This window comes from Crassostrea angulata, chromosome 10 (genome assembly GCF_025612915.1).
Source record: "Crassostrea angulata isolate pt1a10 chromosome 10, ASM2561291v2, whole genome shotgun sequence".
Classification (NCBI taxonomy): domain Eukaryota; kingdom Metazoa; phylum Mollusca; class Bivalvia; order Ostreida; family Ostreidae; genus Magallana; species Magallana angulata.
In genome coordinates, this window is record NC_069120.1 from 50605752 (window position 1) to 51113917 (window position 508166).

Here is a 508166-nt window from a genome sequence, read left to right on the forward strand (position 1 = left end):
GTGGGATTTATGTAACAGAATAGAAAAACACAGTAAAATTGTTTAACATTTTCCTTTGCAGTGAAATGGTTTAACATTTTATTAAACAGTAAAATGGTTGAACTTATTCAGAATAACACAATAAAATGGTGTAACATTTTCCTACCTGGCAACATTAAACAGAATAGAATTACACAGTAAAACGGTTTAACATTTCCCTACCTGGCAACATTAAACAGAATAGAATTACACAGTAAAATGGTTTAACATGTTCCTACCTGGCAAGCATCGGCACCACCCTCGGCGAAACCAGCGCACAACATAGTGGCACTTTTGTAGGAAGTTCCGAGGTAGGAACTACATGCAGAGTCTGACAAGATAGGTTTGGAGACCTCCATCAATCGGTCTGTGGTAGATCCACCTATAAATACAACAAATGCAACACATAAACCCAAATATAATAAGCCTCAAATAATATAGAATTATGTGCGGAGCAGACTGTATTCGTGTTTCTTTTTTTATACAGTGGAAACTTTTGCTACCATACCAGTGACGTAGATAGAGGCAAGAGCTTACCCTCAGATGTGGTACCCCAGCCAGTGACGTAAGACAACTCGTTGACGCCGTGGTCCCTTGATGGCATACAAGCTGGCATGACGTTGCTGCCCTCTGTTGGTTGTGTGGTAAATGTCAGAATGGCAATGTCGTTGTTGATGGTTGCAGAATTGTAACTTTTGTGTTTTCTCACCTCGGCGACTGCCATGCGCTGTCCAACATTCTGACTCAATCTCATTTCTCCAACCTTGACTCTAAGATTATTTGCGTTTCCGAGAGATCTAAAAGATAAATGGCATATTTATACACATATTTCTTATGTTTAGCGACATGATGCATGTATGGTGACAAACAAAATAGTTAGCATCTAAGTCAAGCCTCAGTGTTAGAACTAAATGAAGAGAAGTTACCCATCCACACAGTGGGCAGCTGTGACAACAACTAAGTTCCCAGCAGCGTTTCTGATCAGAGTACCGCCGCAAATATGGCGACCGTTGTATTCCAGGCTGATCTAAAAATAGAAAAATAATAGAGAAATATAAAAAATTATCCTATTTTTTCCCATAAAACACCAAACCCCAAAATCATACCCTCCCTCAAAAAAAAGTGAAAAAAGAAAACACAAACAAACATCAAACCTACACACAAATCAAACTAAGAACAATAAATATAAAAGTTTAGCTTTTAAATCCCATGTCTGAAGGAGCACATTTTACCTGCCAAGGCCATGCATCCGTATTAGATATAGATCCGCCTACGATGTATTGGGAAAGCCCATTAGGCACTCCGCTGGGAGTTCCACATGGTAGATTCCTGCTGTCTTTTTGGACATTCAAGTGGGGTTTTGCTGTTTAAGTAATGAAAAAATGTTTTGTAGTATAAAGGTGCTAAAACTTGTTAAAGGGTTTGCCAAAACTATGGAACAGCAAAATACAAAATAAATGCTACTGCAAACAACAAGAATTGCAGCATCTACAACATGGTATATATCTCCAAGCAACTGCAATGTAATACACATCTTGGTACATTTGCGAAACAAATAAAAGCCTTGGGATACTGATTATTAAATCTATTTTATTTAGAATTATTAAATTTATTGTGTTTAGGAAATATTAGGAACGGTTTTCGACAATTCAGGAATTTTAAAAGAACCTAAATGCAAGGTAGCTTATTACGAGGTACACCTTTTATAAAAAGTTCTCTTAAGAATTTCTTTAAGTAATTCAATAAAGATGCAAATTAAACTGCAAAAGCGTATCTTAAAATAAAAACTATTCCAAACGCTTTGCTGATAAAAGTTAGAAATATCATAGGAATATCCGACAAGATCAATCTTTTTTTATATTATCCTTTTCGATCTTTACATTTGTTGGTGAACTCCCTACCTGAGGCAAGGGCCAAAGCGGAGGCCAAAATCAAAATCCACATAATGTCCACTTGTTAAAGCTCTAAAGTCCTAAGATAAATTGGCAGCAACGGTGAGTATTATTCATTTATACCTGTTACAAATCACGTGGTTCTCAGGGATTTCTTATCTATTAAACAGTCTCTCTATCACGATCAAGGTGAAATTTCTTGTAATTATCGACACTCACAAAGCTATTGGTGTTTGTGATTGCCTAACACCAAGAAAATCTAGAAGCTTACTGTTTCTATCAGAAGCCATATTGATATTTAATTTCAATGGAAATTTGTTTATAAACACATTTTTAAGCCTACTGATTTATATACATGTATAACATTTATGAGCAAATTTATCGTTTTCAATGTTTTGAAATGACTTAAACTCATAAAGTGAATTTTAAAAAAAAAACAAATTTCATGAACAAATTTCCTATCATTTTATTTATTGCAGTTTTAACATAAAATAAATTTATTCAAAGTCAACCTTACCACCTATGTTATGTTCTTTAGTATTCAAAATGACTTAAATAACTTTTGGCATTTTAAGCGGCAAACAAAAATAATTCATTGTGCAAGTTTCTCACTGCAATCAGACTCTCTACCTTAGTTAGTTATTGAGTTTTTAAGAGATTCATTTCAAATTCTTCAATCTATTTATTCGAGAATACACTTATTTAATGAAAAAGCTTGAGTATGCTTATTGATTGTTTTTTTTAATTTAAAATATCCTTGTGTGTTTATGTTTTCACTATCATGTTTCACCGTTCAACACTAACAAAGACAAAGAACTGCTTGCTTTATGTTCCCAGTTCCCCAAAATTAAAGGTATGGATGGAGCTTTGGAAATGTTTTCAAAGATAGACAAATCATATACAATGATAGTCTAAATACATGAAAGTTATGTAACAAAGAACAGTTGTTTGTTTTTTGGAAAGGAAACATTGAACGCATGCTTGCTCTAACGCAACTTTTCTAAAAATAAGAGATGCAGAATTATATTCTCAGTTATATATGTGATAATTGTAACTATGCGCTCTTCTATTGATTAATATGAATAAAAAATCATGATTTTTTCATGTTTTTTATAATGGTCGGGCACTGACATTGATTATTTTGATGAAATATATGTATGATAATTTATAAAAGGGACAGAAATAAGACTTAATCAAATAAATATATCTATATGTCCTTCATCAAATCAAATAAAGTTCTTGAACACAATTATTAGAAAAATTAATGTGTAGTATTCAGAAATGTGCTTCTCTTAATGTTGTTAACGAAAATAAAGCGTACATCAACTATCACTGACTTAATTTGTTTGTACATTTAAGAAGTGTGAAACAAAGCACCGATCTAACTAGAAGGAATGCCATAGCCAGAAAGACGTCTTGGCATTGCGGAATGTGTAAATGCTTCTTAGCTGTCACAAATTTCAACCAGAGCCCTCAAAGTTCAATTCCAAGATAAACCATGCATTTGTACAAATACTGAACCTTTGGGAATGAGTTCGAAAGGTCATAACGTCAGTGCCATATTATAATCCATATTGAATATCCCTTATCATAACAATGGTGTCGTTGTCGCCACAGAACACGGCTATTTGAAAGTTATAGTAGTTAAACTGGATATTGTCATTGTTTGCGTTTTTTGTAAAAGCTAGTACTAGCGGTACCTTAGCGGTTTTTGTATTAGATAAGCAGTGTTTCTGCTAGAAGACCATAAAGTGGGAAGAAACTTAAGTCAAGAATTTGAATAAATATAACATAAAGAATATTTACCACGTCATTTTCAATCATATAAACTTGCAACTGCTCTGAAAGTTTTACTAAAAATTAAGCAAGAGATTTGATATCTCCTTCCGATGTGTTTGTTTATTACACACACTTACAACTGTTATGATAAAAGTTTTGCTAAAACTTAAGCAAGAGATTTAACATCTGAAATTGGACCTAATTCTGTTTTCATTTCATGGTCTTATGATTGGGTTATTTGATGACCTCTTTCCAATAAGACTGTACCAGGTAATATTTAACATAAACAACATAAACTCTACACTTTATTTCTGCAAAAATCCGTCTCGTTTTGAAATGTACAACGTACAATGTTGAAGTCATATCTAATATAAAATATCGTGTTCCTCAAATATCGCCGTTAGTTTTCAGCCACCCGGATGTGACGAACTCAAACACGTGAGTGTACACTGGGGGGAGTCCTGCTGTTCCGCATCCATAGCCCCAACTGACGATACCTGAAATCGTAAATCTCTCTCAATGAAACATAAAACGGATTTATTTCGCATTCCATAATAATTTATTTGATATTTCACATGAAGTCATGTTTGTCTTACCCGTTAGGTACCATATATCCTGTCTTTTACACAGAAGTGGACCGCCGCTATCCCTCTGCATGGAAGAGGACATTTTTCAAAAATAATTTTGCATTAAATACAAATAAATTTAAAAGCACGCTTAGTATCACTATTGTTGATCAGCACGTAACACAAAAGAACAAATTTTTCAATATTTGTAAAAGATACAGTGGTTGTTACAACTATATTAAAGGGGCATGATCACGATTTTGGTCAAATTTTATTTTTCTGTTTTTATTGTTTACAATACTTTATTAAGGCATTCCTAATGATCAACTTAATTTTGAGTGTCAGTTGTAGAGTTGTAAGCAAGATAAAAAGCTCACAATTTTTAGGAGTTGATTTTAATCAACTCTCCTATGCAGTTACTCAGACAAACCGAAAGTGAAACGGTGTTTGGACCTCAGCACAAATCATTGCTGCTGACAAGACTTAGTTCTTGAAAATAATTGATGAATTCGATGTAATGTATGCTAAAGCATTGTTTGTCAAGGAAACTTATTTATAAATACCTTGAAAGTCAGATTTTAAATGGTACGAAAAATATTCTTTGTAGTCGTGTGTATTACACGCCAGAGTTCAATATAGTCTCGTTCAGCTCGACGCTCGGCTGTTTCCGTAAATCCTTGTCGGAGATTTACGGTGTCAGCCGAGTGTTTGGTTGAACGAGACTAGAGTTCAATATTGCTTGGATCCTTACAATTTTCGAGAAATATTTCTATCACTGATACATAGTTTGATTATTAATTTTATCTTTAGATATTACTTAACATTATTCATATGGGGGTTTCTTGTTGAAAAAGTCCAAAAATTCATATTATAAAAATGTGCGTAACTCAAATTAGAAAATACATGAACTTGTCATGCAAATTAACGTATCATTGATTTTAAAATAAATAAACATCGACAAAATCAACTCCCGTCAGTTCTTCAGTACTTTGATTTGTTATGTGAACAATGATCGTACATGGTTTTTGTTTACATTGCAATTGGTTTAATATACCATAAAAAAAGTTTTTGTCAAATCATGCCCCTATTTGTCTCTAATCAGTCTGAGTAGATCCGAGGAGTTCCTGTTTTAGATGCATTAATAAAAATAATTACAAAAGTCAGCATTAAAAATACACAAATTTAATCGATTTAATCATTATATTTTATCTAAATGAATAAAAGTCTACATCAACTTAGATAATAAATGCATAGAATGCTGATAATAATGGATATTGACACCATGTCCAGTACATAATGATGGATATTGACACCATGGCCTGTATGTAATGTTGGATATTGACACCATGGCCTGTATGTAATGTTTGATATTGACACCATGGTCTGTATGTAATGATGGATATTGACACCATGGCCTGTATGTAATGGGGATATTGACACCATGGCCTGTTTGTACTGTTGGATATTGACACCATGGCCTGTATGTAATGATGGATATTTACACCATGGCCTGTATCTAATGATGGGTATTGACACCATGGCCTGTATGTAATGATGGATATTGACACCATGACCTGTATGTAATGATGGATATTGACACCGCGGCCTGTATGTAATGATGGATATTGACACCATGGCCTGTACATAATGTTGGATATTGACACCATGTCCAGTACATAATGATGGATATTGACACCATGGCCTATATGTAATGATGGATATTGACACGATGGCCTGTTTGTAATGATGGATATTGACACCATGGCCTGTATGTAATGGGGATATTGACACCATGGTCTGTATGTAATGATGGATATTGACACAATGGCCTGTTTGTAATGATGGATATTGACACCATGGCCTGTATGTAATGATGGATATTTACACCATGGCCTGTATCTAATGATGGATATTGACACCATGGCCTGTATGTAATGATGGATATTGACACCATGACCTGTATGTAATGGGGATATTGACACCGCGGCATGTATGTAATGATGGATATTACCCCCGTATGTAATTATTGATATTGACACCATGGCCTGTATGTAATGATGGATATTGACACCACGACATGTATGTAACGATGGATATTGACACCATGACCTGTATGTAATGTGGATATTGACACCGTTGCCTGTATGAAAAAGCTCTTACGAAGCATGCCCCCGCTCCGCCCTCGTCTCGGCCCGCACACATCATTGTACGTCTGTCAAACAGGGCACCCAGCTGCTGGGAGCAAGTGTCCGCGTTCAGGAGAGGCTTGAACACCTGTTGTAATCTATCAGACACCTCTCCACCTGTTCACAAACATAAATACATATACTGTACACATACACATCTGAAGTGATCGCGTTCAAATTTGCTTTAAATGATTTATTTTAGGCTACAGTATTGGTTAAAATATTGCTAGCAAATACAACATTATTTTACCTTAATGGAGTCAAAGGCATGTTTGATTCTCGAGCAAAATGTTTTTGATTTTTTAATTCTTGGGATTTATACCTTGGACAGTCTGTCCCCATCCGAGTGTGACGCAGTTTTCCCCTGGCATATACATGTCTCTGGTGACGCAAGCGGGGCTGACGCCATTGGTTTCTTGAATGACGCCTTCAACAAGCATTAAGGCAATATCATTGGCGTACGTGTTTGGGTGGTAATCTGGATGTTGAATGATCTTTGATACTCTGAACTGCTGGTAGTACGGTTCGTATGTTGCTCCTGCTCTACTGAACACCCCGAGACGAACTTGCCATCGGGTTTCATCTGCCAGCGTTCTACGGTCATATTTTTAAATATAATCTAAATTTTGATATAAATTTAAATATTTTTCTATTGAAAAGAAACCTCACAAAGTTAAAATACTGATGTCATTGGTTAAATTTTCTTATCCTTCTAGTTTGCTTTGGGGATAATTTTCGGGAAACAAGTACCCAGTTACTTTGAATCTTGGGATAATTTTAGGGTGACTTTCACCCAATTACTTTAATTGTTTGCTTTGGGAGATATTCTTATGCATATATGTACCTATTTACTTTAATTCATATTGTTCTATTTTTGCTTTTTGGATGATTAGCAAAGGATACATACCCATCAACACAGGCCGCTGAAGTGATGATGAGCATCGTGTTGTTATCGTTCCTGACTACAGTACCCCCACACGTCAGACTGCCATCAAACTTCAACAAAGCCTGCAACGTGTAAGTTGTAGAATCTATTTAACTTTTATGTTTAAACCTTTATACCTTTATACCCAGACCTTGGACTACACAATCATACCTTTAATTAAAAAATAGCATACTTTTTACCTAATACCAATTAAAAATATCCATTATATATCATCAGATAAAAATAATTTTTTCACATTTCAATAAAATCATCATCGTATATATAAATAGATAGATAGATAGATAGAGAGAGAGAGAGAGAGAGAGAGAGAGAGAGAGAGAGAGAGAGCAATTATTATCATATAATCGTAAAAAGTGTAATTATTTTGCTTAGAGTGTAATAATGTAATTGTCATAAAAGTGTTAATCTTAACATGTAAATGTAGAAACTATCATACAAGCGTAAACATTATGATTTTGTAGTGAATAATAAAAATAAATATGAAAGAAATTGCGAAACCATAAATGTAATAACAAACTTTATCCTTCAAGTATAACTATAATTGTTTTACATTGTTTTCACTATTACGTACCATCCAAGGCCAGCTGTTGGGAGCCACCTGTTCCCCGCCCACCACTCTTTTTACGGGGGAGATCGGTTTGTAGTGGGATACCCCACATCCAGTGTTGTTTGGAAGTGACCCCCAAATTGGATCTACAAACGAATCAAAGGATTTTGTTAACTCAGAATCGGAAAAGAAAATCTCTCTCAACTAAGGTAGGTGTTGCGCAATAACAAAAATATTTCATAGAATGAGCAGACAATGTCTTTAGAATTAAATATGCTTAACAATGATATACATGTATATGTTACATATTATCACATACCAACCACAAGGGCACTCCAAATAGCTAAAAATAGCATTTTTTGGTCTTATTCCTGAAATATCCCAAGACTGATGCAGGTCTTCCTTTCTTATCTTCAAGCAATGTCATTAAAACAAAATTGTGGTTCTTATCGGTGCTATATCACGATACATTAGAATATGTGCCAGTTTACGATGTAGAGACACATAGGTCAAAGCTACAAAGTGTTCAAAGGCCATTCAGTTTGCCTTTGATATATTAATGCTATAACAGTGAATTTAGTACTCACCTAGTAGAGTACTTGTGTTATAGTTACCTTTTTGTACCATGGGCCTATTTTCCAAACATAATGATCATCCTACATGTTATTAATTGATTATTTAAGAATTTATGTGGTTAAGATTTATCTTATTTCCACCAAAAACGTAAATAAAGTAAGTTATAAAAGGATTAATAAAAATTCATGATTGTAATTGCATTATACAAATATTAGTTTTATAAGCCATAAACGAAAAAGAGAACCATCTAAATAAAAAAATATATAATTATGACAAAATATTGCTTCCGAATTGTTCGTGTGTTTGTAAGAAGGAATGCACACCGTAAGGTAATGAATTCGAAGTATATTGATTTATGCATTATATTTGTCTTTAATCAGGCAGTTCATTTACAGATGAAAAATCAATCATTTGAAAAGATGTTACAGTGAGTAAGAATCTCTGGATACAGACAAATATGGATCACGATTAAAATAAGTATATTCTCAGTACATCTACACCTTTCACTTATCACAACCCCTATTGAATCAGACCCCATTATTTCTAGGCCACATTAATAAATATCAAGGTCATAATAATACCATATTATGTGGCAATTCTTTTCCGATCAAATTCCATAAAGCCTGAAAGGCTCTATGAAAGATTTGATCACGTACCAACCAATGATATATCAGGGATAACGTTTGCAAGTGTAAATATTTAATCATTTGAGCTAAGGATAGAATTTTATTTTATTGCATCAGTTTGTAATCATCATAATATGATAAAATAATGATATCATTATGTTGCATCAAAGATTTAATAGCCCTTCGGGCTTTATAGGATTTGATCGCGTGACCAACCCGTATTTATATCCCGATATACATCCAAAAATGATACCTTATTTATTAAATAACTGCAATGGCTTTCCATACACTTTAAATACAAAATAAAAGTGGAATGCAAATAAAGTAAATTGCTAAAAAAAAATGTGAACCTCCATCTGCATCCCAAACCTATGGTTCAGAATCATTACCCAAGCTTGTCGTGTACCTAAATATCAGAAGATGTATCGTTCATTTCAGTTCCGTAAATAATGGAAATTTAACAAGAACTATCCTGGTAAAATGTAGATTAATTAAATGGCGACCAATGTAAAGTCAATATGATATCGAGACCGCTGACCTCCTTTGCTGCCTAAGATATTGTCTTTCCACAAATCTATTTGAAAATTAAATTTGTTGTTATGACTACTTTAAAGTAGTCATAACAACAAATTTATTTTTTAAATAAATTTGTGGAAAGACAATATAATATAGGTCAAAGATTCCAAAGAAAGCTTATTTTTTTCACACAGGCACCTGACGTAATTATATATATATATATATACACCCTTTACCTAGAAATACACGTGTATTGTGCAATGTTACAGCAAAACGTATAACTAAAAAGGAAATATACTTTTTAAAATTTTGTTTTGTGAGTAAAATGTATAACATCAGATCTCCGTGGTCATGCCATAACAGTTAATTTATAAAAACACATCATGTCTTTAAATGACATTTTAAACTTATTTTCACAAAATAAAAAGATATATTGCCAACTTTTTATATTTACTAAACACTCTGAAATTGATTAGGAGTACCCCACGCCCCCAGGAAATGGAATGCAATATTTTGATTGTGTATTAATATTAATCTATTAATTGTTATACTTAGTGTAATTTATGTATTAAAAAGTATTTTATGCAGTTAAATCATATTGCTAGGGGTTTTATCAAAAATAAAACAAAAATGTGAATTTTTTACAAACCTTGCAACAGCACAATTAAATCAAGTTTTTTTTGCATACAATTTGTTTTTAAAACTGTAGTTTTAATTATTCAGAATTGGAATTTTGATAAAAAAATCACCATTTTTTCATATAGCACTGATCATAAATTTAGCTATGCCATACTTGATATATTTCGTTTTATGGATTTTTGAGAAAGTTCATTTTTTCATCTTGTTCTTCGAATCTGTATTTTGTTAAATGATCGAGTACTAAAGAGAGAAATAAAAAAAAAATCTTTTAATATGTACTTGCAAAAGAATAAGCACTTTAATAAAACTAGAGACTCTTTATGTGTATATCTCAACATTCCCAATCGGGTTTGTCCCCCTTGGGCGACTTATTGTTATCTAGGAACATTGTAACACATATCGGACAACTGGTACTCTAATGACGCATTTATCTACCAAAGTTAAATCCTTTTGTATGGTTTCTTTTGAAATACAAACGTTGAAAGATATATTGTTGTTTAAAAAAAATAAAATGGAACCAGAGAGAGAAACACCTTTAACGAAAACAAAAAATCATAAATCTGCTATGATATTGACAATCTCTGACACGTGAGAAAAGATGTAGCAGTTGGAATTTTTCTTATACACATAATAAACACATTAAAATATGGTCTGAATTGGGGAAAAATAACACATGTAAAATAAAGGTTTAAATCATGCAAGTACACGTATTGGTTTCAACATATTAAATTTTCAGTGCAATGATCTTGCAGAAAATTGATGATCTCTATTTCAATAAAAAAATTTTGGTTATATGTATTTATTCTGATTAACATGTTATAGGCAAAATTAAATGCTATTTTTTATTTGTTTTCAAAAAATTTTCTAAAGTAATTTATAAGAAATACATTTACGTGTGAAAACAGAATATATCCTCCTGATTACTAAGGTGTGAAAATCAAAATGATTGCCAGGTGGGAATTGAGAATTTTAGAATGTTGGGTAGGTGGGAATAAACCTTTTGTGTCACCTGTATTCTAGAAATTATGCATCATATATTGATTCTATTCATAAATTCAAACTTTATACTGCCAATTAAACAATCTTAAATAAAATGGTAAAGGCAAAATTACATATTTACAGAGTTTAGTGACTATTTTTTGTGGCGGAAGGTTTTTAAAAAGAAAATGAATATTTTTCATAACCCAGTTGTCTTACAGTATCGCCACTTTAACTTCCTTATTTTTAGTGCAAACAAAACTTCCAGATAATTTGTGCATTAGGATATCTTTATTTTGTTACGAAAAACAATTTTTCAATGTCTTTATCGACACATACTGGCAAATTTAACTTATATTTCATAAAAGTAAAGAAAAACTAGAATCCCATTTTTGGGGGGCCTAAAATCAGCTTATTTCATGCCATATCTCAAATTGTACATAACAGATCCATACTTTTTGTCTTACTTTCCCATCAATTAAAACTGAAATTTTAAGATTTTTCTGACAAGTGTATCATAATTTGAGAAAAAGTTTGAGACTTTTAAATAGTTCCATTACATGTTGAATTGGTAATGAATAAAAATAGCTTTTTATAAGTGCAAAAAGTTCAAAATATCAATTAGGTGAAGAAATTTAACATTTTCCTTTTTGATAATTTTAAAATTCATTTATTTCATTTATTTTATTTTATTTTATTTATTTCATTTATTTTAAATAGTATAAATTTAAATGCCATGATTCATTCCGATAATAAAATATAGACGGAAAAGCGACTTAGTGCAGAAAGGTCATATTAAATACATCTAGCGCCAAATGAAGCATATAGACAACGAAATTTTGTTTTGAATTTTGGTTAAGCTATGTGTGTAGATTTAAAAAAAACTTTGGAAAAAACTTTAAGACTTTTGATCGTAGGATCTAACGTCCTTAAGGATATTAAGAATAATTTTATTTCATTTCTGTTTTTATAAACTTTAATCAATTAAAAAAAAAAATCTGTATAATGTTTTTAACAATTTTTGAGTGAATATAGTACATTGTAAAATAAAAAAAAATGAATAAAAATGAATTATAATTATTGTAACAGTTACTAAAAAACCCGAACATTTTAAAACACCTTAATGACGTTTAAACAATGGCTATTTAGTGATTATAACATGTCACAAAATACTGTTTAATTCTTATTATTCACTTTATTTACAATACATAACACATTTAGTCTGACAATTAATTGAAGAATAATGGTTTTCCAAGAAATAACTTTCTTAGACAAAGTTCTGGTCTTCAAACCGTCGTTTATAAATATTGTCCAACCCAACCTATCGTATTATTAGTAGAGTATTAAGTAATTTTTGGAAATATAGATCAAATTCTTCAGTCTCGAATACTAGTAACAATGTGCGTAATAATTATGCCAGTGTCAAGGTGGCATTTTTGCACACTTCTAAGCTGCATATATCGAAAAATTCAAATATGCCATATGATAGACATTTGCTTAAAGAGTTTTTAACCATCTTTGTTATCATTGTATCTCACCTGTCAGGTGAAATATTTACTTTTCAAAAATAAAATCCCACAGAAAAATGTTTTTTCCCGATGGAAAAACAATATTCCTATTGGAAATTTGAAATTTCCAATCGGAATACAAGAACTTCAATTCCGACAGAATTTACTAAAATTACTAAAAAAAATACCTGTCTGAGAATCATTTCTCCTATGGGAATTATCATTTCTCTATAGGATATTAATTTTCAAAAGTAAATATCTCACCTGTCAGGTGAAACACACTACCCGTAAAAACAAAAGTGTTATATAATCTCTATACGATGGTCTATCATTTGGTATATATGGATTTTTCCAAAACTGCATCTTAAGCGGGTACAAAAATGCCACCTTGACACTGGCATAATTATCCGACACCGTGTCTAGTATTTGTGTAATTTAATAATAAGATTTACTTCGTAATCCAGTAACTGAGATTTTGAGTTCCCATGTTTTCTATAGGTGGTATATGAGGTTAAATATCCAGTCCTTCACTGTTTATTTATACACTTCTCTCACTGTCGTGTATCCGGTCTTTCTTTTTTAGTCGTTTTATCATTGTACGTTGTTTCTAGTGTCCACCCTTTGGAGTAGTGTACTGTCTTTGTATATCGTTTCTAATATCCACTGTCTGTACTTCTGTACGTTTGTGTACACGCCAGGTTGGTCAGCCTGTGCACATTCGCTGTAGGTTTTTCCTCCCCAGCTTGTTATACCTATTTTATACAAACACATCAATTATATATATATATATATATATATATATATATATATATATATATATATATATATATATATATATATATATATATATATATATATATATATAAACAAAGGAATTCTTCATCGTATATTCCCCTATTAATGATTTAAGATATATATTCTTTATTAATTAATGCATATCAGTTAAAATATCATTTATACTTATATTTAAATAAATAATGATAAAAGTTTTAGATAAATCCATCATAATGATTAATACACAAATAACATGATAACATAGTTTCCGACCTTTTACGCGCCAAACGCCATCAGCATGACACTGCAGAGGTCCCCCGCTGTCTCCCTACAAACAGAATTAACGTTACAATGAACAGAAACCTAGCTGGTTTTTAAAAAATAAGAAATGAGTAGTTAAATCTTATATGAGCACAAACGATAAAGATATTAGATTTCGGTATGTTACGCGCTGTTTGATTGCTATGTAAATTATTTTATACATGCAATACTATACCCTTCCGTACATCACAATGACATATCTTAACGATTATTTCTTTTTTTTATTAAGAAGTGTATTTCATTTTAATTTTCAAAACAGATATTAAATTGAAAGGAATTAATTCGGTAGCTACCAACTTTAATATACACTAGGTGTGAACAGTTAATGCATTTGATGATTTGTGCTGCTGGTTATAAAGCCTAAATTGACGTAACTTGAATTTTACGCCAGTACACTGATACGGCATAATGATAGTATCGAATACATTCTTGATAAATGTATCTCCAAACTTTTAAAACAAATTATGCAACAATATTCATTCTCATGTGCATGGTAGCAAAGATTTTTGTATCACTTTACATAACATTGCTGTCACCCTTAAACACAATCAACGTTACAATGAACAAACCTAATCTTTATATTGTAAGAAAAATAATTTTATACATTCATTATACTTTTTCGTACATAAAAATGACGTATTTTTACAATTTTAAAAATTATTTAGGAGCATATTTCACTTTATTTTGTTTCGTTTTTAATAGACTTTTTGAATTAAAAGGAATTTGGAATTCGGAAGCTACTAATTTCAATGTATAATATGTTTGAACAGTTAACGCCTTTGATGATCCGTTTTGTTTTATAGTCATAACTTGAATTATATGAATGAATACCGATCCGGCAAATACTAGTATCAAATTCATTCTTAATAAATGCATCTTAAAACGTTTTAGACAAACCAGAGTGAAGTGCATATCAATTCTTATGTGCATGGTAGCAAATAGTTTTTTCCTCTTACTTAAAATTGCTTTGACATCTAGTAATTTACGTTTTGACAGCTAGAACTTGGGATATTGTATTATTTCTTTCGCCAATATATTAAATTATCCTTGTGAAAAACTCCATACATTGCAGGAATCTACGTGACCTTCGGGATAGCCGGCACAGACCATGTTTTCTGTTAGTTTCTCGTCGTATCCTTCTTTCTGTTGACACTCTTTCTCTTCGATGATTGGAATCGAGGCTTGTTGTAAAAGATCTGGCCAGGCCGTGAAATCGATCTCGTAGGGTGATGACACATTTGGAGCTGAAAGTAAATTGCATATATGATTAACCATTGGAAAATTAATGCAGTTGTTTGGTGTGTGATGGAAATTTCATTATGTGTCTTAAATAGCTTAAGATGCATGTTAACTTAAAGCGTACTTCTTTTAATCCCCCATCCAGTTATAACACAGTCATTTTCAATAGTGTCGATTTCTGGTGGCAAACACAGCGGACGGACAAATTCGGTAGTTTCTATTGCGTGATTTAGCTTCACTAACGCAATATCGTTATCGAATGGAGTTGAATTGGTGCCGTAACCAGGATGCGTATATATCTTTTGAATCATTCGCTGCTGTTCGACGGGGTTTCCAGTGAGTGAAGATGAGACATTGTGTATCCCTGTCCGGATCAGCATGAATTTATAAGCATCATGTAGAGGCCTTAAAAGGAAAATATAATAATTATCTGCGCACTATACATTGTTGTCTTAGTTTAATAAAGGTATAGTCAGTCAAAATGCATGCTTACGGGTCAAAACAGTGAGCTGCAGTTAAAAACCATGCATTGTCGATGAGAAATCCTCCACACACGGATTGGTGAAAAGGGACAAAATATATAGACACCTGTTTGATAAAAAAAATGGAGTTATTAGTAAATATATACACCGCATATAAATGAATACATGTAAATTGTAAATTATGTAAAACACCGTTTAATAAAGCGTTAGGCATAATAAAATAACCATTAATGTACCATCCATGGCCAGCTGCCTTTCCGAGCGTCTGTGCCTCCCATAATTCTGTAATGTGTACCATGAGGAGCAAAGTGTTGTCTTCCACATGAAGAGGTAAGATTCCTCATCCATGTAATCTTCCATTCCGAAAATGAGGCCATTCCGTTGAAGTTCATCGTCGTTTGTTCCTGTAATGTAGTTTTGGTCGTAGAATGGTCGGCGGGGTGTGATGCAGGGTGCAGTGCCGCGCCCATTGTCGTAGCTGTGTTTTGGTGCAGTACATTAACCAGTATAGGTTGGGGATTGTGTACCGGGGAGTGACTGTTTGACCACGGTGGAGGTCTTTTCGGGGGAAATTTCTGACCTTTCTGCAGGTCTTCGTCGATATTCTGTTCATTTATTGGGATTCGATGTGGCCCATTATACTTAGAATTCCCTTTGAAAATAAAGCGGTATTATTTAAACTACTACCGAAAAAGGAGACTTGCCTTTGAAAAAAAATGCCATTTTAAGTTTTTTAAGCTTAAATTCTAAAGAAATGAATGAATAAATGTTAAGGAAGGAGTCCTTCAAGTTTATTTAATGAGAAATTCATTTTAATTTTCACACAACCAAATAGGAAAAAAAAAATCAAAGACCATCTAATTTTCGTTTTATCTTAAAATGTGAATATAAATCGTTTGCTATTCAGTGATTTTGATTTGAATAAAGGTACAAATTAATGTAATATTTTCAACGCAACGTCATTAAAAAGGAAATAACAATAATTGAGCTTTTCAATTCAGTGCATCGCAAATTAATGAACATTTATTAGATTATTCTGCCAATATTTTGACAAGTTAGAAGCAAAACAGGACTCTTTAAAAATTCAATTTCTTTATTCCCATTTAGAATAAACAGAATGAAAATTTTCATATTTACAGATTAAAAAAAATCTCCTTAATACATATGGATTTCATCTTCATTTTTTTTTTGTCAGAAAAACGGAAAAAATAAATGATATCGCAACGCATGTCATTTTACGTAAAATAAGTTACCTTGCATAATATATTTAGCTGAGGCAAAATCCATCATGAAAGTGATTAAGGTGAATACAGCTAAAACCTCCATGATTTGCCCGCGTCCTTCCGATATCTAATGGTATACGTCATGTCACATAGGTGTATATATGTACGTACATATATATACACTGGACACAATATCGATAGGTACCTTAATTCCAACCATTTCGTGAATTATGACAGTGGTGAAAGGATTGCCAATCAAATAAATTGTTTGAACAGCTATCAGAATTACCTAGCAATGGAGAAATGCGATAGTCTTAATTTGATTCCTGGATAGATATTTCATTCTCGCTAATTTTAAATCAAGCACTGATATAGGGTTTGAACATCCGTTTCAAAGTCTATGGCTTCCGCGATCCTTGGACCCGGGAAATACCCAAATTTAAAAGGATTTGTGTTCATTGGACCACATTTACAAATTAGACTTGCGGGTCACGTCAAGATGTCTATGTGGAAGATTAATTAATCTCCTGTATATAAAAGATCATACACTTCTTCATTCACACTTGTATCCCGTATACATGTAGTTATATCTTAATGTGTTAAAAAAATATCACACCAGACCTGTATAATACCATTTTCTTTATATACACATGTAGTAACTCTTTCGTGTGTTTATAAATTATAATTTTTTTTTACATTTTTACACTTATACTCTTTCTTGGAATGCGTGCAAAAAATAAATTATTGGGTTTAATTATGTCATATACTCTATCCGGTACCATCGTTTAAATGTACGGGGATACAATGGATTATGGGGCAAATTGTGTTTATATTAGTAAATGTCATCCATAAGAAGGGGTATTCTGATTTTATAAACACATGTCAAGAATAGGGTGGGGTCACTTACAACAGAATGTAATTAATTAAATCACAATTACTTTCATAAATCATTCAATTAAATTACCATTAAATTACCATTACACGATTATTCAAATGTAATTAAATTACAATTACTCTGCAGATGTAATTTATTAAATTACTAATTACATTTTCATCAAAATTTACTAAAACCATGTTGTACCGGTAGCTATAACATAGATGTATAAACATTGAAGGAGGTATGTCTATAATGTGAATAAAATTTCGTCATAATCAAAATACTTTCTCTCTTTTAGGATTTGCTCACTACTCTGATAGGTAACACTTTTTGGAAATAAAAAAATATATATGTACTGTGGTTTTCATGTTTATTTCAAAACGCGGGTAGTCACAGTGTGGTGGTGTCCCATACATGTACCACCTTGATATTCATTAAACATTTAAAGGTCATATCCCCTAACCTACACCTATCATGTCGACTATAGTATTTCCTGCATGCAAAACTTTTTTCTGGAAATTTTCTCCTTTGCATTTTTATCCACTATTTTTTCTTTATAAATACTCCAAAAATACAGGTTAATATCAGGTAGAGGACAGACTATAATTGTTATAAAAACATAATTCACACCTGTTGTTTTATAACTATAATTATCAAATGTTTGCAATAAGGGAACACACCCTATGGTCATGTACGTTTGGCATCTAAAACTTAAAACCCATTTGAAGCCATGCATTTTAGCTCTATGTTTTTTAATGCTTTTTAAAGCATGACTTGATAGTTTATATAATTTAGATAACACTGTTTATATAATTTAGATAACTTGTTTGTTAATAAAACAGTTATTTTTGTTTAACTAATTCAATGATAATTGACTTACTAATTATTCCAATAAGAATGAAAATAATTTAAAGAAAGAAAGAAAACAGATCAAGCAAATCATCAAATACATGTGCTTAATGAAATTTGGGGAAACTTTTGATTAAATGTGGAATCACTGAAAAAAAAATCATTTTTAAAAAATATTTATTATAATGGATATGATAAATTAATAGTTCAATGATTTTTACTACTCTTCCTAACTTGACCTTGTACCATCGATAGTGTGGGAAACAATGGGTAGTGAACAGTTTCATATTTATATGTAAATCGGTGTGTAATTGAATGTAACTGAAAAGTAATTGGAATTACATGCCTTTTTCGAAAGTAATTAAATTACCATTTCATGTAATTGAAAATTTGGACAATTACACATTACTTACAATTACACCAACATTTGTAATTAATTACACTCAATTACCATTACAAATTACCATAACCCCATCCCTGGTCAAGAATAATATAATATATTCAACGAATAGAATTATGATCACCGAACCTTGTCTTAAATTGTTGTTTTGTATGTTTATAAATATTTGTCTGAAATGCTGATATCAAAAAGCAAGCAAAAAATGTATTCAATGAGTATATGCCAAAAAATATATGTAAATGTATCATCTATTACTGTATCACAAAATACATTTGTGATATCCTCGGTTCAGTAAGCCCCAACTATACAAAATTCTCGAGCTCGCATATTCCGAATAATAATTTGTACAAGTTAACCAAAGTTCCTTATAACATTAGAAATAAAGCATGACATTATAATGGTTGTTGCACATTGTTTGCACATTATCCCTTTACTGCTGCATGATTTTCTACTTTTTGTTTAGTACCAACTTGCTTTCAAAAAGTAAAATAAATATAATCAAAATTATAATGTTTTTATTTTAGTTTTTATTTGATATAAGAGATATCACAAATCGAAAATGGCTGCCGCCTTGGAACAGTATGTAAATACAGTTCAAAATTTGTCTTCACAAGGTAAAAACAGTGTTTTGAGCAACTTAGTTTGCAATTGATTTGATTTAGATATTGTTAATGTTTTTAATTTTGTCATTTTATCTTATATTTTCTCATCTGCTGAAAATTCAAACTGATTAAATTGAACTATTTTTCTGATTTGTGGCAACTGTGCTGAAAATTAGGATTGTCTTGATTGTGGTGTTATATGTTTTTCGGTGTGACCGTTTTGGCGAGTGCAATTGGCGCTACAGATAGCTCATGCCGTTGTCAAGTACGTTGATTTGTCCCCACTCAAAAACAACATCGTGTAAGTCCTGTCGGCGTTTTTCTTGTAATTCACTAATTGACAAGTTTATGCGCGAACTAGAGAGGATGGGGTCAGAAGTGTGCACACTCCCTTGAAAATCCAATCTTATAGAATTTACATCATAATGAAAATCCCCTTTTGTTCATAGATGTTAGTTTTAATACTATAGTCTGCCCCAAGATATTTATGCAGCACATTTGGCTGATTTTATATAAAAAAATTAAATACATATACCGGGTAACTAGAATTACCGAAATACCCATGATTTACCGAAATGCCCTTCAAAAACACAGAAATGCCTCATTTGAGCACAAATATTTAACATCATAGTTTAAATCTAAGTGTTTAAATGTATTTCCCCAATTTTCAGTTTGATAATGTAATTATTTTGACATAAATAGCGATTTTTAACATGTGCAGACATTGGGTTAAGAACGATAACTCTTGCATGAATTACTTTTCACTCAAATAGAGGTGTGAAATTTTATTCCCAGAATAAAATAACTAAGAATTAAAAATAACAGTTTATCAGCTTTTATTTTTTAATATCATATAATAATCATCAAAAATCCATATAGAGTGGGAGCAACTATAAAAATAGCAACTATTTTAAAGATGTTATTCCTATCAGAATTGCTCCTTTCTCTTGCATACGTATATAACACAAGTCCAAGTATTATGATAAATATACATTTATCCAAAAAATTAACTTTATATACAATAACTATCTATATAAAATACTAGACATACACTCTTTATGGCGTAATAATGGGCATTTTGGTGTTTTTGAAAGGTATTTTGGTGTTTTCACCGGGTATTTCGGTAAATCGCGGGTATTTCGGTAATTCTATGTACCGACATATACCTGTAAAAGAAGTGCAATATTGAAAATGATGAAAGGGAAAATTCCCAAGATATCTTCATTGACACATAATCATTTTTCCCTCATAAATATTCACAGGAATAAAAACAGATTTATTACATGTATAATCTTATGGAGAATGTTGACATCTCTTCTCCGTTCGGAAGTCACTCGGAAAACCTTGCACAATTTTTTAACGTTATCATCTGGGTCTGCTGCTATACAAAATCCCTTTAGGAATTACATTTTTGGCTGTGTATTGAAACACATCAGCTAGAGGGGGGCATTTGAAATTTTTTATACTTTTGAAGAACATCATTTGAACCTTGAATTTTCTAAAGATCAAGTAATTAAGCAAAATGTGAATCGCGAATATCTTGAGACAGAGTATAGTTATATTTTTGTCCCCTTGTTACCGTTTTTTTTTTTTTAATTTCATAACTTTCATCAATTTTATGTAATTTCTTATTTAATGATAATTAAATGTTTGCCATAATAGTGCACATTTAAAATGTGTGGCCCTCTTCCCTTCCTCCCTTTTTGCAGTGTGACATCCAACCACACATCCTTTTTGCAGTGTGACATCCAACCACACATGAAGGTTTGACCATTCAACTGCTTTCCTTTTCTCTCCTTTTTGTTTTATTTATTAAGACATACAAAATCTTGTTGCAGCCAATCTAATAAAAGTTAGATTTTTTATTCCGCCCTCTATATTTAACACCTTTGCCATAACCTTGAACTGATATGAAAATAAAGCATTGAAAGTGTGAAATATATATTGGAAAAATACAATATTATTATAAAATAATTGATTCTTTCAGGAAATTTTTCACAGTTATGTGAATATATTGGAAAGAGTGCAGAAGCCTTGGCAAAAAATGCTAATCATTTGGATAATGTTTTGGCAACCCTTGACATTCAACAGCACTCATTAGGAATACTTGGAATTTTGTGAGTATTGCAGTACTTTATTCTATACTTTTTGCAAAACAAATAAACTTATCATTAAGTATGATGATATTCTTTTGAATAATGTTGATTTATTTTTATAGATGTGTGAAGTACAACCTGCCAAATATACCCGACTTTGAAACACTTTTTCTACAGACACAAGAATTCATTAATGACTGCAATGGAGAACATGTTAGATATGCGACAGACAGCTGTAAGATTACTTGATTCTCACCAAATATGTTGACAATTTGTTTTATTAAATAGGGAATGCATAGAATACATACATAGTCTAGAATGCATATAGATTTATGACAATGCATTTTTTTTTTAAATTTCAACAGTTGCAGATTTGTGTCACAAGTTCACTCAAAATCTTGTGGAAAAGAAACAGGTAATATATAATTATTTATTTATCAATGAATATGATACATATGCTAAAATACAAGTATGTACATTGATTTAACAGAGTGGCTTGACTTATACCAAAAGAGAATATGTTTGTTTATTGTGATGCTCAGACTTGCAACAAATATTACCCATGCATAATTATTGCTTTTTGTTTTGAAATATTGGATTGATTATGGGCAGAGATATTAAAATTACTCTGATTTGATATTTCAGCCAATGAGAGGGATCACAATTTTGGTAAAAGCCATTAACAAGATACAGCTCTTTCCTGCCCAATTAACGTCCATACATGCTGACATGTGTCAAGTAAGAATAAAAATCATATTGCATTTAAAGAGATATTTGATGTACATATATAAAAGACTTCAGTATTTTACTTCATGTACTATAGATAGTACAGATACAGAGTGAATTGTGGGATACTCCAATGAACTAATTATCCATTACAGTTGTGTTTGTTATCAAAGAACATGAGACCAGCTCTCCAGTTTCTGGACCGGGATATCACAGATATCAGTAAAGAGGTAGGTGGAGAACTAGATATCTGTGTTACAGTCTGAACAGGAGTTTGCGTTTGCATACGTACTTTCTATAACTACCAGTAATACTCATGACTCCAATTTTACAATATGCTCCCATTAAAGGTTTGATATGTTGATATGCAACAAACAGAAGTATATATATTTAGGTAGAGACATTGGCATTAGAAACAGCAATTTCACCAGTGGCTGTGTGGAATACATTATTGGAGGATTATATAGTTTCCTACTGAACATTGTCACATACATTATTATAAGCTATTCATTTGGATAAACTGTGGGTTATCCCATGTTTGTTAAGCCAGTAAATTGTACCGGTATTTGAATATTAATAAACATAAAAAGTTTTTTGCGATGCCTGTTTAATACCAATATTACTGATACACTTATTACATTCAATTTTACTGTTAATGTTTTACAATCAGGGAGGACATTATGATGCCAAAGATTTTCTCCTATACTACTATTATGGAGGAATGATCTATACTGCTCTAAAAGACTATGAAAAGGCTCTTTATATGTTTGAAATTGTAAGTATACACATGTATAAATATTTAATTGTGGCTTGTGAACCTATTTACGAGTTGAACTTTGTTAATGAAGGCATTGAATGATTATGACTCCTTGTACAATTGTATGGTCTAATAAATGATTGAAGTCTTATGTCAGTTGTTCAATTGAATTTACTATCAATGGATACATTGATTATATTACAACAGGCAATAACTACTCCCAGTATGGCAGTCAGCCACATCATGCTAGAATCGTACAAGAAATTCATCCTAGTGGCCCTTATATTACATGGGAAGGTAAGAGGGAAGATTTTAGGCTGAAGTCAATTTGGATGTGAAAAAATCAGTAGTATGTGTAAGATGTGCACATTCAAACAAAAATAAGCACATAAAGAGCTTATTATAAATTAAAAACTTAGAAGATCGAACATGATTTTAGAAAAAAATGAATAATCCTCAAGACATATGGAAGCATTGGTACATGATTGTGTAGAGACAAGCTTGAGGAATTGATACAACATTGCTTTTACAGGTTCCAAATCTCCCAAAGTATGTTTCCCAAGTAGTTTCCCGATATATCAAGGTAGGTACAAAATATTAACCAGTTATTCTTTTATCAGAAAAGAGGTTAATACAGCACTGCATTGAATCAAGCTTTGTTCATTGATATTTGTAGACAGTAGTATTATAACAGTCAATTCTCTATCACAGAGTCCTGTCTTTTTTCAGCCTTTATGTCAAGCCTACCACGATCTGGCCCTGTCCTACGGCTCCAACACTCCCTCCGACCTACGGACCATCATCAACAAATATCAGGAGACGTTCACCAGGGTATGTGCAGCTGTGAATTATTATCATTCCATGGCATGAACAATTTTATTTTTGTTAAAGTGTACCTGTACTTGTACATCCAATTTGAAACTATGAGTGATGTAAGACATGTAGATTAAAACTGATCATGATAGATAATTAACATCCTCTTAAACTTCTGTTCATAGGACAACAATATGGGCTTGGTCAAACAATGTCTAACTTCGCTGTACAAGAAAAATATTCAGAGGTTAACGAAGGTAAGAACAAATTCCCATGTTTACATGCATGTCTACAATTTTAACAATTAATCAGAAATTAAAAATATAATTATATAAAAATTTGGGAGTTTGAATAAGAATCTATTTTTTGCGTCTGAATACTAGTATTAAACAAAGTCAAGAAGTACATGTTGTGTTTCTGAATTTAGTACCACTTTTTCAGTGGATTGTTTAACACACACGTTTTACAAGTTCTCTGAATTTATTCTGTAGACATTTTTGACACTGTCTTTGGCTGACATGGCTAATCGAGTTCAGTTATCAAGTCCTAAAGAAGCAGAGAAATATGTTTTACACATGGTGGGTACCTACAAAAATCAGTAGAATCATCAAAATTTGTGATGAATCTATTTTCATGGGTTTCACAGGTATACGTCTACCTTTCAGATTGAAGATGGTGAAATTTTTGCAACAATAAATCAAAAAGATGGCATGGTCAGTTTCCATGACAACCCAGAACAATATAAAAGTGCTGCCATGTTGCTACAGCTTGATCAAGAGGTGAGATGTCAAGATATTGGCTTACTATTCTTATTGTATACAATAAAACAAACACTATCAAAACACATTCTCAACATGTGCAAACCTCATTTAGATTGTATATTTTAGAATATTAGAGTGACTTGATAGGTCTGTTTTGTCAGGTGCTAAGAATTAACTTTATTTTACTAAATTTTGTACATTAAAATACATATCCCTATCATAATTCTTTTACTTAATCGTACGTTTCGTAGGATTGTACACCATGTACAAGGTACCACTCATTTCACTTAATGAGTCAGTGGGTCATATACACAAAATTTCATTAACCAGTTTTAAAATGAAACTTATATTTCTTGCAGAGGATAGTTTTACACTGTGTCAGCAAGCATCAGAAATACAATGAAAATCTTGGATTTTCATGAGAGTATATTGGAGTTAATTTCCAATTAACATTTATTTGTTGTATCGTTATATCCCATAGAACTTTTTAAATTGCAAAAAATAAATGACACCACTTGAAAAAAAATACATTTTGACCCCCATTTCTCCCAAATTTTATGACAAATTTAAAAAAAACTCCCGAATGTACATTATGTACGTTTACATTTGCTCAGACAGCTGTCGGATTTCATCATTTACAATTTGTATTTTTTTTTTCAAGGAATTTAAAATTGCATGATTCTTGCAGCATTTACATGAACATGTATTACCACATGAAGTTTCTGTTCATTTGTAGATGCAGAAAGCTATTCAGGTAGAAGAAAAACTAAGGGAAATGGACAGAGAAATTGCTGTCAATCCACAGTTTGTACAAAAGGTATACCTATAAATGTACAAAAGACTTGTTTTATGATTCTGTAAAACACTGATTTTTTTTCATAGTTTTGTGAAACAATCAATTTATAATTTTCATTCATCAAATTTTTGTGCTAGACAGCAATAGATGATCAAGTCCCAGAAAAAAAAATCAAAAAATAAATAGTGATAGTTGTTTTTGTAAATTCTGTTGCAGAGTTCAGGATCACATGAAGATGACCTTCCAGGAAGTTCAATAAAAGGGCAAGGCTACTGATAAACTGTTCACACTTAATATTGTGCTATTTTACTCTGTTATTGTATAAAGTGCTCTATATGATCATGATCTTATAAAACAATTAAAATTTGATTTGTTTTCTCTTTTTGTCATAGATATGATGAAAATTTTATCTTTCATGTTTGTTTTTCACCAAGTTAGCTGGATGATTAAGATTAAGCTAACTATATAACATGTTAATATGGCTGTTCCATGTATGTTTCATATCCCTGACTAAGAGCGCAAATAATGGCTTTATAGTGGCTAACGTGCAGAATTCAATTTGTCTGCATGCTTGGTGTGTCATAGGACTGACGACATCCAAAAATAAGCATTCAATGCTTAAGATTTGTCCCAAATATTCTACACCAAATTCAATATCAATATACGTAAAAAGAAAAATAAATAAAAACCACACATTTGAAAAAAGACTGACATTTTATTGCAACTTGAAAGAAAGTCCATGCTTAAAATGAGAAAATGAGCTATCATAGTTTTGATTAATCATTCTTTAAAAAAAAACCCTGAAAAGTCATATGCACATGTATTAATACAATTATTACATGTTAACGGTAATCCTCTGGTCACAATTACTGATGGAGTAGCCAGCTCAAACCTCATCAACAAACACTGGTAAACATTCCAGTAATCACCTAATGAGCAGCAAAAACTTGGACCAATAAATGAAGTCCAGAAGTACTAAATAATGCCTAAAATGTACATGGTTTATTTTTTAAATTCATATCAAGAATTTAGATATTCCTTTCTAAAGTCTTCAAAGTCCTTGTCACTGAATATAGACTGTTCTTTTGGTTTTTCTTCTATTTTCTTCTGATTTCTTGATAATTTCCCTTTGTTGTACTCCAAAATCTAAAATTGATTGGTACATGTATTAGGTTTTTTTTTATTTAAATTTTCACATTATTCAACAATTTCAAGACATGTCTGGCCAAAATAAATTAAGTCTTTTAATATACGTTTGGAAAATTAATTCGTTCATCAAATGGCAAATTCATAACACTAAAATTTTCCATTATTATCCTGAAAAACAAAAAGAAATTATATCATAACTCATAGAAAGAATGCACATAAAACATTCCTATTTTACAATCTGTTTGACTTACAGTATTGACTGTCTTGGCATCAGGTTTACCTCCAACATTGGAAATCAGGTTAAGATAATACAGGGAGTCTTCAGTAAGATCCACAGATTTGTTTCTATTATAAGTTTCTACAACATAAAATTATCACAAAATACAAATAAGGGACATACATGTGCAAACACCAAAGACTACATATGAAATACAATAAGAGCTTCACATCTTTACAATACACGATTGTTCATAATGGAGGCCAAGTTATCAACAAACCCATTATATTTACCATTCCTTGAAATTTTAGATATGGTTTGTCTAGCTATAAACTACTCGTATCATTTAGCAAAGAAGAAAAATATATAACTTTTTAATTTGAGTATTTTCCAAAATCTTTTTAAAGCATTATTCTTGTCATGGATATCAAATTTAGTCTAAAAATGGCCACAACCCTCTAGCCTTCTTAAAAAGATAGGTACATCATTAGGCGCTAGACACATTTCCCAAAATAAAAATTAAACAGTTTGGTTATTAATTATTACCTAGGGCTGACTCCTTGGATAGGCTTGACTTGGGTTTCCCGACATGGTCTGCTGTCCGCTTTCTCCGCTTCCTGATCCCCCTCTTAGAGGAGACCTCTACAGCTTTACTCCTTCTCCCCTTTGATTTGTCTGACATGGAGAAACAACATTCATATGTATCTGACACACACACTTTATCATGGAATTTAAAGTTAAGATATGATTCGATGATTTTTAAATTAGAAACCTTAACAGATTCTCATTACATTCAGGCATGCGCATTGTTTCATACAAAATGATGGTTTCCTATTCAACTTTTCATTCACCGTGATTTAGATTACGACCAGAATAAGAATTGACGTTGCCCATTTTTTTTAAATGGGGCTGGGGTGGGGTGGGGTGGTAGAGTGTTAAAAAAACCGTGAGATGTCATTATTCCTGGATAGTGACTGATTTGTTTAAAAAGTATCTAACAATTAGTCTAATGCCCATGGGTGAATGAGCGGTTAGCAGTTGTGTGAAGTCATTACCTTTTCCTTTTGGTTGATCTTCCTCAAAAAGTTGTAGGCTCTTCCTTAATATGGAAGAAGACATAGCTTTCTAGAAAATAAATAGAATATTGTTTACAGACACTCACTCACACTAACACTGTCATAACCAAAGTCAAGCTAGCCAGCACTAACTCCAACGCACTAACAAAAATTTCATAAAAATTATCGGGTGATACTAAAACAAGTCCCCCGGAGAAAACAAGTCCCACGTAAGTCCCACATAAGTCCCACGGCAAATGCAGCTATATATCGATATAATTATGATTGATTATGATTAAATGTGATGAAATAATCATAATTAACACAACAAAATATTTTTATAAGCTTTTATTACGGATTTATCGACGAAAAATCAAAGATGTTGGTAAAGGTAGATAACTCGTACGTAGAATTCATACGGCAGCAGAAGAAATCTGTACACCCGCCATTAATTGATGGATAATTCAAATTTTCTTTCACAAAATAAAATCTAATAGCAATAAAAAAAATGACTTTATATTCATTAAATAACACAAACTAAGTAAAAGTTGGGTAAGTAGAGAACTCCTACGCAGAATGCATTCGCCGCCGAGAAAAGAGCACACCTGCCGCTTACCTGATGGGCGATCTTAATGTTTTACTTTTATTTTCTAACTTAAAAAATGAACATATTAATATTGATAAAAAAAAATACCACATTTATTAATTAACACTCACTAAATTAGTAAAAATCATGAAAGTAAAAAAAAAATTACGCAGAATCCATAATCTAAACAACTAATTGCTATTTTTTTATTGTATTTATTTATTTATTTATTTTTTGTATGTTAGTCTTTTATTTCATTGTACTAAAAAATGCATAGATAAAATTATTAATTTCTTTACGCAAATTTAGAAAAAAAAAAAGCGCGAATGACTTAAAAATAAAGGGAAATCTCTAACACAGAATTCGTACGACTGTGGATTTAAAATGTACGCCTGCCATTTATAGTTATGTCATTTTATTTGTAAAATATTTCAGATGGCTGTAAAGTTAACATTTTGCCTTATGATTATGTTCAGAAGAGAAGTTTACTTATTGCTGTGATTAATTTATTATATTACATGAAGTTGGGTGATACGAGTTTTATATAGTCCGTATATCACTCCTTTTAAGTTTGACCCAGTTCTGTTCTCTCTAAGAACTGTCATGTTGTAAATTTTGAATTTACTGGGTGGGTGTAAATACAAAATTTCCGACATGTGTAAATTTTGTATTTAAACCCACCCAGTAAATTCATGCGTTCATTCAGGGTATTTTTTGGGGGGTGGGGGGGGGGGGGGTATTCAGGTTTGTCGGGGGAGGGGGTCGAGGCATATTTTTGGTCACTTTACGATGAAAATTTACGAAATTTGATTTTTTTTTCCCGGGGGGGGGGGGGGGGTCCACCCTATTTTCCGAATCCAATCTAGATCAGCTCATGAAAAGTCTGTTAGTGGTAAAAATCTTCCTAAAAGTAAAAGAAAAAATCTTGCATCTACTCCAAAAAAAAAAAAAAAGAAAAGAAAAAAGAATGATGACTGAAATAAATACCTGTATTTGATGGAAGTTCATGAGTTATACTAACATATAGATGTATTGTTATTAAATTGTTATTGTCAGCAAGAACATGCATTCTAGTCTACGGCAGCTTACCGTTCACAAGACTGTTCCACGATCTTTGGGTCTAAAGACCAACTCTGTTTTAAATGTTTTTTTCTACATAATGAATGAAAAATCGTGTTTCAAAAATAGAAACCAGCAGAGATCGTCATATTTTTCGAAACCCTTACGATAAAAGAGAAGGCTTTAAAAACAAGTATAAATATATAGTTGTTTGCTTGTCAATTTTCAGGAAGGAATCAAGCTGTTTTCTCGAAATTTCCATTATATTCCCCCAATTTATTCGGAAACCTATGGAAATCTATACATATCTTAAAAGTAACTTTCTACTGAAATAAATGTTTTCGACTTCTTATTTTATCGAATTATTCATAATAACAGCTAGAATCACACAATCGTATATGTATACAAGTATGTACTTGTATATTTATAAACATGCATTTCTTTCTCTCTTTCTTTGTCTTCCCTCCTTCTTTCACTTCATCTCTTTCTCTGTCTTCTCCATCCATCTCTCTTTCTTTCTTTCTTTCTTTCTTTCTTTCTTTCTTTCTTTCTTTCTTTCTTTCTTTCTTTCTTTCTTTCTTTCTTTCTTTCTTTCTTTCTTTCTTTCTTTCTTTCTTTCTTTCTTCAATAACGGAAAAACCATACAAACATCGAGAGAGAAAAATACTTATATATATACATATATGTAGTTGAACCTGCGTTTAACTGTTCTAGTACATGTATATTTTCAATACAATTAAAATACATGTATAGAGAAAACTATCAAGCAAACGGGATTGAATGTGTAGGAAAATAAATAAATAGCTATAGGACATGCACAAAAAATCTGTGCCAAAATATCAATCATTTTCAAACTGATAGACATATTTTAATATTTTTGTAGCGAGTCGGTAAGAGTTCCACTGCAACATTCACATTCTAAATGTTCGAAAAGCAAAATGTCATTCCGACAATTTTAATGAATCACACTGAACAGAATGAATCGAAGGTCGAGAAATGTTTTACATTTGATAAAAACAGGGACGTATATACGCCCCTGATAAAAAGAAAGTCAAGAATAATGCATGGCTGCATTACCAAATATTATTGATTTTTTAATGTATATACATTTATTTATTGACATGTGTAAATGTTTTTCATACAACAAACAATTATCACTTCACTTTCCCTCAAACGGTTACACGCAGAGTTTTGTATAAAAAAAAGAAAAGAAAAAAAAGAAGAAGCGGGACCATTGTCACAATCTGAACACAAACACGTTGATTAATGTATTTTTTTTATCTCTATAAATCATGTACTAATTACAAAATAACTTGCTCATTATTTCCTTTACTACTTTACTATAATATTTGGGGCTAGTGGAAGGGGGGGGGGGGGGCGGGCTACATGTCCAAAGATGATTGGTGATCGTTGGCTCTACCTATACACGTGTATATATACACGTGTTAGTTTCTTGTATATTCTGTGTGAATTGAACGGTTTTTTTGTCGCTTAAGAAACAATAGACCTTTACCTACCTGTATATTGGGAGACGACCGTGAAGCACAACGTGTACACAGCCCCCACACCATCTCTCTCTCTCTCTCTCTCTCTCTCTCTCTCTCTCTCTCTCAAATGTAGATCTACGAAACACAAAAAAGTTATGTTTCAAAATTCTATGCAGTCCACTTTTATTATTCCCGTTGATAGAGCAAGGTCGCTACATGCAACAGAATTATCAGAGTTTCTGACACCCAATTAAAACTGATATGTAATCTTTATGTGATCTATATGAAATTGAAGACGAATAACACTCAATCTTTATATATATCATGTACACTTACACTGAACACTTAATCAAAAAATATTATAAGCCATCAGTGTTTTAACTAGTCAAACTTAAGTATAATTTCTATAGTACATTCATAACCATAAACATTTAAACGTGTGTTACTATCTTCGAGAAGCTTATAAAATACAGAAAAACAAAATTGTTTTTGTAAAGGAAAGTATAATTCACTATTATTTACTAAACAGACCAGACATATATTAACCAAGAAGATTGCCATGTCATTGAGTTGAATCATTTTACAACGTTAAACATTGAACCGGGTGCTTTTTTTTTCCTCCATTGAAAATTGAAACCAAAATATTCCCGGTTACATTCGTTACACTGATATCATGCAATGTAAAATTTTGCTACAGTCTTATGAATGACGTATGTAATGTTTGTTTTTAGAAACAAAATCAGGACTTGAAGATTTACATATAGTTTAGTGAACTAGGCAGTGAAAGTCTTAGATCTAGAAATGAAAAAGAACAGGCTAACGTACTTGTGTAAGCATTCCAGATTTTATAATTATTTGTTCTCCAAAATTCATAATTTTAGTAAATTTATATGGAGAAAGAATATACGTTTAAAGCAAAGTGCACGCACATTTTCGTATATACACAATCAGTTCTGTACAATGTTAGTAACTGTTTACATCTTGAAAAACTTGGAGAAGATGTAAGAAATTTTCTTTGGCTTTGTAGATGATTTTCGATCACATACTTTTCATGAGCTGAATCTAGATGGGATTCGGGGGTGGGGAGTTGGAGTTCCGCCCCCGTGGAACAAATCAAATTTCTTAAATTTCCTCGATCCCCTCCCTTAACAAACCTGAATATACCCCTCAAAAATATTCTGGATAAACGGATGGTTTTTATTACGTTTTAATATTAATAATAATCATGTATACGAGGGTTATTAGAAAAGTTCGCGGACAAGTTGACTTGTGAGCGGACTATTTACATAATACTATCGAAACTTTTCAGATTTAACTTTTATTTTCTAAGAAATATGAAACGTTTTGTTTGTTTTAAATGCACCATAAAAAATATACAGCTTAATTATTTGATGAATATGCTTCACGGAGCATGTCAGTTTTTTTTTTTTTAATTTTTTATATTTTGTACGCATTTTTCCTTATTAAGAAAATGTACCGTTGAAGTGCATAAAAATATTTTTAAACGATATTTCATATGACATCACAATAACTTATGAGGGTCAATTTATGAAAGTTTTAAGTTGAAGAATTTCTGACCGTTTTATCGCCGAAATTGGACGAACAACGCTTGAAAAATGAGTCAAAAACTTTGACGTCTGTTATATTTATGGACATCTTGGAGCACCGGGCCGTCATTTAATTTTGTATGCACGCAGGAAAATCTCCGATGGAGACCAAAGGGTTCTTATATGAATGCTACTATTTTTTTTTTTATAGGAAAAACGTTTACAACTTGAGCCACAGAGGTTTAAAGATGGAAAAACTGGGTTTTTTTAGCCCTTGCAGCACCCCCCCCCCCCCCTACAGCCGGGATCTTGCACTTATAGATTTCGATTATTTACCTCATCTGAAGTCGAAACTGTGTAGACAGAAATTTTTGGACCTAAATGATCTACGATATGCCACAAAAGGCATTATACAAATGCTTGACAAATAATGGTATGAACGTGCATCTTATAAATCGGTTAAATGTCTTAAAAAGTGTGTGGAACTGAAAGGTGTTTACTTTGAAAAAGAGTAACATGTTTGACTTTCAGTTGTTTGACGTCACCTGACTTCGTGGAAATATGAAATGTTGCTCCGTAAATCTAATTCACGCAAAGTAAAAATCGCCGTATCTTTTGGGGAAAAAAATTAAATTCACATGATTTTTTGCATACTTATTTTCAAATGGTAGTCATTTAATAAAAATACGCCATCCTACAAAGTTCACAGTAATTTTGCCGTAAATCACTGTCCGCGAAGTTTTCTAACAACCCTCGTACGTACAGTTGATTAAAAAAAAAAACTAAGGTAATGAAAAAATCATAATTATCCTTAATATAGGTAGGTATTCGACAAGGGTAATTTAAGCGTACACATGTACATTCCTTCGGGCTTGTGTGTTTCGTATAGACTAGTTCTTAAATCTTTCACTGTATTATAATTTATCATAAAAGCCTCAGTGAAGGCATAATAAAATTTTTTTATTAATATGATCATTTTTAAGTTAGAAAATATAAAACATTAAAATAACCCATCAGGTAAGCGGCAGGAGTGCTCTTTTCTCGGCGGGCGAATGCATTCTGCGTATGAGTTGTCTACTTACCTGATTTTTACTTAGTTTGTGTTAATTAATGAATATAAAGTCAACTTTTTACTGCTATTAGATTTTATTTTGTTGGAGAAAATTAAAATTATCCATCAATTAAACGGCGGGCATATAGATTTCTTCTGCTACCGTATGAATTCTACGTACGAGTTATCTAACTTTACCAACATCTCTGATTTTTCGTCGATAAATCCGTAATAAAAGCTTATAAAAATATTTTGTTGTGTGAATTATAATTATTTTATCACATTTAATCATAATCAATCATATTTATATCGATATATAGCTGCATTTGCCGTGGGACTTACGTGGGACTTGTTTTCCCCGTGGGACTTGTTTTAGTATCAGCGAAAATTATCGGCTATTTTCAAGCGTTTTCCGATCCCGATGTAAAACAACTGAAATTAACAAATCGCCCTGCGCCCAAACTAGGACTTGTGCTCATTAGGTGAGCCCGGATTCCTTGGGGGAGGGGTATTCCCTCGAGGATTCCGGTGCCAAATCAGGCACTAGTTACACCGTTTCTTGGCGCCAGTGCGCTGTGTACACCTTAAGTGAACAAATTATTCCTCTTATGTAGGGAATTAAACAAGGCGCCCTGCGCCCAAACTAGGACTTGTGCTCATTAGGTGAGCCCGGATTCCTTGGGGGAGGTGTTTTCCCTCGAGGATTCCGGTGCCAAATCAGGCACTAGTTACACCGTTTCTTGGCGCCAGTGCGCTGAGTAGACCTTAAGTGAACAAATTATTCCTCTTATGTAGGGATCTAAACAAGGCGCCCTGCGCCCAAACTAGGACTTGTGCTCATTAGGTGAGCCCGGATTCCTTGGGGGAGGTGTTTTCCCTCGAGGATTCCGGTGCCAAATCAGGCACTAGTTACATCGTTTCTTGGCGCTAGTGCGCTGAGTAGACCTTAAGTGAACAAATTATTCCTCTTATGTAGGGATCTAAACAAGGCGCTCTGCGCCCAAACTAGGACTTGTGCTCATTAGGTGAGCCCAGATTCCTCAGGGTAGGGGTAGTTTCTCGAGGATTCTGATGCCAAATCAAGCACTAGTTACGCCGTTTCTTGGCGCCAGTGCGCTGAGTAGACCATAAGTAAACAAATTATATCCGTTATGTAGGGATCTAAACTGGGCACCCTGCGCCCAAACTAGGACTTGTGCTCATTAGGTGAGCCCGGATTCCTCAGGGGACAAGTGTTTCTCTGTAGGATTCCGGAACCAAATTAGATTCTAGTGACACCGATTCCTGGCGCCAATGCTGTTGTGTAGGGATCTAAGATCTAAACGAGGCGCCCTGCGCCTAAACAAGGACTTGTGCTCATTAGATTTTTATTATATCCAATGAAAAAATCCAAACATCCAAACATCTAACAGGATCATTGGTTACATCGATATCGCTACATTATATATATATATATATATATATATATATATATATATATATATATATATATATATATATATATATATATATATATATATATATATATATATATTCCGGAATCCTCTAGGGGGAACACCCCTCCCCCGAGGAATCCGGTCTCTCTCTCTCTTTCTCTCTCTCTCTCTCTCTCTCTCTCTCTCTCTCTCTCTCTCTCGTTTTGTTGATATGTATACTGTTGATAGAACTCTTCAGCAGTCTTTATTGCAACTTTTAAGGACGTTGTCACCAGAAATGCTAGAAATGTCAATCACACAAAAGACCTAAAATGTTTATTTATTTTATTTGTGACCCATGTCATATACCATGGTTTGAAAATGTAGGGCTCAAAACAGAAATGATATTTTTCCTGAAATTTTTGCTTAAGAAGATGGGTGGATAAGGCGTGTAAAATGCCCATACACGATTGGACAAGCTACTGAAAAATTAAAATTAAAATATCAATAAATCTTACATTAAAAAAACCCTATTTAAAACAATGTATATTTAACATATCATTTATTTGTAACCTATAAATATGTTCAATACTTGGAATATTTTAACTCAAACCGGCGTATACGTATCAAAACATGCAAGTAGTGTCATTTTTTTAGAATTTTAAGGCATTTTCTTTATTGGAGTGGGTCTGTGTTCCATATTTTTCTCATAATCTAAATTAGGTCTAATGGAAAACAAACCGATTTTATTCAACAAAAATGTGGAGAGACGACCCACCATACATTGGTGTCCCAACAATGAACGTTTTGAAAAAATAATACAAGTCCGTAAATTCATGGCCAAAGTCACTCCTAGTATTAAATCAGCGTACCTTATTGTGTCTGAAATGGCTCAGCGGTTAGAGCACCTGACATAAACTAACCTTAGATATCTAGGTTTTTTATGTTCTGGGTTCGATATCGATGCCACCAAAATTTAAGACAATATTTTTTTTCTTATCGTTTGTTGAATATTTTAAAAACTAAATATAGTTAGAAATTGTACTTTTGAAAAATTGTATTATAATATATTTGAATGGATTTAATTGGGAAAAAATAAATTCAAAATGTATTTCACGACTGAACCGAATGGGCATTTGCGCTATCTTATCCCACCATCTTCAAATTTGGCATGATAATTGATTATTTGAAGAAATCAAACAAATATCTATAGTTTGAACTATTATTATCCCCTCCCGCAACTTGTTACGAAGGGGATATATCATCGGTGCTGCGCGCGTGTGTGTGTGTACGTATGTGTTTGTGTGTGTCCATCCATCTTTTTTAGCAAAATTCATAAAAAACCTTCGCATGCATGTTTATCAAACTTCTTACGCTTCATAAGCATGTTTAAAGGACAAACCATATTTTATTTTAAGGAATTCTGTTCTTTATTTTTTAAATATCGTTAAAATTATAACACTTAGAAATTTTATGTACGACCTCCGGTTCGTGATAGTAAACATTTCAAATCAACAACTTGATATTTGTTGGACGTAAGCCTTGTAAAGACAAGAAGCAAACGTTTTTGAGAAATGGGAAGTTGGAAGGATGTCCAAAGTGAAAAACTGAAGCAGGCAGGAGATCAAGTTCTTCCTAATTAAGTAAAAACAAGCAGCCGACTAAGCCGAATTTGGGGCTATATTTAACGAATTACTTAGAGAATAACAGGTTTATAATTCATCAGAGACTTTGATGAATATCGTCAACATGATAAATCGGAAAGAATCTGGGGGAATAAGCCGTTGCAAATGCCAACGACCTTCTCATACCTCTAATAAGAAATAATAAACGTACGAGTTAACTGGGCATTTAAACGGTGGACAGTATTGTCCAAATGAAAATGTCCAAAAAGGCGTAACTGTGCTTAAATTTTATAGTATTTACATATAGTTTAAACTGGCAAATTTGAAATGAAAGTTTAAATACAAAAATGTTGATTACTTTCTAAAAATATTTCATTTACTAATTTACCTCAGTCATCATATACAACCCCTAACGCAGGGGAGTCGACAAAGAGTATGGGGGAGTTGATTCCACCATTTGTAGTAGTCGATTTTTTCCGCTTCGGAAACAGGAGGAATTTAGGTAACACCTTTTGTAGGTATTTAAAACAAGTTTTTCCAAAAAAAAAATGAGTGGCGTCGGAATCAAATTGAAAGGGGGGCTAGACTTGTACAATATATTGACAAGCAAAAAAAGGCCTTTGGAATGTATAAATTTGCAAAAAAAGTTAGCGCCCCCCCCCCCCCCTCACCCCGGTTCCGACGCCTATGATATATACCACATGGAAGACAGCGGTAGTCAAACCATTAACGTATAACAAGGGGACTTGTTATTCGTCACTGGTCACTGGTCATACTTTGTGTTGGTCATTGGTCCGAGTGGTGTATGTGTCTTCTGGTACAACTACTATGGGCAGCGGAAAGGGCAAAAAATACATTTTTACAAAATCAACGATAAACTAAATTCAGCAATCTAAAATAATATTATCAATGACCATAAGTGCAAAACCAAAAGTCTTCTTTGCAAAATAAATGTACATAAAATCAACCAAAGATATTTAAATACAAATCAAACACAAAAAGTAAAACCAACAGACATAAATGTAAAACGAACATACATCAACATGAAACAAGCGGACGCACAAATGAACGCCAGGTGGCGTTTTTTCGGAAGCAATATGCGTAATCGATTATTGGAATCCGGGATGGCTCGCACCTATTCTGTTTCGTCATGAGATGTTTCCCACCTCGATGTTTCGCACCTGCCTTGGAGCAAAACATATAACTGTATTATAATGTAATGTAATGGAGTGTTGATGTAAATAGAAATGTATATATAGTTAGCATATATCTATTTTGGGGGATCTTTTTTATCAAAATTACATAAATTACCGGTATCTGCTTGAACTGTACATTACCCAACTGCATCCACTCTTTAACTACGATTTTTACCAGTCTTATTTTTATAGCAAAAGTAGGGTTAAATATTATTTCCATTCCCATACATTTATTATGATTTATTTAAAATTATGAATAATATTTTAATGACCTGTTTATACTCGTACATTTGTTCCAAATTTCATATTCGGATGAAAACATATGCATAATCAATTATTATACAGTCTTATATAAAAAAAAAGTCATTTAATTGTTACCCATAAACATGATGATATACAAAATTCTGAAGAAAAAAACATTTTTAAAATGCTACAAGACACATGTACATTGTGAATTAAAATTAAGTGCATGTATCAGAATACTTCAAGCTTATCGACATGAATACTGACATACCTTAAATTTTCTTCAAACTACTTGTACAGGCATTGCATAAGACTGTAGGGAAATAAATCAAACTTCGTTATAGAAAACATTGTATGCATTAATTAATGCATATTTTGATGATAACAATTTAAACAATATGTTTATTTTATGACTTTCCGTTTCCGTCAGGCTAAGGCACATCTATATAGATCATTATAGCAAACCAATTTTTCACGCCTCTATTCACGTAAAATTGGACGAGTGCACTTATGGGCCCCGGTGAAAAGTGAAAAAATGAAGAATCAAATTAAGCATATTTTTTTCCTTAACATTATCTATTGATATCTATTCCATAAGAATTAACAAGTTTTAGCGCAGAAATTATTGTTTATGAAAAGCACGAAGCTTTAAAACATAGTAGGGGTCAGCAGACATTCGTGATTTTGTATAGTAAATCGAGGACAGGCATTCATTTTAAAGCCTTTGTTTACTGTCAGCCTAACCGAGTACAAACTTGTAAAAAAGACAATATACGCATTATACATTTAGTAAACTCCTGTGAAAGTAAGAAGTTTGTACTCGGTTAGGCTGGTATCTAAAAAATGAAAAACGTATGAAAATTTCAAGGTTTTTCCTATACTTAATTCTCTGACCTAATTTATGGGCGGCGCCATATTACGATCACGTGATTTACCGCCATTACGGTGCTGACAACGGTAAACAAGTGTCATATTTACTACGTCGACTTTGTCTCGTTTTGTGTGTGGAACATCATTGTGATGGATAAAAAGAATTGTAAATATATATTTAAACCTCATTTAATTCACGTTCTGTTTGTTTTTGGTCTTTCTGTGTTTGTAATTTTGTTTATTACACAGTAAAACTTGGATCCGTACCCGCCCACCTCGCACATTTAACGTAAATGTTTATTTTATTTACATCCCTCAATTCTCTGACTTGAATGAAAGTTACGCATTGAGTCGAGAATTTGAGTATATAATTGGATGGTTTATACAAACAATCAAATCCCGTAATGTGAAGTGTGATAATCTGAAGAGAATGCTGGTGGATCTCCAATTTCTTATGCAGTTCAAAATTTTTGCATGCATTAAAATTTTGTTATCAATGTTTTTGTATTTTTTCAACCAGCAACTCCTCATAATAAGTTGCTTTTAATTGTTAGTTTTCCTTTCGCCAAAAAGTTATGCATAATGAACAAAATTGAAATAAATAACAATATTTAAAAATTGCAGATCCACCAAATGAATCTGACCCAGGTTGGAAAACAAATGATCTGAAAAGCTGGCCTCATATTTTATATGAAGATTTAGTAGACTACTTGATATTTTCAAAAGCTTATGATGGTAAAGAAATGAAGTCATTTAGATCTCTTTGGGGACAAAATTATGTCAACTCCAGGTGGCTAGGAGATATTCAAAGTATAAATGTTGGACAAAATGTTTTCCTGAAAGCAAAAGTATCTCCATCCCAGCCTGGAGTCGGACGTGCAGATTATCATGCATGGATTTTAATTGCATCCGATGGAGAAGATAGCTACAAGATTGAGAATGCTAGTTGCACATGCCCAGCAGGTTTAGGAAGAGGATGCAGCCATATTTCAGCCATTGGATATGCTGTTGTCATGGCATGGAATCAAGGATTCGCAGGAAAATCTGTTACAGATTTCCCAGTGTCTTGGGGCAAGGGAGCAACATCCTCTGCAGTTGACCATCAGGCGGAGCTCAAAGAAATTGATTTTTCACGGCCAAATAAAAACAAACCAATAAATACAGATAACATTATTGTGAGATGTAAACCTCAAAAAGAATTTAGATTTAAGAAATTAGAATCACACAATGAATTGGTTGAGTTTTCACATTCATCATGCCTTTCAAAAATTTTTCAGTGCAAGGGCACAATTATAAATAAGATTTTGTTATCTGAGCCCTGTCAGTTAAGCACATCTGCAGGAAAAACAAGTAACCCAAAAGATGTGCATCATGGGAATCATGAGCTTGATTATTCAAATCCAATCAATATTGCTGATATTCAGTGTCAGCCTTGTAGAGATTTTTATAGAAAATATGTTCATCTGTCTGAAAACAAAATTGATGAAGTCTGTCTCAATACTACGGAACAAAATTCTGACTTGTGGTTTGATAGTCGCAAGGTTAGAATTCCAGCATCTGTGGCTAACAAAGTACCAAAAACAAGCAAAGCAAATCCACAAAATTTTGTTACAAACCATTTATATCCTAGATTCAAGGGCAACAATGCAACACAACATGGAAAAGTATCAGAACCAATAGCCAAAGAAATCTTTGAAAAGAAATTTGATTTGGAAGTTAAAAATTGTGGTACTGTTATAAATAAAGATGAACCTTTTCTGTCTGCAAGTCCTGATGGCACAATTGATGATGATATGCTTTTAGAAATAAAATGTCCAGTAAAATCAATTGATGAACTTTTAAACAACAAAAGTTATGACATTTGTAAAGAAAATGATACTATCACTGTTAATAAGTCAGGCAGAAATGGATATTATACACAAATACAAATGCAACTTTTCTGTACAAGAAAATCAATGTGCAAATATTTTACATGGTTTGCAAAAAATGGGGATTCAGTGTGCATTGATGTACAATATAACGAAACTTTTGTTTCCAATATTTTACCAAGAATCAGAGCATTTTATTTCAATCATCTACTTGTTAGAATTGTTGATGATTTTTCACAAGGCAGATTTGTTTTCAGTGAGAAGTATGAAAAATTGTGTTCAACTTTGTGAAAACAAAAATAAACAGTCTTTACACTTGTACATAATTTCTTGTTATCTTCAGAAAAGAGCAATGAAGTAGCAAAAAAGTACAATGTAAAAATTCTACACTATGCATGAGCACCTCTAATCTTTAATAAGCTGAGGTCTCAAATTACAAAGAGCACCCACTACCTTCACTACTTTGTTCATTTTTTTGACTGACTTTATTGAGATAATGCTGTTCAAAATTCTGTAAGATTTCATTCTACGAATTGCCCTTTCAACATGAATGCGCACTGATGCTATTCTACGCGATTGGATAACTTCTTTTTCACTAAGCTGCTTTCTACCTCGTAAAAATGAAGGAATGTTAAGCCCAACATGTAAACTGAATAGTTCTTCACCTATTGTGAATCCCCTGTCAGCCATAACTTCATCATTTGGATTCAAATAGTTGTAAAACCCTGATTTTTTAGTGATAAATCTATCACTTGCTCTGCCCCCATAACACTTTGACAAAAACATGATGTAACCATTTGGTGCAATACAAACAAGAAATTTTAATGTGTTGTGCGACTTGTAACTGCTGTAAGTTGCAGTCCTGGCTTTCAGGGACAATGGCCTCTGAAGGTACACTTCTGTACAATCTATGATACATGTAGTTTTAGGATATGTGTTCCTAAAAGAAGTTGGTAGAGATCTTTGAATTGTGTCCTTTGGCAACCACATTATCAAATCTTTCAACTGAACAGCTAGGATATTTATCCATGAATTAAAAATTCTACTAGCAAGCTGATGGGAAATTCCGAATCTTTTCCCCAAGTCTTGGAACTGTAACCCTAAACGTAATCTAACTAACGTTAACAAAACTTGTTCATCGATGGACAATAAATAAGGTAATTCATTGCCATGTACCCTCATTATATCTACTAAAGTAGAGTATACTGTCAGTGACAACCCTGTATAAAACACTGAATCTTTCTCTGTCAAAATTTTGAAAGATGAAAGTTCACGTGTTGTTTGAGTACCTACAGTATTAGATGTTAATTGTAGACAATATAAGTGGTCATGCAATGAATCAATTGTTTGAGTTGTTGCATCTGATTTTGGTCGATAGGTAACACAAGACACCCCACACTGATGAACAATAACAGGTGGTGTCTGGGTAGAAGCTGTTGCTGCTGAGGGAGTATTGATTTCCATGTCTGTGGCTTCTGCTGCTGCTTCATCTCCTCCTATGCATATAAGGCCACTTTCTTCATCCTGCTCCTGCTGATCCTCCTGATTAGACACGTCCCTTACCAGTTTTCTCCTACCTTGCTTTATCTATTTAAAAATCATACATAGTAATATATCATACATATCTGAACACATATTGTGTTTTTACATACCCGAGGATGATCCTGCATCCATAGTTAACTTCAATCATGTCCCACACAGTCATTGTACCCGCCAGCAGGCAATCACTGGTGAAAGTATGACCACTCAAAATAGCTTCATGTAAGTTCAAACTGCTATTTAATTTGACAGTTTGAAAATACTAAACTATTCTAATAATAGTCATAGTAATATGTGAATCACATTAACTGCAAGTATCTCATTCTGAAAGTAGATTAAACAAAATTCAAACTAAAATGTATGACAAACATGTAATTTTTTGCACCCTAACCTCTTTGTGATATCCCATATGTAATTGTGGGTCAGGGTTCAGTTTGGTTGGACACCCATCAAGGAAATGAATTGAACAGACCTGTTAGCATTAAAAGATAAAATTATAATTAACCCTGATGAAAACTGTAAAGATGCACAGTCATATATCATATTTATACATAAACATGTATGTTAATGAATACCTTATACGTCTACATATATAATAAAAGAACACATGTGGTATTTATACATGTGTATACATGTACATGTGTAGATATATATGGTCAGCATATATTGCATATTCAGTTGCATATTCAGCTGTTATCATCGACGATGTCATTCAGATATGAAATTAATAAGATCAATTTAAAAATTAAAAGACGATAACTGATAAATTGCGACATAATAGATATACTTGGTCCTTTTTTCCAGGTTGATAATCCTTTCTATTGATAGCTTTGAGCCATCGCAATCTGGTATCTACTTGCGCTGGAATGCAAAACATCCTGAAAGGCGCTTGGCAAGGACAATCTTCGTGTCTTTTCCCGTGATCAGAGCATTCCTCCATCTTCCATCTATACAACTTTCTCTGATTATTGGTACAGTTGAAGACAACACAATGTCTCCCACCTCCTTTTTCGTACGGCATCGTATCAATCGAATGTAGACTGTCAGCACCGTAATGGCGGTCGACGATAGCGCCACCTTCCGTCTAAGGGCGATAACTGCGTTAATCTTACGTACTGGAATTATGTATAGCAAGCGAAATCTATTACCTTCGTGACCCATGTTTGAACTCACGCATGGAATAAATTATTTCAAACAATCACGTGGTTTCTATCCAGGTAAACGTTTGTCATATGTGCTCACTGTAAAACATTGACACGTTTTAGATCGCTTTATTTCGTCTTTGAGGAATCCGGGCCCACCAAATGAGCACAAGTCAGATCTTAGTTTAGGCGCAGGGCGCCCAGTTTAGATCCCTACATAACAGGAATAATTTGTTCACTTAGGGTCTACTCAGCGCCCTGGCGCTAAGAAACGGTGCAACTTATGCCTGGTTGGGCATCGGAATCCTCGAGAACTACCCCTCCCCTTAGGAATCCGGGCTCACCTAATTAGCACAAGTCTTACATGTAGTTTGGACCCAGGGCGCCCAGTTTAGATCCCTACATAACAAAAATTATTTGTTCACTTAGGGTCTACTTAGCGCACTGGCGCCAGGAATCGGCGTAACTAGTGCCTGATTTGGCACCGGAATCCTCGAGGAACTACACCTCCTCTGAGGAATCCGGGCTCACCATATGAGCACAAGTCTTAGTTTAGGCGCAGAGCGCCTAGTTTAGATCCCTACATAACAGGAATAATTTGTTCACCTAAGGTCTACTCAGCGCCCTGGCGCCAAGAAACGTGGTAACTAGTGCCTGATTTGGTTCCGGAATCTTCGAGGGAACACCCCTCCCCCAAGGAATCCGGGCTCACCTAATGAGCACAAGTCCTAGTTTGGGCGCAGAGCGCCCAGTTTAGATCTCTACATAACAGAAATAATTTGTTCTCTTAATGTCTACTCAGCGCACTGGCGCCAGGAATCGGCGTAACTAGTGCCTGATTTGGCGCCGGAATCCTGGAAGTAACACCTCTCCCCCAAGGAATCCGGGCTCACCTAATGAGCACAAGTCCTAGTTTGGGCGCAGGGCGCCTTGTTTAGATCCCTACATAACAGAAATAATTTGTTCACTTAAGGTCTACTTAGCACACGGGCGCCAAGAAACGGGGTAACTAGTGCCTGATTTGGGTCCGGAATCCTCGAGGGAACACCCCTCCCCCAAGGAATCCGGGCTCACCTAATGAGCACAAGTCCTAGTTTGGGCGCAGGGCGCCTTGTTTAGATCCCTACATAACAGAAATAATTTGTTCACTTAAGGTCTACTCAGCGCACTGGCGCCAAGAAACGGTGTAACTAGTGCCTGATTTGGGTCCGGAATCCTCGAGGGAACACCCCTCCCCCAAGGAATCCGGTCTCACCTAATGAGCACAAGTCCTAGTTTGGGCGCAGGGCGCCTTGTTTAGATCCCTACATAACAGAAATAATTTGTTCACTTAAGGTCTACTTAGCGCACGGGCGCCAAGAAACGGGGTAACTAGTGCCTGATTTGGGTCCGGAATCCTCGAGGGAACACCCCTCCCCCAAGGAATCCGGTCTCACCTAATGAGCACAAGTCCTAGTTTGGGCTCAGGGCGCCTTGTTTAGAGCCCTTCATAACAGAAATAATTTGTTCACTTAAGGTCTACTCAGCGCACTGGCGCTAAGAAACGGTGTAACTAGTGCCTGATTTGGGTCCGGAATCCTCGAGGGAAGACCCCTCCCCCGAGGAATCCGGGCTCACCTAATGAGCACAAGTCCTAGTTTGGGCGCAGGGCGCCTTGTTTAGATCCCTACATAACAGAAATAATTTGTTCACTTAAGGTCTACTCAGCGCACTGGCGCCAAGAAACGGTGTAACTAGTGCCTGATTTGGGTCCGGAATCCTCGAGGGAATACCCCTCCCCCAAGGAATCCGGGCTCACCTAATGAGCACAAGTCCTAGTTTGGGCGCAGGGCGCCTTGTTTAGATCCCTACATAACAGAAATAATTTGTTCACTTAAGGTCTACTCAGCGCACTGGCGCCAAGAAACGGTGTAACTAGTGCCTGATTTGGGTCCGGAATCCTCGAGGGAACACCTCTCCCCCGAGGAATCCGGGCTCACCTAATGAGCACAAGTCCTAGTTTGGGCGCAGGGCGCCTTGTTTAGATCCCTACATAACAGAAATAATTTGTTCACTTAAGGTCTACTCAGCGCACTGGCGCTAAGAAACGGGGTAACTAGTGCCTGATTTGGGTCCGGAATCCTCGAGGGAACACCCCCTCCCCCGAGGAATCCGGGCTCACCTAATGAGCACAAGTCCTAGTTTGGGCGCAGGGCGCCTTGTTTAGATCCCTACATAACAGAAATAATTTGTTCACTTAAGGTCTACTCAGCGCACTGGCGCCAAGAAACGGTGTAACTAGTGCCTGATTTGGGTCCGGAATCCTCAAGGGAACACCCCTTCCCCAAGGAATCCGGGCTCACCTAATGAGCACAAGTCCTAGTTTGGGCGCAGGGCGCCTTGTTTAGAGCCCTACATAACAGAAATAATTTGTTCACTTAAGGTCTACTCAGCGCACTGGCGCCAAGAAACGGTGTAACTAGTGCCTGATTTGGGTCCGGAATCCTCGAGGGAACACCTCTCCCCCGAGGAATCCGGGCTCACCTAATGAACACAAGTCCTAGTTTGGGCGCAGGGCGCCTTGTTTAGATCCCTACATAACAGAAATAATTTGTTCACTTAAGCTCTACTCAGCGCACTGGCGCCAAGAAACGGTGTAACTAGTGCCTGATTTGGGTCCAGAATCCTCGAGGGAACACCCCCTCCCCCGAGGAATCCGGGCTCACCTAATGAGCACAAGTCCTAGTTTGGGCGCAGGGCGCCTTGTTTAGATCCCTACATAACAGAAATAATTTGTTCACTTAAGGTCTACTCAGCGCACTGGCGCCAAGAAACGGTGTAACTAGTGCCTGATTTGGGTCCGGAATCCTCGAGGGAACACCCCTCCCCCAAGGAATCCGGGCTCACCTAATGAGCACAAGTCCTAGTTTGGGCGCAGGGCGCCTTGTTTAGATCCCTACATAACAGAAATAATTTGTTCACTTAAGGTCTACTTAGCGCACGGGCGCCAAGAAACGGGGTAACTAGTGCCTGATTTGGGTCCGGAATCCTCGAGGGAACACCCCTCCCCCAAGGAATCCGGGCTCACCTAATGAGCACAAGTCCTAGTTTGGGCGCAGGGCGCCTTGTTTAGATCCCTACATAACAGAAATAATTTGTTCACTTAAGGTCTACTTAGCGCACGGGCGCCAAGAAACGGGGTAACTAGTGCCTGATTTGGGTCCGGAATCCTCGAGGGAACACCCCTCCCCCAAGGAATCCGGGCTCACCTAATGAGCACAAGTCCTAGTTTGGGCGCAGGGCGATCTGTTTATTTTAGTTGTTTTACATCGGGATCGGAAAAAGCTTGAAAATAGCCGATAATCTTTATGAAATTTTTGTTAGTGCGTTGGAGTTAGTGCTGGCTAGCTTGACTTTGGTCACTGTCATAGCCACACATTGGCCATTACAAAATAAAAAATTATCCGAATTTCGAGCCCGACCATAGAATTTGTCAAGTAGAAGCAAGTGATAATTTCTAGTTGCAGGTCTGAAGCCCCCGACCTGAAAAAATTGGGTGGACGACTTGGGAGCTACAGTGCCTCCCATAGTAAAAATCTGCAATTTACGGCGCACAGTTGGTACTGATTAACCTTATTTACACACAAATTCTGTGAAAAAATAGCACCATAAGATTAAATTATTCATGCAATTTTCTACTGATATCGTTTCTTTCCTTGTCTCAGACTTTCCCCGAAACACGCTAATCGACCTCGGAAAATGTTATGTTAAATTCACGTCCAGATCGAGAGTCGTCATTTTTACATGTAAACAAACTGCACCACTTCACTTTACGGGACTGGTGATGGTGTTTAAAAGAATATCAGAGGCAAGGAAAGTGATGATATCTGTAGTAAAATGGCTGCGGAATTTTTTGAAATCAAATAGCCTATATGAGAAGAATGTGTTCGAAAATAAGATTAATCAGTCAAAAACTAGCGCACTTTTTAGTGCGCCGTAAATTGCAGATTTTTACTATGAGGGACACTAGCTGTAGCTCGATCCCAGGTCGTCCATCCGAATTTTTTTTAGACCGGGAGTTACAGACCTGCAGCAAGTTAATTTCTAGCCTTTGTATAAATTTTAGATATGGCCAGAAATTAGTTCTGATTTTTACCCAATTTCATTTGTAACCAGAAACTGGACACTGTTTTCTTGTGACAAAAGTAACATACGGTAACCTATAACAAAACTGATTATTTTCTTTCCGCTGGATGGTTTAATTTCATCCAGTAACAATGGTTGCAACTATATTCTATTGGTGACAAAAAGTAACAAAGGTGACGAGCCTTTTTCTGTTTAGCAGGGGGTCTTATTTTATTTGGTTACAATGGTTACAATGGTAACAGCTATAATCCATTTGTGTCAAAAGGTAACAGAGGTGATGGGCTTTTTTCTGTTTAAAAGAGGGTCTTATTTTTTCGGTTACAATGAATGGTTACAATGGTTACAGCTATATATTCTCTTGGTGACATTGGGTAACAGTGGTGACAGCCATTTTCATGATTTACAGTGGCTCTTTTTTAAATTGGTTACAATGGTTACCCTAACCCTAAACTAACCCTAACCCCTAACCTTAAAATAACCCTAACCCCTAACCCTAACCCAAACCTAACTCTATTTTGTAACCAATGTTACCAGTAACCACTGTAACCTGTCACAAGGACATCAACATCAAGGACCCTAACCCCTAACCCTAACCCAAACCTAACTCTATTTTGTAACCAATGTTACCAGTAACCACTGTAACCTGTCACAAGGACATCAAAGTTTGAAAATCATTTATAATCAAACATTGTTACCAATGTAACCAATGTTACTGGTTACAAATAGAAATGGGTAAAAGTCAGGACTAATTTCTAGCCATATATGTAAATCTGCATGCCCTGTTCATCGATTGGTCGAAATCTACAGCGGCTGAAACTTGAGTAGAAATTGACAGATCTGAAATTGACACGCCCTGTTTATCGATTGGCATAAACCTACAGCGACCTACAAAATACCACGGACTGCACGAAATAATCATGATGATGCCAGACTCTCAGTCTCACAGGAGACAATTAGGCTGTTCCTTTTAGCTAACCTACTTACGTACATTAACAGTAATTTAGCGAATTTTACTTACTTTACATAATCAAATTATTGATTTGTTAAAGAGAGATGTTAATATAAACAATAAAATGCTTTCTTTGATGATTCATGCGGGTTATGAAGGTAGAGATCATTGCAGAAAAAATTTAAATAACCCGCTAAAGCGAACTCATGATATTAAGTTTAATATAAAATGCAATCGAGTATTCAATTCCAAAGAAGATTTGTGTTGTTGACATTTTGATCAACTGACAATAATTATACTTGTTGTCGCATTAGAGCTCACACTGACTTGTCAATAGTATATCATCATGATGGTACTCCCGGTTTTTTGCCCTAATTGCCAACATATCGTTCACGAGGTACTATATAATATGCGAATCAAAAGATAAGATAAACATCAAACTCAAGCGTTGTCGTACCAATTATTGCACTGTTATATCATTTCAGGAACAATGAAATTCTTGGTAGCGCTGATTCTATTAGAACTTTACAGTTCTATCGAGGGTAAGACACGTTGTAATAACAACCATAGATACATGTATATCGTCTATAGGAAGTCAGCCAATTTACATGTATTTCAGATAAATGTGAATTTATTAGTTGAAAATAAATGACTTAGCGGTGTTTAAAAGATTTAGCTTACCATATGTGAGTTTAACAGTTAAGCTGTTAAATAATCAAGCAACTGAAAATATTTGAATGAAAAACAAATATAAACTGATGTAAATGTACATATCGCGTTTTGAGCTTCTTAAGAAGCATTGGAGCTAATGTATACTAGCAAATGAAGTGGCGTAAAAGTAAATCATTAAATTTTTTTATGAATTTTCAGTTTTAAGGAGACTGGGTGGTCAAAAAATTAGCCATCAGATCTGTAAACTTTGGCATTGTATGACATTTAGTACAGAAAAATTCAAATATTTAAGCTTTAAAATTGGGTAATTTTTCCTATGTTTTTTAAATACGGATTTGTCGTGCTTGAAAAGATTGAAATGGTCTTAAAATGGCCATGACCATCAAGTCCTCTTAACATTAATTATTTGTATAATACTTGTTAATTTCTTTTTAGAAAATAGTAACAATTGCAAAAGTCTCGAGGCTAAGTTTTGAGCTTATTAAACTCGCATACAGGTAGCCGACGCTTTATCAAAATGCGACTCGCTGCATGTTAAACATCAAGAATTTGCTTGATTTGTAAAGAAATCATTTCACGTTGCAGGATGCGAAGTTGGATGGGTACAATTTAGAACAAAGTGTTATATGTTTAGCCACACAGCAGCATCTTGGGCAGAGGCCGAGGTAATTCTTAGTTACTATATTCTAATATTACAAATTGAATTTGAAGATACTAGGTTGCAATTATCGAAGCATTATAATATAATAAAATTAATCGAAGTTAGTTACTTATGCATTATGTGCAGAAAAAGTAATGGTCTACATGAAAGCCCACCCACGAAAATGAGCTCAATGGGCCTCGTAAAAATATGCAAGTTAAGTTATATACAACATACATGCACGTGCTTCCATTTACTCAATAGATATGTTGACTTTATACAGATCTATACAGGTTAAGTGTTTTGCTTCTCTCAAATTGAACCATAAGCTTTCAGTGTAAAATTGCATTAAAAAGTTAATCTCTGTCCGCCATTTTAGCAGTGACTCTTTAAGTTTAGCAAATTGGCTCCTTGTTTCTAATTGCAACGACATTGGCCATTTATTTACACTCGTATATATCCAAGGTTCAAGAAATAAAAATAGTATATACTGCATGGGGATTCTTTTCTGAATAACGCAATGTCAATTTCTTTTTCAGAGCATTTGCAACGCCTTTCACTCTATTCTTGCCGAACCGAGGTCACATGAAGAATCCAGGTTTTTGATCAGCCACAGTGTAAATCAAGGTTCTTGTGTCAATTAATTAATCGTCTTAATTCTTGATAATACAGGGTTTGTTACATGTAGTTATATGTGCTTGTTTTGGCAATTGCTAACGGTTACTCAAATCAATCTTTAAACAATATCATGTACATAATGTATGTAGATGATTTTCGTTTTGTCTCTCCATGAAGTCATTTCATGTCTGTCTGTCTGTCTGTCTGTCTTTCTGTCTGCCTCTCTCTCTCTCTCTCTCTCATATAGATTAGGTTTTAATAGATGTATTAGATATATATTAAAACTCGCCAATATACGGCTTGGAATAAAATTCTACTCCATATTTTGATAATCAATATGTAATTTTTTTCTGCAATGATCGCTACCTTCATAACCCACATGACTCATCAAAGAAAGCATTTTACAGTTTATTTTTAACAAATTAATAAATTCATGTACAAAAGTAAGTTAAACTAACTTAATTACTGTTAATATTCGTCAGTACATTGGTTAAAAGAAAAAGCCAAATCGTCTCCTATTGGAATTTGAGTTTGACATCATCGTGATTATTTAGTGCAGTCCGTGATTTTCTTAGGTCACTGTAGGTTTCGACCAATCGATAAACGGGGCGTGTAGATTTCAGTCCTTTAAGTTGAATTAAAGGGGCATAGTCATGATTTTGGTCAAATTCTATTTTTTATGTTTTTATTATTTACAATGCTTAAAAATGCATTTCTAATAATCAAATAAAATTTGAGAGTCATTCGTAAAGTTATAAGCAAGATATAGGGCTCACAATTCTTTGTCATGTAAACAAGGCTCGTGCCCTGTTTTTGTTTACATTGGTTCAATATATCAGTAAAAAATCTTTTTCCAGCCTATTTGTCTATCTTTTTATTTGTTTTAAGCATAGATACACAGTTCCTAACGTTTCACACATTCGTTTTAGGTTTAAAACTGAAATTTTTATTTCAACATTCAAAATGTAAACAAACGCTTTGTTTACATAGCAAGAATTTTAAGCTTCGTTACTCGCTTATAACTTAACAAATGACACTCAAATTTCGGTTGCCTATTAAAAATGCCTTTCTGAAGCATTGTAAATATTAAAAACGGAGAAATAATTTTTTACCAAAATCGTGACCATGCCCCTTTAACAATGAGTAAGTTTTCGTTAGAAATAGAGGGAATCGTACTCCGTGGATGTAAATATACAATTGTAATTTTATGATATTTTTAAATTTAATTGTTTTGATAAAAATATATCATGTAAATGCAACATGAATCAGATTATATGAAAACTCGTTTACATTTTAACAGTTTGTAATATGGTCAAGGAAAATACATATATACAGCTTGAAAGTTACAATTGACCATGATTCATTCAATCTTTTGGAATATGCTGGCGAAACAGAATGTTTTGCATCAACACCAGTATGTGAAAAATAACTGAATAGTACAATGCACAGTGGCGTAATGCGTATACTTATATATATTTTCATGTTCAATAGCCGGAGAATTCTGGATTGGGGTATCAGATATTATAGAAGAAAACAGATGGATCTATTCATCGGATCTACAGGTGTCAAAGGTGAACGATTTTCACGCCGGAGAACCTAACGGACATACCGGTGCTAATTGTGTAGCACTGTGGAAGCCATTCCGTGGTTACTGGGCCGATGAGTCCTGCGGAGCCCATTATAACTTCATTTGTGAGATGTCACAAGAGTAAGGACTCCTAATTATTGCAAAATATTGACCAAAATATTCATTGATATAAGGAATAGGACATAAGTGATCCTAAGTTGTTAGATTTGAACAATATTAGTGATTATCAGTGTAACCGATTTAAAATGATACATGTACCAGTCCAATAGATTGTCCGACTGAAGTGCAACTGTTTCAATATACTTTTTTTTTTAATTCCAAGCTTATTATCACTGTAACTCATCTTGTTTTTTCAGATCGGGTGGTGATGTCCTTGGTTAATTTCTGACAAATTTACTCTTGCCTGTGATAATAATTCATTAAATAAAAAAAAAAACATGAAAATAAATCACAGTTTATTTTTTCTCTAAATTGTTATGAAAACCAAAGAATTTCGTAGATCTAATATAGGTTGAGATTCAATTCGGCTTGATTTTAAGAATGACGCTTTTTAACAGTTTAAAGCCAAATCACAATACATAACGGCCTATTCGATAGAATTACCAAGTTTGTGTTTTCACATCCCTTTTTCCAAGTACAAATGAACAAGAGCTTTCGAAATGAAACATAAGTAATTGAATAATTTTTGCAATTGTAATTAATTTAAAAGTACACATGAATAACGGAGACGCATTAGAAGGACCTATACACGATTTGAGATGAAAAAGTTTGTTTTTAAAGTCTATGTATAAAATGGTTTACTTGTGTACTTTGAATGACTCAATAGAATTTGAATGTTAGAAATCAAGACACTAGCGAGATATAGAGCAAAGAAGTCGTTGAAAGTAAACAAAGTTTGAGTCTTTTTACAAATAATGTAAAGTAAAGAAATTCCTATTTGTTTCAAAATAAAAAGAAAATTCATGTTAAAAAAAAATAAAATAAAAATCCCGGGGTTTTCCTTTCAACCAGATGTGAATAATTACGTATTATTATAAAGCTATGACATTCTTTGTTATAAAAATAATACTAGATTATAATTTCTTTTTATCTTTTGATAAGTTCTAGAGTGCTTGCTCTATGGAAAATGTTCTTGACTTCCCTTACATATTGTGCAGTCAGTGCGATCTCTGTTAGTAGATAAGATAAACCTTAGCACTTTTGCTGTGCTGTACTTATAGTTATAAAAAACAATGAGATTCTTTGTGACATTGTTGATGCTATTGGAACTTTACAATTCTGGGGAAGGTAAGCTGAACCAATATGTGATGTCGTTGTGATTAGATATGTAACATTTATACATGTATTATATTTTGTAATTGTGTTCAAAAAGGATTCCCCATGATAAACAGAAAATATTTATGATACATTTTGCCTATTTATGATACATTATGATACATTTTCTTTTCTTTATGACACGGCAATTTTTGTCATTTCTGTTATCAAAATAATTTACGATAATTTTTGTTCAATCATGATCATTTTCTTTATGAAAAATAATGAATCAAATTTCTATTAGATTAGCTTGCTCTTCACTCACAATTTACCAACTTTTATTTACAACGACATTATTTCGCGATTTTTCGTGTGACCGGTCAGCAGAGGATGCTCACTCCTCCTAGTCACCTGATCCTGCCTCTGAGGTTTCCCAGAGGTACGTGATTGCTCTGCTCTCAACTATTGATTAAATACCAAATCCACGGGTTTTTCTCGGTTTTTCCCGATCATGATCTTTCCCCAAATAACGACATTTTCCCCGGTAATGACATTTTTACTGATATGACATTGGGCGCACGGCGGGTGTGACTGGTCAGCAGAGGATGCTTACTCCTCCTTCGAATTTGTATTTCGTTTTATGGATTTTGGAGATGGTTGACGGTTTGTTATTGTAATTTTTTCATGATCAACTGGTTCACAACGACAATTTTTCGCGAGTAAATGTTATGTTGTTATCACAACCAAATGAAAAGACTGGTTTGGTCGATAAATTTTCGCGACGACGAGGCTCTCGTCAACCTTAAAAATTGTCCTGCTCGCGAATAAAAGTTGGTTTACAGTACGTATTGAAAATAGAATTATTGCTGTGATATATTACCATTGCACTTATTTCATGTAATTAATTAATTTCTAAGTTTTTTGAGTCTTTTTAGAAATCCTTTCATCATCATCAACCAACTACAACGTTTGCCTTTATGTATCCCTTATCAAACACGCCAAAGACTTTAGACAGAATCAAGAAACAGTTTCATAATTTTTTAGTATCTTTCAAATTTGCACTTGTGATTTATCTTTTCTTGAGCCCCAAACAAAAAGGTAAAACAAATTTTGACCCATCAACAAGCACTTATTTTGTCACAATTTTGGAAGAAGTTTTCGAAAGGACATAATACAGCAACCGTTGTCGTATTAAAGAATGACCAAGTATCGTACTACTCAGTACACGTAGATTAAGGCGGTCGATAGCTGATAGAATCGGTTCATGTTGCAGGATGTGATATTGGTTGGATACGACATCATACAAAATGTTACATGTTCAGTAACACAACAGCAACCTGGGCAGAAGCTGAGGTATTCTGTGTATACAATGTAATAGATTGGACTAAAGAAGTAGACCAGTTCATTAACCATTTTGATTTAAAAAAAAAAAAAGCAACGGAAACCAATATTTTTGATTGAATATACACTTGATCAATTGAAAAATCGTATAGAGATACTTATTCTTCAAGTTTTTTCTCCAAAAACATCTAGCGATTTTATAGTGCAACAATTAAATATTGTAAAGAATTGAAGTTATTTAGAATTATGTAAAATGAAAAAAATATGCAAAAAGTAAAACATGTAAAAATGTGGTCCCCAAACCGAATTTATAGTAACGATCCATTTTTTTTCTTCAAAATATGCATATCGAATATGAAATACTGATGTCAATTTTGTTTTTAAGATTTCAGTATTTCAGTCTTTTTAATTGTGAAGTTTGTTAAACGTTTGATAGATAAAATTCATTAAACTTTAAAAAAAAATTGTCATCTGTTTATAATTCATTTTCTTTTAAATTTACTTCATGCATGTCATTTATATTATTTCAACTTTAAACACGCTACGGACATTTTTAAAAAGTGTTCTTTCAATAACCAACTTTTTTTTTGTTGCATATTTCATCGCCAAATAATTACTTTTAAGAGCATTTGCAACGCGTTTCACACTATTCTGGCTGAACCAAGGTCACACGATGAATCCATGTTCCTGATAAGTCAAAGTGAAAATGAAGGTTTGTTTTACACAATTGTGTCTGACATTATAGTTAAGATAAAATTTGATGTGAACACGACAAATCAAAATTAAGAAGTATGGTGATGTATTGGTCTATTTTATTTTCAAGAGCCCGATTCTATAACGTAGTTTTACTTTTTTTATGATGCTCTATTCATGTATGTGCTATTGATACATTGCAAAGACCACTCACAAAAACTTGCATACATCACTTATTCCAGAGTTACATAAAATAGGTTTTAGATAAGTTACACGATCTACTAATCTATGAAAAATGAAAAAAATTTGGAACCTCTATGCAACTTTTTACAATTAGAAATTTTAAAGTTATAAAAAATAAATTATATTTCTAATATATATTTTCCATAATAAGTTATCGATAGCAGAATATTTTCAGATAAAAAAAATCAACATTATAATATGGCCCATCAATTCATGTAGAATTGGTATTTTACTACCTATTAAACACTAAAATGTATACTGTATGGTATAAACATTATAAAATTCATGACAAATCTTTCATTTAAAAGTGTTGACTCACCAAAATAGTATGATAACATAATAACCTACTCGTTTCAAGGTAGTAGAATAATTACATGTATGTAAGCTGAGATCAATTCAAACATGCCACGTTTCTGTGTACATGTAAAATAGTTTCACTCATATTCACAAAACGTACATCTTTCCTTTTTTAACTAATTTTCGTTTCTTTAAATAGTGATTATAACCAATATTTTATGTAAAATTCTTTACTGTAACTATTGAGCAGCAGAGTTTGTGGAGGTCTTAAATAATAATGATAATAAATTTTTCAGCTCTATCCGGACCCAATTTTTCTTACCTTGAAACTTCATCATGTAGTAAAATCTCTGATATTAATTAAAAGCATTTTAAAGTAGAAAAAGATTTACCTAGAAAAATTTTCAAAAATATTATTAACTAAGAAGTAATTAATTAATGAAGAATGCATTGATGTCTATGGGGACAAGCACATTTTTAGAATAAAAAAATCAACTATTAAGAATAATAATAAATGCTTCGGTGGAAAGATGCATTTCATTATTAGGAATACAAACACTATTGAAAATAATTTTTAAACTGTTATGCATCCAAATTCATTAAATCTGAGGCTATTATGGATCGGATACCTTAAAATCACAAAAATTCATGAATCAGACATATCCAACCATAAATAAAAAAGTGACTTACCTTGGAAACTCTTTAAATTCAGGAATATTTTAAAGATTTTAAAAAATAATCAAGATTACCACATTAAGAACTCCTAGTGTATGGTGTTGCGTAACAACTACATGTTTAGTTTTATCACATTTTGACCTCAAATAAAGTTAAAAATCAGTTTAATTAACTTGGAAATGGTTTCTTGACTGGGATTTGGTAATGAAATAACCAAATGACTTAGTTTGGGTACATTTAAAGTTTTGGATAATGAAAGTTATAATACGTCTTTTCCACTTCTGTATCATTGCTGTGAGTTTTGAAAGTTGAATGTTATAGCTTAAATCAATTATTTTATCAAGTTCTACAGAAAAAATGCATTCCTAGAAGAGAGAAAGTAGTTGCCCCCCAGTCTAGCTTCCATCTGGAATGATGGGAGACCTAAGCTTAAAATTGTTTTGAACCAATACTTTAAACTCTTTAAAACATTTAAAGAAGACAATTATCAGGGACGGGGCTCAGACTTAACTTCTTCTCAAATATATTATGTCCTTAAAATATCTCTAAAAAGATTTTTTAAGTTAAAAAAATCACGTGTTCTACTTGCATGCACATCAAGCCAATAACGTCACACAATCCTGTATATTCAATAGTTGGACACTTCTGGATCGGGATATCAGATATAATAAAAGAGGACAGATGGGTTTACTCCTCAGATCTACAGCCGGTCAAAGTTACTGATTTCTATCCTGGGCAACCTAATGAATATACCAGTGCTAACTGTGTAGCACTGCGGAAAATATTCCATGGATACTGGGGCGATTTACCGTGCTCTGAACATTTTAACTTTATTTGTGAGACCAAGGAAAAGTATGTAGATTTTAATAAATTTTAATATAAGATGAAATTCATTTGAGGTTTAAGAATGAGTGGTTCAATTTTCCGAGGTGAAAAAAATATACAGTTTTGCCTTTTTTACAAGTTGTCTTTATCTAATTTTGATATTAAGTAAAACGCATATATTGATGCTATCCCCTTTTCTTTCAGATCAAATGGGGATGTGCTTGGTTAAAATCTGGCAAATAAAAACAAATATTTATGAATTAATAGCATTTTTGTACTGAGTCGAGTGTTGTATATTTATTTATTCCTTGGTCTGATCACATCACGTGTTCCTTACGCAAAATGATATCCTTGATTTTGGAGCAAAGCTATGTCAATAAAAGTGATCAACTGCTTCAGACACTCTAAAGTGTGCAGGCAGTGCATGCCACAAGATAACATGAAAACTAGTGTTGCCGTACTCAGCTTTTTAAGAACTATGACATTTGTGGCGGTGCTCTCCTATTAGAATTTTTGAGTTGTGTTTAAGGTAAACCAAACAAATTATTCGTGTTTTATGGTAAAATCATAGATATTTGGCTACCACGGATGTCAAAGAACAGTCTAATATTCATTCAACGAATATGAACTTATATGCTTCAAATAATCAACGATTCCTTGGAAAAGTTTTACGATTTTGTTTGACGCGTTAATTAGAATAAGATAAAGATATTCAATTAATTTGGTATAAATATTGTGCTCCAGGTCTCCTATAGTTACGAAACTACGGAAGCCCGTAAGTGCCACATGATATATATAAAGAAAACTACATATATATATAAAGAAAATCGTATATTTATATATATAAAGAAAATGATATATATATATATATAATGAATACGATATATATATAAAGAAAACTGAATATATATAAAGAAAATCGTGTATATATATATATATATATAACCACTGATATATATATATATAAAGAAAATCGCGATATATAAGCAAGAGTGATATTTATATAAAGCCAAAAAATTCCACTACGTGACCTTCACCGATTGCAGCCTAATGCTGCATATATTTAACAAACTCCGCCTACAGAGGAGAGAGGCCACAAATGCAATTATCGCTCCATGGTCAGCCGATCAAAAGAGAGGTAAAGAATTTATTTGTACTATAGACAATGTGTTAAAAGAAATTGCATGTAACTCTATTGTAACGAAAATATGTTTTACTGTTTAATATTTATATCCTTATAACCATCGCCTTAAAATTGTTTATAAACTGTTTAAATTACTAATAGATTGATAGGAGTGTCTGGCTACCCAAAGCACAAAAGTTTATTCCAACAAAAATTGTGCATACCTGCGTGGAATAAGTGGAGGGGTCATAAGGTTACGGGTATTTTGGAAAATTCAAAATGATTTGAAGAATCTTAAACATCTTGCAGAATAACATCAAAAACATAAGCGATTACACATCCTTTTTTTCAAATAATTTGGTTTTAAACTCAAAAACCTCCTTTAATTATATAAGTTCATCGAATACTAGTATGTCAGCTAGAGGTGTCACTTTAATTTCGTTTTACAGTTTTCCACATTTTGTAAAATGTCCTCTAACTTATAAATCTATATAAATTTTTGCATGTATAATATCTATGCACTGATAAGAGAGCAAAACGTATATCCATAATTCGGCTGTCATCTGTAAAAAAGATAATACTGTGATTAATAAAATCACGTTTACTTTAAAAAACAATTATTCAATACCAGGTAATGTTTTACAAACTGGGCGGGACTGGTGCAAAGCATGAAAGGCATTCAATATTTCACTCGATCAGAATTAATTAATCATCTGTAATGTGAATAAATCCCTTCAGATTTATTTCGCTCAAAATATTTAGACCCATCTTAACCAAGAACTTCCAAAGAGGGAGGCGGTAGAGAAAATTATGGGGGGGGGGGGGGACTGGGTGTGTCCATAACCTATTTTTCGGTAGCAAATTTTTAAAATAGGTTGAATTTTCCAAAATACCCGTAACCTTATGACCCCTCCACTTATTCCACGCAGGCATCCACAATTTTTGTTGGAATAAACTTTTGTGCTTTGGGTAGCCAGACACTCCTATCAATCTATTAGTAATTTAAACAGTTTATAAACAATTTTAAGGCGATGGTTATAAGGATATAAATATTAAACAGTAAAACATATTTTCGTTACAATAGAGTTACATGCAATTTCTTTTAACACATTGTCTATAGTACAAATAAATTCTTTACCTCTCTTTTGATCGGCTGACCATGGAGCGATAATTGCATTTGTGGCCTCTCTCCTCTGTAGGCGGAGTTTGTTAATTCTATGCAGCATTAGGCTGCAATCGGTGAAGGTCACGTAGTGGAATTTTTTGGCTTTATATAGATATCACTCTTGCTTATATATCGCAATTTTCTTTATATATATATATCAGTGGTTATCTATATATATATACACGATTTTCTTTATATATATTCAGTTTTCTTTATATATATATATATATCGTATTCATTATATATATATATATCATTTTCTTTATATATATAAATATACGATTTTCTTTATATATATATATATATATATATATATATATATATATATATATATATATATATATATATATATATATATATATATATATATATATATATATATATATATATATATATATATATGTGTAGTTTTCTTTATATATGTCATGTGGCACTTACGGGCTTCCGTACGAAACATCAGAACTGATGGATAAATGCAATATACTTACAAGAAATTTAATTCATAGTTGTATGTATCAGAATTCACTTTTCGAGAAAGGCTCGACTTCATAAATTTTTGTTACGAACAGACAGACAGACAGACACACAGGGGTAAAACAGTGTACCCCTTTTACCTTAAATTTATATATATAAGGAGTGCAGATGTCAACAGTTTTTGAGATATGAAATACTTTCCCAAACCTAGGGGTTGAAGAGGACCAAGAGACCATATCTTTTGTGCCAAATAATGCCAATAACACTCAATAAATGCATCTGAAAGCCTAATATCTATAAGTTATCTATATATATCTATAGGTTAAATACAATAGATATGCAGGCATATTATATCCTAGTTTTGTACAATTTTGTTAAGCCATTTCTGAGAACGCGATGGAAAAGTTCAGAGGCGATAAAGAAGAAAATTAAGAAGAAACCGTACAAAACCAATAAGTCTTTAAACTTCGTTTGGGAGATTTAATTAACTTTAAGAGCTCACACTTTCATATTTTAACCAAACATTTGTCATAAAGCATCCTCAAATGAATTTATGTCTCATATTTCATTAAGTATTTACAAAATCTTAACCATAATCATGTACAGTACTAAATGTTTGTTTTTTTTAAAAATGGAATTGACAATGTTAGAATTATTTCCTTATCTCTGAGTCAGACCTTCCGAAAAAGAGGTTCTGTATAAAGAGATAATACCAAACACTCTAGCGTAGTCGTGCAGGTTAACACAGATATATAACAATGAGAGTCCTATTGGTCCTGTTTTTATTGGAAGCATGCATTTGTGCAAAAGGTGAGCTGATACACAACTGATAGTTGCAATACGACCATTTAAAGGATAAATCGTAAATAATTGATGTTTGCTTTGCAAGTGTAATTGAAGATTGAAAGGGCTCGGTGCGACCTTAGAGTTTTTGCCTAGTTTAAAGTACTTTAAAGACATGTTGGTGGTTTTAAATATAAAGAAAATAAATAAAATTCCAATCTAAACCTTTATAAATATATAAAATTAACAATTAATTTTTAAATCAGTAAGACAGAATGGGAATAATTTCAAAATTGTATCTAATTCTAAATCATTGCTGAAAAATCAAGACCTCAAGAATCAGAACCTAGAGGACAATTTTCACTACGCAGCTATTTTTCTTACTCGTTATTTTTCTTTTAAAAAAAGGAAAACCCAGAGAGTTACACATTAACATTATAGATATAAAGACATAAACATATGTACGTTATATACAGAGATATATTTATTATCATCCAATAAAGGTTCCTTACGTCATTTAATCGGGTTGAACTATTTTAGATACTGAGTTTTAATACACAAATATTTTATTGGCACAAACACAATAACAATAATAATACGAAAATAGAATTGACTTGTACCTTTAAATTAGTAACAATGTGTATTATTATACTTTCATGTTAAATACTGAAATCTGATTGGTTTAGACGCAGTTGATAATCCGTTCTATTACCATCAGCGTTAGCAACACACTTAGCAACGGGTAACACAACGAATTGTTACATGCGCGTAAACTTTGCGCGTACGGTTCGCCAAAGATTTCACGTCATTCATATATAAAAGTAGTAAAGTTTTCTTTAAAATTAAGACATTCAGTATAATAAAACTAATAGTGACTGTTTAGGAGGGTAAGAGTTGAAATTGACACCCCTCGAAAACCATTGTTAACCTCCGCTTTGCGTCGGTTGATAATACTTTTCTCGGTGTGTCAATTTCAACTCTTACCCTCCTAAACAGGCACTATTTATATAATACAACATTAAGTTGTAAAATATCTCCAGGAGCTTTTTGGTAAAACAAAACACCTTTCATCGAGAATAATGTACATCTTTTGTAATATCATAGACATAATGTAAAGCTAATTTCTAAAACAACTTTATTTTCATATTTGTTTCATTGCAGAAATGTGCGTTTTTTTAACTGGCTTGTTATTAAATGGCATATATATTTCTATGTTTTTCTCTGAATTTTAAAAAAACCCCATATTTTTAGCACACTGTGGTTTCATCAATATTCGTTTAAAACCAATTTTCGTGGATTTCGTTGTTTAGTTGATGTTCATTGAAGTGCAATTTTTATTAACATTTTGTATTGATAGGGTTATTGGCCATGAATTTACGTATCCTTGAAACTGTGATTTTCACTTTATCCACGAAAATTGATGCCCTTGAATATTAATGAAACCACAGTACTTGCATAATGAAATGTGTTATCATTTCCTTGTTATATCTATAAAGTAAGTAAAAAAGAAAAGAAATATGGTTCAAGATATTTGTTGCTTAATGTATTAGCTAATTTTCAATAGACCCTATCCCTAAAACCGCACACACACTGTTTAATAAATGTGCAGATAAAAAGCAGTCCGGTCCTTCAGCTGATTATATTTTTTGAATACATTTCTATGCACTTTGATAATATAATTTGAATTAAAAACAGTTTATGTTGCAGGGTGTAAAACTGGTTGGATACGATTTCATTCTAAGTGTTACATGTTTAGTCACACAGTCGCAACTTGGGCAGAAGCTGAGGTAATATTTTTTCATTCTTAGTTGTTAATTATGTCTAAAGTATTACACGCTTTTTCAAATGGACAATATATTTACTGATAAAAAATGGCTTTCAGTCATCCTTTCTTTTTCATTTATATATTGACTTAGCTCTGTAACTTGAAAGTGATTTAACAGACTTCCATTTATGTGAGAGGTTTAACCTTTACATGACTATGATAGGTAGACATGATAAGAAAAACAAGACGACACAGACACACAATTTATTGATCACTGAGCGGACAAAACTATAAAGCCAATACAACTAGAATGGTCGATAAGGTCGCATAATATATAATAAATTTTGTTGGGAATTTGAAAGAAAGGGCAGTATTCCCATTTGACTACCCACTTAGGACCCACTGTCCAAAGCCTGAACGATTGTGTAAAGGCGGGTAGTGATGCCTGCTCTTTTCGCCCGACTCCTGAGGGCTACCTGGTATGAAAGCATAATCGGAACAAACATGTACACAGCCCTACCGTTGCCTAGGAAACAGACACCAGCCTGTGGAATCCCTCCCTTGGTTTTGAGGTGGATGTGGCACCAGCAATGACCTATGCGCCCCCTAATAACTTTATATATGTACGCCCCCTAATAACTTTATATATGTACGCCCCCTAATAACTTTATATATGTAAATGAATGAACTTTACATATATATCTATTGAAAGCTGACCCCTGACCTATTTATTTTCTGAACAAATTGATGGTATAATTAAAAATTGCCCCTGGTTTTTTTTTTAGCTAGTGGAAGGTAAGAACCGGATTTGAAGCATGCTTAGTGATCAAAATCCACTATAAACTACCTAGTCCCGCCACAGACACTGAATAAAACCCCCATGGAATCCCCCTTTCCCATATACAAGAATAAATCTTAACCATAAAATGAAAGGATGGGATTACTAATTTGTTATTGTTAGCTTTCTGCCCAAAATTATAACAGCATAGAAAAAACGAAACATTGTGTCTACCAAGTCTGAGGTTTAAGCATTGCCTTTTCGCATTGCAGACCTGGTATCTATTCTGAGGAGTAGCTAGTTTGGCTGTTTTTTAAAGAAGTTACATAACTGATAGCAAATTGTAGAACAATTGTTGGTTACCAAGACTTGACATGTAGGTGCTGTCAGTACGAAAAAGATTAATTTGTTTGGCTATAATATACATTATGGTCATTATTGGACCATCCCCAAAAGGTGCATAACGCCAATATCGACTTGGCAGCAAAACAAAACCAGACACAGGGTTTACGCCATAGTGCACGTTATCTTTTCAAGGTGCATTGCGTTGTATATGGAAAAAGGATTTAGATAATATATCGTTAGAAAGTCGTTTGATTCTATATAAGAAATAAACATATCAGGAGGAGACAACCTATCTCCCAAAGCTGCAATTGTTTCCTCGACTTGGTGTCACTGTACCACTCATACGTCATTCCAATTGATTCTGGCTGGCAGGTTATGATTAATACACTCGGGCCCGTGACCGATTTACACCGCACAATAAGGGATAGCTGATCCAACTATCCAGATTAACAACTTGAAATCATAAGGAGACTTTAAGCGGAACATTTTTAAAAAAAGGTCGGGGTAACTTAAACAAACAAGAGGCCAAAAGGCTAAACAGTCACCTGAGTACCATAACCATACCAGACCTGTTGATGAATTTCATATATGCATTTAATTAGGTTTCATTTTGAAGTAAAACAAATATGAAAATAAATTATTGTAATGACGACCACCTCTCTGCTTGAAATCTTTAAAAAAGGACTATAAAACCTATAACTCTGGTAAAAAAAACCTTTAAGATCGTAATAATATGCATAACCTAATATCAGAAAAAAGGTACGCGACTCTGATAGGAAATAATTTCCCAATATTTTCTAACTTTCAAGATAGGTTTTATGTGTATATGAATTCAAAAATAAACTTAAACAAGGTGGCTAGTATACATGTTTAATTTAAAACAACCTCCTATCCCCCATTGGCAGCGACCAGAAGTCTCCTTGTTGGGCAATTAAACTAAAGGAAAAAAACCCAATCATAACCTGCCACTTTTGCTCACTTCATATGTTCCAGCTCTTCAATATTCTAATCCTGTTCCCACTTCACCCTTTGGCATTTATCCCAAATCATTTCACATGTACCGTTAATAAGGGATTACTTCTTTACTACTCACAAGTCTGTTTGTTTATTTAGAAAATTTAAAAACTGGCTTGTCTGTTTTGTATAGTAAAACTATTTTTATAACTCCTTTAATTATACAACTTCTTTATTACATTATCTTTAATCACAATTTAATTAATATAAACAAGCAATGGAAGATAACTCCAATTAAGGAAGTTGGCTCCAATAAGAGTAATGTCAATCATCAAAAAACATCTTGGATATAAAAATGAGGACCTAAACGTCCATTTATTTTATTTGTGACCTATGTCACATGCCATTTTTGGGAAATATGTGGCCAAAACAAAAATGATGAATATTTATAGTTTGAACTATTATTTAGTTATGATTTCAATACAGTATGTATTGGGCACATGTAGTGATAATAAAAGTAATATCAAAGTCAGAGTTTAAAAATCATTGTTTTTCTGATGGCTTCAAATGCCATATCAAAGTACCCAAGAACTGACGGGAGTTGATTTTATCGATGTTTATATATTTTAAAATCAATGATATGTTATTTTGTAAGACAAGTACAGGTAGTTTCTAATCTGTATTTGAATTACGCACATTTTTATAATATGAATTTTTGGACTTTTTCGACACTAGAATGTTGATAAAACCCCATATGAATCATGTTAAGTAATATTTAAAGTTAAAATAAATTCAATCAAACTATGTATCAGTGATATAAATATTTCTGGAGAATTTATGGATCCAAGCAATATTGAACTCTCGTCTCGTTCAACCAAACGCTCGGCTATCGCCGTTAATCTCCGACAAGCAAGAGAGACTCTCTGCTTGTCAGAGATTTAAGGAGACAGCCGAGCGTCGAGTTGAACGAGACTATATTTAACTCTGGCGTAAGTATACATACAGTTACAAAAATATCTAAATTGTTTGTACCATTTTAAATCTGACTATTTTCAAGGTATTTATAAATATGTTTCCTTGAAAAACAATGCTTTAGCATACATTATTTCGAATCCATCAATTATTCTCAAGAACTAATTCTTGTCAGCGGCGATGATTTGTGCTTTGATCCAAACACTGTTTTACTGTCGGTTTGTCAGAGTAACTGCATAGGAGAGTTGATTAAAATCAACTCCCAATAACAGCAAATGTAGAGACTGTTACAAAATATTTGGAATAATCAAATTACAACGCAAATAAAAAAAATAAAAGTCATATTTCCAAAACTTTGCATACAAATAGACATACATTTAATGTCTTATATAACAGTAAATAAAAAAGTAGGGGTCACATGTCTGGGAGAAGAGAAGAAGATTTTTAAGCTTTATATGCCTTAACACTGTATGGCTATATTAGCCCATCCTACTGTCTGAACCCCTGCCCCAGGGGTCATGAATTTCACAATTGTCGCAGAGGGCTTCCTGGAGATTATAACCATGCATTCATTTTTTCCCTACATGTAAAGAAAAAGATTTTCTATGTTAAATACATTTTTACTATAAGGTTATATTGGCCACGCCTTCAGGCCTGAACCCATGACCCAGAGGCCCTGAATTTTACAATTTAGGTAAGGTACTTTATGACTATACATTTAGTTTTGATAATTTCATATGGTAGTAGGGTAGAGTTTAGAGTTTCTTAAACTTAATTCATATGGATTTTTTACTTTGGGAGTTGAAGATTAAAATGACATGCGGAATCAAAATGTAGATCTGAAATTTTAATGCATAGTATCTCAAATTAGAAGAACAATGTAGGCTAGACTGAAAGAAGCTGAAAACAGAGAGGCTTCAAATGGAGATCGACAAACATATTGGAAAGATGATTAAATTAAAAAGATTGGAAGAAATGGGTACTTGAAGATCCTTATTAACTCTGATCTACGAAGGCCTTCAAGTGTTTTTGACAGATCATAGACCTTGGTAGTGTCGTGATGGTCCCTATCTTGTGAAATGGCATAAATATACATGTATAAATACACAATTCGGTATGCACACCTACGGAGGGATATCAAGGCCATGTAATGCAAAAGAAAGTCAACTGAAGCAGGCCACGATTCACAAAAACCATATTTGGAACAAAAGTTTTAAAGGGACTTAAACTCGATTTTAAATCAAAATTTTCTTTTTCTTTTTTCATGTATAAAATGGTTAACTTGCTTATTTTGAATGATTGACCAAAATTTGAAAGTTGAAAGTAAAGTTATAAGAGAGATACAGAGGTAAGAAATCATTGTTATGTAAACAAAACTTGAGTCTTAAATATTTGTTTACAAATAATGAAAAGTATGGAATTACGATTTCTTTAACCAATTGACTCATGGTAAACAAGGTTAACTGATTCAATGTGTTCATAGATGATATGATAAACAGAAAAAGCAACATTTGATGGAGACTTATACCAATAAAACACATATCCATTTAAACCATAACAAAGCTCGATTTTTGTTTACAAAACAAAGATTTTCAAACTCTGTATCTTGCCTATAACTCAATATTTGACCTTTAAATTTTGACAAATCATTAAAAGAATCCATATTAACCATTTTAAACATTAAAATTGGAAAAAATAACATTTTGAATTTTGAGCTCAAATCGTGTCCAAGTCCCTTTAAATTCCCTTATTGCTGACAGGCATGTTTAATGTGTATTGTTAGGTAAAGAGTTATGCAGAAGCATTTATGTTTCTTCTACTAAATGCCATATCAGTGATTGGCAGTGGTATGGGGAAGGCTCTACTTTGGGTGCAAGGCACCTTAACCTAGACCACTGTGGATGAGATATTGAATACACAACGGAGTTAGCGTTAGCAGGGATACATAAAGCTGACTATGTCAGACCTGCTTGTTGACAGCCAAATGCTACGACCCAACAGGCAAAGTTAAGTAGCCCTAACAGCGATTGCAATTGAAGTGCTACCTTTTTAGCTTAAAGTACATGAATTTAATTAAATTAAATAAACTATGATAAAAACTATCATGTTTCCACGTTAGTTTTGTGAAACATTTAAATAAACAAATGCGCTTATTTATCACCCTTTTTATCATTTATTTAAGTTGCATGCATTTTACAAGGACATCTGTGGGTTTTCTTATGTGTAGTATAAAGAAATTTAGGCAATGTGTTGTATTGTGTTTAAATACAAAATGGTGCATTAAGCACAGTGACGTTTAAAAATAAGCAATATACATGTACATCCTTAAGACGACGTTGAGCGATCTGTTGCATGAACCTCTTGGTTTTTAATCTATAATTTATTCAAATAGTGTTTATTATCTATCTAAGATACAGTATAATAGTCCGGTACCCTACTTACAATTGGTTTGAAAAAATGTAGTCCCATTCATGATCAGCAATAAAAATATTAATTATCAATGTAAAATTATGTAATACGTTGACTCCACCCTCCCTCTTTTTTAAAATTTCTTTTCCCTAATTCTTCTATTATGTAATGATTAGTATGTGTTCATGTAAGTTGTTACGGACATGAAGACCTATTTACACAAATTTCTTTACAACTTTAGTGTTTTAACTTAGAAATCAGCTTAGCACAGTCAAAAATTTAAGTGATTTTAAAGTCGAAATTTTTGGATATGGGCCTACCTATATCTATTCTTGTTATTTCTGGTCTTTCTTATCAGTTTAAAATCTTCTTTTTTTTATTTCCTTAGGATTGCACAAAAACAATTCAATGTCGTCTTGTTCAATGTCGTCTTAATTTAAGAGCCTCTGCAGTGCTTTTCATTCTGTCCTGGCCGAACCAAGATCTCATGAAGAATCAATGTTTTTAATCAGTCATAGTGAAAATGAAGGTATGGTGTATGTTTAAATACAGGATGGACAAATTTGTTTGCTACTTACTTGGTGAACATCAAAAAGATTAAAGAATAAAGTCTCTCTCTCTCATTCTCTCTCTCATTCTCTCTCTCTCTCTCTCTCTCTCTCTGATTAGATTATTCTAAAATGTCAATTATTTATATTCAGCGGGCACGCAAGTAAATCGTTCTTTATTTTCGTAAGGCAATCGTCTTATATGTTTACCTATTTATAACATAAGGACATGATACGAACACACATCGTAGACTGACAAAAGATAGTTTATTAATTATAGTGGGTACATATTTGTTTCATACTTCTCCATGGCACCGGATCCTACCTCTAATGGTTCTAAAGGTCCGTGTTTGCTCTGTTTCTGTTTTGTATTTTCCTTACGTTTTTACTTTTCATTTTGAACACTGTTCGTTATCACTGCATGTCATATTAACATGCATGTAGTTTCTTTGCCTTACTACGGTAAGGCATCCAGACCTACATAGCATAAAACTGTACTCGTTGTCTATTCATATGATACGTTTCACTGTTTTTTAATTTGTTCTTTTAAACTGTAATCGGCATTCAAAACAGTTTCGGAATTTATGGATCCCCTTGTGATAACTACAAACTTTATGTAGTATTAAATAATGGGATCTATGTTTATTTGCATAACACAGACATCTCACTAAATTGCTTATTTCTTCGTGTTTGGACTACAGAACGATTAAATAAATTTGAGTATAATATTATAAACTTTAGTCTTAAATTGAAAAAAAAAATGGACATATCTGTACAAAATGATACTCATCATGAACCTGTGTTGATAAAATATCAAACTGTGTCTGTAACAGGAAGTTTGATTTTGAGTCATTGATCACACCATCGACAATTTTATGATAGATCCTATCGTGTACTATATATATATTTTTTTTAAAGCGGGACAATTTTGGATTGGAATATCAGATATTATCGAAGAAGACAGGTGGATATACTCGTCCGATCAGCAACCAACCCAAGTTAACGATTTCCATGCCAGTCAACCGAATCAACATACTAGTGCAAATTGTGTAGCACTGTGGAAACCCTTTCATGGTCACTGGGCTGATGAACCATGTACTACTCGATATAATTTCATTTGTGAGAGTCCACAAGAGTATGTATATTGCGTGCGATGAATATGCTATTTAATTTGTGCGAGAATTTAATTTGAAGACATTACATGTAACTGAATGTTAAAGGTTTCCATGAGTGAGAAGTAGTAATAACAATTTTAAAAAGAATTGGACGATCTTTGGACGAATTTTATTTTTTTCCTGTTGTTAAACAGTACATGTTCATGTACTATTTTAAATCATTGGCTGTTACAATTGTTAAGTATATTTTCTGTCCAAACAAGCAGTAATGTTTGTACATGTATGGAGCAAAATGATATCATGTGAAACTTGTATAAAATTGTTTAACTAGCGTACAGTTCCTTATATATAAGAATTTTTTCAGTATCTAAAACGACATGTCTTTCTCTCTTTCAGATCGAGCGGAGATGTTATTGGTTAAGATAATACAACTTGAAAAGATGGATCTTTAAAAATAGTTTTTGAAAGTTGAAAAGTAAAGCATTGTTTTCTATGACATGCAGTTTTTAATATATATATATATATATATATATATATATATATATATATATATATATATATATATATATATATATATATATATATATATATATATATATATATTGTAATAGATAAAAATATTACGGAAAATAATTTATTTCTAGTATATATTACATCCAGTGATTAGGATACTTAAAATACCTAAGTAAGTAACATGATAGTCCTGAAATAAAAGAAGGCAGCCTGAATACCTAATGATTGGTAATTAAACTTTTGCTATCAGGCGTTCAATTCTTATTCTAATTAAAACTGTAAACGTAAAATATTGAGTTATGTTACTACCTTAATATAACAGTAAAATTGAGAAAATACATATTCTAAAACACTAATGTTTTAGGATGATTAGAGGAAGTAAAATCATTGTTTTTGGCATGCAGTTCATTTCTGTATGATAGCCATTGAAATAGTTATATTCATGAAAATCAAACTTATTTCCAAAACAAGGTTTGCCAAACCTCTCTAATATCTCGTTCTTACGAGAAAAAATCTCGTAACTAGGAGAAAAGATCCTATTATAACGGAAAAATATTTCGTTATTACGAGAAAACATTTCGTTTTTAGGGTAAAAAATTTCGTAACTTATGAAAACCTTTTCTTATATCTTTTAAAGAAATAATTATTCGAATTAATTATTTCGTTAAAAGATATAATAAAAGGTTCTCGTAAGTTACGAGATTTTTTACCCTAAAAACGAAATAATTCATTAGTAGTAAGGAGATCATTTCTTTAAATAACGAGATAATTAACTCGTAATTAAGAGATATTTTTTCAGTTATAACGTGATAAAAATACATCTTTCTGTGGCCCTATTCGTCTTTCTAAGAAATATAACCAACTAAAATGTTATCATAATTAAGTTTTTTGTTTTTGTTTTTGTTTCGATAATTGTATTTCTTTTAACATTACATACAACATATAATATTGTAATTAAGTTGTGCTGAGTCTGAGGAAATGAGCTGGTCTTCACAAAAATATCCTTAATTATGTCAAAATGGCGGATAGTCAAATTTCATCTTTATCTTTGAGTTTTTGAAAAGGGAGAACTGTTCGAGTATCATATTATCGATGCTACAAATGCAAATGATTAAATTGGAACACATTTGTTTTAGGAAAATAAACTCTACACCCAACTCCTCATCGAAAAACGTGCGGATTCTTGTCTTTTTTCAGCTACAACACAGTGCGTTGTTTTTTTTTTACATTTTTCAAAGCATATAATGTTAATTTTGAGAAAATCATATGGATAACAGTTTTAACAAGGTTAAAAATTGACAAAATTTATCGTTTTTAGCTTATTTAACACATCTCTCAAGTAAATAACATTATATATTTACATTTTCAACTTTTTTTGTCTGTGAGAATATTACGATTCATTTTTGAAGCATACAAACCAATGATTTCATAAAACATGAGTGACACAAAATGGGCGTGTTTTATAGCATGACCGAAACAAACTATTGGCTGCGCCGCGTAGTTATCATTATACATAGCATGTGCTACATGAAAAAATAGTGATCCTAAAATGTTGTTTTTAAAATTGTAAATATTATAAATAGTATAATTATAAGTCATAAAAAATCATTCTTTGAATATATAAGGTGATAACTTCGGTCGGAGCGTGGTCAAATCTTTCATAAAGCCATTTGGGCTTTTTTGCATTTGACCACGCCCGACCGAAATTATCACTTCAAAGAATGATTCCTTATTTCTGTTACATTTTCCTTATTCCATTCTGTTCCACTTTTCGTTCCGTTTTACGTTCTGCGTTTTAGCAACACCATTTAAATACAACCCCAGTATTTATAAACGACATTTGGTTCTAGTTATTTATACAGCAATATTCCTACATAACTTTATCTTTCCTTGGACATTCCATGTAAGTGTCCCAGGCATTCATACTCTTTTATAGCAGTTTCTAAAAGTAGAAACAACAGCTGCTTTTATATTACCAATCTCGAAAAATCCTGGTATATTTATAAACGACATTCTAATCTTACACTAGTAATAATTAATGTATACGGCCATAGTCCTACATAACTTGAACTCTCCTTGGATTTTCCATATACGAGGGTTGTTCGGAAATTACTGAGACAACTCGAATATTTTCTTTTCTAATTGACGAATTTTGGTGAAAATTGGTATAGTCACTGAAGAAACGCCAACAAATAACAAAACAAAGTAATATAAAAAGAATATTTAATATTTTGTTTATAACGATATATAAACAAGTCGGTGGTCGGGGTACCCGGCGCAGCCATGAACTTGGAGATTTAACAATTTTAACATCTATTTTATAAGTGTCCGTAGAATTACAGTTAATGATTAAAGAAATCATATTAAATATGTTCATTTTGCTATTCTTTGCGACTAACTTTTGATTAAGTTTCACTGATGTTCGAGTTGAAATACGAATATGGTACACACATATTTACCAAACAATAGAAATCTGAGAACGACTTTACATTGAATTTTGACGTCATGGCGGCGCATTGAAAACCGTCAAACTGGTGGAAATATCAGAAGAAGACCTTTTAAGGCCACGCAATTGCTTAAAATAACTATACGATGACAAGACAAGGTATAGAGCTTGAGTTCATCCTATTTTTTCACTGATTATTTAACTAGAATTAGGCCTTAGGGATTAATTATCAAGTACTTTTGACACACTAACCGTTGTAAACAATTTTAAAATATATATAAAAATGACTGCAGGAGACATTCACAGTAATTAGACTTTCGGGTAAAAATAACTCGACCCCCCCCCCCCCACAAGAATGAGAGAAAATGTAAATGATGACATCTTTAAATGAAAACAAAAGATGAGAAATTAAGAATAAGTATTATTTCCGTTCGTTTATAAGGTGTTTAAAACACAGGAGCAATAAGAAGCGATAAAATGACGTTGCGAAATGTTTGCGGTTGCGCCGGATCACTGGTCGAAGGCACGTTGGTCAGCTTACCATGAATGATCTTTTCATGCCATGGACAGGAAACTTTTCATATTGATAATCTCTATCCTGATTTACGTTTTGATGAAATTTAAAGAGTTTATCTTTTTTATTAAAAGAATAAGAGAAAATGTCTCAATAATTTCCGAACAACCCTCGTAAGCGCCTCAGTCATAGCAGTTTCTAAAAGTAGAAACAACAGCTGGTTTTTTTTTACCATTTCAAAAAAGTGATCTCATAACTGATTGTTAATAACGTATACCATCTATTCAGATTTGTTTGTTGATTAGATTTAAAAAAAAGTCATCATCAACGTGTTGCATTCTGCATACAAAAAGTTGAGAAAGGGGGTCCTTTACAGTATTGCATTGTATTTAACAATTCGTTACAGATCTGATTAGTTATAAAGTTTTATCTGAGACAAAATGCATCCGTCAGGTAAACAGCGTTGGTGTGAAGGTGTTTTGTTTGGTTTTCAGACATTCACTGTAGCTAAATAGAACAGATACTAAATTATCCGGTTTTTTGTCGAAATTTCACATCTGTCTTCTGTGGATTTTTCTTCTTAAAATAAGCAATATGTAGTCATTTATACGTAAGTTTATCCTTGAAATCAGGATATGCATTATCTTCTATTTGCTTTCGTTGCTTCCTCCCCCGCCCCTCGCCAAACATGAATGCTACACGTATCGCCTCTAATTTCTTAAATTCTATGTAGTTATGAGCGAGGTCAAAATTGCGTGTTTGAAGAAATAAAGAGGAATTCAAGGACTGCTGCGTTGCTGAACATGACCAGTTTGGTGGTGGGTCATTCATGGTTTGGGGAAGGTGTAAGCTACGACTGTTCTACAGACCCACATTGAATAAGGAATAGATTTCTAACCGTCCGTTAGAGGGATGAGATACTTGTAGCTAATGTAAAACATTATACCGGCCCCATTGGTAACAATTCGTGTTGATGAATGGCAGTACCAGACCCTACCGTGCAGAATGTGGATGACCAGTAATTGGAAGTGGAAGCAAACAAGACGTTGTATTGGCAGTAAAATCAATAGAACATACATGAATCCAGTGGGTTGACCCTAGTACTAAGGAAGATATGTATATGAACAAATTATGAAGATCGGACAAGACTCGTCGAATTTTAAACATTGAAGGGAAAACTTTGTGATCAAAAATGATATCCGTGCAAAATAAAACTTAAAGATAACGCATTTCCATCATGGAATAGTAGAGAAAGTGTTATAATTTTCCAGATTTAAGAACAGTTTGTTCTTGTTATGTCTAAACATTTCCTTTTAATTTTATATTCTGGTGATGTATACAGTAAAACTCGGTTATAGCGATGGCCTGGGGACCAATGGATTTACTTCGTTATATCCGTAATTTGTTATATCCGTAAAATGAATTCGTATTAATTACCATAGCGAATTCACTATATACATGGTTTATTTCACCAGACTATAATGTTTGCTAATTGAAGCTTAAAGTAGAGATACATTACTTTGATACCTTTAATAATCGGATTGTGAATTGAAAAATTTATATGAAAATAAAGACTTTAAACTATTATGTTAAATAGTAATGCGAACTTTAAATTTGTAAAGAAGTTCGTTATAAAAGTGTTAAAATTTGTTATTATTCACCTCTACGGAACTCACAATCAGTTCGCTATATCCGTAAATTCGTTATATCCGAGTTCGTTATAACCGTAAAAGTTTGCAAAGATTTGATGAGAATTTTTATTGGGAACTTAAAAACTTCGCTTTATCCGAGAATTCGCTATATCCGTGTTCGTACTAAACGAGTTTCACTGTAGTCATAATTGTGTGTTTTTGTATCAACAAAAACAAAACAATTTAAAACACCAATAGTTACTTGCTTTTTCTGTGATTATTTGAATCAAACTTAATATTTTTTATTTAAGAGACATCAGTCATTCCTTTACAAAATTGTCAAGTTACACTGCAGTTTGGTTTATAATCTGGGAAATCTATTAATTCAGTATTTTTATTCAAAATTTTTAAAATTTTTTGTAATCTCTTAGGTTGATAAATGTCTCTTGCTAAATTCTGAACTTCGAAAGCTATAAAAATATTTTGTTGTGTATTGTTTCTTTTAATTTCTTACTCTAAGAACAAAGTTTTTTTAGGCTAAATCAATGAACTATAAGGCAATGTCAATGCTAAGACAGATTATTAATTTCTTTGTAAATAAACTCCTTTATAGGGCGGCTTTTGTCTATCGAAATTCAAAAACAGTCTCCCCTTCGTTCGTTTCACAGCCTTAAAAAGAAATTCAGGCAATATCAACAAAAATGGAAAAATTGCACACATAGGGTTGTCAACAAATATTCTTCTTTACAAAATAAGCCACAGTAAATAAAAGAGTCAAGACACAACCTTAGCTAGATGTATTCTAAGAGGAGTCATTACCCGGTATTAAATCATTTATTAATATATAAGTAAACATGATCGAAAGATTAATGTATTTATTAATGCATAAAGTTATCAAAGACAGTTACGTTAAGAACAAAAACGTATTTCAACCCCATGCACATGTATTGTATCTTATATAGACATTATGTGTAAGAGGTAAACTGAATTCTCAGATGTTTCATTATAGCAGTGCTCAACATATTTTTCATCAAATTTTATTTTTAAAAATATGAAAAATGACAAGGAATATACAAAACAGTTTGTAAGATTAAGATTGGAACTTGTAACACATACCATAATTTGTTGATTTCACTCATAGTTCATTGTGGTCCAGATTAAGGTTTATCAAGGCGTTGTTTATAGCCTGTTGTTGGCCTGAAGGAGTTTTGGATCATGTGACAACAAGATAAATGTTCGTCTGATTTGATTTCTGGTGCATGATTAAAAGGCCTGTTCCTGGGTCGTCGTATATAAAGAAAGAATTTTTTGTTTCCATAGTACGTCGTCTGAAAATTATAAATACAGTTTAAGAAGCATTTCAAATGATTTTATCTAAAATAATAAAATCACACTAAATCAACAATGAAAACACTTAAAATCATTTCTAAAAGGATTTGAAAAACCACGTTCACCCTTATTGGACATTCGGAAAACCTCGAACTCAACTGCATGCTCTGGTGAAGGGTCTGAACTCAGAGGTTGGAACAAAAAATGTGTCGAATGCCATTCCTTGGTGTTTCTATAACAAATGCCAAACATAAAACTACTTTTATGAAATACTAATAAAGTCAATTACTAATACACTAATTTACACGTCTTTGTAATCTTGCAGTCTTATACTTATGTTGGGTTTTTTTTATTCCACAATGTAATAGGATGCATAAATTGATATCTCAATGCGCTGTAAGATGTACAATTAAGACATACGGAAAGTAGCGATACAGGTGATTCAAAAGCTTCCCATCGCTTGCCAGCTCAAAGTCACCAAAAGTGTTGTCTCTAACTGTCGAATTCCGATTGTCCATGAACAGATCGACCCAACAGCTACAACAGAGGAGTTGGTAGTATACTAGAATTGTGAAAAAAATACAGGAAACCGTTTGAAGAACAAATTAAAACAAAAAAGATAAAATAAAAGATGACAGCTTTCGCCTTTCTGACGGTCTCAAACTTTAATTTTGTGAGTAGTTCTTTAGCATTCAAAATTGATTGTTTATCATTGATTCCGATTTTTCCGATGCGTATATTCTGATTTTGTAACCAGACTGATTATTATGTTTAAATGCTTCTATAATTATCAAAAGTAATTAAAAATGAAATGCTTAGCTTAAGAACACCTTATGATACCTTGTTATGATCCAAACTCGTAAGATTTTGATCGCTCCTTTTGTGCACTCTAAAACGTCCATACGATGCATTGTTGACACCAAGTAGGAGAAAAAGGAAAACTTGGCTTGGGTTACGCATTTTTGCTTTCTATAATGTTGCAGAAAGTTACTTGGACTATTTATATACACCTATAAATATATATTTGTATCTTGCAACCTCTCATCCTCTGTCTATCCAGTATAATTTAAACCATCCTTCTTCTCACACTCATCAGTCTGACAGGTATCATTATGAGGTTATCTTCACACGACCTTTACTTCTGATCAATCAGGGAGGAGCTTTCACGGCTTTAGAATAGCTATTGTCACTCCAGATATAGATATATAAAAATAAGTCAAGCTTAGTTTCTATGTTACCTCCAGTATTAAAGAGTTGCACTTCTTATAACACATAAAATCATGTTTATAATTTGTTGAGGCATATTCAGATTGTATGCAAATAAAGAGATCATGTGAAGATGACCTCGTATCGATACCTGTCAGACCCTGTCGAATGTAAGGAGAGGGGGGTGCTTTTATTCAGGCTGCTGTTTATCAGTGTGTTAATGGAAGATCCTCGTTGTTTTGTTACCTATTAAGTATTTTATGTGTGATTTAGGTAGTTATTTAGGAATCTACGCTTTCACTTGCCTACTCCGGTGAACAAACAGTATCAACTGAATTAGACAACGTACCTGTAATTACGCTATAAGTTTCTATTTGTTCACACCAACTTCATTCGTCACTTCTACTCGATTCAATAGTTTCAAAGATCAGAACACTTGAAAAAATATAAAATCAAATTTTAACGTTTTTTAATAAAAAGGCTGACATTGTTGATAGAATATGAACGTACGTACATATATTAATTTAAAAACAGAACACATAACGTTTGTAGAGACACTGCATTTAAATCTCTGTCAAATTCTTGACATCATGTCAATTAAAGTTATTTAAGGTACTATATTTAAAAAACAAAAACTGGTTTTATACATATAATTGAAATGAAGCAAAATTCAGAACATAATTTTAGCAAAAAATTAATTTTTAAAATTGATGGCTTTCATATGAATCAAATTTGTTTTCTCGTACGTTTCTATGTCCAGAAAAATAAGAAGTTTGATAATGTCATTAATAGATGAAATTTATTTTACAATAAAAAGAATGGTTTGATATATATCATTGAAATGAAGCAAAATTCAGAACATAATTTTAGCAAAAAGTTAATTTTTTTAAAAGTTAATTTTTAAAATTGATGGCTGTCAAGTGAATCAAATTTGTTTTCTCGTACGTTTCAATGTCCAGAAAAATGAGAAGTTTGATAATGTCATTAATAGATGAAATTTATTTTACAATAAAAAGAATTAACACACAAAATTTAATTTCAAAATTTTTAACAAATCAATACGTGAAAATGAAAAACTTTCAACAGAATTACCAGATGAGTACAATCATGTATTGCCTTCAGAGAAAAAATTGTGTAGACAAAGTTCCTTATTAGTTTCATCATCTTATTGTGTTTCAATGTACATTTTGATCTTATAAATAACAATTTAAAATATGAATAAACATGTATCAATGCTTTTTGTAGATTTGTTATTTACGGAAGTGGCCAATCCAGAATGTGACACAATACTAGATACATATACAGATACGGGGAATTTACATTAAGTATAACTTTCTTTGTAACAGGTGTCAAAAATGGCTTCTAATTCGATAACACGTGCGAAAGATTATAAAAATATTTTCCAACAAACACATAAAATACAAAAGGCCAGAGTTCATTTAATCATTGAGTTACATTTTCTTAAACAAGGCAAGCTACTAACAAAGACGTTTTTGGAACAAGAGTATCCATAATCTCGATAACAATCATCTTTACGCAAATTCTTAGTCGATGCAATGACCTTGTAGGAAAAAACAACGTTTCATTAAGACACATCCTGACTGACGTTTTTCGTACTTGTTATTTATACACCGTACTTACAACTGTTTCTTCCGTTTTCATGATCATGACAATGAGCAAACGGCGGATGCGACCGGTATGCAGGGGATGGTTCACCTGACCCGACCTGTCAGTGTTTGCTCTGCTTTAGATTTGTGTTTCGCTGTATGGATTTTTTAAGACGGTTGACAATTTGTTATTGTAATTTTTTTAAAATTCAAAATACGAGATGCTTAATTCAAATTTCGAATTTTAATATAAGAAACAATCAATATTCCATACGCCAGGACTAAAATGTCATGTTATCATGCCTTCAATTACATTTATTTAGTAGATTTCTTTACACAACGACTACTATCAACAAACGCAGAGTTTGTTGTCAAGCCTCAATGCTAGCATTCCATGCAAGTAGAAATAAGAAATAAGAAGAAAATTAAATTCGATTCAAGTTTTATCTGATCGATATCTAAAGTTTTAATTGTTCGATAATAGACAGTAAATATACAGACAGAAATAACGATAAATAAAGAAGATCTGATAACAGGTTTCTCCACATCTGTCACGGTGATTTTATGAGAATGTTTTTTGACTATTATCATAATAAGCATTCATGCATATTTTGGTGGGTGTTTTTATGTTTGAAATAAGTGAAACAAGAATACTAAGGTATTACTAAAGTAAGCCTAAATAATGGCAAGAAATATATGTTGAAAATGAGATATCTAAAGCTCCTTTGTGTGACATCATATTTTTAAGTGTTATAGAGTATTGAGTTTTTGATGTGAGTAAATAATGGTTGTCACTATGACCGAGCCTCTGATCAGTAACTTCAACAATACAATATACAATAAAATATTTATATACAATAATTACAAATATACACAAAAGTCGGCAATACACGACGCGAGACGGTCCTTAGGGTCTAATCCTCCTGTCTCCGCCCATCACCATGCTACCCAGAATCATCGTCCATTGTATCCACCGTGTCCACCAGTTCACCACTTCACCTGCTCCAGGTAATCAACTACCGGAAACTCTTTCGGTCGTCCACCATAGGCTGTCAGTCACCATCACCTCTCAGGCCAATACACAGAGCCTCGTCCATGCATAGAATGTGACTAACCCCGGGACCCCGTCTGGAGATTTAGCTACCAGGCAATTACAAAACTAAATACACACACGTGGTCAGATCCGTGTGGGGAAATCGTGCGCTCTGTCCAGAACTGCAAAATTCAAACCTTAAAAAGCCCTAACAATGCGGGTAGAATGACCCAGGTTGAGTCTATTACGCTGACCAATGCCAAACTGAAAAATATGAGGCTCCATACGGGATAAAATAAAAAGTCTATCAAAACACTGGGGTTCAAACAACTTACACTACTGTTTTACAGCAATTACTAGGATTTGATTGTGACAATGGTAAGGTCAAAATATTTTCAAAGATGTTAATTATATTGAGAATGAGAATGACCATTAAAAGCATGTTCGGCATCATCAGTATCATCTAACCTGGTAATAATCTTTAGAAATGGGTGCGTGGTCTAATAGCTAATTTAAAAATAATCATGCCAAATGGGAACCATAGAAATTCTCTTGACAGAGAATACAGTGGTTTAGATTTAAAAAGAAAAACCAGTCCTGTCTCTCTTAATTTTCCAGTGCATCTGCGACGCAGTTCACTCTGTCATGTTGTAAATTTTAAATTTACTGGGTGGGTGTAAATACAAAATTTACAACATGACAACTAGTTGTCATGTTGTAAATTTTGTATTTACACCCACCCAGTAAATACAAAATTTACAACATGACAACTCTATACATGCCGAACTGAGGTGCATTATTGATAGGTCACAATGAAAATGAATGTTTGATTTACCATATCAACGTAAATGTGTTTAAAATACAAATCTGCCCGAGGCTATATTCATCCTGCTACTACACAAAATAGTTATTTTTTCAAGAGCTTATAACTCAAGAATATCTGTATGAATATGTACACATGAATCGTAAAACATGAATGTGTTTTAAGTATTAAAAAAGTTCTATATAGAGAGAGGATGCCAATTCAGTTAGTTAATCGTAAACAGGTCATATCGTACAGCAATTTTCTGTTTGTGTCCCCTAGTCTCTAACAATACGCCATTAAACCAGGTGATTTGTAATACACTGTTTGTTATTGGTTCTTACCTTTTACGAGATGAGAAGACAAAGGCAGAGTTAGCAACCCAGCTATCCTTTATTTCCGGTGCCTGAAATTAAGTTAAGTCTGTCATTGCTTAAATATTGTAAATTAGCAAATACAACGGCAGTATTACAAGAAATAATAGAAATTAATTTACGCTGCAAATGATTAGGATTTCCATATTTTCAGGCAAAATATGTTTTACTCAATAATCCTTATGTAAAATCCTTCCTTCTAAAGTCCTCAAAATATAGGCTTGCAGCTTTTCATTTGTACGCTTTAATTTTAAGGTTTTTATAGAAAGTTTATTTACTCTTCATAGCCCTAAACTGAGCATTCGTGGGCCTCGTCCCGAAAACACCTTCATTTAGGGATATACCCTGGAACTACTGGTGGCCCAATTCACCCTGCCTCTTTGAATAATTTTTTTTATGAAAAGTATAGCATCAGCTCCTGAATGCAACCATATTAAGTTTGCCCCGCTAATCTAACAGCTGTAAAAAATAGGACTAATCTTTCTGCATATTCAACAGCTAGAATGTCAGAGGTTGATTTCTAAAACTATACATCTAGTATGAGTTGTTTACAAGAAAATGTTCTTTTTTAACTTAAGTACAAGAAATTACAGTAGATTCCTCATTTAACGCGATTCATCTGTTGCACATCAAATCGCAAGAATATAAATTCGCAATTACAATTTATATCTTTATTCCATTTAGTTTACATCAGTCCGGAAAAAAAAGAAGCGAGATTTTAAAGTTCGCGAGACGTAACTCTGCCGCATTAACGCGGATATTAATTTTCAAATTAATTTGGAATCTACACTATGTTGAGTTACCTTTTTAAGGTGTACAATAATTACTGTTAAAGTCATTGGATACATGCATGTTTTTTTAATTGAATATAACTTATTGTATCGTAATATTTTTCAAAATACCCATTGTTGGTGCGCAATAGATATACAGAGAGATCATTCGTCCATGCATCTCTCAGATTCGATGTTTGCAAATGGGAATTAAACTATGACTGTACAATAAACAATTTAATCAGTCGTGCACTTAAACAAGAAACAAACTATATTCTTTTCAGAAATGTAACAACATGGTATAGGTTAAATTAGAGCAGTATATTGCTTTCTTTGTTTATTATGAAATTCTGTACATAGGCTTTTGTCCATTAAAAATCAAATCCTTGTTCAGTCATGGTTTCGCAACCTATGGAGAGATAGTTAATAATGATATAAATAGGGAAATCAATATACATGTTACATGCATCTGTAGAGATATCAACGTTATATCTAACAAAATGGATTATGGTCAAGATATAGCTAATGATTTAAGACTGTCTCTTTGGTGTTAGAACCATTATAACGCCATAATTGATATGAATAGTATTTTCCCCGTTCTTTACAGCTTAAAGGGGGATAATAAAGAAAAGAAAATAATTTTTGATATTCTATATTAAATCATGGAAAAATATCATTGAATAACACCGATATCCATACTAAATTTGACTTCATTTTGAAAAGGAGATAAATAGCTTGACTTGATGTCACTCTTGAGGATAATGTACTTGGCAAAAGTTTTGACAGCCGACGATTGTAAACTCACTTACGTAATCTATTGTTATTTTTATAGATGTTACAAAAATGGATCTTATATACATCCATGGATAAAATGTGTGCATGATATACTCAACTCGTGCGGGTTGACTTATACATGGGAAAATCAAACGATATGTAGTTATGACTGGCTTAAGTCAAGAGTTAAAGAAATATCACAGAATCAATTTATAAAAGAATGGAGAAGTATTGTAGATAACGCACCAAAATGTATTAATTATAGAATTAAAAAAAAGATTCAAAAGTACTTGTTGATTTTACTTTCAGATCTACAGATCACGTTTACAAAATTACGAACATTTAATCATCGATTCCGCATAGAAAGAGGTTGATGGCAAAATATTGAAAAAGAAAATTAATTTATGTACAATGTGTGACTCTAATAGTATTGGGGATGAATTTTATTATATTTTAGAATGTACACATTTTGTAAACGATAGAAAAATGTTTTAAAGCTTTTTTAAAAGATAATTAATCAAAATACCTATCTTACATCATATTATTCACCGGAAATGATGTGTGTAATTTAAAAAGAATAAGGAAGATATACTGGAAAATTCCTAGTTATAATACAATATTATAGGATATCTACCAAAGCGTAAAACGTCCTACACTAAAGTCTTGTTGTTTTCATTTCATTTATTAAATATTTACATCTACTGAGTATTTTTCATTGCTTTAGAAAACGGATTGTGATTCATAACTTTATAAAAACTGATAGGACTTAAATCTACACGATCCAGTTCTAACCAGTATCTATCAGCCTTAACTTTCAGCAACATAAGTAAAATTACAGACCACGAAATAATGATGATGATGTAAGACTAAAATTCTTATATAATAGGACTTTGTTATTTCTTTAAACTAACGTACTGACGTACATTAACAAGAATTAAGTTACTTTTTCAGAGTTTGAACTATTGTCAGGATATAAGTGCCGCTTAAAATTCACCCGCTTATCTAATTCGACTTTATCTTTGCGATATTTTTCTCAAAAATAGAAAAATATGAATAATGATATATATGTAAATTATTTAATTTTTTTGTTCGTTGTCTGAATTACGTTCTTTTTATACCGAATTGATGCACATACACATGCAAGCTAGCAGGCAAGCACGCACGTCAATACACAGGCACGGACGGATGCACTCATCTTTTTTCATCAAAATACATGAGCTTCTATTTCTGAAGAATGATAAGGATCAGTTTATTTGTCGTACATGAGAGGGGGGGGGATTGTTTATTAAACATGGTTGCTTGCAAGAGATAACCTCTGTTTTACTCAGTCCTCATTTTTGAAACTTTGTTTAAACTTAAACTTACGATATTTGCATACGATTTTTGAAAAGAAAGCCAACACGTTTAACATAAGCATTTTTTACATTTTTCGTATATACATGTAAATGTCCATGATTTTGTGTCTTTTTTAATCATTGGTTAGATGTTTAGATCACTTTGTCATAATTATATACATATTATCGTGGCATTAGGCATATTTCTAAATGTTTAAAGGCCGGAGAATTCTTGATTGGGATATCCGACATCATAAAAGAGGACAGATGGATGGGTCTACAGGTGATCCAAGTAAAGGGTTTCCATCCTTCTCAGCCTAACGATCATACTAGTGCGAATTATGTAACACTATGGAAACAATTTCACGGATACTGGGACGATGAAGATTGCAGTTGCCATTATAGATTTATTTGTGAAAGAACGGAAGAATAAGCAACACTCATTTCAAAACCTTATCATTACTACTTAAGATCAAGATATTGGTTACTAGAGGGCATATGTGATTCTAAATTAAAACACTTGAACAAACAAGAGGCCAATAAGCCTTAACGGTCACCTAAGAGGCATATAACCCATACACAACCTTGTCGCGGTGTCTCATATATTCATTTAATTGGGTTTCATTCTGGAGTAGAAAAATTATAAATTTGTAATGACGACCACCTCCATGTATGAGATCTTTCAAAAAGAACTATGAAACCTATAGTTTTGGCGAAAAACTTAAAGATCTGGTCTACAAAATCATGAATTCAGTTTTCCTTTTAGGTGTGGAGGAGTAAATAGGATAATTTTTAAACATTATATGCATTAACACCTATTCATGTACATCCATTTTGGTCCTGCCTGAGAGTCAAAACCAATACTCCAGGGGACATGAAATTTAAAATTTTAGTAGAGGACTTCCTGGTAAACAATTATGAAGTCAGTTTTTCATACAGATGTGTGAGAATAATGAAGAAGTTTTATTATATTCATAAACACTATATTGCCATATTGTCCCACCATGTCCTGAACCTCTGACTCAGGGGCCATAAATTTCACAATTTATGTAGAGGAGTTAATGGACATCATAACCATATATTCAGTTTAGTTTTTTACCCATGTGTTTGGGTTAAAGAAGAAGATTTTTAAGATTAACTTCATTTTTACCATATGGCTATTTAGGCCCCACCCTAGAGCCAGAACCCCCGAGTCAGGGGTCATGAATTTCACATTTTCAGTAGAGAGCTTCATGGAAATTATAATCATGCATTTAGTTTTAACAAATGAATATGGGAGTAGAGGAGACGATTTTCTAAGATTTAATAAATTTTTACTGTATGGCCATATTGGCCCCACCCTAGAGCCAGAACCCCTGATACAGGGGTCATGAATTTCACAATTTTGATAGAGAGCTTCATGGACATCATAATCATGCATTTAGTTTTAACAAATAAATATGGGAGCAGAGAAGAAGATTTTCTAAGATTGAATTCCTTTTTACTATATGGCCATATTGGCCCCACCTTAGAGCAAGAACCCCTGATATAGGGGTCAGGAATTTAACAATTTTGGTAAAGGGTTTCATGGACATCATCACCATGCAACCAGTTTTTTCCTCACTTGTTTGGGAGTAGAGGAGAAACCTCAAACCTGAGAATGTAACTAACATAACTGGAAAGAAAAAAAATGGCAGCATAAAATAAAGTTAAAACACTACTTACCTGTGATAATAGTTACGAGGGCTTTAGCAGAATCTTTGTCAATTTTGTCGAACACTCCGGTTGTAGCAAGTGTTTGCAGATAATTGGCTCTCTGAAGCCATTCCGGAGGCTGCACTTGCTGCTTGCTGGGACATTACGTAATCTTCTGTCCACTTTGGCCTGACTCGGTTTCTGCTGACACTCTCTGTGTTGTCTTTGGGGGAGTGGAATCTTCTTCGGAGTCTGTTTCTGTTTCCTCAACAGAAGAATCTCTTACAGACTCTGTTTCCTCGATAGAGGAAACTTCTGGATGATCTTCTGGATCAATGTTATGAAGCATTTCCTGAACATCTTGATCTTCCTCGTCAACTACTGACTCTGGACCTTGGTCATCTTCATCAGTTTTATCACTGATGGACAATGGAGCGTCCTCCACATTATGGTCTCTTTGAGTCTTGGTACCGGTACCTATTACATAATACTCAGATTCATCATCTTCATCTACATCATTTGAAGATGGTGATATGGACTAATTGTCTGGAAATGAATCCTTTCGCTTCACTCTAGTTCTTGGTGCTGGCATTGGTACAAGAGACTGATTCCTTGTTCCAATGGGGAGAAGTAAACTACGGTGAAGAGACTTGCATTTCCCTTCCCCATCTTCCCTATTTACTTATATACAGGGATACCAGTGATAGGTTGACTAATGACTATGTAGGAAGATCTTCCCATCGGTCAGCAATCTTGTGCTTTCTGTCATATGCAACCACTTTCACTAATACCCTGTCTCCAGTACCAAGCGAAACTCCCTTTGTCTTCGAGTCATATATAGCCTTGTGCCTTGATTGACTAATCTTTGTTGCTGTACCAGCAATGGTGTAGGCAAACTTCAATCGCTCTTTCAGGTTTTTCACATAACTGGAAATACTCTTATTCCTCTCACCATTGTCCAACCCAAACACTAAATCATCTGGCAAATTTGGTTCTCTGCCAAACATTAGATAAAAAGGCGAGAATCCAGTTGTGTCATGTTTGGTGGCATTGTACGCATGGATCAATGGTCCAATGTATGATTTCCAGTTGGACTTCTGTTCGGGCTCAAGTGTACCAAGCATTGAAATGAGAGTTCTGTTGAACCTCTCAGTTATACTGTTGCCCATAGGGTGGTATGGTGTGGTTCTGGACTTTGAAATACCTGTAATTAAACATATTTCTTGAATAAGTTTACTAGAAAAATTTGTTCCTTGGTCAGAATGTATTTTTCTTGGAAGTCCTTAAGGGATAATAAAGTGATTTAATAATGCATCTGCTGTGGTCTTGGCAGTCTGGTTTTTAGTTGGAGCAGCTACTGCAAATTTGGTAAATGGTATGTGATAACTAATATGTTCTGAATTTCACCCTTGGCTGGTTCCAATATCAGAAAATCCACACATACAAGTTCAAGAGGTTGAGTAGTAGATATGTTGACCAGTGAAGCACGTTGGTTGTTGGGTGTTTTAAACTTCAAGCACCTGTCACACTGATCAACCCAATTGGGAATGTCTTTCCGCATTCTTGGCCAAAAGAATATGTCCATCACCAATGATGTAGTCCTCTCCCTACCAGGATGTCCCATCCTATCATGGAGAAATTCCAATACTGTAGGAACAACTTTTGATGAAACAACAACTTGCTCACGTTCTCTTCCTTCAACATTGGTGACTCTAACTAACAGATCATCTACAACACTCAACTTCTTGAAGTTCCTATAAAAAATCATGTCATAGTCTGTAGTTATGGTATCTCTTTTTAGTCTGCTACCATTGCTAAGATACCCTTTCCAAGTAGATATAATGGCATCGCGCTGCTGCACATCATGCAGATCAATGCGTGGGTATGCATCAGTATCCGTAAGCTGTATCTAATCACAGAATGCTGGTGTCACTGGTAATGACTCAATCAATGGATGGCCTTGCTGTAAGTTACAAATAGCCGTAACAGATTCACAATCAATAATCTCTGGTACTCGAGACAAACCATCAGCATCTGAGTTAGACTTACCTGGTTTATAAGTGATTGTGAAATTGTATGCAGATACGCGGGGGTGTTAAGGAAGCATATGGAATCTGAGTTACGTGTAATTCCGTGAAATCACAAATCTTAATTATTATGTACATACTCAAATATCTAAGCAACTAAATGTAGATCGAAAACAAATAAAAAATACTGAAGACAATTTTTTCCTGAAATTAGTTTGTATTACGTAGATTTACACATTGATGACGTCATGACTAAAAGTTGAATGTCGTGTGAATTTGATCGGAAAGCATTGTAAACATATTTGAAATATAACTAATCTAAGAACTCTAATAAAGTATAATTGTGGTGTGATTTATTGGGAATTGAACATAAGAATACTGGGGGAGATGTTAGTTTTATCAATCATTCGCTAAAAGGTATGTAAATTTGCTTTTATTTCTCAGCCAGGCTTTCCTCTGTCGTTGTTTACGATATAAAAATCCGACTAGAACAACACTACCCGTATCGTTAGTTTGATCAATGCTTAAATTGAAAAGTGCTGCTAGAATCCCATGTTCTGTGTTGTTTTGATGCAATTTGCCGTTTTCCGTGCAAACAATATAAAACTTGGGAAGCGAACCGAGAACCGAATAAATAACTCTTGAATTAAGAAAAACATAGGATTCTAGCAGCAGTTTTGATTAAACTGAGATGTTTTGCTTTCATTTGGTATGTTTATTTTATTTTTGAAACCGCGGGGTAGTGTTGTTCTATCTCATTTTATGTTAAGGAATATACGTAAGCTATTTATAGTTGTCACGTGATAATGCACCAATGTGACAGTTATGTACTACCCGATTTTATTGCACTGACATCTATTTTCAAGGATAATACTAAGTTTTTGATCTTATTCAAAATAATTATTTAATTTCACGATTTTGAATATAACAGTCAAAATAAGACGCTAAATAGCCCATATGCTTCCTTAACACCCCCGCGTAGAGCTGCAATCCAGTAATGGCCAGTGGCGTCTAATTTAGCTGATGTAAGGACATAAGTTAAGGGGTTATTGTCCGTAAATACTGAAAAAGTTTGTCCCATAAGATAATCTGAAAACTTTTCAGTAATGGCCCATTTCAGAGCAAGGAACTCTAACTTATGAGTTGGATAGTTCCGTTCGGACTTTGTCAATCCTCGGCTTGCGTAGGCTATGACCCTGTTATGCCCGTTCTGCTTCTGGTAAAGAACAGCATCTAAACCTGTACCACATGCATCTGTATGAAGCTCAAACGACTTCGAGAAGTCCGGGTACCCACGAATAGGTGGAAATGTGAGCTTGTCCTTCAAGACTTTAAATGCTCTCTCCTGATCTTGACCCCACTTCCATCTGGCATGCTGTTTGGTACTATGTCTTCAACTCTTCTTCCCAGTAGCCATGACATCTATAAGTGGCCGGGCAATATTAGAAAAATTCCCAATGAACTTTTTATAATAGCCTACGAAGCCTAGGAATGACCTAACCTCCTCTGGGTATTTAGGTGTTGGCCATTTCCTTAATTTGTCAACTTTGTCAGGGTCAGCTTGAACGCCTTCTTCTGACACAATGTGACCAATGTATTTTACTTTATTCATAAGAAATGAGCATTTCTTGGGTGAAAGTTTCAACCCATATTGTCTAATTCGGTCAAAAATCTGTCTCGGTGTAGCCAAATGCTCCTCAAAAGTTCTTGAAAATATAATCAGGTCTTCTAAATAAATATAACATATTTTCAAGTGCAGATCTCCTAGACGCTCTTCTTGTACACGCTGATAAGTAGCTGGAGCATTGGCCAGACCAAAACTCATCTTGTTGAACTCATAAAATCTGAGTGTACCCACGGTAAATGCAGTTCTTTCCTTATTGGAATCTTTTATCTCTATCTGGTGATACCCTGATTTTATATCAAGAACAGTAAAAAATCTATTACCAGAGAGAGAGAGTCTAAGATCTCTTCTACACGTGGAAGGGCGTAATTATCCTTGACTGTCCTGGAATAGAGTTGATGGTAATCAATACAGAGACGTAAGGATCCATCGTGCTTCCTGACAAGAACTACATTAAAGGAAAATGGAGAGTGTGATGCACGTATCACTCCACTGGCTAGTAGTTCCTGTGTGAGAGTTCTGACTTCGTCAATCATTGCTGGTGGGATCCTACGATACTTCTGTTTGAATGGTGTTGTATCGTACAACTCTATCCGGTGTTTCACCTTATCTGTTGTTCCTACATGTATGTCAGTCGAACTTGTAGAAAATATATCAGAATATTCTGATATCAAGTCTTTACATTGATGCTCTTTCTCCTCTGTCACATCTGGAGAAATCTTGATCTTGTCATAGATGTTTTCCAAATCGGAAGTAATTGTGGAATCCACAGACATCATGGTATTTAAAATCTGAACAGGCTGGAGTTCACACAATACTGCTCGTGGTGGCACTGCAACTGTCCTGGTGGTGACATTGCATATCTCCACAGGAACACTATCACTAGACTGGTAATCATAGAGTTGGAGAGATATAGTGATATCTATATCCGTATGGATGATTGATTTTCCTGTAGGTTGAAGCATAGCTAGGACCCCTATGGTATGATAGCTTCTTATCCATGTAACAAACTCAAGTTACTCTTCCATTAGGTGGAATGATAAGTCTCTCTGTTGCAGCAGATTTTATAATACAAAGTCTGTTGCTGTGGCGTTGCAACTCTCTTTGTCTAAGTGCCATGCACCTAAATGACATATACCATGGGGTATGCAAATTGGCTTCTTGTAAATATCTAGTGCCGAACTCGTCACAAGTTAAATCTATGAGGCGACTTATAATGTTAGTGCCAATGAGGACAGGTACTCTAGCATTGTAATTGCTGTTAGGTACTATTAAAAACAAGCACTCCTCTAATACATGATGCGGTGCACCATAAGACTTAATACTAACAGATATATGGGTATAGTCCACTAATGCATTTTCCATAGGCGGTAATGTTAACGTTAGGGTTCATAGCTCCGGCCCTAATTTTCGTTCAGCAACGAGGGACCTCTTGAATGAAAGCTCATCAAATTGTCTCTTTCCTGTTAAAATTTCGTGGCTTGAAGTCAGATTCGTTTTCCGGCAAAATGCGTCTGTATTGAAAAACTCTGAAAATGAAAGTAAAAGTAGGGAATTTCTCAGTTTTGGAAAGGGTGTACATCAAACAATTTCAATTCTTTTCTTCAAATGATAATTCAATTTTGACACTTGTTTTAAAAATTGCAAATCCTCTTTTCTGACATGTGTCAAACATTCTGATTTAAAATGTCCCAATAAATGTATATACACTCTGCAAGTATAGGGACTATTTTGCTTAAAGGCACTTCTTTGTTGTCCTACCGATTCTAAAAATAGTTAGAGGGATATACCCAATATAAAACAGTCATTGTGGTTATTTACAATTCTTAGCTTATATATTCACTCTAGACACTATAAAGAACCATGATTCCAAATTTGGAAAAATTCAATACATAACTATGGATTTTGCAGCATTGAAACACATGCATGAAATTTGAAGAAACAGTCCAGTCATAATTTACCTGAACAACATATAGCTCATTGGCACTCGATGCTCTTCAAATTGCATAAATTGAGGAAAATTTAATCTCAAGATTAAAATACATGTAAAACATAAACATTCAATATTTTACCAAATTTATTTTGTTCATATTCTTATGAAAAAGCTCAATTATGTCTGATTTTATAAAATTGTTGTCGTAAAAATCATGAGTTTTTCTTTAGTTACAAAAAAGAATTGTTTTCAAACACCACGAAAAAGGTAAAATAGAAAAGTATAGGAATTTCCCTATCCATCAAGGTATTACATGTAGGTATTGGTTTATAAATGATAAAGTTATATGACTCTATAATGTGAGGCCCTCAATTCAGTTTTTGCTCCATTTTGATGCTAGCTTGAGATTACCTCACCTATGACGTCATAATGACGTCATAGTGATGAGTTGTTTTTACTCATATAAGTGTAATATTTGCTGAACTTTTATTTAAGCCTAATTTCGGAACAAATGCACCATGACTTAACTCATTAAATATATGTCATAGGGAAAAGAAACTTGCTAATAAGGAATTTTTCTTTTACTCTTGTATCTTGTTACCATGGTAACAAATTTAGCAAAAATTATCAAAAGACATATCCTGTGGAAGAGAGTCTACATTTAACTAAAGTTCAAAATCCAGAAGAACAAGAAATACCCACAAAGTCTGTGAAATATGTATAATCAATGTAAAGTTTCCCAGTATCTATAATATTCTAAATTATCTGCATGTAAAATACTGGCCTTGCAGGGTATATAGATTTCATAGGTTCCTGCTTTTAAACTTGGACGAGTGAAGTTACAAAAATAAATTTTACTTACATAAAGTGTGGCCCATTGTTGTGTTTTATTCTTTGAAGAAGACTTCCATTTCAATTTACATGTTATCTAAAATAAAATGTTTTGAATTAAATTCTACATTATTAAACACTATTCCCAACATTTGCAATTCCATATCAAAAGCAGCCATAGAGAGAGAGAGAGGAGAGAGAGAGACACACACAGACAGACAGAGAGAGACAGAGACAGACAGACAGAGAGAGACAGAGAGAGAGAGGGGGGGGGAAGATACAGAAAGAGAGAACAGATAGGCAACAATAACTACATCTTCATGCACAACACATCTATACAGCCTAAAGACCACCCCCCCCCCCATAACATTCAATATCAACCCCCACCCAAACATATTGATCTATTTTTTCAATAGTATGAATAAATAAATACTAGTAAATATCTACTTAAAATGATTACTGATAATTTCATTCAATTTTGATTATGATAAACAAAGATAGATTTTGTGGATTAAGTACTAACCAACATGGTAGGCTTCTACATGTTAAAGAGTGCATACCTACATCTTCGGTACATAGTCATGTCACATGCATGACAAATTAATTTACTCCAATTTAATGCAAATCTATCATCATAAATATAGAATTGGAACTTACCGGACACTAATACAATTCCCTTACAATGCAAACTAATCTTAGATAGCTGGACACTGCTAGAATGAAGTATTTTTCCTCACCGGAAACTTTCTGCTTTTCTACTTTCACTTTTGCTCGCTTGAAATGATCGCACTAAAAACCCGAAGTGATATTTGGTTTCAAAATTTATAAAAATGTCTTCTAAACTCATATATAATTAGAAACACACATACATTTTCATTTTTTTAATGTAAAAACTCAAAATAAATTACATTCAAGTTAAAATCACAATTTCTTTAATTTAAATTGGTTTTTTGAAAATCCCGGGGGGGGGGGGGGGGGTGTTGTGATGGATATTTTCTTGGAAAATATGCTATTAAAATGATTAAACTTGTTGATCTTGTTGGAAATTTAGTTTATTCTCATAAATAAGAAGATGTACAAAAGAAAAATGCACGTTTATCATAATAATTGCAAATAAACAAGAAATATGCCTTACCAGCATGGAGCTCAATATGGGTATAGTCCACTAATGCATTTTCCATAGGCGGTAATGTTAACGTTAGGGTTCATAGCTCCGGCCCTAATTTTCGTTCAGCAACGAGAGACCTCTTGAATGAAAGCTCATCAAATTGTCTCTTTCCTGTTAAAATTTCGTGGCTTGGCGTCTGTATTGAAAAACTCTGAAAATGAAAGTAAAAGTAGGGAATTTCTCAGTTTTGGAAAGGGTGTACATCAAACAATTTCAATTCTTTTCTTCAAATGATAATTCAATTTTGACACTTGTTTTAAAAATTGCAAATCCTCTTTTCTGACATGTGTCAAACATTCTGATTTAAAATGTCCCAATAAATGTATATACACTCTGCAAGTATAGGGACTATTTTGCTTAAAGGCACTTCTTTGTTGTCCTACCGATTCTAAAAATAGTTAGAGGGATATACCCATATAACCTAAATAGGGCATATTCTGACCATCTGAACATTCAATATGCAGAACTTCATCAAGAGGATGGATCTCAATATGAGATAAATACTGGTCATAGAAGTCTGCACTTATGGTTGACACCGTAGCACCTGTATCTAAAAGAGCTAAACATGTGACCTGCTCAATCTCAATAGTCACCTCATTTGTAACACCAACTATTGCCTTCTTGTCAGTGAGCCTTGTCTTGGTGAAGCCAAACCCCTGGCCCCAGGATTCGACCTGTTGAAGTTTAAATGCTGGTCCTTCTGATGATCCAGTCTTACACGGCATCCCACTGCTATATGTCCTTCCTGGTGACACCTATAGCAAATGACTTTGTTCTGTTGAACTGCTGATGGTGCAGGATTCGCCTCATTAGCAGGTAATGGTGCAGAAGGCATTCTAGGCGACTGACTTGTTCGATATCCTCTAAATGCTCTTCTCCCTCTTTGATAAGATTGTTGAGGCATTTGACTATACTGAGAAGTCTGAGGATTCTGACTAAGCTGCATAACTTGTGCGGTGAACTGGTCAAGCTGAGACTGCATCTCGCTGAAACGATCAACACTAGTGTCACTAGTAGAAGTACATGTAGCAGCTTTCGCAGTTGCATGTTTACTAGGTTTCGCAACTGGTTTATGCTCCATCTCAATCTTCCTTATAGCAACTCTCAATCTATCAAAATCGTATGTGTTGTGATATAATGTCCTGATATGTCTTATGTCTAGTGACTCTTAAGCCTTTGTAAAACATGGTTCTAAGCATATCATTTTTTAGTATAGGGGAAACCTTGCCCTTTCTTACTGCTTTAGTGACTAAATCCTCTAATCGCACACTCCAAGTAGCACAGTTCTCATCATCTCGCTGTTTTGCGCTATAAAACTCTGCCAATATATCCTCTGCTTCAATAACATTGCCATTAATGCTGTCAAATTTGTGCAGAATTTCTTCAATGATGTCTACCAAGTCGCATTAGTATATTTGCCGGTTCTGCCTTCAGTGACCTCCTAATGGCCATTAGAATGGATTACTTTGAGTGACCTTCCCTCATCAAGCACATGACCTCATACCTCCATAATTCATATGATGTCTCTCCTTTACCATCACCGGAGAATATCGAGATACGGACAGGTTGTTTATAAGGAAATGAATCCACTTTAGAAACCTTAGATACAGAAGATGCTTCAGTCTTTATGACAGGATATTCAGGTTCATGTACCTCTGATTTAGTACCTACCATTCTTTGCATCCAAGATAGGAGATCCTCTGGGGAATCTGCTTTTGGCTTAACTTTCATTGCTGAAAGTGTCTTTACCGATTGATCAATCTCTTCCTGTGTCATATTACCGTCAGACACATTGCCAGAGACTTGTTTTTTATCTTCACCAGTTGCCATGACTGATGAAAGTAAGTACACGATGTAAAAACACAAGCTTGTCAAGAGCATTCAATGAATGAAATTTCAGGGAGGGTAGTCAAGCAATGCCGACTAAGTTGAAGCGAAAAGGGAAATAAATTCAGTGTAAATAGGTGGGCAGTTCACTAATAAACTGTGCAACGAATGGACAAATTTGTAAAAGGTGGGTAGTTCTCCAAGAACTAATGATATGAATGGTGTAACTTTGGGTATTGATATTCTACATAACTAAATTATAAGTAAAAATGAAAGTAGAAGTGCACTTCCGGTGCGTCTGCACATCCGTGAATGTTTTATGTCTAATAAATAGTTATGCAAGATAATAATATTTCTAAGCTTTCTAAGTACTCTAATAACTATATATAAATAAATGTATACATTATATAATTCACATATATCCTTCAACTGGTATGCTTAGCACTAATTAAGTCACCTAGAAATGCAATGCTGAAAACAAAATTTCAAAATTAAATTGATAACGCAAGGTGTCCAAAATTCACTTAACAGCTGATCTTACAACATCTATGTACAGTAGCTCTCCTGTAAATCCTGAAAGATAAGTTTAAAAAAGTATAATTGCAATACTGTGGCAAATGAAATTGACTAAAGACTACAGAAAGCACTAAGAAACTAACAATATCTAACAAATTTTGGTTTCGATGAAAAATTCGCGTGTTTACAAATCAAACTTCCGGTTACGCAATGATAGTATATCGAGCTCGATCGGAAAAGACGAAAACGAAAGAAACCGAACCCGATCTATACAACAATCGGGTATAGATGTAAAATCGATCCCGACTGAAAAAGAAGCGTGAAATATCGTACTAATAAATACAATCTTAAATATAAAAATGGGTGTATTTGTGATAACGTTTGAAATTTCAAATACCTACAACTAATATAAATGCCTTAATCAAAACCACCACTGAATTTCTCTCACAACACACACCTGCACACCAAATACAACTGCAACACCAACACAAAATCTACCACTAAACCACAAATACCTGCTTTAAATTTTTTGTTATTGGTCTTACAGTTATGGTCTCGTCAAAGCTGTATAGTTGTTAATAGCTCATATTTTCATTAATTATTAATAACCAGGATATTTTAAACAGGAATTAGAATGCTGAAAGAAAGTGCAATAGTCGTACGTTTCTCGTATGCCGTACTCTCTCAACAACCTACTATTTCTATCACTGAAGTAAATTTTCTTTACGCTTAAAAAAACAGTCAGTAGAAAAATATTGGACAAGTTATTGGCAATGGTTTTCGAGGGGTGTCAATTTCAACTGTTATCCTCCTAAACAGGCACTATTTATTTTGTTATACTGAATGTCTCAATTTTGAAGAAAACATCACTGCTTTTAGATAGGAATAACGTGAATTCTAAGGCGAACCGTACGCGCATGATTTTCGCGCATGTAACAATTCGTAATGTTACCCGTTGCTAAGTGCGTTGCTAATGCTGAGGGTAATAGAACAGATTATGAACTGCGTCTTAACCAATCAGATTTCAGTTTTTAACATGAAAGTATAACAAAACAAAATGATACATGCGCGAAAAATATGCGCGTACGGTTCGCCGTAGAAATCACGTCATTTCTTTATAAAAGCACAAGACTTTTCTCTAAAAAAAAAATAATGCCTTTGTGGGAGGGTAACAGTTGAATTCGACACCCGCGAAAATCATAGTCAACCTCTGCCTCGCGTCTGTTGACCATGGTTTTCTCGTGGTATCACTGTTTCAACTGTTATCCTCTTAAACAGACACTATAAATATAATGTTTCGTTACTCTAAAACTCTTTGTTTAGGAACAAAGATTGTTCACGACTAAATCAAGGAACTATAAGTCAATATCTGTACTAAGGCATTTATTAAATTCTTTGTACATATGATTTTCTTTATAAGGCGGCTTTTGTGTTTCAAAATTCAAATCCCCGCTCTGTGTTCGTTTCACAACCTTAAAAAAGACAAAATCAACAAAAATGGAAGAACTGCAGAAATAAGGTTGTTAACAAATATTCTTCTTTACAAAATTTAGCCACAGTAAATAAAAGAATCAAGACACAACCTCAGCTAGATGTATTCTAAGAGAGGCCATTACACGCTATTAAATCATTAGGTAATATATTAAAAAATAGAGTCGAAGGGTAAATGTATTATTTAATGTATTTAGTGTATGAAAGACAATTGATACGTTAGGGAAAAAGTACAGAAAAGTATTTCGACCCGATGTATTGTACCTTATATAAAAATCATATGAAAAAGGTAGGCAGAATCCCCAGATGTTGCATTAGACAACTGCTCATACAAGTATATAAAACACATTTTTACTTTAATTTTATTGTTATGGATAGGAAAAACGACAATGAATTTTCCAGGCAGTTTGTAAGATTAAATTTAAGCTTGGTACTTGTAACACATACCATAATCTGTTGATTTCACTCTTAGTTCATTTTGGTCCAGATTAAGGTTTATCAAGGCGTTGTTTATGGCTTGTTGTTGACCTGAAGGAGTTTTGGACCGTGTTACAACAAGATACGTGTTCATCTGGTTTGATTCCTGTACCCATATTTACTAAAGTTCGTAGACGTAGACGTAGACGTAGAAGTTACGAATGACGTAAGATTGAAGTTACGAATACGTAAAATGGTATTTACTAAGCTACTCTTAGACGTAGACGTAGGTTACGAATTCTTAGGTGTACGATTTATTCGTACGCATGCGCAATAATTAGTTTCACTTCATAGAAGTGCGCGATTTTTTTTGTTTATCGTCTGCCGGTTCAAAACTAAAGAAAGATGGACGCGAAGAAGCAGAGAAAGGCAAATTTTAGCGATGTGGAGGTGGAAGTATTAGTGGACGCGGTGGGAACTAGCTACAAGGTTTTGTATGGAAAGTTCTCACCGTGTCTGACTAACAACATGAAGACAATGGCATGGGAGTCGGTGACAGAGAAGTAGGTCGATTTTATAATCGGAGATCATGAAGATAATCACTATCTAGATCAAAAATACCATTTTACTGTATATGTAGTAATGTGTTAGTCCATCATTTATGGATTTTTCATTAATGATTATTTATCATTGAGTGTTTTATGGATTTGTGCATTGCGGATTCTTGATTTAACAGTTATTGTAATCACAATTCAGAATATCAGCTGACAATAAACACATATACAGAACACATTGTATTTCTGAATAATTATAGGTTTCATAGAAAGAAAATGACAGTGGTCACACACATATTACATTATTATTATGAAATCATGAAGTTCATATGTTTAGATCAGCTGTAGATATTTCTAATTTGCAAGCCTATTGTAAGTGGCTAAAAATTGGTAGACTATTTACATGCATTTGTGTTGTGAATTGGGGAAAGTAGCTCTTCAGTCTTCAGTTAGAAATGTTCCTCTTCACAAGTATTGGTCAGAATAAAAGCAGGTAGAGATTAATGGCTATCATTACTCTCTGATTATTGTTAATTTTTCGAGTTTAGAAATTTCAATTGATACTTATTCCCATGATACTTTAACACCTTCTAATCTAAATACCTGTACAAGTACACTGAGTGTTTGTGCTCTTTTCATATGCAATTGTGCACATATGTAGAGTAAACGCCGTAAGTCTGCAGTGCACAAGAGGGGTAGTGGAAGTAAAAAAAAAGTGGCAAGACATGCAGTCTGCAGTCAAGAAGAAGGAAGCTCAACGGAGGAAAAACTTGACGCAAACTGGAGGAGGGCCTTCACAGCTCCCCATGTTGAAGCCTTGGGAGGAGAAAGTTTGTTGAACATGCCATTATTCTATTTCAATCTTTACAGTGTTAAAAGGCAATCCAAACCTTCAAGAAGTATTTCATACTGTTGTATTCATATGTTAATTTGTTACATGTGATCCTTACAAGGAAATTAAGGTAGGTCCGTAACAATGAAATGATAAACTTCAAGTTGAAGATATCCATGGTAACATACAAAGACAAGCTGTTATTGTGTCAATTTGTGTGTACTGGTCCATTGATTTAGCAATTACAAAAGCGCAAATGGTATTGTTTTGGGGGTATAATTGACAATATGATATAAAATTAATATTTAGCTACATGCTAAGGTTCTGTCATTTAGTGAATGAATGCTTGAAATTTGTAAATGTCCGAGAAGACAGATCATTGTGGGTAAGTATGAACTAACCAGTATTGATGCTTCACTGACAATCTCTTGTGAACATATGTTGTTCTGTGTAAGTCCTTGTCTGTCCTTTTTATATGTACCCTAAATGTATATAACTGTCTTAGGAGATAATGGGTTCAAATCCCATCACTACTGCATATGTTTTCAAGTAGTGTTTTAAGGTAGGTCTCCAAGTTCTAGTATGAACTAATATAACTGTTATGTTTGCATGCTGTTTTATTTCTCCCTTGTTTTGTCTCCAACATCAATCCAATTTAAATCTAAATGATATTGTTTATAAAATTGTTATTAATTATGAATCATTTGCTTTACAAGAAAATGAAGATGAAATGAAAATGATTTTTTTTCAAATGCTTCAGACAAGATGCTTTATTTTTAACTCCTTTTTCTTTATGGAATGAATTGTAAATTGTCAGACTATAGTAAGGAAATATGTACTTTCAACTCATGAAAATTTTAGATATTGCAGTTGATTCCTCAGTCAGCCATATCTGGAATTGAGGATGGGGTGGACACCAGTGAAGTCAGGTCTTCCCTTCAGATGTCCCAAAAACCAAGTTGCCTTGAGATACAGCCATTTATTGTCACTGAGGGTAAGATTTTAAGTTGCCATGATACTTCACTATCATTGATCAAGTTGGTTTATCACTATGAATAGTTACAGTAGTTATACCCCCACATATGAAGTTTTAGGAAGGGGGGTCTTTTTTGAAGCACTCTGTTCATCTCTTTGTCTGTCTGTTCTACATGATCAGTCTTCTAAGATATGGAGTTGCATTATTATACCATAGGGGTAAGTGATTAATAATGAAGGAGAAAAACAACTTATTACTTCTTTCAAGACTTAGATTATTCAAGGTTTTATCCATCAAAGAGCTTTGCATGGCTATGTTCATTAATTGCAAAGGTTGGGTTTATTGTCTTTTTTCTGCATTGTAAATAAAAAAAATATCATTAATGTAACCAAGAGGCTTCTGGTTAAAAGTATGACTAAATAAATAAATAAAGAACAACATTTGTTTTAGTTCCAGCTGAAGAACTTGAAAATCTAGACACTAATAGTGATGTGCCAGTTGTCTCTCAATCTGAAGGTCAGTATATATCCTATGTTTAGTATTCTTTAAACAATTCAACATTTTGAAATACTGGTATTTAACTGAAATTTATCATTCTGCCCAAGAAAAGTGCAAAATTTATCAAAATGCTTATAATTGTTAGTTTAAGCAAATATAATTATCAATCTGATTAAAATCAGATCTGCGATTCACTCCAACAAATTCAATGTCGCTACACAAAGATCTCTTGTGTTGCAACATCGAATTAGTCGGAGAGGATCGCAGATCTGATTTTAATCAGATTGATATAATTATACACACTGCAAATATGATTATACTCCTTGCAAACAAAGATTTGGGGGGGGGGGGTTAAATAGGAATCTCCTTGTCCGTCTGTCTTTCCCTGTGTTCCCTGTCAGTGCAATCATGTCAATGATTGCATGTATAGCACACACATGATGGTTGCAATATTGAAAATGTAAGATCATCATTATGTTAATGATTCTGATGGATTTGCCATTCTCAAATGTTAATATAAGTAATATACAGCAATGTGAAAAAATCATCAATGAACTTTTCTCAATGCTGTTTATTTCTTTAGATTACTTGAATTATGATATTTTCTTAACGGGGTGTATCATTTGTAAGCTTGCAAGCTCAAGGTACCTCTTGCTAGTTTTCTTTAAAATTTCCTTTAACTTCACAGAAGAATCTTCTTTGTCAGAACCGTCAACTTCTAAAGGTATGAAAACAAGAAAAACACAAAATAGAAACACAATTCTATTTTGCCTTACATATGTGAAAAGAGAAAGCTTTTTCCTAATTAAAAATAAAAAATTTCTAGTTTATATCAAGATTTTAAAAAGATAAAAAAAAATGTTCTGGCATTACTCTATCGAGATAAGATTTATTTTCCGTTTATAAGGAAAACGGAAAGCTCAAACATTTAATGAGTACAGCTACGGATCTCAGCGCCTCATTGAAATTGAGGAGGAGAAGCTTTCAATCAAAAAGCAGAGACTGGAAATTGAAAAAGAGAGGCTCGAGATTTTGAAGAACTTTTATGCTTTGTTTTCTTCTTCAAATGTTCAATCTGTTTGTAATCTTTTGTCTGAGTTTTAATTAGTAATTTCATTTATACTTGCGTAAAACTTCCACCCTCTGTGAGACCAATGTTTTTTATACCTCCGCTCCAAAGGAGAAGGGGTTATACTGTTTTACCCTTGTGTGTCTGTCTGTCTCATGACTGTCCTTTTGTCATCTGTCTGTCAGTAACGGTAATTTCTGTCACAGTTTTTCAGCAACTATTCATCACAGATGCTTGAAATTTTAACACACTATTTGTTTAGGCATGCCAGAAGTTAGGATTTATTTTTGTACCAATCAGCTTTCTGTCAACTTTGCTCATATTGCATATTCACATCAGAGCTGGGTATTACTAGTGAACATTAGCTCACAGATATCTTGTTCTGCCTTTTCTGACCATTATTACAATTACAATTTCTTGTATGGAAGCAGCATTTCTAATTTGCTGGTTATATTAAATTTTATTATAATTATCCACCATATGGACTAGAATATTTTTGTTTATATTTTAAAGAATGTGAAAACATTAAGTACATGAATGAATTGTCTTGGAAAATAGACTTAATCATTTTTAAATTTATCAAATAACAAATAAACACATGCTAAATTTCAAGGGACTCAATGTATTTCATAAATGTATTTTAAGAGTACCATCTGAAGACAACTTTAACAATAATACATGCATATAAAATGTAAATTTAAAAGTACAGTAAGTCATACTCTGGCATTATCTTGATGTGTTGAACAGTATTAATTTTTTGATTTACAAAAAAAAAATTGAAAATGACACTGTGGATTAACAAAAAATGTTTCTTTGTATGTGTTCCAGTTAGATTGAGAATTCAAAAATGAAGTATAACAATTCTACAGTAAGATGGCAGCTTTAAATGATATCTCTCTTTAAAATATCAAATAAAACAAATCTAAAACAATAACCATATTGTTTACCATAATTGAGTTGACAATGTAGAACATGATTTTTTAGATAACAAATTGGAAAACATCAATCTTGGAACACATTTAACGTACTAACTTTTGTACAATTCAAAGATAATGACATGTAAGCAGAAAAAAAATTATCACTTATTTGAATAATTAAAATATCAATCTTCATTTAACAGGGTGTTGCACATTACTTATCAAAAATTACTAACTATTGGACAGGCAAATATATCAAATAAACAGACAATTCCACTAAATAATTAAAATCTTCTAACAATGATGTTTCTGGTGTTAACTGCGTTTGCATTGACAATAGTTTCAGCATTGAAAGTGTCATTATCAGAGAAGATGGGTACTTGTCCCGTTGCTGGTGCTGGAATGCGGTCTTCGATGGCCCTGTTGTGGAGGCGGCAGCAACATTCGATGATCCTTACACATTTTGAAGGGGTGTAGGCCAAAGCTCCTCCTGTTTTGTGCAGACATCTGTAACAGAATATTGATGTTATGATTAACATGGATATGAATTATGATCCGTCACCTAGTCATGCGTTTGTTGGAAAGTATAAATTTATGCATTGTCAAGTCCCAAACATTATTTTGTATTTTTTTTAAAGAATTTTGCATGTTTTTGCAACTATTTGTATGGCCCATTTGTAAATGGGTTAGTGATGTTTTAAAAATAATTTTATAAAAAAAATGAATTTGAAATAATTTTATGATTTGGGTATTCTGTATCTAATTCTCCCTTTTCTGTATTGTAAGCTCGTCATCATCAGATGGGGGAGCGATGTTGTCCCATTGGAAGTGCAGTCTCGGGAAAAAGTTCAATTAAAGAAATAAAGAGAAGATAAAAGAGAAGTGTTACCCAGGTAAGAAATTTTGCTTATATGCTTTATGTTTGGAGTCTGTTTTGCAAGTCTAATATTTGAATGAAATCTATTTTTTTTATACTTGCCGAAATCTGGACTTAAGGACACCAAAAGCCCTCTCAACGCAGTTTCTTGTCTTGATGTGACTGGCATTGTACTTCTCCTGTTGTCCTGCTTGGGGTGTGAGGAAAGGAGTCATTAGCCATGAACGAAGGGGGTAGCCACTGTCCCCTAAAAGCCATCCTCCACCTGGCAGCTGGTCCATTATCTCGGGAATGCTCGAGTTTGCAAGTATGTATGCATCATGTGTGGCACCCCCATACTTGCAAACGATGTTTGTAAATCTGAAATGAGATGTTGGTATATAAATGCAGTCATAAGGAAACAATTTAAAAATGTTGATAGTTTTATATATCCAACATAGTAATTTCACTGATTGTCCACTTAAAAATAATATTTTTTATTTACCTCAGGTCAGCCGTCACGATTCCCTGCATATTTATGGCATGAAATCCTTTCCTGCACACAAAGACATGCTCATCGTCTCCAGTCATTCCGATGATTGGAATCAAAGTTCCATCAATGGCACCAACTACGTTGGGGAAATTTGCCACCCTCAAAAATTCCTCCTTTGTCCGAAGAATTTCCTCTTGCCCCATCGGAAAAATGATGTTGTCAAGGCTGGCATTCAGGGCATCAACGACTCCCATAAACATTCTGCTGAACGAGGGTTGAGAAATACCATGTATGTCAGCAGCCTCAGACTGAAAGTCTCCTTTGGACAGAACTCGAAGAGTTGCCAACACCTGTAAAAATTAATTCTCGTGTGTTAATGTTATTGCTCATTCAAATTTAAATTAAAGTTTCAATGAATATAGATACATGTTTCTGAATTTTCTTTGGTACAGAATGTGTACAATAGAATAGTTGTTTGGACAATTAATGATTACCATGGGGTAAGATTGGGTTATTGGGGGGGGGGGGGGAAGGGGGGTAAACAATTTTTTTCATAGGAATACAGAGAAATATCTTCAAATCTCTTAAAAAAGATTTGCCTAGAAAAGCTGTAAATTTTGTGAAAGAATATTAGATAGTGTAGATTCAAATTTGTTCAAATGACAATCTTTAGGAGTAGTGTGGGGCCACACCTTCAGTTGTACAAAGGAAAACAAATTAATTATTCACAAGAACTGAAATGTTATTATATATGCTTTTACTTATTTATATAGCATTTTTATATATTTTAAAATTGTTTAAACTTTGGCCCCTGGATGATTATTGGGTTCAGAATTTGATGTACATGTATGCTGAATGTGACGCGACTATAAAATCCTGTTAGAAAAGGGACTTGATTATACCGGTATATATAAGAATATCCAGGGGGAAACAGATTTTTTTGTATAGAATCTACATGCATTATACCACATTGTCAAGATTTTTTGTATTGTGACTCAATGAAGCCGCTTTTATCCTGCCTAGTGTTGCTCAGGTGAGCGATGTGGCCCATGGGCCTCTTGTACTTGTAAATTTCTATACCCCGTGTAATTTAAATGAGGACACAAAGGAATAACAATTATCAAAAGTCCTGAATTTTGCATTGTGGTCCAAATAACAAACATCTTATTAAAAATTAATTTTCTGTGTGTAGACGTGTAGGTGGAATTCCATGGTCATTTGTATGCAGTCACATATGCTCAGGTTGGACTGAATATACCTGTTATATGTAATTACACAACATTGTCCAGATAGAAGTATTCAAGACTACACGCATATCGCTAAAAGTTAGGAAGTAAAACTGTGAAGTGTTAATAAGTTCACGTATGTGGAACTACTGTGTTCCCCTTTATACTGAACCTTGTCATCTATAATAATACATTACAACATGTTGCAGATAATAACAATGAAATTTCATATATTCATCCAATATCCTTTATCTGCAAAGATATTCTCGTTGAAAAATTAATTTGAAATATCTCAAATAATATTTTTAAAATAGGTTTCAAAACCCTTAACACAGTTTCACCCGTAAAACAAGAATATCGCTATGTACATACTGGGGGGGGGGGGGGGGGGGGGGGGGGTTATAATGGGTATTCATAAAAGACACTGATCATTGTTCATCAGTAAATGTATGTGTAACATCAAGATTGTGTTTTATCACATAAATGTCATCCGGATGATTATATATATCGGACTTTTTGTAAACGGGGGGGGGGGGGGGGGGGGTGAAATGCTTGGGATTCCTGGTAAATTGTTGGATATATTATACCAAAGAAGTAGGGTCATGATTGATAATTGTATAAGACAGTAATCATTGTTTGTCAGTAATTAATCAACCAGACAGCATGTTTAACATTGTGTTTTATCATATCAATATCATGATGATGAATGTATATATTCGGATTTTTTTGAGGAGGGGGGTGAAATGCTTGGGTGAAAATTATACTGCAACTAGAAATACATCGGGTTCAATATCAGCGAAATTACTTACCATAGATGAAACAGGCAAAGGATGAGACCTGTTAGTAGGTCGTGAAAGTCTTCTGTCCACCTGCTCAATGAAATCAACGATGGTCCGCCTCGGGAATCGATAACGGCAAATTAGTTCTCGGTCGCTGAAAACATCTAAGGGGTTAGTCCGGTCCCGGAAAACTCTCTGACGTCTCAGACTCCTCTCTCTCGCAAGTGTAAACAAAATCGCCGCCATGTTTGATAAGATACGTGTACCTATCGAGCAGACGTAGATTTACGTCCGATTATGACGTAATTTTACGTCAACGTCATTTTGTGAATACCGATTTAGACGTAAACGTACGCTACGTCTAAGTTTACGTCTACGTCTACGTCTACGAACTTTAGTAAATATGGGTACTGGTGCATGATTACAAATCCTCTTTCTTTGTCATCGTTGATATATAAAACTTTTTGTTTCCCTAGTACCTCTGCAAACGATAAATTTTTAATAAAGACAGTTTATAAGCATTTCAATTAATTTTATCTATAATAATAAAACACACTTAACCAACAATAAAAAATTTAAAAAATCATTTTTGAAAGGATTTCAAAGGATTTGAAGAAGCACATTCACCCTTATTGGACATTCGGATAACCTCGAACTCTACCGCATGCTCTGGTGAAGGGTCTGAACTCAGAGGTTGGAACAAAAGACTTGTCGACCGACATTCCTGGGTGTTTCTAAAACGAATGCCAATGATGAATCTACTTTAATTAAGTACTAAGTAAGTTCATTAGTGGTCAACTAATTTACACGTCTTTGTAAATTTTAAACCTGACATTTATGTGGGGTTTTTTTTATTCCACAATGTATAGGATGCCACAATATCTCAATGCGCTGTAAGATGTACAATCAAGACATACGGAAAGTAACGATACAGGTGATTCAAAAGTTTTCCATCGCCTGTCAGCTCAAAGTCACCAAAAGTGTTGTCTCTAACTGTCGAATTGCGATTGTCCATTAACAGATACCAACGCCCCAACAGCTACAACAGAGGAGTTGGATGTATATGAAAATTGTAAAAAAAAATACAGTAAAGCAATTGAAAAAAAAATTTACACAAAAAAGATAAAATAGCAGACGACAACTTTCCGACTTCTGTCAATCCTTTGCAACCCCTCGAACGTTAATTTTGAGAGTAGTCCTTTAGCATTCAAAATTGATTGTTTATTATTGATTCCGATTTTTTCCGATGTGTCTACAAAGTTCAATATTTTTATATTGTAGCGATTCTTATTATAATATTTAAATGCTTCCATTATTATTAAAAGAAATTAAAAATGAAATGCTCATCATAAAAAAAGTCTTATGATACCTTGCTATGATCCAAACGGGGAAGATTTTCATTGCTCTTTTTATACACTCTTAAAAGTCCGCACGATGCATTAATGACACAAAGTATGAGAAAAAAGACTTGCCTTTGCTTACGCATGTTTGCTTTCTACAATGTGGTAGAAACTGACTTACACTAGTTATATACACTTATATATCTGTGTCTTACAACCTCTCATCCTCTGTCTATCGAGTATGATTCAAACCATCCTTCTTCTCACACTCGTTACGGTCTGACAGGTATCGTTATGAGGTTATCTTGTGACGTTGCAGTACCAAAGCAAGTGAAATAGACGTGTTTTCTCGCACGTTTTATGTCCAGATATATTTGTTTGATGATGTTATAGATGAAATTTATTTTACAATAAAAAGTAATAACACAAAAAATATTGGTTTTTAAATATTTAACAAATCAATATGTTACAATAATATAGTTTCAAGAGAACTACAATCATGTATTGGTTGGATAAAAGAAGAGAGTAACTGTGTTTGTACTTATTTGTTTCTTAAAAGTTTGATCGTCTTATTGTGTTTCAGTTAGTACAATTTGATCTTATAATATAATTAAGAATATGAATAAAAATGTAACAGATGCTTTTTGTAGATTTGTTTTGAACAGAAAAGGCTGATCCAGACTGTTACTCGTTAATACATACATTTACTTGGAATTTGAATAAGGAATAAGGAATCATTTTTTGAGTATTATGAGGTAATAATTTTGGTCGGGGCGTGATCAAATCCTATAAAGCCCGAAGGGCTTCATGATATATTTGATCACGCCATGACCTAAATTATCACTTTATAATTTTACAAGAATGATTCCTTTCCTTATTATTTATAAAATTCTAAGCTATATTTAAGTATAAATACGCAAATCCCGCTGACGCCTCAATTTTACGCCATTTGAATTTATGATTTATAAAAAATCGATACGTGGTGTTATAAGAGGCAAAGATACTGGAAAATGTAAATATAATAGTATAATATATATATATACGTCTTTGTAACAGATGTCAAAAATGGCTTCTAACAACGGAAAACTCACGTGCAAAATTTTATGGTGCTGGCGTAGTTTATAACTTCAATTTTGCTCCTCATTTCCGTATTTTCATATCAATTTTTTACATACTCCCAAAAAAGTGGGGGGGGGGGGGCAACTCTATGATAATTCAATTTTTTATATGTAAATTTTTAAAAACTTGTTGCTGCGAGAAAAAGTGGTGGGGGGCAGGCCCCCCTGCCCCCCCCCCCCCCCCCCCCCCCCCCCGATGTGTCGTGCCTGCGATAAAACGACCTTGTCATCAAGTACAATGTTTATTAATACACATGCTGATTGACGTTGTTAGACCATTATTTATACAACACGCTTCCTACAGTTTCTTCCGTTTTTGATTATAAAGACAATGAGCACACGGCGGATATGATCCCACCTCAATCGTTTAAAATGTCCTTTGCTCTTCTGTGGATTTGTATTTTGCTATATGGATTTTTGAGACGGTTGACAATTTGTTATTGTCATTTTTTCAAAATACGAGGTGCTTGATCCGAACTAAGATACAATCGATTTGCTATACGCCCTGATGAAAATGTCACGTTATCATGCCTTCAATTACATAAGTAGAATACTTTACACAACAACAACAATAAACACACGGAGAGTTTGTTGTCAAACATCAATGCTAGGATTACATACGATTAGAAATAAGAAATAAGAATAAAAATCAAGTCGATATAAATTTTATTTGAAATTACTTGATCGATAATAGAATACTGGGAAATATACAGACAGAACTAACTTGATAAAAGGAGACCTGATAACAGGTTTCTCTACATCTGTCGCTGTAATTTTATAAGGTTGTTTTCAAACAACTATTCTAATAACATAACAAGTATTTTGGTTTTTGTATATTTGAGATAAGTGAAAAAAGAATACTAAAGTGATACTAAAGTAGGCCTCCCGTCTCTCTTAATTTTCCAGTGCATCTGCGACGCCGTTCACTCTACCTGCCGAACCGAGGTACATGTACATTATTGATAGGTCACAATGAAAATGAAAGTTTTATTTACCATTTAAACAATAGAATGCTTTCTTTGGTGATTCATTCGGGATATGAAGGTAGTGACATTGCAGAAATATACATAACTCGCGTTAGCGGGTTATGTAAATTTTTTCTGCAATGATCACTTCCTTCATAACTCAAATGAATCATCAAAGAAAGCATTTTATTGTTTATATTAACATCTTTCTTTAAGCTAATCGATAAATTGATTAGGAAAAGTAAGTAAAATTCACTAAATTACAGTTGATGTACGTGAGTTAGCTAAAAGAAACAGCCAAATAGTCTCCTGTGAGACTTTGAGTCTGCCATCGTCATAATTATTTCGTGCAGTCCGTAATTTTTCCTAGGTCGCTATAGGTTTGGACCAATCGATAAACAGGGTGTGTCGATATCTGTCCTGTCATTTTCTTGTCAGTTTCAGCCGCTGTTGATTTCGACCAATCGATAAATGGGACGTGTTTATTTCAGTCTGGCTATTTCTATAGAGCTATGAATTAACTATAAGTTAAGACTATAAGGGACTTCCGGTGTGGCTACGCACATGGCGTGAGGTGAAAAAGTGCAGAGGGCCGTTATTGTTGACTATTTAAAAAGATAGTAGGCGTTAGAAAATCAATAGGTCAAGAATAATATGTGAACTTAGGTTTTCGAGTCCTACATTGAATTTTACGTGGTTTTGCGTCTTTGTAAAGGTTTAGTGGAATAATTTACACTACCAGCGAGGAAATTCGGGACGCACGAGAAAGATGCCGCGGAAAGACACACAGAAAGAGAAAGAATGCCAGCAGAAGGAAACCCAGAAGGAAACTCAGAGAGAGAAAGAAGGTCTACAGGATGATGAGGTATCAAACAAAGACTTAAAAGACCTTTTCTCACGTTTAATTAAAAAACTAGACGAATCGCTATCTGCGCGGTTAACTGCTTTAGAAGGCAAGGTGGACGATGCGTTGACCGGCGAGTTGAAACAAATAAACGACTCCCTTCAAAATCATGAGGACAGGCTGGCTGAGCTGGAAAAACAACAGAATGAAGTTATTAATCTACAGGTTGACAAGATGGACACGCTGGAGGATGCATTGAAAGAACTCCAGGATCGAATAATGCAACAAGAGGCAAGATCACGTAAATACAATTTATTATTTTACGGCATTCCAAAAGAAACAGGTGAAGTAACCCATGATATTATTGTAAAATTTCTTCATGAGAAACTAAGCATTTCATTAGAATCAGCAGAGTCAATCCTGATTGAAAACTCGCACAGAGTACAAAAGAATCCTAAAAGCACCTACAAACCAGATGCACCAGAGGCTATTATAGTGAAATTTGTCCGCATGGAGGACCGAAATATGATCTTAAACCTAGCAAGATTCAAAACCTTACCAAAGGGCTACGCTGTCCGAACAGATCTACCGGTGCACTTGAAGAAGAAGAGGGGGGAATTGGCTCGAAAAGCATATGAACTCAGGAAATCAGGAAGGAAGACCAGAATCCGTGAAACAAAAGATGACGTTATTTTGGAATATCGTCCAAGAGATGGAAAAGAATGGCTCGCATACAAGGCTTCTGTTTAGTTACGAAAAACGTGATAATTTTGTGATGTATATTCTTGTGTTCATGGAATATCGTCCAAGAGATGGAAAAGAATGGCTCGCATACAAGGCTTCTGTTTAGTTACGAAAAACGTGATAATTTTGTGATGTAATATTCCGGTGTTCATGGATGTGATTAGAGAATACCAAATAATTTAAGAGAAGAAATCTTTTGCAAGTGCTCTATTCATTATAATGATGTATACTCTTTGTCCTGTGCCTCAAAGTATGAATTTAGAGATATTTTCGTAGGTCTATATATACATGAAGTTTACAGGAATTTTCTAAGATAGAAAAGATTTTAAGATGTAGTAATCACACATGGGGACTAATACTCCCCCCCCCCTCAAGTCCCGAGTATTGGGTTATTAAACTAAGATTTACAGGTATTCTCTTTGATATGTAGTATGAAACTAGACAGAGGGACTTACATTTGTTTTTTTCTGTGCCCCAAAGTGTGATTGTTTAAAATAATGGTTACAGGTATACATACATTTTGATATGTAGTAATGACGCATAGGGACCTGCACTTGTTTTTTTTGTTTTTTTCCTGTCCCCCGTATATGAGTTTATATAAGCAATTACACTGTTTACAAGTCCCGAGGTATTGGTTATTATTAGATTTACAGGTTTTCTCTTTGATATGTAGTATAATGTAACTAAACATAGGGACTTACATTTGTTTTGTTTTTTTCTGTGCCCTGAAGTATGATTGTTTAAAATAAAGGTGACATACCCTTTGATACGTAGTAACGACGCGTGGGGACCTATACTTGTTTTTTTTTCTCTGTCCCCCTTTGTATGAGTTTATATAAGCAATTACATGGTTTTCTCATTTCAATGTATTTAAGATAAGGTTTACTATCTTATCTAGAACTTCATAACATACTTTAAACTAGCGAGACCCAAATCTCTACAATATATTTTTTTTTATGAGATGTTTTGTTACATTACCATACAGGAAGTATTTGTCTTTTTTGATGCAGGTGTGAAAGGGTTGAGTGAATGTATCATGCATAGGTGCTTACTTGCAATACAGTTTACAATCTATCAATGACTAAGTGTAAAATAACTTCTGTAAACTGCAGAGGGTTACATGATCCCATGAAAAGAAAAGATGTTCTTAACTATTTAAGAAGTCATAAATCATCCATCTATTGTTTACAAGACACTCACTGTACGGAATTAGATAAAAACTCAGTGTATGCTCAATGGGGTAATGAGATGCTGATAAGCCCGGGTAAATTGGATGCAAGAGGAACATTAACCTTATTTAATAACACAAATGAAATAAATATTTTAAAAGGTTTTAGCAATAATGAAGGAAATTTCATTATATCAAATATAATGATAGATAACAAGTACTCAATTACGCTAGTCAATTTATACGGGCCCAATAGGGATAATCCTAATTTTTATTCTGAGTTGAGTGATAAAATAAATGACTTTTTTGATACTGATGTGGGGATTGGAATGTTGTGCAAGATTACCAATTAGATTAGATTATTATGTGTGGGGATTGGAATGTTGTGCAAGATTACCAATTAGATTGTTTTAATTATCTTAGAGAAAATAATCCAAAAAATAAAATTGAAATAGAAAAACTAAAATCAAAGTTCAATCTAGTAGATCCCTGGAGAATCAAAAATCCAAATGTTAGAAAATATACATGGAGTAGAAAAAATCCTGTAAAGCAAGCTAGACTTGACTTTTTCCTTGTGTCGGAGGAACTCCTATCAATTATTGATAATGTACACATACTACCCGGCTATAGGACTGACCATTCTATTATTGAATTAGACATCACTATAAATGACTTTAAAAAGGGAACGGGATTCTGGTGTTTTAATAATTCACTACTTAAAAATAAAGACTTTGTAACAAATGTTAAAAAAATTATTAAAAAACTGATAATGAATATCGTATTAATGAATCAACACTGGAAATTCCAGACAACTTATTTTTAGATGTTTTATTGATGAAAATAAGGGATATGGCAATACAAATGTCGTCAAAATTAACACGAGAAAGGAGAGAACATAAAGTAAAGATTAGTAATAATTTAAAAATTTTACATGATATGTATTCTGATAACCATTTGCCACTATATTTAAATATGATAAACGACCTTGAGAGAGATCTGGAAGAAATTAGAAAATATGAAATAAAGGGGCTTTTGCTAAGAAGTCATTGTAAGTGGATAGAAGATGGAGAAAAACCTACAAAATATTTTTGTGCTTTAGAAAAACGAAATTATGTTAACAAAAATATTAGCAAATTGGATATTGAGGGTAAACATATAAATAAACAAGAAGAAATATTACAAGAAGTAAAAGAGTTTTATAAACAACTGTATGCAAATAAAGATCAAGATCTTGATGATGTTAACCTAAAAGATTTACTACAAAAAGTAGAGGTACCCAAAATAAATAATAAAATAAAAGAAATTTTAGATGCAGAAATTACAAAACAAGAGGTGCTTCAAGCCCTCAAAAATTTCAAGAATGACAAAACACCTGGAACAGATGGCTTTACTGCAGAATTTTTTTAATTTTTTTGGATGGATATTGATTCTTATATTCTCAAATCTTTTAATTATAGTTATGAAATGGGACAGTTATCTTATAATCAAAAGCTAGGAATTATATCTATTCTCCCAAAAGGCAATAAGCCAAGGGAAACTCTAAAAAACTGGCGACCAATCACCTTATTGAATATTACATATAAACTGATTTCTAGTGTCTTGGCGAATCGAATGAAACCAACTTTAACGAAAATAATTCATGAAAATCAAAAGGGCTTTCTTGCTGGTAGATACATAGGCGAAAACTCTAGATTATTGTATGACATTATGCACTATTGTAAGGAATATAATAATCCTGGTCTTATTCTTCTGGTCGATTTTGAAAAAGCATTTGATTCTATCTCTTGGAAATTTATTTACAAAGTATTGCATTTTTTTTAATTTTGGTGAGAATTTTATAAAATGGATAAAGATTTTGTTTAAAGAGCCTAAATTATGTGTTATTCAAAATGGTATTTTTTCTGATTTTTTTCATATGGGACGAGGTTGTAGACAAGGGGACCCAATTTCACCATACTTGTTCTTACTTTGCGCAGAAATAATGGGTATAATGATTAGAAATAATAATCTAATTAAGGGAATTGTTATTGAAGATAAGGAATACAAATTATTACAATATGCTGATGATACAGTCTTATTCATGGATGGGTCAGAGGACTCCATCAGGTCAACTTTATCTTTAGTCAACCAGTATTCCAAATTTTCTGGATTGAAACCAAACTATGATAAAACACAATGTATAAAGATTGGATCTACTGCTTATACTGGCAATAATTTATATGAAAAATACAAAAACCTAATGTGGTCACAGGAACCATTTACAGTCTTAGGTGTTACATATTGCATAGACTTAGATACAAATACTATGTTTGATTTAAATTTTTTGCCAAAAATTGAATCAGTTAAGAAATTAATATCATCATGGTCAAGAAGGATTTTAACTACTGCAGGCCGCATAACAGTAGTAAAGACTTTGCTTATACCCAAATTCAGTCATTTATTGATGACGCTACCAAGCCCATCTAAAGAAAAACTCAAAGAAATTGAGAACTTACTGTTTAAGTATATATGGAATAACAAAACAGCAAGGGTAGCTAAAAACATTATATGCCAAAGTTATGAATACAGTGGCATGAGAATGACATGTCTTGACTCTTTTTGTAAAAGTTTAAAAATCACATGGATTCGCAGATATTTTGATAATTCCTGTAGTTCACAATGGAAGCATTTAATAAAGGATTTAATTCCAGATATAAGTTATCTAGCTATATATGGTGTAGATTTTTATAGAAAGTTCAAGAAAGAAGTCAAGAATGCTTTTTGGATTGATGTTTTTTCAGCTTTATCAGACTTGAGGCTATGCATTGATAATCTGACATCTGTTTTAAGTCCAGTATGGTATAATCAAGATATATGTATAAACAACAAAAGTATTTGTTATAGATCATGGTTAAAAAAGGGTATTCAGTTTGTTTTTGATTTTTACAATACGGACGGAACCTTGCTAGGATATCATGAATTTTGTACAAAATTTGATTTAAAAACACCATTTACATTATTTTTTGGAGTAATTGATTGTATTAGAAAATTACATTTGAATTATGACTATGATAATATTCAAAGAAGTCAACCTTTTTTCCCAAAATTCTTACAATTGATTACAAAAAGCAAACAAGGTGGTAGAGATTTCTATGATGTTTTTATTAATCAGAAGTACAGAAAGCCAAAAAGTGAAATCAAATGGGAAAATATTTTAAACTTAAATGTTGACAACTCCTGGTGGAAAAAACAAAATATTTTGTTTTTTAAAATAACCAATGATATACAATTGAGGTGGTTCAATTATAGAATTATACATAGAATCTTAGCAACGAATACCTTCTTATGTAAAATTGGCATTACCAATACAAATTTATGTAGTTTTTGTAAGATATATCCAGAAACACTGTGTCATCTTTTCTGGGAATGCGAATTTGTTGAAAATATTTGGGAAAATGCATTGATTTGGTTCAAAGAACAGTTTGGAATAGATATATCTCTAAACAAAGTTGATGTTTTGTTAGGAAAATACTATAAGTATTACAATATATTTAATTTAATAATATGCATAATTAAAAAACATATTTATAGAAGTAGGAGCAAGAATTGTAAACCCTCATTTGAAAGGGTTAAAGAGGAAATTGTTTATTACTTTCACTGTGAGAAACATATTTATAAAAAAAATGGTGATATGGAAAGTTTTAATAAGCGATGGAACCTGATAATGTTTTAAGAAAAAGGATAATTATTTTTTATGCAGTTACAGATGATGTAATACAATTATCTATTGCAAAAGCAAGATTAACGTAAAATTATAGTTGTCTACATATTTTCATATGCATGTGTTTGGATGAATGCTGTGTAAATGTTAAAGAGAAAAACCTCTCACGAAAGTGTACAAGTTTATATATTTATATATAACTGTATGTAACTTAGTACTTGGTGATCCTAGGGCCCCAACCCTGGCACCAATTATATTTGCTTTATATTAAGTGATGGGACAATAAAAGGTTGAAAAAAAATGAATTAACTGTAAGTTTCCGTAAGAAATAAAGGGAATAATACTTGGAAGATGTAAATATATGACAGTAAATGTGTTTAAAAAACAAAATTACCCGATGTTATATTCATTCTGCTTCTACACAAAATATTTTTTTTTTCATGATCTTATAACTCAAGAATATCTGCATGAACATGTACACATGAATTGTAAAACATGTATGAGTGTCAAGTATTAAAAAAGTTTTTTATGGGGACAGGATACCGGTTCTGTAAACTAATCGTAAACAGGTCATATCATTCAGCTGTTTTCTGTTTGTGTCCCCTAGTGTCTAAATATAAGCCATTATACCACGTGAATTGTAATACACTGTTTTATGTTGGGTCTTACTTTTTACGAAATAAGAATCTCAGGCAGTTTAAGCAACCACCAACCCACCCCCCCCCCCACCCCCGCCCACCCCCTCCTTCATTCCAAGTGCTTGAAATGTTATGGAAAATGAGTTTTTATTGGGGTATTTGTAATATTTGTTTCTAAAAGCCTACTTGTTTAGGTAGCACAATATGCGAAACTAGTTGATTTTACATATTCTCTCTCAGTGTTACTGGTGTATTTAAAGAAGCATAATGAATGAATTTGATCACATGCTTACACAAAGATAAATTAAATCTGTCATTGCTCAAATATTGTTAATTAGCAAATTCAATGGCAGTACTACAAGAAATAACCGAAATTTATTTACGCTGCAATTTGCCATATTTTCATATTTTAGAAAAAAGACAACTATTTTTTTACTCGATGATCCTTTTTAAAGCCTTTCTTCTAAAGTCTTCATAAAAAAGACTCGCACCTTTTCATCCGTGCGGTAACGGGACATTCATTTTACAGTTTTTATAGAAAGTCCAATTCCTCTTTATAACCCAAAACTCAGCATTCATGGGCCTCGCCCCGAAAACACATTCAATCAGGGATATGCCCATGACCTACAGGGAGCCCAATTCATCCTGCCTCTTTAAATAATTTTCCTTTGGAAATTATTGCATCTGCTCCTGAAAGGAACCATATAAAATTTGCCCAGCTTATCTAACAGCGGTAATTATTTAAAGAATAGGACTTATTTTTCTGCATTTCCAACAGCTAGAAGATGTTAGATGTTGATTTGTGAAACTATACAACCAGTCTGAGTTGTTTAAAATGAGTTTTTTTATTAGTACAGGAAATTACTGTAGATTCCTTATTTTACGCGATTTATTTCTTTTGCATTAAATCGCGAGAATATAAAATCGCGATTACAATTTTTTATCTTTTTTCCATTTAAATTACATCAGTCCGAAAAATAGAAGAAAGATTTTTAAGTCCACGAGACGTAATTCTGGCGCTTTAATGCGGATTTTAATTTTTAAATTAATTTCGAATCTACAGTATGTTGAGATACCTATTCAGGATGTACAATTATTACTAAATTGAAAGTCATTGGGTACATGTACATGCATGGTTTATTTTTAATTGAATATTAGTTATTGTATCGTAATATTGTTCGAAACACTCATTGTAGGTGCGCAATAGATATGCAGAGAGATCATTCGTCCATACATCTTTCAAATTCGATGTTTGCAGATGGGAATTTAACTATGACTGTGCGCTTTGCTCAGTCATGCACATGCATCTTAAACAAGAAACAAAGTAAATTCTTTTCATAAATGTAACAACATGGTATAGGTTAAGTAAGAGTAGTTTATTACTTTCCTTGTATATCATGAAATTCTGTACATAGGCTTTGTCCATTAAAAATCAAATCCTTGTTCAGTCATGGTTTCGCAACCTATGGAGAGATAGTAAATAATGATATAGATAGGGAAATCAATATACATGTAACATGCATCTCTAGGGATATCAACGTTTTATCTAACAAAAAGGATTATGGTCAAGATATAATTAATGATTTAATTAAGACTGTCTTTTCGGTGTTCGAACCATAATAACGTCATAATTAATATGAATAATCTGTTTCCCGTTCTTTACAGCTTAAAGGGGGATTATTAATAAAACAAAATAATTTTTGACATTCTATATTAAATCATGGGAAAATATTATGGAATAACACCGATAACCATACTAAATTTGACATCATTTTGAAAAGGAGATAAACAGCTTGTCTCAATGTCATTCTTGAGGATATTAAAGGTGTAATTAATAATGCACACATGAACAAAATTCCGAGATTTATTATTTGCTTATTTCCTTTATAAGTCATAAAAACTAAAAACTATTCTTCATAATGTTGATACTTAAGTAAGGCATTTCTAATAGTCCAATTAAATATCAACTTCGAGTTATAAGCGAGATACAAAACTTGCAATTCTTTGCAATGTAAACAAAGCTCAGGTCATGTTTTTGTTTGCATTTCAAAAGTCTAGCTTTATACCAAAAATAATGTCACAAACTCAATGAACGCTGCAGTGATGTTCCAAACGAATACGTTTAAGAAAAAAAATCAGTTTGAAAAAAAAAAATTACCTTTGTATTTAAGCAATGAAAGCAAAAAAACAAAAAACAAAACAAATGCATGAGCCTAATTTACATTATAAAGAGTTTTGAGTCTATATTTCTCTTATAACTCTACGACTGTCACACACAAAGTTGCTCATTTGAAATATATTACTATGGCATTGTATACAATAAAAATAGAAAAATGAAATTTCATCAAAATCGTGAACATGTTTTTTTTTAAGAACATGTAGATCTGAGCATATTGAAACACACTAAAGATGGAAGTACCTCTGATAAGAGAGATAACTGCTGTAGAAAATATTCTCACTTTGTTCCTGTTAACTCACAATTATTAAGACATATTGTAACAAGGAGGCAGTGATGGGTCCCATTTTATGCTGGAAGGCGATATTTATTTCAATTCAAATAAAGAAAGAGGAAATTGGAACAGAATGAAATGGACCCTAGCTTTTAGCAAGGGGCAGAAATTAAAAAAAAAAACTTTTACCAAAAATATACAAAAAAACTAATCATATTGATCAAATATTTATGAAGTAATATCTTAACCCCTCCCCCTTCTCCCCTCCCATCAAGCATTTTTTTTTTCAAATATAACTATATTGTATGTACAGTACATGAACATTACGTGTTTGATGTTTTAGGCTAGCGAATCTTTAGATGGAACATTTTTATTTTTCTCTCAATAGCTCGTTCACAAAAATAAATAATTTATAATTGGGAAAACCGTGACTTAGGCAATTGCAAACTCTAGATTTAGTCATCATCATTTGAAATTTAACATTTGAAATGTCTAAAATTCAATAAAGGTTTTCTATACGACGTTTTTAAAAAAATGGTAAAATCAATAGCAGGAATATTACACCCTAAGTATTATTTTTCAATAGATCGATGCAATGGAAAATGTACGTAATAAATATTAAGAATGTGTGCTTTATATTAGATAGATAATCAAACAAATACCATAGTTTGCTGATTTCTCATAAAATATTTCTGGATTCAGGTTGAGGTCTATTAAAGCAGCGTCTATGGCAGGCCTTTGGTCTGAAGGGTTCTTGGATCGAGTGACAACAAGATATGTGTCCATTAGGTTTGATTCCTGGTGCATTATGACAAAACCGTTTGCGGAATCATCGTCAATATACAACATTTTCTGTGTCCCAAGTACGTCTGCAAATGATCAAACTGAAATTTAGTGAATTCAATTCAAAAATCATTTAAAAAGTAACAGAAACTGGCATTTAAATTGATACAAAATTCATATAGTTCCTGAAAATTCTATACATCTCTTATTTTGTATGAATTATTTAATCCTGTTTCACCGTTAGTTGACCTTCGGATGACTTCGAATTCCACCGCCATCTCTGGTGAAGAGTCCGATCTGATAGGTTGAAATATAAGACTTGTCGTCCGACATTCTTGGAGATCTCTATAAATAAGGCAATGTATCAAATTGTTAAATCAAGTTATTGTGTGAGCCACTTTTTGGGGAATCTTGGTAGTCAACAAATTGACAATTAGATCTCCCTTTCATTCTAACGATGATTTATTTAGCTATTAACAATTATTACAAAAATCTGTATAGATTGAAAAGGGCATGGTCACATTTTTTGTCGAAAATTATTTTTCCGATTTTAAAGTTCACAATGCTTCCGTAAGGCATTTTTAATAGGCAATCAAAATTTGTCATTTGTTGAGTTACAAGTAAGTTACATAGATTACAATTCTTTGCCATGTAAAAAATTGCTTTTGTTTAAAGTTTGAATGTTGAAGTGAAGTTTCCAGGTTTAGACCTAAAATGAATGTTTTAAAAGCAAGGAACTGTTTATTATACTTACAATAAAAAAGATGATATAGACAAAACAGCTTGAAAAAGACCGTTTACTGTAAACAGTAACCCTGTAAACAAAAACAGGGCACGAGCCTTGTTTACATGATAAAGAATAGAGAGCCCTAACTATCTTGCTTACAACTCTGCAAGTGACTCTTAAATTTCATTTGACCATTAGAAACGCATTCCTAAACCAGGAAGATAATAAAAACAGAAAAATAGAATTTGAGCAAAAATGTGACCATGACTTATTTACATTAAAACGTTTCCTTTATCTAAATACATGAAAATCTCTCATCTTATATATTCTAAAAATGACCATAAAACCCTCTTTATTTCAAACACAGTAAAATATACAATCATCACATACGGAAAGTAGCGATAAAGGGTATTCAGAAGTTTCCCATCGCTCTCCACCTCGAAATCACCAAACGTGTTGTCTCTAACTGTTGAGCTGCGATTGTCCATGAATAAATACCAACGCCCCGACAGCTACAACAGATGACTTGGAAATATTGATAGTGAAAGAAAATGTTAAAGGAAAACGGTTGAAAAAAATTAAAGAACAGCAGTAAATATAAGACGACAAGCTATAGAGATCATTGCCATTCATTATGAAATGTGAAATGTTACTGGTCGCAATAGCCTTTTTTATCAAAACACTCACTGGTACCGTTGAAGCATTTAATGACTTAATGACAATTAAACGGAACAAACAAATTCTACACATTCAATGTTTATGGTGAATCTGGTTTATTTTTGCCATTTACATTATATGTTATTTAATATTTTTACATCGTTCATATTTTCATGCATAAATAAGACTAGCTGGGAAGGCAATTTCGTCGATTTTCTAGATAACACTAGATTGCCTATTGGCTAGGTCTGCTGTTATTCATATCGACAAATTGTAGAACTCAAATTGACATAGATCTATAACCTGCAAACCTGGGAATCAGTTTTGATCTTATTTGGCAACTGTAGCTCATAAGCATCACAGCTGTTAACATATCATAGTTACCATAATTGAATTAAATATCAATATCATGATCAGAGCAGTTGATACAATTTTTGAATCATAAAAACAGTTCATCGAATCAGCTGAAGGTGGATGAATGGTCAAATCAAAACAAAGGAAAAAATACAGTTGATTATATGAGACTATCAATATTCATTTTGTATTGTTGCATATCTGTGAAGATAAGATACCTTGTTGTGATCCAAACCGGTATGTTTCCCATTGTTTCTCTCAAGCGATTTATCAATGTAGCAAAGCACGAGGAAAACGAACATTAACTTTGGCACACCCATGGCTAATGTATTCAATGTGGTATAAATTGTTTCGGCACTTTATATACACTTTGCTTTTGGCCCCAATTACATCTGATTTTACCTTATATGCCTCAGAGTGTTTTTGGGATTTTCTACTTATTCATGTTATTTATAGCTTGTACTAAATTGTCGTGATCATGGTACTTAAGGACGTTGTTTACTCAGGGTTTGAGTTCTTAAATTCGGATTGTTATTAAGTTTAATGTCATGAGTAAAACTGTTCTAAACACAAAAAAGAATTAATGAAATGAATTATTATTGACATAACATTTGATATTTCTTCTTTGTTATGGAATTAGACTCAAACAAAATTTGGCTATTAGCAAAACAGAGGAAATTTGGACGACATTTTTCAGACTTTATTTTTCACTAAAATATTTCTGGCAGTTCTATAATATTAAAAGTTCAGATTTTACTTGTTATGATTCGAAATTATGAAAGAAAAGTGAGACAGTGACAGAGGAAATCAAACAATCACGACGTTATTGCTATCAAAAAGCCAAATAATTTTTAGAAATCAATGTAATCAATCTATCCCCCCAAGAAAAACAAATTTACCTCGGGCGATGTCGGCGGGAAATAAATGATTTTTCTTTGAGAAATAAATCTTCATTTTACCCTCACCATCATGCAATAAATTTATATTGTTGAATTGTGGTCTGAAGAGATGCTTATACAGGGTATATATACTAGTGGCAAAGCATGGCATATTACTGATAAGTCGTGCAATGATAGTAAAGCATTGCAAGATAACATGAGACAATTTGAGCAGCAGTCTCATGGTCGCACAATACGCGCATAAAAAACTGTGATTCATCTTACGACCTTTAAAATCGTGCATCACTATTGCGAATTCAACGTATGAGAGAGCTCGCGCGAATCTAAAAAAATCCGATCGTTGTAAAGTGCTCGTGCGCCAATTGCAAAAGGGGCTTTAAGGACCACAGGCAGTAATGTCGCGGCTATGTTAAGGCTGTCCGAAGCTAATTATATATCGAAAAATGATACTATTTTAATAATCGAAAACACTTTAACGGAGCGAGTTTGTTTAAACTTTTATTACATAAATTAACAGTGACATCCAACACTATATTAATTTGATGTATTTTTGTGACGTCATATATTTCTCTTAAGCACGTGACGGGTGTATTCTAACACGGTAAATAATCTATAAAAATCGCATCGGCGCAAGTGAATAATGACATTAAATCAAAAATATTTTTATGAAAAATCCTTCGATAAGTAATGTATTTTGCAGTTCTGGCTGGGGGTTCATATAAATATTTCGTTTATTTGAAATATTGTCAAAACATTTCGCACCGCCATCGAAAATAGGCACATTTTTACCTTTTAGGCTCGATTTACACAAAATCAGGTCAATCGTTAGGTTTCCCCAAGCAAGATTCACATTGGTACCTATTTTTTCTCCCGATTTTACGTAAAATATACAAAGATTGTTTTTATATTTCACTTGCGCCAAGCCGTTTTTATATGCATATACATATCACCATTCATTAGATTACACGTAGCAGGGGAGTCTCAAAACCATTAGCGTACGAAGCTTTAAAACTGTTGATTTTTTTATACTCCATATCGGTTATTTAGTATTATGAATTTAGTATCACTAGTATTTGTAACAGTGTCTATGTAAAAAATTGAATGATGATAATACAAAAACATTTATGGTATTAAACTACTTATATTGATCTTATTCTGTTGGCATATAATTTATATGAGGTCAATGATCAAAATTTTGAGATATGGTGTCTTTTCTCGTTTTTAAGCATATTTCAATATTCTTTAAATTCATGCCATACGGTAATTATAATGAATAAATGAGGTAAAACTATCAGAAAATATGCAAAATTATATAGACTCAAATATAAAATCTTAGCTTTTAATATTAGAGTACTTCCAAAAATGTTTTAGCAGAAAACAAAATCTGCAAAATTTAGTCCGAATTTCCTCTGTTTGGCTAAAAGTCTATTTTTGTTTTGGCATAATTCCATAATATAGTAGAAATATCGAATGTTATGTCAATAATAATTCATTTCACAGATACTTTTTGTCTTTAGAACAAATTTTACTCATGACATTGAACTTTATAACAATCCGAATTCGAGAACTCAAACCCTGAGTAAACAACACCCTTAATCAGGCAGACTTTACCCTTTCTATCCTATTAAAAAAAAATATTGTTTATGACACCGTGAAGATCATCTAATTTGTTTAAAATGATGAATTAGAACGACAGGGGGATATTCCTTTTTTTTTCTTTTGACAAGAAACATTCAGCATCTGTGGGCTTGCTGCTAAAGTATTAATTTTATACTATGGTGTGCAATTATTTACTATAACAAAAAGCATCGTAGCAGACTTGTGCTCTATTAATCCGAAAGCCAAGTGAAATGAAAACAGACCTTTTTTATTTTAAAATTGCAGGAATGTTCCCATTTTCATGACGATTTGTGACTATTGATCAAAAGTAACTACGAACAAAAGTATTATTATAGACATATTCGGAGGTTTTAAAATCTGATATGAAAAAAGGAAAATCGAATCATCTCAACAAAACTACAACGGGTTAATTCTGCTCTAGAGGAGTTTATTGGGGTTTTTGCAATCTTAGTACAGGATGGTACGGTTCAGTTTGTCTCTTCCCTGCGCTTCGTCTATGTTTCGCAACCTGTAGAGAGGAGAACAGAAATATAATACATTTGAGTATGTGTATCTGTTCCCTACAATTTTTTTTCTGTATTTGATGAAGTGATGGACTATTTTGAATTATTATGGACAAACCATTCGATATTTTTACTATATCATGGAATTAGGCTCAAACAAAGTTGGACTTTTAGTAAAACAGAGGAAATTCGGACTAACATTTTCAGATTTTGTATTTCACTTAAATATTTTTGGTAGTACTGTAATATTCAAAGTTAAGATTTTATTTGTTAATGCACATAATTTTGCATATTTTCTGTTGGTTTTATCTCACTTTTTCATTTAGATATTTGAATGGCACACACTTCAAAAATATTGAAAAATGCTTAAAAACGATAAAAGACACCATATCTCAAAATTTTGATCATTGACCTCATATAACTTTTATACCAGAGTAAGGTCAATATGCCTAGTTTAAAGCTATAAATGTTTTAGTATTATCATTATTCAATTTTTTGTAAAATTGAATCAAAAAAGGGTAGGAATCTGAAAACTGATAGAGGAAATTCGGACCGGAATATTCAAAAAAATTGTGGATGAAAACTTAATGCTTTGTGTCTGTTCAGTGTCACTGCCATTCATAAACTGTATTTCATTTTTAAAAGAGTTAAGCAATTTGTATTATTTTCACAACTAAGAAAATGTCAATCATGGTATAAAATTTTTAGGGACTTTTCTTATATATTCAAAAAATATTCAGTGGCCAGTATCTCAAAAAGTAGGTCATTGACCTACTTTTTTGAAAGTGGAAAATAGCACTACAATGATAGGTCTTTAACACACAAAAGATGGTTTTTCATTATCATCAGTGGATTTTTTTTTTCATTCTGAGTAAACGTATACCTTAAAAGGACCATTTAAAATTATATACAAATTAGACGTAAGAGAATGTAATAATTCTTTTAAAATCCATGAACAAATAATGCAAGAAGGCAGTTTCGTTAAAGTACTTCCACTGTTATTTTTAACATATGAACTTTATTCAATGTGTCATAACAATGACGAATGTATGTATGATATAAAAATAAACAGGAAAATTGTACCAAAGTTTGTTGGTTTCTTTGTAAATTTCTTTGGATCCAAACTGAGCTTCAATAAAGCAGTCTCTATGGTGGTCAGTTGGTCGGAAGGGTTCTTTGTTCGCGTGGCCACAAGATATGTCTCCTCTCCCATTGTGTTTTGATGTATGATAACAAAACCGTCAGCAGGGTCATCGTTAAGATACACAATCTTCTGTGTCCCAAGCACGACTGTTGGCGTAAAAAATATGGACAACAAAGTATAGCAACTTAGCACTATACGTATATCGATATGTGTATAGAATATTTCAAATATATGTAACAGCATTAAACAGTGTACAACTTGAAATTTTTTACTGATTGTTTGGTTTTTTAAATATTAATTCAATAAAAGGCATCACTATAAGTGTTATTACATGTAGTAGACGGTACAATGATCTCAAATTCCACCGCCGACTCTGGCGAAGGGTCTGAACTCAGTGGTCTTAGTATAATATCATAAGATTTACACTCCTCATTGTCTCTAAAAATAATACACAAAATTATTATAATTCATTGTTTTAATGATTTATCAAATCGTTAAAAAGCCTTTTAAAATGTCAATAATTTCTTTATATAAATTTTATCATTGGTCATCTTTTCTAAATACATGCATCATGCAGTTTCTGTTAATGTAATCGCTACATTATAGGAAATGTTGATACAGTGAATACATATGTAAATAAATAACCCCTGTGTCTTTTTTCTTCGGAAAAATCCAATAATTCTACAGCAAAGGGGGTCATTATTCTACGTAGAAAATTCCCCCCGGTCATAATTCAACGGGGTCATTATTCTTCTTTACAGTGGTTCTGTAAATACTTACGGATTATATTCATAGAGGGTGTCCAGAAGATCCCCATTGCTTCTTATCTCAATATCTCCATAAGTATTCCCTTTCCCCTTTTCTCCGCGAGTGTCCATGTACAGATACCAACGTCCCGTCAGCTACATGAGAGAAATATAAATGACGGTGAACAAAGAACCAATTTGAAACAACACATAATGATAAAGAGCAACAATTTACAAGACACCGAGACATTGATAAATGTATAAGTACACAGTACGCGTAAAGAGCTCAATTTTTGCGGTTCACGAAAGCGTCTAAAGAGTAAACTTTACTTATTAACAAAATTCAACGTTTTCAAACACACAAAAACCAAATTCGATAATGTTATGATTATAAAATTCAATGGTTTAGCTCCTTAAGTTATATATAGGTTATTTTATGTCAACATGTTTTGATTTAATGAGTATAATTAACGAAACGAAAGTTTTGAATAAATGAAATTCAAACTTTGGCGTTCAAACCACTACATATAATTTAGGATAAGTAAAGCTGTCATATTTGTACTGTTCTTCACATCCAGAGTACATGTAGTTTTACTATTTTCGAATTTTTCAAAATATAAGTAACTGGTCAATACTCCAGCCCAGTATATTTATACAGAACACATACATCCATATAAAGTAAAATATAGATCGCTATAACGTCCTCAAAAATTTCCTTTGATATCAAAATAGGTCTATGCAAAAAGGAATCTATGGAAAAGGAACCTAAAAGGTTATACAAATAGTAAGGATCTATAAAAGAACATATAGAAATGAAATACCTTATTATGGTCCAAACTGGTCGGGTTTTCATTGTTCCTCTTGTAGATTTTAGAAAATCCGAATGATGTATTGTTGATACAGAAAAAAAGAAAGAGAAACAAGTGACTTGGCTTTAACATGGTCATTTTAGTGAATGTCTAGTGAATGCTTTTGGTATTGTATAAATAACCTGAAATTTTTCTCTCTTATGCATTCTATGCTTATTAATTGCTCTTTATTTTTTGCAATGTTAAAATGTCAACGTGGTATTCATCAACAATTACTGTATTTCCGATACATTTTTCTCGTAAATCTTTGAATGGTAATTATTTGATACAAGTTTTACTGACATTTGAGTTTGTGGGTGCAATTGTAAGACATGGACAATTTGGCAACCTCTGATTTGCATTGGCTTTATTCATCGTAGTATTAGTCCACTTAACCAACTACCACAGCCAAGTATACGAGATCATTTTAGCCCCCGTCATTTTTGCTCACATGTTTCAGTTTTCGTTTAGATGCAAAAATCATTAAACGGTACCTACACTATTGATGGGGTTTTTTTATATCCTGACAGCACAAGTCTGACTCGCGATAAATTTGGGATGCCCATTCATTGCATTGACTTGATGATTTTTGCACTCCATGTCTTTGTAAGGTCACTTCCGATGCATAATTGTCTGTCTCTAGATTTTCAAAACATGCAAAAACAACCACTTTTAATAGTGGTATAAGTGCATAGACGTTCATTAAAGTTTTTCAGTTCATATTCGTATACTAGTAATCAAAATCAAACAAAAGACAGTTGAAACGCAAGTTTATCAGGTTATCTCTAAAGGTATGATAATTTTCATTACAATTTGGATTTTTTTTTCATTTACATCATAAATTCCTGATAGCTATAAATTTAGCAAATTCATTGTATTGACTTATATGCAAGATAAATCATAAAAATCATTGTCTAAATGATAATACATCATTCAAAAAGTAAAAATCCGTTTGCAATGTTCATTTAGAAAAGTAAAGAAATGAGTATCTGATACAGTATTGTTGATGCCAGTTTCTAAATTGGTGTCTCAAACATTGAGCCATGTTGTGTATTATATCAGCTTATGTCCACAGAAGACACCGCTAAATGATGGTAATCTAATACGTAGTAGCAAAAAAAAGGAAGGCAATTTTTTGTGCAGAGTATCATTTTATTCAAAAAGCATATATAAATTTTGATGATAAACAAATTTATTAAGTCACAAAATAAATGTAGATACATTTACATGTTATAGTTATGGTAACATTGTCTAAATAACAGTAAAGCAACATAATATGAGATGCATAAACGGCTGTGTATATATATACATTGGATATTCGTTTACTAGTGTAAGAAGAAAATATAGTTATAATAGTTTACACTTCATAGCTCGGCACTTCGTTCCTTGTTCTGCGAGCATTAAAACGGATAATTTGGACCATGTCCTACATTCTACAAAAAATAACATAAAAGATCAACTAAAACTTACGGAAAAAAATAAAACAGTAGTTTATCTTATAACAAAATGTTGCTATATTTAAGATTGTAAATGATTACATTTAAGTCTCAATACGAGGGGCTTACAACAAATAATGTCATTGATGTCACAGAGATAACACAATAAGATATTTTTCGTCCTGAATAAAATTCCTTACATTTATAAATATCAAATCAGCAGTGCATAGCTAATGTATCAAACTTAAGTATCAATTCTTTGATATTTTATATACTGGGTAAGATCTTCATTATTATTACAAGTCTATCAGTCCATGGTGTTAAACGAGCTCATTCTTGGACTTAAATTTCAAATCTATTACATATGTAAATGTTTAAATCAAATTTGTGTACAGTATATCTGGATGTTTAAACAGAGATGACAGAGATGACAGAAGTTATTACTATAGTGTTCTTAAAAATCAATAATATTTTAATTCTTTATTTGAATTTTTTACGGAATTTCGCACCCTATTTGTGGTGGCCATTTTTAAATGCATAGCAATTATGGCAATTTAGAATTTACAATTTCTTATTAAAAAATTCATCGTAGGTGCAGTGGTTGTCATAAAGAGAATATTGAATCCAAGATATTTGGTCATTAAAAAGTACTGTAGACCTATTTTAATTATATCATGATGTTTTCCTGAAGATCGCAGTTCGAACAAATGTGAGCTCACATTATATAAAGATTGTGGCATAGTTATATTAATATTCGCTGCACCATATAAGTTAGAGAAAATAGAGTGTTTTGAAGATTTTTTATTATTGTTTACGATGTAGATACCAATCCCATCTGCATTGGATCTGCGTTTATATTGTCTCTCCTTTGGAAATAGTTGTTGTCCATATATTTGAATATTTTTTCATATTTCCGTGATCCTTCCCTTAATTATGAGAGGAATTATAACAGCGGGCAGATGCCAAATAACGTGTAATCAGGGACACCAAGATAAGCTTAAAACTAATTAAAAAGTTTTCTATTGTTTAACAAAGCCCTCCTTCCCGTAAACTAAAATTCGTTCGCGAGCGTTAATCGGAGGAGCGAGATGAAATGATAGTTTGTATGGGTTTTTTTTTAAAATAACAATGAAATTAAAATAATTCTAAGAAGATCAATCAAAAAGAATCAATTTAATCAAAGCTAAGAAATTATTAAAACCTTTCAATGTCTTGAGTTCAAATTAAATTGGTGACACGTATAACATATATAGTGCTTTTATATTCAGAGTTCTGTTCATAAAACAAGAATTTTAATGGTTGTGGAGTTTATTGTACGTACCTCCGGCGGGTTTGTGTAAGTGGCCGGTAAAACCGAAATATCACTGCCCGAGGTTCCCTGTAATTCCATATACACATTAAATGATAACATCTCAATGAAAAGGTTATCTGTTCCTCGGTCAACAGTAAATGATACATAATACGGTCAAATATGTAATTGTAAATTGAGAAATTCCATTAATAGGAAATATGAAAATTTTCTGTTAAATGATACCAATTTTACAAGTCATACCAAAGGAAAAATAATTACGTGGTGTGGCTTTTAAAAGCATGTTCTGAAATAGTAACTACAATGTATATGCTCTACTCTCACGACAATGGTTAGCTTTGGAAAACTTTATTGATTAATATCAAATGTAGTATAGCTTCTTCTTAGTACCGTAACGTCTATAACGAAGTACTTATATTATAAAGTTAATTTCTGCACAAATGAAGCATAATAATATTTATTATGAGAAGTATATCTTACGGAGGAGGTTTGCATGTATTCCTCCACGGCGGTAAACCGGTTAACACAGTTCGAGTCCGTCAGATCCCCTGACATCACTCTGACCCTAGCTCGTGGACAAACGTTGTTGGGACAATGATTTTGCTCTCCAGATTTGTAGTCTACGTCGTGTGTCAGCTTGAAAAATACAACGCTACAAAAACAAAGTCAAAGTTCTCCAATATACTAATATTTACATGCATGTTTGTTATCTTTTGCTACAAGATACAAAACATGAAAACATTCTATTTTCAATTCCCTTCTGCATATCTTTTTCAACCAATTCTACACATTGTAAATCTAATTGTGAAGAGAAAAGTGCGAAGCTTATAAAATTAAAGGCAAACAAACTGAATTATGACAAGTTGATTAAACTTTTCTTAAGTTAATAAGAATTTTTTAATATTATCTTCAGGAAATGAAACTCAGAAATTATTCTTATAACATTAATATACAAATCAGATAGCACATGTAATTGTCTATACCGTTTGATTGTTGAATTCTCTAAACAAAAATTTTAAAAATATTTTATTATGTATGAATAAAAATTCTATCAGTCTTCACGATAAGGAGATATCACAATCGTGTACAAACACATAACAGGAGAATCATAAGCTTTCTCTAATGCTTAATGATCTCAAAATTAATTACATAATATTAAACTTTCATAAGCTGTAAATATAAAGGAGATTGACAAATCTTATTGCATTTTTTTTCCATTTTTTTCAACATTAACAAGGTATGGATTTTGTAGTCCAGACTGAGTCGTTCCAAAACGTCTCTTCTGAACAAACATGTACATGTAGGTCAAATTGTATAATGCGATATTAGTAGTAATCCAACTCACTGCATATTTTTTTTTTTACATTTAGAGGTTTAAACCTTTTTGGTCACACCAGCTACGCGAGTTATGGGTCGTGCAAAGCTAAATAAATTAGTGTCAAATGCCCCATCCCAAAGATGAGGGTCCAGGCGTGAAAAAAAATATTTGGCATGCCCTTCATATAACATTAGTATAACTGTAATTTACTGCACTGTCCCGAATTCGGCTTATATATATCTACTGAACTAGAGCATACTGATTTATCACAATCAGTACAAAACAACATCTAAAACCTCATATCAAATTGTTGCTTTTTTATCTGTGGACAAACAGTTTGGTCAGCTTTGACCAGAAACAAGTCATGTCAAGAAACGTTAACATTTTGATCCTCAAATGTACAAGATAGCCGCACACCCTCCTCATGCTCTTGATGAATAATAATATCATGAATAAGTTAATTTATTTTTTAAGAAAATCACATGTTGAATAAGGTCGATTAAGCTTTTTACAAGATTATCTTATATCATGATTGTAATTGGTTAAATGCGGTAAAATAAGGAAATAGTTTTTTTAACAGTGAAGTACAGAATTTTTAACATCTTCGTGTTGCTAATTAAAGCAAATCCAATGTCAAAAAATATATGAGGATTGCTTCATAATCTTGATTATATCACTATATCAACTCGTCACAAAATAAACGACGAAAATAGTTGTATGTCACAGCATTGAGTAACAAGTAATAGACTAGAAACAAGTTACACTTTGTGAACAGTGGTATTGTAAGTTACAATATACAAATACGGTTATACATTCTAATTTTTAAAACTCTGCATCAATGTATACTTATTCTTTAAAGAAAAGTACAACAGGTTCTTTTATTAGATGTTGTTACTCACTGTAACCATGAAATAAAAATAAAAATTTGTTCTTTGTGAAGGCCACTAGACATACAATCAGAGAGATATTATGCATATCAAAGACAACTGTGGAATCATCATAATCGTGGGGGACCAATGTTTTGGCTTTCGTGGGTAACCATTGCCAACAATTTTACATCTCCTCGAACGTATATGCAAGCATTTGTTTAATGTTTATCTACGAAAAAGAAATTACTACCAACGAAATTATGTTCCCACGAACCAAGAAAATGTTGGCTACCCACCGATATTGACCACCATGAATTAAATTAAGTCCACAGTATTGAAATAAGTTTCCATTCCCCCTGTTGATCAAAGTTTTTATGTACATGTACAATGTACCTACCCGTTGGTACTGTCATAGAAGTAAGTGCCGAGTTTCTGATCATCAACCACTGCCTGTCGAGATGTGACTGCCCGCACCTCACGTTTCAGTAGATTTTCCATCCGGTACTCAAAGATTATCTCGGCGTTTCTTGGAACACAGAAAGCAACCAACACGAACTGGCTCCTAAACATAGGGATATATCATAATAGATAAAACGTATGTACATGTACCAACTGCGTAATTTTAAATAGACAACAACGGTTTATTTTGTCGCTTTGGTTTCAAAGATTTCATACTTGGATATAGCTTCAGCGTCGAAGTTTGTAACGGAGGGGACGGAGCCGTGAATTCTGACCAGATAGCTGTGAGAGCCGCCCAGAATGGACAGGAAGTGCTTCTCCTCGTCCATCTTTATGGAGGGTAGGTTGGGGTACACCCCGTCGGTCCTGTACACGGACATGTCAATGGTCAGCCGGTCGGTGTAAGAAACAAATACCTGGACGACAACAGGACCAATCATAGTGTGTAGATTGGTCAAGTTAATTCAATTGAAAAACAAAATTAAGATTGTGATTGTTTACGTAAATCTTACTTCTCCATATGTATAGGGACAGTATGCAGCATTCCATGAGGACCTGACTTTGCACTTGTCTGTCAGCAAGAACGGTTTGTTAGTAACGATCGTGACGTCACCAGCGGAGACAGCTTGCCTCATGTCTCTTAATGCAAATATGGAGTCTTTATCAGCTGATCTTGTAGTACAGTTCCAAAAGAAAAATCTTTTGCCTGGGCCCTAAAGGTAAGATATAAAGGTAAGGGATAAAGGGTGCAATTTTGAAGTTAAATATTTGCCTCTTGATTCTGAAAACTATAATTTTATAGAAGACCCAGTCTTCACATTAAGTTTAAATACTTTATATGACAGGTGCTTGAAGATAGGACCCCCACCCCCCACCCCCTAAGGGTCTTAACTCATTTTTTCATATTATTTATGATAAATTTTTTATCTAATTTATTCAGTCATTGCACAAAACTGGATTAGAAATGTATAATAAATGAATAATCTAATGGAAAAAAATCCGGGGGGTGTAGATACTTGGGGTTGAGGGATGGAAGGGGGCGGTCTTGTCCTTAATCACTTATGCATTATATTGCCCGTTCTATAAAAGCTTACGTCATCAAAGTTGAACATGATGTCAAATAGTGAGTTGCGTGGGTGACAATGATTCATACACACGTCATTGCCAATAGCTGTTGCTGTTCTTTCCGAGGTTGAATTGAAACCACCAAACCATGTATTCCTTAAATCGATTGGCCCTTTAGCAAAGCGGTACCCAGTTATATCACTGTTCCTGTTGGTCAAATTACAAGTGTTCTAAGATTCTTTTTTTTAAGTGATAATCATTGTCCAGTAAAAATAATTATGTATATTTCAAGGATACCATGTTTTAGTTACAGTCTCCTGTTTTACCTGAAAGCAAGGTTTTCCCCCACGTTGTCGGAAAGACCAATAATGACACTGTCCTCAAATTGTTGCCAATGCGCTTCTTCCCTTAAAGTAAAATTTGACAATGTGTATGTTTATAAATGTACACTGTGTATAAATGATAACAAGAGAAGTTTGTTGATAACGTATGCCCCCACACTTATACATACATTGGAGTGCACATGCCTTTATCATGGGCAGTATACACTATGGGCAGTATCATGGAAATGGAATTGACCTTGAGTCATCTCCAGGTATTATCTTAGATAAGTATGACGTGTCTTAGCTAAAAAGTTTATTTAGAACTAAAGGTTATAAGATATTATTATGATGAATCTGCATACCGAATTTCATTTCAGTATGTGCAATCTCTGGAAGGAAAATAAACGGAAACTGCAAAAAAGTCAAAAGTGTATAACTCTAACAAAAATTGATTTATCGTACTTAAACCCAAACTTGACCCAGGGATGATATTCTTATGATAAATTTGTATACTAAATGTGTTAATTTGTGCAACCTCTGCGAAGAAAATGAATGGAATATGCAAAAATTAGAAATTTACGTCAAAGAGGTGCAACTCTGTCAAAAATTGCTTGATCATACCAAAACCGACATTGCACTTGATAATTTTATAATAAAATCTGTATGATAAATTTCATTTCGGTATGTGCAACCCCTGCCAAAAAAAATGAACGGAAACTGTTGGTGGACCGATCGACCGACCGATAGACAAAGCAATAAGTCCTTTCCTTCCTCGAAGAGGTGTAAATATATCATACAAGTATATATAATTTTTGTATTCATTAAAACAAAAAGCAAGACGTTTTCCATTATGCTCTTTAAAATCTGTAGAAAATAAAAAAAAATTTCAAACATATGTTGAAAAAAGCAGTTTAAAAATATTATGGTAATGAGCCTAATATCAAAGTACATGCATTTATTTGACTTTAAAATTACTTCTATCCAGTCTCAAATTATATCTTTCAATTTGCTCTTAGATATGTTCATTTAAAATGTCTGAAGAAATATTAATGTACTTACCTGACTAGGAATGCCCCGAATCTGCTGTCTGAGAGACTGAAATAACAATTGTACGAAAGCATGTAGGTTTCTGGCCTTTACCTTTCAAGCTTAAATAAAAAGATTTGGTACGGTGTTGTAACTTACGACGCTCTTCTAACTATAGCAGGTGAGGCACGGATCCACAGATTTTGTTCGGTACATTTGTAGGCTGAAAATGTCGAGGAAGACAGATACATGTAGGTACAACACATATATTTTAAGTTACGAAGTTAATAAAAACGATTAAAATTCTTTTGAAATCATAAAACTCGCCCACCCGTCAGATCCTCAAAGACCGCAGGGGAGGGGGCAGAGTTCGGGTCCAAGGGGTTAACTTTAGGGTTGTAGTGGTTGTATCCTCCGAACTCCAAGTTCTCTTCCAGAACGTTATCAACGAAAATGCACTGAAAAACAAAGCAAATTTATTGTTAATAAGCTTTATTATTTTTATTGTGCTAAAAAATTCGAGTTTCTAGTTATAGGGTGTAACTTACAATCTCATAGGAATGGCATGAGTTGTTCTTGAACTTAGTGATTGGGGTGTGCTGCGCTTCACCAGGTTGCATGAAGTTTTTATCTGCTGATGGTCCGGTTGGTTTTTCTGGATAGATGTACCAAAAGCCCATTCCCTAAATTCAGTAGGCAAATCAAATGAAAGAACTCGATAGCGAAATACATAACTATTAATAAATATAGGACCGAATCCTTAATTTGAACCAAATTTGTAAAAGTACTTTTAAAATGGTGTGTTTTTGCCATGTTTGGTTAAATTTAGTGGAGCTGTTTCAGATAAGACAATGAAAATACAATAAGTTAACGAGGACGCTATTGACACGAATAACTATATATACGAACCTCGCCACCGGCTGCCACATTGTTGACCATTGTGGTCAGGGGATTTGTGATCCAGTACGTGGCCGGTCCCTCGTCTCTGTTAACATATGAATTAACCAAAATTTAAACAAAAACACATATAATCATGACAACTATTACGTTATTAAGAACAAATAAAAGTAAACTAACTTATCTGCTGGGATAGCTCCGGTGGTACCCAGAACGGTAGTCCCCACAAAGCGTCTTTGACCCAAACCAAGATTCCCGTGAAAGGTCACATTTTTTTCACCTCCATCCTCCAAGAAAAATCCATGTCCAACACTGTTGTAACATACGTTGTCTGTTAGCTAATTTGAATAAAATCACGATAGAACGTTTAAATGGGAGACAATAGACCACACTGATTAGTGTAGAAATAATGATATTTCAAGATAAGCTCAGCGGTTGAGACGCATGCGTACTTACAACAGCGGACTGGGTGCCGTGAATGGTGATACACCGGAACTGGGTGTGGTGGATCGAGTTCTTCCTGAGGTAGGACGGGTTTGGATACAGCGTGGTGTTGGCCAGATCGAAACACATGTGGTAATGGAGAGGGTAGCGGCCTAAACGAACAGGAACCGAGTGCGTATTATCAATTTTGAGAACTGTTTGCCACCCTCACTTTACTTAATTCCATTTTTTCATAAAATGGCTAGAATCCGGTTTCTGGTATTTGTCATTAGATGCTGATTTCATCTTTGGAAATCATGCCTCTATTAGTCTATATCACATTTATTTCTAATCAAAGTGACGTTTCACCGTTTCTTCTTATTGAAGAATTCAAAACAATAATGATTATAAAATAATATACGTGAATAACTCTTTTAACTAATTCTTGAAAATGTGAAACATTACGCTATTATATTAATTGTTCAACTAATTATTGGTTTTGCGATTGTATTTGTTTGAAGATCAAGACGAAAATACAGGATAAAGGTGAATATTCTGTTTTTTCTGATACTGTAATGTTTTTTATTTAATATTTAATTTCATTTATTCATCTTATCTTATTTTTAGTCCATTTATTAATCATCTTTCGCCATTTTTAATTTGACTTAAACTTTGGAATTAAACTATTTTAGAAGACAAAAAACTACATTTATACGTATTCATAGCTCACCTAAGTTCAGGGGGTCACCAAGGTTTGTCAACTCTGTCCCCTCGACAGCTACACGTTTGAACCCTTTTAAAAACTAATAAATACATTTATGCTTCAATTTTTTTAAACAAAAGACTTTAATTGATATAAATATCTTTTGAATATGCCTTTTAAACAATTTAATATATTTATAATTACACATTTTTCCATTTAATTTAATGTGATTTCATTTTAAATAAAAGCTTTCTTTAAAATATCCCCTCTATTGCTGCGCTTTCCTTTTAACTTCTTTTTATTGCTGAGCCATGATCAATTACATGAACATTTAATTCACTTACTTTAACGTGTCCTCCATTGCTGTTTCCTTCGGAGACCTCTGACGTTATATGAATGTACCGAGTTTTAAGTCCCACTTCCGCCCTCATGTCCACTCTCTTGTACACCTCGCCGTAGTGGGTATACTTAAGGGAGTCTTTAATTTAAAATTCAAAACAATTTTTAAAAAACAAAAAAAAAATCTTTTCAGTTTCACAAAAAAATCTTTTCTTCAGACATCTATTGTCATCGTTAAGTGTACTTATTTTGTACAAAATCTTTTGAAGCCAAGAAATGACTTTTGATGTGCATGGTTTCTGACGAGTTGGTGAATTTTCTTTCTTTTTTTAAGAAAAAATAATCGTTAGTTTCATGGTTAAACCAATACATTTTTGTTCCAAGCACATTTCACGTTTTTCAAAACCTATATGATTTACCATATTTTTGTTTAACTAGCCGAAATTTGCATGTTTTGTCTCATACTGATGTTCCATTCTACATTTACAACTTTAATACAAAGTTTTTACTATACGTACGGTCCAGTCTGATAAACTTGGGCGGACAATCTGAACATTCGATTATAGTGAAGTCCTCCACCTGATCCCAGCGGTAGTCAGTTGATGTTATAAAGATTTCATCACCTGTGGTGGTAAAAGTAAACCAACACATGCTGTTACTGCATATAATTCATCTATAGTTTTTCTATAACATTTATTAAAAAATGACAAATGAAGTTGAGGAAATGTACAACATATGCTAATCTTCTGTTCCAAACTTGCCTACGTTCCAGTCATTAGTGATGTCATCATACACTTGGATTATTGGTCGTGTAAGATACGTGTTGATGACGTCAAATTCCGTGAAACTAAGGAATTCCTCCACTTGATGGTTTGATGACGTCACCTTGATTTCTCTTTCAATGTTAGGCACAACATAAACAACACTAGCCTCGTTATAATCAGAACCGCCGGACGAATCGCCCCCGAGCTTTTCTTGAACTGACTCGGTATTACCTTTCAACGATATCAACAGGTAACATTAAGTTAAACGTGTAAACAAATACTTATGAATTATTTGGTTAATTTGAATATTGGATATCAAAATTTTTATTCCACTCTTGAAATCTCGAATGTCTTCTAAAGCCTTCTAAGTTTTTGCATGAAATGGCAATTCATGGAAAATTTGATGGTTATATAGATCGTTACCTACCCTTCAGGCCAATGGCGACGTAAGCATCATCAGCGGTCGCTGTTTTAAATGAAGTGGCACCGAGAGCATCAATGGCGGTGTAAAGAGCACTAACATCTGCTGTGTTCAGAAAGTTTTTCTGCGTGGCAATAGCGAAAATTTCTCCGTCAGGGATACCTACGACGGAAGCGCGAACATAAAGCATTGGCGAAATTAAAATTACTACTGTCGTCATGTAATCATTTTCAACTTTAGATTGAAAATAAATAAAAGACACTACGTTTAAACTCTGCATTGATATACCGGTATAATCGATAAAATGCAAAGCGTCAGGGTTAGGGTTAGGTAAATTTAGTAAACCACATTCAAATCATACATTAATTTGATAGTTTTTCCAATTATATCTTTTGAAACTCACATATATTTTCCATTTGCCAGCTAATGTTATTTACATGTACATGTATATCAATCTGATCTGTGAAGCCTGCAATCGTGTCTTCAAATACTTTTTTCTATGTTATTACAGCCTACATGTGAGATCATTTGTACCGTTTATGAAGTCCGTGAGATCCGTTATTGAGGTGTCTACTTTGTCTTGGGCGAAGTAGCTGATCTTTCTGTGGATATTTCCACCCACGAACACTCCCTGGTCATTAACAAAGTCGAAGTTTTCCGGCACCGTCACTTTGAAGTGATACAAATAAACGCCGGCCGTTTTGGTGGGGGAGTTGTCCTGTTATGAAATTATTAACAGATTTTAACTTCTCAATTTGCTCCTAATGCAGCTGCTTAAAAACGTGATTTCTCACAAATTGATTTTGCTTACTTTGTGTTTGTAGATCTCGGCGAGGGTGGGGTCGTATTTTGGCGCCGTCTTGGTTAGTTTGGTCCACGATCTCTTGTCCTTGCCATGAAGCTCCAAGGTCCCTCCTGCTTTCACGCCGATAAATTTCTCACCCAGGTGATGGATATTCCTTTCTCCGGGTTCGCCTTAAAGAGACCAGTTTCCATTATTGAAGATTCAAGTACCTTATTCCGTAATTCTGCCGTTTTACGGCTACGGGAAAGCGCTGAACTTTGTACTTTCAAATACATATAGTTAACAACTGTCATTAAAATAAGATGCAAGTACTTTTTTCTAGAATTCTTTCGTTTTACTGGCAAGCGCCGAACTTTGGTAATTTCATATAGTTTACAACTGTCATTAAAATAAGATCAAGATTAATAATTCTCGAGAGAGACTTTTTGCGATTATCCTCAGACGATGATTCCCTGCCTTGATAATTAACAGTAACTATAAAGTATGTGTGCGCGCGTTTGAAATAGAGAGAGAGAGAGAGAGAGAGAGAGAGAGAGAGCAGCGTTGATAATGATCATATAAGAGCTGCAATAGTAAATACATACCCAGAAGCGTGATCTTGGCTTTCCTTGAGAACTGACAGTCTTCACTGCCTATGTGCATCTCCCCTCCGCTCTGGATCAGTATGTGCTTTAGTCTCAGACTGTAGTCTCCTCCGCTACTCCACACAAGCTTTCCTCCGTCCTGTATCTCAATAGAGAACAGCTCCGGGGGAGTAGTGTCAAACAGGACAGGGAAGTTTATCACAACTTCTGCGTTCTCGGCGGGCACCTGTCAAAATTTAGTCACCGTAGATAAATGACACGATCTTTTAACTATAAAATCATATCAAAAGTCAGATGAATCTAAGATAACATTTAGGATTTTATTCCCAATCCATATGGTAAAATGAAAAAAAATACATAAACAGCTATTCAACAACAAATATTTGAGATCATATTACTTTGATATGCATTTGCTTACTTGTTGGCTTGGCCAGGAACTTGCTTCTGACCATGGTTTCAGATTCGAGTCTTGATCAGGGCAAGCCGACAAAACCAAGGTAAAACACAAGGCTGTAGACAAAAGGGCCGTACGAGTAGCACCCATCTTTGCGCCTCAACCAAGATGGGATGAACAGTGATTTTACACCTCTATATATATTTTGCTCCGGCCATTTAAATCATAAAATTGGTTTAATCTCGGATAAGGCATATATTTATTTCTTTTATTCATTTATTTTTTTGATAATGTACATTGAAAGAATGTAACCACAATATAAAGCTTTCATCAAATTGTTAAGTGAACCAGTCATCTATGGTTAGATAAAGCCTACCCTGCTTGCAAAAAGACAAAAAATATGTTCCCAAGGTTGATAATGTGTTTAACTTTAATTATATATACATTTGATATTTAAGATCAAAGTAATGAAAAAGACTGACGTCATTTGTCCTATTTTTTCTTTGTCAGGTCAAGGATAGCTTTATGAAATTAAATGTATTCGTACAAAATTAATGAATCATTTCAAATGCTTATAGTTTAAAAACATATTTAGAAAAGATTTGTGTCTTACAGTAATTGATCTGTTTTTCATAAAGATATGGCGTCACTTATGCCAAAATTGATTCATGTGTTTTTAATAACTTTTCTGACATTTGTTTGGGAATTTTGTATCGGTAAAGCTTCTGAAAATGCTCGATAACATTTTAAATTTTGAATCTATCAAAATAGTTTTTAAAAAAGTGAATAAAATTAATTTTTAAAACGGGTGAGTTACCAGATCAGATCCGACTAGATATAGAGGAGTAGCCTTAATTTGTAGTTTAGCAGAACGCTCTTCATGATATACACGCTGTAGTTATAATGGAACCAGATAAATAATATCATCATTGCTGCTCAGTTTGGTTTTTAAGTCAGGTGTAAGTGGAAGCAATGTCTATACTTCACAAAAAATGGAGAATATTTATAAAAAAAAAAAAAAAAGATCGTATTGTTCCTTTGAGGTTTATATTTAGGCAATTGACTATTAGTTATGGTACAAACTACAAGTGGAGGGTTCACAAGGAGACATTAGAGGATTATTTAGTTTCTATAAAAATGTTCAGCCTGTCCAAATTGCCAGGGAATATCTACAGATATATTTAATATTTCAGTAGGTATCCTGCAAGGTGAAATATTGCCTCCATGTGCCTGAATGATTTTGAAAGACATTTTATGAAAAGCACTCCATGCTATTTCAGTGGAGTTTTTAAATGTATGCAGAATCAAAACCCCACACATTAACGTTTCCCTGGGAGTTTAGCTCTTTTCTCGACGAAGCGACAGTTTTTTATATAAATGTTTGATTTTAAATTTTAATCAATAAAATACAGGTATGGTCCCCGGAGACCATTAAGGTTGATAATTAATGTATACTGAAGCATTTTTCTGGATCATTAATAAAAGGAAAGTTGGAGTGTTAGGTCTCCGAAGTTTTACGTTCATGACTTGTTGTAGCTTTTTGTAAAGCCTTCGATTTAAACTGATCGCAAAGTCAAAATAGGGTAGTAGTGTATTCCTTGGGAAAGACACAGTAAAGTTTGAATATAGAATTCTGGCCAATTCTTTGTAAAGCACAGAATTATGAATTTGAAGAATAAAGCTATAGCTCTTTTAATAACCGAAAGATATAATACTAGATCCAAATTTTTTCATCCACAAATTACAATTCTAAATATCAAAAACAGAAATCTTGGCTTCTTGAATACCGATATTCAAGCCAAGAATGCAAATAAATATTCACAGCAAATCCCTAGTATGTGCTTTCAATCTTAATGGTTTTAGTCAAAATCACAGTTTCAATGTTACGTACATTTATTGCCATTGATCCGGTCAGTTTCTTATTATATATTGCGCTTCAGTGACCATTTAATCCAAAATCCATAAAAATTGGAAATTTAAAACATTTTACTCATAAAATCGAGTTCTAAATACTTTTATTTGTCTCAACTGCTATTTTATTTATTTGATGAATATGAACGATATTTATTCCCTTTATCACAAAACTTATGAAACATCACTAAATGGTTATTACAGAATGTTGCAAAAATTCTTTGCAGATTTTTATGATATTTTGAATAGATACTTAACATGTGTTATGAATGCAGATAAAGTATTTGAAATAGTTATGACAAATGAAAAAGATTAGTTTATAGACCATATTATAAGTGTAAAAACTGCCGAAGAAACATTCTCTGATATATCTTTTACTTTCGAAGATACAAGTCATATTGTATTCTACTACAGTTATTGCCGAGATCAAAGAGATGCCGCGGACATTATTCTCCAATATACCACGAACGTCATCAGTAAATTATCAGATCCGAAATACCTATTTGTCTCGCACTGACCATGAAAGTACAACTTCAAACCGTAAAAAGTTTTAAAACTATGTCAATTTCACTTGTTAGTTCCAGTCAAAACGATGTGCATTGCCTCAAATGTTATTTTAAGAGATCAATGAGGCTGTTCCTAGGACCTCCCTAGCACATTTTCACTGCGTGTTTTTACATAAAATATATAACGTGTAGTAGTAATAATCGTATTAAATTGCCCTTAAAATATTCGGAACATGATTTAAAGATATTTTATAAATAAGTAAAGAGTATTAAAAATCCAAAGAAAAATGCTGTCGTCTGCATGTGATTCCTTTGATCGATACACAAGTAAACATTACTAACAAAACCATTGGGGTTACACGGAACAGCCGTCAAAATGACCTAGATCGTCTCTCTATAGGTTGCATTAAGTATTAAATTCTACTATATATTCTTACCAAAATTGCACAACTTTACATACAGATTAAAAATTCAAAACGAACTTCTGGAAAAAATCCTCTTGACATCTTTTTAAACAACGCTTCATTTACAAGTTTCTAGCAAAATACACACGTGCATCCAGCAAGGCGTGCGACTTTGTTTACATCGAAGTTACACATGTGCTTGAAAATCAAGCCCGGGACTTTTCACCCCCCTCCAGAAACAACGCGCATCAAAAATTCAAATGACCTCGCATTATTACAAAACTGGGATAGTTAGACCTCTTACACATTGTTTTTCATCTCATAAAAAAAATCAGCTCCTGTCTCGAGCGGAACCGCCCCGAATTCAATGGAAAATTCGGGAATTATTTTGGCTCAGCCATGTTTTGACGTGAACCTTCAGTGAAATACTGTTATGACACATATAGGAGAAACGATCTGTAGAAATACTGGGCTGTTAGTAGAATAGAAATAAAGTTCTTGTTATCGTAAATGTTGCAGGATAACCTCCTCGGTCTCGAAATGTTGTTTGAAATATAAAAGCCTCGGCTAACGCCTCGGCTTTTATATTTCAAAACAACATTTCTCTACCTCGGAGGTTATTCTGCAACATTCACGAAACCTCGTACTTTATTTCTCAAATAACAAAGCGTGTTATCAACCAGCAGGCATGTTCACGAAACTTTCTTAAGTTATGATTTAAGTGTGTTCCTAAGATGTGACTTAGAAAAAAAATTAAGAACATCCTAAGATTACCTTAAGACACGTCTGAAGATGTAGCTCGACGGAAACTAAGGAACATCTTAAGACAGGATATCCTAACCTTCTGCAATCATTCTTACTTTTCACATGTATTCGTACAGATCGAATGTTAGAGACTTTTGTAGGGATTAATCATTCAATATTTTGCCAGGGAAAAATGCACACAATAGGCCTACAACCATGCAGTAATTTAAATGTAGACATTTTTTTTAAAAATTACATTTACCTAAATAATAGAAAAAACAACAACAAAACAAAAATAGCTCCCTCCCCAAGAAATCCAAATGACTACTATTTTTAAAAAGAAAATATGTATCAGGACGGAATCGGCTTACATGCGAATAATTATTTAAACAACACGTGTGTATTCTTTGAGTGTAGATTTTAACATTTGATAATCCTGTCTTTCAAGCACCTGTAATACATAAACACGCGCTTTTCATGTAATTTAACGTTACATGTAGAAACACCCACGTACAAACACAACGATTAATTTCCCTTTAATCTGCAATATATTGAATACACGAACATGTTTAAAAATAAGAAATAAGTTGTAACATATTTCGAAAATACATGAATACAGTGTATTAAACATGAAGCATTTTTTACAGATTATTTTTTCGGAATTAAGTAATAGAAATTAAGAATAATTACGAATGACTTATATAAACCGATGTAAATTTACTTTTTAGTCAAGGACATTTGAATAATTTCCTAAAATAATCAAAACAATAAAATTCAATGTAACCGACTTAGGGTAAAATGTAGATATAAATCAAAGTACTGAAGAACTGACGGGAGTTGATTTTGTTGATGTTTATTTATTTTAAAATCAATGATAAGATAAGATAAGATAAGATAAGATAAGATAAGATAAGATATTCTTTATTTCCTCCAAATTAATGGAGAGTATTACATAATCAAATTATAAACTTAAGTGAAAATAGAACAGAAACAAAACATATTTATATACATATTTTGATAGACATTTATAAATTACGACATGCAATCTATTGCAAAGAAACATCTGTTTTTATACAACATAAATGCAACGATTAACATAATCTGTTTCCATTTTGTATACGATATATTTTCAAAACTTGTACCATTGACACATCCCATAAGGGATAAAAACTGTAATTCTGGATCTTGATTTTCAAACAATATATATTCGTTGACATCAAGAAATTCTAAAATGTTTTCAAGCATAATTTCTCTGTCTTCTAAAAGATTATAACAGCTTAAAACAAGGTGCATATTATAGCTATCTGTTTCCTTATAACATAAAGGACAAGTTTTACATACAGTCTTCATTGATGAAACTTGAACTGAAAAGTTGATAAACAGTCGTTTTTAGGGTTCCTCTTTAGCAATTTGCCAAAGCTTATTAGGGCACAAATTCGTATGTATTCTACTAAAAAAAAGAGAGTTCAGGGTTCACACATAGAGAGCTATGCCATTGTTTTTCTTCCTCTGCCCAAATTGTTTTGATAACCAATTTTGAATATTCTTTTTTGTTAAAAATAATATTACAGTCGTTAAAAATCACTTCTTAGCTGTTTGTAACAAGTTTTTAGTTGCAAAAAGTTTTTCAGTTACATGAATATCAGAGATAAACCTATAAATCCGATTTTGTAAAGAGTTTTGGTCTGATCGGTGTAGTCTGCCTAAAAACAATAAGCGGCATTTATCAATGAAGCCTTGCATGGTCCACAGTCCAATATTTGAGATGCTGGAGAGCGACGGAGAAAATTTGGAAAATCCTTGAATTACTCTGGAGAAGTGTCTTTGTACATACTCCTGGAGGTTCATGTCGGTGAGTGTCAGTGACGACCATATTTCACAGGAGTAGAGGGCAGAAGGTAGCACAACACGTTTCCATATTTTGGCAGACACAACTGGATGAATGTCGGAGTTATTAAAACCAATAGAGTATATTGAGTGGATTTTTTGATCTTGCATTTCTGCACACTCGTTTGCATGACAAGAACATGTAGTTTCTAATTTGTTTTTGAATTACGCACATTTTTTTATATGAATTTTTAGACTTTTTCGACAAGAATGTCGAGAAACCCCCATATGAATCATGTTAAATAATATTTAAAGATAAAATTAATTCAATCAAAATATGTTTCAGTAATAGAAATATTTCTCGAAAATTGTATGGATCCAAGCAATATTGAACTCTAGTCTCGTTCAACCAAACGATCGGCTGACACCGTAAATCTCCGACAACCAACAGAGACTCTCTGCTTGTCGGATATTTACGGAGACAGCCGAGCGTCGAGTTGAACGAGACACTATTGAACTCTGGCGTAGGAAATACATACGACTACAAAAGTATCTAAATTGTTCGTACCATTTAAAATCTGTCTATTTTCAAGGTATTAATAAATAAGTTTCCTTAAAAAACAATGCTTTAGCATATATTACATCGAATTTATCAATTATTTTTAGAACAAAGTATTGTCAGCAGCGATGATTTGTGCTGAGGTCCAAACACTGTTTCATTTTCGGTTTGTCTAAGTACTGTGGTTTCATTAATATTCAAGGGTATCAATTTTCGTGGATAAAGTGAAAATCACAGTTTCAAGGATACCTAAATTCGTGGCTTATGACCATTTCAATACAAAATGTTAATAGAAATTGCATTTGAATGAACATTTAATTTCATGGATCAACTTAACAACGAAATCCACGAAAATTGGTTTTCAACGAATATTAATGAAACCACAGTAACTGCATAGGAGAGTTGAATAAAATCAACTCCCAAAAATAAGTGAATAATTTTCATTCGCTAAACAGAGACAGTGTTTGCAGAAAAAATTGCTTAATTTGTCAGCTTCCAGACAGGCTTGTATTAATGGAGAAGCTAGTGAAAGTTCTGGGTCCATCTTCAAATTATTTCGACTATGCCCCCTCCCCCGAATTTTGTCGGAAATGTTAGAACTGTAAAACATATTGCTTTATTCTACCGGTCTTAAGAAAAACCTTCACAGCATTCCCAATATCCCCAAAAACGTGATTTTACAGCCTAAGGATGGTCTTAGGACAAGGTAAGCGGTGTTCTAAAGTAAGGACAAAGTTATGGCGGTTCCTAAATTTTAGGAGAGCTTTGAGAAACACACTTAAGACTAAGACGTATCCTAAGATGTACTTAGGACACACATTAGTCCTAAGATAGCTTCGTGAACATGCCTGCAGACATGTTACAAAATACATGCCTTTTTAACCAATTTACTAGTTCACATTCTCTCTCTCTCTCTCTCTCTCTCTCTCTCTCTCTCTCTCTCTCTCTCTCTCTCTCTCTCTCCTGCAGGCATGTCCTCAAAAGTTTCCTAAGATATGACCTAAGTGTGTTCCTAAGATATGACTTAGGAAAAAAGTTTGGAACATCCTTAGATCAACTTAGGACACATCTTAAGATGTAGATCGACGGTAGCTTAGGAACATCTTAAGTTAGGATATCCTAACCTTCTACAACCATTCTTATTTTTCACATTTATTCATGGAAATTGAATGTGAGAGACGTGTGCAGGGATAAATCATCAAACATGTTGCCAGAGAAAATTGTACGTGGCGGTAGTTACATGATGTAACACAAAAGACTTAAAACTAGTAATTTTAGTGTTTACATTTACTTAAATATATATCAGTGAACAATAACAACTTATAAATAGTTAAAATTTCCAAAACAAAAACAAACAAACAAAAAATCCAAAAAGAAAATAAAACAAAACAAAAACATAAAAAAAAATAAAAAAAAAAATTAAACAGCACCCCCAGAAATCCAAATCCAAATTACTGCTTTTTTCGATGAAAATATGTAGCAAGACAGAATTAACTTACAAGCATACAATTAATTAAATAACACGTGTCCATTCTTTGAGTGTAAATTAACATTTGATAATCTTGTCATTCAAGTATATGTTATACATAAACATGTGCTTTTCATAGAATTTAACATTACATGTAGAAACACAACCAATTTCCCTTTAATATGCTATATATAGAATACACGATAAAATATAAGTTGTAATATATCAAAAATACATCAAAAAAATTTATAAATACAGTTGATTCAACATTACGATTTTTTCAGAATGAAGTGTGGAAAATTCGGACGATCACGCATGGCTAATATAATCTGATGTTTTACTTTTTAGCCAAGGGATTTGAATAATCTTATCCAGAAGTAATCAAAACAATGCATGTAACTTACTTAGTGTACATTGTATATATATATATATATATATATATATATATATATATATATATATATATATATATATATATATATATATATATATATATATATATATATATATATATATATATATTAAAAATAAGTGAATAATAAGGATGTAGCAACAGGGAAGTTGGAGGGGGGGGGGGGGAGTTCATGGTCCCTCTCCAATTTATATTGATAAAATGAACGTACATAATAGAATAAATGACTATGCCCCCCTCTCCTCCGGGATTAGGAATTAAATGTGTGTTGGAAATACTTGAACTGTAGAAAATATTGCTTTATTCTATCGGTCTTAGGAAAAAGCTTCACAACAGCCCCAGTATCCCCCAAAACGTTATTATACAGCCTAAGGATGGTCTTAGGACAAGGTAAGCGATGTCCTAAAGTTAGGAAAAAGTTATGGCGTTCCCTAAATTTAGGAGAGCTTCGAGAAACAGACTTAAGACTAAGACGTATCCTAAGATGTACTTAGGACGCACCTTGGTCCTAAGATAGCTTCGTGAACATGTCTGCTGTTTTCTTTTAAACTTTGTTGGCATTACCCCAATCACCCCCCTCTGGATCCGCCCCAACATAATACTTAAAGAATGGTTTTTTATTCTGTAAATATCAACATTGTTAATCCGATTTATTTCAGAAAACTATATGATTACATGTAATTCGAAAAACTAACAATTTGAAATGCAATACTAATGCATTTTAAGCAATGAAATAGTAAAAATAAAATTTGACCAAGTTCGTGACCCTTTAAAACCGGACGTATTCTATATTATCACCTGTTGTTCGGAATGATAAACAATTTATTCCATGAACGTTAACACTCGGATTGATTTATGAATATTTATTCCCTCGGAAAAACTGATTTCCAAAAGGCGCTGCCTCGGAAAATATGATTTTTTCAAAATCTTTATATCTCTCTCACCATCATGCAATAAATGCTTACAATCTTTGAAGAAATTATCATTGTGCACTTTTAAATCTTAAGATCTAAATAGATATATGTTAATATGTTAAGGTCGGAAGTTTTGTCGTATTATGGCGAGCTTGAGATTTTATCGCATTTGTGACATTACTTTTTGGTCAACTCTCGTATTTTATCTTTATTTATTTTTCATGAATAAGAAATATGGCACTTCAAAAGCATTAAATAGATATTTGTATAGGATAGATGGATCTAAAAATATTTCATGAATAAGAAATATGACATTTCAAAAGCATTAAATAGATATTTGTATAGGATAGATGGATCTAAAATATTTTATGAAGAAGAAAATATGACATTTTAAAAGCAATAAAGTAGGATTTGTATAGCTAGATGGATCTGAACATATTTTGTAATGCGCAAATCGTAACTGGCTTGGACAGCGAACGTTGCCCCCCCCCCCCCCCCCAACGTGTAATGTAAATAAGTAAGTAACTATAGTAACTACATGTAAATAGTTTATCATAGTAACATGCATATATCACCAGGGATCAATTCTCTTCCTTTCGCTAATATTTCATCATGACATCCGGCATAACATACTCATAAGTTACTTTTAAATTATTAAGTAATAAATAAAGTATGCACCTGTTAAAAGTTACATAGCTTTTTCAAGTATGTTTGTCTCTAATTGTAAGATTCATTAACAAAATAACCAATAATGCACTTGGCATGTTTAGTTACATTACATAATATACACATAACAGCAATGAGTAGAGACCTTAATTAAGTTTACTTTGACTTAAGGTTGAAATATGTTCAATTTTGTGAAATGAAGAATTTCTATTAAAGAATGGACAATGTGATTAAAATGCTTTCCAGTTTCAATTTCACTCAAGTCACATAATTGCCGTATTCCGTCCTTGTAATGTGAACGGAAATGCAACTTTTAAACTACAGCATATTTTTTGATAATTCCAAATTTAATACATAATTTATGTAGCATTATATATTAAAGATACCAGAAGGATCAAACTTGCATTTTTTTAAAAGAATTTTAATTTTCTTGGATTTATAATGAACTCTCAAGGACTGCTTTCTGTTTATGTCATTAGACGTATGGTACTGGACAAGTCAAGTATGGCGCTTTTTTAAGCACTATGATTTTTTTTAATATATTCAGTATAGTTTTTTAGTTGGATGTGATCTTCAAAAGTCCTTCATCTACAGTACATTTTTTTGTTCCAAGTTTTGTTTAACTCCTTAAGCTATAGGGAAAATACCTTGTAACCCAATAAGTGACCGTCCAAATCAAATCAGAAAAATGCATTATTTTACAAAACGTATTTAAATGATTTAAATGCTTTCAATAATAATTTTTTTAGAAGGTAGATTTAGTTTCAATAAACTGCAAGCGCTTATTGGAATAAAAGGATGGACACAAAAGCAGTGAGCAGTGTTTTGTTATCTTTCCAAAGTATGACAACTTTCGGAGAAACAATACGTTCACTAGATGGCGTATATACAATCTACATATGTAGAGCGCTAACAATATCTCTTGTTAAAGTTTGTGTTCCTATCTCTAGCACCAAGCTTCAAAATTAAGTTATGGTTGGGTGAGATGTAGTATTACGAGGATATGGCATAAAAAAAAATTAAAATAAAATGTTTTTTTTCTAATTACCAACTGCAATAATAGTAGCCTACCAATCAGTGCTTGTATTTCATAAGTTCGTGCAGTTGACAATTGTCAAAATTTTCTCAAATATTTTTACAATTCTAGACATTTCTCTTCTTTCAATCAGAAATATGATTCTTCAAAAGAAGTCCACGAAAGCATTCTCAGATAGTTCTTTCAAGAATCTTTAAGCTTAAGGGGGCTGGGTGGTCAACCATTAATTACCCATCAGATCTACCTTAAATTTGTCGATGTGATTTGTTTACCTATAAACTGTCATTTAGTAAAGAAAATACCAAAATATTTTACCTTTTAAATTGAGTACTTTTCTTGAATTCTATATGGAGGTCTTCTTTTAAAAGATATCAATACAGTCTAAAAATGACCATGAACATCGCTCTCTCTAAAATTCTATAAAGATTTGATGGTTAATTTGTTGACCATCCAGCGTCCTAATCGTACCTCTCAACGACCAATTTATGAATTAATTCTTTTTATTGTGAACCCACCAATGGATTAAATCGTTTAAATATCACAATAGTACGGTAACTTAATTGATACAAATGATTTACATCTCATTCATTTATTATTTTACGCATTGAACATATTATAGTGCTTATGTCAAATCAATCTATATACTTTATTATTTATAAAACTATCACCATGATTACAGGAACAGACATTTTCAGTCAGTTAATATTTCTCCTGTTAAGTTTGTCATCTGTTTATTCCTTTGGCGGAATCATCATGACTTCATCAACCAGGGAGGCGCATCTACATTTCGACTTCCTGTTCTCCATTTTTCTCCTTGAAGAAGAACATCGAAGTTTTGGCCAAAAAGTGACAGACGAATAAAAGTTTAAACGGCTCAATACTTTACATATTTAAAGGAATTATGTCATAATTGTTTACAACCAAATAAAATCCCTGTTTCTTCAAAACTGACAGAAGAAGTAGCAATAACAACAAGATACACGTGGTTTTATACAATATTCCCACATAATAGTTAGGGGGATTTTTTCATGAAGCGATCATTTTCAAAAACATTTAGATATGGTTTAAGGAGGTGTAAAAAGTAGAAGAAAAAAAAAACTTTCAAACGTTTTTTATGAAAACAATTTAGCTAAGCAGTTCGTAATCAGAAGAGAAATAATTAGTGTTTGTCACAAAAAGTTTAATCTTATTTTTAAAAACTACATACACTGGTTTTGTCACACAATTCATTGCGCATCTCATAGGCACTGTATTTAAAAAAAGAACAATGAAACATCAAACAATTTAAATTGATTTTCAATTTTTTATTGACTTTCTTTGAATAGTTTTAAAAAGATATAAATGCTCAAAACAATATCCATATTTTAAAATGATCGCAAAGTAAAAAAAAATGCCAATAAATTACATGTGCTGTATCAAACACGAAAAAAGTAGCTATTTATGAAATGTAGGTAATATAACATTAAGGTGTTCTTCGTATTTGACAGGATTACCGGTATAATTGAAGATTTAAATGAGGATTTAGCGTTGGTACCTGTTGTCTAAATGCCCGATGCAAGTATATATTTCTAATATTTGTCATGTAAATAAATTGATCAACTCAAAGTCTGGTATTCATGAACTGTTCAACACCAGAAGGATTATTCATGCGATCAAGTTCAAGTTCAAGTTCTTTATTCCAAGAGACAAATGTCTCATAGGTTATACATATAAACATATACATATTAAATAAACAGTAAGAAAAACAAAGTGTACATAATCAATTTGGATAATTCACATGGAGAGTTCGTTGCTTGTTTGCATAATATAAATATTTACCTAAATTACACAGTTCTTTAGTATTAGAGGTAGATAATAACTGTATAACTTTATAGACACTTGGTTTTCGGGAGTAGTATTTTTTAATATACTTATCTCTTAAACTACAAAGTGATGGACAAATAAGTAAAAAATGGAACTCATCTTCAATTACATTTAAGTTGCAAGATTCACATTTTCGACAATCACGTGTTAAATTATCATACCTCCCTGTTTCAATCTTTAAGTCATGTGAGGACAACCGTAAGCGTGTAATTAATTTACGATATTTTACATAAATTGGTTTCTTTAGGTAAACTTGTAAACAAAAATGATCAACAACATGTTTATATAATATACATTTTGATGCATTGCTTATATCGTTAACAACTTTTTGTTTAAAGACATCACACATTCTTTTAAATATAATATCTAAAATAACAGACTCTTTCATAGTACTTTGATATAAATCGGCTAAGCCTAAGATGGACAATTCTTTCCTAATATTTGAAATCCATATGTCATTATTTTTCACCATGTCTTCGTAGCATGCTTTTAAAATACAGTTTTTACTGTTTCTTAATTTAAACCAGTATTTAGAAATTTTTTGTTTCCTGAAAATCTCTAATGGAAATCTACCTACTTCATAATAAACTGCACTGTTGCAAGTATTTTTTCTGACACCCAAAACCTTCTTACAAAAATTTATATGGACTTTTTCTACATCTTGACCTTTATGGAATCCCCAAATTTCAGCACCATAACTAAGTACACTTTTTACATAAGTATCAAAAACATTCAATTGAGTTTCAACATTAAAATTCAAATCTTTCATTTTACTAGATATGCTGAACATTGCTTTATTTCCCTGTGCTGCACACTGCTTTTGTGTAGATTAAAATTTACCATTGTAGTTAAACAACATACCAAGATAGTTAAATTGATTCACTACTTCTACGTATTTGCTATTGTATTCCCATTTTTCATTATCTTTAACACATTTTCCGTTTCTAAAAATTACAATTTTGGTTTTTTGTACATTAACAGATAAGTTCCATTCATCAGTATATCTGTGCAATGTGTTCAGCATATCCTGTAAACCCTCGGGCGATTCTGCCAAAAGGACAGTATCATCAGCATACATAATTAAAAACATATTAATCATTTGTAATTCAATTGATGTACAATTACTATTTGAAAAATAGCTTTCAAAATCATTAAGGTACTGTGACGAATCAGGTCATACCAATTATAGAAATAGGGTAGTACAGGGTATTTCCATGGTAATAGTCTGTTCCCCCTTGGAATTAAAGATGGAATGTGCCGAGGCTATATAAACAGCGGTAGTCGGCAGAATCAGAGAGTGTGATCACTGCAGCCAGACTGAGAAGATCTCTAGGAGCATAGAGTAAGTAAAGGCTACGTAATAGGGCGGAATAGGCCATATTAGATTAAAGGCTACATAAGGCTGAAGAAGCCTTATAGTATAGGTTGCGCCAGTTGATCAACCACCGTAGCTTTGACACTCGGCAATAAAGGCTGAATAAGCCTGTACACCAGTGTCAAAGGGAGCTGGGGAAATCAACTGGTTAGAGACCTCAGGTCAGTAGCCAGAACCCTTGGTAAGGCCAATTGTCTAGGGGCATTGGTCAAGGGGTAGTTTGGTAGCCTGGGCTAGTGGTCGGGGACATTGGATTGCAAGTTTAACAAGGGGAAACTTGTGGTTGGTTTGGGCTTAGGTAAATCCCTGGGAAATTAATATTTTGATTTAAGTACCAATCGTCGTAAATATCTTGATTTAGTAAATTTATTAAAGTAATCAGCGTAAATATATTGATTCAGTTCGTTTTTAGCCTGAAAGACAACAGGCCAATTTATAATAAAATGCTCTGCAGAATCCCGGGTGTAACCGGGTACGTGTCCAAATAAATAAAAGCAACCGCTCGGCTGGACACACGTTACATAATTTTTGGTGGCAGCGGTGGGATTCTGCAGATCAGGGAAATTAATTTTTGTTGTTCTGATATTTTCTGGTACTTTAATAAAGGTTAAGTGAATTTATATTTTATTGTGAATAATGGCAACTGCTGACTTGGAACGAGAATTGACGGCTCTACATGAGGAAATAAGAGAGCTAGAGACAAGTATCCGACAGCAAGGAAATGTCATGCATTCAACGCCAAGGCCTCGCGAAATGGAGATTCGTAATAACTATGACTCGGGAATTGCCAGTGGTCGACCTTCTTCGATCATTCCCAGGAGCCCTTTGGCTGACCATTTTCCTGATGTTAGACCCGATAGACAATTTGACCATACTCGTCCCAAAGTAAGGTTTAATGAGGAAATGGATACCATGGTTGAAACAAATAGGTGCGACATTGGACCTGTGGTGAATAATGGCAATGTCACTGAGAGGCGTTATCGCAGACCAACTGTCCAAGGAAAAGAGACGGAGACTCGGAGGTTTAATAGACGGGAGGTCAAAGCGGCAACCTATGATGGAAGTGGTTCATGGTTGGACTATAAGACCCATTTTAATACCGTTGGTAAACTTAATGAGTGGACAGAAGAGGAGAAAGGTTTATTTCTCGCAGCATCTCTTCGTGGTCAAGCTCAAGCGGTCCTTGGAAATTTGCCAGGTGATAACACCGATTATTACTATCTAGTTCAGGCATTAGAAGAACGATTTGCCCCGCCCAACCAAACAGAGTTGTATAGAGTTCAACTGAGGGAAAGGCGGAAAAGAGCAACAGAGACCATCCCAGAACTAGGACAAGCTGTTAGACGACTGGCCAATCTTGCCTACCCAAAAGCCCCATCTGAAGTGCGGGAAACCCTGGCCATGGAACAATTCCTGGATGCTTTGCCTGACTCGGACATGAGGATAAGAATTAAACAAGCCCGTCCAAGGGATTTAAATGATGCCATAAAGCACGCCGTAGAATTGGAGGCATACCTTAGGGCAGAAGACAAACGAGGTTATCGGGCCTACCAACACCAGTTGATGACTGATACAACAGCTGGTGAGGAATCTTTCAAGATAGAGTTGAAGGACTGGATGGCATCAATAGAAAAGAATGTGGCAGATATGAACAAGGAAATACAACAGCTCAGAAAGGGCGAAGGCCAGTCTGATCGAAAGCCTTTCAAATATTCACCTGGACCAGGTAAAACAATGGATGCAGTTAAATGTTACGGGTGTCATAAGAGAGGACATTATAAAAAGAACTGTCCAGAGAAGGACAAGGGTACACAAGATAATAAAACTTCAGAAGAGCGGGATACTGTGAAAAAGTATGAACATAAGGGGTCAAATGGTCATCTGACTGGAAGACTTGGTTCATGCTCAAATGAAGCGGGAATGTTCATATATGCCATGATTAATGGTGTTAAAGTGAAAATGTTAGTGGACACAGGGGCCACTGTCACCATGTTGTCGTCAGTATCAATGAAAGCCGTAGGAGAACATTGTGAAGTACAGGTTCAGGAACCTGGCATGAAAGTGTTTACTGCTGATGGTGAAGAATTGGCACTGGAAGGGAAAGTAAACGTTGAGGTGGAAATAGGGAACCATGTTGTAAAGACGTTAGCTTTGGTAGCCGATCTTCAGGTTGAGGGTATACTGGGGTTGGATATGATCAAGCGTTTTGATATGATCATAGATACGAAACATGGTGTATTGTCATTTCAGGATGAACGGATTCCAGTGCTTTACGAAGGTAAATTTGGATGCTTTAGGGTAGTGGCCAAAGAAACGGTCAGCATACCCCCTCGAAGCGAATTAATTGTACCCGGGAAAGTGTGTACCTTGGATGATAGAAAATTACAATCAGAAGGTATTGTAGAGTCTAAAGAAAGGGAAGACACAAATAGGCCACTGACAGCCAGAACATTTGTCCGACCTCTTGAAAACATTGTACCTGTTAGGTTGTTGAATGTAGACCCTGAGCCAAAGGTGGTTTATAAGAATACTGAAATCGGTCAGTTTCAAGAAACAGACGCGGTGAGCTCAAGTGACTCGTGTAATTTAGCAGAGCGGCATGACATTGAACAGTTGTATCAAGAATCTGTAAAACATCTTTCAAAGACACAAGCCAAGGAAGTGAAAGCTTTTCTGTTGCAGTACACATCGTTGTTTGCCAAAAGTAACAATGATCTTGGGAAAACCAACATTGTGAAGCATAAAATTGATACTGGGGATGCGAGACCCATCAAACAACCAGTTCGTCGTGCTCCGGCCCATCTGTCAAAGGAAATTGAAAGGAATATTGAGGAAATGTTGGAATACAATATCATTGAACCTTCAATAAGCCCATGGGCCTCGCCAATTGTGCTAGTGAAAAAGAAAGACAATTCCTATCGGTTCTGTGTAGATTACAGGCGTCTTAATGCTAGCACAGTCAAAGACGCATATCCTTTGCCCAGGATTGACGAATCCTTGGAGCAATTGTCCGGATACAGTTGGTTCTCTACCTTGGATATGTTTTCTGGGTACTGGCAGGTAGAACTTGACCCTGCAGACAAAACTAAAACAGCGTTTGCCACTCGCAGAGGTCTCTTTCAATTCAGAGTAATGCCGTTCGGACTCTGTTGTGCACCTGCCACGTTCGAAAGACTTATGGAAACGGTATTGGCTGGATTGCAATGGGACATATGCCTAGTCTACCTGGATGATATCATCATAATGGGTAAAACATTCGATGAAATGATGGTAAACTTAGGGAGAGTGTTTGACCGACTTCTGTCTGCTGGATTGCGGCTAAAGGCCAAGAAATGTCATTTGTTTCAAAGATCTGTAAAGTTCTTGGGCCACGTTATATCAGAAGAAGGAATAACCACAGATCCTGAAAAGATTGAAAGTGTGAGAAACTGGCCCGTACCCTCCAATGCAAGTGAGATAAGATCTTTTCTTGGCCTCTGTGGGTACTACAGGAAGTTTATAAAAGATTTCTCGAAGATTGCTAAGTGCCTACACAAGTTGACTGAGAAAGGAAGGCCTTTTGTCTGGGATAATGATTGCCAGGTTGCGTTTGATTTGTTGAAGCATAAACTCACAACATCTCCAGTTTTAGGTCATCCTGACCTTAGTAAAGAGTTTATATTGGATACCGATGCTAGCAGGGATGCAATCGGGGCTATACTTTCTCAAGAACAAGATGGTCACGAGAAAGTGATCGCATATGCAAGTCGTACCTTGTCGAAGAGTGAAAGGAGTTATTGTGTCACTAGGAAGGAGCTCTTGGCGGTTGTCCATTTTGTTAAAGGCTTTAGACATTTTCTGGAAGGACGACAATTTCGCCTAAGAACGGACCACAGTTCACTGAGGTGGCTAATGAAGTTCAAAAACCCGGAAGGCCAACTGGCGAGGTGGCTAGAGGTGCTTAGTACATATGACATGTTGATTGAACATCGACCTGGAGCTCAACATCAGAATGCTGATGCTCTCAGTAGAATTCCTTGCAAACAGTGTGGTTTCTTTTCTTCGTGGGATCAAGAGGATATGCCTGGGTCTGTCAATACCATTACTAAGAGTGCAGAGGAAACCAAATTGCCAGATGATATATCTTTGAAAAGTATCCAAGAAAAAGATGCGGATATTGCCTTAGTCATAAAATGGTTGAAGGGAGGGATCAAACCAAAATCAGAGGATCTGGCAGGAAAAAGTATTTTCGTCCGAGAAATTGTGGGACAATGGGACATGCTACTCATCAAAGATGACTTGCTCTACCGGAAATGGGTAACTGGACAAGGAAATGATATATTTCAAGCTGTTATACCAGCCAGAGAACGACGAAAGGTACTTTACTTTTGCCATGATTTTAAAGGTTCTGGGCATTTAGGTCATAAAAAGACACTGGAAAAGGTACGAAGCAAATACTATTGGCCTGGATGCAGAAAGGATGTTAGAACATACGTTGCAGGCTGCGAGACGTGTTCGAAAAGAAAAAGTCCAAACGTTACCAAGAGAGCTCCAATGAAAGTTGTAGAAACTGGAATCCCCATGGAAAGGGTAGCTACTGATATTTTAGGGGAATTGCCAAAGACAGATAGGGGTAACCGATATATATTGGTGGTGTCTGACTATTTTACCAAATGGACAGACAGCTTCGCCATGCCTAACATGGAAGCTCAAACTGTTGCAAAAATATTGGTTGAAGAAGTCTTTGCAAAACTTGGAGTGCCTAGGATACTTCATTCCGATCAAGGTAGGCAATATGAAAGCAATTTGTTCCAAGAACTTTGTGCCTTACTCCATATCGAGAAAACAAGGACGTCACCTTACCACCCTCAAAGTGATGGAATGGTAGAGCGGTTTAATAAAACCCTAGCCACCATGCTTAGTGCTTATGTGAACGACCATCAGACAAATTGGGATGAATCTCTTCCATATGTTATGCAAGCCTATCGGTCAGCTGTTCATGAGACCACTGGTTATACCCCGAACTTCTTAATGCTAGGCAGAGAGACAACTACACCCTTAGATCTCATGTACGAATTACCAGGAGATTTGAAAATCACACCTAGAAACCAATGGGTTTGGGAGTTACAGGAACGCCTAGAAGAAGCCCACAGTATAGTAAGAGAGAATACAAAGCAAGCGATGTGTCGACAAAAGACATACCATGATCGGAAGCTTAGCTTTGAAAAGTTTTCCCCTGGTGATATAGTTTTTGTATATTTTCCAGTTAAGAAGGTTGGTAGATCTGCAAAATTGACATCTTTCTGGCGGGGACCTTACAAGATTTTGGGCAAGTGCTCAGAACTTAATTATAGGGTAGATTGTGGACAAAGGGGTAAAGAACAAGTTGTCCACGTAGATCGGATCAGACTTAAACATCCCCAATTATTAAGGGGAGAATCCAGTCAGCTGGATGAGTTAGTTGAGCGGGAAAGTCCGAATGACATCGTGGAACTGAAAGAACCTGATGTTGTAGATGACTTTGATAGTGAGAATAATCAGATTGGCGACCAAGTGTCAGAGTCGACTTTGGGACAACAGTGTCCAAATGATGAGCGTTTGCTTGGTCCTTCGAAAAGGGAAAGACGTCCTCCTAAGTGGATGTCAGATTATATTAGAGATTAGTTTAGTTTAGATATAGAGTTAGATAAACATGTGGAAATCTGTATTGTTGATAGCTGTTGTTATTAGAAAGATAGTTTAACATCTGCATTGTTGTTTTTTTTGTTTTTTTTTAGGTTGCAATGCCAAAGACGAAGATCACGTTAAACAAGGGCAGGAAATGTCCATTCTGTCCTTACCGGTTCAATAGAGATGACGAATTGGCAAAACACATCGGTAATTGTAGCCAGAATCTCTTATTTTGTAACTATTGCGATTTTAGTTCTACTACCCCCAAGAATCTGAGAAGGCATCTCAAGAGGCAACATGACATTGGTGAAGAAAACAGTGGCGAGGCAGACGGGTTGAATCTGAGTAGCGCTCAGTGTGACGGCAATGAGTCAGATGCAGAATCTTGGGTCAGACAGGACCCCGGGGACCTCCAAAGCGTACTACAAGAGGATATAAGTGATGGTGAAAGTGATAATGATGACTCAGCTGAAGCGAGCAGCAAGAAGAAATCCATGAGTTCAAAAGAGTTGCAGCTTGAAGAAGGAAGAATCTACCGGAAGCCAACTAGGCCGTTGCCTGTAAGTGCTCCAGTAAAAGCTGCGACTAACGTTGTTACTCCGCCTTGTGAGCCAGCCGCGGACAAACCTTCCTTTGAAGACAAAGAGTGCCAAACTGATCCACTGTACTTTACTGAAAGTGTCAAGATCATCACCAAATGGATAGAAGAGGGAAAACAGATCAAGAAGATCGAGAGAAAGAAACTGTTGTGAATGGTTGTACATTTTAAATGTCAAAATGAATATGCAAGAACTCGATTCTAAGAAAGATATTCTTGAGTCCCTATTGTTTGAAGCTTAATAAAATTTAAAAAAAAAATAGTTGTATTCATACGGGACGTATGACTTTAAGGGGTGGGTGATGTGACGAATCAGGTCATACCAATTATAGAAATAGGGTAGTACAGGGTATTTCCATGGTAATAGTCTGTTCCCCCTTGGAATTAAAGATGGAATGTGCCGAGGCTATATAAACAGCGGTAGTCGGCAGAATCAGAGAGTGTGATCACTGCAGCCAGACTGAGAAGATCTCTAGGAGCATAGAGTAAGTAAAGGCTACGTAATAGGGCGGAATAGGCCATATTAGATTAAAGGCTACATAAGGCTGAAGAAGCCTTATAGTATAGGTTGCGCCAGTTGATCAACCACCGTAGCTTTGACACTCGGCAATAAAGGCTGAATAAGCCTGTACACCAGTGTCAAAGGGAGCTGGGGAAATCAACTGGTTAGAGACCTCAGGTCAGTAGCCAGAACCCTTGGTAAGGCCAATTGTCTAGGGGCATTGGTCAAGGGGTAGTTTGGTAGCCTGGGCTAGTGGTCGGGGACATTGGATTGCAAGTTTAACAAGGGGAAACTTGTGGTTGGTTTGGGCTTAGGTAAATCCCTGGGAAATTAATATTTTGATTTAAGTACCAATCGTCGTAAATATCTTGATTTAGTAAATTTATTAAAGTAATCAGCGTAAATATATTGATTCAGTTCGTTTTTAGCCTGAAAGACAACAGGCCAATTTATAATAAAATGCTCTGCAGAATCCCGGGTGTAACCGGGTACGTGTCCAAATAAATAAAAGCAACCGCTCGGCTGGACACACGTTACAGTACATTGAAAATAATAATGGAGACAATATTTCACCTTGTAGAACTCCAGCTGAGATTTTAAATGTTTCTGTAAATGTACCTTTATGTTTAACACATGCTCTTACATTCTTATATAAAGACTTAATAATACGTAAAAATTTTCCTCCAAAACCCTCCATTTGCAATTTATACCATAGTTTTGATCTATCAATTAAGTCAAAGGCCTTTGTTTAATCCACAAAACAACAGTACAATCTTTTTTTTGTTTTTTAAAGTTCTACTTATGAGATTCTGTAGTACAAATATGGCATCAATTGTACCTACCCCTGGTTTAAAACCAAACTGGGCATCAGTAATGATATTATATCTCTGGTCCCATTCTAACAATCTAGTATTTATAATACTTGTAAATAGTTTTGCCAAGCAACTAACTAATGTGATACCTCTATAATTGTTTAAATCTTGCATTTCACCTAGTGGTACATTACGTAAGCTAAAGTGGTACATTACGTAAGCTAAAACTCTTTGAAGAGTTCTGTTCAATTTGAAAGATTTCTCATCAAATCAGTTTTATGAGACGAATAAATGGAAGTAAAAAGCATATTTCGTATTTTAGATTTCTTGTGCAGAATTTCTTAAAATGGATTATGTTTACTTGTATTTATGATTGTCTTACAACAGAGTTGATGGGTGTGTTCCCGTTTTGCACACATTTGATAATTGGGTATAGAACAATAGGTGTGAATTGTGTTGTGATAGCAATTATAGTCTGCTTTAAGTCAAAGATTTTACCTGGATTTTTACTTGTGTTTTATCATTCATTCATAGCGCCACAAAACAAGAAGAATATAGGTATTTTGTTGTGTTTTAGTCTAATAACTATCACCATTTTTTTTTTCATTTGATAAAATAAAGATGACATATTAAATAATATTTTTAGTCTTAAATTTCCGCTCACTGGTAAGAAAGATAAGGATTAGATGATTTGACTTTTACATTTTTGCCCATTTACTTTTAATATAAAACTAAAAAAAGATGAATTTAGGAAACATTGCCTGTCCCAATCCAAATGGAAGCTGATTCAGTGGACACATTTATGATAAAGGGGAAAACTACACGGACAGTCATATGGGGTACTCCGTGTCTCTTTTTACAACTTACATTGTAGCTGCAAAATATGTAAAACGCATGTTTATAATTGGTTGTTTGGTATCAACAGAAAGATTTTCATAAAAAGAAACATACCTATATCACAAAATATTTCAATCTTTGAAGTAGCAGCCTTCACAGTAGATCTTATGATCGACATCACCGATTTAGTATATTGCGGGTTCACTTTTCTGGTTTTTCAAATCAGTAGCTCAAAAAATTCCGACAAAAATGATAATTTAAATATTGATTCGATATGCCTCAAACATGGCTGAAAATCTATGAATTAGGTGTACATTTGATAGGTTTTGTGAAAATATCTGAAGAAGAAGTTATTAAGCATACATTATAAAATTGCCGATTTATCATCATACCATCATCCAGTTTGTCTATTTTCTTCGATTATTCAAACCACAGTATAAATGAAAAATATTTAGCAGCGTTTTCACTACACACATTTCTTGCATTTATGTAAGCAAAAGCAATAAATAAATATTATAAACATATGGAAGTTTTTCCTCAAACTTGTAGCTTGTACATATACTTCCTAAAGGCAGGAAGTTGTACAAAAGAACTACATACACAATATTTTTGCAATAATCTGTTTTGTTTAAAGAAAATAAATGAAATTGTTCGTGACCAAATCGATGTTTGAAATTAAATTCCAGAACATGGATGTCAATTATTGTGTAAATGTGTTTTATGCAAGTTATATTGTAACATAAAATAAATGTAAATATCATTGCGAGTAGATAATTTTATTTATTTCATTGTCAATTGCCGTTAAAGGAACTGTGATATAGACTATAGCAATTAAGCAATTATCTCACCTGGTCAAATTCCCGTTCCGCACACATTTTTTCGATACCTTATTTTCAAATGTGTGCAAAACGGGAACAAACCAGTTGATGATTACTTATATTACAATTTAATAAAATATATAATTCCTGAAATCGGCGTGTCTGAAATATATCTTACCACACAGGAAGAAGAAAAGCGAGAAATACTGTATTCTTGGTTTCATTAATAAAATATGAGAAAATTATAATCAGTTCGATACATTGATTTTATAATCTGTACCATTATATGGTATGATTTATAGAATAATTGAGTCTCTGTTTGCAATATTACGTTGTTATAGATACTACACCAAGCTAACTTTTTTGAAATGTGATCAACAATATGAGGAAAGAAATCAATCTCAGATGCACAAGTTTTTTTCCTAATGAATCGTGTTTGTTTATATACCAGAGAACAAAAATAAGTTTTTGTTAGAATTAAACGAAGCATGTAATAGACGTACGATTAATTTACAGTTTGAATTTTATTACGTAAGACAATATGCCGATAAGATAATGATTTAATAAACATTGTAACATACTTAATTGAAAATTATAACTTTATTTTAATTTGCTTATTTTGTATATTTCATGTACATACAAATGTCATTCGTGATTTTCAATTTGATTAAAATTTAAAAAAAAAAATAACTCTTTCATTTTTTAAGTGTTTTAAAAGTTATTAAATTTCTGCATATTTCAAATTCACTGAACGCAGACTGTAATTAATACATTGCATATTAAAAATGTATAAATTCATCACTTAGTATTGCATAAAATATAATGCTGGTTCAAACTTGCTCTTTGTCCCATCGGTAAAACATCAAGAAAACTGAAAATTCGTAATACTCTATTAACATTTGAAGTCATGATATTTCCAGTGAGGTGATAAGTAGAGACGAACATATGAAAAAAAAAAGTATTTCATGCCATTTTTCTACCAGATATAAACTATTCTTATGTACTTGGATCACTTTTTGTAACGCAATTTATTTAAAGTGACAATCAAAGCTATATAAACATGTAAAGTTACCTCACGTAATTATTCTTTTACTTCATAATTTTAATTGTCATAGTGTATATTTCTAGTTTGTGTGCGATTATCATGAAAAATATATTTTGAATTACATTTCATACTTCAAAAGCATAGTTATTTGAAGAAAATGTATTAATCTTACAAACAGGCAGACATACCTTTTATGTATTTTATTGTTTCACATCAATAAATACAACTTACAAAAAGCAAAAATTTTATAAAAAAGTTAAAATTAATTTTTGGTCATATTTCAGTCATTGATCTTTGACCTTAAATTATTTCAAATTTTGACCATAGAAATTTTTACGACCGGGAAATTTACTACTTCTTATTTCATCTTCCCTAAAAAGTACAAATAAGCCGTGAGCTAGAATAGTATATGAAAATCAAATTTTTGATGGTATTGTCACTCCTCTATACAGATTTATATAGGTCGCAGCTTGCAACGACTAGCCTTACCTCAGGTTTTACATAGTGTGCTATCTTCGTAGGATATTATCATTTTGCATCAATATTAATATTATTGTGTAAATATTTAAAAGTTTTGCCGTATTCCGGTTATCTTTCCCGATTTTATAGCATTTATGACACAACTTTTGGGTCAACCCTCCGAATTTATCTAATTTGAAAATTGATCAAAAAATAATTTTTTAAAAGCGATAAAGATTGATATTGATAGTAAGTTAGTTCTGAATATATTTTCCATATTTTATCATACACAAAACGTAATTGGCTTAGACAGTGGAGGTTGCCCTACCAAAACCTGTAATGTAAATAAGTAAGTAACTATCAATTAGACATATATGTATAGTTTAATGTTATAGTGACATGTGTTTAAGTACTATTAAAATTCCTTTAATAAAATATTTCATCATAACACCCAGTCCAACGGAATTAAAAAACTATTGCAGAATAAATAAAGTTTGCATGTTTTAGATGTTCGATGGTTTGCCATGTTTTGTCTCTAATTCTAAAAACCAATGAATGTTATAGTATTATTATATCATATAACTCGACACAAGGTTAAAATATATCATATTTTGTGTAATAAATGATCTCTTTGCTTATTAAAGAATGGGCTACAAAGTAATGTAGTTTAAATTTCATTCAAGTCACATATTTAAGGTTACATAGTCCGTCCTTGTAATGTAAATAGAAATGCAACTATAAATATAATGGTATTTCTAAAACATGGCTGTATGTGGGTATGTTAAAGCTGTCTTAATAAATAAAGTTCGCATGTAGTATCAGGGACCAGGCAAAAATTACCCAATGCTGGGACCGGTACAAACAGGCATGGGACAATGACTTTTTTCATAAAAAAAAAAATGGGCAGGGGACAAAACTTTTTTTTAGTATTAAGTACCCATTGGACGTATACTTTTGTCAAATTTAGTAGATTCTTATGCACTACCTACTATTTATAGTTAAGTGATCTTCGACAGTTTTAACATTACATTTGTAAGCCCCTTGAGGAATGGGGAAATACCTTAACATTGTTTGATCGAGTGTAATTATTTAATAATTTAAATCCTTACTGGGGTTATTTTTTTTAACGGTAGGTTTGGTTTCAGTATACTTTTGTTTTAGTCTACTGCAAGCACTAGTTGGAATAAAAGAAGGAATACAAAAGCAATCTGTAACTTTCTAAGAATTGATTCAACTAGTACTGCCAGAAAAAATAGTGTATTACAATAAGATAATAAATAAATAAATATTTTTCCCTTGACGTTTGTCATTTGTTTATTCCTTTGGCGGAATAAGCATGACTTCGTCAGCCAGGGATGCATGCGTGCGCATCTATTTTCGTCTTCCTGTTCTCTTTTTTTCTCCTCGGAGAAGTACATCAAAGTCTTGACCAGCACGTGCCAGATGAATTAAAGTTTTAAAAACTTATCAATTTGATGAAGAACACAAAGGCTGTATGTGCGAAATGAGGTGCAATACATCTTTCTTTTGACTGTTAAACTCTCTAGATAAGGTATTGAAACTGGTATAAAATTCACAGGAAATTCAGCATAATGAAGAGGGTGCTTCAAAGATGTTTCCAATTTTTTTGAAACATAGTTCTCGTTAATGAATGAAGTAGATATTCGAAAGACAGACAGTCGAAAGGAAAGTTAAAGCTAGCGTCTCGCGACATCATCAATGCTGAAACTTTACGCTCATGACTTTTTAAAGCTTATTGTGAAGCTGTTGATTAAAATGATCGTAAGGTAAAATAAATTGCCAAAAAATAACATTTACTTTATCAAACACGAAAAGAGTAGTAATTTATTCAATGGAGAAAAAAAACCCAATTAAGTGTGAACCCCGGCCAGTTTTTTGTATATGACAGTATTAGTAGTATATGCGTCTGTATATACCCTGAAAACAATGGGGGTCTATTGTTTGGGGAGGAACAAAAGAAGAACAATGGGGGGTGGTTGACCTACATTTGGGGACAGGTGCCCGACACGAGACCTGTGCATAGCAACAAATCAAGACTAATGATTAATTTAGACTGACGATTACCCGACCAAGAAACAGCGTAGCAACAAATCAAGACTAATGATTATTTTTAGACTGACGATTACCCGACCAAGAAACAGGAACTTCCGAATCACAATTGGGTATTGAATGGAGGAATGCGTCAGTGACCTTTAAAAAGAGTTAAGGGGAAGGAGACTTGGTTGAACACGTGTTTGATAAAAGATCGACCCTATTGTTAGACACTGGGTAGAATGAATACCTGAGTGTAGTAAAAATCGTTTTTAAAATGAAGATAGCTAAACGTCGAGAGAAAAATACATTTTGGTGTTTCTGAAGTATGCCAGTATAAATGACTGTTTTTAAAAAAACAAACGTGTTCTGTTAAAATGAACTAGATTGAGAGACTTTTTAAATGGAAAAATCAGTCAGTATTAACTGATCACCGTATATATTTATAACGAGAGAAATGACACCCGTTCTTTTAAATAAAAATGTATACATATTTCAGAGATCATCTCGGGATGACTGTGTGAATTTTATGACTTGGGTTTTTTTTATAGAACTATATTTAAAGAAGTGATTACATTTTTTTTCAGAGTTATCGATGTATTTTATAAGGTTCTAGTCGGTCTTAACGATATTATAGGACGCAAACCCAGATACCGTCTTTTCACCTTCTGTACACAAGTCAAGGGTTAAAATTTACTTGAGGGCGTGACAATGTATGCAAAAAAGTTGAGTGGCATTAGATTGTTTTAGAACTTTTTTAAAAATTAGCATAAATAACGCATCATTTCAGCAGTTTCAACAAAATAAAAAGAGGGAACAAAAAATAAAGGGTATATAATCTGATTCGGGGGAAGTAAAATATTTTCCATGACATCGATAGAAATCCCCATATCACCACGAGCTGTGATGGAGGAAGCCGCGCATGAAGTCCGTGAAGAACCAGAAGACTGGGATGCAGAGATTGCCGCAGACCCACACCCCCCAGGTCAGATCCACCTGATCAATGGGGAACTGGTATACGTGTTTAATAACGTATACCAGTATGAGAGGAGAGAGAGGAGAGAAGGAGGTTAAGAAGAAAGAAAAAGAAATAGACGTATGTCTATTTTTTAAAGAACCAACGGCCGTTTTAACGGCCACCAATTTTTTCGAAAAGTTGCCTTCTTTTACACTGATGGTGTTCTCAAACGTTGATTTATATTATTTCTTACCAAGGTATCGTTTCATTTTTTCCCCTTATATCTAACTTTTTATTTAAAAAAAAATTACAAAAATTGTATCTTTGGAATAACTGAAAGGGTTTGAAAATGAATACGATACATGGGGTAAGAAAAACTCTTAACAATTAATTTTTCCAATTACAAGTAAAAATATCGAGTGTTCCACGTAGTTGATTTTTTTGTTATATTCGATAAAAAAACAAATCCACAACGTTGATAAAACTTATTTTTTACCAACGGTACCGTTTCATTGTTTTTTACCAATAAATTTCATATTAAAAAGAAAGCTTGGTATTTATGGTTTAATTCAAGGAATTAAAAATGAACACGGTACGATTTGGTAAAAAATAATTTTAAAAAACGCAGACAAATTTTCCATCCAATTTCTTTTTAGGTTATAAGAAATTGGGGTGTTCCACATATTTTCTTTTTAAATTTAATCACTTAAATGCGATAAAAATACGCTTAATCCATAAATTTTTACGATAAAAGAAAAACAAAGAAAACAAATCTTAAAAAACATTTCTTATTTTATTATAGTACAAATTACATATATTTTTTTTCTTTCTTTTCCTCGTCCATATGGAACTGGGATCTGAAATTTGGAGAGAGAAAAAATCACCATGAGTAATACATCTAAAAAAAAAAAAAAAAAAATCGTAACCTTGATCACAAGATAAAAGGCAATGAACTTACGGAGGAATGATTATGTCCGATTCATCAGACAGTTCGCTGCAATAAGACGAAAAATTAAACTGTTTTAGAACGGAAATTTTAAGTGAAAACATTTTCGGTCTATTTAGATTTTACTGGTAAAAACTTACAAAGGAATTCCTAATTTAGACTCCTCAGTGCTGATTGAAAAAAAGTAAGAAAAAAACCCAAATTTTATAATAATTCTAAAATATTGGATTTTTTAAATTTGACAAAACGAAGTAAGAAAAGTTTAAAAAACCTACGAGGAGTTGATTAGGATGATTGACTGTTCGCCGCTGGAAAAAATGGATAGTGATTTTTTTTTATAAATTCAGCTTTTAAAGTAGAACAATCTATTTTGTTTAATTTGAATTTTTTATTTCATGAAATATAAACTTATGAATGAGTAATAATCTAACCCTATGGGTGAAATTTCCCACTCAAGAGACTTTTCTGCCTGTAGCAGTCTTCTCGGTTTACTGAAAAAAAATTGTTGCTAAAAATTTAGAAATTGTCACGATTTAATACCCCCCCCCCCCCCCCCAAATGAATTCGATCTATAATTATACTAACCGATCTCTTTTCGGTGCCATAGGGGTTTTTGTTGGGCTTTAAAAAAAAAGGACACTAATGAATGCTTTAAAGAGATTTTAGAGTAACGTTTTTATTTTATAATTAGCAGAAAAAAAGTATAACTTAGTATTACTAACCCATTTTCACCACTGGGGGTTTTTCTAAATTAAAAGAGTATGACTTTTATTATTCGATAAAAGAATAACTAATTTCTTCAAGGTGAAGATTTAGAGTCAATTTGAAATATCATTTGAATAAGAATATAATGTAATAATGTAACCTACACGTCTGGGGTTGATTCTAGTCTTCCACCCCTTCTGCTGTGTCTTTAAAATAAATGATCATTTTCTATCAAATATTCAGTTTTCAAAAATGTACAAATATTGATATGAAAAAAACTTAGATTGAGTGTATTTTGTTTCAGGAAGATTAAATATCTTTTTAAATTATCGAGTTTAAAAACTTACGGGCAAGGACAGCTGTCCAGCAGATCTCTTATTTTGTCGAGAAGTTCGACCACTTCAACTCTACAGTTGCAGATGCATTGACTGAAACATTTAATTTAAAAAAAAATGAGTTATAGTGATCAAGGGTAAATTGGAACACTAATTGCAATTAACTGCTGTACTAATTATAAATAACTAACCTCGCCATAGTTTTTAAAAGTAAAAATCCAATAAAAATAATGAACCTCAGCTGATATGAAGGACCTTAGAAAGGGGACAGAATTAATGCTTTTCAATGATTTTATAGTCCAATTCCAAAGAAAGAAATCTCATGCCTGGAAATGATTGGTTCAAAGTGTATAATAGATGGGATGTATGAAGAGGTGGGGGAGGGGGGGGGGGGGTGATTGGGGGAATAAAACATAAACATTGGATAAGAAGGTCCAACCCAAGATATTTTTTACGGGTGAATGCAGAAAGCTATAGAGTAATGTTTGGTGTTGTACTACCCCCCCCCCCCCTTCCCCTTCACCCCCCCCCCCTTCGCCTTCCACCTTCCATAAATATTTCACCACCTGATAATAAGTTAGTGCGTTCTGTTTTTTGCGCAGAGGGTTAGATTGTCAGATTTTCATTAGAATAAGGGGGTTACAACACCCTCTCATATATAATGAGAGCAAATAATTAAAATGCAGTCATAGATTATGTCATGAGTGGGTAGAGAACAATACTACATTGTTTCAGACATTAGTAATGGGGGTATCAGAATAAACTCCTAGGTCAACAAAAACGAATCACCTATTGTATGCACTGTCGAAAGACAAATATCAAAGTCGAATAAAATTGATATAAATAAATCGTAGGAACTTTTTCTCTTCTCTTTCCCGCAAAAAAAAGTTACCAAGTGGAACAGTTGGAGTTATTCACATTTTCTTTTCATAATGATTGTGATAGTTATTTTACATGTATTTCTCGGGATATGTTTGTCTCAGCACACTCCACCCTGTGACTGTCAAAACGATTTGGGAATTGCCTACTGTCGCCATGTACGGGCATGTCCAGAATTTGTATCAACTGCCCAGGTGGAATGTGCGATAATTGAAATAATTTTGAAAGCAAACACATCGCTTGACCAAGTATTGATCCACGGGGAATGTAGAAACATGTCGGTATACAAGCGATTGTGCATGTATGCAATTAAGCAAATAGTATTGCGGTCTACCAGAGAGAGTTTCCTTTGTTCAGGTAATTATATACTTAAAAAACTGAAGTGTGATCGGTGAAGCAAAATTACTGTACTCGAGTGTTAATTTATCTGTTAAGGTGATATTTTCGATTTATTGTGTAAGTAATTTAATTTGAAGACCTATTTCGGAAACAGTCATTGTATTTCAGAGTTGAATTTTATGAAAATTTGCGTAAAATAAATTCTAAAAAAAAATTAAAAAAATTAAAAAAAATTCAAGAAATTGGATTTCAAAAATTTTGTTACTATTCGATCGGAATAAAACTTTTTTTGGTCACATGACCTCTTCTTTTTTTCTCAAATCTGCGAACCTTCCTCTTTGTGCAATCACCCGTGTGACGCGTGACACCGTTATCAGTCATTCCCTCATGGCGTGCTCACTGATGAACGGGCGTGTGTTGTGTAAAGGTACAGAAATTTTGTTAAATCTCACAGATCATTGTAAAATTCTGTCTTTTATGTAAAATGTTTAAACGCTTTTTTTTTGAATATCAAATCTTTGATGCAAATGAAGTGGAAAATTAAACTTTATCTGTAGATTTGACCACGACGATGAAACCGGGGCTGTTGGAAATCACCAGCGAGAAGCGTGAGTAATCTCTTCTTTTTGTCATTGTATCTTCTTTTTAATTAATACCGTTAATTGGGCGATTTTGTTTTAGATTTCTGTTAAAGTTTCGTGGGAAAAACTAACATTGCATTACAGTTTTGTTTTTTCCCACGCGTTCGATCGTTTCGATCGAGCGCGCACACGAACAGGGTAAAAATGAAATATCTTTATTTTAGAGATTGAAAAAGTTAAGAAATGGAAAAAAATTATGGACAACTTTTTATTGTTGATGTTGTGTATGCACTCCTCTGTTCGTGTGAGTGGAATTGAATATTATCGAGCATGTGCGGATCTGAAAGGGAGTGAGGTGGGTCCCAACCCCCCCCCCCTTCTATTTGAAAAATGAAAAATAATTAAATTTATATGGTAAAATTTTTGCAGATATGCCTCAGACCCCCCCCCCCCCCCCGGGGCAAACAATTATCCTTTGGAACCCCTCCACCCCCCCCCCCCCCCTTTTGGAAAAAAAATTCTGGATCCGCACATGTCAGAATCCATTTTTTATTTTGCAAATTAAAATGTGATTTTTCCCCCTTAAATTTAGATTTTACACTCGGAAGGGATTCGTCCAGGACATACAATAACTTATCGACGACTGACGTAACCGAACAGCATGTTGACAGAAGCACACTTATTAATGAATCTTATGCATTTAATAGTACACCAATCCCGCATGAAACTACTTCGTCCGAAAATGAATCCCTGGCATTGTTTCCTATAACTTCTCCCAATGATTTCACAGCCACTATGCATGACAGTACTCCGCTTACGCAATCAGTAAAACAGACCACCCCCCTTATTAAACACTCCACAAATATTTCTTCTGTCATGACAACAAATGCCTCTTTACCATCTGCAGCTACTTCCTCTTCGCATTATTTTACTGTCACCTCAAATTTGACGGACTTGACGACTGCTGACACACAAACTCGCATCACCACCATCGGAACGAAAAACACTGAGTCCCTCGGTACGAATCACGACCAACTGCTTTACATTTTATTTTGTGTACCTCTTTTAATATTGGCATGTTTTATTATATATATCATTAAAAGAAATTTTAATCGTAGGCGAAAACACATACATGTAACTCAGCACGTCAGTGATCGTGAAAATGATGATACCGATGAAGTAATGATGTTTGAAATGAGACACAAATAAAAAATTATTTCAAAAAATATGACTGCATGCATGTTGTAGTTGTTTTTTGTTTGTTTGTTTGTTTGTTTGTTGTTTTGTTTTGTTTGTTGTTTTGTTTTGTTTTTTGTTTTTTTTTTTTGCATGAGCTGTGCATGGAAATTATGCAAGTAAGTAATTTTATTGCTAAAAACCTTTTACAAGTTAAAATCATTTTTATTTTATGAAGTATGACGTTTGATGAAAATTTAAAAATCAGACATGAATAATTATACATTAACATCGAAATAAACTAATATTTTTTAAATGTAATTTTTAATGGGGGTCATTGATATGACTTAAAATGATTTACATTGTTATCACAGTGAAGTAATGAATTTTTTACAATTTTTTAGTGAACGAAGCCTTCAGTATCGCTATTACGGCCATAATCATGGCCGGTTTGATTGGCCTGGGAATTTTGCTGCGGTATCTCCTTAGGAGATACCGCAACTACATTTTGCGGAGAGGGAGGCGGGACAGCATTACGGCGGCGCCACGGGAAGACATTTCATACCGCCGGACCCTGGCCGCTGCGCAGGAAGTGGAAGCGGCCGCCACACTGGCCACCATAAAGAAGGAGCCGGTGACACCCCATTCCTGTCATTGCACCCTGGCCGCGGCACAGGAACTGCGCCACGCCATAAAACAGGAACCGGCATCCCCCCGCTCCTGTCGCCGGACTCTGTCCATGCCAGTAATCTCCCCAAGAAAGGACCCCTACCTCAGGGATGAGTTAATTGCATTGTAATGCACCTGATTAAATACCCGATAACAAAACTTTTAAACTTGCTTGGTGTTTTTTTTCCACTGTTTTCCTATATGATGAGACGAAAGAAATATCTGCATTTTTTTTTGCTGATTTCTTTCTTTCTTTTTGGTAACTATATTATAATTTTAGAAATTTAAAAAAGAAAATGTTTATATTTCTTAACGTCTCAAAAACTGTATGAAAGTTTCAAGCAAAAAAAAAAAAAGATGCCTGAGGCAATTTGATCAGCTGAAAAATGAAACGATGGTATACAAGTTTGTCTAAAGATACTGGTCCAAGTAATCAAATAGGAAACATTTAAGACCATTTAGTATCGGTATTTATCTCCTGTTTGTCAAACAATTATCTGAACGACGTAAAGGACAGTCTATTGAGTAGAATTAAAAAGAAAACAGATCATTATATTAAAAAAATTCAAGATATAAAAGCATGGTCAATATTTAAACGATTTTGCAAAGACACATTTTTGATAATTAGCTTAAAAATTTAAAAAACAATGACAGAGTCAAGGGGAAAATCGATATTTTTGAATGGAATGAATAATTGTATACGCCCACTTATTTAAAATCCAATCAATATGAACAATTTGAAATGTTTTTCAGTCGCCAAAGGTAATAACCAATGAAAGAATTAGATTTTCTGCGATAAGTTCAAGATTATTTTCTTTCCTTGTAGTATGAATTTAATTTACTTAGTGTCCGCATGGCATTTTTGGAACTTTTTTTTATCAAACTCTGTTAAGCTTTGAACAAGATGTATCAGTGTGGATTTTGCCATTTGATATTCGATTCGTACGATAGTATGACAAACCATGAGAAAGTACACGAAAACAATGTGAGGTATGTTGATCTATTTTTTTTTATATGTGTACGTTTTGTGTACAAGCTAACCGCTTAATTTACAATGCAAGAGGGATAACTCTCGCTCTCTCTCTCTCTCTCTCTCTCTCTCTCTCTCTCTCTCTCTCTCTCTCTCTCATATTTACAAGAGATAATGGACAAAATAACTTTTTTTAGTTAAAAAATTCAAAAACTTTAAGTACTCTCATACTTTCAGGTAAAAAAAAATAAAAATCCAACAAATCAGCAGCTATCTGTAGGTTATTACACTAAGGATATTTCAGATTTTGATCAATGCAATCGAATATCGAATAGTGAATTACAATAAAAGTTTTTTTTTCTCTCTCTCTCTCTCTCTCTCTCTCTCTCTCTCTCTCTCTCTCTCTCTCTCTCTCTCTCATATTTGCAAGAGGTAAGGAATATAACTTTTTTATTAAAAAAAAATACCATGTACCCTTAGGTAAAAAAAAAAAAAAAAACAACAACAAATAGTAGTTATCTGTATGGTATTGCGTTTTCAAGGATATTTTTAATATTTTTGTCAATTCATTGAAATATCGAATAGTGAATTACAGTAAAAATTGTCAAAGATTTTTAATAATTAATTAGTCTAAATCTATAGCGGTATATTTTATTGTCTAATATTTTATTTTTTTTATTTCATTTAGTTCAATAGTTCGAGAACAGAATTTATATCAACAAATTGAAGATATGAGTTGGAGCGAATTACTGACAAGTAATGAAAATTCAGTCCCGAGCGGTACAAGTCCTGTGGGTCAAGGAGACAGCGATTCAACTATTGATTTTAATGACATAGCAGATTCTTCGTTTCATGGAGATCGTTCTCTACTGATGGACGACAGTACGAGCAAATCGATGGATTTTTCCGACATTGCCGATTCCAGTTTTCGCGAAATAGAAAATCTATCCTTGGATGACGATTTACGCCTCGCCGATGACCTCATCAGAAATCAAGTTGGCGCGGGCCAAGATGACTACAATATAAAGCTAGTCAACGAGAGAACCCTCAAAGACATGAAGGCCGTTGACGTCAATTACCAGCTAACGTTCAACAACAAGTTTTTTCGCGAAAAAAAGAAACTTAACGAAGTCAAAGAAATTGTTCGTGATGCATTTGAAAAAATGATCGAACACGTCAAGAAAAACCTCCGTCCCGGCGACATCATGAGGGCTGCCATTCACAACGAAAAACTAGACTTACCTATCTATGTTCCATGCCGTCCGATGGAAGAGATGAACGCCGAAGCCATGATGGAGAGTCTAGTAAATGTTCTTAACAGTAACGAGGACATTCCGTTTGACTCCACCTGTCGTATCGACATAGGTGCTATCAAGTATCCGCGCGGTGGTAAAGGTTTAAAAATGACCAACATCGATGCAGATATCATTAAAAAAAAATCCATAGTGGTGATAAAAAATACCGATAATCTATGTCTGTTAAGAGCTGCTCTTGTGGCTTTTTGCGGTGCTTGTAGAACGAGCAACGACGAATACAGGAGATTGAAAAATTTGCATTCTACTCTCACCCCAGCCGAAATTCTCATTCAGTTTGAGAAATGCCCACAGTGGTACTATATACAAGTGTGTCAAAATACTGATCAAAAGCAGGACACCCTCACTCGGTCTGTGTGTCATTCATTGGCCATTTCGAAAGACCAACCGTTAACGTACTCATTGATCCCAAAATTAGAGGATTATTTCAATGTAAACATTTACGTAATAAGCTCTGCTTTGAGTAACGCATTTTCATACATCAGTCAAAACTGCGATGAGGAAAGAAAAAAAATATTTTTATACCACATAGACAAGGGTTCGGGACACTTTCATGCCATTGTTAAAATATGCGGCTTTTTTTCAAGTTCGTATTTCTGTTCTTCGTGTCTGACCCCGTATGATCACAAACATAAACATGCTTGTAAGAATCATTGCAGCGTTTGTTTGTCGGATGATTGTGAAAAGCAGCAGGTATGGATTTGTCAAGATTGCCACCGAACTTGCAGATCTGCGGAGTGTTACAAGAGGCATAAAATTCGTACCGAAAGCGGAAGTGTGCCATGCGAGCTAGTATACAAATGTCCGACCTGTCACAAAATCGTGGAACAATGCGAGATGAAGCCTGAGGATCACAAGTGCGGGTATTTTACGTGTAAATCATGCCTTCAGTATGTAGAACCGGAACATCTCTGTTACGCGAGAAGCTACCCCCCTTCCGACAACGGAAAGCGACGCTACATTTTTGCCGATATAGAGGCATCGCAGAGGGACGAAATAGTGCAGTGTGAATGGGGCTATGCCCCTCGCCTTGACACAAACTGCGCTCAATGTATTCAAGAGGAAAAGACCTGTTTGGATTGCCGTCGATGTCAGCATTGTCTCCAGTCTTACTGCGGAAAATCAAGGCATTCTGTTGTCTTAGCCGTCTGTCAGTCCGCCTGTACAAAGTGCGAAAACAATGACATGACTCCAGAGAGCACATGCAATGAATGCGGAGATCGGTGCAATCGTTGTGCTAAAAGAGACAAAAAGACCAAACGATATATCAGAACCCCCTGTCCCGGAAAGTGTGGATTCCGAGAGCGCGTGTTTAAGACTCTGTACGACTTGGGTAGATGGATATTCCACGAAAACCACAGAGGGTATACGGTCGTTTTTCACAATCTGTCATACGATGGTCAATTTCTACTTCAGTACCTTATATCGCAGACTATACGACCTTCCTTTATTATCTACAGAGGTAGTAAAGTGCAAATGTTTAACGTGAATGCTTTACAGATCAGAGTGATTGATTCATTTAATTTTTTACCCATGGCCCTGGCAAAATTACCTGGAGCATTCCAACTGGAATCATTAGCCAAAGGATATTTCCCACACTTCTTTACGTGTCGGGAAAATTTATCATACGTGGGGCCGTATCCCCCGCCTGAGACTTACGGGCCCGATGGCATGTCAATCGAAGGTCGGGAAAAATTCTACGAGTGGTATCGGGAAAAAATTGACAGCGGAGAAGTGTTTGATTTTCATAGCGAAATGGTGAAATACTGTCGAAGCGACGTCGATATACTGCGGCGAGCCTGTATAAAATTCAAACACCTTCTACACGAAGCGACTAGCAGAGACGGAGGTCGCGCCATTGACGCATTTGACTCCTGTACCATAGCATCTCTTTGCATGGAAGTTTACAAGCAAAAATTTCTTGAAGAGCAGTGGCAATTAATCGTCAAGGAAAACGACCAAGAGATCCGAATAGATGCTAAAAAAATAAACGGAAAAACATCTGTCCTCTATCAGAACGTTTGGATAGACTGGAACGAATTTAAGAAAATGAACATGGAAATAATCAAGGAAGTTTTCGTGAAGTCCCCCATTGCTCGTCCACCGCCGAACGGATATCAGGTTCGCATACCATTCAGCAGAAAATCCATAGCATGGCTCGAATTGTTAATGCAGCGCGCCCGCACAAACGGTCAACACCTGGATATTTGCCATGCATTAAACGGAAGAGGGGAGTACCGAGTACCGGAAACTCGCTATCGACTAGATGGTTACGTAGCACCTACCACCGAATTTCCCGCCGGAATTGCTTATGAATTTCACGGCTGTCGTTTTCACGGATGTCCCACGTGCTTCAAAAAAGGAGGTGATATTATACTTCCGAACTCCGAGTATACTGCATCCGAGTTGCTTGCACGCACCCGTAATAAAGAAAGAAAGTTAAAGAGTCTGGGAATGAAACTTGTCGTCATCTGGGAACACGAATATGACAACATGATTAAGGAGGACCCTGACGCCAAAACCTTTGTCGAAAACCTGGATTTGACTGAGCGTCTAGACCCCCGGGATAGTCTTATGGGTGGACGTACAAACGGATGTGTGTTGTACAAAAGAGCGCCACGAGATACAAAAATCAAATATGTCGATTTTACCTCGCTGTACCCTTTCGTTAACAAGACGGCACGATATCCGACCGGACATCCCGAGATCATCACTCGTGAGTTTGACGATATCTCGAATTATTTCGGACTGGCAAAGGTAAAAGTTCTCCCGCCTCGAGGACTTTTTCACCCAGTGCTCGGTTACCGCTCGCAGGGAAAGTTAACGTTTCCGCTATGTCGATCGTGTGTGGAGCGCCTACAGAAAGAACCTTGCGCTTGTTCGGACGCGGACAGAGCATTGACGGGTACTTACTGTACACCCGAACTTCTCAAAGCCGTCGAAAAGGGGTACAAGATCCTCAAAATCTACGAAGTCTACCATTGGAATGAATCGACTCAGTACGACTCTGTAACCAAGACGGGTGGACTATTTGCGCCTTATATCAACATGTTTTTGAAAATTAAACAAGAGGCCAGTGGACGACCCGACTGGATCAAGACGGAGGATGACCTCGCTCAATATATCGAGATGTACGAGCAGAGAGAAGGTATTCGTCTTGACCCCGACAATATTGAACACAATCCGGGTCTACGTAGCCTGGCAAAGCTTCTGTTGAATAGTTTCTGGGGTAAATTTGGACAGAGAATGAACCTCTGCAAAACGCAGATTCTTCACGACAGCCAAGCTCACGTGTTGTTTGAGCAGATGGCCAATCCAACTATAGAAATTCAGGATTTTAATATCATAGACGACAACCATCTCATGCTGTCTACTAAACGTGCCTCGGAGGACATGTGCGACCCCGGTCACAGCAATGTTTTTTTGGCTTCATTTACTACCTGTTGGGCCCGCCTTAAGTTGTACGAATTATTAGATTTGTTGCAAACTCGCGTTCTGTACTGGGACACAGACTCGGTAATCTATACCCAAAAGGAGGGGGAAATAGAACCCCCCATTGGTGATTATCTGGGTGAACTTACAAACGAATTGAAAAAGGACGACTGGATTACCGAGTTTGTGTGCAATGGTCCTAAAAATTATGCATACAGAACGCATAAAGGAAAGGAGGCATGCAAAGTCAAGGGATTTTCCCTAAATTACATCAATTCGACAATCCTTAATTTAAACAGCATGAAAGACGCCATGTTCAATCGCGAGAATTCCTTGGCGGGAAACTACTGCACAGTCAACCCCAACAAAATCAGTCGAGAAAAAATTCATAGCGAACTTTATTGCCAAGAGGAAATTAAGAAATATGCATCTGTGTATACGAAACGAGTCGTACAACCAAATTTGACAACACTTCCTTATGGTTATTAAAACAATATCTCATGTATTAGACTGTTTGTTTATTAGTATATGTACATTCAAAAATACAGATTTTTGAACATTTTTAATAAAATAAAATGATATGTGTTCACAATGTAATTTGTTTTTCATTTTTATAGTTTTTTTTGTTTACAGATAATAATGAATAAACACTCCCCACCCTTTACAATTAAAATGTCAGCCACATTGTCCTTTTCTTTTTGGGTGAGCGTATGCCAGGAGGTGAAGTCGCTTTTCTCTTTTTGCTTCCCGCGTAAATAAGACCGGATCCAGATTGTGGGGGGTCCGTTTTAATTGTCGACATTGTCTCCTCGGTGTTCACACCTTGATCCATTGATTGACTTTTTTCTTGTTCACTCTGTTTCTCCTTCATCCGATCGTAGATTGTTTTTTTGACGAGTAGATATTCCTCCGCCATCTTCTTTAAAGTAAGGTCTAAGAATCAAGGGAATGACTTCTCCGGTTTTCTGCAGCAATTGTTTTATCTGAATGTTGCTCACACGACGATCACATAGAGACTGAACGAGATTTTTATATCTCTTGAGTTTTGTCCGATAATAACCGGAAATGATCAGATGACCCATGTAAATATTTAGAGTTATCTCCCTGAAAGCCTTCATCTGTTCTTCGGAGGCCATTTCGATAATTTTTTTTCGTTGAGTTTTATCAGCAAGAAATAAAAAACGAAGAAATGCTGTCTGACGTCCTGTCCTTTGAGACATGATGACGTAAATGAACGAGTGTACAAATTACACTCTCAATTTATTTAGGTCGGTACACTATCGTTTCTCCTTCGCCTGGTAAGATATTTGTTCGTAAACGCCTCTCTTCCGGACAGTGATTGGTCAGATCTATCAGTATGTAACCGTAAGGGCGACTTACGGCTTTGGCGTAAGCGTCCATCCAGAATTTCGAGCGCCCCGTGAAAACTTGACTACCAAAGGTAATGATCTGTCGGTTATCCCTCACATTTTTAAATAAAATAACGTGTTGACAATTCAGTAAGATGCTTTTAGCGTAAACTCCGGGGGGATATAGATTTTGTGACAGCAGAAAAGCCGTTACCTTAGAATGCGACACCATGGTCTGAAAAAGATGAAGAGCATCTGAACTTTTCGTCACTAAATGAATCATGTCGTCGAGAATAATTACAGTGTGAGGGTAATCTTCAGACCATTCCTTAATTTCATCTCTGCTAGGTAGTCCTTTATAAGTATCAAAATCGGATAAACTCGACTTCATGTCATCTACAATTGGCTGTTCTTCCATGTAACAATATATAATTTTGCTTGGTGCAACATCAAACATCTCGCTTCCACTTTTCAGTAAATTCCACACAAAATGTGTTTTTCCCGACATAGTTCCCCCTATTACTGCAAACGAGGTGGGAGTTTTAAATTTCATTGCCGAATCTTTTCGTGTCTTGAGAATAAATGAAAAATAATGAATCTGTTTCTGATTATTATGAAGATACCCCCCAAACAAGATTTAAACAAATTTACGCATGCGCACATGAAACCCGCAAATATAAAAAAAAAAAAAAAAAAAAAAACTCATATTTTTTTATCAGATATTTTTGTTTCTATTGGAAATTTTCACTAAAACTCCCAACTGTATAATGTGTTCATTTTAAAATGAATTTAGTGCAGAAAAAAAAATTAAAAAAAAACAAAACCTTTTTTTTCTCAAGATCGTTTTTTTTATTTCTACAAACCACACACACACACACACACACACACACACAACTAATTTTTATTTCTTCTATCTCCTGCATTCAATAAAATACATGATCATTTTAATAAACAATGCATGGCTAGTTGCATTCATCTAAATATATTCTTTCATGAAACAAAACTGACATAGGTACACCTCACTTGTACATCATTTGCAATATTTTTTGTTTTTTAATTAACTACTTTTTTTATCTTCATGTGACACATCTATAAAACACACAACTATTTTTTTCTAACTGCATTCATTAAAAAAAGTAATGAGACACGATAATGACGCTCTTAACGATCCCTTCATCACTGAGGGGGAAAGCCTGCGCGCGCGCGCGGGAACCTCGGTCTCCGGGATCCAAGTCTCCGGGGTCCAAGTCTCCGGGGTCCAAGTCTCCGGGATCCAAGTGTAAGAGGATTTTTATTTATTTTTTTTTTACAAGTATCAACATGTGTCTCATTACCCGACTTTAAAAGACAGCAGATGGCTTTTGTAATGATTAATTCTTGACAAAACAAATTTGCGTACAAAGTCGTCGGAATTAATACGACCTAACAATTCAAGACTGCTTTGCATTGAAAACCCCTGCGCACGGCGATACAAATAATATAAAACGTGAAAACCACAAGTAGAAGCCGAATCTTGTTGCACTTGTACATTATTATAAACACAAACAAAGCTATTTCTATCAATAAAGTCTCTCAATCGAATGTCATAGTATTCCGGTAATCTTCCAAAGCTGTCGTAAAATTCGCATTCTGTTTCGTTTCTGAGCCAAAAGGCAATCCAATGAGAACCTTTTTCTTCAATGGGATCTGTGTTGCACACTACAGCAGAAGGAAATCGAGTCACACGAACTGGCAGAGAGTTGGAGGCAAATATGCCTCGGAAAAACGGTTTAAGGTCCGCTAGCATATCGACAATGCCCAACATTTCTTTGGTATCCATTATTATTATTGTTATTATTTACAATTGTCTCACTTCTCTGGTATTGTCAACTAAAAGAAGACCGGGGCATTCACAATAGGCTATGGCGCTGATGGTCGCTGTGGTTGGTTTAGAAAAACGAGCATAGACACCAACGTTTCCTTGATGTACCAGGTTTATATACCCATCTCCGAGATCAGTTGGTACGAGGTCAAAGGCATATATGGCATATCCAGTCCCAAATTTTTCTCTATCGATGACGAGGCTCTCGTCTTTGAGCCACCTTTCAGAGGACTGATACAAATTGCAGAGAGGAGTAACGTAATTATTGTTCTCCCCAAAGTCTAGCTTCATTGGTCGAATGGGTGTCGGTTCTCCGTTGACGTACAAGACAATCTCGGACAGATCAAAGTGTTCAAAATAAAACGGATTATCGGCGTAACCACCGTTCACTGCCGACTGTTTGACAAAAGTGACAAACACTTTTGATGGTCTTTTTCCGTTCCAAACGTCGTCCCAATAAAACTCGCTAGTTTTATCTGAAATGGTGGTCATTTTGACATCTGTTTTGAGATAATTATACCTCGCCGGGGACTTGAGAATGACATTGGTGTGATTCACCAGAATGGCGCTGTCGACTTTAACTTTACAGGCCTTAAATACGGCGTCTAATATGGTGACCTTGTAGCTCGGCGAGGCTTCCTTACTCATTATCACGAATTCGGGCTTGGAACGAAACAGCCTGAGTTGAATATCTACTCCATTGATGAGATATTTGTCGAGATAAAAACAATCCACGTATAGAGGACCTTCCAGATCAAATGTTCTCGATTTTTGGGTAAATACATATCTCTTTCTCAGAGACATGTTCGTTCCGGCTGCAGCATCCGGGTCATTCATGCCCTCTCCATCAGGCCAGTACATCTGTGTCTGCATTTGCGATTCAGATGCGCCTTTTCCTGTAGACAACAGTACTTTGAAATAAGCTTTCCAGGGATAATTGTTGGCATTTTGCGAGACGCATTTTCCGTTCATGTAGACATCTATCTGAGAAAACAGTGCTTGAAGAGGTAAATTAACGATTCCTGTCTTTTCCAAAGCTGCTAAGGCTGTGCCGTCAGACTTGGTGATCTTTGCTTTAATGTAGAGTCGACTTTTTCTGAGATCTAAATACTCTCCGCCGTTTCCCGGAATGGAAAATTCCAGAGGTGCAGTATCTAAGTCAAATGACGAAATGGGTCTGGTTTCCTGAAAATAAATCTTATGCACTGCTACTTGATTTGGTGGATCGGAAAAGAGAGCCAATTCAGAGGGCTCTGCCATCGTTGTGTTCAATTCGCTTAAGTAAGACATGGTTTAACTAAAAAATAGGTGTGCCTTTGAGACTAGATTTTTTGCTGCTGGCCGTTTTCTTTTTTGTTTTCAGAGTCTTTTTTTTCTTAATTTTTTTTTTCAACGAATTAATCCTCTGTCGTCCTTGTCTCTTTTTTTTCTTAAAGCGTCCTTTCCCTTTGGTGTTTGACGAACGTCTGGTAGTTGCTCGTTTTTTTCTTCTTTTTATACTTTTTTTCAAAGGCATGTGGGGCTCGTCGTTACGCATGGATTCTTTTAATTCGGATATGGCTCTCTCTTGCTCGGCCGCTACTGGTGACACTTGTTGAATGTCCGGTTTTGGTAAAGAGGGAGCCCGAACTGGAATCATGTAAGCCCTTCTTCTGTTGAGTATTCCACCACCCCTCTGCGATTTGCGCCGAATCATCGGTATAAAGTTTTCCCCCTCATCTGTGTGATGAAATTGCGCCCATAGAGCAGGATTCGATATGTACGTTGGTCCAGCCATGATTTCACATTTGTCGAAACACAAGTGTTACAGTCGAATCTCCAGTTAAAAATGACGCATCTCCGGTGTTGTTGTCCTTTATATAGATGTGCATATCGGTAAGGTCATTACTGCGTAAAGGAATGCGGTAAGGGCGAAGAAAAATCTGATTTTTAGAGTCTGTCAAATAAATCCGTCTGAGAAGTGGTCCTTGTCGTTCCCCTATGATGGTGTCCTCACAAATCGAACAATAGACAAATATTTCCTTGGGTAATCCTCTGATACTGTTGTTACAAAATTCCGTCAACTCGACAGTCCATTCCCCCGTCAGAGGTAAGGATCTTGGTAGGCGAACTCTAAAATTCCAAGGTTTGTTATCGGAGTGCGTAGAGGCACTATCCGAAGACTTGAGAACCATCCGCAGCGACATCTATATGATAAATGAAGCATTATCGGGATGTCAAATGTTTTTGACATCGATTTCTGGAATCCAACTGTCGAATTTCTTGGGCCAACCTAACCAACGTACAAGTACTTCCGGTTTTCCGCGTACTTTCCGTTTCCTGATGATTTTTTCGATTCTCCATTGTGTCTGTTCGTCTTTGGATACCTTCTGAAGTTCGCTGGCATAAAAACTACCTTGAATTGGTTCGTTCATCATATCCTTAAGCTTGTAAATAGGGATGCCTTGTGAAACGAAGCGATGGCTCACAATGAAAATTTCTTCGGTAAAAGTCTGATCATAGTCACGTTGAAACTGGCGTCTTAAGTGAGAAATGCGCACCTGATCGCCTATCTTAAGGGTATACGCTGTGCGTTTTCGTTTTGACGACTTTTTAATATTCAGTCTTTTTTTCTGAGCTTTTCGTCTCACCAAGTAAGCATCCAGTCTCACTTCCGATTCGTTCTCTGCGTCGACAGAGGCTGGAGCTCTTCCGTTTAGGGAGCGGTTGGGTGTTTCGTTGATAGACATCACCACATCTTGTAAAATGTTTATGTACTTGTGTTTTTGAGTATGCGTAAAATATCTATACAATCTCTTCTTTAACGTTTGAATGTACCTTTCGGCAAAATTGGCCTTGGTCTCGTTTAAGGCATAAAAAATTTTAATGCCTTTTTCCTGTAGATATCGTTTCAAGTACCGATTGTTAAATTCCGACCCTTTATCCGTCCGGATAGCTTTGGGTTGTCGAGGACCACTCAAAATGTCTCTGAATGCATCAATGATCGACTGAGCTTTTTTATCTTTCAAAGGTCTCACCCACATAAATCGAGAAAATACATCAACGACAACCAAGAGATACCTTATTCCGTTATTGTTCTCGGAGAGGTTTTGCACGTCGGCCAAGTCTGCTTCCCACTGATAGTCTATTCCCTGCACTATCACACGTCTTCTCTTAAATCGGCGCCTCACTTTTTTTTGCAGCGAAAATGCATCTTGATTTTGTAAAAACTCTTTGATTCGATTTAAACCAATATTATAGATTCCCTCTTTTTTTACAATTTCGTATAGTTTAGTTGCACCAGCAAAGGAACCAGGGTGCCGCGGATCATACCATATTTTCTTTAAATACTGCTCCATCTCCACTATCTCTCCAAGGACAAATGCTTAAATGAAGTTTAGTTTGAAAAAATCAGTCTTTTTATACCCAGAACCTGTTTGAGGTATCCTTAGCATAAATATTTTACCCATGCATACTAATATCCTTATTACAAAACATAAAAAAAAAATAATGAATGAAAAGTGAGCAAGTGTTTTTTTATTGTACATTTAGTTATATATCAACATTTTAATCACAAACATAAAAAAAAACCACACCATTGTCATTTTCAATTGCAAACAAAACATTCACTCATTACAATGAGACCCTTTTCATGCAAATAAAAATAGTCTGATGTTTCCTTTTCTATCCTCTTGCCAACTTTCCATCTGTTACCATCTTAGCATACGGACAATGCTTTGACCATCGTATGTGTTCATTGTAGGCATCGTCTTGTGGTTCCCAGTTTTTTAGTGTCATTCCGCAGGAGAAACAGGTGACTTTGTCTCCGATGCGCGTGTAAATGAAACCCGCTCGAGCCAAATCCTTTTTCGCCGGACCTCTTAAATATTTAGGCCAGTCGTTAAACGTGGCAAATCGTTCCGAAAAATTCAAGTATTCGGGATATTGCCAGGGAGAAGGACTGTTCAAAGTTGGAGGAGGAATATTTTTCACAGGCAGAGTCACATATTTAGTCTTCAATTTTTCTTCTTTAAACCCTTTGTTCGAGTCCGACAAATTCCACGAGAAGTTAGCATTGGAATCCATTCCCCATGATGTCGATGGTAAACAATCTAAGGAACATGCATCAGTACTGCTCGAGGAAAAATTAGGACAGGAATCCGTTTCAATCATGTTCAGTCTAGAATCCATAGACGACATCGTGCTTCGTCAAGGTTCGAGGGAAGCAATGATAAAAAAAAAGCATGAAATAGCTGTTTTAGTCATTTGCGTACATCGAATTGTTTTTTTCACTCTAATGATTACCAATCAAATTTCTTGAAAATAAAATGTGATCTACATCATATACTAGAATAGCAAATTACATTTAATTAACATTGTGATTGGTCCTCTCTTACCTTCTTTTCAATTAGTAGGCGTGTTTCTAAATAATCACATGATCATTCTGGCATAAAGTATTACTTCAGATTATTTTGTCAAACCACACTCGAGCAGAAACACTACATTGCAAAAACACCATGCTGTCTTTTCCAGACCCAACCAGCGAAAGACAAATGTGGCTATTTAGATTTTTGCAACGGGGTTCCTGTGTCAAAAACTTTATTGACAACTACAACCTGTACCACTCCGATGATACATCATGCCAATTTTGCAAAAAACAATATGTTTTGCGCAATTCTTTGGTACATGAAACTGAATGCATCGTTCGACTTGCCTTGGAAGCCACGCAGAATGATGAAAAATTGCTTAAATTCGTGCTTAAGGCACAGGATATTTTCTTTGATCAAGACATGAGAAAAGGTGAAGCCTTACCTGTTGCAGAAGTTTTAAAAATAACGAGATTCGGTCGTATTTCGTATGATGATTGGGAAAATATCTATCATGATTTTGTATGGGGTGAAATCTGCAGAACTGAACATCTTGGATATGAGGAAACACCATACACCGAGTATCCAGACACGACGGAAGGATTCATCAACCCATTTATTTTCGAACAGTCTTGAGACCATAAAGACATTCAATGTTTGGCCTGTGTGTGATTTAACAATAAAAAAAATTAAATTTAGAATAGTTTATTTTACACGAAGTGGATTGTGCAACAGGGCTTGTTTTTTAAGGTTCAATGCGTTTCCTACAAAACTTTTTGAGTTTTTCCACCAATCTGAGGAGCTTATTTTCCAACGATTATTCGTGACGTCAAACCTCAGATATATGTGAAACAAATTAACATTCTCGTCAGTCTAACTCTTACACTCAAAGAAAAAAGAATGATGTCTGCACGTCTTTTCAAACCTTTGCAAAACGGACGTTATGTTAAGGTCTCCGAATGGCAAAAGGAACCTAGACTTGATCTTAGACAATACGAACTCTGTGATGGACAGGAAATACCAACGAAAAAAGGTATTAGTCTGAAAATAATTCAGTTAAAAACCTTGATGACGGCCATGGACTCAATTCAAGAAACAATCCTCAAGAACGAAGCACAAAGTTGGCATCTGGGATACAATGTTTACATCCATGTGAAAGAAAACAACCCTTGCGTGGATATACGACAGTACTGGAAACCCAACGAAGAATCAGACATCGTTCCTACCAGAAAAGGGCTCTGCTTAAGACCGTTTGAATTCACCGTTTTTAAAGGCTTACTGGTAGACATCGAAAACTGCCTTCCGGAATTGAAAAACGTGAAATGTTGTTCAGAACGCGATGATCATCAAAATCAATTGGGAATGCTACAATGCAGCATTTGCAACCCTAACGATTTTGCAAAGTGGTAAAAAAAACAGTGATAAAAAACGCTATTGAAAAAAAATTGTTTGTAAATTTACAACACTTTTTTCTCCAAGCTTTGTCATTTATCATGTTCTACTTTATTTTCTCTGTGCTATTTAAATTTCATGTAGAAACTACATATGTATGTGTATAATTTAATGCATTTTTATATCAGAATAAATTGATAGAAAATTACACGATTTTTACTTCGTTTTTAAAACCTGAAAAACATCAAAAATAAATAAAATGGATAGTATCGCATCAAACATACAAATGCGTTTTCGTAAAACAAAAATAAACACCGAATTAAATCCGTCTTTACACCATTTCGTCTATATGGTTGTGTCCTTACTTTAACTTACCGTTTGTGTTTACATTTTTATTTAAAAGGACGGGTGTCATTTCTATACGGTGATCAGTTAATACTGACTGATTTTTCCATTTAAAAAGTCTCTCAATCTAGTTCATTTTAACAGAACACGTTTGTTTTTTTAAAAACAGTCATTTATACTGGCATACTTCAGAAACACCAAAATGTATTTTTCTCTCGACGTTTAGCTATCTTCATTTTAAAAACGATTTTTACTACACTCAGGTATTCATTCTACCCAGTGTCTAACAATAGGGTCGATCTTTTATCAAACACGTGTTCAACCAAGTCTCCTTCCCCTTAACTCTTTTTAAAGGTCACTGACGCATTCCTCCATTCAATACCCAATTGTGATTCGGAAGTTCCTGTTTCTTGGTCGGGTAATCGTCAGTCTAAAAATAATCATTAGTCTTGATTTGTTGCTACGCTGTTTCTTGGTCGGGTAATCGTCAGTCTAAATTAATCATTAGTCTTGATTTGTTGCTATGCACAGGTCTCGTGTCGGGCACCTGTCCCCAAATGTAGGTCAACCACCCCCCATTGTTCTTCTTTTGTTCCTCCCCAAACAATAGACCCCCATTGTTTTCAGGGTATATACAGACGCATATACTACTAGTATTATGATTTTAAAACAATAAGTCAATAATATAGATTTAGGTCGCAGGCGTGCGGCGACTAGCCTTACCTCACGTTCTACATAATATACTATCTTCCAAAGTTTTTTATCATTTTGCATTGAAATAAATATTATGTAAATATTTTAAAAGTTTTGTCGTATTCCGTATCTTTTATAACTTTATTGCATCTATGACACTACTTTTTGGTCAACCCTTGAATCTGTGACATTACTTTTGGGTCAACCCTTGTAATTTATCTTATTTGAAAATGGATAAAAAATAACATGTTAATTAAAAGGTATCAAGATGGATATTGATGGTTAGTAAGATCTCAATATATTTCTTTTTTTATGCACTAAACCTAATTGGCTTAGACAGGGACGTTGTCCTCCCAAAACCTGTAATGTAAATACGTAACTACCAATTAGATATATTTTAATAACTGAAAATTAACTCGAAACGAACATTTCAAAATTTCAAAGATCTTTTATTGCAGAATTTAGATTTAGAAGAAAGAAATTACTGAATATTATAGTGACATGGGTATTACAGATTAACAAGTACAATCAAAATTCCTTTAATGAAATATTAAATCATCACACTCGGTCCAACAGACGTGTAAGTAAATTTAGAACTATTGCATAATAAGTAAAGTTTGCATGTGTTAGAAATCGGATGGTTTTGTCTTATGTTTTGTCTCTAATTCTACAATTCATTGATCAAAAAAGCAATATGGGGAAGGGGGTAGTCACCCATAAAATCAATGAATAGAGTACTATTATTATATGATAACTTGACATAAGGTTAAAATATGTCTATTTTGTATAATAAATGATATATTTGCTTAATAAAGAATGGACTATATGTAGTTTCAATTTCATCCAAGTCACTTAAGTTGCATAGTCTGTCCTTGTAATATAAATAGAAGTGCGACTTTGAAATCACGTATTATTTCTAAAACATGGCTGTATATGGGTATGTTAAGGCTTCCCCAATAAATAATTCCAAATAAAGAACATATGTAGTCTCAGAAGGACCAAATTTTTAAAAGATTTTTTTCTCATTTATAATGAACTTTGAACTATCATGATGATCCCTCTCTGATCCACCGGGAAAATATCTGCACATTCAAAAAAGTTTAATGAAACTGTTGATGACATTAGACTGGAAAAATCAATTTTAGTAAGTTTATAAGCACTGCCGGGTTTTTCCCCTTAAGTTGGGCGTGACCTTCGAAAGTTCTAACAATACATTTGTTTGTTCCAGGTTTTTAATTAAAAAGCCTCTTAAGCAATGTAAAAATACCTTGTTACCCATGAAGTATCCGATCAAATCAAATCAGGAAAAATACTTTATTTAATCCAGTGTATTTTAATAATTTAAATCCTTACAGGAGGTTTTTTTTTAAGTTTCGTAGGTTAAGTTTCACTTTACCTTTGTTTAGTATATTGCAAATGCTAATTTGAATAAAAGGAGAGATACAAAGGCAATGTAATGTTTTGTTATTTTTCCAAATTAAATCGACAGCCAGAAAAACAATACTTTGTCTAGAGGACGCATGCATATACAATGCATACACACACTGTAATAGAGCGCAGCGGAAATAACTCAGGGTCAATCTCGTATTTACATACCTGTTACTGCGCAATAGAACCAAGCTTCAAAATTATCTAGGGATATTAAACAATTTAGGCACGTACATGTAGCATCGTTTTTAAAGTGAGGGAGGGGGTAAACTTATCCTATATCTTGTCAAGCTAACTGGGGGGGGTAGCGAAGAGCGATAACGCGTCAATTTTAAGATTAATTTCTTTAATTTCATTTGCAGGTAAAGGGGAGTAACTCCTCAAAAAATCAAAAATTCAATTTTCTATATGAACTGTTTGTTGAGAGGAACAGTGTATGTGTGGGTGGGATTGGGGGGGCCTCTATACTCCGATGCTACGCACCATTTATTTAAAATTTATATCAAAAGATTTTCTCTCTAACTACATATTTCAATAACGATATCATCAGTAATAGTATGTCACAAGTTCATGCACGTAGCATTTTAAAAATTTCAAAATTTTCTCGAATATTTTCGGGATCCTAATTCTCAGAAATATGCTCTTAAAAAGAAATCCAGGCGAGTATTTTTTCAAGTTTTTCAAGATGTTTTTCTGTTTTGGACCCTGTCAAGAACGTGGGCCTCTACCAGTATCCTTGTCCCTACACAAATCATTGTCTTGTGGTCTCAATGTTTTACGTATACCTCAACGGCCAATGCTTGAATCAGTTCTTCCCATTGTGAATCCACAATGAAGTAAAGCTCTGATTATTTTCTCAAAATAAACTTATTGTAATGTAACAAAAACAGAACGCCAGTTATGTTATACATTTTATTTCTCTTTTCTTCGTATTCTTACGCATTGAACATACAGTGCATATCTAAAATTAATCTATATACATTAATATTCATTAACCTATCGCCATGATTTCATTCACAGACATTTACAGTCAGTTTATATTTCTCCTGTGAAGTTTGTCGTTTGTTTATTCCTTTGGCGGAATCTTTACGACTTCATCAGCCAGGGAGGCCTGCGTGCGCATCTTTTTTCGTCTTCCTGTCCTCTATTTTCTCCTTGGAGCAGAACATGAAGTCTGGGGCAGCACGTGCCAATTAAAGTTTCAATGCAATTATGATTTGAGGCAAACTGAAAATGAAGAATGCATACATTATTTTAAAAAATGTCGACTGTATGCATATGTCAGTTTTGTTGTCTTGCAAGATAAAAGACAGGTTTTCTTGGAAATGTAGACAAATAGTGACCTATAACACACTTACATGCACTTAAAAGTTTAATGAAGACAAGTTATATATCATCCGGGTAATTCAATCACGTGCCAATGTGGCACACCATGCATGAGCATCTTCTTGAAGAAGTCGTCAATCAGCTTCCATTCTTTCTCTGCGTCAGGAGAATCGCTGGCTTCAACTTTTGGAAACTGTAAGGAAAAAACCATAATACATGAAATTCAATTTCAAGAACCAATAGAGTTCTTTTCATACGTAGTTCACAATTCATAGGTTTATAAATCAGTTTTATAAGAATTGTGTATAGGTTTGTTACCTGTATATTGAGTACTATATACATGTCTGTGTTAGGACTACAGGTACTTACCAAGACCAGCACACAGGAGAAGTCCGAGTTTAGAGAGTGGTTTGTGGGCTGTGTGTTGTCTAAGACCAACATCTCCAGCTTCTTACAGCAGTCCACCTGTAAAAATAAACCAAAACCAACTGTCATTAATCCTTGTATCTATCAAAAGTTTGGGTCTCTTTTCTTTTTTCTTTTTTTGGCAAAATAATTTCAAATTTGTAATAAGTAACTTTGACAATGTGTACCTTCAGGACCCGAATGCCGTTCTCCCAGCAATGGGCTTTGATCAGAGTTTGTTCTATGTTTATTGTGACGTCAGCATCCTCTGATGGTTGTGGCAAGATACAAAGCATCACCGCATCAGGATCACTGAAAAATAAACAATATCAATTATAGACATTATACCATGAATATGGTTAACAGTTTTGAAATCTTTGACTATTTCAATTTTTTTAAGACCGGCAATGTTTTAAGGGATGTTTTTTTAATATGACGCATTCCTAAGAAAAGTATGATTGAGAATATATAAGAAAAAGTAAAATCAGTTTAAAATTAATCTAGTAAATAAATTAAACCACGTGTACTGATTAAGATACTCCTGTATAAGTTTACACTTACTTTTCTAGAATGGCCGCACATTTGTGGACCCCGTTCACAACCCGCTCTTGCTTGGATGCGTTTTGTAAGACCTTCAGTACGCCGGGGCAAGCCTTTATACTGCTTCTGCAAGATCAGGAAAAATTTAATAATTAAAAATCCATTCACAAAAAATAATTAAACTGTAATCCACAATACAAATTATTCGTACCCATTTAATAAGTACATCAGTTGCAATGTTTCACCTATGTCAAGCATCTTAATAAGTCGTTTGTTTACTTTTGACTGAGAAGAAAGTGAATGACTTTCGATTTTATTAGAAGGTTCGCAGGTTATCCTTTTATTAGTGGCTGCCAATCATATTGTGTGATTGACGAGGAAGATAAATTATTCAGCTGTAAACACTTATCAACAATTCACGTAGGAAGCCCATTTTAATTGGGTCAAGATCATAATCATGTTTCCTGAAAACATTGCAAAAAGATTTTTACTTTTACTTTGACTGCTAGGATTAAAATTCCATAATTAGACTCGGTGATTTTTAAAAATATAAAATTCGATGCATTAATTTTCCTGCTATTTTAAGTCTGTTTCGGTTTGCCCTACTTTAAAAAAAAAGCGCAACAATGAATTCATTCCAAATAAGGAAACACAAGTTAAATTTCTTAGAGCTATATCGTGTTAACCACTGCCAGTTCGTCATGCCAATACTATAAATAGATGTGATAGGCGATCTCCGCGCGCTTTTACCCGGGTTTGTTTATCGATGTTTACAAGACTGGCAATTGGCCCATTTCTAGCACGCAATATCATGCAGGTGATTTCACATAAATTCAGAGAAAACAAACACGAATTTTGCCCCAAATGGCTGTCAAACATCAAATTTGAACCAAACTTTGAATAAATGAAAATATGATTGGTTCAATTTCAATATGACCATGATGCAATGTATGGAGCTCTGCAAATTTGCGACATGCTGCAATGCCTATATGGTAAAATAATCGAACTAAATTTCAAATGAAGTAGTTTAAACTCTTCATCAGATTTTTCAGAATTAAAGAATGCAAACAGTAAACTAAAATTATTATACGATACAATCAACTTTGTGCATGGTGTTATGAAACTACGTATTTCACATAACAGCTGATTTCTATATAAAAATTAATTTAAGATTAGTAAATGTACTCACTCTTCGCTGCATTGCTCCACTTTTATCTCCTTGTGGTCTGTGAGAGTCATCTTCGGGACAGTTTCTGTCAGTCTCATTCAATGGACGGTCTGCAAAATAGTTCACCTTAAGACGAACGTTCTTCCAACGTGGAATCTAGTACGCTCTGTTGGTATGTCGTAATCCCGATTAGTCATGTGGATATCCCTGACCCGGGTTCAAGCGTTTTGATTGGTCGTTCTCTCATGATATGTTCTTACTTTTGAACTGACGATCCAGATTTTTCTTTCGGATGTTTGAATTGCATCTATAATGGATGCAATTTTGATTCAATTCACATTTTTTCAAACGATTTATTTTATTAAATGTTTTTTTAATTCAAAATGCACCATGATTCAGCAGCAGATCGGGGTTTCGATATTGAGTTAAAAATAGAAGAAGGCCTGTACATGACTAAGGATCTATTTATAGATTTCTATAGATATATAACGCAGGGTGTTTCCTCTGTCAAGATCACATGCCAGCTGACTTACTAACTGAACTCCACTACTGGGTAAGGCGGTGACTCGATCATGTTTTAGGACTTTAAATTTAGTTGAATATGTAGAACACTGAGGACGCCTCACTGGATAGACTATGCCATACATGCTTTGATATCAAAATAGTCGCATAAACCATTATAGAACAGTAGAATGCAATGGGATTGTAAGCAAAGGAAATCGCATTCTCTATATTTTTTTCGGTTGAAAATGTAGAACACTATTTTAAGAGACCGAGACGCTGGATAAACTACGCCATATGTAGACTGATATCAAAATAGTTGCTTAAACAATACATATATATACTACATTTGGTATTTTACAGGCACGTAGCATCGTTTTTGAAAGTGGGGGGGGGGGGCCAGACCCATCCAAAAAATCAAAAAAAGAAAGGAAAAAAAAATGAAGGAAATTTAAAGTTTCCAAAAAACTTCAAAATCCTAATCCGAGGGGGGGGGGGGGGGATTTTAAAAAATTTGTTGCTGCGAGCCTGAAAAAAGTGGGGTGGGGGCCTGGCCCTGGCCCTGCCCCCCCCCCCCTGATGCTACGTGCCTGTTTTATATATAAGGGGCACGGTCGGGGGGCAGGGGGGTATAAATAGCGCTGGGTTCTAATTTTTCAATTGAATCGTCGGAGATTCATGGCCATTCCGGTCATAGTTATTCAGGCTTAGTTTTAGTGAAGTGAAAAATCATTGCATGCAGTCGAGTGCACGGACACTTTCTTGTGTAATGAAGTTTACACGTACTTCATAGTATATAGTGCTTATGGTAGAACTAAGATTTGGGATCTTAACCTTTCGCTCAAAACATTTTTGCACTTCATAAATTGTGTTGCTAGCGACAAAATTAGCTCTTTCAGAAGGAAAAAACTTGCATTATAAAATAAGATTTTCACATGCATTTAAGAATATTCCAACCTCCCTCATTAAAGTATGTATAGATGTATCACTGGTGGCCGATTGAATTTGCATATATGTGTGGCCTCACATGGACTTCACGTGAACTTTAGTTTTACACGTGGAATCACGTGGACCGAACACTCACATAAACACAGCATCACACAGCATCACGTGGATTCACGAGAAGTTTTGTGATTTAACAATTTCCGACCCCCAGCAACTTTTCAATATCCGGAAAATAATTGTTTAACTTTTTTGTTATAACTTGCTTAAATGAAATGTTTGATAATTCTGTAGTCTTTATATATCACTATTGATCATCAATCATTTCAGCTGGTGTTACAGAGTATATATACATGTATCTTTGCTGTTTGAAGACTTTGATTTGCCGGTCGAACGATAGTTTAAACACAAATCCACTTTCCATTACAATTATGCTAATCAATTAACTAACCATGCTGTAACTTTGTAAAAAAAAAAATATCGGAATCCATGATTTGATTTTTTTTTTTAAGTTTCAATTTGATAAATATACGTATTGAAAAACTTATGGATGGTTACATTACTTTAATCTGAGGGTCAGGGGTCCTTAAACTGTAAATATAAAATAGCACACAAAAATGGGCGTGAAACTTGTTGAATATTTTATGTGAATGCTCTTTCACGTGAGATTCATGTGCATGCAGCTAGTTTAACTGTATGCATTGTTCCACATAGTCAAAGTTAGAAATGCATTTAACTTTCTACGTTCCTGAGAGGCACCTGACGTTCATATACCACATATTTGTTTCTTAATAAAAAAAATACACCCTACCTATAAATACAGTACATCATGAACGTTACCGGTATATTTAATACAACAGGTTCATTGTGTAAATGTTGAATTAACCTATCGTAAAACTGCATATACCTGTGTCATGGCCTGTATGTCAAGTTCTTAGGTAAGGTACATGCAATCAAAGTGATATGCTACATGTACTATGATGCATATTCAGTAATGACTAATGAATATTGTGGCTATATAAATTATGTGCGATATACATATACTTGTACATTCGTATATGACTAATATTTTCACTATCAAGCCTTTTAATTTATCATATGCATTTCAGCAATCTATCGATACACGTATATAATTATGTTTCTATATGAGAATGGAATTACCTAAAGGGAGGGAATCATTTCCTGTAGGACTTTACACCACTGTAAAACTAATCAGAATTTTTACACATTAACATAACAAAAATAACACAGGTTTTATATTACACTGTTTTATTTATGTACATAAAATTACACTTAAAATCAAAATTCCACAAGTGAAAATAAAATATAAACAGTCAAATTGTGGATTTTTTGGTATTTTTCTTCCTGCCACTTTCTAGTCCTCCTCTTCTCACCTCACCTACTCTCTCTTCACTGTGTCTCATTTTTGTCATTTTTTTAATGCTTTTTCCAATATGCATGTCAACTACACACTTCAGAAAAAATCAAAGTTTGAATGGGAGTGGTTTATATTAGTTACATCTGTCGTTCCATCGCCACAGTGGTGCATTGTGGGGTCATGATATGGGCCATGAGTTCGAGGATGGAGGGGAGGGGGCACCTGTTACACCTCCCTCCCCTGTGCTGTTCCCCCAATGTCTGGATGCGTAGCTCTTTACAGCTGGTTACACTAAGGCAGATGGACAACATCAGTAACAAACCACCCCCGGGCCAGCCCTCGGGGGTCAGGAACTGCTTCCTTTACTCTCAATGTTCTGAAACAACACAAAAGGACATGCTTACACTCACTATAATTCATTCAAATAATCTTTACAATTTAAATTAACTTTGGCATGCAAAACAGAATTCCATAATCTAATTTTATCTTTAATTTTTTTTTCTAACAAATTGAAAATTCTCCATGAAGAGCTTTCTTACTTTTGTATTGCATGTCCGTGGGGTTGCGGTCATCGGGGAAATCAGGCCGGGATCTGGATGACCAGATCGTCAGGGTGCTTCAAGCACCTGTTCAGGAACTTCCTCTCCAGCTGGGTTTTCCCTTCTTTGGCAATCTACAAAAGGACAGAGTCAAAAGTACTAAGTACTTGAGAACACTCTAATATTTTTAGATTTAAGCATGCTTATTTAAAAGAATTACAGTTATGCATTGCAATTGATAATATTTATAAAGGATTTTTCAGCATTGTCAATTAGTTTATCATGTAATATTTCATCACTCCAATTGTTCCATCACACACTTTGTTGAATAGGGTTTCTGAATGACCTTGACCTACCTGCACGATGACACAGCTGAGGTCATTGTCTTTGGGTTTCCTCTGGGCACTTACTGGGAGTAACAACAGTTGCTCTAGCTTCAGAGTACAATCAACCTACACACAAAAAAGGTCAAAATATTAACTTCCCACTTAAAACAAGGCTTATTGGCTAATAGTATTTTTTCTTATGAAACTGAAACTCACGATGGTTACTTATCACCTTAACATATATTATTTGTTTGTATTTGTTGGTAAAATCATGCTTACTTTAACAAGTGTTATCCTGTGTTCCCTGCAGTGAGCCTCAATCAACACGTGCTGCATGTGAACCAAGTCATCATGCTCGGTCTCTACTGGCATCACACACATCATCACCCCCTCAGGTGCCCTGAAAGACAGACACAAAATTATAAATTGTCCATGCACTAACACTTTTAAGTCCAAGAAATAATAGCTTCAGAACACTGTGCCCAATACAAGTTTACTCAACAGGAATCATCCTCTCTCTCTCTCTCTCTCTCTCTCTCTCTCTCTCTCTCTCTCTCTCTCTCTCTCTCTCTCTCTCTCTCTCTCTCCTCACACACATTGTCTACATGTACAGGTGTTATTACTTACATCTGTAGCACCCTGGCACAGGTGTACAGCCCTGCAGTCACTCTCCCTTTGTCAGCCGCTTGCAGCATCACTTCTCTAAAAGTCTTGTGTATGTCCATGCTGCAACAAAGCACATTTAAAATGGATCAGAACGTAGTATATACTTGCTACATAAATAACTTTGGTTTTAATACGAATGGTTTGGTTTCTCCAAATTCATTGCCTTTAATTGTTCATCAAATTTTTATGCATGCTATTTATAATCCTAATGGCAATGAAATTTTGTGATATTTGAGTATACGAACAATATACGAATAGAACAGGCAAGGCGGATCTTCCATTTCCCGTTTGCGTCAAAATGTGTAAAACTTTTACAACCCTAGCTGTTGTATACCTTAATTGAATATCAGCAGTGTTTTATATATATTAGCACCGATGCCGCATACTTCCAACATGAAAATTAAGAAGAATTCTTTACCTGTCGTCTTCAGGAAAAGTCATAGTATCCAAGGAGATATTTTGTAGACCACACAATCTCTGTCTCTGCCGACACATCCGTTTCGTTCTCTCTCTACGCAACGTGTATCTTGAGTGTGTCAGCACATTCTTTGCAATTGTACTTTGACCTACACTCAGGCGGGGCTAACACAGATTCTCGTTCATTGATTGGCCATATCACGGGTTAAAAGGCCAACTTCCTCATTATCATGGCTACCAATGATGTCATTGTAAACAAATGTAAATAAAAACACGTGGGAATCTCACTGTTGGCCGGTTAAATCGATTAAATATTTTTATTAAAGTTGTTAATCCATGTCTTTGAAGTTTATTATACTTAGTTTTTGCTGTATTTTAAAAGATCGGGTTAAGATATGAACGTCTACAGAGTATTGCACCATCGCCGGATGTAACAGAATTCTGGATTTTTTAAGACGGGGATTTCCCCGATTGGATTTCGTCATTCATAAACTGAAGGGACTGGCTGGCCCTTCATAAATCAGATGATGGCAATAAAAAATTTGTAAAAATTCTCTTGCAATATCTTATAATAGTTGCAGTTACATTTATATGCATAATTTTGCGCACTTTTTTTTTTTTAGTTTACTTTTTAGGGGTGGGGTAGACTTTAAAAATACCGATGTTTTCCCCCTCTACATCGGATTTGGGAATATGTTTTGAATTTGATGAAAGATAGTTTGTATTTGATCATCTCCGCTAGCCATGGTTTTCTGATACCGCCTCTCACGAGGAGCGGTGCGGATCAGAAACCTTTGGCTAGCGATCGAAGATGGAAGTTGAGTTGATTTAATTATCTTTAAACTGACTAATTATAAGTTGATTTATTGCACGGAAAATATTATAAATCAACTGACTTTTTCATAAGTCATCGCAGGTAATACACATATGCAGTATATAGGTAGTTTAATTGCCTTTACCACCTCGGCCCCCACCCCCACCCCCACCCCCTGGCCTTACTAACCTCACTGATAGATAGACAAGTTTGTCATATATACGCCTATTGTTAAAGGAAATACATTTTATACATCGTAAGACTTATATGTAACTAAAGCACTCTTACCAAATGATGTTTCTGTTTAAAAAAAAATCATTGCATTGTGGTTTGCGGCTGCAGTAAATAGTGAATGGAGATTACAAGCATTTACTATTTCAACTATTTATTTTTACAACAATCAGCATGCAGAACAAACCCAACTAGATGGGAGTTTACGTTTATTTATATCCATGCCTTTTTCACATCTTTCTGTGATCATAAACTAAGTTTTACTCTTCTCTGAAGCATGCAAATTAAAACTAAAAATCAATCACATTAATCCTGAAAAGGTTTAAAGAATCAATCTTATACAGGAGTTCCGCAAATCACAATAAGAAATATATTTTGTTCTTTAGTAAAAAAAAAATGTAAAATACCATTTTTGAAAAAAAAATGAGGAACGACTATTTATACGGATAGAGTGGAAATACATTTTTTCTACAAAATTTTATAATCTACTTCCCCGTGTCATTGATGATAATCCTTCAACCCTTGGAATGTTTCATAAATCATTTCAAATAACTGAGTGGAGAAAACGATGGGAATTCATAAGGATGTTTATACTTTATAAAATATAAAACCTTACTACCTGGTTGTATCAGGTATTGAACTTTTTTAAGCGTTCGCCTGTCATTGATCATCCATCATTACTGGGATTACAAGTTGTTAGTTAACAATGACAATAATTTCCAGATAATAGTTTTAGGAATATATAAAAAGGCAATGTCTGAACGATGTCACACATGTAGCCCCGATAAGACGGACTTCGGCTCGGACGTCGTGCCAAAAAACCACACAAACTTTAGACTTATTAGATTAAATTCCTATATTGTATTACACTTTGCACAATCGAAATTGGCCTTGGAGTGGTTTTAAATGGTTACATTGTTTATCTGTGTATTGTCGAACTCGCATTAGTAAAGAGCTAAAACCTATGCTTCAATGGCGACATAATTTGAATACCTGAACACTCTGCTAGTTCTGATACCCAGCACATATTCTGGATTTTGGGATGGGGTGGGGGGGGGGGGGGGGGGTGAGGTTCCTTATAATCAGTAAGCCTGGTCATTATGTCATCCCTCTTTACCCTGATATGAAATAGTAAATTTGTTATAGTTTTCCGCCCTTGCACAATAAAACTAGATAACACAATTCTGACTGCATTCATATTCAATTTTATGGTGAATATGCATAATAATAAATAACATACATCTACAGGAATTAATTAATTTATAAGAATGTATTCAAAACAAGAAGAATTTGACGGTACAGGGACAAATATAAGGTTTCTTTTAATACATCTTTAAAAAATTGATTTAAAACAGTATTAACACGTTCAATGAAAATCGCCTTTCAATAGCAGTTATAATGTAGGTGTACGAGACTGCATTGTATATACTTTCACAAATGATATCCCCATCTGACTTTGTGTCATCTGTAATTGGATGATACAGCTAGTGTGAAGGAACACTAACTATGCAAGTGTGTGATGACTACTAAAACATTTGGCAAGAAATCTAGCGTCCGTCATCTCCCACGCCATTCACATCCGGTTCACGGTATCCCTCGCGGTTCCTCACGGAATCCCTCGGGGTTCTACCTGCGTTTCCGTGCTTCGGCTGCCCGTTGCTCATCTTCTTCTTTCCGTTTCTTAGTGATTTCTTTCATTTTTAAAACTAATTCACTGTCAAATAATAAAACAAACGTTTTGTTAAAACACATTACAAGAAACTAAAAAGGAGAAATTATTTTCCATTTTGAGGTAGTTACTTACCTGAAATCTATATCTCCGTCACCGTCCATGTCGATGAAGTTAATCAGCGCGTCCACTTGACTCGATGACAGCGGAATCTTTGCTTGCTAAAATTAAAAAATATCATTAAGAAGATTAAGTACTCAACAAAACCATCATAATTGTTTTAAACTTTAAACATACGATATTTTTTGCGGTAAAATAATGTTTAGTAAAGAAAAAAAAATATTTTAGCTTTAACATTTGATAATTATCCTATTAATATCTCTATACAGAGTGAGCTTTTCTTTTAAAGTTAAAAAAAATAGTCTAAAAATGGCCCCGACTATTGAGCCCACTTTTAAAATATCAATTAGATAAATTATATTTTTTAAGAGTCGTCTCCCGTTTACCACATAGTACACTTTCAAATTTTAAATCGCAACTTCTCGGGCCTTTCCGGCAGATTCTGACCACAGTGTTATTCCGAGCATGACGGAAAGACCCACGAAGATGCAATTGAGTACCTGAGAAAGAACATCCAGTGAAAAAAATGATAAATAAAAATTAATTTATAAACCACATACAAAGGACTAAATCCATGTTTAGCCAAAATCGGCCTAACGTCAAAAGCAATTAAAATTGTATTAAAAATATTCTAAAACATTTTTTCATTCGTTATGTAACTTTTTTTTGTGTTTAAGGATTCAGAAATTATATTTCTGATGTTTATTTGAAGACACTATAATAGCGAAAAACGCGTGCTTTTTATAGCGTCAAGCATGACGTTACGTCTTTAAAAGAGCCTTCAAGTAAATTACATATTAACTATATTGTTATCTATGAAATTGAATGTATTTGTCATTAAATTGAAGTTAAAGATAAGTTCATTATCAGAATTTAATCGAGAAAGAAACGGAATTCAATTTTTTTTTACCCGAATGGCACACCTTAGTTTCCGTAAAGTCGGCCATTGTGACACGATTTCGCACGGTGACAAACAGGATTGTACAGCGACAAATGCAAAGGATTTAATCAACGCATTTGTAAAGTAAGTGTTATAAAACATCTCGATATTCTCTCTGTAACGTAAGGAAATATAAAATAAGAAATATTTGAATTGTTTTTATAAAAAGAGTTAGATCAACGATCGAGTCACATGTAATGTACAACACGCTGCATAGCCGCATGGTATGGTGTGTTGGCAGCGTTTCCATTTCATTGCGGGAAAAAGTTCACTTCACTATAGATTGGTTTATTATTGTTTAATTGCTATTTAAAGTATTATTTATTAACACATATCATGCATTTTTTCATCAGCTGATCTGAGACACTCACACATTTACCCAATTCCAAGAATGTACAAGGATATACATTAAATCCAACTTGAATGCAAAACAAAGAAGAGCTACATGTATTAAAAAAAACAACGACAGCAATAACTATACTCTATTTGTAACATATTTTAAGCTCTAGTGACTACATAGCATATATGTAACTACCATTTTCAACCCAAACAATGACTCATATATTTCAAAAATATAAAAAAGAATAATTACATGTAACATATTTAACACAGAAATTAAAATAGCAAATAATGGATAACAAATATGGTAATCATAAAGTAAATGATTCTTTGTTATGGCACATTGTCAATTAGTTTAAAAATGAGATGACAAAATGATTCAATATTAAACGAACATGATAACAGAACACATCATGCAAAATGCACTGACATTAGTCTATACAGAGGAGATACCCCTATCTAGTGCAAACAATGTTTTCAAGTTATACAAACATATATATATATACCAGTAATCAGGGTACAATTTATCTGCAGTGAAGATTTTGTAATTGACAAGAAAGTTGCATAATAAAAACTAGGTAGTGTGCTTCCATCATGATTTAGATAGATTGTATATACTTATCGACAACAATAAACATCTTATTTAAATTAATACACAAAAATATCTTTTGACACTGTATTAGAATTTTCTACTAGTATATATGTAAAAAAAAATTATGATATAATTCTCGCTTAAGTCATAATATGTTACAATTGACAAATTGTTGATTACAAAACATTTGTGTGATAATAATGCAACCAGATCTGTATTGTGTTTAAATGAATCAGATAAATGAATATTTCATATTATAAATCAAAAATGTTCATATTTTCAGGATACCAACAGAGTCTGATTAATCACTAGAAGAAGAAAAATGAACTCAGTTACTCCTCTACCTCACTGTCATCACTGTCCTCAGATTCGTCAATGACAGCTGCATCAGTGACAAACTCGGACCAGTCTTGAATAGACGAAATAGCCTCCCTGTTGTGTCTCCCAACAGCGAGAAACCAGATAACGGCGGCGACGTGGGAACATACTCCCACAACACGGGCACCCGCTCGACATCTGCAATACCATGCAGTGATATCAGACTCGGAAAACTGGATCCAGAGCAGATACTGTCGGGAAGAAACATGACGACTCTGTAGCTTGACCCTGATAAGCCCATGGAACTCACTGTGAACCAAGATATCCACATCCCCCTCCAAATACTCCTGAATATAACTTGGACACAACTTCAGTTGATAAACTCCACAGGTCAGATTTCGTATGTCATCTTCGCTGATGTTGGGGAATTCCAAAGAATCAGTAGCCACTTCCCACTTTACAGACTTCTTATCCAGACAGTTTTCTTCAACAAATGTCTTTAAAGAGTTAACTTTTGTTGACAAATACCTCATTTTGCATGCAAGGGCCATGTCTTCATCTTCACTTCCTGTCGACAGAGGCTTGCAGTAACGGTTGGAGAGGGCACACACGATGCGCACATAGTCACCGATAAATGGCACTTGATTGGTTGGAAGAACATGAGCAAGGTACTTCCATCGCTTTATCCTTGCATTGGCTGCCTCAACAACCCAACGAATCTGAAAAGTTAAGAACAAGCACCACTCATAAAAAAGGCAAAAGTGCCTTATTTAAAATTAACAGTGGGTATATTTCTTTACTAAAAGAAAAAAAAATTAAATGATGAAAATCATAAAATCAATGATTTGGAACAGCATTTGTTTATATTTCAGATGAAGACAGATGTAGAATAATTGTATAATGTAATTGTATTGAAGTTTTTCTGACATCATGATTGATGATTGAATTTATGTTGTAGGTCTGGTAATCAAAATATGAAAACAACTAACCTTGGTGACCAGACGAGAGGCATTGGCATCTAAGGTTGTCATCTGTTTCTGCCCTCTGCTCATCAGGCGAGGCATTTCGGCCCTTATTCCCAGCTCCTCGAGCATATCGACTGAATCTCGGAAGCCTCTGTCTACAACAAAAACATCATCTTCATGGAACCAGCCCTTCAGATCTTCTACATTGGTATGAAGCATATGGTTGAGGATAGTGGCATCATTATTCCTAGCTAGGTAGGGTCCAAGAACTGTTAGAAAGTATCCGTCTGTGGATGTGACAACCATGGGTTTAACAAGGGGCCTGCCTTTATGTAAACTATATGATTTCCGTTGAAACTGGAAGTTGTTACTTTTCTGAATATATATATAAGTTCCATCCAAAACAGCAATAGCTTTCTTATTTGTAAAATCACCAAAAAGTTCCTGTGCCAGAGGTCTAGTATGATTTTCTATAATTTCTTCTCTTGTTGTATGTTGTAGTCCAAGATGATGTGGTACAAATGACTTCATGAGTGCTGTACGGACTGATTTTACTGCTCTACAGAGGGAAGACTTTGAAATTCCAAAAATCGTGGCCAGAAGTTGATTTGACATTCCCGATCTCAGTTTCAGAAGAAAGATTCCAAGTGACATCCTTGTGCCTCGGTTTTGTGTGTTTCGAATATCACTGGAAATAAAGGAATGGAGGTCTTCAAAGTTTTCTTTAGAGATACCAGTCAGTGCCATATAATCACTGGTGCTCATGGTAGACAGTTCAAAAGAAAATCTGCTTGTTGAGGTCTGGAGGGCATAATTTCGTATTTTTTGGATCAGTTCCAGCACTGTTGACTTGTTTACAAATGAAGACTCGAATGTCTGTATTTTGGTCAAAACACCAGGTCTAAACTCTCCTTCATCAATGTGGGATGGACAACATCTGCTTCCAGGTGGGATGATGATTTCATGGTGAAGAAAGGCTGAAAATCTAGCTGCTGAAGACACGACAACAAGTTTAGGACCCGGTCGCTTGCAGATTAAGCAGTAAGCATGTGAAGAAGGTGTTCTCTGGAGAGGCAAAGATATAGATGGTGGACTGCACATTCCTGGTTGTAGAGGCTGACACACAGGAAGGGAACTAGACTTCTGCTGGCATGTTTTCTGGTTTCCATGGTAGCGATGTCTGCACTTGTTGCACAAAATGTCATTTGAGTTTGCCTCAACAAGAAAGTTCTTTCTGAGGAAGCGACGGATTGCTGTTGACTCACATTTTTTTCTGTCATTTGGCCTTGTTCTTTTTTTGCAAAGGATGCATGGGAAAATCTTTTTACTCTCTGTTTTCATTTGATCTTCATTCATTTTTATGTTCTGAAAATACAAAACAAAAATGTAGTGATACACAACTTTAATGTTCACTAAAAAATAAAGATATCATTTTATATGTATTGTGAATATTTATGTTTACAACTACTAAGCAAATACTTGCAATGTATCAAGTATAAATTAACTTTATAGAAAAACTCAAATTGACAAACTGTATAGAATTACAGTGCCCCCCCCCCCCCAATGCATTTAATGGGACTGTCAGTCTAATATTTTTTGGAGCTGCAGACCTTCAGTTGTGTTACAAGTGTTGTTTTTGACATGTGATCAATATATTATCATTTACACATATTTTTCTAGATTAACTTTAATTAATTGCTATAATATGATGATAAACTATAATTGCCAAATTATGATGAAAATGGTTTTTTTAGGGGGGGGGGGGTTATAGAAAAAAAGTGTATATTGAAAAAAGGTGTACTCAATAATTTTTCTATCCAATATTTAAAGAAAAAAATGAAGCGCGCCGAGCGGTGATCGATCCCGGATCGTCGGATTTGCAGTCGAGAACGCTACCTTTACACCATTCAGACTACGGTAGATGTGGGAATGATATGCTGTACAGTACACTAAAAAAAACTTTAAAACAAAACACTTGGCCGTTTTTCCTTCTATTAAGAAAATAATTATGGTTTATACAGGTTGATTTATTTACTAAATATATATTTTCCATTACCCTATATTGCGTCCTTCATTTTTTATTTCTAAATATAGACGACTAACGTTCACTCTTTGCCTACATGATATCTGCTATACTGGCTCGCCAGTATGCATTTTAGTATCGGCTATCGAATATTGATTGTTTTTAGACCAAATCTTCAGATTAATAATCATTCTTGTATGTTTTTAATTACATGCCTATATAAAAACAGTCTTTAAGGCTGAGTAACGTATACACGGATTGAACAATCTTCTCATCTGTCAAATAGTATCATGCAGACGAACGTTGCGAACAATTTTATTTATTCAAGAAAAAATCAACAGAAATCTACGTATTCAATCAAATTCTTATACATACCTTCAGAGTTCTTCTTTCTTCATTTTCTATAGGTTTTGTTGATCTTTCGTTCGTGTATTTTCAAGATTAATCACGCAAAGTAAAAGTCGCTGTTTGTTTACGTATGCAAATAAGCATGTATGGAATGTCGTGCATGCGCAAAATTTGGTGTTAAAATTGAACACATATACGTTTCATTAACAACACACTGTACCTTTTTATTTTTCAGATTAGATGACAATTACACAATGTGTTTGATTCTTGTGGTTTTTATATTTTTAAAACAAAAAGGTGTGAAAAAACGTGCAATACTGTCAAAAAATAAGTAAATCCGGATTGCTCCTCTTCTTGTTTACATTTTAATTTTCATCAACAGCACACCCTCTGATCCAAAAACTTTCACTTTGAATATCTTTTTTTATTGATACAATTTCATAATTTAAAAACAGTTTTTAGATCAGAGGGTGTGCTGTTGTTGAAAAACACCACCAAAGAACGAAATTGCTGTGATTTTACCCCAAAACCGATCCGGAACCGGTTTTGTCATTTACATATTTTTGCAAGCAGACGTTTTGGCGGGGAAATTCTGGCATGTCAAAAAAGTACCAGGTCTAGACTAACACATAACACCAATTTTATTTCATTTTGACCTAGTTTAATTTTTGACATATCACAGGGCCATTTATAGCTAAACATGGATTTTGTCCTTTTAAAAACCTTGCAATTTCCGACACACAAAAGCAAGTGACACTTTTGGACCAAAAAATCGGATTTTATAACACCTTCTGCGGAAACATTTGGAACATGGTACACCACCCGTCGGATGGTTTCACATTGTTTACTCGTACCTTGATTCCCTGTCTGAATTCGTTAACTCGTACCTTGATTCCCTGTCTGAATTCATCGTAATCCACACTATTACTCCCGTCCTCATCAAACTCCGCGAACAGCTTGGCCACGGTGAGATCCTTCTCTTCAATGAACTCCTTAATAATCCAGAGAGCTTCCTCGCCCAAATCAGCGAAGCCGGCCATCTTTCTTTTCCCGTAGGAGTCCGTGTATCCGTGAACAACTTCTAAGTTAGGGTGAACCTCCTCCAGGCTCTCCAGTTCCTTGACGACGGAAGCACCTAACATTACGTCCTGGAAAATCAGACGGGCAAGTCATTACTACCTTAACGATTGGTGAAGACGTGAACCATGATGCGAGAGAAAAACCATAAAAGATTTAACAACCATTGATAGGTTTTTTTAAACACTTCAAAAGTCCAGTTAACGTTATAATAATATAATAACTGGACTTTTTGTAGTGTTTAAAAAAATCAATTAATTAATATGACAAGGTCTTCGAATTCTTTTCAGCAACTATTAAATGACACGTGGGCATACTTACTGATAAATCTAAAAGTACTAGTTTTAATGTGGTAATTTCTTTAAGTAGATCTATTGACAACTTCACAGTTTCCTCTTTGATGTTGTTCTTGCCAATCTAGAATTAGAGAAAATGTTTATCAACGTCACTGAAATGTAACTGCACTTAAAAATACATAATTTGAGCCAAAACCATAGATTTAAAAATACATGAAAATGTTAATTTAAGCATAGATTGCAAATATAGTAACATTTTCATGTACTATTTTTCAGCATTCTGTCTCATTGATTTGAATATATTTTTATTGTACAAAATTACCACTGGGATTGGGCACAAGTACAAAAACTAAGACCGCCCTCTCCCAATACAAGTACAAGTATATAATACACTACAAATAATGTATATACAACATGTAAGGTCAACAGATCATATGACAGTAATATATAAATTTTCATTGGTGTACAAAAATCAACTAAATCTTTTTGTGTCTTTGATATAACGATTAACTAAAGAAAGTAAATGATTGTTGTCGCCCCATAGTAGGGCATGAATATCAACAATATTTAAATTTATAGTATTGAAAATTTCATTCAGCAGAACCTTTCTGGTCGCTTTATTTTTGTTACAAGTGTCTCATTATTTTTAAACTTTTCATTTCAGTTCAATCGGTTATTATAGAAGTTGTCTCTGGGTACCTGGTCTTGTATTATTTTGGGACCTCTCCACAAAACGTGAAAAAAAAACAACCAGAGAGGGCTACTACGAGCAGTTACATGTACGGTAGACAGGAACAAAAACCTTCTACCTACCCGTAGGACCTCAAGGTCCTCGTTCTTTTTGAAGGCCCTCATGACTTGTGCGTAACCTTTGTCCCCAATGCGCGAGCAGGAGATATCTAGTTCCGTTAGGACGGCGTTGTTACTCAGACAGTCGGAGAACGCCAGCGCCCCCTCGTCGTCGATTCCATTCCAAGAGGCGTTCACTAGCTTCAGTTTCATGTTGTCCTACAATCGAAATGATATTTTAAAACAGAAACTGCACTGTATACTGAAAATCATATTTTGTTCGCGACGACTTCATTTCGCGATTAATTAAGATGATAATCTGTTTCAGCCATTTATTTTTGCGACTGAACTGTTTTCATCGAAAGAAAAACACAACAAAAGATATTAATAGATCAATGCATTTGGCGGAAAATTTCGCGTTCATGAGATTCTCGCAAAAAAATTTCAAAAGCGAATAAATTTTACAAAATTATAAATCATAGATTTAAGTTATGTGACGAAAAGGTATTAATGAAACTTTTATTTATAAACGGTAATACAATATTACTTTAATATCGATTTACTTCATATGCTACATGTATATATATGTTTACCTTTAATCCTCTCGCCAAACATTTCGCCCCCGGTACTCTGAATTGGTTCCAGCTAATGTTAAGCTCCGTCATATTGTTGTTTTCAGCTGAAAAAAAAACCCCAACACATATACATGTAGAACAAATCCACCATTCATTGATTGATGTTTCACGTCCTTGTAAGCACATTTAATCATCATATTTACATTTTCCAGCGTCTTTGCCTGAGATAACACTACGAATAGATTTTGTAATGTATAGTCCAATACAGTGCATCAATGAATATACTAATATTTAATCGTACAACTGTTTACAATTATATAAATATAAGTAATAAGGAATCATTCTTTGAATTTTATTAGGCAATCAAATACTGTCGGGTGTGATCAAATCTATCGGGCTTTGTTGGAATTGATCACTCCCAACCGTATTTGATCACCCCATAATACTCAAGGAATGATTCCTTATTCCTTTAATGAAAAAGATTAATTAAGTCACATCACTTTTGTCAAATGTATTGCCCGGTCTTGACCCAACATATTATAATACACGTATCAATGGATTTTCAAACGATTCATACAAGAATGCCCCTTTTCATGAGATTTTCAAGACGTTTTTCTTTTCGTAAACCACTTGTTTAATGTCAAAATTCAAAATAAAATTATTTATGCATGTAAATGCATGGGTATGTATCTCTTAGTAAAAAATAATTATATCAATTAATTCTTTATTTCTTTAAGCTTTACAGCTTATCAGTATAACATATGTATAACATGAGGTGGTAGTATATAAATAGTGCCTGTTTGGGAGGGTAACAGTTGAAATTGACACCCCGAGAAAACCATTGTCAACCGACGCGAAGCGGAGGTTGACAATGGTTTTCGAGGGGTGTCAATTTCAACTGTTATCCTCCCAAACAGGCACTATTTATTTTGTTATATTGAATGTCTTTTTTAAAATTTTTAAGAAAATTTTACTGCTTTTATATAGGAATAACGTGAATTCTACAGCGAACCGTACGCGCATAATTTTCGCGCATGTAACATTTTTTAATGTTACCCGTTGCCAAGTGCGTTGCTAACGCTGAGGGTAATAGTAAATATTATTAACTGCGTCTTAACCAATCAGATTTCAGTATTTAACATGAAAGTATAACAATGTTATATAAAGAAGGTTGTATTCAAACACACAGCGAAAAGCATAATTTGCACTGAATATAATAAATATGTTTATGTAAAAAAAAAGTCTTTGTGAGTTCAAGAGGGCTTAATGGCCGTGGCCATTTTAAGAGTGTTATGATTTTCATTAGAAGATGAGCTCTATTGTTTATAGGAAATGCAATTATTCAAAAGGTAAGACATAAGGGGTTTTTCTTTACTAAATAACTGTTTATAGCTAAACAAATAATCTCTTAAAATTTTAGATTTTAGATTATTTGACCATCCAGCCTCCTTACTCCGAACATGTATATATATAGATTGACCGCGCACAGACTTCTTAATGCATACAGTTGTCATTCTAAAATAAAATTGTACTACCGATGTTTGGACTTTATCATGTTTTCAAAATATTTGTTAATTTGTCTTCAGTGTACATGCAAATCACTGGCTTTGGAAACTCCATAATACAAACAGTAACTTACATATCATTTTTTCAAAGAACGGTGCAGCTATATCTCCGAAGCCATTCCGACTGATGTCTAGGTAGTCCAATGTAGGATGGATCTGTTTGATACGAGTACGCAAACATTAACATGTTATTAACTTAACGAAAACTTTTCTTTCTTCTGTATTTCATTTATACTTACTTCTATTTCTTTTGTTAGGAATGTTGCGTCGAGATCGGTAAATTCGTTTCCTACAAACATATTTCAATATCTATATTAGAAAAATAATTGATATAGACTGTAAAGATAAACTGAGTGCTGTTTTCATGGATGTCTACTGTTGGCTTTTACGATACATATTTGATAGGCTAACTTTATTCTAGTTCTGTTAACCAAAAATATTTCGTTGAACGGTCACCTCTTAAATTTTTTTGTCCCAGAGAAGTTAAATATAGCCTTCCTGGGACTAGGATACATTTGCACAAGAAATATAATGAATCCTTTTCTTATCAATAGAACATTGATAATATTTATTTTCATAAGAATATGCTTAATAATATATAGCGAGTAAATTATACATATCTGTAAGAATATTTTAACGAATTGATATAAAACGAAGACGATTTTTTATCATTTTCATTTACTCTCTAGTGATTTTATGCATTCTTAACACTTTTCAAATGTCATTCCTTTAAATGGGTTTACTTTAAAATGAAGTTCACCTTCAGAATGTTTGCACATTAAACCCACTTGTACAAATTGACCTAAAGTTACTTAGTCTCCCAATTCTCATTCAAAATATTTACTCTCCCGAACTTACAATTACATATACTGACATTTAAACATAGACGGATTGAGAGAGAAAAGTCCCTTTATCCGAATCAAGCCTAATCCTACAATGCATTAGATCAAGAGTGATATATCCTATCAAAAGAAAATCACCGGCAATGCTGAGTCTTCTGATTCCTTTGTTGTCTTGAAGCATCATTCCAATTGCCTTGGCCCCGAAAGTTTTTAAATGATTGTCGGAAACATCCTAATAAAAGAATTAAAGAAACATGACATTAATCTCCTGTAAAAATCACTGACAGTCCAGGTGTACTATATGGGATTCAATACTCTTATTAACAGCTGCAGTGTATATTGTTCATTTTGTATTGTAAGCAGTGTGGAATCTTTACTAGCCCTGGCCTTGAATGCTAGGCGTGGCTTCAAATTCCGGCAGAAACAGGACTTACTAGATCGATGATTGTAATGTTCTCTATCTAGTGTTGACTTACTAGATCTACGATTGTAATGTTCTCTATCTATGGTTGACTTACTAGATCTACGATTGTAATGCTCTCTATCTAGTGTTGACTTACTAGATCTACGATTGTAATGTTCTCTATCTAGTGTTGACTTACTAGATCTACGATTGTAATGTTCTCAATCTAGTGTTGACTTACTAGATCTACGATTGTAATGTTCTCTATCTAGTGATTACTTACTAGATATATGATTGTAATGTTCTCTATCTAGTGTTGACTTACTAGATCTACGATTGTAATGCTCTTTATCTAGTGTTGACTTACTAGATCTATGATTGTAATGTTCTCTATCTAGTGTCGACTTACTAGATCTACGATTGTAATGTTCTCTATCTAGTGTTGACTTAATAGATCTACGATTGTAATGTTCTCAATCTAGTGTTGACTTACTAGATCTACGATTGTAATTTTCTCTATCTAGAGTCGACTTACTACATCTGTGATTGTAATGCTCTCTATCTAGTGTTGACTTACTAGATCTATGATTGTAATGTTCTCTATCAAGTGTCGACTTACTAGATCTATGATTGCAATGTTCTCTATCTAGTGTTGACTTACTAGATCTATGACTGTATGCTCTCTATCTAGTGTTGACTTACTAGATTTACGATTGTAATGTTCTCTGTCTAGTGTGCCTTACTAGATCTATGATTGTAATGTTCTATATCGAGTGTTGACTTACTAGATCTGTGATCGTGATGTTTTCCTCCATCATCCTCTGTATATACAAGATCCCTGTTTTGTCGATATTATTGCCGCTGATATTAAGTGTGGTTACTGTTGAGTTAATCTGTAAATAAAGTGTAAGTCGTCATTACTGGTAACAGAATATTTGACTGACCTGTGCGAGGTCATTTATGTTCAAAGCTTAAAAGTTAAATCTGAATGTGTTCATTGTCGACAGTCATTCAAAGCGGTTGTGTTGAGTTCAATGTAATAAAATAACAAAATTAATTAAAATGCATACTTTTTTTACTTTCCATATCAGTGTTACACACTTAAAACGTATTTTTTTAATATTGTTTATTCATATATATCCGTACGTAGCAATTGCCATGTCTATTCGAAAATCAAATTGTATTAAAACAAGTTCAATGTCTCACACCTTTTTAAATATTCACATTACTTTTCAAGTATATGTTATGTGAAAATAATCAAAATATTTTATTATTTCCTAAACTATTGCTACCCAGTAATTGTAATTTAATACTTTATCAAGGACACGGATAAATAATAGATATCATGTTATGTAACAACAGGTGGGATGGATTTTACGGTTGGAAGACGATTTTGTTTTGTCACCTGTTAGCTTTTTGTACTCTTTCTCTTCTTATATGTATTGTTTTAAACAACATAATAATTATATATTAAGCAGTGTCCAGTTTATTAAGTTACATGTTTATTCATATTAATTATGACTTATTTTTACATTAACTGTTAACTGTTGTGTTTTCTTTCATACTGTTTAGGTTGACTATGAGTGGACGGATTATTTTATAATCGATCAAACGCTGGACTTTTTTGTCACTGTAGACAGTACTTACATTTATTTAGTATTACTGCAGAATAATCACATAACCGGCGAGTTGGTTTTATTTAATGAATGCATACAATGTTCCAAATGAACTACCAAAGAAAGCATTTCATTGTATCATTGAACACTACTGATATTCAGTTCAGACTCCGAAGAACACCGCAAGTGGATAAGCGTGTACTTACTACGAGGGCCACGGACACTGCCATGGTTCCTTTGGGGCCCAGGCCGTAGTGTCTGATGTCGATGCTGGGGGACTCCGCCAACTTCCGCAGGATCTTGGAGGAGGGAACCACGTCCAGTTTCTGGCAGATTTTCTCATACGTTCTTCTCCCCGTGTCATCGTAAGGAACGTGGGGAGCTGTAGAAAACGTATTCTTGCGATTTACCTTATTTGTACATGCATATGAATACAAGTTGCAACACATTTGTATATTCCTACAAGTAATAACTGTATATTTGTTAACTTATCGATCTCATTAAATTTCTTTTTCTTGTTCACGATAGACATACTACTTAACAAGAAATTAAAAGCAGAGTAGCAAACTTTACAAATTAGTTATGGTTTATTTGTTCATCATTTTATTTCTTTTTATTCACCTATTCGCTTTTGCATGTAAGCTTAGATTTACCTGTTATATCTAAAACCGTTTCCTGGTCATCCTCAATGTCAGTTTTACCTTTTACCGGTGTAGCACGAGCTGAATCTCTGGTGAACACCTGTAATAAGAAGATTGATTAAAAAATAAGGTAAAAACCGTCTAATCCGAAAGACAGGTGCAAACACAGGTGCGACAAGGGCCGGGACTGGGCGTCTACCTCACACTTGCTGAGGGGTAGGGACAGTAGGGAGTCCCTGGTACTGGAGCGGACATTTACAAAGGACAAGAAGCGGGTCAGGAGATAATCGTCTGTGTAGTCGATGGCATCCATGTCAGCTCTGACCCGCTAATCCAGTCCGACTTCCTCTAGTTATTAATCTGTTTCTGAGGGCCCTCCAATGATGCCCTTTATTAAGTCATAATTGTATCTGCGGTGTCAGAGTTTTCACTCTTTCTGATAAATAAGAATACAAACTCCTTGCTAAAGCTTGGGGGACAATGATGTAAACCCTGCCAGAGGAGTGATTTAATTCACAGAATGGATACCGACAAAAGCAAAGAATCGTCATCTTGTAATGGAAGGGGAGGGGAAGTGTTTATTAATCAAACACTTGTATTTTCTTAAGCTCTGCTTTGGAAACTTTGGTACATGCATTAATGTTATGTTGGGAATTAGTCGATATTTTTGGGACTGAATTTAAATACACAAACTTTGACCTTTGTTGATACGAACATTAAATTTTCATTTGAATTGTGTTTAAATCGTTTCTGTTACGGTATTGCGAGTAAACGGAAATATGGAGATTAAGGATATCTGGTCAATAACGTTTTATACCGATAAGGACGTTACATGATTTTTTCTTCAGGTTAAATTACCCATTGTTAAAATGGCGTTATCAAGAGTCAGTTTATGGCACTAAGCTGGTGGGAACATGGAATTCTCGGCCATTACATGATGATAATCGGATTTGTTATATAGTGGATGACTTTAGGTGACGTTATGTGGCTTGACAGACGCCACGACATAACGGTCCGAGTCTGTGTTGATTCAGAAATAGAGACCCACATTCTGTCTCCGTCCCCTTTGAGCCAAGGACACAGCCACCCCCCCCCCCCCACCCACCCACCTAACCTCTCTCCCCAACTTTGTAGTAATACAAAAACCCACCCTAACCTCTCTGCGTCCCTTCTGGTCAATGAATTTGGACCCCCCCCCCCCCCCACATCTCTCCGTGCTATAGACTGACACCCCCCCCCTCCATTGTAATCTACACAGAGATCCAAACGTACCATTCCCCTGTCCGTACTTATCCTCAAATAGACCCACTAGTTAGACTCCCACCATCTGAACTGATCCAAACAGACGTCGGTTATAGTGCAGAAAGCTCCATTTGTTTCCTATGAAAAAAGGATAAAGTCTCATCTGCCTTGATTTTGTCATGTGTTTCCAAACTACATGTATACCACTATTTGGGGCAACTGTTGTACACGTATACACATAAGTATATCTGTGTAGTTCTGTAGTGCTGTGTTTCTGGTCAAGATTTAATTATGGTTTTTCTGGGGTCTTGCTACCTGGTTTTTAGTTTATGTCAATGTATATGGTTTTGTGCATGGTTTACATAATACCGGTATTTAGCTAGGATTTGGGTACAGTCTTTTATAATCAATGAATTGTGCTCACAAGTTATCATTGTTGTGTATGTCATGTGAGGCCATAAATACAAACGAACTGAGATTTACACATTTTTTAAAAATACCTTAGCTAAATGATTACCAAATTAATTTGGTTTTGGTTCTTTTTTTCTTTTCTTTGCGATGAATTATGCATGCGAATAAGTATCAAATTACATATACTTTTTAAACTAACAAGACACAGTGAAAAGTAATGTGGATTTGGATTCTAAATTGAGATTTTCTCAGTATTACTTTTGTTGATACGTTTTGAAACTGCCTCACATACCTTTGAGATCGCCTTTTTATCTGGGGTAAAACGGGCAGTAGTTGTTCCGATATATTCCGCTTTTACGCTGGCCATTTTGATTTACGGAATATTTGTTTCCATAATACTCCTGACAAAGTGAATGGTGGGCGAACAAATATTACACTAGCACTCTCTCCTCCCTCATTAGTTACATGTCAATTTGCCTGATTTCCGGGTAAATATTATCATAATATTCCACAAAGAAAGTTTTAGACATTTCCCTGGCCAGGAATCGGGCGCCGGAACAAACTGAACGCTCCGGTAAATTATACAGTGATTTATAGTGTATTGAGATATGGGATTAACGGAAAGTACTTTCAATCAGATTGGTCTTTAATTTCAGATTAAGCCTTACCTCTTCCATTGTTTCGTTAATCCACTCCTCACCTTTGACCCACTTCATAAGAAAAACAATATTCCTCCGACTCCTGCCCCTCTCATCAAAATTGTTGCAACTCCATTTTTATTAACTTATTTGTCTTGCAATTATGCGGATATCTCTAGCTTAATTCATTTAATGAGGGTACGTAAGGGTATTTGTTAAAAACATTCAATAAATACATATTTTTCAGAAGGAACATTGCGCGCATATTTCAGTTAAAATTAATTTGGTTACGTAACGTATTCAAAGTTGTTCTTGTGTGGTGTTATAGGAACTAAAAGCTTGGCAAATGTTAAGTAAAAAAAATATCTTCAAACTTTATTTTTAAAATCACCCACTGGGGGCCATCTGCATTTGAATTTGACTGAAGTTTAAATTAATGATTGTTTTGGATGCGGAGCGGACAGATCGGCAGATAGTAACAAAGGAGCATTTTAAACCAAGGCTTTGTGCTTAGGAACAATCTTGTCTTAACAAATGCGGTAGCAGACTCTGTGAGAAAAAAAATAAGCACGGCTTTTAAATTAGGAAAAAGACTTGTATGTGTATTACTATTTAAAACGGTAATTAGCATAACATCATTATCAGATATACGGATGTATTTTGAGACGGTTATAAATATTCGGGAGTAAAAATTGTTGCTTTTCAAATCATCATTCATTGCAGGTTGTTCTAAGCAATGCTGAGTGTTGAGTTTAATGAATTAAGATATGGGCTTATTGTTTTGTTTTTTTTTTTGTGGGGAGGGGTGTTTTTTTTTTTTGGGGGGGGGGGGGGGGTTGCGCATGCTGTTATCGTTTTGATCAATTCTCTCTTTGTAAATATAATCGTATACGATTCCTATATATACATGTATGAAGACACGTCTTTTTGAAATCAAGCCGTTAATTAGTAAGTGCTTCTCTCGAAATGATCAACTTACAATCAAGGGAAACAAATTCGGAAAGTTATATAGTAAAAATGTCTCGGCTTTCTTTGCTTACGTCCGTAATTCCCTTATCATTTCGTACTGAAACAATTGTTCTTTAGAAACACTACATTCAACCATATGCTAAGGAACAATCACAGCACTGCAAACTGTCTTTTCCAAAATGAAAAAAAAAGATGAAACGCATGCTTCTCGGATTATAATATTATTACTTAAATATTCTATGATAAAATTTACCAATCAAATATCTGTGAATAAACTAAAGGGAGAATGAAATATGTTTATGTATTTATTTGATAAAAGTACATGTCTTGCCTCTGATTTAGAACTTATATTACATTTATAAAACTATTGAGAAAGTAAATTAAAATGTCCAGTTTGAATCCACGACCCTTTAACAGACTCAGCTGTATTCCAATGGAATGCGAAATATCATACATGTAAGACATACTAATTTTGAAAGAAAATGCACCACCAAACATAGATTAACGGAGATATTCCAATATTGTGTTGTCAGCTTGTGAATGTCACGATGTGCAACAATTTTATGGGTTTTTTTCTGAATTTAAATTATAGACAATCTTGGGCACGTTCGATGTTTGATAATATTACACATGTTTCTGTAATTCATGTATCATTTGACTCATGGTACATTTTTTTTTTTGTGAATACTAGTTATAAAGATTGGTTGAATTCAAGTTTAATCAATATCATTCAATTATTCAATTGAACAATGACCAAAATGACCTATAACCTATTTTGTTTCACCAAGCAGTAACCCTCAATGTCTTTTAAAAAGGTTTTTTCTTTTCTTTTTCTTTTTTATTTCGCCCTTATTCATAATTTCATGATTCTGTTCAAATAGCCAGTAACAACGCTGAATCATTTTCATGTTTTGAAAAAAAAACCACGAACACAAAAACTATGAAAATTCAATGAATCATTTTCTTTAAAAATATGAACAATACAACATGTGGACTAGAACAATTGTCTTTACACATTTAACATGTTATGCATCCATGTCATGACAGAAAATCACAGTAAATTGTATGTAATATCAATAAAACATAACATTCCTTAATACCTTAAATGAGATACGATACATTAACCATAAAGAGGACATACTTAAAATTAGAATAAATGATTAAAATGCTATAAATTACTTAAGTACATCAACATATTTCCCTCTTTTAAACAATTCAAACAGTTCTGTGGAACCATTATAGTTTGTAGGGGGTTTATTTTCTTGGATTTTATGGGTATATCCCTTACTTATGAATTTAAGTCAAAAAATAAAATGTTAACACGGTTTATGCTCATTTTTTTTTCTATGAAATCTATAAAATAACCTCCCCATGAAATTGTAAAAATTAACAATCGATCAATCCAACAATATCAAAAGATTCCACAGTGTTTCATTTGATTAAGGAATATCAACACAATACATGTTTCTGAATGAGGTAAAGGACATTCCTGGGGCATGTATAAGTTATATTTTTTTTAATGATAATGAGAAAAATGAGATAAATTACTATATTTAAAACACATTTTAAGACAAAAATGAAAAAAATAAAAATGAAATGAAACTAAGCATTCATGGAACACAATGTTATCACAGCATATGAGGTAAACCAATACAAAGTCTCTTTATAATCCAAACTATTTAAAACACATTCAAACTACATGTACATGCATATCAAGTTTGTTTTGGGGTTTTTTTTGTAATGTTATAAAACTGTAACAAAACTGAACATAAATTAATTTGTAAATATCCATGGCTAAATAAAACAGTTAGTGCTATAAAAGACCAAGTTCAAGTTTGAGGAACATTTTGAGAGATGGGTTATCGATCTTATCTATTTCTCTTTTGGCACGTTCATTACCGTCTTTTTCATAATACTTTTTCAGTTCGTTTGCATACATGATCCATACACAGTTTGCACATCCACTCATGCAGCAATCGACCGGCGGCTCTGGCGGCATACCTTTACCTGGAATGACGTCTTTTGAACAACCAGATTGGGATTCTCCATTATCTTCATGGATGTAAGTGCTAAGTCCAGGGTCATCATTTGAAACAGCATCAGTCTTATTGAGGTTACTTCTGCAAGTACTATCAATTGTATTAGAAATATCTAGGTCTAAATTTTTATCTTTTTCATCAAGGTCAATTAGAGGTTGTGTGATTATTTTTTCAGTGGTCGGTCTCCCAGTGCTTTTCCCTCTAATATGTTCATTGATCCATATCTTTTGCCAAACATATTGAGATGTGCAGGTTGAAGAAAACTGATACTCGAGATGCTTCAATATGAAGTTGGTAAAACCAATTTGAAATCTCATTTCTGAAAAATATAAATTGTACATATACTTTTGCAAAACAGTTGGAATAAATTAACTCTATTAATGAACAACATGCACAGATCTAGTTTGATGTTTGCACAGATGTTTGGGGGTTCCTTACATCCCCCCCCCACCCTTACAGAAATTATTTTATGGAGCAATGCATGTTCAAGAGTGAAAGGAAAAAAAATACTTATTTAACTAATATATAAGCAATCTTAATTCCTTTACAATATAACTGTGACGGTCAGACCGGTTCGAATACCGGCGCCAGATAGCTCAGTTGGTAGAGCACCTGACTAGAGATTCTGGGGGCCCGGGTTCGAAACCTGGTCTGGTCCATCATTATTTCTCCCATCCCGTTATACTCTGTCCCAAGATATTTTGGATTCACGTTTGGCTTAATTGTTTGATATTTATAAATACCCCAGGATTCAAACGATGTTCATTCAAAAGTATGAAAAATTTCCAAGATTTCTCAGTCAAAACGCCCTTGTTAGCTTATCAGCTTTCAATACAATGCTAAAAAATGTGATGTCTACGGAGATTTTGAATTGCAGCAAGCCCGGAGGATAACGTTGAAATATTGCGCGATGTATTCCGAGTGTATTCCGAATGGAGAAAAGATGTAAACATTCCCCATTATAAATCTCCGTAAGGAATCTGTTTTCGTTACTGTGAATTTTTCCGAGTGAAAGATGATAATGTGTCAATGAAATTATCTTGGAAAATATCCCTTTCAACTATTTCAATTGCACTTCTTTCACAGGTAAGTGTATTTTTATTAAAAATCGTCCAAATGTGCAGCATAAATATCTTGGGACAGACTATACATAACAAATGGTCAGATGGTCTGGTCAATCAAAGGCGAAAGAAAAAGTGACCAGAGTTTAAATCCTGGTGTGGTTCGTCATCATTTCCCAAAACCTGCTTCATTTGATAGTTGATACCGTGCCAAACTCCTGGAACTGATTGACAGGTTCACGTATGTCACAAATGCTTGTGAAGAAAAAAATTGAACCTCCGAGGTACAATGTACTTACTTTTTCAAAGGGGTCGGTCTTTTTTTCTACTCAAGCTCCTGTGCTCTTGTCAGGGGAGAGAACTTAGGATGGTAATCATCTCTATGGGCAAAAATCGTTTAATATAAGCATGTCAAGAGGGCGGAATGTGTCAGGCAAACTAAATCATTGATAGAGTGCGTAAGCATGCTAAGAGGTCAAACTGTACAAACACAATTACAACGCGATTACCTATATCTATTGAGATAAATTGGCTTAAAATCTGATATCAATTGTTAAAATAAAGAAAACTCAATAGAAATGTTTTAACAGAACAGCCATACCATAGTTTTAAGTTAAAATCTGTACGAAGATGTTTGAAGTCGCCTGGTTTGAAACCGGAACTGTGAAGTACGTCATCAATATTTGTAGTGTTCCATGTAAACATTGCAGCGTGGTATTTTCATTTGGGTACCGTTTTTATTTTACTCACTTCCAGAAATGGGGAAGCTTGGCAAATTACAGAAAAGCAGAAAAAATAAAAAACTTAAGAATGTTGACGCTGAATACTCCAATGAACCTAGAGGATCTAAAAAGTGAGTAAAAATACTCTTGATAAGAAGACATCGTTCATAGATAAATAAAATGCGAATTTTCTCGACATGCAGTTATTTACATGTATTGTATAATTTTATTCTAGGAAAAGACCTGCCAACTTGGCACCGAAAAATGATGAGCAGGATATGCCAAAGAAAGTACAGAATATTATGAAATATAAGAAGAAAACGCCCAAACAATTTCAGAACGAGCATACAAGAAAAAAAGGTTTGTGTCATTTTACATGTAGATATGTCTAATTATAAGCATGGTTGAAGTTTAAATTAGGAAGGGTAATTATTATATTAGTCTGGTTTCGTTTGTAACTGGGTTACAGAATTGCCACACTGAGAAACTGTACTGTATTCTTGCCATATATGTTTGCATGCAGGAACCACATTTCTTTATAACTTGTATATTATATCACATCTCCTTATCAAACTGAATAATTATGATGTAATGCAGTGTCATTAAAGTTTGACCTTGATACTGACAAGGTCAAACTTGAACTAAAAAATATGGGCCTAATACCATTTCTTTAATTACATTATTACTGACATAACTGAACAAAAAAAAGTAATACATTTTTTTCTATTAAAAATAATTCCATTCATCCCTGATAGACCCCGGGCCAGCTTTCATGGTAACTGCGGTACTGCTTTTTTGCAGGACAAAGTGACATAGTTAGGTGAAATATGACATATCATCAATTGTTTCATTTACCTCATTGAATTTAAATATCTACCTACTTAACTTCAAAGTTTATCAATTTGCCTTGTAAGAGAGCAATACCACAGTTGATGAGTGTATTCAATGTTTTCTTAGAATTTAAGATCAACATTGTAATAATTTTTTCAGGAAAGAAGCCTGTTTACATGGAACGGGGAATGACAAGACCTATGGCAGCATCCCCAAAATTCATTCAAGGGAAACGAGAGAAGAGCAAGGATTTCATGAAGAGAGTTGAAGTAGAGACAAGAAAAGTTCTCCATCGACATCAACTGTCCCAGAAATTTAAGGTTCTCAGCTTTATTTGTGCAGAGTTTCAATGTGAACACACCCCTACCCATTGTCCCATTGCTTCACTAAGCTCATTCTAATTCATTCAATACATGTATAAAAGTAAGAAAGAACACAATGAAGTACATGTATAGGCTATTTAAACAATAAAATGCTTTATTTGTTAGTTTTTAACCACCAGTTGCAGGCATTGCAGAAAATATACATGTGTTGAGAGGATTTGGTAAATTTTATCAGCAGTCATCAAAACCATTTAATTCCTATTGAAACAAATAAAGTTTATGTATCTTTCTTAAGTCATTGATCTAACAAAGTGCTGATCAGTATGTTGCATATATACATGTAGATTGAAGAGCCAGTTCACACCTGAGATCTGACACAAAATCTAGTCACCTCATGCAGTTCACTTGTTTCTCTGACTTGTTTTCACCAATTTTAACCAGATCCATCTTGTAAAACTGTTTACACCCCTTATCATTAACAAAATTTATTTTATCTAATGATAGATCAGTGAGTGTAAAAGAGTAAGAAAAAATAATAGCTGTGCAGAATGCTTAAATACATATGGAATCTCACGAGAATAGCAGTATTGTACAAATAAAACCAGTATAAACAGAAAATTTGTAGTCATGATATTATTACACAGATATCATAAATAAGCCATTAAAGAAAAGGGAATAAGAATTAATTTGTGTACTTCAGAATTTGTTATATTACTTGTTATAATTGAAATATTATGTTCTTTCAGATGGATTTAGATGCAATGGAAGCAGGAGAAATTAAAAAACATAAGAAAAAGATGAACGAAAAACAAAAAGAGTAATTGTACTTTACATATATAGCTGTTTTTGGAGTGTTTTCATTGAATATATTTACAACTAAAAGCTGCTTGGTCCGATTTTATATCAAAATTTGGGTACGCTTTTAAATGATGGTAATGCTAAGTATGCGTATAATAATAGACTTTGCAGTAATTTTCCCCAATCAACTAAGCCAAGTATCACTGAAAAAATTGTGTACAAAAACAAAACAAATGACAAAAAAGGGAATCGCATTATTTCGCCTCACGTTAAATTCTGCTCATGACATAGAGACCGGTATGGTTGTATTACGACTTCGCTATAAATATTATTCATTATGTTCAGGTAACTTTTTAAAAAAATGTGTATATTTTGTACGGCAACATTTCTGAAGTTTGCTTTGTTTACAGTCGATGCATAGTATGGGGTTGAATAAACCCAATCATCCGGGGAACAAAACCAAATGGTTCCCTTTTCTAAACATTCCCGTGATGCATTTTTGGTTTGTTTTTTCGTTTGCCCAAAAAGAAATTATTTTATTTACTTTAAATATTTCTAACTTTGAAAGGAGACAAAAAATTGGATCAAGCAGCTTTAAAAATATTAAGCAATTGAACTACTGGTACACGTGAAAAATATTTGTGTACAACATGAAGTATAAAAAGATTTTCTAAGAGCATGTTAAGGAAGTTTATTACTTACATAAAGAAGTACATAAAGGGAAAAAGGCATTTTTTTAAAATTTTATTTGAAATACCTTATATAATCAGTAAATCTAATCTATACAAGATATTCTTTGTTTTAAAATGAAGTTTGAATTTTTTTAAGGAGATTACTTCTGAAAAAGCATAAAAAATCAGAAAAGAAGGGCAGAGATGTGGATGAATTTAAGGATTATGAAGGTACATTGATTTTAATTTGATAATAGAACACATACTTCTTGTTAAAAAGAATTAAGCTTTATCAAATGGTGTAAAATTATGAAATTAATTAATATTAAGGTGATTACTTTAGATGGTTTAAATTCTCTTCCAAGACTGGGACCTTAATTGTATTCTCTTGTATTCTCTTCAGTTATTTTCTCATAATTTGAAAAGTAAAATCATATTGAATATTTTTTATTGAAGTTTTCATTTACTTGATCAAATGTTAAACTTATTAGCTCTTTTTAATTTTAAAAGTTAGAAAGATGTCTTGAAAGAGTGAGAAACTTTTCTCTTTTATAGTAATGGTATTTGATAAGTGATGTCTTGGGAGGGTTGGGACCTTTTTCTGTTTTATTGCATTTGTAAACGCTTGTTTTTACCACATGATAGATAAGGTGAAGTTTGGAGAGGTGGTTTATGAGCCTCCGTCCCTCACAGCTCTACCCAGGAAAGCTGTCAAGGAGGATTCGGTACCCAGAGTAGGTTAATTCTTGGTGTTGTTTTAATGTTTTGTATTTTACAGGTAATACTTGGGGAAGAAAGTTCTTAATTTTTTTTAAGGGGGTGCTTTAATTTGGATCAAGACTTGTATGAATGCAAGAATTACAATATACTTTTAAAATGATAAATGACTTTTGTGAAATTGTTAACCGTATGATTTTATAAATTAAATCGTAATTTTATAAATGTTGTATATGAATCAATACAAATGTATCAGGAATGTGATTTTTCAGCAGATCCGCTGATTTCAGTGGATTTGGAAATCGAAATGTTTTCTTCAGAAATTAATACAGACCAATGATTGAATGATTTTCTCCTTTTTCTTCTTCTTTCATTTACATCCCTGCATAATGTATTTTGAAACAGTTTTAAATTTGTAACCTTCCAAAAGGAACCCAAGTTGTGTAATTATAATGTTTGCTGGATTCCTAACCGTATCTTTCTGTTGCAGCCTGGCAAGAAATCTCTGCTTCTGAAGGAGATCATCGCCGACAATGCCTCCATCACCCCAGCCAGTGTAGGATCTTCATCGAAGCGTGAAATTGGACAGTCAGTCAAGCGTAAACATATGTCAATGGCACAGCAAAGTAGAATGGACAGAGAAAGAGAGAATGCAATATTACTGTATAGACAACAGAAACAAAGAAAATTAAACCCGTCCTGACGGATCTGCATATTTCCTCTTTTTAATCACTTTTTGTATGAATCTAACCAAGCTTATTGTGTGCATATTCTAAAGGTGTCAGTTTTACAAGATTCTTATAAGGTCCATATGTTTCATTCATATACTAGAATATACATTAGGTGAGAAATATCAAGGCAGGCACACATGACTATGGTTACAGTAAGATTTGTTTAATGTACCTGATAAGTATACATATGTTTTTGAGCATTACAGCTATCAGGTACAGAACATCATAAGGTGAGCTATGCAGGATTCTAATTTTCATAAGAAACAGGTGTACAATAAACATTTACAAAATGGAAAACAGTTCAATAAAAAGAAGACGCTATCTTCATCACTCTTGTAAAATTAGTTGATGACAAGAAATTTGAAATGGTAGTGGGAAGTGTATTTTGGAAATACAAGTTTATTGATAACCACGTGTTTTGAGAAGTACTAGGGGTGAACTGAGTTGTGGCAGTGTCTGATTTGTAAGTCATGACACTGCTGCATTTGTAAGTCATGACAGTGCTGCATCCTAACGTCTGATTTAAAAATTGTAAGTCATAACTACGCTGCATTTGTAAGCCTGATTTGTAAGTCAAGGCAGTGATGTTTTCGAAAATCTGATTTGTAAGTCACACAAGACCTGTGATAAGTGTGCACACGTATTAAGAGACATAATTTCAAAGTTAGTGACTGATAATTCAAGCCATATTGTATGTACCAGCTTAAGCGTGCGCAGAAGTTTATCCCCGGGGGTGGGGGAGGGGGGGAAGGCCTTTCCTTGGTAACTTAACACTAATTTGTAAATTTAATAAGTTAGATCCGAGCATGCCTAAGAAAAACAACTATAGTATTAGATTTTTTTTCTCACAAAGCCACATAAAGATATAGTTGAAAGTTGTTGCGTCGTATATCTAAAAAGAATACATGTAGTTTGGTTATAATTTATCCGTTGTTCATTCTATTTTTATTGCATTGATAATCGATGTAATCAATGCATGCAGGTCTCAAAATTATCTTTAAACGGAAAATCTGAAGATCGACAAAAGTCACGAAAATATGATAACAAAACTCGTTGTGTGTGTGATTCACGACCTCTGAAATCCACTCTTCTACACCCCTGCGAATGTTATTGTCATTCAAATTTTAGACCACGTGGTTTTATTTGACCCTTTCAGTTTCGCAGTAAAAATCGTACCTCGTGTATAAAGTCTATTCCACAGTACATGTATCTAGGTTCTTAATATAGTAGACAAATATAAAATCTAGAGGTTTATTGATTTTAAACTTTATCTTCATTAATTGGTGAATAAAATGTGTTCTAGAAATAAATGTGACTATACAAAAATTAGTTTTTTTGTCTGCTGTTGCAACAACTAACATGCTTAAAAGAGATCCCTCCTGAGGATTAATTTTCGATCCGCGCCTGACCTAGTAATAACATCAATAGTGAAACAGACTATACCATTATATGCAGAATGTTCCTTGAAAATGGCTCGATATACTAAGTTTTAATGCAAAACAGACACCCATTATTTTTTTTTAAAACATGGTATTGAACACCTCAAGCATCAAACATGGCTATGATTTTATTAAGCAACCCAATGGTTATATTTTCAACCACTCTACACGTGTTTGAACACGAACGATAACTCTGTTCTGAATATTATCGTTAAATATAAATAACTGCTAGATGGTAAAATAAGACATACATCTTGAAAGCTTTTCCCGTTTTAACATAAATCACAGTAGGATATGATATGAAAAACGACCAGTACTTACGTATTTTGAGAATATTATCCGAACACTTATACTTCCGCTCGAAATTTCACAGGAAGTGAACAAATATTGGTGAAGTCTCGTGAACTTTCATTCGAGCACCTCTGGATTTATTACTTACTTAGCAACGATAAAGAAAACATTCCGAACACATTTGCAGGGGTGTTCTAGGTTCCGTTCGTCATCGAAAGCAAGACTTTCGTCTTGCCTATATGGTCGAGTGGTTAGCGCGGTGGCGGCTTACTGCAAGGAGAGTGGGTTCCAGAGGTCGTGAGTTCAAGCTTCAATATTCAAATGAATATCTATCTATCTATCTATCTATCTATCTCTCTCTCTCTCTCTATCTCTATCTATCCGCATGCATATATGTTCAATATTTCCTTACAATATTTGACATCTGTGTTCAAAAATGTATGAATTTTACAGTAGTTTTTGAAATTGTATGTATAACACTATTAAGATATGAATGTTAAATGTATCTTTTTTTGTCCAAGTTATTAGCATTATATTTTAAGTTATATTATACAAATTGCTAAAAAAAATTGTTTCTTAATTGAGAATACTAGGCTCAGCATTGAAACAGATTTCTATCAAAGTTGGTTTTGGCTTTATTTTGCCATGCAAGATATCGTTATAAATATGTGCATTTAAGTTCTAGTTTATTTTACAGCGGAGTGTTGTTGCGATGTAGGCCTAAATTTTACACAGTGTGACAGGTGCATTGTCGATTTGCCGCTCTTTGATTTCAAAGCATTCGTAGTGTTGATGTTTGTGAATTAAATGCTTCCACAACAGATTCAAATTGAATACAATGTAATATATTTCACATAAGTTGCACAATATATGAGTCAAGATTAGAAAACTATTAGGTGAAAAGAAGAATGAGTTATAGATATAATAAGTTCGGATACGTTAGAAGGCGGTAGCAGAAAGAACGGTCATTGATATGGATCGTAAGAATGGGCGTTCGCGATTTCTTGGGCAATTGCTACTGTATTACAAAGATTACTTTTTAATATGAGCTATGAAACGGACACCAACTGTGAAATAGAAAACCTGGAAAACCAAAGAACATATTGAAAAGGGGGACAATAATGAAAAAAAAAACACCACGAGATATCATGAAACAGCAACTGTTAAAGAAGGGACTTTTTGGATGTCTTGTTGCAATTCACGAAGGGGATCAAATGAGCGGTTCATTTGTGTCAAGCAAATGTAATTTTTATGTATACATGTAGTTACATTTACAATATTATGTTCCATGACCTTTGGTCCTTAGAATAAAAATGGTTATGCTTCCATCTCGTGCTTTATTCTTTTAGTATTCAAAATTTAATGTCATCAAACTACATGTTCTCGGGATACAATGATCCTTTAGTGATCTCTGAACTAAAAATCCTTGAATGAAGGTTGACAGCAGACACGAAAATTTCTCAAGAAACTATATTGTAGTTTAGCAAAAAAAAGCATGGCCTATACCAATCCAGCTGATCGACATACAAAAGGATACAACTCTTCATCATCTAAGTGGGTATAAAACGGGAGTAATGTACGTAAATTGATACCATGACAAGCATTGTGTGGATCTCTTTGATTTCTTTTTATTTGTGTTTATACCAGCGGTCACACCTTCCTCTTTGAAGAATTCGAAGAAGAGGTCATATTGCTTAGATAATGTTAGTCGAAAAGTTGTGCTGAGGTCAAAATCAGACTCGCCAGTGGTATTGTCCTTTCTGATGTAATTTATTTTAACAAATAAACTATACAACATGGCTATTTTTAATATCAGAAAGGACACTATCTTTAAGAGTCCTATACTAATACTTATTCTTATAACAATAATGCAGGTTGATCATGATAAAAATATGTACTTGAACATTTCAAAGGGTCAAAATTTATCCGTCACTAGATATATCGGTAACCGAAAGTCCAAATTATTAGAAAAATTCTTAAGGACCGTTTGCTTAACGGTAGTCTGCAATATTCATACATGTAGCTTGCCAAAGTAAGAAAATAACATAATCAATATTCAGGTAAAAATGTCAAAGTTTATTTTATTTACTAAAAGGTCATCTTCAATGTTACCAATACAAATTGATTACTTCCAAGGTTACCTACATATACATTTCAGCTCACCACTGTTGTTGTCCGTTAGTTACTGTTGAATGATAAAGATGGTGGTCATTTCTATCTAAGTTCGACGATCAAAGTCACCCCTGCGAATGTGTTCGGAATGTTTTCTTTATCGTTGCTAAGTATGTAATAAATCCAGAGGTGCTCGAATGAAAGTTCACGAGACTTCACCGAGATTTGTTCAGTTCCTGTGAAATTTTGAGCGGAACTATAAGTGTTCGGATAATATTCTCAAAATACGTAAGTACTGGTCGATTTTCATATCATATTCTACTTTGATTTGTGTTAAAACATCAACATCTTTTAAGATTTATCGTTCGTGTTCAACCACGTGTATAGTAGTTGATAATATAAACATTGGGTTGCTTAATAAAATCAAAGCCATGTTTGGTGCTTGTGGTGTGCAATACCATGTTTTAAAAAAAAATAATGGTGAATGTTTTGCATTAAAACTTAGTGTATCGAGCCATTTTCAAGGAACATTCTGCATGAAATAGTACAGTCTGTTTCACTATTGATGTTTTTACTAGGTCAGGCGCGGATCGAAAATTAATTCTTAGGGGGGATCTCTACTACGCATGTTAATTGTCGCAACAGCAGAAAAAAAACTATTTTTTGTATTGTCACATATATTTCTAGAACACATTTTATCCACCAATTAATGAAGATTAAGTTTAAAATCAATAAACCTCTAGAATTCATATTTGACTACAAGTGCCTAGATTCTCTAAAATAGACTATAAACACGAGGCACGATTTTTACTGCGAAACTGAAAGGGTCAAATAAAACCACGTGGTTTAAAATTTGAATGACAATAACATTCGCAGGGGTGAAAGTTTTCAATTTAAAGGGACTTGGACACGATTTGAATTATAAAAGTCTAAGTTTATTTTTCCATTTTCAATGTTTATACTGATAAATATAGAAGTTTATAATGCTATGTCAAAATTTGAAACTCAAATATCAAGTTATAAGCAGGATACAGAGTTTATAATTTTTTGTTTTGTAAACAAAGCTCGAATATTGTCATTTTTTACATATTCGTTGTATTGGTATAAATTTCAATCAAATGTAACTTTCCTTTGTTGATTATAGTTTTAAAGAAGATATTGAATTAATTTATATTGTTTTTTACCGTCATTTTGTCCAAGAAACGGTAGTTCTCTACATTACATTTTTTGTAAAAAAAAAAAAAAACTATAAGACTCGAGCTTTGTCTACATACATGTAACAATCAATTTTTACCTCTGTACAGTGTATCTCGCTTGTAACTTGACTTTAACATTTAATATTTCAGTCAATCATTTAAAATGCACAATAAACAATTTGATACATAAAAAATAAAAATAAAATCTTTGATCTCAAATCGTGTCCAAGAGACACAGACGGACAAGGAAATTAAAATGATCACCAGATCCTTGAAATAGTACGCGCATTCAATTTAATTATGATATTCATGTTAAGTCAAGCATCACAAAAACATATATGCATGCGATACAGATCAAGATTTCACCCTTACAAATTAAAACAGGTAACATCCTGTCTTTTTCCTTTTAGTATATACATCATTAAGATATTTATACCCATAGGTTGTTCCTAACTAAAGGGGTAAATTAAAACGGGCTCAGTTAAACAAGTATCTACCGGTAGGCGGGTAATACATGACGTAGGTTCATTGCTACCTCTTAAAACTTGCACAAATCAATGATAATGAATTGAGATCAAATATTTATGAATTGCCAATCTACAATAAAAATCAAATAGATGTAAAAATAATTTTTCTTCATTGCTTTAACAAATAACTGTACATATCCTAAGTTTCTTCGATGATTTTTTCCTTGTAGTCCCTTTTCCTGATTGCCTGTCGATGGAATTTCTCCCTGAATCCCGTCTCATTAAATTTATACGATGGCTCTTCGAGATAAAACACACTCGTATTCTTTTTCGAAGCCAATTTCAAATCCAAGTGTTTCTCTGTTACACCCTTATCCAAGTCGGAGAGATCCTGGGCCTCACTGTGTTCTACAGGGGACTGTGGAATCAGGTCCTTCCTGCTGGAATCTTCAATCTTGCGTTTATAAGACAAGCTTTTGCAGAAACACGAAAATTTCTTCAATTTCCTGAATTTGTCGAGTTCCTCGCGCAAACCTTTGAATTTAGGCAGTAGTGAATCTGCCAACACATTGATGGCTTCTTCATTCTTGATGTGGGGCCTAAGTTGTTCCCATCCCTTTTTGGGGTCACCACATTGGTTTATGTCCCGCATGACCTTGGTAGGAATGACCTTCTGGGTGTAACATTTGTCGATGACCTCACGAGGTGGAACGTTTTCAATAATTTTACAGACGATGCACTTCAAGCGTCCATGTTTCTTTTCTTTATACATTATACTGAGCGATCGTTTCAGTGTTGTGTGGATGTGCCTGTAGTCTGGTTCCAACGCGTCCATAAAGCTCACAAAAGAACCGTGTCCGCGCTGTTCCAACATCAGCAGAAGGCTTCTTGCCTTCTCCCTTCTCCCTCCTCCTCGCCTTATATCCTCAGCATCACTAGCTGTAATGGCCTCCTCAGATATCAGCCGGTCCAAGATATCTGTGTCACTCAGGTCAATGTCTTTCAAAATGGTTTCATGTTCTTGAATTAGAACGTCTTTGTAAAGGCTGGCACATGCATCTGGAAGATCTAAAACGAGAATATATTAAAAAAAAAAAATTAAACTTGGATAAACCGTATGAAATCTAGCATGCAGGGAAATGCACTAACGAAGAAAAATATTCGAAGAATTGATGTACCATCTAATTTTATACTCCATGTGAATGACTCGTCACTAGTACTGTTACTACTGGTATCGCTCAGATACACCGCAGGGTGGCGTTTGATCTTTGGTCTGATACGCCATGGTAACACGTTATTCGGACCCTTGTCCGTGAACAGCAACTTATTGTCCCTTGGTGTCGCATTCCCAGCATCCTCCCCATACAGCTTTATCTCGATTCGAGACACCCGCTCTGTGAGAACATCTAGTTTCACATTGGTAGCTCTCAGCTCATTTAACAACGTGTTCTGGAGTTCGGCAAACATAGACTGTAAATGCATGTATACACGAGTAGGATTAGAGGGTTAGAACAAACCTCAGTACATTCACATGTCGCTTAACAGAACTGACTTTGTCATTATGATTTACAGGTATTTTGTTGGGAGTTCCCTTATTTTTTTCCGCATAATCAAATTTTATGCACTATCTAAACTGTGTTTGCATCAAATTATGTTAAGCTATACCGCTTTCATCCTTTGTAATTCAAATAAATATGCTGGTAATACCTGCAAAGGTACGGTGTGTTTACAAAGTGGGTGTGTTACTTAGAAATTATTTTTGGATTACTCAATTCACAAATTGCACACTTTTCATGCTTCTGCTTCGTAGAACTTGCATTTTATTCACTTTTAATGCAAATAAAGAGTGGGGAAAAAATCACTACAGAACTTTACTTCCTGAATTTATTTATTTAATCAGCCAAATTTTTGTGTTGACTGTTTACCTTTCACTTTTACCTTTTTTTATTGCATAATTTAATTATTATTTAATATGTCTGTATTAAACTTTTTGAATTTCGACTTAAAGTTTTTACATGTTTTTTATTTGTGTATTATACCATGACATGAATATTTCCTTAACAAGCGCGAATAGAAAATCGCACCAATACATTTTTTACTAAGAGATGCAAAGACCGCATGAAAATTGAAGATGGAGCATTGCAATGTAACATGCCAAATACGTATCACTTTTTTCAATACAAAACCGTCTTAGTCTATTTAAGAGAACACATGTATATGTTTCCTAAAACCTGTTAAATTTTTTCTCGAAGCATAAGAAAAAATATTTCCAAAATTAACATATTACAGATTCTGCCTTAGAACAGAACAATACTGTTTTCAAATTTCAAATTTTTACGCCTGGTAAATAAGTTTTATGATTTGATAATTTTAAAAAGATCTGAGTCTTTTGGTTTGTAACGATATTCAGGAAACAGCACAGAAGGAAACACATTGGAACTTGTTCGACTATTTTACGATAAGATAGAAAACTTCATAAGGACAAACATCCCCGGTTCCTGCTGTTACGAATAGGCACATTGGCTGATATTTATTTGATAAAAGACTTACCTTCAAGTGTCCAGTGAAGTCTCCACACTCCTCGGCATACCTAAGTATTAAGTGTCATAAGAATTAGGTCGGACATTGTGGTACATAGTAAATATTAAGTCGTACATACGAGATACTTAGTCGTACATACGATATGCTAAGTCGTATATATACAAACTACTAATTCGTACATACGACTAAGTCGTATATACGAGCTAATAGGTGGTACATACGAGCTACTAAATCGTACATACGAGATACTAAGTCGTAAATACGAGATGCTACGTCGTTCATACGAGTTGCTAAGTCTTACATACGAGATGATAAGTTGTACGTACAAGATACTAAGTCGTGCATACGAAATAATATGTCGTACATACGAGATGCAATAAGTCCTACATAAGAGACGTATGTACAAGATACTATGTCCTACGTTCAAGATATCACATCATGATAACGAACCATTTTGTCGTTATTACGAGAAACTATCTCGTTATAACGAGACACTATCCCATACATGTACGTATGACTTGGCATCTCGTATGTATGACTAAGTAAAAATTTTATTCAATTGGCATCAATAGGTTAGCTATATTTCGAACATGGTGCGCCAAAAAGTTGAGGAAGAATTCATTTTATATTACACATAAAAACAAAATTACTCGAACTAAAAAATGCCTTTATGTGAACTTTGAGAAGTGATAAAATGATATGAGCCTTTGTATATACTATATAGCCAAACAATGGCGGTTAGGAAACCAATTCTTTTGAAATAATAAATTAAACTAAGTGATAAAACGTAACTACATATTGTAGTAGTATATTATCCACATTTAATTACTATTTGATTTTTATGTTCACCTCCACGCTCAGTCTAGCTGTATTTTTAAGTGGCTATGCCTACATATCTGTGCATAAGTGGGTGTATTGTATAAAAATCTTGATAGTGAATACGGATGCATATTCCTGTATCTACACTGATAAGATGTTTAAACGTTTGTTTAGTAATCTTCTCTTCTTTGAGTTATTCTGTTTACAAAGCCCCGTCAGATTTTACGCATTGTTTTTTTTTTTTTTAAATTTTGAAATATGCACTAAATAGATATATTGCAGGAGTTTCATGAATTTGATGATTGGTTTCGATAGAATGTAAACTTCCTAATTTCACATATTTTCTTAATTACACAAATTGTGTAAGTATCTGAGAGAATATAACAAAAACATCTTATATGTTCAAATCAAAGTAAAAAATGGCTGTATAGTTTATATAATTTTAAGAATTGGACTCATCTACAATTTAATATGTGGAAAATGCCAAACACCCTTGCTTGAAATGTAGCCAATAAACTATTTTTGGCTCCCTCATTTTACTTTACCTATATTATATCCAATTGATGCATCACTTAAAAAAATTTAAGTTAAAACTATCTAGTTAAAACAATATCTGCGAACTTGAAATAATAAATAAAACATGTAAAACGTGGCAAAGTATACATAGCTGCCGTGACAAAAGCATCCATCATGATGACAGTCTCAGGCCTGTTTGTATTAAAGGAAGACATACTAACTTCAAATATGTAATAACCTACCCTGAATCTTCTTTCTGCAACGAAGCCATCTCCGTGCCTAGACGTGATCAAATCAACGCTAGTCACTAACTCCATGCATTGTTTCACGATCAATAAGGTGCTGCTATAACCCTGTTTATTTTCGAATAGATAAATTTAAAAAAAATGAGAATACCTGTGTAGAATCGTTTAAGGGTTGAACATTCTTGATTCATTGTCAGTTGCTTAAGTTTATCTGAAAGGGAAGTCTTTAGGAAAGTCTGATGAGACTTTACCCGATGACCTCTAAATCAGATACTAGTTTCTAAGAGATTTGTTTTCAACAACCAGTTCTTTCCATACCACAACAGAAAAAATGTTGTAAAAACCGAAAATGATAATTTGATGCAATAATGGAACAATTCAGAAAATTTGCCATATTGAAATCCCTGACAAAATGGTTATCCAAATTTCCGTAGGCAAAGTCCGGTTATTGCAATGGTAATAGAAAATCGTACATACGAAATATTACTTCGTACATACGAGATTCTTAGTCGTACATATGAGATGCTATGTCGTACATACGAGATACTAGATCGTACATACAAAATGCTAAGTCGTGCATACGAGATACTCAGTCGTACTATATACGAGATATACTATATACTACATAAGAGACGTATGTACAAGATACTATGTCCTTCGTTCAAGATATCACATCATGATAACGAAACATTTTGTCGTTATTACGGGAAACTATCACGTTATAACGAGACACTATCCGAATACATGTACATGTACGATTTGGAATCTCGTATATATGTCTATATTAAATAAAAATTATTTTGATTCGGCGGCAATAGGTTATCTTGGATAAGCTATATTTCGATTACAATGCGCCAAAAAGCTGAGGATGATCTTCATTTTGTATTACACATAAAAATAAACTTACTTGAAGTAAAATATGCCTATGCATGTACCTTGAGAAGAGATAATTTGGTATCAATGAGCCTTTGTATAAACTATATTATAATACCCAAACGATGACGGTTAGGGAAACCAACCAATAATACAAGACTTAGTACAAAGTTTTAATAGTTATTCATCATCCACATAACAATACGACTTGATTTTTTGATGTGCACCTCCGCGCTCAATCTAGCTGTATTTTAAGTGACTATGCCTACGCGTCTGTGCATAAGTGGGTGTAATGTATTCAATGCGGATATATGGGACATTATCTGCGTAAGTGTCCATTTAAAGGGGGGAAATAATGTTTTGGGGAATATATACAGATCCACTGGATTTTAGAAACCTAAATCTTTATTGTTGAACAAATAAATTGATAATTGTACTGCTTAAAATATAAAAGAAAATATTATTTGTTATCAGTGAATTTATGTTGTCAATAAATTTTGCCAACGTCTTTAACCTACAATATCTTATATATAATATTGATGTTTTATTCCAAAAATCACCGTTAATATTCAAAACAACATTCATTTTTTTAATTTGCTGTGTTACTTAACAAGTTCTCTTTTAAAAACAATAAATTTGGTGAGATACATGTTCGTCCAAAAACAATTGTCATTGGTGTAACGAGATAGTTATCTAAAACTATCTTATCTTAAAATACATCAAGTAAATGATATTTTACGAAAGTTGAAATTTCCCAGATAATAGTGACATCATTCACTGCTGCTAAAAAGATAAACGTATCAGTGATGATATCATTGTGAGAGAAAAACAGACAGAAAAATGTGACAGAAACATGGACAATCTGTACAATTGGTACCAGGTACTGTTCAGTCATATTTGACCCTGTTTTAGAGTGATTTTTTAAAAATATCACAGAAAACTAAAATTTAACGTTTATTTACACAAGAATACCCATAAGTTAAGGATCTATAAATAGTTACATGATGTTAATGAATTATATTGTCTTATAAGATATGTTGTTATACTTTCATGTTAAATACTGAAATCTGATTGGTTAAGACGCAGTTAATAATATTTACTATTACCCTCAGCGTTAGCAACGCACTTGGCAACGGGTAACATTAAAAAATGTTACATGCGCGAAAATTATGCGCGTACGGTTCGCTGTAGAATTCACGTTATTCCTATATAAAAGCAGTAAAATTTTCTTAAAATTTTTTAAAAAGACATTCAGTATAACAAAATAAATAGTGCCTGTTTGGGAGGATAACAGTTGAAATTGACACCCCTCGAAAACCATTGTCAACCTCCGCTTCGCGTCAGTTGACAATGGTTTTCTCGGGATGTCAATTTCAACTGTTACCCTCCCAAACAGGCACTATTTATATACTATTCCATTGACATTTCACATTCCCTTTTATGTTATGCTAAAATCTTTTTAATATTTAGGGTAAGGTCTAAGGTAACAAATGATAGCTGAGCTTCAACAAACAAATAGACAAAGAGGAAGTGTTTGTGTATTGTATGCATCGATTTGGGGGGGGGGGATTGGAGAAATCTCAATTTTATTGTCCAAAATGTATGATTGATATGAGCTGGTATAGTATTGACGATGTTATTTGTGAGATTGGTGAGCCTTAGAAAGTTAAAATTCGTAACAAGGTGGATGAAAATGTGTGGATGACGATAGTAAAATATACAACATCAAAAAATGAGTGAATTCAAACATTTACATGTACATGCCATTTTTCCTGTCAGTGGTGTAACATTGATTATAAGCAGTGTAACAATGTCTCTATCTTTAGATTCTGAAAGAATGAGCCTCGACAACATTCATTTAAGAGCAAAATTAATTTATCATGTTTTAAATGCAATAAAAAATAGATATGACTTTTTTTTTCAAATTTTAACACACTTATATCTTATTTATTATCGCTTGGTCAGTGGTAACACATTATAATCGTTGGTGTAACTTACATTTTTCTCCAAACAAAATTAACTGACAATGATATATTTGAAAACACCAGTGCATTTATTTTTTAATGCTCCGTTAAAAGAAAAAAACCAGTTGTTTTCTTTTTAATGCTCAAATCAAAAATTTGTTGAGCAACATCAAGACTTTTTCTCAAATGTTATGTTGGTCACTATGTAAATATGTCAAAAAAAATTCGTAATTTAATTCTGATAACTTTAAATGACGTTTGTAAATATATACTTTATATCCATCATTTTAAAAGAATTACTTTAATTTATTTAAGAATTTTTCCTATATTGTATACATGATTGTTACACCACTGACAAAATTTTCACACTTCATTAAATTTTAGTCTAATTATGTACCTAAGGGTAGATTCAAATGTTTGCAAATTTAAGATGTTATACTTCATTGTTTGCTAGATGTGTTTTTGCAATCGAGGGATTTTTTTCAGCAAATACTTTCTCACTTTTGATAATGACTCATATATATGTCTACACTATTTAAAACGATTGCTTAGTAATCTTCTTTTCTGTGGGTTATTCTTTTTACATGGCCTGATCAATGTTTACATTTTTTTAAATAGGCACCAAATTTGCAGTAGATTTCATGAATTTGCATATTGGATTAGATAGAATTTAAACATCCTGATTTTACATATTTTCTGTAGCACATGAACGGTGTAGGTATCTGAGAGAAACAAAATAATGTATAAGTAACAAAAACATCTACGTTCAAATCAAAGTAAGAAATTGTGGTCTAATTAATATAATTTTATGAGTCTGTGTCATCTACAATTTGATATGTGGAAAACGTCAAGCACCCTTGCTTGAAATGCAGCCCAAATATTGGTTTTGGTTTCATCATTTTACATAAATTTTATTCAACTGTTGCATTTGTTATAAAAATATTTAGAGAAAACTGTAAAATTAAAACAATATCTGCGAACTTGAAATAATAAATAAAACATACAAAACATGGTGGAGCATACATAGCTGCCATGCCAAAGCAAGTCATCTTGATAACAATATATGGTCCGTTTATATAAAAGAAAATATACAAATATGTAATCACTTACCCTGAATCTGCTTTCTGCAAGGAAGCCGTCTCCATGCCTATACTAGATGTGATCAAATCAACGCATACCTTTAACTACACTAGTCACTAACTCTCATTCGGAAGTTAAACATGGACAAAGTAACCTCGCCCGTTCTGTCCTTTGAATAAGCATTGCTTCACGGTCAATAAAGTGCAAACTGTCGTAACGAGGTTAATTTTCGTATAGTTAAATTAAAAAGTGAAACTACCTGACGGGTGTAGAATCGTTTAACCAAGGGCGTCACATACTTGATTCATTTTCAGTTGCTAAAGTTTATTTCAAGGGGAAGTCTTCGGGAAAGTCTCACAAGATTTTTGTTAGCCTGTTGCTCCATAAGCAAATAAAGAACGTAATTAGCGAACAAGATTATCTGATGTGTGTGTCTTACGATTTACTCCAACAAATAAATGTGTATTTTATGTATATATAACTTGTAATGTAAAAACAACTGATTTTTGTAGCGGATTCATTAATCAAACAAGTGCAATTTAAGGTTCAAATGGAGGAGTTGATTTAAAAATCAACTTTAAAAACCCAAATGCATTAAAAATAGAAATAACGCTAAAAAGGGACCTTACCCTCTCTGCTGTCCTTTTGCTCCATAAGTTATATTGAAAAATTATCGCCTTAGTGGTATAAAATATATTTTATAGTAAAGGCCAAAGAGCCTTTCTCTATAATAAAATTTAAAGCGGTCAAACAATGTTTTTCAATATATTAAAAAAATCGACACAGATGTTGCTTGGGGATGGCGCTGTGCTGCTGTCTTTATTTAAAGATTACCTCCAATATTAGCTGAAATGTTTTTAAAAAGTATTGTGGGGAAAAGAGAGACACAATCGATCTAATGTACCATTTTTTGTACAAAAACAAAGACAAAAATCGAAAAGACTACTAAATCGGATACTAGTAACTATAAGTTTGGGGTTTTTTCTATACAACAAAAAACAATTTTTGTAAAAAATAAAAAACGAAAAGCTATTTCTAGTAAAAAATGCAATGATTGAACAATTCAGAAATTTTGTCATCTTCAAATGTTTGATAAAATGGTTATCCAAATTTAATTAACTGGTAAAATTGGCAGACGGGAGGCTGCCAAAAGGGTACCCAAAACTCTTCCTACAGTTTGCATGATAGGACGTTTTTTGCTTTGCAGATCAATTGTACAAATATAGAGATGTGCATATTACTTGGATTTTTATTATTGTTAATTTTGGCGAAAAATACTAGCGGTTGAACTTTTCTTGCATTTTTTGCATAATATTGTAATTAGGGTAATCCTTTTGTAAGGGTGACATCTCATATTATTTCCAGGATAGGAAACGTTTGTTTCGCAGATCAATTGTACATATATTAGAGATGAGCATATTACTAGGATTTTGGTTTTTGATGCCCCAAAAAAGAATACCAGCTGTTGAACTTGATTATTTTTTTTTTAAAATTGCAAATAGGGTAACCTTATTTTCCGGATATCTCCTCTGACCTTTTTCATGATTGGAGATTTTGTTTTACGGATCAATTGTACACACACTAGTACATCAGAGATGTGGCTATTGCTTAGATTTTGATAATTTAAGCAAAAAAAAAACCATCTGTTGAACTATTGACATATACTGTTATATGTCTATGGTATTCCAAACATTTACATGTATTGAAAACTTTCCTTGATACATTTGAAACTTAGACACGTGGGACTTTCCTTCTAGATTTTCAATGAGCGTAAATGTAAATATTAAACAGTTTTATTTCAGTTCACATTACATGTAACAATTCCAAATGGATTGAATTTATGTATAAATAATTTTAGAAAGGTGTTTCTAAATTACATCGTCATAATGGAGAAACGGCTTTGAAATATTGTTAAACAAACCTGAAACTTGGAATGATACTGGAATTATAGGAACCTTGAATTAGTCCAGCTTCAGCAGAAAAAAAGATTTCATATAACAAAACATCTAATTTACAAATATGTAGGATTACATAATTTTTATTGCCAGTGTTTTGGGGTTTTTTATTTAGCAAAACACGATGAGTTTAAACAGGTGTTTTGAACATAAAATCTATCATGTCGTGTCATTATCAGCACTTGTCACATTACTGTTTGCAAGAAATGATGCCTGCAATGTTTGTTTTGTCCATTGAAGACTGGTATATATTTCTTACGTTTCTGGGATGGCTCTTTCCTTCATGTCCTTTTTTCTGATTGCCTGTCGATTAAATTTGTCTCTGAATCCTGTTTCTTTGAATTTACACACTGGCTCCATCGATGGCACTACAGAGTTTGTGTTCTCCTCCGATGTCACTTCCATATCCATGTCATTATCTATTACACCCTTATCCAGGTCGGAGAGATCCTGAGCCTCGCTGTGTTCTACAGGGGACTGTGGAATCGGGTCCTGCCTTTTGGATTCTTCCATCTTGCGTTTAATTGACAACCTCTTGCAAAAACACGAAAATTTCTTCAATTCACTGAATTTGTCGAGTTCCTCGCGCAAACCTTTGAATTTTGGTAGTAGTGAATCTGCCAACACATTGATGGCTTCTTCATTCTTGATGTGGGGCCTTAGTTGTTCCCATCCCTTTTTGGGGTCACCACATTGGTTTATGTCCCGCATGACCTTGGTAGGAATGACCTTCTGGGTGTAACATTTGTCGATGACCTCACGAGGTGGTACGTTTTCAATGATTTTACAGACGATGCACTTCAAGCGTCCATGTTTCTTTTCTTTATACATAATGCTGAGCGATCGTTTCAATGTTGTGTTGATGTGCCTATAGTCTGGTTCCAACGCTTCCATAAAGCTAACAAAAGAACCGTGTCCGCGCTGTTCCAACATCAGCAGAAGGCTTCTTGCCTTTTCCCTTCTCCCTCCTCCTCGCCTTATATCCTCAGCATCACTAGCTGTAATGGCCTCCTCAGATATCAGCCGGTCCAAGATATCTGTGTCACTCAGGTCAATGTCTTTCAAAATGGTTTCATGTTCTTGAATTAGAACGTCTTTGTAAAGGCTGGCACATGCATCTGGAAGATCTACAACGACAATTTCGAAAGTGGTATATATATTTTTTATAGAGAAAATGATATGAAAGATCAGAAAGTCGTGAAGCGCTGATTTACCGTTAACATCCAGTTTCATACGGAACGACCCATCACTGCTACTTGTATCAACATCGTCGCTCAGATCCACAGCAGGGAGGCGTTTGATCTTTGGTCTGGTTCGCCCTGGTAGCATGTTGACTGGACCCCTGCCCCGCAGCAGTGCCCTGTCGACACCTGGTGTCAGAGTTTGGTTATCCTCTCCATACAGCTTCATCTCGATTCGAGACACCCGCTCTGTGAGATCATCTAGTTTGTCGTTTGTGGCTTTTATCTCAGTTAAGAATGTGTTTTGGAAATTGGTTAGCATAGACTACAATGTTTAAAAATACACAATTAAATGCTGTTTCCCAAAATACCTTATGTATTTTGCTTAACATGGGTGACTAACTCTTTTATTATTAAATAAATTTGTTTCGGTTTTTTATTAACGTCCGTTTTCTATATCCAACGTACATTCCTTTATAAGGTTATATTTACAAATCTTTATGTAACCTTAACACACTTTTCATGAAATGGAAAAACTTCAGATACTCTGGTATCACATGTACACGTGAATTTACAAGGTGGGCGTTTTAGGTACCTGATGTTTGGGTTTATCCATTCATATATTAGATGTTTTCGTGCCTTTATATGTAACCTTGTTCCTCCGTGATATCACATTTCTCAACTAATACACTAGAAATGTCTAGCTGTATACGATCACTACACTAAACTAAAGACTCGTGGTCCACATCACTAACCTATACACAATGGACAACTGTAAATCAAATTGCTAACTAACTGTGCAGTGATATCAAATACAACACAATTAAAAATAGTATATAAGCATTATACTTTTATCAATATTTAACACTCTTAACAAAATATCTCCATTAATGTACAAGTAATTTGTAAAGTCCTTTATACAAATCTTTTTTACCCCCCCCCCCCCAAAAAAAAAAATTGATTGTGTTCTCTCCTTCGTATTGTATCCCATTTTGTCCCGCTTTTTTCAGTATTTTTTATCGATGGACTATTGCTTGCCACCATGAGTCAACTGAGGGTTTTTTCTATGCAGAAGCAAATTGAAATCAAGAAACAGTAGTAGTCTGTTTCTGAATATCTTTTGGAAAAAAAGAGCGAATCTTTAAAGGGACTTGGGCACGATTTCAGCTCAAAATCTTCAAATTTTGTTTTTCCATTATGTTTTTCCATTATGTGTAGAATGGATAATATCGGTATTGTTAATGATTCCTCTAAATTTGAAAATCAAATATCGAGTAACAAGAAGGATTAAGAGTATGAAGTTCTTTGTTTCGTAAACAAAGATCATGTCTTGTTATTGTTTGCATATGTGTTGTATTGGTATAAGTTTCAATTAAATGGTACTGTCTATTTTTTTTTATAATATCATTTATGCACACAGAATCAGTTTATCTTGTTTGCAACGAGTCATTTTGTCAAAGAAATGGTAAATTCCTTACTTTACGTTTTTTGTAAACAAATATAATACTCGAGTTTTATTAACATGACAATGATTTCTTACTTCTGTATCTCGCTCGTAACTTCACGTCTAACATTCAAATTTTTGTCAATCATTCAAAATGCACATGTAAACCATTTTATCCATTGGTTTACATGCATTAAAAAATAAAATGTTGATCTTAAATTGTGTCTAAGTCCCTTTAATGAGTACAAAATATTTTTAGAAAAGGACCACTCTTGATAAATAAAAACAGAGAGATCCTTTCTGCTTTTGGTGATAATTAAGCAACGATAGTTTGATCGATTCATTGTTTGAAGGTGGGCTTCATATATGATATTAATGCTAGAAGAAATAAAAACAAAAAATCCTATTTTTGCTTTTTGTAATGGTTAACTTCAGGTGCTTTCATGGTTTTAACTTCAACTGCTTTGACATTCTTCTGTCGTTGCATTTCTTCTTATGTGAGTCTTAATCCTTACAAGATGTGCATGGTGGACATTTTTACTCATTTTTTGCCATCTTTGTGTAGGTGTAGAAAATTATAGAAATTTATAGATATTGCAGTGCTTTTGTCCATTTTGAATTGTATTTATTTCATTGTTGATAACTATGAATTATCTTGAAATATTAACTAAGAATGGTCAAGTCATATAACATCGCTAAGCAAGTTGTTTCAAATTGTGAGATGACATAAATTAGTTGTAGATTGATATCCTCGCAACCAAGTATCTCGGGTAGACAATGTTTACATTATTTGAGAATTAATCACTTGAGAAATATTTTTAAAAAAAATCAGTAGTTTAATCCAAACAAAAAATTAATTTAAAAACATGGTATAACCTAGTATGTAACTGAATACGCAATGATTCATTTATGTGCATATCATAATGTGGTAAGTTACATGTAGGTTATTCTCACAAAAAGGATTTAAATGACCCGACCTAAATATGAAATTAATGTTCCACACCCCTGGTCATAGGACAACAAAACAAAGTTAAGGTTTTGCACGGAGAGAACATAAGCATGGTGTCTGCTGTCCATATAATTGTTTAAGATGAATAGAATAATTGTTGAACTAATCAGACTAAGGTCCGAATTTAATGGGCTATCGTACAGTAGATTTTAAAAAATGTAATTTGTCTTGTTTAAACTATAAATTTAAATTATCAACTTAAGGTTGATACGCTCGGTTCTGAATGAAAACTTTGAGACCGTGTAAATCTGGTAACGTCTTTGAGGTCAAAGGGATAGTGTAAATATAGTACGAAAGATTATAAGGAGATCTAAAAACAAACAGAATTAGTGCCGACGCCCTTGCAGTGTTATGGATGACACCAATAAATCACTTACCTTAAGGTCACCTAGTAAGTCCCCGAACTCTTCAGCATACCTATGGACCAAAATAATAACGTCGGGAAAATTAGTACGTAACATTGTCCGCGACGTTCTGATGCTTCATATAAGTTTTTCTTTCCTTTTATTCAGTTACTTTTTAATAAAATATTATTTATTAAAATATTGTACATTCAATACTTCATATTTCTTAGTTATTAACATTTAAACAGGAAAAACACCCAAAGCAAACATTGAAAATGAAGATAATAAGATATTATATATACATTACAATGATTTCTGATACATTTGTAAAAGTGCACATTTTCATTTCTGTTGTAACATGTCTTGATAAATAAAGTAAAGTAATAAATAAATAAAGTGTTTTCTCTATTTTAAGACGCCTTGCATGTGGTATTTTATTGCTATCCAATGCTATTTTGTCAAATAATATTATGTCAAATGCTAATCTAATCTTACTTTTTTAATTAATGTTGAATGTTTACATAAACATCGAATTACTGAGCTTGTTTGGTGATGCATCAATGACAAAGTCATACATGTACACTGCATATGATTGCATCTAATGAGAAAAATCCTGAAGATATGTTTGATATAAATCCCTCTATAAAATGACAAAAGAAAACAAACTGTGGACCAAACTTACACTGTCCTTTTCATTACCTCAATACATAACGTAAGCATTTGTGTTCTACCACTTTGAGAGATGGCGCAAATAACGAAAAAATGATGTACGTGTCGGCAAACTATTAAATGGGCTAAGATTGTCATGCAGGTGCAAAGCCTACAGAAATAAAGCTCAAATTAAATCTTTTTTGTAAAGACAAAAAGCAACCTGTGAACTTTCCACCTTAGTTGCTCTTCAATGTGATCTACTGATAGACACATCGGACTTACATATCACTGCAAAGTCTATGGTGCACTTCGTGGGAAAATTACGTTAGTACTTAGTTTTAAAAGTACTCTATGCACGGGTAGAAAACATAGATCTGTTCCAATCTGAATGTATTTACAAAGCCTACCAAAATCTAGATCAGTATACTTCCAATTATAGTTAAGTTTTTAAGTACCTACCCTGAATCTGCTTTCTGTAAGGTAGCCATCTTAAGATTTGTGTTTACACAAATACATGTACATTCTAATATGTCAACGCATGCTCGCCTACGTATTTTAAAGGAATTTAAACATGGGCATATTTTATTCTTTTAGAAACAAGACTAGATAACTATTGGACCGCGACTCTATTTAATTGGAGCGGTCTGACTGGATTCAATTTTTATTCTTTCCAGTAAAACATACGAGTTAAAAATGAATAATTCTATGGTGGCATATTTTTGCCCCCTACATACATGATAAATTATGTCAACACATGCAATAAAATTGTAAACATGCAAGATAATTATGTCTACATGCAAGATAATTATGTTAACATGCAAATTACACAACTTTTTGGAGAATCTTATTTTCATTTGGGTAAAATGACTCACTAATGCCAGACTCTGACATCATAGAGGCAAGTTACATCTTGCATCTAGTGTATAATAATTATTAATATGCATTGCAGCAGATTTCTATTGATGAGGGGGACAAATTTCGCTGGTGTAAAAAGGTGAAAGTATATAACTTTCTAAGATAATTGGTTTGTATAAAAAAAACAATAATTATTTGTTACTGTTAAAGCCAAAAAAACCGCACCAAGCAGCTTAAATATTCTAAACTGAAGCTCTTAAAATAAACAAGCGAGGTTCGTGCATCAACTGTTTTACGTTTCAAGAGACTCTTGTTTCGCTTCAGTATTTATATTATGGGAAATCACGCTATTTTCGATTCAGCTGTCCCGTGATCTTTAGTAAGCACTAGTTATGGATGAGGTAAGTATTTTACAATTTTTGACCACATTACTGCAGTTTTTTTCTCTGAAAAACATGTTGTCGTTACGTATATATACCTAACCAATGGATAACGATTCATTTGTGCAACTTTTACAAATAGTGTAAATGCTGCATGGGCTAAAACAGTCTGCATATGTTTGTATCTTAATGATCAAAAAACAAAAACAAGAGTAGTTCCTGTTATAATTGTGCGTAGCTGTGTTAATGCTGTAATTTTACAAGTGTCCTCGATTGAAATAAAAGCGAGCTGCAAATAAAAGCACTGTCACATTGTGTCCAAAACGCATTTAAAACTGATAATAATTCTATAAGTTAACACAACATTTCAGGACACTGACGAGGTACAGACTGGGGCCCATAACCTTCAACAGATCCAGCGACAGATCCACGAGCTGGTGGATGTACTGGACAGTAACGTCCAGTTGTTGATGAATCGCCACGGCAATGTAGAGGAACTGGAGAAACTGTCAGAGCAGCTGAAGGAGAAGGTCTCTCTCTCTCTCTCTCTCTCTCTCTCTCTCTCTCTCTCTCTCTCTCTCTCTCTCTCTCTCTCTCTCTCTCAGATATACCAAAGAACTGCGAACGATAGCATTGTCTAGCCGTCTATAACTAAAAGTCATTTTTGATAATTGTCTAATCAAATTTTTTTCAAAACAATGGAAAAATTTATGAATATTTTCATTAAATATAAATGATTTGGTCAAACAAAGAGATAGCTTTATATTTTGGGTTAAAATATCTCATTTCATAATAGAAACTAACGGAAAACGGATTTTATTTTTAATCATCATTTTACCGAAATTCTTTGCATATTAATAGCACAGATAAACGACACGATGAGGAGCGACATAGACGCCTTCACCATTTTGTATGGTTCCATTTTCAGGCCGGTGAATTTCAAGTTATCACAAGGAGAATGAAATACAAGCAAGTGGTCCGGAACAATAGGTGGGCCCTGAGTATTGGGCTGGTGGTGCTGGTGGTGGTGCTCATATTGGCCGGTGTCATCATCTCGGTGGTGTATAACGATCGTAATTAAGGTCGTGCCCAATTTTAAAGTACATGTTTATTGATCTCCTTTAGAAGAAGAGTTCTGTAAAAAAGTTACAGGAAATACTCAAATACTCAGAGGATTTAAAAGCTTAAATATATATTTCTTTACTTAATGATAGTTTATAGCCAAACAAATCACATCGAAGAGTTAAGGTAGATCTGCTGAGTAATTTGTTGGCCCCCCAGCCTCCTGAAGGAACCCAATCTGAAGCCAGTGTCCGCACGGTCAGTTACCGTGTACCATCTACAATGTACATGCAATTATATACTATATTTGAAAGAGTTATTATCTCTTTTGGTTAACCTGAACCAATAATCTGTTATCCCTTCTTCATGAATGTACATGTACCAATTATTGTCATCTATTATTTATATTGTAATTTGTACATAATGTATATAAGTATTTTCACTACATTGTAAATTCAGTTGTGAGAATAAAGTTCAAGTGTCATTGCATACTGTGTATGTGTAAGAGAGAATTTATGTTTGTGTTTTGTTGTATATTTAACCATTTAACTGTACATTTATGTAGATGAGATGATCATGTCTACAATTTGTAACTTAAAAGGATTACAGAGGTGCAACTGATTATACATGTATTTATAAATGAACATATTCTTATTTAATTCCATTATCATTTTTCGATTTTTGTTAATACTATATTGGGCATTAATGTTTAGAGGATGCATTGTATTTTTTTTAATGTAAATACCTCCAGTTTATGTCATGATTTGAATCTCACCAAAAGTATATTAACGTTGTTCGTATCAATGAAATACAGATATTACTCTATTTAAATGAACATGCACCTGTGTAGCTTACTTATTTTAATTTATGCATGTAATAAAATAAATTCTTATATCATTTTCTTGCTTTGTTTTGTTTCACCGAGTGATCAAATAAAGATAACGCGATAATTTGGTTGATATAAATTGAAGGTATTCGTTTTAACATATTGAGAGAGAGAGAGAGAGAGAGAGCAATTCGAACTCCCTCTAAATTCTCAGTAGGCTCCTAGTGTGTAGTAACTACCGTCGCGTTTTAAAACTTTAGCTATGTAATAAAAGTGGGCACATTCAGTGATTATAGTCCAGTGGGTAGAAGAGAGATGGAAACAGCACATAGTCATTTGTATATAAATAGATATTTGACAATGGGACGATGTCAATTATAGGCCTGGGTGAATCAACCATGTACAGTATATCTGCTGTACAGTAATGTAAAAATGACGGGGTTTTGTGTTGGTCGTCTTAAAGGTGGATTGAATATTGTATTCGCTGGTGTAATTTCAATCCAATGTTTTCGCAGACGTCCGCGCTTGTCATATATAAACAAGAACACGCGATATTTTTATTATTCGAACTGCGTTACAAGAAGAAAATGGCGTCACCAACTAAATCTCCATCCAAAAAACCCGCCGTCAAGAAAGCACCCAGACTTCACCCCTCCTTCCTGGATATGGCCGTGGAAGCCATCACTGCCAGCACAGACTCTAAGGGCGCATCCGTACCCTCCATACGAAACTACATCACAGAGAAATACAAAACTGTGGACCCCACGACAGTTAAATTTCGATTGAAGCAGGCGCTGACTTCGGCGCTCGAGAAAAACGTGATCGTTAAGTCCAAGCAGTCGGACGACAGACCCCTAATGTCCAGTCGGTATAGGATCAACAAAGCGAAGCAGGCAGCAGAGAAGAAAAAGAAAGCTAAGGCCGAGGAGAAGGAGGGGACAATGGAGAAACCGGTAAAGGAAAAGAAAAAGAAGGAACCCGCGGCAAAGAAATCTCCCGCCGCAAAGAAATCGCCCGCGCCCAAGGCCAAGAAACCGGCCAAAGAGAAAGTCAAGAAATCGCCAGCCAAAAAGAAAGCTACATTGACGAAGAAAAAGACCCCAGTCAAAGTGGCAAAGCCAAAGGTACGTAAACGTTTTGAACGCACTTTTCTTTCAATGCAATATTTTAAAAGTAGTTGATGTACTAATGTTTTAAAGGAAGGTAGGGTAGTTAATTTTGATGAAAATATGAACTAAAAACAGTTTTATTTCTTTTTCAGACGCCGAAAAGACCTCAGAGTGCAAAGAAAATCAAAACATCAAAGTGAACAGCGATCACATAAATGTACATACCTGAGTGCGCGTAACGTGTGGTTCTATAAACATGCATGTGTGTAACTGGACGGTGAAGGTGCTCTAATTTATTAATAGTGCGGAAGATTGACTGCGATATGGTTTTATTTTATTTGTTTTTAATCTACTGATTGCAAATGGCTGCATTATAAACTTAGTATTTGAATATTTTTAAATAAACCTGTAATTTTTATACAAAATGGAATATCTTGTGTATCTATATGACTACAAATAAGAAGTCGATGAATTTGATATCACTGTCCACTTGCCAGCTTGCATTGAGTCATTTCAAACAACGAGAATATTTCCTACTGTATTAAAGATTGATTTAGATGCATAGTACTAAAAATCTAAATGAGTTGTTTCCCTTGGACCAAAAAGTTGTTACGTTTACCAGATGCCATTGTTAAAATCCTTGTGCAGTGTGACTCCCCATCCCCCCGATATGTTTCAGTTAGGCTCAAACTTTACATACATAAGAATGAAGACGAAACTGTTTATATAGCGCTATTCTAAAGATCTTTATTTCAAAATGGTTCATGGGTACGATGACCTTGAGTCAGTCTTTTAGATGAAGTGACAGGTGGCCTTTCCCACTTCTCACAGCAAACATTTTTTTATTTGCTTAAAAGTAAATTAAGATGGAGTTGTCCCCACCTTTTTGGAGCATGCTAAAATTGAATTGAAAGGAGGGAATAGGATTTGGGGAAGTTTTTATTAAAATTCTTTGGATGAGTATGCCCCCCCCCCCCCAATTTAAAAAAAAAACCGCTGCCTGGTTAAAGTTTTTGGAGCAGGCCCTGTATCTAAGTTATTGTCCTACCTTCACCAAACTTGCATGGATTGTGCATCTGGACCTACGTATTGACTTGAAAGAATTGGATGCTGAATCTGAGCTATAGATTTTGGATGATGGAGGTTTAAGTTTTAGGAGCAGGTGCCCTTATATGGACATAGGTAAGTAATTTCTGCTGGTTCTAACTTCACCAAACCTGCATAGATGGTGCACCTTATGATACTTATGCACTTGACATGTTTAGATGCCAAATCTGAGCAATAGGTTTTGGATGTTTGGGGTGGTTAAGGTTTTTGGAGCTGGTTAAAGTTTTTGAAGCAGGAGCCCTCTGATGATTATATCTTAGTTATTGCTAGTCCTAACTTCACCAAACTTGCATGGATGGTGCGTCTTGTGATACTGATGAACATGACATGCTTGGATGCTGAATCTGAGCCCTAGGTTTCAGATTTTGGATGAGGTTAAGGTGTTTGGAGCAGGTGCCCTTGATTCATGTTTGTTCAAATCATGGTCTCGGGGGTAGAGTGGGTCCACATTGGGGATGAATTTTTACATACATGTAGGAATATATGGAGAAAATCTTTAAAAATGTTCTCAAAAATTATTTGGCCAGAAAAAGTCAAATTAATGTGGAAGCATGAGTCAAATTAATGTGGAAGCATCATCAGGTAGTGTGGATTCCAATTTGTTCAAATCATGACCCCCGGGGGTAGGAGGGAGGGGGGGGGTGCAAGTTTTAACATATAGAGAAAAACTTTTGGACCAGGAAAGCTTGAACTTGTGTGGAGGCATTTTAATAAAGATCGTTGACTAGGATTTTTCATATACGGTGTATAGTATAATATAGTATAGTTCATTAACTCAAAAACCACATGGTTTATAGGCATTGTATAAATGCATGTAAATGCATAATCAATGTGAACACATTTTTTTGCAGTACAGACACATATGCCATTATGAGTTAATACCACAAATGCATGTACAGTGTAATAATTACATTAAAAAAAATAGACAAGAAAAATGTACATATATATATGTATTTTTTAAAACTTAAATTATCACATTATGACGATAATACGCATATTAATTAATGCAAATTATTTCTATACTCTGGCTTTCTTTAGAAAAATACATTGTTTGTTTAATTGTTTCTTATTTCTCGAACTCGGCAACTGAACAAGCTTAAAAAGCTGACATGAATTCATAAATACGCATTATTTCCCTTTTATCTCCGACTACCGCCATATTAGTTGTCGATTTCTATTGTTCTGCTCATCGCTACACACCCCCTTATATAAGGCCGAGAGCACTATTCATGCTTCACCGCATTCAGGTATTTCATTCACCCGGACGAAAAGACGTGTAGAAACACGTTTGAAACAAAAATAATATGACAACCACTTCACTGGCAAGGCATATCCAATGAATGACGAAACTGAAATTCAGCCACAAATACTTCAAAAATCATCGATAAATGTAGACCGTTTTCCTGTGTATAATATAACATCGCACATGCGCAAACTACACACTGGCAGATCGAGCAATGTCAATGATCGCATGGATTTTTATAAACGGAGCGTTTTTGTTGGAACGGATGGAAACGATGTTACGTTGTTACTTTCTTGGATTGACAATCATTTAACTACTGTGTTGGATGAACTGCCGCCGGGGTTTTAAAAATGATGCAGACGTTATGCATTCTGTATGAACGACACACGTGTTCGATGTGCATGCGAAGTAAAGCAGCGCTATCTGTGCAAAATATTACGGATACCATGGAAATTCTTTCAAAGAATAAATATATTTTGTATTTTATTGATTTTTGTTTCCTTCATTATTTATCACAAACATTTTACTATATTCTGTAGTTCATACATTCAGAAGTCCGTGCAACCTGAATGCCTCGATCAGAAAGCAACCGACCGTAACTTTCTCAACCGGTATATATACCCCAGTGACATTAGAGGAGCGATCAAAACTAATATGGCGACCAAATGCTTTTATGAATTCATGTCAGCTTTAATGCAAGAAGGCTTTGACCAGTAATAATTTTTGATATTAATACACCGTGAATGACTGTACTTTGGACATTCTAGAATGAAGTGACATTCATCTTCAATCCTATTAAGAGTACAAAATCTACAAATGCGACGCGAGCGTACAGTTTGATTATACCGACCTTGTTCTATTGCTAGTCTATGTGCAGACAATCTATATTTTGTCAAATAGTGAACAATATTTTCTGATATACATTTTTTAATATAATACTGGAGACCAATTGGATCGTACAAATATTTGTATACGTAACATTTAGAGGAACGTCTCTTTCCTGGATAAAGACATCACAAAGTCTGAAAACGGTAATCTGATACAGGTGATCTCATAAAGGTGATGCCTCATCTCATGAGCTCTGTAATCTTTGATTACCTGTGTTTACCGGTGTATTAAAGTATATTTGGTAGATACATGTAGTTTTTCCCGTACTATAAGGGTACAAGTGTATTCCACGGCGACAACTACACATATTAAAATAATTTATGGAGAGAAAAAACAAAATCATTTAAAACTCGTTGTAAAGAATTGGACGATTTTGTTATCAAATGTTACCAATTCAGACCAACAAAAGTTATGATGAAACTAACATAAATTTGAGATAAATTACCCATATTCATGTTCCATTGAAAACATATACAAAAATAGACAACAGGAAAATCTACACATGTTACTGATAAAATTTTCACACCACTATTGTGCGCCCAGATTCCTGCCTAATCCACGACTTATGTGCCCACTTTTAGCATGTTGTACATTCTTGATATTCAGGGTCAATGACTGGCTGAAGGTATTCTCTGTTGTTGTTTTTTTCTTTTTCTTTTTTCCCTTTTTCTTTTCTATTTTTATGGGGGGGGGGGGGGGGGGTAAGTTAGGTAACTCTACTTTTCCAATCGTGAAATCAATCACTGAGTTGTGTTTCTTGGTTTCCAATTTTATAGTCCAAACTTTTTTTTAAGACGAAGAGACCTATGAAGATTTTTAAAACATTTGGATTTTTCTATGTTGAATATAAGTTAATGGTGAAAACAAATATCATATTAAAATTCAGGCATCAGAGGCACGTATCAGTGTGTGTGTGTGTGTGTGTTTGTGGGGGGTGGGGGGGGGCCTTTCTCTCTCAGCAAACATTTGAATTATGGAGCAGCCCCCCCCCCCCCCCCCCCCCGACTAATTTGGGAGCATGTAAGAAATTGAAGTGAAACTAAGAAAATGAACGCTGACATATTTTTTTTAGAATGAGCCTACCCCCTCTCCCCCCCCCCCCTCCAACTTTTAGTTCTAAATGATGCTACATTCCTGAAATTTCAAGGCTTATCTGAATGGATAATTTGCTGTCCACCCAGCCTTCTTAGGTTGATATAATTCGGATGTAAATCATTTTTACACATGAATATATACTTTCATTTGATGACGATTGAAAAATTGATGAGGGAGAGTGTCCATCTTTATGGGGAGATTGTGGTGGATATTGACATTTTCATGATTTGTTATAAATCTAAAATGCAAAAAACACGAACGCCTTTTACCCGAGAGCTATGCTACTGCGCGAAACAGATTGTTAAAATTAATGGAATCCGGGGCGTTCACAAGATCAGTTTTCATTATTATTCTTTTTTGGTCTTTTTCTTGTGCTAGATTAATTTTGACATAATAAATCGTCATATTTCATGACAACAAGTTTTACGAATGACTGGTGACTTAGTTTTATGATAATTTTTCTTCAATTCAAAAACAAAGCGCTAACTGGCACACCGGTAGTTTTTCATTTGAAAATTTTCTTCACTCAAAAGAAATTCATCAACTCTTAATCACGTTTTATGAAATTTATAATCCTTGGTCACTACAAGGCCCACCCTATCGCAGAGAGAACTATTTACATGTCGAATACGGATTTCCTTTTTTTTTTATCAGAAAGAGTACACATAGTAAAACACCATTCTATATTTTTGCGGTTAAATAAAGAATACTTTGTCCAAATATATGGATTATGTAAAGGTGACATTTCACCTTTTTTTTGCGTAAATGATAAATCACTCCATTGAGCATGGTATTACATATAAGGATGCTATGATAGGGTTTGATACGATAAACTGCTTCCTGTAGGGTAAATACATGTTATTCGTCAAAACGTTGACAAAATTCAGATCGATGACAAATGGACTGCATGATTGAAAATTTAAATTTATGATTGATTGATTCGTTGGAAGTGTTTTGTATAGATGATTGATTGAGAATGCGTATATCTACATACATGTATTTATCGGGGCATCAATAATTTATGTAACGACAGGGCTGTAGGTGTATTTTGACTATTTTTGCCACCTGAATTCCAATGTAAGCAGTGATTAATTTTGTGTGTTTGGTTTTGTTAAACAATCAAAGCCTTGGCATGGAACAACTCTGAGCTTATATTATTTTTCATGCTAGAGAACAGTGTTAATAAAAGCAAGATATGTATTTCAAAGTTGTGTTCAATATTTTTTGTTTCTCTTAGACAAAAAAGTACCCCAACAACAGAATTTGTGACCTGAATTAGGTGACAAAAAAATTGGTTAATGTTATTTGTCAAATACAATTTTCAGTGAGGGTACGTTAGGGAAGCCAATTATACAATTTATGATCATCGTGTCTTTATATGTATAACAATATGGAATTACAATACTTATAACACACACATTAGTGCCAATATGTAGATTAACAATATCCGTGCATTACTGTCGTACGACTCCCCTCTTAAAGTAAGAAATGTTGCATTTATAAATACATGTATGTCATTTTTGTGAATATGGTTGTTGCATTTGTCGTGTTAATTGCATGTTGATTTCGTTTTAATTAGATGATGTTATGTAACATAAACAAGAAGAAACACCTTTGTGGTCGAAAACTGTGCAGTCTAATTAAGTTTCCGACAAATAATAATTTGATTGCTCATGATTCGGGCACTACGAATAAAGGTGCAAGTAGCGCAGAGAGAGAGAGAGAGAGAGAGAGAGAGAAGAGAGAGAGAGAGAGAGAGAGAGAGAGAGAGAGAGAGAGAGAGAGAGAGAGAGAGAGAGAGAGAATAAAGAGAGGGGGGGTAGGTACAGGATTAGGAAAGAAGATGTTCAATATGTATTGCATAAATGTACTAGCTAACTACCGCCAAAGCACCTATGCATGCAGTGCAGGCATCCAATAAATTAGAGATAAATAAATAAACAAATATAAAATTCCTGATATTTTGTAGTCTTCACAATGACGACTTTTAACGACAGTTATTAATTGCTTGTCAAAGAGAGCGTGACTTCATCAATCAAGCAGTTTCTTAATATAATAATAAATAATTGGCAGTTAACAACGTAGGAATTCCTTATGAAACTCTCCGAACTGTTAAGAATTTTCTAGTTCAATATTTTATTTTCAATGTTTAATTCTACTTAATTTTTTTTTTTTTGGGGGGGGGGGGGGGGGAGGAGTGTAATCTTTATTTACTGTCGTTGTTTATGAAAAAAAAATGTCAGCTAACTTCAAGTGAATAAAGAATTGATCATTTTTCAGTCGTATGGTAATGACAATAGCGAAAATTTTTAGCGGCTTTTTTTCAATTTAGGTGGGTTTTAAAAAGAATAATTCAACATTTTATATCGACACACCGCTTTGAAATTTTTTTAACGAAATACTTGTGGTCTTAGATACATCAAATCAGAGTTGTGTGAATACAACCATATTAATTGTCAACCTCTGTTTAATAAAACGCAGTATAGAGCTAAGAATGGCCAGGGAAAATTTATTCCGCTCACGTCGCAATACACCTGTATATATAGATATATAGTAGGTATTCCCTCTTAAAAGCGTCTCTCGATCTGAACAAGTCTATGCAGAAGAATACATTATTATTCTAAAATCTTCTAGTTCTGATTAAGAAATTCCCCCGAAATAAAGGAAAAATGAAAATGCGATGTGTACTGTTAATAAACATGTAAAATTAAGTTTAACAATAATTATAACCTATAATGCGCATATTATCTTTAGTTTCCTTATAAGACGCTTATACCACTTTTCTTTTGACGACACACATATCCGTCCTGAAGGAAAGAAATGAAGAAAGAAAGAAGGAATGGAAGAAAAAATAAACAACACTCCTCGTTAGTCTACATTTCTAGTTAATAAAGAGCTATAAATAAACCCTTCCCTCAATATACCACAATATACCAGTCTTAAGACCCGCTTGTTTTAATAATTGGATTCAATGTATTTGAACTCACTGATTGTATTGCAAGTGTAAGTTTTATCAAGCATGTATCAGAAATGAGGGTACTTCCTTTTTCACAGCTATTGTCAGATGTGCACAATCCAATTCAAGTTATATGTCTTCCATTAAAAGTATAAACATAGGTTTATGCACTTCAACAAACGATTATGAATTGTCAAACAAATGTATGAATATAGATGTTGCAAAAAGATGGGTTATTGATGACAAAGTTACTTACCACAATGTTGTAGATAGTAAAATATCTCTTATCAATAGTCTGGAGGATAGTCTTATATGTTGCACAACTGAACATGTATCTTTAGATTATATTAATAGTATTGTAGAAGAAACTGGTAATATACTTGTACAAAGTGCAAAAGAAGTTTTTGGTACACAAAAACCATATTCATGCGTTAAAAAACCCAAGGCTTTTAAGAAACCATGGTTTACAAGAGAATGCAAATCTGCAAGACAAAATTTTAGAAAAGCAAAAAGATTATATAAAAAATATGGTGGGGAAATATTTAGAAATAATTTGTATGAAAAAGAAAGATTATACAAGAAGAAACTAAAACATGCAGTCGGTCACCATAGAGCAATTATGAAAGATAGATTAAAGTATTTGCGAACAACAGACCCGAAGGAATATTGGAAAATTCTCAATACCAATTGTGGTAATAAGTCAACATGTAATGCTGACTTGAAGGATCTTTTTGATTTTTATAACAAATGCTGTAATACTGAAAATGATGGACCTTGTGAACATATATTATCTGAAGATGAATTGAAATTGTTATCTGATGGGGAATTTAACAATTTTATTAATCAGCCAATTACAAGTAATGAAATTATAAAATGTATTAAATCACTGAAAAATAATAAGTCATGTGGAATTGACAGGATTTTTAATGAATATATTAAAAATACATGTGACATTATGTTAAATCTTTATGTGAAGTTATTTAACAAGATTTTTGAAACTGGAATTATACCTTCACAGTGGATACATGGAAATATTATCCCAATTTATAAAAATAAAGGTAACAATACTGATCCATCAAACTATAGACCAATCACACTTATAAGCTGTCTTGGGAAATTATTTACTTCTATCATCAATGAAAGATTGACTGAGTATGCAAATAGAGTAGAACTTATTTTAGAAAATCAAGCTGGGTTTCGTAAAGATTACTCGACTATTGATCACATTTTTTCATTATATTCTCTGATAGAATTATCAAAGACATTTAAAATAAAATTATTTTGTGCTTTTATAGATTTTGAAAAGGCTTTTGATTCTGTTTGGCGAGTTGGTCTATGGAACAAAATTTTGTTGAACAATATTGATGGCAAGTGTTTTAATGTTATTACAAATATGTATAAGGGAATTAAATCTTGTGTAACTGTCAAGGGTTTAACCTCTGATATGTTTCCATGTACAGTGGGTGTTAGACAAGGTGAAAATTTGTCACCTTTTTTATTTGCACTCTATCTTAACGATTTAGAAGAATTTTTATCAACATATGATGTAGAGGGTTTGACATCACTATCACACCAATTAGAAAACAAATGTAATTTATATCTTAGACTTTTTGTATTATTATATGCAGATGATACAATATTATTATCTGAATCTCCTGATGATCTTCAACATCAACTTGATGTTTTTCAAAGATATTGTAAAAACTGGCATCTCAAAGTTAATAGTGATAAAACAAAAATTGTCATTTTTAATAAAGGTAGATCACGTGTAGATTATTCATTTAAGTATGGAGACATTAGTTTAGAAATTGTAGATAATTTTAAATACCTTGGAGTACATTTTTGTAAAAATGGATCATTTAATCTCAATGTGAAAGAACTTTGTGAAAAAGCTACTAGAGCTATGTATAGTGTAATAGCCAAATGTAGAAAACACAATATGTCAATCGATTGTAAATTAGATATGTTTGACAAAATTGTGAAACCTATTTTACTATATGGATGTGAAGTTTGGGGATTTGGTAATATAGCACTTGTTGAAAAGTTACATCTGAAATTTTGTAAACATATCTTAAATCTAAAGTCTTCAACACCAAATTATATGGTTTATGGGGAACTTGGACGATACCCACTAATAATTAATGTTAAAGTCCGCATGATAGCATTTTGGAGTAAACTTGTCTTTTCACAAAATAATAAAGTTGCGTCAAAACTACAATATGCAATGGGTAAAATGAACAGACCCTGGTTTAAATTTATTGTTAAAATATTGAATGATTGTGGTCTATCTATTATTTTGTATCAACAAAATGTAAATATCCAGTGGCTTAAGAAAACAGTTTTTCATAAACTTCTAGACCAATTCAAGCAGTCATGGAATAGTGAAATGTATAATTCATCAAAAGGTATTAACTATAGAATTTTTAAAACTACATTATCTTTGGAAAAATACTTATTAGATCTGCCATACAAATATCAGAAATCTTTTTGTATGTTCAGAACAAGTAATGCTAAATTGCCTATAGAACAAGGTAGATGGTATGATATACCTCGTGAAAACCGTATATGTACCATATGTAACTGTATTGAGATAGGAGATGAATTTCATTATTTATTTCATTGTACAGATGTAACAATTAAAGATAAGAGATTTTTATACATACCTTCATACTTCTACACACAACCAAATGTTTACAAATTTCAACAACTCTTTAATACTAGTAATAAAAAATTGTTGATTAATCTGTGTAAATTCATTAAAGTTATAATTGAGAGAGTTAGCTCTCCAGGTTAATTGTTTATCATACTTTTTTCCCTTTTTCATTTTTTTTCTCACTTTTGTATTGTCACTCCAATGCATGCAATGTATATACTATATGTATTATTGTTCAAAATTTTTTTGTGATTTTTCTCAACACTGTAATTTATGCAGTTCAGAGAATAAAGAAATTGTCATTGTTTGGATGGGAACAGTCAATGATTTTTGTTATGTTCCAAATTTATACCCGATTTCATGGACATTAAATATGAAATTAAAAAAAAAAAATATGATACTAGTAAAGAGAGCATCACTCGTTCTCCCTATCGATCGTCAATAGCCGATCAGGCTATCATCTTTACCTCGGGGTCAATAGGTGTTTTATCATCGAAAAATAAATACTCTGTGTAACCCGCAACGCCCTTCCATCATAAATTGATATCATAAACAAAGCTCAACGATCTAGGCTTTAGAGAGGAGAAAATATGCATATAAATCCTTGTTTGAAAAGTCTGCGTGGCCCCCTCGATCGATTCAGTGTGAATCAATTATTGAATTATATAACGGCGTCGAAATGAGGGAGGGTGCCCCTGGAATTCCATGGATTGGGCAGTACCTAGTGCCCGTATGGTCAACAATCATTGACATTTCTGTAGAAGAGACCCTAGAGAACCGAATGACAGGTGTCCGAACCCATAAATGATGCAAATTACCCCGAAATAAGCAACCACACCCATCGCATAGAACAGCTGATATTGTTTGGTTTTAGGTCAACCATAGTCTGTTTCAGGGATTCCCCGCTTTCGAGTGCTTTATTCTCGCTCTTTGTTCTAGGCGCTAAATCTCAGTTTTTGTCAACAGAACTTGATAAATACAACCCTGCGCTAGAATTCTGACTGAATATTCTGTATATTTCGCATTTTATTCCACCAAAACGCTCATCATGGGTGGGTATGAATGAACATTTATGTGACTTCCCATTGGGCGCTGTTATAGTCTTAACGCAATATAAGCAGTTATACTACAAATGAGGTCATCTAAGGATAACTGGTGAATTATGAGTGAGAGAAAAAAGTCCAGATAAAGGTTGATCTCGTTTTTACCATGTTTTAAGCCCTATGTTTTGTGAGATTTGTCACGCCCCCTGGTTTCTGTGAGCGTTGATATAGGTTCACTGAGCTGAATCGATTAGTTGATATGCGGATGTATATTACTAATGTGTATTCCCCCGTCGGCGGCCCCTTGATCTCGTATTACGATAGAGCGACACGGTATTATTATCATACCACGCCGGTATTATGACAAAGTTAGGTTGAAATTATTATATATCGATGATTGTGAAAATGGATTACATGAATTCTGTGATTCTGACCATTCCCTCGTGATTGGGGTAAAACAGTGAATGGAATTTACTGTCTGTCGCGGTGCTACGCTGTATACTGTGTGTCGTGGCCTATACTTAGATGCTGGGAAGAAGTCTCCCGTCATGTTTTTGTGTGCTGTGGATTAAATGAGTGAACTGACTGCACATACTACACATCTACTTATTGGTTCTGTGTGGCAGTCTTGTCCCCCCTCCTTCCCGATGCCCTCCCCGGTACAGGAGTGTCGACTTTACCCCCGTTCTAAATGCTCCGGTCGCATCGGCTGATGTCCACACCAAATCCAATTCTTACCTACATTGTTCTCTGGTCCGTGGTCAGCGCTGTCTGTGTCCTCTCCCAGGTGAGTTAATTAAGTCATCAGGGACACATTTCATTACTGATGACCTACTTATTGATGTATATTACGCGCACACGTCCACTTATTACTAATTTTTTTTGTATCCTAACAAAGTGGGAAGTGCAAGGGATTTGAAAAGTTAGAATCCTTTAGATGGCTCTGAAATCTTGAATTTTTGATTAGGGACAGTCAGTAATTTATGGAAATACTATTCCTACAGCTTTTAATGATATAAAGAAAAGCCTAATTTAAATGTACGTAATATATGTTTATTAATCACGGAACAAGCGTTTTATTTTCAACAAATGAAGTTTATTTCTTTCTTCACCCTGCGTGTGAAAAACTATTGTTCTACTGGCTGATTTTGAAGTACTTGATTTTAAAAATCACATGAGCACAAGAAAATCATTAATTAAAATAAAGTTGAAATTTATTATCTAGATTAGGTATACGTACATCTGAGTTCCCCTTAACCCCCATGTTTTTATTCTTTCTGCGCCATTGCAAAAAATCAGAATTCTGGCCATATATTATGAAATAAAATTTCTGAGTCATTGGCGTTAACGTCAATATTTGATCACAGTTTAATTAATCAATAATTTATCATCTAGTTCATTGAATGTCAAAAAGACAATAAAGAACTATATCATAATTAGAACGGGTCGTGACTTTATTTTGTTTCTCATTAATTTTGATTTTCCAGTTTTACCCTAGATACATCATTAGTTTTTAATAGCGTGACACATTCAATGTAAAGAATTCAAAGTGTTCTATCAGTCTCTCGCTTATAAGACCAGTCAATCGTTCTTTTAATAAAGAGAAAATAAAAACTAAAAAAAATTCCCGTTTTATCTTCATGCAGATGTTAATAATTACAAAAGCAGATGACATCTTACTTTTTACAAGTCATGAATTTCACCTAATATAAAAATATGTATTACCCTATTAGAATACATTAACAGGGCGGTATTTAATTTTCAATTCATATTTCACACAATTATGAAACCCATTCAATATTGACGTCCATTCAAAGCTGCGGATTACAATTTTTTTATTTTATCATTATGCATAATAAGTGTTTAGAAAAGCGCAAACATGTGCGTGTTAATTTAGAACGATTTATCCCACTGAACCAGTAAGCTGGGAGTCTTACATGCGTGTAATGTCATCTGGTTGTTGAGTATTGACAAGATGCACAGTGGGTGGACGTGTTAATACCCCTAGAAGTTGAAAGCGGAAATTCTCGGAATCGGGGTTCCTCTTCTACTGCAGGCTCCATATGCTTTGTATTAGTCCGCCAGAACACTGGTTCTTTGTCTTTCTGAGATTAAAATAAAACCGCCAAATTTTCCATGCAATTCAGCGTGTCATAAATCGTCGTATTTTTTATTCTTTGCGACGTATTACCACCCCCATCTGGAAGGTTATAATTCTGACGATCAATTTTTTTGGAAAGAGATTTATTTATAATCGTGCGTGCACGTTAATTCAAAACATTGCTAATGGTCATATTGTCAACAAAGTAACATACTCCTTAAACTGGAGGAATGCACGTGATTTACGTCATGGAAACTGAAAACATTTGCCATTGCGTCAGCTGTATGAGCACAGTGCACGGCTTGAACCACCAAACATGTAAGGGAGATAAGTCCCATTGTTGCATGCTGCACAAGTCTGTTATCAGCAACCGGCAGAGAACAATCCAGATAAATATGCTTATGCAAACAGTTGCACTTGAAAACTGAAAGGCTCAGAGAGAGAGAGAGAGAGAGAGAGAGAGAGAGAGAGAGAGAGAGAGAGAGAGAGAGAGAGAGAGAGAGAATTTTTTCTTATAAATTACGCTTTTAATATTAGAAACATTTTATTCATAATAAACTTTATCAAATAATAATATTATTTAGGTATTTCCATATGCACTCGTAGTATTTTAATTACTCTCCTTAGTGAATAAAACAAAAAGAAAGCCCAAAAATATACGGGTGATCAAACTGACGTGGATCACGTGACACTTTACAGATGCATTCTGTTTCAGCGCTGCACCTTGCACTCAGAGAAATGTCGATGGTTGTTCACGTTAATTTGCTTGTAAGCTTAAGTGTCTAGCATTTTTGTCTACATGTACAATCTACTCGCGAATTTCATTCCATGTGGTTCATTTAGTCAAAATTGACGAAATACAAATGAAATGCGCTCCCTCTCGTCAGTCGCGCGATATGGCGATACATATGAACAGAATCGGATAAGCAAAATTAAAATGGTTTGCCTCGGAATTTAGCGTCAAGGCTGTGTGAAGTACATCACACGTGTTAAATAAATGTACACCATGCATGTAGGTATTGCATCAGTCGATAACCAGTGATAACTCGGCCATTTATACAGGAATATTGTGCAGTCGACATCATCTCGAATGATAAGCCAAAATATAAAAAAAAAAAAGAAGTAAAAATTTAAGGAAATGAAAAAAAGGTAAAAGAAAATCAGCAAAATACGTGGGAAGACAAACATCGTCTTTGATGCAATATTCACATATAAGATATTTGTGAAGTTTCCTTTTTGAATTGTCTCACAAGAAAATGACTGAATCTGTATCCATGTCAAAATAGATCTCGTCGGATCTCTGGTACGCTGTAGTCCATGGTTAGTGTAAACCATAGTTTATTATGAATACAACGTACAACATATATGTATACAATGATACATAATTAGGCAAGGATTCGGAAACAAGTAAACACTTATATTAATCCGTTTCCTTAAATATAATTTACAAATTATAAATCATTGAAGTGCCCAGGTTGGAATGTCTTTGTACATGGTTGAAATGATTATATAACGCAGGACGGCCAATATCGCACTTTTCCCCGTTTTTCAACTTATTTCATTCAATTTTTAAATCAATTATATTTCTTTCCCGGTAAACATAGGTAATTTTTTGAAAGCTAGATTGGAATTGATTTTAAGGAAAAATTGGCTAGCGGTGTACTTTTAGTTACCTAATGATAAAAACTATAGCTATATTTAGCCCTGTGAAAGGATATGAAGGACAAAATCAGAAAACAAGGAAAATGGTTGGTTTTATGTGAACGGTAGGAAACGGAAAGTAACATGCAACCTGCAATAGCAAATGTACTGTTGTCTACTGCTCATTTTTTTTTTAATCTATGTGTATACAATTCGAAACTGAATACTGAGTCATACACACATTTAATTGTCTGCATTTAATCTTTTATGATTAATGATTTTTAATGCATATTTCTGATAATAGAAAACATAAAGAAATCAAACGGTTTTATTGAATTCTATTCAATATTTTATTTTCAATGCCGTGTATTTTAGTACTGAGGGTTTGTAACAAAATATGTACGTCTGCATCCCAACAGGGGCGCGGGAATTCCTACTGAGGGCGGGAATCGTTCGCGGTCATGTAGATGTTATTACCTAGAAATTGCACACATTTAGTCTCTTCCTGTTTTATTACAACTTTCGCGTCATGAAAAGATGCGTTTACGAATATCACAAATAACAAACGTCTAACAACTTTGAAGCAACTCCTTGATTTCCCATTCATCAGCAAGGGCGATGAATTTCACTTTCTTTTGTAAGCACTTATTCAGAGGTGCCAATTTTCCCGCAAAACGAAAGATGCTCTTCTGATATCTTTTTGCCTCTCTGCAATAAATTCCAGACGATGTAGAAATCTTTGTAACTAATGGGTGGACCCTTTTTTCGTCGACTTCGTGCGATAGAATATGAATATATACATTACTACAAATCTTGTTCATCTGTCAGATACATCGCCCCACCCAAAAATGGCGGTGCCTTGTTCTTCATCTATCGCCAATAGCGTCTGATCTGATCTAAATTAGCACTCTACATGCTCGTCCCACAGAGAATGAAAATAATTCAGTGGTTTTAAAAGGAAATCAAATTATTAAGCATCGAATTTTATAATTTGTAATAACATATTCCACTTAGCATCTTTATGTAACGCTCAGAGTCTTATAGTGACTGTATTGAGGTTTTTATTTTATACATGCAAGTGTACATGTAATATAAAGTAGGCTAGTAATTGACCTATTGTTAACAAGTGTCCCAGATTGGTATACTAGGGCGTTAGATTGGTTTGTAGAACACTGGGCCAACTCGGCTGTATTATACACTCATATGTTCGGAAACACCTCGGGTTTATCTTTCCTGAGTAGTAGGGCGTGTCGCATCCCGTTTAGTACGAGTCGCTTCCTTTACATTCATCAGTTGGAACATTCAAAATCACGACAGAATGAGATTGCTATCTATGTGCTGCAGTGCAGTGTCAAATGTTAACAAGACTTTACACTAATTGGAACATAATGCAATGACATGTTTTAATTTGCATTTGTTCAGTTTTAGATTATGATGAGGACTTGGTTTTTTTTTTCTCATGAACTTCGAGACAGTGTTATCTTTTCATTGCGCACTGTACTGTATGCTATATTTTAATTTCTAATCTCAGATTGGATGTTAAATATATAAGTTTTGAACTGATCAATTGTCTTTTTCTTTCAATTAATTAACGAGTGATCATTTAGCATTGTCGAGTGCCCGAGACATCCGAGTAGTTCCGAGTGATCATTTAGAGCATCCTTTCCAATTTTGTCCGATTATGTAACTTTGGTCTAGGCCCAACTGTTGCGTTTGTGGATTCTGGATGCGGTGCGAGAACAGCACATACCATATGAAAAATTTTCCAAATGTATTTTATATGTACTATTGACACACAGCTATATGTACAATTTTGTATTATTGTAATATGACCAGATAAAGTATAATAGAATATACAAGATTATTTATCAGCCTGCGTATTTAACGGGAAGACTTAAATTTAGTCGGACTAACCGTAACTGCAGTGGAGTGCGTAAAAATTAACTTTATATGAAAATGCATATGTAATATTTCTATACTTTCAGGTTTTAAGCAAAGATTTTGGTATCCAGTTATATGAGAAAAATTTGACATGGTTAGCGTGTCCTGAAGGTAATCTCTCTCTCTCTCTCTCTCTCTCTCTCTCTCTCTCTCTCTCTCTCTCTCTCTCTCCCAACTGAATTATACTGAAATAAGGATGTGCCACTGGTATTTCTGTCCTAATTCTGTAAGTTTATTAATTCAGATACATATTGTGTTATTGTTCCTAGAAAAATGTCGGTAAATGTTTGGTAATGAACCACTTACTCTGGGCAACATGCCTCATAAACGCATGAAGTCATTACATTTTTATATGACAGTATGCAACAGTTAATTATGTCTGTTCTCTTTTGCCTGTCAAACTTTCATTGATAATTGGATACATTTAAGTGCTTGTGTTTTACAGGGTGGAGTAAAATTGGAAGCACATGTGCCCTAGTTTTGGCAGAATTAGCAACATTTACTCAAGCAGAATCATTATGTCAAAGGTAATAAAAAGATGAGCAGGATAAGTGTTTTTGATAGAAACTAATTTAAGAAAGGATTTCTTCAAAAAAATTTTTTTTTGCTGATTTCTATGAACCACATTAATTAGTAATTAAATTGATTATATATAATCTTGTCTCGGACTGTATTTTTCAACACAGGATATTCTGTTCTCAGTAAAATATGCACCACGTATACCGTAATCAAATTGTTGTATGCACAACATAGATGCAGTGAGAATAATTCCAGATCCCTTTTTTAAAAAAAACAAACAAATGACACGTATGATCAACAATTACAAGTCTCCTTTATTTATAATTAGTAGATTAAAAGTCAGTTCACGTTCGACATAAACGTTATTTTGCTTTGGAGCTGTAAGTCTTCAATCCTCTGTAGCCCACCCAGGTCTGCTGGCTCCAGTGGTGGCTGCTAATGATTTGGAACCTTTCAGACTGGAATGAAAAACGAAATCGACACATGGTGGTCATGGCTTGTCTGTAGTATTGACTTTACGATAGGACCTCTGTTATTAATGCTAGTAGGAGTTCTGCAGGATTTCTATGATATTTTGCATGTAAATCTCTGTCCAGGTGTCATATGCATACCTATATTTTTTTCTGTACTACTTAGGGATAATGATCCAACTAACCCGTTCTCTCAAACAACGATTTTGTAACTTGCTTTTAATAAAAAGAATGTTAAACCTTAATCCTCCCCCCCCCCCCCCCCCAAAAAAAAAAAAGAAAAAAGAAAAAGAAAAATCTGATTTATATGATTTTGATGCATTTTAATTTATAATTATTTTGATTTAATATAATTTTTAAATGGTAACTACCTCAGCACTATGATAAATTGATAAAATTTCTGTATCTACAAGTCCTGTAATTGGTACAGGTACAGTACTTGGTTTAGTTGATGGAATGTTTGTAAATGAACTACTTTGGACTGTTTTTAATCTCCGCATAATACGTTGATTAATGTATTCATGTCAGGCATACCATCAGAGATTGATTACTTTATAACAGGATATCTTCACTCTGTATGAAGTGAACACGTTGTTTTGGGCGTTATCTGTTAAATTTAATTGTTTCAATGACTTCTGTTAAGTCTCTAATGCATTCCAGGATTTCAGTGTCTGATTTAACAGACACTTAGTGGAAAGTGTGAAGTATCTCATTAATTTATGCATTTAGAGACAGCCTTTTGAAGCATCTCACTTATATGCTATTTAACGTCATCATTAGAAGTGCATTTATAGTGTTATGTTTAAAAGCTGCAAGTAGTATTGATCTCTATTTTTTTTTATATATTCTTTCAGTCACTTTTTTTATTTTGGAATTTCCTTTCAATAGGAGGAAATCTCTTAGACATATATTTTATACAATTTATGCATTATTACAGCTGAACTACATTTCCTGTGGATTTGCATGATTTTGATGTTGACCTATTTTAAAACATGTATTATATATGATTTTCTAGATATATGTATACATGTACAATTAGAATTTGACCGTGTGTGCATAAACTCTGATATTGTTTGTAATTGACATTTACTCTGCTCATTTATGTTAACAGTTATGGAGGCTGGTTGCTGAAAGTCGAGGGATTTAACCAGAATCAGCAGGTTGGAACTTTGATAGAAAATGTGCAATATCAACAGAGACAGGCATTTGCGTCCCTGGAGGGGTGGGACAATGACTCTTTCTGGATCGGTAAGGGACACAGGCATAGCTCTGACAACCCTATAGTTACCTGATGAAAAAATTCAATTCCTCCACCCACTTTTTAGTTACCTGAAGTTGATCAGGTTTTTTTATACATGTGTATTTTACATAATCCTGATAATAAAAGTAAATTTTTTTTGTACCATTCCTCCACTAATCTTTTAGTTACCTGATCAGGGTTATGTTTTATTATGATTGTGTAAGTCAGGAAACATCACTGCAGGATTATCTCGAGTTCTGCTGTATGGATGAACAAAAACAACTAAGCATGGAGTTTAACCCTCTTCTGTGCACTAATTGTTAAAAAATATTATGTAAAAAATTTTCTGTTTTTGCTTTTTTTTGCTTGCAGATGTTTTAGAGTTTTCCTATTTCTATCTGAATTGATAACTCAAAGTAACCAATTCATAAGGTTTTTTTTCTTTAATCATTTTTTTGTTAAGGAATGATGAAAAATTCATTGATATATTTTTTACTTTTCTAAAGAGAAACAGATATTTAAAATTGACACTTCTAAAAAAAAACATAAATAGAGTTTGGGGAAGGAGATTAAATAAAGATTGAGTCGAGTTCAATCCCATTGGCAGTACATGTACTATCTTTACTTAATCATACAAATAGACTTGTGATTTTAGCTTATTGTCAATAACAAGGGATTTCCAGAAAGTACAAAAGGTCATTAAATGTCATTTGTTTTACATGAGCCCTTGGAGAAGGAAACATCTATCATTAAATTGTCACTAAAGGGGTGATTTCTCTTTGTATTAGATTATAAGATAGATTTGTAGGGATGACATTTCCAAAAATCATCTTAGCATATATTTTATATTAGCAGTGTCATTTTGGGAATGAATTATGTTATTTGCAAAATATAGAAAAAAAATATTTAAATTTTCAGTTTTTTTTTTAAACAAAATGATTTATATTTATACCGTATTATTTTACTTGGCAATTTATGTTTGTTGGTTTGGTACATCATTGCTGGATTTTCCTGAAGGATGCTATTTTTTTGTGAAATTTTGCAGTCTCATTTCCATTGCCAAAAAAAGTGTTATTACTCTAATCATGCAAATTGTCATCAATTCAAAAATACATGTATTCAATCTATAAATGCACTTATTTAATGAAAACACATAAATAAGCACCTACAGAAAAAAAATACCCAGTTACATAGTGCATGTGTGCTGATTTTGGTTGACTTTGACTTTTTCCATTGACAGGCCTGTACAGAGATGGCGACGGCTTATACCACTGGCAGGACGGCCAGGTAACACATGTAGAACAGGGTTTCTGGACCCTGGACCAACCGTTGGGCTTTCAGCAAGGTAAAACCAAGCTCACTCTATGTAGACTTTTTGACTGCATGGGCCGGGTTACATTTGTTGTCATGTGACATGTGTGTCCATCAGTCCATCTCTGTCCTTTTTTCTATCTTTTTATTCACATCTTTTAGCCAAAATTATACTTACATATATACTGTATTTTCATTAATATTTGGAGGTATCGTCTCAAGAATATGTTAAAAGTTGTCAATGATCTTTTCAGTGCAAAGTGTTATTAGATATTGGACTTCAATGAACATTTAAATTCATGGATCATCTCACAATGAAATCCATGAAAATTATTTTTAAGGAAAAATTATTTGAAACCAGAGTAGACCTTGAGAAACAACTAAAGAGTAATTTTTTTCTTGGTAATAAAAATACCCAGAATAGTTGGATTAACTTGGGTATTAAAAGTTTAAGAAAAAATCATAGTACATGTATTAAGGGTGATGATGAGGTATACGTTATAATATATGTACATGTACTTGTGTTATAATTATAAATTAGAATTTAAAACTCCAGTAGAGTAGATGTGCCATTTGATTGGTCCAATGGCTCCTTGTGTAGAAAGTTGTGTGTTCAAGTCCTCAGATAATAAGACACTGATGATAAGCAATGGGCTGGGCATTAAGAGGAACATTGAGTATCCTTATCTGTTGATTAATATAGAAGTTCTGTGTTATAAAAGGTGTTGGCTTGACTGAGGACCCTTGTTGTGTTGACATAGTCTTAATTTATGGCCCTTCATTAAAAGTCGGTGATATTTCCCATGGAATCTTCCCTTAAAATGTTAAACTTAGTACAGTGACACTTTGTTCAGAAGCGATTGAAGATTGAAGGGAGACTTCAGTGATAATTATTATCAATTTTTTGAAAAAAAATGGGAGAAAAAAGATTTTTCTATCTGGAGCTTGCAGTGAGATAACACAGGCAAGGAAATGCTTCAGTGTCTTAAATATATGACAAGAAAATGTGGGATTGATTTATTACTTGCATAAAAATTCTTAATTAAAAAAGAAATCCCCCCAAAAACATAAGAAAATTCATTCATAGAGCCAATGAATGTTATAAATGAAACTGAAGTACAATTCTTCGCACTGAAAGTAATACAGATGTACTCGTGTAAATCTGATGAGGTCTTGAATAGAAATTGGAATCTATTTCTTTAACATCTTTGCTGTTAATACATGTAGTTTTTTTTTTATTTTGAATATAAATATATATATATATTTACAATATGTACTAGATATATTAGACTAAATAGTCTTTGCTTGGTTTGTAGGTCTCAAGCAGTGCGCTAGTATTGGTGTGCGTACTGTGACAGACTTTGGTAAATATCGCTGGTCTTTGAGACCGTGTGAAGACAAACTGCCAAGTGTGTGCCAAACTCGGACATGTGCAGAGCAGCAGTATCGCTGTCAAGATGGAAGCAAGTGCATCAGTTCTGATTGGTTGTGTGATGGAATTGCCGACTGTCTGGACCAATCAGATGAACAAAATTGTTCAGGTTGGATTTGAATTTTATCTGGTGTCAATTGTTGCATATTATTTGATGTTGATTAAACAAAAAGAGAAAAAAGCATTTAGATAATGAATGTTGCCAATGTAGCTTGCAGTTACTGGAAGCTGGTACTAAATATCGGTAGATGCACTTTAAATCTTAACAGGAACCAATCTTGGACAATCACCAGTAGCTAGGTGCATCACCCAGTTGTGCACTTTACACTCATAGCATTGCTTTATACAAAATCAATGTTAATTTTCATGCAGTATTTTGAATATAAAAATTTTCTTATTGCACATATTTGATTTTTAAATAGTTGAGGAAGTTGTAAAAAATGAAAAGCTTTTGATTTTGGATAAAAGTCTGTATTTTTTTTTAATTTATGGAATATAAACCGGTACTGGTACCAATTAAAGTTTAAAGTGATCAAGGTTTTCTCATCATGCGAAATAAATAGAATACAAAAAGATTGTTATTGATACTGGATTTAAGAGTGGATTGCATTAAAAGGAGATAATTTGACGTATGAATGATCTATAGTAGAGTGGAGTCTTTTAATTTCATAAGAGTTCAATAAAATGATTGCAGTAAAATGGGGAATAATTTTTCAATGTATAACATAATCAGCACTGAAAAGGCCGTCTTTTTGTGAATCCTCTACGGTTATGTAATTTTATCATCACCATTGTTACCATTTTACGTGTGACAGACATAATATTACGGTGCCATTTAATTCCTCTGTAAATTAGAGACCAGGATGTGTGTGGATCTGTTTGTATTTTTCGATTAAATAGGAGAAAGAAATCCTATACGCCGTCCCTTTAAGGCCCTATCAGTGGTATCTATATCTTGTGAAAGGTAAACATGTCAAATTTGAGGTTCGTCAATGGCCTTTGTTTGGGGCACAGTCAGAAGATGGGCGTTGGCTGAAACTTGCCCTTTGTGCAGAAACTATTTTGTCTATGTTTTATTATTGGTATTATACTCAAAATTGGCATAAAAATATGATTTATAATTTTAATGCATGTGGTTAGAAATTTGTTTGCTATGTATATTTCTATGAGGATTTGATTGAATAAAAGAACAATTTTGACTTTAGTGTGTAAGGAGAAAGATTTAACAAATGAAGAAAAACAGAATTTTACTTGACAATAGCAAAAAGTAAATTATATAACAGTCATAGAGATTAAAATATTTTCCATTCTGAACAATTACAGAAACATCTCTATGTCACCATGCAAGTATAAGCCATAGTGTCTAAGACTTTGTGCTACCATAACAGATCGTGTTGATATAGTTAGGTTGGAAAAGTTATTCTGGCAGATAAATTAATGGTTAAGAGTAAAACTTGTTTACATAATCCAGTGCATATAAATATTTTTGGAACTCCCAAGTGAAATTAAACAGGGCACCTCAAGGTGAAAATTTAATAATAGACCTTGATGAATTTGCCGACTTCTTGAAAGGCATTTTTGCAATGCTGGTTTTCAAGGAACGATTCTAGGGTATTCAGCTTCCCTAATACTGATACAGATTTCAATTTCCGATACTTTAAGAAATTTATTTTAATCACAACTTTTAAGAATTTTTTTTATTCACTGCAATTACTCATTACTCTCAAAATTTGATAAGATATGTGTACACAAATTAGCATAAAATTTACACTTATAGTGTTTAAATATTAATGTGAAGTATGTCTGTTAAATTTAGTTTTGTACTTGTGCATGTACTGGTAAATATCAGGCTGACTTGCTGACTCATCTTGGTGCGTTAACCAATAGGGAAGCCATCAGAAGACCTGGGCGTCGCCTTTTGCCTGATAAATTCAATCGACCTAGAGAACGCCGTGACACTGTTTATACAATATAGATTTTTAGGGGGTGAAATTGAATTGCAGCATTTCCTTTGTAAACACTAGGCACTGACAATGAGGAAAGCTGAATCAGAATGATTTTACAGATATGAAGAAACAAGAATTCGATTGGTATGATATTTTGTAAGGAGAAAATAAACAGGTCTTCTGGTTGTGAAAGTTGTACATACAGTGCCATGACCAAGGAGGATTGCCCTGTCATCTGATGCACTGCTTGTGCTGTCACAGATATGCTGACTGATGTAGAAATGATTAAACTCATACATTCTAGAACAGGGCAATCAGTCGTAGATATTATCAAATTACTGCATGTTCAGTGCACAGGAAATGATGTGCTAGTTAAATGTGAAAGAGCTTGCACTCTTATGATTTCTTTGTGATAGTTGACAGTGATTATGCAACTATATATATAAAAAGTGATATTATATAAACACAATGATAAATAGGGTGTACCAATAATTTCTATAAATAATAAAATTAAAAAATGCAGCATAAACTAATTTAAGGGTCCCTAATGATGTCACTATAAGTATTGATGAAAGGGAAAGGGAAACACCCTCAAACCCCATCTGGACAAACACTGGTACAAATGTATTCGTAAAACAAAATAGATGTAACTATATGACTATGTTTTGAGCCTTACATTTTCCTTTTGAAGGTTACTGTGGCAATACTTATCAGGGAAAAAAAGGAACATTCCAATCACCGTATTATCCTCATCATTACCCCCCCTTCTCATCCTGTCAATGGATCATACATACCCCTCTTGGAACAAGAGTCTATATACAAGTAAGAATTCAGAGAACTTTCTGTTACTTTTTTTCATTTTAATTGCAGAAATTTCAATTTTTACGTGATCAATCTGCTGAATCATTAAAAGTCTTTAACCATGTTTGACCCTTTTCTCTGTTTTCAGTTTGAAGATTTTAACCTAGAAAATGGATATGACACCGTTAGCATATATGATGGACGCTCCACGTTAGATCCGCTGGCCGGAATCTACAGTGGAAGCAGCCACCACAACATTTCCTTCCTCTCCTCGTCTAACAGTCTCTTAGTCCAGTTCCACTCGGACCAGGACAATCAAACTACAGGCTTCAGGGCATCCTGGTTTGAAGGTTAGTTGAGTCTAGCACTAATTTTACCATTTCACTACCTCCTAAATGCAGCTTCTATTATTTCAAACACCATATTCTTTTGATACTGTTATAAAACACCCTTTCCCCACTTTAAAGAAAAAAGAACTACTGGCCGTTTGTTATACAAAACCTGTGCACAGATCTAGATGGGGAAAATTTAAATTTTCCTAAATTTATATACATGTATTAAAATTACCGAAAATAGGCCTCGGCCCCCTGGCAGATATATATAACCTTTACATGAAATCAAAGTTATTAAGATATCAATGATCAATCCATGCAGCACTAAATTGAATTTTTTCTTACAACAGGTAACCAAGTAAAATCTGAAAAAATGTATTTTGAAAAACCTGTAAGCACTGTGGAATCTAGTGGCTTATGCAGGGTTTAATGTGGTGAAAGGATCACGGCTGTAGTACATAGCATGAACACAATCACTTGCACTAGGTTAGTAAATAGTGGGGGCGCAGTTAACCACAACTACAGTACGAGACCAAGTTGTGATGCGTTTTAAAAGAAAGTGATAGGAGTATAGTATGAAATGTTTATGATTTCCTCATCTGCATAAAAATGCAGTAAATCATTTCTCACTTGACTTTTTGAGGAGTCTCCTACAAGCAATTATGATCTTGCTTCTTAATTGCCTTTTTTATATTCTGAATGATGTGTACACAATTGAAATGATTTTTGATTTTACAAAAGAGGATTAATTTGATCATGAAATTTTGAGAGCTATCTTTACTCACAGTACATGTATATGGTTACGTATGTCAGTTTTTTTCTTGATCCTTCGTTGACACCGTTTGATTTCATCAATCATTTGTTTCAAGAGTTTCAAAGGTGCCTTTCAATCATTAAAGAAACAATCAATTGATTTTTTTTCAAATACTTATATGATAAATGATTTTTTGTGAATTTCAAAAACTTCCTGAAGAATGTATAATTACTTTTATATTGATGTTTGTGTGTAAAATATTCTCCAAATAGTAATGAGGAAAACCACAAGATGTAAATCCAAGAAATGAAGAATACGTAGTTATTGTCTTCTGTGTTACACAAATGATGCTCACATAACCATTTCTATAAGAAGTTACAAAAGTTTCCATTGGTCTCATTGTTTGTATAGTGCAGATAGCAAGGGATAAATCAGTCTGTTTTGACTGTAGAAGGTACAGCTGTACCTTTTCCCTACGAAAAAAAAAGTAAAAATCTTCGATGCTTGTACTATGTCAGAAGAAGACAATTTAAATGTTCCGTTAAATTGTTTGTATCGTCTTAGCTCAATGGGTAAAGCATCGGTCTTGAGTTCAAATCTGCCAGGGGCTTTTGTTCGTATTTACTGAATCGAATTTTTGAATATCATAATTTTTCATCCAAAAATATTTTTTCGCTCATTTGACTTTAAAAATATATATTTCTTATGCATCATGCTATCTGTCATAATCAAGTAATTTTCTGCTGATTTGAGAAACTATTTCAAGATGTAGTGAGCCACCTTAACCTTCTTTTCTTTCAGCTCTAAAATAAAAAAATCTTTACAACTGGGAGATTGTTTTCATATCTATTAATATGAGATTTTGGATTCTTAATGTCGAGAGAATCCTGTTGTCTTTTAGGATAACCACCTGAAGTAAAGCGCACTTAAAGCACAGTACATGGAAATTGATTGATGTTTCTAAAATAAAAACCAAACTTCTTAAACCTATTGCATGAGTCTTTCAGCTGATGCTGAGTTTGGCTGCGGTTTTTGTAGGGTGATTTATTACATGTATATCAGCGTGATGAAACGCCCTTTAGTGAATTCTCCGATAGCTCTATAAACAAAAGAATCCTGTAATTAGGAGGAGGGATTTTTTTCCCATCATCTCTTGAGGGATATTTATTTGCAGGGAATCTGAAGTGCTCTTGATTTGAAGATTCCAATGCATTAGATATCTCTTGGTATCAATAAAACAAGGGTGTGTCTGTTATACAATTTCGGATCAAGTGAAATGACAAAGGAACCGTCTGCTAGAGAACTTGGTGATCTTAATTTAATTTATGTAGAAATGTTCCAATTAATTGTCTTCTTTGATTCTCACTAGAGGGTTTGTTTGAAGTTTCTTCTAAAAAAGATACATGTATCATAAAATATTCCTTTTAATTTCCGTTTCAGTCAAGAAGATATAAGAGGTAAAATAATTTACAATTAAATGCCTGATTTAAGGATCAACGTCTCGGGTCTATGGAGGTACTTGACTCTAAGTACCATGTTTGGTCCCCAATCACAATGATATAGCTTATATTGCTGACTATAGATAGAGCAGCATTAGATTCCGCAGTGAGAGTTTACGCAAAGCAGCTGTCTTTCTGTCAGACCAGCACTTGTTGCTGAGTGCAGAGATGTTTGGAGAAACACCTAGAATTCTACTACCTACTTCAAACTTATTAACCATTCCCTATGTTGTAGTAGATAACAACTCTCTTTTTTTATAAAGTTGAAGAAAGGAATGGTTTATTTCTGCCGGTAATTAATGCTTTATTTACGTTACGAAGGGAAACTCTTTAAAGGGACCCGCCCATTCTCAAGGTTACTGTTTGTCCTACATTGTGTGTGCAAGGGCCGGGATATCCTTATTGGCATCAACCAATAGTAAACAAAGTCAGTGTCTGAAAAGGCAAATTTTATGGATTCTAAGAAATTTCTGAATTTCTGTTTACATTTGAATTTCATTAATTATTTTAAAATGATTATTGTAACATCGGCTGTTTGTTATTTCAAATGGATTGATAAACACCTTCCAGTCTTTTTATGGTAGTTGAAAACTCAACAATATGTCTCAGGTATAATTAAATGATTATTGATTTATTATTTATGGGGGGTGGGGGGGGGGGGGGGGAATGACCCATCCATCTCTCCAGCACAACTCTCTTTTGAAAAAAAAACATAGATGCAAATGGAGATGAGATAGTTATAAATAGAAGAATATCGGGTATAAATGCCTCTCTAGTGTATTGGAAAGAGCCCAGCCCAGTTCATCAAGGATAGAGTGATTCGTTTATTTGAATTATTTATTACCTTCTCTGAACTGATACAGAATCAGCCTAAGTATCTACAATGTTGTTAATCAGTCGCTTGAAAAAACAAAGAAATGTATTTCGTAACTGCTCTCCAGGATAGATAAAATGATTCTTATGCATGGTAATGCTTTTCTTTGGGTTTTCAGTTCCAGGTTAGCTGCAGGTCTGCAGCTCCCAGGCTGAAAAAATTCAGAGGTCGTCCATCCAAATTTTTTCAGACTTTATTAAAGCTACAGACCTGCAGCTAGTTCCTGGTGTGGTTAAGTGGGCAGTTGGGGGCTGCGGGTTGGATTTAGTAGTGAACTCCTGATAGAGTTTGATGCTTGGGAACAAGGTCAAATTTTGAGGTGCAGCTGCTTATTCATTATGAGGCTAGAATTAGTTTTCAGTGTTGTGAAAGGCATTTCCTGGATTGTCTTGGCATTTACCATGGTAACCTGTTGTGCATTAGCTGTCCCGCCCTATCATATTTGTAAACAAAGGAATTTCTGCTAAGTTTGTTGTAATTGTAAAAATTACAGCCAATCCTCAGATTGAGTGTTTAAGAGTTATAGGGAAATTATGGGGCAATTTTTTTTTAAAGATAGTCACATGTGTTGGGTGTGAGAAATTTACCAAGTATATAATAATGTCAGGAAATGAAAAAATTGACTTTGCTTGATTTCCCACGTCACGCTGAACTTGAACCAGGGTCCCTTAAGTATTTATTGCCTTTATCAATACAATTTGCTGCTAGCAAGCAGTAACAAATGACATTTTTCTGACTTTTCTCCAATGATCTGGCAGCCTTCCGGGTTCCTTATCTTGTCCAAGACCCCACTAATGTCAGCCCTGACACAAGTATTCCTAACTTTAGTATACCCATGGTGCAAACTGCCTGGGGGTGATGGTAAAAAGAGAAACCCCCAAGAGATAGGACTCTTTGGTAGGTTACTGAGAGGTTATCAGTACATAATGGGGCACTAGATGATCTCCCCTTGCTTTAGTGATTTACACTGAGCCAATGACAAGGGATAAAATTAACCCCAACTCGGAGAGTTCAGGAAATGTAGGAACATTTATCATGCAGAGGTGATTTTTAATTCAAAATGCAACAAAGGAGAAGTATTTGACTGCGATACCTATAAATAATTTTTTTCCCACACGTGAGTTGTAGAGGGGGTAATTTATACTAAAATTTGCGTCACCACAGGGGAGCCCAGTGTCATTGATTGCTGCTAACAAAGACCTGTGTTATTGTTGTTTAATGATCGATCACCAATGCATGCAAGAAAAAAGCAGCTCCACCCAAAAAGATCACAAACCAATGTGGTAATATCCTTCAAGTACATCCAGGCTGTTGTGCAGAGAAAGGGTAAACAGAAGCCGGGAGTATGTGAAGGAATTGTTTAAATGACCAATTAAAAGACAAAATGCAAAAAAATATTTTTAAAGGATGTTATATTTAATGCTGTCATAAATTTGAATGCATCATAAAAATGGGTTGTTGCAAATACTAATGAGAACATAAATGATCTTGTTGAATAGAAAAAAAATAGGGGGTTTTAGATGCTGTTAAAGTATTTTTTTTGAAATGCAGATGACATGCTGTAGAATCTCAATACAAGCTTTGACATTCAAGTATTATCAGGAAGTATAAGATTGATATCAAATTTAAAGCTTTATCAATTTCTCGATTTTCGGTCCACCCAAAACAAGATAGATAAGATGAAAAAACAGTTTGACTGTTATTAATCTGTTAAAATAACAGGCAGGTTTTTTCTTGGAGAGGGAGAGGGAGGTGTTTGTGGAGAAGTGAAACTAGGATTTGTTGAGTTTAGTTACATCACCACAACTTTTGACAGTTAGTGTTTCCTTGTTGGTGAAAACCTGAGGTTTATGAATTATAAACAGAAATGTCTTTGTTTGAAGGTCGTGTTCACTTACTCCAGTTTGTTTTTCTCAAAGATTCAGAAAATACATGCTCCTGATTTTTTTTTTTGTATGACCAGGAAAAGGTGCACATTAAGATGATAATACTGTGGTTAAATTAATGGAATTTCTACATGGTGGGAATTTTGTCAGTAAAATTGTGAAAATTTGAAAGGTGGCTCTGTAGTAAACCTCTACAAAGAATACACATCACTCAGTAGCATATATACTATGGCATTTATTGCTTGTAATTTCATAATTTTCAACTTGCAATTAAAAATGAAAAATTTAAAGAAAAGGAATGAAATGTGCTGCTGAATTTTTGTTGTGTATGTACTATGTAAGTTGTCTTTGAATTATATGCAGTATGCAACACCTGGCTGCGATATGACAGGCTTGTGGTAGATTTCACAGGACCTTGGGGGAGGTTTATGTTTATTAAAGTGTATTTATATTTCTTACCCATTCCATCAGGTGTAAATGCTTTTTTAAGAATGTATAAGAAGGTGTTTCCTTCGCACAGGTCAAATTACTGCTTCGATTCTGAACCCATCAAGATAATCCTTTCAAGAAGACGGTAGAACAATTGTATGTTAGGGCGTAGACATTAATTTGATGCTCTCTAAGAGCGCTGATATTTAAGATTGCTTTTGAACTTAAATTGTTAGAGCGAGAATTGGTTTTGTTAATCCATGCTGCCACGATTCCCCAGCATCTGGAGGTTGGGAGTGTCACAACAAACAGCATGTGTTTATTCTGACAGAAAGAGCGCCCTGCCATCTTGTTCCATCACTGCAGCTAAATGCTCAAATTGAACAGCCATGAACAAGCATAAACACTCAACACTCGTGCCATCTACCAGTTCCACCAATGAATTAAGTGAAATATTTAATTCATAAAATTAATAATAGATATAATACTGCATACTTGTAATATGAACAAACATGATACAAAATAAAGGCCATACTGCATACAGCAGGCTTGTTTGTACAATGTTTTGAAGACTGTTGGATTGAGAACTTTGTTCACTCTGATAGCGTTGAATAGTTCCAGTTACAAGTTGCATTGCTCTGTCTGATTAATGGCCATGTCTTTACACGGACCTCTGTCGCAGCGACAGCTCCTTGGCTGACACACCTTCTGTTAACGGCTTGTTACCGACCATGTTCTGCTGTTGTTACTGATGTTCTTGATGCTCTTACAAGGATTTCTGTACAGGCTCTACAACCTGTCTCATTGTCTCCGAAAGCTCTCCTGTATGCTGTAATTATTGCAAGCAATAATTAGTGATGTAAAGTTCAGGAAGATTTCTGGTGCAGATTTGTTTCTCATAAGCAAAGCAAATTGCAGTGCCTCCCACCCATTTATCTGTCTGCCCATCTGTCTGTCTGTGTCTCTGTTGTATCTATATATAAGTACCAGCCCAAACTTCTACTTATACATGTAGTGTATTGGTAAATTATTGATATATTTGTATATGTTCTCTTTCAGTCGTTATTGAGGACTGTGGGGGCTCATTGAATGCCACATCACAGTATCAGTGGGTGACCTCCCCTGGCACTAACCCGTATGCCAAAAACTTGATCTGTGACTGGATCATCACTGCTCCACAGAATCTGATCTCCTTACAGGTAGGTGTGGCCCCAAACTCACGTCTTACACCGCCATTTCACAGGCTGTTAATTATGTCAAACGCTGGATTTAACGCAATGTAGATCATTTCTACTCCCTGTAATCTTATATCATAAATAGCATAAAAAGTACACCTACAAGTTCAGCTGGTATGAAAGAGTGATTTTTTTTTTAAGTGGAAAATTGCTTTGGGAGATTAACACTAAAGTGCTGGAGTTTGCATTAATTTACAGATTTAATTTACCTTTAAAGAGATGGTGCAAAATGTGTTTTTAAATGTAAGCTCTATGTTTGAACAATGCAATGTATGCAAGAAAAAATGTGAAAAGGAAAAATAAAAAGATAGACAAGGTTACCTAAGTGCAGGGCGGAAAACATACTTATCAGATCAAGAATAGGTTTTTAGGGTATTTTCTTACTTCTCTGAATGTTTACAGGTACAGTCATTATTGTACTAAACATACACTAATTTAGAAACTAACACCTAAATATCTTCACAACAGGTGTAAAATTAGTTTACCTTTGTGTTCAAAATAAAACCAAGGAAACATGAAAATGACTCATAGTTCTGAATATATTAAAGAAAACCAAATTTGTCAAGACATATGAGATCTAAATTAATCTAATATATGACCCATATCAAGAACACTTAAATACGCATATATATTTAATTGAATATTTTACGTTGCACTATCATATTGCATAACCTTGGTTATCAACCCTATAAGTCCATTATATTTTGAAAGTCTATTTTCTATTTATTGCATTAATTTTGATATTGCAAGCAAACAAAAAAAAGGCCCAAACATATGCATTAATTAATAGAGGTATGTTTTTGTGTTTTATAGGAAGTTCTAAAATTTAAAAAAAATTAAATGACTTGCAAATGAAAAAAATTACAGTAATATTTTATTCATTTTTGCAAAATTTGCAACAGGCAAAATTTTTTTAAAAAGAAACCACATTTTATTTGGTGACATGTTCCAGTTACATGTTGCAGAAAAATTTGAACCATTCTAAGTTGTGTTTGGTTGTAGTTTGAGGACCTGTCCCTGGGTGCCGGGGACTGGATTGAGGTGCGGGACGGGGACTCTGAGAATGGGGCCCTGTTTGGGAGGTACAGTGGGGAGGCCCTGCCTCCGGTCATCATCTCCACAGGTCACAAATTGTTTGTCAGGTTCGTGTCAGACAAGGAGAATCCTGGGAGGGGCTTCAACATTTCGTACAAAGCAGGTAAAATTTACATGCATCCATGGTCATAGAATATTCTTCAATACCGGTAACCATTTCAGAGGGTTGATTTAAGAGAGTCCACTGAAGCTGAAATCAGGAATATTTATAAAGAGTCAGAATAAAGCAAGAATGCGTACTAGTTTTCACAATTTTAATGTTCCAAACTTTTTATGAGGAAGGCCTGATCATTAATATTCTAGCTATGGTAAATCTTCTACAGAATTCTTATTTTTTAAATAACTTCCATTAATATAGATTTATTTTCATTTACCCAGGGTGCAATGATATCATGATAAACAAGGAGGCTGCCATCATCTCATCCCCGGGCTACAGACTGGGCTCCTCCTTCACTTACCCACCGAACCTACAGTGTTCCTGGCTCATCAACAACCCTGCCGACAAAGAACTGACCATTGTGTTCGACGACAACTTCGATACTGAAGTGGACTTTGACATTTTGACTGTGAGTATTAATTTCCATAGCGTGAACCTTTTAATATCTTCCATGCAACATCTTCCGTAATAAATAAACTTAATGAATCTTCCTTACACATCAATATCATTTATTTGAGAAAAAATTTAATGACTCTAACAAAGAACTTAGGATGAGAAATGTTTTATATGACTACAATTTAGTCACATGACAAAGTCATTGTCTTTACAGTTCATGTGTAGAGGTAGATCATTTTTATTGACTTTGAAGACCTTCACCTTTCTGTTTTGCACAGATCATCAATGGGTCATCAATGATGGAGGCTGGAGCGGTGAAGCAGAGTTTTTCTGGGACCAATGGGCCCCCTGTCATACGTTCATTGAGAGGCCATTTCAACATTAGTTTTACCTCTGATGACCTTGTATCAAGGCCGGGCTGGGGGGCTACCATATCATATGGTAAAAGTATACTGTACAATCCAATTTCATCCAACTAAGCTTTGAAAAATACAAGTCAACTAATTTTTTCCATTTCCTAAAATTTACAAATTCTTTGCTGATCAATTTTTTTTTTCATTTTTTTTTTCAAACATAAAGATAATCATATGTACATGCTCCTATGAAATATGTAAATTCCTGTAGTACATGTATGTGTAAAATGGGTCAAAGAACTTGGTCACATCTTGGTTTTTTTTTTATTGTAGATTGTCCAGTGTTGCATAAACTGTCAGACAGCATACATATAAGTAGTGGGAGACTGGAGTTCGGAACAAGTGTGACCTTTACCTGTGATACTGGCTACCTGTTGGAAGGGGCCAGAACTCTGATCTGTGATATCAATGGCACCTGGTCCGATCCCCCGCCAGTCTGTAAAAGTCAGTAACCAGTTACACCCAACCACTCTCTTCAGTTTTGTCTCAATTTTTATCTTTTACTTGATGAATTTAAACAGGGTTTTGTGGTTGACATTTTTTGCATCTTTCAGAAATCAATTGTGGATCGCCGGTTGTTCCAGATAATGGAGGTATAGTGAGTTCCAACAGCTCGTACTTCACCGGACTGGTACACTACAGGTGTAATGTGGGGTATTTTTCACAAGATGAGTTGACCTCCAGGTGTCAGAAAAATGGTCAGTGGAGTTCAGTCCCAAACTGCCAAAGTGAGTATGCTCTGATGCAAACAAAGGCTGTGTTTGTTAGAATTCAAAATAGCACCTGGTGAATGGTTCAAACAAAACCAAATTTTCATCTCATTATGTTGGCAATATTATTAACCTTAATTTTTTCTATCTGTACAGAAATTAGTTGTCCAAAGGTAGGCAATTTACCGAATGGATATATTGTCAACCACTTCGATCCCTCATATGGCCAGAAAGTCTTCTTTCAGTGTCATGAGAACTTTCGCCTCATTAATGCCTCAGAAATCATTTGTGGAGAAAATGGGCAGTGGTCATCCCTGCAGCCCCACTGTGCTTGTAAGTACATACAATGTATACCGTCAGTATCTTGATATACTGTTGATGCAGAAATGTTTGTTGAGGATTTGATTTCATTATTTTCGTTATACATTATATGTGCTTCTACAGTACAACAATAAAAATATGCTCTAGCTATCATTACTATAACACAGTAAAGTTAATTTGATTGTTAGTTTGAACATGCTGAGTAATTTTATTGCTTTGTCATTAGACAGATAAATCTGTAGACTTCTAGTGATGTTTATACATTCTTTATCTTCAGATCCCCTATGTCCGTTCTTGTCAATACCAAACGGATACACTAGTGTCATACAACCTGAAGGGGGTACAGACGTACAGGTCCACTGTAACCCAGGCTATCGACTGTACGGCTCTCCAAATGTCACCTGTAATTGGACTGGCACATACCTGTCCAGTCCCCCCTCTTGCATAGGTAAACCAATTAACAATAAATATTGCATACAAACACAGTGTTGATTTTTTGTTGTTAAAATTTTGTGTGAAAAAATTCATTTCCATTAAATGATTGCCTATTCCAGAGGTAATTTTATATAAATTCTTTTTCAGAATGTTTGAAGTACATAACATTGAGGGTATTCATAGATTTGTGTTACTTATAAACTCAATGATTTGTATTATAGATATCAATGAGTGTGAGGATAAGGATCTATGTCACCCACACATGTGTCAGAATGTGATGGGCAGCTACCAGTGCAGGTGTTCTCATGGTTACAGGAAACTGAGCGAGACCTCCAACACATGCTATGGTAAGAAACAGTGTGTCAGGGGAGGCAACTCAATTAACAGTCACCCAACTAACATTTGCATTTACAAGTACCTCTCCTTTTATAAAATCTAAGTTGCACAATCTTTAAATTTTTAAAAAAGAAAAATGATTTATATTATTATAAAGATATCATTACAAAACAAAATAATAAATAACCAATAATATGAGTATCCACTTAAAAATTTTTTTAAGTGAAATACACATATAGATGTGATTTGCTGGTGATGTGAATACATTGATGTATGCTGGTGACTTTTCAGATATTGATGAATGTGAGAGAGCAGACACCTGTGACCATCACTGTATAAACACCAATGGGAGCTATATGTGTGAGTGTAACGACGGCTTCAAACTGTTCCAGGACCCCAAGGTCATTGTGCTGGAACAGAGAGTCATCATCCCAAACAAAACCTGTATAGGTAAGATGCTCTAAATGTTGCTTTAACCAGTCCTCAACTGTAACAGTCAAACAAATACTGGAGAAGAAAAATATGACCTGATTTGTCAAACTTGAAATAGATGACCAATTTAATATTTTGGATTTGTTCGTTGAACAGTGACTTGTCCTGCATTCAATGTGTCCAATGGAGGGAGGGTGTATGCTAACACGACCCGGCTGTCGGACAATACCTACGTCTACCCCACCTCTCTCTTCATCTACTGTCCGTACGGAACCCTGCCTCTGTGGAACGCTACAACGGTTTATTGTCAGGCCAACGGAACTTGGTCTCACAATATAGATCACTGCACAGGTATGTACAAAATAGATCACTGTACAGGTATGTACAATATAGATCACTGTACAGGTATGTACAATATAGATCACTGTACAGGTATGTACAATATAGAACACTGCACAGGTATGTACAATATAGATCACTGCACAGGTATGTACAAAATAGATCACTGTACAGGTATGTACAATATAGATCACTGTACAGGTATGTACAATATAGATCACTGTACAGGTATGTACTTCATCATATTAATCAATTACAATTTGAAGAAATTCGTATCTGTATTCTGAAATGAAATATTTTATGTGGTAAAATTGTTGGTTTTGTCACTTGTAGCATGAATAGCAGTCAGTTTTCAATAAATTTTAATCCTGTCATAGCACTTTAAGTGAAAAGATATACAATTTTTTTTTAATCCTGTTCCCTTTTCTTCTCTTGGTTGAAAAATAGATAGATTTTCCTATATTATAGCAAAGTTGTATCTTTTTTGTTTATGATTTTGATCCCTGAATGTTTTTTCCCTTGAACAGATCAAGTATGTGAGGCACTGGTCCCCCCACAGAACGGCTCGGTGTACTATGACAGTGAGGTGTACGGACTAGGTACCATCGCCACCTACAACTGTTCGGACGGCTACTTCCTGGCCGGGACCCCCAAGAAGCAGTGTATGTCTGACGGAAGGTCACTGTTCTGGAGTCATGGTGTCTCAAATGTCACTTACTGCCTACGTAAGTGCTTATTTCTGTACTTTGATAAAAACAGTCATGTCTTGAGGAAAATTTTTCATAAAAAAAAATTTGTTCATTTCCTTTAAAGTAGAAGGGTAAAATAATGCTGTTTAAAAAAATATGACTGGTATATTCTCATTTGGTTGATTTACTTTGTAGAGTGATATTGATTTCTGTGTAAATATATAGATGTTTTTTGGTTTACAGCAAGGATGTGTGTGAGACCACCCGAGCCAATGAATGGATATGTCAACTACACAGGTCTCTTTCTGGGATCCACTGCCACGTATAGTTGCAAGTGTGGATACAAGTTGATAGGGTCAAAGGTTAGACACTGTCAAGGCAACGGAATCTGGAGTGGTAATGGGACCATTTGTGTGGGTAAGTCAAGAGGGTCAAGGTCAGATGTATTCATCAAGAGATTAAGCGAGCTTGTACAGACTTGATATATTCATCTATTTAAAGACTTTTGCATCACATAATGATTTTTCATTGCTTTTACATGTCAAACTTTGTAACATTTGTGAGTTTTTTCATGATTAAAAGTTTTTTGTGACCTTTTTGCTAAGAATAGTCTTGATACAGTTTAACACCACATGTGATTGTCCTAACTTGACAGACATGGACTGTTCCAATCCAACACCCCCCTCCAACGGAGCAGTGTACAGTAGCACCAGGATGAGTTACTTTGGTAGTCGGGTCTCATACACCTGCCAGAAAGGCTACTCACTCATAGGTAACTTGGAGATCAACAATTTCGTGACTGATTTCAATATTCATATAAATTATCGCATTACATCATTCAACTCTAGAGTTGAAGAATTACAAATTTTACAAGTTAAATTATATTTGTTGCCCAGAAAAAATCTGTGATTAGAAACTGTCTATATTTCAAAGTTTCATTGATTATTTACCCTAGGTTCATCTTACTCCACATGCTCCCTGCCTGAGCAGTCCAGCCTGCCAGATTTTTTGCTGCTGTTGAGAGTCAGATTCAGGGCAGATAACAACATAAGTCCGGAGTGCGCTTCGCTGTACCGTGCAGAGCTGGCTGCCAAGTTTAACGCAAGCATTCGCTCCCTGCCTCGCTGCTCCTTGCTTGATATGTTTGTGTTGGACTCCAGCACTGACTCCACTTCAGGGACCGAGGTAAATCAGGTAGTTACCATTGATTAAATTCAGGTGTATTAGAGCTTATGTACAATAATTAAAAAAAAAATTCTAAATTCTTTAGTATTTTACAAATGTCCCAGATGGTAAAGATTACACATACATGTATATTTCAAGTACATGTATCAAGTTGGTTGTTTTTTGTAAATGTGATTTTTTAATGCTCCATTTGTCGGAGATTATAAGTACATCTTTGGTGGTCAAATAGCATGGCTCTGTTGTGGAATCTTAAGCATTATCATTGGGTTACTTTGGTGTTCACAGATTGTGCTGGGAACATCCATTACATTGAGTGGTCCAGCCACAGCAGTGTGCAACTGTTCCTCAGACATTTTACAGTACAGCCCAGGAAACATTCACTGGACTATCATGGTACCCTCCTGTCCAACTCTAGCCAACAAAGAAAGCAAGAAGATTCTAGACAGCGTGGAGCACTGGAAGTGCCCTGCTGACTTCACCCTGCAGGGTGGGGACAGTGGTTGTTCCTACTCCGAGGCCCCCACTTGTCGTAGGCTTACCGGTAAGCTTCTACAGGCCATGCTACATACTTTGTGTATATGTGTTCTTATTCCAGCATATAAAGATTTTAGCGCAACTGTAAGCAAAACATGATCTTTCACAAGCATTGATATATGTTGTTGGCTTAGCATTCAGTCCCCTGGACTTGGTCATTATACATATGTATGCAAAGAAATATACATACAGGTAAAAAAGGCGCTAAAATAAAAACGCTGTTGATTAGAATACACATACTGTCTGTTATTAAACCGGACCTTCTCCTTTAACAAAACATTTAATACTAATTCATTATTTCTGATACTAATTTGCTCGATTTGGAATGAGAAACTTTATGTATTTGCATCCTTCTTTCTCTTTGGCTGTGGTAATTATTTTCTTTGATTAATCCCTGTGTAGAATTTTAATCAGTTATTTACATATATATTTTGATAGGGTGCTAGAGGACATTATTTGCATGTTGTTATACAATTATCTTTTGAAGACTGTTTAGGTTCAGAGGATCCCACTGAAATAAGTTCTACCATTACCACTTCAAAACTACCTCCTCCATCTCAAGCTACCTCAACCATTTCATCCTCATCATCAGAGGACCATCAAAGGACAGAGAAAACTAGCACTGTGCCAACAGATGTGGTTACATATGTGCAGACAACACCAAAAAACAACAACATTCTCTCTACAGTCAGTACAACAACACAGACAACTGCCACAGACTCAGTCACAGGCACTACAGGGTTTTCTGGGCACTCTGTCGATACATCTACTCTTTCTCCCAAGTTCACATTAACCACAGACAATGTAGTCACACAAACAACATCAGCACCCATATCAACAGAAAAATCAACACCTCTAACACATTCAGTAGCAAGTACAACTCAGTCTCCAACAATGTCTGTTACTGAGGTTCAATCAACATCTGAAGCTTCAACTTCATCAGAATCAACTTTCTCTGCCGAAACAAGTACAGACCCATCAACAACTGAAGGAACATTAACAACTACAACTAAAGTTATAGCAACTTTATCAACTACAACAAGTGATACCCAAACATCACTCAATGTCGATACAAAAACAACAATGGAAACTGGTATTACTACTGGAGCACAGACAGTGGCTTCAACAACTACTAAATCTACTACAACTGAGGATTCCACAACTAGCAAGGCACCAGTGATAACCGACAATCCCAGTACTAAACATACAACAGTTGGAACCACTACTAGCCAAGGATCAACAACAGCATTTGAAACTAGCACCACAAGTCAAGTACCCTCATCTGAAACACCACTAAGCACAGGAGTGCAAACATCACTGCAGACAACTACAACCAAGGCTACAGCATCAACAGAGACTGTGAACCCAACGACAGGGGGACTAACAAGTCAAGATACAACCACAACAGAAATTACAACTATAAGTGATACACAAACAATAAAAAGTTCTACAACAACAAATATCAACACAGGCTCCATGGCTTCAACATCTGTAGCATCATCTAATACAGCCCAAACAACAGAATCTTCTCCAACTGTAAGTAAAGACTACAGAAACACACAGTCTGAGGCTTCCACAACAACTACGCCATCCATTTTAGATACGGCTTCTTCTTCTGATGCTGCAACTTCTACCCTGGATTCTACCACAACAACTGTGAAAACTGAAACTATAAAAACAACTGAATCAGAAACTACAACGAAAGAAGTATCTCAGCCTACATCTCCATCAGTATTTACAACTGAAACAGACACTGTAACTTCAGCAGTTAGATCAACTATGACTGATTTACCAAACACAAAAGGGCCTTCAACATCCACTACAACCAAAGATAATCTTCTAACTACATCAATTTCAACAGTAGCAAACTCTACAGAGACAAGTACAAACACAATTTCAGATGTACCACTATCTACCACTTCAACACCACAAAGCACAAGCTCCACAACAGTTGCTTCTACTGCACAATCTTCAACTACACTGCAAAGTACTATCACAGCCCAACCTCAAATTACCACTACACCATCACAAACTTCCAGCATTGAACCCCAAACCTCGATCAAACAATCACAAACTACAACCACACAGCCATTTACCACAACGCCACAAACTACCATGGCACCTCAAACTACCACAAACACTCCTCTATCTACACAAACAACTCTCCCAACTACATCAAAACCAAGTACAACACAATATGGTACCAGCACTACTCCTCAATCTTCTTCCAAAATATCCCAAACTAGTACTACTCAATCTCAAAAGACTACCTTAACCTCTGAGGCCAATACAGGTCACCAGAGCACCACCACAACTATTCAAACAACTACTACAACACCTCAAATAACATCAACTTCAATTTATTCAACCTCAACAATACCAGAAACTACTTCCTCATTTGATCAAAATACCACAACCACCCAAATTACTACCACAACACCCCAGATTACAAGTACATCACCTCAAACTACCACTACAACACCTCAGACAACCACAACATCACCTCAAACTACCACTATAACACCTCAGAATACCACTACATCACCTCAAACTACCACAACAACACCTAAGACTACCACTTCATCACCTCTAACTACCACTACAACACCTCAAACTACAACATCACCTCTAACAACAACAACACCTCAATCTACCACTACAAAGCCTCTAACTACCACTACAACACCTCAAACTACAACAACAGCACCTATTACAACCACTACAACACCTCTAACTACCACTACAACACCTCAAACTACAACAACATCACCTTTAACAACAACAACACCTCAAACTACCACTGCAAAGCCTCTAACTACCACTACAACACCTCAAACTACAACAACAGCACCTATTACAACCACTACAACACCTAAAACCACCACCACCACAACACCTCTAACAACCACTATGACGCCTGAAACTACCACAACTACAACACCTCTAACAACCACCACCACACCTCAAACTACCACAACAACACCTCTAACAACTACAACAACTCCTGAAACAACCACCACCACAACACCTTTAACAACATCTACGATGCCTGAAATTACCACCACCACAGTGCCTTTAACAACCACTAGAACACCTGAAACTACCACCACACCTCTAACAACCATCACCACCACAACACTTCAAACTACCACTACAACACCTCAAACTACCACAACAACATCTCTAACTACCACTACAACACCTGAAACTACCACCACCACAACACCTTTAACAACCACTACAACACCTGAAACTACCACCACCCCAACACCTTTAACAACAACTACAACACCTGAAGCTACCACCACCTCAACACCTGAAACTACCACTACAACACCTCTAACAACCACTATGACGCCTGAAACTACCACCACCACAACACCTCAAACTACTACCACAACACCTCTAACAACCACTACAACACCTCAAACTACCACAACAACATCTCTAACAACCACTACGATGCCTGAAACTACCACCACTACAACACCTCAAACAACCACTACAACACCTCAAACTACCTCCACTACAACACCTCAAACTACCACAACAACATCTGTAACAACCACTACAATGCCTGAAACTACCACCACTACAACACCTCAAACAACCACTACAACACCTGAAACTACCACCACTACAACGCCTCAAACTACCTCTACTACACCTCAGACAACCACTACCACACTAAAAACTACCACCACAACAGCACCTCAGACTACCACTACTGCAACACCTGAAACTACCACTACAACAACTCAGACTACCACAACAACACCTCTAACAACCACTACAACACCCCAAACTATCACAACTACATCTCTAACAACCACTACGATGCCTGAAACTACCACCACAACAACACCTCTAACTACCACCACAACACCTCAGGCTACCATTACAACACCTCAAACTACTACTACAACACCTCTGACCACCACCACAACACCTCAAACTACCACAACAACTCAAACCACCACCACAACACCTCAAACTACCACTACAACACCTCAGGCTACCACTACAACACCTCAGACTACCACCACCACCACAACTCTGACCACCACCACCACTACACCTCAAACTACCACTACCATTCCATCTACTGCACAAACTACAACCACTGTGGCACCAGTTCCTGAAACTACCACTCCTGGAACAACGTTGCCGTACTGTAAGCTTTTATGATTTTTGGCAAGATTTGTTGAGGAAAGGCTAGGTATTATTTGTAAAACAGTCATCCATTTAGGATGGATAGCCCCTACTTTATCAATGATATGTTGCATGTATGGGACATTCCAAATTGATATAAGTAGATGTTCTGTAGACTATATAATATTATAAAATATTGTCAGGTGTAAAAAGTAGTCAATATTTTATGTTTTCCCATAGTAGCATGCATACAATATTTTCAAAAAATGTTCAGCATGATTCTGATATTAATTTACCAAGTATGATGGATATAGAATGATTAACATATAATAATGCTTAGGTGGTATGAGAATATTCTGGAAAACTATTCCATTTGTGTCGTTATCATTTAGCATGCCATTGGGTAAAGAATGTTAAGCATCAAAATATGAATGGCATGGCTAGCTCACGCCACAAGTGTAGATCAACTGAGATCAGGCTTTCCTTTGCAATCATCAATATTAATCACAAACATGTGACATCTAAGTTCATGTCTTTTAAACAATCATTTACATTTTTTTAGAGGTCGGTATAATTATTGTGATTCTTAATGAGAGAATATGATGTATATCCGTGACAGACCATATTGTGCATGTATTTTTAGCAATACCTCCCCTACATTTTGGGACGTACTGGACATATAGATACCCAGCATCAGCCAATGAGGAGCCAGGCTGTCAGGAGTACATTAGTGGAGAATATATAAATGCCTTTACTTCAAGCAAAAGAGCTCTTGAAAGTGAAAGAAAACCTAAAACTTGCAAATCGATTACTATGTCCATCATAAGGGAAGAACCCTCCTCCCTCAACAAAGAGGTAAACAGTTATAAACCTAATAATCTGTTTTGATTAGAATTATTTTATACTATCTAATGTTTGATCAGTCAATAAAAGGGGCTTTGTTTTTAGCAAACATGGGTTGTAAAGCTCAAACTTGTATGAAGATGAAGAGCTTGATCTTTTTTCCTAGAAGATTATTCTTTTTGTTATTGTCAAAAGTTGAAAAAGATAAAAAGCTGTGGTTTTTTTTAATTTGTACTCATGTAGGCTATCTATCATGTCATTACATTATTTCAATTCTGTGTAAATTAGGGATTAGGGGGTCAATTTAGATTGCAAATTTTTATACTTTTGTTGGTAATATATACATATGTTGAAAAAAAAAAGTATTAAAAAAAATCAACAAAAATTGCTAATGATTAAATGTATTTTTGTTTCCTCTATTTTTCAGTTTATTTTTATTCTGAAAATTGGATTTTCTGGAAGTGTAAAAGATTCTGTAGAATCTTGTGCCCGTGATTTCAATAGCACAATAAACAACAAAGTCACTGCCCTCTTTGATGAAATGCTGAACACTATTGACCAGTGCCAGAGTGTCTACCCCCGCACTGACCTTACTCTGACCAAGCGCAGTGAGTGGATGTGCTCCAGTGAGAACTACAGATATGACTCCATTCAGCATCTCTGTATCCTGGACACCACCAGGGCCGCCGCGGCTTTTGTAGCCACAAGTCTGACAGACACTGAGCCAGACGTGGTAACTCAGATGATACCACAGTTACGGCCTGCCACAAGTACTCAGCCAGTTGTTTATACCACCACAACTCATGTGCCAAGTTCTACAAGCATTGTGCCTACCATCTCTACAACACAGACCCCTGGTTAGCTAACCTTGAGCTGTTATGTTCTGTATATGTCGTCCTTATTTGTTGTAATTATGTGTTACGATTCCATGAAGAATTATTTTATCCTTTGTTTATCCATTACATGTATCATTTTTATCTAGATATTAATGTTATTGAAAGTGAAGTGTCAGTCTTTCAAAGAAAAAAAAAATGTGTCTCCAAACACGACCAATGTCGTTTTCATTAAGCCTTTCTGGTTTTTTGGGACATGTGCATGGTTTTGTTCTTTTATTTTGAATAGTGGCATTCCCTTTAGATATGCATGTTGCATGTTCTTTTTCATCAGAACTGAGTAATCCTTTCATACTGAGGTTCTCTTTGTTCGTGTCTGAGTGCTGCATTCTTCTGCGATCCTTATGTTCCACTCAACTAATGACAGATAGCCAACTCAAGAATTCAACCTTATTTTCTAAATAAAACTGTTTTTTTCTTGTTTCAGTGACACCTGATCAGACCCCATTCTTTGTTAATGAAGTATACTTCAAGTTCCAAACCTATGACTTGACAAAGGAATGTGAAAATGAACTGAAGGAGAGAATTGAACGGTCCGTGGGTGAAGCCAGTCGAGCCATCATACAGCTTCTCCCTGAACTCCCTCTGTGTCGCGACATTACTGATGCCGAGCTGATCAAAACCAAATCAATGCTGTCTTATGATGCAATGTTGCCCTATAACCAGGTTTGTCCCATCATTCAAGCATTTGTTCTTGCTGCAGACAAATTATAGAAATACATGTGTCAGAAGATACTAATTGGGTCTTATTACTAAAGCATGCTAAACTGAGATTTATGTTTAAATTAGGAAATAGAAAAATATGAAAGGCTGAGGGTTAGGAAACCTTTGTTCCCAGTAATGTTCAGATTAGGTGCATGTCTTGAGTTTATATCATCTTAGAACTGAAATGTGCTCATATGTTATTTGTTCATTCGTGAAGAAAGCTGTCCTTCTCACAAGATCACGATTCTTAACTTCAACTTTCCTTGATTTTCATCATGTAATCTTGCATTCTGTTGATAAGTGGAATCAGAATGGTTTTCAAAATTGTCTTTGATGTAAATTCAAAGAGTTTTGAAAATCTTGAAATTGTAAAGAATATTTTGTCTGTAAATCTTGTTCTCTTATGTAGTGACAATATTGATCGGGATTAAGTGTTTGCATGGTGCCTGCTAACATTAACAGCTATGGCAGAGTGCTGTACACTTGGTTACTTTTAAAGAAACAGAAAATTTTGTCCTTTCAAGTCGTCTTAATTTGAAAAATAATCAGACAATCAGCATTTTTGCTATTCTTTTCATCCTATTACTAAAGTACTGTAAACCAACCTTTATTTGCGACAACTTTATTTTGTTACATGTATTAACTGGAGAAACTTGTTAACGATGACTAATTATCGTTTACAAGATGTACATTGTCTGAAAAACAATATACCAGAAAAATTTGAGAACTGGTTAGCGGTGAGAAATGTTTCCAACGATGAAGCTATAGTGAACCTCATGAAAATTTCTTGAAGGTGAATATAAGGTTGGTTTACTGTAATAAAAGAAGTCAAAGATGTAAATTTACCTAAGAATGTGGGAGATTTTTGAGAAACAAGCGTACAGCACAGTGGACGAATGTAATACATGACATCTGAATGGATCCATTACTTTTCAGTCTGACCAGTTTGATCTTAGGTTCTTGGCGAACGAGACGGTAAGGAGCTGTATACTCAGGCTAGATAGACTTCATTTGCTTGTAGATATTTTCTGTAGACAATGTCATTTATTTTCATGGAAGCCCTTTCCTTTATTTTTTAAAATTGTGTAATCTTTATTTTTAAATTGTTTGATTTAATATCCAGGATGCTTCATCAATGTTTTCTGATTCCATCATTCCTGAATCAGATAGACTTTGTTTTATTCCCCAGAAGAGTGATCACTTAGTCCGTTCACAGCATGCTTTTCATGTAGTTATGGGCTTGCTTTTTCCACAGTTTTATTTCTTAATATAAATCTTGATAGCATTTTATGCTGCTGAATTACATAAATCACCAGTAATATATATACATGTATATGCAATCAAAACCCGAAATTTTATATTTAAGATATTTTTTTTTTATGTTTTGCAATAATTTTGTGTAAAGCAGAATATTCAACTTTGCTTCATATCTGACCATTGTTTATGTAAATAGACTGTTCAACATGAAAACATATGTATTTCAACCATTTTGTACCGGTAAACATGCAGTCTATTCAATGGCTTCCTCTCTGCATGGTAAATGGATAGGTTGTTTATATGGAGGTGTACCCTTATACTGATAGTCTTTCTCACTGCTTCTCTTGTAGACGGCTCCCACACCCAATGAGGTACAGCTGGTGTGCATGGCATGCCTCTGTTTGTCAATATCAAATTAAACTATATTTCAAATTGATCTCTGACCAATATAATATATAATGGAGTGCATTTTCTGTATTCTTTGTGCATGGAACTCATCAAAATTTCTTAAGCTACATGTATATTAAGAAGGGAAATACATATTTCTCTAAATATATAGAAACATACAGTAAATTCAATTAACTCATTCATTGACAAATTTCTTCTTTAAATATGAAATAACTGAAATTCATATTACAATTTAAAATGGGTTCTTTCAAGTGGCATGATTTAAGATATAGAATACATAATAAAGTATATGGTTCACTTGTTTTGCAACTTCATCAAAAAGCTTCTTTAAGCTACTGATTTTGCATGAAGTTTATATTCTAAAATAAAATCAAAATGATTGATGATATTAAACTGACACCATTAAACTCATCCTATAGGCATTGGTTTTCATTGACCTGTTTGTATTTGACTGCAGTGTGCACTTTGTACCATCACTTGGCCATACTCTCACACTTAGACTAGACCCGATACTCTGTAAGGCTCGGGACTGTCTGTCCACTCAGTAGCCTAGAGTTGTCACCCCCCACCAGTCACTGTATTACAATGTGTTACGGGGTGCTACATAATACTTGATATTTCCAATTTGTTCTGATATTCTTTCTTAAAATACTAAAAAAAAATAAAAATATGTAAGTTTTTTTGCGCATTTTTTTTACAAGTTATTAAAATTCAAATAATAAGTAATCTGAGAACTTTTACCTCAAAGTACTAAACTTATGATTTTGTTTATTTTCTACAGATATTATTGACTGTGCCATTTGTTTTACGAACCCGAAATTTCTCTTTGGATAAATTGGAGAACTGTATTAATCAGAGTATAAGAAGTCTCCTAGAAGTCGGCTTTCAGAACAATATTTCCCACCAGATCGGATCAATCCCACAGAAAATCTGTAACAGGATCAATCAGAGTGACCTCAGCTACACGATGGACATCCAGTGTCCTAGCCCCTTCCGATTTAGTCACCAAGCCAGGCGCTGCTATACTTTACCTCTAGCCTATATGCCCATTAGAGTGTACATTATACAAGTAACATTTTCCCTGACTAAATCTTATTCCAACAACTGCCATTCATCTTATCAAAGGTCGATCAGAAGGCAACTGGCGACACAAAATGTGAATATGCTGAAGAATGGCTTGCATGACATGTGTCTTAGGTACAATGTGGTGGTCAAAGTTGACACAGTTGTTAATAATTTAAGCTTTGGTGGCAGTGATAAACTTGTTGGTAATGTAAGTGTCGTTCTGATGGCCACCTCAGAGGACCCCGATTACAATGTCTGTATGGGGTCAGAGTTACATAACTACATGTTCACCAAGACGGTGGTCCCTGGGGCCCTGGTTATACCTACAGACAGTCCAGGGGAGTGTGGCAACCTCACATGGGAGAAGGGTGAACCGAAGGTCCAAGTACCAAGCACCTGTTTGAGGAACTACAAGTTCAATGAAACACTGCAGAGATGTATTGAGGGTAAGTCTAGAGTTGTTGTCTTGTTTTAATGAGATATTGTTGGCATGAATTTAAAAGCTACAGTACTTATATATAAAGATATTGAATTATATCATTTGGACATGATTGTAAAGACAATTTTTTTTCCACTATCAGATAGAACAGCCATGTTAAAGTTACAGTACGACACCAGTATTGAGTGGAGCAGCCCTCCCTCCTCAGAGTGTCTGAGTAATGTGGCGAACCAGATGAAGGGCTACATGAACATGGCTTTCAGCAATACAAGCAACTCTGTTGATTGCTCTCAGATATATAGAAGGATTGATGTTGCGGTCCCGGGGGACCAGATTTCACTGAATATAAGCCTCGTTCCATTCGAATGGAACCGAACACGTGCAGAGAATTGCCTTTTGCAACTTTGGCTATTCAACTCAAAGCTTTTTAATGATCGATTCATTCCAGATCTCAGCAACACTTGTCAAGTACGTTCGTACCAGGATTTAAATGGGAGTAGCACTTATATCTGCATTCATCTTGACTACTACTGGAATGCAAGCACTAAAAGCTGTGTTCGAGGTAAATACTATGTATTTAAGGACTATTTTTCTATTCCTGAACTAACAAATTTTGATTTATAAGTGAAGTTGAACTTGATTTTTGATATAATGTACAGGAGATACTTTGAACTCAATATTTGGACAAAATTTCAGTAACGTTAAACATAGCAATCTAAAAGCTCATCTCTCATTGTTTTGTTCCATATACATGTACATCGAACACTTCAAATGTTGTCAAAATTGTTTTCTGAATATTAATTTTCCCAATTTAACCAAAAATGTTGGCAATTTTCCTATCTTAAGGGACCTGGACACTGTACATGTACCAGAGAAATCAATCAATGACTGCTACCAGTTTAAAATGATGAAAAGATATGTTGCATATTCATAAACAATGCTTTGACAGACATACATTTTTCTTTTAGGAAAAAGTAGAAAGAAAAGAAGCAGACCATATCCAAAAAGTGTGATAATGTGGGGACAATCAGAGGGGGAGAAATGGACATTGAGTAGAGGAAGACATCGACAGAAACGAAGCGCAAGTCTGAATACATCCACAGAGGAAATTGTGGCTAGGTGGCTTCCAGAAGCTCCATTATGTCAAGGTTTATTAATATTTTGTCTATCGTGATTAAATGCGATTCTTTGAAAAATTACTGGTATACAGTCAATTGTTTTTAATCTGGACATTTTGCAGACTATTGATTTGTTCAAATTCTGAGCTTGTTTTCTCTTTCCATTTCTTTTAAATTGTTAGATAGAAACCCCATTTCTTCAACTTATGCTTTCAGACCAACATCCTCCAGTGTTTTCTCACTGTCAAGGAATCCTCAACATAACAATGGGCAAGAATGGGCCTGTGCCCTTCAATTATTCCCTGCCCTTTGCCACCGATAACTCGGGGGTGCCTCCTATCATGTCCTACCACCCCGCTGATATCTTCAGACAGCCTTACCTACTGCAGAATCAGGTACGTCTTATTAACAGAGCCCCAGCTTTAGGGATCTTAACATTCTCTACTTTTGATATCAAAATCAGGGACTTATTGGTATTGTGGATGTTTGTGGAGGCTTAAATTTCATGGGTACCCATTATTCAAGAACTATCATCCTCTGACACTCAAGACTTTTTTAAGGTGGTATGGGACACTTCCATGTTTGACGTATTGTTTATCGAAATAAACAATAAAAATAAAGTGTAACTATATAAGAAGTTTCTTACCTGATATTGTCACCTGATGGCGTAGCGCAATGGGTAAGAGGGTTTACTACAAATCTGTAAGTCATGAGTTTGATTCCTGCAAGGGGTTTTACATTTTTTACCTCTCCAAATATTTTTAAAAGCTATTTTTTGGTAAATATTGTAAAATTATAAAATTCTAAACCGACGAAAGTATTTTAATTATCATGTACTTTAATCCACATAAATATCGACAGATGTCCCATACCACCTTAAATAACAAATAAAAGCAAAGTCATGTAATGACAATCCAATGAGCCTCTAACAATATACAATCAAGGATAATTGGCCTCAGCAATTTTTAACAATTCTACAGTGTATGAATAGATGCATGTAAACATATGGCACACTGTTGTTCTTTCAGACACATATCAACATCACTGCCAAGGATCAGAGTAACAATAGCAGGCTGTGCTCAATCTTCTTGGGACAAGGTAGGAGATTGCTCCCTCTCTCAAAATGGCAGTTGTCTTGTATTCTGTCAATGTAATGCACAGATAAGCTGAACAATAACTAACTTGATTACTGTTAGTACAGATATCTAAAATTTTTGCTCAGTAAAGGAGAATTTATTTAGAATGGCAGACACCAGTTTTTCAGTTGCTGAACTGCGTGATGTTGATAATTATTTTTTCAGTGGACGACATACCTCCAGACGTAACCTGCCCTGATGAGGTGGTAGTGGAGAAATACAACACGATATCTGACCGGGCCAACATCTCTGTCATTCAGAGAGCCACCGCCTGGGACTACAGTGGTACCGGTCCCATCTCTTACCATTATGAGGGCAGGCACTCGGAGCTTCCCCTGAGACATTTCATCAATGTCACAGCCTCGGCCTCTGATAGCAAAGGCAATACAGGAACTTGTCATTTTCTGTATGAGGGCAAGAGTAAGTTGTTTCTTGAATTTGTCTTCCATAAATGAACAGTGAATTGTTCTTTTTTGTTGCTTTTTGGTTGACAAATATTGCAGTAAAATAGTAGATGACATGTTTACAATGCCTTAGTACCACTACATTTATTTTAAGAATACTTTTTGGTCAGAGACGAATTTTGAGCTCGGAAAATTTGAAGTTGTGACTTGTGACTATGTGATTTATAATTAGATTTCTTTAATGCTTGTTGTAGGAGGTGATGTGAATGCAAATGGAATGGTAGCCTTGAACTTTTCCTACTCTTTGGATATTCCGAGTGATTCATGTAGGAAAAATGTATCCATGTTGATCTACAATGATGTTCTGAGAATTGCCAACAACACTTGCATCAAGAATGCCGAGCTGTATCTAGGTTATGAAATTCAGGCCAATGTAACGCAGGTAAGAGATTGGGCTAAGCAGGGGATTGATTGTTTTTGTACGGGTGGAATGGTTTTCATAAAATTGCAATAATTAAATAATTTTAACATTAACTAGAACTTTTTTTGTCTTCAACAAAAAGTAAGGGCTTTTCGACAGCCCCGTTTTCCCTTTTTTATATAAAATGTCAAAAAAATTCATCTCCAACCTATTTCCAAAATTCTGAACGCCTTGGTATAACCAGTTGCATAGATAGGAACTTATGAGTAGTGCAGTGTCAAAAGAAAGATAAATTCAAAAATTAACAAGTAGCTACACTTCTAATTTCCAGAAGAATATTTTCAAAAAATCATTTTAAAGTAAGTATTCATTCCTCATACACACAACTTGGTATGCCTACAGTATTTTTATGCTCTACATTAATTCTTAGAGCAAAGCGTGATAACTCTTTCAAAATAAAAATTGAATTTTAAAAAAGTTGTGATCTTCAGGCCTTTTAAAACCCTATAGGGAGTCAAAAAGTGACCCCTTGGACCATAATTTTTAAATTGCTTTCTTTATTCTTAACAATAAACTGAAAGCCCTAATAGAATCCAGGAATGAAGATTTAGATAATAAGATACGCCCACCTTTTATTGATTTCACATAGAATTGGTATTGGTACAATTAACTTGTTTTTTTTGTGTATGTATTGCTTTCAGAAATATTTGTCAAAAGTGAACTAGTTTCCCCTTTAATAGCACTAACCCAATGAATCTGTTCATTTGGGAGGGGACATTTTGGTTTTGATTTTATTTTGGTTTTTCCATTGTGGCCTTTGGCATATTACGTTTGATAACTAGCTTCTTTTTATATGTTGTGAGTTTTAACATGCTGTACTAAAATCACACCATAAATAACTTAATAATCACCAAAGTTAAAGTGGTTGGTCAGGATTGCTTTGATTATCAAGTAAATAAATCAGCAATGTGTAAGAATGGTCTTCTGATCTATGTTCAAAACATATATGCAAACCGAATACATGTATCAACTTTGAATTGATTCTATTATGGGCATCACATAAAATTGATGATGCATTTATCACTATTATATTTATTTTTTTAATGCATAGATGGACAATGTAAGTAGCAAATTCACGGCATGTTTTTGATTTCTGTTGTTTTAAGGGTGACCAATCATTCCTCTATACTCTTCACGTTACTGAAAAACGTACAAACAAGGGAAAAGTTATCAAGGAGGTATATATATATATGAGCACTGAATCGTAGTAATCTGCCTTAATAACAAACAATGCTTATAACACACTCACTGTCCAACAGTCAAACACCTTGTCACCACAGACCCTGAGTCAGCGGTGGTCTACACCAGGGGCGGGATCTTGTCTGTACACACTCTCTGATAACTAGGTTACTGGCTGGTAGAGGGTGCGTAGCAGCCTTGATCAAAGATTAGTATTATGTTTTATTCATTTCAGCACAGTTGTCATGAATATAGGGCTTTGTTTGTATTAGTTCTTTTTTAACAGATCCAGGTTTTGATGATCTAATACTTACATTTGAGTTGAAAAAAAAAACACAAAAGATATTTCTTCTTATTCATAAATATGAAAAGTGGGTTATAATTGTTACTGAAAAAAATGATTTTTTAAAGTTTAAAAAAAATGTTTATATAGTGAAAAAACAAGGCTTAGAACTATACAGGCAGACAGATTTTAGTGGGTCCTTGACTGTATTTAATTGAATTGACTGATGTTGATGCAGATCAAATATCATATATTAAATATGGACACTTTGTAGATTGCATAATACAACTGTATGAAGTGTCATAGACACTAGATATCTGCAATATTGCAAAGCCATGGGAACGAACGTATAACAATATTCCTTGATAACCTACAAGTATTATTCCTACATGTATTTGAATAATATATGTTTTATCTAATAGATTGGTATTCTAACAAAGTATCATGTGAATGTTTATTGAATTACTCAGGTCTCTGGGGTTTTTTGTTTATTTTTAATGGTATTTTGTTTGTTTAATTTTCATTCTCGGAAAAACTCTCAAGAGTATCTGCTTACTAAAAATGTTTGGTAATATCAAGAAATGATATGGAGAGCATGCAATTCAAGTAAACGAGAGAGATATGAGTAACTGTAAGTCTGTGTTATATAGAGTCTTTGTTACATAGAGTCAATGTTATATATAGAGGTATGCTTTCTGGCCATTGTATCATATTTTGGTAAAACAGACACAGTGTACGTCTTAGTTGATGGATAGGTGGGAACATCATTCTCTGGAAATGTTTAAGTCTGATCTGAGGACTGGACAGCATACCTCTGTAGACATTCTGTAGACATTCTATAGACATTCTGTAGTCTGTTGGATGAGTAGCCTGTTCATTGTATATTTGCCATGATACTGTCTTCTGTACTAACTGACTTGGGTGCTTTGTAACCATTTTCTTTCAGCATTTGCATATTGTCTGTAACATTCATCTCTTGTCATATTCAATGTAAATTCCTGAAAAGGAATGTAAGAGGCAGAATTCACAAAAAAAAACCTGCCTTCATTGATATCGATATCACGATATATAGTACCACAGTTATGTCATGGAAAAGAACTGACAACAGTTCTGATAGATCAAATATCTATCCTGATAGATGATAGGATTGGGCAACAAGTGTTTGATATTGTAAAGTATCTAATCTTCTGGTCTTTATAAACCCACCTTACTGTCCAACAATGCATTCTCATTTGTTGAAAAGTGGCACATCCTCCCTCAATAATTCCGACAAATATTTGAAAACTAATCAAACTAATGGATAAAGAAACAAGACAAAAACACCAAATACTCAATAATATTGAAAACTTGGTGAATTAAAAGTCAACTTCAGAGTTTTAATGAATTATCCATATAATAATTCCATACCTACTTCTCAGGAATACAGTCCTTTGGTCCTTATTAAATTCCTATTTTATACTGTAGATAGTTATACAGTAAGACTTTATTATTGTTATTGGCTTAGATTAAAATCTTGATTAACTGGTATTAGTTGTTGATACTTTGGATTGGAAGTAAATGTACCATAAGTCTTATAATAACTGTTGATACGTTAGGGACACTTACGGTTGTTTTCCATTGTCTTTGGCATTAATTTGGATGTTGCCAAATATTCTGAAAGATGATTGGTTGTTACAGGACTCCCTTGTGATACAAGTTCTCGTGATCCAGTTAAATGTCCACCGACAGATATTTTTCCAGTGCATGGACAACTTTACCCAACAGCTGGTGCAGAAATATCAGACTGGTTCCTACCCCCAATACTCAGACTGTGGGGAGGTGAACATCACCCTGACCGCTTCACGACAAGCCATTGAATGCCCCGTAGACAGTGTGCTCAACAAGACCGACCCAATTTGTAGTAAGTGTGCAACTTCAGTTTTATTTTATAAAGCTCATGCAATGTTTCTATCCTTGCCTAATAATCTAACATTATGGTGCAGAAGATATAGAGTCAGCATCTGGTTGTAGTTTTTTGTGCATGTGAGACAACACTTATGGTGATTTTTTTTATTCTGCAGATCAATGTGATCTTGGTTACTATGCCAACCAGAGCAGCCAATCGTGTGATCGTTGTCCCAGCCTGGAGAGTGGGATCTTAATCCCGTGGGACTGTAAGCTGTGTGACTCAGACCCAAACACCACTTCATGTCTCAGTAAGTCCAGCCATTCCCGGCCTCAGAGATATCTGTACTGTATACATCTTAAACCCAACCTCAGAGATAACTGTGTATATCTTATACCCAGCCTCAGAGATAACTGCCTCAGAGATAACTGTACTGTTCATCCATCCTCAGCTAGAACACATCAGTTATTTGCATTTACATGTATATGACTGTGTTAAAATGTCAGATGGATCTCAAAGTTTTTTGCAGACTGTATCAGGTTTATGTACTTTACATTTGTATAGATGTTAGATCAATGACAGCTTTGATTCCAACTTTCAGAGCCCTGTCAGCCAGGAGAATACTCTGAGAACGGACTACAGCCCTGTATTAGGTGTCCTCGGGGTGAATACACCAACCAGCAACGGGCCAGGTCCTGTGTAGCATGTAGTAATTGGATGTCCACTGAGAAATCCGGGGCCGTCAGCTCAGCACAGTGCAAAAGTAAGTAATCTGGTGGATCTCAAGTCTCACCAAGAACTTATTTTACCATTAAAAAGGATTTACCAAGTAAACACATGTATACCCAAGGTAAACACATGTATACCCAATGTATTTTTCAATGCTGCATATATATTTGCTTATTTTCTTTGCACCAAGTTTGGCACAAATACATGTTTTATATAAGTGTGACATATACTGTTCATAAATGAGTAACTTTTTTCAAAGGGTACAAATACTGTTAGTGTAAAGCAATATTTGTGTTTTAGCGAAGTGTCCTGCGGGACAGTACAGTGACACAGGGCTGGAACCTTGCTTGAACTGTCCGTGGAACCACTTTTCCAGCTCAGAGATGTCCACCAATTGTACCCTCTGTCCTCAGGGCCTGGTGACAGACGGTGTGGGAAAATCCAGCTCATCAGATTGTCAAGGTAACCACTTTGTTTCACATGTGTTTGTGCTTAACATATTTGTCTATGCTAAAAACTAAGAGACTTAGTCATAACTTTGAAGCCAAGCAAAAATAGTATTAACAGGTACTAACAGGTTGAAATAAAAGCTATTAGGAATGTGATTAAATGATGGCTGCATTCACTACTTCCAAAAATCTGAAGTTTATTAATGATGTACAATTGATAATCATTTCAGTGGTTGATTTCTGTGACAAGAATCCCTCACCTTGTCAGAATGGAGGGATGTGTCAGTCAGACCTGCAGAACAATTGGTACAGCTGTGTTTGTTCTCAGGGGTACCACGGTAAGACTAGATTACAATCTTAGATGACTCTGATATGTGTAAGTTATTAAAAGTTTTTCGATCATCTCTCATATGTGTATTTCTGTGTGTTTCAGGCTATCACTGTGAGGATAGCTACAATGTGTGTGACAGAGAGCCTTGTCTTAATGGAGGGACATGTAGTGTCCAGAACAACAGCCCTGTCTGCCTGTGCCCAACAGGTCAGTTACTTCACCCCCACCCACCCATCACAAATTGTAATAGCATGATCAGCTACTACACCCCCACCCACCCATCACAAAGTGTAATTGCATGATCAGTTACTACACCCCCACCCACCCATCCCAAAGTGTAATAGCATGATCAGTTACTACACCCCGACCCACCAATTACAAAGTGTAATAGCATGATCAGTTACTTCACCCCTACCCACCCATCACAAAGTGTAATAGCATGATCAGTAACTTCCCCCCACCCACCCATCACAAAGTGTAATAGCATGATCAGTTACTACACCCCCACCCACCCATTACAAAGTGTAATAGCATGATCAGTTACTACACCCCCACCCACCCATCACCAAGTGTAATAGCATGATCAGTTACTTCACCCCCACCCACCCATCACCAAGTGTAATAGCATGATCAGTTACTACACCCCCACCCACCCATCACAAAGTTTAATTGCATGATCAGTTACTACACCCCCACCCACCCATCACAAAGTTTAATTGCATGATCAGTTACTTCACCCCCACCCACCCATCACCAAGTGTAATAGCATGATCAGTTACTACACCCCCACCCACCCATCACCAAGTGTAATAGCATGATCAGTTACTACAACCCCACCCACCCATCACAAAGTGTAATAGCATGAAAGATAGATCATTGCATTAATTTATTCAGGTATCTGGCTGTAGATATGACTTATATGAAATTGTATTTTTGTTGTTGAAGGTTACACCGGTGACTTCTGCGAGTCCCCCCTGTCCCATTGCTCCTGTGTCCATGGAACTTGTAGACTGAATGAGGGGGAATATCAATGTAACTGTTATGAAGGATTCACAGGACCAAGGTAAATAAACTACAGGCAACAGCTAGAAACCATTTTAAAAATCCTGACTGTTGTCAAAATGTTTCATTGATATACTTTTGTGTTACAGTTGCTCCATTGACATTGATGAGTGCTCATCCAATCCATGTCTCCATGGAGGTAGATGCATTGATTTGATTGGTCAATACCAGTGTGATTGTTCGGTAAGATTTCCCAGTTCTAGTTATCAACTATATCATAATGACAAGCTTTCCAATTTTTGTATTGGGTTTTATGAAGGACGTTCACTCTCTTCACAGGAGACTGGCTATTCAGGAATCAACTGTACGTCCAAAGAGTCGGACACAGTCAGTACCTGCTTCAATAACGGGGTCAAGCACCCGGTCAGCGGCAAGTGTTCCTGTCTCCCAGGTAACTACCTCTCACCCGTAGGCAGGTGTTCCTTGTCTTACTATCATGGGATCTTTAATAGTTTTTTTTGTGGCTTGATTTGGATGTTCTCTAGAAGTTATGATTTCCATATATATTTTATATAATATTATGTATATTAAATATTGAGATTTTGCATCTCTGTATTTCTTTATCTGTGAGTTAAATGTTGGGTTTTTTGAAGGATACACTGGGTCAGAGTGTGAGGCCCTGGTGGATGAATGTCAGCACAGTTTCTGTGGAGAGAATGGAGACTGTATTGATGGCATCGACAACTTCACCTGTGTCTGCATGGTAAGAAAATCCATGCAGTGGTTTTATTTATTTGTCAAATAAATAAGAATAATCAAGAACATTTTACCCATGTATCAGTGCACATATTTTGCAAATACAAACTTGTTTGTCAAAGCCTTGCTGTGAAATGGTTATATTTAATGGCTTTAAGACCATTTATTCTCAAATACTCTTGTGAAATGTGAATATGATGTACATGCAAAGTTCTTTAAAATGTCACTTTTTACCGTGATCTAGCTATAGAATGTTATTACATATTGCAGCCTGGATTCACTGGGAAATACTGCAACAACAACTTGGATGAGTGTTCAGCCAACCCCTGCATGAACAACGCTAGCTGTATCCCAGGGAAAAATGACTTCAGATGTGCATGCCCCCCAGGTAGGTCTCTTACTGAACATGCTCAGATGTAGATGTTCATGTTCAATTATTTGTTCTGCCTTTCATGAGAGCGACCAACATTATCTATTGTGATTAACTTAATACAGAAGTTACATGAAGATTGTATACATCATGTACCGTGTCAACGTTAAAACCATACCTGGCATCTTAGGCAATAAGCATTTATGTTAGATTTTTGTCTTGTTTGGAAACCTTCCTCTAATAGTCTAGTAGTGACTGGGTATTAGACGATAGCATATCAGATAATGGTACCTTATACTAAACATGTGATTGTACTTCAAGAGGTCAACTAAATTTTATGCAACATTCATTTTCAACCCATTCTCTTCTGATCAATGTACCAAATATTTGTAATACTGTATTCAAAAAATATTTGCCCTTGATTCATTTTTGCCCCTTTTTCCCATGTTGTTAGCAAGTGAATTAAAGGCCAGACAAATTCAAAACTATCTTTTAAAAACTATGTCAACTTTATGATAAAGAGAATCTGTTTCTAACTGTCTCTGGACAAATTCAGACAGGAGCAAAACCGTTTGCAAGTGCAGAAGTGCAAAAATAGCCCAGGGCAAAAATGACCCTCTATACAGTATAGAATTATTCCCTTTCAGTTATTCTTTATTCCTTTGTGCTTCTGATTATTGTTTAATGCTCTAACTGTTGCAGGGTTTGAGGGAAAGAGGTGTGAAATCAATAAAGATGAATGCTCCCCATTTCCTTGTAACTTGACCACCGCCGTGGACTGTATTGATGGGAACAATGACTACAGCTGTGTCTGTAGGGAAGGATGGACAGGTAAGAATGTACTTACTGTGGGGAGTGGGTAGTCGTGTATCAGAGGTTTTCCTGGCTTATCCTAGGTCCATTTAAAGAACCCATATCCAATTCAGGGCTTCCTAATTCATTATTTACTTACTGTGGGGTGGGTAGGCATAAATTTTATGAGTGGCTTGGTAAATGAGCATTTAAAAAAACCAGATAATCAACCTGTAAAGAGGGTAAATGGACATTAATAAGGGCATTGACTCACATTTATTTAATAAGAGAATGGATAAACATGCATTTAACAAGGGGATACTCTGTACCTAAACTGACTTTGTGTCCAAATGAATATTTACTACATCTAGCATACACTGTATGTATTGAGTTATACTGAGCTTGATTTTCCTGTTGTAGGAAAATGGTGTCAGACAAGAATCCACAGCTGTCCCCAGCCATGTCAGAACGGAGGTACCTGTAACACTGAAGCAGAGAGGTGTGACTGTGTGGCAGGATTCACCGGGCCCTACTGTCAGGTAAAGAAAACACAATACACGTATGATTCACTGGACCCTACTGTCAGATAAGGAAAACACTGTACAGGTATGATTCACTGGGCCCTACTGTCAGGTAAGGAAAACACTGTACATATTTGATTCACTAATATGATTATCCTTTAATACAGGTGGAGATAGATGAGTGTGACAGCCAGCCCTGTCTAAATGGAGGGGTCTGTGTAGACCAGGTGAATGGGTTTACCTGTACCTGTCCCCAGGGCTACACCAACAAGACCTGTGATGTCAATGTCAATGACTGCCACCCTAATCCATGCATAAATGGGGGCACCTGTCTAGATCTTCTCAATGGATTTGCCTGCAGGTTGGTAGTTCCTATTTGGTTTTGATGTGACAATCATTATTTCATGAGTGTTTGATACAAAAACAATACTTTCTCGATTTTGTTTTTGTGCTCAAGAAATATGCATGCATTATGCATTATTTCATTTAGATATTGAAGTTTTTTACAGTAAAACTCGTTTAGTACGAACACGGATATAGCAAATTCTCAGATATCGCGATTTCTTATCAAATATTTGCAAAATTTTAGGGTTATAACGAATTCCGATATAATGAATTTACGGATATAGCGAACAGATTTTGAGTTCCGTAGAGGTGAATAATAACGAAATTTAACACTTTTATAACGAAGTTCCTTACAGTTTAAAAAGTTTGCTCTACCATTTAACATAATAGTTTGAATGAATTTATTTTCATGTAAATTTTTCAGTTCTTAATCTGATTATTGAAGGTATCAAAGGAATGTAATTTTATTTTAAGCATCATTCAATAAGCAAAAATTGTAGTCTTGCAAAAGAAAACATGTATGCTGTGAATTCGCTATAGTTATTATTACAAATTCGTTATACGAATATAACAAATTACGGATATAACGAAGTAAATCCATTGGTCCTTCGGACTTCGCTATAACCAAGTTTTACTGTACTTTCAAGATTAGAGATAACAGCATTTTCTTGAAGAATACTTTTCATGGTTGATGTTTATTTAATGTTGACCTTTTTCCTGTCTTTAGCTGCCCGCCGGGATTCACAGGCAGTGACTGTACGGAACAACTTAAACACTGTAGTTCTCTCCCTTGCCAAAATGGAGGGACGTGCATGGAATCGGGCCTTCATGGCTACCTCTGTATCTGTGACACTGGTGAGTAGCTTTGCCCTTGAAACAGACAGAGTTCAAGATTTTCTGTACATGTATGAGTATCAACAAGATTGGAATACAATTTTTAATTAAAGTTCCCGAAAGATGGTGGGGCCACAAATGGGGGGATTTTTAGATAGGAATAGAGAAAAATCTTCTCACAAATACTGAAACCACAAAAGTGGCTTAGATTTTAACATATAAATATGTGGATAAACATAGGAAGATTTTTTAACTTTTTGTGCAAGATCTACCCTACTAAATTGTCAAGATATTTTGAATTAGATACTGTAATGCTGATTTAATCAGAGTTATGGCTATTGTTGCTCAGGTGAGCAATGTGGCCCCTGGGACTCTTGTTTTAAATGCTCTTCACATATTAATTTAATATGAATGGATATAGTTGTTCCAAATGCCTTTGCTCAATTTATTGTAAAATTGTAGGTTATACTGGCCACAACTGTTCAGAAGACATCATCACGTGTGAGTCGGGTCCCTGTCAGAATGGTGGCTCCTGTACGGACGGTGAGAAAGGGTTCAACTGTAGCTGTACCACGGGGTTCACAGGGAGGAGGTGTGACGTCCAGTCAGACCCCTGCCTTCATCAGAACATCTGTCAAAATGGTGCAACCTGTAGAAACGGAACCTGTCTCTGCACACAACAATATACTGGATTTGATTGTGGAAAAGGTAAACAAAGGAAGATTTGAAATTTGTTGTTAAATAATAAATATAAACTTCATAAACTATGCATTTTGTTTGAAGTCCACCTATGTGTAGTACATAACTCCACTGCCAGTGAAATTTGACTTTTGTTTTGCACAGTATTTGATTTAAGATCATAATATAATACATTCTGTTTGAGGAAACCAAAAGATTTTAAATTATGAACAATTATCAGGTTTTTAAATTTTTGTTGCTTTCAGTGAAATCGTCTGATTTTGACCTGTTTTTCCACGGCTTGAACGGATCATCTAGTTCTGCCTGGATCTCTGTGGAGAATGAAATGTCTGTCTGCTTGTGGGTGCGGTCCTTCAAAGCCGGCCAAAATAAAAACATTCTCACCCTAGCAGTGTAAGGAAGTTCAAAGATCAATTTGCCATTTTCATTTTGAGTGAAATAAATGCAAAACCATGGAATTTTTAGTGATTTGTTGGAATTTTTTTTTATCAGTCAATAGCATGACTTGCAGATATAGATATATTGATTAAACTGATTGAAGTACTTTTTTGTTCAGAAATGACACACATGAAATTTTGGAGATTCAAGAGAAGAACTATTCAGTGACCTATAACAGCAAGACTTGGTTTGGACCCTCTAGCCTGAACAATGGCCACTGGAACCATGTGTGCTTTACTTGGAGCAAGAAAAATTCCAACTCATGGTCGCTCTATTTTAATGGCTCCAAGATAAAAAGTGACAACCAGATGAGCTTGCCTAGTCGGTTAGTACAGTGCCGCCAGAATCCAGCAACCTAATGTTTACTTTATATAATCCAAAAATTTAATGTGACATTATTTATAAGTAAATATACAGCAAAACACAGTTACCGTACAATGAATACGCTTTTAATGATTTGATGCTTACAGGGAAATAATTTTCATTTGCTTTGACTTTATTTCATGTTGTAAACTTGATGGCTATTATGAACTATGCTTATAATGAAGCAAAATTGCCCCTTCCCTTGCACTTCATTAGAACCGTGTTTTACTGTATGAGCTTCTGACTCAGTGTGATTGTTTCCCCCAGGGTGAGGATATTACTTGGCCAGCCATTACGTCAGGAGCCCGGTCAGGTCCAGTTTTATGGAGAGGTCAGCCAACTACTGGTGTTCCCAGAACAAATAGGGGAGACCTACATCTCAAGTTTGTCCAAGACCTGTCTCCCCGGGACAGGCTTCACACACACCTGGCTGGAGCTGCTAGCCAACATCAGGGGGGACCTGGAGGTGATCGAACCCTCGGCCTGTGGGGGAGAGCGCTGTCCACCGGGCTATAAAGGATATGACTGCAGCATCAGGGTGGACAAGAATCCCCCCACAGTCCATGGCTGCCCCGGGGATTTCCGTGTGGTCAGTCAGAGCAGACTGAGCCAAGTTAACTGGACAGAGCCGATTTTCTCGGATGATGTTGGAGTAATCAATGTGTTCCAAACTCACCGACCAGGTAAATGAACATTGACCTTTTTACAGTAAATTAGATTTGTCATAATTTTTTAACTTTTAAGATAATCTCTTTCTGTTCCATTATGAGTACAAAACTTATTGTTATTACATTTGCACATTTCTTTTGTTTTAGGTGAAGTCCTGGCCTATGGGGAATATGCCATCACTTATGTTGCCTTTGATGCTGCCAACAACACTGCTAACTGTAGCTTCCATGTTGCTGTCACTCGTAAGTACTGCTTGAATCACCTCTGATTTTACTGTAGATGCAGTGAATTTCTCAGTTACATTAGTTAACATTAATGGGATTTTACTGTATTCAGAGTACAGGAAGCCTTTCAAATGCAGTTATAATAAAAATCCTATCATGAAGTGCCATCATTCATACTTTAATGCAATCCTGAATTCAATTCTTATTTTATGTTGACTTTGTTTTTTGTAGCCTTTGATTGTGAAATACCAGAGGTCCCAGAAGGGGTAAATCACAGCTGCTGGAGTTCAGGGAGTCGTAGGTACTGCTGGTTGTCCTGTGAGGACCCCCACACCCACACCTTTAGTGAACCTGTCCCCCAGTCCTACCAGTGTGGCCTCTCCGGACTGTGGGACCCACCCAGAGGAGACAACTTCACCTTCCCTGCTTGTGCTGGTAAGTCAGGGGTCAAGCTGTTTGATGACCTTACAGCAATCATAGAGGTATCGCCCACAAACTATTTGATTTGTTGCAAATTTGTTGTGGATGATTTAGAGAGCTTATTTACAGTACAAAGTGTCTTATAAAAATCTGTCAGAGTTTTAGATCTTGACCTGAAAATTCTACTGTTATATTATTATTCAGTCCCCCATGCTGTTTCTATTTTTAGCGTTCTCCCCACCTGCTGCGGGAGTGACGGGGACCATTAGTTTTGACGGCCCTGAATGTACAGATGATCTGACACAGAGACTGAAGCAGATCTTCAGTCAAACCATGGCCAAATGGAACCGTGAGTTTGGACTGTGTCCGGGTCAAGGCTGTAACATGATCGTCAAGATCCACTGCTCCGGAGACATCAGTTCCCGCAGGAAGCGTAGACAGGTTCCAGACAACTCATACCTCGTCCGATTCAATTTCCCTGTAAACAAGTGAGTTTATAGAGATGACTTGTGTTGGCAATGCCTGCTGCTATATCATATATGCCATAATGAAATATTTGTTAAAAAAACATAGGTATAGATGCAGTGATAAACCAGAAAAAATTTGGACAATGCTTTGTGTTCATTGATTTCTCTAAGCATTTTTTTTTAAAGTTTTATCTAAGACTAAATTTTGTATTAGGACGTCTTTGGAGACAACAAGTCTGCAGCCATTGGACAGTATTAAGACCTACGTGAAGAAAGGCGAGTTTAACACTGATGGTTTTGTTGCCAAGAATGACTCTGTGATCGTCACCACACAGTGTAACTGTATGGAAGGACAGATGCTGAAACGCATGGACAGCACGGAATACTGTGGTAACTACTGCTTCTATACAAAGGCCCAGTATATGTTTAAACATAAAAGGTGTTAATTATAATACATGTTATATAATGAGTAAGTAAGAAGGAAGATGTAAAAATGTGAATTAACAAAGAAAATTGTTGCACCTTAGTTTACATCCTTTTTTGTGAATAACTATGGATAGAAACCTTCTTAACTGAATACATGTACATGGAAACTAACAAAAGCTTCTGAAATAAAATGAAAAGTAGTTCATCATATTGTACTTAAGGTTTTCAAATATTTTTTTCATTTATTTTCAGTGAATTGTGCCATGGGAAGCTTTCACAACCAAACATCTAGTACATGTGAGTTGTGTCCAATCGGCTTTTATAACGACCAAGAACGTCAGACTAACTGCATCCCGTGTTCTCCGGGTCAAACTACTCAAGACCCAGGGGCAAAGTACATCTCACAATGCTACAGTAAGTATCAAGGACTCCCTGTGAAATCAACTTTTTAATTGATTTAGTATGTTTGGTTCTAGCCATGACATGCGCTATGTATTGCAATATCATAATTCCAAAACCAAGCAGTCTTGTATTTTGCTGGCGATTATTCTATAATAAATTTCATTGCATTAATTAAAATCAATATACATGTATGCATTCATTTTTTCAATAGCTGTGTGCCCAGCTGGACAGTATGCGGAGGATGTGACCAATGTGTGTAGGAAGTGTCCCCGGGGGTACTACCAGGAAGCCTCGGGGCGGAGGATGTGTCGGTCGTGTCCCAGCGGCCAGATGACCGCCCAGGAGGGAGCCACCTCAGCAGACCAGTGTACATGTAGGGAGCTGATTCATGCTGATATTTCCTAGATTTTTCTATTTCTTCCTTATTTTCATGGCTGCAATGATTTACCGGTAGTTACAGAGTCGATGTACATCATTGCTAGTTTGTAGCTGATACAATGAAAAGTTGAAATCTCACTTTATTACATTTCTGCCTTAATTGCATAACTGTCATACATGTAATTCAGTAACAGTTTTTTTAGAAGGTTGATGTATGTAGCTGGTGCCATGCATTACCTTATTTCTAAAATTATAATTTTGAATTATCTAGATGATTTCATTCAATTACAATAAGATAATTAAGATAACTGCAGAATTAATTTATGAAAGATAACATTAATTTTACTTCATAGCTTTGTATTGTTGAATTTACAGCTGGATGCCTCGCGGGGCAGGAGCTGTCTGTCAGTGGGGTGTGTGTACTGTGTAGACATGGCTTCTACAAGGCTCAGTCTGACCAGGCCTCCTGTCAGTCCTGTCCCTACGGCACCACCACACCAGACACTGGTGCCACCTCAGTCATCCATTGTAACATCAGTAAGCTCAGCACATCATGTCTGCTCTGTTCAGTTTTCATAACTTTCATTATAAGTCTCTAAGTTGTTATGTTTAATAAAAATAATTAATGATTACATTTTTAAGATAATTTATTCTGAAAAACTCAAAGATAAAGGACAATTTTTTCCTTATTTAAATTTAATACATGTATTTTTTAAATCATTTAATGGACAAGTAATCAATAGTATTCAGGGTTGTCTCTAAGACCCGGGAGGCGGGGAATTCCCCAGCCTATAATGCCTTAATTACCTGGCTATTTTTGCATTTCAAACACAATGTAGCTATAAGCAAGACCCCCAGACCCCTTTCTACTTTTTCATTTCCTCCTTCTACTTTAATTTTTAGAGACAACCCTGAGTATTATATGCAAACTTTTTATGTATGACATAGGATACATACTATATATACCTCTTGCTGTTTTCTTGTAGCTGTGTGTCCTGCTGGGTCGTTCTCCTCCAAGAACCAGTGCACCCTGTGTCCTCTAGGTCAGTACCAGCCCGCCCGTGGTCAGTCACGGTGTCTGAGGTGTCCGACCGGTCGGACCACTCTACTGGAGGGAAGTCGTCACCCCTCTGACTGTGTGGTTGGAAACGTCAACGAATGTCAGACCTCTGTAGCAGAGTGTGGCCCGAATGAAGTGTGTCGGGATACCTCGGAGTACTACAGGTGTGATTGTAAGGAAGGATTCACACGTGAAGATGGTGGGAACTGTACAGGTATAGGGCCAGGCAACTGTCATTTCCACAGCTTTATCACTTCATACAGTATTTTGTAACACTGATGAAAAGTACTTTTTTGTATTCAATGAAATATTCTTTTACTTGTAGAGATTAACAGAAAAGTCAATATACAAACAGGTAGGAATGAACAATTTCATTTCCTTGCTTATACAACCAACTTTAATTTTCAAATGTACTGACAGTCATACCATTGCCTACAGTAGTTTTTGAAAACATTATTCTTCTTGAATAGTACTTTAAAAAAACAAACTTGATTGGTAAATTAAAGTCCTTTTCTTGACATCCTCCTGTACAAAAACATTTACTCATGTATCTTTACTTTGATTTTCAGATGACAACACTGGTCTGATTGTGGGGTCCACAGTGGGGGCTGGAGTGTTCATTCTGTTCATTGTAGCAGTGGTTCTCGTCATATGCTGCAGGTTTGTCTCCTCTTATTGCAGTCTCAAAGACATCTGAAATTAATTTTGCAATGATATTGAGGACATCTACACTTAAATGGTCTTGGACACGATTTTTATAAAAAAATTATTTTTCCATTTTTAGCTCACCTGAGCTGAAAGCTCAAGTGAGCTATTCTGATCACATTTTGTCTGTCGTCCGTCTGTCCGTCCGTCTGTCCGTCCGTCTGTCCGTAAACTTTTCACATTTTCAACTTCTTCTCAAGAACTACTAGGCCAATTTCAACCAAACTTGGCACAAATCATCCTTAGGCAAAGGGGATTCAAAGTTGTGAAAATTAAGGGCCACACCCGTTTTCAAGGGGAGATAATAGAAATTAATGAAAAATTTCGAGAAATTTTCAAAAATCTTCTTCTCAAGAACCAGAAAGCCAGGAAAGCTGAAACTTGTGTGGAAGCATCCTCAGGTAGTGTAGAATCAAAGTTGTGAAATTCATGACCCCCGGGGGTAGGGTGGGGCCACAATGGGGAGTCGAAGTTTTACATAGGAATATATAGAGTAAATCTTTAAAAATCTTCTTCTCAGAAACTAAACAGCCAGGAAAGCTGAAACTTGTGTGAAAGCATTCTCAGATAGTGTAGATTCAAAGTTGTGAAATTCATGACCCCCGGGTGTAAGGTGGGGCCACAATGGGGGGTCGAAGTTTTACATAGGAATATATAGAGTAAATCTTTAAAAATCTTCTTCTCAGAAACTAAACAGCCAGGAAAGCTGAAACTTGTGTGGAAGCATCCTCAGGTAGTGTAGATTCAAAGTTGTGAAATTCGTGACCCCCAGGGTAGGGTGGGGCCACAATGGGGGGTCGAAGTTTTACATAGGAATATACAGAGTAAATCTTTAAAAATCTTCTTCTCAGAAACTAAACAGCCAGGAAAGCTGAAACTTGTGTGGAAGCATCCTCAGGTAGTGTAGATTCAAAGTTGTGAAATTCATGACCCCCGGGGTAGGGTGGAGCCACAATGGGGGGTCGAAGTTTTACATAGGAATATATAGAGTAAATCTTTAAAAATCTTCTTCTCAGAAACTAAACAGCCAGGAAAGCTGAAACTTGTGTGGAAGCATCCTCAGATAGTATAAATTCAAAGTTGTGGAATCCATGACCCCCGGGGGTAGGGTGGGGCCACAATGGGGGGTCGAAGTTTTACATAGGAATATATAGAGTAAATATTTAAAAATCTTCTTCTCAGAAACTTATCAGCCAGGAAAGCTGAAACTTGTGTGGAAGTATCCTCAGGTAGTGTAGATTCAAAGTTGTGAAAATCATGATCCCTAGAAGTTTTGGGTTAGGCCGGATTAGTTTGTTTATTTTTGATTTCCAATTTTTAGATACTATGAATTATTTTAGGCCGGCACATATATAGGGACAGTGTCTATTGCATTATGATGAGCGACTGTTTGGGGTTAAACTTGAACAGGTATGGATAAATTGAGTGTGTGAACATCCCTGCTCTATCTAATCTACGTGTTTTCTAACCTTTGACACAAAGTGTGTGGTCATTCCTGCCCTGTATCGCATTAATACAAGTGTGCAGTCATACCTGCTTGTATTAGTGGTGGTTGCGGCGGAGCACTAATGTATGGTCATCCCTGCTGGTGTTCAGGCCTTTCTAGCGCAAGTGTGCGGCACTCCCTGCTTGCGTTAGGTTGAGCTGTTGGAGCAAGTGTGCGGTCATCCCTGCTTACGTAAACGTTGGTACCTGTTGAGTTGCGTAGGTGTGCGGTCATCCCTGCCTGCGTAATGTTGAGTCCCTATATATGTGCAGGAGCGGTGATTAAAGTCTGCTCTTGTAAATATTGGCAGCAATCAGGGCTATCCGAGTTCCAAGGGGGAAAAATGGATTTTATTTATACAGGATCTACATTGTCCAGATTGTTTGTATTATAACTCCATTAAGCTGACTTTATCATACCTATTGTTCCTCAGGTGAGCGATGTGGCCCATGGGCCTCTTGTTTTTATATAAAATGGTTTACTTGTGCATTTTGAATGATTGACCAAAATTAGAATGTTAGAAATCAAGTTATAAGAGAGATACAGAGGTCAGAAATCATTGTTATGTAAACAAAGCTCGAGTCTTATATTTGTATGTATGGAATTACCATTTCTTTGACAAAATGATGTGTGGCAAACTAGGTAAAGTGATTCAATGTGTTTGTAAATAATATTATCAATAGAAGAAAGCAACATTTGATTGAAACATAAACCAGTACAACACATATGTAAACAATAACAAGATTTGGGCTTTGAATACAAAACAAAGAATTTCAAACTCTGTATCTTGCTTATAACTTAACTTAATCTTTGACTTTCGAATTTTGACAAAGCATTAAAAATACCTATTATAATCATTCTAAACATTAATCAAAGTACTGAAGTACTGAGAGCCGGGCTCTTTTGGTGTGTCTTAATGCATATTGTGTAGTAAAGACTGAATATCTCTCTCTCTCTCTCTCTCTCTCTCTCTCTCTCTCTCTCTCATGCTTTCAATGTCGGCAAAGCACCAGAGAGCGACCAAATTTTGTAAGCGGCTATAAACAAAAAATATGTCTGTCTAGTAGAAGTAAAAAAGTTCAACAGTTGCTGCCTTGAATTTTGCAACAAGCATTAGATATATTCAATCCCCATTACTTCATCGCGCAGCAAAGTAGTTCATGGAAATTTTAAAAAACCAGAAACAAAATGCCAATACTTTTGACAAAACGTGGCTCTTTTTTGTAACTATTTGGTATAGCGGAAGCTTTATCTTGACGCTGTTTGGTTTTTTGTTTACTTGTGCTATTTATAGTAACATTGGCGATTTGCCTGCCTATAGCCAGGACTCTGCTTTCAGCAGAGCCCGGCTAAAAATGGACAAATAAAATTTTAAAGTTTGAGCTCAAATTGTGTCTAATCATGTTAATTAATTATTCAATAATATGTTTTGATTAAGTCAATATCTAAATTCTGCTTGAATTTCTTAATGTTTGCTTACTACTGGTATGTAATAAATAGCTTGATGATGATTGAAATAGCCAGAAGTCCATTTTACTGCTGAGTAGTAATTAAGGTAATAGGTTTTTAACATTTGCATGTATATTTTTTGTCACATTAAATAGGAAAAATGAGAAGGAGTGTTTACGACATGAGGCTAACCCATACCGCCAGAACCCTGTGGTGGTGATGCCGGTGCACCCCGCTCCAGTGTTTACAAACCGGACTTTCGCCTCCAGCCGCTCCAGCAGTCTGTCACTTGCTGGCTCCGACATGGAACTGAGTCCGGTAATGTCTCCATTTCGCTGGCATCAGAGTTCTTACCCCGAGGTAGTATCATTGTTAAGTTGTATTTGCACCGCCGCTTCTATCAGTGTAGGCTTGGGATCCACTCCTCTAACCTGTGATGCACTCAGGCTGTGTATTTAGTTTTAATACTATAGATTTATATTATTCATTTTAATGTAACCCACTTCATTATATTCCAAGATGTAAATGTATTACCCAAAAATGCATTTATTGCATATATATAATAGATATAAGTTTATATTCTCTAATTTTCTAACAATTAGTATTTTAAACACATTTTTTTAAAGTAACATGTATTTGCAACATAGTGAACATGCTGTGATCACCTTTATTGATAAAAAAAAAACTATTGCTTTTAATTTGTAAATTTCTAGAGGGAGGGTTTTCGCTTTGGTCAATGTTGTAGTATTTTATTATTTTATACAGTTTTTGCAATATGATTTAGCTTTTAAGTTTTTTTTTATGACACTATTTTCACTACATTCATCCCTTTTGTTTTATGAATTTCGTGTAATAGTCCCCTCACTTTTAATGAAGTACTTCACTTGAGAACATTTGATAAACTATCGATTATAATGACTCGTGAGAAGCAAAGAATTACTGTAAATAAGTATTATAAGTGTGTCGTTAATTCTGCAATGTCTAATTGAAAGCTATAAATCAGAAACATTTGATTTTGAAAATCAGGTGGGCATATTATTTCCCTTAACAAACAGAGGAGAACAACAGGTTCAGGATGATAAAGGATTATGTGCGGTATTATGCATTTCTTGCCCCCAAAATTAAAGATTAATAAAGAGCTTTTAAAAAAAGGTGGAAGATAGTTGAAATCAAATTGAAAATAAGTGTGTGAAAGGTTTTCACTACAGCAACGTCATAATGTAGAGATGACGTCATGCAGATAGTCTTACCAATGTAATTTAAATTAATGTAAAATTGATGGTTTGTAGCAAAATACGGGTGCTTTCCGACCATTTTTCGGCTGGGAAACATTGAGCGCAGGCTTGCACAAGTACCATTTTTTAGTATGTTGTGTATAATTTAATGAATAAAAACATATGCTAAATTCGTACTTGAGCAGACCTGCGCTCTATAATTCCGAATGCAAAATATAAAGAAAAAAATGACAATATTTTCATTTGTTAGCAAATTTTTGAGAATTGGGTCATTTATGTGACGTCATGGATAAACAGCAAATGAGCAAATGATATGCATCCTCTGTACTATGATTTTTAAAGATTTGATTTTTATACAATAGTATTTAAAAATCAGTTAAAATTTGGGGCAGATATTTGACCATACCGAATATAGTCCTTTAAACTTTAAACAGAGATTGCTTGTGTTTGACATATACGCAGGCATATAATACCAGGTTTACAGTAATTAACTAATATATTTATTTCTTTGGTTATTTTAATGAAAACATGCTGTTTGTGTATTAAAAAGTCTATTCCTTTAAAATTTCTATTTTTTTTTGGAGGTTACATTGATTTCATTCATTTCAGACTGAAACAGACCTATTACCATCCTTCTGGCCTGACGAGCCACTGAACATCTCTGACTCCTCAGAAAATGGATCCACTGAAGGAGGGCGGAGCTCCAGTAGTGGATTCGATGTCAACTCAGATTCCTACTTCTGAAGTTTATCTCGGAGTACCATAATTCCGTGTTACAGACAGTATCTCAGAACACTTGTCTTCAGAAAAACCAAAAAATGTTGGTGAAAAGCCCAGCACTGCTCAAACTTGAAACAGTGCACCTGGCGGACCAAGACATAGTTGACCAAGCTTAGAGGAGGATCCATCAATAGATGGGATACTAAGAAACTGGATAGGATACCAAGAAACTGGATAGGATACCAAGAAACTGATGTGATACCAAGAAACTGATGTGATACCAAGAAACTTAATACCAAAAAATGCCACAATTACCAAAATATTTGAATAAAGATGAGCATTATTGGATTACCAAACTATTTTACCACCCACTGTTTGTGATGTTGATATTTAGGAATATTTACACATTAACGATTCAAGCCTCATCAGAACAATTTGGCAGGGATCTAGTGTGCCATACAAAGTCTCGATACCAGTGAAGTGATGAACTAGTCAAAGAGGGAACTAGTCACACATCAATGTCTTCAATTTTAAAAGGTGTTAAAATATTTCATACATACATGTATATTTATTGCGTGTGTTAACTATGTGATAGAGAGGGGAGACTAGAAATGTCCCAGTGTTACTCATTTCATGCATCATTTCTTTGATTCTTCACAAACTGTTATGATAAGTAGATTTTTGTGTCCAAGTTTTTCATTCTCCACATTTCACCATCATTTCAGACACATTCCTTTTATTTCAAGGTTGAGTTTTAAGGAATGTGCCATCTTATTTATAGTGTTATTGACTTGAAACATGCAGACACCATATAATGTATTATTGGTGGGTGTCTTGTGTAAGTGTTCACTTGGCAAGAAAAGACTTCAGAGGAGACCGTAGACCAGAGAAATGGAGGAAGACAACGCATATGAAATTGTTCATCACCCCATCTTTGTACTACAGAGAATGGGCAAACTGTTGTGTTCAGAAAGGAATCGGGACCTTTCCATTAAAGCTATTAGTCTTTATAACCGCTGCACTTGTATGCATACAAATGGTGCAATAATCAAGAATTTGTTCAACAAAATGCAATTTTTAGTTGATCAGTGACTTGTCCTGATTGTGAGGTGTATATAGAACCTGTAAGTGTTAATTAATTTATCAGTTGTTCTGAGTGTGATCGGTGTATATTGGTGTATATTTATACAGTTTGTATATATCATTTTATCTATTTTGATTGATTGATTGATTGAGAGAGAGAGAGAGAGAGAGAGAGCATACTAGTATATTATTTCAAATGGCAGGTCCAAGTAATAGTGTGCTGAACGCTCAATGATTTATGTATATATGATAGTTTGAAATGTTTAACTTATACTTTTACCATATTAATGGTTTATGATATAGACACATTTTGCTGCATGAAAGCCAATCTGGTCAGACTGGGAAAGGCTTAATCAAAATGTTTATTTGTTTTTCTCATCTTTTCTTTGTCATTTTATTAAGATTATTATATTGTTTTAATCATGTTTTTAATATACAAAATGCATGTAATTGTACCATTGAGTTTTTTTTAAACAGAACCCTATTATGTTCATTTTCAATGCTGATTATAAACAATTCAAATCATTGTTATTTTACAAGTGTGCCTTAGAATATTGAGAGTTCTATTTGTGTATCATTTGACAGACATTGAGTGAAGGTTAATATTTATTAGATGCCCACTTCAGTAGGTGCTAATGTTCATTGACACAGATATAGTGCTCCAGCAACATTCCAGGTGATCATCAAACACAGCAATTTTTGTCACATACCTAGAATACGCCGCTATACCCATCGCCTTCGATCAAACCAAATATTTGTGAAGCTAATTAAATGACTAGTGTTTATGAAAGTTCTCCCAACTACTTCGGTTAATGGAGAAACGATTGTTATATACTGATCGATAATTTAAAATGTGCCAAAGTTCATAAAATTTAAGGTGTTTTATTTCCTTGTTTCAATGAGTGTTGTATCTAAGCAATCAGTCTAGTCTGTAGGCCCTATAACCCTCATCTCCTACTCTGAGTGATTTTATTGTAATAAGGTAACTAATTGCATACCAAAAAAAGCCTTATCGCCCAAATTTGCAGTAAAAGTTTCATTTAACATATATACAAGTAAATGTCTGCAAAATGACTGCTTCATGAACCACAAATATTAAGACTATTCTGAAGACACCTCCGTTTTTTGCTGTATCCTGTTTATATCATTATTTTGTAGCCTTGTTTGCAATGGTTTACGTCATTGGTGTTCATCACTACAATCAGAACCTCACTCACACAATCAAAATGGTGGACGAATCGCGTCCATTTTGTATCACCTCTTTGTAGAACCAATTGTGATAAGTTTGAACTTGTGCCATAATGAAAAATGAATAAATCTTAATACCAGAGTGCCTTTTTTTCTTTGATTGCTATTAAACACCTTCTTGGTAGATTAAGTGTACGCATGCTAAGCAAAACATCGAACAGATCACGTACTTTCAATGGTTATTTCGCACGACTGAGTTTATGCCTGGCGAACCCGGCTGCGTTCAAGATCGTAGCTGCTACGTAGGGCTACGTGGTTGAATGGTAAGCTAACCTAGCCACTACGTAGATATTCGTAGCCTAAATAATTTATGATAAGCATCAAATTCAAGATGGCCACCTTAGTTACCACTTTGTAACAAACATGAAATCTAGTTATTTAGTGATATTTTTTTTTATCCTTTAAGTTATAATGAATTTAAACATGTATATTTCCTCTTGAAATTAACAAATTATGTCGCGTGTAATTCGACTTCGTTGAATATTTCCAACTTCAAATCTGATCATTAGACCGGTTCGTTCAATAGACCTAGATATCTACGACCTAGCGACTAGGCTAGCTGCTATAATCTTGAACGCAGTCCTGTTAACGTTGAACAATTCACGTTTTTTCTATAGTTGTACGCTTACGACTTGGTCATGTGAATATGAGGAGGGAGCGAGTTCTGCAAAATTGTGCTAGTATACGGATTTGCCGAATTAGCTGCTTAAGATGATACTTTTCGTTTATATGACACAGAATGCAACTGAAAGCTCACACAGCGTCAAGCTGGAATCACTTTGCTGTGATTACACGAAAAGGCCAAACAAAAATCAACGTACCATTTTGACAATCATGTTTTGTTTGTTTAAAAAAAAACTTTTCAAAAAATACTGTTTAAAATATGTCGAACTTTACAAAAGAGAAATCCTTAATTTTTTAATATTTTTCATTTTTGATTTAAAAAGGCAATATGTAAAATGCCTTGAAGTGACTGAATGAACAAAATTCCCAACTTCTCGGCCTGACATCTGCCAGGTTGTCTTTCAATATATTTAACTATCTACACTGCAATTGCAAAAGATTATTGTGATCGGCTTCAGCCATATGAGGCACCCATCGATTTTACTAATTGCGCACGCATTGCGCCTTGCACTACTCTATTTACTATGCAATGACAGCTTCATGTAAACCTTTAACTACATGTAAATTACTAAACACGTTATTCTAATGCGTTTGCCTTGAGAGTAAACGTAATGATTCAAATCACGACGATTTAGTTATTCTTGCTTTCCTACATAATGTAGTTGGGAAATCAACACAACGGTGCAATGTATCGTATTTATCATGTTTAATATCATAATTGCATGTACCGTAAATTAAACGCTTTCGCACTACATTAACATATTTGATCAACAGTATTACACGCCGATCATACCGTTAAAAAGCACAGTTATTACTTGTCTAGATATTCTACGGCGCCTTGAAAAAGATAAAGACTGTGATTCATTCACGTTATCTACATGTATTTAGTCTCACTGGTATCATCCGCTGTTGGTCTAAATTCACATGCACGTTATAATAATTACACTTAATTATATTCACCTTTAATTAGCAGAAAACAACGCAAAATTATATAAAGTTTATTCACAAAACTAATAAAATATGAAATATGGGAATTCAATGTTATTGCTTCATTTGTATTCAACACTCGGTTTTTGGCTAATGCTACTTTAACTATCAGAACAATAAAATGGTCTTTCAATTTAGGTCTCCCTTTGGTGTCAAAACTTATAAACGTGAACTGTTTTGCTTCTGTCATCCAAAATTTTAAGTTTTTCACAAACAACAATGGTTCTGGATCTGACATCACAGCTTATTGGACCAGAATTTTCCCCGTTGAATTTTTTTTCCATCTCCCAAGTCTTTCCAGAACCCATAAGGTGAATGACTGTCTTATTGGCTCGGAGAAACTTGTATTTCCTGTGACACGCGATCAGTGTTTTTCCTGATAAAATCAACGTAGACATTTTATAATTTTTAATATCAAGAAGGCTGAGGTGTTTCAAACATGATGGCCCGGTGATTTGAAACTGTTTTGCTTTTCCATTAGATGCTAAAAACAATATTTGATCTCTGTATGGACAATAGCTAAAATATCCCTCCCTCATATCAAATGAATTTCCATGCTTGTCTTTTTCAATAACTTGCGTAAGTTCGCCGTCTTTATTAAACACACAAAACCACCAGTTGTGAAAACCAAACAATACACTCACTGATGTTTGACAAGAAACCACCAGCTTTCCTCCTCCATATTCGACACCAAAACATTTTCCATTTTTCATGTTTATTCTCGTTAATTTATCATCCATTACGGAAGCAAGATCAGTATAAAAACGAATTTGCGACAACTGAGGAAAAGACACACATATGCCTAACTCTGTACGTGCTATGTCGAATGGAGGACTGTCTGTCTTTATTTCATTTTGGAAGGAACCACTCTCTGAAAAAAGTTTGATTGAAGAATTTGCACTGTCAATCAACACAATAGTGCCTGTACACAACACTGTACATCCGGTTATTGCTGGCGTTTTCTCAGAGATGTTTACTTTTGTTTCTAAGGTTTGGATAAATCGAATACCTGACTTTGTGCTCATCACTTGTGGAAAAATGCTCTCGACTAACGTGCTTTCCAAAATTGCCTGTCGAAGGGTCGCAATATTCTCTGGATCTAAAAGACAGGCGATTCTCAAACCAATGCGATATTTCATATCGCACATTTCTAGATTTTTTAATTTGGTGTCTGCTTCATCTTTATAATCCTTAGCCAGTTTTTCAATTCGGGCAACATCTACTGTGTCCTCACAAAGCTCTTTCATAAGTTTTCCGATATCTGTCAAAACTGTACCGGCAGTTGCCTGAAATTCAGTACAATTGTTAAGACACATTTCTTTTGTGTCATGAACACTTTTTGTCGCGTCTTCCTGTAGCAATTTCATTCTATCTCCCAAAGTCCTAAAAATCAAATCTAAATTTTCCAGTACTTTTCTCGGATCATTTTTCGAGAACGAAGAAGTTTCGTTTTTCACTTTGAGGGCAGTTGTATAGATATCCCTGCATTTTTGGTGCAGATTCATTTTATCGAATTCAGTAATTGGAAATTCTGTCTTCGCTGGAATGGTGTCTTTCGGACACTGGCTATGACGATCGTCAAACTTACACTTGACACACATTAGTTCTATGTGGTACAGGCACCAGGATTCTGCCTGGTCACCATGGAGTGTACACTTACGTTCTTCAGACATATTGGAGACCGTCCCAAAACCTGTGTATCGTATACAGCACTTTCGAGGTAACAACTTGAATGTATCAATTATCAATGTCGATCTTGATAAGATCTAAATAATTTATTTAGCATACCTATTTATATAATACCTGTAAAAACAAAAATAAAATTTGGTTTTTCCTAGTTAAAAATAACTTCTCATATGTGTATATATATATCAGTAGATAAAGCGTTTTATCAAAGCTACGTTGCATTGATGCAAATACTTTGATTGGTGTTTAACATCACATTGATCACACTCAGAATATGGTTGTCTATGGTAAAAGGTTGCGACTGGCACCGATGTTTTGGATGATTGTTTCATTGAGATGTGCTATAGTAGAGTACAGTACGAATCACAACAATATATTGTCACTCGCTGATCACAAAAATTGCAATATCTCTCAAGTTAACGTATAACTTCATATAGTGATAAAATTTGATGTTCCAAGTAGTTTAAAGCTATACACGCTATAATTTACGTCAATTTTGAATGATAGTGAAAACGCATGTGTTTGTCTACTTATAAAAGTTATCCTTAATCTGCAAATTACAATGGTGAATTCCATCTCGTTACAAAGATATAGATTTTTAATTGTTTATTTTCCTGCCAGGAAAATATACCTTTTCATGAATATTGATGAAGGAAGAGCAAACCGACCTCATTGCGCATGTCCGCGGAGAACTAGGTGGTCGTTATTGTTTGCCTAATTAAATATCCAACTTGATTTTTAATATGCTTAACAGTTGTTAATTTCAAAAACTTACATGTATAATGAGTAAAATACGTTTGTCATTCACGATACCCTTACTTCTGCATTAACACTTATAGGATCTATAAATAGCACATAAGGGAAAACACAGGTCTACGTCATTTTTTTAAAGGAAGTATTCATATCTACTCACAGGCTTGTATTTTTTTCTTTTGTTTGTACTCGTATATCGGACAAATTTATGCTTTACTGAAAATATCCTTTCCTTTGTGAAACTATCACAGTTATGAAGATGTTGACCCTTCACCAGTTTTGGTATGATAGACTAAATTTAGCTGTCGATATCAGGTGACAGATTGATATTCACGAGGAGGCATTACTTTCCAGGCAGGAAAATAAATATTTTTTGTTTGTTTAACATTTGATATATTTGTTACGTGATCGAATTGAGCATTATAATTAACAGCATCAAGGTAACTTTTATTAGTAATCAAACACATACATTTTACCCTTTATTCAAAATTGACGCAAATTATAGCGTGTATAGCTTTAAAATAATTCACATATAGGCGCCTGCCCCACGTTCCGGATCAAAATTATGACCTGCATTACCCACTCTCGATCATAGCAGTGAAATTAATCGTATTCTTAAGTGTCACTTGTAATATAGTCTATTTTACCATCAATTATATATCTATTTGTTAATTGATTGCATACTGGTCTTCAAGTGCACCTGTCATAAGGGATCACTTAGTTTCAAACACAATGATTTGTGCAACACAATAATATTTCTATATGATTTTAAACTGTGATAAAAATACATGTTTAGAGAAGGCAATTCTTGGTTTTTCGGTACAAATAATCTAAAGAAAGATATGATGATTGGGAAGATTACTTTGATAAAGATGTGCACTTGTATAAATCAATCTTGAAATAAAAATTAAAGATAGAATTTAGGATACAAGACCCATTAGAATCAATTACACACAATTAAATATTAAAACACCTTTAAATCTTATCGTATGCGTAAACCATTTTATGTCTTTATTCATGTATTGAACTCATAATCGAACTTTAAGAGCGAGTTTTTATTTTATATTTACACCTCTTTGTATCCAAGGACACTTATCTTTCCTCGGTATCAAAGTCTAACTTTTTATATAACTATATGTTAATTCTTCTTATCAGCTCCAAGGTTGTTTAATTCGTATATTGGATTTTCCTATGTCTTAAATTAACATTTTGTGTACATACCTATATAAAAATAGAGTTTCTTTTATAAATAAAATACTGTTTGATGAGTTTATATTTTTACAATTTTTCTTTGTTAACAAAACTTTGAGGAAGTTTGAAGGCAGAATAAAATAATCCTAAAAATGTATCATATGAAACCCTTTATTGTTTAAACTCCAAGGCCAAAATATGTCGATCGTTCATCTCTCTCTCTCTCTCTCTCTCTCTCTCTCTCTCTCTCTCTCTCTCTCTCTCTCACGTAGGTCTTCCTGCTAAATTGTGCCAGAGTTCATAGATCCAAAGCCATGTGAATATGAGGAGGGAGCGAGTTCTGCAGAATTGTACCAGTATCTGGATATGCCATAATGATACTTTTCGTTTATGTGATACAGAGTGCTACTGAAAAGCTCACACAACGTCAGGTTAGAAAAGGCCTAACAATAATCAACGTACCATTTTGACAATTATGTTTTGTTTTAAGAAAAAAAAACCCTTTACAAAAAAATTAAAGGACAATGTTTTTAGATGGATAAAAGGTACATTTTGAAATTCAAAGATGTCTTAAAATGATAAATCCACAATCCAATTCACATACAAATGTCCCAACATCGTACATATAAAGTAAGAGAATTGCTATCATGTAATAAGAAAATAAATTAAAAAAAAATAAAGGTGATTTTGATGTATCATCCTTTTTTGATTTTAGCAATTTGATTTTGATTTAAGCAATATTTGCTTCGTTATTGTGTTTTTGTGTTTTATTATCCATGAAAACTGCCCCAAATCGATTTAAATGAAGCATTGCCTCAATTGTATCTAAACTAAACGTAGAATGTTTTTAGTAAACTAGAAGGGTTTGCTTTGTCAATCAAAGCAATAGTTCCTTATTTAACACGGTACATCCAGTTATCACAGGTGTTTTCTCGGAGGAGGTGACAAATCGAACACATGAGCTTCTGCTAGTCACTAGGGGGAATAAGTTCTCGACCAACGTGTTTTCCAAAATTGCTCGTCGAAGGGTAGGAATATTATCTGGATCTAAAAGACGAGCGGTTTTTAAAGCGATATGATATATGATATGTCACACTTGTTTATATCCTTAAGTTTGGCGTTTTTTCATCTCCATATTCTTTAGTCAACTTTCAAATCGCGCTAAATCTAATGTGTTCTTACAAAGCTCATTCATAAGCTTTCCGATCTCTGTCAAAATCGTACCAGCTGTTGCCTGAAATTCAGTGCAATAAATTATTGTTGAAACACATTTCTTCGACACTATTTGTGGCGTCTTCCTGCAGCGATTTTACTGTTTTTCCAAGATACCTAAAACTTGAGTCCAAATTTTCCAGTCTTTTTCTCGAATATTTTTTTTTGTACATGAGAATAAAAAAGTTTTGTTACTCACTCTTAGCGGAGTTCTCAGCATTTTTGGTGCAGATTTTTTAAAAATCAATGTCAGTTATTGGAAATTCTGTCTTTCTTTTGGACAGTGTTTATGACGATCGTCAATCTTACACTGGACACACATTAGTTCTATGTGGTACAGGCACAATGAAGTGTACAATTACGTTCTTCAGACATAATGGAAACCGTCCAAAAAGAAAATATTCATCTGTGTAGCCCGATATAACAGTTTCTATGTAACTTCTTGAATGAATCAATTATCAATATCAATCTTTATATGATCTAAACGATTGATACCACATATATATTTATATTAAGCTTGTAAAAAACAAAAATAAATTTGTTTTTTTCTTGCTAAAAATATCTTTTTATATGCAAATATATCTACTCCCTGCTCTCGCCTCTTATGGAATTTACTGACCAAGTATAAACCATATTAGGTCAACTTCAAACCATGTACTACTTTAGATATTTGTTTGAAAATAACCTACACGTCCCTAGTTGTAGATCTATTAGATAAAACGTTTTATCAGTGCTACGCTGCATTGATGCAAATACTATATTCTATTTTTCTATTGGCTATATGTTTAGTTTGATAATTCATTGCATAACTGGTCTCCAAGTACATCTATCGTAAGGGGTCAGTTACATGTATATAGAAGGCAGTTTAAATTATGAAAAGAAAGAAACCAAGTAATGATGATTGGAAAGATTACTTTGATAATGATGTGTATCTGTATAAATCAATATTGAAATTTAAAAAACTGACAAAATTTAAGGATAAAATTTAAGATAGAAGACTCATTAATTAATTAAGAATTAATTTAACACAAATTAACACCTTTAAATCTTTCGGTATGCATAAACCACTTTGTATCTATATTTATGCGTTTAAGTATAATATTGAACTCCTAACGAACCTCAAATCCCTAATTTTATGAGAGCGAGGTTTTAAAATGTTATGTTATATTGAAACGTCTTTATATCCAAGGACACATAACTATTCTGTGAAGTTTTTTAATGGGAATTTTCGGTACAGTTTCTAGGATCTTGAATAGGTAAACAGTGTGTTGCTCGGAACCAAAGTCTACCTTTTGATAAACGTATGCATGTATGTTAATTCTTCTTATCAGCTCTAATGTAGTTTTATTCGTTTAGATATTGGATTTTCCTATGTCTTTAGATAACATTTTGTGTACATACCAGGTCCTATATAAAAATAGAGTTTCTTTTAAAAATGAAACACTATTTGATTGCTCATGTTTTTACAATTTTATGTTAAAAACGTTGAGGAAGTGTGAAGGCAGAGATGTTTCAAAATATACTGTGGTTTCATCAATATTTGTTGAATACCAATTTTCGTTGATTTCGTTAATAAGTTTATCCTTGAAATTAAATATTCATTGAACTGCAATTTCTACTAATATTTTTTATTAATAAGGTCATTGGCCACGAATTTACGTATCCTTGAAACTGTGATTTTCACTTTATCCACGAAAATTGATACCCTTGAATATCAATGAAACCACAGTATTATATGAAATCTTTTAATGTTTAAACTCCAAGGCTAAAAATTAGAATCTCTCTAATTTCGTGCCATAGTTCGTGCAATCTGCCAATCTCTCAGGAACAATAAAGTTGTCATAGAAACGTCCCTTCACTGAATAACTTTTTTTCTAACGAGAAATCTTGACATTTAGAATCGTATTTATGGGGAAAAAATCTGAACTTCAAGTCAAAGCTTTTTTGAAGACACTTCAGTTTTTGCTGTATCCTGATTATATCATGAGTTTGTAGCCTTGTTTGCAGTGGTTGACGTCATTGGTGATCATCACTTCAATCAAAACCTCACTCACAATCAAAACGGTGGGACGAATCGCGTTTATTAAGTATCACCTCTTTGTACATGCAACCAATCGTGATAAGTTGCAAACTGCGTTCTAGAACGCAGTTCACTTTTCAATTGCAAATAAGCCCGAATCTCAAAAAGAAGAAATAAGCCCAAATCTTAAAAAGTACTTTTTGAGATTCAGGCTTATTTGCAATTGAAAAGTGAACTGCGTTCTAAAACTCAGTTCGCAATTCAAAATTTAGAATTCAAATTTTAGGCCTGAAATTTTCATGGTCATCTACTAGTGTTATACCATTACCAACTTGAAAATACACATAGAGACATGGTTGGTTGCAATGTACACTGTATTTACGTAATATCAGATTAACTTTTGACACAACTTTGAACGTCAGGCTTCGTGTTTAATTCAATTCGACATATCTTCACATTTGATGAATCTATAAAACATTTTGAATTTTTAATAAATATGATTTTTTAAAATTGCGATTTTTTCCATTTAAACCACTTAGGATTGAATTAAAACTGATTGTATACAAACCAATTCCAAACTTGAAACTTAATAAAACGTTTCCAACGAAAAATTAATATGCATTAAGAGATCAATTAATTTAACAATTTTACAGCAAGGCAACCTAGATTCACTCGGGAACGGTTTGAATTTAGGAATTTGAAGCCAGAAAGAGCATATGTTGATATTGCAGTATATGTTATGATCCTTGATCAACTTCAGTCATCAATATAGACTGGGCTCAATGGTAACTAAACTAGCAAATCTTGATCAGAATGATTTTGAAATAATCTAAGGTGTTCGACAGGGCGAAAATTATATCTTTTTAAACATTTCTGCTATATTTATTTGCCGTAACTAAATATGAAGCATTTCAAGCTCATCCGCCGTGCACGTTTTCTTTATAGTATATATTTAGGTATCTACCATAAGTATACTCCGTGGTAACAAAGTCAAATTTTTATCTTTTTTTACGACGCCCTGTAAATGCATGATAATTCACATTATCTCTTTATTTACATTGGTATCAATCGTGGGGTTCTAAATTCAAGTGCACGTTATTACAACTGGATATTTTTAACCTTTCATAATATAAACAGAAAACAACACAAATTATACAAAGTTTATTCACGAAACACAGAAGAAATCATAAAATAATTGGTAACATAATGCCATTTATGCCTCCTCATTCTCCTACCTACACATCAAACAAACTCACAAACGTGTTGAAAATTTTGTTGATCAGAATATGATTACTGTGGAATCATTAGATTTCGTGGTGGCTCAATTTTCGTGGAATTCGTGGGTACCTCGTATCCACGAATTAACACCCCAACGAATTAATAAATTAGAGCTATAAAGTAATCTTCCTCTTGCGTGTATACGAAAATACACGAAATTTCGTCCCCACGAACCTGTAAAATTTAAGCAATCCACGAAAATTGGCCCCCACGAATTCTAATGATTCCACAGTATATCCTTATCAAAACATAAATATTGATGTACATCATATCAAGTACATACCAATAATTCAAGTAGAACAAAAATTAAAATACTGTAACTGTAAAAACATATGTTAAAACCAACTGCAACATATATAATGTGTAGAATATTATACAAGGTAAACTATGCATTCAAACACATAAGTAAATTATTTATAATACAAACTGATGGCAGAGGGTGGAACATAATGCCATTGAAAGCTTTGAAAAATCCCATCATCACATAAACGAGTTATATCCTAGTTCTTAATCTATAAGCTGTCCTCTGTATTTTATTGTCTTAGTTACTTTTAGTTTGTCAGTAGCAAATTTTGATAATCGTTTAAACAGTTGGCAGACTTGAACAATGTCAATACATAGGGCACCATATATCTTTATTTTGTACAGTATGATTATGTGTGTTTTGAAGAACTCTCTCTCTCTCTCTCTCTCTCTCTCTCTCTCTCTCAAAACAAACAACAAACAAATAAAAACATAAAAGCAAAACAAAACAAACAACCCCCAGAATTAAAAAAAAAAAACCAACAACAAAACATATACAATGTATATCAATTTTTGTTATTGCTTTATTGGTTTTCATAATAAATTTTGGGCTACAATGAAATATAATCATTTATTGCATTTTGATTTAAATCCCACATTATTGTTAAAACTTATAAACGTAAACTGTTTTACCTCTGTCGGAAAAGATGCTCGGTTGTTCACATACAACTATGGTTCTGGATCTGACATCACAGCACATTGGACCAGGATTTTTCCCGTTGAAACTGAAATTCGTCTGCCCGGATTTTCCGGAACCTATAATGTGAATGACTGTCTTGTAGGTAAGTGGACATTTATATTTCTTGTGACAAGTAATTATTGCACCTCCCGATGACACCAACGTTGACATTTTGTAACTTTTCTTAAATTCGAGCTGGCTGAGGTGTTCCAAACTTGATGGCCCGGTTAATTGAAACTGTTTTGCTGTTCCATTTGCTGATAAAAATAATATTTGATCTCTGTAGGGACAAAAGCTAAAATATCCATCACTCATGTAAAATGATTTCCCAAGCTTGTCTTTTTCAACGATTTGCAAGAGTCTGCCATCTTTTCCGCTAAAAACACAAAACCGCCAAAGCGAAGAACCAAATATTTTACACCATGATATTTTACAGGACACCACAAGTTTTTCTCCTCCATATTCAACACCAAAACATTTTCCATTTTCTACTTTAATTCTCTTTGATCTATCCTCAAATCTGGAAGCAAGATCAGGGTAAAAACGAATGTGCGATGCTAGTAATCGTGGAAAAGTCACCCAAATACCTTGCTCTGTGCTTGCGATGTCGTGTGGACGACTGTCTGTTTTTATTTCATTTTTTAACAATCCGTTCTCTGAAAAAAATTTGATTGATGAGTTTGCTTTGTCAATCAAAACAATAGTACCTGTATATAACACGGCACATCCAGATATCACAGGTATTTTCTCCGAAGGAATGAGTTTTGTGTCAATGATTCGGATAAATCGAATACTTGAGTTCGTGATTGTCACGGGGAATAAGCTCTCGACCAAAGTGCTTTCCAGAATTGCTCGTCGAAGGGTCGGGATTTTCTCTGAGATTAGAAGACAGGCGATTTTCAACCCGATTCGATATTCCATGTCGCACATGTCGAAACTCTTTAGTTTGGTGTCGGCTACTTTTTTGTAACTCTTTACTTGTTCTTCTATTCTTCCAAAATCTAATGTATCCTTGCAAAGGTCTTTCATGATCTGTCCAATTCCTTTTAAAACCTCATTTGCGGTAGATTTAAATTCATTGCAATTTCTGATACACTCTGATTCTGTCTCGGTGACACAATAAGCTGTGTCGTCCTGCAGTGATTTTAACTGATTCCTAAATATCTTGAAAATATCCTCCAAACTTTCGGTAACTGGTCTCGGCTTTTTTTCAGTAAAACTTGAAATGTTCTTTTCCATTTCAAGGACAGGTGTATACATTTTCTTGCATTCTTCGTACAGGTATCTCCTGGAGTCCGTTATTGGAAAATCGACCACTGTTGATACAGTTTTTTTAGGACAAGCTTTATGAGTATTTTCAAACTTACATGTGACACACAAAGGTGTTTCATGGTACAGACACCAGGATTCTGCTCGAGCACCATGGTGTTTACATTTACGTTCTTCAGACATAATGACGATGCGTGTGCTACTGAATCAATGTAACAACTATGTCTGTGGTGATGATAAAAATCAAACGTTTTATATAGCATTTAAAGAGTGGTTTACCGAAAATAAGTTTGGTTTTCCCAAGTATAAAAATAACTGGTTATCATTTGCTTACATCAGATAAGTCTACTTTCTTTATTCGACAGATAATAACAAACCCGTCAGCTTTATTCAATAGATATATTTATCAATATCTCATTGCATTAATGCAATGATATTGCTGATAAGTGTTTTACATTTTTATCTATTTAGTTCAATTCTTTTGATTTGTATTACTAAAAATAATATTTTTATTCTAATTTGTGGAATATTAAATGTAATAAAATGGTATCTTTTTTAATGATTGGTTTATATAAAATGTATCATTGCTTAACACACTAGCATTTTGAATCGATTGACGTCGGTATGGGTAAACCCGTCAGTAAAACTCTCAATGGGTATTTTTATTACCTAGCTTTAAAGAGGCATGATCACGATTTTAGTCAATTTTGATTTTTTTTAAATTTTTATTATTTCAGTGCTTTAGGAATGCATTTCTAATGATCCGAAATTGGAGTGTTAGTTGAAGAGTTATAAGCAAGATACAGAGCTCACAGTTCTTTGTTATGCTAACAAGGCGCGTGTCATGTTTTGTTTACATTGGTTCAGTATACCGTAAAAAGTCCTTTCTGAAGCTGATTACCGTCTTCTTTGGAAGACGGTATAAAGAGTTGAAATTATTTACAGTCTCCGGGCTGTGCACTTCCTCTCCTTTGTGATTGGTAGAAAATACATGATGTGAACATTTACATTCATTTCATTGGCTGAAATACTGTTCGGCGCAAGGGAGATAATTTTCTTATGATCTTTTTCACGTACGACTTAACAAATTTTGTAGATTTTAAATCTTCAAAAGTGGGAAAACGAAAAAGCAATACAAAATGCTATTAATGAAAATCAGCCTATGATTTTCATATCTAACTAGTTGAAAGTAATATTCTATAATGTCAATTGAAACTATTTGTTTTTCTTTAAGTATTGTTTATTCAAATATTAATACAAAAATGTAAAAAAAAAAAAATAATAATGATGCGGTATGGCTAATATCGGTTAAGTTATTTGCACCTTAGATGTGTAATAAAAACTGATATCAGTTTAACAAGCTGTTAAATTCAGTGTTATAACTTTGATTTTATCAAAATAATACGAGTCTACGTCACTTCCTACCTTCCTAAGATCTATTTTAACCTACTATTGTCGCAACTTACAAGCTGGGGTACGCATTTCTCAATTTTAGACACGCAGGCTTAAAAGACACATAATGACATAAAATGTTCGACTCGCCATGCTATGTAGAGAAAGGTGACATTTATATAATAAAAGTTCTTAAATACAGACGGGGAGTTGATTTCCTATTTTGATATCTGCAAATTTTATTTCGCCAAGCAAAAAGTTTCTTAGCTGTATTTGAATAATTACGCACATTCGGGTTTTCTAACATGATTTATCGGGATTTTTTGACAAGGAATCCGAGATTTAGACGGACAACCCCATATGAATCACGTTGTGTAAAATTCAAAGATAAAATTAACGCCATCAAACTCTACGAGATGGGCAGGGATTGCTTACTCCTCTTAGGCACCCGATTCAACTATTTTTCTTTATAGATGTCCGTGTTGCTCTGCTTTGAATTTGTATTTCGCTTTATAGAATTTTGAGACAGTTTGTGTTATTGTTCGTTATGTATCAGTAAACGAAATATTTCTAGGAAAGTATATCAAACAATTTTTAACAAACCAATGATATTGATGTCTTGTATACGACAGTATATACATGTATTGGTTCTACCTTTAGATTCGATAGTCTGTAGCTACCACTGAAATCGATCTCTGAGGTAGGAATACATACGACTACAAAAAAAAATCTAAATTGTTTGTACTATCAAAAATCTGACTATTTTAAGGTATTTTTGGTATATTTCTTGAAAAAACAATGCTTCTAATTACATTACATCAAATTTATCAATTATTATCAAGTACTATGTTTCGTTAGCGGTGATAATTTGTGCGTAGGTCCATACACTGTTTTACTTCCGGTTTGCCAGAGTAAAAGTATAGGAGAGTTGGTTAAAATCAACTCCCACAAAACAATTAAACTGTCTTAGATAACTAGTTGCTGTTTATAGTTTGCTCTAAAGACGGTAAGCTTTAAAAAAAAAAGCTAAACTTGTTTTTCTATCTGTGTCGAACATAAATAAAGAGTTCCTAGCAATTGTCGCCACCATTTTATGTTTAAACCTGGAACATTCAAAGTGTGAACAAAACCTGACCTGAGCTTTGTTTACAAAACAAAGATTTGTGGGCACTGTTTCTCACTTAAAACTCGACTACTGGCGATCAAAATTATGTTGTCTATTGAAAATGCCCTATTCATGAGAACGACTCTTGTGAGAAATGTTTACGTAGTTTTTTTTTAAAATCTTTCATATTTTCCGTTATGGATTTTTGTCTTTTCTATTTGTTTATTATCAGTTAAACAGTTTTATGTTCAGTATCAAAGTCTATCCTGTGATAAATTAATCATAGTTATAAATAAAGGATAAATGTTTATTTTACCTGTATAGATTGGATTTTCCATAGTCTTAAAATATCAGTTTGTGTACACACCTATGTGAATAGAGAATGCTAGTATTACGAGTACTTATTACATAGTCAATGTTCATATTTTTGTGTGATCATTGTGATTATTATAAAAAAAAAACATATTTTGTTCAGACGTTTAACGTACATATAAAAACGATAGTGACAAAAAACTAAGAGAGACTATTTTTTCAATAATGAATATTGTACATGTACTTGCAGTGTGAATGAGGTACAATATTTAATGATGTAAATATGGTGCTCAAGAGGATATTCCCTAATTAAAAGCACGAAATATATATTTGCTTTTCATAATGAACGTTAATTAGAAGACATTTTACTTGTGGTAATTGTCCAATTAAACAACTACAAGTGTTCTTTAATTAATATCAATATTGGCAAATAAGAGTGACTAGGTTTTGAAACAGAGAGGTTCTTTATATGTCATTTTGTATGCATCATTCTTGTTTCACCTTTGGAATGGCATTTTTAACTGTGTGAAAAAGTTCTTGCATCTGGACAGTTCTTTTTTTTTATATACAATTTCTGCATCATTTAAAAACGTTTTCAGTTATCGTTTAAGCTACTGGTGATAGATATAGATAGAGACTAAACAGCGACCGGTAATGACGATGGTGTACGAGTCAACCCATTGTTATTATTATAGCAAGGAATTTGGAGTCGGTAAAACAAAATGTTGTTTCACTGTAGTTGGTTTTATGCACATTTTAACAAAAATTAAACAATGCTAGCAAGTCATCCCTTCATGAGATTTTGACCAGTTCCAAGGTTTACCATAAGTCAATACCAAAACAAAATAGAAAAAAGCCAAAGAATGGTGAAGAACAATACCGGTATATACCAGCTTGTTTTATCAATGAATACATTTAAATTGGTACATATATGCGCACATACGTTTTAAAAGTTGGGGTTTTTTTTTGCATTTTATTTCTCAGATTAAAAATTAAAATCTTTAACTTGATATAAGTTCCGAACTTGTATATAAAGAAAAATTACGTAGCCTCCAAAAATAATAAGGTACTAGAAATACTCATTTTAAAGACTAATCCAATTTGTCTCTATGACATTGCATTTGTTATCTTAAATTTCTGTTATTTTAATTGATAATTGCTGCTGCTTTCCTGAAATTTTAAAAGAGGAATAATGTGGGGGTATTCCCCATTTTTTTTATCCCAAATTGCTTTATATTTGATAAGTTCTCCTTTAATTACATGTATATTAGCTTACATTAAATTTCTAGGGTTTACTAGAGTCTTTAAATATCTGATTTTGTTAATTTCAGTAAAACCAGTTGACATCTATCCTACTACTTCAAGGCGGAAGGGGGGGGGGGGTCCGAGGATAGTTTTGTTTGTCCTTTATGGGATCTCCAAAGTGTTTTCTTGGTATATTACTCCACCCATGCAATTCAGTAAAGTTGAATTTTCCAGAGGGACGACCCCCATATATGCACGTGGCTGTCATGTTTTTATATGATATGCTAAAGATATACTAGTACTCATAAAAACAAAAATCAAACAAGTGAAGTACGTTTTTGACCATTGACTTATACGTATCAACATGACCGAGATTTGTTAATTTTCAGAGTAATTGTACAAGTTGATTATGTATATACATGTACTCACATATAAGATTATCAAAGTAAAACGGAAAAGGATTCAAACTCATCTAAAACGCAAAGAATCGCAAGAGGAATCGGCTGAAGTGCCGCAAAAATTGAATCTCCTGAGAATACGTTACTCCAGCTTTTACATGCATAATTTTCACTCATTCTGGAAATCATTCTTAGCTGACATTATAGAGAAACTTATCATAATGAATTATGAAGAATAAAGAGGAACTGCTTATATATGTGCTGTTTACTCTTACTTTTATTTTGAATATATTGATATTGAAAACTATATGCGATAAAGCATGGGAAATTTGGGTTTTTCATTTGTGATTCAAATGTGTGAGAAGGAAAGCTTCAGTTCTCAAGGTATAACTTAATATTTCATTTCTATGTGTAACTGATGTCTAGAATAAAAAGTCAGCTAATTTGGCATTATTTACAGTAAATGTTTGCCACTGATTATTTTTGTCTTTGTAAGACAAAGCTCAAAATATGGACATGTTAAAATTTTGGACTATAAAAAAAATGTTTTAGCTATCGACATTTGCCCAAAAAATCGTTACACAATAAATGATAAAAATAACTATTCCAAAACATTCAAATGAAATAATGATCGATACAGGAATTGTGATAACGATGTTTTACTCATACAGAATTAATTGGTATTTTTGGCTTGGCGTATTTATAATGCTGTACATTACTATTTGGTCGGGAACATCAACCCAAGAAAGCTTACAGTTGGTGGGATCCAGCATCATTCGATTGATTCAAATAAATTTAAACCAGTTTTATTTTCATTTTTTCTGCTTGAAACAACGTTCAAGAATTTTTTATTAATCGGTTCAAAATCTGAATAGCATTTTCCTTTGTCGTTATAAGTAGTTTTCTGCATTTGTTTGGTCAGATTCAATTACATCTAGATAATTTTCTACTTGATCAGGTTCGGAAGCAATGACATCCAGATAGTTTTTTCTTTGATTACGACTCGTCTCAGCAGCGCCTAAATAGTTCTCTCTTTCACCTATGTCAGGCTCAACATCCATATACCCATCTTCTTGACATTGGTCGGGTTCGTGTAGTTTTCCTTCCATTTTTAAGTAAGATTCATTTTTTTCCTCGGACATTTGGGAGATGTTTGCTGTGTTAGATTTAAAAGACTCCATAACCACAGCGACCTTAGGTGGACATGCTACAGCTGCCGATGGAACCCTCCTAGGATCATTCGATTCATAAATCCCACCCTGCCCCTTTCCTTTTTGTTTGTTACACACAAGATGTTGCCTTTTAGATGATATAGGCTCCAGGTAATTTTCCTGCTGGGCTCTATTTATGGTTTCTATTACAGCGCCATCTTTAAGATCGTTTCCCTTCATGGCTTCATAAGAATGTAATTGAACTTCTTCAAATTTGATATGCGTTTCCATGTATCCAGAAGGTTGTTTGCTAATTTACGATATAAAGAAATACTATCAGAACACAATTCAGTCACACAGAAACTGATAATTTTTAAATTCCTTTGAAATTATTGGACTGTATAGTATAATATTGATACCTAAAATTATCACAGGCAAAAACACTGAAACATATTAATCTTTTAAATAAATCAGTTGATTTACTGTGACGTACAGTGATGGTTGTTGTCGATACAAGTGGACCGTGGCGGAAACTAAAGCCACAAAGAGTAAACCAATCACCACGCCCTGTGCTATTACTGCAGCTGGAAAAGAAATAAAAAACGACAAAAATACGGATAAGCATTTTGCTGTTACACTGCTAATTACTCTGTAATCGTGTATTTCTTCAACCATTACTTGCAATGCATTTATTTTGATATGTCTTAATAATTTTTTTGGTATTGTTTTCACTTTTTATTTACCTTCCAAAGACTTGCATGAATTGGATTGAAGAGATATCATTTCATCTGATTCTTCATCTCCTGCAATAAAATTTCAAAGGCGTTCAATGAAAATATCAATCCATCACTTAAGGGTATTGTAAAAACATATCAACTTTTTAGTACTTGTATATATGGCTCAAATAGTACTGTAATATTCATGATGTTTAAATGTTAATGTAATAATCATCGAGAATATCATTCTTTACAAAATAAATAAAGAATCCAAATTTGTACATTGCTTTTTATTGTTGCACACAATTTAAATGTTAATGATTTAAATTTTTGTTAACACTGTGCTAGTATTGATAACAAATGTTTGTTTGTATAGATCAATATGGAAGACTCTGTAATGATGGACAATGTCAGGAAGGAAAGGACAAAAATGGGTCATGTCTGCTGTCCGATCCTATTTCATTTTGAAATAAAATATTGTTTAAACTAAATGTCATGAATTAACTATGTAAGATATATATGGTCAAATCAGGCTGTACAATGCTCACCACGTGATCTGTTCCTTCCAATATGAACACATCCAAACGCTTTACTACACCGCTGGGTTGGCGGACAGTCACAAGGCTTCACACAAAACTGACCGTAGAAACCATCCGGGCATCTTCTGGTGCAGTTCAACCCCATTGTACCGGGTTGGCAGGCTATTGTAGAAAAAGAAATATTTGAAGTATAGTGTATTTATGTAATGTATAGACACACGTTTTAACATCTCCATACTTGAATAAATTACACAATGAAGTTGTTGCATGTCAATAAAATATTCAAATTGAAAACAACGGATATACTCTGTGATTATGCTTGCTAAAGAACTTTTATTTTTTGATTATATAGAAGATATATAATAATTGTGTTTCTCAAAAAGACTTTTATCTTCGATACGCTCGATAAGTTTAGGAATATCACAAATTATATACTTATTCTTTAATTGAAATCCTATAAGTGTTTTTTCAAAGACTTGACTTAAGTTGGGTCATAATTAGGACTTAGGCCTAATCTTAGCACCTGCATAAGTCCTACTTAATTAAGTATTTTTATACCGTAACATAATGTGATAGTTTGACTTAGTTTTATTTTTAGCATTAACCAGTTATTCATTCATTCACTTTTTCCATCTTTCACTCTTTGCGTTGCACTGATACTAACAGTGTAAAAAGTGTGTGTAAACTAAAACACTCCTATTCTAAATAATGGTATAGCCCGATTAGGTTATTTATTTCAGTGGTTTGGATTATTCCATTTGAAGAGTATTTTTATAATTACGGTTTGTGATTGGTCAGTATTGGTCACTACTGATGGAGTTAGGCGGGAGATATTCTTTTGTATTCTGGTTTTGTAATTCTTTAATTGCAATCTAGACTTCTAACCAGAAAGGTGTGTTGTTGAAATTCAGACTGAGACAAAGCATGCAGACTCAGACCTGTAAGTTATTCTTTTAAAACATAATTCTTTTAAATAAATACAATTCTAAACTTTTACAGGTTAAAAATTAAAATAAATGAATAAAGTTAATTAGTAAGTATGAGTGTGTAGAGTGAATGTTTTGAATACAGTACAATGTAAATATCGTTGGGCAGTATATGCCTTATATATTTAATTGTGCAAACAAGTCTTAAATATTGTATAAATTGCAAATATGTCAAGTTCTCATAATGAGCCTGATTGATACATATATGCAGTGTCGGGCACTCAGTTCCATAAATTGGTAACTATCTGTTGAAATTCATTATTTCCAATAGTTTTAATATAATCTAAATATTAGAGTAATGATTCTAATTGTTGGAACTGTTATTTAGCATAAAATTCAGATTTATCGTGTATTGAGATTAAATGTAAAGAGATAAAATTGACCTATAAGTAATTGTATGTTATACATGTTTGTGATGTCTATAATGTTTGTGTTGTTATAGTGGTGTGCTTATATGTTTTATATATTGTTTTAGGGTGAAACGATAAATGCGACGTAACGGTCAGAATATATAATATAGAACCCTACAATCGTCTTGGTGTTTTATTTATTCGATCAAGAACGGTTACAAACTTAGCAATGTCTTAGCTAAGTCATGCTTAAAAAATATCCGTTAAATGCGATGTGGATATTAAAACAATTTGATGAAATATTTTGTAAAACTGGTGATATCGAGATACCGAGTATATACATGCATTTTAACAATTTTGAGGATTTTTGCATTGTTTGTAGAATAGTGGAATTGAAATAAATTTTGAAGTTTCACAAACGAGTGAAATCATTGCAAATGTTTGGTATGTGTTTGAGTTATTGAACATAACTACTACACAAGCTTTAGTAAAATGGTTGAATTCAATAAACGCACATTTAATTAATTTGCTGTGAAATTCGGTTTACTCGTTATACTTTTTTACTTTTTTATGAATGAATACTTGTGGCTCATGATAAGATTTTGACTTAAGTAAGGTCATAAATAGGACTTAGGCGGAATCTTAGGACCGCATAAGTCATACTTAAGTACACGTATGTCTTATACCGTAACATAAAGCAAACTTAGCAATGTCTTAGGTAAGGCATGCATATGTTGATAAGTAAAAACGAATAATTCATTTCCTAATCGAATTTGAATTTATTGGTAACAAATGATTATCCTAGGTTAACATCTTAATAATAACTTTAATCTAGTCAGTTTGCCCATCGATATGTATATATAAGCAGGGCGGTCTAGTGATACTTTTTGAACATGAGTAAAAGATCCCCAAGGATAATTAGATTTACTGTACTTAAGAATATATACATGTACTTCTTACCGATACATTCTCCTCCTATGTCGATGTAGTTCAGACAACAAGTTAGAATCGAAGCATTTCTGAAAAGTAGTGAATGATATTTATTATTTTACGCAATTTTAACGTGTGTGATACCATTACTAAACAAACTTTGTACGTTTAGTTAACTAATGTTGGGGCGCAAGCAGGGTTTGCATATTATTATAAGATATGCAAATAACCTAAAATCGTAAAAACATTTTTATAATTAATTGAATTATTTAATTGCTTACATTTTAATTGAACAATATGCTGAAAACTATATATAAACATCAGTATAACAAATTGTTCCTTGTATTAGAATACCGCCGGATACGATAAAATACAATCAAGTTCTTCGAGCTTTATTGGATTCGATCACGCCTCGACCGTTTTTGATCATCTCATAATACTCAAAGAATGTCTCATTAACAAGTCAGATTTCTAATATTGACTTCGGTTTGAACTATAGTATGATTGAACATTAACTGAATTAAGTCGAATATCATAATTAACGCACGAAGTATCTCACACATTTTTCCTTGAATTTTTTGTCATGTGGTTGCGAAAATGATAGTTTTGAGCTTTTTTGAGAACAGATTTTAAATAATCGGTAAAGTTTGAGCAATAAACGATGGAAAATTGATCTTATCTTTGGCAACAGATACTCTATGTTAGTTAATGATGCCGCCTTATTATACATCAATTTGCATGTATTTTTAAAAAAATCAGTCAGCTTTATATTTTTTCTTTCTTCTCTCTTTCTTTTTTTAAACAGAAAATTAACATCACTGGTCGAGAGTTCGGAATTGGTTGAGGATGAGGAAGTTGTAGAGTGGTAGAGGGGGAAACGGAAACACAACAAATCAACATGACCTCATATTTCTATTGTTGAACATTAATGTATAAATTGAAATCAATGCGTTGTTGTTTTTTTAGGGGGGGGGGATCAGTGACTAAGATTGCAAATTAAAGCTGTATAATCAAGATATTTACAAGTGACAAGCAATGACATGAACAAGGATTTTTTAAGAGCAATTAAAATCTCTGATTAATAAGTACTTAAAAACAATTTTTTGACAAGACTTATATAAATTGAAATAAAGTTCCAGAGTTGCACACTTACCCAGGGCTTGGGCATTGTCCATCTTGTATCTGTGCAGTGATACCATGTACGTAAATGTTTACAATAAATATCACATACAAAGAGATTCTTTTTTCGTGCATCTCCTGTTCTGATAGGTATAAACCAAACTTGTCATATCATCTCCTTAAACTGCATATGGCTTTATTTCCTTCTCTATGGAGCGCCAAATTAACTTAAACTCAAATAATTGATTATCTCCTCAATTTAATTTAATTCATTATTGGTATGTAAATAACTCTTAACTAAAATGTGTGTGTATGTTAACAGAGAATGTGGTCTGATAGAGAGCAAATTTAAGCCTAAAGCCTCAGTCACAACAACTGGTCGTACGTGTTTGGTGATCATGTGTGTGCCAAGAGTTTTGTCACTTGTGGCTCCCGTGGCTGATCGTACCGTGCCGTAAAAACCGTTTGAAGTAATTGAGAGTGCAGCGTTAAACAAACGAACGTTTCACTGCCAGTCGTAGGTGTCACGTACAATTTTGTTTAAAGACGGGTTTGCCACTTGCAATATGCGATGCCTGTAGGAAACGTGCTTTAATTAATCTAACGAATATCGTGCACCAGACGTACGTTTGCGTTGTCAACGGTAGTAAACATTCGCGTCGTAGGTTACCTGCACGTCAATCGTACAGACGTCTTTCTGTGTCCAACGACTGCTGCATAGACAATTTAGTTTTCACTAGAATCTTTGATTTGATTTTGATGAATCGTAAAACTATCGATTCTCTTATCCTTAAGGGAATTTTTTTCATAATCATATTTTATAAAAATCTTGATTCGCACGCACCACGAGCAATTGGTGTACGCATGACGTTTACAAGTGTGACGTACGTTTACTGTGCGTTCAATTTATATGTATATGGTGAGCACATGCGACTTGCAGTCAATGAACATGTAACGCAAGGGACAAGTGTGATCTCTTTATGTCATTCGTACAAGTCAAATCGTACGGTCATCTTACGAGTTCCTTGAACGAACCGCAAGCGTAGCGTACGTTTTCAGTTCTCGCAAGGAAACCGTGGTGATTGTTGTGCATGTCCATGCGTGCTTACGCGAAGCACACGTCCTTCCAAAATCGTAAGATGCACTTGCGTGTCCCGCAAGATTTTTTCCTAAAATCCGCCCGTAGACCACCCGTAGAAGCACCTACGACCAGTTGTAACCAAGCCTTAATGTTAATTGCATATAAAATCTACACAGTCGATTTGAATGATTACTAAGAAAATCGTTCTAGAATCCGTATATAGCTATATGTATCTACAGATGGAAGAGGATCGTTCATTATGATATTAGACGTGCTTATTGTGCAATGTTCAAACCTTTATTTACCATGTTAAAGTTATTTAACTGTTTAAATACCTTTAACTTTGGCGCAGTTTACCGTTTAAAAACGGTCAATACACGATAGATATCACAATCCTAAATATATCAACAAAAGGGTGTTCACTTTACAAGACTAATTTAATGTCACCCAAAAATGTGCAAGTATATTATTTAACGGCCTTTTACTTCTTTTGAAAATATATTAATAAATAAATACATATCACAACATCAAACATAAAAAAAAACACAAGGTAAATCAGTATGGAGTTTTTATCAATGAAAAAAATTGTTTTTCAATATAAAAAAGAATTTCTATACATGTACTCTAGAAAGTGAGTCAAACCAGGTCATGTGATCGTGTAACCGGTATAGAGTGGTTCTTTGTAAATACTGATTAAAGAAACTGTTGACCCCCAATTTAAAACGACCGCGTGTGCGAAAGAAATATTTAATCTAGAACATTAAAAGGAACGTCGAACACCAATATTGCATTTTAAATAGGAACATTGCGTTACGAATTGGGGGTGAAATATCGAAGAGGTCATTCGGGGGGGGGGGGGGGGGTATAAAAGCCGATGCAATCCCCATGAGACTGGACCCAGCTTACAGAAAGCTGCAGAAACTGAGGGACCTGGTGAGAGAACAGAAGGTCCCGTCTAAGATCAGCGAGGAGATAGATGAAGTCCTGGATCTGATGAAGGTCAGTGGAAAGTTGTACAGCTTTGTTGGTCACTTGGACAGAGAGAGTCGTGGAATTAATTTAAAATCTTTCAAAACTACATAAATTCGAACTTTTAAAGATAACTTGCAAGAATTCCGTTTGCGTTGAAAATACTTGAGAAACTTTTTTAAAATTATTATCATAATTGTGTTTTAACAGGATTATAATTATAATTGTGACTTGGTGCTTATTGCTCCGAGTTTCCTTAAACAAAAAAATGCTCTCTTTGGTGATTCATGTGGGATATGAAAGTGGCGACATTGCAGAAAAATACATAACCCGCGTTACCGGGTTATGTATTTTTGTCTGCAATGATCGCTACCGTCATAACCCACATGAATCATCAAAGAAAACATTTTTTCGGTATTTATATCTTTCTTTTAACAAATTAATAAATTGATTGTAAAAGTAAGTTAAATTCACTAAATTACTGTTAATGTACATCAGTACGTTAGATAAAAGAAACAGCCAATTCGTTCCCTATGAAAATTTGAATCTGACATCATCATGATTATTTCGTGCAGTCTATGATTTTTCTTAGATCGCTGTAAGTTTCAACCAATTGATAAACGGGAAGTGTAGATTTCAGTCCGGTCAATTTTTGCAGTTTCAGTCGTTGTAGGTTTCGACCAATCGATTTAAACGGGGTGTGTAGATATCGATCGACCCTGTTAATTTCTATAGAGCTATGCATTAACTATAAGTTTCCGTAAGAAATAGAGGGAATCATACTCGGTAGATGTAAATGTAGAACAAATGGGGGGAAAAATCAATATTTTTTGTTATATATTTGTGCAAAATATACGTAAAATCGATTTATGTTTGGTATTATGAATAAAGAAAAGAAATTGTAACACTATTGTTCTCTTTTATAAGTGTGTATAGTTTATTACATGATAAATAATTTTCCTCGTTCCACAGAGTCGCATGGACTATTGCGAGGGAATTTCGACACATCCCAGCAAGGACCTCCAACAACTCGTGCACTCCACGCTAAATCACCAATGGCAGACAGCTGTTGACCAGGGAAAGTTGACCGAGATCCCCAGTACATTGATGATGTCTGGGAATCTGGAAGGTACGCTGTATATTAATTCCGCCGTGCACGCAAAGTTTATTTAAAATCCATCCCTCAATAAATTGTACTTATTCAATGTCATAAATTCGTTATATCATTTTAACGTTTACAAAAGAAAATTATATTTAAAAAGAAGATGTGTCCTTTCTTTTAGGTAGATGATAGAATATCGAATTTAAAAAAAACCGCGTTTCATGTTCACAAAAGGAAATTCTATAAAAAAGAAATATACGTCCGTTCTTTTGGGTAGATGATATAATATTGCATCAGAAAAACAGATTAAACTTCCTTTAATTTTGAAGTTTGACTAACATATCTATAGAAAGATTTAACCATATCAATTCAAAACCCAAATTCATATTTTTTTTTCCAGTCCAGTTTTTGCGATCCCTGGCAAGCCTTGGTAACGTAAAGCGTATCCTAGAACTAGGTATGTTCACTGGGTGCACGGCGCTGGCATTCGCAGAGAGCATTCCAGAAGACGGACAGGTCGTGACCTGCGAACTTGACCCTTATATCGCTGACACTGCAAGGTCATTTTTGGACAAGTCGGGATGTGGGAAAAAAGTTGAAATCATGAAAGGTAAAGTAAGATAGCTTTCAAATTAAAATTTTTAATTGAAACTAGCACTCTAATCGTGAACTTAAACAATGCTGCTTTGAATGCATTAGGTCCCGCCAAGTCATCGATGGAGGTTCTCGCTCAAAAGAAACAGCAGTTTGATCTAATCTTCATAGACGCCGACAAACCAAGCTATACCACCTACTACAAGGTACAGACATGTCAACCACATAAACTATTTTACCAAAGACAATATAATTATTAAAGACCATTTTATTTTAAATTAATGAATATTTATTACCGTGTAACCGCAATCGGAATATCTCAAATTCTTCCTAAACCAATATTGTTTGTTTATCTAATGACGCACAATTTCTAAATTCAGTTTTTGAATGACCTCATATTCAATTTTTATCATCCTAATAATCCTTTGAAAAATCAGTGATTGTTTGAAATATTAGATAAATTCAAATCTGAACAAATGATCCCAAAATATAACCAGTTTCATTTCTGTCGCTTCGGTGTTATTCAAGCAATTTTAAAATCTTGTAACCATGTTGCAGATGATCTGGGATTTAGGACTTCTGGCACCAAATGGGACCATAGTGGTGGACAATGTCCTGTTCTTTGGGGATCCGTACACAAAGGAGGGGTTTATGGGTGAACGAGGAGAAGGCGTTACCAAATTCAACGAAATGGTCAGACAGGACGGAAGTGTCCACAAGGTACTTGCCTGTATTCTTTTATCCGAAGATATAAAATGTGTGGGAACATGGGTGTATATATAAGGCTAGTATAGATGACATTATTAAGAACCTCCATATAGGTCATGCATATATGAGGATGCACAATAATTCTTCTTTTGTTCTGCAGAATAACAAACAGATTACGGCCATATTACTGAATACTTAGTCTAATAATTAGGGCCCCGCAAGGATTTGCGGGTGCCCTATAGTAATCACTCTGTCCGTCCGTCCTTCTGTCCGTCCGTCCGTCTGTCACTCTTCCGTCCACAAATTTCCTGTTTTTTTCTAATAACTTTTTTTATGGTTGCCCAATCAAGTTCAAATTTGGTATGGTAGTTCAGTAGGCAGAAATACATATTTTGATGCTAAGTTTGGTTCTCTATGTCTTCTGGTTTGGAGCTGGGGTGGTGGGGTAGATTCATAACTATGCATAAGAAGAATGGGCAAAGAGAGATAACTGCTGAGAATGAATGGGCAAAGAGAGATAACTGCTGAGAATGTTACCATTGTATACAATGAAGGCTGTGCAATATTTGTCCTTTGGGATTAATTAACCTTCCACAGGAAGAAAATCCTAAGCTTTATCTTTATCTGTCACATTGAGATTAATTACTGCACTGCCTGTGTCTGCAAATGAACTTTGTTTTGAAGTTAAGGTCAATTTTGAATGATGTGTAGTATTGTGTACATTCTTTGAAATATGGATTTGAAATATAATATTCATATTTTTGGGGTTAAAATACCGTACACAATGATTTATGATAGTTTTATCGAATAGAGGCAAAGCCTAGGTATCATTGCATTGGTATCAATTCTTTGTTTTTTTAACAAATTTTATTTCATCCCATGTTAACCCACTTTATCCCGTGGATATGACTCATTGGATATTTTTTTGATATTCCAGAGTTGTGACTTTACAATGGGATTTGCCTAGGCATAATGAAGTAAAAATAATGTAGAGTTTTATAAACAGTGTAAACATTGATTGCGGTGTATAAAATATGGGATAAATAGAATCTCAGGATTTGTAGTATAATATGATTTTTATCCAACTTGTGTGTTTTATCCCCTCACTAAGGCTCAAGAAAAAAACACTTTAATTGTTGGATGAAAATCATATCCAACTACAAATCACGAGATCCTATATATTCCAGTTCTTTACATCTTCTGCCGGGCATTTATTTTTCATCATTGTTAATATAAAGAGGATGGAATTCAAAGTTTTTTTCACTTCTCTATATTAATTGTCATAGCGGGGCCCTTCCTGACTGGTCAGTTTTCTAGTTCAAGTTACTTCAATATTAGAAACTAATTAAAGAGTAAAAAATAGAATGGTTTTAAATAAGATTTGTATGCTGTTGCTTCATTTTATAATACCCAATATATTTGTTTTTAATTCTTTTGTAAAAACTTTTTCTCTTTGATATAAATATTAAATGTTATGACTCCTGAGAGAACCCTCTTAACTTAGTATTTTACTGAACGGGACCTGGACACGATTTCAGATGAAAATTTTATTTTTGATTTCTACGTATAAAATAGCTTATTTTTGTATTTTGAATGATTCACCAAAAGAGATACAGAGGAAAGAAGTCGTTGTTATGTAAACAAAACTCGAGTCTTGTATTTGTTTACAAATACTGTAAAGTAAAGAAACTGCCATTTCTTTATCAAAATAACTTGTGGAAACAAGATAGACTGATTCACTGGGTTCATAAATAATTTCGTCAGAACAAACAGCAACATTAGATTGAAATCTATACCAATACAACAAATTTGTAAACATTAACAGGACCCGAGCTTTGTTTACAAAACAAAGAATTCTGACTTATGTAACTCGCTTGTAACTCGATATTTGACGTTCAAATTTTGTCAAAGCATTGAAAACATCTACATGTATATTAACAATTCTAGACGTAAAAATTGGAAAAATAAATTTTGGAAATTTTGAGCTCAAATCATGTCCAAGTCCCTTTAAAAATTTGAAGCACACAGAAAGAGAAGTGGACTCATTTATTGCAAGTTGTGCAATTCTATAAAAATTATACCCATCGAGGAAAATTGCATTTTTTTATTTAATCTGGAAAAAATATTTATTTTAAATTGAAAAAAGGTGTATCTCTCTAATTATGATACTTAATTAACATGACTGTGTATCCTAAATTGGATATACAAATATTTAAATGATATACGTGTTATTATATCAATATAGGAATTACTGTACTTGATTTTTATCGTTAATTAAAGATAATGGTGCCAATAAGAGACGGTATGTTCATTATACGGAGGAAGACGGACGTGGACGGCCGGAAGTAGGAGGAAGCCTCTACTGACCCGTTTTAATTCATTTTTATTTCGTGCAACAGCAGAAATTATATGTCTTAAAAACATTTTATAATGAAAGCCACGTGTTCATGTTATTACAAATGTATGTGACAATAACAAATAAAACGATTCATTTCTAATAAAGTATCTTTGTTGCTTCGTGGGGAAAAAACATAATAAACAAAACCTCTGATTTCAGTGCATTTTAAGTCGTTCGTGTAATGATATTGCAGTACAAAATAAATATTTACGTGCATGCGTGCGTGCACGCGCGCGAGTGTGTATCATTTCATTAACTCATGAAATAAGTAGTTTCAACTTTTTTTTAACTTTCTTTATTGCGTACGACATACATCTTATTGCATACGAAATTTTTTATAAATAATATCTGCAGCACATTGCATGGATTTACTAACAGATGGTAATAGCAATGAATATGTAGTACAGTGATAATAGCATTGGAGAATGTACAATTCAACACATCGATTTAATTACAACAATTGTTTTAAAAATAGTATATCAGTCAACATGTAGTTTGAAGGCATGATGCAAGAATTTCCCTAAGTTACAGAGTTCTCTAACATTGTTTACACATAATAGCTGTATAAATTTATACATTGATGGTTTTTTCCATTAGTAATTTTTTTATGTATTTGACTCTTAATTGCTGGTATCGTGGACATATTAAGACAAAGTGATATTCATCCTCAATTTCGGATCTACAAAATTCACATATTCTGTTATTTCGCAAAATATTTCTGTGGCGTCCACTTTCTATGGATAAATTATGTGATGACATTCTGATTTTACTGAGTTGTTTTTTGTAAATACAAGGAATGGGTTTCACCAAATAATATTGCAGTGAAAAATGGTCAACAATATTTTTATATAACATACATCTAGATGAACTATTTATATCTGCAAAAAGAGTTTGTACAAAAGTATCAATTATTCTTTGCTTAATAAGTAAAAAATGGCTTTTATAACATATTTTGTGTTGGTCAGCCCAAATGTAGCCTAAACCAATTTCAAACAATTTGTCTTTGATATTTGACACCCAGTTTGATACATTTTTCAATTTGTGTTCACACTCTTCTAACATTTTATCATAGCATGACCTCAAAATACAATTTTTAGTTTGTAATAATTTAAACCAAAACTTAAAAATCCGAAAATAGCGTACAATCCTCAAAGGCAACCTGCCAGTTTCAAAATACACCATAGACGTATTTGTATTTTTTCTAACACACAGAACATTTCTTATGAATTCTAAATGTATTTTCTCAATGTCACACGCACTGTGGTTTCCCCAGACTTCACATCCCTAATTCAAAATACTACTTACATAAGAACATACATGTAGTTTCAACATTTAAATTCAATTGACTAACCTTAGATCTTAGACAGAACATTGCTTTTCTACCTTGACTGGCTAATTGTTTTGTGTTACATTAAAATTTCCATTATAGTTCAATAAAACACCAAGATACATAAATTCATCCACAACTTAGAAATTGTATGTGCAGCTAGTATGTGCAGGCGAAACTTGCGGAAACTGAACCTGTACATTTAACATTTCTTCTGGAACTTCGAGAGAGTGGTAAATATGTACAAAGCATTATTCAGGCATTGTTAAAAGGCCAACGATTCGCACTGATAAACTAATGAAAATTTATTAACGTTATTTGAGTTTTTACTACATTAGTACAATGGATCTTTCCAATCATTGTAAATTTTATATTTTGTAAATGATTGCTTGAGAAAAACACGATGCACTGATTCATTGATACATTGTATATAACATATCTATGGGCACTATATAATAAAAGCATTTTGAGCTCGTACAAAGCGAGATATGAATCAAATAAAATCAATGTGATAGCAATACACCACATCTTAGCAAATAACAATGTTATCTGTAAATCAAATAGGTACATTTGTGTATTAAAATATTAGAGCCTTAGAGAACCAGATGGCAAACACATTAACTGATTGCTTTTGTTTATGTTGCATGGTTGTTGATGTTCGTTTCTTCTCTTTTTTAGATTCATTGAGATTTCGTTTAGAGTTTGATTGTCTCAAGCCCCGGCCATGAGTCGGCATACTTCTCTCCCCGTGGGATGGGAGAGGATCGTACATATTGGCCGTGGTTTGCGACGAAAGTTGATGAAACGAATTAATCATATGAAAATTAGATCAGCAAATTATATTTTCTGAACAAAAGTGAAAGGATAAAAATTTTACATCTGGTAAAAAAAAAATTGGTATCATCTCAAAATACACCATCTTTTAATGAGAAATAAAAATAATGGAATGCAGCAAGTTTATTGGAGAAGTGAAAAGGGCATGGTCACGATTTTGTCAAAAATTATTTTCCCGATTTTAATGTTTACAATGCTTTACTAAGGCATTTTTAGTAGGCAACCAAAATTTGAGTATCATTTGTTGAGTTTTAAGCGAGTTACAGAGCTTACAATTCTTTGCTATGTAAACAAATCTTAAATTTTGTTTACAATCTGAATATTGAGGGGAAAAATCCAATTTCATACCTAAAATAAATGTGTTAAACGTTAGAAACTGTTTATTTATACTTAAAATGAATAAAAAATATCGACAAATCAGATTAAAAAAGATGTTTTTACTGGTATATTGAACCTATGTAAACAAAAACAGGGCACGAACCTTGTTTACATGACAAAGTGTTGTGAGCCACGTATCTTAAGCTTGCTTATAAATCTACGATTGACTCTCAAATTTCTCTTGATCATTAGAAATACATTTCTAAAGCATTGCAAATAATAAAAATAGTAAAATTGAATTTGATCAAAATCGTGACCATGCCCCTTTAAAGTTATATAATAATGACACGTACATCTATGCATTAAACGTTAAAACTCGAATTTCACATAAAGTTATAGGGTAAAAAAATGTTTGGGAATTGCTCAGTTGAATTTTGACAAACCGTGCACTTGTCGGTTCATTACATACAACATGAACAACCTGGGCATCTTCTCCGGGACCATCAAATCCCCCACAGAGGACCGGAAATGAACCACTTACTTCACCCAGATAAACGGAGATAGCACGAAGGCGGTCACCTTTAAAATGAGGAAAAACAGGATGGATGTAATTGATACGGTGTCTTGTTACCAATCTTAGTTAAATTCTGTAACCAGCGGTTTAACAAAAATACCGAGTGTCTTCTAAATTCTTCACAATATTAAAATGTTTATAAAGTGAATTTTCTTGCATTATCTTCTTGAATTTGCTGATTACACTAACCCTTCGACCATTTATGAGAAAACGTCACAGTAAACCAACTTCGCGTTTGAGAAATTTTTGCGAGAGTCGAAACCCTCGCAAAAAGTATTGTCACAATATTTCTCGCGGGAATAAAACATTGCGAGTAGCGAATTTTTTATCATAATGTTAAATTATTTACATCTGCCCGATAAATAAAAGCGGTGTTTTAAATTCCGCGAGATGTGCTTCTCGCGATTTTACGCGGATATTAATTCCTCGCATATAATAAGGAATTTACAGTATGTCTCTGCTATTGTATTTTCAATATACTATACTCTGTGGTTGCAAATATTAGTCGCTACAAAACAGTTAATCAGCGACAAATCGCAAAATGTAGTCGACGCGTGGGCGCATGCGTGCGTGTGTGGGATATTTGATGAGTGAGTTCCATTTCTTACCATGTTCATCGATTCTGTTAAAAAGTGTGACGTATTCAACATCGAAGGTGGCTTCTAAGTCAATGATCACCCACGGGGTAAGTTCACCCTTTGTGTGCACGCACTCCTGCGCCCATATTGTTTTTACTACTTTGTCATCCACGGCATAATGTGGGGAGTGGGCGGGAGGGTTACTCTCAGAGCTCATTGTAACTGGTTTGAAGGCTGCCACATTCGTCATCTCCAGTTCTGTGAAAAACAAAGAACTGATTCTAAAATAAATTCTTTTATCCTCGGACATCCACATGTGATCATGTCCTTAACTTGTATCACGAACACCAATTAGTTAAATCAATTCACGGTTTATAAAGCGTAAACTGTTCCAATCCAGTTTATCTTCGTATGAATTTGGTACCTATTAATTTTATCACAATAAATCTATTTATATTAGATAAACATCAATCTCTATGATTCATCAGTAGAGTTTTCTATCCAACAAAACATCCGCCGCAACGACCAGAAAACACAGGAAAATATGTGGTGGAGTTAGATTTATTCCTGATTCTATTCTTCGACTTTACAAACCAACAAATATATTTTTTAAAAATGAATGTTTTAAAAATAACAGAAAAACATGGAAAATAATCCTGGCAGTTTACTTTAGACCGCTATTAATAAATTACAAATAGAAAAAGTTACTTTTATAATAAAAAAATAATGGGCTGGTTAGATCTAATACTGGTAGCTGATTATAACAAACCTCTGGTCACTCGTATCATTAACTGTACAATTATTACATGTTACTCCCAACACTATTTGGGAACGTTCAGGGGTATCTGTGTTTAACAAATCTGGATGAAATGTCGAGAAAGGAATAAAATAAGGTTTTTTATAAATAATTATGTGTAAAACGTTGTACACCTATATAAGGTCAAAATGTACGATAAAAAACTTTTTGGTGATTCATGCAGGTATGAATGTAGCGACCATTGCAGAAAAAAATACATAACACGCGTTTTACTGCATGTCAAAAGGCTGATGCTTAGTAGATCTTACATTTAATTTAAACAATCTTTAAAAGGATGCCAATATGGTGGGGTTTTGTGGAAAAACTACAATAGCAAAACTCTTAATTTATTAACCATACCATTAGGTAATTTACACCAAATTTAGTTTATTTGCAAAATTTCAAGAAAATCGACCATCTGGTTCTTTTTAGGGGTCATCTCAAAATATAAGTACATTTACTATAGGAATATATAGGAAATTGTCATTTTCAGCTATTCGAAGCAGATTTAAAAAATACTACAATAGCCTTTTCTTCGAATTCTAATATGTGATTAGTAACATCATTTTCTACCTTATATATAAAGAATACTGAATTCTACTGTCTTGCTTTTAGTGGGGGTCATCTCAAAATATTAAAGTACACCATATTTTGCTACATATTTGGAGTATTTCAAATGTAGATTGGTAAAATGGTGAGAGTAGCATTATTCTGTGATTTTGAATGGCATACGATTTTTACTTTTTCTTTTATGTTATTTCTTACAACGCACTCCTACAAAGCTTCATTTTATCATGACGTCATAAAAGCAAAATGGCAACGCTCACCTACCGTACAACGAAAAATAATTTTAAAAAATACAATTTTCCTAATCTAAATATTTTTATCTGTATTTTGTAAATTGTGTTCAATCTTTCAAATAATATCGAAAAATTTTCATAAAATGTATATATACACACTGCATAAGCCATTTTACTAAAATGCCCAAAAACGTGCGCAATGAAACTAAAGTCGGCCTCCTTAAATATTGGATCTTTAAGCATTTTAGCGAGTGTAAGAGAAAGCATGCCATTCAAAGAAACATGATGGCATGATGCGTTAGAATACAGTTTTGCATTTAAATATCATAATTCAAATTTAATCCCAAGAGAAAAATGTCTCAAAACATTTTAAAGTTATACTGAATTTATGTAGTGTGTGTGTGTGTGTGTGTGTGTGTGTGTGTGTGTGTGTGTGTGTGTGTGTGTGTGGACATTTTACTTATTTTTCAATAACAAGAACTGACAGTATCCATATTGAAATCAAAGTATGGAAAATAATATGTAGATGCATAAACATGTTAACAATTATACCGTAATAGCTCCAGAAACCAGCGCTGCCCCCGTCAAATGATACATATATCTTCCCATCGAACTGGCAGAGGGACTCCAAAAGGTTGAAGAAGAATGAGACGCATTTGCTTCTTCTAGCGCAAAGCGTGGCACAATCAATCAAGCTTGGTACCAACATTGGAGGTACGTTCACATCTCTCCTAAAGTCCAAATTCGTCTACCTCCGAAAATGATTAGAAATATTAGAAGACACCGGCGATAAACAAAGAAGGCATATTACAAATGTGTATGCCTTGTGAAAGGACATCACCAATTTGTTTGAAGATTCTGCATATATATTGGGTTGAGCTTATGTGGAGAAAGCGCAATATCACTAATGGACATTAGATAAATTCAAATCTAAACAAATGATCCCAAAATATAACCAGTTTCATTCCTGTCGCTTCGGTGTTATTCAAGCAATTGTAAAATCTTGTGACCATGTTGCAGATGATTTGGGATTTAGGACTTCTGGCACCAAATGGGACCATAGTGGTGGACAATGTCCTGTTCTTTGGGGATCCGTACACAAAGGAGGGGTTTATGGGTGAACGAGGAGAAGGCGTTACCAAATTCAACGAAATGGTCAGACAGGACGGAAGTGTCCACAAGGTACTTGCCTGTATTCTGTTATCCGAAGATATAAAATGTGTTGGAACATGGGTGTATATATAAGGCTAGTATAGATGACATTATTAAGAACCTCCATATAGGTCATGCATATATGAGGATGCACAATAATTCTTCTTTTGTTCTGCAGAATAACAAACAGATTACGTCCAAATTACTGAATACTTAGTCTAATAATTCAAGTTACTTCAATATTAGAAACTAATTATAGAGTAAAAAATAGAATGGTTTTAAATAAGATTTGTATGCTGTTGCTTCATTTTATAATACCCAATATATTTGTTTTTAATTCTTTTGTAAAAACTTTTATTTTTGATTTCTATGTATAAAATAGTTAGTTTTTGTATTTTGAATGATTCACCAAAAAAGATACAGAGGAAAGAAGTCGTTGTTATGTAAATAAACTGGAGTCTTGTATTTGTTTACAAATACTGTAAAGTAAAGAAATTGCCATTTCTTTATCAAAATAACTTGTGGAAACAAGATAGACTGATTCAATGGATTCATAGATAATTTCGTCAGAACAAAAGCAACATTAGATTGAAATCTATACCAATACAACAAATTTGTAAACATTAACAGGACCCGAGCTTTGTTTACAAAACAAAGAATTCTGACCTCTGTTACTCGCTTGTAACCCGATATTTGACGTTCAATTTTTTTCAAAGCATTGAAAACATCTACGTGTATATTAATTGAAATAATAAATTTTGAAAATTTTGAGCTTAAATCGTGTCCAAGTCCCTTTAAAAATTTGAAGCACAGAGAAAGAGAAGTGGACTCATTTATTGCAAGTTGTGCAATTCTATAAAAATTATACGCATCGAGGAAAATTGCATTTTTTTTTTAATCTGGAAAAAATATTTATTTTAAATTGAAAAAAGGTGTATCTCTCTAATTATGATACTTAATTAACATGACTGTGTATCCTAAATTGGATATACAAATATTTAAATGATATACGTGTTATTATATCAATATAGGAATTACTGTACTTGATTTTTATCGTTAATTAAAGATAATGGTGCCAATAAGAGACGGTATGTTCATTATACGGAGGAAGACGGACGTGGACGGCCGGAAGTAGGAGGAAGCCTCTACTGACCCGTTTTAATTCATTTTTATTTCGTGCAACAGCAGAAATTATATGTCTTAAAAACATTTTATAATGAAAGCCACGTGTTCATGTTATTACAAATGTATGTGACAATAACAAATAAAACGATTCATTTCTCATAAAGTATCTTTGTTGCTTCGTGGGGAAAAAACATAATAAACAAAACCTCTGATTTCAGTGCATTTTAAGTCGTTCGTGTAATGATATTGCAGTACAAAATAAATATTTACGTGCATGCGTGCGTGCACGCGCGCGAGTGTGTATCATTTCATTAACTCATAAAATAAGTAGTTTCAACTTTTTTTAACTTTCTTTATTGCGTAAGACATACATCTTATTGCATACGAAATTTTTTATAAATGATATCTGCAGCACATTGTATGGATTTACCAACAAATGGTAATAGCAATGAATATGTAGTACAGTGATAATAGCATTGGAGAATGTACAATTCAACACATCGATTTAATTACAACAATTGTTTTAAAAATAGTATATCAGTCAACATGTAGTTTGAAGGCATGATGTAAGAATTTTCCTAAGTTACAGAGTTCTCTAACATTGTTTCCACATAATAGCTGTATAAATTTATACATTGATGGTTTTTTCCATTCGTAATTTTTTTATGTATTTGACTCTTAATTGCTGGTATCGTGGACATATTAAGACAAAGTGATATTCATCCTCAATTTCGGGTCTACAAAATTCACATATTCTGTTATTTCGCAAAATATTTCTGTGGCGTCCACTTTCTATGGATAAATTATGTGATGACATTCTGATTTTACTGAGTTGTTTTTTGTAAATACAAGGAATGGGTTTCACCAAATAATATTGCAGTGAAAAATGGTCAATAATATTTTTATATAACATACATCTAGATGAACTATTTATATCTGCAAAAAGAGTTTGTACAAAAGTATCAATTATTCTTTGCTTAATAAGTAAAAAATGGCTTTTATAACATATTTTGTGTTGGTCAGCCCAAATGTAGCCTAAACCAATTTCAAACAATTTGTCTTTGATATTTGACACCCAGTTTGATACATTTTTCAATTTGTGTTCACACTCTTCTAACATTTTATCATAGCATGACCTCAAAATACAATTTTTAGTTTGTAATAATTTAAACCAAAACTTAAAAATCCGAAAATAGCGTACAATCCTCAAAGGCAACCTGCCAGTTTCAAAATACACCATAGACGTATTTGTATTTTTTCTAACACACAGAACATTTCTTATGAATTCTAAATGTATTTTCTCAATGTCACACGCACTGTGGTTTCCCCAGACTTCACATCCCTAATTCAAAATGCTACTTACATAAGTGTCAAAAAGAGAGAACATACATGTAGTTTCAACATTTAAATTCAATTGACTAACCTTAGATCTTAGACAGAACATTGCTTTTCTACCTTGACTGGCTAATTGTTTTGTGTTACATTAAAATGTCCATTATAGGTCAATAAAACACCAAGATACATAAATTCATCCACAACTTAGAAATTGTATGTGCAGTTAGTATGTGCAGGCGAAACTTGCGGAAACTGAACCTGTACATTTAACATTTCTTCCGGAACTTCGAGAGAGTGGTAAATATGTACAAAGCATTATTCAGGCATTGTTAAAAGGCCAACGATTCGCACTGATAAACTAATGAAAATTTATTAACGTTATTTGAATTTTTACTACATTAGTACAATGGATCTTTCCAATCATTGTAAATTTTATATTTTGTAAATGATTGCTTGAGAAAAACACGATGCACTGATTCATTGATACATTGTATATAACATATCTATGGGCACTATATAATAAAAGCATTTTAAGCTCGTACAAAGCGTGATATGAATCAAATAAAGTCAATGTGATAGCAATACACCACATCTTAGCAAATAACAATGTTATCTGTAAATCAAATAGGTACATTTGTATATCAAAATATTAGAGCCTTAGAGAACCAGATGGCAAACACATTAACTGATTGCTTTTGTTTATGTTGCATGGTTGTTAATGTTCGTTTCTTCTCTTTTTTAGATTCATTGAGATTTCGTTTAGAGTTTGATTGTCTCAAGCCCCGGCCATGAGTCGGCATACTTCTCCCCGTGGGATGGGAGAGGATCGTACATATTGGCCGTGGTTTGCGACGAAAGTTGATGAAACGAATTAATTATATGAAAATTAGATCAGCAAATTATATTTCCTGAGCAAAAGTGAAAGGATAAAAATTTTACATCTGGTAAAAAAAAAATTGGTATCATCTCAAAATACACCATCTTTTAATGAGACATAAAAATAATGGAATATGCAGCAAGTTTATTGGAGAAGTGAAAAGGGCATGGTCACGATTTGGTCAAAAATTATTTTCCCGATTTTAATGTTTACAATGCTTTACTAAGGCATTTTTAGTAGGCAACCAAAATTTGAGTATCATTTGTTGAGTTTTAAGCGAGTTACAGAGCTTACAATTCTTTGCTATGTAAACAAATCTTAAATTTGGTTTACAATCTGAATATTGAGGGGAAAATTCCAATTTCATACCTAAAATAAATGTGTTAAACGTTAGAAACTGTTTTTTTTTATGCTTAAAATGAATAAAAAATATCGACAAATCAGATTAAAAAGATTTTTTTACTGGTATATTGAACCTATGTAAACAAAAACAGGGCACGAACCTTGTTTACATGACAAAGTGTTGTGAGCCACGTATCTTAAGCTTGCTTATAAATCTACGATTGACTCTCAAATTTCTCTTGATCATTAGAAATACATTTCTAAAGCATTGCAAATAATAAAAATAGTAAAATTGAATTTGATCAAAATCGTGACCATACCCCTTTAAAGTTATATAATAATGACACGTACCTCTATGCATTAAACGTTAAAACTCGAATTTCACATAAAGTTATAGGGTAAAAAAATGTTTGGGAATTGCTCAGTTGAATTTTGACAAACCGTGCACTTGTCGGTTCATTACATACAACATGAACAACCTGGGCATCTTCTCCGGGACCATCAAATCCCCCACAGAGGACCGGAAATGAACCACTTACTTCACCCAGATAAACGGAGATAGCACGAAGGCGGTCACCTTTAAAATGAGGAAAAACAGGAATGATGTAATTGATACGGTGTCTTGTTACCAATCTTAGTTAAATTCTGTAACCAGCGCTTTAACAAAAATACTGAGTGGCTTCTAAATTCTTCACAATATTAAAATGTTCATAAAGTGAATTTTCTTGCATTATCTTCTTGAATTTGCTGATTACACTAACCCTTCGACCATTTATGAGAAAACGTCACAGTAAACCAACTTCGCGTTTGAGAAATTTTTGCGAGAGTCGAAACCCTCGCAAAAAGTATTGTCACAATATTTCTCGCGGGAATAAAACATTGCGAGTAGCGAATTTTTTATCATAATGTTAAATTATTTACATCTGCCCGATAAATAAAAGCGGTGTTTTAAATTCCGCGAGATGTGCTTCTCGCGATTTTACGCGGATATTAATTCCTCGCATATAATAAGGAATTTACAGTATGTCTCTGCTATTGTATTTTCAATATACTATACACTGTGGTTGCAAATATTAGTCGCTACAAAACAGTTATTCAGCGACAAATCGCAAAATGTAGTCGACGCGTGGGCGCATGCGTGCGTGTGTGGGATATTTGATGCGTGCGTCCCATTTCTTACCATGTTCATCGATTCTGTTAAAAAGTGTGACGTATTCAACATCGAAGGTGGCTTCTAAGTCAATGATCACCCACGGGGTAAGTTCACCCTTTGTGTGCACGCACTCCTGCGCCCATATTGTTTTTACTACTTTGTCATCCACGGCATAATGTGGGGAGTGGGCGGGAGGGTTACTCTCAGAGCTCATTGTAACTGGTTTGAAGGCTGCCACATTCGTCATCTCCAGTTCTGTGAAAAACAAAGAACTAATTCTAAAATAAATTCTTTTATCCTCGGACATCCACATGTGATCATGTCCTTAACTTGTATCACGAACACCGATTAGTTAAATCAATTCACGGTTTATAAAGCGTAAACTGTTCCAATCCAGTTTATCTTCGTATGAATTTGGTACCTATTAATTTTATCACAATAAATCTATCTATATTAGATAAACATCAATCTCTATGATTCATCAGTAGAGTTTTCTATCCAACAAAACATCCGCCGCAACGACCAGAAAACACAGGAAAATATGTGGTGGAGTTAGATTTATTCCTGATTCTATTCTTCGACTTTACAAACCAACAAATATATTTTTTAAAAATGAATGTTTTAAAAATAACAGAAAAACATGGAAAATAAACCTGGCAGTTTACTTTAGACAGCTATTAATAAATTACAAATAGAAAAAGTTACTTTTATAATAATAAAATAATGGGTTGGTTAGATCTAATACTGGTAGCTGATTATAACAAACCTCTGGTCACTCGTATTACCTGTACAATTATTACATGTTACTCCCAACACTATTTGGGAACGTTCAGGGGTATCTGTGTTTAACAAATCTGGATGAAATGTCGAGAAAGGAATAAATTAAGCTTTTTTATAAATAATTATGTGTAAAACGTTGTTCTCCTACTGTGGTTTCATCAATTTTCGTTGAATACCAATTTTCGTTGATTTCGTTGTTAAGTTTATCCTTGAAATAAAATATTCATTGAAACGCAATTTCTACTAATACTTTGTATTGATAGGGTCATTGACCACGAATTTGCGTATCCTTGAAACTGTGATTTTCACTTTATCCACGAAAATTCATACCCTTGAATATTAATGAAACCACAGTATATAATGTCAAAATGTACGATAAAAAACTTTTTGGTGATTCATGCAGGTATGAATGTAGCGACCATTGCAGAAAAAATACATAACCCGCGTTTTACTGCATGCCAAAAGGCTGATGCTTAGTAGATCTTACATTTAATTTAAACTATCTTTAAAAGGATGCCAATATGGTGGGGTTTTGTGGAAAAACTACAATAGCAAAACTCTTAATTTATTAACCATAGGTAATTTACACCAAATCTAGTGTATCTGCAAAGTTTCAAGAAAATCGACCATCTGGTTCTTTTTAGGGGTCATCTCAAAATATAAGTACATTTACTATAGGAATATATCAGAAATTGTCATTTTCAGCTATTCGAAGCAGATTTAAAAAATACTACAATAGCTTTTTCTTCGAATTCTAATATGTGATTAGTAACATCATTTTCTACCTTATATATAAAGAATACTGAATTCTACTGTCTGGCTTTTAGTGGGGGTCATCTCAAAATATTAAAGTACACCATATTTTGCTACATATTTGGAGTATTTCAAATGTAGATTGGTAAAATGGTGAGAGTAGCATTATTCTGTGATTTTGAATGGCATGCGATTTTTACTTTTTCTTTTATGTTATTTCTTACAAGGCACTCCTACAAAGCTTCATTTTATCATGACGTCATAAAAGCAAAATAGCAACGCTCACCTACCGCACAACGAAAAATAATTTTAAAAAATACAATTTTCCTTTAAAAATCTAAATATTTTTATCTGTATTTTGTAAATTGTGTTCAATCTTTCAAATAAAATCGAAAAATTTTCATAAAATTTATATATACACACTGCATAAGCCATTTTACTAAAATGCCCAAAAACGTGCGCAATGAAAACTAAAGTCGGCCTCCTTAAATAATGGATCTTTTAGTATTTTAGCAAGTGTTAGAGAAAGCATGCCATTCAAAGAAACATGATGGCATGATGCCTTAGAATACAGTTTTGCATTTAAATATCATAATTCAAATTTAATCCCAAGACAAAAATATCTCAAAACATTTTAAAGTTACACTGAATTTATGTAGTACTTTGTGAAAAAAAATGATTTTTTATTGTCCTGTGTGTGTATATATATATATATATATATATATATATATATATATATATATATATATATATATATATATATATATATATATATATATATCTGTGTGTGTGTGTGTGTGTGTGTGTGTGTGTGTGTGTGTGTGTGTGGACATTTTACTTATTTTTCAATAACAAGAACTGACAGTATCCATATTGAAATCAAAGTATGGAAAATAATATGTAGATGCATAGACATGTTAACAATTATACCGTAATAGCTCCAGAAACCAGCGCTGCCCCCGTCAAATGATACATATATCTTCCCATCGAACTGGCAGAGGGACTCCAAAAGGTTGAAGAAGAATGAGACGCATTTGCTTCTTCTAGCGCAAAGCGTGGCACAATCAATCAAGCTTGGTACCATCATTGGAGGTACGTTCACATCTCTCCTAAAGTCCAAATTCGTCTTCCTCCGAAAATGATTAGAAATAGTAGAAGACACCGGCGATAAACAAAGAAGGTATATTACAAATGTGTATGCCTTGTGAAAGGACATCACCAATTTGTTTGAAGATTCTGTATATATAATGGGTTGAGCTTATGTGGAGAAAACGCAATATCACTAATGAATCTCCCAGCCTGTCCTTTTATACGGGTTTTTTACAATCATCAGTATTCAACTCGTGATCCATATGATCTGGTCTTTAAACTTAACGATTTGCTATTTCTTCTAGAGCTTTATTCTATAAATATAAACTAGTATGCTACTATTTTACAAATAAATTCATGTGTAGGCCTATAAGTTTCTTCATTTGTAGCTGCTCAGATTATTTTTTTCTACAAAATTATTGCCAATTTTAAGTACATATATACGCATAATCAGAGGAAACCACCTTTGCTGGATCAATAATGACCACACTAGGGTTGAGACCGTTATCACCTCTTCGTAAGCGATGTCAAATTTTGTAGCATTTTAACCATAAAAAATTATCTTTTGGGGGAAGGGAGGGGGGGGCTATGGTCACTTAAGAGGCGTACCGTGTGACAACGCCATTGCAATGTGGTGAACTTGAGGGTCAATTTATTATAATAAATTGTTAATAATAGATATTATTCATCAGATCTAATTACGCCATCTAGCGTCAATTCAGTGAACACCATTGGGTGAAGCCTTTGGGTTGTTTGATTTAGATTTTGCAAACGAGTCTGTTGATTTTGTTTTAAGCTGATTTGTTTCGTATTTCAGTATATTTCAAAAAATTGGTTGTTCGTTTTGCATAAACGTCTTCATTGCTCTTTCCGCCGCCCTTAATGGAACAACCGAATTTATAAAAATACTTTATTGACTATATCGATGTTTTATCCAAAATTCGTTTACGGTATAACAGATACATTCTCATCTAAGTAGATTTTTTGTCGTTATGCAGAGGCGGATCCAGCAATTTGGAAAAGGGGGGGGGGGGGGGTTCCATTTGATGAAAACCCATATGAGCAAAATTCATCATTTGTCAAAAAAACAAGGACTTTTTGAACGTTTTCCGTGCATATACATCTGTATTTAATAAACATTTATATCATCGCTATCTATTTCACATCTATTTAAACAGCAGAGTGCACTGCATTATTGAGCGTTTTGCCGTTTTGGTTTAGGTAAGGAAGATTTGCATAATATCTAGCCTCAAGAAACGCAAGTCTCCAGCAATGAGAAAGTGCTTCTATGCTTGACAGAAAAGAAACACTAAGAAACAAAAAATAACTCAGCCTAATTACGACAACTATATTAAAAATGGATATTTTGTTAATTTTTTTATGTCTTCGATGTTTTAAATTCTGAACTATTAATCGATTTTGATTTCTATCGATTGCCTTCGTCAACAAAGGTCTAAATGATAGGATTGGCAATTGTCGTCCAAGGGAATTGATGTGACCTCTGTAATGGGTGCGCTACATCATCCGGCACTAGTATAGATGCGATCATATTTAGAGAAGTTTTGAAAAGTTGGGCATTTTCACAATGGTTTACATGTAAACCCTTTACACGGTATTTTTGTAACAGAATTTCTCGGAAACAAAAAAAGGCTTTCTTTTGTGTTTCATGTGGGTATGAAAGTACATGTAGCTAGCATTCCAGAAAAATAGCATAACCCGCATAAGCGGGTCATGTAATTTTCTTTGTATTTTTTGTATGGAATGCAGTAAAACTCATCTATTTTAATTACTTAAGTTAATTTACGAAACAATACATTTGAAAGCGGCTTTTTAAAGTAAAACGAATGCATGTACTCGTACTTGAACGTCGTTTTACTCGATGGCTTGTCAGTTCAAAACTGTATGAACTACATGTATGATTATTTTTTTTTTTTAAAGAGATAGAGTAGAAAATACATTGTCGATGTTGTGTTTTTAGCGATACTGCTTAATTTTATGTATTTTTTCTTTAATTTTCCACATGTTTACCCAATGTAGTAAACACCAGATGCTGATATTTCGATAAAAAATCGATAAGGTTTTTTCATATAAGAACAAAATTAACGAAATTCTTTAAATAAGCAATTTTAAAAGCATTTATTTGAGATAACTTCAGTCTTTCCATTATAAATGAGGAAAATTGCCTTTAAATAGGCATTAAACGTCTTTAAAAAAAATTCATATGTCCCAGAGAAAGGGGGGGGGGGTTCCGACCCCCGGAACCCCCCCCCCCTGGATCCGCCAATGTTATGTATATTTGTTTCTTAGACTGTGTATCATAATTAATAGAGAAGCCCGTTGGTGAAAGGGTAGAATATCTTATGTGGCGGTGTAACGAAGAATGTTGACCCGTATTGAAAATTGACACGGTGGTTTATTCAAAACTGAATATTGAGACCAAAGGTGTTGAATAAAGACCTCACTCAGTTTACAATTGACCCGCGTCGTGTAACCGGTTCTAAATTCGACAGTTAATAAACACTTATTAAGGAATTGATCTTTATATCTTTAATTTGATGTATTTTAGCATGAATGTATTCAATATAAAATAGTCTCTCTAAAAGCATAAAACATCTCGATTTATCAGATCAACCCTTGTATGCAACTTTATCAGCTTTTTCTTTGAACTATATATGCTATGAGTTAAATTTGGCCCCCATTTTTGCCATTTTTTAAAGTGTTTCGGGTACAATAAAATGTTATGTTATTTCTTAGAAGAGTTGATATAAAATATATTTTTCACCTATTTATTTGATTTATTTGTACTCACTGGCAGTATATGACGTCAGAAGTGACGTTATATCTGTAATTGAGTCAAAATCAGTCAAAAATTGACATTTTTCTTATCATTTTACGAATGGGAAATATAGAGCGCATGCTTGAACAAGGAAAAATTTTTGTCACTTATTAGTCTTGGCTAAATATATCTCTGGTTAAAATATTTTGTTTGTTCAAGCATGCCCTCTATGTTTTCTGAAAGAAAATTTTCTTGAAAACAAGCTGTTTTATGCTAAAAATACAAAAATGGCGAGAAAAGGTTATCTTTACGATGTCATATTTCTAAATAGTGGGCACTTGAATCAAACATAATGTAAAAACATGACATATATATCTGTGCAAAGAAGAAAAAGAATTACAGTAAAATGCATATGATGATGTTCATTTTAGGAGGCCATTTTAGGCCCTTGTCATATATAGTCCTTTAGTCAACTTTTAGCGAATAAAAGCTGTATTTCGTGATATCTACATGTATATTACTTTTTAAAAAATTATGTCTTTGGTAAAAATATTTTTTCTACTGGTTTACATGCTTACACGAAATGTATACTTGTACCATATAATCCAGAAATACATTAATTTTTCGTATATTTGCTGAAGGGTTGTAAATACAAAATTTAGGCCTCATGCATCATATTGTTCATTTTGTATTTACACTTATATTTTATTTATAATAGCCATCCCGTAAACTTTACAATTTAACAATAAGCTTACAGTACTGAGTTCCCCAAAGAGAAAGGTTTTACGGCAATCATTTTTTAAAAGTTCATTTGAAATCCTAAAATTTTAGTACATGCCTGTACAATTAATGCTGTAGTAAATGTAATTTTCTACATATATTTAAACAGTAAAATGTGTTTTTTTTTATTCATTCGGGATATGAAGGTGGCGACATTGCAGAAAAAATGCATAGGTAACATATATGACAAAACTTATTATTTTCTTTCCGCTGAATGGTTTAATTTCATCCAGTAACAATGGTTACAAGTATATTCTATTGGTGACAAAAGATAACAGAGGTGACGAGCCTTTTTCTGTTTAACAGGGGGTCTTATTTTATTTGTTTACAGTGGTTACAATGGTAACAGCTATAATCAATTGGTGACAAGAGGTAACATGGGTGACAAGCCTTTTTCTGTTTAACAGAGGGTCTTATTTTATTTGGTTACAATGGTAACAGCTATAATCAATTCGTGACAAAAGGTAACATAGGTGACGAGCATTTTTCTGTTTAACAGAGGGTCTTATTTTATTTGGTCACAACGGTTACAATGGTTACAGCTATATTCTCTTGGTGACATAGGGTGACAGTGGTGACAGTCATTTTCATGATTTACAGGGGGTCTTTTTTAAATTGGTTGCATTGGTAACATTGGTTACAATTGTTACCTAACCCTAAGCTAACCCTAACCCTAATCCTAACCCCAAACTGACTAACCCTAACCCGGCCCTAACCCTAACCCTAACCCTAATCCTAACCCTAGCCCTAACCCAAACCTAACTCTGTTTTGTAACCAGTATTACCAGTAACCGCTGTAACCTGTCACAAGTACATCAAAGTTTGAAAATCATTCATAATCAAACATTGTTACCGATGTAACCAATGTTACTGGTTACAAATAGAAAGGGGTAAAAGTCAGGTCTAATTTCTGGCCATATATGATTTTTTATGCAATGTTCTTGTATATGCGTATACATGTAATTGATATAAGTGAGAACTATGTATATTTTGTTGCTGTTTTTGTCACTTCTTAGTCTACCACTACCATAGTACTAGCATAATCATTACCTTACAGGCACGTAGCATCAGGGGGCCAGGTCCCCCCCCCCCCCCACTTTTTTCTCGCAGCAACGAATTTTTTAAAATTTACATATACAAAAATGAATTATAATGGAGTTGCCCCCCCCCCCCCCCCACTTTTTTGGAAGTTAGTAAAAAATTGATATGAAAATTAGGAAAGGAGTAGTCAAATTGAAGGTCCTCCCCCCCCCCCCCCCCCCTCCCACGGATTAGGAATTTCATGATTTGGATGGAAAAAATTTTTGGTAGGGAAGAATTTTTTTTTGGAAGTATAGTTGAGTCTCCCCTCCCCCCCCCCCCCCCCCCCCTCCCCACACGGATTAGGATTTTGAAGATTTTTTGGAAACTTTAAATTTCCCTTTTTTTTTTTTTTTTTTTTTTTGCTTGTCAAGATTTTTTGGATGGGTCTGCCCCCCCCCCCCCCCCCCCCCCCCCCACTTTCAAAAACGATGCTACGTGCCTGCCTTAGCCTGGATATTGTTAGAGGCTCTGCAGCTCGATATCTTTGGGATCGGGCTCGGGAAACATTTCACTTAGACTTCCTTTCGAGCTGGATGTCTTGACCGGTCGACTGGTCGAGATACTTCGCCGCAAATAACAACATGGCTTTGAATTTAAGCAGATCAGCTCTCAGACGTTTGAGGGTAAGAATTATTCTGAGATTTTTATCCATGAATAATGAAAAAGGAATGCGCCATTTAGATCCTAACTGCGTTGTTGCCATCAGTTACTGCCCTTTGCGACCTTCACTGTTTTATAATGTTTTCTTTAAGAATCTTAAAAAGATAAGACACATTAAAGTATTTTACAATTAGAGAGTTGAAACAAAATGTACTACCTTTTTAACGGAAACCATCTTGTCAAAAATTCTTTAATGGAAAATCATTGCGAATTTCCTCTGTATGTTTTCAATTAACATACGGCCCATTAACATATGAACTATTTACTATCCACTTCAGGTGTATTTGATTTTGAAAATTTTAGAACATATTTTTGCTAATAATATGTTTTACGGTGCTACCGTTCTGGCGAGCGCAGCGAGAATTACACATACCTTGCATAATAGTCAACCTAGTGTTATTTAGGTATCAACGAATGTCAAAGAATGTTTGAGAGAGAATTGCTGTACAATAAATATGCCAAAGGTACTATATATTATTATTTTAATGGTTATAATACAAACAGCTCAACCCCCTACCCAGAGAGAGAGAGAGAGAGAGAGAGAGAGGGGTCCCTGTGTCCCTATTTGTAAGTTGTGTCAATTCCGACTTTCAAATTTAATATTTTGACTATAAGAAATATCTTAAATTTTTTAACTGTTTATTTTTTTTTTAATTAGTTCAAAATGTCCTATTGTTTATTTCCTTTCTACTCATATACTTACCTGGCTAATGTACATGTATGCATGCACAATTAGCTTAAAAATGGATCGATATGACAGTAAGTTATGGCTCTTGCTAGTAAATATTTATATAATCTCTATGTAAAAAAATTAAAAACAAATCATACAGGCAGATATCGCACAGCTAGTACACTCATTACAGATGTTTGATCCACCTCTAAATTTATCGCGGGAAATATAGCGCGAGAGCACTGTGATGTCATCAATGACTTTGTTCGTCTTTGTTTACGTTTTTCGACTCAATTCGAAGGTATGGAAGCATGTAACAAATCTTTTGAGTCTCACTAAAGCATATGCGGTACTCAAAACGTGTCCTCAAACTTCAAGACTCCATAAATTACGAGTTAAAAGTCGGCCATTTTTGGCATAGCACCACGGGTGAAAACATTAGAGAGCATTATGGGACGTAGACAAAAAATTTTGTTTGATGAACTGTAGGTTTAGCTCGTTCTTTTTCCCGCGCACACTGGTTCTTAGAACTCGCTTCGCTCGCTATGAACTAATTTAAAATCACATATTTTCCTCTTTACAGGGTTATTTCTTTTTTGATTGTTGAACAGGTTGGACACAGTTAACATGGTTAATACCCTATATGAGGAATGATTACGCTAAAGGGGAACTGTTTTTGTTTTGAGTAACCAAAAAAAAACTACCTCAAATGTTGAATTTTCATGATGTATACCAAATAAATAAAAAATCCCACAGAAATAAAAATAATAGCATGAAAAATGCAATTTTGTACTAAGTACTTTACACAACTGACCTTCATGGTACAAAACTTCAGTCCTCCACTGCTGCAAACAAATGTAAGATGATTTTGAACTCGTGAAAAATCATGAGTAATCTTGACGTATTGATCTAGAATTTTTCCATCGATAATTTGCCTTTTCTGCTTAAAATTACATCCAAAAATTTCAGAGTTTGTGTACAATCAGTTGATACAAATTGACCATGCAAGAGGAATTTTAAAATAAATGCAGAAATTGTTGTTTATTTTGGGTTTGATATTTTGATCGTGGGAAACAATGAAAACTACGTAAGCTTGTACCAGTAATATAAAACATATCATTAACTATCATTTAAAAATAAGTTATATAAAACTATTACTATATTTATTAAAAAAAACATCAATGCAAATTCAAACATTGTTTAGAAGACATTATTGTACCATATTTCAATAAGAAATGAATAAAATACTGAACAAAGAATTATATGTACAACTTAACATGTACATAAATAACTGAATTATTATCCATAGAAGCTAACGTAAGAAATCTGCTAAATAGATTTATTTGCTGCTGGATTTCACTGGAACGCAGCTGTGAATGTCTAAGTTTGAAGTATACAGATAGTAAATGGGTCCTTGTTGTTAATAAAATATAAAACTATTCTTGTGCTTATTTTTCACATGTTGTGAATGGAAAAACATGTCAAACTCCTGCATTTGTGGGAAAATTTTTATTACTGAAAAAAAGGAATAGTTCCCATTTACTAATTTACCGTAATCATTCCTCAATAGAGTAATTGTGCCCAATCTGTTGAAAGACAATATCATCATCATCATCATCTTTATACTACAGACACAGTTGTTGGGCAGTTAACTCTTATTAAAATATTAAATGTATGTACATTTCAGGGAAGGCATTATGGAACTTTGGCACCTGTCACTCGCACTGAAGATATGAAAGTATGTTTTGTACCAAAATATATTTGTCCACTTTAAGTATAAATTGAATATTATGTGTACTCATGGTCATTTAAACAGGTTGTTTTAAAAAGATTGTTTAATGATAACTAACAATATGAGTAAATTAATTTTAGGTCTGAATTTTTCCCCTTTCTGGAGGCTTTCTCCTTGCAAATATTACAGACTTTTTTTCCCAATTAAAGTTGTACTTTTCCCTGAAATTTTTTGATGTTGTTCAGTGTTCAATTGAAGTTGCTATTCTCTGTCCCAAGTTTCTGCTTCCACCACTATTTGCTTAATACATATATTTTGATAATCATAGATACCTTTGTGCCCAAACTACGTTTTTTTCACTAGAACGAAAAAAATCCAGATATCTGATTTAAAACTTCCCCTCTACCGCTTCAGGTTTCAATACACAACCAAGCATAGAGAGTCTATGGGGATTTTGCATTGCAGCAGACATGAAAACACGAGCATGATAACGTTAAAAAATTGTGTTAGGTGTTTTGAGTGATTCTGAGTGGTTAAAAGATACAAACATTTCCCATTTTAAATCTCTGTAAGAAATTTGTTTTCGTTCATGTTGATTTCTGTGGGTAAAAATAGATGAAGTTAGTATCAATGAAAAAATATTGGATTTTCTCTTTCAACTGATTTCAGTTGTACTTCTTGACAGGTATGGTTATTTTTTTTTTAAGATTTGTAAAAAATTGAGGGAAGCAGTGGTCTGGGACATACTATAGTCAAGTTTATAGTAGTAAGATCATGAGGCTTGTAGTAGTATGGTATGCTGTATTTTGCAGGTGTTGACCTTAGGAAATAAGGTCAAGGTGGTCGCACTTGACAACATTAATACAAGCTCATCCATCGGACAGGTGTCCTTCTATATAAAAGCTGGATCTAGATATGAGACCCCCTACCAACAAGGAGTCACCCACTATCTCAGGGCTACAGCCCTCAATGTAAGTAACAAAGCAACTTTAAATACTGTCAAAAGCATTAAGTCTGGCACAGTTTATAAACAGTTGAACTTTGATATCTCGAACACTGATATCTCGAAGTGATTTTTAGGTCCCAACTACTAATTTTTGAAGAATTTTACCCTCGATATCTCAAACACTTGGATATCTTGAAGCTTTTAAACAGTCCCATCTAGTTCAAGATAATGAAGTTTGACTGTGTATATAAAGTATAGTTGCCTACCTAAGTTTGAACAAAAGCACTCCTTGGTGAAGTTAGAGTGCTAAAAAGTATCAACAACTTTGTTTTCAGGGTCATTCACTTCTAATTTTACAATTCACATTACATGTACTAATTATAACTCTTAAGTTAATAGAACAGAATATCTCTAATGCACTTATGAAATTGATGTTCTTTTGTCATTGTGATTGAAAGTTTCCTCTACAGTTGATTTTTGTTAAAATTCAGGGTCTGTTTTGAATAAGGTAAAGGGAGAGAAATCCCACCCTTGGATATCATTTTCTTTGTGTGTATGGGTTTTTGAGGCCTTGAGTGTATGAAATGTATACACATTTTAATGATATCCCGTTAATATGTTTGACGTGTTATGTGATGATGATATATTCCATCTGATATTGTGTATTTTCTCTCTATCAGCATGCAGGTCCTTTCTCTGGTTTCAAACTCACCAAAAGCATTGATCTAGCTGGAGGAAATTTAAGGTATGGCTAAGTATTTATTAATACATTGTATAAAGTAGAAGTTAAGTATTTATTTTATTAGAAATTTAAGTTATGAGAAAAGTTTAAAATGAAGAGGAGATGGGTTTAATGAAGTTAAGATGAAGATATTTATGTAACTTCTTGATAATGGAAAAAGAATATAGAGTCGACATCTGAGCTGTGTTCAAGATCATAGCAGCTACCCTAGCTGCTAGTTTAAGTCTTATTAAAAGCAAGGAATGTATTATTGCCTGTTGTTGCTAAGCTAGCAGATTGTTGTGGCATGAGAGCTCAGTAGCTGCTACGATCTTGAACACAACCCTGGTTGGTTGGTCACATGGCAACTACTGTTGTATAACATTTCTGTTGGTGTGCGTGTTACCAGGAAACTCTTGATTCCAGTATTTCCAGGGAATTTTGGCTCTTTTGAATTTCTCTGGTAGAAGGTTTGTTTTGAAAGACAAAAGTGTAGAATTGCATATTTGCCAGAAGTTTTGATGTGATTATTTGTTGGGAATTATGCCTTTTAATTGAATTCCATGTATTTTTTGTACATTGTATTTGATGCCCAGCCATTTATTATATGTAGCATTGTCAAGTAATAAAGCCTCTATTACTGTACAGTACTCTATTGTAATGGAGTATGTGAGTTTGCTCACTTTTTTCTTTCATTAAATACATGCTGCATATCATGGAATATACATTATTAAGATACAAGAAACTGTATATTCTTGCCGTCCTATGAAAGTGGGAACAAAGTGTGAGCTTATTTACATGTTTATTATTATCAGTGTGCAGACCACAAGGGAACACACAATCTACACCGTAGAGGGACCAGTCTATGAAATGTAAGTCTACCTCATTCTGGGGAATTCAGTACCCAGTAAACATGAGTTGAATTGCACTCCTTCAAATAAGTACACAACTCAAACATTCTCTGTAATGTTTCTGAATACATGTTCTAAAGTATAGGTACATTGTAAACAAATTGCCATCATGCAGCTAAGAATTTTCAAGGTTTATTTTATAATTTTTGACAGATAAACATGTTGAAACAAGATATATTATATGTACATTAGTACTGTCATTATGAGGATATGAAGTATAATTGTTCAATATGTAAGAAAATCTAGAGTATAAAGATAGAAGGATAACAAAGAGGAAAATTCCTTAACATGGTTGTGGTGGTATTTACAGGGCTGACTTTACAAAATACTTGGGAGCCATCCTGACAAAGCCCAAATATGACACTTGGTACCGCGAGTCTTGTGAATGGCGAGTAATCGAAGACCTGGCAAAGTACAAAGTCAACAACGACCAAGGTAGGTGGTTGACCATTTTTTTTGTATGTTCATGTACTCTGGAATCATTATACCATGAAGTCGCGTATATTACACACACCTTTCTTCAGCCATAATTTGATCAAAAGTGGGGGGTGTGTATTGTACATAGGACTTAAATTTTACCCCATTTCTTCAAGCCGTGATTCTTTATCCCACGGGAGTAGTGACTGCCGATATAGCATGTTATGCAAGTTGTTAAAGTGTATACTAAAGGACTGCGAACGATAGCATTGTCTAGCCGCCTAGCTAAAAGTCATTTTTTGAAAGTTGTCTAATTAAAGTTAATTTTTTATAATAATGTAAACATTTATGTATATTTTCATTAAATATAAATGATTTGGTCAAACAAAGCGAGATAACTTTGTATTTTGGGTTAAAATAGCTCATTTCATAATAGAAAATAACGGAAAACGGAAATGTTTTTTAAAACATCTTTCCCCCCCGTGAAACAAAAATTCCTTTTGAGGGGTTTTCATTATTGTTATTTAGCATATTTTTACCAAAGGGTTTGTTGTTTCACGGGGGAACATATGTCTACAGACCGAAATACATTCCAAAAAAAGAATTATGCTTTGTAAATTTTCGAAAACTAATTAACAGATATGAATTAAAATTAAATTTTACTTCAATACATATCGTAAATATGTTATCATTAAGTTTTTATGCACATATTGGCCGCTAAATAAAATTTTCCTCACTCATAGAGAACGATTTCAATGACATTTTTTTAGACCCCGCATTAGCAAAACTTTTCTTTAAAAATAAATAATTTTATTACAAATTCTGTTTTGATATAAATTGATTAGGAATTGATTATAATTTTAAGTAGAAAATTTAGTTTTTGAATATCTAACAGAAATTCCGACATATTTTGATGTCAAATGTAGGCGGGAAACAGGCGTTAGCTTTCGCAGTTCTTTACTGTGTCAGAAATACTAGTACCTTATTCTTAGTTTTATTTCTATGTTCTGAAATGTTTATCCTGTCTCAACACTAATCATTGCATCAAACAAGTTTCAAATATCGCCAGTGTATTTGCCACTATGTCAACAGGCACCTGTTGACTCGGCGCGTGGTCAATGTTTGTTTAACAATTTCCAGTGTCAGAGGCATGCACCTGTCTTGCGTCGGACTTCACAGGGTGTTTTTAAGTGCTTGACGATTAGCAATTATTATGATTTTATTAAACTTGATTACTTTGTGTCCAGTCATGCAGTTAAACATTATTGCTTTACATAGACACTGCTAAAAATACATCGATCATTTGTACGACTTGACAGTGACGTTATACATGTAAATACATTTCCTCACAATGTTTTTTTAACAGCAATCAAAGAGTGAGACTATAATTAATCAATTAAATAATTTCTCTTGATGTTGTTTTGGTTTATATTTGCAAACATTATTACTTTTAAGCACTAAGCTTGGTTGTCGCTTTCCTCTACATATGATGATCCTCAATTTCTCCGTTGTTGTATAAGAAACTCTTTTTTTTACAAAGTGTCAAATGATATATGATACCACCCATGTAAATCATACCGTCCTTTTTAAGTAAAATTGTAAGAAATTTAACTTTTATATCGCTTGGCCCATGTTCGGATCACGAAATTACAGTAATTGCACTTGGATTATAAAATTATCATTTAACATCGATAGTTATTCGGAAAAATGGCGCCGTCGATTTTCGTCATCTGAGCTACATGTATGTTCCGATCACAAAATTACAGAAATTGCACATGGATTATAAAATTATCATGAAACATCGATAGTTTTGGGGAAATGGAGGCCGTTGATTTCGCCATTTTTTGGGTGCGTATTATACATAGGACCTGCTGTTTTTTTCGTCATTATTTGGTCAACTTTGGGGTGGGTGGGGGAATATTATACAAGAGTGTATATTATAGACGATACTTTACAGTAGTTCATGGGGGACCAATGTTCGTGGTTTTTGTTGGTAACCCTTGCCCACTTATTTACATCCCTGTGAAGGAATACCGGTATACATGCATTTGTTCAATATTTATTTACGAAATAGAACTTGCTACCAACAAAATTACGTACCCATAAACCAGTACATTTTTGGCTACCTACGAACAATGACCCCCACAAATAAAAACGATTCCGTAGTTTGTAAAATTGGCAATAGTACAAGAAATATTGTATATTCGCAACTATTGTAACCATTTAGATACAACAGTTACTTATCCTTTAGATGAACACCATGATCACCCTGTGTCTCGATTGATCTTGTATAATGGGTTTTGTCTCTGTTTCAGTTGCCTTTGAAGAACTGCACCGTGCTGCCTACAGATACAACTTGGGGAACTCGGTGTACTGCCCAGAATCCATGGTTGGAAGTGTGAACAGTGCAATGGCAAGTCAAACACAATGCCTCAGTCCAAATAAAGAGTTTGCTAGCTTAAAGTGACATACTGAAGCAAAAACATTTTTTACTTTTTAAAAGGGCATGGTCACGATTTTGGTCAAAATTTTTTTTTCTAATTCAGTGCTTACAATGCTTTAGTAAGGCATATCTTATATTTAACTAAAATTTAAGTGTCAGTCATCGAGTTATAAGCAAGATACAGAGCCCACAATTCTTTGCTATGTTAACAAAGTTCAGGTCATTTTTTTATTTACATGTTGAAAAGAAACCTCCAGTTTTAGACCTAAAATGAATGTGACAAATGCTAGGATCTTTTTATATTCAAAACAAATTAGCAGATAGAAAAACCAGCATGAAAAAAAAAATTGACTTGTATATTGAACCCATGTAAACAAAAACATGGCTTACATTACAAAGAGTTGTGAGCTTTGTATCTTGCTTATAACTCTACGACTGACACTCAAATTTTGGTTGATCATTACAAATGTATTACTAAAGGATTGTAAACAATATCAATAAAAAACCAATTTGACCAAAATCGAGACCATGCCCCTTTAATTACAACAACAGAATTAAGAAGAAATATAAGAAATTTGATTTATCACACATTCTAAGCCATCACCTATCAGTTTCCAAGTGCTTAAAATTCATCCAGAACACACGTAAGCAAACTGGTCAAGGTTTGTTCGACCTTGATTTGATTGTCATGTGATTGCAATTGATTTCTAAAAATAGCTATTGTGGAATTGACACAGTAAAGAATAGAAATTTGAAGTTATTTGATGTCTGTAGATAGAGCTATGCATTCATTAACGAGTGCATCTTAATACATATACAAAAAAATTTTGGACATCAGCTTTAACTGAATGGCTGTCTGCTCATGCTATATTCTGAGCAACAGTATTTACATTCACCTGCGATTGTGTGACTATTAAGTGGAAGAATATGTGTAGGGTTAATGAAAAATTCTATTTTTTCCTCCTTAATTGGATTTATTTACTTTTAAACACAGTAAATTTTCAAAAGTTCATCTTTCATATGACATATCTGAAAACCATGTAAAATTTGATGTGTGGTAAATCAGAGGTTTGTGCCACACCATGTCTCTATGTCTCTATATTTGGCATTCTGTAATTTACAGTTAACTTATTTCCTTGTTGACCACTTCCGGGGTGAGGACATTACTGTTGTGGGGTCAGGCATTGAGCAGGGAGAGCTGGAGAAATTTGTGGAGCCCCTGGAGACTTTGGACGAGGTGTATGAAGAAATAATGGACCTACTGGAGGACCCCAGGGGACGAACATCATTTGATTACTCCGGATCAGAATACGCCATTGCTGTGCCGGAAAGGGAAGAGGTTGATATAGTGGATATGGAGGACATCTTTAAGATTCCACACCTGCCTGCTAAATACTATGGAGGTAATTAAAAAAGAATAATTTAGTCTTCCAGTGAAATGCCAGGTCAAAAATATCTTTATCAGTACTCATGATGTTTTGAATTTTTAAGGTGAATTGAGAATAAAGAATACGTCGCCAGATGCTACATTCATCTTTGCAAAACAAGGAGTTAGGTGAGTAAAAAGGAAAGACTGCCGCATAGCTCTGGTTTTTGCCTCGTAATGATAGACCATGTCATTAGGGAGAGGACAGTGTAAAATTTGTTGTTTCCATTCCAGTTGTGTATCTGTACAATAAAATATGCTCTTATCTTACCTTGAAATTTTCAAGCAATACAACACAAATACTTTAAACAAACTTAATGATCTTTTAGGAAAAGAATTTGTCAGATTTTGACTTAAGAATAGAGAAAAAGTCAAGTCAAATTTTTCTAAAAAACTGAAACAACAAAAAGGTTTGCTGTTTAACTTAAGAATATATGCAGAACATTTGAAAGATCTTTAAAAACAAAATGTTCTGAACTTAATTGCAAAAGATTTTTTGTTTGAATACCAAGAAGTTGATGTGATAGATATATGGCTTTGTTGCTCAAGTGAGCTATGTGATCCCTGGCCCTCTTGGGTAAATAAATTATATCCTTACCTTACTTGAATTTATTTTCTGATTTGTAGCTACAATAATGAGAGGGATCTTCTGGCATCTGGAATACTCCAGATGATACTGGGAACAGGGATCAGTATGAAGTACGGATCAGGGGGAGGCAGCCACAAGCTCTCCTCAGCAGTTTGTCAGGCTACCGACAGGAAGTGCTCAGTAAGTCGTGCAACACTTAACTCACTGTCAGGAAAACAATGAAGAAATAACAAAATGTGTCATCAATTGTTTATCGCGCTTCTTAATTTTGGAACTGATTTTATAGCAATAAATTTTCAAACCAAAAGCTGTTACAAAAATATCCTCATCTTATATAGTTCCCTGTTGACGCTTTTTGATTTTTTTGTTTAAATTCTACTCAGTTACTGAAGTTTTAATGGCAACCGAGTGCTCACCATTGGCATTAAATGTGAATAATTGAAAAAGAGCTTAGACAATTTGCAATCTCTTATTAGTGTCCATTGTGAATGAGTAATAAATCTGTTGACTTGCAGGCTACAGGTATCAACATTAACTACAGTGACTCCGGTTTGTTTGGGTATGCGGTCAGAGGGACTGGGTATGAAATGCGAGCAGTAAGTATTACAGTCTGCTCCCCAGCAGTCAGACAGTTACTAGAAGGCATTTGGCTTATTGGAATAAATATTAAGCATGAAATCACAACTTCTCTGAATATTATCAATTAGGGTATTAAGTAATGTTATTACAGAAATTTGATAATTGTTTCTTTTTTTACAGGCAGTGGAGGCAGCTAACAAAGTGTTTAAGGAGACGTTGTCAGACATTAAATCATCAGATATAGAGGCTGCTAAGTAGGATATAGCAATCACATTTATTGCATAGAGATGATTAAATCAAATTTAAAAAAAAAACCCAACTTCTCACATATAAATATATGTCTAAAAAGAGTACAAGTCATGTGCAGCTCCGTAATATTCAGCAGCTCATAAATGTGTGTTTCGTTCAATTTTCAGAAATAAACTGAAATCAGCTTATGGTTATTATGCTGAGAATGACGCTAACCTGATGTATGAAATAGGAACAAAGGGAAGAGCCCTGGATCTTAATGCTCTGTTCCAATCAATTGACCAGATCAGTCAGCAAGACGTAGCTAAGGTAACATACCACCATAACAAATCTAACAAGATTCAGCGTCCCTATGCTTCTTGTTTCATGATTCATGGGGAATAATGCAGAATCCCCCCCCCCAAAAAAAATTTTTTTTAAAAATTGCTTCGTAACAGTAATAATTTTTGCACAGGTATTTATTTGTAATCTTCTTTGCAGTTTGCAGATAAAGTTAAGGCATCACCCTCCACAGCCTCATCCGCTGGTAATATCATGAACACCCCTGTGTTACAGGAGCTGGAGTAATGTGTGTCACAACGGAACTCTTACTGTAGACTATTGGACAATTTATGAGTCGCTCCGAGAAGTGAATGGAATTGCTATTGTTTTCTTCTGTGGTCATTTATTGAAAATAAATTATTTTTAAGAAAATGACAAACTTGTTTTTATGTATTTTGGACCTAATAAATTTTGTAAGTTCAGAATTGGGCTATATTCAACCAACTATGTATCAATAAACTATGTTAAACTGCCAAACTGTTGTTAAAAAATAAATGGTCAACGGTTGATTAATTTAAGGTAGCTCCATACTCGTAAAATTCTCTGAGGAAAGTTGAAAAACCGAACTGATTTCGACTTAATAGACTTAAATGTCATCAATTGTTAGAAAAAATTTACATGTCATCACACTTTTTGAGATGCCAGATAAACACAAACTAAAGTATATTTTAGCATTAGAAAAATGTATTTTTTTTCTGTTAAAAGTAAAATCTTGTAGGCAGAAATTTGTTTTTCTTGTTTAATTTTAATGTCAACTTTATCACAAAACTAGAATTACAAAATTATTTCAAAATTAATCGTTGGAATAAGAAAAACTGTAGCATTTAGACATACAACTGAGAGAAAAGTCAGAAAAAGAGTTATTTCCCCTTTGCATAGATAAAATATATAAAAATTTGGAAATTTAGTATAAAATTAAGTGCGAAAATATCTTTAACCTACCAATAATTCTAATTACATCCATGTGATTATATTCACATAAAATAAATAAATCTATCTTGCACAATTTTTAAAGAATTCAAAGTTTTACAAAAAAGTGTGACGTCACAGAACACTGGATCTACTTTAATGATTTAACGATGTGATCAATCCAAAATTAGGAAACAGCCTCACACTTACAACCTGAAGACTTGAGATTGATAAGATTATTATAGTTCATGTACATACATGATACCGGTAGTTACATTATATTAGAGATCTACATCATAGTTACATGTACATACATAATACCGGTAGTTACATTACATTAGAGATCTACATCATAGTTACATGTACAAACATTATACCAGTAGTTACATTACATTAGAGATCTATATCATAGTTACATGTACAAACATTATACCAGTAGTTACATTACATTAGAGATCTACATCATAGTTACATGTACAAACATTATACCAGTAGTTACATTACATTAGAGATCTACATCATATTTACATGTACATACATTATACCAGTAGTTACATTACATTAGAGATCTGCATCATAGTTACATGTACATCATACTGTATACCGGGTTATTTTCGCCCCGTGTTATTTTCGCCCTTTTACAATTGCAAACGGTTTTGCCCCGTCTTGAATTCGCCCAGATGCAGTTGTGTTAACAAAGATATTATTTGCAATATAGAATTCACCAAGTCTTAAATTCGCCCTCTGACATTGAGGGCGAAAGGGGCGAAAATAAAATGGGATGGGGGTGTTATTTCCCAGTATACAGTATTTCTACATTATAATTACATTTACATCACAGATCTATATCATAGTTACATAACACTATAGATTTTCATCAAAATAACATTTCACAACAGATCTATATCATAGTTACATTTTACAACAGATCTACATTATACTTACATTTCACCACAGATCTTCATACATATAAAATAGTTGCAATACACAATTTATGTACATTCAAGTAACAATACACCATAGATTATTATCATAGTTACATGTACATCAGATACCTACATCATAGTTACATGTACACCATAGATCTAGATCATTGTTACATGTACACCATAAATCTACATCATAGTAACATATACACCATAGATCTACATCATGTACACCATATATTTCATGTACATTACATCTACATATAGTTACATTACACCATAGATCTACATCATAGTTTCATGTACACCATAGATCTGCATCAAAGTTACATGTACACCATAGATCTACATCATAGTTACATGAACACCATACATCTACATCATATACATCATAGTTACATGTACACCATAGATCTACATCATAGTTACATGTACACCATACATCTACATCATATACATCATAGTTACATGTACACCATAGATCAACATAATTGTTACCTGTACATCATTTTTCTACATTATAGTTACATTAAACTTATAGATCTACATCACAGTTACATGTACACCATAGATCTACATCATATTTACATGTACACCATAGATCTACATCATGTACACCATATATCTACATCATAGTTACATGTACACCATATATCTACATCATAGTTACATGTACACCATATATCAACATCATTATTACATGTACACCATAGATCTACATCATAGTTACATGTACATCATTTTCTACATCATAGTTACATTACACAACAGATCTACATCATAGTTTCATTTTACAACAAGTCTACATTAAAGTTACATTTCACCACAGATCTTCATACATATGTGATATATACAATATACAATATATCTACATCATAGTTACATGTACACTGCAGATCAATATCATAGTTACATGTACATCATATATCCACATCATTGTTACATGTACACCATAGATCAACATTATAGTTACATGTACATCATATTTCTACATCAAAGTAATATAGCTACATCATTGTTATAGAACATTACACCACAGATATTCATAGTTACATTACACAACAAATCTACACAATGGTTACATTACACCACAGATCTACAAACATATGTAATAGTTATAATAAACAATATATTTACATCAAAGGTACATGTACACCATAGATCTACATCATAGTTACATGTAAATCATAATCTTATATCATAGTTACATTTTACACCATAGATCTACATCATAGTTACATTAAACCACAGATCTACAAACTTGTGTAATAGTTGCTATGCATGATAGATCTACATCATAGTTACATGTAAATTATATATCTACATCATAGTTACATTACATCATATATATCTACATCATAGTTAGATTACATCATTAATCTACATCATAGTTACATTAAATCATATATCTACATTAAAGTATACATCATACTACAACATAGTTACATTAAATCATATATCTACATCATAGTTACATTAAATCATATATCTACATCATAGTTACATTACATCATATATCTACATCATAGTTACATTACATCATATATCTGCTACATAGTTACATTACATCATATATCTACATCATAGTTACATTACATCATATATCTACATCATAGTTACATTACATCATATATCTACATCACAGTTAAATTACATCATATATCTACATCATAGTTACATTACATCATATATCTACATCATAGTTACATTACATCATATATCTACATCATAGTTACATTACATCATATATCTACATCATAGTATACATCATATAGTTACATTACATCATATATCTACATCATAGTTACATTGCATCATATATCTACATCATAGTTACATTACATCATATATCTACATCATAGTTACATTACGTCATATATCTACATCATAGTTACATTACATCATATATCTACATCATATTTACATTGCATCATATATCTACATCATAGTTACATTACGTCATATATCTACATCATAGTTACATTACATCATATATCTACATCATAGTTACAGGTACACCGTAGATTTACAAATGTACGTTTCTACTAAATTGTTTGTAGAACTTGCAAGAATATGTACTTGCTGGGGTCCTTTCTTGACTTTTATATGGTGTATTCCCACGACTTGCTGGTGTCAGTCCTGGACCTGTATACAAGGAATGTAAGTTGCTGGTGAAGTCCGATAGAGGGATGATAAGCCTTCCTTGTCATTTTGTCTGCAAATCACGAAGCTGACTGAAACTTATTAGGCACAAAGACAAGACTACTGGCTGTAAAGACATATTCTGGACAACATGCAGTAAATTTAACACATACAACGGCATCATTGTATGGAAAGTGCTAATCGAACATGTGGTTGATTCGGCTATACTCTTGTCTCTCGAATTTAATGTTTGCACATTTAGACAAAAATGTAATATCAAGAACTTTAATTCAATTTAAGATAAAACTGCATCAAATTATATGGACCGTACTAATGTTATTTTCAAAGTTTTCTTTTTTTCTTAGTCACTTACATGTATGGCATGCGTTTATCATCAGTCTGATTGTTAATGGTTGACTATTTATCAATTCAAGTAAACTTTGGATGTTGCCCAGGAAAGATGTTTATATTAGATTTGTGATACTTTTCAACATAAATAGCGACGCATGATATACTTTGTGTTCATTTTTAATTGAAACAAGTCTTGCCCTTAATTAAAATAATTATGATAGCATTAACAGCGACGCTGAGGTAGAATTGTTGCAATAGGTAAGTTTGGAAATATTCCTTACATTGTTTGAGATTTAAGTAAGTATAATATAACAATAACTGATATATCCCGGCACCCATATCAAGCGTACATGTTGTAACTATTCAATTCAACTTGACTCAACCATGCATAGCAAAAACGCGAATCAAGCATCGCAAGAACACCAACAATGAAAAAATCACTAATTTAAAATCAGTTTTTCTCTCTTATTAAATGGTCAATATATTACTATATTGGAATGAATATTTATACTAAATTTGATATTGCTTAGCCCGCATTTCCTCTAATTTTCTAAAAGTTTGAAGAAATTTTGATTATTTTTTTATGCTTCCAATAATAAAACATTTCTGTTTTTTATGTATTATGAAGACTTGATATAAATATATAAATTGACAAAAAAGCTAATATATTGACCATTTGATAAGAGAGAAAAACTGATTTTAGTGATTTTTTCAAAAAATCAATGTATAGAATGGGCACTTTTAAATGTTTATAAAAATGTAATTTGATAGGCAAATCATATTTTAAAATCATATTCTGAAACCCAAGTATCATATCATTAGTTCACATTAGTAAAAAAAAAATCCAACATTAATGTTATTGTTTTTAAAATGCTAAAACAGACTCATTGATCAGCAGCAATTCTGAATTGCGAAACATGTGATATTTTCCTACGCCAATATTACGCCAAAAATATAGACCTTGTTAGATTCTAAACATTGATTACTTTTTCTATGCCTAGTTGTATGATAATAAAAAAGAAAGAAAAATATACTATTTTAATTTCCTTTCATCTTGATTTAATGACAAATTAATCAAATTTACGTTTGACAAGTCGAAAACCAGAAAAGACTCCTTCCTTAAGGACACACGAGATGTTCCTCAATTTTATATCATTTTCCTTGATTAATTCCCATAAATTCAGGGTACATAATCATGCTATTGTCGGAGCTAGACTATTTAGAATATTCCTTAAAATACCATGCAAAATGCATTTAAATGCTTATAAATAAAATCATAGTATGTAATTTAAGTTGAACACTATATATCTAAATGAAAAAAGCATCATATAAAACGGAAATATAAATATCGAATTACTTAGTTGAAATTATCACATTGTGGAGATAGGAAAAAATAGGGAAAAAAATGGAAGATGACCTTAATATGTTTTTTTTAGAACATCATGAATATATCGTAATACACAAACTATCTAGAAGTCTGTGCTGAAAATTATGAAGCTTAAATAACAGTACTCTTAGACTAGCGAGTTATGAAAATTGTTCATTTTCTTTTTGAAAACCTTCCGCCACAAAATATAGTCCCTTACTAAACTCTGTAAAATGTAATTTTTGTAAAAAACAATTGTATTCAATAAAGTTTATTTGGCATTGTAAAATATAAATATAATACTAGAATTAATATGTGGTGCAGAATTTTCAGACTAGAGGTGACCCAAAATGACTACCCAAAACCTACGGAGCGAACGGGTTAGGGCCCCTACTGAAAGTATGTTTCATGTAAAAAGTATAATTCACTGCCTGCATGGCACAAAGAAAATGTAAACAAACTACAAACTGTCGATAATTTGTTGAGAATTTATTGTCTGGCGAATTTTCCTTCGAAAGGAGCTAAAATACTATACATTATGCTGTACCTATAATAGGTAACTTTTGCATTGAACTGAACCTAGGTTCTGTTCGTCATCGAAAGCATGATTTTTGTCTTGCCTAGATGGCCGAGTGGGTAGCGCGGTGGCCGCTCACTGCTATGAGTATGGGTTCCAGGGGTCATGAGTTCAATGAAAGGAAATAAGCGCTAACATTGGCAATGAATAGAAATGAACTCAGATCTATAGCAATTTAATTTAGAAGCAATCAAACTTTGTGTAATCGTACTTTTATATATTGACTAATTTCGCAAAATGCAAATTTTGCATAAAGAAAGTAAATGATGATGGCTTTTTAAGCTAATGAAAGCTAGCACCTTAATTGAGAGTTGATAGCTTCATTTTGCAAAAAAGCAAACAATGCATAATTATCGTAATCGGTGCTCATTTATTGGGTTTAAAAGCGTGCACCCTTATCACAAACTTTATGGAAGTTTATGACCAAAGAGAGAAATTAAGGTAGGTGAACATTTTACTTTTACTGATATTATATGATTTTTTAATCTCGTCAACTTTTATATTGAAACAAAATTAGCTTAAAATATTTTTTTTATATTTATGCTTTATTTACTTACATTACATGTTTGAGAGTGGGGGGGGGGGGCTAACTGTAATGGATTTGATTTGTGATATATCAAATTCATTGAATGTCAGTTTATGCGAACGTACCGGTATTTATTCGGATTTGTTGGTTATACATGTAGTTATGAAGAAGGGTGTCGTTCTTTAATAGTACAGCCCGGTACCCTTAATAGGGGTATTCAATAAGACATAAAAGTCCAATAATTTCGATTCTAATACTTTTTGAAAAATTTTATCCACGGAGGAAGCTTTGTCTTCATTTTTGCCAAAAACGATATATGTATTAATGAAGTCCGGTACGTATATCATATTTACTGGTTTGTCGATATTTACATATCAGAGAATTCAAGAATATGTATTTTAACTAGTTTTAAATACCGGTATTTCGTATTCTAATGACATAAAACATCATAGATTAATTTCAGTCCTTTAATTATGCAAAGAGTGTAGAAGTAGTTTCTAGAAGTCTGCGATGAAATGTGTATCCTGGCTATTTTTGCCAGTGTGTAAACATTGCACCAAATATATAAAAAAAAATTAAAGAGCAGGAAGGAAAATAAACAAAAATTAATAACTAGTTGATTTATATAAGAGAATAGTCAAGTTTGGCTCATATATATATGGATCTGAAAATAATTCAGCATGTTTATTTTATTAACGAAATACGTTGTTTAAAAATCATTTTTATGAAATTGAAATGATAACAGCTCTCCCTGTTCTGTCTTCGTTTTTTAGTTTTAGGTTTTTCTTTGATTCATTCTAAAATACGATAGATTAAAGTTTGCTTTTGATACCGCCAATAAAAGAAAAACTCTAATTACACAATTTGTATTTCTTTAAATTTTCTAATTTAAAATTCAAGTAGTTGATTTTTTGCCTTAAGCTTCCTAAAAAAAAATTACAATTGATATTTTTTTTGCATGCCATTAAACTTATATTTTACATTTTCATTTCAGACCAATAAATACAAAAGATGAGACTAATAGTGTTTTTTGCATATCTTTTTACCAATATGAAACTTGTGAATCCATGGTCCCTAAATTTAACAAATCTTCTTATAAATCACCTGACGATGTGTGGACCAGGAAATGTTTGCAACATCACTCAATTCAGTTATATGAATCTAGAATTTAATATTTCAAAAAGCCATAAATTGTGTCCTGATTGCTTTTGTGACAATTTGTGTTTTGGGAGAGGAGATTGCTGTCCTGACAAATACTTTGCTCTCAGTGGCTCAGTCTGTGATAATGTGACATCTGTTAATGCTACATATGATGAAAGTCGAGATCAGAAAGCATCGTATCTCATGATTAAAGAATGTCCTTATGGAACCGATCAACTCATCAAAGAGAAGTGTGAGAAGGATTATGACAGTGTTGATAAACTAAAGTATCCACCAGTGACCAGCATTTTAACCAATCTAACATACGCTAATAGATTCTGTGCACAATGCAATGATGATCCATCCTATCAGTTCTGGAATCTGGACATTTATTGCCGAGTGTTTCTAGATATCAACTTTTTATCGTCATTCAAAGAAGTTGTTGATAATGGCGTAGAACATAAATGTATCTTGCAGTTTGTACCACATAATAACAAGCCTGTTTTTAACTGTTTCCAACTACAGGAGATTCATTTTAATTCATGCAACAAGACCGGATTCTGGAAAACAAGAGATGATGATGTAGTGTATGCATGCGAATCAGATTATGTCAATAATGACGCCTTTTTCAAAAATCCGTTTTGCAGAATGTGCAATCCATCTTTCTACGAAGGAGAAATAATAACACAGTGCAATGCTACGGGACTGTGGGACTTCTTTGATGAAAGTATCGAGAGAGCCTGCTCGCGTTTCGAATTAAACGAGGGGATTTTACCATTCAAAAACATATTTTGCCGAATTTGCAATGCACCTAAAATCATGAGAGACAGATTTTTAGATGTATCTGCAGAAATAATCCCAAATGTTGTTTTAACCATGAATAAAATCAAGTTATACTATTTATTTATAAAAATGAATAAGTTTCTCAAAGATTATTTTAATTTTGTCACAAACAATTTCTCTGAATCAGAACACAGTGTAAAGCAAAGAACTTCGGGTATTGTCTTTCATAATAATCAGACACTCAATGTGTCAAAATTGATATATAAATCGTTTTCACTCCAAAAATATGTCAAGGTATGCAACAATTATAGTTTTCCAAGCAATCTTTCAAGTTTTATTCTATCCTGTAGCTGTGAACCTTCGTGCTTTCGGCATAACAGTTGCTGTGAGGATTTTGCATTACAATACCCAACAAAATGTATACACTCAAAACAGCTAGCTGGAAGTCGTTTCAAAAGAAGTTGGCCTGATATTGAGTACCTTGTAACAAATGGATGTTACATGCAATTTCGGAATGCATTATATGTGGAGGAATTATGCAAAAATGGTGATCGAGGAAATATTTTTTCTGACATATTTTCTTCCCATCCAGTACGTGACGAACGTTCGGGACTTTCATATCTAAATATGTATTGCTATCTATGCAACCAATCACCGGATAGACCAGAATTTGATTTTGGCAAACCATGGGATATTGAATTTCACTGTGAAAAATTCATTGAGCATAAAAACTTTATAATGATGAACCGCTTACTCAAGACGATCATGGAAGCTAAGTGCGATGTGACATATTTTCCTGATATTAGAACAACGGAAACTTTAATCCCTCAATGCAGTAATATGGGGAGAACAAGATATAAAGGAACCTGCAATTCAACTGAAAAATGGCTTTTTGGGGATCTTGATATAAAATATGCCTGTGAAAAAGTTTCGTCCGGTGCATTAAATCAATTTTATCCAGAGTCATATAAGTGTGAGTTCCCTTTTAAAAATGTATTTTGTGCATTATGCAATCCTGAAGTCGTAGAGAATGTAAGTATATCCGAGTGCAGTGTCAGCGGAAATGATTCTTTTTACAGTGAACTTAATGACTTCGGTTGCCAGTTTTTTCCCGAAATTAACTTTTATTCGCCTTTCAAGAATTTATTTTGTAAACATTGTAGTAATAGAAGAGAGGTTCCGCAGTTCTGTTTGTCTCCAAACTTTCTGTCTAAACGTCAAAAGTTTATGTATAAACGTTTCTCTAGATTTTCAATTTACAGGAATTTATTTATGTATATTACTACGGATGGTGAACTCTCCGAAGATGAATCACCTAAATGTAAATCATCAGAAACATATATTTCCGAAATGGTGAGTTTTTGTGAATTTCAAGGTTAAACTTTAGGTTAAATTTTAGGTCGTTGTGTAAGAAAACTTAAAACACATACTATTAGTCTTTCATATCTTTCATATTTTGAATTTTCTTTCGGTGAAAAATGTCATGGTAGACCATTGCCTACAGAGTATATAACTCTATATTTAGAGATCTCAATTGACGGGTGAGAGTCTAGTTTTTACCTTCAGAAATTATAATCTCATAGGAAAATGAAAATTCCTACGGGAGAAATCAATTTACTTGTGCCTATAGGATATTTTTAAAACCCTGTAGGATTTTCTAAATCTCCTATAGGAATTTTATTTCCTATGAAATAATAGTATTTCCTAATCTAGTTTAACTCTGACAGGTAATGTTTCGAAAGGTAATTTCATTTTTGGGCTGGAATTCACTATTTTATACGAATATCAGTCAAATACTTTCGGAGTTGAAATTACTGTAATTACTGTAGGAAATCCTTTTTTAGAAAGGAATTTTTTTTCACCCTAAAGGGAAAATGTCTCTCCTTAAAAATTAACAATTTATGATTTGTTTTAGAACCAGTGCAGAAACTTGACCTGTTCTCCAGGGAAGTATCTACGTAATGGAACATGTCATGCACTCTTCACAGTTACGAAAAACTTGGGATATTTTCTGACATCAGACTTCCAGGGAAACGTGTCTTCTCTCTTACCAGTTTACGATTTACTGCTCGTCCTTTCCAGGGAAATCAAACAAGCAATACTATCCAAGCTTCAGATGGGTTCAGATTCGATAGAATATCTGTTTGTTCAAATAGACCAACCTTGCTTTAAGAGGAGTCAAATCTTATCTTCTCAACTGTTTTCAGGGAGCATTGCTGTTGGAATATTTATCAAACGGGTTGTAGATCGAGTTGACATTGAAAATCGGCTAATTGCTATAGCTACCAAGATGACGATATCTCAAAATGAAACTTTTGACCTTCACTTGTCTTTCACTATGCGTACAAACCAGCTTCCTTATAACCCATATAAGATATATCTAGCCGAATACTTCTCGCGATGTACGTTACCAGAATTAGTGAAATATCAAGCAGTAGCAGATCGACAAAATTATAGAATTGTTCGAATATCCAAACTGTTGACTTGCGTTCAGGTTCTACTTGAATTTGACGAATACAGTATCGATAAGCCATCGAGAAAGTTAAAAGTATTGGGAATGAGCAAGGTTTATGATTATGGCTCTTTTGAAAATCTTCCTGATGGGTCAGCAAGGATCTGCGCTGAAGACTTCAACATTGGAACAAACAAAGAAACATTTTTTTTGGATGCAAAGCACCGAAAATCTGAATTCCTTCTTTCTAAAATTACGCTAATCCTGAATGTCATTTCAATTCTGTGTTTAATGGTTTCATTTCTAATTTATGTTTTTAAGAAAAATTTAAGAACAATGCCTGGAAAAATCAATATGATCCTTATATTCTCGCTTGCTCTAACACTTACAGTTTTTCAATTAGGTAAGTTCGGAATAACTCAAAAAGAGGCATGTATTGGGTTTGGAGTAGCTATTCATTATTTTTGGTTGATGTCATTTTCATCAGATCAATGACAGTGAGTTCCTTTCATATGTACAGAATCTTCCAATTTTCCAACATGAATACCAGCAATGGTTTTAATAATATTCTTAGATTATATTTAGCTTTTATTACTGTTTTACCATGCGTGGTAGTTGTTTTAAACATTATTATATCGTGGCTGGTTTTTGACAATGGTATTATTGGGTATGGAAATAGGATGTGCTTCATCGACAATACTTATTCACGATTAGCCTCATTCATTATACCTGTTGGTATTATGTGCCTATCTAGTCTATTTTTCTTTATTAGAACCATTATTTCCATAAAACGTGTTCCAAAAGTTCCAGGAAATCAATCTGTTAGGAATGAATTTGTAATATTTTGTCGCTTATTCACAATAACTGGGATAACATGGTCTCTTCAGATTATCGACGGTTTCCTCCCATTTACAACGTTCTCCTATATCTCCTCAATAATCAACGGTCTGCAAGGAACTGCTATATTTATAGCGTTTTTCTTGAATAAGCGAGTCCTGGGTTGTAAATGCTCAGTCCGGAAGGACCCTCGCAGTGAGACTCCAGCTACTAGAGAGTCAGCGGATGAAACAAATACAGATGTTACTAGACTATAACATCAGCTTCTTATTTTTGCTTTCTTGTGTAGGCACAGTAAATACGTCTCATGTACCGTATGAATCAATTATTTTACTTATTTTTCAGATAGTAGTATGTGTATGCTAGTATAGACCAGTCTGTAACGGTAGTTGTCTATTTAGTTAAACGATGTAATCATACTCCGATTCACTGGTATTTTTTTTATTTATTTATTTACTAATTCATTAAATAATAAAAATTTACAAGTAATTATTTTCAAAATGTTAAGCAAATGAAGTCATAAACAAAAATAGTTCAGAGAGATCTCTAATTAAAATTAATGTGAGCCTGGCGTATTCCCTTGCTCTATGTCTATTTTAAAGATATGTGTAAGCTCGGCAAATACATTTACTATAGTATGAAATTAAGAAACGATATATGTAATTAACTTAAGATGTTGTTCTTTTGATTCTTTTCTTCTTTACTTATGTCAATTTTTCATATTTATGTATGTACAATGTAATGGATCTCCTGTAAAATACCCACTTCTGTACTTTACTATGTTTAATTTGTATAATCTGATGAGCTGCAAAGCTTAAAGAAATAAAGAATGAATGAATATATGTTTATTTGATATGTCACATCAAAGGTTGTATGTAATTAACAAGTGCGCCGCCCCAAGTGAGATTTGGTTTAGCGACTATTAACTATGAACTCTTAGAATTAAGTATTCCTAGAATTGTATTCAGTCTGAATAAAGATATGAACCAAAGCGAATGTCTTGGTGTCTATTGTGTACAGTGATGCAAATCCTGGAGAAACGATCACACATTCTTACTAGTATTTTGACCCACCACTTGTTTTAAACAAGTTGACACATTCACGAGTAACTAAATCTTTCTTGGTGTAATTAGTGTTTACCTTGTTTTATTTAGAATGATATTATTGATATTAATAATATAATAGTTTTAAAAATATCCACGACCACTAGCCCCCCCCCCCCCCCCCCCCAATTGTCATGAAATTGCAGGAATTTTGAATTGGGCTTCAATGATCATATCTGAAGGTGAGTCAATTTATTCGTTGCATGCACTTTTTCCTTTTAAATAAGTGTAAAGAATTGTGGAGAAGTCCTAAAGGAGCTTCCAAAGAAACAATGCTTTTATTTCGGCAATGATCGCTACCTTCATAGCCCGCATGAATCATTTAAAAAAAAGCATTAACTGTTTGTATTACCATATTTCTTTTAACAATAATTAATGAATTTATCCTAAAAAGTAAATAAAAGTAACTAAATTATTGTTAATTTTCATCAGTACATTAGGAATTGAATCTGTCATCATTTTAAAATTATTGCCATAATCGTGCTGTCCGTGATTGTTTTAAGATTGCTGAAGGTTTCGACCGATCGATAAAATGGTTCAGTAAAATCATGTCAATGCTTGTAAGTATAGAGCTATGAATTACAATCAATTTCCGTACGAAATTGATGTATTCATAATGGATGTAAATATAAATTTTATTCAAACTTTGCTATCGCATATCATTCTTTTCTATCTTTTGCCAATATAAGGAATTGCTATATGAGTCGAAGAACAATCATCATTTATTTACAGAATTTTAGGTTGTAGTATAATGTTGCAAATAGGCACGAGACTTCCAAATATGTGACCTAAGATAGACTTCCGGTTCTAGCGATAGAGTGATGACATAGCAACGGATTCATATCATCCGGAAGTACCCTTTTAAATGCTGGCAAACATTTGCTGCGAACGTATGTAAACACTTCATGCACCAGTTCTGAAAAATGATATGAGTACTCATCTCAATCTTCATTTTGTAGTCTGAGTTCGTTAAATACATATTTATCATTCGAATGTCTGACTGAAATTGAATAGGAAAATATCTTAACGAATGTTTTAACTAATGTCTGTTGGTTTTGTAGATGACTAACATACTGTTACACGCTGTAGCGACACATGTCCGCCGTGGAACGAAGATTTATTTATCTAACTTTCTGTTGTATATATCTGTATTCGGACCCCACATTGCCTTCAGGGCGCTTGAGAAGATATGCCAAACATTGTTGTTCCCGTGGCGGAAGACAAAGGACTCCGACGATTGGACTGGATGGAGGAAGAAGACCAGGGCCTGAGGCAGGCCTTCCGTCCACTGTTGTGGGTGTTGAAGTCCACAGGGCTCCTGTATGGAGTGAATATCCAACAGAAACCTGGCGGTTATCAGGGTGAAAACAACGAACAACCGACGACAAGTGGCAAAGAAAGGAAGTGTTCATTTTGGCTGTTTTACGACATTGTCGTGTTCCTGATACTTTTAGGAAATTTTGTTAATTCCCTTACTACGTTTAAAAGCGCTACCAGCTTTGATGGGAATGTTTGTAATGAAATTATTACAGCTACTTGGTTTCTGCAGGCAGCATGCTACGCATTGAACAATATAATCGGCTGTAGGAATTGGAATTTGTTCTTTGAAAAATGGGATGAGTTGTCAAAAAGCATCGGTTTTAGACATATCAAGACTCCAAGAAAAATTTCAATTGCCACGTGCATTCTGTATTGTTTTTGGTTGGTAGCGTCTTTTGGGTTTATGGGGATTGGAATTTATTTCATCACAAGCTCTGGTCCTTCGCCATCCGATGACGCAGTGTCTATAATCGTTAGAATCGTTCAACTTACCATCTACTTCTACTTTGTGTCAGCGTGGTTCTTGTTGACAGCCATGTTTGTCGTCGCTTGTTACGTCATCTACATCGCCTTCCGTCATTTCAAGAAAAAGTTTACAGGCGCCATTAGCGGTGACGGAAAGTTTCACGGTGACATGGAGAGGTATCGTCTGCTACACGTGAAGTTGGTAGAGCTCCTCCGCATTGCAGACGACATATTTTCGATGTATGTTCTGGTGACCATAGCGACCATTATACCGCTCATTATTTTCACGCTGTACTTCGTCCTCTTTGAGACCGTGGACACGTTTTCGTACGCCGCCACCTGGTGGTCTGTAGGGCTGAGCGTCATACAGATTGTCTTCGTCTTCATGGCGGGAGGCGTCGTCAACCACGAGGTCAGTATATATACTTCACAGGTGCTTGTTACATTTAACATTCAGTTAATATATGTACTTACGTAGTATTGTAAATTAGTACCGAATTTATACTGAATTAAACAAACGCCTGGGATGCACTCCTCAAGATGGCGTTTTAGATCAGTAGTAAACAAGGCGCCACAATAAACACATTACAATAATTGTAATTTTAAAGTTGTTCTTGCAATGATAATATACCAACTACTAACAGCGTTAATGTCAGAATTTAAGGAATTCAAAGTATCAGTCAATTTTCAAATAATTGATTATGATCGTCCGTTAAGATCTTATAGGATTGGTAAAGTTCATGGTTTGGGATTATTGGACGGCGTAACTTTACATGCAGACTAATTATTGTATGATTTCAATCCAATAAACACCAATTAATTTATACAGTAGTTGAACAAATATAAAAAGTAATGGGACATTGACTCATACTAATCTCAGAGTAAGAAATAAAGCGCTATATAGTAAGGATAGCAAATGTGTACTTGATTTCTTGAGAAGTTTACCGAGTTCTCTCGCAATAAACACTGGTGTTTCCTATTATACTCAACCTGTTAGGTTATTTAGACGTCTTGTAACTTAATTCATTTCTAAAGTACACCATAGAATAAATATTTTGGCATTTTTCAAATCATTAAATGAAGCACAGACCATGTCTGTGGTTTATAGCCTGATATAAACAGCCTTCCCTTCTTTCTGTTTAGCCACGTGTGCTGATCTATAACTTACCCACCATATCAATAAATACACGTGTCCTAATCGAATACTTCTTCGGTCATTGCAATAAATACACGTGTCTGGTACCCTGTTGATAATAAATGCATTCACTAACAAGTATCACGATCTAGCTTAAAGGTTTTACTCTTAAAACTGTACTTTTCAAGTTTGATTCCTGTTACTTTCCCCAAAGGTATCAATACACATGTATCATTTTAAATATTCATTTTACTTTTTATTGCCGCAAATCAAATGCATTCCGTATATTAATTTATTCAAAATAGACATGAATCAACATAATCTTATAATATGATCAATTACGGGATTTTAGAAAGAACAATCTACATGATTCCCGTTGGCATACAATTTGAAATGACGTGACTTTGATTCATTTTTTCTGTATGCTGTAGGCCCACGCCGTGCTGACCAGCATCTATTCTATAGACTTGCGCTGTCTGACCGCCCAGGAGAGTCTGCAGGTGCGCGTTGACCACATCGTATGCTTGCAGATGTTTCTCAATATGTTCGATTTAAATTAGCATTTTATTTTGTTCCATTTACACATCTAGAACTTTAAAAAAAACAACAACATAGAATTGAAATTTAAATGGATTAGAATTGATTCTGGAAAAGTTTCTTTGTCTTTGACACAAATGTTGCAATGACTAGACGTGTTATTTTCCTATGTAGATGACCACCTTTCTGACCCAGCTGAGCAGCGCCCCCATTGGATTCACGGCCTTTGGTCTCTTCACGGTAGATAAACCAACCATCATAACGGTACGCAAAAACTATTTTCATTTCCTTGTGGTTTTTTTCTAAATTTAGATTTCAGTTTATACAGTCCTTATTAATTGAACATGTAATACGACTTGAAAATTAAAACAAAGACTTTTTAAAATTGGCATTTTCTATTGTTTCTGCTATGTAGTTTGCCGGAAGCATTGTGACGTATGCTGTGGTGGTTGTTCAGTTCAAACCGTCCGAAACCACCCTGGACCAGATACAGCAGGTCATCAACTGTACCACGCCCTAATGATGGTACAGCAGACCATCAACTGGATTCATCAACCGTACCACGCACTGATATAGAAACCAGGATATATCGAGATGTTTTATGCATCAACAGTCATTGTGCAATAATCTATTTCTATCTCTCTCTCTCTAATTGTCTCTTATAAATATTGTAAAAATACCTACATTAATTAATAGCAATAATTAGATTAATTCTATAAGAATACACGTAATAATAAGAAATATTTTTATTAATGTTTAATAATTTACAAAAATTCATATACTAATAACATTAAATCACACGTTTTATATTTGAATGAAAATGGTGTGCTGAAATCTGACTCGAATTTTGATTTGTTAAAACTTGTAATTTGCTGTCTTAAAGATGATAGTGAATTCCTTCACAATTAGTTATATTTTCATAATTTAAACATGATAATGTGTCGCCATTGATGAGTCTTCCGTTAATTGTTTCTGTGTTTTATATACCTAAAAACAACAAACGTAAACAACGATACTCCTGCGGCGACGAAAACAATACGCTTAAACAGGCGTCCAGAGGACTGCTGGCAAGTGGGCGGCGTCCCCGGAAACCTGGTCACAAAGACGGACTGCTGGTCTATCTCTGGGGCATGGTCCGGGCCATTAGGCTGTCCGTCATTAAAGTCATACTGTGTGTAGCCCCACAGAAGTTTCGCCTGTTCCGATCTAGCAATCGGTGGCAGTTCTGTTGGGAAGGTTATTGGGTCGTCATCAAATGACGGGGGAGCAGAAGATGTATAAAAACGAACTCCCTGTGAAGGCCAATGTGTTGTCATGCTTCCAGATTCAAAAGCCAGTTTTCTGTCTATATAATCGTCCTTTGTAGCCCATATTGCAGGCGTCATGCAGCAGAAGATTGTATAGCGCCATCTACCGGGATTACGTCGGTTTCTCATAGGTTTTGCGTTTGCGTGTATTAGTCGCGAGTCCCATAATACCATTCCACCTTTTGGCACCGGAAGTCGAACAGTTTTGCAGCCTTTGTTTTTGAACCATTCGTAATCATCATCTCGCAAGTAGTAATATCCATTTACCGTACCTTTGAACGCCCTTTTGGGGTTTAGTTCGTAAAATTCACCGAGGTATTTGTGAGAACCTTCCATCAAATGAAATGTCCAATCGTCTTCATCGGTTGTTTCTAAATACACCCCACCCTGATAGGCATGTAGTCCTTTCCTTCTTGCTGATTGGTCAGTATGCAGCCAGTGTTGCCCCGGTGATTCAAACTCTTCCTCACCGTCTTCAGGTGGCCGTCCTATCGCGATGGCGTCCACGCTGGTCAAAAGTTTTTCTGTTCCCCAAACCTGGGCAAAAACAGATTTCGTTTTTAGTCGAATTTCCCACGTTGTTTCGAAGTTCCCGATATTGTATCTGCTAATGAGAGAGGCCTTACTGGGCGGCCAGTTGCCGTCCTTGAATTGCGATAACCACTTCCGGTAATTGGCGATATGACGGTCACACTCGGGCTCTGTCAGCACCCCCGGGATCACGGTGAACCCCCTCTCCTCCAGCTCCGCTCTGTTGGCGTCAGTCAACATCTACACAGAGACAGGAACTTTAGTGATGAGTATACGATTGAATGAAACTGAGATGCTTACAACCATTTATAATCATTTGCGCTGTTTTTGTTGGTGTTTTTTTCTTTTTCATAACCTACCCTATTTCTTTTAGATTTATATTCATATGAGTAACGTAAACATTAATTATATTGAAAATAGTGAATGAAGATGCAATTCGCTACGTTATACTCTTAAGAATTCTGTTTTACTAGTATTAGATTCATCTCAATTATATAAAGGTCTTACTTCGTGTACATTCCTTTGAAGGGAAGGAGGAGAGGGCCCAAGTGGCACGTAACCCCCCCCCCCCCCGATCATTAATACATGATGACACTGTTTTGGTTAGTAATACTTAACTTCAACCATAAAATGTTTTCTTTATTAATTCATGCGGGATATGAAGGTAGCGACATTGCAGACAAAGTATATAATCTGCATTAGCGTATGATATTCCGTGCAATTAACGCTATCTCATAAGCCGCATGAATCATCAAAGAAAACATTTTATTGTTTAAATATTTACAAGTTTCTTTTTTAAAACAAATTATTGAGTTAATCTTAAAAGTAGGTATAATTAACTAAATATATTATTGCTATCGCACTTAAGTAAGTTAGTTAAAAAAAAGTCGTCATTGTCTTATATGTGAATTTAAGTCCGAAATATTTATGATAATATCTTGAAAAAATATCCGTGATTTTTCTAAGGTTGCTGAAGGTTTTGATCAATCTAAAAACTGGTTAGAACTGGATCGTGTAGAATTCAGCTAGCCCTGTCCGTATCAACAGCGCTATGAATTACAATCGGTTTTCTTAGGAAATAGAGGTGAAATACTATATATCATTAAAACAATAAAATGCTTTTTTGGGATTCATGTGGGATGTGTTAGTGGCGATATTGCAGAAAAAATACACAACCCGCGTTTGCTGGTTATATAATTTTTCTGCAATTATCGCAAATTAATAAATTGATTGTAAAAAAAAAAAAAAAAGTAAAATTCATTGAATTACTGTTCATGTACATCCGTTTGTTAGCTAAAAAAAAACCCCAGCCATTGAAGTTGTCTCCTATGAGAACTTGAGTCTGACATCATGATTTTATGGTGCAGTCGATCGTGATTTTTCTCATGTAGACCAATCGATAAAAGGGGCGTGTAGATTTCAGTCTGGCTGTTTCTTTAGAGCTATGAATTAACTTTAAGTTTCCGTAAGAAATAGAGAGAATCAGACTCGCTAACGTTAGATGTAAATAATTAAATGTAAGTGCATTGATTTAGACTATACACGTGATGTTATACATCTTTATCAGTATAGACAATCGTGTGATGTTGATCTGTTGATTGTACATGTAACGTTACCCCGGTAAGAATTCTTATCAATGTACATGTATATTTACATGCAGGAGACTTTATCCTGATCATATTTTAGCCAACTAATTATCCAACTAAAATAATGTTAATATATATAAATCTACACAATATCATAGGTCATTCAATAACTTTACCTACCTTTAGTTGAATCCCAGTGGTGTTTCTATGCCCTGTTACATGTAATATGAATGTCTATACATGATGTAGGCTATATATATCGGGTTTATTTATAAACAGTAAATGTCAAGTTTATTTATAGAACTGTACAGAAACGTGGAAGTGAACACGTCCTAATGTACAGTTTTGCCTAAAGTGTGCTGTTAATTTAACACAATTTCAGCACGCCAACTTTCAATGCGTCAAAGTGAGAATAACAAACTTCAATTTGTCAAGGAACAGCCAAATAAAACGCTCTATAGCTAAACAGCGTCATTTAGAAGCATGCGCGAAAGTTTGAAAAATACACATTGCGACAGCGGAAGATCGCACCCGACTTAAACGCGTTAAACGTGTTACAATGCGATTCGCCTTCGGATTATAATCATGAAAGAGATTAAACTTATTCGAGTGTATACTTTAACATAGTACTGTCTGATCAATAACAGACACACGGGGTACTTAGAATGTCCGCCACAAAGTTCCGTCCAGTGAGCCTTTTCTATTTTACCGCGATAGTTTCCGTTTTATTTCTCGGATACACAGAAGCCGAGGACGATATCAAGTTAACTCGACACAACAATGGAGACGACCCTGAAGATCTAGAGGAAAGGGAGGGAATGATTCGTCTGTCACCCCCTACACTTGACGACGAGGAACAAAACAGCCCGCATATCCCAAAGGCTCTACGCTGTGACGGATGCCGCGCAGTGGCTTACCAGGTAAAAGTACACCGGGGGGGGGGGGGGGGGGGTGCGGGCTGTTACACATTATTTTATGTGCATATGTAGGCCTAGTTATAATCCATTTTCCAACATCTCATTTCTGCTCAGGCCCCCTGTGCTCAGGCTTGGTTGTGGTCGCTCAATTAGCTCTTGGAAACAATTTAAGTCAATGTTTTTTGCAAAGAGTGGATACATGTATATGACTATAGCCATTAGGAGTATGTATGCTGAATTACATATATAATATCAAAGTCTGAAGATCTGTAAGTTTTATTTATAATGAAAATGGTATATCTGGGTTCAACAAGCGAGGAAACAGATGTAATTTTTGCAGCGTTGGCCTGTTTCTGCATTTTGCATCCATATGTTTTAAAGTCGCTATTGAAAGAAATTTGAAGGAAACTGATATATCATTTGATGCTGTGTGACTAACAGTATTTTATCCTTCCAGCTTTCTTCAGAGTTTCAAAGAAGACACAAGAACTTACCAAAAAAGAAAAAGAAATTGTCTGAGTCAGATGTGATTGAAGTAGTGGAGACAGTCTGCGGTAGTGGATTTGAGAAGTCAGTCATGTATATTAACTTATTTATCTTTTACTAAAAAAATCCATGACAGTGACTGTATCTATAATTGTACTGATTGTACTTTGTGATAGTTATGGGCTGAAGGCAGTCGATGGAGTTAACAGAGTATCAGGACCAGGTCTGGAATCAGAGAAATCCCCAGGGATGATGCAGGGGGGAGGGAGATGGCCACTCAGGTGTGTATGATGTGTAACCACTCTCTAGTTGTTACATTTTGAAAACAATTTTCTATGTCCCATTGATTATAATTTCATGATTATCTGGTTATTTTATACTTAAAATTTGATGTCGATTGTAAATTTTCAATATAATATATGCTCCATTCTTTTTTACCCTACACCACACAATTACCTGTACCAGTACACATTTCTACATGTAAAGTCTTGCATATAACCCTATATAACTATTTATCCTGTAACTACCCCTTGCATTAACTGAATAAAGGTATCCCAATAAACCAAACCTATATTCAGTCAATGTCTAATATAGCGTTTTGCATTTATCTGACATTCATATGCAATGTTATCCTTCTTACTTTGTTTACACCATGTCATCATAATTTCAACTGCAGATATCAGCTAAACTTGTTCAAAATGGCTCGTTTGCGGCATAAAATGTGATATTGTATTGCAGAATAAACAAAATACTTGATAACTGTCTTGAAATTGGCTTGGGTCAAAAACATGAAGAGGGCTTTGCAAGCTTTGCCCTCTGTCACGTTTTCTGAACCTCGCCCATATATAGCTTATATTTCAAGACATTAACCATGTATTTTATATATGACTAGCAGTATTTGATAAGAGATAAAATTCTAGACATTATAACTTCAAGAATTCCATACAGAATGTAATGTTTATATGATGACAATGCTGACATTCTATAATTTTTTAGAAATTCAAATCTGCCTCTACTCTAATTCCATTTTTGTTGTTCAGATTTCAGAACATGTGCAATGCTTACGTTGGAGAACTTGACGAGATGGGGGTTTACGAGGGTTTCCTGGAAGACAACACACTTGAAGACTTCCTGTGTCGCAGAGACGGCCTGTTCTCTTACTGCAAAAACACCCCAGCCCCAAACAAACAGGAACTCTGATAGGCACCTTCTCATCCTAAAAATATTTTGTTGTAAATCCTTTCTCACAATTCTCATTTCCTGCCAGTACCAACTTTATGTTCATTGAGTTCAACTGGTTTCAGTTTTAGCGAGATTGTGGTTTTTTTTCCCCCCCGTGTCAGTTTTTCACATTCCCATAACACAGTGTGTATCTTTATAATCATTACATATTAAACTTGGCATCATTTTAATACATGTTTGTATGATATTCATTTGAATACTCGCTACATATATTTATGATGTTTGTTAGTGCAAGCGTACAAGTGCCTCATGTTCTAACACACATTTCTACTTTGAAGAAGCAATATTCATTTCTTTGTAACTTTTTATTAATGAACAAATGAGAGATATCTTACTTTAAAGATAGGTATACCGGTACATACAAGTTTCAACATACTTGTTACAAGTATGTTATATCCAGTTTTGGAGTCTGTGAATCTTTTTTAACGAAAGATGTTCTGTTGTTGTGTTTCCTTAACTATTTCAAATAAAAAATATTCTCTTTTTTAATAGTTATTATTATTTTTTTTAAAATTAATATTTGGTTTGTTTCAAACATACTGTACAGTAGGACGTGTAGCAGACTGAAATAGAATCTAAGAGAAATAAAAAACAATTTTGGTAAATCTTTAGGCATTTTTATTAAATTAACACACCATTATTTTCTTTTCACACCTTTAAGCATCATGCATCATTAGCTCTTGTGCATCAATAACAAAGATTGCATCTAATAAATGTGAACAACTTTATGATCATTATTAAAAAAATAAGTAACAAATATTTCTATAAAATGAACCATCTTTATCTCAGTCTACACTCATCGACGGGAAAATAAATCTGCAGCTTGAAATAATCTAGTGCAAGGACACACGAGATGTTCCTTGGTTTGATATAATTTACCTTGATATATTATTCCTTGTTTATTGACATTTAAACCTGTTTATTCCCAAAAATTCAGGTACATTACCAGGCTATTTTTGGAGCTAGAATATAAATAAAGTCAACGTATATATTTTCAATTGAACACTTTATATCTAAGAAGAAAAAAGTACCATATAACAAAATATAATTATGAAATTACTTAGTGAAAATCTTCTCATTGTGGAGAAAAGAAAAAACTCTTCCTGAGAAAATCATTAGCCATAAAATATTGGCTATATAGTTGCAACCAAAATATTTGAAAAAGCAACATTAGCTTCAAAAAGCAACAAAAACTCACAGCAACCTATAAAACATTGGTCACATGGATCCACCGAATAAGGAATGTTCAAGGGAATAGATTCATGTTTGATTTCGAATAATTAATCTCTGGTAGTACATGTACATGTAACAAGTTTCCCAATTTGCTAGAAATATATATGACCTATAACACATCAACATCACAATACATCTTGGGGCTATGAACTGATTAATTGAGTTTCAGCAGCTTAAGACAGAATATGAAATTATAAAAAACAAATTTAATATCTACTCAAAATTCATTCATATATCCGTGGATGGAACAGTTAATATCTTCTCTTTTTTCAAATGTCAAAGCAGTTTACGAGAAATAAAGTGTTCAAATTTACATTACCAGTATGTATACGTGTATATCTCTGGTAATCAATATTAATGCCAATCCAGTTGGTAGGATTACCACAAAATATTAGTTAGACATAATAGAAAAATTCCTTAAAATAAAATTCTTAAATTTCTGGTATAAATATCTGTTCATCAACATACACATAATGATTGTTGTTGAAATATTTCTGTGTCAGGTCCCAGCATCACATCTGAACAAATAAGTAATGTACATGTACTAGTATAAACAGTGCAGAGATATCAGAATCAACTGACTTTTAAACCCCCTCTATTTTAGTTCAGTGTAAAACAAAATCTGAAAACTAAAAAATATATCACATACAATTGGGGGGAAAAAACATCACAAGAAGTTGATATGTTATTCAGTGGAAATTTCTTATACTTGTACCAGTCAATGAAATAAATACTGTACATAATCATTCAGTTCTGATTAATTTTCTTAATAAAGCCTTGCATGTGTACTGGTGCATTGTTTCAAAATAGTCTATATCACTTTGTTGTTGCAAAATAAGACTGTATACAGGGAAAATATTTGCCCACTATATATTTTACCCTTTAATCTCGTCAGCTGGCAAATTTTAAACTGGGCAAATTCAAAACAATTTTATAATTATTGTGTCAGTTAAAAAGAATATATATCAATCAACAGTGTCTGGGCAAATTCAAGACATAGCGAAACCATTTACTAGTGTTGAAGGGCAAAAAAAAAAATGGGCAAAAATAACCCTGTATACATTAGTCATTCATATTCTAATATTACCGGTATAATAAAATGACCTTTCAAAATCAAACCAGTCATCATCAGACAATAAATATTTCTAGCTGATAAACACATACAAAAAAAATACACTCTATCAATTGGTAAACCTCAGTCTAAATATTAGACTTTGTAGAATGGACTTTTAACAGAGCTTCCTTTGTGGAGATAGCTGATTGGATGCAGCCATCCATCGTAGAATGACTGAACGCGTCACCAGCCAATAGGATCAATGGATTCTCATTCAGTACCACACAGCCAGGACTGTCTTCATACGCTTTGTGCACCTGTATAAAAACAAAATAAAATTGGCTCTGAAATTTTCTTTAAATTCAAGCAATTCTAAAATGCCCAATTCATTGCCCACCTTATTTGAAATTGATTCAGTGGAATGAAGAATCAATAAAAGAGACAAAAAATTTGAAATATTAGTATCTTTCAGATATGTTTTACTCCTATCATGATGATATTAGTAATCAAAGAAACATCATGATTATAAAATAAATAAATCTTGACATTTTATTTGTCTTCACTGTAGTTGGTGCAACTAAAAGGACCTGTTTCCAATTTTCCAGTTTTAAATTTATGAATTTCCTGATATTCATCAAAATATAAAAAAAATTCCTATTTAAGGTAATGGTCCATACCCCACTAGATAAATAAATTGCGTATAAAATGTTTTCATATTTTTCAAACGTGTATATGAGGATAATATGTTCTTATCAAATTTTACCCTGTTGGCTGGTCCATCGGTATTATAAAAGCTGAGGCCATTGCTAAAAATAGAACCGATTGCGGAAAATGGAGCTTTTCTCATACATAAAGAATATAAGTCTAAGCCTGAAATTTGACTTTCACAAAATCATTTTTTGACTTATATCTTAGGTAAAATGAAGGAATTATTATTTCAAAACAAGAATTTTTATGTTACACTTGCTTATTTATTAAAAAATAGATAAATCTGCATACAAATTAGATAAAATGAATAAATTCTCAAAGCTCCTATAATTTTATTTACATACAGAATTCTCTAAAATTCTGATATTATTTACAGCTTAATGCCTTTAATCATTTGGAAATAAAATTACCCAAGGGAGCGGTCTTTTCAGGATCACAATTGGCATATTTTTGGTAAAATCATTAAAATATATATTTTGAAAAAAGATCCGTAAAAATAAAACTGTGCATAGGTTTATTATTTCATAACTCTAAAAAATATGTTTTGATTATTGTTAAATAGAAAACATGATTTAAACAAACTGTTGATTAATCTGTATTATTTAAATCGCAAAAGATGGTTTCTTTGGATATCGGTAAGTATTATGGATCGAGATCGGTATTTAGAAATTGCAGTCACATGCGTGGATAATGCTAACTACAATATGTACCTGATATATGCCTTCAAGACAAAACCTCTATGCAAACTTTTTTTATTGGCTTTAAAGACTGTTCTTATAATGAAATAACTTCTCTTCAGCGCATCATTGATTTTAATTCTAAAAACAATTTTTTTGTGGAAAATAAATCTATGCTCGTTGCTAAGCAAATAGCATAAAGATGATATAGGTCAAATTATTTCCCCTTGTGATTTTATCTCCCTTATGCACTGGAATATAGATCTCGGTCAGGATTTCATTTTGGATGTTTATGGACTTCCAGGGATTAAAGGGACTTGGACACGATTGGAGATCAAAAATTTTATTTTTATTTTTTATGTAAAAAATGGTTTATTGGAGCATTTTAAATGATTGACCAAAATATTAAATGTTAAAGTCAAGTTACAAGCGAGATACAGAGGTAAGAATTGATAGTTATGTAAACAAAGCTCGAGTCTTATAGTTGTTTACAAAAGATGTAATGTAGAAAATTACCATTTCTTAGACAACATGACAAGTAAAAAACAATTTAAACTAATTCAAAATCTTCTTAGATACTATTATCAACAAAAGAACATTACATTTGGTGTAAATTTCCAATACAACGAATATGTAAAAAATGAAATTTTCGAGCTTTGTTTACAAAACAAAGAATTATGAACTCTGAATCTTGCTTATAACTTGATATTTGAGTTTCAAATTTTGACATAGCATTATAAACTTCTATATTTATCAGTATAAACATTGAAAATGAAAAAAAAAAATTGAAATTTTTTAGGTCAAATCGTGTCCAAGTCCCTTTAATGTTCAAATAATTGGATTAAATTCAACCTTATAATAAATTGATGTTTATGAAGGTCAAAAGTAAGCGGTCCATATTTTCAAAACGAGTACGCAATCGACACAACCCAGTCATGTTATTTCGCTGATTAATACCCAGGTAGGCCTAATTGATTGCAGTTGTCAGGATTTTTGATATATTTGTTTTGAATCAATTTCTATGTCAGCTTGGTTTCTTTGTTTTGAGATACACCTTTTAAAGTTAGGTCTCAATTAGATTAGGCACGGATAAGACGTAATAATGCGTGAATTACGTCAGACGTTTTGTTATGTATGGATAATTACCTTAAATGGTCAAGGTCTTACTACAAAAATGTGGTGCCAGAGCCCTGCATGAACATGAACTTGAAAGAGGATTAGCTGAATGATATAAGTTCAGTCATACCTGTGAAAATCTCCATTTATGGCCTTTGATCTCATCGGGCTCAGGAAGCTCGGGAAGCACATCTCGAAGATGCTGAAGGATTGTGGGAACCATGATATTTTTGTCCTGTTCCAAGTGTTCCATCCCAAAGGGAACATTCGTGTGTACAACCACAGAGGGGCCAAGCTTTGGATTGTCTGAAATAGATGTGATTAAAATTATGGCTGTCATGTTGAAGAATTATCATAAATTAAAATACATACACTGTAGATGATTTCAAGATGCAAACTCTGTTAAATCACTTTGTTTTGTGCGGGCTAATGTTGCTGGGAGTCTACAAATTACTTGTTTGTGGGGATGTAATTTAGTGGGTAACTATCTTGTATGAAAGCAAATTCCTTTGTACACAATCTTTCAAACAACTTTAAGGACAAATTTAATTGGCCTATTGATTATTGTCAGAGTGTTTGTTGTATGACTAATTTTCATCACGGAGCATGTTAAAAATCAGATCAAAAATATGATAGGAAACACAAGACTGGTTCATTTACTTACACAGGGGCCAAGCCCGTTTTAACATTAATTTCAATGTAACCATAAATAAAGATTTATTTATGGTTACATTGAAATTAATGTTAAAGTGGGCTTGGCCCCTGTGTTTACTTACAAAGAAGAAACCCCATGAAAATTCACATAAAATTCTTAATGAAATTGTTTAAATGATATTTTTCGTAATATATTTCTAAAACTGAGAATCAAAAATACTTCTTGTTTATCAACACTAACAGTAACAGATCACTGTTACAAAATACAACACAGTCTATGGAACTTACTTAGATTTCGTTTTATGTTTTCAATTGCCACAAATCTAATACAGGAGTCTTCTGGGATATACTTCCCTCCCCAGGTGTAGCCAATCTTTGTGCCTTGGTTATAAAACAGCCCCACAGCGAATCGAGAGGAGTACGAAACCATTTCTAGTTTCTTCTTGACATCTGGCCTGGAATCTAAAACCAATCAGCTTTGTTTCAAACAACTCAATAGTGTCCAGAGACCCAAAATAAATTTATCAATTTGGACACAGTTTACTAAATAGTTGAATACAGATGTATTGTGAAAAATACAATTGAAAAAAATCTTTGTTTCATTAACCAATAATGTCTGCTACTGCCTGGATAACTTTTATTTTATAACATGTATGATCACTGCTATTGTTTGATATACATCTGGATGCCTAACCTATAATGTGTGCTATTGTTGGGTTACCCATTGGAAAGCTTAAATACGAAGTCTGCTATTGTTTGAATAGCTTACATATGATGACGCTATTGTTTGTTTGTGCCTCAGAAAAGCTCACCTATAATGTCCGCTATCGTCCCCTTAAGTTGGAGAATCTGGGGGACAGGCATGGTCAGAACCAGAGAGCCACACTGGTAGGTGTTCCCTCCCTCACTGACCACCTCTACTGTGTTACCTGTCACATTGACCTGTGTAACCTGCTCACAGGTATGCAGTTCTGCTTCTAAAAATCAACAAAGAACACATAACTAACAGTCATGATAAGTAGAGGCTGTATTCTACAGTTTAACACAAGGTAGGACACTCATAAGTTGTCTTGCTTATCTGTATACAAACAACAACACCAATACAATGGTCTGATCTATATTTAGATTCAATCCTCTTTGTTTTCTTACATGTACTTACACTTCACAGATATTTTGGTTTCTTATATCCTGATTGTCAATCTTTGACATCAAGTGAGAAGATAAATGTTCTTTTCTGGCATATGAAAGCATACCAAAAGCTAGTATTTTGTGAATCTTTTTTTAACCAGGGATTAATCTAGGTTTTGGGGAAACTACCGTTTCTGGAAAAATTGGGAAAATCAGGTGGGGTCATAGCCCTGCAGAGAGATGAAACCCGGCCCCTTTCCAAAATTGAATTTTAAGCTTATCATTTATGAACTAAGTGTGCAAAAAATGCCTACACAATTCAAATGCTACAATAATTTACAAATTTAACTCCCTTTAAGGGTAGCTATATAAACATTCAAAGAAAAATAAATTGAGCTGTTTATTATTGTAAGGTGAATTTTTTACTCATCTAAAGATGAAAAAGAGGATCTTCGGGGGAAATTTACTCTTAGGGAAAAATAACGAAAGTAAATTGGTCCTAAATTTATCCCTGTTAACAGCAAGCTTTTCAAAAACTTACACTAAGTAATGATAAAATGATGTAGAATTCATATAAAAGTAAACTAAGAAAAGAAAAACTATGTCAATATACAGTTATACTTTCCGTTAAAAATCTTTTCTGGAGTCGTTATTGAACTGGATTGGTGATGTCAGGAGAAACAAAGGTACAATGTATTTTAACTTTGGTCTAGATGGTAAAAGTTTTTTGGGGATAATAAATTACACCTGTACCTGACTGATTCAGGAAGTGTTTGACAATGGAGCTGACTCCCTGGGGTGCCACATGGTGAGAAACGGATGGATCTCGACTCCTATTGCCCTCAATTTCACTCCTAAGAGGAGTTAGAATTCCTGCTGAAATTAATTCCTCATGAAATCTACAAAGAAAATAATCAATTATATTCAACCATAACCTACAATTAGGCTTAAAAAAAAAGTTGTGTGTTTCGGGTAACCCAAGCTAACCTACAAAAATGGCCCGATCCTACCATTTTTAGTCTAAATAGATGTCTGATTTTATCCGATTGTGAATTTTATCTTATTTCCAATAAAAAATACGTTTTTAAATATGAAACAAACAAACATTCTTATGATTCATACAAAAAAATATGATAAAATAAAAAAAAATCCCTACCTACCTAATTTTTTCATCAGTGTTACCCTAAACACACAATTTTTTTGTTAGGCCTTAGGTCAATTGCTTAATCAGCTATAGCTATCCCAGTCTTTAGAAATTAAAAAAAAAATCCCCAAAACCCATTCCTTATTAGACTTCCAATACATGTAGTAAATCACAAGTCAACATAAGAAGAAAAGTAAATCAGCTTAATTTTTACATTGTAAATCAGGTTGATTTGCACTAATTTAACCTGCGATGTTTTTCTTTGTATGTTTCTGTGATTGATATGTACTGGGCTCCTAAGTCCACTGGGAAACTGTTTGCTTTAACACTGCGACTTGTTGACATCCGTCCTCCTGAAAAGGGAAAACAGATTATAAGCAAGAGCAAGTATTATATACGATAAGTCATTGTAAAGTTCGATGATTTCTGGATCATTACGTTTCCCGGTGGTCCTATATAAAGTAGGTCATCCTGGTACCTCTCTAACACAGGAGCATACAAATTATGAAAGATAAACTGATAACGTTAACTTAAAAGTGGATCATATAAAATATAAATTTCATGTTGAAACAACACAAAAAGTAAACAATCTGCACCGGGAGGAGCGGAGCGGATCGTAAAAAATAAAACCTTGGCTAGAAGATGACACAGCTGTAGGAAATGAAGCACATGGAATCTGTATAAAGAATTATTCCAATATTTTTACCGACACCCCTGCCTTTATCCAGGACCACCAACTTGCTTTCGGCACACTCCGATCTCAGTAATGACGCCACTGTAGCCCCCGTCATCCCGGCTCCCACGATTCCTACCCTCTCCATCGCTGTCTTCATCATTATGAAATCCTTCCACGACACTCACGTGTCAATGAGCATGACAACAAGCAAATTTGTTTGAAGTGTCCCGGGAACTCTCTCAAAGTGCGGCCATTTTGGTCGTGAGTAAACACGGACTTGTTGTGGTCAACTTAATTTGATCCGGGTGAGACGCGGGGGGGGGGGGGGGGGGGGTGGGGTGCAAAAACATTCATATTTTATTCCAAAAGTTCATTTTAAAAATTCTTATTTGCAGTATAAAGATGTGTATCCATAACCAAAAAAAAAAACTAAATTTAATTTTGATAAATTTCTCCTGAATGTCATTACATTACTTGGAACACAGTGGCATCGTATCCGCTCTACTTTCTATGACATATATATAAATAATACATTTATAATGTGTATTATTTATATAAATGTCAAAGACAGAAGAGCGGATACGATGCCCATGTGATTGGAACAAGTGGCCAAAAGTTTTATTACATTGAACGAATTTTCCGTTGGCCATGAATTTATAAAAACTTTAACAGCAACAACGTTTTGCTGGTTGGCATGCACCAATCATGACGTTGTTTATTATTTCAATGCAAGATACATGTAGTGATGTACTGTATAAACGCGCTTTTAAAATAATCATACTGCATTCTTTTTATAGTCAAACTGTTTCTATGGATCGACATAAATTGACATAATTATGAAACATATGAACTGCAGTGATACATAAATAGGTATGATAGCACTTGAACATGCACGTAGCATCGGGGGGAGGGAGGGGGCTCCCCTCCACACTTTTTGGCGCAGCAATGATTTATCCATCGTCGCATATAAGCCAAGGGTTTTGTGTCCATTCTGCTTCCATAGAATGGACAGTCACACAAAACCCATGCATGGCTTGAGACGATGTGAAAACGCATATTTTTGCATACCTTTATGTTGTGAATTACATCGCTGAATTTGATCGTGTTACAAAGACAAAGTAATTATTTCCTTTTATTAATATAATGCATTTATATTTTTTTCCCAGGAAAGTAATGCCTCTTTTTGAGTATTAATCTGTCAAGTGACACCAGGGACGTACAATGTTAAATATCTATATACAGGTATACATACAAATTAAAAAGATATTCCGCAGGTTAATTTTTTTAATGTTCTACCTCTGAATTTTATGTCATATGATATTTATATGTCATTTTAAAATCAGTACCAAGGTTAGATTTCCCATTCTGTATGTGTACTAAATTTTAGAATTTGAACTAAGCGGTCGGCGAAAAAAAAATAATGCTATATACTTCTTTATTAACATCGAATATCTTTAATTTATATATTTATTGAATTTTAATAAAAATCAATTTGATTTACATCCAGGGATAAAAAGAAATCCACCAATTTCATATAATTCATATATCAATATATATAAATCAACGGAAAAAATATTATATCTTGATTGTGCTTGAAACTAAAACGCCAGCGCATGAAATTCGTTTTTCCTAAGACCTTCATTGTTCTTGACAGTAGTTCCTGATTGAAATAACAATTTTTATGTTAAAATTTCAAGTTAGTTTACGAAAGATACGCGTTATGCATGATTGCGTTTATTCGCGGAAAAAATTCCTATAAACATGAGCTCAGTGGGCTTTCGTATCTACAAGACCATTTTCGCAAAACGTTTCTTCCTCGAATACAAATCGAAAGTTATTTTCAATGGTTACCCAGAATAATATTTTTTAGTTACCAAACACCACATTACTAATTGGTAATGAGCTGATATCACGGTTAAAAGGGGATCTTTCGTCTAAGGTTTGTGTGCTATTATCAGATATGTAAATAATTTTTATTATCACTGATAGATTTACTGTCGTTTGACTATTTAAATCATATTTTAGAAAAAATCATTTTTACATCGTTTATTAAATTGGTATGACTAGGATTACCTTCATAATCAGAGGCGGATCCAGCAATTTGGAAAAGGGGGGGTTCCAATTGATGAAAATCAATAGGTGCAAAATTCATTATGTGTCAATAAACAAGGCCTTTTGGACGTTTTCCGTGCGTATACAACTATATTTCATAAACTATATTTGATAAACATTTATCTCGTCAATGTCTTTTTCATATCTATTTTAATATCAGAGTGCACTGCATTATTGAGTGTTTTGGTTTAGGTAAGGAAGATTTGCATAATTTCTGGCCTTAAAAAAACCAAGTCTCCAGCAATGAGAACGTGCGTCTATGCTTAACAGAAAGAACCACTGAGAAACAAAAAATAATTCAGCCTGATTACGACAAGCTATTATGATTTTTTTGGTAATCTTTTTTATGTCTTTGATGTTTAAATTCCGAACTATCTATCCATTTTGATTTCCATCGATTGCTTTCTTAAATAAAGGTCTAAATGATAGGATATGAAAAAAACTGGGGATAGTTTATCTGCTAAATAGATGAAACATGTGTAATGCAAATGTACAAGCAATAAAGTAGTCCCGGGGAAATTGATGTGACCTCTGTCCCCATAAAGGGCGCGCCACATCACCCGGCACTACTAAAGACAGATGCGATCATATTCAGGAAAGTTTTGAAAAGTTGTGCATTTTCATAATGGTTTACATATTAACCCCTTACACGGTATTTTTGTAACACAATTTCAGACTCTTGGAAGAAAGACAAAAAAAGGCTTTCTTTTGTGTTTCATGTGGGTATGAAGGTAGCTAGCATTCCAGAAAAATAGCATAACCCGCATAAGCGGGTCATGAAATTTTCTTTGTATTTTTCGTATGAAACGATGTAAAACTTTTCTATTGTAATTACTTAAGTTAATTAACTAAACAATACATTTGAAAGCAGCTTTTAAAAGTAAAACGAATGCGGTTACTCGTACTTGAACGTCGTTTTACTCGATGGCTTGTCAGTTCAAAACTGTATGAACTATGATCGATTTTAAAAAAGAAATAGAGCAGAAAATACATTGTAGATGTTATTATAAATCTGTGTTTTTAGCAATTTTTTTCATGGAAGTGAACACCGGGTGCTGAAGGGGAGTACTTTTTTCCGATAAAAAAATCATTAGGGTTTTTCATATAAGAAAGAAATATGTTGTATATATAAGACATTCTTTAAATAAGCAATTTTAAAAGCATTTCTTTGAGATAATTACAGTAATTATATTATAAATGGGAAAAATTGCCTTTAAATAGATATTACAAGTTTTAAAAAAATCATATGTCCCAGAGAAAGGGGGGGTTCCGACCCCCGGAACCCCCCCTCTGGATCCGCCAATGATAATATTTCACGCGGGGATCCAAAAAAAATAAATTCCCGGGTCCGAGGAATATTTGTTTGTTTGACGGGGGTGGGGTCCGAGGTCTTATTTTCGGTATCTGTTCTATATATGAATTTATAAAGTTTGAATTCAATAGTGGATTCCGCCCACTCCCTACCCCCCCCCCCCCCCCCCCCCAGCCGCAGCCGGCCCTCTAGATTTCCGCATGGTTTTTCATTTGGTAACTGACTTTACCACGCTCCCTATTTCCCGCGCCCGTGTCATGTGCGTGCTCTTCATGCTGAGTAAAGCCTAAAGTAAAGGTTGGGATGTATTGGCAAGCATGGAGGATGAGCATGTTGTCATATCATTTAAATGGTCGGTATTTCGATTTCATATTTTTTCATGAAGAAGAAGAAGCCTATAATTAAATTTTGATGTTGTTTGTGCATGTAGGGGATAGTTCGTGCAACTTGCATCAAATATTTTCAGTATACATGCATGTATATATATAAATGAGGGCAATGGAATGAGTTTTCGAAAAAAGCATTAAGAGATAAGACGCTTTTTTGTTGTTTTCAATGCAATGACATGTGTGTTGTAATATTTTAATCACGGTTTGTAAATTTTTTCTAAAGTACTTCAGTTCTATAAATTTTTACATTATCACTGTTCATTCTAAGATATTCTGATTGGATGAAAGTGAAAGTAGTATAAACAAATATAGGAAATATAAATGCAGACGGAGTTTGATGACTAGGATAATTGGCAATAACTATGGAAGATGATTATTTTACGTACTATTCTTTCACATTTACATCACTTTCCAATTGATTAAACTGTTAAATGCTCAGCAATATTTTACTTTTTTTATTCCTTGCATTAGTGTAGAACTCTTTGGATCATAGCCATATTTCATACTGATGACAATGCATTTTAAAATGAATCGATTGCAAAACGGGTTTAAGATCAATCTTTTGAAAAAAAACAAAACCCTGATTAGATCTATAGCAACATCATTTAAAAAACTGTCAAGTTAGTATAAAATTCAATTGAACTAATGTTGTGAATAGTAATCTATGATCGTGTTTTGTTTGAGCTTAATTATGTACTACTGAAATGCAATTTTAGGTGAATATGAATTAATGACAATGTCCTCAGTCAGGAACAATTAACTCGCTGTAGATTTCAATAACTGACAAGACTAAGGTCCACCTATATTCATAAAAGTTTTATATACTTGTTCATATATAATGCATAGTAAGACCCCCTGTTGACAGTATGACGTATACAGTTTATTACTGCATACAGAAATTTGTCAGGTTGCGAATGTCCTTAAAAGGCTTGACTTGCCTTTCTAACAAGCCAACAATATTCCTTAGACAGACTGTAAGGTTTTTGTGTTGTAGAGGACCAAATCCTTAATATGTTTATTAATGAATTAAATGTATATTAAAGCATGAAATGCAATAAAAAATGTTAAAAAGTCACTTTTATCTGCTCTGTTGCTATTTGAATATTGTCACTTGCTGTCGGCAAACACATGACGCTCCATAGTTAGTGACAGTGTCATTTTAGGCAGATGCAACATGTAAAATTTGTAATATTTTTATGATTTTCATTCTTTGCAAAACTATATGGGAAATAAATATTATTAGTAACTTTATAAAAAATACTGAAAAAACACAATTTTAGGATATTTTCATCATCCAAATTTAGCTAACCTGAACTGAATCTACCTGTGAATTAATTAGTGTTAATACTAGTTATTTGTTTGTCCAGTGTAAATTTCTTCTCTAGAGCCATAATCTATTTCAATTAATTTGGCATATTGTGTCTGTCACAGTACTGCACGTTTCATTATAAATGAAGACTAAGGCCATCTTCCAAAGGAGAACCCATAAAATTTATATAAGGAAAAAGGAATCATTCTTTGAGTATTATGAGGTGATAATTTCAGCGGGGCATGCATATTCAAAGAATGATTCATGACTAAGTATTACTGTATTTATATTATTTCCAATTTCTACACTTTAAAACAACATTTTAAAACCACAATTTTATGCGATGCAGCCAATACCCTTTTTCAGCTATGCTATAAGACATGCCTATTTATTGCGTGGACCCTGAGGTCCACGCAGAAAATATATAAGCGAGGTTAAACCGGATGCTATGGGGAAAATTCAGCCTGCGCATGAGCTAGCTTGGTTCCTGTGCGTAATGGGTAGCTCAGGGAACCAGGCTAACACGTTTATCTGAATCGGGATCGGGATTCCGTGCCAGATGCACACAAAAGTTCAAAGGCGCTGTAATTGTAAAGTTGTCGGTAAACAGTACAGAAACAAAGTATTCCTTTTCAAGAAATGATTGGCATGTAATATGAACTATCAGTATTATGAAATAAGTTAATGTTATGCCGAAACTACAACATGCATCAAATAGCATAATTTGCAATGTTTTGTTGTTTTCTGAATACACATGTAACTTAAATATATATTTAAGGTAGTCGAGGCTAGAGAACTTCCCGATTAAATTTTTTTAAGCATATCAGTATGATTGAATAATTATGTCACTATAAAAGTTTGAATCTCAAGAAAAATGCATCAAAATATGAAATTTTTAATTTACACAAAGCTGTCACTGCATAGTTAACAAAGTAGTGCGAATCGTAATGTGTGCGCAAATAGTAGAATTCACCGAATGCCTGATACTATACATGCAAACTTCATTCATAGATAGATCAAAATTATTTTAGAAGCATGAATCCTTTAAATTCTGAGATAAAAAGTCAGGGCTATACATACATGTATACGCAATACAACGTACAAATTTAGTGGTTAAAAGCAGAGGGCTAGAGTCGGTGAAATCTCTGATAATCTTAAGGCTTTCACGTTTTCGTTGGAAACACATGCAAATGGTCCACATATTGTAGTCCTTTTTTAAAGGACAGCAACTTGTACTCTCTTTTGAGAAGTGGACAGGCATAGCCTTCATCCACTTCTCTTTGCAAGCCCTCATATTTTGATTCTGGAAAACATGTATATGTCGGAACCAAAGACGGTTTATGCTTCGACCCATTTTTCGACTCCAGTTTCCCTTAATTTTCATAACAGAACTATTATTTCTATGTTTAAACATTATTGCATCCGTATGTCACAAAAAAAATCAACACTAACCTGCTGTCAAATCATTTTCGCAACTTCTACATCCCCGCTTTAAATTTTGTGTACTGTAAATTCCTAATTAAAAGCAAGGAATTAATATGCTCATAAAATCGCGAGAAGCATCCTTCGCGGATTTTAAAATCTCGCCATTATTTTCTGAGAGTTGAAAACTATAAGATATAAGGAGAAAAGTTCAACCTTTGTGATTTTATATTCTAGCAAATTGATACAAACCAGTGGGATCGCAGAATTAAGTACTCGCGTAATATAAGGAATTTACAGTATCACATTGTTTATCTAGGTCAGCACAGATTAAATATTTGTGTTTTGGATAAAATTGGACACCTATTTAAGACAATAATGTCGAAAATGTTACTGAATCAACTTAATCTTACAATGTACAAACAAATACTGAGTCACAAAATTACAAAGTGGTTATTTCCTTCCTTTTTAACTATCTCTGATGATGACAAATTTTGCTCTATGTTAAACTTTGTTTTTAAACATTAAAACGAACATTGATTAATATAGCATACAAGAAAGATTAAAAATAGGGTTTTTATTGTTTTATGTGAGGCAATTACTTATTTAATCGTATGCATTTTGTAAATGTGTATTAAACGGTAAAACCATTCTTTACATCTCAGATCTTTAAATTATAAGAAAAATACCTTTAATCTAAAGTCTACGATCAGAACAATATTTTCCGTTTTTTCCGACTCTAAATTTTCTACTTTTTGAACCACCTATAGTGAGTGATCTCATAAGTTAAACCCGGAATATAGAAGTTGAGAAAATGATTTGACAGCGGGTTAGTGTTATAAGATCTCTCCATTCCTCCTGGGTCTAGAAACCTCCAGGTAGCAATTCTAAACTACCATATTTTTAAGGATGGCCTAGTAGGAATGCTATATACTAAATACCATTGTGACAATTTTTCTAGTGTATAACTTTGATCAAAAGTTTGGATTTGAAGTGAATGAAAAATATGTCAGTGGTTATTATAGCATTGAATCATAATTTTTTGAAAGATACAGTCTCATAACTGCAGTGATGTACGTGTGCATACAAATTTTCATAACGCACGTTAGCGTGTTATGAAAATTTGTATGCACACATTGCTGCAGTTTATATGAGACTGTATCTTTAAAAAAAGAAGATTAAATGCTTATATTTACATTTTTTAAAACTTCTTGCCTTGTCAGCAAATGTGATTTATACCTTATAATTCCCATCTTATCCTAAGGGTAAGTTCATATTAATGAAAGAGCCACAGTAACCGCCACAAGCTTGAACTTTGATTTCTGCTTGTGACATTGCAGTTTACAGCGTTCAACATTTGTGACGTCATAATAAAACTCGTCATTTTAACCTTTGAGTACTCTGTGTGCATTACAGTGTTAAAACTGCCGTAGCTTTGAACACGCTTTACAAGCCAAAAATATGTAGAATGTAAATATGATACTGTAAAAATGGTTATTTACGCTGCTGATTAAGTGTGTGTTTTCTAATTGGTCAAGTATGAAATACTCAAGGGGTATTTAATTAACCCAAAGTGCAAAGTAAACTTAAAACATCTTGTGTTTCATAAAAAAAATTAAATACATGTATTTAGTTGATTAACCAGTTTAAGGCTAAGCATCAAGCAATTGTTGAAAGGAAAAGTATAAATTTTGAAATTAAAGTTCCCTACTCCATGCACCACATGATTTGGATGAAAACACCAAACACCACAAATTAAATCCAGGCAATATTCTGTGGGAATTCTACTGAAACTATTGAGCAGATTTTTATTAGTTGTTCTAATTCATTATACCTATAGCTCTGTGGAATCAGTTTAGTATACTCAATGACATGCACATCTATAATACCACATTCGGTACTTCAGAAGGAAATTGGTTTCAATATATCAAATGTTGTTTTTGGAGATTGTCCTCTTCTAGACACAAACATGGTGTGTCTTATGATACTGATGCACCTGACAAGCTTGAATGCTGAATCTGAGCCATAGGTTTTGGATGCTGGAGGAGGTTAAGGTTTTTTGAGCTGGTTAAAGTTTTTTGAGCAGGTGCCCTCTAATGATTATATCTTAGCTACTCCTGGTCTTAACTTCATCAAACTTGCATGGATGGTTCGTCTTATGATACTGATGCACATGACAAGCTTGAATGCTGAATCTGAGCCATAGGTTTTGGATGCTGGAGGAGGTTATGGTTTTAAGAGCTGGTTAAATACAGTTTTTGAAACAGGTGCCCTCTGATGATGATATCTTAGTTGTTACCCCCTTGTCCTTACTTCACCAGACTTCCATGGATGGTGCGTCTTATGATACTGATGCACCTGACAGGCTTGAATGCTGAGTCTGAGCCATAGGTTTCGGATGCTGGATAAAGTTAAGTTTTTTGGAACAGGTCACATGTTTAATAGATGATTGTACTATTTCAAACTTGCATAGTTGATTTAACTGTAATATGAATGAATCGCAGAGGTAGCTTCAGATGCAGAGCTTGATCTCCATTATCAAGGATGCTAAAAAATAAATCTAAGTTATTACAGGCCCTAACTTCACCAAACTTGAATGGATGGTGTGTATTATGATACAGATGCACCTTACATGCATGGATGCTGAATCTGAGCCATAGGTTGCGGATGCTGCAGGAAGTTAAGGTTTCAATTGCTATTGCCCTCTGATGATGATATCTTAGTTATTACTGGTCTGAACTTCACCAAACTTGCATGGATGATGCGTCTTATGATACCAATGCACCTGACGGGCTTGAAAACTGAATCTGAGCCATTATAGGTTTCGGATGCTGGATGAGGTTTAGTTTTTTGGAACAGGTCACATGTTTTATAGATGTGATGCTTGCATAGTTGATTTAACTTTATTATAAATTAAACGCAGAGGTTACTTCAGATGCAGAGCCTGATCTCCATTATCAAGGATGCTAAAGAAATCTCCTACCTCACTCAAACCTGCACTATAGATAGATGTTTTATGTTTTATTATAAAAAGTTATACGATACGATATGATATTGTATTAATTTTTTTGATATTTTATTATACAATTATTTAATGCTTGAGCAGTCTATAGACCAGAATTTTTTTCCCGAGGTGCAGGGAACAGCTCAGTATGATCTATATATCTGATCTCAATAGATCATACTGAGCTGTTCCCTGCACCAAGGGAAAAAATTCTGGTCTATTGACTGTTCAAGCATTAAATAATTGTTTTATTACCTAATTCCTTTTTAAGTTTTCCGGGTTTACAATTTGCATATTGCAGATGGTTTTCGTGCCATTATGCAATATACTAAGATTTTTTTTTATCTTTTACATGCACCAAACTTGTTGCATGCATTACAACATCTCAATTTAATATTAGTTTACACAAAGAAGGAGGAGTCTTCAACCCATTAGATTTTAAATAGTCTTTTACCTTATATGAGGCTTTAAAACTGTTGAATATTGATACTCCATTTTAATAACATTGAATTTGGTTTCATTAAGTACTAAAAAAGGCGTTTAAGTAAAGGAATATACATTCCCTGAGAAAGGATGTAACATAACATACATGTACACGTTGCCGGTCCAATAGATCACAGTCTATTGACCGGCGGTCCAATAGATCGCAGTCTATTGACCGGCGGTCTAATAGATCGCAGTCTATTGACCGGCAGTTCAAAATAGACGCAAATATTTAATTTGTAATAAAACAACAAAATCCCCTTGATTAGGTAAAACTATATGATATTGCATCATGATATTGTTATACAGTGTATAGTATTGTATATTATGATACAAAAACAATAATATTATATTGTTTTTTAAATCTATTATTTTATCACATGATACTATTACACAAGATATTGCAAAATATAATATTGTATCAATATTGTATATTCTATAATTATATTGTATCATACAATATTGTATTATATGATATTGATTTCTGTAATATAGAATTATATCACATGGAATTGTATTATATGATATGGTAATATTATATTATATATTATACGATATTGTTTGATATGATATTAATTAATATGATATATTATCATATCACATGAAATTGTATTATATGATATCGTAATATATATTATTGTATCATATGATACAATATGTATAATGTAATAATGTATTTTATAATATTTTACTTTATCACATAATATTGTATCATTTGTATATTGTATTATATGATACATATCATATTATGTATCAAATATGTTTCAGTATCATACAGTACAATATCATACTATATTATACAATATTATATCATGTTTCAATGTTATGATGTGTTATGTAATATGATATTGTAATATTGTTACTTATTAGGTTAGTTACTGACTCACTACGGAAATATATTGGGTTGATCAATCTCATAGATGAGATTGATCAACCCAATATATTTCCGTAGTGAGTCAGTAACTAACCTAATAAGTGTTTTGTTTTCCCGAGGACTATCAAGAGACATATTTATTCACAAATAGCGATGATCTACGTAAAGCCATGTACAAAATGCCTAACATCTCGTCCAATTTAACTCATTTAAACTCTTCAAAATTTTCAATCTCACCTTTCAAATATTCTTTAAAAATCCTTGCTTCACCCATGTTTACATACAATGTTTTGTTGCTATTCAATTTTAAATGTTTCCTCCCTTTCCTCTGCAGAGATTTGAGCAAATTTCGACGCTGCCATTTTGTTCTGCTCCAGACAAAACAATGTGACGTCAATATTCTAAGGGCAACTACTCTAATTTTAAAGAATTTCAAAGGGCAACTACTCCAAATACTTTAAGAACGGTTTATGTATTAAATACTATGAAATGTCGAAATGAGTAAGCGAAGCGTCGACCAATGACGGCCATATTGCCTTATATTATTTCTCACAGAACAAATATAGAGATATATGAGGCAATCACCTGCTATGTTTAAACCAATGAAAATGTGACATTTCAGTCCAAGGGAAAGCAAAATACTATATTGTATTATATTTTATGATATTGTATAATGTGATCAAATACAATTAGGTATAACACAATACAATGTCATATCATACGTTACAATATCATATCTCATCATTGTTTATTACATTGTATTATATATATTATAAATATGACATGATGCAATATTCAATTTTATATCATTTGTATTGATTAACATATGAACATATGATTATCATAAAAAAAATTTATCAGATGATATATGATATTTTGTCAAAACAGAATCCATGAATATCCAAGATCATAAAGTATGATTTTCATATAAAATGATAAAGGTGGTCTTATGAAGGTGATGTCTCATAAGGGTGATGCTCCGTCTCGGTGAGCTAAGTAATCTATGATTACCTATGTTTAAAGAGTAAAGGACTATATATGATAAGGGCCTAAAATGGCCCCCTAAAATGAACATCATTTTAATATCATTCTTTGTTTTCTTAGTACAGATATGTATGTGATGTGTTTACATAATATTCATTTTGGTTCAAGTGCTCACAATTTAGAAATATGACATTGTACATACATCCTTTTCCTGCCATTTTTGCATTTTTAGCGTAAAACAGCTTGTTTTCAAGCAGTTTTTCCTTCCGAAAACATAGAGCGCATTCTTGAACAAATAAAATATTTTAATCAGAGATGTCTCTAGCCAAGACTAATAAGTGACAAAAAATGTTTCCTTGTTTAAGCATGCGCTCTATATTTCCCATTCATAAATAGATAAGAAAAATGTCAATTTTTGGCTGATTTTTAACCGGGTTTTCCAACGGAAAAATCCGGTTATTAAAATGGTGAAAATGGCGGGCGGGTGGGCGGGCGGGCGGCTGCCAAAAGGGTACCTTCATTGTACGGATAACTCCTCCTACAGTTTTCAAGATAGGAAGTTGTTCTTTTGCAGATCAATTGTACATATATCAGAGGTGTGCATATTGCTAGGATTTTGATTTCTGATAATTTATCGAAAAAATACCAGCTTTTGAACTTAGTCATTTTTTGGCAAAATATTGCATATAGGGTACCCTTATTGTACGGATAACTCCTCCTACAGTTTTCAAGATAGGAAGTTGTTCTTTTGCAGATCAATTGTACATATATTAGAGGTGTGCATATTGCTAGGATTTTGATTTCTGATAATTTATTGAAAAAATACCAGCTTTTGAACTTAGTCATTTTTGGCAAAATATTGCATATAGGGTACCCTTATTGTACGGATAACTCCTCCTATAGTTTTCAAGATAGGAAGTTGTTCTTTTGCAGATCAATTGTACATATATTAGAGGTGTGCATATTGCTAGGATTTTGATTTCTGATAATTAATCGAAAAAATACCAGCTTTTGAACTTAGTCATTTTTTGGCAAAATATTGCATATAGGGTACCCTTATTGTACGGATAACTCCTCCTACAGTATTCAAGATAGGAAGTTGTTCTTTTGCAGATCAATTGTACATATATTAGAGGTGTGCATATTGCTAGGATTTTGATTTCTGATAATTTATGAAAAAAATACCAGCTTTTGAACTTAGTCATTTTTTGGCAAAATATTGCATATAGGGTACCCTCATTGTACGGATAACTCCTCCTACAGTTTTCAAGATAGGAAGTTGTTCTTTTGCAGATCAATTGTACATATATTAGAGATGTGCATATTGCTAGGATTTTGATTTCTAATTATTTATGAAAAAAATACTAGCTTTTGAACTTAGTCATTTTTTGGCAAAATGTTGCATATAGGGTACTCCATTTCACTGGATACGGGCTGACATGGATTATGGATACAGTTCACATTAAAGAAAACCCGGTTTGCTGTCACATTGACAGCTTTTCACTTGTGATTGAATTATAGAAATGGCGTCACTTCTGACGTCATATACTGCCAGTGAGTGCAAATAAATCAAATAAATAGATGAAAAATATATTTTATATCAACTCTTCTAAAAAATTAGTAAACATTTTATTGTACCCGAAACACTTAAAAAATGGCGAATTATGGGGGCCAAATTTAACTCTTATCATATATAGTCTTTGTATATTTTCTTTTCTGCAAGCTGGTTGAATCAACTATATTCCTCAAACTATTCTTATGTATATTTCTGCTGAGATTGTGCGAATTTATGTGCCTATGAATGTCTAAGTGAAAATTTATAAATTGCAAATAACAACAAAAAACCCCCCAAAAACCAGGCATATTTGTTTTAAAAATCTTTATGTACACTTGTGTCACTGTGCATTGTACATACTTATTTGTTATATTGTTGCCCAGGTACAAACCAAAAACGTGGTGATCTACAGCATGTATGTTTAATATGATAGCCACAGCCACAGCCAAGCATGTTGATGAATTCATGTAAATTTTTAGAATTCTTAGCTGGAAATAGTCAAATGTTGTTAATTAATTATCGCAAAGGAGATTAAGATCAGGCACTGGGTGAAAGTTTAGGAGTAGAAATTTTCTGGGACACAGCCAAAGTTTCCTCCATTTATACATCATATGAAAGAATCTGACAAGTAAATTAAAGCCCATTTTTGTGTTAAAATGGCTGAATCATATTCGGGTGAATATTGAGGCCCATGGGCCTCTTGTTTCATTTTTTTCCCATTAAAGGCATCAATCTTTTTGTGTACCTCGATCAATTATTTAAATACTCAAACCAAAACATTCAGAAGAGATTGTGCTGGTTGTTGCACTTAATATTGATTATAATTAATACAGATTTTCTGTAAAAAAGAATTTCTACTAGATCAATATATTCATTCTGTTATTTCATTAAAGGCCTGGAGATATTGACAGTTTTAACTTTGTTCTTTAACAAATGGCATATTTTCACGTTTATGTTACAGTTACTGATATAGCTGTTGCTGAAGACATACAAATATGTCTGATCCAAAGCACACCGAACCATTGAAATCTTCAGCATCCAAAGGAAAAGGTAAAAACTTTTCATATTTTATACATGTATGAGGAGTTTGGATGTTAAAAAAAAGATATTTTAATTGACTTGTTTTTAATAGTATGATTTCGTTATAATGTACGTGTGATGCTTGTAGAACTTCTGTTGTTTTCTTTTTAAACATTAATCATATTAGCATCATATAGCAAGTGTGATTCTGTAGATTAATTATCGTAATTTGTGGTGGTAGAATTTTTTTTAGACAAAATTAAAATGAAAATTCAGATAACCCCTGTCTTTTTGGGGGCGTTTTCCTTATTTCTGAACATTTAACAGCATATCCTTCAATTTAAATTATGAAGATTTATAATTGATTGAACTTTTAATTCAATAAATAAGTTAAACACAACAAAATCATTTCTTACTGAGGTCAGAAGCTTACAAACATATATCACATATTAATTATATTAGCCAATTAAATTTTATGTTTGACTATAATTCATTAAAATAATATTGCTCTTAATTCTTCATAAGAGAAGAGATGAAAAGTGTGAAAGATGTTGACAGTAAGAATTGAATATCTAGGCATGAAGATAGAGGATAAGAAATGAATTGACATGAATTCAATGCCGTTTGATAACAATGTGGATATTTTCATTTAGTTAAAGTAAAAATGAAAAAACACCAAAAGAATTCAGGGTCATCAGATACTCTGCCCAAACGACGGAAACTAGATACCGACGATGGGAGGCCAGCTGGGTCATCAACTGCTGAAGTAGAAACTGAAGCTCAACCTTCCTATCAGTCAGAAAATACAGGTAGCAATGAGCAATCTAGGGACTAAAATTTGGATAATATAATGTCCTGAAAAGCTGCTAGCCTCCTAAAATGAACATCATAATATACTTTCACTTTTATTAGCCATTGTTGGAAACCCATGCATGAGTCTTGCGTATGCTTATTTAGCTCTTCTTATTATCATAGATATTTATTTTAAATTCACCAATGAGAAACAGAACTCTTTTGTTTTTCATTGAATGAAAATGACTCTCATGTTATATGAAAACTTATTTTTCTTCACAGAAGTGTGAAGGATCCAATCGGAGTAGAACATGAATTATTTATTGATGTAAATGAGAAAATTTTGATGAGTTGGCCCATGGTCATGCAGTCTCCCCAATTCTGCAAATGCTTGCCCATTCAGCAGCTGTCAACAATATCTAAGGCATTAGTAAGCATATGCAAGACTGACCATTTCATGTATATTAGCCGGAATGGTAAATAATCAACTACAGATGGCAGATTAATTATTCCAAATAGTCATACATTCTATATAGAATTGGCTGATATGAGCTATAGATATGAAAAATATTGAGGTTTGGTGTAATGTATCAATTAAGACTTCCTTTTGTGAACCACATAATATCTCTGAGAATAATCATTTATTTATCAAAATATTTAGAATATGTTGAAATGTATATAGACACGTGCATTTGCTTTTACTTCCCGGGCTTTTTCTCAGTTGTGTAATATATCTTGTAAATAAGAAATATTAAAAGAAGATTATTTCAGTATTTTACCTTGGCCATAGAAGCTTAATTCAGCCCACTTTTGATGAAAAATTGATATATTCGAGAGTATGATCTCCTGATAATCAAGTGCTGCATTGGACAATGTAATATAATTAGCTCACCGAGACGAAGTCGGGGGGAGCTTATGCTATACACTCGGAGTCGGCGTCCGGACCTGGTAAAAGTTTTTGTTGCAGGTCATTTGTATCTAAGCTATTACTTGTCCTATCTTCACCAAACTTGCATGGATGATGCATCTGGACCTACTTGTGGACTTGAAAGACTTGGATGCTGAATCTGGGTCCTAAATTTCAGATGCTGAAGGAGGTTAAGGTTTTTGGAGCAGGTTAAAGTTTTAGTTGCAGGTGCCCTCTGATGATAATATCTTATTTACGACTGGTCCTTACTTCACCAAACTTGTATGGTTGGTGCGTCTTATGATACTGATGCACCTGACAGGCTTGAATGCTGAATCTGAGCCATAGGTTTCGGATGCTGGAGGAGGTTAAGTTTATTGGAGCTTGTTAAAGATTTTTGAGCAGGTGCCCTCTTATGATGATATCTTAGCTACTCCTGTTCCAAACTTCATCAAACTTGTGTGGATGGTGCGTCTTATTATACTGATGCACCTGAACGGCTTGAATGCTGAATCTGAGCCATAGGTTTCGGATGCTGGAGGAGGTTAAGGTTTTAAGAGCTGGTTAAAGTTTTTGAAACAGGGCCCTCTGATGATGATATCTTAGTTATTACTTGTCCTAACTTCACCAGATGGTGCGTTTTATGATATTGATGCACCTGACAGGCTTGAATGCTGAGTCTAAGCCATAGGTTTCGGATGCTGGATAAGGTTAAGTTTTTATTAACAGGTCACATGTTACATAGATAATAGTACTATTTCAAACTTGCATAGTTGATTAAACTGTAATATGAATGAATCACAGAAGAAGCTTCAGATGCAGAGCTTGATCACCATTATCAAGGATGCTAAAAAATATATCTTAGTTATTACAGATCCTAACTTCACTAAACTTGAATGGATGGTGTGTCTTATGATACAGATGCACATAATAGGCATGGATGCTGAATCTGAGCCATAGGTTGCGGATGCTGGAGGTGGTTAAGGTTTTAATTGATGGTGCCTCTGATGATGATATCTTAGTTATTACTGGTCCTAACTTAACCAAACTTGCAGGGGTGATGCGTCTTATGATACTGATGCACCTGACAGGCTTGAATGCTGAGCCATAGGTTACGGATGCTGGATGAGGTTTAGTTTTTTGGAACAGGTCACATGTTTTATAGATGATAGCTTGCAAAGTTGATTTAACTATATTATAAATGAAACGCAGAGGTTGCTTCATATGCAGAGCCTGAATTCCATTATCAAGGATGCTAAAGAAATCTCCTACCTCACTTAAACCTGCTTGATAGAAATATGTGGTTGTTGTTATGATAAGTATTGTATGATATGAAGCACTATTGTTTAATATGATACAATATAATATCATATGTTATATTGTAAAAAGTTATATGAGATGATATGATATTGTATCAATTTTTATGATATTTTATATGATATTGTATCATGATATTGTTCTGTATAGTATTGTATATAATGATACGATATTATATAATATTATATTGTATCATATGATATAATAAAATATGATATTTGTTTCTGTAATATACAATTATATCACATGAAATTGTATTATATGACATTGTAATATTATGTATTATCGTATCATACGATATTGTATAATATGATATACAAATATAGCCCTTTCATGAGGTCGATCCATAGATATATCGACTTCACAGAAAAGCATATCGACCGAGCACGAAGTGCGAGGTCTATATGCTTTTCTGTGAAGTCGATATATCTATGGATTGACTGAGCGAAAGGGCTACATTCGTTATATTATTTTCGAAGTCTCTTTATACATATTTCCATCCTTTGTTCTAGCATCCATGTAAAATTTAGCTAACAAGTCGTTTTTACGAAGTCTCTGCTCTCGCCTTTCGACTCGAGATATTCCCGAAATAGCTTAACGGCTGTTGCAGTTACCCTGTTATAGTGTTCCTTGCACCAACATTTTCCATTATAACTTTCATTTCCGCATCATTAATTGTCGCAAAACGACCCTTCACTTTAACGTTTGCAACTTCCATCTTTGTTGTTTGTTTACGCGGAGATAATTTTGATTGGTTGGGGTGAATCACGCCAGCCAATCAAATTCATTTTAACATAAGAGCAAAATTTCCCTTATCTATATTTAGAAAGTACAGGTCAATCCGAGTTTTTAAAGCTTATTTTTAGAAAGTACAGGTCAATTCGCATTTTTATACTTCGACATATGACATCAAAAGAACCAATGATAGAATTTGTTATAATGCATGAAAATAATATTGGTTTATATGATATATTATTGTATCATATGATACAATATGTATAATATAATGTATTATATAATATTTTATTTTATCACATGATATTGTATCATTTGATATGATACAATGTTGTATCAAATTATATTGTATCATATGATACAATATCATATTATGTATCAAATATTATACAATATCATACAATACAATATCATACTATATTATACAATATAATATAATATGTTTCAATGTTATGATGTATTATGTAATATGATATTGTATCATATAATACAATATTGTATTATATATAATGTTGTTGTATTATGTGATCAAGACAACAAGGTTTAACACAATACAATGTCATTCATATTTACAATATCATCTTTGTTTATTACAGTATTTTATTGTATTATATGATATATATTGTAAGTATGATAGGATGCAATATTTAATTTCATATTATTATATTGACTAACATATGAAGATATGATTATCATATAATTTTTTAACAGATGATATATGATTTTGTGTCAAAACAGAATCCATACATATCCAAGATCATAAAGTATGATTTTCATATAATATGATAAAGGTGGTCTCATAAAGGTGATGTCTCATAAAGGTGATGCCTCGTCTCGGTGAGCTTTGTAATCTGTGATTACCTATGTTTTCATTTTAGGGAAAACAAATAAGCGCAATCTTGAGAAGGGAAATGTTGAGTCTGTGAATAAAGTTCCCAGGTTAGACGACGATTCTGAGAATTCTGGTAAGAATGTATAGACAATCTTTCTGATTTAACATAGACAATTTGTATCTAAACTTGATCAATGAACATACCTCTACTTATTTTTCACTTTATAAGAATAACTTTATATATTTTGCTGATTCCTTGAAAAGCGCCATAAACAGACTCATTACCTGCAAAACAGACTGGTTCCCTGCAAAGAGGTGCGTCAGTTCGATGAACTGATATAGACCTATTCAGAACACTCCATGATTTCTTTTAACTATTGAACAGTTTCAAATTTCGATCAATTCCAAATAAAATCATAATTATTCATCACCATATAGTTTAATTCTAGAAATTGTGTTGTCCTTTTAATTGGCTAGACTTATTCATCTTAATCATATAAAAGAACTTGCCTACATCACAATACGATGCCCATGCAATTTAAATTTTTTTTATTTTAATGTTATAACTTGAGTCAGCAAGATTCAACTTGGGAAATAGTCTTGCACTTGCAAACTAGAATCTTGCTGTCTCCCTCAATGGTATAGTTACTTTAATTGTATACTATATTGTACATACTTTAGACCAATTTGTGCAGTGATTGCAAAACCATACTAAAATATTTGAAGGGAAGGGGACCAAGTTCACAACTTGAAGTGGTTGAAGATGAGCATGCCCAATTGAGATTTCAATTTCTACTTAATGAGAAAACTTAATTTTTATAAACATTAAAATGCTTTGTTTTAAAATTGTGGTTCATGCAGGTATGAAAGTAGCTAGCATTGCAGAAAAAAAAATATTGCCTGTGTATGTCAACTGTTGGAAAAATCCACCTAAAACTGAGCTCCAATGATTGTTTCAGATAATGACTATCAAGGCCTGGATGAACCTCCCATTCGACAGAAGCTAATAAACATTCTAAGGCAATATCCAGATGGACCTCAGATTATCAGGGTAATGCCATTTTAAGTTCAACAGGTTCTCAATATACGTTTTATTCAAAGCATGTTCTGGTTTTTCAATCTCCCCCAAAATATATATACTTTCTCCTTGTTTCTTGTTGGCTGTATAACAGATGTAGGGATTGCCGAAGAATCGTTGTTATAATCAGTCTGTGTATTCAACATGTTTTACTAACTTGGTATAGATTTGGTTTATCACATTCTGAAAATACCTGTGAACATTCATTTAAACAATGAAGTTCCTTAATTGGTGATTCATGCGGGATATGAATTAGGGTGGAGACGTATATTTGCTGACAAAATACATAATTTGCATTGACCCGGCTGACGCTACCTTCATAGTCCACATGAATCATCAAAGATCATAGCATTTTATTGTTATGTCCCCCTTTGAAGAAGGGAGGCATATTGTTTGCTGCTGTCCATCTGTCGGTCAGTCTACCAACAGTTTCCGTTCATTTTTTTGCAGAGGTTGCACATATTAAAATGAAATTTAGTATTCAAATTTATCATAATTTCTAAATCAAGTTTGATTTTGGGAATGATCAAGCAATTTTCAACAGAGAGTTATGCCCCTCAAACATAGAAAAATTCTAATTATTTGCAGTTTTGCTTATTTTCGCCGCAGAGGTTGCATTTACTGAAATGAAATTTGGTGTACAGATATATCATAATACTGTAGACGTATTTTTGTCCATGTGGTATAAATATACGCTATGAACAATTTTTTCGTGGAATATTTTCCCAGTGTAAGTACCTAATGTATATCGTTTTTATCTATCAAACAAATTTGTATTGAGAATTCTCATAATAAATAATTTGATCTCCTAAAGATTTGAATTTTCTGTAAATTTACTTGCATGAAATTTAAACTTCTCCCAGCTTGAGATAACAGCACGTGTCAGATGACAAATAGCCCCAAGCGGGTCTGTCTTTCAATGACCCAATTAACTACATGCTAAGACCCGTGTTTTTACTGCAATTTTTAGATCCCTTTGTGCTCTGACTTTTTTAAATTGATAAAATTGATCAACTCATAATTTAAACGACATGTGAACCCATAAATTGACAATTCACAAGACGATTGTAGCTAGCGTCGTAACATCTTGACGGCTAACTAATGACTACCGACCAGTGCACAACCAATAATTACTTTTCACTGTAAACAGTTCTTACAATTTAAGTCCAAAGTTGGACAAATTCTAGGTAATGGAAATCGCTCAGAACTAAATTTAATAATAATTATTCAAATGATTTTTAAGGCGTCGAGCTAATGCTCGGCAGCCTTCTAGCGATCGTCTGGATTGGCAATTGTCCAAAAATTCATGCACTGCACCGCCTTTTAAATGCGCACAAAAAAATAAGTTCCTTAAAGTATTAAACGTATTACAAGATTTTTATTCCATTTATTCAACTACATTGTGTACAAAAAATCCAACCTTGCCTTCCTGGTTATTGATAACTCTTTGCATAAGTATAAATTTGCCTATTCAAGAATGGCGGATGAATACAAAAGGTGTTAACATTACTAAATATTATTTTAGTTTATCGATTACATTTTAACTGGAGACCGGTGTGCCCGATAGAAATAAAATTTGATATGTAAATTTATTTGTTATCGGGCACAGCCTCCAAAATGAATGTAAGCGATAAACATATCTTGTGATTTTGTTGCAATAAATAAACACGATAATGCAGTCGGTTTGATCGAGCAAAAAATAGCACGTGTTGTGGATTTGTTCGTAAAGAACCATACCATAGGTAATCTTGTTTCAAACGGGAATTGGAATAAATAAAAGTATGTTTTATTATTATAATTAGAGACACACTGTAATCAATGTATTCACCTTGAAAATTGTTCAAAGACTGTTTAAAGCAGAAAGAAAATATAATTTTTTTTTAACTTTGAAATTTCTTTGATTTTTGTAACTATGATGAGTTATTGTATTATAAACGCATCACAACCTATTATATATGGAAATATAGTGATTTTTGTTTATAAAGAACGCAAAATTTAATTCATTTACTTTTTTTATTTTAATATGTATTATTTGATATACGACTATTAGTACAAAAATTCAAATTATTGATATCATTTTATCAATCTATATAAAAGAAAATGTCAGCTCGATGCCTTTGTGGCCGTTCCGGCCTTTGATTTTTTCATTCAAAGAATCCGCATAAATTTTTACCCGCGGATTAAATTGATATTGTGATTCCGCGGAATTATGACCCCGTGGAAAAAAATACGTCTACAGTATAATTATGTCTATCTTATCTAGGTCAAGTTTAAATCTGGGTATGATCAAGCAATTTTTGACATCTTTCTTGTAATGAATTATTGAATTAATGATAAATTGTAAAAGTAGGTTAATTATTGTTGATATACATCATTACGTGGGATTAAAGAAATAGCCAAGTGCTCATACATGGGAATTTGAATCTGACATATCATGATTATTTCTAGCTGCAGGTCTGTAGCTCCCAGTCTGAAAAAAATCGGATGGACGACCTGGGAGCTACAGTGTTTCCCACAGTATTTTTTTTTCAAAAGTTAGGATTTTGCACACACAAAAAAATTGTGATATATATTCTGCTAATAATTTCTTTTGTGTCCTAAAATGCTCTTAATATATTTCTGCAGGAATTGGTACAAAATGCAGAAGACGCTGATGCAAGTGAATTTAAGGTCATGTTGTATACAGAAGACAATGTGGGTGAACGTGGATATAACCTGAAGTACCAAAAAATGTTTATGGTAAATGTTTCAAATTTAAACTTTGAAATATAAGATATTCTTTGAAATCTGCTGTAGTTTGATAAGCCGTAATGTATCGATTATGTATAATACACACTCGTGTATAATACGCACCCCCAAAGTTGACCAAAAATTGACAAAAAACAGCAGGTCCTATGTATAATACGCATCCAACAATGGCAAAATCATCAGCTGCCATTTCCCTGAAACTATCGATGTTTCAAGATAATTTTATAATCCATGTGCAGTATCTTTAATTTTGCGATCGGAACATACCACAGGCGATAAAAAACGACGGCTGCCATTTTTCCAAAATACTATTGATGTTTAATGATACTTTTATAACCCAAACGTAATTACTGTAATTTCATGATTGGAACATGGCCAAAGTTAGAGTCAAAGTTCTTACAGTTTTACTTAAAAAGGATGGCATGATTTACATGTTGGTATCCAATATCATTTGACACTTTGTAAAGAGTTTGTTATAAAACAGCAAAGAAGTTGAAGATCATCAAATGTAGATAAATTAGCTTAGTGCTTAAAAAGAAATAATTTTTGTAGATATAAACCAAAGCAACATAAAAAAAATGATTTAATTGATTAATTATAATGAAACTCTTTGATTGCTGTAAACATTGTGAAGAAACGTATGTATGTCGTATATTGTCATTATTAAGTCGTACAAATGATCAATGCATTTTTAGCAGTGTCTGTGTAAAGCAATAACGTTTAACTGCATATTAAAGTGGACACAAAGTAATCAAGTTTAATAAAATCAGAATAATTGCTTATTTACATGCACTTAAAAACACCCTATGAAGTCCAACACAAGACAGGAGCATACTTTTTACACCGAAAATTGTTAAACATTGACCACGAGCCAAGTCAACAGGTGGCTGCTTTTGTAATGGCGAATACACTGGCGATATTTAAACTTATTTGATACAAGAAATCATGTTGAGAGAGGAAAAATATTTCAATACATGGAAATAAAACTAAGAATAAGGTATTTCTGATACAGTAAATTGAGTATACACTCATACAACTTGCATATCGGCAGTCACTACTCCCCTCAGGGCCTCAGTCACTTTGTTCACCCACGGAGTGCCTTTCGCCAAAGGGTGTGCAGTGACCTTGAATAATGTTTGTAGGTTAAGGATTAAGGTCACATGACTACACAAAAAATGTGGGGTTTTTTTTCAGAGCATATACTAGTTTACTCTCCAATTAGCTGTATTTGGCTCATACATTTAAAGTCATATCAGACCACACAAAAATTCTTTTTTCAGAGCACATATACTTTCCACTTAATCCCTCTTTGGTTCACACTTGATGATAGCAGATTTCTTTATAATCTACCTTAGGATAATGAATTACTTCCATTTGCTTATTATTGCTCAGATTAAATAAAATTAAAAGTTCAATGCCAACTGGAAATTTTTAAGTTATTGGTCAAGGTCAAAGCAAAATTCTCTGAAATTCTTTTTAGCTCACCTGAACCGATGGTTCAAGTGAGCTTTTCTGATCACCCATTGTCTGTCCGTCCGTCTGTAAACTTTTCACATTTTCGACTTCTTCTCAAAAACCGCCGGGCCAAATTTAACCAAATTTGGTACAAAGCATCCTGATGGAAAGGGGATTATAAATTGTTAAAATAAAGGGCACAGCCCTTTTTTAAAAGGGAGATAATTGTGAAACAGTGAGTATAGGGTGCGTGTCTTTAAAAATCTTCTTCTCAAGAACCACTGCACCAGAAATGCCAATTTTTACACAAAAGCTTGTATATATAGGGAAGATTCTAAATTGTAAAATCGTGACCCTCGGACCAAAAGTGGGGCCCCAGGAGGGGTTCAAAGTTTAACATAGAAATACATAGGAAAAATGTTTTCATGACTTTTGTTCCATTTATTCAACTAAATTGTGCACCAAAAAAAACCAAACTGTGTATCCCTGATTATTGACAACTCATTGATTAAGTATATAATGTGGTTTAATCAAGAAATGACGGATGAATACAATAAGGTGTAAAAATTCACTAAATATTATTTTTGTTTATCGCTTACATTTAATTTGGATACCGTGCCCGATAAAAATAAAAATTAATATGTAAATTGATTTGTTATCGGGCACGGTCTCCAAAATAAATGTAAGCGATAAATTTATCTTGTGATTTTGTTGCAATATTGCAGCTAGTTTGGTTGAGCATTATAGATACGGCAGATCAACGCACGTGGTGTGGATTTATTTATAAACAACCATACCATAAAATTTTGATGCAATTTCAGACATTTTCTTACGATGTTTTCAAGAAATACATTTTATTTCCCTTTTGTTTAAAACTGTGAAATAAGATTAAAGGCTACTATATGATAACGTTATTGGTTTCAACCATTTATTCATTAGAACTAGCGGTAATTTTTCGCCAATTCTCCGAAGTCGACCTATTTATACTTTTTTTTATTATTTGGCTAAAAACGGCCTCCTTTGCCTAATAAACCGTATCGACCTAATTTTCGAAAAATACGGTATACACATTGTCCAGAGAGTTTGTATTATGACTCTGTTTAGTTGATTTTATCATACCTCTTGTTCCTCAGGTGAGTGATGTGGCCCATGGGCCTATTGATTTTCTTTAACACAAATGAAATATCTACCTCACTTCTAACACCTGTCTCTATTTTATGTACATACGTCATAAGTCAATGTTGGTCACATTTGTCATAATAAATACAGCTAACCTATACCAGGTCCATATTTGTGTCATATATATTTCTATGCATTTTTCAGGGTCCAGCATTGTGTGCCTTTAATGATAGTGTATTTAAGGAGCAAGATTGGAAAGGCATCAAAAGCATCTACACAAGTGTCAAAGAAACCGATGCTTTGAAAATAGGAAGATTTGGGTTGGGATTCAAGTCTGTTTTTCATTTGACAGGTACTATTTTGTAAACACAGAGAATTGATTAAACAGTTCATTATACAGTCAAACTTGTATTAAGCAGTCACCTTTGGGAGGCACCCAAAGTAACCTCTTAACAGAGGTGACCTTTGAATAGAGACTTACGAATTTGCCATCATCAAATACCTTATTTAAACACTAATTACTGGAGTTATTAGATACTTGAAATTTAACATAATTTATCAAAATAGTAGTCTTTGATTTGGGTTTTAAAAGCATTCATCCTATGTACAAATGACAGTGAATTGTGCATGAAATTATTCATTACTTTGTTTATTTTTTTTAAGTCATTTAGGAATAAAACCTGCCTTGTCTCTGACATTTTCCCAATAATAACATCAACTACATGTATTTTCATGAGTTTATATAGAAAACAAACACTGCTAATACAATTCAACAATTTATTTCTTAACCGACTGTATCTGAACTTAAAATTAAATTATATTTTTTTGCCTCAGCAGAGACATTTTTACACCTACATTTTATAAAGATATATATAAAACAAACACTGTAAATATATGTTTAATTTTTACTTTTTTTCTGAATTGCCAATGATATAATTACATGTATCGATGTGGCTTCTTTTGGTGTATAATTATTGTGTACATTAGTTACCTAACTTTTGGGACCATGTTAAAAATCCCAGGTTGTAAATCATGTGACCAACCGAATTGGCCACCTAATGTATGCTGACAGTACAGTTTCGGATCAAAATACGATGACCACTGACCACTATAGACAGGTGATCGCTCTTGAGAGGGCAATCTATAGGATTTTGATCCGGAGGAAATAAAATTGACTGCATAAGAAGGTTACTGCATAGTAGGGTTGACCGCTTTGGCAGTTTAGACTGTTTATCTAAATGGGATTCAAATGAGTTCACACTGGATAACTCTCTGTAATACTAGCTAATATTCTACAGCCAATCAATATGTGTGGGTATTAAATAAGTGGATGCACTGATTTACCACTCTTAAGTTTTGATTTTTTAACGTTTTTTTACGTAGGTGTTTATGTGGTTTTAAGCATACCTTGTAATTTGTTTGAATTTTCCCCATAAATATCTAGTTTTACAGTATATAAATATTTTGCATAACATAATATGCTGTTAGTAGGTGAGGAAGGGGAGGGTAGCAGTTCAGATGCATTAAAGGCAGTAAAGATGCTTACATAAATAGCAAATTATCTTCGCTTTCAGGGGATATTCATTGACCATATATAAAGCATATTAGGTCAACTACAAACCCTGTTATTACTTATCCTACTTCTTATGGGCTATTGTATTGTAACATGTCATATGAGACCATATGATGTGTATTATTGTGTATTTCTTAGTTCATGATAATCTTGCTCATATGGATGATACCTTGTCAAATTGAGCTTTATAATCTTTGATAACCTATGATTTACTTTCTATTGTAATTTACAGACACGCCTCTGATATTGAGTGGAGACAAGTTGTTGATAATCAACCCTACAGAGGAATCTCACCGAGTTTGCCACAATGTGACCTTGACACAACTGACCTCCAAATATGAGAAAACACTTTGGCCAGTGTTGAAACAGGTCTTTAAAATGGATGGGAAAGGCACTTTTGGATTTGATAGGTCCTCAGTAGAGAAGAAATATTATAAGGGTATGTGACAAACACATGAACCTAAGGATCTTCTCAGTCTTGTTTACATCTAAATTCTTAGATGGCCTTGACCAAAATTTAAAATTTCCCAGCAGCCAGGATAAGAGTTTCTGATTCTAAGGCAGGGCATAATTGGTCATCTAATGCATGAATTATTTCTGAGATTTTCTTCTTTATTACTGGAAAACTTGACAAATACTGTTACAGTGAAATTATTGAAGTTCAAAGTGGTTATTTTTCATGGATTGCCAGTTTTATGCAGTTTTGTTGGCATTACTTTCATTTAATTTTATGAAATCAGCAAATGATATAAATGAAGTAACTGTTATAATATAAGATGTTAAGGTATCCCACTCCTCAATGTTGTTGTATCAAGATTTTCTTGAGAAGTATATCATTGAAATCTGTAGACAAAACAAACTTAAGAAATACAAAGATAATGGGGGATCAGTATCCATCCCTCTGAGTTATGGCCCATTTAATTTGACCTTTTTGCACCTAAAATCCAATTTCATCCTGATTAGGATTTGTTGTCAGTATTTCTGATTAGGCAAACTTATTTCTTCAAATATTGTTTTTAATTATGCACAATGGTCACACTGAATAGAGGGATTACGAAAAAAATTTGTACAAAGCTGCATAAATTTTTTTGTGACCTTTTTGCACTTAAAATAGACAATTTCTATAATAGTTACAATTTGATTTGAAATAAAAACTTTTTGAATATCAAGAATTTTATAAGATTAATCCAGTTTGCCTAAATATGTATTCAGTATCATTTTGACATAATATAATATGGGGGTCAGTGATGTCAAATTTTAGATATAGGGCTTCAAAGGTAAAATTCTTGCAAAATTTGGCTTAAGAAAATTCAGACGTTCTATATATATGCATGATTTTATGCTAAACGGCTATCACATTCTCAAGATTTGACTTTGTACATGTCACACAGAACCTATAAAATATGTTACAAACCTATCAAATGTTAAAAATGTGAATAATGAATAAAGTATAATAAAAAGAAAAGTATATTGAAAATTCATAAAGATGCTTGTTTCTGTCATTTTCGTCTAAAAAACCTTCCGCACGAAAAAATAGTTCCCCAAAAAACTTGTTTGTTTCTTGAATTCAAATGGATTTTCTTTATAAATGTTGTGTAATTATGAAATAATAATCTATCTGTGATGATTAAATAAATAAAATCATATTCATTTTAAATATAATGATCATCTGCGCAATGAAATCAAAACATTGCTGTACTGTTAAGTAATGATTAAAAAGCTAATGAATATAATTATATTTAAGGTTAAGTTCCTTTGTCTTATACAGTGTTTTTAACTCGTCAGAAAACTACACTCAGGGCTGACAGCTTAAGTATAAGTTGTCAGCCCTGTCAAAATTCGATCAGCCCGGAGAAAAGAGTTGACGTTTGTTCATTTGCATGTAAAACAGACAAGTATTATTTTTGCCTGGAAAATATTGGAAAAATCTGTTCTTCGTTTTTGTTTCTTCATAAACTTTGTTTTTTTCTTTAGTGGTTTTGTAATTGTCGACCTTTCTGTTTAGGACTAGTAGCCCTAAATCTAAATTATTCCGTAGCATGTCTGTGCACTCTACCTTGACATGCTCACAAGTCGCTTCAAAGCATAGTCTACTTCAATTATACGCTTGTCTTGACTGTTGTTAAATGACCATACAAGGAAAGCAAAAGTGTGACTAGGATTAAATCAGTTTATAACCCTTAAAACCCAGATCCCGATTTTATGATTATGCACCTCGCTTAAAAAAATAACCATGTCCAGTCATGCACTCATATAAACAAATTTGTTCCCCTGTGCCATAGTTATGCATCTCAGGCCTTTGGGAAGACAATTATTTCAAACACTGGTCACATATTGAAAACATATCTTGCTTTTATTTGACAGGTACTTTGTTTTGGTTCCCATTGAGGCGAGCTCCATCGTCACTTCTGGACAAAGTCTATTCACCACAGAGAATGAAAGAACTCATGGTTTCTTTTAGGAAGGAGGCAGACACTATTCTCTTGTTTCTGCAAAATATTGACACTATTACCATCATAGAGAATCAAAGTCAGGTTTTGTATGAGGTGACTGTCAAGAACTATGGCACAACTCAACAAGAATTTTTAAAATGCAGAAAGCAGATAAATGATCGATTAAAAAAACTAGGGACTAAATTCCCAGAAGAATCCATAAGTGTCACTTATAATGCTCAGCTGGTCACCCACAATGTCAAAGAAAAGCAGAAAAAATCCACTACATACAAAATTGTAAATTATCACCAAGGAAAAAAAGAAATGTTGTCCACTCTGTGGGATCTATCTAAAGATGGAGAAAATGTTCCACGAGTTGGCGTTGCATATCCTATGCAGCTTGACAAGACATTTGTTGCTCATGTGTTTTGTTTCCTGCCTTTACCCTTGACCTCTACCAGTCTTACCAATTTACCTGTGCATGTGAATGGATTTTTCAACCTTGACCCTTCAAGAGACCATGTAATGCAGGCCACAGAAGGTCAAGTTGGAGAAAAAGACAAAAACATACAATGGAATGAACTACTGATCCAGGAAGTGATACCGAAAGCTTATGTAAAGTTGATTGAGGATTTACTTACAAAAGGAACGAACGCCGAAATAATATATAGGTGTTTACCTGATATAGAAAAGGTTCAAAGTGATTTATGGAAGCGTCTGCTGCCACCTGTACTCAGAATGGCTCTCCAAATGAATATCTTTCAAACAGAGAAGGCCCAAAAGACATGGGTTAATATAGAGAATGCTGTATTCAATGTGTTTGTTGAAGAAGAAAGAATGGCTGACCAGGAAATAAAGAACACAGTGATTGGTCTAATAAAAGATTACAATAAAAACTTAGTTATGCTACCAGAACATCTGAAAACACTAGTAATGTCATGGCCCAAATACAACATCATTTCAAGTGTTTGTCCAACACTCATCAACAGTGAATATATAGCCAGTCTAATGAACAATGATTCACTGTACAGAAAGATGTGCAGAAAAAACAAAATACAGCTTTTAGATTATTTTCTGACATATGCAGAGCTTGAATCTTACAAGAAATTGAAATTGATACCAACAAATGATGAAAGCTTTTTTCTGTCTTTAACATCTGATGATCCAATTTACTTGTGCTCGGAGGAAGAGGCGTTTTTATTTCCAAACCTAGAGAGACAACTGCTTTGTGATTTATCAGATGAAATGAAGAGAAGACTGCTAGAACTTCGTTGCGGTGAGTATTGAACACCATAAAATGTTTAATAAAATTATTTTAAAGCAATTTATTAATATAAATTAAGATGATGTTTTAATATGCAACATATGTTGTAGCATCTTTTTTAGCTTTTCTGATCAATCAAACTTGGCACAAAGCATTATTTGATAAAAGGGGATTCCAATTTATTATCCCCCTTTCTATGGGAGATACTTGAAAATAAATGAAAGAACTTTTTAAAAACCATTGGTCAGAAAACTGCAACTTGCGTGGAAACATCGTCACTTGTCAGATGGTGTAGATCTAAGCATTACTGTTTAAATTATGATTCCCAGGGTAGGAGGGCGCCTGCTGCAATGTCACAAAAGGTGCTCATTTTTTAACATAAGAATATCAGGAGAAAAAATTGAAAAACTTTAAATACAGGCTCTATTCTACTACATTATCCAGATATTTTGTATATTCCCATAAGCTGGTTAGATTATGGTTATTGTTGCTCAAGTGATAGATGTCATAAGATGTTGCCCATATGCCTCTTCATTAATGATGAATTATTATTATGCCCCCCTTCGAAGAAGGGAGGGCATATTGATTTGCTGCTGTCGGTCGGTCGGTCCACCAACAGTTTTCGTTCATTTTCTTTGCAGAGGATGAACATGTTGAAATGAAATTTAGTATGCAGGTTAATCATGATAAAATCTAGGTCAAGTTTGATACTGGGTACCATCGAGCAATTTTCGACAGAGTTATGGCCCTTGGACGAAGAAAAATTCCAGTTATTTGCAGTTTCCGCTCATTTTCTTCGCAGAGGATTAACATATTTAAATGAAATTTGGTATACAGGTTTATCATGATAATATCTAAGTCAAGTTTGATACTGGGTATGATCGAGCAATTTTCGACTGAGTTATGGCCCTTGGACATAGAAAATTTCCAGTTATTTGCCATTTTTGATTTTTGCTCATTTTCTTTGCATAGGATGAACATATTGAAATGAAATTTGGTATACAGGTTTATCATGATAATATCTAGGTCAGGTTTGAATTTGGGTACAATCGAGCAATTTTTGACAGAGTTATGGCCCTTGGACGTAGAATAATTCCAGTTATTTGTAGTTTACGTTCATTTTCTTTGTGGATGTTTCCAAGGGAGGGGGGCATTAGTGTTTTACAAACATCTCTTGTTAAATTATAATTGGTTTTTCGTATATGATATTAAACTGTTAAGAAATATATGAAAGGATTGAAGTATTTTCAATAGTTAAGTTTTTAAAAGCCTAATGTTTTTCTTGCTCTCAGATTAATGTGTAGATTTACATACAAATATTTCACATTTATTTTAGTTAATGAATAAATCTTTGTTTTAAAATTGCTTGATACAGTAAAACACTCTTACAACGAAGTGCCAGAGACAGGCATTTTTACTTCATTATAAACGTAATTCTTTGTATCCATCAATTTTACAGCATGTTATAAAGTCATGGGGAATGAAAATCACATTGCTGTATTGCGTTAATTTATCATAAGCATGTTCGCTATAACCGTGTTTAACTGTACATGTAAACAAACAAATAATTGTCTGTATGTTTTGATATATGTCAAGCTATTCAAAGTTTAACATTTTTATTGACTGTTTTATATCTTGCAGGGAATACAAAGAATTGGTCCCCTGAACATTTTGTACCACTACTGAGGCAATCTACTGATGTTGAAAAATCTTCAAAGCTGGATCTAGAGGCAAAGAAAAAATGGATTAAAAAAGTATGGACCTTTTTATCAGAGACAGAAAATAAACATTTGATTGAACAAATTGAATCGTGTCCAGTTTTATTAGCAAAAGAGGATATAAAAACCAGTCCCAGCCTCCATGTCTTAAAGAAAAACCACATCCTTACCAAGACAAGTCATAAGCAGCAGAGTCTAACAGGAGAGGTGAAAGAGGTGTTGAAATGTTGTGGGGTAAAGCTGCTAGAGAAAACATTTTTCCTTCCCGATTTTGTGATGGCAAAGTATGTCGCACAGCCAACAGTGAAAGATGTTTGCATGGTTCTGGAGAAGACTTTCCAAGAAAACCCATCGAACATAATCAAGCTCAATAATCTTCCAGCAAGCGTAAGAAAGGAGTTTGCTATTTTTATTGGAGAATATAGATCTCACTATGATAAAATGTCAGAGGACTTTAAAAAATGGCTGAGGAAATTAAAATTGTTCCCACTGTCCAATGCATATGTTTCTTCAAGCCTTTATGCAGTTGAAAACGTTGCTGGTATTGCACCACGTCATATGAAAGAGTTCCCAGTCAGATATAATGTTCTGTTGCTTGATAGGGATTTTAAAGGCATTTCTCTTGCACGTGAGTTGGGATGTCAAGAATTTCTGAAACAAATATTGATCAAAGAAACACTTCAAAGGGTGAGAGACAACAAGTACGAATCTAATGAGGTGACTTTGTTTATGAAATATTTCATGGACAATCTAAATGATGGCACTCCTGCAGAACAGATTGAAATAGCTTCTAAAGTTCCTTTTATTGAGAATGGAGTTGGAAAATTGAAAGCCCCATCAGACCTGTTTGATCGCACTAAAGGTAAACTAAAGGACCTTTTTTGGGGAGAGGAAGGGTCATATTTTCCAAAGGATTGGAGCAATTCAACCTTGATGGGAAAGTTGCAGAAGTTGAAAATCAAATCTGATAAATGCATAACCTTCCAGGATTTGATTAACACGGTGCATTTCATTGAAAACACAAGTGAAAATTTGAATGATTTATATCTTAAAAAAAAGGTGAGAGCCATTTTCAGGTATTTTAAAGATTTATCACAGAGTGCAAAATCCAAGTTTGTCGAGAAAGTAAAAGGAAAACGATGGATACCAGTGATGAAAGAGAAAGCTAAATCGTATCCGAAGTTAATGAAATGGAAGGGAAAAGATGCAAGGGTTTGTAAACCTTTTGAAGCATGTTTACAAAAGGATCACTTACTTGTAGGGTCTGTATGTTATGTGTCCAATTGTGTTGACCAAGACAATCTCGACGAATATCTTGAGGAACTGCTTAATCAACCAAATACACACTTTGTGCTGGAACAGCTGAAGCATTTGGTCAAAAAGTACAAAAATTCAAATAAATCATTGGAATATGATTTGATGCTTAAGGAAATATATGAATTTCTGACAGAACAAGAATTGACTAAGGACGATTTTGCAATATTAGAACAAGAAGACATTGTCCAAACAAAGTCATCCTTCACAAACAGTTCCAAAGTTTATATAGATTTTATGCCACATGTTCCTCAAACATTACTAGAACCCCACAAGTATCAGATAAATGAGAAATGGGTTCAACAAAGTAAAATGAGAAATTTCTTTGTCAATATTGGATGTAAAGAGACATTGACGTCTGTAGATCTCATATCTGTGCTAGAGAACATCAAAGATTTTCATACTTTACAAACAAGATCAGAAATTAAGGAGATTAAGAGAGATTTAAAATATGTAACTGATATTTTGGGCATTCTTAAAGACATGAAAGAAAAAATATCTAGTGAAGAGCTGTCACGAATTTTGTTTCCTGTTCAGACAAAAACCAAACAATTGGTCTTGATGCCTGCGTTGCAATGTACTTACACAGATGAAAAATGCAGTGAATTTTATGAAGACATGGACACTGAAGAAGAAGAAGCTGTTAAACTTCACTTTGTACATGAAAATATCAGAGTTGATATTGCAGAGTGTTTTGGTGTCCCTTCTTTAACTCGAAGAGAAATGGAAAATGGGGGAATTGAGGATCTGGAGTATGAACAGTGGGGACAACAAGAATCACTCACTACCAGAATCAAGAATATTTTGAAGGATTACTCAGATGGACCTCTATTCAAGGAAATGCTCCAAAATGCCGACGATGCTGGTGCAACCTGCATGAAAATACTGTTTGATGAGAGAAAAAATGAAGATGCAAGAACTGGTTTGATTGACAAAGGAATGGAAGAGTGTCAGGGACCAGCTCTTTGGTTTTACAATGATGCTAAATTCAAAGAGAAAGACTTTAAGAATATCATTAAACTTGGTGGTGGGACAAAGGGAACCGAGCATACAAAGATTGGCAAGTTCGGACTTGGATTCTGCTCCGTTTATAGTGTAACTGATGTACCCAGTATCGTGAGTGGAAAATACATTGTTTTTTTTGATCCACGAACTATACATTTAGGGAAAGCTATCAAAGACAAATCTAAGCCTGGTCTACGGATCCCCATATCAAAAATAGTGAAAAAGTTTAGAAAGCAGTTTAAGCCTTATGATAAAATATTCCACTGTGATTTTACAGAAGAGGATGAATATGAAGGAACTCTTTTTCGACTACCTTTGCGCACAGCCAATCAAGCGTCAGCGGATCCAAATGGGATATCAACAAAACAGTATAACAGAGAAGAAGTAATATCCGTAGTGAAGAAGTTTATGGACTCGGCAGGCAACCTATTGCTGTTTACTCAAAACGTCAAAAAAATTGAACTTCATTTTCTTAATCAAACTGATGAACCAGATCAGAACAAGATACTGTACTCGGTTGAAAAAAGCCAGTGTGAAAATATATTTGACCAGATGAAAGCAGCTGCTTTTAAAGGAGAGGAAGAATTCAGTCTGACATTTCAGTTTGATGTAAAAATACAACTGAATCCAAATCTCCCTAAAATATTGGATTCAGAGTTTGAAAACGTGACTGGATCCTCCTCTAGGTGGATTGTGTCATGGGCTTCCTTACAAATGCCTAAAGATCTTCAGGGACCTCTTCTAGTAGCCAGTACCGCAATGCCACTGACTTTTTCACTTGGAGTCAGTGAACAGCAGAATGTGCTTTATGGATTTTTTAACACAGGGCACGTGTTTTGTTTTCTGCCCCTTCCACAGGAAAGCCAAATGAGAGTTCATCTAAATGGAAATTTTGCAGTAGAGCAAAGCAGAAAAAGCATTGTAGCACCTACCTTGTCAGAAAATAAAGAGACAATGGCAAAACGAAATTATGCATTGATTTCAAACGTACTGTCAAAAGCTTACCTTAGTATGTTGGAAAATGTCAAGCTTTCTTCATCAGCAGAATACTACACATTTTGGCCAATCTCCTGGGAAGGAAATGTTTTTAATCCTTTAGTATCAAAATTTTATGCAGATATTTGTCAAAAAAAGATAAAAGTATTTTTCCGCAAGGGGAATTCAGGACAGAAATTTTCTTTGAAAGAGTGCAAATTTTTGGACAGTTCTCTGCAAAACAATGATAAATTAGGCAATACAGCATATCAAGTTCTTGACTTGTTTAATCCGTTCCCTGAAAATATAATGTATATGCCATTTGAAATCCAGGATGAATTTATGAAGCCCAATTGTAAACCACATTTTTTGAAACAAATATGCAGCGAAGAAAGTTTTTTCTTGAATGTATTTCTGAAAAGTCTTAAAAAGAAATTCTGGGAATCTGATGAAAAGAAAAAAATCCGGAGAATGCTCTTAAAGCGTATCTTTAACAGTGGAAATAAAAATGTTTTATCAAATATGACAGACATCAAGTGTATTCCCACTAAACCAAATGGACGTCTTCGAAAGCCCACGGAATTGGTTAATGAACATTCTCATTTACTACATGACATGTTCTCTGTTTTGGATGAAAGGTTTCCAGAAGATGAACTGGCTGATGTAAAGAAAACACTGATAGACCTTGGGATGAATGATGCCAGTATACCAGATGAAATGCTTATTAAAAGAGTTGGCACCATAACAAGACAGTCAAATTTTGAATTGGCAAAACAACGATGCAATGCTATAGTGAGATACCTCTCGCAAAATACTTATTGTATACCACAAGCAACTTTTGACAAACTGAAAGACATTCCATTTCTTCCTGTTATGACAAAGCCTAATGGCTGGCCATGCAGTTTGTTTTTAACTGATAAGGGAAAGTTTGCAGCTCCTTCTAAGTTATACAGGACAAATTGCAAATTTTTGATTGGAAGTGTTAAAGAAATTCTGGATGAATCTGATTTCAGCTATTCAAAGGATGATTTATTCTGTAAACTTGCCATTAAGAGATTGGAAGATGTTAATAAATCATTTGTTTTGGAACAACTAGAGAAGATAGCAAATTTAGGAAAAGAAATTATGATTACCAATGACGAGGCAGACATTATGAAGAAAATCTGCAAAAATGTCTACTGTTTTTTGGACAAGCGTTGTGTGACAAGAGAATTAGAGATGTACCAGAGATCCCCTTGTATATTGATCTCAGTGGATGCCATGACTTCCAAGCTGATGGAACCATACTTTCTATCATTCAACCCCCAGGATGATGTTCCTCCATATATTCATAAAATTGATGAAAACTGGTCCAGTTACCAAAATTTTCTCAAATGTGTTGGTGTTCATGACAAAATAAAACAGAAAATTATCATTGACATTTTAAATGGCATTGAAATAGTTGTGGGGGGAAAAGTGAACAATCTTCCTTCTGTTGTCAAATTGTACAACTTGATAAAGGACTCTGGATATCGTATGTTGGACAGAAGGCTTCTACCTGACCTTCATGGTATAATGCGGAAACCAGAGGAAATGTGCTTTGACGATGGGAATGAAAAAATTTCAACAGCCAATCATTTGCTTTTTGCGCACTCGGACATTAAAATTCCCATATGTAAACTCTTCAAAGTGGCTTCGAAAAGTGCCAAATTTATCAGGAAATTTTCTTCCGGTGTCCCCTTTGGACAAAAAGAAAAACTTGTCACAAGATTGAAACATATCCTTGAAGACTATCCTTGTGACGTTTCTATTTTAAATGAACTTGTTCAAAATGCAGATGATGCACAGGCGACTGAAATTCATTTTGTTTATGACAAACGGAGACATTCAGAAAAAGAATTATTTGATGACTCAATGAAATGTATCCAAGGACCAGCTCTTGTTGTTTACAACAATTCCTGTTTCTCGTCGAAGGATATCAATGGTATATCTAAACTAGGTGAAGGAAGCAAATCTTCCGATCCACATCAAACGGGTCAGTTTGGAATAGGATTCAATGCTGTTTATCACATCACAGATGTTCCATCATTTTTGACTAAAGGAACAAAAACTCCAAATGGTGGATCCTTTATAATGTTTGACCCACATTGTAAATATGTGCCAAACGCCACATCAGAGGACCCTGGATTGAGAGTGGATGACCTCAAATTGATCAAAGAAAATTATTCTGGGGTTTATAATACTTACTTACAAAAAGAGCTTCCGGCAGACTCAGGAACATGGTTTCGGTTTCCTTTACGAACAAAAGAAATGGCCAGGGTATCCGAAATCAGTACACAGGGAGAAATTGAGGACAGCCATATGTTAAAAATATTAGAATCATTTCAGAAAGAAATGTCTAAATCTCTGCTGTTTTTAAAAAACCTCAAATGCATAAAATTATCAGAAATAGATGAAAGTGGTGATATGTTAACCCTTGGTGAAGTTGTAGCATTTGTTCAAGAAGAGGACTCAAAAAGAATTAAAGAATTTCATATGAAATGTAAGAAGGCACATCACTTAATGCTGGAAGGCAATCTTGATTTAGGTGCCAGTCCAGGCTTCTCTTGTGGTTATTGTATTAAATTAAGAGGAAAAGCCGGAGAAAAGCAATGGCATGAGGATTGGGCTATATCAAATGTGTTTGGGACAATGAAAAAAACTGTTGTTAAAGATGTATTGAAAAAGGGTTACAAAAAAAGAAGAATTAACCTTCTGCCAAGAGCAGGTGTAGCAGCATGTTTGAGACAAACATCAAATGAAGACGACCAACTGTCTGGAGAGTCTATAAACCCTGATGAAACTTTGATCGAAACAATGCGGGCATTTTGCTTCTTGCCTTTGCCACATCCAACTGGTCTTCCTGTTCATATCAATGGTCACTTTGCACTTGATTCTAATCGAACTAATATCTGGACAGAGGATAAGGCGTCCGTAAAGGGCTCTTGGAATGAATTGATATTAAACGAGGTTTTACCCTTTGCATACATTTCTGCCATACAATTCCTAAAGCAATTGTTATTCTCCAATAAATCCTTACATAGTGATTGTGTTAAGAAATATAACAATTATTTCCCAGTCATGAAACATATCAAAGATGACATATGGAAAAAGACAGTCGGAATGTTTTACGTGAAAGTGTTAGCAAGTGAAGTCAATCTGTTTCCTATGTTGTTAGATAAAGAGACTTTTGAATCCATGAAAAGCACAGATTGGATTCTAGCCATCGGAGCAGTTCTGGATAGAGAAAATTCAGCTGTTGTGTTTGTCCCATTAATATCAAAACATCAACATTTTCCTGCATATTTTGAAAAATTTAATGATGAATCTGAAAACAAAGAAAAGTTACCTAACTCACAAGACCACACAAGTGAAAGTGACTGCAGTTATGAAAGTTCATTGAAAATATCTCGCAGTCATCAGAATACCAAGCAACTCGCACAAATCCTGAAAGTGTTAGGATTGAAACTTTTGTGTTCTTCGTCAGATGTACTGGAGAGTATTCAAATTTCACTGATGTATAAGAAACAGGATAGTCCTACTTTGCAAAATTTTTCACCGAAAGCAGTGGAAATTGGAGATATTCTTGATTTTCTCCAGTCATGGAATAGCAAACATGTCGACAAGTGTAGAATAGACAAACTTCCAATGGACATACAGAATACTGTGTTTAAAGACAGGTCGAAAGTAAAGCTGCTTCTAGCATTCTGTTTTGAGAGTAGAGAAGATATAAATGACTTTGAAGGGATTCCATTGTGTGTGTTGGAGAATGGGTTATTGACTTGTTTTTTAAAATCCTCTCCAAAGATAGCGTCAAAGTTTTGTCATCTACTTGAACATTCAAAGGACAATTTTGTTTGCAAAAGCCTTGTACCAATCTTAGGAAAGCAATTTTGTCCTGGAGTTATTCAATTAACCATAAAACATTTTGCTGAACTTTTGCGCAATAACATACCCAGCCTCTACTGTAGTAATGAGCCAATAGAATGGAAAGGGGGTATTGACAGTCAATGGCTAAATGATTTTTGGGAGTTTCTTTCCACATTTCATTATAAGGAAGCTGTGGAAGATTGCAAAAGGTATTTGTCTGACTGGTGTCTCATTCCAACAGAGAACAGGAGAGGGATAAAGTATCTATATCCCTTTCAGTTGGCCTATGCTGTTGTAACAAGTGATTTCAATTGGGAAGATAAAAATATATTAGGACTGATATTAAGTCTTGGATTTCCCAAACTTAAAATTCATACGCAGTTCGAAGTTCAAAAACTTTCAGCTTTTTTATGTGCCTCAGAGTCAGCACCAAAACATATCTTGGCTATGTTTTGTCATCATAAAGATCTGTACTGTAAAAGTATTGGCATTTCAGAAGCTCATCAAGTGCTGTCTTTTTTACTAGCCAAATTGCACAAAGACGTTAAAAGTCGAGATTCAGTGATTCTGAACAATTTTCGTAATACATGCTTATTTGAAACCCTTGATGGACATGTCACTGATATTGCAATGAAAAAGGTGGTTACTCTTAAGGATGAAGACAGTTTTCCTAAAACCGGCCTTAATACTTGGTGTGAAGAACTAGGAATTATCATTCTGAAAAAGAAAGATTTGCTTGAAGATTTTGAAATAAGATATGTGTCTCAAGAAGACTTTTATGCAGATATCTTCTTAAACAAGGCAAGTGTGCTTGACATCTCTACAGTTATAGAGCACATGGAGCACATAATGAATACAAAATTATATCTTGGATGTAGACACCAGGAAATGAAGGAATTGATCTCCGATATAGCTTGGATTGAAAATGAACTTACTGGTAATTATCAAAAAGCAAGAGAATTTTATTCACCTCATGTGGAAGTCTGCAGACTTCTGTGTTCATCGGAAGATTTGTTACCAGAAAAAATGCACAATATGAAATGGAAAAATTTCTTAGAGTTTTTGGGATTAAAGACGGAAGTTCCGTTTTCCCTCCTTTTAGAGTTTGGAAGAAAGATTGCGAGTTACTCTACTGCTTCAAAGTTAGATGTCACAACTAAAAACAAGTCGGAGGTTCTAGTGGCATATATTTCACAACAGAAATTGAAATGCACGGGATTTGAAACGTTCGTGCGTCAATTTAGAAAAATCAAATGCGTACTTCCATTCCGTGTGCCTGAAAAGTTGTTAAGCATTATACCTCAGTCTAACAAATGTTCACTTATTTGTTTTGAAGGCTCGGTATTGTCATCAATGTGGGATATATCGTGGTCTTGCTGTAGCATTGTTCCAATGTCGAAAGTAAACGGTATAAACTACGATATTCTAGGAGTAAAGTCTAAACCAGATGTAGTTGATGTGATAAGCCATATCCACAATCTTTGCTCTCACTTGCAGACTTCGTTGTATTCTGGAAAATTTAAACTAATGAAAAATGTGTATGAAAACTTAGAAACATACCTTGAACTTTCTAGCAAACCTTTGATAGAAGAGCTGAAGCAAGGACTGACAGAAACACCATTCGTATATGATGTATCTGCAAACAAATTTCGTCGACCCTACGAACTTGCCTTACTCATAGATACTGGGAAATGTGTTGATGATTATCTCTGCAAGGGTCCTGAGAAGTATGGCAATTTCAACGATTTGTTCAGGAAAATTGGTGTTTATGATCAACCAAACTTTTATCATTACTTGCGTATATTTTTTTCCCTACATCTAAAAATATCTTCAAACAGAATGGCACCAAGAGAATTGGAAACTGCTAGAAAAGCTTTCACTGGATTACTGGAGTCTCTTTGTCTTGAAAACTGCGATCATTCTCAACTTCCACAATTAGTAGATTTGTATTTGCCTTCAGAAAATGACGAACTCATTCTTTCAACAGATATCGTACTTTGTGATCGTCCCTCTTTCAAACAGAGAATAATGAAAACTTGCAAGATGAAGTTTTTGCGAACAAAAACTTTCCTTGACATTAGAATTTTAGAAAATTTACCTGCACGCTTCAAACCAAAGTTGTTGTCGGAGCTGTTCACTGAGCAAGTCGAAAAAGGTCCAGATTGTGAGAATGATCAGATAATATCAAGGATTAGCAAAGTGTTCCATTCAGATGCGTTTTTCAATGGAATTTGGAGGTATGTGCAAAAGAAAGCATCTCTCCCTTTAAAAGACAAAAGGAAACAGAGAATGAGACAGGCGTTTCAGAGTACACGAATAAAAAAAGTGTCATGGATTAGAACGATCCTTATGGATAGCAGTGGCCAAGTTGTTTCCACATCAAAAGAGAAATCTGTTTATTATGAAAGATCAGAGGGAAGAATAATACTATACGTAAAATCAAAGCCGATCAATTCATTTGATAAATGTTTCGAAGAATGGAAAGAAAAAATGTGTCAAATTGTATGTTGGTGTGCAGAAGGCCTGCTTTCAAAGGATCAGTTTAAGTTCATCCAGGAACTATTGAAGTCCGAGTCGGATGATGAAATAATGGAAATCTGTAAGGAACATGAAGTTGAATTAGATGCAGATAACTGGCTACCATCTCCAGGGACTAGTATACCTGTTGGCCTGCATGACACACTTGACAACACATTTTGCGAATTTTCTGAAGGAGAAATTGCTGCATATGAAAGAATTGACCCCTTGGCAGACAATGACAGCAGTGAAGATATAAAAATGTTTGAATCAGAGTTTATATATGTTCGCATAATCGAAAAAGAAAAATCCACATCTGAGATGTTTCCTACATATATTGTGTTCGACGGAGAAAATGATATCAAAGTATGTTCAGTGCGATTGTTTAAATTTGTTCGCAAAACTGAAGAACAATCCAAAGAACTTGAGCTATTTAGTGCTGACAGAATTCAGATATCAGATACTAGTTTGGATGCAATAAAAGCTGATATAAAACGAAGATTGATTGCTGCCTGGAAATTGACCAGAACTGATAGAAGGGCTGTTATCAAAAGGTTGTTACTTCAGTGGCATCCTGATAAAAACCCAACAAACGTAGATCGGGCAACGGAAGTGACTCAGTTCATCCTTGATGTGATAATGAAGTTAGAGCGTGGAGAAATAGGACAAGAGAGCTATTCCGCTGGATATAGTGCCAGCTCCACCTCTCATCATTATGGAACTTCAAATAAATGGAAAGTTTTTCAAGAACAAGTCAGCAGATGTAACATCAGAAGAAGAGAGAGACATTATGTTTACACAACATGGGCTTCTGGTGGTAGCTATGCACGGCCTCAACGTCCACCCAATCCCCAACCGGCTGTTGGTCTGCAGTGGATCAAACAAGCCAAATACGACATCATTGCAGCAAATCAGCAGCTTATGTCCTTTTCGAACCCAAGGGACAGAAGTGGTGAACAGAGTAGTTCACGGAATGAGGACGCTGTGACTTCATGGAATTGGATTTGTTACAAAGCTCACCAGGTTGGTATATTACATGTATTTATTTAATGTTTAACTTTTGAAGACAGATTATTAACTTTCTGTAATCTAGAATGTTTAAAAAATGATAATAAAGAGTGTTGGATATAGTTGGTAATTTAACATTCATAGTTAGTCAAGTTTTGGTCATTTGTTGACTGGTTTTAGTGTTAATCAAATATGATTACAAACAGACAATCTCGTTATGTTAAAACAAAGATTCTGAATTTAGAAAAATTCTAATCTATCTGCAAGGATTTAGTTGTATATATCACATTGCATTATATGGCTTGTATAGTGTGAAATTATGAAATAGGTTTTAGCTCATTCATGAGAGATAATAAGTAAATTGATTGCAGATGGCTAAGTGTGTTTCTGACACAGAATACTGGTATATTGGACTTTTTTTAAGGTGTGCAATCCATGAGCAAATAATTGTTGAATTTTATATATTAATTTTATAATATTTCATATAGTATATATATTGTCAAGATTTAGTGGATCTACAAGGAAATAACCAAGGTTCATACTTGTAGATTTGTTTCGAAACTTGATTTTAAAACAAAATAACCAGCGATTCATTTTATTGATTGTACATGTATACATTATTCGGTCAAAATACCATTAAAATTAGAGTTTTACCAATATACAACTTGTATTTGCAAAAAACATGTCAATAGTTTTGGACGAAACATAGAACTTAGTACTTTGATTCTTGTGTGTAATTCAGCCTTTGAACTTTGTATTTTTTTCGGCTCACTCTAGACTAATTCACTGAACACACAAAAAAACTCTTGTTTGGTTTAATTTACTTGATGTCAATATAACTAGACAGTGAGGTATAAATGTTTTATTCAACTAAATTCAACCATGTACATTTCTACTCATTTCAAGAATATTTAACGTGATTCTATTTCAGTCGTGTGAGAAAGCACTGAAAGCTGCCTTGTACAGCATGGATGCTAACGTTGCTTCAGACTACCAGACTTCTCACGACCTGTCATCCTTGTCGTCTGCTCATTCATCATTGTCAGGAACACCGTTGTCTGCCATAGTCTCTAGGTTCTCCAACGAAATCACCGGACAACACACTGCGATGAGGTACCCAGCAGGTGGACGTTTACCTGGGGATTCCTTTACACGTGAACAGGCGGAGAAAGCCGTTCACATAGCTCAACAGGTATTGGAGGAATGCGAAAACTCTGTTTCTTGATTGGGTAATTATCCACGTTATCGAATGAATGAATGTTCATGTTGTGTATATATTTTTTTATTAAAACTGATGGAGGTTAAAGAGCAAAACATCAACGATGGATTTTGAGGCAAAACAGTGTTTCATAATAGGATTGTTACCATACACACAGTTGAATGATAATGATCTCGATATTAACTATTGTGTTTATATTAACTATGTGTGATTCGTCATTTATCAATGATGAATTTCTGTTACTTATATTGAGTATTGTGAAATCTATTTTTCCTTTTTAGTGGATTGCTTTGTTAAAACGTAATGGAAATGACATTGGTGTAAATATAGAATATCAAGAATATTTACAATGATGTTGTTGTTTTATGTCATTAAAAAATATTAATACAAGACGTAAATTTATATTAGTTTTTTGTGCATATAAGACATTTCAGTGTTTTGTAATTGCATAATTTCGTATTGTCATGATAAGAGGATTTGGAGTTGCCTATGTTTTATTGTGTATAACAAGCTGATCGTCTTTATAGTTGTGTTATATGTTTCATCATCTTAAGTTTCTTGGTTTTGTTTTATGACTTAACATCCTTAGTTCCGAATGGTAGAGTATACTATTGATTATTTAATTAGATATATTTGCTAAGATCCCACCTTGAACCTTGATTTGTTTATAGTACTAATATTAGTGTGCGTTTATGAGGCATCATACAGAAAGAGTTGGTAAATGGTAGATTTACAATAAACCTTGTTATATACGTTTTTCAATAAGTTTAACAAGCAACATTGTTAAAAATAAATGTACTTTGAAGGAACGTCTTCAATGCATTGGATGTTGGTTGATATAATCGGTTGATAATCAAAGTTTACAAGATTTTTATTTGTTTGACGAGTTGAATTTGGTGTAAAATATTGTATTGTGTGGATTAGTTTTGTGAATTGCTGTAGTATTCTGAAGATTTATATATTTGTTGTTAATTTTGCAGAGCTTTTTTATAATTTGTGTTGATTGAAGAAATTGCTTAATATTAGAAATGACTCATTTGTAGTTTATATACACTCAACACTGTTAATGAGCTAAAAATTTACAGTAAGAAATGTATAAATATTATTAAGATGATAATAATTAGTATTTAGATTTGGTACATGTACATTGTACTTTTCTAGTGGCGTGTTTGAATAAAATCATTCTGTAGAATAAAAATTGTTGAACTTTCTTTTATGAATTATCAAACAATAAAATGCTTTCTTTGGTGATTTATGCGGGATATAAAGGTGGCGACATTCAGAAATAATACATAACCCACGTTCGCGGGTAAGTCCTTATCGGGTATTTTATCAATATCACTGGTTTTTTTTATTTTCAGCAAATCTTAATCGTTCTTTTACGTTTACCCTAGTCTGTTTAAATTCATGTTTGCCGGAAGGAAATATGAGTGATAGGAAACTTGCTGTAATCAATTTGTGTGATGTACTGCTACTGTAACAAACTGTATCTTTGGTTTACCCCTCCCCGCTATCATTGACAGTAAACCATGTTGACAAGTGTTTTAAAATCGTCATAATAATAAAAATTTAAATCCCAAAATTTGTTATTTATATTTTTTAAAGTGCGTTAAGTGTCTCGATTAAAGAAAGTGTTAATATACTTCCGTAACGCACTTGAAAAAAAAAATTAATAATGCGATGAATTCCAATTATAATGCTCTATGAAAAATAAATTTCACAGTGGGTTGATTTGATCCCGATTTTAACGTAATTTGAAAAAATAGTTTAAATACGTACATAAAATTGGCTTTTTCGTTTGCTGTTAAAGGACGATGTGTAATACGGCTCCAAGTCAATTGACAAATTGCAAAGTCCAAGTCGACATTATTCAGTAGCATATTCTCACAACTGTGAAACTGAATCAGATAGAACATCTGTATGTTAATTCTTATGGTCGGCGGAATATCACCAGTCACCGTTTGATGCTGATAATATGTTGGAAATGAACTTTGCACAAAACTGAATTCATGAATTCTTTGTTGAGCCGAGAAAATGACGGCGATCTGTTTTCAATTACTTTCTTAAATTTTGGTTTGTTTCTTCAAATAACACATAGGCGTACAGTGTGGGTAAGAATTTTATTTTAGGAACTATAGCTTATCCCCCCACACCCTCCCGGATTAGGAATTTCATGGTTTGGGGGGAAAATTGGTAGGTAAGAATTTTTTTTTAGAACTATAGGCATACTCCCCCCCCCCTCCCCAGGACTAGGAGGCCGTTGGCCTCTGGCAATAGATCATACTGAGCCGTTTCCTGCACCTCGGGTCTCAAGCATTAAATAATTATATATTATCAACACAAGTCGGCTTTAAAATAATTGCTTTTAAAGGGGCATAGTCACGATTTTGGTCAAAAATTATTTATTCAAATTTAATGTTTATAATGCTTCAGTAAGGCATTTTTAATTGGCAACAAAAATTTAAGTGTCATTTGTTGAGTTATAAGCGAGTTTCAGAGCTTACAATTCCTCACTATGTAAACAAAGCTTTTGTTTACATTTTGAATGGTGAAGTGAATATTCCAGTTTAAGACCTAAAATGAATGTGTTTATGGTTAGGAACTGTTTATTTATGCTTAAAAAGAATAAGAATATAGACAAATCATCTTGAAAAAGATGTTTTACTGGTATATTGAACCTATGTAAAGAAAAACAGGGCACGAGCCTAGTTTACATGACGAAGAATTGTGAGCCCTGTATCTTGCTTTAAACTCATCGACGGGCACCCAAATTACATTTGATCATTAGAAATGCATAAATAAATATTAAAAACAGAAAAATAAAATTTGACCAAAATCGTGACCATGCCCCTTTAACGAAATGTAACACCTGTAGTTGAGAACCTTCAAAAGTAAAATAGCTATTGTTTTAACCTCTACTTAATTTAACAACTTCAGTTTTATTACTATTGACCTCTAGATACCAGCTTTTACAATATCTATAAAAATCATTCAGTAAGTGTTGAAAATCTATTTCATACTCGTCTCATAAGAAATAGGAACGAGAAATGATTGAAATCTCCTTAGTTAAGGAAATAATATCCTTAGAATCTCAAGAACACATTAATTTTGAACTAATAGAACAAAAAAAAAAATCAAATCTTGAAAATTTTAGAAAACATAAACTTCAAGGCCATTTCATAAGATCTCGAGCAAGATGGATCGAGCAGGGAGAAAAACCAACAAAATATTTTTTTTTAATTTGGAGTCTCGGAATTTTCTGAACAAAACTATCAAAAAAGTAGAACTTGAAGCAGGGGAAATTATACACAAGCAATCGAATATATTGAATCACGTCAAAGAATTCTATGAAAAACTATATACATGTGCTGATTCAGATTTAATAAATATTAACCTTGAAGGAATTATTAAAGTAGAAATTCCTAAGTTAGAACCAGATATATCTAGCTCGTTAGAAGCTGAAATCTCTGAAAAAGAAGTTTTTGAGGTTCTAAAAAATATGAAAAACAAGAAATCACCAGGTAGTGATGGTTTTACGGTTGAATTCTTCAAATTCTTTTGGAAGAATCTAAACCTTTTATATTAAATGCAATCAACCTTATTTTTCTGAAAAAGGAGCTTCCTATTTCCCAGAGATTGGGAATTATATCATGTTTACCAAAAGGTGACAAACCAAGACAGTATTTGAAAAACTGGAGACCCATCACTCTTCTGAATGTTCTCTATAAGCTTATATCAGGATGTATTATCGAATAAAGTCTACACTAGACTATATTATATCTGATACACAAACAGGCTTTCTTAAAGGAAGATATACTGGAGAAAATACTTGAATTATTTATGATTCAATGTCATTCACTGAAAATGAAAACATACCAGGTCTTTTAGTTCTTATTGACTTTGAGAGAGCCTTCGATTCTGTTTCATGGTCCTTTATATAAAAAGGTCTAGAATACTTTGGATTTGGAAATAATATTATAATTGGATAACAATTCTCAACAAAGATTTTAAGGCTTCTGTTTTACAATGTGGCTTCCTGTCAGAACAGTTCAAAATCCAAAGAGGATGTAGACAGGGTGACCCAATAACTCCTTACTTATTTTTGATATGTGCAGAAATTTTAGCTATTCTCATAAAACAAAACTTTGATATTAGAGGTATGATTGTTAATGGCAATGAACAAAGATTTCTCAGTATGCAGATGATACTTCACTCATCTTAGATGGTTCACCAATGTCACTTTTCGCAGCTCTTGGTACTTTAGAATTTTTTTCACACATTTCAGGTTTGAAGATAAACAGCTCTAAAACAAAAATTGTATGGATAGGTTCTAAAAAAAATTCTAATGAAGTTGTTCACCATTCACGTTGGAAACTCGATTTGGGCTCCACTTCTTTTAATTTACTTGGAATAGAATTTTCTGTTGACTTAGATAAAATGACATCACTAAATTACAACAAACAACTGCAAAAAGTTTTTTATTATAATTGGATAACAATTCTCAACAAAGATTTTAAGGCTTCTGTTTTACAATGTGGCTTCCTGTCAGAACAGTTCAAAATCCAAAGAGGATGTAGACAGGGTGACCCAATAACTCCTTACTTATTTTTGATATGTGCAGAAATTTTAGCTATTCTCATAAAACAAAACTTTGATATTAGAGGTATGATTGTTAATGGCAATGAACAAAGATTTCTCAGTATGCAGATGATACTTCACTCATCTTAGATGGTTCACCAATGTCACTTTTCGCAGCTCTTGATACTTTAGAATTTTTTTCACACATTTCAGGTTTGAAGATAAACAGCTCTAAAACAAAAATTGTATGGATAGGTTCTAAAAAAATTTCTAATGAAGTTGTTCACCATTCACGTTGGAAACTCGATTGGGGCTCCACTTCTTTTAATTTACTTGGAATAGAATTTTCTGTTGACTTAGATAAAATGACATCACTAAATTACAACAAACAACTGCAAAAAGTTTTTTCTCTAATTCAACAATGGAGGAGGAGAATTTTTAACTCCCATTAGTCGGATCCCAGTTGTAAAAAGTATGATTATTCCAAACCTTAACCACCTGTTTATTTCACTTCCAAATCCAATACAAGATGTCATTCTATCTCTTAGTAAGAGCCTGTTCGAATTTATTTGGAATTCAAAGTGTGATAAAGTTAAGAGAGAAATTGTTACTCTCGATTACCTAAAGGGTGGTTTAAAAATGGTTAACATTTCTAACTTCATTGCATCTCTTAATTGTTCATGGATTAAGAAATTAACTCAAGGCTACAAACCATGGATGGACTTTTTTTTATCAATAAATGGTAATAACTTTGCAAAAAAACTTATTGATTTTGGTGATGATTTTCTATCATGCATGGTTGTTCAAAGAAACACTATTTTTTGGCAAGATGTTTTAATTCTTGGCTCTGCTATAGTAAGAAAATGATTAAAAGCTCATTAAATACCAAGAATGTTTTCAATGTTCCTGTGTGGTACAACCCAAATATAAAAATTGCATGTAAATGTGCATTTATCAAAGATTGGTATATGAAAGGGGTTAAAATCATTGGAGATTTTTTGAATGAAAATGGAAACATATTGTCAAGAATAGATTTTACTAAAAGATTCCATTTTTCATATATACAGTACAGCTCACGAGTATCCCGACAAAAACACCGACCACCGTGTTTGAAAGTCCACGCTGAGCGTGGAAGTGTCGGTACCTTTGATCTATTGTTCTCTGTTACGGCCAAAGAACGAGAAAAAACACGGTGCGACACGGTGCAACGCGATGCAACACGGACAATAACACGGTGTAACACGCGGTATTTACCTGTGAAAAAAGGAGGATTTAGGAATAAAACTTATAAAGAATAAAATATTTATTGATGTACGTAAGAGAATCAAAGAAAAAGACAAAGAAATAGAAATAAATAAAATTTTTATGCACGCAATTTTCAGACGCATGCGATTGACACGGTTGATTTTTGTTAATATTAAAAATCGATATCGCCCACATAAAGGTTTGATCAATTAAAACACTAACACTTTCTTTTCCGTTTTAAAATTCAAATAAAAGGTTCCATAAGTTTTTGTTTCAGTCCGTTTTTAAACGTAGTAGTAATCGTAGTTACTGTAGTTTGGCAGTTTCAATAGTGCATAGAACCATAACTGTGATCTTTTCTCACGTATACTCTATTCAACGATAACAAATCTAACGGGTTGTTGATAACAAATGAACTTTCTCTAAATAATATAATTATACAGCTTTATATCTAATATATTTTCAAATTGTCTTTCTTTTATACATATGTGTGATGTACTTGTCCATGTAGTACCGCACGGTACATATTCATAGCGCTAAGAATCCGTGGATCGGTACTTGATAATTTTTTATTTCATCATTATAGCAACTTGAGTTTAGAAATTATTTGTGTTCCAAGAAACTACTCAGTATTGCAATAATTGCTGTTTGATTGTTTAATGATCGTCATAAAAGAGAGAGAGAGAGAGAGAGAGAGAGAGAGAGAGAGAGAGAGAGAGAGAGAGAGAGAATACCAGTATTATTTAATATAATTACATTTTACTTTTAATTCAGTGTAATAAGTTAGATTTATAGTTTCCATTATATTGAACCCTTTTCCCTTAAATTGCGATAGAATATATGCAGTCAGGGTCCACGTGCTATCCCTATCAATCAAATCAGCCCGCGAGATAGACCACGTGCTCCTTCCATGATATGGAAAAAATGTCGTTCTATTGTTTTTTTAAGTCCGCAAAATAGAAAAAATGTTTAACAATGAAGTATTCAGTGTTTGAAATGTTAAGTTTCTGCATTTTTATACTGCATGCATGAGGGTTGGAATATTAAGTTGTAAAATCTCTCTCTCTCTCTCTCTCTCTCTCTCTCTCTCTCTATGTGTACTTTTGTGCAATCATTTTAGAATTATAAGAGTTCTATTTGTATGAATTTAATTCATTTATTTTAGATCCATGGTTTTAATAACGATTTCAACACAATGACTAAAAGTTTGTAAAGTTCACGATGTAATAAGATTTTTCGTTAAAATTTCGACGCTATTTCACATCAGTAAAGTTGTGTTTATTCTAAATGCTTGCAAAAAGTTACCGGTATTATCTCATTCATCTTTTTAATCAATCAGGTTTTTTTGGACATACATGTATGTGTACCCGGTAAATAATTTCTTATCGCAAGTTAATACTTTGTGAAATTCCCGCATTTATAGAGTTGCTGAATTGTTCCCCGGATCCACGCGCCGATAGTCTTACGTGTAGTTGTTTGTGTACATATCTACAGACAATTTTTTTGTTTGTTAGAGATTAGGAAAAATCATTGAACTAACAAAGTAGAAGTAAGATGATATATTCAGACCATACACACGACGGGTTGTGATGAGTTACCAAACAGGTGTTCGCGGAAAGGTGTGAATAACGGCATCTCGAGTACACCTGTTCAGACGTCCAAATATACACACAGTTAGTTGTAAATTCCAATGACACCTAACGAGACAGACAATAACACCTGTTGTGTATAGAACCCAAGATGAAAGACAATGCTGTGTATCTGATCAGCTTCCGTACATCGCACGAGTGAGATTTTTTCATGTGAAATCACGAGGCCATTACGAACTATACGGAAATAAAGTTGAAAATTATTTTATGAACTGCGGGTATATTTTTGATACATGTACAATGCTTGAATAGAATTTAACAAGAGTTTGTACATGCATTTATCTATAATCTATAATATAAAAGTGATTTTTTGTTTATTTATTGCTACATAAATAGCTGAAGTCCAAATTATTCGAGTCACCGGTAATATGGGGTTGTTATTTACTATAGCACATCAACAGCACATGTTTTTAGAAAAACATGGTCTGAAATGTTTTCATTTCTCATTTTTAATTGGTTTAAAGTAAGGCAGTAAATTAATTAATAAATCAGAAAGTGTTTACAGATAACAGAAATAAGACGTTTAAGCTCCCGACATTTTAATAGGATCGTCAGTTACAACATCACGTGTGTTAAGAAAAAAAACAAGATGAATTAAATTGATTTGAATTTAAATATTTTTGGTGAATTTATTTCAATTTATTTAAGAACAAATGAATTAAAAGGTACCCATTTACGTCGAGTTTTCAGATCACAAAAAAATTAACTTCACGTTGACAGCCTCGACAACTTTCTGGGTCCGTGCAACATAAGTCGACATTTTTTTTTTTAAATATGAAAAGGATGTATATGTTTCAACCCTTGTTTAGCCATAATTTCTTTATTTCTAAACATACGCTATATCTATCAACGTCTCAGGTAACGATATCCACGGAGTAACACAGTGGCCACGGAGTTACACAGGCGGCCACGGTGCGACACGGTGCTTTTTCTTGAATTTTCCAATACACATACACGGTGTCACACCGTGTGCACGGTGCGACACAGACCGTTTTCCACCGTGTTTTTTACACGGTGGGTGTCGGGATACTCGTGAGCTGTACTGTACCTCCAATGTTATATAATGGTGTTATATCAAAATACTTGACATATTTGTATATTGATAAGTCTACTTTGAAGCGAGACTGCACTACATTTATGCCATTTTATTATGAGTCTATTTTTTGAAAGAGAGAGTAACAAGGCATATATGCATATGTTTAACCTTAAATGATTGTGTACTTAGAGCTATCAACAAATGGAATGCTGAGCTATGTGATATTTTGCCAAATGATCTCTGTGTACAGGATGTGTTTAAAATATGTTTTAAAACTACCAATGATTCAACTATTAATTGGTTACAATATAGAATTCTCCATAGAATTCATCCAGTTAAATATGATCTTATGAAAATCAGAATAACTACCTCTGACTGCTGTACTTTCTGTAATGATATGCCTGAAACTATAAAACATGTTTTTTGCAACTTGCAAGAAAATCCAGCCTCTATGGAATGCACTTAGTATACATATATATGAGAAATGCGACAAAACTGTTAGTTTTGATGTTTGTAATGTATTATTTGGTGTTTATCCCCTTGTCTGGGAAAACTATTCACATTTACACTATTTAAATCAAAGATACAAGACCGAAAAGTATATTTATATTCAGAAATCAGAAATTGATGAATGCCTTGATGTTTGTAATGTATTATTTGGTGTTTATCCCCTTGTCTGGGAAAACAGAATTCTAAACTTTGTAATCCTATATACAAAACAATATATATTTTTATGTTTAAAACAAAGTAAGACGCCAAATCATTTAGCGCTTCTACACTATTTAAATCAAAGATACAAGACCGAAAAGTATATTTATATTCAGAAATCAGAAATTGATGAATGTGAAAAAGCATGGTCTCCTTGAAATGATTTTATTAATCATCTGGCAGTTTAGAACTAACATGTGTATAATAATGCATCAATTTAATATTTTTATATTTTTTATTTTTTGGTATTCTGTTGGTTTTTTTTCTTTGGTTTGTTTGTTTGGGGGTTTTTTCACATGGATTGCAGTTTTACCGCTTAGGCATAACTATCACAAGCAACTACCCTACTCTTTATTTTATATTACAATATGGGATGAAAATGTGAGTATGTGAGAAGTGAGAGAGTGAATATTTCATAAAATGATTTATATATTTAACCTTTGTTTACAATTTTAAAAAAAGTGTTGAAAATCATCTGGATTTTCGGACAAGATGATATCATCCGCATACAATAAAAAGATATATTTAGATAAAGATTAGGGTCTTTCGTAATGTTTTCATAGATACAGGACAAGCTCCAGACACCGACTGCATATAGGTTCATGATTTCCTTAAGGTTATTTTAAAAAAAAATGAAAATGAAAAAGATGATAAATTTCCCCGTTTTCATACTAAAAATTAACATTCGAATATTTCAGAACATGCTCTATTGACCATCATTTATTACCGTCTTCCTTTTCTTTTATTATTTTCATTTAAATACAAAAATGTAAAAAAAAGAAATTAATGATGTGGTATGGCTAATATCGGTAAAGTTGTTTGTACCTTAGATATGTAAGACTGCATGTAATATTTGTTAAACAAAATGCTAATTGCAGCGATATAACTTTGATTTTATCAAAATAATACGAGTCTACGACCCTTCTTAAGACTTCTTTTACCCTACTATAGTCGATATCAATGAAGAAGCTCTTGTACGCATTTCTCAGTTTTAGACACGCAGGCTTTAAAGACACATAATGACATAAAATGTTCCACACGCCATGGTATGTAGAGGAATGTGACATTTATATAAAAAAGAATTAGATTTTCTTTAATTACTAACTGCTGTTTCGGGTTCGCTCTTAAGACGGTAAGCTTTTTTTTAAAAGCTAAACTTGTACATCTATTATACTCACTTATGGGCCTTAGTACAATAAAAGATATGTATTGTTTATCGCCATAGTCTCACCAGTTCAAGTAATATTCAGCGATCGGAAATGACTTCCGTTAAAAATGAAATTTACCAAAAAAATATGTATTCGCATAAAGAAAAGTTTTTGGCATATAAAAAGTCACATCAAACACGCTTGTCAAAATTATTGTCGCGTTACACATGTGGCTCAGAGTAACATAATAAAAGGTTTAATGAGTTTACACCGGTTGTCAACAACAGTTTACAAAAGCATTTATAGTCGCAATATTACGCGTAGTTTCTAACGCTCCTCAACTGCCACTCGGTTATATATGACGACCGAGAAAGTTTCGGTCGGTTGCTCTCCGATCGAGGCATTCAGGTTGCACAGATTTTTAAATGATAGAACTATACATTGTAGTAATATGTTTGTAAAATAGAAAAAAAATTAAGGAAACTATAATCAATAAAACACAAAAAATAGTTTATTTGTTGAAGGGATTACCAACACATAATCTTTACATATAGTGCTGCCTTACTTATCGTGCACATCGAACACGTGTGTACCCGTTTGGAAGAGTCGTTTACACAGAGTGCATAACGTTTGCATCTTATGGTAGACCTAGTTACTATTCGTGACGTTTTGCGTTAAAACAGAGTAAAAATTGATAGTCCAGTGCCAGTGTAAGATTTCTCAAATTCTTATCAAGGTAGGAAGAGCATAGGATTTGTGCAGCAATATTTTATTATTTTATAATTTTAGAAGGTGAAATTGGTACAGAAATTAAAGCTCCTGATACACTTGCTTCAATTTAACTTTAATATTTTTTGAAAATATTTTTTAACATTTCATTATTTTGTATATACATGTACGAGGGTTGTCCAAAAAGTTCGTGGACACATGTGATTTCATTCTAAATAACGACGCTATATTTAGAAAAGTATTAAAATATTTTAATATAGACTATAATTATGCATGTGTATAAAATTCAAAACCATGTACATTCTCATAATGTAGTTATCACTACAAAAACATTGCCTGTACAGGCCGCACGGCCAAGTCTGACGGTTACACGACGTTTTTATAACGTCGTACGTAGCGCGTTGGTTTCTGTTACTTTTCAACGTAGTCACCTTTGCACTGCAAACACTTCTCACACCTTCTTAGCCATGAATCGAACACACCCGAATACCATTTACTGTCGATTTTAGATACAATGGTTCGAGTAGCATATTTAAGTTCATCAGAATTCTCAAATCTTACTCCTCTTAGCTGTGATTTGATGAAAGGAAAAATTGCAAAATCCATCGGAGCAAGATCCGGACTGTATGGCGGGTGTGCAAGAAGATTGAATCCTAGGAGTTCGATTTCCAGACACGTGGAAGCTGCCGTATGTGCAGGTGCATTATCTTGGTGTAGGATGATATTTCCAAGGTCCACAGCCATGGCAGGGCGTTTTTTCTTAATTGCCTTAACTAAGTCGCGGCGTAACACCTGTAATAAATAAAACCAATGTTTCGTTTGGTACACTGTATGTGGCTTTAGAATATATGGGTTTATTAATATATAGTAATTAAATAAATCAAAATTAAGATTAGAATGTCCGGGTATTAAATTTATGAATTACGATATGCTAAATGTAGCGATTTGGACGTTTTTAAATCTGTAATTACAATTAAAATGTGATGAAATGGGTAGTTCTCTACCTTGGAGTAGTATGCAGCATTCACCGTCTGACCGGAGGGTACAGCGTGGACCAAAATCATTCCGTGCCGTTCAGCAAAGAATATGTACATTTGTTTACCCACGGATTTCGCAACCTTCGCCTTTTTCGGTGCTGGTGAACCCCGGTGTTTCCAAATGCTGGATTCTGTTTTTGTTTCTGGATCAAAATGATGCAGCCAAGTCTCGTCCGTAGTAATGATTCTGTCAAGCCACTTCTCTCCTCCTCTTTTGAAATTCTGTATGAAAGCCTTACTTGTCTGCATTCGTCTTTTTTTGCGCTCATCGGATAAAAGTCTGGGCACCCATCTTGCGCAAACACGACTCATACAGAAGTCTTCAGTGAGGATATTAAAAACCGAAGATTTGCTAACATCACTTATTAACGCGACTTCTCTTAACGTCAGACGTCTGTCCTTCATGACAATGTCATGAATGCGGGATTTCGTTTTATCGGCCTTCCATTTCTTTCAGCGTCTTTTAAATCGCAAACTCCATCCGAAAATCGTTTGTGCCACTTGTAGACTAGTGATCTTGATATGTGTCGATGCCTTTTTGTGTTCTCCATCATTTGTTTCGTTTCGATAGGTGTTTTCCCCGAGTCTACGCAGAATTTAATGATGGCGCGCTGTTCCATGCGATCCGCCGACGTCGCTTTTTCTGGCGTTTTCAAAGACATGTTCTTGCCGTAAACTCCTTTAAATATCCTCTGCTCAATTAAAAAAGGCTTTAAATGACGTATGAAAATGACGTTCACAATTCTGACTACGTCACAGTTGAATACTTTGACGTTTTTACCCGTATTAAAAATACTGTTAATATTCTTATCTGAAAACTCAATCTCGAAGTTTGGACAATTTTGACAATGGGCCGTTCGTGCTTTTCGCGACACTTTAATACAGTAAAATTTAAGTTTGATTTTAATGAAAACATTCAAAACTACTTTAATCTGATTTGGAATTTTACGACAAATATGTTGGTATACAATATGCATATATTAACCCGTTTAAAATGACAAAAACGCGATTGTCCACGAACTTTTTGGACAGCCCTTGTACATTAAACAACTTTTGTAAATTTGTCCTGATGATTTTCAGCTGTCATCTTTATATGCAGTAAAGTCGACAAAAGAAATACAACACGCTTCCAAATCTTAAAAGTGCTGTAACCCTTTTATATTTAAAACTTTCCTTGTGCTGTATAGCAAGTTAATAACGCTGGAGGAAAAGAATACAAAGAAATGGCTGGGGCATATACTCAGTAGTGTAACCCCGTTTTGTCATTCCGTCCTTCCGTTCTTCTGTCATTCTGTAAATGATTCACTTTCCGATCATTATCTCAATAACCGTTGCTGAAAGCTCAAGTGAACTTTTCTGATCCCTTTTTGTCCGGCGTCCGTCTGTCAGTCTGGCTTTCTGTCTCACCGTAAACTTTTAAAATTTTCGACTTCTTCTCAAAATCACTGGACCGATTTCAAGTAAACTTGACACAAAGGATCCTTAGGTAAAGGGGATTCAAGTAAATCCTTAAAAATCTTCTCTGAACTTATTAGCCACAAAAAAGCCGTAACGTGTGTGGAAGCATCCTCAGGTAGAGTAGATCCAAGTTTGTTTAAATCATGATCCCCAGGGGGAAGGGTTGGGCAACAGTTGGTTGGGGGGGGGTCGAAATTTTGCATATTAGAACTAATAAAGTAGATCTTTAAAAATCTTCTTCTCTGAAACTGATCAACCAGAAAAGCTGAACTTGTATGGAAGCATCCCCAGGTAGTGTAGATTCAAGTTTGTTCAAATCATGATCCCCGGGGGTAGGGGGGGGCAACAATGGGGATAGAATTTTACATATAAATATGTAGAAAAAAATATTTAATCTTCTCGATTGGCCTGAAAAGCTGCGAATTATGTGGAAAAATCCTTAGGTTATGTAGATTTAAGTTTGTTCAAATTATGATCTGCAGGGTAGGGTTGGGTCACAATGGGGAAATTTTTTTTTTTACCTATCTAGAATATATAGAGAAAAATCTTTCAAAATCTTCTTCTCAAAATCCATTTGGTCAGAAAAGCTGAAACTTGTGTGGATGTATCCTTAGGTAGTGTAGATTCAAGATTGTTCAAATCTTAGCCCGCAGGGAAAGGGTCGGGTCACAATGGGGGTTGAATTTTAAATAAGAATATATAGAGAAAAATCTTTAAAGATCTTTTCAGAAACGGATTGGGCAGAAAAACTGAAACTTGTGTGGAAGCATGCACAGGTAGAGAAGATTCAAGTTTGTTTAAATCATGATCCCTCGGGGTAGGATGGGGCCACAATTGGGGGGGGGGGTGTAAAATTTTTACAAAGGAACATATAGGGAAATTTTTAAAAAATCATTTTCTTAAACACAATCTAGAAAAGCTGTAACTCTTGTCATTTCTGATAGTTTAGTTTAAAATTTGTCAAAATCATAATTGTTAGGAGTAGGGTGGGGCCAACGGGTGGGCGGGGGGGGGGGGGGTTGCTCCAACTTTACAAAAAAAAATATACAGGATCTATGATACTACATTGTTCAGATATTTTGTATTTGCCTACGTAAACCTGATGTTATTTTGTCTATTGTTGCTTAGGTGAGCGTTGTGGCCCATGGGCTTCCTGTTTGTGTATAAAGTTATTTTCAAACATCTCGGATATTTGTTGCTACAAATATTTTTAGATTATTCCATTGATTCTAGTTTAATTGCAATGAGATTGCATTTAAAGGGCATTTTTTTCAATAACCTTAATTTGTATTGTAATAAATGAGAACAATAACGTAAATGAAAAAAAAATAAAAAATTGACGAATAGATGTGTAAAGGTCGGGTAAAACCATTCATTATTGAAACACAGTGCAGGAATGGCAGTGTACAGTTTTGTGTAGGCTTTTCGTCGAAGCGAGTAAACATATTGAACACGTAGCTCTGCGCACAGTCGAAGCAATGTCTTTGTAATTATAATCAAATGAATTGATCAATGGATTTAAAAAGCTTCTGGAACAATTCAATACGTTAGGATAATAATCTGTCAAATGTATTTAAGTTGTACATATTCTTTATGCAATATGATTTTCAAGTGAACATTTTGATAATATCCAGGGTCACACTTCAAGATTGAAATCATTATTATGTACAAAATACAATCATTATTACCGAATCGAGGACTTGTAAAGGTAGATATACATCTAAAGAGAAAAATCTGACCTTGTTTCTGATGCTATTGCAAATAAATATTAAAATACGTTTGGTCATAAACTGTCAATAGTATAAAAGTACATATTCTTTATGCAATATGAGTTTCAAGTTAACATTTTGATAATCAATATCCAGGGTCACACTTCAAGATTGAAATCATTGCAGTAAAACACGCTTATAACAGAGCGCCAGGGACGGGCGATAATACTTCGTTATAAGCGAAATCCGTTATATCCGTCAAGTTTACAACATGTAATAAAGTCACGGGGAATGAAAATTATAAGTGTCAATTCATTGTGAGTGTGTTCGCTATATCCATGTTTTACTAATTTTTTAAAAAATACAACATTATCATTAAATCGAAGATATGTATAGGTTGATTTTTAACTCAAGAGAAAAATCTGACCTTGCTTCTGATGCTATTGCAAATAAAATAGAAAAATCACAAGAACATTACGAGATGTAATTATTACATATTGTATGCGTATCGCAAAAGCATTCTGATTTCACTGTACGGGTAGTTCTGTTAAAAGCATTGTGAAGTTTGCTTTGGAGAAAAATGGTTTCGGATGATAAGTTAACTAAACAGAATGACATTGGTATGGATGGACAGTTTTTAAATACTTTTTAAATGACGAAAAACACAAATTGTTTTTGACCCCCCTCCCCTCCCCCAATAAGTAAAACTACCTTATTCATATAAGAAACATTATAAGACGCAAAGGATGTTAGGAGTTAAAAGAATCCCTAATTTAGGTGCTTGCGGTCATTTAGTGTATGGTGCACGCTAGGTACCTCCAGAGAATTGCAGGTTGCATTACAGTATTGAATTTCACAATATATAGTTTGTGCCACAGGGGCCAAGCCCGTTTTAACATTAATTTCAATGTAACCATAAATAAAGAAAGGGGTCGAACTCTGACCCAGATAAAAAAACTGCCAGCTCGCTTCAAAAGCCTATTAAATTAATTATTTTTTATAACACTTGCAGTATGCGTGTATTTTTCAGAAAAATAATGTCTAAGATACACTTATGCCGAATTTCAAGTGGATGGGTTTTAAAATAGCGGAGATATATACGTCATTATTCTTTCGAATTCGCCAGTTTATTTTTACTCGGACATTTACCGGTCCAGGGCTAACGATGGGATTTTGCCTCTGACAACAGCAGTATTGCAACAAGTCGAGAAACATTCGCACTAATCTTTTAAAATCTCACATCAAATGCACGCTACTTACATCCTTAAATTCCGATAAAATTCCGTAAATACTCTCGAAACTGAACTTTTATTCTGCAGCCACATTGACTTCTGACAGGGCCAGCCATTTTGACGTCTTCGAGAAATACTGATTCTGATTGGACCATCAGGAATATTAACCAATGAAATTGAGTTTAACATTTTCTATCACAATGGCCGGTCTGGTCAGAAGAAGTTGATATGGCTGCAGAATAAAAGTGAAGTTTGGAGAGTATTTACGGAATTTTATCGGAATTTAAGGATGTAAGTAGCGTGCATTTGATGTGAGATTTTAAAAGATTAGTGCGAATGTTTCTCGACTTGTTGCAATACTGCTATTGTCAGAGGCAAAATCCCATCGTGAGCCCTGGACCGGTAAATGTCCGAGTAAAAATAAACTGGCGAATTCGAGAGAATAATGACGTATATCTTCGCTACTTTAAGACCCATCAACTTGAAATTCGGCATGAGTGTATCTTAGACATTATTTTTTTTGAAAAATACACGCATATTGCAAGTGTTATAAAAAATAATTGATTTATTAGGCTTTTGAATCGAGCTTGTAGTTTTTTTTTATCTGGGTCAGAGTTCGACCCCTTTCCTTATTTATGGTTACATTGAAATTAATGTTAAAACGGGCTTGACCCCTGTGGTTTGTGCATGTGTTTAAAAATTACCACTCACGAAATGGATAAGCATATCATTGATGTTCCCTTGTATTATTACGAATGTTGGGGAAATCTGAGAGAACTAGATTACCTCAGAATTATGCACTTATCTTTCATGAATTTGAGTTGAGAACTGGGTTGAGTAATTTCAAAATGTTGGTGATGTAAGGGTTATATAATTTACATGTTTTTTAACTATTTTTTTTCAACACCCTTCGCAGGCAGAATCACACTTCATTTCAAGGGTAAATTCGGAAATGATTTTCCTCAGCTACATGTATATGTATTGGGATGAATCTTAAGGGAAATTATGTTTGACATCCTTACGCCTTGCAGGTTAAGATACTGTTAAACGGTATTTTAGAGATGTGGATGTTATGGATATCAAAAAATTATTTGCAGGTATTTCAATGTTACAAAAAGCAAATCACAAATGGAATAATATTTATTCTGCAATAATCCTTTGAAAGGAGGAGGAATTCTTAAAGAAATCAAGTAAAACTAGTTATTTGTGACAGATACGTTGCATTGGTTTCAAAAAGGGGGGTGGGGTGGCTGACAGAAATTGCAAGGAGAACTCGGAAGTCATAATTATACAAAGATTAATAGAACAAAAAACTTTCACATCTTGATTAGAATCATGTTATATGTGTAATATTGTTAAGGCAAGCAAAATGACCTTCGAGTATGACCCACAAACATCATGGTTTGTGTGAAAAAAATATTAATTCATTAACATTTCTTTTAATTTTTTTGCGATACAATAAAATGTCTACTTTGCGACGTCCACGCCAAAGGAGTGTTTATTGCAGAAAAACTGCTGAAATGCAAAGTACTGTGCTCCAGACAAAACATTCTGGGCATATAGCACACGCACCTGACGTTATATATTTTTTCTCATAATAAAGATAAAAACCGTCTATATCCATTAATAAAGAAGGTACACATCACCGCCATCTTTTATTTCAATGTGTCGCATTAGCTAGAAGTTTCACTTAAAACTGACAGCTATAAAATTATTTTGCTATCCTCTCCGTCTCCTGATTGGTCCATCAACATCTAAGCTTACAACAAATTCAACCAATATGGCGCATTACACTTGTCAGTAATATCCTTCAATCTGCGTCATACGCCTGTTGCATATAGAAATCAAAATACAAACTTCAATCATCATTACAATCGTTGTCTTAATCGTAGAGTAATCGTTGTACTTAATTGTATCAAATATCAAAGGATTTAGAAGTCTATTGTGGAGATTGGGACTGTTGAGATTTGTCAATATGGTCATTCGGGCTTTATACATGTAGATACTGACGTCAGGATCCAAATCGTTACCTAAATCGTGGTCATCTTTCATCTTGATCGTGAAAAGAACCGCTATCATAATCATGCCCTATCGCAACAAAGGACACCGGTTCGTAATGAGCGTATCGTTACAACACGAATTCATATGCACGTACACAAATTAGCGACTCGTGTTGTAATGTTCGGATCAGATCGAGATCACATCGAAAATTATATGTTGGCTATTTTATCGGCTATTTTATCGGAACGTATTTTAACGTATCTAAACGGACAATGAGATCGTGATAGATTGCATCACCTAAAATATGTCTATTTGGACCTTACTGTTTCAAAGCTCAATAAATCGCGTAAGCACGTATCGACTCGCATCATCTCGTACCTAAGTCTAAATTATACAGAAGTTCAACGATTAGTTTCGATTTGTCAATCGTAGTGTTATTTATCGCCAGTGGGAACCTAGAATAGCTCATTGTATGTTTAGAACTACGCGCACAGTTGTTTAACTGCGGATCGAAGCTACCCGTACAGACAAGTAAGAGCTACGCGTACAGTGGACAATATCGAGGTAAGCTAAAAAAAATTAGGTTTCGAAGAATTTATTGCTTTCTTCATACATGTAAGTTTTTTGTCTCAACATGTCAGGAATTTTTGTTTACAACAAGAAACATTATTTTTTTGTCAAAGAAAAAAATCTAGATATTGTGATTCAATTTCTTATTGAAATTTTGTACTGTTCTGATCCAATACGATTTTTCCGATAGAGAAATTTAATGATATAACTAAGGATAGAAATGGGGAGTTTAAACTTAATCTAGTTTACTATTGCATAAAAAGCGAGACACTGTCCGTCAAGATATTAGCTATTTACGTATTTTCACCCTACGATAAAAATACTGTACGCAGCGCTAATTGTTCTCTCGCTTCGACAAACAGCGCTACCCAAAACGGTACACATCCGTTCCTTCACTGTGTGAAAGACCTTGAACCACCAAAGTTCGAAGAAATCAAATCGAAACTTGATAATTAAGCATGCAACGAACCGTAATTCTGCAATGATGACGTAAGCAAAACACTTTAAATACCAAGCCGAATAATTAGACTTTTATCGGAAGTAAACGGACAGTGAAGAATAAGAATCCTTAACAAGGTTCGTATGATGTTGACCAATGATGTATTTACTTTTTTGTGGATGAAAGTACTAAAATTCAAAAAGAAAAGATTCGACGTCCATTTATAGACTAATCTTCTGAAATTTAAAATGTCACTGGCACTTTTTAAAGATTTTAAATGCAACACATAGTTCTCTAACCACTTTACGGAATCCTCAATCATAAAAAAAGAGCATACAATTAGATGTATAAAATGTGACAGGAACCCGAAAAGATACATAACAAGATGGGGTGTCATCGCCCTGTCCTGTTATTAAAAAAATTAATGACGGAAGTTATCAAAGGTGGAGGTAGGGTGATGAGCTAATAAAAAAATTAAACCTTCAACAACCGTTTACAAAATGATATCAATAAGATGCGAATGCCTCTAAAATATGTTTGGACTTTGCGCATGCGCAATATATGTTTTATTCAAAGTTCTGAAAATACTCATACCCTACTTAAACAATAATTACCATTAACGTTTTAACAGAATTTGTCGTGGAAAAAATAATTATCGAAATATGGTCACTGCAAAATAGTACTGAGGGACATTCATTAAATAAAGCAGGCAAACAACTTTTTGTCATCTTATATAACGATCTTATTAGCAACTTCATCGAGTAATAATGATCGGAATCTACTATGAACAGATCTAAAACAATGTTATTTGTTCATACCAAGATGTTTTCTGTTTTTAGTTGTCTAATTGACCTTTATAATACACCGGTATCAATCAATTTGACACAGTGTTTTGTGTATTGGACAGTTTGAGACGTCATCAAGTAAAGGTTACACAAAATCAGTAACGTCAAATTAAATCTTAATTTTCATAATTATCATTTGAAGATTTCTTTAGCAAAAAACATGCATGCACAGGTTTGTCTTGTTTGTCTTGTAGTCGTGTTTAATTTTATTTGTTAAAGCTGCTTGGTCCGATTTTATACCAAATTTTATGCACGCTTTTAAACGATGGCTATGCTTAGTATATGTATAATAATAGACATTGCAGTTGTTTACCCAGTCAATTAAGCCAAATTTCAATGAAGAAAAATACGTACAAAATCTGCTAACAAAACATACGACATTAAAAGGTACCGCGTTATTTCGCCTCATGTTAAATTTCACCCCTGACGACGATACGGGTGTGTTTGTATTACGAATTTGACGTCGCTTTAAATAAAGGTCGAAATGGTCAGACAAATGATCAGACAAATTACAAATAAACATGTGTACGTTTTGTTCGCCAATATTTCTAAAGCCTGCTTTCTTTACAATCGATGCAAAGCATGCGGGTTGGATAACCCCAATCATTCGGGGGATGAAACCATGCGGTTTCCTTTTCTAAACATTCCCGTGATGCATTTTGGTTTGTTTTTTCGTTTGCCCAAAGAGAAATTATTTTTGTTTACTTTGAATATTTCTAACTTAGAAAGGAGATTGATTCTGCTGGTGTAAATAGGAGAAAGTCCATAACTTTGTAAGATAAATGATTTGTATGACCAAAATTTTGATACTGTAATTACGAAAAAATCGGACCAAGCAGCTTTAAATATCTGTTATTCAGGTTAAAGCTCCTCGCAATGCAGGCTATCTTACGAGGATTTTAGAATGGTATTTCAAACCTCCTTTTGTGAGTTCATCGGGTATGAACATGCCTCCATACGTAGAAGTATAAAGACAGACGAAGAGGTAACACAATAAATTGAAATGATTTGTCCTTACTTGATATGTTCCTGTCTTTACTTCACGTTCTTGTTATAATGATCATTGTGTTTTAAATTTCAAGGTACATGGTTCACTGGCTCCACAAACGTTTGGATAAACGAAAATCACTGTAAAGGTATTACAATGTATTTAATAATTGTCGGTTAACTGAACATATTTCACAATGATAACAAAACAAATTTAAAAAGTTAATGTAATGCATATTAATATACCACCTGCATTATGCACTAACAATTACATAAAATATTTACTTAAAAAAAATAAGTATCTATCATAACCATGATCCCATTTGACAATACGGATTATAGTTTAGCAAAGGTGGTACCCATAGATTTTTACTAATTCATAAGATACAAGAAGTTTAAATTAATATCCGTATTCCAAATAAATTTCTGATGAAAGAACAATTTATATATAGATTTGACATTGAAATTAATAACGATCTGCTCTTCGCTCCCCAAAGGGAATATTTGCAACCCAATTCAACTTCTTTGATATTTTTTTCTCATTTTATTTAAATTATTAATCATAAAACAAATTTTATCATTTTGATAATTTCAAAATTGTTTCTCATGATCTCATGAAGAAATTGATCTGTAATTTGACAATGGTAAACCAATATTTTGTTTGAAGAATTATCTGCTCAAAATAACAAAATATGATGATTGAATTTACTATGCTGCGCTATTAAGCTGAAGTCGATCACCATAAATATGTATCAGTTATCTTTTTAATTTTTACATCAAAAGGTATATTCAAAAAAATTTGAGAAATAAATCATGCTGCACTAAATTTTGTTTTTGTTTGTAAAATAATCTATCAAGATTCAATATCTCATATTGGGTTTTGACTAAATAAGTACATCAAAAGTAACACTGAAATGCCGTTGCCAAAATGTAATTCCAAAGTGAATTTTGAAAAACAAGATGGTGGTATAGCACAAATGTTTGATGTTATTTTTCTGATAAAGCAGTTGTCAGTTCAAACATGTACAGAATATGTGTGTCCTAAATACCTGCGTGTAGTCAAACTGTTGAAAAATTGGATTCAGATCTCCCAAAAAAATCTCCCTAGAAGATAAGCTTTTTATGAATGCTATACTTTTAGGATTTTGTATGGCTGTTGAATGTACCCAAGTATTGCCAATGGCGAATATGCCTCTTGAAAGTACACGGACCAGCACTCTTTCCACCAATGATATCAACCATAATTGTGTAGATGTGACAACCGTTCGTAAGTTATGAGTAATAAACAATGATATAATTTGCTTTAAGGTCAAGATCTAGTAAATGAAAGGTGCCTACAGGTTTATGACATTTAAGATATAAATTCTTTTAATGATGCTTAATAACAATATCTTTGTTTCATAGGGTGTACCAGGGCTTAAACTTTTCGTAAACACAATGAAATATCGTATTTAAAGTACATCATAATTAAGATACATTCACTGGTTTGGAATTTTTAAAGTTTACAATACATTGTTTTTAACCAAAAAATATGTTTTAAAATTTTTTGGACACATAATTTTTTTTAAAAATCCCCAGTGGGATTCGAACTCATGAATAACAGATCCATAGAGAACATGTAGGTGTCCCACTCTATCTTTAACGGTATATATCTATTTTGTACCCAAACAAATTTTATCAGAACAAACTGTCGTTTCAAATGGGAATCATACATGTTGTGACGATGTAACATTCCACCTTAAGTTGTATAATTTGCAGTGATATTTAACTTTGTATATTATCACAGTGAAAAAAATTGGGTCGGGTCGCCAACATAGCAAAAACAGCGTTAAAAACGACACATAAGGCTTTAATTACTTCAATGAGTAAATTTTTAAGGTTTAAACTTATGTATTTTTTCAGATGAAGCCGTCAGAAAAGCGTTTGGGTTCATAAAAGAAAATCTCATGTTTGACATTTTGCAAGATGAACTTGTGCAGCGAAAACTACTTCTTGAAAACGAAAAAGATGATTATGTGTGTAAAGACGGGGCCAGTCATTTTATAAATGAAAGACTCATCAAACTCATCATCAAGAAAAAAAGATGCAAAGAATTTGTTCAACTCCTTGGAGAAATGCCTTGTCATAAAAAAATCTTTGATAAAATTTTGGAGGTTCAGAGGAAGGATAGAGAGTCGACACCAATGGGTATATTAATAAAAGGAAAATATTCCTCTTGTTAAGTATCCATATAAACAATTAAGTTAGCATTTCCATAATGTTTGATTTTCCAGGTGCTTTGCAGAGGGAAACTCCTTTTATACCAACAGAACAACTGTTGCAGAAACACGCTGCTTTTCTTTACTGGGAACTCGAGCCTCGTGAAATTGCAGATGAAATGTTTCAAGAAGGTCACCTTACCCTTAGTGACCACGATGATATAACAGACCTCAGACAAAAGTATAAAAGACTCAGAGAACTTCTGGAGATATTGAAGAAAAAAAATGACTTGTATGAACCTTTTTGGTGTACGTTACAGTCCTTGGAGTATACAACAGTGTTAGATACATTACGAACGGATAAAGTATTTAAAAACGAACTCTGTAAGTAACATTCACTTGTTGTACTTTAAGCTAGCGTAGATTTTTCTCTGTAACCACAGACAATATTTTTTTTTGTAGCCGATTACGCTCTTTGTATACAACACAGCTTTACTCTTCTTCAAGACGAACTTCCGGACATTGACTTTGCTACAACCATCATTGAAAATATGCTTGATAAATCAAATTTAAGCGACATACACAGTACTACAAGTGTCAGGCGCAAAAAATCCAAGCTGCTGAAAATCCTTATAATGAAAGGAACATCTGCTTGCGTGGAACTTTTCAAGGCAATAGAAATTTATTTGAAAAGAATAGATTTGATACAAAAAATGAAAAGTAGAAGCGAGGCGATATTGCGAAGAGGTAATGTTTGCTTAATAAATGACAATATTTGTTAATTAAAATGAACATGTGCATTATTAAAAGGGGAAAAATCCTTCGTGTATAAGTATCTGTTTAATATTAAGTCTTATGGTTAGATACATATTTAATTGATATGTAAATGTTTCATAAAAGGCATTAATATTTTGTTTAAGAAATGAATTTATGAAATTCATTTCTTTTTGGGAGTTGATTTTAATCAACTCTCCTATGCAGTTACTCGGGCAAACCGAAAGTGAAACACCGCTGACAACATATAGTTCTAACCGATAAATTCGATGTAATGTTCTTAAGCATTGTTTTTCAACGACACTTATCTATTGATACCTTTTAAAAAGTCAGATTTTAAACGGTACGGATAATTTTGATATTTTTTGAAGTCGTATATTTTATTTATTCCTACGTCAGAGTTCAATATAGTCTCGTTCAACCAAACGCTCGGATGTCTCTGTTAATCTCCGACAATCAGAGAGTATCTCTTGCTTGTCGGAGATTAACGTAGACAGCTGAGAGTCTGGTTGAATAAGACTAGAGATCAATTTCGCTTGGGTCCATACAATTTCTCCTCACTATTTCGATAACTGATATGTAGTTTGATGGAATAATTCTTTGAATATTACACAACATGCTTCATATTGGGTTTTCACGAAATTCCTGTGGGAGAATTCATATTAATAAAAATGTGCGTAATTCATATACATAGGAAACTACTTGCCATGCAAAATAACATATCGTTGATTTCAAAATAATTAATAATCGATAAAATCAACTCCCGTCAATACTTCAGTACTTTGATTTAAGCAGTGTGATTCTTTTTACCTACTATTTATTTTGAAGTATCATAAAGTACAATGAAATAAATCGTTTTATTCAAGAAATCCTTTTTGGTTACTGATGAAAAGTTTTAGATTCCACCTGAGATTTTATTTTATACTATATTTGATTCTACCATATTTATTATCAGGTAAGCCGACTTTGTCTCCCAGTCTTCAACCTCTGACAATAGCATGCCTTAAAGAGCATAAACAATTTTTGCGAGATCAACTGGAACCTTTAGATATATGTGACTTCTTGTTTGAGGAAAAAGCATTAGAGGTTTTTAATCATGACATGATTACAGAGAATGGACGGCGAAAAAAACAGATAAAACGTCTTCTTGAAACGGTTGAGGGGAATGAAAACTGCTTTCATTTTTTCTTGTACATTCTCCAAAAAGATGAATATATGTATGTTCTCGAGGAACTTAAAAGACCTGCTTCAGAAATTATTCAAGCTGGTATGTTTTATCTTCTACTAATAAAATTGTTGTTTTTTCTTTTTAAATCTGTGTTCTTAACGCAACGAGTCCCAATACAATTTGAAATGCATGCCTTTGCTCAGCATTTTATTTTTATATATTAATTGTGCTACGTTATAACCTTTTTGAATATTTATTCAAAATTAACGTTATAACGTTCATGTGCTTTTAGGACATGCTGAGTAAAATGTTTAAAAAGCCCTTATATTATAATCGTTTTACTGGTGTTGTAAAAAAGCATATCCTTCCAAGAAAATGGTTTCGCGTGCACATAAGAGGCGACTATCAAATGTAGATTTTTTTTAATCTTTAAAAAACTAACCTGACATAATAAGGAATTTCACCAATAAATGAATATATAACATTATTTATTAAAAGTATTTTTTGTTCAGAAAAGAGAGATCTAAAAATCTTTAATCTTTTGAAAAAATGGCGTAGTAATAAAACATCATGCGAACTGTCGCCGATCGCTCTAAAGGCTTTAGAGCGATCGGCGACAGCATTAACACCTTCTTTAAGAATTTGAACAAATGTTTATAATGTAGCTGTTCTTAAGAAGTTTAGTAGTAGCTTTAAATTTTGTGTTCATTGTTTTCTACTCATGTAATTTATTTTTTGGTCCTGAAGAAGGAACTGGTTGCCCCGGAAATCTGACAATTTCTATTGTTCGTGTCGTTAGCCATTTTTGTGCTTTATATATTCAATTTACTGGCTTAGTAACTATATATTAGATCCGACACTTTAAAGATGCCTAGTGTTGTTGATTCTATTCAGTGCTTTATATATATATATATATATATATATATATATATATATATATATATATATATATATATATATATATATACATAACTGCCTGAAGAGCCAGGAATGGCGAAAACGTTTGAGGTTAATAGGATCAATTTGTGATTTTATTCTGGATATTTATTATTTTTAAATTATATATATATATATTCTATTTGTTCAGAAAAGAAAAATCAACCGGAAATGAGAGTATTTAACAGGGTAGAAAAAATATCAGGTAAAACTCTTACAACTTTAAACATTGATGAGTAATTCTATTTTTAATGAATTATATCTTTTACGAAGATCATCTTTTCTATGTGTGTATCCAATTTACGAAAAAAAAAAATAGATTAATTGGCACTTTCCGTTTGATTAGTGAGATAATATTTGTTAACTTTTTTCCAGGTCATATACAAAATAAAACCATTTTAGTTCAGCTGACAGAAGAGGGTCACACTGAATCTCGGATAGAACAAGCTTTATATAATGAATCCTCTAATACTGGGATTTTGAGTGAAGTTATGACACATCAACTGGACCTCGAGACTGTTTCCCACGGATCCGTAGTCCTTCAGTTAAGACCAATCACTGACCAAGCTGTTCAAACCTTGCTTAATGCCAAACATAACAATAAATTAGTGGAAATGATTTATGGTATGCTGAAACAAGTCGATATTGAAAAGATATTAAATGACACAGAACCGTTAAAAATCAGGGTCAACGTTTGTTACGCTAATTCAGTAGAAGGAAAGCCAGGTAAGTTACCACACGGTTTAAATAAGATTAAGGAATAGTCTCAAGAGTATGCGAAATATTAATATTATTAAGCATGATCAAATCCTTTTATTTTGATTTAGATGGGGAAATTACAAACGCTGCACTGATCAAAAAAAGAGTGAAGGCATACAGAAATGATCTTCTCAATGAATTAGAGCCGAAGGCTTTAGCTTCCCTGTTATCAAAATCAGAAATCTTTACCGAAAATGACATTGAATTTGTTAAAAAAGCTCATGGTTGTTCTGGAAGAGTTGAAAATCTGTTGTCACTTGTTGAAAATGGAGATTCTCAGGTGGTTGAAGAGTTTGTGAAGATCTTGAATGATCTTGGATATAGTCATATTGTGCAGTTGATTGATCCTCCTGATATTCATAACAAAGCAGGCAAGAACTTACCAGACATTTCATGAACACATATCTGCAAGTTTATTGACTTAAATTTTATTTATGTATATTAAAACAGTATCTATTTTGTATTGCAGAAAATATCAGAGAGAAAATAACGGCTAAGTACAAACAAATTCTTGATGAAATGCAAATTAAATTAGCTAGAGATACATTATCAAAGTGTATTGGAGATGTAGATGGAATGATGGAAAAAATTTTGCCCAAAAATGGTAATCGCAGACAGAGGATGAGCCATTTTCTTCAGTTTATTCTTCAAGATGACCACAATATGATTGAATTTGAGAAAGTTTTGAGACAAAATGGGTTGGATGAACTGTTAATAATAGAAGGAAATGTTAATGGGGATGATATGGCTACAAATGATATAGGTAGACTTCAAGTAAACTATATTAATATGTATCATAGCAGATTGTTATTTTTAGTAATACTCTATAAGTGATATTTTTAATTTCGTACTATTTATATTTCATACATATGTAGTAATTTCTTATCATAACATATTATTTCTGGAATATATATATATATATATATATATATATATATATATATATATATATATATATATATATATATATATATATATTCTTTTTCTTTTAAATTTTCCCCTGCAGATTTACTCTTGCTTAACTACTATTAGTATTTCCTTGTTTAAGAACAAATATGTTTCAAACTGTTTCAAATGATTTTATTTTTTATTAGACTTCATAAATTTGTAATTTTATATATTAAAGATAAGAAAACTGGAAAACTAAAGTATTATATGCTTAAAACATTCATCATTTGATTCTCTTTTCTCGGAATTGAATTCAATAACTGTTTCTTATTAAAACTTCAAAAGTGTTCAATTACAGAAGTGACATTTGTTGAAGACAATATGACATCATCTTCAGAAGAAGTCTTGTTTGAATCCGTTATTACATTGTCTAAAGCTGGTAAGTTGAATATACTGAGTGTGACTGCAAGTGCTTTATGAGAAACCAATTCAGAATAAATAAAGATTCAAGCTGTAAAAGATTCAAAACTGCAAGTGTTTTACAAAAGACTTGTTCAATTTTGCGAAGACGTGGGGAGTTCTGATAATTTCAACGGATAAAAAGCATCTTGGAGGAAGTTCTATCATACACTTACACTTTTTAAACGATAGGCTTATTACCAATACTAATACTGAATTTTTGTTAAAAGTTTAACTCTTTTTTTGCGTAGGTTTAACGCACACTGAAACCAGATATCTGCATTGCTATTTCACTGCCCCACCAAATGTAAATTAATTTAAATTTTACACAGGTAACAGTTTTCAAAAAATGTATAACTGACTAATTAAGATAAATGTAACACATTGTAAGCAAGGATTTTCTTAAATATTCAACAAGTTTTTCTTGAATATGCAAATAATGAAAAATTAAAAACTAATTCAATTTGATTCGACCAAATTGACCTTATAGTAGAATTGTTCAAGGAAAATATATAAAAAATCATTGTACCCTGTTATGAGGCAAAGAATAAAACTGCCAACTTTTAATGTCAAATACTAATGAAAAAGCATATACACTTGAAATAAGTCGGTGAGTATACAGCACAAATAAAGAATAATTTTCATCATTTATTTTCGTAATGAAATTTTCCTTGTTATAAATTTAATCTTTAAAATATTATACATTTGTTTTAAATACCGATTGTAACGTGTACTTGGATATTGATTAAGGCATGCAATTACCTTACCACCGTACATCTAAAACATCCACGATAAAATACAACTCAATGTGTTTACGCAGGTTAATGTTAAATACATTCTTATTTTAAAAAGAATATACATGTAATATATTCCGTATATTTCAGAATAAACAATTTATCAAAACAGCAAAATGTTGGGCGAGTAGTAAATTCTTTTCGTAAATGGTATAAGGTAATTACAACACTTTGTTCCTTAGTAGAAGAAATATTGATAGTTTATAATGAATTAGATAATGGAGAATGAAGAAAAGTCTTATAGCAAAATATGAATCTTTACTAATCATTAATGACAATTTGGGAATTTGAAACATATTATAAAATACTGATAGTGTACTTTCCACTTAGTTTGCCATTTGTTATGAAATCTGAGAATAAAGAAATACTTTCAGGAAAATCAAAAAAGCAGAATATTGAGATGAGGAATATAAAACCTGTAAAACTTCTTAAACCTGACACTGATTCTGAGAATAGTGGTAAGTACATAGACTTAATTACTAGTTAAATCAAAACTATTTGTGTAAAAATATATCAGCACAATAGTAGACCATGACCGAAGCACAATGGAAATCTGCAGACTCTGCAACTACTAAAATGTGATCTAAGGGGAGTTTCAAGAACAGTCTTATAGCAAAATATGAATCTTTACTAATCATTAATGACAATTTGGGAATTTGAAACATATTATAAAATACTGATAATGTACTTAACCACTTAGTTTGCCATTTGTTATGAAATCTGAGAATAAAGAAATACTTTCAGGAAAATCAAAAAAGCAGAATATTGAGATGGGGAATATAAAACCTGTAAAACTTCTTAAACCTGACATTGATTCTGAGAATAGTGGTAAGTACATAGACTTTATTACTAGTTAAGGTAAGGTTTGCGGCTTGCATTTTTTAGAGGTTGTACCAAAGTTACATACCATTTTGTTCACTATACTAAAGTCTTTTTTCTCATGAAATTCAAATGAATTTTGCCCGTCCCGTTTTGTAACCACAGAAGGTCAAAGTTCATGATTTCCAATTTTCATTTGATGAAATGTAAACAATTTCGTGAAAATATGTATGATGCGGATTTCGTTTTCGTGGAAATTGATAAAATGCTTGTGTCCTCTTATTTTTTCATTGAAACAAAAAAAACCCGCGAAATAAAAAAAACCTGAAATCAATTATGACGTCATATAAATTTTGACGTCATAACTGAAATAAAGGGAAGTTGGTGTTACGTCACAATGAAAATATGTTAGTTATCTCCCTGTAACCGCAAACCTTACCTTAAAGAGGTTCGATCCTCTGATTTTGGTTAGCCATTTTGTGTCACCTCTAGTCTGGAAATTCTGTGTCATATATGAATTCTACTTGTAAATTCCTTTTTTACAATGCCAAATAAACTCTATTGAATAAAATAGTGAAGAAAAAATTCCATATTTAGAGAGTGTGGTAAGGGACTATATTTTGTGGCGGAAGGTTTTTAAGAAGAAAATGAACATTTTTCATAACTTAGTTGTTTTAGAGTACCGTAATTTTAGCTTTCTTATTTTCCGTGCAGACCAAATTTTCAGATAGTTTATGCATTGGGATATCTTCGTATTGTTTCAAAGAACATATTTCAACAATATTTCAATATTTCTATCGACATATATTGGCATGTTTAAGTGATATTTCATAACAGTAAAGAAAAAATCAACTCCAATTCTCCCCTAAAATTAGCTTATTTTATGCCATATCTCAAAATTTACATTATAGACCCATACTTTTGGTTTTATTTTCTGAATATTAAAGTTCCTTTTGACAAGTCTGTCATAATTTGAGAAAAAGTTTGAGACTTTTAAATTATTTAATTGCATGTTGAATCGTTTATGAATAAAAGTAGTATTTTTTCAGTGCAAAAAGGTCAAAATATCAATAAGGTGAAAAATTTGCAAACTTTTTCATTATGATAATTTTAAATTTATTAATTCTAAATAATGTAAATTTGTATTTGACACCATGGTTCATTTCGATAAAAAATTATAGAGGGAAAGCGATTTATGTGCAATTTGCATTCTCAGTGCAGAAAGGTCATATTAAATACACCGTAGCACCAAAAGGAGCATATAGACCCCAACATTTTGTTTTGAATCTTGGTTCAGATATGTGTGTAGATATTTAAAAAATACTTTAGAAAAAAACTTAAGAGACTTTTGATCGCAGGATCCAACGTCCTTAAATCAAAACTATTTGTGTAAAAATATATCAGCACAATGGTAGACCATGACTGAAGCACAATGGAAATCTGCACACTCTGTAACTACTAAAATGTGATCTAAGGGGAGTTTCAAATACCATATCGAGCCCAGTAATTGCATAAGATAACATATAATATGAGTTAAGTTGGTGGCCTAAATGTTTCTATAATCGAATATCATGATATGAGGCAACGCCCAAACAACTCAATTTTAAGGAAATCAAAACAATGTATTTTATTAGCTCACCTGAGCTGAAAGCTCAAGTGAGCTATTCTGATCACTTTTTGTCCGTCGTCCGTCTGTCCGTCTGTCTGTCCGTCTGTCTGTCCGTCTGTAAACTTTTTACATTTTGAACTTCTTCTCTAAAACCGCTTATCCAATTTCAACCAAATTTGGCACAAAGCATCCTTATGGGAGGGCGAATATAAATTGCAGAAATAAAAGTCCGATCTGTATTCAAAGCGGAGAAAACCTTGAAACTGTAGAAAAAGGGGGATGCATTTTTAAAAATCTTCTTCTCAAGAACTACTGATTCCAATTCAACGTAGTTTAGCATAAATTATCCTTATGGGAAGGAAAATATAAATTGCAAAAATTAAGGTCTAATTCTGTTTCAAATCTGAGTTATTACGAAAATAATAATAAAGGAAAGGCGTGTTTCAATCAGTTTAATAGGCTCGGATTCGGCATCCGGTAAAATGGGTAGACAAGACTTGGCCTGGGCAAAACAAAAGATAAGCAGTTATTAATCTGCCAATCTCATTAAAATTTCAGGATATTTGATGGACCAGTATATTTGTATTTGCTGTAAATATTGCTGCAAAAATAATGCGTATTTGGAATTGACGATTGCCGATCTGCCCCGGCTTTTATTTTGCCACGGCCCGGTTTTGCTTACCCATTTTACCAAGACTCGTATTCCATACTTCTAAAACGAGGTTCTTTGTTTAAAGCAGCCATGACATTATACGAAAAAGGGTCGATCTGACTATGATGAATTTGCTTGTTGTGCAACAGTTCGCGTATGAAGGGAAATTTTTGAAACATGAAAAATATATTGGTGCCGATTTTGTGAAGTAAATTGAGGCTAAATATTTCAATGCGTTGACAGTTTTCACACATGACGTTGATGTTAGCTTGTTCTGATTTTCGTTTCGTTTTCATTATTTATGCTTTGTAACCTGGAAACTGTCGTCTGTATTTCGTGATTTTTACGTATCAAATCAAACAGAGACTTCGGTAAATCAAACAGTTACGTTAACTGTTTACCTGCGCAAATTAAGCAAAATCTGATGTAGGAGTACTGAAATACAATTCATTCTATCGGTAATTCGGCATTATTTTTTGCGTAATGGTAGATTAATGCAATAGGTTTTTGTTGAGATGCTCGGCATTTTCTCTAGTTTATTCAGTTTAAATAGAGTTTGATATCGCTTACGGAAATATGTAGGTATATACATGTATATATATGATTCATTTCGAAAAAATAAATTGTGTTCTTTATTTGTTATACATGTAGTGCATGTTTCTTGTGTTTAATTGTTAACCATTTTTGAGTGTTTGCTTCGAATTATAAGCAAGATACAGAGATTTGCTAACAATTCTATGTTTGTACACAGATCTTAAAAGCTAAAGATTAAATCAAAGTACTGATAGTACTGAAAAGCGCTTACCCAGCTTCTGTATGTATATAACAGATATATGTATATAGCATTTCAGCTTCTGAATACGCACTATATTTCCTCATCACTGCATGACAGTCCCTGCAATGATGTATGTAAGCCCCGTACATTAATTTCACAATAACCCGTAAATTAGATTCACAATAGCCCGTGCAGTTATGTGCATAAACCCCTGAAACTGGTTCCCTAACCAGTTTAAATGATGTATACTTTTGCTTATAAGGGGCGGTTATTCGATGCACCAGAAGTTGAAGTCTAACGACAATAAAGGGCTGAGCTATGCTTAGCGCTTTAAAAAGTAAAAAAAATTATCAATATTTATTACGAAAATTTTCAAAATCTGTTATTCCAGAAACCAACTTATTGAATTGTAAACTTAACCTTTTTAGCTCACCTGAGAATGGGGCCACAATGAGGGGGGGGGGGGGGTCGAAGTTTAACAAATGAATATATAGAGTAAATCTTTAGAAATCCTCTTCTCAGAAACTAATCGGCCAGGAAAGCTGAAACTTGTGTGGAAGCATCCTCAGGTAGTGTAGATTCAAAGATGTGAAAATCATGACCCCTGGGGATAGGGTGGGGCCACAATGGAGGGTCGAAGTTTAACATATGAATATAGAAAGTAAATCTTTAAAAATCTTCTTCTCAGTAACTAATTCAAAGGCAAAGCTGGAACTTGTGTGGAAACATCCTCAGGTAGTGAAGATTCAAAGTTGTGAAAATCATGACCCCTGGGGGTAGGTTGGGGCCACAATGGGGGATTGAAGTTAAACATATGATTATATATAGTAAATCTTTAAAAATCTTCTTCTCAGAAACTAATTAGCCAGGAAAGCTAAAACTTGTGTGGAAGCATCCTCAGTTAGTGTAGATTCAAATTTGTGAAAAGCATGACCCCTGGGGGTAGGTTTGGGCCACAATGGGAGGTCGATGTTTTACATAGGAATAAACAGAGTCATCTTTAAAAATCTTCTTCTCAGAAACTAATCAGCCAGGAAAGCTGGAACTTGTGTGAAAGCATCCTCAGGTAGTGTAGATTCAAAGTTGTGAAAATAATGATCCCCAGGGGTAGGGTGGGGCCACAATGGGGGGGGGGGTCAAAGTTTAACAAAGGAATTATATAGGGTAAATCTTTAAAAATCTTCTCAGAAACTAATCAGCCAGATGATTCTTTATAATTGTTAAGACTTTGGCCCCAGGACAATTCTTTGGCCTCACGAGAAGGTTGAGAGTTTACTGTACGTTTATATCCCAAATATAAACTATTGTTAGGGATCTTTTTGAGAACTGCAATACTCAACACATGATATGACTATAAAATCATCCTGTTAGAAAAGGGACTAATGATTATAAACATAAGAATATCCAGGGGAAAATGGATTTTATTTATACAGGATTTACATGAATTATTGTATATTGTCCAGATAGTTTGTATTATGACTCCATTGAGCTGATTTTATCATACCTATTGTTCATCAGGTGAGCGATGTGGCCCATGGGCCTCTTGTTATATGATTTAGTTTTGATATATCGTTTTCAAACACAATGAATATTTCATATCATTAGACATGGAGAGCAGCTATTTTTCATTTACACCCTTTGTTTCTTGGAATGTTTTACAATAAAGTTTTTTATTTAATGTTAAGGCTAAAATTTATCTTTTATGGTTGATTCAGATGAAGACTATACGGGTTTAGAGGAGCCACCTATTCGCAGACAACTGCAAAATATCCTGAGGCAGTATCCAGATGGACCACAAATCATTAAGGTAATATAATCATATATATGTACAACAGTTAACAGATTGTCAAGTTTCAATCTGATTAAAATATAAAACAATCTGCTTAAAGGTCTCGTCCAAACGACCCGAGAATCTAAATATATAAAAATAATGTCGTAACCTTTTTCGACCAATCAAAATTCGCATTTCTTAAATTCTGACGGGAGACGATGTACCAATAACAAAAAGATGCCCGTGTCGTTAATTCATTACGGCTTTTTCAGTGAAGTTTTTAAATGTTTGGAGAAACGAAATACCACATACAAAGCACATATTGCACTACCATGTGTTTTACTGGGAATCGAGACTTCAATCGACAAAGCGCCACCTTGACTGGATGCTAATATAAGATTAATTTTTTTGCTGAGATTCGTCGGCCGCTATATGATTATTTTATAAAAAGATAGTTCGTACATGACCTCTAAGGGGGTTATTTCAGATGTTCAAGTACGGAAGCGTATCAGAGTAGTTTATTTTTATTAGATAAAAAGTGTTATCAGTATAATTTCAAATAATCAAGTCACATGTAGATAAAACTCTTTAAAAAAAGGTATGTATTTCATTTTTTGATTCTTTAAAATTAGAGCTTATAATAGCTGTAAACGAAGATGGAGATCTATATTGCAATTTTATATGTTTTGGTAGTGTAATTTCATGTGTGTCCATATACTCAGTCGAATCTGGTTTCATACTTTTTATAAAAAAAAAACAATTAGAGGCTAATACTTTGCACAAATATTTTGAAATTATCTTAACATGTAAGATTCTTGCGACCATGGTCTTGCGTCCTTTGACGTAAAGGGTACCATTTTAATCCTTTTTTAATCCAATTTAATGTTGTTTTTAATTTAATCAAGTAATTATTTCGGAAGTAATTACGTTGGTCTTAATTTTTTATTTAATAAAGTGCAACTTTCTTTCGAGCGCTGTGGTCAGCAATTTAACTCTTTAAGTAAATATTGTTTCACTGATAATGAATCATTATGAAATCAAAGGATGTAAATAAGTAAAAATGAAATTCCATTATCGTTACGTTATCTTTAAAACAAAATATGTATTATTAAAAATGTCATGAAAAAATTATCCAAAAGAATGACAATATCAACAAAATGTGTTTCTTATAACAATAGCGCTTACATTGATTGTCAATTTGCTACACATGATGTGCATTTAAAAGCAAAATGTGTTACACATTTGACTACATTCATGAAGCAAACAATTTTCCGAATTCGGTAATTTTGTTCCATAAAATACGGGTTTAAACTGAAACAACAATATATTTAGTCATTCAGAGTTGATAGAGTTGATAAGGAAATAAAACAACAGAAAAAATGATCATATATCGATAAAGCAATGCAAGAAAACGAAGTTTTTATCCGAAAGTCTTGTTTTTCATATAGCAGCTTGATTAATAAATCGTTCAGGTGTGAATTCGGGGTTTCCCCAAATATCTCGAAAACTACTTATACGATCGCAGTAAAATTTTTATGATGTTTTTACACATAGATCTCCATAATATCAAAATTGACCACACTGCAGGTACACTTTAATCATTGTTTATAGCTATGGCAGCCAAATTTACAAAAATGAGCTAAACATGATTTCACATTTAATAAGTTACGTTTATCGACTGCTGAAGGGGCATGGTCACGATTTTGGACAAAAATTATTTTTCCAATTTTAATATTTACAATGCTTCAGAAAGGCATTTTGATTAGGAAGCCGAAATTTTAGTGTCATTTGTTGAGTTATAAGCGGGTTACAGAGCTTGAAATTCTTCGCTATGTAAACAAAGTGTTTGTTAACATTTTGAACGTTGAAGTAAAAATCTCAGTTTTAAACCTAAAACGAATGTGTTAAACGTTAGAAACTGTTTATATATGCTTAAAATAAATGAAAAGATACTGTAGACAAATAAGCTAGAAAAAATATTTTTTACTTGTATATTGAATCTACATGTATGTAAACAAAAACAGGGCACGAACCTTGTTTACGAGACAAAGAATTGTGAGCCATGTATCTTGCTTATAACTCTACGAATGACTCTCAAATTTTATTTGATCATTAGAAATGCATTTCTAAAGTATTGTAAATAATAAAAACATAAAAACAGAAATTGACCTAAATCGTGACCATGCTCCTTTAACTATAGCTTACTAACCGCAAACTATAGTAAATGTTTATTATAGTTTCCACCTGTAAGACTATATCTAACGGTTGTAAACTTTAGATAACGAATGATAATCTAAGATCTGTCTGCAAATAATGTTAACGATAGATTTTGCTGATAAATATAGATTCACATGTGTAAACTATAATTTACATTCGTTAACCATAGTTTAGAGTTGTTAATCATAGTTTCACAATCGTAAAACTATACTTATCAGATAAATCATGTTTTGCAATCGCAAATGATTGTTTTCAGTGTAAATTATAGTTTTACACTTCTGAAACATACATAATCACGTTAACTATGATTTACAAATGTGAAATATAGATTAAAGGCGTCAAATAAAGTTTCACAGATGATAAACAAAGTTTAGCGACTGTTAACTTTAATTTAAACTATAGTTCACAATTGTTTTTGTTTACTGTAGTTTACGGTCCGTAAACTATAGTAACGATTAGTAAATTATAATTAACGATCCGTTTACTATAGTTTTCATCTTAAAACTATATCTAACGGTTGTAAACTATAGTTAACGGATGATGGTCAAAGTTTATTTGTCTGCAAATAGCGTTCACGACAGATTTTGCTGATTCACATCTGTAAACTATAATTTACATTCGTTAACTATCGTAACGAGTTGTTCATCATAGTTTCACAGTCGTCGAACTATACTTATCAAATAAACTACATGTATGTTTTGCAATAGCAAATGGTTGTATTCAGTGTAAATTATAGTTTTACACTTCTGAAACATAGATAATTGCGTAATTTATGGTTTACAAATGTGAAATATAAATTAACGGCGTTAACTGTAGTTTTTTGTCCGTAAACAATAGTTTACAACCATTAAATCTAGTTTATCGACTATGAAACTTTGATTATTTAATTTTTGGGAATTTGGCGTGCCATATATTTCCTCCTCAACAGGGCATATGTCCAACAAAATGCGCACAGCATTAATGCCATGTACAAAAGTAGTTCTAGATAAGATAGCTTAAAAGGTTCTTCTTTAAAGTTGAAACTTTGAGGTATAGCGCCTTTTCCCATTATTTCGCCTACACCTGTGTTTGGACGGAAAGTACATTTTACTAAAAATAGCTTCAGGTACCTAGCTGTCGCAATATGATTTTCGAAACCTAAATACTGGTTTTATAATGGTAACTGAAACAACTTGTTTGTTAAATTCGGGAAACTCTGTGTATAATGTTTATTGATATCTTGAACCGTGATAAGTTAAAATAATTCAATGGATCTATGTACATGCATAGTGTTAATAAAGAGATTTGTTTATATAGGGTGTGCTAATACTCTGACTGAACTAAACAGTCAAGATAATTTTTTAAAAATCAGAAGATTAGATACATGTTACTCAATCTCTTTATTATTGTCATGTTTCAATTACGTGAAACAATATATTTACTACTTGGTGGATTCGATCCAGCGACCACAAAATCAAAAAGATATCCGCGTTACCACCAGGCAACGCAACTTACATTTTCTGAAGATGTATTTTCATAATGTATGGCTATATACATGTTTGTATTAGAAAAGGCACTAATTAAAATATTTGTCTAGTTTTCAATACGAAGACCACGTTAAACCGAAACTAATTCAATGTAATCATGCACTACAATACCTGTAGAACATAATTTTAGTTGGATTTCTTTGGTTTAGTGTGGTTTAAATAGTCAAATATCCAATTTTTTATCGTATACTAACAACTTTCCTATATATTCCTAACAAAACCTGAATATTTTAATGATGTCATGTAAGATAATTAAGACTCTTCTTGTATGGAAATTGTGTATTTGCGTTTCTTTGAATATATTTAAACTAAATATTGTATGATATAAAAAATCTCTGATATTTGCAAAGGTACTATATTTGAGGCCAAATCGTATATCAAGTGCGCTATACCTCTTTAAATATTTTTAAGGAGTTGGTACAAAATGCTGAAGATGCCAATGCAAGTGTTTTTAAAATTATGCTGTATACAAAAAACACCATGGATGAATGTGAATTTGATACCAAATACAAAGACATGCTGCAGGTGAGAATTATCTAGATAACAAATTGGGGTGTCATATATTAATAAATGTCTTTTCATTAATTGTTTATTCATAATGCCGTTACTATTTTCAGGGACCTGCTTTGTGTGCTTTTAATGACGCTGTTTTTACGGAGAATGACTGGAAAGGCATCAAACGCATTTACACAAGTGTCAAAGAAACTGATGTTTTGAAGATAGGAAGATTTGGGTTGGGATTCAAGTCTGTTTTTCATATGACAGGTGCCATTTTTAAACATATATATTCTCCTTTAATTTATTAGAAACCCCGTAATAATGTCGATTAGACATATCTAATTACTGCCTTAGTTTGATCCAAAGAACTGAGATAGATTGAAGAGAATTAACAGTATTAAACACGTTGGTTAACTTTAAACACAGTATAGCTCAACACAAAGTTGACATGGTGTTTAGTTTTACATATTTAAATATAACTAGACTTTGACCCGTGCACGCACGGGTTGACATTGCATATTATATCGGGCATTTACAAAAAAGATACATCGAAACACCATAAATTGATGACATTTGCATAACCAAACTTCAAGCCTACAATAATGCTATGAATTTCACTACTTTCTGCTGAGTTGGAATAATCTGTGTCTCGGGAAAGGCCTTCACCACAGTTAAAATGCCTCCTATATACCCGTAATGTAGCAGAAAATTGCAGAATTGCTCCAAAACGATTTTGGAGAAAATTAATAAAGTTGCATTGAAAATAACAGTCAAATTGTTCATAACAAACCATTTTAAAGCTGTAAATACCTTTCTTCGAAAAGTTTAATTTTATAATTGCAAAATTCAACATATTTCAACAGCGTTTTTTAGACACCATGTTAACATTCGAAACTCTCGGAATTTTTTTTATAGTAAATGCACTGTGTAAGAATTATTTCCCGTATTTTCGTTGATGAACAGAAAAATTTTCCAATGAAAATTAACACGCATTTGTTCTATCGTTTCCAAGTTTATCCATGCAAATGTGGTATTGTTGAAACATAAAATAAAGAGCCTCCCATGGGTTAGTGTGAATGTAATGCGCATGCGCAAGATTGTAAAATCCAAACAATTCAGATGATTTCCGAAATTTTTTGAGGAATTTTCATTGATTATTACTTAACGAAGCTTGATTGAGAAAAAATAAAAACAAATTGGTAACTTCAAGTACCAGTGATGTTTAAAATATATAAAACAAAGGACAGTACTCTTCCGATTTATCGGTGTTAAAGCTAAAAAAAAATTCGAGTGTATTATTTTAATATAGTAGTATAGATGTGTGGTGTTTAAAATCGTTATTGGTATTTATTGATACCTACACAAGCATGGGATAGCAAAATGGCATCCTTTCGAAGAAAATGCAGGCTTGACTTTTGAATTAATTTAAGGTAGAAAGACGATTTGGAACTAGTTTAAAAACGTATATTTACATTTAGTGTATGAATATAAATAAATGAATACACTTTTCTAATTTATGAGCACAAATATAAGCGTCATCACGTGTTTTTGGTATATTTATTTTTGTAAGATTAAATGAAACGTGCTACCTTACATAACCATTTTGATATTTCCTTTTAAATCATCATTAAATTTTATCTACTTCTTAATAAAAAAGATTTTTCTCTACACAGTTTCTGGCACTCTATTTTTAGTTGCGGAAGCAAACTAAAGAAGATGTTAATATGGCTGTTCCATGTATGTTTCATATCCCTGAAAAACATCGTAAATCATGGCTTTACAGCAACAATACACATACATTTTATACAAATAGACATCTATATATATATATATATATATATATATATATATATATATATATATATATATATATATATATATATATATATATATGTGTGTGAAAAATGTTCAATATTTTTTCTTAAGAACTGCTATTCTGCAATTTGTGATAGAACTATGCAAACATCTTCATATAGAGTATATTCTAAATTGTTCAAACCATGACCCCAACACTTGGGCTCAAAAGAGGGTCTGAATTCAACTTAGAAATATATTGGGAAATGTTGAAAAATCTTTTCTTGAAAAATACAATTTTGCAATTTGATATATTACTTTGCAACTTTCAGACTATGTTATTTCAACTTGTTCAAACCGGTACTCTTTGACCAAAACTAGGGCCCCAAAGGGGTCCAAATTTCAACACAGGAATTTATAATGAAACTATTTTTGGGAGTTGATTTTAATCAACTCTCCTATGCAGTTACTCAGACAAACCGAAAGTGAAACAGTGTTTGAACCTCAGCACAAATCATTGCTGCTGACAAGACTTAGTTCTTGAAAATAATTGATAAATTTGATGTAATGTATGCTAAAGCATTGATTTTCAAGGAAACTTATTTATAAATACCTTGAAAATAGTCAGATTTTAAATGGTACGAACAATTTAAATATTTTTTGTAGTCGTATGTATTCCTACGCCAGAGTTCAATATAGTCTTGTTCAACTCGACGCTCGGCTGTCTCCTTAAATCCTTGTCGGAGATTTACGGTCAGCCGAGCGTTTGGTTGAACGACGAGACTAGAGTTCAATATTGCTTGGATCTGTATAATTTTCGAGAAATATTTCTATTACTGATACATAGTTTGATTGAATTAATTGTATTTTTAAATATTACTTAACATGATTCATATGGGGGTTTCTCGACATTTTTGTCGAAAAAGTCCAAAAATTCATATTTTAAAAATGTGCGTAATTAAATTAGATACTACATGTACTTGCCATGCAAAATAACATATCATTGGTTTGAAAATAAATAAACATCAACAAAATCAACTACCGTCAGTTCTTCAGTACGTTGATTAAACCTTCTCAAGAACTACAGTGCTACAATTTATTTGTAATGATATTATGCAAGCATCCTCAAATAGGTTAGGTTAGGGTAGGTTCTAATTTGTCCAAACTGTGACCCCTGGACCAAAGGGACCCAATGAGGGGTCAATGTTCAACAAAAAGAAATAAATAGGAAGTATGTTCAAAGATTTGTTTCTCAATAAAAACAATGTTACAATATATGATATTACTTTGCAATCTTTTTCATATTGTATACATTCTTAATTATGTAAACCTTGTCTCCAAGGTCAAAACTAGGGCCCCAAAAGGGATTCAAAGTTCAACAAGAAAATGTTTAAAAATCTTTTTCTCAGGAATCACATTACTACAATTTGTATGCTACTAACCAAGAATACTCTATATTTTTATACTCACACCAAAGACACAGTGACATACTATTGATACATGTATTTAACAATCATTTATTAGCAAATCTAAAATGATTTTCTTAGGTTTTGGTCATCAAACTTTATTAGTTAATATATCTTATAACAACCCCTTTTCATTTTTAATATTTAAGCACTGTGACCATTGGGACGAGCGCAGATTTTTTTGTTTTAAACGCAGACAATAGCCTAAGGGTCCGCCTCTTACTTTAAAAATTAGAATTAAAATTAAACTAAACGTTGCGTGCTCGGTCTCACTTATAGCGTCATGTTTCGTACATAAAGCGTAAAAGTTGTCTTGGGAAGTAGCCGAAGATAAGTGATTCCGAAGATTTTTATTTCTTTTTTCAATTCTTATCTCTTTCATAAGTTGATAAATTTCCTATTTATCCTTTATTCAGTATCTAAAAGATCTGTTCGTTGATGAAATGTTTCTTTTTTTCATCTATTTGTTTGATAAGACATACTTTAAACTTTTTTATATCCTGATTAAAGCCCTTTTGGAACTTATCTGGTTTGCATAATTAATTATTTTCATGTAAATTGCTTTCCATTGAAAACTTGGAAAGTATCTCCTCATAATAAAGAGTTCCAATAAAAATAATCCTGATTTTAACCGAAATTGGTTTCAATAATCATCTATACTACTAAATTAGATTAATAGACTCGAATTTTTGGGCTTTAATACTGAGAAACCGGAAGAGTACCGTCTTTTGTTTTATACATTTTAAAAATCATTGGCACCAATTAGATTACCAATTTGTTTTCATTTTTTTCTCAATCAAGCTTCACTAATTAATAATCAACGAAAATTCCTTTAAAAACACGGGAAATCATCTGGATTTGTTTGGATTTACAATCTTGCGCATGCGCATTACATTCACGCTAAATCACGGGAGGCTCTTTAGTTTATGTTTCCACAATATCACATTTGCATGAATAAACTCAGAAACGATATTACAAATACATGTAAATTTTCATTTCAAGGAAATACGGGAGATAACTCAAACTCAGTGTATTAAATATGAAAAATCCCAAAAGTTTCGAATGTCAACATGGTGTGTAAATTCGAAGCAAGTAAAATACGTTGGTGAAAAAGTGTTGAATTCTTCATTATCATGAATTAAATTTTAAGATGAAAGATATGTACAGTCTCAAAATGGTTTGTTTTAATTTAACTGTTATTTTCAATGCAGCTTCATTAATTTTCTCAAAATCGTTTCGGAGCGATTCTGCAATTTTTTGCTAAACATTACGGGTATATGGGAGGCCTGTCCCGAGACACAGTTAGAGTATTCTAACTAAGCAGAGTGTAGTGAGATTAATAGCATTATTGTGGGCTTAAAGCTTGGTTATGTAAATGTCAACAATACGGTGTGTTAATGTATCTATTTCGTAAATGTCCGATATCATATGCAATGTCAACCCGTGCACGCACGGGTCAAAGTCTAGTATTTAATTATGCCCCTTTCTTTGCTCTTCAACGATTGGAGTTGGACTTGTAATTTTAATAAATTTATACAGGTAAATGCATACTCTAGTATCTCGCACAAATGCCTCTTAATGTGCCCTATTTTTTTTTCAAGAAAGCTGGTCAAAGTAGTAAATAACATATTATTGGAAAAAGTTGAATAAATATGAGGAATGTGTCGTCTGACCTTAATGATTGACTTTGTCGAAAAAAAAATGGCGGCCAATATGGCGGCGCTCATGAGCTGGAAGAAAATTGTTCAGCCCTTAGTACCCCTGATTCAGCTTCTTTTTTCACTGATTTTCTTATATCTACGGGTAACCATTAATCCTCGCTGCGTTCGGTATAAACGGATTAGACTGGAGAAAGAGGTCACAAAAACTAACTTTTACCTTCTATCACTCATTACCAATATTGTTCAGATCTAGGATAATAAGTCAGTCATTTGATACATACAAGAATTGAGGATGTGATGTTCTAGAAGTAGATCTTAAGGGATTCCTTTTTATCTCACCTGAGCCGATGGCTCGAGTAAGCTTTTCTGATCAAAATTTGTGTCCGTAGTCTGTCGTCATCGTTGTCGTCGTAACATATTTACATTCTCACCTTCTTCTCCAGAACCACCTGGCCAATTTCAACTAAACTTAGCATAGAGCATGTTTGAGAGAATGGACATTCAAGTTTGTTCAAATGAAGGGCCCGGTCCCATTCAAAGTGAAGTGAAAATAAGATGGGGTGTTTTAAAAATCCTAGCCGTTTTCAGAGATTTTCTTGCAGGAAAAGTTTTATCATGTTTCAATTTTGTCTCATTTACCCTTATTGCCGGTTGGCAAAGTTAAAATAAGACTATAAATTTAAAACAAGTTTTTTTAAATAAAATATTTTCAGGGAATATTAAATAGAGGGGAAAACTTTACAAACAAGATAAGGGAAAATAACGTGAAGTTAAAATACTTTTTTGTAGTGTTAATACTTAATTTTTCTGTTATAAGAACAGAATTGTTCAAAAGTTTTCAATAAAAATATATTGAGAATTGTTTGATATCATCTTGACTTCAGTCCTACAACATGTGAAAATAAACTATTCTAAATTGTTCAAATTGTGACCTTTGGACAAATACTGCGACCCTAAGCGGCCCTCCAAACTTAACATGGGTCTCAGGTGAAGATAAAAATCAGTAAAGGAATGTGTCGGTAAAATTCTTTTAAACAATTTCCTATTTAGATTTCCAATGCTACAATTTGCAACGTTGTTATGTGTTAACGCATCCCAATTCTTAATTGTTGATACAGCTACCACTGAAACATTTACACCGGCTTAAATATTTATATTTGGCCTCATAGAGCTACGTTAATTAGAGATAACTGCTTTTAGATTAGTTAAGACCAATGTTACTCAGGTGGCCCTTTTGCCTCTTTTTGTTTAAATTTATGTATAAGAATTTTAGTGGTTTTAAGATGTTTAAGAAAAATCCCATTCAAAAAATTGAGACTGATTCAAGAACATATACTGTTTTTTCGGGTGAGCGATGTGACACATGTGTCTTTTTATGACGTCATCACGTTTTAGAAAATCAAACCCTGTTTTTATGACAAAAAAAGGCTTACCCAAAGGGTCTCATTAACTAGGATAATGTTTATTATACAAATATGGACTCAATGTAGGTCAATATGCATTTATAATGACCCAGTATGGCAGATATTGACCGAAGATACATGGACACAACTCCTGAACGTGCACTTATAGTTTCTGACATTAGACGTTTTGTACTTTCCGTAGTTTGATCCGAGTAAGTTTTCAAAGAACTTTCGGGTTTGTGCCCTGTAACACTCATGATAGGTCTACACGACACGCATGCTTCGTATAGAATGTGAACAGTGGTTGCCCGGAGAGAATGATTGGTATAACGCCTCGATAAGGAGGCTGCCTCACTTATGACACTCATCATGTTACCCATCTTGTTGTGGCTTAACACCACATTATTGAGGTGTACGTTATCCTTTGGTACCGCACGCGGCTGCTGAAATAAAAAGGGACACTGTGGGTTCAACTCTCAGATTAGTTTTACAAAGCTCCTGAAGGGACCGCGGTCACTATCTAAAAAAGATTAATAATTCCCAGGGTTTTTTTCAATGTTCTTACAATTTTAATAAAACTTTTGTTAACTTAAATATAGTATAAGGACATACCTCTTTTTAATACATTCTTCCCTCTGCTTTGCAGCTGTCATCTTGATGATTTTTGGTTTGTTCATCAACATACAGACATCCGTTTCCGTTAGTGCTAACAGAAAAGTCTGTCCGTCGGAGAGTTCTTAAATTTTCAGGGCCCCTCTGCCAAAATGCATCATGATGTCCACAAAGACCTATCATATATCAAAATATTTACATTCAGTGTATATGTCCCCTTTCGTCTGCATTGGAAATCTGCGACGCTCAATATTCTATGAATACACTTTGCTAATTCATGTGCCTTGAGCACAGAGATAAACGTCTTCACGTGTTTTGAGTATATTAATTTTTGTAAGATGAAATGAAACTTTCAATCTTACATAACCAATTTGATATGTACTCTTGAAAAACAATCTTTAATATATATCTATTCCTTAATAAAAAAGATTTTTCTCCACAAAGTTTTGGGCACTAAATTTTTTGTCGCGAAGCTAACTAAATACATGTACATGTAACATGTTAATATGGCTGTTCCACGTCTGTTTCATATCCCTTACTAAACGCGTAAATAATGGCTTTAAAGCGGCAGTACACAATATTTGATACAAATAGACATCAGTATGAAAATATAAGTATAATACGAAAGCCGAGAAGGATCATTCGAGATACGAGATTCAAAATACGAGATTCGAAATACGAGATTCAAGATTAGTATCTAAAACATGTTTAAATATAAATAACATAAATAATCAGTCCAGGTTTCACCAATAAATATAAGCATTACTTATCGTTTTTATGTATACAGGCATACACTAGTACTATGATTATAAACTAATCATTGAAATATTATCACATCATACGGAATAATTAATTAATACAAATTGATTTTCCCTTTTTTTGAGTAAACAACTTCTTATGAGTCTTACTTTTGGCATTGTTTTCAATATAGAAGGATACATATTCTGTACAATTAAAGGTAGGGATAACAAGGTGCCAATTTGTTCACATTGCCGATTTCTTGTGCAGAGAACAGTAAACTTTTAAAAATTTGATTGTGCATGAATTTTTCAAAATCTATTGTTGTAGTTTGTTTTAATTCATTCATTGATATATCAGCAAGAAAGAATAGAAGGTAAAGACAGGCATATGTATCACACCCAAGTTAAGTGTCTCTGTAGTTTCCTACTACCTCCCCACCCCCCCCCCCCCCCCCCCACGCATCAAAATTGACAATAATTGCATATAAATCATACAAAAGTTTACTTTGTATGTAAGTAACTCTCTAAAGATGTAAATAAGCACTGCAGAGATGTGTGTACTTAATATACTACTACATTACACTTAGCCAGATAAAATGTAATCAGGGTGAAGCTACAAGGGGCGAGAAGTGCTAATTTACCAATTTGTCGCCATACACACAGAACACCAAATAAAGAAACTGTGTGTGGTGTGGGTAATGCATAGAAGATGGCGGCAAATTATCTCAAATAACCAGTGCGGAAACCAACAAATAGGCTGTTATTTGTTACCTATCCTGCAAATACATTTGTAAAAAAAAAATGTAATCGTCACATAACATAGCCGATTAAGTTAATGTTTACATATGGTCAACGTACATGTAATTCTAATGTACATGGAGGCGGACGTGTCAGGCGGGGATCCAGAAAAACTATTTCCAAAAATGATCGGTTGAATTACCAATTTGAAAATTGTTTTAAACTATCGCGCAGGTCAAAATGCATGATAGAAGCTATGTACAGTGTAATTGGAAACTTTCATTTTATATCAATATGTAGTATCACCTATTATAACAAATGAGAGTATAGCCCAACTGCCACAAACAATACATGTCTTTTACCGGCACCACCCCCTCCCCATAAAAAATGAACCATTGTCGTTTTATTTGCTAAACGTGTGTGGTTCAAGATTTTTCTAAAGGACATACCCGATTAGAATTGAAAAATGAATCGTTTAAAACTAATTTTGTCAGATTTTTTTAGATTCATTAAGTTATATTTTGGTCCATTTGGGTAAATAGATGCACCAGCGCAGCTCTAATTTATATATGATCAGGCCATAAATTCGAAATATTTTCAAAAATTAATAGCTTTAAAACCAGTGCGTAAAAAAATGAAAGTCGAACTCGATGAGTGCTAATACCTGTGTTGAATGAATGGTACAGTAGGATATGCGCAAAAAAGTCCCGTCTACCCTATATATATATATATATATATATATTGGAACATTAAATCCGATTATAAGAGTCAAATTTAATCAAGTACGGGTATACATATATATTATCAAAAGTAAAACTACTCATAATTTATCTATATAGTGCATCGTAATGGAGCTAAAATTCATTTGCCGAGCCAAATCAAAAAAAAAAGCCTGGAAAACGAAGAGAGAACGAAGTGGGGACAGAATAACTGACAAATTAAATTTGGACTATATAGCCCCCCCCCCCCCCCCCCGAACAGTACAACATCCGCACACAATTTAAAGAAAATTTCATGGTTTTTTTTTTTTATCATTTTAGCTAGCTAATGTAAGACATCACAATTACCCCAAACCCCTCCACGGAAAAGGAAATGCTAGGTTCAAAATAAAGCTTGCTAGTTGGTCTCCCCTACCCAGGCTACCTCCTCTCTTTTCTCCTTTGAGAGGCTTAATTGTCTGTATATGCTTGTATCAAATCAAACAATTTCAAATTCTAAATCAAAATTGAATATGACATTACAAATATCCCTCTCTC

General features: G+C 33.9%; 39 protein-coding genes, 3 long non-coding RNA genes and 2 pseudogenes across 60 annotated transcripts in view; 20 read left to right on the top strand and 24 right to left on the bottom strand.

Moving 5' to 3' along the window:
- Positions 1 to 2065, bottom strand: part of LOC128167571 (trypsin-1-like) — a 4817-nt gene extending 2752 nt beyond the window's left edge. The window contains exons 1-5 of the mRNA XM_052833368.1: positions 1920 to 2065; positions 1251 to 1381; positions 945 to 1045; positions 556 to 815; positions 258 to 400 (exon numbers count right to left, since the gene is read on the bottom strand). Of these exons, the coding sequence (XP_052689328.1) occupies positions 258 to 400; positions 556 to 815; positions 945 to 1045; positions 1251 to 1381; positions 1920 to 1962 (678 nt within the window). The 5' untranslated portion in view covers positions 1963 to 2065. The remainder of the gene's footprint in view (positions 1 to 257; positions 401 to 555; positions 816 to 944; positions 1046 to 1250; positions 1382 to 1919) is intronic.
- A 1916-nt stretch (positions 2066 to 3981) lies between these two features.
- On the bottom strand, positions 3982 to 16998 carry LOC128167416 (transmembrane protease serine 9-like). Its single transcript, XM_052833128.1, has 14 exons — positions 16847 to 16998; positions 15830 to 16245; positions 15605 to 15699; positions 15236 to 15516; positions 14938 to 15116; positions 13825 to 13879; positions 13378 to 13529; positions 9487 to 9505; positions 7959 to 8080; positions 7349 to 7449; positions 6764 to 7035; positions 6416 to 6558; positions 4286 to 4340; positions 3982 to 4186 (listed from the first exon to the last, which is right to left on the bottom strand). The coding sequence occupies exons 1-14, from the start codon at positions 16917 to 16919 to the stop codon at positions 4077 to 4079; spliced, it is 2073 nt and encodes a 690-aa protein (XP_052689088.1). The 5' UTR covers positions 16920 to 16998; the 3' UTR covers positions 3982 to 4076.
- Positions 16999 to 19421: 2423 nt separating this feature from the next.
- Positions 19422 to 25862, top strand: LOC128167206 (COP9 signalosome complex subunit 3-like). The gene is made up of 15 exons (XM_052832780.1): positions 19422 to 19556; positions 21532 to 21661; positions 21763 to 21875; positions 22006 to 22055; positions 22286 to 22378; positions 22522 to 22596; positions 23037 to 23141; positions 23331 to 23420; positions 23656 to 23706; positions 23853 to 23954; positions 24122 to 24193; positions 24428 to 24514; positions 24602 to 24715; positions 25434 to 25514; positions 25710 to 25862. Exons 1-15 carry the CDS (start codon positions 19502 to 19504, stop codon positions 25767 to 25769), a joined length of 1278 nt encoding a protein of 425 aa, XP_052688740.1. The 5' UTR covers positions 19422 to 19501; the 3' UTR covers positions 25770 to 25862.
- A 326-nt stretch (positions 25863 to 26188) lies between these two features.
- On the bottom strand, positions 26189 to 46981 carry LOC128167208 (active regulator of SIRT1-like). 2 transcript variants are annotated; one of them, XM_052832784.1, is made up of 5 exons: positions 46942 to 46981; positions 27915 to 28030; positions 27406 to 27534; positions 26894 to 27000; positions 26189 to 26639 (listed from the first exon to the last, which is right to left on the bottom strand). In XM_052832784.1, exons 2-5 carry the CDS (start codon positions 27976 to 27978, stop codon positions 26514 to 26516), a joined length of 426 nt encoding a protein of 141 aa, XP_052688744.1. In that variant the 5' UTR covers positions 27979 to 28030; positions 46942 to 46981; the 3' UTR covers positions 26189 to 26513. The 2 variants fall into 2 exon arrangements, with proteins under 2 accessions (XP_052688744.1, XP_052688742.1); XM_052832782.1 differs by lacking the exon at positions 46942 to 46981 and having other exon boundaries at positions 27915 to 28084.
- Positions 41227 to 43524, bottom strand: LOC128167207 (uncharacterized). The gene has a single exon (XM_052832781.1). The coding sequence runs from the start codon at positions 42323 to 42325 to the stop codon at positions 41267 to 41269; it is 1059 nt and encodes a 352-aa protein (XP_052688741.1). The 5' UTR covers positions 42326 to 43524; the 3' UTR covers positions 41227 to 41266.
- Positions 46982 to 49036: 2055 nt separating the features above from the next.
- On the top strand, positions 49037 to 52577 carry LOC128167358 (perlucin-like protein). The gene is made up of 5 exons (XM_052833037.1): positions 49037 to 49158; positions 49874 to 49953; positions 50468 to 50555; positions 52038 to 52254; positions 52491 to 52577. The coding sequence occupies exons 1-5, from the start codon at positions 49107 to 49109 to the stop codon at positions 52513 to 52515; spliced, it is 462 nt and encodes a 153-aa protein (XP_052688997.1). The 5' UTR covers positions 49037 to 49106; the 3' UTR covers positions 52516 to 52577.
- A 742-nt stretch (positions 52578 to 53319) lies between these two features.
- On the top strand, positions 53320 to 57726 carry LOC128167357 (perlucin-like). Its single transcript, XM_052833036.1, has 5 exons — positions 53320 to 53421; positions 54662 to 54741; positions 55354 to 55441; positions 57273 to 57489; positions 57667 to 57726. The coding sequence occupies exons 1-5, from the start codon at positions 53367 to 53369 to the stop codon at positions 57689 to 57691; spliced, it is 465 nt and encodes a 154-aa protein (XP_052688996.1). The 5' UTR covers positions 53320 to 53366; the 3' UTR covers positions 57692 to 57726.
- A 3201-nt stretch (positions 57727 to 60927) lies between these two features.
- LOC128165804 (perlucin-like protein) lies at positions 60928 to 70414 on the top strand. Its single transcript, XM_052830640.1, has 5 exons — positions 60928 to 61034; positions 62715 to 62794; positions 68672 to 68759; positions 69697 to 69913; positions 70290 to 70414. Exons 1-5 carry the CDS (start codon positions 60983 to 60985, stop codon positions 70312 to 70314), a joined length of 462 nt encoding a protein of 153 aa, XP_052686600.1. The 5' UTR covers positions 60928 to 60982; the 3' UTR covers positions 70315 to 70414.
- Positions 70415 to 76087: 5673 nt separating this feature from the next.
- Positions 76088 to 77286, bottom strand: LOC128166029 (uncharacterized; annotated as a pseudogene).
- A 5153-nt stretch (positions 77287 to 82439) lies between these two features.
- Positions 82440 to 121801, bottom strand: LOC128165802 (uncharacterized). Of its 2 annotated transcripts, none has more exons than XM_052830638.1 (5): positions 121641 to 121801; positions 120802 to 120923; positions 119923 to 120029; positions 119564 to 119770; positions 82440 to 82527 (listed from the first exon to the last, which is right to left on the bottom strand). In XM_052830638.1, exons 1-5 carry the CDS (start codon positions 121740 to 121742, stop codon positions 82490 to 82492), a joined length of 576 nt encoding a protein of 191 aa, XP_052686598.1. In that variant the 5' UTR covers positions 121743 to 121801; the 3' UTR covers positions 82440 to 82489. The 2 variants fall into 2 exon arrangements, with proteins under 2 accessions (XP_052686598.1, XP_052686597.1); XM_052830637.1 differs by lacking the exon at positions 82440 to 82527 and adding an exon at positions 117813 to 117914.
- On the bottom strand, positions 88907 to 94631 carry LOC128165805 (uncharacterized). 2 transcript variants are annotated; one of them, XR_008241095.1, is made up of 4 exons: positions 93451 to 94631; positions 92973 to 93104; positions 92347 to 92412; positions 88907 to 91080 (listed from the first exon to the last, which is right to left on the bottom strand). It is a non-coding gene; the product is annotated as an uncharacterized LOC128165805 (long non-coding RNA). The 2 variants fall into 2 exon arrangements; XR_008241094.1 differs by lacking the exon at positions 93451 to 94631 and having other exon boundaries at positions 92973 to 93272.
- LOC128165801 (myb/SANT-like DNA-binding domain-containing protein 4) lies at positions 98110 to 101704 on the top strand. Its single transcript, XM_052830636.1, has 6 exons — positions 98110 to 98297; positions 98950 to 99118; positions 99982 to 100114; positions 100547 to 100612; positions 101283 to 101318; positions 101502 to 101704. Exons 1-6 carry the CDS (start codon positions 98140 to 98142, stop codon positions 101696 to 101698), a joined length of 759 nt encoding a protein of 252 aa, XP_052686596.1. The 5' UTR covers positions 98110 to 98139; the 3' UTR covers positions 101699 to 101704.
- Positions 102861 to 106279, bottom strand: LOC128165800 (putative nuclease HARBI1). Of its 2 annotated transcripts, none has more exons than XM_052830635.1 (4): positions 105965 to 106279; positions 103942 to 104279; positions 103556 to 103817; positions 102861 to 103087 (listed from the first exon to the last, which is right to left on the bottom strand). In XM_052830635.1, exons 1-4 carry the CDS (start codon positions 106178 to 106180, stop codon positions 102944 to 102946), a joined length of 960 nt encoding a protein of 319 aa, XP_052686595.1. In that variant the 5' UTR covers positions 106181 to 106279; the 3' UTR covers positions 102861 to 102943. The 2 variants fall into 2 exon arrangements, with proteins under 2 accessions (XP_052686595.1, XP_052686594.1); XM_052830634.1 differs by having other exon boundaries at positions 103560 to 103817; positions 105965 to 106276.
- Positions 105977 to 106913, top strand: LOC128165806 (uncharacterized). Its single transcript, XR_008241096.1, has 3 exons — positions 105977 to 106105; positions 106531 to 106712; positions 106804 to 106913. It is a non-coding gene; the product is annotated as an uncharacterized LOC128165806 (long non-coding RNA).
- Positions 106273 to 107679, bottom strand: LOC128165803 (uncharacterized). The gene is made up of 4 exons (XM_052830639.1): positions 107304 to 107679; positions 106852 to 106973; positions 106562 to 106668; positions 106273 to 106415 (listed from the first exon to the last, which is right to left on the bottom strand). The coding sequence occupies exons 1-4, from the start codon at positions 107418 to 107420 to the stop codon at positions 106273 to 106275; spliced, it is 489 nt and encodes a 162-aa protein (XP_052686599.1). The 5' UTR covers positions 107421 to 107679.
- Positions 121802 to 124351: 2550 nt separating the features above from the next.
- LOC128167564 (uncharacterized) lies at positions 124352 to 127323 on the bottom strand. The gene is made up of 5 exons (XM_052833353.1): positions 127156 to 127323; positions 126369 to 126490; positions 125920 to 126026; positions 125528 to 125734; positions 124352 to 124449 (listed from the first exon to the last, which is right to left on the bottom strand). Exons 1-5 carry the CDS (start codon positions 127279 to 127281, stop codon positions 124436 to 124438), a joined length of 576 nt encoding a protein of 191 aa, XP_052689313.1. The 5' UTR covers positions 127282 to 127323; the 3' UTR covers positions 124352 to 124435.
- Positions 127324 to 128357: 1034 nt separating this feature from the next.
- LOC128166793 (cell migration-inducing and hyaluronan-binding protein-like) lies at positions 128358 to 140475 on the bottom strand. The gene is made up of 24 exons (XM_052832175.1): positions 140342 to 140475; positions 139924 to 140149; positions 139346 to 139509; positions 139069 to 139252; positions 138541 to 138696; positions 138111 to 138344; positions 137868 to 137972; positions 137355 to 137488; positions 137038 to 137110; positions 136341 to 136480; positions 136065 to 136222; positions 135897 to 135972; positions 135536 to 135670; positions 135319 to 135445; positions 135147 to 135210; positions 135021 to 135056; positions 133965 to 134045; positions 133668 to 133845; positions 133086 to 133286; positions 132790 to 132989; positions 132512 to 132676; positions 130408 to 130579; positions 129940 to 129996; positions 128358 to 128615 (listed from the first exon to the last, which is right to left on the bottom strand). Exons 1-24 carry the CDS (start codon positions 140465 to 140467, stop codon positions 128583 to 128585), a joined length of 3225 nt encoding a protein of 1074 aa, XP_052688135.1. The 5' UTR covers positions 140468 to 140475; the 3' UTR covers positions 128358 to 128582.
- A 29873-nt stretch (positions 140476 to 170348) lies between these two features.
- On the top strand, positions 170349 to 173523 carry LOC128167624 (uncharacterized). Of its 2 annotated transcripts, XM_052833442.1 has the most exons (4): positions 170349 to 171363; positions 171494 to 171544; positions 172110 to 172535; positions 173098 to 173523. In XM_052833442.1, exons 1-4 carry the CDS (start codon positions 171234 to 171236, stop codon positions 173490 to 173492), a joined length of 1002 nt encoding a protein of 333 aa, XP_052689402.1. In that variant the 5' UTR covers positions 170349 to 171233; the 3' UTR covers positions 173493 to 173523. The 2 variants fall into 2 exon arrangements, with proteins under 2 accessions (XP_052689402.1, XP_052689403.1); XM_052833443.1 differs by lacking the exon at positions 172110 to 172535.
- An 8740-nt stretch (positions 173524 to 182263) lies between these two features.
- LOC128166030 (uncharacterized protein F54H12.2-like) lies at positions 182264 to 183547 on the bottom strand. The gene has a single exon (XM_052830943.1). It carries the CDS (start codon positions 183545 to 183547, stop codon positions 182264 to 182266), a length of 1284 nt encoding a protein of 427 aa, XP_052686903.1.
- A 956-nt stretch (positions 183548 to 184503) lies between these two features.
- On the bottom strand, positions 184504 to 185625 carry LOC128166031 (uncharacterized). The gene has a single exon (XM_052830944.1). The coding sequence runs from the start codon at positions 185623 to 185625 to the stop codon at positions 184504 to 184506; it is 1122 nt and encodes a 373-aa protein (XP_052686904.1).
- Positions 185626 to 191389: 5764 nt separating this feature from the next.
- On the bottom strand, positions 191390 to 194121 carry LOC128165744 (uncharacterized). Of its 2 annotated transcripts, none has more exons than XM_052830569.1 (6): positions 193952 to 194121; positions 192784 to 192888; positions 192411 to 192534; positions 192187 to 192282; positions 191850 to 192010; positions 191390 to 191718 (listed from the first exon to the last, which is right to left on the bottom strand). In XM_052830569.1, exons 1-5 carry the CDS (start codon positions 194026 to 194028, stop codon positions 191885 to 191887), a joined length of 528 nt encoding a protein of 175 aa, XP_052686529.1. In that variant the 5' UTR covers positions 194029 to 194121; the 3' UTR covers positions 191390 to 191718; positions 191850 to 191884. The 2 variants fall into 2 exon arrangements, with proteins under 2 accessions (XP_052686529.1, XP_052686530.1); XM_052830570.1 differs by lacking the exon at positions 193952 to 194121 and adding an exon at positions 192974 to 193138.
- A 3169-nt stretch (positions 194122 to 197290) lies between these two features.
- LOC128165745 (uncharacterized) lies at positions 197291 to 199013 on the bottom strand. The gene is made up of 5 exons (XM_052830571.1): positions 198701 to 199013; positions 198244 to 198342; positions 197896 to 198016; positions 197647 to 197742; positions 197291 to 197424 (listed from the first exon to the last, which is right to left on the bottom strand). The coding sequence occupies exons 1-5, from the start codon at positions 198775 to 198777 to the stop codon at positions 197332 to 197334; spliced, it is 486 nt and encodes a 161-aa protein (XP_052686531.1). The 5' UTR covers positions 198778 to 199013; the 3' UTR covers positions 197291 to 197331.
- LOC128165746 (uncharacterized) lies at positions 197310 to 214524 on the top strand. The gene is made up of 3 exons (XR_008241087.1): positions 197310 to 197446; positions 211452 to 211529; positions 214384 to 214524. It is a non-coding gene; the product is annotated as an uncharacterized LOC128165746 (long non-coding RNA).
- Positions 200927 to 217354, bottom strand: LOC128165741 (leucine-rich repeat-containing protein 74A-like). 4 transcript variants are annotated; one of them, XM_052830565.1, is made up of 13 exons: positions 217184 to 217354; positions 214875 to 214962; positions 214428 to 214603; positions 213391 to 213498; positions 212341 to 212434; positions 211600 to 211649; positions 211435 to 211516; positions 209814 to 209899; positions 209245 to 209439; positions 208457 to 208552; positions 207913 to 208206; positions 201549 to 201634; positions 200927 to 201458 (listed from the first exon to the last, which is right to left on the bottom strand). In XM_052830565.1, exons 1-13 carry the CDS (start codon positions 217229 to 217231, stop codon positions 201371 to 201373), a joined length of 1491 nt encoding a protein of 496 aa, XP_052686525.1. In that variant the 5' UTR covers positions 217232 to 217354; the 3' UTR covers positions 200927 to 201370. The 4 variants fall into 4 exon arrangements, with proteins under 4 accessions (XP_052686525.1, XP_052686524.1, XP_052686526.1 ...); XM_052830564.1 differs by lacking the exon at positions 217184 to 217354 and adding an exon at positions 216808 to 217087; XM_052830566.1 differs by lacking the exon at positions 217184 to 217354 and adding an exon at positions 216808 to 217086 and having other exon boundaries at positions 207946 to 208206.
- On the bottom strand, positions 202565 to 204501 carry LOC128165743 (uncharacterized). Its single transcript, XM_052830568.1, has one exon. It carries the CDS (start codon positions 204271 to 204273, stop codon positions 203737 to 203739), a length of 537 nt encoding a protein of 178 aa, XP_052686528.1. The 5' UTR covers positions 204274 to 204501; the 3' UTR covers positions 202565 to 203736.
- A 4543-nt stretch (positions 217355 to 221897) lies between the features above and the next one.
- LOC128166200 (coiled-coil domain-containing protein 137-like) lies at positions 221898 to 225999 on the top strand. Its single transcript, XM_052831204.1, has 7 exons — positions 221898 to 222075; positions 222180 to 222304; positions 222935 to 223095; positions 223845 to 223915; positions 224725 to 224798; positions 225213 to 225301; positions 225775 to 225999. Exons 1-7 carry the CDS (start codon positions 221981 to 221983, stop codon positions 225985 to 225987), a joined length of 828 nt encoding a protein of 275 aa, XP_052687164.1. The 5' UTR covers positions 221898 to 221980; the 3' UTR covers positions 225988 to 225999.
- Positions 226000 to 229800: 3801 nt separating this feature from the next.
- Positions 229801 to 235757, bottom strand: LOC128166199 (uncharacterized). Of its 2 annotated transcripts, XR_008241137.1 has the most exons (5): positions 235639 to 235757; positions 234071 to 234110; positions 232699 to 232990; positions 231337 to 232588; positions 229801 to 231151 (listed from the first exon to the last, which is right to left on the bottom strand). XR_008241137.1 is itself a non-coding variant. In XM_052831203.1 (4 exons), exons 1-4 carry the CDS (start codon positions 235665 to 235667, stop codon positions 231720 to 231722), a joined length of 1230 nt encoding a protein of 409 aa, XP_052687163.1. In that variant the 5' UTR covers positions 235668 to 235757; the 3' UTR covers positions 229801 to 231719. The 2 variants fall into 2 exon arrangements, 1 of the variants encoding a protein (XP_052687163.1); XM_052831203.1 differs by having other exon boundaries at positions 229801 to 232588.
- A 5585-nt stretch (positions 235758 to 241342) lies between these two features.
- On the bottom strand, positions 241343 to 246648 carry LOC128166201 (uncharacterized). The gene is made up of 4 exons (XM_052831205.1): positions 246602 to 246648; positions 245525 to 245564; positions 242728 to 243019; positions 241343 to 242640 (listed from the first exon to the last, which is right to left on the bottom strand). Exons 1-4 carry the CDS (start codon positions 246628 to 246630, stop codon positions 241769 to 241771), a joined length of 1233 nt encoding a protein of 410 aa, XP_052687165.1. The 5' UTR covers positions 246631 to 246648; the 3' UTR covers positions 241343 to 241768.
- A 610-nt stretch (positions 246649 to 247258) lies between these two features.
- LOC128166829 (uncharacterized) lies at positions 247259 to 249338 on the top strand. The gene is made up of 3 exons (XM_052832235.1): positions 247259 to 247398; positions 247749 to 247907; positions 248306 to 249338. Exons 1-3 carry the CDS (start codon positions 247390 to 247392, stop codon positions 248456 to 248458), a joined length of 321 nt encoding a protein of 106 aa, XP_052688195.1. The 5' UTR covers positions 247259 to 247389; the 3' UTR covers positions 248459 to 249338.
- Positions 249339 to 249793: 455 nt separating this feature from the next.
- Positions 249794 to 250799, top strand: LOC128166796 (sperm-specific protein PHI-2B/PHI-3-like). Its single transcript, XM_052832179.1, has 2 exons — positions 249794 to 250389; positions 250527 to 250799. Exons 1-2 carry the CDS (start codon positions 249853 to 249855, stop codon positions 250572 to 250574), a joined length of 585 nt encoding a protein of 194 aa, XP_052688139.1. The 5' UTR covers positions 249794 to 249852; the 3' UTR covers positions 250575 to 250799.
- A 10822-nt stretch (positions 250800 to 261621) lies between these two features.
- LOC128164522 (uncharacterized) lies at positions 261622 to 324743 on the top strand. 7 transcript variants are annotated; one of them, XM_052828427.1, is made up of 69 exons: positions 261624 to 262146; positions 267087 to 267153; positions 267488 to 267569; positions 269143 to 269279; positions 270512 to 270616; positions 271899 to 272123; positions 274652 to 274782; positions 274910 to 275111; positions 281595 to 281734; positions 282773 to 282968; positions 283244 to 283431; positions 283697 to 283859; positions 284105 to 284275; positions 284386 to 284559; positions 284698 to 284874; positions 285140 to 285310; positions 285519 to 285644; positions 285925 to 286083; positions 286222 to 286416; positions 286932 to 287129; positions 287337 to 287510; positions 287749 to 287865; positions 288049 to 288287; positions 288564 to 288819; positions 289300 to 292986; positions 293608 to 293819; positions 294235 to 294664; positions 295128 to 295366; positions 296342 to 296380; positions 297013 to 297033; positions 297852 to 298581; positions 298717 to 299136; positions 299543 to 299722; positions 299909 to 300087; positions 300721 to 300790; positions 300994 to 301248; positions 301487 to 301674; positions 302820 to 302891; positions 304853 to 305075; positions 305236 to 305370; positions 305662 to 305823; positions 306090 to 306251; positions 306469 to 306576; positions 306672 to 306776; positions 307515 to 307632; positions 307721 to 307814; positions 307911 to 308022; positions 308225 to 308334; positions 308598 to 308715; positions 309400 to 309528; positions 309910 to 310028; positions 310178 to 310371; positions 311083 to 311210; positions 311652 to 311897; positions 312134 to 312281; positions 312445 to 312651; positions 312957 to 313372; positions 313505 to 313600; positions 313814 to 314017; positions 314232 to 314490; positions 314684 to 314859; positions 315148 to 315309; positions 315509 to 315670; positions 316051 to 316212; positions 316662 to 316949; positions 317061 to 317090; positions 317305 to 317395; positions 320531 to 320735; positions 322220 to 324743. In XM_052828427.1, the coding sequence occupies exons 1-69, from the start codon at positions 262051 to 262053 to the stop codon at positions 322352 to 322354; spliced, it is 15615 nt and encodes a 5204-aa protein (XP_052684387.1). In that variant the 5' UTR covers positions 261624 to 262050; the 3' UTR covers positions 322355 to 324743. The 7 variants fall into 7 exon arrangements, 1 of the variants encoding a protein (XP_052684387.1); XR_008240953.1 differs by lacking the exons at positions 320531 to 320735; positions 322220 to 324743 and having other exon boundaries at positions 261622 to 262146; positions 289300 to 292067; positions 292116 to 292986; positions 316662 to 317090; positions 317305 to 317396; XR_008240950.1 differs by lacking the exons at positions 320531 to 320735; positions 322220 to 324743 and having other exon boundaries at positions 261622 to 262146; positions 288049 to 288278; positions 316662 to 317090; positions 317305 to 317396.
- A 16636-nt stretch (positions 324744 to 341379) lies between these two features.
- On the bottom strand, positions 341380 to 347088 carry LOC128167675 (uncharacterized). The gene is made up of 6 exons (XM_052833526.1): positions 346941 to 347088; positions 345818 to 345876; positions 343531 to 343683; positions 343010 to 343069; positions 342760 to 342850; positions 341380 to 342576 (listed from the first exon to the last, which is right to left on the bottom strand). Exons 1-6 carry the CDS (start codon positions 347039 to 347041, stop codon positions 342006 to 342008), a joined length of 1035 nt encoding a protein of 344 aa, XP_052689486.1. The 5' UTR covers positions 347042 to 347088; the 3' UTR covers positions 341380 to 342005.
- A 1784-nt stretch (positions 347089 to 348872) lies between these two features.
- LOC128164648 (O-methyltransferase MdmC-like) lies at positions 348873 to 353870 on the top strand. The gene is made up of 6 exons (XM_052828605.1): positions 348873 to 348986; positions 349929 to 350085; positions 350459 to 350668; positions 350758 to 350858; positions 351211 to 351372; positions 353641 to 353870. The coding sequence occupies exons 1-6, from the start codon at positions 348873 to 348875 to the stop codon at positions 353707 to 353709; spliced, it is 813 nt and encodes a 270-aa protein (XP_052684565.1). The 3' UTR covers positions 353710 to 353870.
- A 2432-nt stretch (positions 353871 to 356302) lies between these two features.
- LOC128164649 (fucolectin-1-like) lies at positions 356303 to 359709 on the bottom strand. The gene is made up of 3 exons (XM_052828606.1): positions 359538 to 359709; positions 357420 to 357647; positions 356303 to 356816 (listed from the first exon to the last, which is right to left on the bottom strand). Exons 1-3 carry the CDS (start codon positions 359692 to 359694, stop codon positions 356593 to 356595), a joined length of 609 nt encoding a protein of 202 aa, XP_052684566.1. The 5' UTR covers positions 359695 to 359709; the 3' UTR covers positions 356303 to 356592.
- A 4460-nt stretch (positions 359710 to 364169) lies between these two features.
- Positions 364170 to 367604, bottom strand: LOC128165183 (fucolectin-6-like). Its single transcript, XM_052829436.1, has 3 exons — positions 367433 to 367604; positions 364997 to 365224; positions 364170 to 364393 (listed from the first exon to the last, which is right to left on the bottom strand). Exons 1-3 carry the CDS (start codon positions 367587 to 367589, stop codon positions 364170 to 364172), a joined length of 609 nt encoding a protein of 202 aa, XP_052685396.1. The 5' UTR covers positions 367590 to 367604.
- Positions 367605 to 372705: 5101 nt separating this feature from the next.
- On the top strand, positions 372706 to 384273 carry LOC128167662 (cytochrome b-c1 complex subunit 2, mitochondrial-like). Its single transcript, XM_052833506.1, has 14 exons — positions 372706 to 372853; positions 375248 to 375298; positions 376105 to 376263; positions 376919 to 376983; positions 377775 to 377831; positions 378181 to 378305; positions 380603 to 380700; positions 381854 to 382133; positions 382222 to 382285; positions 382784 to 382925; positions 383261 to 383341; positions 383505 to 383578; positions 383741 to 383882; positions 384054 to 384273. Exons 1-14 carry the CDS (start codon positions 372812 to 372814, stop codon positions 384138 to 384140), a joined length of 1467 nt encoding a protein of 488 aa, XP_052689466.1. The 5' UTR covers positions 372706 to 372811; the 3' UTR covers positions 384141 to 384273.
- Positions 384274 to 394652: 10379 nt separating this feature from the next.
- On the top strand, positions 394653 to 396742 carry LOC128167977 (G-protein coupled receptor Mth2-like; annotated as a pseudogene).
- A 1323-nt stretch (positions 396743 to 398065) lies between these two features.
- Positions 398066 to 401054, top strand: LOC128166122 (uncharacterized). The gene is made up of 4 exons (XM_052831073.1): positions 398066 to 399203; positions 400358 to 400426; positions 400638 to 400727; positions 400879 to 401054. Exons 1-4 carry the CDS (start codon positions 398196 to 398198, stop codon positions 400981 to 400983), a joined length of 1272 nt encoding a protein of 423 aa, XP_052687033.1. The 5' UTR covers positions 398066 to 398195; the 3' UTR covers positions 400984 to 401054.
- Positions 401055 to 401272: 218 nt separating this feature from the next.
- LOC128166123 (uncharacterized) lies at positions 401273 to 404257 on the bottom strand. The gene is made up of 2 exons (XM_052831074.1): positions 404068 to 404257; positions 401273 to 402541 (listed from the first exon to the last, which is right to left on the bottom strand). Exon 2 carries the CDS (start codon positions 402539 to 402541, stop codon positions 401426 to 401428), a length of 1116 nt encoding a protein of 371 aa, XP_052687034.1. The 5' UTR covers positions 404068 to 404257; the 3' UTR covers positions 401273 to 401425.
- A 156-nt stretch (positions 404258 to 404413) lies between these two features.
- Positions 404414 to 407017, top strand: LOC128166125 (marginal zone B- and B1-cell-specific protein-like). Its single transcript, XM_052831076.1, has 4 exons — positions 404414 to 404807; positions 405262 to 405374; positions 405467 to 405571; positions 406331 to 407017. The coding sequence occupies exons 1-4, from the start codon at positions 404553 to 404555 to the stop codon at positions 406488 to 406490; spliced, it is 633 nt and encodes a 210-aa protein (XP_052687036.1). The 5' UTR covers positions 404414 to 404552; the 3' UTR covers positions 406491 to 407017.
- A 116-nt stretch (positions 407018 to 407133) lies between these two features.
- Positions 407134 to 415205, bottom strand: LOC128166124 (renalase-like). The gene is made up of 7 exons (XM_052831075.1): positions 414953 to 415205; positions 414494 to 414599; positions 413856 to 414001; positions 412787 to 412951; positions 412263 to 412436; positions 411451 to 411626; positions 407134 to 409136 (listed from the first exon to the last, which is right to left on the bottom strand). The coding sequence occupies exons 1-7, from the start codon at positions 415080 to 415082 to the stop codon at positions 408966 to 408968; spliced, it is 1068 nt and encodes a 355-aa protein (XP_052687035.1). The 5' UTR covers positions 415083 to 415205; the 3' UTR covers positions 407134 to 408965.
- A 1530-nt stretch (positions 415206 to 416735) lies between these two features.
- LOC128165395 (sacsin-like) lies at positions 416736 to 460493 on the top strand. 3 transcript variants are annotated; one of them, XM_052829897.1, is made up of 11 exons: positions 416736 to 416861; positions 429328 to 429416; positions 430040 to 430195; positions 434016 to 434102; positions 434929 to 435020; positions 437673 to 437786; positions 440574 to 440721; positions 442175 to 442381; positions 444307 to 445650; positions 447280 to 458078; positions 458995 to 460493. In XM_052829897.1, exons 2-11 carry the CDS (start codon positions 429362 to 429364, stop codon positions 459286 to 459288), a joined length of 13296 nt encoding a protein of 4431 aa, XP_052685857.1. In that variant the 5' UTR covers positions 416736 to 416861; positions 429328 to 429361; the 3' UTR covers positions 459289 to 460493. The 3 variants fall into 3 exon arrangements, with proteins under 3 accessions (XP_052685857.1, XP_052685858.1, XP_052685859.1); XM_052829898.1 differs by lacking the exon at positions 416736 to 416861 and adding an exon at positions 418603 to 418698; XM_052829899.1 differs by lacking the exon at positions 416736 to 416861 and adding an exon at positions 421550 to 422344.
- A 20031-nt stretch (positions 460494 to 480524) lies between these two features.
- LOC128166032 (uncharacterized) lies at positions 480525 to 486885 on the top strand. The gene is made up of 10 exons (XM_052830945.1): positions 480525 to 480651; positions 480749 to 480802; positions 481795 to 481920; positions 482556 to 482840; positions 482927 to 483235; positions 483314 to 483598; positions 484581 to 484892; positions 485881 to 485934; positions 486105 to 486455; positions 486557 to 486885. The coding sequence occupies exons 3-10, from the start codon at positions 481803 to 481805 to the stop codon at positions 486883 to 486885; spliced, it is 2043 nt and encodes a 680-aa protein (XP_052686905.1). The 5' UTR covers positions 480525 to 480651; positions 480749 to 480802; positions 481795 to 481802.
- A 2144-nt stretch (positions 486886 to 489029) lies between these two features.
- The window catches only part of LOC128166033 (sacsin-like), a 47318-nt gene continuing 28181 nt past the window's right edge, over positions 489030 to 508166 (top strand). Inside the window, exons 1-5 of the mRNA XM_052830946.1 lie at positions 489030 to 489087; positions 489374 to 489457; positions 494200 to 494291; positions 498410 to 498523; positions 498616 to 498763. Of these exons, the coding sequence (XP_052686906.1) occupies positions 489030 to 489087; positions 489374 to 489457; positions 494200 to 494291; positions 498410 to 498523; positions 498616 to 498763 (496 nt within the window). The remainder of the gene's footprint in view (positions 489088 to 489373; positions 489458 to 494199; positions 494292 to 498409; positions 498524 to 498615; positions 498764 to 508166) is intronic.

What these genes read in the sequence shown, in the direction of transcription:
- LOC128165741 (XM_052830564.1), bottom strand. Translation starts at nt 216,882, where the DNA reads ATGGCCAGCGTAAAAGCGGAATATATCGGAACAACTACTGCCCGTTTT. An exon ending in AACGGTTTTAGATATAACAG is followed by an intron (nt 214,604 to 214,874) that starts GTAAATCTAAGC and finishes CGTTTTCTACAG; the next exon opens with CTCCCCACGTTCCTTACGAT. An exon ending in TAGTACTTTTAGATTTATCA is followed by an intron (nt 208,207 to 208,456) that starts GTAAGTATGCCC and finishes CTGATTTTCCAG; the next exon opens with GACGTAATGTTAGGTGCTTC.
- LOC128166124 (XM_052831075.1), bottom strand. Translation starts at nt 415,082, where the DNA reads ATGATGAAGACAGCGATGGAGAGGGTAGGAATCGTGGGAGCCGGGATG. An exon ending in GGATAAAGGCAGGGGTGTCG is followed by an intron (nt 414,600 to 414,952) that starts GTAAAAATATTG and finishes TTCCCTTTTCAG; the next exon opens with GAGGACGGATGTCAACAAGT. An exon ending in AAACATAAAACGAAATCTAA is followed by an intron (nt 411,627 to 412,262) that starts GTAAGTTCCATA and finishes CATCTATTTCAG; the next exon opens with ACAATCCAAAGCTTGGCCCC.
- LOC128166123 (XM_052831074.1), bottom strand. Translation starts at nt 402,541, where the DNA reads ATGTTGACTGACGCCAACAGAGCGGAGCTGGAGGAGAGGGGGTTCACC.
- LOC128167662 (XM_052833506.1), top strand. Translation starts at nt 372,812, where the DNA reads ATGGCTTTGAATTTAAGCAGATCAGCTCTCAGACGTTTGAGG. An exon ending in CAGCTCTCAGACGTTTGAGG is followed by an intron (nt 372,854 to 375,247) that starts GTAAGAATTATT and finishes TGTACATTTCAG; the next exon opens with GGAAGGCATTATGGAACTTT. An exon ending in CAAAGTCAACAACGACCAAG is followed by an intron (nt 378,306 to 380,602) that starts GTAGGTGGTTGA and finishes TCTCTGTTTCAG; the next exon opens with TTGCCTTTGAAGAACTGCAC.
- LOC128167208 (XM_052832784.1), bottom strand. Translation starts at nt 27,978, where the DNA reads ATGTCTTCTTCCATATTAAGGAAGAGCCTACAACTTTTTGAGGAAGAT. An exon ending in AGATCAACCAAAAGGAAAAG is followed by an intron (nt 27,535 to 27,914) that starts GTAATGACTTCA and finishes TCTCCATGTCAG; the next exon opens with ACAAATCAAAGGGGAGAAGG. An exon ending in ATGCCAAGACAGTCAATACT is followed by an intron (nt 26,640 to 26,893) that starts GTAAGTCAAACA and finishes AATCAATTTTAG; the next exon opens with ATTTTGGAGTACAACAAAGG.
- LOC128165803 (XM_052830639.1), bottom strand. Translation starts at nt 107,420, where the DNA reads ATGCGTAAGCAAAGGCAAGTCTTTTTTCTCATACTTTGTGTCATTAAT. An exon ending in CCCGTTTGGATCATAGCAAG is followed by an intron (nt 106,974 to 107,303) that starts GTATCATAAGAC and finishes CCTCTGTTGTAG; the next exon opens with CTGTTGGGGCGTTGGTATCT. An exon ending in CACCTGTATCGTTACTTTCC is followed by an intron (nt 106,669 to 106,851) that starts GTATGTCTTGAT and finishes CATTCGTTTTAG; the next exon opens with AAACACCCAGGAATGTCGGT.
- LOC128166032 (XM_052830945.1), top strand. Translation starts at nt 481,803, where the DNA reads ATGGCTGTTGAATGTACCCAAGTATTGCCAATGGCGAATATGCCTCTT. An exon ending in CGAGGCGATATTGCGAAGAG is followed by an intron (nt 483,599 to 484,580) that starts GTAATGTTTGCT and finishes ATTTATTATCAG; the next exon opens with GTAAGCCGACTTTGTCTCCC. An exon ending in TTCAGTAGAAGGAAAGCCAG is followed by an intron (nt 486,456 to 486,556) that starts GTAAGTTACCAC and finishes ATTTTGATTTAG; the next exon opens with ATGGGGAAATTACAAACGCT.
- LOC128166199 (XM_052831203.1), bottom strand. Translation starts at nt 235,667, where the DNA reads ATGGCTTCGTTGCAGAAAGAAGATTCAGG. An exon ending in ACTTCACTGGACACTTGAAG is followed by an intron (nt 232,991 to 234,070) that starts GTAAGTCTTTTA and finishes ATGCATTTACAG; the next exon opens with TCTATGTTTGCCGAACTCCA. An exon ending in ATGGAGTATAAAATTAGATG is followed by an intron (nt 232,589 to 232,698) that starts GTACATCAATTC and finishes TTCTCGTTTTAG; the next exon opens with ATCTTCCAGATGCATGTGCC.
- LOC128167206 (XM_052832780.1), top strand. Translation starts at nt 19,502, where the DNA reads ATGGCTGCCGCCTTGGAACAGTATGTAAATACAGTTCAAAATTTGTCT. An exon ending in CTCTTTATATGTTTGAAATT is followed by an intron (nt 23,142 to 23,330) that starts GTAAGTATACAC and finishes ATATTACAACAG; the next exon opens with GCAATAACTACTCCCAGTAT. An exon ending in TAGTTTCCCGATATATCAAG is followed by an intron (nt 23,707 to 23,852) that starts GTAGGTACAAAA and finishes GTCTTTTTTCAG; the next exon opens with CCTTTATGTCAAGCCTACCA.
- LOC128166031 (XM_052830944.1), bottom strand. Translation starts at nt 185,625, where the DNA reads ATGGAGCAGTATTTAAAGAAAATATGGTATGATCCGCGGCACCCTGGT.
- LOC128165800 (XM_052830634.1), bottom strand. Translation starts at nt 106,180, where the DNA reads ATGGCGGCGATTTTGTTTACACTTGCGAGAGAGAGGAGTCTGAGACGT. An exon ending in ATCGTGACGGCTGACCTGAG is followed by an intron (nt 103,818 to 103,941) that starts GTAAATAAAAAA and finishes ATCTCATTTCAG; the next exon opens with ATTTACAAACATCGTTTGCA. An exon ending in GTCCTTAAGTCCAGATTTCG is followed by an intron (nt 103,088 to 103,559) that starts GCAAGTATAAAA and finishes ATTCTGTTACAG; the next exon opens with ATGTCTGCACAAAACAGGAG.
- LOC128165744 (XM_052830569.1), bottom strand. Translation starts at nt 194,028, where the DNA reads ATGAGACTGACAGAAACTGTCCCGAAGATGACTCTCACAGACCACAAG. An exon ending in ACGGCATTCGGGTCCTGAAG is followed by an intron (nt 192,283 to 192,410) that starts GTACACATTGTC and finishes TTATTTTTACAG; the next exon opens with GTGGACTGCTGTAAGAAGCT. An exon ending in TCTCCTGTGTGCTGGTCTTG is followed by an intron (nt 192,011 to 192,186) that starts GTAAGTACCTGT and finishes TTTTCCTTACAG; the next exon opens with TTTCCAAAAGTTGAAGCCAG.
- LOC128167358 (XM_052833037.1), top strand. Translation starts at nt 49,107, where the DNA reads ATGAAATTCTTGGTAGCGCTGATTCTATTAGAACTTTACAGTTCTATC. An exon ending in CATCTTGGGCAGAGGCCGAG is followed by an intron (nt 49,954 to 50,467) that starts GTAATTCTTAGT and finishes TTTCTTTTTCAG; the next exon opens with AGCATTTGCAACGCCTTTCA. An exon ending in ATTTGTGAGATGTCACAAGA is followed by an intron (nt 52,255 to 52,490) that starts GTAAGGACTCCT and finishes TTGTTTTTTCAG; the next exon opens with ATCGGGTGGTGATGTCCTTG.
- LOC128167416 (XM_052833128.1), bottom strand. Translation starts at nt 16,919, where the DNA reads ATGGAGGTTTTAGCTGTATTCACCTTAATCACTTTCATGATGGATTTT. An exon ending in GCGGAGCGGGGGCATGCTTC is followed by an intron (nt 4,341 to 6,415) that starts GTAAGAGCTTTT and finishes TCTTCCATGCAG; the next exon opens with AGGGATAGCGGCGGTCCACT. An exon ending in GGATATATGGTACCTAACGG is followed by an intron (nt 4,187 to 4,285) that starts GTAAGACAAACA and finishes TTACGATTTCAG; the next exon opens with GTATCGTCAGTTGGGGCTAT.
- LOC128167624 (XM_052833442.1), top strand. Translation starts at nt 171,234, where the DNA reads ATGACCTCTTCTTTTTTTCTCAAATCTGCGAACCTTCCTCTTTGTGCA. An exon ending in CGGGCGTGTGTTGTGTAAAG is followed by an intron (nt 171,364 to 171,493) that starts GTACAGAAATTT and finishes CTTTATCTGTAG; the next exon opens with ATTTGACCACGACGATGAAA. An exon ending in GAAAAACACTGAGTCCCTCG is followed by an intron (nt 172,536 to 173,097) that starts GTACGAATCACG and finishes ACAATTTTTTAG; the next exon opens with TGAACGAAGCCTTCAGTATC.
- LOC128166200 (XM_052831204.1), top strand. Translation starts at nt 221,981, where the DNA reads ATGGGGAAGCTTGGCAAATTACAGAAAAGCAGAAAAAATAAAAAACTT. An exon ending in GAACCTAGAGGATCTAAAAA is followed by an intron (nt 222,076 to 222,179) that starts GTGAGTAAAAAT and finishes ATTTTATTCTAG; the next exon opens with GAAAAGACCTGCCAACTTGG. An exon ending in ATGAACGAAAAACAAAAAGA is followed by an intron (nt 223,916 to 224,724) that starts GTAATTGTACTT and finishes AATTTTTTTAAG; the next exon opens with GAGATTACTTCTGAAAAAGC.
- LOC128165802 (XM_052830638.1), bottom strand. Translation starts at nt 121,742, where the DNA reads ATGGGTGTGCCAAAGTTAATGTTCGTTTTCCTCGTGCTTTGCTACATT. An exon ending in CATCCGAAGGTCAACTAACG is followed by an intron (nt 119,771 to 119,922) that starts GTGAAACAGGAT and finishes GATCATTTGCAG; the next exon opens with ACGTACTTGGGACACAGAAA. An exon ending in TGAGAAATCAGCAAACTATG is followed by an intron (nt 82,528 to 119,563) that starts GTATTTGTTTGA and finishes ATCTCTCCATAG; the next exon opens with GTTGCGAAACCATGACTGAA.
- LOC128164522 (XM_052828427.1), top strand. Translation starts at nt 262,051, where the DNA reads ATGCTCCGGTCGCATCGGCTGATGTCCACACCAAATCCAATTCTTACC. An exon ending in GCAGAATCATTATGTCAAAG is followed by an intron (nt 267,570 to 269,142) that starts GTAATAAAAAGA and finishes TTATGTTAACAG; the next exon opens with TTATGGAGGCTGGTTGCTGA. An exon ending in CTCAATGGATTTGCCTGCAG is followed by an intron (nt 310,372 to 311,082) that starts GTTGGTAGTTCC and finishes TCCTGTCTTTAG; the next exon opens with CTGCCCGCCGGGATTCACAG.
- LOC128167357 (XM_052833036.1), top strand. Translation starts at nt 53,367, where the DNA reads ATGAGATTCTTTGTGACATTGTTGATGCTATTGGAACTTTACAATTCT. An exon ending in ACTTTACAATTCTGGGGAAG is followed by an intron (nt 53,422 to 54,661) that starts GTAAGCTGAACC and finishes TTCATGTTGCAG; the next exon opens with GATGTGATATTGGTTGGATA. An exon ending in AAGTCAAAGTGAAAATGAAG is followed by an intron (nt 55,442 to 57,272) that starts GTTTGTTTTACA and finishes TATATTCAATAG; the next exon opens with TTGGACACTTCTGGATCGGG.
- LOC128166030 (XM_052830943.1), bottom strand. Translation starts at nt 183,547, where the DNA reads ATGGCAGAGCCCTCTGAATTGGCTCTCTTTTCCGATCCACCAAATCAA.
- LOC128166829 (XM_052832235.1), top strand. An exon ending in CAGAGCAGCTGAAGGAGAAG is followed by an intron (nt 247,908 to 248,305) that starts GTCTCTCTCTCT and finishes TTCCATTTTCAG; the next exon opens with GCCGGTGAATTTCAAGTTAT.
- LOC128167207 (XM_052832781.1), bottom strand. Translation starts at nt 42,325, where the DNA reads ATGGAAATCAATACTCCCTCAGCAGCAACAGCTTCTACCCAGACACCA.
- LOC128165745 (XM_052830571.1), bottom strand. Translation starts at nt 198,777, where the DNA reads ATGTGTCGGCAGAGACAGAGATTGTGTGGTCTACAAAATATCTCCTTG. An exon ending in ACTTTTCCTGAAGACGACAG is followed by an intron (nt 198,343 to 198,700) that starts GTAAAGAATTCT and finishes GCTTTGTTGCAG; the next exon opens with CATGGACATACACAAGACTT. An exon ending in TGTGCCAGGGTGCTACAGAT is followed by an intron (nt 198,017 to 198,243) that starts GTAAGTAATAAC and finishes TCTGTCTTTCAG; the next exon opens with GGCACCTGAGGGGGTGATGA.
- LOC128166793 (XM_052832175.1), bottom strand. Translation starts at nt 140,467, where the DNA reads ATGGGTGCTACTCGTACGGCCCTTTTGTCTACAGCCTTGTGTTTTACC. An exon ending in CATGCCATTCCTATGAGATT is followed by an intron (nt 135,446 to 135,535) that starts GTAAGTTACACC and finishes TTTGTTTTTCAG; the next exon opens with TGCATTTTCGTTGATAACGT. An exon ending in GGGGAAAACCTTGCTTTCAG is followed by an intron (nt 133,846 to 133,964) that starts GTAAAACAGGAG and finishes TTTGACCAACAG; the next exon opens with GAACAGTGATATAACTGGGT.
- LOC128165804 (XM_052830640.1), top strand. Translation starts at nt 60,983, where the DNA reads ATGAGAGTCCTATTGGTCCTGTTTTTATTGGAAGCATGCATTTGTGCA. An exon ending in AGCATGCATTTGTGCAAAAG is followed by an intron (nt 61,035 to 62,714) that starts GTGAGCTGATAC and finishes TTTATGTTGCAG; the next exon opens with GGTGTAAAACTGGTTGGATA. An exon ending in CAACTTGGGCAGAAGCTGAG is followed by an intron (nt 62,795 to 68,671) that starts GTAATATTTTTT and finishes TCTTAATTTAAG; the next exon opens with AGCCTCTGCAGTGCTTTTCA.
- LOC128165801 (XM_052830636.1), top strand. Translation starts at nt 98,140, where the DNA reads ATGGACGCGAAGAAGCAGAGAAAGGCAAATTTTAGCGATGTGGAGGTG. An exon ending in TGGGAGTCGGTGACAGAGAA is followed by an intron (nt 98,298 to 98,949) that starts GTAGGTCGATTT and finishes GCACATATGTAG; the next exon opens with AGTAAACGCCGTAAGTCTGC. An exon ending in TGAAGCCTTGGGAGGAGAAA is followed by an intron (nt 99,119 to 99,981) that starts GTTTGTTGAACA and finishes TGAAAATTTTAG; the next exon opens with ATATTGCAGTTGATTCCTCA.
- LOC128166122 (XM_052831073.1), top strand. Translation starts at nt 398,196, where the DNA reads ATGCCAAACATTGTTGTTCCCGTGGCGGAAGACAAAGGACTCCGACGA. An exon ending in GAGGCGTCGTCAACCACGAG is followed by an intron (nt 399,204 to 400,357) that starts GTCAGTATATAT and finishes TGTATGCTGTAG; the next exon opens with GCCCACGCCGTGCTGACCAG. An exon ending in CCGCCCAGGAGAGTCTGCAG is followed by an intron (nt 400,427 to 400,637) that starts GTGCGCGTTGAC and finishes TTTCCTATGTAG; the next exon opens with ATGACCACCTTTCTGACCCA.
- LOC128165395 (XM_052829897.1), top strand. Translation starts at nt 429,362, where the DNA reads ATGTCTGATCCAAAGCACACCGAACCATTGAAATCTTCAGCATCCAAA. An exon ending in ATGGACCTCAGATTATCAGG is followed by an intron (nt 435,021 to 437,672) that starts GTAATGCCATTT and finishes ATATTTCTGCAG; the next exon opens with GAATTGGTACAAAATGCAGA. An exon ending in AGAGAAGAAATATTATAAGG is followed by an intron (nt 442,382 to 444,306) that starts GTATGTGACAAA and finishes TTTATTTGACAG; the next exon opens with GTACTTTGTTTTGGTTCCCA.
- LOC128166201 (XM_052831205.1), bottom strand. Translation starts at nt 246,630, where the DNA reads ATGGCTACCTTACAGAAAGCAGATTCAGG. An exon ending in ACTTACTAGGTGACCTTAAG is followed by an intron (nt 243,020 to 245,524) that starts GTAAGTGATTTA and finishes TAAACATTGTAG; the next exon opens with TCTATGCTAACCAATTTCCA. An exon ending in TATGAAACTGGATGTTAACG is followed by an intron (nt 242,641 to 242,727) that starts GTAAATCAGCGC and finishes TTGTCGTTGTAG; the next exon opens with ATCTTCCAGATGCATGTGCC.
- LOC128166125 (XM_052831076.1), top strand. Translation starts at nt 404,553, where the DNA reads ATGTCCGCCACAAAGTTCCGTCCAGTGAGCCTTTTCTATTTTACCGCG. An exon ending in GCCGCGCAGTGGCTTACCAG is followed by an intron (nt 404,808 to 405,261) that starts GTAAAAGTACAC and finishes TTATCCTTCCAG; the next exon opens with CTTTCTTCAGAGTTTCAAAG. An exon ending in GGAGGGAGATGGCCACTCAG is followed by an intron (nt 405,572 to 406,330) that starts GTGTGTATGATG and finishes TTTGTTGTTCAG; the next exon opens with ATTTCAGAACATGTGCAATG.
- LOC128165743 (XM_052830568.1), bottom strand. Translation starts at nt 204,273, where the DNA reads ATGGCCCTTGCATGCAAAATGAGGTATTTGTCAACAAAAGTTAACTCT.
- LOC128165183 (XM_052829436.1), bottom strand. Translation starts at nt 367,589, where the DNA reads ATGATGGTACCAAGCTTGATTGATTGTGCCACGCTTTGCGCTAGAAGA. An exon ending in TGGTTTCTGGAGCTATTACG is followed by an intron (nt 365,225 to 367,432) that starts GTATAATTGTTA and finishes TGTTTTTCACAG; the next exon opens with AACTGGAGATGACGAATGTG. An exon ending in TAACAGAATCGATGAACATG is followed by an intron (nt 364,394 to 364,996) that starts GTAAGAAATGGG and finishes CTCATTTTAAAG; the next exon opens with GTGACCGCCTTCGTGCTATC.
- LOC128166796 (XM_052832179.1), top strand. Translation starts at nt 249,853, where the DNA reads ATGGCGTCACCAACTAAATCTCCATCCAAAAAACCCGCCGTCAAGAAA. An exon ending in TCAAAGTGGCAAAGCCAAAG is followed by an intron (nt 250,390 to 250,526) that starts GTACGTAAACGT and finishes TTTCTTTTTCAG; the next exon opens with ACGCCGAAAAGACCTCAGAG.
- LOC128164649 (XM_052828606.1), bottom strand. Translation starts at nt 359,694, where the DNA reads ATGTTGGTACCAAGCTTGATTGATTGTGCCACGCTTTGCGCTAGAAGA. An exon ending in TGGTTTCTGGAGCTATTACG is followed by an intron (nt 357,648 to 359,537) that starts GTATAATTGTTA and finishes TGTTTTTCACAG; the next exon opens with AACTGGAGATGACGAATGTG. An exon ending in TAACAGAATCGATGAACATG is followed by an intron (nt 356,817 to 357,419) that starts GTAAGAAATGGA and finishes CTCATTTTAAAG; the next exon opens with GTGACCGCCTTCGTGCTATC.
- LOC128164648 (XM_052828605.1), top strand. Translation starts at nt 348,873, where the DNA reads ATGAGACTGGACCCAGCTTACAGAAAGCTGCAGAAACTGAGGGACCTG. An exon ending in GATGTCTGGGAATCTGGAAG is followed by an intron (nt 350,086 to 350,458) that starts GTACGCTGTATA and finishes TTTTTTTTCCAG; the next exon opens with TCCAGTTTTTGCGATCCCTG. An exon ending in GCTATACCACCTACTACAAG is followed by an intron (nt 350,859 to 351,210) that starts GTACAGACATGT and finishes ACCATGTTGCAG; the next exon opens with ATGATCTGGGATTTAGGACT.
- LOC128167675 (XM_052833526.1), bottom strand. Translation starts at nt 347,041, where the DNA reads ATGCACGAAAAAAGAATCTCTTTGTATGTGATATTTATTGTAAACATT. An exon ending in GGACAATGCCCAAGCCCTGG is followed by an intron (nt 345,877 to 346,940) that starts GTAAGTGTGCAA and finishes ACTACTTTTCAG; the next exon opens with AAATGCTTCGATTCTAACTT. An exon ending in CATAGGAGGAGAATGTATCG is followed by an intron (nt 343,684 to 345,817) that starts GTAAGAAGTACA and finishes TTTCTACAATAG; the next exon opens with CCTGCCAACCCGGTACAATG.
- LOC128167564 (XM_052833353.1), bottom strand. Translation starts at nt 127,281, where the DNA reads ATGACCATGTTAAAGCCAAGTCACTTGTTTCTCTTTCTTTTTTTCTGT. An exon ending in CCAGTTTGGACCATAATAAG is followed by an intron (nt 126,491 to 127,155) that starts GTATTTCATTTC and finishes TCTCTCATGTAG; the next exon opens with CTGACGGGACGTTGGTATCT. An exon ending in ACCCTCTATGAATATAATCC is followed by an intron (nt 126,027 to 126,368) that starts GTAAGTATTTAC and finishes TATTATTTTTAG; the next exon opens with AGACAATGAGGAGTGTAAAT.